The sequence below is a fragment of the Gorilla gorilla genome, chromosome 11 (genome assembly GCF_029281585.2).
Source record: "Gorilla gorilla gorilla isolate KB3781 chromosome 11, NHGRI_mGorGor1-v2.1_pri, whole genome shotgun sequence".
Classification (NCBI taxonomy): domain Eukaryota; kingdom Metazoa; phylum Chordata; class Mammalia; order Primates; family Hominidae; genus Gorilla; species Gorilla gorilla.
This window is the reverse complement of record NC_073235.2, coordinates 84,600,513-85,176,595: the sequence shown is the minus strand read 5'-3', so window position 1 is coordinate 85,176,595 and position 576,083 is coordinate 84,600,513. Positions and strand designations below refer to the sequence as shown.

General features: G+C 36.9%; 1 protein-coding gene and 1 long non-coding RNA gene across 27 annotated transcripts; both read left to right on the top strand.

The window, feature by feature from the left end:
* The first annotated feature begins 33,021 nt into the window (after positions 1-33,021).
* LOC129532130 (uncharacterized) lies at positions 33,022-70,976 on the top strand. Its single transcript, XR_008677758.1, has 6 exons — positions 33,022-33,118; positions 34,512-34,633; positions 35,315-35,452; positions 53,881-54,010; positions 58,776-58,926; positions 70,504-70,976. It is a non-coding gene; the product is annotated as an uncharacterized lncRNA (long non-coding RNA).
* Positions 70,977-99,752: 28,776 nt separating this feature from the next.
* PDE1A (phosphodiesterase 1A) lies at positions 99,753-561,888 on the top strand. Of its 26 annotated transcripts, none has more exons than XM_063695031.1 (18): positions 99,753-100,476; positions 186,256-186,366; positions 445,478-445,591; positions 468,996-469,178; positions 474,782-474,848; positions 478,137-478,253; positions 479,122-479,262; positions 485,313-485,413; positions 497,149-497,274; positions 501,411-501,512; positions 501,635-501,755; positions 514,114-514,195; positions 516,578-516,698; positions 517,087-517,274; positions 530,900-530,971; positions 532,034-532,142; positions 535,488-535,563; positions 536,143-536,499. In XM_063695031.1, exons 1-17 carry the CDS (start codon positions 100,457-100,459, stop codon positions 535,534-535,536), a joined length of 1,824 nt encoding a protein of 607 aa, XP_063551101.1. In that variant the 5' UTR covers positions 99,753-100,456; the 3' UTR covers positions 535,537-535,563; positions 536,143-536,499. The 26 variants fall into 26 exon arrangements, 25 of the variants coding, with proteins under 25 accessions (XP_063551101.1, XP_055236314.1, XP_063551102.1 ...); XM_055380339.2 differs by having other exon boundaries at positions 530,888-530,971; XM_055380342.2 differs by lacking the exon at positions 99,753-100,476 and adding an exon at positions 185,821-185,977 and having other exon boundaries at positions 530,888-530,971.
* The last annotated feature ends 14,195 nt before the right edge of the window (positions 561,889-576,083 follow it).

Genomic DNA, 576,083 nt, shown 5'->3' with positions numbered 1-576,083 from the left:
CCTGTTTCATTCTTGACATTGGTTGTTTCTGCTCTTTCTCATTTTTCTTAATCAAACTATTGACTGATCCATTTTATAGATCTTTTCAAATCTGCTTTTGATTTAATTGATTTTTATTTTTCTCTTTTCTAGTTTGATTGTTTTCTTATCTTTATTTCCTTTTTCCTGCTTATGTTGGGTTTAATCTTCTTTTAAATTTTTTGCCTTTTAAGCTGGAAATTTAAGTTACTGATTTTGGATATTTCTTCTTTTCTGGTATAAACATTTAAAGTTCTAAATTTCTAAGTACTGTCTTAGTGGCATCCCATAATTCCTGATGCTTGTGTTTTTATTCTGATTAAGTTCACAATATTTTCTAATTTCCCTTGTAATTCTTCTTTGGCCATGGGTTATTTAAATATAACAGGGGGAATAAACTAGTATCTCCCTCAAAGAATCCTGTGGGGCACAATGAACAGTGGATTATTGTAGAAGTGAAGTGCTTTCAGAACAGTGCCTGACCATTACTGCTATGCATCAGCCATTGTTTTCACTGCCAATTTTACTTTTGGGTTTCTTCATTCTGCTTTAAAGAGAAAACAGAATTTTCTGTTACCTCTGCTGCTATAAACCCTGGAACATATTTAAGTTACTGCTTACTCTTTCATACTCCTTTGTTACTACCAGTGTGAAATCAGAATGCCCAGGCTTTCGCACATTTCTAGCATGTAATTGGTCTCTTTGATTAACCAGACACTGTGGAACCATGATTTGTTTTTTGCAACTTCTGCTTGCTTTGGAAGCCATGTGCCTTTTCAGATTTGGTAGCCAGAACATGAAAACAAAGAAAGAACATGGGTTGGGTGTTAACAACAAAACAATACCAAACAACTTGTTTCTGTGATTGTCTTTTTAAATCAGAAAAATTTACTTTGGTCACCTTGAAATATATTACTCATTTCAACCGGTTTCAAGTTATATGATTCACCCCTTCTTGGTTAGCATGTTTTAGACCTAAAGGAATTTATTTACTAAATGCTCTTTCCAGGGGCATTTTCCTCCTCAACATTGTAAAACATCAAACAGAATTGAATGTGTCTTTGCCCAAATTAACATAATCAAAAGTAAGATGAAATAAAAATTTCAAATTTCAACTTCAGGCTAATATGCTGAGAATCCTACTCAATGCTGAATGGAGATGCTAAATAAATAGGACAAGCATTCTCTGTCCCTAAAGGAGGGAATAGAATTTCAGAGAAGGGAATAGGCGCTAAGAGGCTCTTTGAGGTTTAAAGACACTGAACCACTGTTTCTGTGTGTCTAGATCTAGGTACAAATGCTGACCTGCTGATGGCTTTTGGATTTGTTATACCTGATAGTCAACATCTCACATTTGACTATAGGCTTCCATTCTATTCTCCATTTAAAGGTTTTAATTTCTCTAATAGTCAGATTTAGGTTTAACAATTCCATTGGCATAACTGACCACAAAATCTTGTATGTCTCCTGTCACTAGCAGTAAATCATTTAAGGCAGTTATTCCATTTGTAAGAAATTATCATTGCATAATAATGAAATCAGTAATATTCTGCAACTAAATATAACTGTTTAACTCTACTGTCATTAACTTTTTTGTTTTTAAAGACTTAGCCCTCAGCTGGGTGCAGTGGCTCATGCCTGTAGTCCCAACACTTTGGGAGGCCAAGGCAGGTGGATCATTTGAGGTCAGGAGTTCAAGACCAGCCTTGTCAACCTGGCAAAACCTGGTCTCTATGAAAAATACAAAACTTAGCTGGGTTTGGTGGCGCATGCCTGTAACCCCAGCTAATTGGGAAGCTGAGGCAGGAGAATCGCTTGAACCTAGGAGGCATCAGTTGCAGTGAGCTGAGAAGATCACACTACTGCACTCCACTCCAGCCTTGGTGACAGAGCGAGATTCCGTCCCCCCCCCACCCAAAAAAAAGACTTAGCCCTCATGAAGATTAATTTATAGCCCAAAGACCTAATCTACTCTTTGTAAAAATGTTTTCATCAATGGCTTTGGTTTTCTTAATTAGCATATTAATTAGTTAAATAAGCTAAAGGGTAGACTGCCACCAAGTCGATGGCAGCAAACATATTGTCACTATGCTTGTCTCCTTATGTGCCCTCAATAATTGTTTTTGTTCACTTTGTAAAAATGCCACTGAGCCAGCAGAAGATGTCACCCACTATTAATTAGGCTACGTGAGCTGCCATATTTATACTGGGAAAGAAAAGGGAGAAAAACTCCACATCATATAGAATTTTTGTTTAAAAAATTATCATACATGAGATTTGGCCCTTCAGGACACCTGGAGGTTTTCACATGGTACATTTTTAAAGTTAAACCTTTTGTTTGATTTTGTTTCTACTTTATCAATTTGACAGTTGCAGAAGTAAGAGAACTATAGGTTGTGGTTTGCCACATTCTCCAGGATCTATCTAAGAATTAAAAAAAATATTGTTTTTAAATACTTTAGTCAATCACTAGGACAAACGTGTACATATCTAATCCAGGAGTCCATAGAGTACAATCTAGGGACTGTTGGGGACCCCCGAATTCTTTCCAGGGCTTTGTGAGGTTAAAACTACTTTCATGATAATTCTTTTATCCACTTTCATTGTTAAATATACAATGAAGTTTTCCACAGACTATGTGATGTTGTGTGATACCACAGTAGATTGAATGTAGACACAGAAATGAAAATCTAGTTGACCTTTATAAAGCCAAACATTAAGAGATTTGCAGAAAGGTAAAATGCTGCCATCTTACTCATTAATTTTGGGGAAAATTTTTCACAAATACATATGTTAATATGTAATGGATTATTTTTAAATAAAGTAATAAACATTTTAAATTTATGTTTTAATTTCTAATATGGTAAATATTTGTAGACAGAGCACATATAAACAAAGATTACAAAGAAAATTCTTACTTTGACCTTCCTCTCCCAAGAATCGTATATTTAGGTTTTTGCCTAACTTCCTAATACATTTTAACAACCTTAACTCTATTTTTAGTTCATGGATCTTATTATGCCTTTTCCCCCTAGCCACAGATTCACTGCCAGATCAATTACCTTGAATTCTGAATTTCACAGAGCCCTGAATAGCTGCAGCAACTTCGTGACTTGAGAGGCAAAACTACTGGAGAGGTATGAGTGAGGAGCTATGAGTAGGAACAGGGAGCTTTAAAAAACTTGAGTTTTTTTTTTTGTTTTTTTTTTTTCCAGACGGAGTGTCTCTCTCTTGCTGAGACTGGAGTGCAGTGGCGTGATCTTGGCTGTCTGCAACCTCTGCCCCCCGGATTCAAGCAATTCTCCTGCCTCAGCCTCCTGAGTAGCTGGGACTACAGGTGCCTGCCACCACGCCCAGATAATTTTTTTTTTTGTAATTTTTAGTAGAGACAGGGTTTCACCATGTTGGCCAGGCTTGTCTCGAACTCCTAACCTAAGGTAATCCTCCCGCCTCAGCCTCCCAAAGTGCTCGGATTACAGGTGTGAGCCATCATGCCTGGCCAGAACTGAGTTTTTATAAATATTTCTCCTATAATTTCACATTCCTGTAACCATGGCCACAAGAATTGACCAGAGCTGGAACGTTATTTATGGATGGCCTGGAATATGCCTTACTTTCTATTAGGTACTTTATGTATTTTATTTTTAATCCTTGTGGCTTCTCTGAAATTGAAGAAGAAGAATCCATTTCATGGATGAAGAGACCTAGGTTCAGAAAAGTGAAATGATTTGTTCAGGACGACACAGCTAATTGGCAGAGTTGGGATTCCCAGCCTGGACTGATTAGATCCCAGGCTATGTGAGGAGAAGGTGCCTTTCAATACCCTTTATGACATTTTTTCTTCTTTAGATTTTTGCCTTGGGAGGGTCAGGACTATAAAACATGTTTAACATTCTCCATTTTTGTAGAGTGGAGGCATAAATTTTACCCAACCCGGGAGCTGGGTCCTGCTTAGCTCTTTTAGGATTCTTCTCCCTTTCCCTTATGCCATTCAGCAACCTGATCAGAATTGGAATTTCTAACCATTGCCTACACTCATAACTGTATGCTCTACATTAGAATCAGAACTCTTTTAGCATGGAGAGTCACTGACCTGTCAACAGCTGCGAAAATTAATGAGTAAGGATAGGCCTGTTTCTTCTGGAATGTAAATTGAAATTAATCTAACAGGAACTTCAAAATAAACTGCCACTAGAGATTGAAGAGTTATTAGAAATAAAGATCAAATCACAAGTAGGATTTTTATGTAACATTAAATATATAACTTGACTACTTACCCATACCCGCTCCTGAAAGAAATTTTATCATACTTTCATTAAGTTATCTAGACCAATTTCGTTGGTTGCGTTCCATTTTAACAATCAGCTTAAGTACATAAACAGGTTCATATCATTAACTTTCATCTCTATGTGCCATTATAACTTGAAGTCTTTAAAAGTAATGGTTATTCTTTCAGAAAGTACTTTGTGTGATTTTCCTATCTGAAAGATCACAAGAAAGACAGTGATAATTTGCACAAATCCAAACTGATATATTTTAACTGTCACCTATTTATTCATTTCACTTCTAACAAAAAAGACTTGAATTTAACTCAATCATACCAATATGAGAGGAGGAGCAACACTAGCCACTTTTCTAATAAAGAGTTTAGTTTGACTCAGAGCAAAAATTATGAAGACGATATGTGGTAAATTTATCAGAGTTCTAAATAATTAGAAAATAGCTTTTAAAAGTATTGCTCTGATTCAATATTCTTTATGTTTTCTATGCAAAATACCTTTTTTCATAACTTTTATAATTATGAAAAATAAGACAATGTGTCTTTCTCCGACCCCTTATATTAATTCATTGTGTGTATTTTATGAAGTGCATCACATACCAGCTTCTGTGTGCATTTCTCCTCTCCCTCACTAGAAAGCACACTCCTAAGGGTAGAGAATCTATTATTCATATTTGGGTCCTTCACCAAAAGCAGCACCCTGCTTTGCATATTTTGTAGCCAATAAATAGCCATATGAATAGGCCAGGTGAGGTGGCTCACACCTGTAATCCCAGCACTTTGGGAGGCCGAGGTGGGTGGATCACTTTAGGTCAGGAGTTCGAGACCAGCTGGCAACATGGTGAAACCCTGTCTCTACCAAAAATATAAAAAATTAGCCGGGTGTGGTGGTGCATGCCTGCAATCCCAGCTACTTGGGAGGCTGAGGCAAGAGAATTGCTTGAACCCAGGAGGCAGAGGTTGCAGTGAGTCGAGATCCTGCCGCTGCACTCCAGCCTGGGCGACAGAGCGAGACTCCACTCAAAAATAAATAAATAAATAAATAAGTAATAGGCATAAATTATTACTGTTTATGCATGCTAAAGTTTTTCTCACAATTTTAATCTTAATTCTGCAAATTAAATTCTGTAAATTGGTTTCTTTAAGAGAAACCTAGAATCTAGAGCCCCAAATTTAGCTGAGTCTTCCTTAAATTTTGTTTATTTGTATTCTTTAAATGAGTGTTAACATTAAAGGCAGGCATTATCTAAATAATGATTAAAATTGATCTTGTTAGCATTGTCTCAGTCAGTTAGTTTTGCTGGAATGAAAGCTCTGTGCTTTTGTAGTAGATCCTAGAGACTACAGCTCCTCTCTCATGTCTTTGAAGACTACCTAGAATCACAAGAGGGTGATAGTGAATCAGTGGTTTGGGAATCTGGTACTTTAGTCATTTGGACACAGGTTTAAAAGTTAAGCAAGCCAGCCCGGACACAGTGGCTCACACCTGTAATCCCAGCACTTTGGGAGGCCGAGGCGGGTGGATCACTTGAGGCCAGGATTTCAAGACCAGCCTGACCAACATGGCGAAACCCGGTCTCTACTATAAAATACAAAAATTAGACTGGTGTGATGGCGCGCGTCTGTAATCCCAGCTACTTGGGAGGCTAAGGCAGGAGAATTGCTTGAACCCGGGAGGTGCAGGTTGCATTGAGCTGAGATGGCGCCACTGCACTCCAGCCTGGGCAACACAGCAAAACTTCAAAAAAAAAAAAAAAGTTAAGCAAACCTTAACGTTTAGGATAAAAGAAAATATTACTAAAACAGAAGGTTGGCTGGGCGCGGTGGCTCACACCTGTAATCCCAGCACTTTGGGAGGCCGAGGCGGGCGGATCACGAGGTCAGGAGATTGAGACCATCCTGGCTAACACGGTGAAACCCCGTCTTTACTAAAAATACAAAAAATTAGCCGGGCGTGGTGGCAGGCGCTTGTAGTCTCAGCTACTTGGGAGGCTGAGGCAGGAGAATGGCGTGAATCTGGGAGGCATAGCTTGCAGTGAGCCGAGATCGCGCCACTGCACTCCAGCTTGGGCAACAGAGTGAGACTCCATCTCAAAACAACAACAACAAAAACAAAAAACAGAAAGTCAGGAAGTAAACAGAATATTCATATTCATTCAGGAAAGTTTTTTTAAAAATGAAAACTAATTAGGACATGCATTTAATGAATTACTTTTTTTTTTTTGTTTTGTGATATAATCTCCCTCTGTCACTCAGGCTGGAGTGCAGTGGTGTTGTCTCAGCTCCTTGTAACCTCCGCCTTCCAGATTCAAGCAATTTTCTTTCCTCAGCCTCCCAAGTAGCTGGGATTACAGGTGCCTGCCAACACGCCCAGCTAATTTCTTTTTCTTTTTCTTTTCTTTCTGTTTTTTTTTTTTTTTTGAGATGGAGTCTTGCTCTGTCGCCCAGGCTGGAGTGCAGTGGCGCAATCTCAGCTCACTGCAACCTCTGCCTCCCACATTCAAGTGATTCTCCTGCCTCAGCCTCCCAAGTAGCTGGGATTACAGGTGCCTGCCACCACACCCGGCTAATTTTTGTATTTTTAGTAGAGATGGGGTTTCACCATGTTGGCCAGGATGGTCTCGGTCTCCTGACCTCGTGAGCCACCCGCCTCAGCCTCCCAAAGTACTGGGATTACATGCGTGAACCACTGCGCCCCACCATCACCCAGCTAATTTCTTTTGTATTTTTAATAGAGATGGGTTTTGCCATTTTGGCCAGGCTAGTCTCGAACTCCTGACCTCAGGTGATCCACCCACCTCAGCCTCCCAAAGTGTTGGGTTTACAGGCGTGAGCCACCGCACCCGGCCTACGTATTTTTTAAAATGGGAAATTTTAGAACAAATTTGCTGTCTGTTGTATTTTGGAAACAGTTAAGCCACTAGAGTAAGATGTTCTTACAATTCAGCCAACATGAGAGGAAATCACTGGTTTTTATTCTTGGGAAATGTGACCTACTATGAAAGCACTTGTATTAATGTCAAGAAAAGTGGTACAATGACAGAGGCAATGAGAAAGTGGTTTTCCTCATTAGAATCGTTTTCATAGAGAAAGGAAAGCTGGAGAATAAGGTCTTGTCCATTTTTTTCCAAGAGAAGAGAAACAGGTTAGATGACAGTAGCACCAGTAGCCAGCTGAGCCTCATGGTCAAGAGCAGTGATTACAGGAAAAAGAGGCAGGCCTGGTTGGAATCCTAGCTATGCCACTTTAACTCTGGACAAATTGGTTGACCTCTTGTCTCCTTCTTTGTAAAACAGTCATAGTTATACTGTTTATCTCCCAAAATTGCTTTGAGAATTATTTTAAAAAAACATGTTTGTAAAAAGCCTGGTACACAGTAAGCATTCAACAAATGGCAACGTCAAAGAAAAACAAATAAACTTGTTCTTTATACAGAAATATTTTTACAGCTCAGAATGGCATCTTATCATGCTATTTTAGCATGGTGGAAATATTTCTTAAGAGCCTGTAACCGTCATCTAAAATTCGACATACTCTAACTAGCCTCCTATAGTCTATTTTTTTTGAAGAGGAATTAACTCAAATCCAATAACAAATATCTTACAGAAGAAAAAATACATCTTCATTCTTATAAAATAAACCATTACTGTTTATGCATGCTAAAGTTTATTGTAAAATATGTTATTTGTATCAAAATTGTCAGTGCTTTATTCTTCAGTGAGCTGATAAAATCAATTATCAGAAACCAAAAAGTAAGAAAAATTCGGTTCTGAAATTTGGTGTATTTACCAAAATGTGACACTTAGTGAACCTCAAACAATCAGCTGGTTGTATCCATTTCTTTACTGGGAAAAGCAATAGAATGACTTGCTTTCTGAAGGTATGAATAGTCAGTTTATTAGTGCGGTGCTTTGCCTAGAAGCATTAGTTACTTTGATGAAAACAATTCCTACCCTGGTTTCCTTCATGGAGTGAGAATATTACCACCTATCCCTTTTTACCTTGGGTTATGATAAAAAGAGATCTGAGTTAAACAGAGATCAATACAGCATTTATTTTTACTGATAAAGGGCTACCTCAGGGATAGATGTGAAGTCTTTAATGCTTAAGAATAACAGTGTTACTGCCTGATCCTCATGTTAGTTGACAAATATTGCCAAGTGTCTGTAGCCATTCCTTGGCAGCTAGAGGTCTCAGGGCCAAATGCACTGTGTTCTTATGTTCTCCCACACGAGTGCATTTAGAGATGAAATCAGCTTGAAAAGAACATTAAGAACAGCCTTCAAGGGAGGAATGAAGTCATAGCCAGGCAGTTTTATCCCTTTGCCTTGGTGATAGACTATGTTTTGTGCTCACTACATGCAAATGTCTCTGGGCTTTAAAAAGAAATATTTTTTTCCATAAGAATAGGCAATAAAAAAGAAGAGTAGAAAAAGGAAAAAAGAGTGTTTTTATTCACCACGCTAATATAATTACTATGAGCACTTTTATGTCCATCATTCAGTTTTTACAAATCTGTAAAATAATGAAAAATTATTTTTTATTCTGCTTGTTCTATTCAAAATCATAACAAATATTTTCCATGTTATAACATAATCTTTATAAGCATGTTTAATAATGCTATAGTATATAACATTTTACTGATGGAGTTAGCATAATTTATTTAACCACTATTTAGTTATTTTTAGTTTTTAAAGTTGTTTCCATGTTTTCCTTTTCTCATACAAATAGTGCTGATGTAAATATCATTCTGCTGATATAATATCAGCCTTTGCTATTTCAGATTTCTTACCTTAAGATACACTCCCAAGAGCTGAATTTCAGGGTCCAAGAGCCTAAGATAGATTCCTGCAGGATTTTTTTTAGTAGATGATAGAGAACCACTTTCTCCTAATAAAATCCTAATCAGCTCTTTAAAATCTGGTATTTGAAGGCTGGACTGAGGAGCCATATTTTAGGAATGGCAACAGGGCATGTCAGAACTGTATATGGGAGCTGGTATTCTGTTACTTATATTTGTTATCTTAGCAGCAGCACAGCTAGGAGAAAATGCTAACCTTCAATGCTGCTCTTCTGATGCCTGAGAGGAGTTTAACAGAAAATTGAACATATTTTCAACTTGATGAATTTCTCAAGAAGAGAGAGAGGAACTAACATTTATTGAGTGCCTATTTGGCTCCAGGCGCAGTGATTGTTATTTCAAATTTATTATTATTGGAATTACATAGTGGGATTTGTTGCCTGAATTGTAGCACTCATCTATTTTCCCCAACGGGGTTTTCTCATCAACAGAGTATAGCTGCAGAGAACGGAGTCATACAGCGCCCAATGTCTTAGCCATACTGCTAAAACTGGGTTGAGGTATGTGAAATGCCTCCTAATTCCCCTCCAAGCCTAGACTTTGGAATCCAAGTGTCACTGATTTATCTACCTGCCTACAGCAGAGAAGCTGGGGTTGACAAAGTAGGCCTCCCTTGGTCTGCTTCTCACATAAAAATTAAAAACACAGGTACTGACTGTGTAAGCAGGCAGGCCTGAGAGAATGAAAGAGAGACTATCACCTGTCCACCTGGCAGCGTGGTGTTTTGCCTTCTGGTCAACATAGTTCTATGGAGAGGGGCCTCTCTGTAAATCCAATCAGGTCAGGCACTTCTCCTCCCCTGGGGAAGGACTGGGACAGGGAAGCAGTGTCCTCATGGAAACTGAGGAAGAGATCTAGGATTCAGATCCCTCACTCCTCCAAATTATCACAAATAGTCTTTGAAATAATACTGTGAGAATTAGAATCATATTTGTAGGTAAAGAAGCTGAGATTTAGATATGTTAAGCAATTTCCTAAGGTCACACAGTTAAGTGGCAAGTGGCTGAGTTGACATGCAAACTTTGGTGTGTGAGACCCCAAGGTCCATGTTCCTTCCATTGTGCCGTTGAGTGCTCCTGCCTTCATGAGCCCCACCTCCCCCAAGTACATTTGTATTTTAGTACAGGCTTTCTGCAGACATAATCACTTAAAAGATGGTAATGACTCTCATGGTGGGAATTTCAGCCATCTTGGTATATCAGAGGGGTTGAGATTTGGTGCAATTTGGCCTTTTGACATTTCTCAAATGATAAGCTTATATGTAACATTTAGAATTGATATAGTGATCAGCTCAAGCTCAAGATAGAAAAAACTGAGAGATAAAAATCAATGCTTAGAATCTAAGACAAATTTTGTCCTGAGAAATACTTATGAGTCTTTTTATTGTTATATAGTTATATGATTTAAACTTAAAGCATTAGACTTTATGACCTAATGATCTATAACAAATTATATTGCTTCATGCTTCATACATTTCATAGGAAATTTTTGAAAATAGACTTTATTTTAAAGCAGTCTTAGGTTTATAGCAAACTGGAGTGGAAGGTACAGAGGTTTCACATATTCCCCCTGTCCCCACACATGCACATCCTCCCCCATTGTCAACATCCCCTCCCAGAGTGGTAGATTTGTTACAATTAATGAACCTGCATTGACATATCATTACTACCCAAAGCCCATTAGGGTACACTGTTGGTGTTGTACATTCTATAGATTTGAACAAATGTATAATGACATATGTCCACCATTATAGTGTCATACAGAGTAGTCTCACTGTCCTAAACATCCTCTGCACTCTGCCTACTCATTCCTCCCTACTAATCTCTCCTTCCTCTTAATTCCTGGGAACCACTGTCCTTTCTACTATCTCCATAGTTTTGCCTTTTCAGAACGTCATGTAGTTGGAATCATACAGTATGTTATCTTTACGGAACGCCTTCTCTCCCTTAGTAATGTACATTTAAGTTTCTTCAATGTCTTTTCATGGCTTGATAATTCATTTCCTTTAAGCAGTAAATAATATCCCGTTGTCTGGATGTACTATAGTTTATTTCCCCATTCATCTACTAAAGGACATTTTGGTTGCATCCACATTTTGGCAATTATGAATAAAGTTGCTGTAAATATCCGTGTGTAGGTTTTTGTGTGGACATAAGTTTTCAACTCCTTTGAGTAAATACCAAGGAGTGCAATTGCTGGATCTTATGACAAGAGTATGTCTAGTTTTGTAAGAAACTGCCAAACTGTCTTCCAAAGTGGCTGTGTCATTTTGCCTTCTCACCAGCAATGAGTGAGAGTTCCTGTTGTTCCACATACTTGCTAGCATTTGGTGTTGTCAGTGTTCTGTATATTAGCCATTCTGATAGGTATGTAGTAGTATCTTGCTTTAATTTGGATTTCCTTATTGACATATGACATGGAACATCTTTTCATATGCTTACTTGCCATCTGTGTATTTTCTTTGCTGAGGTGTCTGTTAAGGTCTTTGGCCAATTTCTTAATTGCATATTTTGGTAACAGTCCGCTATGAGATATATTGTTTGCAAATATTTCCTCCCAGTTGTGGCCTATCTTTTCTTTTTTTTTCTTTTTCTATTTTTTTTTTTTTTGAGACAGAGCCTCGCTCTGTCGCCCAGGCTGGAGTGCAGTGGCGCGATCTCGGCTCACTGCAAGCTCCACCTCCCGGGTTCACGCCATTCTCCTGCCTCAGCTTCCCAAGTAGCTGGGACTACAGGCGCCAGCCACCACGCCCGGCTAATTTTTTGTAGTTTTAGTAGAGACGGAGTTTCACTGTGTTAGCCAGGATGGCTTATCTTTTCATTTTCTTTTGCAGAGCAGAAATTTTAAATTTTAATGAGTTTTAAACTCTCAGACATGTCCACACTGAACCTCCTGCAATTTGCAATTATAGATTAAGTTTTCCTACTTCCATGCTGGTTCCCATGAAAGGTTCTGCTTGATGTTTTCTGGTTTGGTACATTGTGACTCAATTTTGGGGGCAGTGGTTTGCCCTCTGACCTCTCTTCTCTTATGAATTTAAGAAGAGTTGTTGATTTTTCAGTTTTCTCAGCCTTTTACTTGTTGTTAGGATGCAGTGGTGACTTCCAAGCCCCTTACATGTCAGGCTAGCCATGCTTGGCTTTTAAATAATGCGAGGAATAAAAATTTAAAATATGCCTTTCAAAGAAAACAATAGGAATACTCATCAATTATAGTTTCTAAATTCCTTAATTTTGTAATCTAAATGCTTTTCTGAATTAAAAAAATTTTACAATGGTAACCATTTTTTAGATTATAAAATATGTTACTTCCCCAAAAATGGGATAGTATATTAAGTAGAAATAGCATCAATAATCCCATCATCATAAACAATCACTTTTATAATTTCTTTTCTATTTCTTGTCTTTTTTTAAAAAAAAAAACAAAAAACAAACAAACAACTGTTGCCCCCCCCCCCACCTTTTTTTTTCCTCTATGTAATATCAACAGTCTTTCAATTCTTCCACTGGAGCTCTGGGTTCCATAATCCATTTTCTCAGGAGTCTGCTTCCATCAATTGCTCTTCTTCTCTTGAATTTTTCTTCTTTCTGGGTTATTTTTTAGCATATGAACATGCTGTATTAGTCAAGGATATGTGCCTTTTTCTGTAAACATTTATTCTAACACAGATGTGTTCTTTCCAACTCTAAGTAAAGGCCCTTCCCCCTGTCAGAAGAGAGCTCTTCATGGATCCCTTGTATTCCTACATGTCTTCTGGGTGTTTCAAACCTGACTGCCCTTTTACTGGATCATTTCTCAGACGAGAGTAGGCTTCGTTACTGCTTCTGTAGATGGAGTGGATTCCCGATGCTCAGTGTTTCTCAAGTGCAGCGCAAACTCACTGCATGCACAGAATCCATCTGAGCCCATTGCACCATCAAGACTCTGCAGTACTGGCATAAAAACAGACATATGTATCAATATATCTCAATAAAACTAAGAGTCCAGAAACAAACCCATACATTTGTGGTCAATTGATTTTCAACAAAGAAGCCAAAACAATTTAGTGGGAAAGAAGTGTTTTCAACAAATGGTGCTAGGACACCTGGATATCCACATGGTAAAGAATGAATTTGGGTCTCTATTCACACCACATACAAAAATTAAGTCAGAATGAATCAATGACATAAATATATCTATCTAAGAAGAAAATATAGGTGCAAATCTTCATGATTTTGGATTAGGCAATGGTCTCTTAGATATTTAGATATAATACCAAAGATAGAAACAACCAAAGAAGAAATAAATAAAACAGACTTCATCAGAATTAAACAGCTTTGTTTTTATAAGAACACTGTCAAGAGGCCGGGTGCAGTGGCTCATGCCTGTAATCCCAGAACTTTGGGAGCCTAAGGCGGGCGGATCACTGGAGGTCAGGAGTTTGAGACCAGCCTGGCCAACATGGCAAAACACTGTCTCTACTAAAAATACAAAAATTACTTGGGTATGGTGGTGGGTGCCTGTAATCCCAGCTGCTCCGGAGGCTGAGACAGGAGAATCATTTGAATCTGGGAGGTGGAGGCTGCAGTGAGCCGAGTTTGCACCATTGCACTCCAACCTGGGCGACAGTGTGAGACTCCATCTCAAAAAGAAAAAAAAAAAAAAAAGAACACTATCAAGAAAGTGACCAGACAACACACCAAAAAGAAAAAAAAATACTTGAAAAACATATGTCTGATAAGGGTCGAGTGTCCAAAATATATTTAAAAACTCTTATAATTCAACATCAACCAAGTAACCCAATTGTTAAAAATGGCCAAAGACATTTATGCAAAGAAGTTATGCAAATGACCTGCAAGCACATAAAAGGCTGCTGCACATTATTAGCTGCTAGGAAAATACAAATAATACAGTATTGTGGTTACGTTGAAAGAGATTCCTTATTAAATAAGGAATACAAATATTTATGATAAAATGATATGATATTTGTGATTGGCTTCAAAATAATATGGGATGGGGAGAATTGGGTAGAAGTTAAATGAATATAAGTGACCAAAATTGATACTTGTTGAAGTTGGGTAATATAGATAAATGGGAGTTCACTATACTCTTTACTGATTTTATATATATTTGAAATTTGAAACAAAGATTCATAGGATTCTAGGGAATTATTTTAATTGTTGAGTTCCTAGTTGCTTATCTATTTTTATTTTTTTGGAGGCAGGGTCTCTCTCTGTCACCCAGGCTGGAGTGCAGTTGCATGATCATAGCTCACTGCAACCTCAAACTCGTGGGCTCAAGCCATCATGCCACCTAAGCCTCCCAAGTAGCTAGGACTATAGATGCCAAATAATTGGGACAATAAAAATGGAAAATAGATTTATTTTTAAAGTCAATAAATTATGTAACCACTGATTAAGTAAAACATAATCACAGATACCTAGTGAAACATATAAATTATCTGAAATGACCCAAGAGGAGGCAGACATGTTTACACTGATTACTGTGTAAGAACTAGGAAAGGTTCTTAAAGATAACCATAAAAAGTTTTCAAGTCCAGATTGTTTTATATCTGAATTCAACCTAACTTTCTTTTATATATATTAAATATATATAATATATAATATATAATATATAATATATATAATATATAATATATATAATATATATAATATATAATATATAATATATAATATATATAATATATAATATATATATTTATATATATATTTTTATTATACTTTAAGTTCTAGGGTATATGTGCACAACATCCAGGTTTGTTACATATGTATACATGTGCCATGTTGGTGCACTGCACCCATTAACTCATAATTTACATTAGGTATATCTCCCAATGCTATCCCTCCCCACTCCCCCCACCCCACAACAGGCCCCAGTGTGTGATGTTCCCCTTCCTGTGTCCAAGTATTCTCATTTTTCAGTTCCCACCTATGAGTGACAACATGCGGTGTTTGGTTTTTTATCCTTGCAATAGTTTGCTGAGAATGATGGTTTCCAGCTTCATCCATGTCCCTACAAAGGACATGAACTCATCATTTTTATGGCTGCATAGTATTCCGTGGTGTATATGTGCCACATTTTCTTAATCTAGTCTATCGTTGTTGGACATTTGGGTTGGTTCCAAGTCTTTGCTATTGTGAGTAGTGCCGCAATAAACGTGTGCATGTGTCTTTATAGCAGCATGATTTATATTCCTTTGGGTACATACCCAGTAATGGGATTGCTGGGTCAAATTGTATGTCTAGTTCTAGATCCCTGAGGAATCGCCACACTGTCTTCCACAAGGTTGAACTAGTTTACAGTCCTACCAACAGTGTAAAACTGTTCCTATTTCTCCACATCCTCTCCAGCACCTGTTGTTTCCTGACTTTTTAATGATCGCCATTCTAACTGGTGTGAGATGATATCTCATTGTGGTTTTGATTTGCGTTTATCTGATTGCCAGTGATGATGAGCATTTTTTCGTGTCTGTTGGCTACATAAATATCTTCTTTTGAGAAGTGTCTGTTCGTATCCTACTCCCACTTTTTGATGGGGTTTTTTTTTTCTTATAATTTGTTTGAGTTCTTTGTAGATTCTGGATATTAGCCCTTTGTCACATGAGTAATTTGTAAAAATTTTCTCCCATTCTGTAGGTTGCCTGTCTACTCTGATGGTAGTTTCTTTTGCTGTGCAGAAGCTCTTTAGTTTAATTAGATCCCATTTGTCAATTATGGCTTTTGTTGCCATTGCTTTTGGTGTTTTAGACATGAAGTCCTTGCCCATGCCTATGTCCTGAATGGTATTGCCTAGGTTTTCTTCTAGGGTTTTTATGGTTTTAGATCTAACATGTAAGTCTTTAATCCATCTTTAATTAATTTTTGTATAAGGTGCAAGGAAGGGATCCAGTTTCAGCTTTCTACATATGGCTAGCCAGTTTTCCCAGCACCATTTGTTAACTAGAGAATACTTTCCCTATTTCTTGTTTTTGTCAGGTTTGTCAAAGATCAGACGGTTGTAGATGTGTGGTATTATTTCTGAGGGCTTTGTTCTGTTCCATTGGTCTATATCTCTGTTTTGGTACCAGTACCATGCTGTTTTGGTTACTGTAGCCTTGTAGCATAGTTTGAAGTCAGGTAGCGTGATGCGTCCAGCTTTGTTCTTTTTGCTTAGGATTGACTTGGTGATGTGGGCTCTTTTTTGGTTCCATATGAACTTTAAAGTAGTTTCTTCCAATTCTGTGAAGAAAGTCATTGGTAGCTTGATGGGGATGGCATTGAATCTATAAATTACCTTGGGCTGTATGGCCATTTTCACCATATTGAGTCTTCCTACCCATGAGCATGGAATGTTCTTCCATTTGTTTGTGTCCTCTTTTATTTCGTTGAGCAGTGGTTTATAGATCTCCTTGAAGAGGTCCTTCACATCCCTTGTAAGTTGGATTCCTAGGTATTTTATTCTCTTTGAAGCAATTGTGAATGGGAGTTCACTCATGATTTGGCTCTCTGTTTGTCTGTTATTGGTGTATAAGAATGCTTGTGATTTTTGTACATTGATTTTGTATCCTGAGACTTTGCTGAAGTTGCTTATCAGCTTAAAGAGATTTTGGGCTGAGATGATGGGTTTTTCTAGATATACAATCATGTCATCTGCAAACAGGGACAATTTGACTTCCTCTTTTCCTAATTGAATACCCTTTATTTCTTTCTCTTGCCTGATTGCCCTGGCCAGAACTTCCAACACTATGTTGAATAGGAGTGGTGAGAGAGGGCATCCCTGTCTTGGGCCAGTTTTCAAAGGGAATGCTTCCAGTTTTTGCCCATTCAGTATGATATTGGCTGTGGGTTTGTCATACATAGCTCTTATTATTTTGAGATACGTCCCATCAATACCTAATTTATTGAGAGTTTTTAGCATGAAGGGCTGTTGAATTTTGTCAAAGGCCTTTTCTGCATCTATTGAGATAATCATGTGGTTTTTGTCTCTGGTTCTATTTATATGCTGGATTATGTTTATTGATTTGCGTACGTTGAACCAGCCTTGCATCCCAGGGATGAAGCTCACTTGATCATGGTGGATAAGCTTTTTGATGTAGTGCTGGATTCCATTTGCCAGTATTTTATTAAGGATTTTGCATCGATGTTCATCAAGGATATTGGTCTAAAATTCTCTTTTTTTGTTGTGTCTCTGCCCGGCTTTGGTATCAGGATGATGCTGGCCTCATAAAATGAGTTAGGGAGGATTCCCTCTTTTTCTATTGATTGGAATAGTTTCAGAAGGAAGGGTACCAGCTCCTCCTTATGCCTCTGGTAGAATTCGGCTGTGAATCCATCTGGTCCTGGACTTTTTTTGGTTGGTAAGCTGTTAATTATTGCCTCAATTTCGGAGCCTGTTATTGGTCTATTAAGAGATTCTACTTCTTCCTGGTTTAGTCTTGGGAGGGTGTATGTGTCAAGGAATTTATCCATTTCTTCTAAATTTTCTAGTTTATTTGCATAGAGGTGTTTATAGTATTCTCTGATGGTAGTTTGTATTTCTGTGGGATCAGTGGTGATATCCCCTTTATCATTTTTTATTGCGTCTATTTGATTTTTTGCTCTTTTCTTCTTTATTAGTCTTGCTAGCGGTCTATCAATTTTGTTGATCTTTTCAAAAAACCAGCTACTGGATTCATTGATTTTTTGAAGGGTTTTTTGTGTCTCTGTCTCCTTCAGTTCTGCTCTGATCTTAGTTATTTCTTGCCTTCTGCTAACTTTTGAATGTGTTTGCTCTTGCTTCTCTAGTTCTTTTAATTGTGATGTTAGGGTGTCAATTTTGGATCTTTCCTGCTTTCTTTTGTGGGCATTTAGCGCTATAAATTTCCCTCTACACACTGCTTTAAATGTGTCCCAGAGAGTCTGGTATGTTGTGTCTTTGTTCTCGTTGGTTTCAAAGAACATCTTTATTTCTGCCTTCATTTCGTTATGTACCCAGTAGTCATTCAGGAGCAGGTTGTTCAGTTTCCATGTAGTTGAGTGGTTTTGAGTGAGTTTCTTAATCCTGAGTTCTAGTTTGATTGCACTGTGGTCTGAGAGACAGTTTGTTATAATTTCTGTTCTTTTACGTTTGCTGAGGAGTGCTTTACTTCCAACTATGTGGTCAATTTTGGAATAAGTGCGGTGTGGTGCTGAGAAGAATATATATTCTGTTGATTTGGGGTTGACAGTTTTGTAGATGTCTATTAAGTCCGCTTGGTGCAGACCTGAGTTCAATTTCTGGATATCCTTGTTAACTTTCTGTCTCGTTGATCTGTCTAATGTTGACAGTGGGGTGTTAAAGTCTCCCATTATTATTGTGTGGGAGTCTTTATGAATCTGGGTGCTCCTGTATTGGGTGCATATATATTTAGGATAGTTAGCTCTTCTTGTTGAATTGATCCCTTTATCATTATGTAATAGCCTTCTTTGTCTCTTTTGATCTTTGTTGGTTTAAAGTCTGTTTTATTAGAGACTAGGATTGCAACCCTTGCCTTTTTTTGTTTTCCATTTGCTTGGTAGATCTTCCTCCATCCCTTTATTTTGAACCCATGTGTGTCTCTGCATGTGAGATGGGTTTTCTGAATACAGCACACTGATGGGTCTTGACTCTTTATCCAATTTGCCAGTCTGTGTCTTTTCATTGGAGCATTTAGCTCATTTACATTTAAGGTTAGTATTGTTATGTGTGAATTTGATCCTGTCATTATGATGTTAGCTGGTTATTCTGCTCGTTAGTTGATGCAGTTTCTTCCTAGCCTTGATGGTCTTTACAATTTGGCATGTTTTTGCAGTGGCTGATACCAGTTGTTCCTTTCCATGTTTAGTGCTTCCTTCAGGAGCTCTTGTAGGGTAGGCCTAGTGGTGACAAAATCTCTCGGCATTTGCTTGTGTGTAAAGTATTTTATTTCTCCTTCACTTATGAAGCTTAGTTTGGCTGGATATGAAATTCTGGGTTGAAAAATTGTTTTCTTTAAGAATGTTGAATATTGGCCCCCACTCTTTTCTGGCTTGTAGAGTTTCTGCCGAGAGATCAGCTGTTAGTCTGATGGGCTTCCCTTTGTGGGTAACCGGATCTTTCTCTCTGGCTCCCCTTAATATTTTTTCCTTCATTTCAACTTTGGTGAATCTGACAATTTTGTGTCTTGGAGTTGCTTTTCTCAAGGAGTATCTTTGTTGTGTTCTCTGTATTTCCTGAATTTGAATATTGGCCTGCCTTGCTAGGTTGGGGAAGTTCTCCTGGATAATATCCTGCAGAGTGTTTTCCAACTTGGTTCCATTCTCCCTGTCACTTTCAGGTACACCAGTCAGACCTAGATTTGGTCTTTTCACATAGTCCCATATTTCTTGGAGGCTTTGTTCATTTCTTTTTATTCTTTTTTCTCTAAACTTCTCTTCTGACTTCATTTCATTCATTTGATCTTCAATCAGTGATACCCTTTTTTCCAGTTGATGGAATCGGCTACGAAGCTTTTGCATTCATCACGTAGTTTTTGTGCCATGGTTTTCAGCTCCATCAGGTCCTTTAAGGACTTCTCTGCATTGGTTGTTCCAGTTAGCCATTCGTCTAATCTTTTTTCAAGGTTTTTAACTTGTTTGCGATGGGTTCGAATTTCCTCCTTCAGCTTGGAGAAGTTTAATTGTCTGAAACCTTCTTCTCTCAACTCATCAAAGTCATTCTCTGTCCAGCTTTGTTCCATTGCTGGTGAGGAGCTGTGTTCCTTTGGAGGAGGAGAGGTGCTCTGATTTTTAGAATTTTCAGTTTTTCTGTTCTGTTTTTTCCCCATCTTTGTGGTTTTATCTACCTTTGGTCTTTGATATTGGTGACGTACAGATGGGGTTTTGGTGTGGATGTCCTTTCTGTTTGTTAGTTTTCCTTTTAACAGTCAGGACTCTCAGCTGCAGGTCTGTTGGAGTTTGCTGGAGGTCCACTCCAGACCCTGTTTGCCTGGGTATCAGCAGCAGAGGCTGCAGAACAGGGAATATTGCTGCACAGCAAATGTTGCTGTCTGATTGTTCCTCTGGAAGTTTCATCTCAGAGGGAAACCCAGCCCTGTGTGGTGTCAGTCTGCCCCTACTGGGGAGTGCCTCCCAGAAAGGCTACTCGGGGGTCAGGGACCCACTTGAGGAGGCAGTCTGTCCATTCTCAGATCTCAAACTCCGTGCTGGGAGAACCACTGCTCTCTTTAAAGCTGTCAGACGGGGACATTTAAGTCTGCAGAGGTTTCTGCTGCCTTTTGTTCAGCTATGCCCTGCCCTCAGAGGTGGAGCCTACAGAGGCAGGCAGGCCTCCTTGAGCTGTGGTGGGCTCCACCTAGTTCAAGCTTCCCAGCGGGCCGCTTTGTTTACCTACTCAAGCCTCAGCAATGGCGGGCGCCCCTCCCCCAGCCTGGCTGCCGCCTTGAAGTTTGATCTCAGACTGCTTTGCTAGCACTGAGCGAGGCTCCGTGGTTGTGGGACCCTCCAAGCCACGCGTAGGATATAATCTCCTGGTGTGCCGTTTGCTAAGACCATTGGAAAAGCGCAGTATTAGGGTGGGAGTGACCCAATTTTCCAGGTGCCATCTGTCACAGCTTTGCATGGCTATGAAAGGGAATTCCCTGAGCCCTTGCGTTTCCCGGGTAAGGTGATGCCTTGCCCTGCTTTGGCTCATGCTCGGTGCGCTGCACCCACTGTCCTGCACCCACTGTCCGACAAGCCCCAGTGAGATGAACCCGGTACCTCAGTTGGAAATGCAGAAATCACCCGTCTCTGCGTCACTCACGCTGGGAGCTGTAGACTGGAGCTGTTCCTATTTGGCCATCTTGGAACCACCTGTCAACCTAACTTTCAAATAACTTATAATTCCTCTATTACTTGCTATTTCAGACCAAAAATGGATGGAAAGTGGCCACAATTAATTTTTTAAAGGCAACCTTAATTCTGAATACTAGTAAGAATAGTTCAAACAAAAATATACATGAATAGATATACATATCTAAATAAAATATTAGCAAATTAAATTTAACAATGTATTACAAGAGAAATAAAGCATAAACAAGTACTTTTTTGCATTTCAAGGTTGAAAGATAGTTTAACCCTAGGAAATCTATTCATATAAGTCATTACCATAGCAGATTAAAGAAGAAAAATCATATAATTATATTAATAGATTTTTTCATTTTTGTTATTGTTGTATATATTTGGAAGGTGTATTTTAGTTCAGTTCTCTCCCTACTTTGCAGATGACTTCTGGAGTGATCAGAAAATTTTCCAGTCCATAAACTTGCGTATTGGAGGGGAACGAAAAGAAGGGTATATAAAATATTTTTCAATTTTTCTAGAAGAGCAGGCTGTTAAGCCTGTTCAACTTGGTTCAAATCAAGCTCATTATGTGGTACAGAATCATTATATGATATATGATGATTAAGATTGCTCTAATGACTAGTAGAATAGATTTTGTGTCTTATTAAAATGCAAATTATCTTGGCAGGGATAATATATTCAGCTTCACTTGCCAATTAGCAGAGGAGACTTTTGTTAGGGAAGTGGAAAGAAAATATTGGACACATAAGATGGGGAGGAAGGTGCATGATCAAAAAGCAAAAGCACTTTGATCAATTTTGCTGATGTAACACTTTGGTTTAGGGTGAACCTTGAATGTCTGTGCTCTAATCACAGAGGCCAGCAAGAAAGGGAAGGGCACACTCAGACAGAGTGCAGACAGGAGAGGAGATTTAGCACTCAGGCAGTCCCTCCCATGGTCCTAACTTTTGACAGGCATTTTAATAATAGCAAGCACTGATTGTTCACAATTTATAGATGAGTAGACTGAATTTTAGAGAGGTTAAATAACTTGCACAAAGTGACTCATCTATCAAAATGCTATGCCAAATTTTCATTCCAAGTTTGTATGACTCCAAAGTCAATGTTGTTTCCATTGAAATAATTAAAGAATAATCAACTATGCCACTTTTTCAATAATGAGAATGAGTATTACATAAACGTATTATACATAGCATACAAATACTATCATTTAGTAAATCATTAGCTGATTTACTAAAAACTTCAGTGAGCTTCGAAAGCAGAGAATGTCCTTTTGTTAACTACAAAGACTAACAATAAGCAGTGGGGATTATTTTATTTCTTTAGTATATATAAGTTTAATTGGGCATTAAAAGCAGGCAAGCCATCTGTTTCTCTTTTGATAGTCAAGGTTTTACAAAGTTACTTTGTGGAGATATGTCTATCTGTTCTCTCTCTCTCTCTCTGTGTGTGTGTGTATATATATATGTATATGTTATATATTTATATATACTCTGAATATATATATATATTCGGAATAACCACAGTGCTGCTATTATTAAAATGCTTGTCAAAAGCTTGCATCATGCAAGGCACTTCTTAAATGCTAAATCTCCTCTTCTTTCTGCTGTCTCTCTGAATCTACCCCTCCCTTTCTCATTGGGAATGTATGAATGTGTCATTTATATACGTATATATGAATGACACCAATATAACCTAATACATCATTTAAGAAATTAATAATTTTAACATTTATATGGTTAATTAAAAATGATATGTTATATGGTCAATTAAAAATTATATGTTTTGAGATCAGGAATTCGAGACCAGCCTGGCCAACATGGCAAAATCCTGTCTCTACTAAAAATACAAAAAATAGCTGGGCGTGGTGGCGCATGCCTGTAATCCCAGCTGCTCGGGAGGCTGAGGCAAGAGAATCACTTGAATCCGGGACACGGAGGTTGCAGTGAGCTGAGATTGTGCCACTGCACTCCAGCCTGGGTGTGCAAGACTCCATCTCAAAAAAAAAAAAAAATTATATGTTTTGCATCTTTAAAAGCTTGTAGAATTTTCTTCTTCAGGAAAGTCTGTTCTTGACGTGATTACTTACATAAGGCTTGCAGTTTGGATTTGTAGTCTCTACTTCAAAGCAGAGTAAGAAATAAACTAGTGAGTTCTTTCTTGGTGAGAATTGTTTAGTTTAAATATTTATGTAGCTTATTTTTTCTCAGCTATTAGCAGCCTGTATTGGCTAGAAAATACAATCAAATGTATACTATATATAATACACAATGTACATATATTACATATGGTATTGTCAAGTAAATTTTCTTAGTATTTTTGGCAGTTTATTTTTGGGATGAAGCTTTAGAAATAGTTTTGGTGTATCATTTTTATATAATTTTTTTTAGGTATTACAAAATGATCCTCTGTTGAACCATTCTGCATTTCTTTTTTTTTTTTTTTTTTTTTTTTTTTTGAGATGGAGTTTTGCTCTTGTTGCCCAGGCTGGAGTGCAATGGCGTGATCTCAGCTCACTGCAACCTCTGCCTCCCAGGTTCAAGCGATTCCCCTGCCTCAGCCTCCAAGGTATCTGGGATTACAGGCATGCGCCACCACACCCGGCTAATTTTTTTGTATTTTTAGTAGAAATGAGGTTTCTCCATGTTGGTCTGGCTGGTCTCGAACTCCTGACCTCAGGTGATCCTCCTGCCTTGGCCTCCCAAAGTGTTGGAATTACAGACGTGAGCCACTGCTCCCAGCCCCATTTTGCATTTCTATCAGCAGTTTGTTTCCTCAAAGCCTTACCAATAGATGCTGTTATCATATTTCTTGATTTTCAGGTCTTTACCTAAAAAGTAGTTAAGCCCTTTGCTAGTGAAAAGCTGCAAGCTTTTTTTCCTACTTGTTATTTTTCTTCATTGACTTTGCTTTTGTTTTATTTTTATCGGTCATGATTTAAACAGTTTTTGATATAGTCAAATTTGTAAATCTTTTATTGTTTCTGTAGTTTGTATTTGGGGTTAGAAAACTTTCTCCACTTGCAGGATGTATAGAAATTCTAGTCTTGTACTTGTCTTCTTCCCATACTTGTATAGTTTCATTTTTTACCTTTGGATCTTTGATCCATTTGGAGTTTATTTTTTGGACTCAATTTTATCTTTTTCCACATTTAGAAAGTGCAGTCAGTTCCGCTATTATACTTGTTTTGAAAACACAAGTTGTTGGCTGGGCATGATGGCTCACTCCTGTAATCCCAGCACTTTGGGAGGCTGAGGTGGGTGGATCATGAGGTCAGGAGTTCAAGACCAGCCTGGCCAAGATGGTGAAACCCTGTCTCTACTAAAAGTACAAAAATTACAGCATGCCTGTAATCCCAGCTACTCAGGAGGTGAGGCAGGAGAATCGCTTGAACCTGGGGGGCGGAGGTTGCAGTGAGCCGAGATCGCAGCACTGCACTCCAGCCTGGGCAACAGAGTGAGACTCCAACTCAAAAAAAAAAAAAAAAGAAAAAGAAAACACAAGTTGTTCCAATGCAATTCATATATTCCAATGCAATTCATATATGTTTGATCATAATACTAAATTTGCATTTTCTTATGCACAATTTTATGTTAGAAACATAAAACACAAAAAACTGTACCCAGCTTAACTAGGCTACCCTATGGAGGAGTACAACATGCACAGACACACCCCTACACACACACAGTCCTCAGACATCTACCTCAGTTCACGGCAATCTTATCTGATAAGGTTGTGTTTTGCTATTATTTTACACATTTGTAAACTTTTCTGTGTTAAACAACAGCAACAACAACAACATTCATTTAACTTCCCACACATGCCTAAGCAGGCTGGTTCAAAAATGCTAAGCAGTGCATGAAAAAGAAAAACTAAATATTGGGTAAAGTCTTGACATAGTAAAAATTTTGAGGGAAATGAGAAAATATGTGATATTGAAACCAGCCCAATTATTCCATAGAGCTGATATTTAGGGCTTCTTTGATTAAACATAGAAACTAAGCCTCCCAGTCTTAGAACTTCAGAAAGTTATAATTGTTTTATCTGAGTTCCTTTCTCAGGAAATGAACTCTCAGGAGTCCCAGATAGTATCAAGGAACTGAAACTTACTAGATCATTGCATCTGGAAAATAAGACACCAGACCCTTTATCCATCATGACTGCCTAACCTACTACCTGCTTCCTGTTGAGCAACATTTCTTCCTTACCCCTGCCTAATTACTGTTTTCCCACACATGTTTACATTTCTTCCCTGCTATATAAACCCCTACTTTTAGTTGGTCAGGAAGATAGATTTGAAACTGATCACCCATCTCCTCAGACACAGCTCCCGATTAAAGTCTTCTCAGGCAATGCTCATCTCAGTGACTGGCCTGTGTGGCAAGCAACTGGACCTAGACCAAATGCCTGGTATTCCGTAACAATCTCTCTCAGGTAAAAGGCATATGGAAGTTCACATTGTAGACAGTCTGAAACTCCACAAAATAAAAGAAACATCGTGGCTGGAGCAAGTTCAAGTGCTGTGAAGTCAATAAGAAAAGGTCTCAAGAAATAGAAGAAATGGAAAAATTGTGGAATATAGATTGAAGACCAAACTGTGTTGAGAACAGCCTTTCTTATAATCAAAGAGAAAGAGTAGGCCGGGCATGGTGGCTCACGCCTGTAATCCCAGCACTTTGGGAGGCTGAGGTGGGCAGATCACGAGGTCAGGAGATGGAGACCATCCTGGCTAACACGGTGAAACCCCATCTCTACTAAAAATACAAAAAAATTAGCTGGGCGAGGTGGCGGGCGCCTGTAGTCCCAGCTACTCGGGAGGCTGAGGCAGGAGAATAGTGGGAACCCGGGAGGTGGAGCTTGCAGTGAGCCCAGATCGTGCCACTGCTCAGTGACAGAGCGAGACTCCATCTCAAAACAAAAAAACAAAGAGAAAGAGTAATCTATATACAAAGCAAAGACCTTAAGTAGATATTGACAAATCCTGAATAACTGTTTTTTTTTTTTTTTAAATTTAGAGGTGCTCGTTTGGCAATTTTAAACATCACTGTAGTTTTCAAAGTCTTCAGCTGTCAGGTTTTTTTTTGTGCACAAAAAACCACGAAAGAATTTCCAGATAGGTATGGTGGCTCATGCCTGTAATCCCAGCACTTTGGGAGAGTGAGGCAGGAGGATGGCTTGAGCCCAGGAGTTTGAGGGTGCAATGAACTCTGATTGCAGCACTGCACTCCAGCCTGGGCAACAGAGCAAGACTCTCTCTCTCTAAAATAAATAATTAAATAATTATAAAAGAATTTCCAGCGGTGAAACACATGTGAATTGAAGAGCTAGGCTATATATTGTATCAAACTTCAGTTTTGAGGAAACAGCTGTTATTGAAAATGTATCTCTTGAAGGATCTACATCTCAAAGGCACAAAAAAAAAAAAAAAAAAAAAAACAGGCCCCAGTGAAGTAGGAGGTAGGACTTGACTCCAGACCAGATTGAAGACTGGCTGAAGAAAGGAAGAGGCACCAAAAGTACCTCTCCTTAAGATACACCCTTCAGCCCCATGACAGTTTGTCATTGCCATAGCAACACCTGAAAGTTACTGCCCTTTTCCACAGCAGCAACCTGGAAGTTACCACCCCTTTTCTAGAAATTTCTGAATAATCTCATTAATTTACATGTAATTGAAAGTAGGTATAAATAAGAGTGCAGAACTATCCCTGAGCTGTTACTGTCTATACACTGCCTATGGGGTAGCCCTGCCCTGCAGGAGCAGTCTTGGAGCTGTAATGCTGCTGCCTCAATAAAGCTGTTTTCTTCTACCACTGGTTCACACTTGAATTCTTTCCTGGGTGAAGCCAAGAACCTTCCTGGGCTAAACCCCAACTTTAAGACTTGCCTTCCCTGCATCAAAAGGATTTAAAGCTGTGAAACGTCACAAACTGTGAGAATCCTCCTTGTACCACTTCCTAGTAACTCACAAGCTGCAATCTTTCCTACATACACTTTCACAAGCAAATTTCAGGTCTTTTTTAAGACTAAGTGCCATTTAAAAAATAGTATCTATGTATTTCTTAACTATTTAACATGTATAAAACTATGCTATGCTTTTTATTAAATTCCCATCTTAAAAAAAAGTGTCCCAGCCTGGGCAACTTGGTGAAACTCTGTAATTTTGTACAAAATTTAATTTTTGTAAATTCTGTACAAAAAAAAATAAAAATTAGCCAGGTGTGGTGATGCATCCCTGTAGTCCCAGCTACTTGGGAAGCTGAGGTGGGAGGATTACTTGAGCCCAGGTTGAGGCTGCAGTGAGCTGTAAGCATGCCACTGCACTCTAGCCTAGGTGACAGAGCAAGACCCTGTCTCAAAAAAAAAAAAAAAAAAGTCACTGATAAAGTTTTTGAATGTTGACCCCTATATGCCCTGTGGTTTTTATTGTGTGAGTTTACATAATGGCGTAATTTGTAAGAATGGTTATCTGCCACTTTAGCAGAACTGACTGACCATATTTTATCTTGATTCAAAATGCTGCTTTATGTTTTATTATGTTTCTATGTGTACTTTTTCTATTTCTGGACATTCAATTTTGTTTCATTGTCTGACTACTCATATGCCAATGCCATATTATTTTAATTTTTGAGGCTTGATAATGTTGTAATATCTGGTAGAGGTAGTCCTTCTTCCTCCCATCTTCCCCTTACCCACCATTTCTATATTTCAGGGGTTTCCTGTTCTGTTTTGACTTCCCTATCTTTCCATATGCACTTTAGAATCAATTTTATTAGCTCTAGGAAAAAAGTTGTTGATTATTTAAATAAAATCACATTAGATCTGTGAATTAACACAGAAAGAACTGACATCTTTGTGATACTGAGTCTGCTTCTTAATGAAATGGCTCTAGAAATTTGTTCAAGTCTATATTTGTGTTTTTTTTCAGAAGGGTTTTAATGATCTTTTTCTCATGGAGGATTTTACATTTCCTTTTTAAAAAAGTTTTATCTTATTTGTAATTGACACGTAATAATTGTACATATTTGTGGGTACAGTGTGATGTTTCAATACATGTATACAATGCGTAATGATCAAATTAGGGTAATTAGAGCCCGGTGCGGTGGCTCACGCCTGTAATCTCAGCACTTTGGGAGGCTGAGGCATGTGGATCACCTGAGGTTAGGATTTCAAGACCAGCCTGGCTAACACGGTGAAACCCCGTCTCTACTAAAAATACAAAAAAAAAAAAAAAATTAGCTAGGCATGGTGGCGGGCGCCTGTAGTCCCACCTACTTGGGAGGCTAAGGCTGGAGAATGACGTTAACCCGGGAGGCGGAGCTTGCAGTGAGCCGAGATTGCGCCACTGCACTCCAGCCTGGGCGACTGAGCAAGACTCCGTCTCAAAATAATAATAATAATAATAATAATAATAATAATAATAATAATTTCCAGGCATAGTGGCATGTGCCTGTAGTCCCAGCTACTCAGGAGGCTGAGGCATGAGAATCACCTGAACCCAGGAGGTGGAGGTTGCAGTGAGCCAAGATCACACCACTGCACTCCAGTCTAGGTGACAGAGTGAGACTCTGACTCAAAAAAAAAAAAAAAGAAACCAAAGTGAGGATAATTAGTATATCCATCATCTCAGAAATGTGGTGACAACATATAAAATTCTCCCTTTAGCTATTATGAAATACACAATATACTGTTGTTAACTATAATTACCATACTATGCAATGAAACATTAGAAAGTAATCATCTTATTTAACTATGACTTTCTACTTGTTGACCAACCCTCTCCATTCCCTCTCCCCCTCCTCTTTGCAGCCTCTGATAACCACTACTCTAATCTCTACTTGTATGAGATCAACTTTTTATTAAGTATATTTTTAGCATTTTATATTTTTGCTGTTGTAGTAAACAACATCCTTGTTTCCATTATATCATTTAACTGGTTGTTGTTTTGATAAATTCTATGGATTTCTGTATATTAATTTTATATTCTGCTACCTAAATAATATACCTGAAATCTTATTGTTTGTAGTTGTTTTTCCCATTAATTTTTTTGGCACATGCAGGTATATACCATATAATATGATTTTTATGTTATTAAGCAATGGAAAGCAATTAGGACATTTTTCAATTCACAGGCCCTAAATAGTTTCTCTTTCTTTCTTTCTTTTCTTTTTTTTCTGAGACAGAGCCTTGCTCTTGTCCTCCAGGCTGGAGTGCAATGGCGTGATATAGGCTCACTGCAACCTCCACCTCCCAGGTTCAAACGATTCTCCTGCCTCAGTCTCCTGAGTAGCTGGTATTACAGGCGCCCACCACCACGCCTGGCTAATTTTTGTATTTTTAGTAGAGACAGGGTTTTGCCATGTTGGCCAGACTGGTCTCAAACCCCTGACCTCATGATCCGCCTGCCTTGGCCTCCCAAAGTGCTGGGATTACAGGCGTGAGCCACTGCACCCAGCCATATTTTCTCTTTCTTAATGGCATTACAACTAATACATCCTATACAATCTGAAATAGTACTTGTGATAGTAGGTTTCCTTCTCTCATTCTTGCCTTCAAAGGGGTGCTTCTGGTATTTCCTTATTATATGCTCCTGGCTTTTGTGCTGCGATATATTAAGAAAGTTTCTATCTATTCCTATTTTATTAGGAAGGAGTATAGAATTCCTGGGTTGAACTGAGATTATTTGATAAAATGGGCAGTCAGAGATGTACAGAAAAATTGATTTTGTATATGTTGTAAGGAAGGGGTCCAGTTTCAATCTTCTGCATATGGCTAGCCAGTTATCCCAGCACCATCTATTGAATATAGAGTCCTTTTCCCATTGCTCGTTTTCGTCAGCTTTGTCAAAGATCAGATGATTGTAGGTGTGTGGCCATATTTATGGGCTCTCTATTCTGTTCCATTGGTCTATGTGTTTGTGTTTGTACCAGTACCATGCTGTCTGTAGCCCTGTAGCATCGTTTGAAGTCAGGTAGCCTGATGACTTCAGCATTGTCTTGGGTATTCCGGCTCCTTTTCGGTTCCATATGAATTTTAAGATAGTTTTTGTCTAGCTCTGTGAGGAGTGTCATCAGTACTTTGATAGGAATAACATTGAATCATTTGGGCAGAATGGCCATTTTAATGATATTAATTCTTCTTATACATGAACATGGAATGTTTTTCCATTTGTTTGTGTTATCTCTGATTTGTTTGAGCAGTGGTTTGTAATTCTCATTGTGGAATTCTGTCACCTCCCTGGTTAGCTGTATTCCTGGGTATTTTATTCTTTTTATGGCAATCGTGAATGGGAATTGATTTGACTCTCAGCTTGGTTGTTGGTGGTGTATAGGAATGTTAGTGATCTTTGTACATTGATTTTGTATCCTGAAGCTTTGCTGACATTGTTTATCAGCTGCAGGAGCTTTTGGCCAAGACTATGGGGTTTTCTTGATATCAAATCATATTGTCTGCAAACAGGGATAGTTTGACTTCCTCTCTTCCTATTTGGATACCTTTATTTCTTTCTCTTGCCTGATTGCGCTGGCCAAGACTTCCAATACTATGTTGAATAGGAGTGGTGAGAGAGCATCCTTGTCTTGTGCCACTTTTCAAGGGGAATGTTTCCAGCTTTTGCCCATTCAGTATGATGTTGGCTGTGGGTCTGTCATAGATGGCTCTTATTATTCTGAGTTATGTTCCTTCTATACCTAGTTTATTGAAAGTTTTTAACATGAATGGATGTTGAATTCTATTGAAAGCCTTTTCTGCATCTATTGAGATAATCATTTGGTTTTTATCTTTAGGTCTCTTTATGTGATGAATTACATTTATTGATTTGCATATGTTGAACCAACCTTGCATCTTGGGGGGAAGCCTACTTGCTCATGGTGGATTAACTTTTTGATGTGCTGTTGGATTCAGCTGGCAAGTATTTTATTGATGATTTTTATATCAACGTTCATTATTGATATTGGCCTGAAATTTTATTTTCTGTTGTGTCTTTGTCAGATTTTGGTATCAGGATGATGCTGGCCTCCCAGTGAGTTGGGGAGGAGTCCCTCCTCTTCAATTTTTGGGATAGTTTTAGTAAGTATGGTACCAGCTCTTTTTTGTACATCTGGTAGAATTCGGCTGTGAATCCATCTGGTACTGGCCTTTTTTTTTTTTGGTTGGTAGGCTATTTATTACTGATTCAATTTCAGAGCTCATTATTGATCTGTTCAGGGAATCAGTTTCTCCCTGGTTCAGTCTTTGGAGGGTGTGTGTGTCCAGAAATCTATCCATCTCTCCTAGGTTTTCTAATTTTTGTGTGTAGAGGTGTTTGTAGTAGTTTTTGGTGTTTATTTTTATTTCTGTGAGGTCAGTGGTAATGTCCCGTTTGTCATTTCTAATTGTGTTTATTTGGATCTTCTCTCTTTTCTTCTTTACTGGTTACTTTTTTCAAAAAGCCAACTCCTGGATTCATTTATCTTTTGAATGGTTTTTTTTTGGTCTGAATTAAAGACTTAAATGTAAAACCAAAAAGTATAAAAACCTTGGAAGACAACCTAGGCAATACCATCCTGAACATAGTAATAGGCACAGATTTCATGAGAAAGATGCCAAAAGCAATTGCAACAAAAGCAAAAATTGACAAATGGGATCTAATTAAACTAAATAACTTTCGTACAGCAAAAGAAATTATCAACAGAGTAAACGGATAGCCTACAGAATGGGAGAACATTTTTGCAAACTATGCATCTGACAAAGGTCTAATATCCAGCATCTATAAGGAACTTAAACAAATTACAAGAGAAAAACAACCCCATTAACAAGTGGGCAAAAAACATGAACAGACACTTCTCAGAAGAAGACATGCATGTGATCAACAAGTATATGAAAAAAAGCTCAACATTAGTTATCATTAGGGAAATGCAAATCAAAACTACAATGAGATACCATGTAATACCAGTCAGAATGGCTGTTACTAAAAAGTCAAAAAATAACAGATGCTGGAGAAGTTGCAGAGAAACGGGAAAACTTATACACTGTTGGTGGGAGTGTAAATTAGTTCAACCATTATTGAAAGCAGCATGGAAATTCCTCAAAGACCTAAAAACAGAACTACCATTTGACCCAGCAATCTCATTATTGGGTATACACCCAAAAGAATATAAATCATTCTACCATAAGACACATTCATGTGAATATTCATTGTAGCACTATTCACAATAGGAAAGACATGGAATCAACCTAAATGCCCATCTATGACAGATTAGATAAAGAAAATGTGGTAAATATACACCATAGAATACTATGCAGCCATAAAAAACAACGAGATCATGTCTTTTGCAGGAACATGGATGGAGCTGGAGGCCATTATTATTAGCAAACTAATGTAGGAACAGAAAACCAAATGCTTCATGTTCTCACTTATAAGTGGGAGCTAAATAAGGAGAACTCATGAACACAAAGAAAGGAACAACAAACATTGGGTCCTACTTGAGGGTAGAGGGCGAGAGGAGGGAGAGGAGCAGAAAAAATAACTATTGGGTACTAGGCTTGGTAGCTGGGTGACAAAATAATCTGTACAACAAACACCCATGACACAAGTTTACCTATGTAACAAACCTGCCCGTGTACCTCTGAGCCTAAAATAAAAGTTAAAAATAAATAAATGAAAACATCAAAATTTTTTTAAAAAAGAAAATCAAATGACCCATTAAATCATGGGGTTGCAACCTAGGGAACTGATTAACATTGGTTGAATACATGTTGTCTGCTAGGATTATTATGCACGTTAATAAAATCATTGAAACAAAAAACAAAACAAAAAAGATGTACAGAAGAAAGGTAAGTAGAAAGTATTCCTCTTGAACTTCTTATAAACAGTTGTGAAAATGGAACTTCTTCAGGCACATGACTTTGAATCTACCATTGAGTTTGTCTTCTGCCTCACTATGATCAGAGGTGGCAATTCTGAATAGTTTAAGAAGGAGTCTGTTTGTGGGACAGGAGTGGGTGGGGTGGTGGGGTATATATATATATATATGTATCTGTGAATGGGATTAATAAATGTGATTCAATATATAATTTTATTTTGTCCTAGGCCCTGCATTCTAAGATTTCATATTGGTAAGGACGATACTGGCTTTTTATTTGCCAGTTCTACATTAACAGCTATCAGATTATTATAAATTTAAGGTAAGAACACAGATTAAATAAATAGCAATTTAATGAGATAATTGGGGAAAAGTTTACTGGAGGCTGGGACCCTGTTTCATTGTGTTTGTCTATGGTACCTAACAGAAGGCACTATGGGCACTTTAATAAATATCAGTGTATAGAAAGGACTGAATCATGAGGCAAGTTTGAAAGCAATGCAACTGCAGTTGTGTCACATAGTGGTTTAGTGTATAGTGTAGCACAGTGTTTTAGTACATAGATTTTTGGTGCCAGATTTAAGTTCAGTTCCTGGCTATACCACTTACTGTGATCATGGTCAAATTCTATACATTTTCTATTCCTTAGCTTTATCATCCATACAAGCAGGGCTGTTAATTTCTACCTCATATTTTACCATTAGGCTTAAATCAATTCATATATATATATATATATATATATATATGAAGTTATATTACCTATGACATAATAAGTACTCTATAAGAATCACTATTTTTATTGGATTGTAAGTTCTCCCTAGTTTTATGGCTGGATGTTCCTGTTTATGACCACTTTTTAGGGTGATCAGCCTAGAAAATACAGATGAGCTGATTTGTATAAGCAAGAAATTAGGGTGTTTTTCTTATACTTAAGGTTTCCTATTATAGTATTCTTGGCTTTTATTATATCAGAGCATATATCTTAGAAATTTGGGTTGAATAAGCAACATATTTAAGGCAATTCTATTTAAAGAATTCTGAGATAGTCATGTTTATACATGACTATTTTAATTTATATAAAATTAAAATGAAATCTTAAATGGAATTAGATTACAATATACTCAAAAATTACTTATTTAAAATGTTTAATATTATATTGAAATGCTGCCCCAATATACTACATATTTTAAGTGACACATTTTCTGAAAAATAATTCTCTCATGATTTTTTATTGTTTAACTTTTCTTAGCATGCTATTGTCTACATCTAGATGTATTGAACTAAAAGGTAGACACCAGTAAAAAGAAGTGGAGTCGTATTTCTTACCTCTTTGTGCTTCGTAAGAGGTGCAGAAACACAAGAGATCCATGGAACATTGTCTTTCAACACTTATACCTTTCAATAATAACACATTTATTTTGATTAATTTTAATAACTCACATGTTCAGATGAAGACAATATCAAAAAACTTGAAATTTTAAGCTCAGCCTAACATATTGATGACAAAGTCATCAATCTGAAACAATCAGAATTATAGAAGTCACCATAGTGGCTTAGGCAATGATATGTCTAAAATGGCATGTGGCTAATGATATAATGGCATATCTTCATTAATATTTGGTAGCAACTGGATTGCCACAAAAACATGTGAGGACCCTTTTTCTGTTGTATTGTCATTCTTTTATACCGGAAAAATTACTCTGCTGTTTTCTAAGAGTCAATCCTGGAGTGACGTGAGTAGCAGAATGCCAAGTCTATGAGTCGCTTGATAACTACTGGACATGCACATGAGAATATGACGAGGATGGTGCCTTAGAATGGGGATTCTCAATCTGAGGTAGGAAGACATGATGAGCCACAAAATTCTTATTACATATTAAAAGGAAGATTAAGAATTACTGATAGAATTCAGATTTGAAGGGGCATATGGTGTAAGTTTAGCCCAACCAAAGTGGAAATGTTAACAGAAGGACGTGGCAGGCATCCTACAGAGGCAGCTTATCATGAATGCTGCTCAGCTTACTTTCTCAGAGAATCCAGAAGTCACTACAATAGTTGTTACTAATGGCTGGTCAATCTGCTCCAGGAAAGGCTGCCCACATTTGTCTTTTTGATGGCTTCCAGCCAATCAGCTTACCAAAGAAAAGTTAAACAAAACACACTGCTCTCAGATAGTCTATGTGTGTTTTTTCTACCCTGTCTCTTTCTTTTATAAATTCTCTTTTTGTTATATTTGTTGACAACTGTTTAATGACTGACTCTCTTTTATGTCAGTAACCTTTTGTGTGAATACTAACTAAAGGTTTCTGAGTTATTTGTCAACAGTCCAAATTCATGATATCTCACACTTTTGTAATATTAGGCTGGTGAAAATAATTGGGGTTTTTGCATTAAAAGTAATGGTAAAGTAATACTATTTTAAGGTGCCTACATGCTGTTTTGTCAAGTAAAATATGTTTATATAAAAACATTAACAAATTGATAGTAATATTTTAATGTGTATTTTCTCAACCAATAGGTAACAGTGGGAACAATTACCATATAACTATTGAAGTGTTTAACTAGCCAGTATTTTAAAAAATACTTACTACATCCTCAGCATAGTCACTGAAGAAAACTAGGGATCCAAGAAAAACATACCATTTAAAAATAATTGGTAAGTATGCTATTTAGCATGAAAAATTAGTTTGGACACTAAATGTTCTAGCAATTTAGAGGAGAGGTTTAGCGGGCAGAATTTGAGGTGGAGCTGGAGTAAGGGGAGTATTGTGGGGTGTATGGTCACTAAGAAAGGAGAGGGCATTTTAGAAAGTCACGGCCCGGCACGGTGGCTCAAGCCTGTAATCCCAGCACTTTGGGAGGCCGAGGTGGGCAGATCACGAGGTCAGGAGATCGAGACCATCCTGGCTAACATGGTGAAACTCTGTCTCTACTAAAAATACAAAAAATTAGCCGGGCGTGGTGGCAGGCGCCTGTAGTACCAGCTACTTGGGAGGCTGAGGCAGGAGAGTGGCGTGAACCTGGGAGGCAGAGCTTGCAGTGAGCTGAGATCGCGCCGCTGCACTGCAGCCTGGGCGACAGAGCGAGACTTGTCTCAGAAAAAAAAAAAAAGAAAAAGAAAGTCACAACTACCCCACCAGAGCAAAGCTGCAAATGATGCTAGTAAGGAAGGGTCAAGAAATGTACCTATCAGGAAAAATGGGGTTTGTGTAATTTGAGTGCTGGTCACTCAAAAGCGTGATCCAGGCCGGGCGTGGTGGCTCACGCCTGTAATCTCAGCACTTTGGGAGGTCGAGACGGGTGGATCACGAGGTCAGGAAATTGAGACCATCCTAGCTAACGCGGCGAAACCCCGTCTCTACTAAAAATACAAAAAAAAAAAAAAAAAAAAATTAACCAGTCGTGGTGGCAGGCGCCTGTAGTCTGAGCTACTCGGGAGGCTGAGGCAGGAGAATGGCGTGAACCCTGGAGGTGGAGCTTGCAGTGAGCTGAGATCGCGCCACTGCACTCCAGCCTGGGCGACAGAGCGAGAACACCGTCTCAAAAGAAAAAAAAGTGTGATCCATAGACTTGCAGCATAACCATCACCTGGGAGTTTATTAGAAATAGTATGGCTGGGCGCAGTGGCTGGATGCCTGTAATACCAGCACTTTGGGAGGCCAAGGTGGGCGGATCACTTGGGGTCAGGAGTTTGAGACCAACCTGGCCAACATCGTGAAACCCCATCTCTACTAAAAATACAAAAATTAGCTGGGCTTGGTGGTGTACGCCTGTAAAACCAGTTACTCGGGAGGCTGAGGCAGGAGAATCACTTGAACCCAGGAGGCGAAGGTTGCAGTGAGCCGAGATCACACCACTGCACTCCAGCCAGGGCGACAGAGCAAGATTCCATCCACCACCCCCCTCCCCTCCAAAAGAAATAGTGACTCTCAGGTTCCACCATAGTCCGACTGAATTAAAACTTCCACATCAACAAGATTTCTCAGGTGATACTTATGTGCCTTAAAGCTTGAGAAACATTGGTAGGTGATTGGTTTCCCAAATACTGGTCACCACACCAGGACCATTTGGCTAAATAAGAATGTCTGGAGAGCTTGTTAAAAAGAGGCTTCGGCACCCATCACTAGAGATTTTAATTCAATTGGTCTGAAATCCAGGAATATTAACAAGATCCCCCAGGTGATTGTGATGCATCATTGCCCTAGGCCTACGACAATCTAGCCCAACTTTGACTTGATCTAGTTCTAGATAAATGATTCTCAACCTTCACTGCACATGAGAATAGCTTGGAGAGCTTTTAAAAGCTATTGATAGCTGGGCCTCACTCTGAGATATTCTGATTTACTTGCCCTGTTGTAGAGCTCAGGACTCTATATTAATTTTTCAAGCTTCCTAGGAGTCTTTAGTGTGCAATTAAGGATTGAGAAATACTAGTCCTTGTAAAACAGTTAAATGGTTTAGGTGGGAACAACTGAAGACTTTGGAATTTTTTCTCTAAACAGGTGTAGGGTAAACCCCCTGAGTACATTTTGATTCAAGAAGCCAAAAAGAGACCCAGAGCCAGCAAACGAGACATGGGGTTGTACTGGGCACTTATATACAGGGGAGAGAGAATCCAGTGGTGGTGGGCTGGACAAGATATCTGCATGGCCCTGTGGCAGTGAGCTGGCCAGGAAAACCATAACTGCTTGCAAACAGCTCGTGGTTTATATAGCATTTTTACTTAACACCATCATCCCTTAATGACCTGCACCTGGCAACCTTCATGTGCTCCAAATGGGCCCGTGTGTGGCCCATGTTCCCATGGGATGCTCCGAGGGCTCAGATGTTCCTAATAGACAAGGAATGAATCTCTGGGTTGGCCACTCCCGGATTCCTTAGCTCAGAACACACACGCAGGTGTGTCTGCCATATGGGAGCATTTTCAGGGTATGCTTATGTCATTGCTATCAGGGTGTTTACCATACACATGGTGTAAAAGGTGGATTCAAAGGAGAGAGTTAAGAAGTGTGGGAACCACCTATGATAAGGCAGTCAAGAGCTGTGCGAATAGAATGTAAAATACAAGGGATTATAAATAGAATTAATGACGAAAATATGAGTGATGGGGAGTTCATTAAAAATCTTTAATCAGGAAGATGGGAAAGAAATAACATGCTTAATAGGGAAAAATAGTCTAGCGAAGGTTGCTGTTTTAAAGAAGGGTGAGATCTTAACAAAAGGTAAAGTCAGAGAAGAGACTGAAAATAGAAAACAAAACAAACTTCCAACTTTTAATACATGGAAACTAGCAAAATTCAACAAATTTTCCTTGACTGGTGGGAATATTTGTTAAAAGGTGGGTTAAAAACCCACATCTGCGAACAGTCTTTGACTTTGTCAAAACAATAATTCCCATCACTTTAATTAAGCAACACCTGACCCTACTGGGCTATTGTATTAAAAGTCACACCTAACAAACAAAATGGGCCAAAACAAGTAGTATCCCTTTGTTCTGAGGAATGATCTTTGGAGTCCTGTAAATAGTGTGTCTGGGGTGAGTGAAGGGTCAGTACACTTAATCTTGCCTTATTAAAGGTTATTTGGTCTTTTCAGTCTAGAATAGCTTCTTTGGGGGAAACAGTTAATTCAAAGTTCAACCTTCCTGAAAGGCTGTTTCTCCCCTCTATCAAAGGCCTCTTGTAAGGAAAATGGATATGCTGTGGTCAAGAATAGGCCAAGATAAACATCCAGTACAGCATGATGAGTGGGATTGGAGCACAGGTGCACAATCCCATGCATTATGTAACCTGTTTGTTAAGCTCATACTTGGCTCTGAGCCACTGTTGTCTGTAAGGAGTGTAACTGCCCTGCTGCCACCGGCTCCCACGAGGCAGGAGAGAGAGAGAGTAAAGCTGCTGACTCTGTAAGAGAGAGCCAGAGCTAACCACCTTGCAGGCAGACAGCGAGGAGCCAGGAAATGGTGCGTGCTCCAGGGAGTGCAGCTGTATGCGTTGGGGCAGCAGGAGCCGAAGAGCTGGCTGCTGAGAAGGGCTGTGGCAGGAGCAGGCAGCCGAAACAAAGGCTTGTGCCCAGAGAGAGAATAAAGCCATATTTCACCTGACTGCAGCCCCCTGAGTGTTCTTTCAACTACCTACCAGTCATCCACCAACTCCCCCTTGAACCTCAGTTTGGGCTCAAACCTGACATCTCTCTTCCCTTTCCTCCATTTCTGGAGACTGTCTAGGGGTGTGCATGTGTGTGTGGCTTACTCTTGGTTACTTTTGGTGGCCACTATTGGTTTTTTTTGCCTTTTTTTCGGTCTCATGCTAGTCTCCACTGAAGTGAAGTTGATTGGTCTGGTCTAATCTTGCAGAGGTATGCTTATAACACTCATCTGTAAGTGCTCTCTGCCTAAGTCCATGGTTCCTACCATTTGTCACTGTTGTGATGTGCCTGCCCCATATCTCCTGTCTTGACTGCAGATCTCTAGTTGTCCAGCATCCTTCTCAGCACTCCTACAAATCCCACATCTCTGAGCCCTTGGGAATCATAAGTCAGCTGTGGAGAATTGGTGCTACCTCAGGCTACTCTTAAATACTCACTGCTCTCTGATCATGGACTAATACCTCTCAGCCATGCTACACTGAGAAGGACAGAGCAGCCTCCCAGATAATTTTGGATTCCTTCTCCACCCATTTAGGAATCTCTTTTCCCTTTGACTGAAGTCCATGGGTTGGGAAGGGTGTTGCATCTTCATCAGCACCATCCCACTTCCCTACTTCAATCCTTTCCCTTAGCAGACTCTAATATCTCTGGTGGGACTTCCTTGATATTATATCTCAAGTATTCTTTACACTATGGCTTCTAATAAAGCCCTATTTTCAGATCCCAAGGGTTTACTTTTCATTTGAAAGAAAGAGATTTTGGAACTTATAAAATCTCTCATTTTGGGTTGCAGTTTTGGAAGTTGAACATTGACATTGTTCTGTCTTTTCCAGATACAGCAATTCTAATCCCTCTGTGACAGAATCTCTTCTGTTTGGACTGTTGACTCACAAAGCCTAAAATATTTACAATCTGGTCCTTTACGGAAAATGTTTGTTGACTTCACATGTGCAGAAAGGAATCTAAAAGTTTAGGACTCCAAAGACTTCGAACAGGAATGATTTGTTATATGGGTACTGTGTCCCTCTACCCTCAACTGTATTGTCTGAGGAGACTCAGAGGATACTCCCTTGAAAGCAGTGAGAAACACATTAGTGAGGGGAACACCCACACTCTGAAGAACACTGTAGTGGCTCTCATATGTAAGCCACATATGATGGTGGGAAATACCACCATTGTGATGGGTTCCCTGATTCCAATAGGGATGATGGGACCCTGAAAGAGCAGAGGCCAATGGACAATACTTAACTGCCAAAGATAAAGCAGCCATATTTGTTATAAAGGCTGGCAGATTCTGATTACTGTAAAGGTAATCAGACTATTTAGACCTGCAGGAATTTTTGGTAGTGACTAATTGACCATGTGGTTACCAGAAATGAAAATGATGAGCAGCCTACTAAAAAGCTGCTTAATTTATAAAACAGAAACTGCAGGTCTGGTGGCTAAAAACCTGACTTGAGCCACCTAGTGGAGAGTGATGGATTTCTATGTACTTTTTAGAGCTAAACCAGTTCACAGGTTAGAACCCCCTGATTCAAGGGGAGGCCAGGTTCTTTTGAAGAAGGGTGCTACAGCAGAACCAAATATAGAATGTAAAATTTCCCCTGATTCTTTCCCAAAGGGTGACTTACTAGCAGGACTGTGCACTGGGAAAAAGGAAATACCTAGACCGTGACTGTGTACTGGGAAACAGGAAATACCCAGACTTTTCAGATATTCCTAGACACTTAATATGAACTGATGCTATTCCTGGGCACTCCAAACCTGCTATACTGTACCAGTCAAATGGGAGCTTATGGTGGCCAGGTGATAGACAAAGGCTTAGATAGAGGTAGAAGTTAGCTGGTAATTTCTTTCCTGGTTCCTGAATGTAGAGTTGCAATAGGCATACTTGGCAATTGGCAAAATCTCTGCTTCTTGCTACCTTGTCAAGCTTTACCCCTTTGAGTATGTTATTGTCTATAATTTTTTTTTTTTGAGACAGAGTTTTGCTGTTGTTTCCTAGGCTGGAGTGCAATGGCATGATCTCAGCTCACTGCAACCTCTGCCTCCCGGGTTCAAGCGATTCTCCTGCCTCAGCCTCCTGAGTAGCTGGGATTACAGGCATGCGCCACCACACCCAGCTAATTTTGTATTGATGGGGTTTCACCATGTTGGTCAGGCTGGTCTGGAACTCCCGACCTCAGGTAATCCACCCGCCTTGGCCTCCCAAAGTGCCGGGATTACAGACGTGAGCCACCACACCCAGCCGCTTGTCTATGATTTTTTAAAAAATGTAGTAATCTTTAATTCATTAAGCCAAATTTATGTGTGTTTGTTAATTTAAGCATGTATATTTTTTGGGGGGATTTTTTTAAATTTAATTTTAATTTTAAGTTCTGGGGTACATGTGCAGGACGTGCAGGTTTGTTACTTAGGTAAGCATGTGACACAGTGGTTTGCTGCACCTATCAACCCATCACCTAGGAATTAAGCCTTGCGTGCATTAGCTATTTATCCTGATGCTCTCCCTCCCTGCCGACAGGCCTCAGTGTATGTTGTTCACCTCCCTGTGTCCATGCGTTCTTATTGTTCAGCTCCTATTTATAAGTGAGAACATGGGGTGTTTGCTTTTCTGTTCCTGTGTTAGTTTGCTCAGAATGATGACTTCCAGCTCTATCCATGTTCCTGCAAAAGACATAATTTCATTCCTTTTTATGGCTGCATAGTATTCTATGGTGTATATGTACCACACTTTCTTTATCCAGTCTATCATTAATGGGCGTTTGGGTTGATTCCATGTCTTTGCTATTGTAAATAGTGCTGCAGTAAACATGTGTGTGCATGTATCTTTATAATGGAGTGATTTATATTCCTTTGGATATATGCCCAGTAATGGAATTGCTGGGTCAAATGATATTTCTGGTTCTAGATCTTTGAGGAATCGTCACGCTGTCTTACACAATAGTTGAACTAATTTACATTCCCACCAACAATGTAAAAGCATTCCTGTTTCTCCACAGCCTCACAAGCATCTATTGTTTCCTGACTTTTTAATAATTGCCATTCTGACTGGTGTGAGATGGTATCTCATTGTGGTTTTGATTTGCATTTCTCTAATGATCAGTGATGTCGAGTTTTTTTTCATATGGTTGTTGGCCACATAAATGTCTTCTGAGAAGGGTCTGTTCATGTCCTTTGTCCACTTTTTGATGGGGTTATTTCTTTTTTTCCTGTAAATTTGTTTAAATTCCTTGTAGCTTCTGAATATTAGGACTTTGTCAGATTCCAAAAATTGTCTTCCATTCTGTAGGTTGCCTGTTCACTATGATGATAGTTTCTTTTGCTCTGCAGAAGCTCTTTAGTTTAATTAGGACCCATTGTCAATTTTTGTTTTTGTAAGCATGTACATTTTTTATGACAAGAAAACTTCTGAAGTCTTTTCTACTGAAAAGTTAAAAGTGAAACTGAAAAAATCTGGTTTATTGTAGTTTATCAATTTTCTATATGTTTATAATTTTTCATAACAGAACCGTTTGGAAAAAACAAAGTTTGATTTGATTAAAAATTTTCAAGAACATTGTTTATAAACTTTAAAAGAAGATGTCCTAACAACTACCCTTGACAACAGCTATTGTGTATTTTGAGTTTACTTTTTTTTGAGAAAAATAATTGTGCCACATGCCATTATTGTAATATGTATTGTTTTAAGCCCAAGAATGAAAAAGAGATACTATTATTTGACTTACGTATCTCATTAGAATAATTTCAAAACAGAAATCACTTTGGCTAGCACTTTCTTGGCATTATGAAGCCTTTGATATTTTTGATCCAGAAGTTCCATGGATCCAAGTGCATTCATTAATTAGAACTCGTTTTAGGGTAGGGATATTTCTTTCTGCCAGACACCTGGTTATTTAGATGGGCAATGTTGTCTTTCTCTTAAATGTTAAACTCAATCACATTCCCTCCTTCCTTCCTCTTCAAACCAAAGGAACCACTATTCTGTATTTGGTACTTAACATTTTAAGCCAAATGCATTGTCATTATTTTAATCACATTTGTATTCATCCCATAACAAGATAGTGGAGTTTCAAAACTTCAAATAAATATTAGTACTTTAGTTATCCTTCTGCCACTGTGAGGTTTTCCTATTTTAGTACATGTGGTTCTGTGTTACTCTTTTTATAGCCATGTGGTTTTCCAAAGTATAAATATACCACAAATTACATACCTTTTCTGTCATTGATGGGCATTTATGTTGTATCCAAATGTTTTACAAGTAATGTTTGTATAATAATCCGTGGTCATATTTGCAAAAATTTCTTTGGCAGCAGAACTGCAAGTTATTGGGTCTGTGCATCTTCGACTTTATCAGATGTTCTCAAATTGTTCTCCAAAGTGATTTGCACCAAACTATACACTGGTTTACTATTACTTGATTTTTAAATTTTTATTTATTGGATGGATGTGTAAAAATTCTCACTGTAGCTTTCATTAGTGTTTCCTTCATTACTAGTAAAGTCAACTACTTTTTCCAATTTTTGCCCATTATTCTTTTGGACTGTTTTTCTTACCAAAGTTTTTAAAAATATATATTTGGGATATTAATCATTTGCTATATAAAAGGGTTTCAGATAAGTTTTCTTAGTCTATGTCTGGTCTTTTCACTTTAGAAAATGGGGACTCTTAATGTTCAAAAATTTTAAATTTTTATAAATTACTTATGGTTTATTTTAGGAGATCTTGTAGACCTTTTTTCTTTTTTTTTAACTTTTAAGTTCAGGGGTACATGTGCGGGTTTTTTATACAGGTAAACTTTTGTCATGCGGGTTTGTTGTACAGATTATTTTGTCACTCACATACTAAGCCTAGTACTCATTAGTTATTTTTCCTGATTCTCTCCCTCCTCCCACTTTCCTCTCTCCACTAAGCCCCAGTGTCTGTTGTTCCCTTCTATGTTTCCGTGTGTTCTCAGCATTTAGCTCCCACTTATAAGTGAGAACATGAGGTATTTGGTTTTCTGTTCCTGCATTAGTATGCTAAGGATAATGGCCTCCAGCTCCATGCATGTTCCTGCAAAGGACATGATCTAATTCATTTTTATGACGGCATAGTATTCTATAGTATATATGTACCACATTTTCTTATCCAGTTTACCATAGATAGGCATTAAGGTTGTTTCCATGTCTTTGCTATTATTAATAGTGCTGCAATGAACAATTGCATGAATGTGTCTTTATGATAGAACTATTTGTATTCCTTTGGGTATATACCCAGTAATGGAATTGCTGGCTTGAATGGTTTTTCTGTCTTTGAGGAATTGCCACACTGCTCTCAACAATGATTGAACTAAATTACACTCCCACCAACAATGTATGTGTTCCTTTTTCTCTGCAACCTTGCCAGTGTCTATTATTTTTTGGCTTCTTAGTAATAGCCATTCTAACTGGTGTTAGATGGTATTTCATTGTGGTTTTGATTTGCATTTCTCTATTGATCGGTAATGTTGACCTTTTTTTCATATGGTCATTGGCCTCATAAATGTCTTCATTTGAGAAGTGTTTGTTTATGTCTTTTGTCCACTTTTTAATGGGGTGGTTTGTTTTTCTCTTGTCAATTTGTTTCAGTTCCTTATAGTTGCTGGATATTAGACCTCTGTCAGATGCATAGTTTGCAAAATTTTTCTCCCATTCTCTAGGTTGTCCATTTACTTTGATGATAATTTATTTTGCTGTGCAGAAACTCTTAATTTTAATTAGATCCTATTTGTCAATGTTTGCTTTTGTTGCAATTGCTTTGGTATCTTCGTCATGAAATCTTTGACTGTTTCTATGTCCAGAATGGTATTGCCTAGGTTGTCTTCCAGGGCTTTTAGAGTTTTACATTTAGGCCTTTAATCCGTCTTGAGTTGATTTTTGTATATGGTGTAAGGAAGGGTCCAGTTTCAATCTCCTGCATATAGCTGGCCAGTTATTCCAGCACCATTTATCGAATAGGGAGTCCTTTCCCCACTGCTTGTTTTTGTCAACTTTGTCAAAGAACAGACAGTTGTAGATGTGCAGGCTTATTTCTGCGCTCTCTATTCTGTTTCATTGGTCTATGTGTCTGTTTTTGTACCAGTACTGTGCTGTTTTGGTTACTGTAGCCCTGTAGAATAGTTTGAAGCAGGGTAGTGTGATGCCTCCAGCTTTGTTCCTTTTGCTTAGGATTGTCGTGGCTATCCGGGAAAAAGTTTTTGTGTTTTTTTTTTCTTTTTTTGTTTTTCAATTTTTAAGCTCTCCTATATAAAAATTTCCTTTTATATGTAGGTTTTTTACTTATCTTGAGATAACTGGAAAACCAGTTATTAACAAACTTTTTTTTTGGATATTTCAACTTTTCTTTATGGTGAAATATCAAGTTTCTCAATACATACCTGTTTTTGGTTCTTTCTTCTGTTCTATTTATCTACTTCTGAGGTCATAGTATACCATTTAAACTGTATTATAAGTCTTCATGTTAGGTAGGGTAAGCCCCCTCTCCCCTATCATATTTTTTGTATTTTTTTTCAAAATGGTTTTGGCTATTAGTGGCCCTTTGATTTTTTTCATATAAATTTTAGAATCAGCTGGTCGAATTAGTAAAATTTTCTTTGGATTTTTAGTTGAAACTATATCAGTTTTAAAGATTAATTTGGGCAGAATGTGTGTCTTTATGTGAATTGGTCTCCTTTAATGTAATTCCGTAAAGTCTTACAATGTCTCACATATCCTTTGCTACATTTATTTCTAGGTACCTGACATTTTTGTTGCTATTATTACAAAGGATATTTCTTAAAATTATATTATACAGCTATTTATTGCTAGTTTAGGAATATATTTGGTACATTACATCCAATTAACTGTAATAATTTGTCTATAGTTTCTTGTAGGATTATTTTGTAGGTGGTCACATTGTCTGATAATAATGTCAATTTTTATTTCCCTCATTTCCAACCGTTCCATATTTTTATTTTTTCTTGTTTAGCTTCATGGTTAGGACAACCTCTAGAACCACATCAAATAGCGTAGTGATGGGGGGTACTCTGTTTCTACTTTTAATGGCAATGTTTCTAACAGTTCACCATTAACCGTAGTCTTTGCTTGTAATCAGTGGTTGAGAATTTGTCTTTGATTCCAGCACCTAACGTGGTATCTGATATATAGAAGGTGCCCACTGAATAATTATTGATTTAAATTCTATTATTCTTTCTAGTATATGTGCATATATTAGGTAAGAGCATTTCTGTCAGGCATAAAAATCTCAGAAAATTATACGCCTAAATGCACAGTGATTAAAGTTTGCAATCTGGTGTAGCATCTTCCAGAGGAGATGTCAACTTGAATATTTAAGAATCTTTTTAATCTCTGTGATAAACAGGAAGAAATTACTCTGCAACTGAGGAGAATTGATTTATGACAAAATTGTCATTTTTAAACATCTGTTAATGTCAACTCACTAGGCGTAAACATTCAAATGTCAAACATGTCATTCAGAAGCTACGTTTTTGTGTATGCCTTCTTCAAAAACAAAAACCAATACTAGGCATTTGGAGAGGGAAGTCAGATTCCACAGTTCTGCTACTGTCTTAGTTTTCTATTGCTATGTAACAAATTATCACAAAGTGAGAAGCTTATAACACTGCTAATGTATTATCCCAGGGTTTCCAGGGCGAGGAGTCTGGGTACGGGTTAGCTGAACTCTCTGTTTGAGTCTTAAGGGCCGCAATCCCAGTGCCAGCTTTGCTGTGGTTCTTATCTGGGTTTAGGGACCTTTTACAAGTTCGTTCAGGTTGTTGGCAGATTTTAATTTCTTGCAGCTCCAGGACCGATGTCCATGTTTTCTTTCTAGCTGTTGTCTGGGCACCTCTGTAAGCAATTGAAGGCCACCCCTCTCTGTAGACAGCTTGCAACATGGCTACAGTATTTGCTTTCCTTCTCTTAAGCCAACCAGAGAAAATTCTTGCTTTGAAGGGATCACCTGATTAGGTCAGAACAACTAAGGTAACCTACCTTTTGATTTACTCAGTTAACAGATTTGGGACCTTGATTATAGCTGCAAAATCTCTTTTGTCATGCAATGTAACAATGACTGGAGTGAAATCTTATATTCATAGGTTCTCCCCACACACAAGGGAATAGAGTTATACAGGATGAGGGGCAATGGGATCATTTTAGGATTCCGATTATCACAGATCCCGCAGTGTGTCACTCTCCTCTTTCTTCCACTCTCTCAGAGAAGCATTTTCTTTCTTGTTTCATGGCATCATCTTAAGGTGTCAATGAATCTCTCTCTTTTCTAAATATTTGCATATACCTTAAACTGCCAAATGCCTTACATTGATAGCATGGTTTCAGCCTCATTTCTTAGGTAAGGCTGGGGACCATCTTTTTCATGTGCCCTTCAGTAGCTGGATAATTTATGAATTTTAATCCAAGAGCTTCTGAGTTTCACTGGTTTACAGCTGATGTTTCGGTTATATTCAAAGCCACATGTATACACACACATCCAGCCATGCCCATGATATATTTGGTAACTTATTGTAAAGTTTTACTAATGTCTTGCTGTTAGTCAGCAATAATTTCTGGTATAATTTTATTCTTTTGCAGTTTGAATATGTTAGAGTGTTTACAAAATTATGACAGCATTAGAGAATCCTAAAGTGACAGAAAAAACATTTTCATAGTATTTTGTTTTACCTTTGAGAGATGTGGTTTTTATTATTAATACTTACATTTCTGTTTATTAGTAATACCTACATTTATAGTTTACAAGGCATCATGCTACATATGTGTCTCATAATGCTTAGCAGCGATGTTATAAGTGAGGAAAGGAATACCAAGGTTGGTGATTCCTCAAATTATGCAGGTAGAATTGGGTAGAACTGGGAATCCAACCAAGGAATTTTGAGTTCAAGCTCTTTCATATAACCTTTTCACTACCATATGAGTAGAAAGAGTTTATAAATATATCTCATGTTTTCATAAAATAATAGAGACATAACTTTATAGAATTGGAGGGATATCATCTTATTTTGTGCAACTCTGAACTCATTTCAAAGAATGACTCTTTCATTTACCTCGAGATTTATGTACAACTCTTTATGAATTGGTTTTATTTCTATTATGCCCTATCATTTATAATTTGGCATATGATTCCTGTCTGCTTCATGTTTTCCTTGTATTTTTATGAGGCTGTAAATCTTATTTATAAAGGGAACAAATGTAAAATAGTCCAGTTAACAGATTTATTCAAGGATTTCTCAGCCTTTCACACTTAGACTATTCCTTAACAACATTTCATTGTCTAGAGACAAATTTCCTAAGAAAGAATGAAAAAATATTCAGAATAGAAATATTCATGAGGTTTGGAGATTGATGAAGACATTCTGCTTGGCAAGAGGCTTTTGTTAAGTAGATGGAACTTACAAATAGAGAGATGGACGGTATAAGTGGGTCGATATCAGGTAACTTTTAACATTTAATTATTTTAAATAGGTAATATAGGCAGATTATAAATTCAAATAGGTAAAAAGAGTGTAGTAAGAAATGAGTTTTTCTTTCAATTCCGTGTTCCAGTCCCTGTCAGTAGTATGATGGCTTGCAGTGAAAATTTGCAGAAATTTCATCCTTTTTCAAAATGGGAAAAAAGATTTGCCAGTGTTTGAAAGTAATAGAATTTAAGAAGGAGTGGGAAATGGCAGTAAAGTGCACTTGTATGCATACGAAGAAAAACTTCTGGACATCTCATATCCAAAAGAATTTTACCCTTGAACTGATAAAATGTTGAATGACTGAGAGAACTTATACTATTTGTGTACATGATTGCTATATTCAGCACAAAATGACAAACATTTCTCACTTATTGAGCTGCTTCTACCATGTTCTTGTTATGCTTATTAATAGAGTACCACTCCTTCAATCATCTTTACTTGGGTTAGTCTCTCAGTTACACTGTGGAATCCACCTATGCTATGTCATTATAGAATCACGATGCTGTGGGTAGAACCGCATCACTTAAAAAGATATGTTGAAGTGCAAACCTCTGGAACTTGTGAATGTGACCTTAGTTTTGAAACAGCATCTTTGCACATATAATCAAATTAAGATGAGGTTAAGATTGGAGTAGGCTCTAAATATAATGACCAGTGTCCTTCTAATAAGGCCATATGAGGGCAAAGGTGCACACAGAAAATACCATATGATGGCTGGGACAGAGATTGGAGTGTTACAATTGCAAGGCAAGGAATGTCAGGGACTGCCAGTGATCACCAGAATCTAGGAGAAAATCATGGAAGAGATTCATATGTAGAGCCTTCAAAGGAAACCAGCCTTGCTGATTCTTTGACTTTGGATGTCTAGCCTCTAGAAATGGGAGAATATTTTTCTGATATTTTAAGCCATGTAGTTTGTGGTACTTTGTTATGGCAGCCCTAGGAAACTAACAGAGGAGGAAAGGCAGGAAGAAATCTTTTTTTTTTTTTTTTTTTTTTTTTACTGAGAAGCTGTTTATGTGCTAGGTACTATGTGATACACACATTATGTCATTACTGTTCTTCTCACAACTGCCTTGCAGGGTAGATATTATTCCCATTTTATAGCTACAAAACCTCAGGCTGAGAAGTCTTAAATAAGTTTTCCAAAGTTACACAGTAAATGGTCTCTATCTGATACAGAAGCCATTATAACACATTATTGCTGATGATCTCTCATCTACAAAGGGACAGCTAAACTTAGAGATGTTTTTAGCCACCTGGGGCTTCCCACATGGTTGATTTTAGGAGAATTGGAAGCAAAAAATATACCTCCTACTAATGTCTAAAATTTCACTATTTTTCATTATTAATGTTTATTTTTACAATGTAAATATTCCTAGAAGAAATAGCATATGCCCATGGAAACATAAATTTATCAGGTGTTTTTGTTATTTTTTTCTGATGTCACAGAAGCTCTACAGCTTAAGACCGTTGGATACATGGTGAAAAGATGGGCATGGATTAGTGAAAGGTATAGAAAGAGAAGGTAGAGTAGCAATATAAAATAAATCCTGCCCACTTAGGATTTTGCTAAGGTCTGGCAAGTATTTCTTATATATTTGTTTATCCTTAATCACTTTTGTTGTTAGGGCTGACATCATCTTCACTGGAGATTTATATTTGTAATAGTGTTAAATATAAGGACTAAGTTGGAATATTTGGTAGAGTAGGACAATAAAATATATGTCTGACACATTACTTGGCTCAAGCAACTATATGATATTCTAAATGCGGTTGAAAAAATTTAACATAATATAGTTGTGTTGTTTGTTTTGGGTTTTTTTTGAGACGGAGTCTCGATCTGTCACCAGGCTGGAGTGCAGTGGTGCGACCTTGGCCCACTGCAACCTCCACCTCCCGGGTTCAAGCGATACTCCTGCCTCAGCCTCCCAAGTAGCTGGGACTATAGGCATGCACCACCAAGCCCAGCTAATTTTTGCGTTTTTAGTAGAGAGGGGGTTTCACCATGTTGGCCAGGATGGTCTTGATTTCTTGACCTTGTGATCTGCCCACCTTGGCCTCCCAAAGTGCTGGGATTACAGGCATGAGCCACCGCACCTGGCCAGTTGTGTTTTATTCTGCATATAATACATTTTTACTGTAAGGAATTTAGAAAACATAGATAAGAGAAAAGAAGAAAATGACTAATCACACCATCCTAAGTCTGGCAAAGCTCTATTTCAGTGTGTGTTTTCAGGACATATTGTATGAATACTTAAAAATTAAATGAGATAATACCAGCATGTAGTTTTGAACTATTGGAAAGTTTTCAAATAAAATAAAAATAAATGAAGGAATACAAATATGGTATGCCTAATACAGTTTAATGATTATTTGAATTTCTGCAAATAGGCTTTTCTTGTTTTAGGTACAGCTACTCATTGAAGACTAAGTAAAAGGACATTTTAAAGATTCGTTTCCATTTTCTGCAGAACTTAAAATCTCATCCCAGGGCTCAGAGTAGAGTCTGTCTTACTTTATTGGTCATCAGTCCATATTCCTGATACCTCATCCAGTATAGCTAAGTGATGAAAGTGATGATTTTCTTTTGCTTTTCCCATCTTTCCATTTTTATAGTTTCAAAGTGAAATTATAGAATGTGCATTATAGCTAAATCACAAGTTGGCTGCTTGACAAAAGTAAGATAGAGTCAAACCACTCAGATTTTTAGAGGTTTTGATTGTAATGAATGTTATTTTCTTTACTATCAAATATAGATCTATACTTCATTTCTAAATCTGTACTTCATGTGTCTCAGAGGTCTTTTAGAAGAAAACTGATGTGTTGGTGCTCAGTGGAATGATGAGAACTCCTGGGGTAATGTGGTATCATGATGGCTAAGAATCTTACCTGCAGTGGATTGCACTTGCAGCAGGTAGAAGGTAAAATACTGGCAGCTACAGTAATAGAATGATGTGGGGGAAATAATAAGGACTGTATAATTGTCTGGCCTTTGCTAACTGCTTTAAAAGGCTTGATGAAGGATAACCACAGGGTCAGGTCAGCCAACCATCAATCAGGACACTGTGAAACCCAGCAGGCCTTCAAGGCAGTTTTTGAAGTGATCTTTATCTCCTGCAGCCAGAGAATAGATTGGGACTGGAATTTAATTGTCAGGGTGGTCAAGTTGCAAGGGAGATGGAGTGAGAAGCCTTGGCAGGTTTCCTAAATTAGATTCAGGGCTCAGATCACAGAAACTTGAGAACTGGAATGAAGACATTTGGTGGATGTGCCAGAGAATTTTGAACCCTTTATTCTCCTGTGCTGTCAGAGGTGACCCCCACCTACAGGCTAGAGGAGAGTATCCTCTCCTTGCCTGGGGAAAAAGAAAACTCTCCTGAAAGACCTCAACACAGGCAAATGCCTTGCAAAATAATGCATGTTTTCCTTCCTTCTCTCATTGTCTAGAGGCTAGAAATAAGGGTCAAATCTGAGCATTCCTTGAGGAGAAAAGTCTGGGAGGAATAGTTTACTCTTTAAAGGATGGCAGGATCTGGATAGGCTGTACCAACAGGAACTAGGTAAGCAGGTGTGGAAGTAGATCTTGTGGCCATTAGCCAGGGGCTTGGTGCAGAATATAAGGCTGGTAAGTGGAGAGTTTATTGACTTGGGTTCACCTTCCCATGACTCAAGATTTAACATCCTAGTGAAAACACCTGGAGTCCATCATAATGCCCTGCTAGGATGGCTCTTTGAAGCTAGTTAGAGAAGCCAGAACCTTTAGACAGAGTATTGAGGAATGGAGTTAAAAGCTCAGGGAAGTGGGCATGTTAGAATGGATTTATTATGGGAGACTAGAAAACTCTCATTCCTGCGTCTGTTCCCGGGAAGAGCCCTGATGACACTTCATTCACTAAAGCAATAAGGAATGCACCTTGAGGCAGACATTGGCATCTTCGAGAGGCTCTGTAGTTACTATCCTCTTTACGCTATGGTTGAGAGTTGGGAATTGGCATCTGTGGTTGCCTAGACAAAATAGGAATGATAGGATTCCAGAATTTCTGAGGCCAAATGGTGGTACCTTAGACAGAACAAATGAGCAAAAAGGCCAGATGAATAACCAGGAGGCCTTGACCCACTGGGACCTGTGGCAAGTGTTCATACATCATGGTGTTCCCAATAGAAGAGACATGGAAAGCCCATTAGAGGTACAGCTTGTTAATGTCAACAAATGGAAAAAAAAGAGTTGTGAACAGAAGACTGATGTCAGATGGGATGATGGACAATGAATAGATTCCAGACTGAGCTAGAGAGATCTGAGCTAGTTCACAGAGCCAGAGCCCATTCACTGAAGGGAAGGCTAGGTTCACTTGAGGAGGGACCCTGAGAGGTTACTTCATGTGTATGCCATAAATATGTCTCCATTCCTGCCCCAAAAGGACTTAAAGCATATATCAGATTACATGTTGAAAAAAGGCATTTCAAAGGGCTTTGGATAAATTATCTGAGCTGGCACTTAAAATAGGGGACATTTTAAACAGGAATATTACTATGATCCCTAGTTAAAGTGACACCTTGGAAGAGCAGATGCTAAATGGAGTCCTGACCTAAATATATCTTACAGTGAGTCCAGCTCCCAACACCAAGAAAAAGAATCCCAAGTGAAACTGCAACCTGGGAGAAATTGCAGAGGTTAGTGCTACTCCCAAAGACTTAAAGAATGCAGGGTTGCTTCCAACACATTATTTTTCAATTCACCTGTTTGACCCAAGCAACAACAACATGAATTTTGGTAGACGGTGGTGGACTACCACAAACTTAATCAAGTGGTGGGCGCAACTGCAGTGGTGTCAGGTGTTTTATTTCCATTAGAATCAACTAATATAGCCTCTGGTACTTGGTATTGATCTAACAAATGCAGTTTTCAATCTCTATCAATCAAGAGTTTCATAATTAATTCACTTTTATGTTAGATGGACAGTAGTATACAGTCACTATTTTCCACAGGTATTATTAACACTCTTATAGTCTATAAAAATATAGTCTGTGGGGACTGATTATTTTAATATTTCACAGATCATTTCATTTGTCCACTACATTGATGCCATTGTGCCAACTGGTCCATGTGTGGTGACGATGATGGATCTGATGTGCAGGAAGAAGAGAGTACCCTAGTTGCCCCAGTAAGGCACATTTGTGTCAGAAGCTGGGAGAAGGACCCTATAAAGTTTCAGAGTTTCAGAGTAGCAATGATGGTGGAGGTTAAGACTCGTATCTGAGCCAGATCAGCCAGGATGAATGGGCTACTAGTGCTGCTGAATGCTGGGCCTATCAGAAGCAGAGATCAATTATATGTTCCCATCCCTTAAGGAGATTAAGTAATCACTTGATGGCAAGTTGATTACATCAATCCCCTTCCATCCTGAAGATGAAACTGATTCTTCAATTGCTATCTTTTCTAGATATGGGTTTCCTTCCTTGATAATGGGGTTCCTGCAACACCTCATTCAAGCACTTACAGAATGTATGATTTACAAAAGCAATATTGTAAACATCCTGTCAGATCAAGAGCCTAATTTCATAGAGAAAGAGGTGAGTAAGCAAGTGTATGGCCAAATAGTTTTCTGGTCCTGCCACACACCACATCTCCTTGAAAAAAACCAAATGATTAAAATTATGGAGTGATTTAGTCAATGTCCTTCAGAATTGCCTTAAATCATTAGCGATATATAGCGAGGTGTCTCTCATGGCTAAAATATACAGATCCAGGAAGCAAGACATGGAAACAGAATTGGTTCCTCTCCCTATCATCCTGAGGTCCACCTCAGGATGGAATTCACGTTTTCCATTTTTAAATAAATTAGCTCTGCTATATTAGGTGAATATTTGCACTCAGGAATATGGTAAGTGCCCACTAAACCTGCAATTGTGACTACTTCAAAAGGGTCGAAAGTGATTCCTATGTTATGGGCTCCTCATGCCAGCAGAATGGCAGCCAAAAAAGAAGTATATTCCTGGGGGAAATGAGCCCCATGATCCTGAAGAGCTAGAGTTGCTACTACACAGTAGAACTCATGAGGTGCACTTGTGTGTCCATGTCTGGTGACGATGATGAACCAGAAATTGCAGTGACCATAGCATGGTAAGAACAAAACAACTAAGAACTCAGAATCAGCTGAAGGTTTGGGTGACTCCATTAGACAAGCAACCTATATCAGCAAAAGAGGGACTGAGCAACCTGATGGACAAAAGGGAGAGAGAAATTACAAAGTGTAATAGAGAAGTGAAATATGAATATGAATTATGATTTGGGTACCAGTTGCAGCATTTGTAGTTTCTACCTGTAACTGTTGTATATGAAGCTTTTTGAAGAGGCCACCACCTTGAACACTCAGTGATGAATTGCATTTAATATAGGGTACAAGTGGGTCTCAATGGTACCAGGGGTGGACTGCATCAGGAGGATGTGCCCCACCTCACATCCTGTGAGCTATACGTTTTTATCCGGCTGTGGCTGGGGAGGATAGTTCCATGCATGTTTTGACTCATTTTGCAGTGATGACATCTTGCCTCAGATCTCTATTGTATGTCTTTGATCTCAGGCCTAGGGTTCCTCTGATGCTGAGGATGAAGGAGGTGTAAAATAGGCAGTTGAAATAGGGATCCAGATCGTAGGAGGTCGATCTGGAGAGGTAAGTGTGTTTCTAGACTGCAGAAGGAATCTGAAGACCTGGGAGGGAAAAATTTCTCTAGGGAGAATTTCAGCAGTGAAATTAGACAGGTCATAGGGAAGAGTCCCAAAGAATATTGAAAACACTTATAGTCAAGGGACAGGTAATATATATGTGAGGAGAAAACATTGGCAAAGAAGCTTGAAGAGAAGTCTGCAATAATACTGGGAGAATGCTTCATGTTTTTATTCAAGGATGACCTAACTTGGCTGAACTCTTCATTTTATGTGAAAAACAGAAAAAATACCTTATATGCATTGCTATTTATGATCTATACAGCCCTCCTATAAATTTTTACAATTGATACATTAAAAATACATAATAAGCTCAGCTGTCAATATTATCCCATTTTAGAGCTAAGTATGTTGGATCCCTGACTTCCTTGATAAATAGTGGAGTGCTAGATGTAAAAGCAAAGCCTATCTCTTGTTAAACTGCAGATTCCAAGTTTGCAGCTTTAGGCTTCACATATTCCTATTAGGCCTGCCATCACAGCCTTGTGATGATCTGTATGTCTTAAGCGGGGCAAAGACATTTCTAGCTATGCCTTTATTTTAATCAGTGTATGTTAATGCACCTATGTGTAAAAGCGTTTATTAGTTACCCAAATGCATTGTATAAATTTTAGGTAGAAGCCTCAAATGTTAGATTAACAAATATTGTTTCCCTTTTGGTAACTTATGGACTGAAATGAATGTATAAGTTTTAAAAAATTGCACACAAAAGATGAAATAGTCATACTGATATTAGAATTCCTTTGAATAAATTTGTATGTGTAGGACATAGAAAGTAGAATACAAATTAACACATTTTCAATACAAATCTTTAATTTTTGTGTCTGTTCTAACTATGTAGATAGGTAATGTTCAAAGAGATTTCTCTTGGGAGGAAAAAGATCATACTAAATTTTGTAAAGAGATACATTTTTGTAGCAGCAATAGTCAAATTTGTCACATTTCTCAATTTCAATGACTGCAGCCAGAAATGATCAAATTATCTACCCCCCTAATTTGGCATTAAAAATACAAGGCCAGGTGTGGTGGCTCATGCCTGTAATCCTAGCACTTTGGGAGGCCAAGGCGGGTGGACCACTTGAGGTCAGGAGTTCAAGACCAGGCTGGCCAACATGGTGAACCCCTATCTCTACTAAAAATACAAAAATTGGCTGGGTGTGATGGCAGGTGCCTGTAATCCCAGCTACTCAGGAGTCTGAGGCAGGAGAATTGCCTGAACCTGGGAGGCAGAGGTTGCAGTGAGTAAAGATCATGCCATTGCACTCTAGTCTGGGCAACAAGAGCGAAACTCCATCTGGAAAAAAAACAAAACAAAACAAAAACCCAAAAAACAAAACACAAATAAGACTCTAGAGGGCACTCTACTCCTATTGTTTTTTCAAGAAGTCTTTTTAAATGTAACATGAAGGCAGATATTTAAAAGTCATTGTGAATACTTCCAAGAAGGTTAGAATTCTTACGCAAGATCTTGAGTATCAGTTGTCAGCATGGAGCGGTGGGATTTTCCTGTTCTCTTTTAAGTGTTTTCAGTTGGGATGGTTTAAGTTCTTTAATGCCGAGGATACAATTAATTTCTCAAGAGAGTATACTTACATTAAAAAAGTTAGAGTTACAATATGTATAGGTATAATTGTTATCCCTACATTACTTTATGACATTTTACTTAATTACCTTGTATAACTGTTATTACTACTACTGTCATTTTTAATAATATTGTAGACATGAAATCAGAATTTTGAGATGCTTTCTGGGGAATAAGATTATCAAAGTGTTTTGATTCAAGTAGCCTGGTTCTTCCCTATTTCCATGCACATGAAATGTATATAGGAGGGCCTCATTCCTAGATTATAGTAGGTGCTAACTGAATGTTCCTTAAGTCTGAATCTGAAGTTAAAAAAATAACTTTTAACATTATTGAATACATCACACTACATATTTGTATCTGTGCTCTCTGCTCTGGGCCATTCATGGTAAGAACCTGGTCTCCTGGGATTTTATTTAGCCCAGAGACCAGTTTTGCTTGTTAGTAGGTTTTTAAAAATCTGAGTTAGACTGCATTTCAGTGATTGCATTCTAAATACTAAACAATACTTGCATTTTCCCATTGTCTGAGACCCTGTGCCCTTATACATTTCCTCATCTACCTGGCACCTAAAGCCATGTGTGTTTTAAACCTATGGATAGATCTAGGATCTTTTTGCTGGCAGCAGATGTCTCTCTCTCTCTTTTTTGGAGAGAGAGTCTCGCTTTATCGCCTAGGCTGGAGTACGATCACACCTAGATATGATCACGGCTCACTGCAGCCTCAAACTCCTGGGCTCAAGTGATCCTCTTATCTCAACCTTCTGGGTAGCTGAGACTACAAGCATGAGCTACCATGTCTGGCTAATTAAAAAAATTTTTTTCTGTAGGCCGGGCACAGTGGCTCACACCTGTAATCCCAGCACTTTGGGAGGCCGAGGTGGATGGATCACAAGGTCAGGAGTTTAAGACCAGCCTGGCCAAGATGGTGAAACCCTGTTTCTACTAAAAATACAAAAATTAGCTGGACGTGGTGGCAGGTGCCTGTAATCCCAGCTACTTGGGAGGCTGAGGCAAATAATTGCCTAAACCTGGGACGTGGAGGTTGCAGTGAGCTGAGACTGCGCCCCTGCAATCAAGCCTGGGTGACAAAGCGAGACTCCATTTCAAAATTTTTTTTTTTTTTTTTATAGAGTGGGGTCTTGGTATGTTGCCCAGGCTGGTCTCGAACTGCTGGGCTCAAGAGACCCTCCCACCTTGGCCTCCCAAAGTGCTGGAATTACAATTGTCAGCCACTGCTACCGGCCAGTAGATGTCTCTCTTGAACATCATTTCATGATTGAATAAGGTTTACCTGCCCCCTGAAAAAACCTCTTTAGCTTCCTGCGTCTCTCTATGTTCTATGGCTCGGACTTTATTCCTATTTGTAGGCTCAACTTTCCTACCTCTGACCAAGGGGAACTGAAGTGTTAGGAATGGCTCATGTTGCTTTTCCCATTCTGATTTTGGTTTCTGTGCTAATAACTTATGTTGCACAAAGCTGCTAACACATACCCTGTCGCCAGGCAGTGGGTACCAAGATTGTTTTTAATATGTCTGAATCTTATCTTGGTAACCTCTCAGCTATCCAGTTTCTTCTCAACTAACTCACATCTCATTTTCTTCTTTCTATGCCTGAAGATGATAGTTTCAGGTGAATTCTAGGCCACCAGAGGGGCCTGCTACCTGCTGCCACTTACACACACCTCACAATTTTTCCATTCTACATTCCCATTGCAGTGTTTCCCCACCCACTTGTAGGGACACATCTTGTTTGACTGTCCTGATACGAGCACTTGCTCTCGTACCCTTTACTTAGTAGCAATAATTGCTCATATTTAGGTGGCACTTTCAAACACCAGCTCTGATAATAACATCTATAAACTGGATATCATCGCTTCTTTTGTATAGATGATAAAAATGTGACTGGAAGAGCTGGCATTTGCACCCATGTCTTCATATTACAGGTATTAGGATGCTTTGTTGTTGTTTATTTAAATTAATTGCAACTGGCTTTAACTGCCTTGTCTTGAATTTTTTTTTTTTTTAAAGAGACAGGGTCGTGCTCTGCCACCCAGGCTGAGTGTAGTAACATGATTATGACTCACTGCAGCCTCAATCTCCTGGGATCAAGTGATCCTCCTGCCTCAGCCTCCCAAGCAGCTAGGACTCCAGGCATGCACCAGTGCACCACTACATCCAGGTAATTTTTTTAATTTTTTTTTTTTTTTTTCTTTTTTGTGGGGACAGGGTCTTGCTTGTTCTGTTGTCCAGGCTGGTCTCAAACTCCTGGCCACAAGGGATCCTCCAGCCTCAGCTTCCTAAATGCTGGGATTACAGGTGTGAGCCACTGTGCCCAGCCTGGACTTATTACTGCATCTACTTAAGCTCTTGCCACAAACTGTGAGGCCTTAATGTTTTTGTTCTGCTCATCTGAATCAGAGCTCCTATTCTGACTCCAACAACTAGACCGTCTTATTAAGAATGAGGCTTACTACTCCCTAGGCTCAGAATGTCCCAACAAGTCCACAGAAACATCTTTTTAGCTACAGTGCTAGCTCAAACTTACCTGATGAGGATCACGTGAGGCACTTGTTATATGCACAGATTGCCAGGTTACCAGGTTTCTTCTCCAATATACTATGGTTTTTCCAATATACCATGGTTTAGTAGGTCCGGGCTGAGGCCTGAGAGTTTTTTAAACAAGTGTTCTAGTCAGTTCTTATCTTCAAGCAAATTTGAAAATCAGCTTCCTAGAGGAAAGTCTCTCAGAAGGATGTGAGGTTAACCTGCCGATACTCACTTCCTTTCCTGTGCCTTTTTTTCCTCAGTAAATTTGGGCATCTTTCTCTACCTTTTTTGTCCTCCTCTGCCTAGCTCCTCCTGTCAATGACAGAATTTCATTTAATTGTTTATCAGCTCATTATGTAATTTGGGTTTAGAAAGCCAATTTTTCTACAGAGGCTTCTTATGCTAAATTGAACTGGAGTAAATGATTCTGAAATTGTAGCCACCAAGATGATTTAGTCTTTACTGTAGCATTGTATTTTTAAAAGCCATACACTAATGAAAGGGTTTTGGAACCAGATGGTGTTCAACTTAAGTCTTATCTGCTCAGAAAAAGGTGACATGTCTTTTCCTAAGTGACTCCATTTTATCCCTGCAGAAGCTGCTGATTATCTCGATAGTCTGTCTCAATAACTATCTCAGTAACTCTTAATAGACTACCTCAATAACCCTTAAATTGAATTCCATGAGGCTCTTGGCACATTATAAAAACAAAGCACATAAAGATACCATAGGAAAAATGACAAATTATATGATTGTTATTGTATTAAGTTGTTCTGGGAAGGTGTATGATGCAATCTAATCTAACTATGCTTTATTGGAAAGAGACCAGAAATAAATTCTGATCTTGAAAACTGCTGATCCATCCATTCAGTAATCTATCTTGTCAAGATCCCTCATCTGTGCAAGCATCACCCTAATAGAGCATATGGAAAGGTACAGGGACACAGGTGAGTGCACGCAGTGATGTCCCCTGAGAGAAGAGACTTCCTGGGGTGAAGTCATTTTGGAGGATTTGTTGTGCTGAGGGGCTGGTCCTCAGCTGGACAGCCTTAAAAATCCTAATTCGGTCAGTTCCACAGGTGGGTTCAACATTGTTAAAAACAAAGAAACAAACTCCCAACAAATTCTTAAAACTAATGCAAAAAGTCATCATGCCAATCTATTACTTTACCATTATCTGTGTGATAAGAACTGGAATCCAATTATCAGCATGGCCACATCTGCTTTGTCTCCACGCAGGCCTAGATGGAAACCAATTTATTACCAGAGAGCCTGATGGCTAAATTTACTGCTTTTTCTTGACACCATCTGTGTAGGCACTGCCAATGTTTTCAAAAGAGTCTCCTATGATTTTTTAGCTGATCTTTCATTCTGCTTAATACATAATTTCTTCAGCAATATTACTACCTTTAATTGGGTTATACTTATGTTTCACTGACTTGGGAATTATTCTTTTTGGGTGACTTTGCTTAATTCTTTTTTTTTTTTTTTTTTCCTAGATGGAGTCTAGCTCTGTCGCCCAGGCTGGAGTGCAGTGGCGCGATCTCGGCTCACTGAAACCTCCGCCTCCCGGGTTCAAGCGATTCTCCTGCCTCAGCCTCAGAATAGCTGGGATTACAGGCGCCTGCCACCAGGCTCAGATAATTTTTGTATTTTTAGAGACATGATTTCACTGTGTTGGCCAGGCTGGTCTCGAACTCCTGATCTTGTGATCTGCCCGCCTCGGCCTCCCAAAGTACTGGGATTACAGGTGTGAGCCACCGCGTATGGCTTTTCTTTTTTTTTTGAACCTTCACCTCCTGGGTTCAAACGATTCTCCTGCCACAGCCTCCCGAGTAGCTGGGACTACAGGTATGCACCACTATGCCCATTTTTTTTTTAATGTATTTTTAGTAAAGACGGGGTTTCACCACGTTGGCCAGGCTGGTCTCAAACTCCTGACCTCAGGTGATCTACCTGCCTCGGCCTCTGAAAGTGCTGGGATTACAGGCATGCCCTGCCCATTTTGCTTAATTCTTAATGTAATTAGCCATGACCAATCCAACCTATATTCTTATCCATCAAACTCTGTAAAAGAGTGGCTGAAGGTTGTTTTCTTTCTTTTTCTTTTTTTTACTATACCCTTTTAAAAATTTATCTTTTATATCCCCATGTAGCCTATTGGAAGTTATTTTCAACCAAAATATGACATTTCCTTCCCCGAATGGGGAGGATACGAATCACTAATTCAGCATATTTAGAAAAAGAGAAAGTATATTTTAGGCAAATTCTTTACTTTGGATGGCATTTAACATGAATAATAATTTAGCTTGTTGAGGAGGGAGGTAATATTTAAAACATGGATTTTTCTTAACTATGGAACAAGAAGTTGGCATAACCTTCACTGTTTTACCTTTTCAAATTAACAATTATGTTGTACCTGGATTTAGTATATTTTGTTCTGTAGTGGCCATATATTAATTTTTTTTCTTTTCATTAGAAATTGTAGACTTAAGATAATCTGCAAAAATTTTTGTTTTTCATTTACTTTAGAAATCTTGAACTTTTGTTTTTTTGAGCATAATGATTTTGATAAACATGTTTCATTATTATCTGAATATCTGACAAGCTCTCCATTAACATTCCAAATAGTACAATAGCTGACTTCAATTTGACAAAAAAAGATAAGTGTTCTCTGGCCTCCAGTGTTATTGATGTGTTTTGAATAAGAAATGCCAACCATGCTTGAATGGCTTAGTAAAGATGAAGACAGTGTGAAAAAAAGATAGATTGCCAGTGATGATTTTATAATAAGTGACAATTTTATTAGAAAGAATGCCCTCACAGAAATATTTCATCAGGTAAAAAGGAATATTTATATTAAAACAAATATCCATAACAGAAAGTAGCCACAAAAATACAGAAGAGGGCTGGGCGCGGTGGCTCACGCCTGTAATCCCAGCACTTTGGGAGGCCGAGGCGGGAGGATCACGAGGTCAGGAGATCGAGATCATCTTTGCTAACATGGTGAAACCCCATCTCTACTAAAAAATACAAAAAATTAGCTGGGTGTGGTGGCAGGCACCTGTAGTCCCAGCTACTCGGGAGGCTGAGGCAGGAGAATGGTGTAAACCTAGGAGGCTGAGCTTGCAGTGAGTCGAGATTGTGCCACTGCACTCCAGCCTGGGCAACAGAGCGAGACTCAGTCTCAAAAAAAAAAAAAAATACAGAAGACATGGGCATGCTTGAGGAAGCAGAAATAATTAATTTCATTTTAAATTACTATACTTTTCAAAATTGAAATAATTTAATGCTATTATCTATTTTTCAAATATATGTGTTTATATTATGGTTTTTTTTTCCAGACTCTACTTATGTTCCAACATTTTGGTGGGTTTCACTGATCCTGTTTAGGTCTTAAATAGAATTGGGAAAGAAGAAGGAACCATGTGCTAGTCATTCTGCCTCTTATGCTACCTCCTTTGTCACAGTTTTTCATCACCACAGTCCTCTGAACAGGTTGTATCCTTCCCACTCATAGATGTGAAAATGAGGCTCAGAGAGATGAAGTCCTTGCCAAAGGTCACAGTATTAGTAACTTCAGCAAAATTGGTGTCAGAAGCTCAATCTTCTAGTTTAGTAACTCATTCCACACCATGGATTATACTTCTTAAACTATATAACAACATGCACTTGGAGAGTTATAATTCTTACCTTCTAATGTAGAATTTTTGCTAGGATCTTTTTACTGTATTAGAAGAGCATTACAGTTTATTTTAAACCTGATGAATGTTTGAACTTAACTATTTTTGATCCATTAACTCTAGAAACCACCATCCCAAACTCCATGGTTTGGATCTAATAACAACTTTGGGTTTCATACATGGCTTTACATACGCAGACACACACAGATACACACACACACACACACACACACACACACACACACACACACACACACACACACAGAGTCTTAAGACTCTGACCTGGAGATATTGGAAGTAAAAGCCCAGATTAAGTCATTTTTGGTGGTTGGTAAATCCTCAGGTGTAGAAGCTCATTACAAGGCTCTGTGTGTGTGTGTGTGTGTGTGTGTGTGTGTGTGTGTGTGTGTGTGTTTAATCATTGATTAGAGCGAAGGTATCTCTGACTTAACAAATTAAATATGACAATTAGGCTATGAAGAGCATCAACTCACTTGAGGCAAACTGTAGTCTTCTGGGAATTAAAAAAGGGAAAACTTACAAGAGATTAATCATCAGCATTTATGTATCATCCATCATAAGCTAAACAAAGAATTTTGGTTGTATAAATCAATGGGACTTGGCTGAATTCCTGGCCTAATTAATAAGCCATCCACATAAGCAGTTAAATATATTGCAAATAAATTACAATATATTATTTTCTTATATTTTTCTAGATGTGCCAAAGCAAATGTCCTTCATATCAATTCTTTCATTGAAAGATCTGACACTGAGTTTCTCTTTCTTTTTGTTATTGTAGTGTCCCCCTGCACAGTAGCCATTGTTTCTGGACCTCCATTTTTAAATCTTTTCTTTCTCTTCCCGAAGATAAAGAGCAATGCTAATAGTTCTGGCGAGAGAGCTTTCTCTTTCATGACTCCTCTTGTCTACTTCTACATGCCTTCACTTCCTGCTTAGAACTATAACTCAAAAAATACCTCACTCGAAAAATAATACCATTTGTTGTAGAGCAAACATATTGGGAAGAAAGTTATGCAATGTATAACAGTTGGGCAGGAAGCTGAGATGAGAATGCAAGATGAGAAAAGACAAGGTAAGACAGGGCAGTACCCAAGACCAGGCATAAGATGAGCCAGACCCAGAGAGAACCTGGAAGCTGGATATAGGGAGAAAAACATGAGACCTAGGCGGCAGACCTGGCTCCCTGCTTACCTGTGCCGTGCCAGGCAATTAATTAACCTCTCAGCACTAATTTTTAATCTGTATAAAATGAGAACTATACTCTGCCTCAAAGGAGGTTTACAAGTATTTGAATGTGCTTGGTAACTTGTGACTGGCTAATACAGAGCTGGAGGAGCAGAAGCAAGCAGCCAGGAATTGAGCAGGACTCAGGATCCTGACGGCCAGGACCCAGCAGTAGTTGTCTTTGGGCCTGAAGCAAAGGTTAAGGCTGCCTCACCTGGAGGGCTGCACTTGACAGGGAATATTCTCTAAGAGGAGGATGTGGCTGAGATAAATGATGGGCATCAGGTCTCCTTGTAACCTCTGATTTTCCATGCTTGGGCACATGCCTGTCCCTGACACTCAGTTTAAGGGTGTCAACTTGTGTTTGTTCCTGCCTCCAGAAGGAAGGCATTTCTGGAGCCAATTAAAGGGAGTAAATGGTTGTCACTGGGAAATCTAAAGTGTCACTGGAAGACCCAATTTTCAGGATTTAAGCCAGACAATGTTCCCTAAAATAACTTAGGGTTCTAAAATGAGATGATGGAAGTCTTCAAAGACACGCTTTACAGAACTTCTAAAGTTCATTCTACTAGGTTAGATATCTTAGCATCAGAGGTAAGTGAAAAAGAAAATGTATAGATAAACTTCAGCATCTCTTCCCCAATTCCTTTTAAGAGATGGGAGCCATCTCTTCCCCAATTTCATAACAACCGGTGTGGCCTGGCTGCATATTTATGTTTCCTAATCCTCCATAGCACACCCTCCAGGCCTGACCAATCAGAGCGCTGCATCCCGCTGACCTCAGTGATTGTTGCTATGGGGATGAGCATGTAACTCACAGTGGGCAAATTCAGAGTCCTCAGGTTTATGACATCTCTAATCCACATGGTCTTAGGGATACCTGCAGCCATTTCAAATCCTGTCTGATCTGAGGCAAAGCAGTGGAAAGCAGAGCCAAAGTCAAGGAGGAAAGAGAACAGAGTTCTGATGATGTTGTTTAAATTCCTGGATTTAACAGGAGATTTATCTTTTATGATCTTCTCACTTGCATTTTTCTGTCACTTGATGCTGAAAATGTTCTGGCTTATACAGTTTCCAAAGCGTTGAGCCCCAAATATTTCTTATTATATTATATAATTTATAATTTAGTGAAGCAAAAGTAAAAGAAATATTTTAGACTACAAATAATTTGCAGGATTCCATATCATGTGTAGCCCCTGCTGAAGTGTTTGCTTTAGAAATAATAGTTAAGTTTGTCCTATGAAACCTTTCCGTGAAAACTTTTCTCATAGGTCTTTGTCTTTATGATTAAATGCAATTGGTTAGGAAAGAAAGTTTCTGGTGACTTTAAACAATAGGCCTCAGATGATCTTAGGAGGTATGCCATAGTAAATTAGAAAAGTGTGCAGATAGCTTTTCTTGGATGCACCTTTCGACAATTGAAGATTGCTTAAATGTCAACTGTGAAGACATGTATTGTCTCATGTACCTGGGAGAGCAGCTATACTGACATGCTCAAATTTCCAAATGATTATCCTGCCTAAGAATAGTAACAATAAATATGTTACAAAAACAATAAATTGCTTGTAACCTCAGAAAAACTTTGTAGAGGTCTTTAGTCATTATTCGGGTTGTAAAATTAACTTATTATATGAAGATGTGAAAGAAGACTAATGTTCTCAGAACATGAAACCATAGTAACTTGTTAATTATAAATTCATTGTCTTCTTTTTTCATCATAATGATTCATTTTATAAATGAGATGAATAAAAGTCCAAAAAACTCATTTGGATTAGTGGTTTGCTCTTAGTTAAAAAATTTCAATTTATAATTGCTTTCTTGGGAAAAATGTTGAAATACCCAAAGTTTTGGACAAATATCTAATAATCACTCTTTGTATTAGTTATGAAATATGGGGAATAGCTTAACTATGACAACAGGTAAAAAATTGGCCTAGTTTTTAATGATTGAAAATATTTTTTACATTATTTTATTTGATTTTCTGGTTAGGTAATCCTAAACTAAAATAGAATGGTGAAAAATCTGTCTCATCCTTTTCCCCCATATGCCTAGTACTTTCCCTACATTCTTCTTCCCACTTCTCCTCTTACATAGGCAACCATCTTTTTAGTTTTTTAATGTAAACTATATCCTTTCAGAGTTTCTTTATGCATCTATAAAAATGTGTACCTAGAATCTTAATGTTCTTTCATTTTTCACATGTTTGAAAACTTACTACATGGTTTGTTCTCTTGCTTTGTATTCCTTGTATATCTTCTTCTTCTTTTTTTTTTTTTTTTTTGAGATGGAGTCTCACTCTGTTGCCCAGGCTGGAGTGCAGTAGTGTGATCTCGGCTCACTGCAACCTCCACCTACCAGGTTCAAGCAATTCTCCTGCCTCAGCCTCCCAAGTGGCTGGGATTACAGCTGTGTGCCACCATGTCTGGCTAATTTTGGTAGTTTTAGTAGAAACGAGGTTTTACTATGTTGACCAGTCTGGTCTTGAACTCCTGACCTCAAGTGATCTGCCTGCCTTGGCCTCCCAAAGTGCTGGGATTACAGGCATGAGCCACTGCACCCGGCCTGTATATTTTCTGATAATTAAGAATTCTTTTTTTCCTTCTAGTGGTTGCTTTCATGAATATAATTGTGTATTATACCCTTTGTCTTACAGCATCGATCCTACTAAAAGAAATGATAAAGTTAGCATTTTATCTTCTTCCATGCACCCTCCTTCTTCCACCATTTGATATTAGAAAATAAAATCATTTTAGTATTTACTCTTATATTCTTAAATATACATATGTTTCTATTAATTGATTTGTCAGCTTCAAATATTTTTATTCCCAGCTGTTACAGGTAGGACAATCAGAATATTTATTTACTTTCTACCTCTTTCCTTAATGCCCTTCCTGTTTTGATGGGTTGTATCATTTCAATAACTTCAGAGCATGTAATATTTACATTCTGATTGTTCACTGTTATCCCCACTTTTATTCAGTGTCAGTTCTAAGAGAAATATATTTCAGTCCTCATTTGTGGTCTCTTTGCTGCAGTTTTCCTGACTTTGCTTGTGTAAAGTTTGTATTTTAATATTTTCCTCAAGAAGGCTTGTGGAACCAACATTCCTGAGTTCTTGTATACACAACCTTCACACTTGAATAACAGCTTGGCAAGATATAAAATCCTTAGCCCATGCTTTGGTTTTTGTGAACCCTGTAGGTATTGCTTTACTGTCCTCTAGTATTATAAGACATTGAGGAGTTATATGAATACAGCCTGAATTATTTTCCCCAAGAAATTATTTAAAGTTCTTGCTAGACTTCACCATTTTTTTTAACATCCTTTAAACAGGAATAGACCATATTGTTGAGCATTCTAATTTATTTTTTTCTGAATAATGTCTCCTTTTATTATAATATATAGATTATCTATGCATATATATAATAAATATATATTTATATAAATTATATATGTTTCAGAGCTGTTTTATGATTGATATCTTTATATATTTGTTCTATTCCATTGTATTTGTTTTATTCTCTCAGGATTCCAGTTACACGTATGATGGATCTCTTTTGCTTATCTTCAGTATCTAATATTTTCTCATTCTTTTAAATTTTGTTTTCATTTCATGTTGCTTACTCTTCTTTTTGGCCTAAATATGTCAATATCTCTTACTGTATTTTTCACAGGATTTCTCTCTTTTTCGATTTTATTTTCATTTAGATGATAGTTTTTAATTATTTTTTATTTTCCTAAGAGAATTTTACTCTGTCATGCAGGCCGGAGTGCAGTGGCATGATCTTGGCTCACTGCAACCTCTGCCTCTTGGGTTCAAGTGATTCTCCTGCTTCGACCTCCCGAGCAGCTGTGATTACAGGTGTGTGCCACCCTGCCCAGCTAATTTTTGTATTTTTGTAAGAGACGGGTTTTCGCCACGTTGGCCAGGCTGGTCTTGAACTCCTGGCTTCAAGAGATCTGCCTCACTTGGCCTCCCAAAGTGTGGGGATTACAGGCAAATTTATTTTAATCCTCACTTTCTTTCCTGAGTTCTTTCAGGTCATGTTTCATCTTCTTCTGTTTTCTTACTCTCTGCTTAGGTTTTCTTACCATTTCTCTTTTGCCTTCTTGTATTTTCGCTTTCTGATTTATATTCAGAGAGCAATTGCTTTATTAAGTTCTGAAATTCATGGCAAAATGTTTAATCCAAGTTTTTATCTACTTATGATGTATGTTCCTCTTTTGGTAAGTTTTCCTGCTCTTTCTGTTTCTCATACTGAAATTTTGTATCAGTGCTGTCAGATCTTTCAAAATGTCATGAGTTAGATTTCCTTGACCCTGCTGTTGAAAGGAGGTGTCTTCAGAGTCTGGGCTGACATTTTCTGAGTTCTCACCACTGAAATTCTGAGTATCTTTGCTACACTTTCCTCACCACATGGCTTCTGTTTATTCAGTCTCTATCTGGTTCCCTCCTGATCTGGAATCTCTTGTGTGGAAAGGTGATAGTTTTATCATCCCAGTGCGAGCCCCTAGCCTACCAGAAGCGCTAGGCTGGCTTGTCATTTACTTTTCTTTTTACTGCTTCTGTTGTAATCTTCCTGTGCAACTTTGTCACTTTGTCATGATTTTAGCTGCTTTTGCTAAAATTTTTATGCAGATTATATCTAATGTTTTTCGCTGAAAATAACGGGCTTTTTCCCATTTACCCTGATACCTTTGTGTGACATTCAGGAGGAGAAGAGAAAGCCATTTTTTGTATGCCTAAATTGTTTTTTTCATTTTTTTTGAGATGGAGTCCCACTCTGTCGCCCAGGCTGGAGTGCAGGGGCGCGATCTCAGCTCACTGCAACCTCCGCCTCCTGGGTTCAAGTGATTCTCCTGCCTCAGTCTCCTGAGTAGCTGGGATTACGGGCACCCGCCATCACACCTGGCTAATTTTTGTTATTTTTAGTAGAGATGTTCACCATGTTGGCCAGGCTGGTCTCGAACTTCTGACCTCAGGTGATCCACCTGCCTTGGCCTCCCAAAGTGCTGGGATTACAGGTGTGAGCCACTGCACCCGGCTGTATGCCTGATTTTTATTTTAATTATTTAGTTTGAACTAATTTTAGACTTATAGAATAAATGCATGAGCAATCCCTCATCCTTTTTCCTCTATTTAACATCTTACACTCCCAAAGGATAATTATCAAGAACAGGAAATTAATATTTGTACAATATTATTAATTAAGAGATTCCATTAGAATTTCATGAATTTCCTTTATAATGTTTCTTTTCTCCTTCAGAATTTATCCAGGATTTCACATTGCATTTAGTTTTTATTTCTCCATTGTTTCTTCCCGTCTGTGATAGTTCCCTGGTCTTTTCCTTTTTTGTATGACTTTGACTTTTTGTTTTTTTGAGACAGAGTCTTGCTCTGTTGGCCAGGCTGGAGTGCAGTGGCATGATCTCGACTCACTGCAACCTCTGCCTCCTGGGGTTCAAGTGATTCTCCTGCCTCAGCCTCCTGAGTAGCTAGGATTACAGGCACGTACCACCATGCCTGGCTAATTTTTGTATTTTTAGTAGAGATGGGGTTTCATCACATTGGGAGCCTGGTCTTGAACTCTTGGCCTCAAGTGATCCGCCCACCTCAGCCTCCCAAAGTGCAGGAATTACAGGTGTGAGCCACAGTGCCCGGCCTGACTTTGACATTTTGGAAGAGTACTGATTCTTTGGTAAGAAAATTCAGGCTCCTATGCTGAGATTCTAACCTTCATCATTGGTATTTTCTTATATTAGCCACATTGATACGAGCTCTTTTCTTTAATTGGTCTTTCATATTTCCATTTTATTAGCTTCATTTTTTGACAACTTGAGGAATATTTAAAAATTCAGATTCTTATGCTTAGATTCTAATCTTCACCATATTTGGCATCTGTATGGATTAGCCACTAATCAACTTGGTTCTTCACAATTCAGTTCATCAACTTTTTCTGGATTGCTGTGGGATTTTCAGTCTGCCAAAGGGTAGAACTAGGAGATTATATTAGCTAATCAATGGAGTAGTATATCTTTGGTGAAATTTATTTTGCTATGTCTCAAATGCTGGATGCAGTTATAGGATGTCTAGGAAGAATAATGACCTCTTTTAAATTCTCATGCCCTATCACCAGACCTATGAAGATGTTACATGATAAAAGGAATTTTGCAGATGTGATTAATGTTACAGACATTAAAATAGGAAGATTATCCTGGGTTGTCCTGCTGGACCTAGCTTAATTACATGAGCCTTTGAAAGTAAATAATTTTTTTTTCAGGCGGAGTTAGAGAGATGTGGCAGAAAGACAAGTCAGAGATATTTTATTGCCAGAGGTATTCAACCCGCCATTGCTGGAGGGGGCTCAAGAAAAGCATGAGAAGAATGTGCACAGCCTCTAGGAGCAAAGACCAGCCCCCTGCTGACAGCCAGCAAGGAAATAGGGACCTTAATGCTACAAACACAAGAAACTGAACTTAGCCAGCAACCTGACTGAGCTGGGAGGCATATTCTTCCCTAGAGTGTCCAGTAAGAAGCACAGCCTCATCGGCACCATGTGAGACTCTAAGCAGGGTCTGACCGACTTCTCAACTATAGAACTGTGAGATAATCAATTTGTATTGTTTTACACCTCTAAGAAGCAATTATAAACTACTATAATACATGGGAGAAAGTTCGCTTTGCTGATTAGGGAATACATGTACTGATGAAAGCAAAATACGTTTGTTTGAAATAAAAATAGTGCTAAATGGGTTTTTTTCTCATTGTGAAAATTACATGATGAAGGGAAACTGGGTGACTTAATCACCTTTTGGGTGATTTAAATCATATTTTATCACTTGAAAGCAGCGTTTGTGAACTTCCCGTACAAACCTAACTAAGGTAAATCAGGATTATGCTGTTTTCCTTCTAGAAATTATCCAAAAGTTAAAGACAGAGTTAAAAAAGAAAAAAAAAAAACCCAGTGAATTCCATTTTTGTTGGAACTAGGAGACAGCTATTAATCAGCAGGCTAAAAATTACTTTAAGCCTAAAAAATACATGTGAGGCCGGGCGCAATGTCTCACGCCTGTAATCCCAGCACTTTGGGAGGCTGAGGCGGGTAGATCACGAGGTCAGGAGATCGAGACCATCCTGTCTAACACGGTGAAACACCTTCTCTACTAAAAATACAAAAAAAATTAGCCGGGCACGGTGGCAGGCACCTGTAGTCCCAGCTACTCGGGAGCCTGAAGCAGGAGAATGGCGTGAACCCGGGAGGTGGAGCTTGCAGTGAGCCGAGATAGTGCCACTGCAGTCCGGCCTAGGCAAAAGAGCAAGACTCTGTCTCAAAAAAAAAAAAAAAAAAAAAAAAAAAAAAACCGGTGAGATTGAGCAGAAGCTTTATTGACGGAAGTAAAGAAAAATAAGGACTCAGAGCAGTGAGAGAATTCAGTGGCAGCAGACCTCAGAAAACATTAATCAAAATTTACCTCCTTATACCTTAAATATGTACAATTTTTATTTGTTAATTATACCTCAATAAAGCTGGAAAAAGAAAACCAAAAAAATTCACCTCCCATATGAAGGACACTCTTTGAAGTTAAAAAGAAGTTCCATATATGTGGAGAGAGAGAGAGAGAGAGAGAGATACTCTTAAAACAAAGTGATCCATAAATGATTAAAATGAAAAGTTGGCCAACCGAAGATGTGGGAACAGCTGGTGATAAGCTAGACTGGTGACAGAGACTCTCCTAAACCTGTACAAGTCCATAAGATGTACTGGTTAAATAAATTATGGTTTTTCATACAATGAAATATTTTTCATTTGATAAAAACAAACAAGGAAGTATTCTATGTACTAATTTTGAAAGATTTCTAAGATATATTAAACGAAAAAGGTCCAGGAAACTATAATATACTACTATTAGCATAAATTGGAAACATCAATATATAGTATTAATTATATATATAAACAATTGTTACTGGGAAGGCGATAGTTGGGAATGGGCAGATGGGAATTATCTTGGAAGGAGTCTTCACTGTGTATGTTTTTGAACTTTGTAATTTTTGAGTCATGTGAATTATCTATTATTACATTAAATCAATGGTATTAAAAGCAACATCAAAAAATTCTAAAGAAAAAATACAGAAACTTAGTATTGATCAAAATTTTAAAAATCAGCTTTTTTTTCTTTTCATTTACAATGTGGCTATGTACCCAATTCCCCTTTTCCCGCAGAGTATGAGAACACATTTTTTATAATGAGCGGTATCCAATTGATTTATTGTCCTAAAATTCTAAAATTCAGATTATGCTTTTGAGATCCATAAGCTGCATGACATTACTTATAATAATTGCAACTGCAGTTTATTTCACAGTGAGTGACATTTTATACTACCTTTTATTTTGCACCTGTTTTCAATATTTCTGGAACAGGTTCCAATCATTAGGATGAATGTAGTAATTAAGCTTTGACTAAAGATGAATCATCATCCATATATGCTGTGTGAATTTTGATCATTTTAATATTTGCCAGGGCAAATTGCTGTTAAAACAATTCATTTGCATTTCATCAAGTCCTCTTGTAGACCTTTATTTTCAGTCTTCACATTAGAAACTTGTTTTTTTCTCTGAGTACCGCATAATGCTCCCCATGTGAAAGAAAGATTTTGCATTTCAAGGCGAGGGTAATATTATTTAGTGAATAATAGTGACACCTGCAATCCTTAGCATCTCAGAAAATGCTAATAGGATCAATTTCACGCTCCAAAAATGATGGTTGCAAACCTCTTTCGGCAAAGCAGGACTCCCCTGCTGTTGCTTGGTTTATTTCAACTGTCTGTGTGCTCTTTGGTCTGCCTTGTTCCTGGAGTTTTCATTTTCTCTACTTTTAATCTTAGTATTATAAACATTTGGAGATAGAAAGCTGCTTTCTCTTCACATTAAACAATAAAAATTGGAAACACTAGACTGCATTACGTGTGGTTCACACTAGACATAGTTGAAAACTCATCAGCTGAGTCCCCATACTTGGAGATGTTTTGGCTCTACGTGAAAAAAACTAGAAAATAAATGTACATTTGTACATTTTAAATTCAGATGGAATGTTTAAAGGATGTACAATACTTTTTATTTTTGATTAGTTGATGATATAACCAGTGCTGATGTGTCAGATAAAAGGATTGCTACTGAAATTGAGGGGTTATCTTTTTTTTTTTCTTGTTTTTTGAGACAGAGTCTTGCTCTGTCATCCAGGCTTAGAGTACAATGGTGTGATTTTGGTTCGCTGCAACCTCTCCCTCTTGGGTTCAAAGGATCCTCCCGCCTCAGCTTCTTCAGTAGCTGGGACTACAGGCACACACCACCACTCCTGGCTAATTTTTGTTTTTTTGTTTTTGGTAGAGCAGGGTTTCGCCATGTTGGCCAGGCTGGTCTTGAACTCCTGGGCTTATGGGATCTGCCTGCCTTGGCCTTCCAAAGTGCTGGGATTACTGTCATGAGCCACTGCATCCGGCCTGATTATCCTTTTAATCACTCAGTTTGGACTTACGTGTTGTGAGATAGGTGGAATTCTGTTTTTGGAAGAATGTAATGTTCTCTTAGGATGCAGGCCAAATGATTAGAAATATTTAAGAGAATATCTGAAATAGGGGCAGGATGAAATGAAGAGTGGGAACAAAATGAGAACACCGTGGGTCCAGAAGTCACATGATTCCTATTTCTGCTAGAAGAAATCCATGACTCGGGTCACAGATTAACAACGCTCCTCCTTCCCCATGGTTTCCTTTAATAAGAGGTAAGCCTTCCATGCCAATATTAAGAATATTCCAAGTGCAGATAATTGGACATAACACCAGCCATTTCTGTTTTGGTGTGAGTGAGTTTTCAGGCTAAGTGTAAGTGACTGAGACTAGTCGGGAGTCCGAGGAGAATAATGTAGGTAGGAAACAGGAAGAAAAGCACAAATACCAGCCTGGAGCAGAATGCAACAGGGTGTACCTTTTTAATTTTGCATGGCTTGAGGAAAATCTATTTGACTACACAGATAAAGTTGTTTTTGATTTTCAGATTGTCCATGCAATCGTTGTCCTATTGTTGACCTGAGCAACTGAAAATCTTATTCATGTTGTGCTATTTACCCATTTTATGCTGACCTGCTGTGACACTGACATCTCCATCCTAAATGTATCTGAGTAAATCCATTCATCATGCCATTTTATCTTACTTTGTTTTGGTTGGAGCAAATGGAGCCAACATGAAATTCATCTGTATTTGTCATATAGCATAATTTGAAGGGAAGTCTCAAGACCTAAATGGATACAGCGTAATCTGAATGCTACCGGATTAGGTGCTTTGAGTTTACCATGAAGTCCTAAAATCATTTTCCTTTTTCTTAGGCTTTTGGGAAATAATTATGCTTTTTATTGAGTAAATTAAGAAACAGAGAAACAAAGCAGCATTGCCACCTTATAGTGGTCATAATTTGAGATTGTTTTATAATATCCTGAACTTGAAACTTTTATTTGAAATTGTAGGGGGCTAAGTAAACTTGTGTATTTATAAGAATAATAATCTTTTCAAAATGTAATTTGAACTTTTATAAACAATTCTATGGTGTAGTCTATTTGCTTTCATTTATAGAGATGCTTAAAAATTATCTCCTATCTTTGTAAAAACCAGGACATTTTCCTAAGTCTAGAACCCAGTGGGGCATGGTAACAGTGGAGGAAAGAAGAAGGTATGATTTTCAAGGTAGAAAGAGAGTATTTCTTCTTGCAGTATCTAATAGTGCTATCTTCTTGCTAGGGGAGAGAGAAGGCAACTGGAGGAATAGGAGACATACTTACAAAGAAAAAAAAAAGAGAAGTAGTATTATGCTGATCTTTGAATTCATTATCAAATGTTTAAAAAGGAAGATTCACATTTGCAGTTATTCTTTCATTTACTCAGGTGGATGCTAAATCTTACATAGAACGATTGTAAAACATCATCAATTTTATTTGATTGCTAAGATAAAAGTGGTTAAAATACACCCATTAAAATATACTCGTAACTTAAAATTTTATTTTTAATGGTGGTACAGTTAATGAAAGCATACTGTATTTTTGTTTGACTTTAAATCTGATGAAATATATGTTTGGAAAAAATCTCTCTCTCTGTCTCTTGGTGTGTGTGTTTATGTATCCTAAAGGTTTTCTTCCTTTTCCACCCATCTCCAGACTAACTGTCTCTCACCCTTTATATACTTCAGTCTGGAAGAGAATAAAACCCTTTGAAAGTTGTTTAAAATCGGTATGAAAAAGGGAAAAAGAAAGTAGTCACTATAATTTAGTATCAGTGTATCTGATTCAGCTGTATTTCATTCCACTAATTTGATTAATAATGCTTTTTTATTTATGAGAATTTCTAAAACGAATGGTAATTATTGCTGTTTCAGCTGGACTCTGAGTTCCACTTACGTGTTTGAGAATAGCAAGATGTAAATTTTGACAATTTCCTAGCATTATACTTGAAAGAGATGCAGAGGAATACTTCCATGTGAAAACCATGTCAGAGAGGAAGAAAAGTAAATTGTGACAAAAGCATTTATTTGTCTAATATACAGTTAATTTTTAACTAAGTTAATGCCTGTTAAATAGAAATTATGGACTATATAGTATCCTATCATATGAAAGTGCTTTGCAACTGTAGGAAGCTGTAATGGTTAATTTTATGTGTTAATTTGACTGGTTCATTGTGCCCAGATAGATGGTGAAACATTGTTTCCGGGGGGGTATGCCTGTGAAGGCGTTTTCCTGAAGAGATTAGCATTTGAATTGGTGAACTGAGTAAAGCAGATGGCTTTCCCTAATGTGGCATTGTACAATCCATTGAGAGCTTGATTACCTAATGCGAGATGATGAGTTAGTGGGTGCAGCGCACCAGTATGGCACATGTATACATATGTAACTAACCTGCACATTGTGCACATGTACCCTAAAACTTAAAGTATAATAATAATAAATAAATAAATTAATTAATTTAAAAAAAAAAGAAGGCAAAGGCAGATTGGAGTCACTCTTCCTTTGCCTGAATGCTTGAACTAGGATATCGATCTTCTGCCCTTAGTACACCTGGTTCTAAGGGCTTCAGATTTGGACCAGAATGCACACCATTGACTTTCTGGCTGTCAAGTTTTTAAATTATACCACTGACTTTCTTGGGTCTCCAGCTTGCAGACAGCAGATTGTAGGACTTCTCAGCTTCCACAATTGTGTGAGCCAATACCTTATAATAAATATTTCTTTCTATATCTGTATGTGTGTGTGTATACATATATATATATATACACACAACGTATATGTACATTAGATTAGTTCTGTTTTCTGGAGAACCATAATTAATACAGAACTCAAATTCTCATTAAGTTAATAAATACTAAATTGAAGTACGAAAATGGAAGGGAAAGAAGGAAAAAAGAAATTTTGGTGTGTTTATGATGTCTGTGTTCTAGTGAGCACCTGGATCTTGCCAGGGTCCTGAAGGGAGAGCTGATGCTGGATTCATCCCTGTGTGGAAAACTATAGATTTGTATTGAAGAACATGAGATATAAATAAAAAGCTAGAATACATTTTTGGATTAAAAGATTAATAACATTATGAATCTTCTAATTGTTTACATAAAAAATGAAATTCATTTTAAATTAGAACCATCAAACTGATGAAATGTTTAAAAATTTTCATGAAGGAATAAATGGCTGAAATCAGGTAAGATTTTTTTTTTTTAAAAAAGAGGATTAAAGAAAGGGAGCTTGCCTTACCATATGAGAACATGCTGTAATTTATTGTATTTGAATCAATATGGCATTGGCATCAGAACAGATCAGTGGAAAAGAATCCAGAATCTGAAAATAGATCCTGGTATGGATGAGAATTTAACATACAGCCAAGGTGGTATTTTAACTCATTGGGAAAATCACGGTTTCCTGCAACATATGGTGTTAGCCCAATTGGCTAATCCATCAGGAAGTAAATAAAATTGTATCACTGACTTACACAATATAGATAAATTTGGGATGAATTAAATATTAAAGTTAGCAACATCACAAGAAACACCTACAGGAAAATCTACAAGATTATAAGTATAAACTAGGGGGAAAAAGAGGACCATTTAAAAAAGTGAATAGAAAAAACAATAGATTTGGAAAAAAATGTTTGAATGCAGGACACAGAAGATTAATACTATAATAGACAAAGAGTTCTTACAAATGATGAGGAGATCATCCAATAGAAAAATGGGCAAAAGAGAAAAATAGGCAAATCATAGAAGAGTTAATCCCAAAAAGATCAAACTTCTTGTAGGCAGGCAAGTACAAATTAAACTAACATTTATATACCTCACATACTGGCCAAACCTAAAAAGAAGGAAAGCACCACTTTCTGCCAAAGAATGGATAGGCAATGGTAGTTTCAGATATTTCTAACAAAAATGTAGTAACTTACATTTTAGCATCCTTTTTGGAACGTAATCTTGCAACATCTATTAGCAGAAATAAATGCATAGGATGCTTTGATCTAGCACTGTCACCCTTAGGAATCTAACTAGTAAAAATAATAGCACCAATGAACATGTATACATAATGTTGATTATAAGAACTGGAAACAAAGTGAATGCCAATAATAGCACATTAATACCATGGGCTATTTTGTAGCCATCAAAAAGATTGTGTTAGAAAGATAGTAGGAAACCTGGAGGGATTTCCATGAGGTATGGTTGAGTGAGAAAAGCAGGATGCTGATAAACTGTGTAATAGCCCAGTTTTGAAACATAAGTAAGATCCTCCCGCTATAAGTGTATGTGTATTTTGTAAATACTTGTAATTTTATGATCAAAGGAACTTCATCACCTGTTATCTGAGTGGTGGTGGTGGTAGTAATGTGGATAGAGGGGAGGAAGAGAAAAGAGAAGGGGAATGTCCTTGTTTTCTCCTGTTGTGTAACAAATTAACACAAATTCAGAAGTTTAAAATGACATACAATTATTTTCTGTTGCCATGGGTTGAGTCTGGGCACAGCTTAGCTGAATCCTCTGCTCAGGATCTTCTAAAGCTACAATCAAGGTGTTGGCAGGACTGAATTCCCTTCTGGAGCTCAGGATCCTTTTCCAAGCTTGCATTATTGTTGGTAGAATTAATTTCCTTGGGACTGCCTGCCTGATGGCCCTGGCTTCTTACCGGCTTTTGGCTGGAGGCCACCCTTATGTCTCAGAGGCCACCTGCAATTCCTTGTCACATGGCCCTCTCCATAGGCAGTTCTGGCATGTCTGTTTGCTTCTTCAGTGCCAGCAGGAGATCTCCTGCTGCTAAATCAGCTAAGATGGAGTCTTACGGAATGAAATACAATCACAAGACTGACATCCCATACCATCACTTTTGCCATATTCTGTTGGCTAGAAGAAAGTTGCATGTCCCACTTATCCAAGGACTGGAGATGATTACAAGAACATGGATCACTGGGGGGGTCAAGAGTAGGGTGTGTCTGTTACAGATGGCCAAGCAAACAATGAAAACAATATTTTAAAAAGACCAAAGCCAAATCAAAAACAGAAATGATTAACATGATCTTATTATATAAAATTACATCTATGTGTTGAATAATTAAAAAAAAAACAGACATTAAGAAAAGAAAATTACTTCTACACCTCAGACCATTAGTAATACGTATTTCCACAAGCTTTTCTGAGAGTACTAATACTATACATTGATGCAGTATCATGTACTTCCTTGAGTTCTTCATAATGAATGTCCTCTTGGGTTTGGTTGTTTTTCTTCAGTCTTTGTTCTATATTTCACCCATTCTAACATGGTGTTAATTGTCAGAGGATTATTATTTTATGTATTACAATTAAAGGAAAAGAACTCTAGTTAAACTAGGCTTGCTTAGCAAATTAATTATGAGGTATATGCCAAATTAAAAAATGTTAAAATGTGAAAATATATTTGTCTTAGATTTGATGAAACTACCTGAATGTATTTTTTCCTCCAGAAAGCTCTCTAGTTTTCCTGCCGGAAGTTTTTAGATCCCAGTGGGATACCTCCCTTTTCTCAGACATTGCTTACTTCACATCCTTCTATTTCTCTAAAATGAAAATTAGCGATAACAATAATCGGATTCTGGCCAAGTAAGGATAAGCAAAGTCCTCTGAAGTCAGTTAGTGCTTCTAGGTCACTAGGGTTCCATTTTCAGGTAAAAAAATGCAAACTCTGTGTGTGTGTGTGCGCGCACATACACTTTTTTCATAGAAGCACTGTTAGAGGTGAAAATAGCATTATAAATAATTTGAATTATTTTTTCTTTCTTTTCTTTTTTCTTTCTTTTTTTTTTTTTTTTTTGAGATGGAGTCTCACTCTGTTGCCCAGGCTGGAGTGCAGTGGCATGATCTCAGCTCACTGCAACCTCCACCTCCCGGGTTCAAGTGATTCTCCTGCCTCCCTTCCGAGTAGCTGGGACTACAGGATTGCACCACCACGCCTGGCTAAATTTTTGTATTTTTAGTAGAGATGGGGTCTCACAAGTTTGGCCAGCCTGGTCTTGAACTCCTGACTTCAGATGATCCGCCCGCCTCAGCCTCCCAAAGTGCTGGGATTACAGGCATGAGCCACTGAACCCAGCAATTTGAATTAATTTTTAACTTTCAGCTGCAGATGTCTGGAAATTTTTTTTTAGGTAAGCACAGCAAATAGACATAATTAAAATATCATGTGTGAGCAATGTTTTTCCTTAGACAAAATGAATGCTAATCAAACTTGAAAAGCTATTTTAAATATGCTATTTGTTGGAGCAATCTTGAATGCACTGAAAGTGACTCAATGATTTACTTGAAAGAGATTTTATATATATAGATATATTTAAATATAATATATATTTATATTATATATAATATACATTATATATTATATAATAAATATTAAATATATATAAATATATATTTTATATATAAATATATATAAATATATATTTTATATATAATATATATATAAATATATATATAAAGATGTTTGTCCTTTGGTCTTTTTTTTTCTCAAAGGCAATTGCATATTAGGAAACATTTTTTTCTTATTGGATCTACAGTCTAAAGGAATATATATATATATATATATATACATATAAAAGACATTTGTCCTTTGATCTTTTTTTTTTTCTTGAAGGCAATTACATATTAGGAAACATTTTTTTCTTATTGGATCTACAGGTTGTTGCTAAAAGTTTATGTATTTATATAATGTTCTCTAGAATGAAGGGAGTCATCATGGTTTTTTTTATACCAGTGTAAGGATTAATATCACAAACTCTAAAATTAGTTTAGTATGTTCAACATGTGTTTGAAATAATCAGAATTTTCAAAAGCAACGGCCTTTAAAGTAGCATTTTAAACAGATAACATTTTAAAATATATCCTCGGGCTTTTTTTAAAAAAATTCAGGTGTCCTTTGCTTCCCTGAAATATTTTGTGGATTTTAAAGTTTCTCACTAACCTTTCTCTGAAATTGAATTCAGATTCAATTGAGCGTTATTCTGGTTTTCACCAGTAAAAAGCTTTAACTAGAACTCTCAAGATCTATTCACATTTGCTGTTTCAAAGTGAGCTGAAGATATAGCTATCTGGTGTTTAAGTTTGCTTTTTGTTTTGGAAATTCATGGGAGCAAATCAGACAAGTGTCAAGCTACAGTCTCATTTTCAGTCACTTCCTGCACTTCCAACATGTGGAAGCCCTGCAGATTTCAAAGGCAGCAGGGAGCAGCAGGTGAGCAGGATCAGCTACCTGTTCCTGCTTTGTGAGCGTTACCATTCTGAGGTGTTTTTTTCCTCTGTCTCTGCCTTTGTCTTTGATCATAGGCATTGTTTGAATTTTATCCTTGTAAATCTTTCTAATTCCCTGTCTTCTCTTTTGTTTTTCTCACATATAGGCAACAGTAGATGCCAGTGTTATGGCATATGTTGCTGTACATGAGGAGGGATGTCTTTATTAGAAGACATCAAGGTTTGAGCTTCTTTTCCTTTGAGCTAGAAGTATGTGATCATTTGGCCTTTTAGCCCTGCACCCCTCAAAAGTACATATGGGCTTTAGGCTATCATATGATACAGACAACTTAAAAGCAATGTAAACTGAACTCAAATTTTCACATTTTTCTGTTACTAAGTCTATTCCCACATGAAACCTGAAAGGAAATTTAGACTCTGTCAGGACCAGTGAGATGGTCTTGTATCCATCCATTCAGCCAAGAGTTATTTTCCTAACCTAGCATAAATTGGTACTACCTCTATCCTGTTCCCTAAAGCAGAGAGATTTCTTCAAGGCATGGTCTCTGCATGTAGGCAAGTGCCCTGAACTTAATATCAATTGTTAAGAGTCCAGAAGAGACAACAAATATTTGGAAGAAATAGTCAGAAAAATTTAAACTAACTACCTATTTCTCCAATCTCTGTACCCGTGTCAAGTCCAAGCACCAGAACATCTTGTACTCCTGGGAGGACCATCTCACCTCACTGTCATTATATGGTGTTTTATAAGATTTTGTCTTTGCTCAGGTTGCTATAACAAAATACCATAGAATGGATGTTAAACAACAATTAATTTCTCACAGTTTTGGATGCTGGAAAGTCCAGGCTACTGGCATGGTCAGGATCTAGTGAGGGATCACTTTCTAGCTTGCAGACAGCCACCTTCTTGCAGTATCTTCACATGGCAGAGAGAAGCAGCTCTGGTGTCTCTCCTTCTAATCTCATCGCTAATCCCATCATAAGTGTTCTACCATTCTCACGGTCTCATCCAAATCTATCTAATCACCTCCCAAAGGCTCCACTTTTTTATACCATTACACTGGGGATTAGAGCTTCAACACATGAAATTTTGGGGGCACAAGCAGGGGGTTGCAAGGGTAATATTAAGGTGGAATTGTAGGGGGCAGCTGAAGTATGGAAAGAGGTTTGGGGTTAGCTAGGTTTGCTGGGCTCCCTGTGGACTGGCTAATTTGAATAGTTTCTCAATCTCTGGGGCATGGAACTGTTCTTGGTTGTCTGGCATCTGGCCCCAGGGCAATTAGGACACGTGCATAGTGGCCCAGGTTCTGAGAGCCCAATAAGAAATGTGGTTGAGGTATAGACTTAATAATCAGCTGCTCAAGAAGGGGACTGACAGGCCTCTAGCCAGGGCCTCAAAACTGGCTCAAGACAGAAATTTACAAAAAATTATATTGCTCTTGGTTGCCAGGAACAGATTTCATATGACCCAGCTTTCATTAGGGGTTGGTATAAGGGCTGGCCATAAAAGAAAGGTTTCTGCATCTTTTAAAAAGTGCTATTGGAAATAGTGTTCATTGGTCCCCATGATATCAGTGTAAAGACTTACCATATACATTCCTCTTAGGAATGTACTCTATGTACTCCTCTTAGGAATGTACTCTAGTACTATTGACAAATGTTTCTGAATCCACTGGTATGTGAGCATCTGATTATTGGCTAACAAATGCGGTGGCTTCTGTTTCTCCTTTTGAGTACAGACCTTTTCAATAAGCAGCTGCAGCCAGGAGTGGAGGTGCCCACCTGTGCCTTGAGCATAGTAGCTAGCAGGAGGCTTATTACGTATTTTAAATCAGGAGACACAAAGTTAAATTTTTGTGGCTGATATTGAGCAGGCATTTATCTTTTTTGGATTTCAGTGTAAAATGGGAATAAAACCAAAACCTGTCTTCTTCTTTTTTTTTTTTTTTTTTTTTTGAGACGGAGTCTCGCTCTGTCCCCCAGGCTGGAGTGCAGTGGCGCCATCTCAGCTCACTGCAAGCTCTGCCTCCCGGGTTCACGCCATTCTCCTGCCTCAGCCTCCCGAGTAGCTGGGACTACAGGCGCCCGCCACCACGCCCGGCTAATTTTTTGTATTTTTTGTAGAGATGGGGTTTCACGGTGTTAGCTAGGATGGTCTCGGTCTCCTGACCTCGTGATCCGCCTGTCTCGGCCTCCCAAAGTGCTGGGGTTACAGGCGTGAGCCACCGCGCCTGGCCTGTCTTCTTATCTAAAGGGTTTGTATAATGTTCAAGCAAGCTGATGGTTGAGAAAACTTATGTCACAGTGTTTCATTAAATAATAACGTAATCCAAATAACCTAGGCTGTAGCCTATGGGCAGAAATGAAGTCAATGATATTAACATCCAAATGAAGACAGTTTTTTGTAGTTACAGCCTGCTTATGCAAGACTTGCCCTCCACTCCTAAGGCTCTCTCTTTATATGTACATGTCTTCTGAAGATGTCTTGTAGGTATTCAGGGGTCTCTGTGCCCCCTCACTAGTGTCCCTTCACTAATGGCTCTTCTGCTATTATCTCCTATGAGGACACTCTCTTCTGTGCATTAGAAGTCAGGTTGCTGGTAACAACCCTGTGTCCCAGGCCATGACCCTAGTCTGTGGAAGAGCAGGTAAAATATCAACTGCTTTAATGTTTTTTTTCTGTCTTTTGGGCCCTGTGACAAGACTTCTTGAGACTCCTTGTGCCTGAAATGGAACACAGACTATCCTAGAGAAGTGTACTATGTCTTTCTGCTTTTAAACTTCTCTCTACATGCAATGTCTATACCAGTCTGTTGGCTGGGCAGAAAGGATGATAATTGTGCTGTCACCTCCATCCTCATTTCTTTCCTCTCATTAGATTCCCAGCTTAGTGTATGCATATGCCTACCTATTCATATCTTTTCCTCCTTCTTCTTGCCAGACCCCAAAGCATTTATAGATGTCAACTCATGCACATAGATAGTGGCAGAGTTTTAATTCAACCACTTGTGCAAACTGCAGTTCAGTGTGGACCAAGTAAAACACTGCATTTCAATAATAATAATGTTGTTGAGTGCCATTTATTGTAAATTAAGCCATATCCTCTTTTGGGTGGTATTGTTCTAACTCTGCTCCCTACCCACAGACTCTGCTATTATAAAAATGCTTCCAGCCACTGAAGATTGTTTTTTGAGACTCCATCTCTGAATATGTCCTTGAATCTGTGTCTTTCTTGCTGTTGACTCTGTGCTTATTGTTCCAGTTTTCTTCTCATTTTGGACCTATACTTATGTGGTGTTTCACCAGGCTCTCAGAGTCCCTAATTTCTGGGGCAGTCTTGGCTACTATCAAATCTAGCTTAGCCTTCTGAGATCTCAGCCCAGGTCAGTACCTTTGCTTCCTACTGACCTGGGAGTGGATAATCGGCAGCTTGGATGTAGGATGGTATGAACCAATTTGTAAAATTAATATACATTCATTCCTGTCATTTCTGTGTAGACCCCATATAAAGGGCATTTATTTTTCTTTATGGCAAAAAAATTTGGAAGACTGCTTGGAAGTGTGCTTCCAACACTTACAAAAGACTACTTGGCTTGCTAAGAACTTGCTTCAGGATAGTTTATCTTACTCATTTGGGAAACTATCACTGCACAGTTTTCCTTCTCGTGTTTATTCTCTGACCTAATGAGACAGAGCAGTGGTGCTCAGCACTGGCTGCACATTTTAAATTACCTTGAGTAGTTTTTAAAAATATACCCCATTCAATTCTGATAAATTAAATCAGTATTTCTATAGATGGTTCCAGGACATGGACATTAAAAACAATCTTGCCACGTGTGTTTAATATGCAGCTAGGGCTTAGAACCACTTGGATTAGAGGACTGTATCAAAACAATCACTTGCTACCTAGTTTTAAATAGTGGTTCTATGTCATACTAAATAGTCTCATTTCTTTCCAGTCATTCTTTTTATGAATAAAAGTATTTAGAGCATACTTAACCCTCAATTCCTCTCTAAGATGGCGTATTTTGCACATCTGGAAATGAGATAACCAGTCTATAATGTTCTGTAGTTTACAAATGAAGCCATTAATTAGATTTTCAAATCTCATTCTCCAAAGTCATGAAAATGTGTAATTCTCTCTTGAGGCTATTTCCATTATTAAGTAAATGCATTATAAATTAGCAAACCAAAGGAATATGCATGAACTGTAATTCACATCCTGTAAATTTCATACTAAATAAGAAAGCTCATTTTTCTTCAGTATGTAATGCTGTATTCTCCTTGTCTACCGTCATTCACTTAATTATATAGGAGTTAAATACTTTGAAACCCTCAGAAATTGTATAAATGTTAGAAAAAACAATAAACATTTTGCTATATTCACAAAAATCAAGTTCTAAAAATTTCTTTTGGAAACCAAAAAGTATGACAACACATTCAAAGGGAGAGAAAAACAAGGAATTATTTGTATAATGATAACCAAAAAAAAATTTTTTTTTAAAAAGTTATTATAAATGGTTGAAAAACAATTGATGTTATAGAACACAACAGACCTCAGTTTTAAGGATATTAATGGGTATTATTCCTCCTGAGGAGAGTGTGATAGGTTGGAGAGTAAAAAGGATGGAATCTCTGGCTTTTGTGTTTCCAAAAGGCTCAGACCCTGGGAGGAGATTATATTAGGTGCTCTTTGAAGCAAAAACATTTGATAGAGAAAGTAATTCTTCCACTCTCAAAGCAAGGTTAAGGGAGTGGGGAGTGTCAACTGCAGATAGCATAAGATTCTCCTAGTTATGAAGGTTTCTGAGTCACAGAGAGAAGGATGGATAGCCCTGCTTCTAAGATATTACCTGGAGATGTGGAAAGATATGAGAAGTTTGTAGAACCCAAGATAGAAAGGGATCTGCTCCCAATTCTCAGACTTAGAGTCTTGGGATGTGGCGGAGCATCAGAGAGGAGATGGCTGCTTTATGCATCTCGGCAGAAGGGGCACAGAGAACCTTCCAGAGATAATTTCTGTGTCACTAGGAGTATATCCAGGGAGTAGATGAACTGCACCTTAAAGGGCCATGTAGGCAGGAATGCGAACTGTCTCAGCAATGTCTTGTGTGGGCTGATAATTGGATGGGCTGGTGGAGAGCATACTGGATATCTGAAGAATCATATGCATTGAGGACAAAATGTGTTCTCCTTAATCCTCTGGCAGTATGTAGACACCCAGAATCTAGAGCCCCAGAAAAACTGGAGTTGCGAACTGAAATGAGCTAAGATTAAAGTTTGCCATCCTGGTGAAATGGTGCTTAAAATAGAAACTGAATTTGAGGAAAGAAAGAAAATTATATTTGTGTATATGTAACTTTGTGGAATTAAATCCATAGCATTACATAAGACAACTGAAAAGGAACATGAAAAACATAAATCTTATTATTCTTGTTCTTCTAATGGCATTAAAAAATCTTGTGACTGATAAGAGGCTTGGATTCATAGCATCTAGCCTCTATTTCCTGTTTTAAGAGCTTTATAAAATGTATTTTCTCTTTTTCAAATCCTTGTTCTTACTCTTTATTCTAGCTCAGCATGACCCAGTTTGGATGGGGGATAACAATAGAAGATAAATTTTGTTCTTAGAGGAAGGTGCCAACTTATATTTTTGGCAGGATAATTCCACACATATATCTGGACAAATTTATAGATGCTATAATCAAACTTGAAAAAGTACATGGAATAATAGATTTCAATCAGATGTCTGAAAGCAATAAACAAAGATTGAATAACTATTTGTGAAATCATTTTAAGCTTTAAAAATCAAATAACTGAAATTCATATTAATATAGAAATGTGTTAATAGTTGTGTTCCCAGAGGCTCAAATTGACTCAATTAATTGTTATTTATTAAATAAATAAAGAAATAAATACATTTTAAAGTTAATAACTTCTTTATTTTATGAGATTCTATACTTGGCTTAATTTCCACCAAAAATCCCAGTAGACTATGTGTCATGGTTTGAATGTTCATCCCCTCCAAAACTCATGTTGAAATGTAACTGCCATTGTAACAATATTGGGATGTGAGGCCTTTAAGAGGTGATTAGGCCACAAAGATTCTACCCTTATGGATGGGTTTGATGCCTTAAAAAAAAACTTTTGGAAGTGAGTTCTCTCTTGCTCCCCAGTGTGTTCTCTTGCGCTTCTGCCTTCTGCCATGTGATGATGCAGCACAAGGGCCCTTGCAAGGTGCTGGTGCCGTGCCCTAGGACTTTCCAGTCTCCAGAACTGTGAGCAATACATGCCTTTTCTTTGTAAATTACCTAGTCTGTGGTCTGTTATAGCAACACAAAACAGACTGACACCATGAAAACTCAGTGGTATGAAACTCCTGAACTTGCATGTCTAATAACACTTATGTGTCAAAAGGAAATTTTGATAAAAGAAAAAATCTTGTCCTATTTAATAGGTAATTCAAAGTGATATAAAATCTGCCAGTGTCTTAGAAGCTCAGTGTTTCACAATGAGTATTTCCCCATGTCAAAAACCTCTCTGAATAAGAAATATTTCCATGTAGGCACTCACTCTGTGAGTGGCTCTGACAGATTCTGCTGTATTTTGCTCTGCTGCCATGGTTTGCTCATGTTACTCTGCTCTTCTGGTCATTTTGAGGCATGACTGGCTGCACAGCCCTCTGCTTGTATGGGTCACACAATGTCTTCTCAGAGCTTTTGCTCTTTCCTCATCTTCTGAGGGATCTATAGCATTTTTCTGGGTGTTCTCAGGTTTTTAAATTTTACACATCAGTAATATTTCCCCTCACTTTGGGGGAATTATTATAGTGTTGTAAATTTTCTATTTGGCCAAGTAAGCATATTAATAAAGCTAACCAATTATAATACTCACTCCATTCTTATCACATTGAATACATGGATATTTTAATAAGATGTAAATAGAGAAATTATAATTTCAAGAATTAAGAATGTAGAATTAACTGAGCCTTAGGATGAACTTGTTATAGTATCTTCCAACCCTGCCCCCCCTCACCTGCCTATTTTTGTTTTTTTTTTTTTTTGCAGAGGAGTCAATGACAACTTAATCACTAACTGGCGCTGGACGAAGGACTGAAATTTGGGAGTCACTGCCATAGATTATGTCATTTATTCTGGCCAGCTTTAATGCTGTCTATAATCCTAACATGGTGTCAGAACAGAGACTTTCTTTGAGGTTGTCTTCTCTTTGTAGGGCATTCATTTATCTAACAAACACAAGCCAGGCTTGTGCTCTGTGCCAGGAACATAAAGATAAAGTCTCTGCCTCATGAAACTCACAATCTGTAAACAGATAATTTTTCAGTTGAATCTTGTTGTCACTGACTCATGTTCCCGGAAATAACCATGTATATCAAAGACACAAAAGAGAGAAACGCAATGCATGCCATCTTTTAAAGCAGTAAATCTATTGCCAGTATGCAAAGAAAACTGTCAATTCTATCTTTATTAAATTCTCATGTACATCTATTCTTTTTTTTTTTTTGCAAGCAGAATCAAAGCTCAACAATGATTCTCAGTGTAGATTCTTCAGCCTTATTGTTCTTTGAATGCCATTGTGTTGCTCACCTTCCTTGTCAAACTCTTTTACTTCCTCCACCTCCACTTTGAACCAAAAGATACTATAACGAGTTCATCCTGAGGGTAAATTAATTCTACATTCTTAATTCTTGCTATTATAATTTCTCTATTCATATCTTATTAAAATATCCACTTATTCAATGTGATAAGAATGGAGTATTATAATAGGTTAGCTTTGTTAATATGCTTACTTGGCCAAATCGAAAATTTATGACACTGTAATAATTCTCCCAAATTGAGGGGAAATATTACTGATGTGTGAAATTTGCAGTCTTTTCTCCTTCTTTCTGTCTGTCTAATTCTTTCTCTTGGTGGCATTTATTTTCAGTTTTCCCGTAATTTCTCACAAATAATAAAACTCAAATGTAACAACACAATGTCCATGACATTAGAACATTAAGCAGGCAGCACAGCAGTAAATGAGAAAGAAAACAGGGTGAATGAAATATTGGAGTTTCTTTGCTGCTAAAATTGAACTTGGTCAAAGTTCTATCAAGGATGTATGAGATTGAAAGAAAACAAAAATAGCAAGCTTTAGGTATGAGAGTTACACTATGATAAGGTTATGTTAGAAATGGGTGTAAGGTCTTAAGAGAACATAAAGGGCTAACACGTAATCCAGATGGGGTGTGGAGGTTTCTGGGGGCAAGTGACACCTGAGAAAAGTACATTGAATGAGAAGGAGTGACTTGATGATGAAGATGAGTAAAGACATTCCAAGAACAGGAAGAAGCCGATGCAAAGGCATGGAGATATGAGAGGATGCTGCTATGACTCAAATGGAGAATTATCCAGAATGGGAGTTGTTGTGTTTTTCAGAGAGGAGGCCATCTGCACTGGGTGAACTGAATAGGCCACATGCAAAGTTCAGGGGATCCCTAAGATCACCCTAATTTCTGACATAAACTGCAAATTCTGGGATCCCCAAGACCACTCTTAGGTTCAATAATTCACTAGAAGTGTTCATAGAACTCAGCAAAGCTGTTGTTCTCATGGTTACAGTTTATTACAACAAAGGATATAGATTCAAATCAGCCAAAGGAAGAGGTCCATAGACCAGGGGCCAGGAGAAATCCAGGCATGAGCTTCCAGTTATCCTTCCCTGGTAGAGCCTTGCAAACAGTGCTAATATTTCCCTGAAATGATGTGTGACAACATGTGTGGGGTGTTGACACACGGAAGCTTACTCAATCCTTGGTGTCCAGTTTTATTGAAGTGTGGCCATATAGACATGATTGACCACCCATATGGCTGATTTTAGACTCCAGCCCCTTCAGAGGTCAAGTTGATATCATGTATATCAAGGCCCCAACCATAAATCACATTGTTAGTGTAGGATATTTGGCATGGTCCAAGATTCCAAGGTACACAAAAACAATGTGATTAGGCAGGACCTTCCAAGGACATAGAGGTTACCTCCCAGGAATGGAAGGCAAAGGTCAAACCTCTGTTTGGGCAAGATTAATTCTTTGTCACACACCAGAAAACTTTTAAATTCCAGTCATATTTCCTTTGGAGGAAGTCTGGCATAAGGCATCACTCCCTGGACCTGAGGTCAGATGTTGAATCAAAGACTTCTCCTGAGGTTTAATGGATCTCAACCTGGCTGCACATTAGGCTTACATAGGGATAATTAATGTTGCTGATGTTTTAGCCCATACCCGCTGTCCCCAGAGATTCTGATTTAATTAGTCTGGGGCAGGTCCAGGATTGGTATGTTTTAAAAGATCTGCAGATAATTCTAATTCATGGTCAAGATTGAGAACCACTTCATGAAGTAGCTGGGAAAACTGCCTAGCAAAGATGCTCTCTGGAGTGTGATGTCCTCTCCTGGGGAGTCTGACTAAGACAAATAATTGGCTCCAGCAGTGGGTGTAGATAAAGATGTAGTCTCAGGAGAAGAAGCATAAACAGAGAAGCTGAATCAAGAAAATGATTTTCTATTGGAGTTGCTGAGGTATGCAGACAGGCATGTCATGAGACTTTACTCAACTATTGCTAGGTTGATTTTCTGGACATATTATATCCTTACAGTGGGTATCTTCCATCTGAAGTAACCTGTCCTTGTGGTGTGCCACATGAATGAGTTTACCTATTACTCTGGCCTTTGCCTCTCACCTTCTGAGGCAGATTACATAATTCTTTGAGCCCTAGCTACTTCACTGGTAAAATGGGGATAACAGGAGATACCTCATAACTTGTTGTAAGATTATGTAAACTTTAGTGTTGAACTTTTGCTATAGGCTCCAAAAGTGCCAGCAGTGTGATCCTCAGCATCTCACTGAGGTAGGTGATTGAAGCCTTATTCTAGCCACTGTGCCAAATTGCTGACCTTAACCCATAAATGAACTTAATTCTTAAAACATTCCTAAGAAGTAAATGCCAGTATAATTTTTATTTCATTGCTGAGAAGCTAAGACTTAAAAAATGTTAAATAATTTATTCATTATTGTTCATAAGTGCTATGGTTTGAATGTGACCTCCAAAGTTAATGTGTTGGAAACAACCCCCAAGGCAACAGTGTTGAGAATTGAGACCTTTAAGAGGTGATTGAGTCTTGAGGGCTTCACCCTAATGAATGGATTAATGCCATTGTCATGGGCCTGGGTTGATTAACGTGGGAGTGGGTTTCTGATAAAAGGATGAGTTTGAGCCCCTCTTCCTTCTCCCTCTCCTTCTGTCTCTTTCTTCCCTTCTCATGTGTGCACATGCATGCTCTCTTGCCCTTCTACCTTCCACCATGGTATGATGCAGCACCAAGCACCTTATCAGGTGTGGGACACTTGATATTGAGCTTCCCAACCTCCAGAACTTAAGAAATAAGTTCCTGACCTTTATAAATTACCCAGTCTTAGGTATTCTGTTACAGCAACAAAAAATAGACAATAGCCATGTGTTATTTTACTAGTAATGCTACTAATAACACGTTGAGATAATTATATTTAATCTTAATAGGAAAATTGCTAATTTAGCATCTAATGACATATGGTCTTATATTGTTTCTGGGTTTTTCCTAAGTGTTGCAGTTTTATCTTCCCAATAATATTTTAATTGTATTGTTCCAATAAGATATAAATAACTACCACTTTTTTTTTTTGTATCTCTTACTGCTTTTGGGGCAGGACTGATCTTGTCATTTTAGCTGGGTTTTACAGCTGAAAACCCAGCTTTGCAAAGATATGCCATCATATACCAGGAGGAGTCAAATGATTCAAAATTACTCATTGGAGTCTGAACGGAACTGCAGCCTACTTTTACTTAGGAGGCTTTCACTGGACCTTACTCCCATGGAAGTAGAAATGAAATGAAATTTATGTAACAATGTCACACATTCTCAAATCATCTGTCATAGCTACATAGTCTTAGGAAATGGTGAAAATGGCATGCATTTGGATTCAATTATAAATGAATTTTCAGGAAAATAGAATATTCTAATTTATGAAATATTCTGATTAACAGAGTGTATAGGAATTATTTATTCTAAAAGTATCATCAATATTAAAACTATACAGGACATATTTTACTTTATGTTTGATAATTCATAAATCATTTTTGTTTCATGCTAAGGTTTGGGATAAGAGTTGTGAGCATCTCCTCAGGTATAATAACAATAGATAGGCTGGGCACAATGGCTTACGCCTGTAATCCCAGCACTTTGGGAGGCCAAGGCAGGTGGATGACCTGATGTCAGGAGTTCGAGACCAGCCTGGCCAACATGGTGAAATCCTGTCTCTACTAAAAATACAAAATTGGCTGGGTGTGGTGGCACATGCCTGTAGTCTCAGCTACTCAGGAGGCTGAGACAGGAGAATTGCTTGAACCCAGGAGGTAGAGGCTGCAGTGAGCTGAGATTGCACCACTGCACTCCAGCCTGGGTAAGACAGAGTGAGACTCTGTCTCAAAAAAAAAAAAAAAAAAAAAGATATGCTAGTTACTTTAAATATTATGTAATAAAGTGATAACTTACATAAATGTAGCAAAGAAAAATGTTTTCATATAATAATATTCAAAACTGAAAAGCTAAGTCACTTGAAAAGATAAAGAATTAAAATTTATAGAGTTTATATGGACTTTATATTAGACAGTTTTACATTCATTATAAACTCTGACTCTTACAATAGCTCTATGAGCTAGCTATTATGTTCATTTTACAGATAAAGAAAATGCCTCTCAGAGGGATACTCCTAGGTTCCCAAACTTTTTCACTGCACAATGTTCTTAGCGTCTCAGTAATTTTTCACACCACTCTGCCTAAAGGTATTCCTAAAAGTTTCCTTGACTAAGTTATTAGTTCTCAAACCTTAATAAGTATGTAGGTTCTATCAACTTAGTAGCCATTGGAAAATAAAATATACATAAATTGAAGCTAAGTTTATTTTTACTTCATTCTTTTTTTTTTTTTTAATTGATCATTCTTGGGTGTTTCTCACAGAGGGGGATGTGGCAGGGTCATAGGACAATAGTGGAGGGAAGGTCAGCAGATAAACAAGTGAACAAAGGTCTCTGGTTTTCCTAGGCAGAGGACCCTGTGGCCTTCCGCAGTGTTTGTGTCCCTGGGTGCTTGAGATTAGGGAGTGGTGATGACTCTTAACGAGCATGCTGCCTTCAAGCATCTGTTTAACAAAGCACATCTTGCACCGCCCTTAATCCATTTAACCCTGAGTGGACACAGCACATGTTTCAGAGAGCACAGGGTTGGGGGTAAGTAAGGTCACAGATCAACAGGATCCCAAGGCCGAAGAATTTTTCTTAGTACAGAACAAAATGAAAAGTTTCCCATGTCTACTTCTTTCTACACAGACACGGCAACCATCCGACTTCTCAATCTTTTCCCCACCTTTCCCCCCTTTCTATTCCACAAAACCGCCATTGTCATCATGGCCCGTTCTCAATGAGCTGTTGGGTACACCTCCCAGACGGGGTGGCGGCTGGGCAGAGGGGCTCCTCACTTCCCAGTAGGGGCGGCCGGGCAGAGGCGCCCCTCACCTCCCAGGCGGGGTGGCTGGTCGGGCGGGGGGCTGACCCCCCCACCTCCCTCCCGGACGGGGCAGCTGGCTGGGCAGAGGGGCTCCTCACTTCCCAGTAGGGGCGGCTGGGCAGAGGCACCCCTCACCTCCCGGACGGGGCGGCTGGCCAGGCGGGTGGCTGACCCCCCCACCTCCCTCCCGGACAGGGCAGCTGGCCGGGTGGGGGGCTGACCCCCCCACCTCCCTCCCGGACGGGGCGGCTGGCCTAGTAGGGGCTGACCCCCACCTCCCTCCCGGACGGGGTGGCTGCTGGGCGGAGACACTCCTCACTTCCCAGAAGGGGTGGTTGCTGGGCGGAGGGGCTCCTCACTTCTCAGACAGGGCAGCTGCCGGGCGGAGGGGCTCCTCACTTCTCAGATGGGGCGGTTGCCAGGCAGAGGGTCTCCTCACTTCTCAGATGGGGCGGCGGGGCAGAGACGCTCCTCACCTCCCAGACGGGATCGCGGCCAGGCAGAGGCGCTCCTCACATCCCAGACGGGGCAGCGTGGCAGAGGCGCTCCCCACATCTCAGACAATGGGTGGCTGGGCAGAGACACTCCTCACTTCCTAGATGGGATGGCGGCCGGGCAGAGGCTGCACTCTCGGCACTTTGGGAGGCCAAGGCAGGCTGCTGGGAGGTGGAGGTTGTAGCAAGCCGAAATCACGCCACTGCACTCCAGCCTGGGCACCATTGAGCACTGAGTGAACCAGACTCCATCTGCAATCCTGGCACCTCGGGAGGCCGAGGCTGGCGGATCACTCGCGGTTAGGAGCTGGAGACCAGCCCGGCCAACACAGCGAAACCCCATCTCCACCAAAAAAATACGAAAACCAGTCAGGCGTGGCGGCGCGCGCCTGCAATCACAGGCACTCGGCAAGCTGAGGCAGGAGAATCAGGCAGGGAGGTTGCAGTGAGCCGAGATGGCAGCAGTACAGTCCAGCTTCGGCTCGGCATCAGAGGGAGACCATGGAAAGGGGAGAGGGAGAGGGAGACGGTGAAGGAGAGGGAGAGGGAGAGGGAGAGGGTGTGGGAGAGGTTTTACTTCATTCTTAACCACAATTACTAACAGGATGTACGTGCCTTTTGGGCACTGCACAGCTTTGCGAACTTTACATCAGATAGGATACCTCCACCCCAATTTCGTGTTTTACATTGAATTTGAGGTGGTACTTGCTTATCATACTAATTTCTGAAAACCCAGCTTTGCAAAAATATATCATCATTGAAAGGAGTGTGGCATGATCTAATATTGACCCTGTTTGCACTGTGTTGAAAAGATGTTGAGTATCACTGTGTTGCTCTTGAAAACCTAAAATATCCCATGGCAATCCTTGGAATACCTTGGCAAACAGTTCGGGAAACTCATGGTTAAAAATTTCTCAAAATGAACAGCTAATAAGTGTTGAAGTTAGGATTTGAAACCATAGTGTATTTATGCATTCAAAATATCTTAATAACTGAAGATAGTTGATCTTTTATTAAGACTTTACCACCGTACCATTCAATGGAACCCTGTATAAAAACAAAGTATATGAAAACATTATTTAATGATTTTTTTTTTTTTTTTTTTTTGAGATGGAGTCTCACTCTGTTGCCCAGGCTGGAGTACAGTGGAGCGATCTCAGCCAACTGCAAGCTCTGCCTCCTGGGTTCACGCGATTCTCCTGCCTCAGCCTCCGAAGTAGCTGAGACTACAGGTGCCCATCACCATGCCCGGTTAATTTTTTTGTATTTTTAGTAGAGACGGGGTTTCACCGTGTTAGCCAGGATGTTCTTGATCTCCTGACCTCGTGATCCACCCGCCTCGGCCTCCCAGAGTTCTGGGGATTACAGGCGTGAGCCACCGTGCCTGGCCCCCTATTTAATGATGTTATTTGAAGTTATGTATAGAAGAAATAAATGAATCCTTGACAATTGTTCTTCAATAATATAATTTTAAAAACTCATGAAAACAATTTGACAAATATAAAAAATAGTGTCATGCATGGTATTTTTCTCTGATAACAGAGATAAAAATGCTTCAATCTTTTATATTACATTTAAATCAGGACTATCCAATTTGCTACAAATTTTAAATGTTGAATTCTCATGTAAAATTTGTATAACTACAAAGTTGTGCATTCAAAAAAATTTCTTGCCCTGCAGATTCAATGTGAGTAAAAGAGCTCATATTCAAAAGACTCATGAAAAGATAATAAAACTGCAGAAATGAATAAGATTGGTGGCTTACGGAGGAGGCTGATCTCGCAAATGGTTACTCCCATCTCCCCCAAATAGAGGTCCATGATTTATCTTAGAGGAAAAGTTTATAAAATAATCTCGTTTCTGTTCAATTTAATTTCGATCTAAATATTCATATTGGTCCTGCTTTGTTTTTGTATAAGTCAGTTGACATTTTGGCAAATAGGAACAGAAAATATCATGTGCCGACTTTTTTGCTTTTCCCCATCTTTATAGAGGCCCCAGTGAAAAAGAAAAATAGTGTATAGTGAAAGCCATTTTCATTCTTGCCTTGCAAGATAATTAATTTACATATAGATTGGAGTGAAATACATGTGGCCTTTATGATACAAGGTGTTTTTTGTTGTCATTTTTTTTCCTGTTTTCATACTTCAATATCATTTAATTGCAGAAACAGAAGATTTCAGTGTCATAGCCTAGGGTGCTCAAACCCAAATAAATTTCTACTGATGCATTTGTGTAATGAGAACTTACATACTGGAAGAATAAACATGCTGGATATATGAGAATTAGGTATTAGAGAATGTTCATTTTTGACTCCAATCTCTTTCTGAACAATAGTCTATGAAAAGTTATTTCAATACATGAAATTCCTTCACTCAGACCTTTTTTGGTCTTGAATACCTGTGAAATTGATATCTTTGTTTAAGCAACCTGATTAGCCTTTAATACATGATTCACAACGACTGAATTGTTAAATATTATGTTCACTAAGAATATAAAATTCCTATAAATGAAATTATTTTGATAGATTAATTTGTAGATTTTTCTGAATATTTAAATATTGTGTATATTTGTTTTGGACGAAATTAGTACTGGGCTGGAGTCCTTTGTGCTGCAAAGTATATTTGAGTTGACACTTTGTCATCTGATTAGGGCACCTGGAAAAAATGGAGCTGTTGTTTTGACAGAGTTCAGTGTTGAGGTTGAGATTTTGTCAGCAGGGCATGGAAGGTTCGTTGAAGCAGCTGGCCTAGCTGTTCTTGTTTTGGGAAAAGTAGTTATTTGACCAAACATCTTCATTTACTTATATTCAACTTTGTTATTTAAAGCCGGTCATCAGTTTCAAATATTATTGTTCTTTATTTGCTTATTTTTGTGCTTTGCACTTCTTTTGCTTTCAAATAGACATGATTTTTTTTTTCTTTTTTCTTCATTCTTTCTTTAATATATATTTCCTGGCAATATAAATTGTTAAATGTTTAAATAATTACTAAAGAATGCTGTCAAAGCACCGTCTTTGGAATCTTTACCAGTAAGACAGTTTTTCTGGGATTATTTTAGGTCGTAAGTTAAGGCAGAAGGTTAAAACTACATACTTTCCTAAGAGTCTATGAATCCCAGGGTTCTGAAATCTGCTACTTCAAGCGAAATGGAAGATGAGTTGAAGTTTAAATTTACAGACTGTCTATACAGGTTAAGAAGATTAGTTTGGTGAAAAGTGTAGCAAAGAAGAAATACTGTGCCTTGGGATTATTTGGTTTATATTCATGCTACCTTTTTGGCATATATATTTGAGATACATTTTGGGGAGGGGTGGTTTGTTCTCTTTGAAATCACTTTTTTCTATTGCTATTTTGAAGTCCATTTTTCCTTGTTTCTCTTGCGCTCCTCAAGTGGTAAATAGCTTGGAGTTCTGTGTGGCTCAGGTGCTGAGTGTTGCTGTGTTATCCAGCACCTCCAAATGGCAGTGCATGGAATTGGAAGTGGGCTGAATCACTCACTTACGTATTGTAGGTTTAGGGACTGGGAGGACCAGAGGTTCAGGGAGATAGAGAAGAAACTGGGCCCTGTAAGGCAATAGCTCTGATTACCTGAGCTTCTGCTTTTCATCTAAAGAATTTACCTGGATATCCTTTCAAAGAACTTTACATTTTCAGACGACAAATGAGGAGTCAAAAAAGCAGAACCTCTGGACATATTCTGCACTTGGCTTGCACTTTATGTTTTTTACATTTTGTATATAAAATACTTTGTAACCACTGTTACATAATTTACTTTATTCTCTTAAAGTTTACAGCAATAATAGCTTATATTGTTAATAATTCAAGTTTATATTTGCCTTTTATTTTCTTGTTTTTAGGATACTTAATTTTACTTTTATTTTTCAGTTTTATTTTCTTCCTTCTCTCCTTTTCAAAAAGTTTTATAAATTTGTTATAATTTAGTTTTATCCAATCCTATTAAATTTTGAGCTATTGCTTTTGTCTGACATATTTTTTATTCTTTTTTGTTTTTATTTAACCCTAGCTTTTATTTTCTGATTTAAATAAAAGATTTTCAACTGTTTTACTATTTTAAGGCAGTTTTAAAAATAATTTTACAATGTAATCCTTTAAAACATTGACATGCTTTTTTTATCTGACTTTAACTCACAGAAGATTTTGAGGAAGGTTTCAGCTTGGTCAGTTTCAGCTTGGTCAGTTGCTTCAGGGATTGCCTCAACCGCAGAGAGCACCACCTCCATGATTACAGCTGTAGGAGCTGAGGGAGGACTTTCCCTTTGCCCTCTGATAGTTCACTGAAAAAATCAGCCCACAAAAGGCAGATTAACTGGAGAAAAGGCATACGAATTGACTTAATGTGTATAAAAGAGACTTCAGAAGGAAGACCCAAAGATATAGGGGAAATTGTCAATGTTTATGCTTAGGTTTGACAAAGCATGAAGAGCTGTATAGAAATAGGATTGGATAAAAAGGGTATGGTCTAATGCTAATAGGCTGAGTGGGGAAACCCAGCAAGGCCTGTTTGTCCAGACTCTTGTTGGCTCCTCTGAGCATGCAATTCTTTCTTTTTTTTTTTTTTTGAGATAGACTCTCATTCTGTCTCCCAAGCTGGTGTGCAGTGGCATAATCTTGGCTCACTGCAACCTCCACCTCCTGGGTTCAAGCGATTCTCCTACCTCAGCCTCCCAAGTAGCTGGGAATACAGGCCTGTGCCACTAGACTCAGCTAATTTTTGTATTTTCAGTAGAAATGGGGTTTCGCCATGTTGGCCACACTGGTCTCCAACTCCTGACGACAGATGATCCACCTGCCTCGGCCTCCCAAAGTGCTGGGATTATAGGCATCAACTACTGCGCCCCATCCGTTTCTTTTTCCTAGGAATAGTGTGGGACCCACTCTGGAATGGGAATCTGATTGTGTCTGGAATTGGTGGGTTCTTGGTCTCACTGACTTCAAGAATGAAGCTGCGGACCCTCGCAGTGAGTGTTACAGTTCTTAAAGGTGGCGTGTCCGGAGTTTGTTCCTTCCGGTGGGTTCCTGGTCTCACTGGCTCAGGAGTGAAGCTGCAGACCTTAATGGTGAGTGTTACAGCTCTTAAGACGGCACGTCTGGAGTTGTTCATTCCTCCTGGTGGGTTCGTGGTCTTGCTGGCTTCAGAAGTGAAGCTGCAGACCTTCACGGTAAGCGTTACAACTCATAAAGGAAGTGTGGACCCAACGAGTGAGCAACAGCAAGATTTATTGCAAAGAGCAAAAGAACAAAGCTTCCACAATGCAGAAAAGGACTGTAGCGGGTTACCAGGCTGGCTGGGGCAGCCTGCTTTTATTCTCTTATCTGGCGCCACCCACATCCTGCTGATTGGTCCATTTTACAGAGAGCCAATTGGTCTGTTTTGCAGAGAGCTGATTGGTCCGTTTTGACAGGGTGCTGATTGGTGCGTTTACAATCCCTGAGCTAGACACAAAAGTTCTCCACCTCCCCACTAGATTAGCTAGATACAGAGTGTCGATTGGTGTATTTACAAACCCTGAACTAGACACAGAGTGCTGATTGGTGCATTTACAAACCTTGAGCTAGATAGAGTGCTGATTGGTGTATTTACAATCCCTTAGCTAGACATAAAGGTTCTCCAAGTCCCCACCAAATTAACTAGAGACAGAGTGCCAATTGGTGCATTCACAAACCCTGAGCTAGACACGTGGTGCTGATTGGTGTGTTTACAAACCTTGAGCTAGATACAGAGTGCTGATTGGTGTATTTACAATCCCTTAGCTAGACATAAAGATTCTCCAAGTCCCCACCAGACTCAGGAGCCCAGCTGGCTTCACCCAGTGGATCCCACACCGGAGCGCAGGGGGAGCTGCCTGCCAGTCCCGCGCCCTGCGGCCGCACTCCTCAGCCCTTGGGCGGTTGATGGGACTGGGCGCAGTGGAGCAGGGGGCGGCGCTGGTCGAGGAGGCTCGGGCGGCGCAGGAGTCCACGGCGGAAGCTCAGGCATGGCCGGCTGCAGGTCCCGAGCCCAGCCCTGTGGGGAGGCAGCTAAGGCCCGGCGAGAAATCGACCACAGCAGCTGCTGGCCCAGGTGCTAAGCCCCTCACTGCCAGGTGCGGCGCCGCTCAGAGTGCCGGGACGCCGAGCCCACGCCCACCCGGAACTTGCGCTGGCCGGCAAGCGCCGGGCGCAGCTCAGGTTCCCACCTGCGCCTCTCCCTGCACACCTCCTCGCAAGCTGAGGGAGCCGGCTTGGGCCTTGGCCAGCCCAGAAAGGGGCTCCCACGGTGCAGCTGCGGGCTGAAGCCAGAGTGGGCGCCAAGGCCGAGGAGACGCCGAGAGCGAGCCCGGGTGTCACCTCTCATAATGACCTACAATCAAACAAGGTAGGTCAGATAATTTCTTTTTGGTAAGTTTTTCCACAGAAAAGTGGCAGAAAAGTTACAGTAATATTTTTAGATTTTCAGGGAAAAGGGGTCCTGGTTTCTATAACCCCACAACCCCCACCCCTCTTGGAGAAGAGGAATTCTAGTTTCTATGGCTGGCCTCAGGGGAGAATGGAACTGAGAGACAGAAGGGCAGGAGAAGGTCGGAGGAAACTCTTGCTTCTGAGGCTGTTTTTGAAGGCTTCTTTTAAGGGTATTGTTTTCTTAGTCCCAATACCCTCTTCCCAGGACTCAGCCCATGCTGAGTGACTGATACAGGTGGAGGTATAAAGGCCTGGTCATTTTTGCCAAATGTACGATAACTCTGAAGGGTCTTGTTAGTCCCCATGGAGTCTGCAGAGGCTGTATTTTGGCCTGAAGTCCCAATGTGCCTTCTCCCTTTATTCACTCCCACTTAGTTCCTCCCCCTTCCATAGGTGCCGTTCCCAAGGTCACTTCCTAAGTAACATCATGTGCTGTAAAGTGCTTGTTAGAATCTGCTTCTATGAGAACTCATCCTGTAATATGAACCTTTTATTTTATTTTAAAAACATCAGCTTTATTTACATAAAGGTAAATTTACACGCAGTTGACCCCTGAACAACATGGGTTTGAACTTCATGGGTCTTGTACATAGACTTTTTTCAACCAAACGTGGATGGAAAATACAGTATTCATTGATGTGAAACTCCAGTATAGGGAGGGTTGACTATTCACATGTATGTGGGTTCTGCAGTTCTGACCTTGGGCCTTGAGTTTGCATGAATTGCGGGGGTTCTGGAACCAATCCCCCACTATGCTGAGAGACAACTGTATAGTGAAATGCACTCATTTTAAGTGTACTTAAAGTGCTATTCCTCAAATAATCCAGGCATACTTTGGCTTTCCTGCCTTTGAAACCGGCCCAATTGTCCTATAGAACTGATATTTATGGTTTATTTTGAGTAAACATAGAAATTGGCCCTCCCAATCTTAAAACTTGAGAAAGTTACAGTTATCTTATGTGAGTTGCTTTCTCAGAAAACCAACCATCAGGCCTCCCAGATAGTATCAAGGAACTGAAACTTACCAGATCACCACATCTGGACGATGAGACACTAGACCCAACACCCATCATAATTGCCTAACTAATCACCTGCTTCTGGTTGACCAATTCCTCTTCCTTACTCATCCCTAAATCCTGTCTTCCCCCCCCCTCCCGCCCCCCCGTATAGTTACATTTCTTCTCTGCCATTTAAACCCTTAATTCTAGACCATCAGGGAGATGGATTTGAGACTGGTCTCCCATCTCCTCAGCTGCAGCACCTTCTTCTCTGGCAATACTTATTGTCTCAGTGACTGGCTTTGTGCACAGTGAGCAGCAGGACTTGGACTGAACCCCTGGCATTTTGGTGACACCTTTGTACTTGCTCTTCCCTTTTCCTGGAAAGCTTCCCCTCTGCTGTCAGTATGTGGCCTTCCATTCCTTCAGGCCATTTTCTCATGAATACTTTCCTTTTCCACTCTATTTAGAAATGCAAGACACCTTCACTCTGAAAAGTTAGGTATACAATTTTTGTTTTATTAATTTCATGGTATTTATGACCTGCTGGTATGTTATATGATAAGCTTATTTGTTTATTTCCTGTCTTCTTTTTCTATATTATAACGTCCACAGGGCATGGATTTTTGTCTGTTTTGTTCACTGCTGTATCCTCAGTAGCTATAAATACTTGTTAAATAATTGAATGAATTAAAAAATCTGGGTTTGAATTTTCATTATATAAATACCTTGAGGAGGCTGGGCACGGTGGCTCACACCTGTAATCCCAGCACTTTGGGAGGCCAGGGCGGGTGGATTACAAGGTCAGGAGTTCGAGACCAGCCTGGCCAACATGGTGAAACCCCGTCTCTACTAAAGATACAAAAAATTAGGCAGGTGTGGTGGCATGTGCCTGTAATCCTGGCTACTCAGGAGGTTGAGGCAGGAGAGTTGCTTGAACCTGGGAGGTGGAGGTTGCAGTGAGCTGAGATTGCGCCATTGCATTCCAGCCTGGGCGATAGGGCGAAGGGCGAGACTCCATCTCAAAAACAAACAAATAAATAACTACATACGTACATACATACATACATACCTTGGGGAGTAATTTATTCTTTCTGTGACAGTGCTATAGAATTATATTTCATACCTATCTTCCACAGTCATTGTAATAAAGTCATATGTCATTAAGTGACAGTATGATATCCTATTGAACAGTAATGGCATGATATCCTATTGACAAAGTCACAGGAGATAAGTCTGAAAATCAGATAGGCCTTGGAAGCATTAAAAAAATATGAGAGCTGGAAGATGTGACATCCTTGAGATGTTTTGGTGTGTGTATGTGCAGGTGTGTTTAATTGGAATTTTGATTCTAAAATGTAATTCCCATCACAAGTACAGTTCACATTAACATTTAGTTTGAAGCTACTCCTTCCTCTCTTTTTACTCCACCCTTGGTGAGCAGCTCTGGATTTGTGGAATACTCAGAGACACAATTTGACTATGATGCTTGGGTGAAATTTAGGAGGGGATAACAGAGGTTTGAAAGTTCTCCCTTTACTCTGGATCAATGGATTGATGACTTTTTGTACTTTATGTAGCTGGTGTGGATATGTAGCCATCAGGATAGTGGAAACAAGCAAACTTAAATGTCTTAATGACTTAAAAAACAGGTTTATTTCTTACCCGTGTTTCACGAGGCCATCCATTGGAGATGTGCTCCACATTGTCCTTACTCAAGGACTGAGGGAGAATCCATCCCTGTGTTTCCACAGTTATGAAGGAATTTAGAAAAGGATATGGAAACTCATGCTTTAGCTTTTAAAACCTCTGGCTGGAGTGACACCTCTGCCTGGAATGACACCTCTGCCTGGAATGACTTCTGTTTACATCTCATATGCCACTACTGATCACAGGGTCACAACTAGCTGTGAGGGAACAGCTAGTGTAGGAAGAGGAAAGCACCAGAAATATTTGATTAGCAGCCCTGATGGGATAGTACCACAGATAGGTTGGGCTTGAGGTCACCTTCTGCATTGGCGGGGCCTCTTGTCATCGGTAGGCCTAATTGGACCAGGGCAGGGCCCAGGGCAGAGACGGGCTTGAAATGAATTGTTAAGGTCAAATGCTCTCAGTTTTGGGTGAGTGGTTTTAAAATCTTAGGAAAAATATCCACCAAGGAACATGATTAAAAAAAAAAAATCCACTCCCCTCAGGCCCCCACCCAGAGACTGATGAAGTGATTCTGAAGCTGGCCACTAAGTCACACTTTAAGAAACGTTAGAAAATATCTTTCTTTGGTTCACTTTTCTATTTTCTTCATTGGAGTGGAAAAAACTCTTTGAGAGTACCTGACGTATAATACTAAACACTTGGTAAATCTTTTATGAGTTAAAAAAAGAGTAACAATCATGAAACACTTAAAAAACCAATATAACCTGGCTTTCAAAACTGTCTTGCGTTAAATTTCTTAGAATGCTGTGAATTCTTACCAGGAATGGCTATTTTATATATATGGCATGCATTTTCCTCATCAATTAGCAACGAATGCAGAAATTAAAATTAATCAGTAGTAGCATGCTTAGGGATAATAATAAAATACGTATAGACTATCTTTTAAAAACTTTGATTTCTGAAAACGTGTAACTTCTTTCATTGGTTGTCTTTTTTGATAAACTTTCCACTGTATTCTCCATATCCTTGGACTGAGCGAATGATTACTTTTGTCATTTTAAGTAGTTCTTCATGGGAAGTACTTTTTTCCTTTTCTCTGAATATGACTGTTTTCTGTGATTATAATGATTGACAGCATGTTTAAAATTAAGATCATTCGGTTAGTATTCTAAGCAATGTTCAAGAAATAGCAAATTTCCTCTTGAAATGTTTTGTGTAATGTATTAAATTTATATTGCTAGTTTAGGAATGGCTTAAAGTGCTGATAACTCTCAAATAATTAGACACGTTATCTAAGCACTGCTCTATGTAAATGGAATATCTATTTTAGTGCACAGACACTACAAATTAACCAGAATTATTCCAAATGAAAAATTAAAATAAAATTTTATTTACATTTCATTATAATTTCTTTCAGATATAATTAAAATTCTTATTCTTTTGTATTCCAGTAAGATCTTCTTAATTTGTAAATATTTCCTGTATAGTTCTGGGCATGTATACTTTAGGAAAAGTGTATGAAATTTTTTTAAAAAGCTAAATTTCTAGGAATAGTATATAATTTATTTTATAAAATATCACTTTTATAAAAGGGTTTACTTTTAACCCAATGAAGTATTAGTAGGTTGAGATATTTCAGAGTGAAAGAGGAATCTAAACATCACTCTATGAAATTTTAGGAGTTTAAATTGCTGCAATTTTAAAATTATTTATTAATATTCTGGCTCTTTCTTGGTATAAAGTTTACATTTTTTGATAATGTTTCTTGGTGACCTGAGTTCTTTTTTTAAAAAAGGAATTTAACTTAATACCACATCTTGTTGAGCAAACTAAAATTTCAGTGTAAACATCCAAATAATTAACTTTCTATTTTGCTGCTCTCACAGTCTGCATTTTACTTGAGCTTCTTACCTGCATTCTGCAACTACTAATAAACTTCAACTCACTTTGGGAGGCCGAGGTGGGCGGATCACCTGAGGTCAGGAGTTCAAGACCAGCCTGGCCAACATGGCAAAACCCTGTCTCTACTAAAAAATACTAAAATTAGCTGGGGTGTGGTGGCAGGTGCCTGTAATCCAAGCTACTCAAGAGGCTGAGGCAGGGAGAATTGCTTGAACCTGGGAGGTGGTGGTTACAGTGAACTGAGATGGCGCCACTGCATTCCAGCCTGGGCAAAAGAATGAGACTTCATCTCCAAAAACAGAAACAAAAAACAAAAAACTTCAACTCACCTCTTCTGTGCTAACCTCCAGTAGTAATCAATGTGGTCTCAGTTATACCATTTTTAGGGAGTGAATATCAGCAAAACTGATGATATTTTCCTAAACAATTATTTACAGACAGGAAAGGTGAGAGAATTTCTAGAAACAATAAAAGAACACACCTAAGTTATAGCCAGGACTTTTGTCATTCTATGAACTGGGTTCCTCTTTAATTCTGGCCAAGTTGCCTTTCAAATTAATGTCAAAGATGACCACATAGAGAGAGTGTATATCAGCTTCCCCCACCAAACTGGTATGTATGTATGTATGTAGGTATGTATGTGTGTGTGTGTGATGTATTTTAGGGCAACCCGAGTGTCAGCTTCTTAGATGTTCCCTAGATCAACTGAGTTCATATTGTATTCTTACATTTAATGTAATTGGCTACAACCTCTAACCCAGTGTCTCTTCTGGTATCTTCAGTTTCATGAAAGCCACTTATTCTTGGCCTGAGTTTCTAATGTTGTTTTATCCTCTTTGTCTATTGTACCATTTATCTTCTCCTCTGTTAATTCCTTTCTCACGCCTATTCTTCCACTATTCTATCTTTAAATTACTGCCATTGCCCAATTTTATTCTGCTTCCAAATCACCACCAATCATGGGCTGATTGTCTAGAAAATTTTTATTGGATATGTGGGACCAAAAAAGATTGTATCATAGTACAGTATACAGTTTAAAACTGGATAATAGATATTTGCATCTGTTAGCTTTTGCTTCATGAGAAACCACCCAAGAAATTTAAGCTAACGATCATTTTATTATTGTTCCTGAATCTGTGGGTTGACCAAGTAGTTCCATGTCCATCTGAGGGCTGATTATTCTAGAATGGCTTTACTTTTAATTTGACCAGTTGGTGTTGGATGTTGACTGGGGTGATAGTGGCAGTGGCCGCTCCAGACAGCACAACCGCTGTCATCATGCTGGCTGCAGCAGAGAGACATGGCTGGGGCTTCATGCTCCATGGAGCCAGTGAGAGCCCTGCCCCTTCTGAGTTGGGGCAGAAGCTCCCCAGGTGTTGCTACAGCTGCCCAAGCTGTGGCTGCAGACTCATGCATCCTGCACTCTTGGGGGCCCGGGAAGGCCCCCCTGCCCTCATAGGCTCAGAAGTGCCTGCTCCCTCTGCCTGGATTTTCCCTGCTATCAGTGCCTGCTCTCATCTTGGAGCAAAGTTGGGGCTGAACCTGGGCACCATGAATGGCAGCAGGAGGCAGGCAGATTCCTGGGTAGAAGGGGGAAGGTCCCCAGTGACACCCTACCTTTAGGACAGGGAGGGCCTGAAGGCTGGGGGCTGGGCTGCCAGTCCCACGGAAATGGAGTGGGAACTTGTGGTGCTTTCTCTGGGCCCACCCATGGCTGCCCATGGACCAATTGGTGTGACTTCATCCCTTCTGGGGCCCATAAAAGTCCCGGGCTCAGCCAGAGATGAGCAGATGATGGAATGACCAGCAGCAGAGAGAAGCTTCCCACTCCAGGGTCTCTACTCTGCTAAGAGCTGCAGAGAGGATGGCACGAGCTGCCAGCAGAGAGGAGCCACCTAACCCAGAGCCTTCTCCTCTCTGCTGAAGGCTGAACACTCGTTGGAACATCCTAGCTGCAGAAAGGAGCTACCCGCAGCAGGTCTCTGAGCTCTTCTACTGCTCAATAAAGCTTCTCTTAATCTTGCTCACCCTCCATTTGTCTGTGTGCCTCATTCTTTCTGGTCACAGAACAAGAACTTGGGGCCCACCAAATGGCAAGTCTAGAAGATCTGTAACAGACACAGGACAGAAACATACCCCTTGCTCACCACATTGCTGGTGAAGAGAAGAGCTGAGGCCCTTTGGGGAGCCTAGACATTCAGGGCCATGACTCCCTCTTTGAGGCCCTGTGGTTTTTGGAATCTCTGAGCTTCTGGGTGCTGCTGTATTTCTTGGTGCCAGTTGGGAAAGCTGCTTGCAGTGTAGCTGATCCAGCTGCAGCCTTGCAGAGAGCTGGCACCTGTGGCAGCACCTGGAGCTGCCTGCCACACTGCAGCAGCCAGTGTGACTATGTGCAGTGGCCGGACCCTACACTTACTTGCTCACACACCCCTTGCAGCTCCATGCCTGGCTCAACCTTGGCAGATGTGGGATCCATGCTGGTAGTGTGATCCAAGTGCAGCCTGCCAGGCCGAGTGGGTGGAAGAAGCTGGGCCTGAGCAAAAGGTGGGCAAACGCACCACCAGCCAGAGGTTTCCGGCCAGAAAAGTGACACCCCAAAGATCCTGTAACAACTGGACCATATTCTTTTATTATTTAGCAGACTAGCTTTGGCTTTTAACATGATAGCAGCCACAAAGTTCTGAAAAGTAGCAGGAGACATGTTCTTAATACGTGAGCACTTAAAAAATCTCTGCCTGTGTCAGATTTGCCATTGATCAAGGAAAGACTGAAGGCCCAGCCCAGAATCAGTGTTGGGTAGGGGATAATCAAGGAAAAGGATATAGGAAGAAGAATTATTGAGCCAACTTGCAAACAGTCTACCACACGTTGTTTAAAAACATTTTATATATTTTTAAAAAGAGGTCATCTTTTCTTTTAGGGGACATGTATTTCAATGCATGGCTGGGCTAACTTCTCTTCTTCTGAACTTTTTTCTTTTCATCCTGACTCAGTAACTCAATCATGCCCAACCTCTGATTTTCTTTCTTCATTTTATGAGTACTTTTCTTTTAAAACTCTTCTTTGTCATCTAAATCCATCCCCCAAAGACCTAATTTTTGTAAACAAACCTGAAGATATGTTTCTGAGTAAAACAGCTCTCTCCATGAAGGAAATCCAGTGGACAACTCAATATTTTTTTTCAGCTACACAAATGTGAAGATTAAAATGTGAATTTCCACAAAACAGTAATAGTACTTTTATGTATTCAGTGCATAAACAAGGCTTGGGATTTCTAAACAACTTACAATAATTTTGAGTCCTCTCTATGGTTCCTCTGTTGTTGAAAATTTTGTAGCAAGCAACCTGAAAAAAAACCTTTCAGAAAATGAATATTCTGCAACAGATGGTACAGAAAGAGAAATGTGTTGATGATGACAAAAAAAGCAGGAGCATTTTGAAATAGCATTACTTATTTTTTAATAATCAGCTCTTATAAAACTACCCAATTTTATTTTCAAAACCTAAGAGAACTTTGCTGTAGAGTGTTCAAATCTAATTAACAATGATGGAAACTCTAAAACCTGAAAATTTTTACTTAAGGATTTATTTTTATCCTGGGAGTAAAGTAAGATTGTGCTCCTAGACCAGGCTTCAAGGGACTTTCCTGTCATGTTGAAGTAGCAACCTGAAGATCTGGAGGTGGAATATGGGATTTTACTTTTATGATTGCAATGGAGGGAGTAGAGTCTAGAGATCTGGTACATGTAATTATTTAGCAATCTAATCAGATATTACATTTGGGTCAATAACTGGCATAATTAAACCTCTCTGATGCCTATAGCACAGGGATATGTGCTTGGGTTGGCTTGTCTGATGAAAGATGGGCCATCCAGTTAAAATTAAGTTTCAGATAGACAACAAATAATTTTTTTTAATAGTAAAAGGATGTCCTATTCATCTGAAATTCAAATCTAGTGGGGGCATGCTGTATTTTTATTTGTTATTTCTGAAAATTTTATCAGTTTAAACAATATAAAGCTTAAAAGCCAGAACATACATAAGAAATAATAACACAGAGAAGCACATTGTGGTGGATTTAAAACATATCCACAAGTTCTCTGGCACTCCATTGAGAGGTGGGATGTATGTCCTTTCTTTTAAATCTGATCGGATTTAATGATTCACTTGTAACCAATAGATGCAGAGGAAATGCCTGCATAGCTATGGAGGCTAGGTCATAAAAGGCATTGTAGCTTCTGTCTTGCTTTTGCAGATGAGCGCCCAGGAAAGAAAAAGACTACCCTAAGGCCACCATGGTATAAGGGAGCCCAGGTCACATGGAGAGCTCAAGCAGCTGCTTTAGTTGACAGCCCCAGCTCAAGTCCCACTGAGGCAGAGCCAGCATCCACCACCAGTCATGGGAGCAGGCACCCATAGCAGGGAAAAGCCAGGCAGTGGGAGCAGTCACTTCTGAGCCTGTGAGGGTAGGGGGGGCCTTCCTGGGCCCCCAAGAGTGCAGGATGTGTGAGTCTGCAGCCACGGTTTGGGTAGTTGCAGCGACACCTGGGGAGCTCCTGCCCCAACTCAGAAGGGGCAGAGCTCTCACTGGCTCCATGGAGCATGAAGCCCCAGCCGTGTCTCTCTGCTGCAGCCAGCGTGATGGCAGCGGTTGTGCTGTCTTGAGAACTCCAGCCTCCATCCCATGAGTAATTCCCAGCAGAAGCCCAGGCATTGTGGAGCACAGATAAGCTGTGTGCTATCTTAATTCTTGACCTACAGAATCCAGGAGCATAGTAAAGTGGTTTTAAGCCACAAAGTTTTGTGGTTATCTGTTACGCAGTAATAGTAACTGTAATACACACGCTCAGTATAAAGTGAATGGTTAAAATAATCAGTGGTGCAGGAGCTTAGTGGAAGAAGGAGTCATCAGAGGCTTTGGTAGGGTGAGGATTCCCCTACTGTGCCCTGCCCCCACACTCAAAAGGCAGAGCTTGATAGGGAGTATAGAACATGGGAAATGAGAAAGGGAGAGCGTGAAAGCAGAATTAATGGTAAAGATCCTTGTTTTTTTGTTTTTGTTTTTTTTTTTGAGACAGAGTTGCGCTCCATCACACGGGCTGGAGTGCATTGCAGCTCGCTGCAACCTCCGCCTCCCAGATTCAAGTGATTCTCATGCCTCAGCCTCCCAAGTATCTGGGATTACAGGTGCCCGCCACCATGCCTAGCTAATTTTTGGATTTTTAGTAGAGACAGGGTTTCCCCATGTTGGCCAGGCTGGTCTTGAACTCCTGGCCTTAGGTGATCCCTTCGCCTCGGCCTCCCAATATGCTGGAATTACAGGCGTGATCCACTGTGCCCGGTTGGGAACCTTGTTCTTTTTCCTTTACAATTTTCTTCTTAGGATAATTGCAATTTAAAGTAAATCAGCTTGCAGAAGCACTGGAAAAAAGATTAAGGGTTGAACAGAAGAAGGAATAAATTAAACTTCCATTTTAATTTCTGGGCTATGTTTCTGAGCATTTGAAGATGAAGCTGTTATGGCTGTGCATAGGACTTAATGGTCTTTAGGGAGCCTGATAAACTGAGAAACAGATTGCAGTAATTTTGCATTGGTGACCCAGTAGGCTGACTTAGTCGCTTAAATTTCACATTTCTTTAACATGCTGAAACAAGGAAATTTTAAAGTGTTCTAAAAGAACAGAAAAGTTTCATGGGAGAACAGCAATTTGGTGAAAAGAGGATTTTCTTAACTCCTCAGTGCCTTTTGAGAAGTCTCCAAACTGCTGAATGACCAAAGATAAATGCAAAAGAAACTATGTTATCTCTATTTGTGGAAGGATTGTTTCTGAGCTTCACCATCCGCAGTTGTTGTAGGGAAGATATTGAAGGTTGCGTCATTTTCCCTGGGGACTTGACAATGCCTGAAAAGTTTATAATTCAAAGGATGTCTTATATTACTCAAAATAAAGTTAACATCTAGAGATTTCTATTTACATGTGAAAAAGTACACTTCTTAATTTAGAAGTGGGCTTTGGGCAAAATTATGAGGTGGGTATTGTGGAAACAGTCTCTCTACCCCTGTATTCTTTACTTTCTTTGCTCCCTTTCCCCCACACCTCTCAGGACCTTCCCAGGACCCCTCAGCTCTCATGCCCTGTCCTGGCCCACCAGTTCCTCTCTTCCTCTGCAATAGCCTGCAAGCGCTGGCTTCTCTGTTTCCTCCAGTCTTGCCTTTGAACCTATTGATGGCTCCTTCACATGCACCATTCAGATGTATTTCCCCTTAGTGAGGCATAGCAACCACATAGTCTGTATCTTCCAGAATAAGTCATATACCTATCCTGGTACATTCCATTGTCTCCATGAATTAAAATTCCTCAGCAATTCTAAGATTTTGATGTCAAATTCATTTCTCATAATTGCTCTTAAGTCTGAAACTCCAAATCATTTTTAGATAATGTGTTTAGATTTAAAAAATTTTTTTTTTAAATTTTTGAGATGGGGTCTCACTCTGTTGCCCAGGCTGGAATGCAGTGGCATGATCATGGCTCACCTCAGCCTCAACCTCCCCAGGCTCAGGTGATCTTCCCACCTCAGCCTCTTGAGCAGCTGGGACTGCAGGCATTCAACACTGTGCCCACCTAATTTTTGTATTTTTAATAGAGACAGGGTTTTGCCATGTTGCCCAGGCTGGACTCAAATTCCTGGGCTCTACAGATTCACCTGCCTCAGCCTCCCAAAGTGCTAGGATTACAGGTATGAGCCATTGCGCCTGGCAGTGTGTTTAGATTCTTTATATGAAAGTTCTATTCCTCACACCTCATTGCTTCTATTTTTAAAAATCAGCTTTCTGGTTACTCTACAGCTTTCACTGTAGCTGTTGATTCTTGCCTTACTCTCTTTGTCCTTGCCCAAATTCTGGCATTTTCCCCATCCATCCATCCATCCATCCATCCATCCATCCATCCATCCATCCATTCATCCATCCATCCAGTTTATTATTCATGCAGACAGTTCATATTATACAATTATACAGTAGCCTCATAGTTACTTATGGCCCTCAACTTTGATAGCCTTATTTGTTTTTCAGTGGAGTTACCTGCACATAGTGAATATTATGTTAAAGATATAAAAGTATTTAAAGTGTAAACCAGTTATTGAAGAGTATCACCACTTTGGTAGCAGGATCAATAGCTCAAATTTCACTGGCTTTCCTTTTCCCCTTGCGATGTGGCTGGCACTTTTAAGACTCTGCAAATTCTCACCTAAGTCTTCAGCCTCCCTGGGGGAAGGTATGTCTCATGTGTGCCTCAGAAGAGTCTGTGGGTGCATGCCCTGAACACTGTCTTGATCCCTCTGTGCTCTTTGGACTCCCCTTTGCCTGAAGGGCTGCTTGTCAGTGCTCTGCCTGCAGCTGCTTGCTGCAAAACACCCATGCTCACTCCATGTGTTCACTCTCTTTGAACTTTCATAGCTGCCTGGTCCAGTGTACCAAAGAATGTACCTTACTTGATTAGACTTTGTTTTAGAGACTTAAGTAACACTCCTTATGCCTGTTCTGTCTCAAATACTCCCTTATGAAACAAAGGTTGGCTGTTGTTGTTGCTGTTTTAGCTTTTGACTTTATTTGCTTGTACTATAAATTTATAGTGGTGTTTCTCACCTTGAATCACCTACTTTAAGTTACTCCTTTAAAAGTGCTGCTGCCTCAACCCCAAAGATTTTGGTTTAATTTGTCTGGATGGGCCCTAGCATCAGTTGATTCTACTGTGCTATGAGGGTTGAGAACTTCTATTTTATAAGCATTGACAGGAGGCCAATGTTATAGTCATCTCCTCACCCTCCTAATCTTTATTCCGGATGTCAAAATAGTAGTCCTCCTCCTTCAGATGAAAGCCGACAAATCACCCTTACCCACCAGCAAGTCATATCAAGAGATCCACCTGATGGCGAGAGAAAGCTGAATTTTAGTTTGGTGCTTGAAGTGAGTCCATAGCAATTTGTATAAGGAAAGAATTTCAAACACAGACTTCAGAGGGAGAAAGAGACAGCCTTATGGGTGCTATAGAGTTCCCCATTCTAAGCTATAAGAATAATCTTTGGCCAAGTTGAAAACGATTGAGTAGGATCAGAAAATAAGCATATATTATCTCATTTTCAGCCTTGACCTATTTATTTTCCTGTTTACTATATAAAAACACAGTTAATGTGATGTGTAATGTTAATTCTGGATTTTAATAAATTTCTCAGTTTGCTAGGGTTAAAATTTATATTGGGCACAGGAGAATCTTTCAAAGAGTCAATCAGTTTTGCAATTTCTTTTGGACAATCAGCAGAGGAGGATTTAGTGATGATAATGAAGTTGGAGCTTTAGGTCCTCTGGGAGGAACTCTAGAAATGTGTTCATATAGTCCTATTGTTTTTTGTAAAATTTGCATAAGAAATATGTTTTTTTCTTAAAAAGCATTTTCTTCCTCAATTGCAGAAGCTTCAGGCCTTGCTTAAATTGATTATGTCTAGTCCCTGAGAACACTGTGAAATAGGATACTCTCTTCCTCAAAGTGAAACGGCTGTTAGTTCAATTGTCTTTATCGTCCATTTCTTTTCTAGAAGAAAAAAAGTAACAAAAAGGCTTACCACAGGGCTTATTTTATATGAATGTGTACCACTAACTATGCACAGTTGTTAAATTATTGCAAAAATCTAAATAATTGATAAATAGCCATTGCCTCAATTACCTGAGTGCCCCCTACTGCCATTCCATTGAATCCCTGCAATTCACCCAGGCCTCCCGTTATCCAGAAACTAATAAGGAGCATGAAGGAGCAGTTCAGGACCTGGTCCAGTGTTATGACCACCAGCATCCATTCTGAATGGTAGATCTCTGTGCTAAATGAGTTATTAAATAAGTTGGACTCCGTGCCTGCTTAAAAACAACTTTTAAAAAATCCTGCTGTTACATATTATAGGTCAGAAGACTAAGTGTCGAGTTAAATACCTTTATACAAGAAGTGGTCCTATAAAAATGCCAATATCTTTTATAAGTTATTTTTGGAAATTCATTTTGTGTTCATTTAATATCTGACTTGTATATGACAAAGAAAAGTTATGTCATGTTGAAACTAGATCTTAGATTAGTCAAAAAGAATTTGAGGAATACCTTAATAGGGCTTTAGTTTGCAACTTAGAGGTTTCTTAAAATATATTGAAATAAGGAAGCCAGCTGCTAACACAAAGGAGTACTACTCAGTAGTCACTGTGTAGGAGTTGCTGTGAGGACTAGAAAGGAGACAGCACAGATCTTCAACAATTGCTTAAATCTTTACCAAGAAATACGCTGTGCAAAGTGCCATACTTAGACTCTATCTAGAGATGATCCACATTTTAGATTAGAGAGTTGTAAGCTTATGGTATTATCTTCACATTTGGCAATCTAGAAATAAATAAATCATTTAGGTTATATTTAATGCACATGAGTGTTAAAAGTAAATGAAAAATAAATTTAGGACTAGGTTGTTTAAAATATATTTAGATCATAAACCATGATATAGGCTTTGAAAAGAATTAATCTCACCTTATTATTTCAGCAGGTCTTTTTATTTATGAAGTAAAAAGAATCTATGGTTATATTAGATTTCTAGACTTAAGGGCCCTTTTATAAGTTTAATTACTAATAAACAGATATAAGTAACAAAGGGAACAGATAAAAATTACTTCTGGATAGAAGTGACTCCCATGTATTTTCAAGACAGTTTTATTTGAAGTTTCACAAATGGCCTGGAATCACACAAGGGAATACTCAAATGTGCAGATGCTATTAGTTTTTCTGCATAAAGACTTGCCTGCCTATTTATTCAACACTCGAAAGACCTTTATTGGGTGTTCACACTGTTACACTACAGAGACAAAAGAATGCAGATGACACAGTCCCTGTCCTGTAAGACATTGTCCCAGACAAACAGGTAAACAGAAGACTTTATTTCATGTAACACGTAAGGGGTCTGCAAAAGTAAATTAGTCACTCTACATAATTATATATCTTTTTAGTATAAGACGCTGCTTGGCAGAAACTCCAAAGGAGTTTTTTCAAATCCAACACAAATTCCCTCCCACGGGTCTGACTCATCAGAAGGAATTATTCTGTCCTTATGTTAAGTGGAACCACATTATCCTATCTACTAGTCTAGATTTCCTGAGTACTTAATTCGAACAGTAGTGGATTGATGGGGCTTCTATATGATCTCTGCCAATCTCTCCCAATTTTCTGGTTCAACTGCAGTGCTCTTCTGTTAGTATTCTTGACAATGTCTGTTCTCTGATTCTTTAGTAATGAAAGGAAACTATAACTGGATTCAAGTGCAGACTTGCCCAGTTTAATCCCTAGTTTGATCCCAAACTCCACCAGCAGGTGATAGGGAAGTCAAAAAGAGCTAACCTATTTGTGATTGTTTGGGGATGACACTGCAAGTACAGTAATGATTTTAACACTTCTGGGTAGATAATACCTTCTATGTTTTTAACAACACTTGTGCCCAGTCTTTTTCCCTGGAAGACTCTCAGGGGCATAGAACTCTCACTATCTCCTAAGCAATCAGTGTACATTAATGGTGTTGTGTGTAGATACGTTTAATTATTGGGTAGAATTTATTCCTGTTTCTTCTGAGAGGGTCAGCTGAACCTCCTTGTAGGTGGGCACCATCCTTGGCATTCACAGTTATCTTTAAGGGTAAGGCCTCTGGGTCACCTCGTCGTTTTATGCTTTCAGTTCCTAACTGGCTGGATTAGCAGATTCAAGTACACTGTCCAGAGAGGCAGAACAGTGTGTGTGAAAGAGATGTCTGTTTTGACAAATGTATCAACTACCCTTTTTCCTTTTTTGACTTGTTTTCTGATTCTTTCATTCTTTTTCTTTCTGTGTCAGGCATAAAACCTCTGCCACCCTGATCAGGAGTATAATTTATCCAAAACACCTCCATGTGGCTGTGATTATTTCACTGGATTCACTTGATTTGCCCTGTCCTTATTTTTTTTCCTGTATTTTGCATGCAGAAAACATCTCCAGAATATCCAGTCCTGGATGGGGAGTAGTTGTCTTTTGTCAGCATAATCATACTTTTACTCAGTTCAAAATTGAAATAATCTAAAACCACCTCTTAATTTTCAGTCGTGGAAGCTGGTGTTGGGAAGATATGTAACCAAGTTCAAGTGTAAATGCACCCCATGTGGATATAGGAATCTAGCACCATTTAAATCTTAATACTCAAATATTTTCTTTATATACTTGCAAAACTTTTGCCCATAATTCATTCTTTGAACTGAACACCTGATATAATGAATATGCTTGTGCATGAGCAAAATCATTTTTGTTGGATGAAACTCGGAGAGAAACTGTAGAGCATGCTACATCTCAGTTGTTCTACCAGTAGGATTACAGCATGTATGCTTGTGTTTAAGGTATTGGCATTATTGCTATCAGCTTTATCACTTTTTTCCTGAGAGTTTAGCCTTAAGCTTTCCAGTGGTTGCTTCTCTGAGGTGCTTGGGGGCACTACCAAGCTGGCATCAAAATTAGAGAAAAAGTGTTTATTTGATTTGAAGTCAGAGGATGGTTAGTTAACATTTGAAATACTCTAATCAGGCATACACCCACCACAAGCAGTTAGTTAGCATTTGAAAAAGTCTAATCAGGAGTGCACTCTCCAGAGGCACCTGCTACTAGCACTCTCATATCTTGCTTTCTGATGAGCACTGGTAGGTGTCCTAATTATGTTGTAAGCAATGTTAGAAACGATTCTTCACTGGTGGAATGAGAATGCTCAAGATGTATGAATTGGTTAGAAATGTTGCATAAGCACAACTGACTTAACTTAAAAAGAGACTGAATTTCCAGTGAACCAGGCGGCTTGACTAGTGGTTCTTGACTAGGGTGATTTTGCCTCTCAACCTCCTGTCCCAAAATATTTAGCAATGTCTGGAGACATTTTTGGATGTCACAGCTTGGCGGAGAGGCTGCTACTGACATCTAGTGGGTAGATACCCAGGGCGTTGTGGAAAACCCTACAGTGTATAAAATCTCATCACTCACCCGCAATGAAGAATTACACAACCCAGAATATTGGTAGTGCCAAGGTTGAGAAACCCTAGCCTAGACCCATCAGGGTGGTATCCCAGGTCTAGAATGCTATTTGGTCCCATGTGTAGCCATTGACTGAGGATTCTGCCACCTGGTTCTGACTAGAAATTTAGCTGACTCTTGCTGCCAGAATACTGCTGCAATTCTCTCAAATGAATCTTTGATGGAACGTGATAGTTGGAGTTCCCAAGAGGTCGGATAACTGGGACTTAACTGTTTTTGTGCCTGCTTGCTAATATATGTTTGAGTGTGTTACAGAATTCGATCTGAGACTTACACTTATTGTAATAGAACACCTGGTAGACTAAGAAATTTTGAGACTGAAGACCTATGGCCCTTATCTACCCCTCATTAGGAAGTATTTATATTTATCAAAATATCCCAATGATTGTGCATGACTAATTTTGTTTAGGTTAGTTCTAAAAAGAATAGGTCCAGTTTCAACCTTTTAACACATTGATGACCCACCCAGTATCTTAAGGAACTACTGGCATTCTTAAATATTTGTTTTGTATATTCAATAGGTTATATTGAGCATCTTCTATGTATGAGGCATTGTTATAGTTCCTGTGGACATAATGGTGAGCGAAAATAGACACAGGGCTTGCTTACTGTGGGTGGTATTAGAAATATGTCTTAGATCCAATTGTGAGAACACAACTGAGTTGTTTCGCTAGTAGGCAAGTCATTTCCAGTGCAAATTAGTGGGTGCAAATAAATGGGACTATGGGAGTCACATGCTTTTCTCAATTTTACGTAACAGATACATTTTCCTCTCAGAACCAGGTTTTCCCTATATTTAATGGAAATCTTTGCATATAAAATATCTGGGGTAGTCATTCATGAGTTAGAACATCTATAAGTACAAATTCTGCAATCATTGCTTTTATTTTATGAAAAAAATGGTGAATGTTTGGTAAAGTCCCTTGGCTATTTAAATTGTAGAACTGATCCCTCTCAACTGAGTTGCATGCAGAATTAAGTTTCCCCTCCACTTGCTTCAATTTCACTCCCACAAAGCACCATTATAGTGTTTTTTATACTATATCATGTGCACACATATTTTTTTTTTTTGAGACAGGGTCTGGCTATGTTGCCCAGGCTGGAGTGCAGTGGCATAGTCATAGCTCACTGCAGCCCTGAACTCCCGGGTGGAAGAGATCCTTCCACCTCAGTCTACTGAGTAGCTGGGACTATGGGCGGGCACCACCATGCCTGGCTAACTTTTAAATTTTTTGCAGAGATGGGGGTCTCACTTTGTTCTTCAGGCTAGTCTTGAACTCCTGGGCTCAAGCAATCCCCTCTGCCTCAGCCTCTTAAATTGCTGAGATTATAGGCATGAGCCACCATGCCTAACCACGTTTATACACATTTCTGTCTCCTCTGCCAGGTTGTGAGCTATATCAAGGTGTGTATGCTGTGTCTCCACTACTTACTAAAGAATCTAGCACACAGAGGGAGTTATGTATGATGGGAGAACATCCAGAAAGGACACCTATAACTTGTCTTTATGGTTTGTACATATTGCTTAATGTTGACAAGAAATGGACGAGTTTTAGTTGTAGAAATTTCAAATGGAGAGCACCAAAAGCTAATAGCATGGTTAGGATGTCCACTGGAGGAAGCCTGGCTGATTATTATCCTAGTAAGTATATGTTATCCTAAATCTGGTGTAGTAACTCTAGGTGGGTATGTTAACCACTGGTATGATGGACTTCCATTGACCAGGCTTGTGGGACTGATGTATGGAATAGAAATGTTAATATGTCAATATTTATGAGCATTCTTAAATGAGAGTATTCTCCATTTGTAGGCACATCCATCTGAAATCAGAATCAGAGCAATGAGATTTAGATAGATACAAATTTCTTTAGCCTGATGTACTCGTTTCCCTGACAGGAAGAGCATTTTTCATGGGATTGCATTACTCTAAGTATAGTTGGCTAAAATGCTTTCTTTCCTGGATGAGGCTTGGATGGGCACTTCTAGTTTTCTTTTTCTCCTTGAATTTTCATTTTAGATGATTTTATGACAGAATACCGCTGCTTTTTCATATCTTCCACCAAGTCATAATGGACATCTTTCTTTAAGTGTATTATTATATTCATTCAGATTGGATTTGATCTTTTGGGCTAGGGAATCTCTATACTTGCACACTATTCATTGATTCTAAATCTCAGTGGAGACTGTCACACTGTAGCTTCTATGAGTTACATCAATCATACCTCTTTTTCCTTCCTTCCTTCCTTCCTTCCTGCCTCCCTCCCTCCCTCCCTTCCTTCTTTTCTTTTTTTCCCTTTTTTTCTTTTCTTTCTCTTTCTTTCCCTCTTTCCTTTCCTTCTTCCCTTCTTCCTCTGCTATCTTTCCTTCTGTTTTCTCTTTCAGGCCCAGTCTTGCTAAGTTAAAAAAAAACAATATAATTGTGTCAAAAGGTCATTAAAATTATTATTATTATTTTATTATTATTATTATTATTTTGAGACAGAGTCTCACTCTGTCGCCCAGGCTGGAGTGCAATGGTGCCATCTCGGCTCAGTGCAACCTCTGCCTCCCAGGTTCATGTGATTCTCCCACCTCAGCCTCCCAAGTAGCTGGGATTACAGGCACCCGCCATCATGCCTGGCTAATTTTTGTATTTTTGTAAAGATGGGGTTTCACCATGTTGGCCAAGCTGGCCTTGTACTCCTGACCTTGGGTGATCCGCCTGTCTCGGCCTCCCAAAGCGCTGGGATTACAGGCGTGAGCCATAGCGCCCGGCTAAAAATTATTATTTAAAATTATTACCTAATGATTACCTTTTGTTGAATATCTTTAAAAATTTAAATACTGTGAGGAAAAAAGAATTCAGTTCTAACCTTCTTTAATAGGTTTTATAATCTTAATTAGACATTCAGATATGACCACTTAGAAAGGATGAGATACTTTTTAAATATGAGGTGACAGATAATATGAAAAAGGGTCATATGGTTGTTCATTTTTAAGACCTGCAGTGATATTTAAGTATATTTTTGCTGAGAAAATTTAGACAGAAATAATAAGAGTTTCAGGGGAAGGTTAATTTCTCCAGCACTTTAGAGTCTTTCTAAATATTCAGAATTTAAAATGTAGCAGAATTTATGGAAATTTAAAACTACAGGAACTTTTTGTTCACCTGTGAGAGAAAGATCAATGGACAAGAATCACTTTGAAATGTGCTAAAGATCAAAAGTAAAGATCCCTGGGCCACTTACTCCAGATGAAAAGATGAATCTTTACAAAACTGGAGAGAGAAAAGCTCAACTCTGGTTTTATTTTACCCAGTGCTCTCTTTTTCCCTGTTTTATGCTGTAGTGAACAGATGATGAGAAGGAAATGAATTCAAACTTACTTACTTGCAAATAGACATATTCCACAAAGCTTTGGTTTGAGTAAGGTTACTTAATTGCAAAGCAATGCTACCAATTTTTCATCCTTCACATTCCAAACTTCACATTCCAAACTTCACATTCCAAACTTCACATATCAAAACCACATTCTGTTAAAACACAGTCAGTGCTTGGTTAAAAACATTCTCCCAATATGTTGAGCATTTATTTGATTTTCTTCCTTGTGACTCAGATGTTATTCAAAGTCACATCAAGTTGTTTTCTCTCTCATGCTAAATGTCTTCTTTAGTTGTGTGGTATATTAAACAAACATTGCCTGCATATTTAGTGTTTTTAATTCACACGAAGACTAAATCCATTACTTATGTAATGAATGTATTAGACATTTAATTTTTTAAAAATTGAGTTATTGTGGCTCAGAAATTCCCCAGTGAACTCTAGACAAATATAACTAGATATAACATCAAGACTAGGAAAGGGGAAGTCAGTAGAACTTGTCTAAACCCGATCAGCCATCGATTTGATTTTTTCTTAGTTTCATCTGTAAATGGCAATTAACTTTCTTTATATTCTTAAAGAACTAATTATTAGTTAGTGCACAGAAAAGTTGGTACCCCACTTAGTTATAACCACGTGGAATAACTTCAGAATTTAGTTATTTGTGCAATAGTGAAAAATGTCAAATCATTTTAGTTTAAATTGTAGAGATAATTTATCATTCTTTTATGGTTAGACCTGGAAGATTGATGGTCTCTGTATTGGACCTGTTAAAAGAGTGGATAAAGCTTGAAAAGAGTGCTGTGTTGGAGAGGTTCTAGGCTATCATGGAAGTACCCAAGGACTGACATATGTTAGAAGGACATTTATTTCAAGTTATAAGAGTCAGGGCAGGGGACCCCAACTAGCGTTGTCCTGAGGAGCAAGGTCATAGCTCATCATTATCCTCAGAATAAAGTCAAATTCCTTAATATGAAACACAAGACCTTGTGTGACCTGTTTCCTGCTTACTGTTCTCTGTGCCCCGATAATGCTGACCTGCAGGCATTTGCCTACTTGGTCTCTTTGTCTGGAGCACTCTGTGCCTTTTAAATTTTTCACTGAGCTAATTACCACTCATGTTTCTTGTATGTGCTTAAGTGCCTTTTCCTTTGTGAAAAGCTTTACACCCCCCACCCCTGCCAAACTGGGTTACGTGCCCTTTCATTATGCTTTAGTAGTGCTTTGTTTTTATCTGTTCATATACTAAATTATAATTAACAGATTACTTGTCCACACTTATAACCAGACTTTAGGATAGGGCAACCACTGTATCTTTCTTACTATTGTAGTCCAGTATTTGACACATAATATGCATCTGATAAACATTTATCAAATGGATGAATGCATAAATAAATGTCAGTGTAAAATAGTGATTTTCATCTAGGGGCCATTGATCTTGCCTACTAGGGTATATTCAGCAATGTCTGAAGACGTTTTTGATTGACAGGATTTGAGAGGGGTGGTGTTGGCAGTATCTAGTCAGTAGAGGCCACTGTAGGATGTAAACATCCTATAATGCATAACAAAGACTTGTCTGGTCCAAAGTGTCAATAATGCTGAGATTGAGAAACCTAGCTACAAATAATACCATGTTCAGTGTAACATGTAACAGGCAATGCAAAGTTGTCCTCAGAGGAAAGTAGTAGAAAAAATAGACAGTCAAAGTAAATAATTGGGAGGTTTGGAAGCAGTTTAAGACGAGGAACAAGAAGCATGATTCGGAAGCAAAGTCATGGAGAGCAAGAGGCACCAATCTTCCCTTGATAGTGGTGGTCTGCATAGTGGGCTGAGTAGAGTAGTGCACAAGGTTCAGGCTGGGATGTGTTCTCTAAAATATTTATTGTCCTTTTCTTATCCCTTCTAGTTAATTGCTGTTTTACATTGCCTTGACTTCTCCTTAATGTCCATAAGATATTTTTGTCACTCAATTTTGAAGTTTAAAAAAATAATATTCTATTTGAATATTATAGATTATTTACTCGGGATGAATACTGAAAATGAATACCTCATAATTTATAAGAGAAAGATGGGGGAGATAGAACCGAAAGTGCTTCTAATATGGGAAATGCAAAAACATTCAGTATTTTGACCTGTCTTAGAAATAGGTATACATTATTCTATATCATCTGTGTAATATCTTTTTGATTACAGTTTACACATGGTCAAGCATGGTAATACCATTTTTTTCTACATGTATATATGAAATGCATCTAAATTTAAGTCAAATCACCTTTCAAAATCATGTTATTGTAACAAATGGGACCAATTAGTAAACAAGAATATGTTTAAAATATTACATAAGGACAGATGATATTTAACTGGCTTTGTGATTTATGATCTATTATTCTGATTACTAATCAGACTTACTGTATCTATGGGAACAAAGAGGAAAATTATTTTTGCCACCAACGAATATACAAAGATGAGAAATATTTTGCTTCTCTGAATAATCAGCACAGATATTGCCCTTCTTGTTTTCCTTGTGTTATTATTTATTTTTGCCAGGAGAAAAGCAAAGTCATGTGGGTGGGGAATAGAAAATGTAAGATTAAGAAAGTGGACTGAAAACCCACTTTCTTAAAGGTGGTTATAGACTATCAATTTTTTTAAGAGTTCTGAATCGCTTTCTGAATGAGGAAATAAAAGTGCTCAAACCGAGGTAGTTCTTAAGACAAATCTATTATTTGACTCATGAATACGATCACTTTCTGTGGTTCGTATACAAATTTTTATATGTGAATTTTAATGGAGAAATCTCTGATTGAGGACATTGAAGAATAAAAATTTCCCAAATAGGAGTGAGACTCCCAAAATACACTTCATAAAAATAACACGCCATTAATTTTTGAATGAGATACTTTATGGGACATGTTGCTATCACGAATCTAATTTTCATCAGGATCTCTAGTGTGATGAAATTTCCTGGAAGATGTCAATTCTTTCCAGGTGATTGTTGCCAAATATTAAAGACTAAATGGGATATACATGAGAGTTAGAGCTGAAATGCAATTCCTGCCAATTTATACCCAGTTCTTATTCTCCTACTGAAGTTAAAACATTACTGTGCTCCTCTATTTAGGTGTTAAAAGCTTTTCCTTTATAACGTTTTTCAAAAAATCAAGAAGTTGAAGAACCCTCTTACTTTTTTTACGTCCAGGTTTATTGTTTGATTTTGTTTTGTGTATTTTTGTTTTTGTAGAACCAGCTCAAAAACAAAGCTTTTCTCATATCACCTTTCACAGTGGATTGAGTCTGTTCTGTTTGTGGAGTTAATTATTGGGGTGGGTTTTCCTCCTGTGCTCAAGATAGCTTGAGGCACTTGCTCTTGGATGAGGACAGAGGAGAGCCAATGCCCTGCTGTAGCCAGGCTTTCTGCTGAGAGGTGAGCCTCAACCACAAGTGCTGACAGTTGCTGGCAGGAGACTCCCATCACCCTAGGAGGGCAGAGTTCACTTTGGAGAAGTCTCTGACTCTTCTCTGGCACATCCTGTCAATTCCCTTTTAGATGGTGAGCATTGCACAGCTGTCTCAGACACTAGTGGCCTGAGCAGGTGACGACAGCCACCGTCTGTCTCACTTACACACATCATCTCACATATGACTTACAGCATGACGTCCAAGTGATTATTATTATCTTCTTTTTAAAGACAGGGAATCTGAATCTTTAAGTTAAGTAGTTTGCCTGTAAAGTCACAGAGATAGTCAGCGGTAGAGCTAGAATTCAAACTGAAGTCTCTCTAAGTCCAACACTGCTGTGCTTTCTCTCTGCAACTCCTTGTGGCTCCTTGCAAGATCTCTAGAGCTGCCTTTTTAACCAACAGAGATAGTCAGCAGTAGAACTAGAATTCAAATTGAAGTCTCTCTAAGTCCAACACTGCTGTGTTCTCTCTCTGCAACTCCTTGTGGCTCCTTGCAAGATCTCTAGAGCTGCCTTTTTAACTAATAAGAGAAAGTAGCATTGGCCAGCTTTCTAAATGAGATCACGTAATATCTCTGATTTCTTATCAGGAAATCAGAGGTTGAAGGATTTAATAATATTATTGAATCTCTTGATAGGAATTGTGACCCAATTCTTGTTAATTTTGAGTTCCAAGTTTTAAATCATCCCAATTTCAACTTCTGTGCAAAAATTTAATCACCACAATATGCTTACCTCAGGTGGGTCTTCTGTGGAACACTAAATGGGTGATTTTTAAATTCATGCAAAACATTGTATAATGAAGGCAAAGACCTGTCACTGATTGGGAATACAGTATAGCAGAAATATGTGACTGTTTTTTTGATGTGAATAATGCAGAAAAATTGCACTGGAAAAAGTTAAACAGGCAAGGAAGACTTTATTCAAGGCTATTTCAATAGAGGAGAGAGATTGAACCCAACTTCTCCAAAACAAAGGGCTGGAGAGTTTTTAAGAGCCGGGGTGAGGAGAATCATAGATTGCCTGTGTTTGCTAATTGGACTTACCCAAAAGAAAAGTAAACTTTCCATATCTTCATGACAGGAGGCAGGTTTACAACTTAGAGCAAGGCATCCATGGATGATGATGATTGCATTTTGGACGGATGGCTTCCAGCTCCTTGAGAAAGGCATTTTGCTCTTAACGTCTGCAGTTGAAGAAAGAAAAGCCAGATGTTTCAGATAAATAGTGAAACAGATTTCTACTATATCTTTATAATAATTTTAAGTGGTCAGTTTGCATATATTATTCTGATAATTTCCTCAATTATTGAATTTTCTTTGATTATAGATATTTTGCTGTTCTCTTTCAATTCTTATTAAATGCATAATAGCTGAATCATATAATGTCAGCTATTGAAAAAAGAACAGCCTCTCTTATTAAAAACAAAACCCAGAAGCTCCATGGATTTTACCACTGGAAGGAGATGATTTTTGAAGAGGAGAGCAGGTGAACAAGCAGCTGTTTCTTTGTTCTCCTGGATTTATCTTTGTCTTGGGGTTTTTCTGTTCTAATCACTCCCACCATCATCAAACCATTCTCTGGGGCTATGCTGTAGTTATTTTAAAGGTCTGGTTCAAGCGCAAAAAGGAACCCCATTTTCAGTTCTTTTTATTACAATTAATATAGCATGAAATATTCAAATATCAGCCAAACACAGAACCACAAAAATAAGGATACAAGCACAGAAAAATGTGGGAAACAAAAATGATCTGACTTAACACAGGTTATATCTCTGATCCTATGGTCACTAGTGTTTTTCCAAGTCCCACAGGCTCTGTCTGCTAGCTTAGTAGTAAGTTTCTTATAACTGGGTCTATCCCTTTGATCTCAACTCAAGCTTTCTCCTATGTGTTCTGTGATATAGACCTTAGCCCCACTAGGGCAGTCTCTTCCTTGCAGACATCTGAGATTTTGCATTTGTGCATCATTGTACGAGCTGTTCCCCTTGGCCCGAGTGGCACTCTCCCATCTCTTTTGTCCATATATCCTTACTCATTCTTGAGATCTCACATATTGATCAAGTCTTAGTGTTTCAGACTTCCACAAAATTAATTCCTGTTTCTGTAGTGCCTTTGATATTATTTAAAAATTTCAGTTATACTGTTTTATTTTTTAATCTGGTATCTATCCCCTTTGTTAGGCCTGGGTTCCTTGGAAGCAGAGACTACATCTTAAAGACCATCTGCGTGTAGCATAGCAACAAGCACATACCAGACATTCAAAAGCTTTTTGCTAAATTACATTGATCAATTTTTATGCCCTTTTGGAGAAGATGTCCACATTTTCATGCCAACTGACATAACTTTGAAGATTCTTGCCCAGTTCATTGCTTTATATTTCCAACTCCTTGGAAGTATCCATCTAACCAGACATTTTGATCCTTGCCACCTTTGCATTTAAAGCCAGGAAGGCCTATAAAATGAAATTCTGAGGTGCAAGTGGATGGTTAGGGTGGAGGGGGCTGTCAGGTAATTTACTTTATTTTTAATATTAAGCTAAACATTTTAAAATTCTACTACATGAAATTGCATGCTTTGGTATGTGATTCAGTATTTCCTTATTGTCATTTTTAGTTTTACCTGGAGCAGTTGGAGAGCTTGCTTTAGTATTGTATTTTAAAAACGCATAGGATTTCTATATTTCTCAGTATCTCAAACCAGATAACAAAACTATTCTGCCTCCCCCAGGTGATACAGAAGGGGGGTTAATATGGAAGCTGCCCTCGACTGGACTGAGATCAGCTTACGTTCTGGTTGAGTCTCTAGTGAGCTCTCCAGTTGCTAGCCCTGTTATTTCACTGCCCTAGGCTTCTGTTTCTTCAGCTGTTTCTGTCCAGATAAAATAGTCTAAGGTTTTCCAAGTACAGGTTTTTCTTCTTGGGTGTCCTATACTAACTTGGTTCTGATTTCTCAATCTGGTATTTTCTTTGATTTCTATGTAACAGGGAAGACTGACAGTTAACCAATGTGAGATACAGAGAATTATAACATAGAAATAATAGATTGATTTGATTTCTGACATGGGTGCAGGTCTCCCAATTATTCCTTTAGGTAAAAATGAGAAGTATGCTGGAGGGCTCATACACAGGGGCATTTGTGTGCAAAGGCCCTTCATTGGAGAATATGGGTGCTATCTTTTGAATGCACAGAGCCTTTTTGCATGCTGAGCGAGTCTGCAGCTATTTTCTTTGGCAAGAGTCTACATGAGGCCGTTTGAGGTTTGTACCCAATTCTGTTCTTGTCTGAGTCTATACTTGAAGAATTAAACCTGTGAGACTACTCCAACATCCTTAGTTTTTCTTTACCAGGTCTTTTGGGAAGATAGGATGGTCTTCACTGACTTTGTGCAACAATTATGAAAATAGGTATCTTCCAGGGACTAAAATTTGCTTTGGTATAATTAAAACTAGCTAGCAGGTACAACTTTAAATCACTTGTTTTATTGTCATCAGACTCAATTTATGAAGAAAATGATGACTGCCTATGTGGTCAACAGCCATGGTTATCTTATTAGATGTTATCTGATATTGTCAGCAATACTGAAAGCTGTAGGATGGTAAGGTATTTCAGACTGGGAGAGTAAGAGTGACAAGATACAGAAAAGAGGCATATATATTTTACAGCTGGGAGATCATTTTTTTGCAAGGCATGTAATTTATGTGGAATAATGGGGAAAAAGGGACAAAAATTACTTATCTTCCCAAAAGATAAGTAATGAAGTTATATGACTAAGGCCATTGTTGAGCGGTGTCAAGCAGAGGGTGTTTACAAATGCTGTTAAAAGGAAGTGCACCTTTATTAAATATCCCTTGGCTCTTAGTAATACATTTAAATTAAAAACCTATGTTATTCCTGGTACTTACAGTGGCACTAAGTACATTGAAAATGGATTGACTGAAAGCCAGTCTTCCATTTAAGTTATAGTAAAATCTTTCTCAACCTTGCTATGGACTGAACTGTTTCCCCTGGCTCTCCACCCCCAAATTCAGTGCTGAAGTTCTAACCTGCAGCACTTCAGATTGTGACTATATGTGGAAGTCAAGTCTTTAAAGAGATAAAATGAAGTGAGCAGGTGGGCACTAATCTAATATGACTAGTATCTCTATAAGAAGAGAAAATTTGGACACAGACAGGCACAGCAGGCAGGCCATGTAAAGACTCAGGGAGAAGACAGCTACCCATAAGCCAATGAGAGAAGCCTCAGATGAATCCAATCTGGATCTGAAATTTCTAGCCTTCAGAACTGTGAGGAAATAAATTTCTGTTGTTTAAACTTCCTACCTGGTCTGTGGTACTTTGTTATGGTACTCCCAGCAAACTATTAATTAATATAAGGTCACATTCTGAGGTACTGAGGGTTAGGACATCAATATACCATTTTGGCCAACACAATCCAACCATAAGAAGTTCTCTGTGATATAGTGAATTCCTTGTTAAGGAAGGCAAATTTAGGAAATTCAAATGATTAATTTGTGTGTTTATTTTAGTTATCAAAGGAGTAGTTATAGTTTGTTTTGAAGATATTGTTATCCTGAATGAAATGGAAACAGGGTCTGTGTATTTATCTGCATTTAATGAAGTCACATTGCTCATGATCAGCTATAGTGAAATATGTGCTGATAGCATTTTTGGGGACAAGAAGAGTTAGCTAGACATTCTTTCACTGTTTGTTGTTCTCATGGAATTAATGCCCTCCATTCGTGTTTCTTCTAGTCCTATAATTATCATTCTTTTGTCCAAATTATACAAGTGTATACCACTTTATTATAATAATTTATATGAAAGTAATTTAGATTTAAAATGCTCATTTCTCCTTTTTTTTGGGGGGGCATACCATGTACTTGCTTCTAGGTATGATGGAAAACAGTTATCCCCGTCTTTCAGACTTGTTCTCCTTTCAGACTTATGCCAACAATGACAGTCAAAGTGGCTCTATATACTCATAGTCCTTGGCTGATCTTCAAGCTGCTGCAGACCATGCCACTTGGGGAGAACTGAAAATGATTCTGATCCCTTGCAGAAGAAATCTTTATTAGCTGTGTTTCTTGCTAATTTTTAGATATTTGTCTCCCTGCTTTGCTATGAGCTACTTAAGGGCAGGGACTGAACTCTATAGCAGAGTGCCTAACTCCTAACATTTATTGTCCATGTATTATATGCCTGCCACCTTGCTAAGGGAGTGACCTCCCACTTTATAGATGAGCAAAGGGAGGCCAACAGAGAGAATAAATAAGGAGTCAGATGCTACGTAGCAAGCAAGTGAGTAGCAGACAGAATTTGAACCAGGCAGTCTGACTCCAGAGCTGGGGTCAGCCCCATTCAGCAGCAGAGATGGTCAACTAATAAGTATTTCTTAAATCCATTGTAGCATGTTTATTTTGAGATACATTAAGCTCACTGTTTTCCTCTTATAATCAAGTTAGAATTAAGTGGCTCTGAGCTTTCAAAACTGTTTTCAGGTTATTTAGTCACTTCACTCAAGGTGAAAACATTTGTTTTTCCCTTTTGTGTGAATAGATAACTAAGTGCCTTTTAGGAAAAAGAAAGAGAAGCAACTCCATTGCCTAAAACTTGACTTTACAAATTGTATTTGTTGAGCAGAACTTCAGAATTTTGTCTTTACTAGATTAAAAAATTATATAGTAGTACTTTGTTATTGCAACAAGGTCACGATGTGAGATCTAAGAAGAGGCTGATAATACTCCCTTCAACCTTGCTTCAGGCCTAAAGTAACCCATATTAGCACCTCACTGTCTACCATTCCTTGCCCTTTCCTGAGCTCACAATAGGGCAAAACTATGTACGCTGCTACAACTTACTGTTTGCATGGAGTGTAAATACCATTCTTTCAGGTTCATGTAAAAAAGCTAGCTTATTTTTTAAATAGCAGTATACTTTTCTATTGTATAAATGTACTTATTCAACCATTCCCTTACTGATGAACTTTGGTTTGTTTCCAGGGCCCCTGTCCTCTTTGCTGTTAAATGATAAGCTTATGAAAAAATGAATCTGTTGGTCAAAGTACATGAATACTTTAAAATAGATGTTGCCAGATCACATTATTCAAAACTTTACTAATTTAAACCTTAATAATATGGACTTTCTTTTTGAAATCATAAAATATTACCTTTTTGATGTTAGAAGCTTTAAGTCTCTATTTTGTTTCCTATGTTTGGAATAAAATTTGTAAGAAACTCAGATGATAAGCTTAATAGATATATAAGGTATAAAAGAGGACCCTTAAATTTGCTTCCTGCCAAAGAGTAGAAGGGAGTTTAGAAGGAAAGAGATCCATGTTATGCTTTATTATAGAGGTTCCATGATTTAGGCTGGCTCATGACTTCGGGCTTCTTCTAGACCAAAGCTCATGGTTCAGAAAATGGAAAAAGAAAAGCCTTCTTTCTGGTCCTTGTGCAAAGACACTTTTTAATTTTTAAATTTTAACTAATTCTTCCTTGCTCTTTCCCCTCCCTCCCTCCCTCCGTCCCTTCCTTCCTTTCTTCCTTCCTTCCTTCCGTTTTCTTTCTTTCTTTTGACAAAGTCTTGCTCTGTCACCCAGACTGGAGTGCAGTGGTGAGATCTTGGCTCACTGCAACCTCTGCCTCCCAGGTTCAAGCGATTCTCCTGCCTCAGCCTCCTGAGTAGCTGGGATTACAGGCACGGGCCACCACACCTAGCTAATTTTTGTATTTTTAGTAGAGACGGGGTTTTGCTATGTTGGCCAGGCTGCTCTTATCTATTGAGAAGGTTCTACCAACTCTCTTTGGCAATTCTGTAAGTGCAATTTTATGAATGCAATTCTATGAGTGCAATTTTAGAGATGATCTCACACATCGGACCTGCTGCCACATTCAGCATTCCCTAATTATCATGTTTGACCCCTTCACCTCTTGCTTTAGTTATTCTAAACAGTGACATTCTGTCAGAAGTCTTGTGTGACTATTTATCTTTCTCTGTTTCTAAGCAGTTCACATGTCAAAGAATACAATATCTAAGACATTTGGCTGTCCGAGCCTTGCCATCTGGGGGAAAGAGTTTCTCTTAATCAATTTAATCAGACTCTGTGTTTGTAGAACTGACAAATCTGCAAATTCAGGATGGGACAGAAAGTTTATTCTAATTAATTATTCTTAATTTGGTAACAATATAAATATTTAAATTAGTACTGCAGCATGGCTTATAGAGATGTCAGATGGAACTGAATTTGAAACTTGGCTTCACCTCATAATGGTAGTGTAGACTTGGCCAAGTTAATTATATTCTAAGCTTCAGATTCTTTCTGTATAAAATTGGGCTAAAATATACATCTCTCAAAGTAATATGAAAAGTAAATCAAGTAGCAAAAGAAAAAATGATCAATTAAACTACATTGAAATTAAAAACTGTGCATCAAATAATACAATCAATAGAGAAAGCAACTCATGGAATTGGAAAAAATATTTGCAAATCGTATATCTGATATGGTTAATATTCAGAATATATAAATAACCTTTATAATGCAAGGACAAAGAGCAAACAACCAAATAAAAATGAGCAAAAACTTGAAGAGACATTTTTCTAATTAAGATATATATGAAAAGATGCTTATAATCACCAATCATTACAGAAATGTCGATTGAAATCATAAAAACCACTGATACCACCTTCTATCTACTGGTGATATCAGTGGTTTTAATGGCTTTAATTGGGATGGCTACTATAAAAAACACAAAACAAAATAACAGATTTTGGCAAGATTTAGAGAAATTGGAACCCCTGTGTACTGTTGGTCGGGATATAAAATGATGTAGCCACTGTGGAAAACAGTATGGCAGTTCCTCAAAAAATTAAAATTAGAAGTACCATATAATCCAGCAATTTCACTTCTGTTTATATACACAAAAGAGTTGAAAGCAAGATCTTGAAGAAATATTTGTACACTGATGTTCATAGCCACATTATTCACAATAGCCAGAAAGGTGGAAGCCACACAAGTGTTCGTTGGTAGATGAATGGGTAAGAAAAATGTGGCCTATACATACAAAGGAATATTATTCAGTCTTAAAAAGAAATGAATACTAACATATTCTACAACAAGGATTAATCTTGAGAACATTTTGCTAAGTGAAACAAGCAGTCATAAAAAGACAAATATGGTGCCATTCTACTTATGAGAGGTACCTACAGTAGTCAAATTCATAGAGACGTAAAGTAGAAGGGTGGTTACTAGGTGCTTAGGGAAAAGAGGAATGGAGACTTTTGGATTCATGGGTGTAGAGTTTCAGTTTTGCAAGATGAAAAGAGTTCTGTAGATGAATGGTGGTAATGATTATATGACAATTTGAATTTATTAAGGCCACTGAACTGTACACTCAAAAGTAGTTAAGATAAAAAAGTTTGTTATATGCATTTTATCACAATTTTTAAAAAGCAAATCAGATAATGTATATACAGCACCTAGTGTGTTCTTAATATAGTACTAATTAATTAGTATTAGTATTAATAATATATTAATACTATATATAGTATAATAATATGATACTATATATAGTATTAACTTTATATATATATAAAGTATTAACTTATATGATCACAAGGTCCCACAGTAGGCTCTCTGCAAGATGAGGAGCAAAGACTAAGTAATTAATAATTAATAATACTAATTATTAATAATAATTATAATATATAATATATTATTAATACTATATGTAGTATTAACTTTTTATATATATCTATATATATCTATATATAGATACATAATGGAATAATTGTGTCTCCTGGTGGCAGCGTTCCTCCCCCTGGAACTAAGACCTCTAGGCTGGCAGACCCTGGTATTGTTTCTCCCGTAGCCAGGATTCATGGGTCCAGGAATCAAAGGGCAGAAGTGGAAGTGGCACCACTGACCATCACCCCCTAGCAAAATTTTTGCTTCCTGTTCCTGCGGCATTATGTTCTGCTGGCCTAGAGGTCTTAGTTCCAGAGGAAGGAACATTGCCACCAGGAGTCACGACAATTATTCCATTAAACTAGAAGTTAAGATTGCCACCTGGACACTTTGGGCTCCTCCTACCTTTAAGTCAACAGGCTAAGAAGGGAGTTACAGTGTTGGCTGGGGTGATTGACCCAGACTATCAGTATGAAATCAGTGTACTCCTCCACAATGGAGGTAAGGAAGAGAATTCATGGAATACAGGAGATCAATTAGGGTGTCTTTTAGTATTATCATACTCTGTGATTAAGGTCAATGGGAAACGACAACAGCCCAATCCAGGCAGGACCACAAGTGTCTCAGACCCCTCAGGAATGAAGGTTTGGATCATTCCACCAGGAAAAAAACCATGACCTGCTGAGGTGCTTGCTTAAATCAAAGGGAATACAGAATGGGTCGTAGAAGAATGTAGTCATCAATACCAGCTACAACCACGTGACCAGCTGCAGAAACGGAGACTGTAGGCCAGGGCACAGTGGTGGCTCAGGCCAGGCACGGTGGCTCATGCTTGTAATTCCAGCACCATGGGAGGCTGAGGTGGGCAGATCATGAGGTCAGGAGTTCAAGACTAGCCTGGCCAACATAGTGAAACCCTGTCTCTACTAAAAAATACAAAAATTAGCTGGGCATGGTGGTGTGTACCTGTAGTCCCAGCTACTTGGGAGGCTAAGGCAGGAGAATCACTTGAAACTGGAGGCAGAGCTTATAGTGAGCCGAGGTTGTGCCAATGCACTCCAGCCTAGGCAACAGAGTGAGACTCTGTCTCAAAAAACAAAACAAACAAACAAAAAAAACGGAGACTGTGATTGTCATGAGTATTTCCTCCTTCTTTTGTTAAAAACATGTTTGTGCATGTATACGCTTGTACTAAGAAAATATTTTTTTCTTTATCATTTGACATAAGATTTATCAACTTCATATCAGCATTTAAGTATTGTTAACTTTATGTAATAGTATTTGGGTTGGGGATTGGTGCGTTTCTGGTTGTACAAAGGGTAGTTGTATTATGTGAGGTGTAATTATGACATTATTGTCTTTATTTGAAGATTATGTATGACCTCAGGAGATGTGTATAGGTTCAAGTTGACAAGGGTTGGACTTGTGGTTGTTAATACTGAGTGTCAACTTGATTGGATTGAAGGATGTAAAGCATCGACCCTGAGTGTGTCTGTGAGGGTGTTTGCCAAAGGAGATTGACATTTGAGTCAGTGGGCTGGAGAAGGCAAACCCACCCTTAATCTGGATGGGCACCTTTTAATCAGCTGCCAGCGGATATAAAGCAGGCAGAAAAACATGAAAAGGAGAGACTGGCCTAGCCTCCCAGCCTACATCTTTCTCCCGTGCTGGATGCTTCCTGCCCTCACACATCAGACTCCACGCTCTTCAGCTTTGGGACTTGGATTGGCTTTCTTTGCTCCTCAGCTTGCAGACAGCCTATCGTGGGGCCTTGTAAGTTAACACTTAATAAACTCCATATATATATATGTGTGTGTGTGTGTGTATAAAAATATATATAAATATGTATATATCATATACATATTATATATAATATGTATATATCATATACACATATAATATGTATATATCATATACACATATAATATGTATATATCATATACACATATAATATGTATATATCATATACACATATAATATGTATATATCATATACACATATAATATGTATATATCATATACACATATAATATGTATATATCATATACACATATAATATGTATATATCATATACACATATAATATGTATATATCATACACACGTATACACATATATGTATATATCATACACACGTATACACATATATGTATATATCATACACACGTATACACATATATGTATATATCATACACACGTATACACATATATGTATATATCATACACACGTATACACATATATGTATATATCATATACACGTATACACATATATAATATGTATATATCATATACACGTATACACATATATAATATGTATATATCATATACACGTATACACATATATAATATGTATATATCATATACACGTATACACATATATAATATGTATATATCATATACACGTATACACATATATAATATGTATATATCATATACACGTATACACATATATAATATGTATATATCATATACACGTATACACATATATAATATGTATATATCATATACACGTATACACATAATATGTATATATCATATACACGTATACACATATAATATGTATATATCATATACACGTATACACATATATAATATGTATATATCATATACACGTATACACATATATAATATGTATATATCATATACACGTATACACATATATAATATGTATATACATATCATATACACGTATACACATATAATATGTATATACATATCATATACACGTATACACATATATAATATGTATATACATATATATGTATACACATATATAATATGTATATACATATCATATACATGTATACACATATATAATATGTATATACATATCATATACATGTATACACATATATATGATATGTATATACATATTATATACATGTATACACATATATGATATGTATATACATATATACATGTATACACATATATAATATGTATATACATATCATATACATGTATACACATATATAATATGTATATACATATCATATACATGTATATACATATATAATATGTATATACATATAAATATGTATAAATATACAAATATGTATATAAATATATATATATCCTATTCTGTCCCTTTAGAGAACCCCTGATTGATATTACTAGAATTTTATATATTATGCGAAAGTATATTTTTGCTGAATCGTTTAAAATAAATTGCAGAGATCATCACCTTTTACCTAAATATTCTAGCATGCATTTCCTAAGAACAAAATTATACATAGTTACAATTCCATTATAACTAAGAAATTACTAACGATTTGCTAATGTCGTATATTCCTCACTAATCTATGAATATCATCATCTGTCCCCTAAATGTCTTTAATAGACAAATTTTTCAAACCAGGATCTATTAAGATTCCTGCATTGCATTTTGTTGTTGCGTCCCTTTAGATTCTGTCCTAGTTTAGTGATAGCCCCTCGTTTGTTTTTCCCTGTGAAATTAGCTTTTTGAAGAGACCAGTATAGCTGTCTTGAGAAATGTCCCACATTCTGTATTTTTTTAAAAAATGATTTCCTTATGGCGTCATTCAGCTTGTTTCTCTCTGTCCTCTATTTCTGTCAATCTGGAAGTTAGTCCCAAAGCCTCAGTGAGATTCAGATGAAACGTTTTTGACAGGATCAGTGATGTCTTTATATTTTACACCCAACAGTTACATGAAAGCAGGTTTTCCTCCCACAGTTTGCTAAGCTTGATCAGTGGGTTAAGAGAGGGTCATTACAATGTAGTCATAAACTACATTGTAAACGGTATCAGGTATTTGCCAAGCAGTCTATAGAGTAACGTGCGAGGCAGAGCCCATTTCTCACCAGCCTTACCCCAAATGGCTTTAGCATTCTTTGGTCTAATTAAATCATTATTTCACTGGGGATTTAAAAACGGAGATGAATTAGAATTCCTCTAAAAAGGAAAGTTAGATGTTGAATTCTTTCCTTTTAGTTATCACTGTGTAGAGTAAAGATTGGGCACTGTTGTCTCCTCTAGTGGTGGCAAATAAGATTTATCTTTCACTTTTTTTTTTTTTTTTTTTTTGAGACAGAGTCTCGCTCTGTCGCCCAGGCTGGAGTGCAGTGGCGCAATCTCGGCTCACTGCAAGCTCCGCCTCCCGGGTTCACGCCATTCTCCTGCCTCAGCTCCCGAGTAGCTGGGACTACAGGCGCCCACCACCATGCCCGGCTAATTTTTTGTATTTTTAGTAGAGACAGGGTTTCATGGTGTTAGCCAGGATGGTCTCGATCTCCTGACCTCGTGATCCGCCCGCCTCAGCTGGAATTACTGGCGTGAGCCACCGCGCCTGGCCTATCTTTCACTTTTAAAACACTGTAGGCCTTATAAATGTTTAGCAAGAGGTTTTACAATGAAGTAGAAAATTTCCTAGCAAGTCCAGGGCTGATAGGAATTGTATAGTAATTATTGTCATACTTTTCTAAACTGGTTTATAGTGATTGTGATTTAAGGTAACAAACTTGGAACCATGAGAAGAAAGAGCCAGTTTGTTTAAAGGAATAGTGGATGATTTTCTTCTCTTTCCTTCCTCCTGTACCTGTTTTCCTGCAGAGTTATATCAGAAGAGTGTTCTCCTAGATTGCCAGAAGAGGAGAGATTATTGTATGAATTTTCTCCTCATTCTTCTTTAGTGAAAGCTCTTCCTTCCGTTGTCTTCTACCTCACCAGTTCATGCAAAATGGGCTTCGTATAAGCACATAAAACACACTCCTAAGAAGACATTCTCCCGACTTCCATTCTTTCAATAACAAACAAATATTGAACATTTGCTCAATGTCAGGCACAGTGTCAGTTCCTGGATCTGTAGAGACATAAAACCACCCCAAAAAAGTCTCTGCCTCTCAGGAATTATAGTTCAGTTAGAAAACATCTTTCTAAGGGGAGTTAGCTGACACTTCAGTTCTAAGAGAAATAAGCTATGGGCTGTCATGAGGTCATCACAAAGATGACTTTGCCACATGGTTAGCCTTTCTTAGGAAGTGAACATAGAGTAAGGTCAATTTTTAAAAGGACCTTTTCTGGATAATGAGACATGGTTGAGTGACTGCTGTGTTGTAGATTTAGAATTCTGCTGGCATAATGGATCATGATACTGTTCTTGAAAAGTTGCTACTACACCGGAGACCTGAAAGTTATTTGAGCTTTTTTTGCTACTCTTGGAAATCAGATTTACTGGCATTTAAAACATTTTCTCTGATTGACATTATTATTATTATTATTTTTAAATATAAACATTGTTTAATTTAGTAGTTAGCATCCTATTTTGCTCTCACATAACAGGAAAGTGCCATTGAATGTTATCTTTAATCCAGCAATAAGCAGTTCTTGTATTTTACCGATTTTTAATTTTAACAATGATGTAGAGAGAGACATCAGCTTCCTTATAACTCATGACATTTGCCTTCATAGATCCATACTCACTTTAGACAAAGAATTAGAAAATAAGAGGCTTAACAAACCTCCAAAGTCTCAAAGTTTGTGGTAATCATTTTATGCTATTTTCTTGAAATTCTTTGTCCAGTCCTATCATCTCTTCTATGATTTGATTGGTAGAATAATAATGAGGATATTTACTTTATTCTTTTTTCATTCTCTTCCTCTTGGTGATATTTCAATGACCCCTATTTTAAAAGAAAGCATATGAAAAACATGATCTTAAAGGTTTGAATTGCAAACTAAAAATTTCAGTTTCATCCATGAAAATAGCTCTTACCATTCTTCTCATAATCAGGAAGCATTCAAGGATAAATTGTTGGCACCCATTAAAATAAAAGCTCCAGTCAGCTTTCTAATCTTCGTATGAGTATTTAAACATTAGCATCTACTTAAAATGAATTAGCCACTTCTTTTATAGCAGTTGCTGTTGCCAGCTCTTGCTCTAAGAACCTTACGAATGATTTTGTTATAATATCCATATCAACTCAATGAGCTAGGTACAATTATTAGTCTCATTTTACAGATGAGGAAATTAAAGCAAAGAGATGTCAAATGACTTACCCAGTGCTCCACAGGCAACAAGTGCCTTTATCTATATCCCGTGCCATTTTCTCATACAGCTTTTCATGTCTAATATATGGATACACAAATCCTTAAGCTCTCCACTATCTGGCCCAACTCAGAAGCAAGATCAAGAAAGCATTAGGTGTTAATGACTGAAGGACATATATTGCTCCAATTATTTTAGGTTTCCTTTTTACCCTATTTTAAACAATAAGAAAATGATCATATTGAACACTGACCCTTTCTAAAATAGACTTCATTACTGTGTCTGATGCCAGGCCTTTCTTTTATTGGTGGATGCTCTAAGAAACAACTTCATAGATTTGTCGCTGTATTTGACATGACAGTGCTACTGAGGGCTTTGTCTACTGTGTTACTTTGTCTCACATTGTAAAGACCTGAGTGAAGAACATCTTTTAAAATTTAGTGATAAGAAAGGGATTTGCTCTCACTGATAATCTCCCTGCCTTTTTCAACAGTCATTTACAACTGTCTCTATTTCTCTTTTCACTTTGGTTACCAGGAATAACATATTTAGTTTAGTCAAATATGTGTCTTAGAGTCAAATATGAAGCTCAGTATTAAAAATGTTTTAAAGTAGGTTCTTACAGTCTGCATTTTTATATTTTATTTTTCTATTTTATACTCTCTACTTCCCTTCTCTTTATGTCTTGGCTTCCTATTTCAGTTTGTATTTTCTCTGCTCCAGATTTTTACTAACATTTTATCTCCCCTTTGAATGTTTTATGTAAACCACCTCAAATCTCTTGTAGAATAAGATAGAGACAATTTTGTGTCCCCAAACCCCAGGGAAGCAAGGAAGCAAAAGGCATGGTCTCTGATTTTATGAAGCTCAGACATGATTGGGAATACAGCATAGGATGCAGAAGCAAATTCATCTTGGGAATATCACAAGTGGTATAGATTAAAAAAATGCTGTAGGAGTTTTGCGTGAGGTCTGGGACAGTTGGAAAACACTTAAGAAGAACTAGAAACTACACTGGCCATTGAAGAAAGGCTAGAACTTCAGTAAGAGTAGTATTGAAAGAAGGTTTTTAAGAAAGGAAAATGCATTGAACCAAGATGTTAATGGGAATCTGGCTTATTCAAATAACGATGGCAGAAGATTGTTAATTGTCAGCTCCAACATCCATTCTCATCTCTCCCTCAATTGCTGAACTTCAGTTTTATTTCAGAGCAGCCATGTAACCAGATAAAAGACTGTTTTCCATTTCTACTTTGAAACCAGGTTAATCAAAGTAATCTGCTTTTGCCAGTGAAATATAAGCACAAAGTGTTGTGTCATTCTGTGGGACTTTGAGAAAGTCTCGTTAAAGAGAGGAAGTTTGCTCTTCTTTTCTCCTTCTACCATCCTACTGCTTGACGCCCAAGGAGCTCAATGAGCATCTTAGACCCTGAGGATAAAGAGGACACTCAGAATGATGGAGCAGAATGCTGGGAGCAGGTTGACCATAGCTGAATATAGTGCCTCCCTTATAAAACCATTTAGCTAGAGTAGAGAATTTATACAGAGCATAATGAAAAATTGTAGGTCAGAGCTAATGTTCAGCAAACAATTATGAGCTTTATTTTATTACAATAGGAAATATATATATATATATATATATATATTTTTTTTGAGACAGGGTATCACTCTGTCACTCAGGCTGAAGTGCAGTGGCACAATCTCGGCTCACTGCAGCCTTGACCTCTTGGGCCAAGTGATCCTCCCACGTCAGCCCCGCCAAGTAGCTGGGACTACAGGCATGTGCCACTACACACAGTTAACTTCAAAATTTTTTTTAGAGATATGGTTTTGTCATGTTGCCCAGGCTGGTTTTGAACTCCTGAGCTCAAGTGATCTACCTGTCTTGGACTCCCAAAGGGCTGAAATTAGATTTTATTTCAAGCAAGAATGTAAAAAATATCAAGATGAATATTATTATTATTTTTTTTTTCAATTTGCAACTTGGCAAGATGAGATTGGTGATTAATCTCTTAAAACATTACAGGTGTGAGCCACCGTGCCTGGCCTATAGGAAATAAATATATATTATCACATATGTGATTTTTCAAGAAAAAGTTTCTAAACCATTTTATTCAGCTAATTAAACTTGTATGAATTTTTTGAGTGCAATTACATGTTGTATACCAACTAAGCATATTTGTATTGATGATAAATACAGAAATATGTACCTACTCTGTGTTATTTATTTATTTATTTTTTGAGACGGCGTCTCACTGTGTCACCCAGGCTGGAGGGCAGTGGTGTGATCTCGGCTCACTGCAAGCTCCCCTCCTGGGTTCATGCCATTCTCCTGCCTCAGCCTTCCGAGTAGCTGGGACTACAGGCGCCCGCCACTGCGCCTGGCTAACTTTCTGTATTTTTAGTAGAGATGGGGTTTCACCGCGGTCTCGATCTCCTGTCCTAGTGATCTGCCCCCCTCGGACTCCCAAAGTGCTGGGATTACAGGCGTGAACCACAGCGCCCAGTCTTTGTGTTTACTATTACTATAAAAACATTTTATAAAAGGATAGAAGATAAATTTAAAATAATTTTTGTGTTCAAAGTTTTAATAACAGCTAAGGAAATCAGAAATATGAGTTCAATGAAAAATGTTTTTTTCTTAAGTTTATAAATGTAAACTTTAGTTTAATAACTCGTTATTAAAGAACAGATTAAAAACCAAAAATTTTAACAATACTGTTACATTTTAAATTTAACTAAAGGAAACACTACAAAAAAGGCTATACAAAAAGTTATTTAGAAAACTTAAACATTGCTGGGCGCGGGCGCAGTGACTTGCACCTGTAATCCTAGCACTTTGGGAGGCCGAGGCAGGTGAATCATGAGGTCAAGAGGTCAAGAGTTCAAGACCAGCCTGGCCAACATAGTGAAACACTGTCTCTACTAAAAATACAAAAATTAGCCGGGCGTGGTGGCGGGCGCCTCTAATCCCAGCTACTCAGGAGGCTGAGGCAGGAGAATTGCTTGAACCCGGGAGGCAGAGGTTGTAGTGAGTCAAAATCATGCCACTGCACACCAGTCCTGGCAACAGTGCAAGACTCCATCTCAAAAAAAAAAAAAAAAAGAAGAAGAAAAAAAGAAAAAAAAAGTAAACATTAAAATGATTTATACGTTATATAAAAGATATTAAAAACTCATTATCAGGGAAATTAGATTTTATTTCAACCAAGAATATAAAAAAACAAAATGAATATTATTTTTTCAATTTGCAATATTGCAAACTGAAATTTATGATTAGTTGTTAAAACATTATTTTTGTTGAGCAATTAGAAATCACTGTATTTGCTTTAGAAAACCTATTAAAGAGATTTTATTTGTTGTAAATGGAAGGAAGACGAGAAGACGTATTTTTGAAGTTTCCCAATTTGGTGGTATTTCATGTCTAAATGAGTAAAGATTTTCCTTTTCATAACTATTTGACTCTTTGTTTTAAAGCCAGGTATATCATTCCAGGTTTCTTCTGCAGGTGCCAGAAAAGTAAATGAATAGTACTTCTGCTATAAAATCTTCCCTTTCTGAAGAATTACCTTAGAGCAGTAGGTCACCAGCTGGGAGAGATATCAAACACAAATATGCCAGGAAAACGAAGTTTCACAGTCATCCAATTGGAAGCAAACCTTTTGTGGGAATCAGGTAGTTTTCTTGCTGATTTCCTAATTCTTGGTAATGTTCTCTCATGGTAATGTTATAGCAAATTGTTATGAGATGGCATTACAGAGTGATTTAGAATATCATACAGCTAAATTTGGTTATAGCAGCAAAAATGTTCTGCATTTAAAAAATGTTATAACTAATTACTAATAAATAAAGTAACTAATCAAGCTAGACTTATCCAGGGCTTTTAACACTTCAAATTGTTCATTCTAAATTATAAGTATATAAGAAACAAAATATGCAAGGTTATCATGAATTATCTCTATGTTGCAAAGCAAGAGTAAACAGTAAACTAAATCTAGGTATTCACAGGAATAAGTTTAAAAGTCTGGATTGCTTGAAGATGTTATGCAAAGCTAAGTTTATAAAAAATATTTCCATAGCAGTGTTGCTATTTACAGAAGATGAAAAATCAACTCACAACTGGTAGATGGTCTTAGAATGTTAAGAAAGGAAGGAAAGAAAACTTGGCAAATTCACTCTCACTAGGATCAGCTTCCTAGCTTTATAGAAGTTTGGACTCAAATATAAACTTGAGAACTTTAAGGATGTATTATCAGATAAATAACTAACACTGAAGCCTTTTCCAGTTCCATGCTTGAAACTACATCTTGAGAAACTAGAAAGAAATATTTAAAATCTAATATAATTTACTTATTTCCTGTTTCATAGGATGTATAATAAATATATATTATATAATTTATATTATGCATAGCATATGGTATTAAATCATATATATTTGGAATGTAAAATTGCTGAAATCTTTCCCTCCATTATTTCCTGTCTTCTTTCTTTTCTTTTTAATCTTCATCGTTAATTATTTTGAAATATTGATGACTAAGAAGTTTACCAGTTTTATATGAAATATAACTTAAAAATTACAGTATTAGAAGGTGTAGGGTCAAAAGCATGGCAGGTAGATAGATATGGGAAATGAATTGATTTAAAACAGGAGAAGTTAAGCCTAAGGTTCTGACCAAGGTTTGTTATGGTTCAGTGGAGGGAGAACATAGTTGTGACACACGAAGGAAGGCTTGTAGATGAGAGAGAATTAATGGCCTATGTGAAAACAAGTAAGTGAATTAGAGTAAGAATGTCAAGCAGAAGGTCTGGAAGCTACCTTGAACCACCCTTGAAATCTCTTGCATTTCATTCAAATCATTGAGCTCTAAGACTCCCTGAACTCACAATTCCATAAATTTTGTATTCTGTGTCTACATGTCTGATCCAAGTCACTCCCTGTCTCTTTCTTCTTTCTCTTAGTAATATTAGCAAATGAGAGCTTATCAGGGTAGTGATGGTGATGGGTCAGTGTCTGTGATAATTTCTACGAAGAGTGGATTAAGGAGCTGAGTTGTTTAACCTGGGAAAAAAACTAAGGGCAAAGTAAGTTTGCTGTGTTCAATTCCTGGAAGAACTTTTACTGGAAATTCAAGTGGATTGTTTCATGTTTCAGAAAGAATAACTAGAAAAAATCTTGACTCTAATAAATAGCATGTGAGTCATTAGATTCTTTTTTTTTCTTCCAAAAAAGAACAGTCTCCCTTATAAATTGTGTTTCTCATCACCAGTGGTTCAACCAGATATATCGAAGGCAGATTGTAATGGATGGCTGCAAAGTAGGACTCTTTGATTCTGTGCTTTTCGTGTACACATCACCAGTCAAGAACGGGCAGACTGCCTCCTCAAGTGGGTCCCTGATCCCTGACCCCCAAGCAGCCTAACTGGGAGGCACCCCCCAGTAGGGGCAGACTGACACCTCACATGACCGGGTACTCCTCTGAGACAAAACTTCCAGAGGAACGATCAGACAGCAGCATTCGCGGTTCACGAAAATCCGCTGTTCTGCAGCCACTGCTGCTGGTACCTAGGCAAACAGGGTCTGGAGTGGATCTCTAGCAAACTCCAACAGACCTGCAGCTGAGGGTCCTGTCTGTTAGAAGGAAAACTAACAAACAGAAAGGACACCCACACCAAAAACCCATCTGTACGTCACCATCACCAAAGACCAAAAGTAGATAAAACCACAAAGATGGGAAAAGAACAGAGCAGAAAAACTGGAAACTCTAAAAAGCAGAGCGCCTCTCCTCCTCCAAAGGAATGCAGTTCCTCACCAGCAACGGAACAAAGCTGGATGGAGAATGACTTTGACGAGTTGAGAGAAGAAGGCTTCAGAAGAACAAACTACTCCGAGCTACAGGAGGAAATTTGAACCAAAGGCAAAGAAGTTGAAAACTTTGAAAAAAATTTAGATGAATGTATAACTAGAATAACCAATACAGAGAAGTGCTTAAAGGAGCTGATGGAGCTGAAAGCCAAAGCTCCAGAACTACGTGAAGAATGCAGAAGCCTCAGGAGCCGATGCGATCAACTGGAAGAAAGGGTATCAGTGATGGAATATGAAATGAATGAAATGAAGCGAGAAGGGAAGTTTAGAGAAAAAAGAATAAAAAGAAACGAACAAAGCCTCCAAGAAATATGGGACTATGTGAAAAGACCAAATCTACGTCTGATTGGTGTACCTGAAAGTGACAGGGAGAACGGAACCAAGTTGGAAAACACTCTGCAGGATATTATCCAGGAGAACTTCACCAATCTAGCAAGGCAGGCCAACATTCAGATTCAGGAAATACAGAGAACGCCACAAAGATACTCCTCGAGAAGAGCAACTCCAAGACACATAATTGTCAGATTCACCAAAGTTGAAATGAAGGAAAAAATGTTAAGGGCAGCCAGAGAGAAAGGTCGGGTTACCCACAAAGGGAAGCCCATCGGACTAACAGCAGATCTCTCGGCAGAAACTCTACAAGCCAGAAGAGAGTGGGGGCCAATATTCAACATTCTTAAAGAAAAGAATTTTCAACCCAGAAGTTCATATCCAGCCAAACTAAGCTTCATAAGTGAAGGAGAAATAAAATACTTTACAGACAAGCAAATGCTGAGAGATTTTGTCACCACCAGGCCTGCCCTAAAAGAGCTCCTGAAGGAAGCAGTAAACATGGAAAGGAACAACCGGTACCAGCCACTGCAAAATCATGCCAAATTGTAAAGACCATCAAGGCTAGGAAGAAACTGCATCAACTAACGAGCAAAATAACCAGCTAACATCAAAATGACAGGATCAAATTCACATATAACAATATTAACTTTAAATGTAAATGGACTAAATGTTCCAATTAAAAGACACAGACTGGCAAACTGGATGAAGAGTCAAGACCCATCAGTGTGCTATATTCAGGAAACCCATCTCACGTGCAGAGACACACATAGGCTCAAAATAAAAGGATGGAGGAAGATCTACCAAGCAAATGGAAAACAAAAGAAGGCAGGGGTTGCAATCCTAGTCTCTGATAAAACAGACTTTAAACCAACAAAGATCAAAAGAGACAGAAGGCCATTACATAATGGTAAAGGGATCAATTCAACAAGAAGAGCTAACTATCCTAAATATACATGCACCCAATACAGGAGTACCCAGATTCATAAAGCAAGTCCTGAGTGACCTATAAAGAGACTTAGACTCCCACACAATAATAACGGGAGACTTGAACACCCCACTGTCAACATTAGACAGATCAACGAGACAGAAAGTCAACAAGGATACCCAGGAATTGAACTCAGCTCTGCACCAAGCAGACGTAATAGACATCTACAGAACTCTCCACCCCAAATCAACAGAATATACATTTTTTTCAGCACTGCACCACACCTATTCCAAAATTGACCACATAGTTGGAAGGAAAGCTCTTCTCAGCAAATGTAAAAGAACAGAAATGATAACAAACTGTCTCTCAGACCACAGTGCAATCAAACTAGAACTCAGGATTAAGAAACTCACTCAAAACCACTCAACTACATGGAAACTGAACAACCTGCTCCTGAATGACTACTGGGTACATAACGAAATGAAGGCAGAAATAAAGATGTTCTTTGAAACCAACGAGAACAAAGGTGAAACATACCAGAATCTCTGGGACACATTCAAAGCAGTGTGTAGAGGGAAATTCATAGCACTAAATGCCCACAAGAGAAAGCAGGAAAGATCCAAAATCACAAGCATTCTTATACACGAATAACAGACAAACAGAGAGCCAAATCATGAGTGAACTCCCATTCACAATTGCTTCAAAGAGAATAAAATACCTAGGAATCCAACTTACAAGGGATGTGAAGGGCCTCTTCAAGGAGAACTACAAACCACTGCTCAAGGAAATAAGAGAGGATACAAACAAATGGAAGAACATTCCATGCTCATGGGTAGGAAGAATCAATATCGTGAAAATGGCCATACTGCCCAAGGTAATTTATAGATTCAATTGCATCCCCATCAAGCTACCAATGACTTTCTTCACAGAATTGGAAAAAACTACTTTAAAGTTCATATGGAACCAAAAAAGAGCCCACATTGCCAAGTCAATCCTAAGCCAAAAGAACAAAGCTGGAGGCATCATGCTGCCTGACTTCCAACTATACTACAAGGCTACAGTAACCAAAACAGCATGGTACTGGTACCAAAACAGATATATAGATCAATGGAACAGAACAGAGCCCTCAGAAATAACACCTCATATCTACAACTATCTGATCTTTGACAAACCTGAGAAAAACAAGCAATGGGGAAAGGATTCCCTATTTAATAAATGGTGCTGGGAAAACTGGCTAGCCATATGTGGAAAGCTGAAACTGGATCCCTTCCTTACACCTTATACAAAAATCAATTCAAGATGGATAAAGACTTAAACGTTAGACCTAAAACCGTAAAAACCCTAGAAGAAAACCTAGGCATTATCATTCAGGACATAGGCATGGGAAAGGACTTCATGTGTAAAACACCAAAAGCAATAGCAACAAAAGACAAAATTGACAAATGGGATCTAATTAAACTAAAGAGCTTCTGCACAGCAAAAGAAACTACCATTAGAGTGAACAGGCAACCTACAAAATGGGAGAACATTTTCACAACCTGCTCATCTGGCCAAGGGCTAATATCCAGAATCTACAATGAACTCAAACAAATTTACAAGAAAAAAACAACCCCATCAAAAAGTGGGTGAAGGACATGAACAGACACTTCTCAAAAGAAGACATTCATGCAGCCAAAAAACACATGAAAAAATGCTCACCATCACTGGCCATCAGAGAAATGCAAATCAAAACCAGAATGAGATACCATCTCACACTAGTTAGAATGGCAATCATTAAAAAGTCAGGAAACAACAGATGCTGGAGAGGATGTGGAGAAATAAGAACACTTTTACACTGTTGTTGGGAGTGTAAACTAGTTCAACCATTGTGGAAGTCAGTGTGGTGATTCCTCAGGGATCTAGAACTAGAAATACCATTTGACCCAGCCATCCCATTACTGGGTATATACCCAAAGGACTATAAATCATGCTGCTATAAAGACACATGCACACGTATGTTTATTGCGGCACTATTCACAATAGCAAAGACTTGGAACCAACCCAAATGTCCAACAATGATAGACTGGATTAAGAAAATGTGACGCATACGCACCATGGAATACTATGCGGCCATAAAAAATGATGAGTTCATGTCCTTTGTAGGGACATGGATGAAATTGGAAATCATCATTCTCAGTAAACTATCGCAAGGACAAAAAACCAAACACCGCATGTTCTCACTCAGAGGTGGGAAATGAACAATGAGAACACATGGACACAGGAAGGGGAACATCACACTCTGGGGACTGTTGTGGGGTGGGGGGAGGGGAGAAGGATAGCATTAGGAGATATGCATAATGCTAAATGACGAGTTAATGGGTGCAGCACACCAGCATGGCACATGTATACATATGTAACTAACCTGCACAATGTGCACATGTACCCCAAAACTTAAAGTATAAAAAAAAAATCCCTATCTCTTCTTCATCCATCCGTCTGCCACCAAGAAAATGTGTTTACTGCTTCTCTTCCCCCACAAACTACCTTCCAGTCACTGGCTGCTCCCTACCCACACTGAGGGTAACCCTTATCCTGTCTCTTACAAATATAGGTTAGCTTTGCCTGTTTTTTAAACATTTAAATGGATTCATTCAAAGCATTCTTTTGTAACTGGCTTTTGCTCGATGATACTTGTGCGAGTCATCCTGTTTTGTTTAGTTGTAAATGATTAATTCTGATTGCTGTACATATAGTGCTTCATTGTGTGAATATGATACACTTTATTGCACTGTTGATGAGCATTTGGGTAGTTTTCAGTTTGATGCTATTTGAATAATGGTATAACAAGCATTCTATTAAGTATCTTGTTATTGAACATATGTACACATTTCTACTGGAAATATGTATAGGAGAGAATTGCTGGGCCATGGAGTATACCTATGTTCAGCTTTAGTAGGTACCGTAAAGTAGTTTTCAAAGTGATTTTATCCATTTACGTTTATACAAGCAGTGTCAGAGAATTCTGGTTGCTCTATACCCTTGTCAACATTTACTGTTGTCACTATTTGTAATTTTAGCTGTGCTGATGGATGTTTTGTGGTCAGAGTGATGGTTTAAAATCATGATTATATCTTTTCTGTTTTAAAAACAGTCTCCCATGGCTTCTAATTTAACCTAGGATAAAATCCAAGCTTCTTACCATAGTTTACAGACCTCTGTATAATCTAGCCACTGCTTATTCCTGATTTCACTTTATATCAGTCTCCCTTGTTCTCTGGATTCCAGATCTGCAGCCTTTACTTCTTTTCAAAGTTAACTTTGGAAATTTTGCATTAGGTTTTCATCTCACCTTTTTACTTATTCAGCCTTTAATTTTTAATGTTATAATGGTTTTTTAAAAAACTGATCACTGGGCAAATATAAGGAGTCAAGATAAATTAAGGTGATATGATTTGAAAAGCTCTCTTTGGTTGAGGTATTCTCAAAGTTTGAGAACAGTAAGTCCTTTAAAATCACTATTTTGTTTTCCCTTTGGATTTAGGCTTAGGCTTTGATATTAGCGATGATCAAAGAATATGTTTCCTGGCAAGGAGGAGAAAAAACGTTCCTCAACAGTCTTTTGGAATCACTGAGATTGAATAAATGTTGACATTGATTCAAGCCTACATTCTGATCTGCAGACATTTCTTTCCCAAACAGAGCTAGGAGGAAGAATACATTTTCTTTTATGGAAGACTGAATGATTTGAGTACTGACAGTTTAAATACTGTACACTATGATTTATTGAGAAATGGAAAGCACATTTATTATTTTTGCAAATCCTTTCTCTTTGGCATGGCTTTTATAAATCACTCTTGTCATGCACTGTGAAAGAACTGTTAGGTGTTTCACTTTTACAGTTTCCATTGTCAGATGTTTTAAAATTGCAGTTGACTATATATTTGTTGAAAGGAAAAAACTGACATGATCTTGTACCTTTCACTTCTTGTAGCAGTCCTGGTTTTACATAGATTAAAGGCCATTATGGCTGTAGCATATTATGCTAGAAGTAAAATAATGATTGTAAAAGCTTTAATTTTGTTTTATTTTATATTATTACAAACTGTCAAACGGCTAAATAGAGATATGGAGTAGCCATTAATATGTATATTAAATGAGAATATTACATAAATTTGGGAAGATCAACTTATTTTTTGTGACAATGTTAATCTTAAATCCTAATGCCATAATATATATTAGATTATATCATAATTCAAATATTTGTAGACTCTTTTGGTGTACTTGCCTTATTAAAAAAAAAGAGTTGTCAAACTGTTGTAATGTTTCTTTGAGAATCCTGCACATCCAGTGAGAATGAAATAACAGAAGGATGCCAAACTTATCTTCTCAAAATTTACAGGAAAGAAAATCCTACAAAATGATATACATCAATGATAAATTATTTGCAACTCAAACTGTTATAAGAATATGAAGAACTATGTTAGGAGAAGAATGGATTACCCCAAACATATTTCGTACTTACTAATTAAACTTTGAAATAACAGATTTTATAACAATTTATAAAGAAAAGTTCTTAAAGTTTTGTGGCTATGGCAGTTAAAATTTCAAGAGAAAACTTATGATTGCTATAGCTGCCAGCTACTTTCAGTAGTTGATGATGAAAGATTTGTAAGATTTGCTCAAGCTATGGATGTCTTATAAAATTATCTCTAGGAAATATGCTACTAAAAGTTTTTTTCTGAATAATATTCTTCTGTGCATGGAGAAATTTAGAGACTTTTTTATTTTATTTATTTATTTTTATTTTATTATTTTTTTTTGAGATAGGGTCTTGCTCTGTTGCCTAGGCTAGAGTGCAGTGGCACGATTTTGGCTCACTGAAATCTTTGCCTCCCAGGTTCAAGCCATCTTCCCACCTCAGCCTCCCAAGTAGCTGAGACTACCAGTGCATGACACCATACCTGGCTTAGTTTTGTATTTTTTGTATAGATGGGGTCTCATCATGTTCCCCAGGCTGGTCTTGAACTTCTAGGCTCAAGCGATCTGCCCACCTTGGCCTCCCAAAGTGCTAAGATTACAGGTGTGAGCCACTGTGCCAGCCTAGAGACATTTTTAAATGGGCCAGAATCTAAACAGTGATTGCCGAAATAATCTAGAGATGACAGTGCAGAGAAATTATATTCAGACAATAATATAAAAATTTAGAAAAGCAAGCACTAGAATTTTTAATGATCTGAAATAAATATTTTTCATAAAATTTAATGTATTCTTTTTTTGTTTGTTTTTGATACACAGTCACTCTGCCCCCAGGCTGGAGTGCAGTGGCACAATCTCCACTCACTGCAACCTCCACCACTTGCGATCAAGTGATTCTCCCGGCTAATTTTTGTATTTTTAGTAGAGACAGGGTTTTGCCATGTTGGCCAGGCTGGTCTTGAACTCCTGACCTCAGGTGATCCACCCGCCTCAGCCTCCCAAAGTGCTGGGATTACAGGCATGAGCCACCGTGCCCAGCCTTGTTTATTCTAATTCCAGGTGTTCTCTCCATGATGATAATACTTGGCTTTGGGTAAATATCAATTCTACCATTCAGCTTTCAGTGAAAATGTGTATTCACTGCATCACCAATATTTATTTATTCGTTAACAATATACATGTACTATGGTCCTAGTGTTTAAGTACCAGGCTTACTATATGAAGTACCTAATATATTATAAAATAAACGGAGAAATAGAAATTGAAAAGGCTGAGATGAAGATGGCATGAAAATATTTTAAAATGTCATATTTCTAGTTATGGCTTCTTAAGCACATTAGACAATATTTTAAGAAATAAAATTAGGGCAGTGCATTCATCATAAATGAAAGTTCATGTAGATTTATTTTATAGTGTCCATAATTTCAAAAAGTTTAAAGGGCTCATTGGACTCTTTGCTTTCAATTCCCAATATGGCCATTGAGGAACATTTCCTAACAGGAGGGTTAGCTTCCATGTTTTCTGATTGTTTGCTGGTGCTTGCATCATTATTACACTGTCTTTAATATTTAATTTATTTATAGGAGTATTTTTAAGACACTTGTGCATTTTCTAAGAATAAGTTTAGTTAACATTATATAGAATAATTTGTAAACCAATTTAACTGCTTACAAGTAAGCTGAAAAGTCACGATATCCTGGCTGCCTGTGGCTCTCTCTTCCTCTCTCACCACCCCAACAGCCAAATTATCTTTCAGATCTCAGGCTCATTGCCATATTTTCTTTGGTGGATCTTTGGTGGGAAATTTTAGGTGGTTTAAATAGTTATTTCCAAAGGTTTTTCTTGCTCCATGTTTGTAGCTACCATCTCAAATAATTTCAATATGGTCAGTTCTGATTTTCTTTTGTCAGATCTTATGTACATCACTCCCTTCATTTTTATTGTTGATTTTCTTCCAATGAGTTTTTTTGTTTCCCTCTTCAATTCACTAATGCACACAGTTCTAATTATCCATCCAAGAGTAGATTATGATTATCTTAAGTCAAAACAATGCCACTCTTTTTTTTTTTTTTTTTTTTTTTTTTGAGATGGAGTTTCCCTCTGTCTCCAGGCTGGAGTGCAGTGGCGACATCTCGGCTTACTGCAACCTCTGCCTCCCGGATCCAAGCGATTCTCCTGCCTCAGCCTCCTGAGTAGCTGGGATTGCAGGTGCCTGCCACCATATCTGGCTAATTTTTGTATTTTTAGTAGAGACAGGGGTTTCCATCATGTTGGCCAGGCTGGTCTCCAACTCCTGACCTCAGGTGATTTGCCTGCCTCAGCCTCCCAAAGTGCTGGTATTATAGGCGTGACCCACCACGCCCAGCCAACAATGACATTTTTAAAGAATATTATCTTAAAAAAATTCCTGATAACTAATAATGACATTTCAAACATTTTCTGAGAATATGTTCTGGGCAAAATTTTCTCAGTGTAAAATTATGCATTCTTAGTACATATTCTTAAATGTGAAGAAAGGGTTATGTGATTTTTAAGATTGTTGACTTTTTTCACTGCACTATAACATAAAAGACATTTAAAAAAAGAATTGGTTAATTTACATGAAAAAAGAGGTTCATTTACATATATCAGGATTTACTAGTTGTGGCAGGTGGCATCCACACCGATTAGAAGTTATTTTACTGTAGCTCCTGAAATCTTGATTCTGTTATCTTACTTCTGTTATCAAACGCTCGGAGTATCTTGACAAAAACATAAACCGACAATGTGTTTGAATGATGTAATTAACTCAGGTAGCATGGAAAGCTGTTGTGAATTTAAGAAAAGCTTCATAAAATCCTTTTTTGGTTAAGATTCTGTTTATTGTCTAGAGTGCCTCTGTCAACAGAAAGCTCTGAAGTCAGGGAATGTTTACTGTGAGTGCTACTGTAATTAAATTTGCCATTTGAGTCATTGCCCAGGAGTGATGTCAGGTAACAGATTACGTTTGTTCACATCTCTTTAGTTTATATGAGTATTATGAGACAGATATTACTGACAGGGCTTTATAGATTCAATATTTCAACGATTTTTCTGTTTACACTTTTGAAATGATGTCTTGAAATCCTGAGAAGATATCGATGAGATTGTGCAAATCCTTTTCAAAGAGTTTCCTCCAAATTTTATGGTGAATTACAGCTAAGGAAATACTGACTTTATTTTGCTAAATTATATTATGAAACCATATTTTTCTATGAACTGGCAGAATGAAGACATTTCTAAGGTAGCTATCCAACATTAGAAGATGAATGCCTTGGAAACTAATAATAATAATGACATGACTAAAAATAATGATAACATTATAAAACATTTTTGAAGGCTGTGCGCGCATTATTTCCTTCATATAACTCTATGAGTTAAATAATATTATATTCATTTTACAGATTATGAAGCTTTGAGAAAAAAGTTAACTAACTCGCCAAAGTTCACACAAGTAGAAGCGATGAAATAGAAACTCAAATCTAGGTCTGCTTAGTTTCAGAACCCACACCTTCACCACCTCACTAGATACTTCATTCCTGGAGATGATCAAGCCTGGTCCAGAAGATGGCTTGGCAAGGAGAGCTTAGAAAGGCTTCCAACATCAGATGGATGGTGAACCAAGTGAAGTAAAACTTTCAAGCCCTGAGAATCTGTGATTCTATGTTTATATCAGTAAGAAATGTATTTTTATGTACCTTTAGACTTCAGAAGGGGAATCGTGACTGGAGTTTCATCAAAGATGGATTTAAAATTAGTTTTAATTTAAAGCACTAAAATGGAATATGAAATAGTTTAGAAAATTTGGTTTCCAAACAAATGATCTCTTTCAATTGTAGGTTAAATTTAGTCAAAGGAAAATGGTGTGACTCCTTTGAGAGATGCCTTCCTTCAGGCCCTCGTGTCTCATCTAAGTATTATAGTCCTTTCTCTACTGGTCTACCTGCCTGGAGTTTTGTGCCTTGTAATAAACTCTCCACTATAAAGTTGAGTTATCTACTGAAATACAAACCTGATCCCGTAACCCCCCTGCCTAAAACAGTCTGTGATGATTTCCATTGTCAGTTTTTTACATCATTGCTCAAGGCTTTGGTCTTGACGGTCTAAAGTCTCCTGATACTTTTCAGCATGCACCCACCATTCCAGACATATGGGGATTCTTTATAGCCCCTGAATCTGTTATAGAGATATACATAACTCTGTCATGCAGATTGCTCTGCACTTCTGTGTGTGCATTTGTACCTCTGACTGAATGCTTGTCTTCTCATTTTCCATCTAGAAAATGCCTACTCATACTTTCAGTCCCAGTTTAAATGAAACCTCCTGTGAGAAGTCTCTCAACTCCTCCCAGGCAAGTTAATCATTCTTTTCACAATTCCTCCAGTGCATTTGGTACATATTTTCGTTTTAACACCTTGAACTGTAGTCATATCTCCACATGCTCCCAACTGTGAGTTAGTTCCTCAAGGAGAATGACAACATTTTATTTAAAAAAATCTTTGTATGCCAGGCATGGTGGTTCATGCCTGTAATCCCAGCACTTTGGGAGACCGAGGCAGGTGGATCACCTGAGGTCAGGAGCTCGAGATCAGCCCAGCCAACATGGTGAAACCCTGTCTCTACTAAAAATACAAATATCAGCCGGTGTAGTGGTATGCACCTGTAATCCCAGCTACTCAGGAGGCTGAGGCAGGAGAATCACTTGAACCTGGGAGGCAGAGGTTGTGTTACTGGGGGGTCCTTGCTCACAGAGCTCCCAAGATGGTGGCGAGCCACTTCCAAGATGGTGGTGGGCCGCTTCCAAGATGGTGGCAAGCCTCGTGTTCTCTGACCTGGGGTTCTTGGCCTCACGGATTCCAAGGAATGGAATCTTGGGCCATGCGGTGAGTGTTATAGCTCTATTAGAAGCCGTGGGTCATGGAAGAGAACCGTGGAACCCAGTGACCAGTGTTTAGCTCGATTAGGATGAACCCAGGCACTTAGCCGTGCAGGAACAATGGCAAGCCTTTAGCCTGGATCAGGAGTGGCAATGGGCCCCTCGCTGGATCAGGAGCACAGCGGACACCCTGCTGGATCTGGAGGGATGGGAGTCAGCAGCGGGTCTGCGAGGGCGGCAAACAGCTGTGGTGGATGGCGAGCGAAAGCTCAGCTCGAGCCGTAACAAACATGGACCAGAAGAGTGCAGTTGCAAGATTTAACAGAGTGAAATAGAGTGAAAACAGAGCTCCCATACAAAGGGAGGGGGTCGAAAGGGGGTAGCCATTGCTGGCTCGAATGCCTGGGTTTATATCCCGATCCTTGTACCTCCCACTGTGCTCTCAGGCAATAGATGATTGGCTATTTCTTTACCTCCTGTTTTTGCCTAATTAGAATTTTAGTGAGTGCTCTGATTGGTTGGGCGTGAGCTAAGTTGCAAGCCCCGTGTTTAAAGGTGGATGCGGTCACCTTCCCAGCTAGGCTTAGGGATTCTTAGTCAGCCTAGGAAATCCAGCTAGTCCTGTCTCTCAGTTGCAGTGAGCCGAGATCACGCCACCACCCTCCAGCCTGGGTGACAGAGCGACACTCTGTTTCAAAAAAAAAAAAAAAACTTTGTGTAGCTTTTGTTTTACAAACAATTGCCTACTGCAGTTCCCAGTACAATAGCTGCTCACAATTCCTTGTTGAATGACTAGCTGAATGCTGTGTCAAGGAAGAGCATGTGAAGGAAGAGCTGAAAATCTGGGGAGTTGCTTATGCTAACATGCTTTCTTTAGAATCTATTTTTCTCCCTGTTTTTGAGAACCCTGGAAAGATATATTATAGGTTTGGAAAGGCATTATATGTGAAAAACTGAAGTCATACTCAGGCCCAATATGACTTATTGGAGAGGTAATGGGAATATTTGGGTTCATTATGTGATAAAAATGAAATAGTAAAACAAATAGCATATCTTTTAAAATTTTTTTAAAGGTTTCAAAGAGTTGTATGTGATGGCTGGCTGGTAGTGATCATTGGAAGTCAAAAAGTGGCCACATTCTAGATCAAGACCACACACCCCTGTGACTTTTACCTTTTCATCCAGAGTAATCTCTAGCTTCTCTGGGTATAGAAATAGACACTGTGTTTGGCATAAACTCACCCTTCTTGAAAGAGGTCCAGATTGAAGTCAAGAACTGAGTTTAAGAAAACCTAATCCTAAGCCTTCTATCTACCTTGATTTTTTAGCAGGGGTCAAGAGTGAGTTGCCAATCCTCACTCCTTACTGTCCTGGACACTTGTAGGCTTGCCACCATTTCAGCCTGACTCCACCAGGACAAATCTCAGTATGCCACTTATCTCTGTTCATACCGGTCACCACAGAAAGTCCCAGATTTCCTAAAATCCTGATATCATTGACATTCTTTCTATAAGAATGCTTTCTAGGGGGAACTGGTCTCTCACAAGAGGGCATTCCTTCTCTGCAGCCCTCTGAAGTGGTGGCTGCTTTTAATTCCACAACTCTTTCATAGCTGGACCTGAAGTTGGGAGTAGGCATTCTCTTCTCTCCTCATTGCTGCTTTCAGATCATTCTTTTTCTTTCCTGTAAAATTCCAAATTCCACGACACCCACTGCTTTTCTCTATTACCGTTATCAGCTTACTCATGGGACAACCCCAAGCCCCCACTTCGCTCCGATTTTAGCTTCTGGATCACCATCACTCTCTCCAACATTATCCCGTTATTGGCAAAGATGATTCCTCCAATAATTGGCCTCTCATTCCTTTGATTGACTCTTCAACAGTGATCCATCTTCTACCCTGCCACAGCCACCTATAGCTATTGTCAAAAGATACCTCTCCCTTTTACCTTGCTCTGAGCTTTCTTTGAACCCCCCAATTGTAGCTATTATTTTATAATAGATTATGCAATTTATAATTTATTATGCCTCTTTCTAGTCATTTGTTTCCCCAGACAGAATGTAAGTTCCTAAAGGTCAGGGATTTTTTTTTTTTTTTTATATTTGCTGATTGTAGGAAACATTGGCCAGTTATTCTCCAAATCTGTTTCTTTTTTTCCTGGGTACACTGGTAGACTATATTTCCAGGCTCCCTTCCTGTTTGGTATATCCTTGTGCTTTGTTTCTGGTTAAAGGAATGTGAACAGAACTTACATACCATTTTGAGGTCTTGCCTCTATGCTCCTTTTTCCTCCACTTGCCATATGGACACAGAAGATCCAACAGAAGACTCTCATGCTCTCTACACGATAGTGGAACCACAAGATGGAAACAATTCTGGATTCCTGAGTCAACTCCTGATAGCTGCCCACCAAACACACTCATTGATCTTTTACCTGGCACAGAGGTATAGAATCCTATTGTTAAGGCATGAAAACTATTGGATTGCCTGTTATAACAGTGAGGCCATCCTGAATAATGCAATAATGTGTCTAATGCATGTAGAACTGTGACTGGAGCGTGGTAATTGTTCATTAACATATTATTCCTTTGTTTCTTCAGTAGAACGGAATTAAAGGTCTTAAAATCACCAGTACTTGCTTTACCAGTATTTCAGAACTTAGTAGTAGACTAAGGCTAACAAAGAGTCTGGCTTGGCTGGAATTGCCCTGAATTCTGATGATCTGTGCCAGAGAAGTATAATAGTTGCCCAGAGCATGATTTCCCTGGAGAATGGGGTTTTATTACAGCTATAATAACCAAATAGAAAGGCTAGCGAAGTGCCCTGTGAATTAATCTATTCCAGACTGAGTTTGAAACTAATTAATTATTTATTTCATGGTATTTAACACCTTTCTTTAGAGTTCAAGGAATTTTTGGTGGACTGGGAAAAGACAAATTCAACTAGGTACGTGTCATTCTCACATTTACTTTCTTTATTTATAGGAAGAATTCTCTAGTAGGCTAAACAGAGGTAGAACCTGGATTCTAATGCCGGTCTTGATTATTTTGGATATCTGGGGTCAGAAATTTGCTACTTCTTTACTAGGAATCTCCAAGAGAAAATGTTCCTCTTTTTCTTCATCAATGGCTAGAAAAATCTAATAACTTTGAATGACTATGAAGGTGAAAATAAAAATGTCGTAGGGAAAAGCTAAGTAAGACATAAAGATAATAGCTAAATTGAGAATAATCAGATTTTCTGCTTGATTTCATTTGTATATCAATTTACCTTAACCAAATGTTACTATTTATAAAATGGAATTAAACAATACAGATAGTAAAAACTATTTAATAACCCTGCCTATAAGTAATATAAACATATACACACACAAATATGTCAAAAAACACTATCTCATTGAAAGAACCCTAATAACTTGGTGAAGGAATGAAAAAAATATGTACTTAGAATAATAACGTTGCTTCTGTCTTCTGTATTACATGTCTATTTAAATTGGAAGAGAGTTCCCCGGTTTTGCCTTTACTTATAGTGAATGATTTGTAACAAAATATAATCTAGACAGAAAAAGGCATTTGTTTCCTATTTAAGTACACAATTTGTTCAAATTTGGAGATATTTCCCAGAGATCTGCAAATCATATTTCCTAATTCACTCTTTCCTTCTTCAGTATGCTATACATTGTATGCATAATACAATACTATATTGCTGATCATATTACCATTAACTCCTGATTTATGTGTAACTCATGACTTTTTAATTTCCTATGTTCTTTTAGAATTATTGGTTTTGTGCCTTTTTGTGTAATCAATACTTGTAATTTGAAAGAGACAAAATCTAAATTAATAGAAATGTAATTCTGGTTTGCAAGTTAAAGTAGACTTTAACTTTATCTTCTATGAAACATACAATAGAAATCGATTGTGCTTGTTATTTTTTTTCAAGATTTTTTGGCTATTCAAATATATCTCAAATATTTTTTGAAATATTTTCTCCATAAAAGTGATTTTTTTCCAAGGGAAATGGAAACACTGATGATTGAGGGATTCAAAACTTCTATAATCCAAAGTGAATTATACTTGAGAACTTCAAGGTAGTTTATAAATATTAATTTCTTGGGCCGGGCGCGGTGGCTCACGCCTGTAATCCCAGCACTTTGGGAGGCCGAGGCGGGCGGATCACGAGGTCAAGAGATCGAGACCATCCTGGCTAACACGGTGAAACCCCGTCTCTACTAAAAATACAAAAAATTAGCCGGGCGTGGTGGCGGGCGCCTATAGTCCCAGCTACTCGGGAGGCTGAGGCAGGAGAATGGCGTGAACCTGGGAGGCGGAGCTTGCAGTGAGCCGAGATTGCGCCACTGCACTCCAGCCTGGGTGACAAAGCGAGACTCCGTCTCAAAAAAAAAAAAAAAAAACACACACAAAATAAATATTAATTTCTTTTATGATGTAGACATACTAATATACATTTACCTTCACTGCATACTCTAAGCTTTATTAGTTGGACTTAACGTCTTAAACACATCTCTGCTTCCTGTTAGTCTTACAAATTGTGATTATCAAAAATACTTAATTGATTATCCACATGGAACATTCTTTAGGACTGGTCTGCACACATTTACAGGACATGCAGTGGTTAGTTTTTCCATTGTGGAATAGCTGTTTGACCTTAGCATGACCTATCTGAGGGAATGCAGAACCATGAGTGGAATCTGGTTCCAAGTGGGGAAAATATACTAGTGTTGCATGAACTAGGGAATTACCAAAGGGACCTAACCTACCCCAGATAAGGGTTTAGGCAATGGGAGAAAAAAATTTCACCCACAAAGAACGGTAGAAATCCATAATTTTGGGAAGTGCTCTAGCCTCCTTATTTAAAAAAGAAAAAAATTCTTAAAAATCTGTGGAAAAGCAGCATCTGTCTCCTTGGTCTGTGTGTGTTTTTGAATAAACTCCCAAATGTTTCTTTGACCTCGGCACAGTTTATTGAGAGCAGTTGTCAGGCACAGATTGGGATCCACATTCCCCTAATCTGCCTTCCAAATTCCTTCTTGCATTTTGCTTGGTCGTATCCTGTGCATTTCGACTTGGCATTTCAGCATTTGTCACTGATCCTATTTTAAAAATCAAGCTTGCCGTTGTTTTGGCTCAGGTACTTTAAAAACAAAAATTGAAAGTCAGGGAACTATTCAGGAGGTCTTGGGAAAAAAGGCAAAACCAGCTGTTTCCTGTTAGTAACAGCTGAATCTGGAGCACAGGTTTCTTTAGGCGCTGATCTGCTGTCCACTATTTCACCTCTGGTGTCTGAGCAAATATTATGTTCACTGACTTAAGATGAGAATAAAAGCAAATCTTTTTCCATCTTCCAGTTCCTTGGGAAAAAGCACAAACTTGGGAAAGGAGATGTTTATTTTAAACTTGTGGTAGGAATTAAATGGTACCGAATTCCAGTCCCAGGAAAAATTGTGATTTTATTTTAGGGTAAGCAATTCCCATATCTACACATCTCTCTCAGACCCTACTTCTCGCTTTCTCGATATTGTTGCAATAAAAATGGCTATTTAACTTTTTTCTTCAAAACTTACTTGTCCTAGGTACTAACCTCTCAGAGAACTGGGAAATAATTACTTTATCAATTAATTCACATGATGCCATTAAGAGTAATAATTGATAAATATATTAGTATTTATTCTAGTCATAGAAATTTCTGGCTCTTTCACAGGACATTTCTGAGAGATTTTTGGTCAGAATGGGCCTTCTGGTAGCTGCCAAATTACATTACAAACGCATCAGCCTAGTCTGCCTGAGTGTAAATTAATGTAGATTTATTTTTTTTTAAGGATATTGGCCTATGTACACTTCCTATGCAATATGAAGAATGTGTCAAGTGTCTGCATAGCTTATGTGTTTTAATTAGTATTTACTGAGTACTGTTGGTTAACCTGGCCTGATTAATAAAAACAACTTACACGAAATACTGATGTTGTTGATTAATTAGTTCCTGTCTGGAGTCTTTTCATCAAGAAAATATCTTATGCTCATCATCAAAGGCAGGAAGGCATAAGATGGAGGGTTAAAACACATCAACTTTGGTTGGTTTCCTAAGAATTCTCTTTGGTTCTCTTTTTTGTGGGGGTAGATTTATTTTAGGAGATGACAGTTCTGCTAGACACATATGGACAGCAAAAGGGTGCTAGATCAGAAAGGGTAGGCTGATTGTTTAGAACAGGAACCCAACAACGAGATGGAAACCCAGCACCCAGGATGTGCAAATGCCTCTTTTTGTATTTTGCAAATGCAGTTATTAACTAGGGCTGTTAATGAAGGCTCTTTTTTGTTAAATCCTATTTTTAGATGTATTTACCCCTAATAATCACTAATATACTTTCAATTTTATTTTTAAAAAATTGTAAAGTGAGTTCATCTACTGAAGGAGCACTAACTTCAGTTAGCTGCGAGTGCCTCTTAATCATTTTTTTGATTCCATAAAAAATAATGTGAAAGTAACCGTTTTGATGAAATAGCAACTTGGAGGTAAAAACAGGAAATGATTGAACTTTTTAGTAACTTCTATTGTCCTTTAAGCGGTAGTTCTTTCAAGTTAACCATATCTTCTGCTCTGTAGTAGTAAGTTTCCTTAAGATTATTTCAGTTCAATTCTACAACACCCTGTCATTTAGAGTTAATAAAATGTTTCATTTAGGTGAATCCTTTCTTGTTCTCCAGACTTGTTCCTCTGGTATTGGTTTGGCAAGGAAGAAGAGGGAATGAAAGATCTGCCCTTTGAGGAACCAACAACAGGGCAACAACGCACAGCAAGTTGGCTGGAATCTCTGTTTGATTGTAACTCTTGTTCTTGGATGAGAACCACTCCTCACGGGTGGTGATGAAGTTGCTGTTCTTTTGTGAGTGATTGATGCTTTGTTATCCACGTGGCTTTCAAATGCTATCACCCTTCCCCAGTTGTTGCTTCCTCACAGGGCCTTATAGGGGCCTTTTGATGCACAGCCCTCTGATAGGGGATATCCATCTTAGTCTCAGCTTTATCTTTACCTTCTTTCCTCCCACAGCAGATGGACCACCAAGAATGCCTTGCTCTTGGGGTACATCCATCCAGTGAGTGGTCTCTTGGAATGGGTATAAGCAAAATGGCTTTAACTTTGCTACCTTCTCCTTTGTCTAGGTGTGTATCAGACACCCTGGTGCATCCTAGCAACAGCACAATGGGAATGCAGGCTGGACTTTTGGCACTTCATGCTCCTGATCTGCCCCTTCTCTCCTGCTGCTTCTTGGTATTTTGCTTATCAGGAACTCTGCCACTTTCAGGCAAGAGATGATTACCAACACTTGCTTCAGTAACAAGGGGAGACACTTTTGGTTGAAAGACCAGAGCTGGAGAACTGATTCAAATAACTTTCCTCAGCCACAGAGGGGATGAAGGGAGCAATGGGTTATTCTCCACTAACTCTATAGTACTTGAAAAGGTCACTTTCGTCTTGCTTCTCTATATAGTAAAAGTCCTCTTAAAACTCTGTATGATAAAAGTCACTAAACAAGTTTGGCCTCTGTCACTTACTAATTACATTATGTAATTATACTAACAACTGGCATGAATAGATTTTGGAATAAATATAACTGACTGCTGGTAAGAACATAAATTACGGTGTAGAAACAGAAGTATAAACTCCTGGAATAAAGATCACAGATTTGGCCTTTCACTGTGCTGCGGAAATCAGTCAGTATGTTTTACAGAGGAACAGAGAGTTTTAATATGACAGGTCTGTTCATAAGGTGAGTTAGTGAGCTTTCACTTTAAACTTTGAGCTCTGAGCCATAAAGCAATGTTATGAACCGTAGGTTGAATGACCTGACCGGAACTTTCTAGCTACTTAGTCACAGTTAAGACATGAAATCAGGCTTTCTCATCTCATGTCTTTTCCACTATAGTATTTGTATCCATCAGAGTTATTAAAAAAATAGAAATCACTCTGGATATTTCAAATGGAAGGAATTTATTAGAGAGAATTTGTTACACTGGAAATGTAAGAAAGAAGACATTGAGCAGGGAAGAGGGCAACAACTCAGAGGACAGCAAGTGCAGGGAGCTGCTACTATTCCTAGTGCTTGAGTGTGTCACTGGAGCCCATGGGGTGGGGTCTAGGACCAGGGAAGGGGCTGCTTGGGAGAAGCTGGGACCACAGGGGATGGGATTGTCCAGTGGGATCCGGAGCCATGAAGAAGGTGCAGCCATTATCAGAGAAGCCAGCCACAGCAGAGACAGGGAGTAGTATCCGGTTTCTTCCTTCATCCTGTCTGCTATTCTTACACTTGTGTCTGTCTTTCCTTTTTGAATTTTCCTAGTGAATACAATGGCTGTGAACTAAGAAAGCACATGGCACATCTAATAACTAAGCTCTAAAGGGGCATATTTAAAGGATAAAAAGAAGCACACTTCCAGTAAGACCGGTATTTATTTAATTATTATAAAAATAATAATTACACAAATAGTAAATGATAAAATGAGACGTGATTATTGTACTGTTTATTCCTTTTCATCTTCATCACAACTTTTACAGTAATTTTACCTCTTTGTTTCTTTCCACCACATGAGAAGGAGATAAATAAAGAAGGAGATGAACCGGAGAGATGAGACAGGAAAAAAGGGGAAGGCAAGTGGAAGCATCAGAGAAGCCAATGTGGAGAGAATCAAGAAAAACAGACAAATCAAGGCAGAAAAGCAAGGCCAGTAACTGTAATGATAAAGTTTTGAAATGATGCTGTGCATACTACATTTTAATGGGCAGCTTCCTCATTCAAATGAGAGGAAGGAGGAGGGATTGGGAAGGTGAGTGGAAAAGAATATTTCAAACAAATTCTCCCTCCACGACATCACTTTCCTTTAGGCTGACCTTGACTTCTTGTCACCAGAGCAGGTGCTACATGTTTAGCTCTCTGAGCTGATGGTATGTCACAAATCCCATGTTTTTATGAATATTTTAGACAACTTTTTCCTTGTGACTTAAACTCATCTAGACTCAAAAGTCTAAGTTTGGACAGCAGAAGGATGCAAAAGCAGCAAAAGAAAGCATGCTGTAGAAAAGATACTAAAACTTGACCATAAACAGAGGAGGGAAACCAGACAGCTGTATTGTACTTCAATTACTTTTGTTTACCACTATCTGTCAGGGCTAGTCCTGCTGCTACTCTGAGCAAGTTGCACTGCTTTAATTTCAGTAGTATCTGTTTATCACCCAGTCTTGGTTGCCAGTTATGGTCAGGTCATTAATTGCTTGGTCACCTCTTAACCTCATTTGGGAAAGTTTATGTGTTGATAGTCCTGCAACTTGAACCAGGTCACTTATTTTTAAGAAGGTTAGGATTCTTTTTATTTTCTCCCGCTTATTACTAAGAGAAGTTAGTTGAAAAATACAGAGACCACTACTTAAGTAATTTTTCACCAAAGACATTCAATATCATGACAGAATTCAGGATGTGGAGGGAGACTGGCAGGTGGGGAAGGAGAGACAGAGAGGAAGAGTTGGCAGGACCCGTGTGTATCATCATCTCAGTTTAGAAGCCCATATGGTGCTTCATAATGCTCTGCTCAATTGCCATATAGTTTTAGTCTACATCCTATTAAAAATAAACCCTATTAAGAAGAGCATTTCAGTTAAATTATAAATCTCACATTATAATTCACAAAAATTTTTCGTGAGTATCTGGAGTGTAATATAGAGTGACCTTGAAAGATAAATTGAGACATCTTTTTTTTAATGAAAAAATTTCTAAAAGAACTGTTTCCAGTGTTTAATTTGTCAAGGACATAAAGATTACATGTCTTTGATTAAAATAAGGTTAAAGTTTGATTTTAATGTTCAAAATAAAATAACCCAAAATGTAAAAAACAAAATCCACCAAAACACTGTTACCCATAATTTAGGCATCCCCTGTTCCTTTTATAGTTTGATGTACAAAGCTGAGTCCTAATTTTAAACCCTGGGTTGGACTACCCAAACAAATCTCAGTCCCTGCCCTTAAGAATCTTGTAATCTGGTTTATCTAATGAAATATAGTTACAATAGCAAGTTGTAGTGGCTTATAACAATGGTCAGTGGTACATTAGGGTTTCGTCTTACAATGAGTAGAATAGTCGGCTACTTAGAATTAATCATACAAATCTGTATGTTTTATTTCATTTCCAGGGCATTTTTGGGAAAACATTAATAAATACACTTAAGAGAAAATGGACTTTATTTTCCACAATCTTATTTATATTTCTATATCTGAGCTATGTACACTATCAATATTTCATATATAGTGCAGTTACAAAGCATGATTTGAGTGGTCTCCTCTGATGGCTACCCTTTCCAGTGCCCACTGCTTCCTGGATTTGTGACTTCAGGGAAATACAGCAGCTGCCTTGAGCTGACTCACTCAGAGTACACTCACAAAAACACAACCTCTTAAAAAAGCCAAAGGAAAAACGAGATGTGGAAGCAAGGTACATCAATGATAATGCTTATAAATGTACATACACTCTAATTTCCTTTATCATTGCATTGTGAGTTCTGGCTTTTGGACATGAAGACATATGCTTATTTTCATTAACATGATTTCCCCCTAAGAGATAAAGATATGATTTTGGCAGAGAAATCAAAACAAATGTGAGCACTGAGAAACAGCCAAGTTATTATCTTGACAATTGGCTTTTATATGCCAGTTGGACATCTTAACCAAAAATTTATCATTCATTGACGTAAACCCATAGTGTAGAAATTCTAATGATGTGCCATGGAACCAAGAGATTTCTATTCCTTAAATAGGTATTACTATTTTATTGCCTAATAAAATAATAGAACATGCTATGAAGGATAAAATGAGATTTATAAAAAATTTAAAAACTAGAAATACAAATAAAATAATTCAAGACATTCAACAATTGGAATATATTAGATACTATATGTAATTTAATATATTCATTAGACTTACACAGATGTTTAATTCATACAGAATGCTAGATATTTTCATACATCTTCAGTGATGTTTTTACCCAAATTTATTTGGAACATCTACTGGTTAGCAGTTCAGAAAATCTGGGCCCTGTCTCTAATGTTAAAAGTAATTTGGCCTTAAAGAACATACATAGAGATAGCTGTCAAATAAAAGATCAAATACATCTTTTTGTGAAATTGAGCATAGTTTAGAAAATTAGCAGAATATATAACATGTTGAAATATTTAAGGTTAGATTTTTAACTTAAAGTATATATTTTCTCTGAAATCGCATAGGTATAGATGTATAAAATAATAACTAATTTGAAAAGGCAATGCTTGATTTTAAAATTAATAAAAGCAATGTATTTTATAATCACATAAAGTTTTTAAAATAGGTTAATTAAGATATTTTCAGCAAATGTTTCTAAATTCCTGACATTAAATTCCCAGGTTGATTTTAATTTTCATGCTTTGGATTTGGAATTGATAGGTTTATTAGTTGGAAAAGGAATCTTAATATTTGGGCCTCCCCTTAAGCCAGTCTTTCCTGCTCAAGTCACACATAAAGCTTCATTTACAATAGTTAATTTGGAATTTTTAAACTTAATATTTCCTTTTCTAACATGTAAAGGTAATTAAGTCACAAGCAGATTTGCCTGCAAACATGCATGGCTAACAACACATTTTCAAATTTTCTACGTTCAGAGCATTAATACTCCATTATCAGTTAAATTAACTTAAATATGAACAAATATAGACCTAATAGTCCGTCTGTAATGGGTTTTAAAATAGTTACATGTGTAATAGGTTTTTATAAACCTTATTAGAGATTGAGCCTCACAAGAAAACTCTAAGGTTAGCAGGGCAGCTTTTCTCATAGCCCTTCAATAGCATAATATATTGCATTTATTGAATGTTTCCTTCCACCAAGACCCATGGTCACCATGTTACATGTACTTCCTCTCTGAAACCTCGTGACAACCTAGTGAAGGAAGTTCTGTGGTTAGTCCTTTATGTCAGAGGAAACTAGAAATATTAAGCTGTTTCTGCCAGGTTACTGAGTTGGAAAGTGGTAAGACTGGGAATAGATCTAAGCTTATCTTAATCTCTTTTGGCTTTTTATTTATAGATTAAGAAACTGAAATATAGAGAGCTTAAGTGTTTAGGTCATTAGCAAGGAGTAGGGCCAGAACCTGAACCCAGTTCCTGTGAATCCAAATCCAGCACTGATTCTACTGCATCACCATGGTGTGCCAAAATTATTGTAAGGTCTTTATAAATATAACTTTTTCATTTAAATCATGTGAGGTTAGTAGTGACTTTCAGTATGTTTAGATTAGATATTGTTGTATATGTTTTGAACTCTATCCTCTTACATATAAATATATCTTGTTTCTTTGATTTCTGATTTTGTAGCCAATCAGCCATCGTTCCTTTCTCGGATCTTTCCTTCCTTCCAAGATAATTGCTGCAATTATATTGGGGGTTTTAGCTAATGGTAATAGGGAAAGCAGTTGAGTTTTCTTGCATGGAATAAGCATAAATATACAATTAGGTAATGAATATTTAGTATTTTATGGAGCCTTTCAGTTGGGGGAGGTCCTATGCATATATATTAACATACGGTAATACAAGTACATAGTCATGTATTTGTGTCAATGTGAATTAAGAGCAATATAAATAAATATGTATTTATGTTCATTATATTTATTAAAACTACATAAGTGAATGGAAAATTTTATACCAGTTTTCGACAAACTGTGTACATATGAAGAAAGGTAAAACTGTGTAAGTCAAGATCATATATAATTTTGAATGTAAAAAATATGGCTTTACTTAAATCAAGAAATAACTAACTTAAAAATTTTTAAATATAGAGAATTTGGTTAACTCAGACACTATTTGTTTTAAGAAGTAGTTATTCTACATCAGTGTGGCCAATTTAATAATTTGGCAAGATTTTAAAGTGGGAGAGGTTAGCCCCTTGCAAAATAGCTTCCCTTTTCTGTATCCCTTGTCTCCTTCATGCACTAAAGTACTCATGACCTCTTCTGACTTCCTGCTGCTGCTGCTGCTTTTTTTTTTTTTTTTTTTTTCTTTGAGACAGGGTGTCTCTCTGTTGCCCAGGCTGGAGTGCAGTGTTGTGTCTTAGCTCATTGCAACCTCTGCCTCCTGGGCTCGAGCAATTCTCCTGCCTCAGGCTCCCGAGTAGCTGGGATTACAGGGGCCCATGACCACGCCCAGCTAATTTTTGTATTTTTAGTAGAGACGGTGTTTCACCATGTTGGCCAGGCTGGGTTCGAACTCCTGACCTCAAATGATCCGCCTGCCTCGGCCTCCCAAAATGCTGGATTACAGGTGTGAGCCATTGCACCCAGCCACTTCCTACTTCTTTCGATAAATGATTTGATGTCAGTAATTTATGCCTTTGTGGAACTTTAGGTCAATGTCTTATTTCTCCAAGAGTTATTTGCATTTTGATATTTCTAAGTAATGCTACAATAAAAAGCTTTCTTCTAAATATAATTTTAGTCATTATCAAGCAAGTGGGAGACGTATTTGAAGGGAAAGAAATGACTTCTTGAGCATAGCTGAATGAACTTTACTCCATACCTGCATAAAACTGACAATGAAATCAACAAATCATTTGATAGGTGTTTTTACAAGTGTTTATTAAGAATGCATTTCATTGTCATTCAATGCCCATTGCACTGAAACTACAGTTAGGCTATTCATACTAAACTATAAGATGAGCTTGGCACTAAATAATCTATAACATGTACAGTAGTGGAGTAACACAACGTTTTTTTCCTGGCAAAATGAAGACTTTTAGTATGGGATGTGATGTATATAACAAAATAAAATTATAGCTTTTTCTAGCTAACAAACAATGAACCAAACATTCCCATATATAGCTTTAAGTTAGGATAGAAACTATTGGTTTTTATTCAATTGCTTTGAAAGCTAGTGGAGTTATGCTCACAAATGTTCCTTTTTGGGGTTGATATTCAGAACTTTGGTTTATAAATCCTGGGCTGTCTCTGAAAGCTCACTGTTTGTTCTGGGGACTCAAAATAAAACTAATAATGCAAGCCCACCACTTGACCTAGCAGCTAGTGGGAGGACAGAGAAAATCTTGAAAGCTCCCAAGGATTTGTGATGGCTCGAGAGCCTCTTTTGCTTATAATCTTTTATGATATGAATTTCACAGAATTTAAGTTTGATTCAGATAACTTGGAAATTTACTATGAGTAAAATAAACCATGTTTGTGAAACCCTATCTCTATGAAACCCTACCTGACTCTAAGTCAGGAAGGAATTTTGTATGTTGAAGGAATGGAAAAAAGGCCAGTGTGGCTGGACCAAATCAGTGGGAAAGAGAGTGTGGGGAAAAAGTCATACAGAAAGGTACTATTGACACATAAATCAGAGCTCAAAACCTTCAAGATCTTGCAAATGAGATCCTTTAAAGATAGTGTGGATGTGCTGGCAATTTCTAACACAATAGATTGATTATGACATAATCTTAGGTATGGACCTGAGGTAGCAAAGGGCAGAGACATGAATGTTGGGTCAGCCGTAACTCATTACTACTGTAGGCTTAATTCATATAATATTGATGTTTGTTTTTACTGAATGAGTACTTTTTACCACTTAAAATCAAAATGAGTTTTACAAAATCAGACACCATATGTATTTGATTCACCCAATTTTAACAAATGTCATGGAATATAGTAGAGGAGTACTAGGCCTAAAATATTTCCAAAGATATTTAGATTTAAAAATCTCTATGAATATTTATTAAAGTTTTTCTCTTGTTTAGAATCTATTCATAAGATAAATATTTACATAATTTTATAATTAAAAGTGAAATGTGTATAGTCAAACAAATGAAGATATTTTCCTTATATTGCATGAGGCTAATAAGAATATAGAGTCCAGCAAAAAAAAAAAGCAAAAAAAAATTGGAGAAAAAATAAACAATAAAATTCTCTAAATTAATGGTGCGTGCCAATATCTTTTCATACCTTGTATTTCTTCCTCCTTATAATATCTACAGAAGATATTGTTGTTCATGCATTTATCTAGCAAATACTGGTTGAGCACTTACTTTATTTCAAACACTGTTCTATATTTCTGTACATGTATCAAAAAGCAAGAGAGACACAGTCTCTCTTGCCATGGGAGTTTATATTTGAGAAGGAGCAACACACCATAAACAAGTAAAAACAGGGAAATGTGATTGGAAGTGTCACCTGATGTGGCCTGATATTTTAGGCTGGATAAACAGACCAAGGAATGTTTGGTTCAGCATCCATTTGAGGATGTGAGGAGGCAGGTGCTGGCAGAGGGAACAGTAGTCTCAAAGACCTAACTCCGGAAAGAGTTTTGTATGTTGAAGGAATAGAAAAAAGGCCAGTGTAGCTGGACCAAATCAGTGGGAAAGAGAGTGCAGGGGAAGAAGTCATACAGAAGGGTGCTTTTGACACATAAATCGGAGCTCAAAACCTTCAAGAGCTTCAGTCTTGAAGAGCTTCAATCTCTTGTTCTAAATCCTTCAAGAGCTTCCCATTACACCTAGAACAAAATCCCAGGACTTTTCAGGGGCCTCCAAGGCTCTGTATGACATGACTTCTCCCATCCACTCACCCACTTTTCTTCTGATTACTTCCTACCAGCAACACACCTTGCTGATTGTCTAATATGCCAAGTATCTCCAGCCTCAGGAAGTTTTTATTTGCTGCTCCCTCTGCTTGAAATTTTCTTTCCATGGATATATACAGGCCTTCTTAATTTTTCTTGTTCATTTTCATTTCTTTTTATTATACTTTAAGTTCTGGGATACATGTGCATAACGTGCAAGTTTGTTACATAGGTATACATGTGCCATGGTGGTTTGCTGCACCTATCAACCTGTCGTCTACATTAGGTATTTCTCCTAATACTATCCCTCCCCTTGCCCCCAACCCCCCGACAGGTCCCAGTGTGTGATGTTCTCCTCCCTGTGTCCATATGTTCTCATTGTTCAGCTCCCAGTTATGAGTGAGAACATGCGGTGTTTGGTTTTCTGTTCCTATGTTTGTTTTCTGTGAATAATGGTTTCCAGCTTCATCCATGTCCCTGCAAAGGACATGAACTCATTCTTTTTTATGACTACATAATATTCCATGGTGTATATGTGCCACATTTTCTTTCTCTGCTCAAATTTTAAAACCTTAGAGAAGCCTACGTTCAATATCAATGTAAAATCTAACCTCCTCCTATCCCTCAATATTCCTTTACTCTGCTTCTTCCAGTTGGTATGGCTATGTAAGCAGTTACACCAAAGCTTAGTTGCTTAAAACAGCAATAACTATTATTTCTCACAGTTTCTGTGAGGTCAGGAATTTGAAAATGGTTCAACTACGTGGTTCTGGCTCTGGGTGTTTTATGATATTGCATTCGTGCAGTGGCTATGGCTGGGATCATCTCTTAGCCTTCACTTACATGTTTGGCACCTGGTCTGGGAAGACTAAAGAAGCTGGGGACTAGAACACATGGGTCTCCTTAGTCATCTTTCTCTGTAGGGACTCTCCAGCGTGGTGGCTTTAGGGTAATCAGAATTCTTCCGTGGTGGCTCAAGGCTCCAAAGGCAAATGTCCTGAGGGAGAGAGTTAGCCGTATAGAAGACATACCATCATTTATGATCTAGTCTTGGAAAGTCAGTGAGTATCACTTCTGCTGCATTCTCTTAGTTGAGGGAATTACAAAGGTTAACCCAGCTTCAAGGGAGGAGGGGAACGTGACATTGTAAGAACATGTGTAATGGTATATATAAATATATTCTCCATGTTTGGAAAATATAATCTTCCACATTCCTTTTTCTTTCTCCAGTGCAGACTTTGCTCTATTTATTTTCTGTTTTCATCACTAGAATATAAGCCCTATAAAGGCAAAGCTTTTATAGTCTTCTTTACTGCTGATCAATCAGGTTTTGCTACATAGGTCAATGATTGGCATATGGTAGGCACTCAACAATTTCTGCTATTGAGTGAATAAATATTTCCTGAATTAATGATCTATGAAACAATAGAAGTATTATGAAAACTAGTGTTTTAGAGATGAAAGAAAGTTTTATAATATTCCATAAACTGTTCCAGAAACACAATAAGAGGATAGAATATAATAAAATTTTCCTAAATGTGAATTGGTTTTTTATGACATGTACCTAAGTAGAAAAAAGAAAGTACATGCTTCCTGTATAACATTTTGGAAAACTGTAGCGTTTTAACATCACACTTCCTGAGTTCTCAGTTGATACAAATCACAGAAGTTGAGAAGTGTGAGTTTAGATTGTAATCTGCTCATGTGCACAGATTATAACATTGTAAATAGTGTGTCAGTCACAGCCATACAAATGCCATAATGTAGCTCATGCTATATCAGTGAAGATGAGCTGTGTGGTACAGTGATCCTACTCGCCATTTCGGACTGTTCACTTTAGCATGTTCAGTGTGCCTAAATTTATGCTTCTTTTAAGGCAGACTGTTTATAATCAGAAAGGAAAAAGTATTCCTTGGATCTTCAACGAAACTGGCAATTTTCTAAAGCCAAGAAATGTTCATTTAAAACCCATTTTCCGTAATGCACAGTGTAGTGTTTTGTGACACAAACATGGGGATATGCATTAAGGTTGCCCTCTTAATAATAGCCCTCAAGGACATGACAATCAGAGGAACAGAGAAATGGGTGATTTTTCATTCCAACTGAAAACAATCTAAATATTGACAGTTAGTAGAATGGTTGAGAAATTAATTATATGCCCCCGTCAAATGTACATACATTTAAAAAGACTTCCCAAAAGAGAAAGCGAAAGATGATTTTTCACAGCTTACAGCAGGATTACCTAACTAAAACTCCAAGATAATTAACTAAAAATTAAATTCAATAAGTTAATTGGATAGAAAATAATATAAAAATACCACCAGTTTTCTTATAAACAGCAATGATTAGAAGACAGAATGGAAAAATAAGAAAGCATAATAGCCATACAATATAAAATACTTAGGACTGATGACAAGATATAAAGGAATAAGTAAAAGACAAAGTATTTAAGAGTACAGGCTTTGGAATTAGACATGTCTAGGTTTAAATCCTGACTCTGTCTTGTACTAGACAGGAGGTTAATCTTCTTGAGTTCACTATTCCTCATCTATAAAATGAATGTAATATTAATGTGAGATTAACAGATAATGTATGCCTGGAAAAAGCACTTCAAAATAGTATCTATTAAATATAATTTAAAATGCATCAAAACCTTATTACTAAAACTGTAGGACTTACATAAAAATAGACTGATGGGGCAATGAAATAGTAGAGGTGCTTCAGGGACAAATACAGTACTTATATATAAAAAAATACTGTTTGATAAGGGCCACAATTCAAACCAATGAAGGCAGCAGAAAAATTTTAGTAAATGGTTCTGGACCATCATTTAATCTTTGGAAAAAAATAGCTAGATGTGTGTTTTTTATTTAAACACAGGTAAATTTCATGTAAACTAGAGCATTAAGTAAACGAAGCTGCATGTAAATTAGAATAAAATTTGGGTCAATACGTGTTGGATATTGACTTTAGGAAAAACCTGTAAGGCAAAAGAGCAATAGCAGAAACAAAGAGACGAATTCAACAAATTTACCTACATAAAAAGTTAGGTGTAACATAAAAAATTCAATAAAAATTGAATTACAAATGATGAGAAAAAAGGTATTTGCATCATACATGATAGGCCAAAAATTAATATAAGTATTTAATATAAAATAGTCTTTACAAATTAATAATAAACATTGTAATCCCTAGAAAAGAAAAAAAGATTAAAAATTGCAGCAGGTATTTTTTTTTTTAAAGCGGTACAAAAATTCAAAAAATACATTAATTTTCATTAGTAATAAATTTAAAGACCTTTTGGCTTATCAAACTGGTAAGTAATTTGAAAGAAAAAATTAAATATCCATTATTAGTTAGCATCCTCTGAAACGTGAATGTTCAGACATTGCAGATTAGGAAATAAATTGGAGTAAATATTAAAGATCTTACATTAGATTTATAACCCTCGACCCAATATGTTTTCTATGCAAATTTGTTTTAAGAAATAGAGATGTGTAAAAGCACTGAGATGCAAAACTATTCATTAGAGAATTCTTTATAACAAAGGAAAATTGGAAAAAAAACGGGTTGGCTAAATCATGATACAACCAAATAATGGTATACTATGCAGCCATTAGACGTACAATTTTGAAGAGAAGTTGGAATGGGAAACTGTGCATAATACAATTTTAAAAGGATAAAGGAGTATATACTTTTATATGCCTCTACATCATAATCTAATTTGTAGTTGTTATTTCCTCTCAGGGGTTATGAGTGACTTTCATTTTTTTACTTTGCATTTTTTGATACTGGTTCAAATTCTCTACAATAATATGTATTTTATATTTAGACAAAAATATAAAATGTTGCCAATTATATCATATTAAATGAGTTAAACCATGAAATACACATGCAGATGGCCTCAATTATATAAATAAAGATATCTAGAAAAGTGCACAGAAAGAGTTTTACCTCTTCAATTATTTTCATTTTTATTTAATGTGGTGATCCAATCCATATCCATGGAGCTCAAATTTTGATACCTTGATCTATCAACATTAAACTTTATACGATGTCTGTGTACCCTGAAAGACCAGAAATTTCTGGTCCTCTCCTCCTAATTTTTAAGTTGAATTATTTTTGGATATTCCATTGATAATGATTCTAATCAATTATACTTACACTTTTATATCTATTGATAATGATTCTAATCTATTAAACTTCTATATCTGGATTTTTCAACTTCAAGTCTCTATATCTTGATTTTTCAACTTTAAACAGTATCATTTAATTTTCCATAATATGAGCTGAGAATGTCAGTAATCATAAACTTCCCTCCACTTCTCATCCTCATTTTTCTCCCATTATCTGGCAGCTATTCCATCACTTTTACTAAGATTCAGAAGATTATCAAACGGGAATTGATAATATTGTGATTATGTAAAAGTTATTGATATATCAATAGAATACACCGCATATTTGAAATCCATTGGAAAAAATGTAATTCTTTCTTCTTTGCTTTTTTCTGAGACAGGGTCTCGATCTGTCACCCAGGCTGGAGTGCAGTGGCGTGATCTTGGCTCACTGCGCTCTCCACCCCACGGGTTCAGGTGATCCTCCCACCTCAGCCTGCCAAATAGCTGGAATTACAGGCATGCGCCACTACACCCAGCTAATTTTTGTATTTTAGTAGAGATGCGCTTTTGCCATGTTGGCCAGGCTTGTCTCGAACTGTTGACCTCAAATGATCCACCGGCTTTGGCCTCCCAAAGTGCTGGGTTTACAGGACTGAGCCGCGCCTGGCCTCTTCTTTGCTTTTTAACAACTTTATTGAGGTATAATTTACATAATACAAAATTCATTGTTTTTTTTTGTTTGTTTGTTTGTTTGTTTTTTTGAGACGGAGTCTCGCTGTGTCCCCCAGGCTGGAGTGCAGTGGCGCGATCTTGACTCATTCCAAGCTCCGCCTCCCGGGGTTCACGCCATTCTCCTGCCTCAGCCTCCCGAGTAGCTGGGACTACAGGCGCCCACCACTGCGCTCATCTAATTTTTTGTATTTTTAGTAGAGACGGGCTTTCACCGTCGTGTCGATCTCCTGACCTCGTGATCCGCCCGCCTCGGCCTCCCAAAGTGCTGGGATTACAGGCGTGAGCCACTGCGCCTGGCAAATTCATTGATTTTTAAGTATATAATTCAAAGGTTTTTAGTAAACATACCAGGTGATGTAATTATCATCACAATTGAGTTTTAGAACAGTTTCACATTTTCATTACCCCAGTAAGATCCTTATGTCCATTTACAGTTAATCCCCTTTCCTAACCCCAGCCCCTGGAAACCACTAATCTACTTCATGACTCTATAGATTTGCTTTTTCTGCATTTCATATAATTGGAATCATACAATATGTGATCTCTTGTGTCTGGCTTTTTATAATTTTAAAAAAGTTTTTAATTAAAAAAATTTAAACATTCTTAAATTGACACAATGTACATATTTATTGGATACATAGTGATGTTGTGATACATAGAGTGTGTACTCTACATCAGGGTAATTAGCATATCCATTATGTCAAACATTGATCATTTCTTTGTATTGGGTATATTTAATATCCTTCTTCTAGCTCTTTGAAACTATGCAATACATTATTGTTGATTATAGTCATCCTACAGCGTTATAGAACACTATAATTTATTTCTTCCAAGTATACATTTGTATCCTTTAAAAAAATTTTTTTTTACCAAAATGGTGTTAAGATTTATACATGTTGTAGTACACATCAGTATTCAATACCTTTTTACTGCAGCCACAAAAAAGAATGAGTTCATGTCCTTTGCAGGGACATGGATGAAGCTGGAGACCATTATTTTTAGCAAACTGTCACAAGAACAGAAAACCAAATACAACATGTTCTCACTCATAGGTGGGAGTTGAACAATGCAACACATGGACACAGGGCGGGGAACATTACACACCGGGGCCTTTAGGTGGGTGGGGGCCTGGGGGAGGGATAGTATTAGGAGATATACCTAATGTAAATGATGAGTTGATGGGTGCAGCAAACCAATATGGCACATGTTTACCTATGTAACAAACCTGCACATTGTGCACATGTACTCTAGAGCTTAAAGTATATTAAAAAACCCACAAATATTAGATTATATGACTATAATGTGAACTTGTTTGCTTCTCCTTATAGAAGAAAATACGTGAACAGTACATGAAAGTCTTGTAGAATACATGAAATCTCTTTTATGTATTATTTTTGCTTTATGTGTTTGGAAACTCGATTTTTATGTGTGTAAACATTTGGGATTTTTATATCTTCTTAATGAACTTAAACTCTTTATCATTAGGCTATGCCCTTTTTATTTCTTTTAATAATTTTTGCTTTAAAATCTACATTTTCTGATATTCCTATAATGACTCCAGTGTTCATTTGGTTAGTAGTATTATGGTATTTTTTTTTTGCTACCTTTTTACTTTTAATCCATTTGAGATTTTACATTTGAAGTGCTTTTCTTATAGACCAGCATTTAGATCATTTACATTTAATGTAATTATTGACATGTTAGGATTTAAGTCTTGATTTTTTGCTTTCTTGTTTTTTCTTCTGTTTTTTGTTTCTGTTTTCTTTCTCTTGTTTTCCTATCGGTTACTTGAGCACTTTTTTTTTAGAATTTTATTTTGATTCATCTATATCTATATTTTTAAGTGTATGTTTAAATAGCTATTTTTAATAGTTCCTTTCGATATCATTATCTATGCATAGCTTATAAAAATCTACTGATATGTCATTATTTTATCAGTTTGAGAGAAGTATAGAACTCTCACCTCATTTATGTCCCTTTACTCTCTCCCATTTATAATAATTTTATATATTCCACTGTATACACTTAGAACCATATCAGATGATATAATTTTTGCTTCAACTTTTAAACAGAATTTATAAAACTCAAGAGGATGAAGAAAGGTTATGATATTTACCTGCATTTTTGCTTACTGTGCTTTTTGTTTTTTCCCGACGTTTCAAGTTTCATTTTATTATTTTCTTTCTGTTTGGAGAATTTCCTTTAGCTATTGTTTTAAAGAAGGTATTTTGGTGACAAATTCTTCTAGTTTTTCTTTATCTGTTATTGTCTTAGTTTTACCTTCATTTCTGAAGAATATTTTCACTGAATATGGATTTCAAATTTGACAGATCTTTTCTTGTAGTACTTGAAAAAAGCTGTGCCACATCTTTCTGCCCTCTATGGTTTCTGATGACAAATCCATTGTCACTGTAAATGTTTTCTCTCTATAGGTAAGAATTTTTCTCTCACTGCTTTCAAGATTTTTTCCTCATCTTTAGTTTTCAGAATCTTCACTACAATATGTCTTGATGTGGATTTCTTTGGGTTTACCCTATTTGAGATCCATTCATCCTGAGTCTCTAGGTTTATGTCTCTTGCCAAATTTGGAAGGCTTTTATTTATTATTTCTTTGAGTTTTCCCACCCCCCTGCTCTCTTTATTCTTTTCATCTGGCCTCCCATTACCTTCACTGTGGTTTAAAATTTCTCTCAAAGTTGCTAATCTGGGGCAACTATACAGTTTATTCTGTTTGTTTCTCATCTCTTAAGGATACTGTCCCTTGTTGCCTGATGGCTAATGGCTTGAAAACAATATATTTTGTCTGCTTTCTGGCTAATTTAGATGGTCCTAATTACTCAATCTTGTTTGGAAGCAGAAGCCTGAATTTCTTTTTAGTAAGAGTTTGCAATGTGTTTTGCTTCCTGAATTTGAATTTTCTTGTTTTCCACTGATTCTGGAATCGTCTTAATTGCTTCCTTTTCATATTTTTCTGCTTCTGTATTCAATCTATTTTACACTTCTGAAAATCCAAAGAGATTGTGTTAGTTCGTTTTCATGCTGCTGATAAAGACATACCGAGGCTGGGTAATTTATGAAGAAAAAGAGGTTTAATGGACTCACAGTTCCACATGGTTAGGGAGGCCCCACAATCATGGTGGAAATCAAGTCACATCTTATATGGTGGCAGACAAGAGAGAATGAGAGCAAAGTGAAAGGCTTATAAAACCATCAGATCTCTTGAGACTTATTCACTACCATGAAGACAGTATGGGGAAATCAGCTCCCATGATTCAATAATCTCTCAGTGGTCCTCCCACAACATGTGGGAATTATGGAAGCTACAATTCAAAATGAGATTTGGGTGGAGACACACATATCATTCCGCTCCTGGCCCCCTCCCAAACCTCATGGTCTCACTTTTCAAAATCGATCATGCCTTCTCAACATTCCCCAAAGTATTAACTCATTTCAGCATTAACTCAAAAGTCCACAGTCCAAAGTCTCATCTGAGACAAGGCAAGTCCCTTCTGCCTATGAGTCTGTAAAATAAAAGGCAAGCTAGTTACTTTCTAAATATGATGGGGGTATGGGCATTGGGTAAATATAACTGTTCCAAATGGGAGAAATTGGCCAAAACAAAAGGGCTACAGGCCCTATCAAGTTCGAAATCCAGTGGGACAGTCAAATCTTAAAGCTCCAAAATGATCTCCTTTGACTCCATGTCTCACATACAGGTCATATTGATGCAAAAGGTAGGTTCCCATGGTCTTTGGCAGCTCTGCCTCTGTGGCTCTGTGGGTTACAGCCTCCCTCCCAGCTGCTTTCATGCACTGGCATTGAGAGTCTGTGGCACCTATCCATGTGCATGGTGCAAGCTGTTTGTAGATCTGCTATTCTGGGGTCTGGAGGATGGTGGCCCTCTTCTCACAGCTCCACTAGGTAGTATCCAAATGGGGACTCTGTGTGGAGGCCTCAGCCCCACATTTCCCTTCCACACTGCCCAAGCAGAGGTTCTCCATGAGGGCCCCACCCCAGCAGCAAACTTCTGTTTGGACATCCAGATATTTCCATACATCCTCGGAAATCTAGGTGAAGGTTCCCAAACCTCAATTCTTGACTTCTGTGCACTTGTGGGCTCAACACCACCTGGAAGCTGCCAAGGCTTGGGGCTTGCACCCTCTGAAGCCATGGCCTGAGCTGTACCTTGGCCCCTTTTAGCCATGGCTAGACTGGCTGGGATACAGGGCACCAAGTCCCTAGACTGTACACAGCACGGGAGCCCTGGGCCTGGCCCACAAAAACATTTTTCCTCCTAGACCTCCAGGCTTGTGATGGGAGGGGCTGCCACAAAGGTCTCTGACATGCTGTGGAGGCATTTCCCCCATTGTCTTGGTGATTATCATTTGGCTCCTCATTACTTATGCAGATTTCTGTAGCCGACTTGAGTTTCTTCTCAGAAAATGTGCTTTTCCTTTCTATCGCATCCTCAGGCTGCAAATATTCCAAACTTTTATGCTCTGTTTCCCTTTTAAAACTGAATGCTTTTAACAGTACCAAAGTCACTTCTTGAATGCTTTGCTGCTTAGACATTTCTTCTGTTAAATACCCTACCTCATCTCCCTCAATTTCCAAATTCCACAAATCTCTAGGGCAAGGGCAAAGTGCCACCAGTCTCTTTGCTAAAACATAGCAAGAGTCACCTTTACTGCAGTTCCCAACAAGTTCCTCATCTCTATTTGAGACCACCTCAGCCTGGATTTCATTGTTCATATCACTATCAGCATTTTGGTCAAAGCCATTTAACAAGTCTCTAGAAAGTTCCAAACTTTCCCACCTTTTCCTGTCTTCTTCTGAGCTCTCCAAATTGTTCCAACCTCTGCTTGTTACCCAGTTCCAAAGTTGCTTTCACTTTTTGGGTATCTTTACAGCAGTGCCCCACTCTACTGGTACCAATTTACTGTATTAGTCCATTTTCATGCTGCTGATGAAGACATACCTGAGACTGGGTAATTTATAAAGAAAAAGAGGTTTAATGGACTCACAGTTCCACATGGCTGGGGAGGCCTTACAATCATGGTGGAAGGCGAAAGTCACATCTTACATGGTGGCAGACGAGAGAATGAGAACCAAGCAAAAGGCTTACAAAACTATCAGATCTCATGAGACTTATTCACTACAACAAAAACAGTGTAAGGGAAACCACCCCCAAGATTCAATTATCTCCCACCAGGTTCCTCCCACAACACATGGGAATTATGGGAGCTACAATTCAAAATGAGATTTGGATGGGAACACAGCCAAACCATATTAGACATGTACATTAGGAACTTTTGTCTTTCTTGACGTCTAAGTTATTTTTTCATAATCTCACTTCTCTGTCTATCTGTACATTTTGGGCAATGTCTTCAGATTTTTCTTTTCTTTTTTTCTTTTTTTGACATGGGGTCTCTCTGTCACCCGCGCTGGAGTGCAGTGGTATGAACAAGGCTCACTGCAGCCTCAACTTCCTGGGCTCAAGTGATCCTCCCACCTCAGCCCCCCAGGTAACAGGGACTACAGGCACACACTACCATGCGTGGCTAATTTTTGTGTATATATATGTGTGTATATATATATATATATATATATATATATATATATTTTTTTTTTTTTTTTTTTTTTATAGAGAAAGGGTTTCACCATATTGTCCAGGCTAATCTTGAACTGCTGAGCTGAAGTGATCTGCCTGCTTTGGCCTCCCAAAGTGCTGGGTTTATGGGCATGACTCATGGCTCCCGGCCTCTTCATATTTTTCTTATTAGCTAATTCTCTTTCTGTTCTTACCTTGTACATTGAATATTTAATTTCAGTGGTTCTTTTTTAATTTAAAAAAATTCTTTTTACTTCCTTTTCCTGAATGGTCCTTTAAAAAAATAGAATATCTTTTATTGGTCATGTTTTGACCAATAATTTTTTCTATTTATTTAAAATTTAAACATTGTTATAACTTATTAGGTAATTACAGTACCTGAAAAAAGAAAAAAAGTAATTAATGAGAAAAATCAGAAACATAGCAATGGAAATTCATAAACAAATGAGGGTGTGGTTCTATTAGTTTTTGTCTAGTGACTCTCACTAGTGATGACTTGATTAACTATGTGTTTCATAATTTTCAATTGTAAGCTCATATTTGACTAGATTTATCTGTAAGAATTTTAAGAGGTGTGTTTCAGGATTCATTCCTCCAAAGAAATTTGCTTTTCTTATTCTAGGTAACCTTGGATACCACTAACCCAAGATCACTTTAAGTTTTGCTGTTTCTCAGACAAAGCTGGTAGTTTAAGTTTAATCAAACTCATAGATGGCAGTTCCATTGTTAAAATCTATCAAAGAATGCTTTTATTTTGTTTTTCCTCTCCTAGAGACTAAGCTGAGAGAGAATATTTTTTCAGGTATCTCTTGGCCACACTTACGCTTTCTTGTCCACAAATTGACTACATGGGTAGCCTTTTATGGTTTCTATCTTTCTGGGAGGACCTTGGTTTCAAGTCTTCATACTGTACAGACCCAAACCCTTATTTTCTGTTTCCTATATACTGATTATAATACAAGGCTGTAGATTACTATGTTTGATAAATGTCCTTACAGTTCTAATTTTTTTGTCCCTGTTCATTTTGGACTTCATTTTATATAGGTTCAGTTATGCATTCAAAATAATATTTATTAGAATTTTTCCAATATTTGAAAATTATTTTTGGTCTGGAAGTTTTAAGAGTACCTTAGTCTGCCATATTGTTCAGAAATTAAGATATTTTCTAAATTATTTTCTTGTCAATGAAAGCATAATGTACTTTTATTATTAATAAAACAGTATTTTTAGTTTTTAAATATTCTTGATGAATTTAATCCACTTTTTCTTGAAGCCATATTTTTGATCCCTATGATTTCTTGTTCTCACCTGAATTGATTTCTTCCTAGCCCTTCTTCACAGATGCTAACTTGGGATTTTGTTTATGAATTTCCATTGCTATGTTTCTGATTTTTCTCATTAATTACTTTTTTTTCTTTTTTCAGGTATATTAGCTCATGTAATTATTTTTAATGAGTATTTGAATGGTATGCTTTCTGAATTTGGTGTTCTGAATGTGTCATCATTTATCTTTGTCATTGAGTGATGGCTTACTGGCTAAAGAATTAAAATTATTTTCTTTACCATTTGTTACATGGTGCCAATGTATTAGTCATTCTTACATTGCTATAAAGAAATATCTGAGATTGGGTAACTTATAAAGAAAAGAGGTTTAATTGGCTCATGGTTCTGCAGGCTGTAAAGGAAGCATAGCTGCTTCTGGGGAGGCCTCAGGAAACTTTCAATCTTGGCGGAAGGTGAAGGAGAAGCAGGCACATCTTACATGACCACAGCAGGAGGATGGTGCTAAACCACTAGAAATCACCCCCATGATCCAATCACCTCCCACCAGGCCCCACCTCCAGAACTGGGGCTTATATTTTAACATGAGATTTGAGTGGGCACAGATCCAAACTACATCAGCCAATATAACCTTAATATGAAAACCAATAAACCTAGTGACACAAATACTTAGAACGATTTTGCTTATAAATAAGGATGTAGCTTCTAAACAAAAGGAACACCAGCAATGCATAAGAACAATGATTGCAAATGATTTGGGAAATAATTATCACTAAAATCTATTGAATAATTACACTATAATGAAAAGGAAAAAAATCATGTAATATTATCAATAATAATAAGAACTAATAATTATTAAGCAATTATTATGTGCCAGATACTGTTTTAATTTCTTTACCTGTATTAACTCATTCAATGCATGAACACTATGAGGAGATGTTACTATTATGCTCATTTTATACATGAAGAAACAGACAAAAATTGTAACTTGTAAAAAATCACATAATTCTTTCAGTGAAAGAATAAGGATTCAAACCCAGGTAGTCTAGATTTAGAGTATATGTTATATTACATTTTGGCAATAGTAGATACTAAATTCATTCTATACATTTTTGTCACCATTCCTAATAAAATATTAGGTAAACAGGAATGAAGGAACTACTTATTCTAATAGAGATAATTTACCTGACTGTAGAGTTAAAGCAAAATAAATGGAAACTATGAGAAATGAGGGACATACAAATTGGATCATTTTTTACTGTCTTTTTATGACTATTTTCTCAATTTTCCCTTGCAGAACTGATATTGAATTTTTTTTGTAAATTAACAAAGAAAAATGAATTCTCTATGTTAACAGAAGTAACTTTTTGATACTTCCTAAGGATGATGATTATCTTGGTCAAGGATTTAAATAATAAGCTATTTTATCTAGTTTATTATTCAAAATTTTATTTTATGAAACATTTAATGAAATGATTAAGGATTTTTTTCTAGTAAGTGACCGAATTAGTATACCTTGAGGTCTTAAATATCAATGTGTGATAGAAGTTACATAGTGAAAGCAAAGGGCAAATGAATTGTAGTATTGAAACAAGATTCTTAGACATATACTTAAGTAGAATAGTTCTCATTCTTTATTTACTTTGCAATGTTATTGGTAAGCTGGTCAATGTGAGGACTTGACATTTCATGTCATATTTAGAAAATCATCTGTATAGCCTCAAGGACTTAGGTATCTTGATTCATAAAACAATAATTATAGAGTACTTGCTATCTATGGAGATTTTTGGCTGCAATATTTCTTTGAAAGCAGAACATAGATGTTTGTTGACTATTTCATTAAAGAAATATCAGGTAACAGTTTATTACATGAATATAGCTGAGATTACAAATGAAGGCACAATGAGGGTAAAATTGGTATTTTCAGGGCAAAGATTAACTTATTTCTGACAACTCTGGTAAATGCTTATAGGAATGAAGTTTTAATTTCACAAAGCTGTCTGCTAGCTAAAGACATTACATTCAGATTGAATTCTGGAAACATCTTGTCTGAGAAAGGAAAATGGAAGCCTCACTTGATTTACCCTCTTATAATTTACAAATCAGAAGCCATTTTCTATAACATTTTGCAAAGGTGCTTTTTACGTACACATTATAACTGACTACTAGATAGCATCAGTGTCATTTGGATAGACATAGTAATTTTACATTGGAAGACTAATTGTTAATAATAGTTCCCATTTTTAAGAATTAGCTTTAAATCTGGAGAATGTCTCTGTTTCTCAGTTTTCTCAACTGTTGAACAGGAGTATTGCCTATCTCACAGGCATCTTGTAAGAATTTAAGAAGGTAATATGTAACAGGTACTGAGAACATTATCTGAAACATCAGAAATATTCAACAAATATTGGATGTTATTACCAATCTTTGAATGTCTCTACCTTAAAACTCATAGTAACAGGCAAGTTTTCTTGCAAGAAGAAATAAAACTACATCTGGGTTTTCAAACAAACAAGAAGAAATATTGTTTATAAGTATATTTTCTATAGCAGCTTGCAGATAGCAAGAGCTGTTATGGTGCTCATACTTAAGGTCTGTGCTTGTTTCAAAGAAAGCTCGCCATGTGTTAGGAGCTTGGCAGACGACTCAGTTCTGATTCCTTTTATGTCCACTCTCTCTCATTTTTCTTCTAAAATGCACAAGCAGCAAACCATCAGTTTCTCTCTTTTCCCTCTCTCCCTTTCTCCTTCTCTCTCTCATAAACACACACACACAAACCTATTCCCTTTTCCTTCAAAACACGCGCACACACACACACACGTGCGTTTACACTAGTTTCATTTTATTTATTTTTTAATCCCCAGAGGATTCATAGAGCAGGCTGTGTGCAGCTGCCGTATTTTCCACTGGTTAAATTGGCAGTTACCTACTGTGTGGAGTTGCTAGGAGAAGGTGAATAAGCATGATTACAGCATCAGTTGATGTACATATTCTTGCAATAACAACCTGTGGAGCTGTGTTCTTCTGTATGGCTTTAGATGTTATTTTCTCTTTGTTATCATTAATATTTGTTGCATTTATTGTTACATGATGATACATTTTTAAGTGTTAGTTTCAGATCAATTTAGAGAAAAAAACCTTGGCATTTAAACAGGCACTTTTTTTTCTCACGGTGGTGCTGCTGATACTGGCTCCTACCATCTGTTTCCTTATTACATCCTGCCCTTGTTCTGTTGGTAGAGAGGAATTCAGCTTCTTCTGGAGCGCGAAAGTCATTCACGTTTCTCTTGTGCATAATAGAGCTCGTAAACTGTAGGAATTCTGATGTGCTTCAGTGCACAGAACAGTAACAGATGAGCTGCTTTTGGGGAGAGCTTGAGTACTCAGTCGGTCAGTAGTACAGTAGCAGGCTCACATGTACGGATTGTTCTTGTGAGGTCAGAGCATCTGTTTATACTGCTGTCTGCTTAGGGGGGTGGTGAGGTGGTGAGCAGTGGATATATGCCTGTCAAAGTCAACAGCAAATCTGTCAGAGTCTTCCCTCAGCTTTGTACATCAGCACTGTTTTGATAGATAAGAGAGGCTACTGTATAAGTGTGTAAGATTTGTAATGGACTGAGGAATGCTTGTTCTAGCTGCTGAAACTGACTGTAACTGTATTGTCTTAGGAGCATCATCATGGGGTCTAGTGCCACAGAGATTGAAGAATTGGAAAACACCACTTTTAAGTATCTTACAGGAGAACAGACTGAAAAAATGTGGCAGCGCCTGAAAGGAATGTGAGTATGCTCTTTGCTTTTTATTTCCCCCCGAAAGATTTGACTATTAACGTGACTAATTGTTGGTGCTATCCGCCTTTGTGGGCTAGTTTCCTTTAGAAAGATTTTCTCTTGAAAAATAAAATGTGCCTACCTCAGCTAACAACTTGTTGAAAGACGGATGATTTTTTGTACTTGCACATTTTATTAAAGTAAGGTAACTTCTGGAGAAGTCACTTTACTGTCATATTACATGGTTTCTTTTACGCATTCTGTATGTGCTGTTTAGATATGTGGTTCAGATATGCAGAAAGGTAACTAAGAAAGCCATTTGCCGGGATACTGCCACAAATAAAATTTCCCTCAGGTAAGCAGAGAGAGAAATAAGACTGATACTTCTTTCTCTGTGATTAGATTTGGAAAAGCAATGAGATGATTAGTATGATAATAAATAATTATACTTTATTGTGCTTCTTTTTGCTTAAATGATATTTCTATAAGAAAAAATGTTTACGTGATAAAAATATTAACAGCATATCAAACTTATTGGAGAGTTTTGGCTTTAAATTAACCATTTCACAGTTCACTTCTCCTGAGAGTACAGAATAGTCCATAGTACATAATAGCCCTTAGTAAAATGGGTCAAGAATTATGCATTATGTCAAACATGGGATGTAATTACCTAAGTCAAACATTAATTGCAATGCTATTCACCTTGATATTTACACCCTTACATTTTTTTTAGCTGTGTGTGCTACTAGTTCCTGTTTAGTGTTTCAGCACCACACTGTTTGTATGCTTTGTCTTAATTGTCATAATTTAAAAATCAGATTTAACATTTGGATAAAAATGAGAAATATGAATATGAATTTTACAGGCCATTGTAATTGCTTAGTATATTTGCAGATCTCAAATGAAAATATTAATATGTTTGCTTTTCTATAATAACAGCTGAAAGAATCCTACACTATGCAAAATAGAGATTTTCTAAGATTTATATCTCTAATGCTGTATTTACACACTATTTTTAAAAATTCAGTACCTGAGTAAATTTGATGTCCCTGTTTGATATTTTTTTAAAGAAAATTACATCAAACTTTGTTTAGAGGTAAACATTCCTTCTGCTTTCCTCCATTTGATTGTATTTAATGATGTTTATGTATTTAAATATTGTTCTTTGTATATTTTCTTACTTCTTGAAGTAATACATGGCTTTACAGTGCATTAGTGTAAGAGCACAATAATGCAAAGAACATATAGCAGAGAATAACTTTCAAAAAGGAAGCCATCTTTACATTATTTGGATGAGCTAGAAATCTGTTTCTAAGATCCATTGAAGATTTAGAAATTACAGCTTTTTGGTGAGGTTGTTCTCTAGCGGTACAAGTAATCCTATCAAAGCAAATAACAGCTCTCAAAATTAATTAGCATAGATGCAAATTAAACATTAGCAGTCAGCAGATGATTTGTGTTTTAGCCTAATGAGTGGATGAACATCAGTACCGGGAAAATTATGTCTCTCATTACAACCTATTTTAGATTTTCTTCTCCTTAGAAGGATGTTTTGCTTATTTTGTTTTGTTTGCATTTTTCTAGTTTCCTGTAGTTACTTGAATGTATAAAGATGTATGCTGGTGGATTTATGCATATGTCTTTAAGAAATTTGAAAAGTGATTTTGTGTTTATTTGATACTTTAGGGCAAAGTTACTGACTCACTGTATCAGTTGGTCTCAGAGATCAATCTGTCATTTCAGAAAAGGGTGATAGAGTCATTCAACAGTAGATCTTCATGAATTGATAGGATATATGAAAATATGTACATGCAAAATTAATTTTGAGTTGTGTTTATTTAGAGCCACTAAATAATCATTAACCAAGTTTCTTTCTTTCTTTCTTTTAAAAATCATTATCTAACTGACTAAAATGACTGCTTTTTCATTGAATAAAGAAGAAATTGCATTTTGGTACTATCACTTTAACTTGTACTTTAACTTAGTACATTTTCAGTGTTCAAGGCTTAGAATTGTCAAAGCGAGAAACTCTAAATCTAAAATCTGCATGACTAATGACAACCAAATTGTTTAATTATGGTCTTTTGTATAGTTTGCATTCAGAGCAGTGATATGAGGGACTCCCTATTCCATTGCTGAAATTGTCTTGTCTATTTAAAATGCAATATTGATTCAAACAGAATTTTAGCTTATCAAAATTGCTAGTACTAGAATTCTACACTTAAGTTTTGGCAATTAAAATCATGCTACTCATTAAACCTATCAAACAATTGTGCAATAGTTTTCTTATTTTTGCTAAAATAGACTAAAGACCTTTAGATATTTGTTTAGAAAGTGATTTTTAAAATCTTGTACTTTACAAATATATTGACTTATTTTGGCATAATATACTGTTTTTAATTGAGCTTCCAGTATGTAAATTTTAAGGTTAAATAAAAATAGAGACAAAGGTGAAAGTAAAATAATGTTTATTCAATTATGCCTTAAATATAGAAATCATGAACCATTACAGGTAGATATTTAGAGAAAATATCTTATAGGGATTGTTATATGACATAACAATTTATAGAGTCTTTTGAGTCCATAGAAATAATTTTTAAATTTTGGAACACGTGGAAAACATTGGTAACTAAATTAAAATATCAATGCTGTCTACCATTTTTGTTTTCTTTTATTGAGCTTCTTCTAAATTGTCTTCATATAATATTTGACACACCATATAAAGTTATGTGCCAAGAAATCTCTTTTTCTTTTGTGACAAGAAAGGTGAAACAGTTTCTTACTCCCATTCTGATGTAGACTTCTCTGCATTAGTCTATTAATTTTCTTCTTATATTACAATCTTTTTATTTAGCTTTTTCCATATTCAACCACTAATTTGTTACTCAGTACAACAACTTAGATTCTACACTACAAGTCATCATCTATGATGGTGGAAATATGGGCAAATAACTATGGCATCAGGTCTTTCATAAATTAGATTTAAAAAGAATTATTTACTTGGCCATAAGTTATCAATTGTTTAGGGCTGGGAAACACTTCCTATTTCTTATGCCATCTCAACACCAAATGAAATTTCTGATTCAGAAGTTTCTTATGAATTTGGGACCTAGACTTCTTCCTACATACTAAGAAAACATAGCTATTGACAGTCTTTCAAAGATTGTCAATTTCATTGATTTCCATGTGGAAAGTTGGTTTGAAGATTTTACAGTATTTCACCTATGCATTGTGTTTCTTTTCCATTTGAAAGATAAATGCCTTTTTGTGTCATTTACTGTTGCTTTTTTTTTCTCTAAACATACAAAGAGTTCCACAACTGTGGATTTTATTAAAAAATTAAACATTTAAAAAACACTGGTGTTGCTCTTTCCAGTTAGTGACATTGCTGTAAGAATTCAATCTAAGAGGTGACAGCATTTTCAGAAAACTGAAAATGAGCATTTTTCAGGTAGAAAATTCAGTGAAAACGACATGAAATTATACGGAAAAATCTAAAACAAAGTATTATCTTACTCAGGCATTCAACAGAAGAGTAGAAAGTATGAACTGCCAGAAACCATAAACTATTGACAAAAATGTAATACTCACCACTTCATAGTACTTACTGCCCCAGTTCCTTCAGTTTTTATAAACATAGTACTAGAATCTATCACAATTTCGGTTAGAAGCTAACTTTATATCTGATCGCTAATTTTACACGTCTCGACACATACCTCCTTATCTCCCCCCATCCTGACGAATGTCCAGATATTAATTTTAAGACTTGGAATTGTGAATGCAATGCTTGAAAGACATTAAGTTAAGCTTCGTTGTCTTTTTTTTCTCTGTGATTGGTAGGGTAGTGAACATGACTATCAATAGTGAAGGACAAAATGTTTAGAAGCAAAAAGTGAAAGAGAGAAGAATTAGATGGCAATCCTTTAATTCTAAGCAACTGTTATTGTTGAAGAGGGCTGTATGTTGTGTAGTTCTCAGATGGAGTTGTCCAGGCCCTTATCACCAAGAGGATGTAGCAGGAACATACATTTAGAATAAAAATTAGCAAAAAAACATGGAAGTGACAGGAGCTATTAGCATCATATTCCCAAATTGGAACCATACTTTAGGATGAAGGTGCATTATAGATAAGACACAAATTTGATCCTTTTGCTCTCTGCTTAAACACCTTTAAAGCTTTGCATCATTCACAGGGTCACTGCATACCAGCTTGATCTTTGGATTCTCCTCTAATGCCTCTCCTTCTGTGACATGCCTCCTATTCAGACCTAGGGTCACCCAAAAGAAACAGTGCTTACCACCCCTTTTCCTTTGCTCGTTTTGTTCTCTCTTCTGGAGGCAATTGTTCCTCCGTTTTCCTTTCAGCCAGGTTTGCTCTTGTTCTATACGAAGCTTTTAGAGTTGCGTAGGGAAGTTTCTGGTGGTTGCAGTGATGGCAAGGTGTTTCTGCATTTAGTGAGCAGCAGGGTCCTGGTAGGCTAAATGTCCTACAGAGCTCAGGGCATTTCCTTGTCAGGAGGAGTTGTCCCACTCAAAATTCTGATAGATATCCTGTTAAAAATGTGCAAAGATTGCTGCTTAAATTTCACTTGCAAAGGAAATTCTTCCTGACCTTCCAGACTAGATTAGTTTTTTATTTTCAGCTCATAAATAACCTGAATTTCTCTTCTCGTAACAAAATCCACCTTCCCTATTCAACCACAGCTTTTGAGTGCAAGAGCTATGCTCACTTCATTGGATTTGCTCTTGGATTCCAGCACATAGCACAGTACTTAGCACATAGGAGATAATGCAATTAATATTTTAAATCAATGAATGAATAAAATTCTGAATCTTATACTGGCTGTAACTAGAAAATTACATCAGCCAGGCTGCCAAAATAGGGACTAAAACCAGGTGGGAGGATTGGAGATAGATTCACAGCTGGAATAAACATGGAGAAGATGGAAGGGTCTTTGCTTTATCATCTTTATCACCATATTGTTAGAATTGTGCAGATATAACATATTTGTATTCTTACTCCCCACCAGTGTTCTTAAAAACATAAGTATCTTAAGTGGTTATGCAGCTAGTATCTGGTAGAACATGGGTTTAAACATAGATCTACCTAGCTCTAACATTATATTTATCTTGCTTCCAATACAGAAAAGATGACAGTCTCAGAATGCTTACCCAAAAGACACCAGAAAAGGATCTACAGTGGTGCTCCTTAAAACTTAATTCCCAGGCTTGGGGTAGGCAGACTTATCACCCTCCAGAAATGTCCATGTCTTAATCCCTTGAACCAAAGGATATTTTACTTCATTTGAAAGGGAGAATTAAAGGAGCAGATGGAGTTAAAATTGCTAATCAGCTGACTTTAAAATAGGGAGAGTATCCTGGAATACCCAGGTGAGCCTAATGTAATCACAAAGATTCATCTTCCTTCCTCCCTCCCTCCCTCCCTTCCTTCCTTCCTTTCCTTCCTTCCTTTCTCTCTCTTCTTCTTTCTTTCTTTCTTTCTTTCTTTCTTTCTTTCTTTCTTTCTTTCTTTCTTTCTTTCTTTTCTTTTCTTTTTCTTTCTTTCTCTCTCTCTCTTTTTCCTTCCTTCCTTCCTTCCTTCTTTCCTTCCTCCCTTCCTCCCTTCCCTCCTTCCCTCCTTCCCTTCTTTCTCTCTTTCTCTCTTTCTTTCTTTTTCAGATAGGATCTTACTCTGGTGCAGTGGTGCGATCTCTGCTCACTGCAGCCTTGACCTCCCAGGCTCAGGTGATCCTCCCACCTCAGCCTCCCAGGTAGCAAGAACTACAGGCATGTGCCACCACACCTGGCTAATTTTTTTATACTTCTACTAGAGATGGGTTTTTGCCATGTTGCTCAGGCTGGTCTTGAATGCCTGGGCTCAAGTGATTCACTGACCTCAGCCTCCCAAAGTGCTAGGATTGCAGGTGTGAGCCACCATGCCTGGCCAATCACAAAGGCTCGAAAAGTGGAAGAGAGAGGCAGAAGAGAAAGTAGGAGTGAGTGACAAGGACTTAACTCGTCTGTGCTTCTATTGAAGATGGTGGAAGTGGGCCACGAGGCAAGGGCAACCTCTGGAAACTTGAAAAGATAATAAAACAGAATGTGCCTAGAGCTTCTGGAAAGAATACAGTCCTGCTGATACTAGAACTCAGTGAAATTTGCACCAGATTTCTGAGCTACAGAACTGAAGATAATTCATTTATTTCAAGCCACCGAGTTTGTGGTAAATTTGTTACAGTAGCAATAAAAATCTAATACATGCCTTCTATACCAGAAGAACACATCAACATGACCATTCCTGTCCTCACCCAACACACACACACACACAAAGAAACACACACACACACACACACACACAATCCCTAGTGGTGAAGCCCTGCCTCACTCTATGGCACATTGGATTCAGATACTCTTTATTCTTAGCCATTAAACAACTCACTGTATCTCCATCTAACCCTGACTTGCATGCCCAAAACACCAGTTTCCTCACCAAACTCTGAGATGGAGGGTATTTACTGGATTCATTTCAAATGTCAAAACAGAATGTGATCTTTCTTGGAAATTGTTGATAAGTCTGTATGTTGTTCAGTATGTGACTGTTTTGATGGATTAATCAGGCAAATCAGTTATTAAAAATATGTCTTTTAATCATAATCATAATTTGTTTTGAAGAAAACCACTTCATCAAAACTCATTTTGATGTGTAGACGTAGTCTTAATATTCAGTCCTACATAACATTATGTTATAGTTTATAGAATTAACATTATTAAGGTGGAATACCTTACAGATTAGGTGGCTTAGAAATTGAACTCTAATCAGATATTTTCTAATATTACAATACTACCTGCTTTTTAGCTGAGTGTCCATGGAAAAGTTATTAATTTACCTAAACTTCACTTTTCTTATTTGCAAAATCCATTAATTGAATTGATCATTCACTTACTTATTCAATAAATATACTCTGATTGTATACTGTGTCAGGTACAATGTTAGACACAGAAGCTACTGTTCCTGTAGAGGAGACAAACAACAAAAAAGTAAATTATAAAAAGCAAGTTAATATGGAGTAAGAAGTGACCAGAAGAAAATGCACCTTTGGGAAAGTATTTTGGATATTCAGGGATGACTTCTTTTAGGTTATTTTTCAGCTGAGACATGGGCAAAACTGATACTTACCTCACAAAATGCTAGGGTGAGAGGAAGTGCTAATGAATGATACCCATAATTCCTGCCCAAGTTCAGAATTAAGAGAGAGATAGGTTTAGGAGTCCCGTAGATGAAAATCAAAATATCAGCTTTATTGCAGATTAAACTTGCATGGAAGAACATGGTTTGGGTGTGCGGCTAAATAAACCAGAATTCCTTTGAATCCAACTTAACCTTCAAAACTGCAGAACTATAGAACAAAATAAACTTTCTGTTGATTCTGTTGATAGTTTCTTTTGCTGTGCAGAAGCTCTTTAGTTTAATTAGGTTCCACTTGTCTATTTGTGTTTTTGTTGCAATTGCTTTTGGAGTCTTCATCATGAAATCTTTGCCAGGGTCTATTTCCAGAGTGGTATTTTCTAGGTTTTCTTTTAGGGATTTTATAGTTTAGGCTTTACATTTAAGTCTTTAATCAATCTCGAGTTGATTTTTGTATATGGTGAAAAGAAGGGATCCAGTTTAAATATTCTGCATATGACTAGCCAGTTATCTCAGCATTGTTTATTGAATAGGGAGTCCTTTCTTCATTGTTTTGTTATCGTCGACTTTGTTGGAGATCAGATGGTTATAACTTTATTTTGGGGTTCTCTATTCTGTTCCATGGGTCTATGTGTCCGTTTTTGTACCAGTGCCATGCTGTTTTGGTTATAGCTTTGTACTATAGTTTGAAGCTGGATAGTGTGCTGCCTCTGGCTTTGTTCTTCTTGCTTAGGATTGCTTTGACTGTTCATGCTCTTTTTTGATTCAATATAAATTTTAAAATAGTGTTTCCTAATTCTGTGAAAAATTTCATTGGTAGTTTGATGGGAATAACATTGAATCTGTAAATTGCTTTGGGCAGTATGGACATTTTAACAATGTTGATTCTTCCTACCCATGAGCATGGAATGTTTTTCCATTTATTTGTGTCATCTCTGATTTCTTTAAGCAGTGTTTTGTAATTCTTGTTGTAGAAATCTTTTACTTCCCTGGTTAGTAGTATTTCTAGGTATTTTATTCTTTCTGTGGCTATTGTGAATGGGATTGCATCCCTGATTTGGCTCTCAGCTTGGATGTTACTGGTGTATAGAAATGCTGTGGGGTGTTGCAGTCTTACACTATTATTGTGTGGTTATCTAAGTCTTTTTGTAGGTCTCTAAGCACTTGTTTTATGAATCTGGATGCTCCAGTGTTGGGTGCATATATTTAGAAAAGTTAAGTCTTCTTACTGAATTGAAACATTTATCATTATGTAATGCCCTTCTTTGTCCTTTTTGATCATTGTTGGCTTAATTTCTGTTTTGTCTGAATTAGAATAGCAATCTCTGCTCTTTTTTGTTTTCTGTTTGCTTGATAGATCTTACTCCATCCCTTTACTTTGAGCCTATGGTTGTTATCACATGTGAGATGAGTCTCTTGAAGACAGCATACAGGTTGGGCCTTGCTTCTTTATCCAACTTGCCACTTTGTGCTTTTTAAGTGGGGCGTTTAGCCTGTTTACGTCCAAGGTTAACATTGATATGTGCAGATTTGATCCTGACATGTTGTTAGCTGGTTGTTATATAGACTTGATTGTGTACATGCTTTATAGTGTCAATGGTCTATGTACTTAAGTGTGCTTTTGTGGTGGCTGGTAACAGTTTTTTGTTGCTATGTTTAGTACTCCCTTAAGGACCTCTTGTAAAGCAGGTATGGTGGTAACAAATTCCCTTAGCATTTGCTTGTCTGAAAAGGATTTTATTTTTCCTTGTTTTATGAAGCTTAGTTTGGCTGGACATGAAATTCTTGGTTGGAATGTTTTTCCTGTAAGGATGCTGAATATAGGCCCCCAATCTCTTCTGGCTTGTAGAGTTTTTGTTGAAAGGTCTGCTATTAGCCTAAGGGAGTTCTCTTTGTAGGCAGCCTGCCCTTCTCTCTAGCTGCCTTTAATATTTTTTCTTTTACATTGACCTTTGAGAATCTGATGCCCATGTGTCTTAGGGATGGTCATCTCATATAGTATCTCACAGGGGTTTTCTGATTTCCTGAATTTGAATGTCAACCTCTCTAGTGAGGTTGGGAAAAATTTTGTGAGCAATATTCTCAAATATGTTTTCCAAGTTGCTTGCTCTCTCTCCCTCTCTTTCAGGGATGCCATTGAGTTATGGGTTTGGTTTCCAAATAATCTCATATTTCTCAGAGATTTTGTTCATTTTAAAATTGTTTTTTCATTATTTTTGTCTCACTGAGTTGATTCAAGGAATCGGACTTTGAGCTGTGAGATTCTTTCCTCAGCTTGGTCTATTCTGCTATTAATACTTGTGATCGTATTATGATATTCTTGTAGTGAGTTTTTCAGCTCTATCAGAACAATTTGTTTCTTTCTTAAAATTGCTATTTTGTCTCTCAGCTCTTGAATCATTTTAATAGATTTCTTAGATTCCTTGAATTGGGTTTCAAGTTTCTCTTGAATTGCAATAATTTTCCATGCCATCCAGATTCTGAACTCTGTGTCTGTCATTTCAACTATTTCGTCTGGTAAAAAAACATTGCTGGGTAGCTGTTATGGTCATTTGGAGGTAAAAGACACTAGATTTGTGAGTTGCCAGAGTTCTTGCATTGTTTCTTTCTTATCTGTGTAGGCTGATGTTTCTTTAATCTTTGAAGTTGCTGTCCTTTGGATGGGGCTTTTTGCTTGTATATTCTTTTATGCACTTGAGGGTTTGCCTGTGGTATAAGTTGGGTTGAGTTGACTGGCTTTGTTTTTGGATTATTTCAGGGCGCCAAGTCTCAGCTCAGCACTCCTGGGCTGCATGCTCTAACACTGGGGCCTGGGACCAGGCCCATGACTTTGTTTTATGGCCCCTTGAGGTTAAGCACCTGCTGCACTGGAGGGGCTGAGGTGTTTCCAGTTCACCGGCAACAACATTCTAATGGGGAGAAAGGTGCTGGAAAAAGGACTTTATTGAGGTTGTAGCAGTGGGGTTTGCATGTGCACATGTGCAATAGTGGCGGTAGGGTAGTGGTGAGGTGGTGGGCTCTGTGTGCACATTCACCAGTGACAATGGGATGGTGGTGTGAGGAGGTTTGCACACATGCATTGGCAGCAGCAGTGGTGGGATCTGCCTGTGCACTGGTGGTGGTGGGGCAGTGTGGTCCGCGCATGTATGTTGGGCAGCTGCAGGACACATTTGTGAACATGTGTTGGCAAGGTGGTAGGGGAAGTGGCAGATGAGTGTGCACTGGCAGGGGCCCATCTGCAGAAGCTCTCTGATGGTCTGACAGGGTCTGTTGGTGAAGGAGCTGTGGTAGTGTCCACTGGGAAGCACCTCAGTTCAGTATCTGTGGTTGCACTGCAAATGGGTGTGTCCAGGCAAGGATTCTGGGGAGAGGCTGGCAAACGGGGGCTCTCAGATCAGATTGGCTCTGTCTCATGGGGAAAATAGCCCTGTTCTGTCTAGATTTGAGTCAACACAAGCCAAAGCCTGCTAGCATAGCATGGCAGGCCTTGGGAGATGGGCATCCCTGGCTGTGCTCCACTATAGCTGTTCCCACACTAAACCCTTCGGGCTCTGTGCAGGCTTAAGTCCCACCCCTATCAACTCTCTAAGAAGCTCTCCCTGCCAGCTCAAAAGTCAGTATGTGTCATGGGGTCTCCTGCAGCTAGGATTCTGGAGGTCTGTGGTGAGAGTGGGCCACTCCCCACCTATTTTACTCACCCTGGCCCCAGGAGCTCCTCTGGCCCAGGAATGAGTCCTGGTGCTTGGCAATCCCATGCAGCATTCGCAGCCTCGTTTCTCTTCAGCTCAGGGTCTGTTTCCTCTGTCCACTCTCAATGCCCTTCTGAAGATCTGCTTGGAGCGTGCCGGTCTTTTTGATGGTCTGGTCTCTTGGTGAGAGAAGGTTTTCCTGGCTACATCTAGTTGACCATCTTGACTCTTTCCCTCTTGACTGATTTTTCAATTCCTCAATTTTCTTATCTGTAAATGGAAATAATATCATTACCTATCTCATCGGTGTTGAGAGAATTAATTAAATTAACACATAAATTATTTACAAAAGTATCCAGAATTCAAGAATTGCTAGCTTTTGTCAGTCATTATTATTGCTAATATTAAATGCAGAAACACAATTCTATATATTTTCATGTACTTTTCTTATCAGAATCAATGCACAGAGTAGGGTTGTCAAGATGCAGAAAGACAACTTTCTTTTAGCTCAATGGAAGTGTTCTCACTCCCCAGGTTTCTCTTCACCAGAATCATTATACATAAGGATTTGTGTTTCCCTGGAGCAGGAACTAGAGTATATAAGGAGAGAGAGCTGAGGAGAAGTGGGCTTTGAGAGTTTCACTGATAGAAGAATTGTCTTGATGGCATCTTTAAGTCAACATCTTGAGGTAGCCTTATAGTGGATTTTAGGTCTCTATAATCATGTTTATCTCAGGGCTAGAGTTATTTTCCTGAGTCACTCTGGCTTGAAAATTATTCTTTAGGCCTTTTCTTATTATAACGTGAGCCTGGTTCACAACAGACTTGACTTCTAGGTAATTGCTATCATGTCCCATGTCCATCCCCTTGCTGACTCATTTTAGAAAATGCTGTATTTCCATTACGTTATCAGATTTTGTCATTTAACATATTTCAATTAGCTAGTCAAATGTAATATGTGAGCAAGTTTGATTATCATCTGGTAAAGGACTATGCTATAGTAGGCCTTTTGGATATGAAAGAAAGTCTTAATTAACATTATTAAACAGATGATAGCGTTAAAGTCTCATGAGAATCACACTATTCCACATATCCAGTCTGAGCAAGTTTTAGGCATGAATGACTATAGTTAAGGAAGGCATAACAATGATAATAGCTCATTAGAGGCATATATATGAAACATTATGACCCTTTGGTTGGTTTCTCCTTTCAGCTACACTTTCTTGAAGCTTTTTAAAAAGATCAAATTTTATTTTATATTTTATAAAATATTTAAAAACGTGGACTTTTACTAAATAGGCCGACAAAAAGCTCAGTCATGCAGATAATTTTTGATAGGCAAATTTTTGATATTTATAGTTATTCAAATATGTTTATAATGAGTCATGAAAAAAATAGTAAAATCTCTAAGCACCAGAGTCTCCAGGAGAAGAAACCTGAGGTCAACATTAACTAAACTCTGCATAAGTATGGATGTTCAAGGGATTCTTTTAAAACAAGTTGTAGATAAATTTAAAAGAAAATAAAAATGAACTTATTAGAAAAACAATAATGTACTAATTCTGGTCCATTTAAAACTGGACTTTCTAAGAGTTGGTTCAAAATAAGCTGTATTTGGAGCAAGATAAGACAAAGCTGAACAACTTTGGTATCAACTACATTTCTGGTTACCTTAAATTGTTTAAAAATCACCTCAAAATTGAATCATAGTAGTAATCATACTTTATAATTGTTTTCTGCCTGATACTTTCTGAAAGATTTTACTTTTTATCTGTATGGCTCAGTACAGTTATCTCCAGTCTTTCAGATGAGAAAATTGAACCTCCAAGGTATTAAACCACTTGGCCACTATTTCACAGTTAGTAAGGGGAGGACCAAATTCTGAGGCCCATACTTATTCCATTGAACACTGACTTAGATAATTCTACTTAATACGCAAGGCTCAGTATAAAACCTGACATTTCAGGAATTAAAAGCTGTTCTCTTGTTTTGATTTTTTCCACAGTCCTGCCATCTGTTTGTCTAGTTTTGCGTACTCAAAGCTGAATACCAAAGGGAGTTATCATGTGGCATATGGTTTGGATGTCAGAAACTCCCCAGTTTTGTTTCTCTTCTCTAGGACATGTGCTACCATTACCTTTTAAATTAATTTATTTAAACAATGATTCTAGCTAATAGCTACAAGAGAATTTGATGTTTTATAAACTCTTTTACCTCCTTAGAGCTTGGACCTTTGCGAAATCACTGTAACTTATTTGGCCTTTGGTACGCACAACCAAGAAAACCCTGCACAGTAATGTCTGGGTGCCCATTTCAGAAGATTTTTTTTTAACCAATGAAAATAAATTCAAGAATTCTAACCATTAAATCTAGGTACTTTATTTTTGCTTAAGCTACTACTCCATTCTTGTTATAACAAAACTTAAGCACATAAGAATGCTCTTCCCTGAAATCAAATGAGTAGTCTTTCTTCTGTTTATTTCAGAAAAATAATCTTAATATAGTTTATTCTGCCTTACTTCCCAAACAGAACTTAAACTACACAGTATTTTTTTCAAGCATTCTTAGATTGCACTTAGAGATGGCTAGTATATGGATTAATGGGTTCCTTTCTAACTTTTAGAACTTGAAAAATTTCCAGTACTTCCCACTGGTTGCAGTATGAACAAGCATCTTTATGTGTGGCCTTTTGATACTTCATTTCCTAGCAAATCTCTGCTTCAATATCTTGAGTTTTCCAAAGATATGATTTATTTATTTTCCAGAAATTCTATCATATTGTTGTTTGCTGTTGCAGTAATGGCCCAATTTATTCATGATTTCCTGTATCCATTCTCTTGAATAATCTCTCTCATACTTACTCTTGGCCATGCACCTTGTTTTAGCCAGTGGGCCCTTACCAAATGTGACACAATCAAAGGCTTAGAAAGGGCTTATGCACTGGAGTTTAAGCTCTCTGGAACCCTCAAACTGGCGTGTGAAGAAGCCTGGTGAGACCTATTGGAGGATGGGAATGTAGGGTAGATATAAACCACTCCAGCTGAGGCCCCTCTAAACCAAACAGTTAACTACCGGACATGTGAGTGAGGACTACCCAACTTTCTCAAAATTGTGAGAAAACAATAAATGTTTATTATTGTTGTCCACTAAGTTGTCGGTGTTTTGTTGCACAACAAAAGCTAGTTGATATGCACCCACAATGATCTCTTAGCTTCTGAATTTTTCACATAATTCTCTGGTTTTTAAAGTTTTTTTTTCTACCTATTACTGTGGTTACTGCTTTCTCATCTACTGTCATTTATTTCTTTGAACTAATAGCCAATTAGTAAATATTTTAGAGCTTGCGAAAATAAACATTGAGGTCTCTCTTTTTAGAAAGATAGTCTAATAAAATTCATCTACATATTATTTTCACCAGCAACACTATCAATGGCATGTGTCCACATAAAATATTTCTTCCAGTACATGCTCCTTCAGCAGCTGTGTACTGAACTTGTATTGCTCTTAGATTTCTGTGAACAAATGTAATTTCCCACCAAATAGAAGAGAAGTATAGAGTAAAGCAGGGAAACTGCATAGTTGCATAAAAGAAGATGGTTCATATCCTGTTACCCTGGCAACAGGCACTAGAAAGGCCAGGGCTCCCCACACATCCTGTTGCCCTGACAACAGGTCATACAGGGCATGGGAAGGCCCAGTTCCCAGTCTTCTAGGCCTCCTCTTTGCAACCACAAAGACAAAGAAGAAAGTGATGTTGCATCTTGTTCCTCCCCACCTACATATTTCTTCTGTTATCTGAACCATTCCAGTATAAGATTATCTTTCCAGATGTAAGAGGGGGGCAGGAAATAGTGACTTCAATTTTTACATTCATAAGCTCTGAAACATTTGCTAATATTTGATTAGTTCGAAGGAGTAAATGATAAGAAAAAATGAGAGAGAGAGAATCAAAATAGTAATGAGAATAAATTGTGGAAACCAGAGAAACATTAATATTATAAGAACAGTTTAGCAGCTGAGAGCTGATTTGGGGTATGTGTCCATTAGCCACACTAGTTAGCCTTTAAAATTTTTAAGGAGTCATCACAAGAAGTCACATCTATAAAATGGCTGTTTATTTGGTCTTATTTTAAAATAAGATATAAGTTGTAAAGACAAACGGTATTTCCTACTTATAATCAAACCAATTGCATAGGGAACAAAGAGAAACAGGAGAAAAAAAGAATTTGATCAGATTGCTTTCTTACGAACTCTACATGGAAAGAAAAGATGAATGACGAAGGAAAGAAAAGGCTAAGAATGAAAAAGGAAAAATTTTGTATAGAATTGGGAATTCAGTTGATAAAAACTTGTATAGCATAACATCATTTTCTGATATTTAGTTATGCATTGCACTTAGAGATGGCTAGCATATGGATTAAGGGGTTCCTTTCTAACTTTTAGAATTTGAAAAATTTCCAGTACTTCCCACTGGTTGCAGTATGAACAAGCGTCTTTATGTGTGGCCTTTTGATACTTCATTTCCTAGCAAATCTCTCCTTCAATATCTTGAGTTTTCCAAAGATATGATTTATTTATTTTCCTGAAATTCTATCATGTTGTTGTTTACTGTTGCAGTAATGGCCCAGTTTATTCATGATTTCCTGTATCCATTCTCTTGAATAATCTCTCTCGTACTTACTCTTGGCCATGCACCTTGTTTTAGCCAGTGGGCTCTTACCAAATGTGACACAATCAAAGGCTTAGAAAGGGCTTATGCACTGGAGTTTAAGCTCTCTGGAACCCTCAAACTGGCGTGTGAAGAAGCCTGGTGAGACCTATTGGAGGATGGGCATGTGGGGTAGATATAAACCACTCCAGCTGAGGCCCCTCTAAACCAAACAGTTAACCACTGGACATGTGAGTGAGGACTACCCAACTTTCTCAAAATTGTGAGGGATAAAGTAATAAAATCAAAGTGCCCAGGCCCTGTGTCTGGCCCAGAATAAGCATCTACGAATGATAGCTGTTACTGTAAATTACTTTTTTGGTATATCTATGTGGGAAACAATGTGTTTGTTTTTCCCCATTCCTCTGCCAAATATTAAGATTGAGGTAAAAGTCGACTCTAGATAACTACATAGTGGGTAGGAGGCAGAAGAGATTTAAACACTGACTGAATTAATGAATTTCTTATAGTCCAAGGTTCTAATTTCCTAAGTTCTCCACCATGCATATACCAGGAAAACTGAAATTTCTGTTTCATGATGTAGCTGAATAATTAGGATTATGTTGACAGTATCTTTCAGTGATTAGTGAACATTCTGGCCTCATGTGGCCTTGCAGCCTGGAGAATTCTTAGTGAGTGGAGACGGCTGTGTGTCCTGTGAGAGAAAATTGCCTGCTGAAGTTTCCCAATTGCAATGAGTCAGACGGGGAGATAAGCTGACTGAATTTGGAGGCAATCAGGCTAAATACTTTAGAATTGGCTTCCAGGCTACAACGTGTTGTTTGCTACTGAGTTGAAGACTCTATAATCTCTTCACATGGGTCCTTAAAAAGAAACTTACAAAGCAAGGTAATCTTGAAGTTTTCCAATGTAATTGAACAATTTTAACATTTCTCAAGTTTCCTTTTTACCAGACATTCAAGTCCAAGGTGTGTGATGAAGCTTGGACAATAGTCACCATTTTGAAGCTGTCACTTAATTTTTGTTCTCAGACTTTATTCTATCATGTGAACCAAATTTCAGTTAGGGATAAATACTCGCACAATGTTTATCAGAAGATGCCTCTCTCTAAAAGTTAACTCATCTATCCAAAAGGAGATCATATATGCTTAATCATATGTGCTTAATAACTGAGAGTGTTCCAAAATGAAATTCACAACCGAAATAATACCCAGTTTAAGAGATTAAAATATTCCCAGCATTAGTCCCAAAATGACTTTATTATATATACTTTCCAATTATTTTACATGAGGCAATAATTTTTAAAATTCCTTACTGTAAATTTTATCTTTACTAAATAAAAAATGATAAAATACTAAAAATGATTTCTTGTTTATCTCCATTCTTATGTTTTTAAAATTCCTAATTCTATGTTAAATTTGCATAATACACACTTTCTGTAATTAGATAATTTGGTTGTATCTACCAGTATTACCTGGGAAACAAGAAATCACATGGAATCACTTTAGAGCACCTTGGAATTAGAAACATATTGCTAAGTAATCTTAAATTCCTTAGAGAAATTCAGCTCACAATCAAAGCAAAGAATGAAAAGAAAAGGCTGTCCTTGATGAATTCAGATTGTTTTGTTAAGTGTATGTCTTGTGGGTATAGCAGTAAACACTAATGTATACAGTGTGAGTCACACTATGGTAATCTTAGCCACTGGTTAGAACTATCTTAAGAATGAGTGTCATTCAGAAAAAAAGTTATAGACAAATTCATCCAGACTATACTGATACTTTTAAAAACATTGAGATACTTTGGAAAGTAGGGTTAATATTCTTTTATTAACTCAACTCTGTTGACTTATTAATACAACTTAATTATTTGTTCATTCTACAAATATTCATTCACTGGCACATGGAGAGTTCCAGCGTTACTCTAGGAACCAGGGATATAACAATAAACAGTCCAGATACGATCCCTACCTTCCTGAAGTGTATATTTTGATGGTGGGGTTGCATAATCAGGCAAAATAATATAATGTAATTTTAATAAAACAGGGTACAGCAACAAACTCCTGGGAGTTTCAAAAGTCTGTATTTTAGACCAGAGTGGTCAGGAAAGAGCTTCTCGTGATGGTGACTTGTGAAGAAAGACCTTAATGAAGTGAATAGTGAGTGACACCAAGGCCTGAAGCATTGGCCTTGGTGTGCAGAGGGAAGCAAGGGCACACACCCCAAGCAGGGTGCACTTGGCCTGTTTGAAGAAAACCAGTAAGAGCAGAAGGGCTGGAGTACAGGTAGGAGAAAGAGTGGAATAATTGAATGTCGAGAGATGGGCAGAAGTCAGATGACCCAAGACCCAGCAAGCCTTGATAAGAAGTCAAGATTTTATTTCCTGCATGATGGGAAGCCCTTTCACCTTAGGAGCATCAGGGTGGGTGGCAGATCTGATTTATGTTTCAAGAAGACTTCTCTGACCATTTTGTGGAAAATAAAGCTAAGAAGTGGAGAGGCAAGGAAGGACAAAATTAAAAATAGGAGGATGTGTCACAAGGCTCTGACCTTTGTCCACGTGAAGGTTCTGTAGCTTTGGTGACATTGGTGCCTTTGGAGGTGGTAAGAAGTATGAAGATTTGGGACATATTTGAGATTAGAGCTGACAGAATGCGCTGATGAAATGGATATGGGGTTAAAGGATGGAAGAGAATGAGGCACAATGCTCTGTGTGTGTGTGTGTGTGTGTGTGTGTGTGTGTGTGTGTGTGTGTAAGAAAGAATGGGGAGGGGGAGGGAGAGAGAGAGAAAGAGAGAGAGAGAGAGAACCTGAGCAACTGGGTCTACAGTTCCTTACCTGAAACCTTTGGGCCCAGATGTGAACCAAATTCACAACTTTCCAAATTTTAGAAAGGTAATAATGTGCCTATTTCAAAAATTATCACATATTCCCAGTGGGGTTTGGGGTAGCTCCATAGGCACAAATCTGCAACAAAACATATAAGTATTCACTTAATACATGCTCTCCTCTCAGTTCAGGTCAGGTTTTGCTGTCAGATGAGCTCAGGTCTGGCCAAGTTTTGCTGCCAAATGAAAAAAGTCTGATTTTTAGGGTTTTTGAATTTTCAGTGTGGAAAAGGGATTGTTGACTTGTACTATTTCCTGAAATGGGGAAGATGGCTGTGGAAATAAAAACCTCTTTTAAACCCATGCTTTTGGGATGCCCATTAGATGCTCAAGTGGCCTTAACAAATACATACATAGCTGGACAGATAGGGGGTCAGGGCTGAACACATACATTTTGGAGTTGTTGATATATGGGTGTATTTAAAATCACAGGACTCAATGAGAACGTTCAGGGAGTGAAAGTTGGTATAAGTGAGAAGAGGATTGAGGGCTCTCTGGCACTCTAACATTTACAGGTCTGTAGAGAGTAAGAAAAACAGTGGAGACACAGATACAGATACACAGACACACAGACACACACACAAACACACACAGACACACACGAAAGAGAGTAGGTGAGCAGTAAGGGGACTTATGTCTTTACCTCTTTCAGCAGTCACCTAAGTCTAGGAGCAGGGCGGCTTATCTATGATAGCAAGAGGGAAGACAGAATGTTTGGGAACATTTGCAGATAGATAGGTGAAAACTCTGGTTACTTTTATTTACTCAGCGAAATGAAAGAAGAGGCTATTTGAAGAGGCATTTGAGGAAGGAGGAGAAGATGGAGTCACCTGAGAGGAGTGTGGCTGAGGACAGGAGGTGGACAGGGCAGGCAGTCTGAGGGCCTGCCAGCGGTGTCGTATTTAAAGTCAGATCTGTCTCCCTGTGTGCCTTTTTTCCTGTTACGTTCAGTTCAGCTGTTTCCATGCAGGCTCAGAGGTTCAGGGCAGATTCAGAACTAGGTTTACAGAGTTCATATTTTGCCAGAAAACATAAGTGTGATGGATGAAGAGAGGGAAAACTGGAGCTTGAGGGCCTCTTTAAAGGACAGGGTGTTAAACCTAGATTGACCATGAGATCTAAGTTGGGTAGGGAGAGAAATGAGGACATGGGAGGAAGTATGGACAGGGAGAAAGTGGGTGAGGTCAATGAATTGGTGGTAGAGAAGACGGTAATGAATTGCTAGAATAGGACACTAGAATCAGTGACCTTTTCTTCTTAAAGGCACAAAATGATATAATAAACACATATTGAATTAGACAAGCTTACACAAGAAATATAATTTGTGAAATGAATATATGGTAGGAGATTTTATTTTCCTCTGTAGAAGACCTCTGTGAGGACCTTTACATTTCATTAGGAGGCTTTCTCTTCAAAACAGAAGAGGCTGTTTGAAAGCATGGCTATTCCTGAAAAGAAAACAAAGCAGGCAGATCTAATTTTTAGGATGCTTTTCCTTGACCACAGCTTTTAAAGTATTGCCTATACAACAATAGAAGTTACACTTAAACAGTGTCATCAAAACTCATAACAGGGTTTTTCCTTCACCTTGCTTTAGTGACTGAGCTTTATTCTTTGTGATGTTGATGGTGGTGGATGGCAAATTTAAAGTATGGATCAGTAGCAACAGGCCAAGCATGCAATGAAGGACTGCTGTGAAATATGTTATTAACCAGAAGGATGTGATGATTATGTCACTATATAAGGGTCGTTGTGCCTCTATTCACAGTAATAGTAGTTTCAGTTGACTTAAATAATTCAGTCCTTCAAATTCCATCTGAAAAGCCAAATTGTTTTGTAAATTTGCACATGCTCAGCAAGCAATTAATTGTTCCTTTTTCTGATGATTTTGTTACCAAGACTGAAGTTCATTTTGGTTGAAATTTTATAACAAAATAGCTACACACATATACACATAAAATAATGATACAAAATTATGTACATTGGTGTAAATGCAACTGCTATTCACTAACTACAATACAGTGTTGATCAGGTGTGAGGAGAAGTGAAAGTCATTGTTTATTTTGATTTTTGTCACAATTAGTGTCATTATATATAGAATTTGCTGGGTCACAATGTTAAACAGTTGTAAGACTGCCATGTTGAGGTCACTGGATAGATTTTACATCTACTTTTGGCTTTTTGGAAATGGAATCTTCTGTTTTCATGCAATAAGCTAATTTGGGGATAATTATATGTGAGTTATGTCAATATTTAAAAAAATCTTTTGAAGTTTTGGTTGAATTTCTTATTTGGCATTGGATGGTGGCTCTTATTTGAAGTTTAGTGTCAGGCTGCTTATCCCAAAGTAATTCTTGCAATTCTTGGACCCTTAGTGAGATGTTCCCATCAGTAATACTTTGCATTTTTTGGTTGATAGATTAAACTTCCTTCTCAGCTCCTGGAGATCCTTTTTCTGCTTTTCCTTATTTTTAAATAATAATTTAATGTAGTTGTTTTTTGATTTATCTATTTTAAATACTCTTTACTGATTTCATATAACATGGATGAAAATTGAGCATTTTTAGACCAAGCTCCTGCCACCCGCTCCTGACTGACCCTCTTCCCAATGTAGTTCTATGACCACTTCAGTGAATCAGTATTTGAGGTTTGTAGTCTTATGACTGAATTGGCTTCACTTCTGAGCCAAGTAGCAAAGTATGAATATGTTCCTATGGAGTATAACTTCTTGTTTTTCCTGGAATTAATAAATATCTCATTTTAATTGTTAGTTTGTTGGACTTGATTACTGCAAACCTATCACTAATTCTTTCTGAGTTCACCGAAAGAACTGCAAAACCCTTCAATATATTACCATCATGTGCTTCTTCTGTCCCACCCTTTTCCTTAGAGACATTTTGTTTTTGTTGTTTTTAATTGGTATTGTTTTTCAAACCTTTGTCCCCCAGCTCCAACTGGGACTCGCTAAAGCTGGAGACACAGCCATCCCCTGGGACTGCCCTTTGCTTTCATTCTGGGAAATCCCTCCAGCACTCTCATGAATTGCGTTTGCTGTTTCCTGGATCTCATCCTTTCTTGTTTACCCTATTTAGGGGATGAGCTTCTCCAGTAGTTCCTGAGATAGGGCACTTGAGAAATATATGTGTAAAAATGAATTCATATGTGAAGATATATTTATTTTGATACAGGTTAATTGGTTCAAACATAAGTAAAAGATACTTTCTCTCAGAATTTTGCAGATACCAGTTCATTGCCTTTTAACTCTCGGTATTGCTATCAAGGAGCCTGATGCCTTTCAGTCTTCTTTTTGTGTGATGTTCTTCCCAACCCTCATAAGCCAGGAATTTTTCTTATTTCTGCTGTTCTGGAATTTCGTGATAATAACCTTAGTCCGGATGCAGTGGCCCATGCCTGTAATCCCAGCCCTTTGGGAGGTCAAGGCTGGTGGCTCATTTGAGGTCAGGAGTTTGAGACTAGCCTGGTCAACATGGTAAAATCCTGTCTCTACTAAAAATACAAAAATTATGGCTAACATGGTGAAACCCTGTCTCTACTGAAAATACAAAAAATTAGCGGAGTACAGTGGCGGGCGCCTGTAGTCCCAGCTACTTGGGAGGCTGAGGCAGGAGAATGGCGTGAACCCCGGAGGCAGAGGTTGCAGTGAGCTGAGATCGTGCCACTGCACTCCAGCCTGGGTGACAGAGCAAGACTCCGTCTCAAAAAAAAAAAAAAAAAAAAAAGAAAAAGAAAATAGCCTGGCATGGTGGTGCATGCCTGTAATCCCAGCTACTTGGAAGGCTGAGGCAGGAGAATTGCTTGAACCCAGGAGGCGGAGGTTGCAGTGAGCTGAGATTGCACCATTGCACTCCAGCCTGGGTGACAGAGCAAGACTCCATCTGAAAAAAACAAAAACCAAAAACCAAAAAAAACCTTAGTAGGGTCATTTTTTTATTTTTTTATTTTGAGATGGAGTCTCGCTCTGTCGCCCAGGCTGGAGTGCAGTGGCGCATTTCCGCTCACTGCGAACTCCGCCGCCCGGGTTCACGCCATTCTCCTGCCTCGGGACTACAGGCGCCCGCCACCGCGTCCGGCTAATTTTTTGTATTTTTAGTAAAGACGGGGTTTCACCGTGTTAGCCAGGATGGTCTCGATCTCCTAACCTCATGATCTGCCTGCCTCGACCTCCCAAAGTGCTGGAATTACAGGTGTCAGCTACCGCGCCCGGCCTTAGGGTAATTTTGATACTGGGAAAAATTGACTGGTCCTTTCAGTCTGGAAATACATGCCTTTCAGTATGGAGAATATTTCATTTTTTTAATTTGATAACTTTTTTTCTTATTTTTTTTTCTTTCTGGGATTTTTAGTTTGCACCTCCTGGATTAAGCCTGAAATTTTCTTATTTTTTTTCTCCTCTTGCCAATTTTTGCCTTTTTTAAAAATTCAAAACTTTAACATCTATTTCTCAGCCTTTCTAATACTTTTCTGAGACCTGATAACATTCTTACTTTGATTCTTATTTGTAGCATTCCATTCTTTTGCTATGTATATAATAATTTTTATAGCTCTGAAATTGTTTTAGTTGATTAACAATTCTTCTTCTATATGAATAGACTTTTTCTCTGGAGTGCCACTTTCTTTGTGTTCACTTCAGTGTATCTTTCATGTTAAAGGCTTTCCTCAGAGGTTTGGTGATTCTTGGCTGCCTTCTCACATTGCAAAGTGAGACATTGCAGAGCTCATTGACACTCAGTGTGAATGGACAGTGGGCTTCCTAACAGTGTGGTGGGTGCTCAGTCTCTCTTTTTTTTTTTTTTTTTGAGACGCAATCTCGCTCTGTCGCACAGGCTGGGGTGCAGTGGCGCGATCTCGGCTCATTGCAAGCTCTGCCTCCCGGGTTCACGCCATTCTCCTGTCTCAGCCTCCCGAGTAGCTGGGACTACAGGCGCCTGCCACCACGCCCGGCTGATTTTTTTGTATTTTTTCAGTAGAGACGGGGTTTCACGGTGTTAGACAGGATGGACTCAATTTCCTGACCTCGTGATCCGCCGACCTCGGCCTCCCAAAGTGCTGGGATTACAGGCGTGAGCCACCGCGCCCGGCCGGGTGCTCTGTCTTTTCATTGGGTGATTACCAAATGCCGGTACCTGTGTCCACAGGTCTTTCTTTGGAGCTATGTATTTTCTATAAGGGAAAATAATCTAATATCCTGTCTAGTATGTCTAAGCCTTTTTGTGTCTATTCTAGAACGGAATGAGGAAAAACGTTGGGGCCATAACATTCATTATGTAGTTTTTACTTATTAAGAATAGAAGTTTAACCTCTCTCACCTCTGTGGTTTAATTTCACAAGAAAACAAACACCTTGTTTCCCAAAGCGACATGGGAACAATAGTTACCAGGTACTGAGGAGGAAATTAAGGACTTACCTTGTGTTTACATAGCCAAAACCCCACTTTCAGCACCACTCTGCTTCCCTGACTGCTGCGATACCTGGTGCCTTCAATTCCTGCATCTTTTCAGGGATCTTTAGGGTGAAACCCTTGTTTCTGCTGTCATCCTTTGCTAAGGTTTCTACCCCTTCACCTAGTTTCCACACTCCCGAAAACGAATTCATTCTCTTGGATTTTGTTACTTCTTTCCTATTCACACTGTCCTTTTGAGGGATTTATAACATGTTTTGTTTTTACTGTCATGTTAGTGGAGTTTTAGGAGATGACAATGATAAATACATGTATTCAATTGGCCATGGTTAAAAGAGATGCGCTAAAGTTTTTCAATAATTTAAAATAAATTAAAATTTTTTTTCACTTTAATTGTCTGGAAAACTCTGTGAAGTAAGACCATATACCAACTCCATTTATCATATAAGGAAGCTAAAATAAGTAACCTTAAAGTAATTGTATCATATAGGGTTCAGTGCAGGAAAGAAAACCCACTGGTATTTGAAACAGAAAGGGATTCAATACAGGAATTAGATGCTTACAAAATCACGGGAATGTCTATAGGAGCCGGAAGTCAGGGCCACTACTGGATTAGCAAGTTAAAAGCTTAGCTGTGATTCAGTCAGGAAGCTACTGCCTCTGGGCTGCCATCACTACTGCTGCTATCAGTCCGCTGCCTCTAGATACCTATGGAGCCAGTGGCTAGACATGCAGAGGCAAAGTCCAGCCAATACAATTGTCTCATGACCTTGTTTGTCAGCCAAAATAGCAGCAGAAAGATGGCTCTTCCTCACTTTGCCATCCAAATGCTTTCAGGCCCCTTTCAATTGGCAGTACCTAATTCACGTTAGAAGCCTAGCTAAAATGGCCCAGGGATATAGATTTTAGCTTTCAAATCTCTCCAAATAGAATGAGTCAACCTAAATTATCTATCATAATAACGGTTTGTGACAGAGCTATAACCAGATCCCAGTTTTTGTCACTTTCAGTATTTTTATTTCTACTGCTTCTTTTCATTAAGAAAATAATAATAAAAAAGATACATAACCACATTACAATTTGTTTTCCAAATGGAATGATTATCTAAAATACAATAACAATGTGATCAACATGTTTTCCTTTTAAGGCTTTTTTTTCCTAGCAGTCTTTGGTAGTATTTAAATGCTGGACAATATTTTGTAGCCTAGTACAATATTTTGTAGCCTAGTTTAATATTATCTCTTAAGTAATATCTCTGCAGTGAGTGTATGAGCCTGTATTACATGTTTAATATTAAACCAGGTTACTTAAGAGATAAAAAAAATAAAAGACAGTCTTTCCTCTAATAGGGTAGATAAAACAAATTCCTATTAATTGGGGGTACATTATAAAATTTGGAAGATATATGTTTTTCTTTATGGTTGAGAGAACTTATATCTGTTGTATGTCAGCAACTTTATATTTGTTATCCCACTAAACCTCCATACAAGCCTTGTAAAGTAATATTGCCTTTGCCATTTTGAAGAACAGTGCATTGACACTCCAGATTAGATAACTTCATGAAATTATACTGACATTGGACTATAGAGTGGGATTTAAATATTTTTGCTCTTTCTTTTATATCAGTCTGTCTCTCGAGGAGATTTCAGATGAATCTTAATGAAGGGTAGGATTTGGATGGAGAGAGGGATAGGACAGGCGTCTCAAACTCAAATTCTATCAGGGGCCATACTTGAAGGAGCGGGGGTGGGTGCTGACTGTAGCAGCTCAGAGACTACTTGTTGCCTCTTGGGGCAGGAGGCTAAGTGGCCTTTACTTTCTCTTTTAGAGAAAAGTTGAAGGTCCATATTTTAAAATATATAATCCTTTGATTTAAAAATGTTAGCAAACAAATCACAGCGTTAAAAATCACTGATTGGGTCAACACTATGAAGACTAAATAAAACTCATGTGTTACAGCATGTTAAAATGGGATTGGTTCCATTTTAGCTCTGGCTGAAGCACTGAAGGCCAAGAAAATTTCAAAAGGTGTCAACCAAAGCCAGATTCTACATGCTGGATCACCCATAGAGGATAGCTAAGTGAGTGCAAAATGGGTTCTCTAGCATTAGAAACAGGCCTCCTCTGGTCTGTATCGAATGAGATACTGAAAGGGAGGATTTCAGGATTTATTTGAAGGGTACCTGTCAGTATGCAGGTACCCTTACCACCCCAAGGAAAAGGCTAAAGCCAAGAGACTGTGACTGGAGCTGCCTTTGTCAGCAAGGAGAAAGAAGATCCAATGGGCTTGTACTAATGTCAGGGGCACGTGTCCTTCTGCCTGCCAAGTGCACCTTAGAAAGAAATCAACCTGGACCAATTCAAGAGATCCTGCCTAAGATGACTGCCTGGAAGTGCCGAGCAGCCCCGACAGAGTGGACCACTGAAGCTAGGGATGAGAAAGGGAGTCCTTAATGGTCAGGTAGAGGATAGCCTTAGAAACTGCAGTGAGAAGACCACAGAGGAAAGAGCTAAAAAAATCCAAGAATTCTGTTGGGAGAAGGGAATCTCACAAGAGACAAATTCAGCATCTAGAAGGAACCAACACAAGGAACCAATTGCATCTGCTATATAAAACTGTGCTATTTCTCCTAATTCCTTTCCCCTGGAGCCTAGTAAGTTGGAGAGTTGGAGAGGAAGAAAATTCCAAGTGGAAGCAGGCCTGGGCTTGGGAGGGAGGGTAAGGCTTTTCAAATTCTTCACTTTGAAAAAAAAAATGGAATTCTGATTATTACATTGGATGTTGGGCATTTTGACTTCTGAGATGAGAACCATCTTGTGACTAAAAGGAGCCAGAATGTCTGTGGGAGGTGGATTTCATCCAGGGGTGGAGACAAAGAAATCCAGAGAGTGTGAAGGGACAATGGGAAGAAAACCATAAAAGACACAATGCTGACATCAGTATGTTTCTTAAACAGTTACTCATGTCTGCAAGCCAAAACTGTGGGCTCGCCATTTGTATTATCTGGGCTAAGGGATGGTGGTTGGGCAGAAGGGCTGAGCACTGGGTGTGGAAAGTATGATCAATTATATTAAGTAACAGAAGGTATAAATCTTTCTGTGTAGTCCATAGTCTGTTTCTTTTTTTTTTTTTTTTTTGTAGAATCCAAATGATCTTGTAAGCTTACTACACATTTAGATGAGAGAACAAAATTGACAGTTCTAAGGCTTTTGGATATGTAGATGATAAAAGGTTACCTTTGCTCAAGAGACATCCCAGTAAAGACCATTCAACCTTCTTCAAATTATAATAAATGACTCAGTTGAAGACTCAGTTAATGATTTTGAATGCTCCTTTAAAGCCTACCTCGATTGTTTTGAATGTACATTTCTGAAGGACTTAACAAAGCCACCAAATTAAGGAACATTATCATTCTCTGTTTATATAATTGTTCACATGCCATGATCTGGAATTTCTTCAAAGAGTGGTAAAGCATGCATTGCAAAATACAGTCCATGCCTGGGCTCAGTGGTTCACACATGTAATCCCAGCACTTTGGGAGGTTGAGGCAGGAGGATCACTTGAGGCCAGGAGTTCAAGACCAGCCTAACATGTGGTGTTTGGTTTCCTGTCCTTGAAACAGTTTGCTGAGAATGATGGTTTCCAGCTCCATCCATGTTCCTACAAAGGACATGAACTCATCCTTTTTTATGGCTGCATAGTATTCGATCGTGTATATGTGCCACATTTTCTTAATCCAGTCTATAATTGACGGACATTTGGGATGGTTCCTAATCTTTGCTATTGTGAATAGTGCCGCAATAAACATACTTGTGCATGTGTCTTTATAGCAGCATGATTTATAATCCTTGGGTATATACCCAGTAATGGGATTGCTGGGTCAAATGGTATTTCTAGTTCTAACACCACATGTTCTCACTCATAGGTGGGAATTGAACAATGAGAACACTTGGACACAGGAAGGGGAACATCACACACCGGGGCCTGTCACGGGGTGAGGAGGCGGGGAGGGATAGCATTAGGAGATATACCTAATGTAAATGACGAGTTAATGGGTGCAGCACACCAACACGGCACATGGATACATATGTAACAAACCTGCACGTTGTGCACATGTACCCTAGAACTTAAAGTATATATATATAAAAAAAGACCAGCCTAACCAGTATAGTAAGACACTGTCTCTCCAAAAAAAAAAAAAAAAGTCGAGAAAGTCCCCTTGCCGATTAAAATTTATGCAGTTAAGGGGTGATTTAAAAACTAGGTATAGCAAGGCATGCTTTGACTAATTGTTAAAGTTTTTGTTTTGTAAGTTTCTGGTAGTGTTTTGTTGTTTGGGGTATTACAGCTGTTGTAATGACTAGGATGATGTAAGCACAGAGTAGATGTTTTATGCAATAAAAGAAGTGTGGTTGAAAAGCCTGCTGGTCCCTGCCCTTTTTTTTTTTGCCACCATAATTGTACATGTGGGCGTTGCACTAACACTGATTCTAAGCCTGGAAACTGTGTAGTTCCCCACACGTTTTAGTATGTGCATAGCAAAGGAAGTGCCAATGACTTTTTAGTATGTGGATATCTCTTGTCACAGAATCTCTCTGAGAATCAGACTTTATAAAAACATGTTTCACTGCATCAAAAAAATTTAGTTAGCCTTGTTTTAAAAATATAACAATAAACAAAAGTTTATGGTTCACAAAAGCTCATGACAGAAATGTTGATTCTTCTCTAAAGCTCATGACAGAAAAGTTGATTCTTCTCTAAGTGAAACTAATTCACAAGGTGAATATTTTACTCTTCATCCAGAGTTGTTTTAAGGTCAGATAGGCAAAAGTGATAATTTATAATATGATTCTATAACCGTAAATAATTTTCATCAATAGGTTGGAGCTAAGCTCAGAATTTCAGGAAGTTTGATAGAATCTTGCTATTACTAAAAATTTTATGTGATGTTTAGATTTGAAAGCCAAAAGTATAAAGAGATCCATTTATCATCCATCAGTTCACTCATTCACAAACTCACTCACCTGTTCAAAATAAAATGTACTGAGCTTCTATCATATTTAGAGCTTGATGCTTGCTTTTTTAGATGGATAAAAAGATAGTTGTAAACCTTAAGTCGAGCACTTAAAAGCTAGTATGATAGTTAGACTTTGACACAAATAATCACATAAATAATTAGATATTGGTATAAATAATTATAGTGTAGTCCAATGTAGTATGAAATAGGTAGAGGAGAGGAAGCCTGAAGTTTTGTAGTCAAGACTGGAAATTATCCCACTGGACAAAAAAATTCACACATCTAAAGGGATTTGGTCATGGGGCAACTGTATTGATATTGGCAAGGCAAAGCAAGATGATAGGAAATGATCAGACTAGCCTCTAAAAGCAATGATCAAGCAGTGGGGCATCAGGTCATGGCAATAATAATAAAGGTCATGAGTGCATGGAGTTTAATGGGCTGAACATATGCCAGCTCTTAAGCAAGGAATCTTAATGTTACTGTTAGACATCTGAATGCACAATGTAGAATGAGATAAAAAGCCTGAGTGGTCCTCTGCAAGTGCATAGAGAAATAAGAAACAACTGGTAGGAAAAGTGGCATTTACCTGGTATCTTGAAGGATTTTATTAAGTAGCAATAAGGAGAATGATAGTCAAGGAAAAAGAAACAGTATGAGAATATGCAAGGTAGTAGGAAAATGTAAAGTGTTTGGGAAAAATAACATTCTATCTCATAAAACCACAGCAGACAAGATCAGGTGTGTTGAGAGTGGTATGGCTGTAGATCGTTTAGGGCTATTATAAACACTAGGAAACAGCTTTCCCATATTTCGTCTTTCTTCTTAGGACAAATGTCCAGAAGTAAGTATGCTGGGTCAAATCTAAATTTCAAGTGACCAACTTTTCCATCACTGCCTCGTATTTTCCAGCGTAGTCCTTGTAGCACCTCAACTACAGTAGTTTTTCTTCCCTACTGGGACCTCCAATTCTTTGTACCTTCACACTGCCTCTCTCATTCCTCTCTGCTCCTCCCATGTGCTCATGTCCCCCCAACAAGCTTAAATGCCACAGTCCATTATTATATCCCTCACTTGCATACTCACTAAACTCCCTTGTCCCTCTCATGTATAGACTTCCAGAAAAATCTTATTCCTGGTTAAATTCCACTCTGATCATTTCATGCTTGCGTTCATGTAGCTGATTGCGGTTGGAGAAAAACACACTATTATACTGACTGCTCTTACCCTAAACATATGACCACAAACTGCAAGTGCACCTTATTTGTTGTCCACCAATCTCTGCACTTCCTATTAGGTTGGTGCCAACATAGTTGCTGTTTTAAAAGTAATTAAAATCATTAAAAGTAATGGTGAAAACTGCAATTACGTTCCCATCAACCTAAATATAACCATTAATGATTATTTTAAGCCTTTTCCTGCCTCCTCAAACCTCAGAAACTTCCTTCCCCCCTGCTTCCTACTTCGTTGAGCAAGTGAATCACTAAAAAGAGCCCTTCCCTACCATGTCTACAGCCCCACATATCTCTTCCTACACTTTGCATTCTTTTCTGCTATAGTCAATGAACTGTCAGTGCTCCTGTCTAAGACCATCCCCTACTTGTATACTAAAGTATATTGTCATTCAAGGACATCACTCTTAAAATTGTGCCTGCTTTAGCTTGCATTATTTTCCCTCTCTAGTGTATAATTCTGATCAGCCTATAGGTGTACCATAATATTTTCAGGTTAAAAAAATAAAAATCTTGGCTGGGCGTGGTGGCTCACTCCTGTAATCCCAGCACTTTGGGAGGCCCAGGTGGGTGGATCACGAGTTCAGGAGATCGAGACCATCCTGGCTAACACAGTGAAACTCCATCTTTACTAAAAATACAAAAACAAAATTAGCTGGGCGTGGTGGTGGGCGCTTGCAGTCTCAGCTACTCGGGAGGCAGAGGCAGGAGAATGGCGTGAACCCAGGAGGCAGTTTGCAGTGAGCCGAGGTCCAGCCATTGCACTCCAGCCTGGGCAAAAGAGCGAGACTCCGTCTCAAAAAGTAAATAAATAAATAAATAAAAATTAAAATCTTTTAACCTATGTCACCCTCCTGTAAGTCAAAGTTCTCCTTTATAGTAAAACTCCTTAAAGGTTGACTACTCATGGTTTTCACTTGCTCTGCTTCCATCTGATGTTGAATCCACTCTAATAATTTTTTTATATCTCCCTTTCCACACTGAAACTGCTGTTGTTAAAAGTCATTGATGGCCTCCATATTGCCAAATCAAATGTTCGCTTCTCCATCTTTATCTCTCTTGGCCCATTGGCAACATTTAGCTTAAAGTTTCTTTTTGAAACACTTTCTTTACTGCTTCCAGAATAACACTTTATTGGTTCTCCATCTATTTCATTGGCTACTCCTTCTCAGTTTTCTTTGATGATTTCTCCTTATTTTTACACATTGGAATTTTGGAATGTCCCAGTGCTCAATTCTCAGATTAATTGCCTTTATCTATGCTACTGCCCCGTGTGATAACATCCAGCATCATGGTGCTATATTCCATCAATCTATCATGCTCTACCGATTAGTGCCACATTTATATCTGCAGCCTGGACCTCTCCAGACTTTAAAAACTACAGTTTATCCAACACCTCTTGTTGCTCAGACTGAACATTTCCAAAACCAAATTCAATTTTCCCCTTTTGTCCTTCTGGAAAACTGTCTCTTCCTGTAGATTTCCTCCTCTAGGTCAATGACAACTCCATTCTGTCATTTTCTTGTACCAGAAGCTTCTAAAAGCTTGAGAGACTTTCACTCACAGCCACATCCAATTCATCAGGAAATCTTGTGGAATCTACCTTCAGAATATATCTAGAATCCAATCACTTCTTACCACATCCAGTGCAACCTCCCTGGTCCAAGCTGCTGTTGTCTCTCACCTGGAATACTCCCATCTGCCATGGCCTGCTACGGTCTCCCTAATCCACTCTTCCACCTCTGCTCTTTTTCACGCAGTGTCAGTGATCCTTTTACAGAGGAAGCTAGATCATGTCACTTCTCTGTTTGAGAGCTTTCATTGGCCCTTTATCTCAGAGTAAAATCAAACATCCTTATTCTTAGTAATTCGGCCCTTCTCTTCCATCTTTTTAACTTCATGTCCTTTTCTTTTCTCACACACTGGCTCCATCCACACTGGCTTTCTTTCTTCTCCTTCTAAACTTGAGGCATGCTCAGGCCCTAGGGCTTGTGAATCTGCCCTTTGCTCTTCCTGGTACACTCTTGTCTGAGATACATTCATAGTGCACCCTCTCACCTCCTTTAGGGCTCAACTCAAATGTCATCTCTCAGAAAAGCTCTCTTTGACCACTTTGTATAAAATAGCTCCCCCAATATCAGTCTGTACATTTTTATTCTATTTTAGTTTTATTTATAAACTTTTCACCTTCTGACATACTATTTATTTGCTTAATTGCCCATGCCCATTAGAAAGCAAACTTCATAAAAGCAGGCACTTTTACTTTGCTTTTGAACATGCTCTCTTTCCAGGGCCTGAATCATTCCTGCAACACCTGGCTGACATCCACCGTTTTTCGTTGACTGGACAAATAAATAGCATCTATACATTCAAACTGTTGAGTCATATTATCAAACTGTGTGTTACATAATTTCTGTAAGGGCAAGTTTCATCGCACACTTATAGGCATTGGATATTAGTTTTAATTTTTGCTAATTTGGTGGGCAAAATACAATAGAATATTTTTGATTACTTATATATTCTTCCTTCATCTTCACATTTCATGTATTTACAATTTTCAAAAACTGTTAATTTTGCAGAAGGCTTCAGTAGATAGACAGGTATTTATCATTGTTTTAGTAATAGTGTAGTGTTAACATGTGAATCAATACTACAGTACAATATCTAAATGGAAATAAGGCATAACAAAACACTTTGAAATATCTAATTTGCCAAATAAAGTGGATATCTGAACTTTTATTATATGATTTTCTTTTTCGTATATTGCCTCCTAGATATCATTATCTAGCTTATTTGTAATCACTTATTTGCTTTTATCTTGAGTCAGTATATTCAGAAGGTCGCAGTTGTGAAGAATCCACTGTAGCCCTTGGTAAATTAAATTTTGACATAGGGAAAAAGAGAAACATTTTCAAGTGCTATAGTCATTTTAGTTGAACCAAACTGGTTAATCACATTTTAATATTGACAGATTACAAATCGTCAGTTGTACCCTAGTTATAACTTTCTGATTTATTAAAACATATCAATGTGATGGAACTGGTTTTGAGAACTTTTCAGAAAAAAATGTTAGTACAAACTGTGAAACTACACACATTATGTAAATCCAAAATTATGAGTGTTCTATTCAACTTATACTTTTTTGTTCAATATTGTAAACCACTCTGATAAGATTTACTTCTTATAAAAGAAAACTATAAACAGTGGTATATTCAGATCTTGACACATGCATTGAATAATTATATGATATTTTTTCTGACATTAATGAACCCCTTTTGAACATATTATGCATGAGTCTTTCTGCTACAGGATATCTTTCGTTACAAACTTTCTTAGGAAGTCAGCTCCAAGTAAAAGTTTTTGGTTTAATAATGACAGTTTTAAACAGATTTGTTAAGGCGTAATTTACATATCATAAAATTTATCCTTTTAAATATATGATTCACTGATTTTCAAAAAATTTTTAGAGTTATGCAGTCCTTAAAGGTTCCCTTGTGTCAATGTGCAGTCATGGCCCACTCCTACCCATCCCCACACCCCAACCACAGGTAAATGATCTATCAGGCAATATGCAGTTCTCAGTGTTTTTGTAGTGGATATCAGAACTTCATTCCTTTGAAATTCCTTTTTATATCTGAATAGTTTTCAATTTTATAGATGTCATATTTTGATTATTAAATAACCAGTGGATTGACAGGTTTCGTTTATTACAAATAATGCTGCTGTGAACATCAGTTGACAAGATTGTGTAAATATATGTTTTTAACTCCTTTGAGTAGATTCCTAAGAATGGAATTGTTAGATCCAAAAGTAAGTGTTGGTTTAATCCATTCGTAAGCTGCTAATCTTCCAGAGCGGCCATACAACTTTATAGTCTCCCCAGCAGTGTATGAGAGTTCCAGCTTCTTCACTTTCTCGCTGGCACCTGGTACGGCAGTTTTAAAAAATGAGAATCCTTCTAGCAGGTGTGGAATTGTCTCTCATTGTAGTTTTAAATTACATTTCTCTAATGACCAATGATGGTGAACATCTTTTCATGTGCTTATTTGTCCTTTGTACAGCCTCTTTGATAGAATATCTATTCAATTCTTTTGCCAATTTTTAAGATGAATTAAATCCATATTTTGAGTTTTAAGAGTCCTTTATCAATTCTGGTCACAAGTGCTTTGTCCAATAGATGATTTACAAATATTTTTTCTCAGTTTATTACTTGTCCTTCATTTTCTTTAATGGCATCTTTTGAAGAATAAATGTTTTTAATTTTAATGAAGTCAAATTTATCATTTTCCCTTATGGATTATGCTTTTAGTGTCTTAATGTTTGCCTAATCTAAGGTCACAAAAATTCTCTCCTGTTTTCTACTAGAAGTCTTTGTAATATTAGCTCTTACATCTCGGTCTATAATCCTATTTGAGTTAATCTTTGTGTATGGTTTGAGGTAAGGGCCGAAAGTCATATTTTTGCATATGGATATCTAACTGACCTGGAAACATTTGTTGAAAAGATCATCCATTTCCCAATGGTAGCTTTGTTAAAAATGAATTGATCAAAAATCTAAGGATTTATTTCTGGTCTTTTAATTCTGTTCTGTTTGTCTATATGTCAATTTATGCTAGTACCAACTGTCTTGATTACTGTAGCTTTATAGTAAGTTTGTAACTTCAAAGTGTAAATCCTCCAACTTTGTTCTTTTAAAAAATTGTTCTGACTATTCTAGATCCTTTATAATTCCCTCTCAAGTTTAGAAGCATATTTCCAACTTCTACAAAAAAAGCCTGGTGGGGTTTTGATAGAAATATTATTGTTTCTGTAGATCAATTCTTGGGAATTTTCTTGTTAACCAATATTAAGTCTTCATCATAAACATACAATGTCCATCTACTTTTATATTCTTTAATTTCTCTCAGTAATATTTTATTATTGTCAGTGTACAAATTTTACACTTCTTTTATTAACCCATTGCTAAGAATTTTACACTTTTTGATGATTTTTGAATAGAATTTCTTATTTTCATTTTTGAATTTTTAGTTGCTATTATATAGAAATACATTTGAATTTTTTTATATTGATCATGAATTGTGCAAACTTGCTATATTCATTTAATAGTATCTAGTATGTCTTCCTTTTATAGATTCTTTAGGTTTTTCTACCTAAAGAATCTGTAGTCTGTGAATAGAGTTTTACTTCTTCCTTTCTAATTTGTATGCCTGTAATTGCTCTGATTTGTCTAAGTGTAGTGGGTAGACCTTCCAGTTTGATAATAAATAGTAGTGAAGCAGGCAGATGCCCTTGCCTTAGTTCTGTCTTAAGTGGGGGTTGTTCAATGCTTCTCTTAGATGCCCTTGTTGATGAAGTTTCTTTCTATGCTTTGTTTGTTGAATTTTTTAAAATCATGAATATGTATTAGATTTTGTCAAATAGTTTTTCTGCATCTATTAGGACAATGATATGCTTTTCTGTCCTTTATTCTATTAATGTGATGTATTGTATTAATTAATTTTTATATTTTAAACTTGTCTCTCATTCCTGGGATAAATCTCACTTGGATGTGTTGTATCATTCTTTTATATGTTGTTAGATGTGGTTTGCTACTATTTTGTTTTCTGCATCTTTCACAAAAAGTGGTATATTTTACTGCTTTAATTTATATTTGATACTATAGCTTTTTAAAAAAACTTTTATTTTAGGTTTGGGGGTACGTGTGAAAGTTACATAGGTAAACTTGTGTCACGGGGGTTTGTTGTACAGATTATTTCATCACCCAGGTATTAAGCCCAGTACGCAATAGGTATCTTTTCTGCTCCTCCCTCTCCTCCCACCCATTGCCCTCAGGTAGACCCCAGTGTCTGTTGTTTCCTTCTTTGTGTTCATGAGTTCTTAGCTTTTAGCTCCCGCTTGTAAGTGAGAGCACATGATATTTGGTTTTCTGTTCCTGTGTTAGTTTGCCAAGGCTAATGGTCTCCAGCTGCATCCGTGTTCCTGCAAAAGACATGATCTCATTCTTTTTATGGCTGCATAGTATGCCATCGTGTATGTGTACCACATTTTCTTTATCCAATCTGTCACTTACAGGCATTTAGGTTAATTCCATATCTTTGCTATTATGAATAGTGCTACAGTGAACATTTGCTTGCCAGTATCTTTGTAGTAGAATGATTTATATTCCTCTGGGTTTATACCTAGTAATGGAATTGCTGGGTTGAATGATAGGCCTGCTTTTAGTTCTTGGAGGGATCGCCACACTGTCTTTCACATTGGTTGAACTAATTTACATTCCCACAAACAGTGTATAAATGTTCTCTTTTCTCCACAACCTCGCCAGCATCTGTTATTTTTTGATGTTTTAATAGTATCCATTCTGACTGGTGTGCGATGGTATCTCATTGTGGTTTTTATTTGCATTCTGTAATAATCAGTGATTTTGAGCTTTTTTTTTCACATGCTTATTGGCTGCATGTATGTCTTCTTTTGAAAAGTATTTGTTCTTGTCTTTTGCCCACTTTTTAATGGGGTTGTTTGTTTTTCTCTTGCAAATTAGTTTAAGTTCCTTATAGAAGCTGGATGTTAGTCCTTTGTCAGATGCATAGTTTGCAAATATTTTCTTCCATTTTCTAGGTTGTCTGTTTACTCTGTCAATAGTTCCTTTGGCTGTGCAGAAGCTTTTCAATTTAATTAGATCCCACTTGTCAATTTTTGTTTTGTTGCGATTGCTTTTGGTATCTTTATCATGAAGTCTTCGCCTGTTCCTGTATCCAGGATGGTATTGCCTAGATTATCTTCCAGAGTTTTTATAGTTTTGGGTTTTACATTTATGTCTGTAATCCATCTTGAGTTGATTTTTATATAATGTTTGTTACTATTTTAGTAATGATTTTTTGGTATATGTTCATGAAAAGTATTGTTCTATAGTTTTCTTTTCTTGTGGTATCTTTGGGTTTGAATTTATGCAAAGAGTTGGGAAGTGTTCCTCCACTTCTAGCTGACGAAAAAGGTTGTGTAGGATTAGTATTATTTCCTTTCAAAAACATTTATAGAGTCCACTAGGGAAGACACCTGGGCCTGAATTTTCCTCTGTGGGAAGAATTTAATTGCTAATTCAATTATTTACTTATTGTTCTATTCAGATTTTTGTTTATGAGTCTTTTGTAGTGATTTAGATCTTTTAATGAATTTGTCCATTTCATCTAAGTTGTCCAATTTTTTGGCATAGAGTTGTTCAAAATATCTCTTATAGTTCTTTTAATTTCTGAAGAATTCATAGTGATGTCTACTCTTTCATTCTTGAGTGTAACAATTGTGTCTTTTCTTGGTTAATATAGCTACAGGTAAAATAGTTTTGTTGATCTTTTCAATAAGCTAACTTTTGGTTTCATTGATTTTCTCTATTTTATGTTATCTATGTAATTGATTTCTGGATCTTTAGTTTTTCCTTCCTTTTGCTTGCTTAGGCTTTTCTTTTCTAGGCTCTTAAAGTAGAAGTTTGGATTATTTATTTGAAAAATTTTTTTAGTATTTACATTGACAGCTATATTTTCTTTAAAACACTGCTTTAGGTATATCTCATACGTTGATGAGTTGTGTTTTTATTAAGTTCAAAATGTATTCTAATTTCCATTATAACTCCATTTATCTGTGAATTATTTAGAGTATGTTGTTTGTTTTTTATGTATTTGTGGAGTCCCTAAATTTCTTTATGTTGTCAGTTTCTAATTGATTATTGTTGTGGTTGTGGACAACACCTGAATGATTTCAATAATTTTAAATTTATTGAGATGTATTCTTATTTCGCTTTGTTGGGTGGAGTGCTCTCTGAATGTCAGGTCTCGTTGATTGTGTTGTTCAAGTCTTCTATACCCCTTTATCTTTTCTGTCTAGTTTTTCTATCAAATATTGAGAATACAGTATTAGAATATACAACTATAATTGTTTAATTGCCTATTTTGCCTTTAAATTCTGTCAGTTTTAGCTTTGGGTATTTTCTGTCTCTGTGTGTAAATATACAGCTATGATTGCTATATCGTCCTGATGTATTGGCCCTCTGACCATTATGAATGATCCTCTTTGTCTGTAGTTACATTTATTGTTTCAAAGTATTTTTGTATGATATTAATACAGCCACATCAGCTCCCTGATGGTTATACAGTATAGCTTTTTCCATCCTTTTATTTTCACCTGTTTATGTCTGTATCTAAAGTGTATCTCTTATAGACAGCATTTGGTTGGATCTGGTCTTTGCATGCAGTCTGATAATCTGCCTTTTGATTGTAGTGTTTAAGTCTAGTTACAGCTAATTGACATGGTTGGGATCTGTCATGTTGCTATTTGCTTTCTCTAACTCACATGCTTTCTGAACTCCATGCTCTGTTCCAAATCAAGTCAGCTACCTCCAGCAATGAAGCTGCTGGTTTCAAGACCAGTCTCACTATTGTAAAATGTCCATGTTGACCCAGTAGGGCAGTGGATGGGGGTAATAGCTTCAGGCTGGAATTCTGCAGACTCCCACTGTTAACTGATATTCCATAGTTTCTGGTGAATACATGCTTCTCAATTTGCTGTTTGCCCGTGGTTGATTTCTAGATCCTGGAATTATTGTCCTGACAATGTGATCCAGTTGTATAGCTATTTTCATTTTTTTTTTTTGTGGAGACTGTTTGTGATCCTTTTACTCCTTCATGGTCAGAAGTCTCTAACATTTTGAATTTGATAAAATATTTTGATGAAACGTGGGCTTTCTTTTTTTGACAAATGAAAAATGATAACTTAAAAACTCCATAATCATATTTTTTCTTATACTTTAACTAGACTTTAAAAATTAAGTTAAAGGTTTTTGGAACTATAAATTTTTCTGAATACTGATAGATTGTTTGTCTTATAGCAGTTTAAAAACTAGGTGATAACCTAAAAGTTATATAAATCTTATAAAAAGTCTCAGGTTTTTAAAATCTCTACTTTTTACTTCCTACATTTATTAATAGAGTGATTTTATTTTATTATTGTGCTTAATCAATTTTGTCAGACTCTAAATTTACCATGGAATTAAAGATATACAGACTGTTAATAAGAAAACAGTGACAATGTGTAAATTTCACTTTCTTGTGAATAGGTAGTGAAGGGAAGGAAAAGACAGGGACTATATGTTAGAATCAGGGGATCTCAGAATGTAAAGGTATCGTATATCTCCAGTTCTGTAGCTGAGATAATTACATTGGTCACTCAGCTGCCAAGGGATTGAGCTGATTCAAACCCAAGTTCACCTGATTCTAAAGTCAATGCTCTTATCCAACTAGTAGATGCCTCTTATCAGATTAGTATGGGACTTTCTCATTCTGATTTACTGTAACTTAATAGAGCACTGGGGCCATGTGCCATCTGCTCTGCAGGGACAAAATCTAAAAGAAAAGAGAGGAGATTGGACTATAAGGCAATGTTGGTGCTTTTCTGTGCCTTCCCCCACATATTCATTTTTCTTGCATTCCAGGACACCCTCAGTCACTAGCTATTTCCACAATCTGGGATTTTTGTACAGTGCTTTAAATCAGGTCCTTCCTCCACAAGAACAGAAACTTCCAACCTATAAATTCCTTCATGTTTCTCTATGATGATCAAATCGTCATTACCATTTTGAGTTAATGGAAATTCTTTCCTTTTTCTGTAGTTAGAATGAAATATTTTCAGCATTTGGGAGATTTTTTCACTTCAGACTTCATAGTCAAATGTTAGAGCTATTCAAAAAAGTGGATTAGACTTCATCAGTATGCTAGTGAGCTCTACACGAATGGAGGTATTCAAGCACAGGTTCCATGACAGAGAGGTTCACTTGTTGAAGAATATGATAAATGCTATTGTATTTTAACAATAATGGGTATGTAAGTGGTTTCTTGAGGCCTAAACATAAAACTGCTTTTTTACAATTGTCCCTAGTTATGTTATTACACTCTTCCTTTTCACACAAAGTAGTGCCCCCCTTTAAAAAAACCAGTCTTGTTTCAAAACTTTTCGATTGCTTTTGTTTATTAGTTTGATTCTTTTTGTTTCTTTAAAACTTCATCCAGTTTATTTTAAAGTATGAACCTTATATCCGGTGTAAAACTCTTCACATCCCTCTGCAAACTCGAAATGCAAGAATGGAAGGAGCAGTCTTCTCTATTTTTGTCCCACCTTCCTTCCCAGCACCAGATCCTTGGAACCTGGAGAGAGGACAGAGGAGGTAAAGGTTTCTGCAAGTGGCTACAAAGTACCCGTTTTGACTCCAGCAGGGAGGGAAGAGAGGAAATATCCCTTCCATGAATGCAGCCTCCCTAAAGCATAGCCTCCTTCTTCTTCCTATCAATAATCTTTTTAGTAGGTGGGAGTGTGTTTGTGTATGTACATGCACATGTGTGGCAGTACAGTCATCCGTCATTATCGTGGGGGATTGGTTTCAGGACCTCAGAAGATGCTCAAGTCCATTATATAAAGTGTCGTAGTATTTGCATGTAACCTACACCCATTCTCCTGTATACTTTAAATCATCTCTAGTTACTTATAATATCCAATACAATGCCTACACATCGCTTCATTTGCATGGATTAAGTGTAGTACTCCACAGGTGGAAAATTAAAATTTTATATTTGGAACCCTGTGGGAATTTTTCCCAAATATTTTCCATCCACAGTTGGTTGAATCCACAGAGGCGGAACCCAGAGATACAGTAGGCCGACTGTATTTCTGGTTCTGTTAACTGACCATTTTTCAGAAAGCCTTTCAAGGAGGTGGCTATCTCTAACAGGCTGGGCTCTCTGAACTTTAAATACGTTCTTTATATATGATGCTTTTGCTTCCAACTGTAGGTTTTAATCACCATGTACAGTTTCTGGCACTTAATACCATTGTGTTTTAGGAGTTAATTAAAATGAGTGTTATTTGACCATATATGAGTTAGTAGCATATTTTTGTAATTGGGAGAGAATATGATATTGGATTCTCTTTGGTAGAAAATTGTTGTTTTTGTCATAAAGAAACTCTTCTTTGCCTTAGCAGTCATACCTGAAAACACTGTTGATCAAGATGGTAAAGCTTTTTTGTCCATTTGTTTGTTTTTGTGATTACTGTTCTTCACCATAATGGTGCTGAGTGTTTAATAGAAAAAGTCCCTTGTATTTGACAGAGGAAAGTAATTGGTACTATGATATTTTAGGAAGTTTTGTTCTCCGTATGAAACAGATATGATAGAATAATTTTCAACAGCTTATCATTGACAACAGGACAGAATTCATACTTAGTCCTTTCTTCCTATGTACATAAAGAATCAAATGACTTCTGCCGGTAAAGTCTTTTACCAGGACCTTTGATAATAAAATAAGTAAAAGCAAGAAATTGTAATGCAAGATATGTATTTATATAGTACAATAATTACTATTTCTATTATGTATGATTTATACTTTATTATGTGCTCAACAAATACTAGAGGCAGAATATGATAAAGACTGAAATGCTATATATATTTATCTTTTAATTTTTTTTTTACAGTCTTTAGTGTTGTCACAATCTGCACATTAATGCATTTTTATCCTTTAGGACTAGATCAAAATCAGTCATGTGTCCTAAGTCTGGCTGTCTTCCTTCCTGCCTGTCTTCCTTCCTCCCTTCCTTCTTGTCTGCCTGCCTTTCTTCCCTATTTTTCCTTTTTATGAAGAAGAGGGTAAAATTATATCTGTGAGTTTGAAATCAATGATTCTGTCAATTAGGGGTTAAATTAGGGCTTTCACATTTCAACATAACTTGTAATGCCCAAATTTATCCAAGAATTGTTATGATTGCCAACGTGGTAAGCTGTCAACATAACTATCTTTTGGGTGAACTTTTGAGTGGGAGTAAATGTAATGACAGGCATATTGCTTTTATGCATCCTTAAGATGCCTACAATTGCTGATTTTTATAGAAGTAAAGTTCACTTTTCATGATTTGAGTTTGTCTAAGAAAATCCTAACACTTTCTATATAGACTGCTCTATAAACATGATCTAAAAGGATTATCCATTTGTAGGATTAATATTCACATATATTTGCATTTGAGATATGTAAGGCTTTTATCCTTTTTCCTCACTTCTAACTAAACAGGATTAATAAGGAAATATCATCAATCATATCTATTGTGTTTTGAAGCAAGATGGTGTATGCAAAATAATACAACAGGACAGGAGTCATTTTTCAGACATTGTGCCATTATAATTTTAGTTTTGAGAAGAGAATGTTGTTATAGTCAAGTCACCCAAGGCCAGATTAAGGGGTCCAGTAACCTTTTTCAAGTCATAAGCTAGATTTATAACCCCTTCATTTCTTGCATGATGAGAGATGTGAAGTGTTCACTCTTTTAGCCTCCAAATGGGATCTGGGGCATGAAAAGTTATATAGAAAAATGTCAACTTTTACACACTAAGAAAAGAGTTTGTGCTAGCCAAGAAATTGCACAAAATTTTGGAGGCAGCAGGACAAATGCACTGGCAGTGATATCCAGACATGATCAGTCCGGGTACTATGTTTGACTCTTGTGTTGTGATTTTTCCAATTAAAACCTGGTCTGAACTAAAAGGTATTTGCAGGGATAAATGACGTGAGGAAATACAGTAGGTATGAAGGTGCCCCTGAAATAAGAGTGGTATATATGTGGCTTGCATATGTAGTTTCCCCATTCTCAGCCCAGGTAAGATACTGTTCATCTATTATAGCATCTTGTCCTACTGAGGCTGGACATTGTCCTCAATGCAGTGCTCCAGGAATTCACTGCCAATCCAAGAGAATGATAGAGCACTATTTTTTTTTCTGCATAGCAGGAATAACCAGCTCAGTATTTGACTCAGAAATACCTAATGGATGTTTTATCATAAATGTATTGAACAAGATGGTTGAAATTTTATAAAATTCCATTGGTGTTTTGGGGATTATAGCAAGTATCGAGACACAAAGAAATACATCTTTAGAGTTACCTGTTTATTTTCAAAATTCTACTTAAAAGAAACACTCATCAAAGAAACAAAAAAAGTTTAGCAATGGATCGTTTTCATGTTGGTGTATATTGGTTTGAGCCGCTTCTTTTTGAGATGAGTTTCATCTCTGCCTGCAGTTACTCTTTCAGCTCTACTCCATGTTGACATGCAGCTGTCCTTTGTCATGGCAAGAATGTGAGTCAGGCTCCATGGCTCCTGCAATAAAATCCCACCTTTTCTTCCTACACACCTGGAATCTAGAGAATGAAGATCCCCCAGTCCTCCACAAAAGAGACGTGCATCACTTGAATGATGTTTTTGTGATTGGGTTGTGAACTATGTCATACAGCTTCTGTCAAAAGCATGAAAGGGCTCTGGGCTTTCAAACTTTGAGTGAGTCCGTGTGTAGTTTACCGTAACTATGCAATCTTATGCATCTTTGGATTCAGTTTTCTTATTTGCAAAATGGAGATCACTGTATAATGCTCTCTATGTCTAGGATTTGTTTTGTGGCATGAAATTAAATACGTGAAAATTTGTGTGCAGTTTCAAACAAATGCCAGTTAACCTTCAACCCTACACGCTGTGTTTTCTAGAACATGGCACTTATCATATGTGGAGGCAGGACAGCAGAGAAGTTGAAAGCATTGTCTTTGAAGCCAAGCGCACCAGATTCACATCTCAATTTCACCATTCACTACCTGACTCAAGGCACTTTCCTTGACCCTTCTGAGCCTCAATTTCTTCATTTGCCTTGATTGAAATGGACTGTTATAATTAAATTGTCAAGTGTTTAAAGCAGCTGGCATAGTCACTTGTTCCCAGTAAATAGTCAATTAATGGCAGCTATTATAATCAATAAATGCTAGTTGACTTAATGAAAGTTATAATCCAAGACATGCTAACCAGACTACATTTTTCTCTTTTACCCTCAACATGAGTCAGATAATTGGAAGGCTACATATATGAATTATTTTGCATTACCCTGCAGTACACTTACTGCTATAGGTTCTCAGTATAGGATATATTGGCTTCTTATTGATGTTCTTTTGAAGTGATGGAAATCCATGAATGCCTTTGACTTACGAATTATTATGCTGTTCCTTTTGTTTTTTGATGTCATAGCCCATATGACAAACTCTTAACAGAATTTAAATATTAGAATAAACATCTTTCTTTTGATTTATTGTTGTATCTTCTTTCATGAGGCAAAATGTGTCATGTATAATGCATAACATTTCCCTCTTTACTTTGGCTGCCAGGAAGCTCAGAGATTTTTTTTTTTTTTTTTTTACGAAAACCTTAGCCATGTTAAAAATTGAAACCTTCTTATATAATTGTTGCTTCCTAGTCACTTTTATTATTGGTCTTTTATTCTTTCATTTTTATGTTACTATATTCCAGTTCTGTATCTTCATTTTTAGGGTAAACTTGCCCAAGCTCCTTTTCAAATAAATGGATCACTGAAAATTAGAAAACTAGAAAAATAATGTTATTTAATTCTGATAAGCTTTGATTCTACTTTTGCTATCCTGCAACATTCCATATTAATTTTATTAAATCAGAATTAATTTTGACACTCAGTAAATGTCCTAATCAGCAAAGCAGTGTACTGTCTATTAATCAAAATAATGTGTGCATTATGAAATAACATGCTAGGATGGGTAACACTACTTTAATTTAATTTATTTATTTATTTGAGACAGAGTCTCGCTTTGTTGCCCAGGTTGGAGTGCAGTGGGGATCTCAGCTCACTGAAACCTGTGCCTCCTGGGTTCAAGTGATTCTCCTGCCTCAGTCTCCCAAGTAGCTAGGATTACAGGCATGTGCCACCACACCTGGCTAATTTTTGTATTTTTGGTAGAGACGGGGTTTTGTCATATTGAATAGGCTGGTGTTGAATTCCTGACCTCAAGTGATCCACCCATCTTGGCCTCCCAAAGTGCTGGGATTACAGGTGTGAACCACCCTGTCCAGCCTTAATTTTAAAAATATAATTAATTCTAATTAATAGTTAACCAACCTGTGGATACAGAACATACATATTTATTGTTGTGATATTTCACCTTTAAATAAAAATTGGTCACAATATAAAAATAACCCTTTTAAAATTAATATAGTATTTCTTTTTGTGCTCATGTATAAAATTTAGCTTTTAATATGTTCTTTTGGAGACAAAATTTAAACATTTGTTCTTTTCTCATATAGCCTTAAGTGTACCTAGTTTTAATTTTTTATCAACATCCTACCTCCTCAAAACTTACTGTGTTATCTTAAAAACAATGTTAAAAACTATGTTATCTCAGAAACCAATAAACAGAAATTCACTGTATAACATTTTGGTAAACAAGCAGTTAAGGATTTTGAAAGGGCTCCATTTCCATTCTACTACTTTTTGCTGAGTATATGGCCTAAGGAAACTGATAAAACAGTTTTAATGAGTGAAGTAAAATGAAGTTGTATATATAACTTCATTAAAGGCAAGAGAGTTGAGAAAAAAATCTGGTATGTTTGAGAAGTGTTTTGTGGTCCTTAATGTTGGAAGAAAGAATGAATAGCCCGTGTTTGTTTCCTAAGAGATAATTTCAGTCACAAAAAATATAACCATAGCTCTCCCAGAATATATTGGTAATAACAAACTATTAAAGTAATAATGAGAATGGTAAAGCATATAGTCTGGCTGTGGATTCCAGCCCTTTGGAGCTGCTTGGAAGATAAATCGCTTCTCAGTTTGCAAATTTATTCCCCTCAGTGAGATACTGTATATAAAACACAATGTCTGATTTGAAGAGTTTGGGCAGAGGAATTGGGAGACCCTCAGTTTCTTCACTTTTCTTTCCCTGTCTTGCCTCCATTAGTGGGGCTATCAACACTGTATCACCTGATGGCCTCAGTCTGCATCTGTTGCTGCTGTCCCAGATGGCGCTCATCTTGGTCTTTTTTCCTGAGGTCTCATCTTGACAGTGCTGATGTGGAAGACATCCCATTTCTGAAGTCCATTGTTGCCATACTTGTTGAAGTAGGGGAAGGCTCTAACTTCTTACTTGGCTCCTGAAAGTGTCTAAGCTTTTACTTTACCTTTTCAAAAAGGTATAGACAAGTCCTTGAGATGAGAGAAGAAGCTATCCAAAGAGAAACACAGAGAGCTACCTCTAAAAGTGCTGTGACAAGGGATACCCCAGAATGATGTCGAGCCACACTGACTCTTTTCTCTCAGACATGATCCATTTCCCATTTAGAGAGAGACTGTGGCAGTGTTTATCTTCCCTTTTGTGAGGAGTTTTAATTTCTGTATGTCTTAGCCCAGTTTTCTACAAAAATTCTATTTTTCTCTTGGAATTCTATGTTGTCTTCATGTAAGTAGAATTTTACAGCATCAACTTGGGCAGTTGAGTGTTCTTGGTCGTCTTCTTCTCCTTAATCTTTTTTTGAAAGAGTAAGCCAGGGAGTTTTATTAGGGTTTATGTATATATAATTGTCTTCATATTCTATCTTTTTTCTGTATTATTGAGGAAAAGCAGTAACCTGATAGAACTTGTATATATCATCAAGAGGACTGACCTAATAAGCCCCTACTATGTGCTTTATAATAATCTCGTTTAATTCTCACAAATCCTTAAAAATTAGGAATGTGCATTTTATATGTTAAAAAATACCAAGGTTCAGAGGAGTTAAGTGGCTTGATCAAGATCACATGCTAATTATGAATGGAGTCCATGTTCAATTTTGGTGCATTTTGTTGGACCCCAAAGTGCATCCTCTACTTCTAGGGCAGCTTTTGGCCTCCTTGAGTAAATGACTTCTCCACTGCTGAATAGCCTACTTTGCTGCTGCACATGATGCCTGAGGCATTCCTGTTGGGTCCTTTCATTTGATAAACATGTTTACAAATACTTTTTTTTCTCACTCTGAAAGAGCCTTTCTTAGCTGAAGTGAAAGAGTAAAACTTTCATCATAGTAAAATACCTAGACCCAAGTAAATATTTACTCTTCATGGTTACCCATCACTTTACACAAAGTAGGTTCATAATATATACACACCAAAAAATGTTTATATTGAATTTAAAGAACGCTTATATACTGTTGGTGGGATTGTAAATTAATTCAACCATTGTGGAAGACAGCGTGGTGGTACCTCAAAGACTTAAAGGCAGAAATACGATTTGACACAGGAACCCCATTACTGGGTATATACCCAAAGGAATATAAATCATTCTACTATAGAGATACATGCACATGTATGTTCACTGTAGCACTTTTCACAATAGCAAAGACATAGAATCAACCTAAATGCCCATCGTGATAGGATAAAGAAAAGGTTGCACATATATACCATGGAATATTATACACCCATGAAAAAGAATGAGATCATGTTCTTTGAAGGAACATGGATGGAGCTGAAGGCCATTATCCTTAGCAAACTAATGCAGGAACAGAAAACCAAATACCTGATGTTCTCACTTATATGTGGGGCTAAATTATGAGAACACATGGACACATAGAGGGAATTAACACACACTGGGGCCTATCAGAGGGTGGAAGGTAGGAGGAGGGTGAGGATCAGGAAAAATAACTAATGATACTAGGCTTAATACCTGGGTGATGAAATGATGTATACAACAAACCGCCATGACACACGTTTACCTATGTAACAAACCTGCACATGTACCCCTGAACTTAAAAGTATAAAAAAAGAAAAAAAGTGTCTGTTCATGTCCTTCACCCACTTTTTGATGGGGTTGTTTGTTTTTTTCTTGTAAATTTGTTTGAGTTCATTGTAGATTCTGGATATTAGCCCTTTGTCAGATGAGTGGGTTGTGAAAATTTTCTCCCATTTTGTAGGTTGCCTGTTCACTCTGATGGTAGTTTCTTTTGCTGTGCAGAAGCTCTTTAGTTTAATTAGATCCCATTTGTCAATTTTGGCTTTTGTTGCCATTGCTTTTGGTGTTTTAGACATGAAGTCCTTGCCCATGCCTGTGTCCTGAATGGTAATGCCTAGGTTTTCTTCTAGGGTTTTTATGGTTTTAGGTCTAACATTTAAGTCTTTAATCCATCTTGTGGGGTTGAGGGGGGAGGGATGGCATTAGGAGATATACCTAATGCTAAATGCTAAATAATGCTAAATGGGTGCAGCACACCAGCATGGCACATGTATACATATGGAACTAACCTGCACATTGTGCACATGTACCCTAAAACTTAAAGTATAATAATAATAAAATAAAAAATTAAAAAAAAAGAAAAAATTAATAAAATTTTTAAAAAGCTTATGTATGAGTCTGGATACTAAAGGTAGGATTTAATGTTAAAGAAGTTCTTCTCAGGCTCTAAATGTATTTATTTAAAAAAATGTTTTGTTTTTCTTTTTGCCTAAAGAAAATCTTTACCGTGAGAAATGACAAATCAGATTTTGTTTAGAAGGTCTGTGAATTTAATAGCAGTTGAGCTAGAGCTGATTATGTGGAAATTAGCTTTTTTATTTGTATATATTCATGGGTACAAGTGCAATTTTGCTACATTGATGTACTACACTGTCATGAAGTCAGAGTCTTCAGTGCATCTGTAACTAGAGTAATGCACGTTGTACCCACCAAGCAACCTCCCATCATTCACCCCTCGTCATCCCTCATACCCTTTCAAGTCTTCATTGTCCACCATTCCACACTCTGCTTCAGTGTGTACACATTATTTAGCTTCCACTTATGAGGAGAACGTTTAGTATTTGTCTTTGTGTTTGAGTTGTTTCACTTAGAATAATGGTCTCCAGTTCCATCCGTGTTGCTGCAAAAGACATGATTTTATTCTTTTTTTGTGGCTGAATAGTATTTCATTGTGTATATATACCACATTTTCTTTATCCAGTTATCCACTGATGGACACTTAGGTTGATTTCATATTTTGCTTTTGTGAATAGTTCTGTGATAAATAGACAAGTGCAGATATCTTTTTGATATAATGATTTTTCTTTTCCTTTGGGTAGATACCAAGTAGTGAGACTGCTGAATCATATGGTCATTCCTTCTTTAGTTCTTTGAGAAATCTCCATACTGTTTTCCATAAGGGTGGTACTAATTTACATTCTCACCAACAGTGTTTTAAGTTCCTTTCTTTCCACATCCTCTCCAACATGTTACTTTTTGTCTTTTTAATATTAGTCATTCTCATTAGTGTAAGATGGTATCTAATTGTGATATTAATTTGCATTCATCTGATTATTAGTGATGTTGAACATTTTTTCATATGCTTGTTGGACATTTATCTTCTTTAAAAATATAGTCTATTCATCGCCCTAGCCCAGTTTTAAATGGGATTATTTCGGAACTTTTTTGTTGTTGATTTGTTTGAGTTCCTTATACATTCTGTCCCCTTTTGGAAATATTTTCTCTTTCTAAATGGATTTTAAAATAAAAAAGTTTAGAGGAAGAGTGTCTTATGAAACTCTTTTAGCCACTGTATTGCTGAACCATTGACTTTCTTGTTGACATTCACTGAAGAGTTGGAACACTATTCCTATTCAAGAAAGTTTTCTACAAAAAAATTCTTAAAAAAGAAGGAAATGGTAACGTAAAAATTCTCTTTCCAAAGCACAGTGTAATAAAGTGGTGTGTAGTACATGGCATCTTAATAGGTAAAAGGAGTTGGGTTGGTATATCTTGGGGAAGAAACACTTAGAAAACTTTTACCTTACCTTCTATCCTACACTCAAAAACTAGTTTCATTTTAGTCAAAATTTGAGAAGTCATGATTCAAGAGACTTCTGTATTTTGCTTTATTTTAATTGGGCTTCTTGTGAGAACATCAATAATTATACTGTGTATAAAAGGTTCTTCAGAACGTCTAATGATTGTGGGACTAGGTGAGGTCAATTCTGTGGTAGGCATAGGGAAAGCTTCTTGTTCATATTTTTCATCTGCCTGACATATAATACCTTTGTGATATGTTATCCATTTTATTAAATAAACAGTTATTGAAATGTATCTCTTCTTTATAACCTCTAAGTGTTCTAAAGCCACATGACTATGGATTATAGCTGATGGCTTTAGATAATATTTTTGCTCTAGATATAAATGTATTGGTCTGTAGAGCAAGTTGACTTTCATGTTACCACTTAAAAAATTTAGTTCACTAAATTTTGAAGATTGTCATTTGCCTACTCTCAGTTTTTTAGATAAGTGTATATAATTTTAACTATTTGAAATGTTATTCCACCTACATGCAGTAGTTAAGCACAAAAATCACTTAGAACACAGACAAGGTAATTCATGAAAAACAAATTGCTATATCAAAATAGTCATAGTATCTCTATAAAAATGTGAAGTCAAATGTCATCTCCCACTGGATTGAGCCTAACGCTCCTTGTGCAAAACCTTTCTTCTAAGTGTTCTGTAACACAGTTGAGATTCTCTTCACTCCATGACTGTGTTCGTATATAGTACCTATTTGCTGTCCCATGAACAGTGCATACTGTCTCTTGCATCTACCCTCATTTCACAGGATGACTTCTTCCCATTCTTAAGATCTCAATGTACAGAAACCCACTTTCAGAATAAATCCTGGATTGCAAGACAGTAGTGGAGGCCCCTCCACTTTGAATATACAGCTTCCTGTATGTATTTACTGACTTCACAGTGTTATCATATCTTTATTGAAATTTCCTATTTCTCTCTCTTACTAAACTACAAGTTCCCAGAGAGGAAGAACTGTCTTCTTGTTTACTGTTAAATAGCTATTTCTATAATAGCTTTTGCTAGAGAATAGCTGCTCAATATTTGGAGAATTGAATTATACTGAACATTTAGAATGCTAGAAAGCATTGAGATGAACACCATTGACTTTGATGTTAGCTGTAGTTTTTCATAGCTGCACTTAATCAGGTTAAGGATATTCCTGCTAAGCTCTAGATTTCTCAGCTTTTATTATGAAATGTTGGTCTATTTTGTCAAATTCTTTCACTAAATTTACTGAAATGATTCTATAAACACCTCATTTCATTACACTTTGCTTTACTGCACTTCACAGATATTGTGCTTTTTATAAATTAAAAGTTTGTGGGAACCCTCTGTTGACCAAGTCTACCAGTGCCATTTTTCTAACAGTGTGTTTTCACTTAATATCTTTCTCACATTCTGATAATTCTTGCACTATTTCAAACTTTTCCATTATTATTATATTTATTATGGTGATCTGTGATCAATTATCTTTGTTGTTACTATTGCAATTGTTGTGGGGCACTAACCACATGTAAATAAGACAGAGAACTTAAATGTTACGTGTGTTCTGATTGCTCCTACTGGCCAGCTATTCCCTTTCTCTCTCTTCCTCTCCTTAGCCTCCCTGTTCCCTGAAACAATATTGAAATTAGACCAATTAGTAACCTTTCAATGACCTCTAAGGCCTCTAAATGTTCAAGTGAAAGAAAGAGTTGCATGTTTCTCACTTTAAATCAAAAGCTAGAAATGATGAAGTTTAGTGAAGAAGGCACAGTGAAAGCCGAGATAGGCTGAAAGCTTGGCCTCTTGCACCAAAGAGTAAGCCAAGTTGTAAACACAAAGGAAAAGTATTGATGAAAATTAAAAGTGCTATCCTAGTGAACATATGAATTATAAGGAAGCCAAACCACCTTATTGCTGATATGGAGAAAGTTTTAGTGGTCTGGATAGTCGACAAACCAGCCACAACTTTCCCTTTAGCCAAAGCCTAATTCGGAGCAAGGCCCTAATCCTCTTCAATTCTATGAAGGCTGAGAGAGGTGAGGAAGCTGGAGAAAAAAAGTCTGAAGCTAGCAGAGGCTGGTTCATGAGGTTTAAGGAAAGAAGCTGTCTTCCTAACATAAAAATGCAAGATGAAGCAGCAAATGCTGATGGAGAAGCTGCAGCAAGTTTTCCAGAAGATCTGGCTAAGATTACTGATGAAGGTGGCTACACTAAACAACAGATTTTCAGTGTAGATGACACAGATTTCTATTGGAAGAAGATGCCATCTAGGACTTTCATAGCTAGAGAAGAAAAGTCAATGCCTGACTTCAAAGCTTCAAAGGCCTGGGTAACTCCCCTGTCAGGAGCTGATGAAGGTGGTGACTTTAAGTTAGAGCCAGTGCTCATTTACCATTCTGAAAATCCCAGAGCACTGAAGAATTTTGCTACATCTACTCTGCCTCTATTCTAGAAATGCAACAATGAAGCTGGATAACAGTACATCTGTTTACAGCAAGGTTTACTGAAAATTTTAAGCCCACTGTTAAGACCTACTGCTCAGAGAAAAGGATTCATTTCAAAATATTACTGCTCATTAACAATGCATCTGGTCACCCAGGAGCTCTGCTAGTGATGTAAAAGGAGATTAATGCTGTTTTCATGCCTGCTCACACAACATCCATTCTGAAGCCATGGACCAAGGAGTAATTTTGATTTTCAAGTCTTATTATTTAAGAAATACATTTCGTGAGGCTATAGCTGCCACAGTTAGTGATTCTTCTGATGGATCTGAGCAAAGTAAATTGAAAACCTTCTGGATAGGATTTGCTATTCCAAATCCCATTAAGAACATTTGTGTTTCATGGGAGGAGGCCAAAATATCAACATTAACATAAGGAGTTCAGAAGTTGACTCCAGCACTCATGGATGACTTTGAGGGGTTTAAGACATTAGTGGAGAAAGTGACTGCAGATGTGGTGAAAATAGCAAGAGAACTAGAATTAAAAATAGAGCCTGAAGATGTGGCCAAATTACTTCAATCTTGTAATAATATTTCAATGGATATGGAGTTGCTTTTTATGGATGAGCAAAGGAAATGGTTTATTGAGATGGAATCTACTTCTGGTGAAGATGCTATGAACATTGTTGAAATGACAATAACAGATATAAACTTGTACATAAACTTAGTTGAGAAAGCAATGGCAGAGTTTGAGAGGATTGACTTCAATTTCAAAAGAAGTTCTACTGTCAGTCAAATGCTATCAAACAGCATCACATGCTACGGAGATACCTTTTGTGAAAAGAGGAGTCCATTGATGCAGCAAACTTCATTCTTGTCTTATTTTATGAAATTGCCACAACCACCCCAACTTTCAGCAACCACCGTCCTGATCACTCAGCAACCATCACACTGAAGAAAGATTCTCTACCAGGAAAAAAAGTATGATTCTGAAGACTCAGATAATCATTAGTATGTTTTAGCAATAAAGAATTTTTAAATTAAGGTATCTATGTTGTTTTTTAGGCATAATGTTATTTCACACTTAATAAATTACCGTAGAGTGTAAACATAACTTTTATACATAGTGCAAAACCAGAAAATTTGTATAACTCATTTTATTATGTTAGCTTTATTGTGGTGGACTGGAACTGAACCTGCAATGTTTCTGAGGTATGCCTATCTATGGTTTTCTCTCTTTGTTCAAGTAATATGGCTAATTACATTGATTAATTTTCAGATGTTAAATAAATCTTACATTCCTAGGACAAACATCTCTTTGGTAATGACATATAATCCTTTTTACATAATGCTCAATTTGATTTGCTAATTTATTTTTACAGTTTTAATCTCTGTTTTCAAGTGATATTGGTCTGCAGTTCTCTTGTGTTATCTTTGTTTGGCTTTGGAATCAGGATAATTCTGGCTTAACAAAATAAATTGGGAAGTTTTTTCTAATACTCTACTCTCTGAAAGAGTTTCTGGATGATAGTTACTATTTTTTCCTGAAATGTTTAATATAATTCCCCATTGAAGCTATCTGGGTCCAATGTTTTCCTTTTGGGAAGGTTTTAATTACAAACTGAAATTTTTAAATTTAATATAAACTACTCAATTTTTAAAAATGTTCTTCATGTGATATTTAGGAATTTCCCATTTCATTTAGGTGCAAAATTTATTGGCACAAAGTTGTTTGTAATATCTTCTTCATATCCTGCAATTTCCTTATTTTCCTTTTACTGTCCGTAAAATCTATAGTGAGGTGGTCTCTTTCATTCCTGATATTGGTGATTTTCTTTCCTCTCTCCCTCTTTCTCTTCCTCCCCTCCCTTCCTCTCTCCCTCCCTTCTTTCATTCCTCTTTTTTTCTTCCTTATTTCTTTCCATCTTTTCTTTTCCTTTGTCCCTTTCTTTTCTTTCTTTCTCCTTCCCAAGATATAAGCTATGCATACACTTTAATCTCTAGCTGCCCTTTTAGTCTGGTGAGCCTAGCAGCTCAAAAGACAAATCTTAAGAGCTCCTCTTAGTATACCCCTATGGGAAGAGCAGAGTTGATTTTTCTCTAGGCTTCTATTCAGCAAAACTGTGTCCATGCCCTGTTGCCTTTTCAAAAATAAGGATTCCGTTGAGAAGAAAGAAGGCACTAGTTAGGAAGAAGAAGAGGACTTTGGTTTACTTCACAACTCTAACCAACACTTCCACCTCCTGTATAATGATCCATTTGTGTGCTCTTTTTGGATGCTTCAGTCAAGAGCCCCCACTCCTGAGAATGGAGTGATGAATACGAGTAACACCCCTTCTTTGAAGATCTTACTGTTTATAGACCAGTGTACATAGCTCTCTGTCTAGTATTCTAAGTCCTCTTCTCTCTGGTCTTCCCAACTTTCCAATGTTCTATTTCACTGTTTCCATCCTCACCTCTCCAGGTGAGATGGTTTACTATTTTGCCAACATACTTCGTGGATTTATGTTACTATGCCTTCACATTTGTAGGACCATCCCACTCCTCAATTTCCCCAATTTCTAATTTCTCTACATTTTCTAGGAGAACTAAAGCCCAGAGAAGTGGCAGAAGTTATCAATGACAAACATTTTATTTGAGAGAATGAGAAAAGAAGACAAATGTAGGGTTTTTCTTTCCTAGCTCTAAGTTTGATTTTAATCTGATGAGAAATAGGATGCCTTTTAGGTTCCTGGGAAGGTAACTCTTAGGAAGAAAATGTGGTCTGGGAAAGATAAACTCAATATCTTTAAATAGTAGGATAGAAGATGAAACTTGTGGTAAGTACAAGAGCAAAGAGGACTGAGGTATTCAGGTTAGTTCAGGGGCTGTGAGACAAAGAGAAACGTATGCATTTAAAGACATTATGAAGAAAACAAGTGACAAACACATTCAAGACCTTAGGAATAAAGAACTGGCAGGTTACACACACACACACACAAAAGTGTAGGCAACACCTTAAAATTCTTTACTTATATTACCCTAAATTGTATCATATTGTTTGGTATAGTAAATATTTATGTAAGTTTATTTATTTTTACAAATATTTTGTGAATACTACTCTTTTCTGGCATCACTCTAGACACTGGGGCCACAAAAGTCAACTGTTTATTTAATGAATTGACATGTTCTCATCATCAAAATGGATATGTCAAAATTTTATTAAGGCTTTTAGAAAAAATTGATTCTGCATAGTTATGTTTAAAAGATGAAGTAATAATCGCGATTTGGAGGATATTAAGAAATATCTTCCATGTTTGTCTGTGGATAACTAAATTCAGCAGACATGAAGTCAGTACATATTTGTGTCTACTGGACAAAAATTATTGCTTTAAACTGCATCAAACATATTTTAAGGTTAATATTTTATGGAGTAATTTAGATAGTGCTATTCTCAAACATTATACTAGCCAAAGGACAGAATAAAGAAAATAAATGCTTTCTAAACCAAAGAGTATCTTATTTTCTACTTAAAAAATTTTTTAATTCCTGTGGTTCATTAGGAATTATACAACTCTTAATTGAATGTATCAATATAATTGATTGAATGTATCAGATTTTTTTAAAAAATTAAAATTTTTTTGAGACACTGCTCTGAACTGTTTTTTGAATCAAAGTAAACAGAGGTTCTCAAATTCCAATTCTTTTGTATGCATGTTTGGAAAGGAAAATTGTAAAAATTCTTAGGCATAGACATTTACAATATTATTGGATGAAAGCAAAGCTAGTTATTCCACTGTGATTTGAAAAGTAAACTTTAGGTTAGATTTTAAATATTTGGTAGTTCAAAATTGTCATCTCCCATTAAATTATTATTACTGCAGTCCTTATGAAATAAAGGCACTGTTCCTTTTGCTAGCCATCACAGTTTATTTTTTATAATTGTAAAGGATTAAGTCAAATTAAAAAACCTGAGGTAATGTCAAGTTAACAAAATAGAGGTAGAAAAACATACTTTTAATATTGTTATATTTTAACATACAGTTAATATTTTTTAGTAGTCTTTAAGTCTCACTCTTCAATTAAATATTCATTCAAAAACATTGATTGAGTGTTCGCCATGTATCAGTAATTCTGCTTAGCGTGAGGCATACAGCTATGAAAAAAGCTAAAGGGTCTGTGCACAATGGTGCTTTCGTTCTGGTGGTCTCAGCACCCTGGTCTGACTTGAGCAAGATTCCTATTAGGTTGGTTTAGCCAGAATCCCTCCTTACTGCTGATGTTTCCCTTCAGTGATTTTCTATTCACTGACCACCCTGACCCTGATGCTTGGCTATGAATTCCCACGTGCCTATGCTGTATTCAGAATTGAGCCTGATTCTTTATTGATGTTTCTTTTCTCTCTACTGCGATTGTCATAAATTAAATCTGTTATTATTATTATTATTATTATTACCATGTTAACTACTATCCAGCTCTGGTTTTTCTTTGACAAAGAAAATAAATCAGCTATAGAATAGAAATAAGAGGTTGATGCATAGTCTATTTTAGATAGGGTGGCCAAAACTCCTACTGAGAGGTATTTGGTCAGTTTAAGCAGAATTCTCCTTACCCCTAATATTTCCTTTTTACTAGTTTCTCATGTATTGACCTGCACTCTGCTTTTTGGCCATAAATTTTCACTCATCTCTGCTGTTTTTGAAGTTTGGAATAGGGTATTTGCCTTATACCCCACTGCAAGACCCTGTTGCAGTGGTCCCTATGCCTGTCACAATGGTCCTAAGTAAAGTCTTTCTTACCATGCTTTAACAAGTGTCATTGAATAATTTTTTCATTAACACTACTCAGAATTTCGGGTGAACAATTGTAGAATCTCCATGACATCAGTAGCCTAAAGAAAACATAGAAAATTTTGGGAGTTCTAGATTCTTGGCATGGCTTGGTATAGGTGACCAGGTCAGGATGGGGGAGAGAGCTTTCATAGAGTAGCATAGCCATCACTGTAGCTCTGAATACCCATTCACTTATCTAACAGATAGAGTGAGAAGTGGGGCTGGCATAGAAGCAGTTCTTCCCTCGTCATTACCAGCTTCATATCCTTGCCAGAAGTTTCTTTGCCAGGAGATAATTCTGTTACCATGGGCTCCTAGAAGTGTTCTTTGGCAGCCCTGGGTGAATCTGATTTCATGCTTATGCTTTTCCACAGCTTGTACTTGTCTATGATTTTGAAAATTAACTCTGAATTTGTAATAAGTGGTACATATTTTGCGTATTATTTTAACCTTACAGGGACTTGGACACCAATTATCTTTTATAGATTTGTTAATCAATATTAACAAAACATAAAATTTTTGCCTTGCAAAATGTACTTGTTCTTCCTCTCGTAGAGCCATATGTGAGTGGAAAGATCTTGAATTGTTCCTGCTCTTCTTGACAGAAGAAAATAAAAGTATGTCTTCCACAACTCTTTTCTTATGGTAACCATTCTTATTTGAGGCTATCAAAATTGCAGCGGGTGATTTCTTTTCTAGTTGAAGTACAATGCAGCATAAATATTCTCTTCTTTCACACAAAGGAGTTTAAATCAGAGTGGGCTTGCTTTCTAAATCTAAGGGTTGAAGGCCGAGGGATAACGTGTGTAGTATATTTGTTGTGCTGTGAATACTGTAGCATTCCAGGGGGTGAGAGTCTAACTTTGCAATACATATTTGTTTTTTTAATTAACTAATATTTTCAGATACATTGAGACCCTTAGATTTTTTTATTTTTATTTTTATTATTTTATTTTATTTATTTATTTTTATTTTTTGAGATGGAGACTCGCTTTGTCACCCAGGCTGGAGTGCAGTGGCGCACTCTCAGCTCACTGCAACCTCCGCCTCCTGGGTTCAAGGGATTCTCACCTCAGCCTCCCGAGTAGCTGGTACTACAGGTGCATGCCACCACGCCTGGCTAATTGTATTTTTAGTAGAGACGGGATTTCTCCCTGTTGGCCAGGCTGGTCTCGAACTCCTGGCCTCAAGTGATCCTCCTGCCTTGGCCTTCCAAAGTGCTGAGATTACAGGTGTGAGCCACCGCACCCGGCCTACCCTTAGAATTGTAGTCATTTTATTAATACAATGCAGAAAATTAGTCATAAGAAAAATATAATTAGCATTTGACTTTAAAACTCATAAAACAGATTGTGAATAATATCATCCCTTTTTACTTTTATTTTAAAATTTCAAAAAATAAAAAAAATTTCAAGGTTTTGATATTTTTATTCTGAATTTTAAAAACATCAGTAGAGAAAAATAATCCTAGCATTTCTTGTTGGGGAGGGGACATATGTGTCCCTTCTCACTGCAGTACTGCCTCTAGGGCTCCTTGCTTACAACCTTTTTTTTTTTCCTTATCCTTCTCTTAAGGTGGAAGTATGTTAATTTGACTAGTCAATAAGAAAATTGTTGAGAACCACTGCATGCTAAAAGGCAGGGCCCATGCTCTCTGTTCCTTTTTTTCCCCTTCTTCATGCACAGAATGAGTAGGTTAGCCTAAACGTTGCTGTCCTTGTCACTTGTCCCTCTCCACAATCAAGCCTAAACCTAACAGACTGTTAAACACCAAGAGTCTGGTTTGAGGGTGCTGATCAGAATTCAGTCCTGCTTTTAAGATATAAATACATATATATATATATATATATATATACACACACACATATATAAAGATATACATACATATATATATACTTTTTTATATGTCTATTCTTTTTTTATTATACTTTAAGTTCTAGGGTACATGTGCACAATGTGCAGGTTTGTTACATATGTATACACGTGCCATGTTGGTGTGCTGCACCCATTAACTCGTCATTTACATTAGGTATATCTCCTAATGCTTTCCCTTCCCACTCCCCCCACCCCACAACAGGCCCCGGTGTGTGATGTTCCCCTTCCTGTGTCCAAGTGTTCTCATTGTTCAGTTCCCAACTATGAGGTGTTTGGTTTTTTATTCTTGCGATAGTTTGCTGAGAATACTTTTTAAAGAGAATGAGCCCCCTTGGTTTAATCCAGCAAGCGTTTTCTGTCTCGCTGGATTAACAGATAAGCATGCAACCCAATCAAAGCTATAAGACACAAGAGAAATTTTTCTGGGGCTTCTGGGAAAAACTAGTTTAGATCTTTCTTCTACTGGATTTGTGAGTGTGAAGAGGTGAGAATAACCTTTTTGCTGCCAATGAGATACACCGTGAGGATAAGGCTTACTCACAGGGGAAAGGACAGCTGAGATACACAGAGGAAACAAATCTTGATGAGATTATTTGAAACTCTGAATCAAACCATAGCTGAAGAAAGCACCAGCACTGGAATCTTCATTTATAGGTCCTACGTATTTCCTGTCTTTCTTTAAGTCAGGTTGAGGTCTATTTCTGTCACTTGCAACGTACAGGACGCTGTTACAGGGGAATGTAGGAGGGTTAGATTGTGTACTCCATCACGGGTTATGATATGGCTGGTGAGGGATTATTGGTTTCTGGCTCAACTAATAATGATGGGATATTTTGTTTCCTATTTGGTTATTATTCCCAAGCTTATCACTCTTGGATACCTTATATGGGAGAGAGATGGGAGAGTCAAAGTGAATAGCAGGGCAGATTCAATATTCCTGGTTGTAAAACTGTATGGGTGCATCAGACATCCATGCTTTATCATGAATAATCTGGCCCAAGGTTTTTAAAATTTTTCGATGGAAACAATTTAGTTGACAGTATTCAAATATTTTTTTAATGGCTGCACAATATATTATTTCATGTAATGAAGTCATATGTGCCAGAGTGGAAGTGGTTGAACTTTATTTTAGTTTTTCGTATTCCTTTCAGATTCCTGTAGTTCTATGCTGTAGAATAATATTTGCTAACGAATACACCTCAGAACTCCAGGCTCACAAACACTTCATGAGAAAAAGATTCCATGGCCAAATAAGTCTGTGAAATGCTGCATATGACGTCACCTTCTGACCACTCACAGGGTACTTTCGTATATTAAAAACTTTGGCAAATAGTAAAGAAGCTTATTTATTTTTCCTTAGTTCATTTGACCATGAATTCTCTTCCCTCTTAGCCCTCCACCTTTTCTTTTCCTTGTAATACCAAGTGGAGGAGAGTGGGTTAAATAAGAATGCTACTCTTAGGTTGGTACAAAAGTCATTGCAGTTTTTGCCATTAAAAGCAATAACAAAAACTACAATTACTTTTGCACCAACCTAATACAATGATAACATTCTCTCTCATTGAAAACCTGATATTTTCTAATTTGTAGTTATAGTTATTCAGCAGAATGGCTTATTCCTTTTGTTCAAATACAATTGAACATTAGAGGCTCTATTCTTTTTAGTTACTCTTGTTTACGCATACTTAATCCAATTCTGTCCACTAACAATTCTACTTGAACTCTGGTTTCATACATGAAAGAAAAGTCATCTTTAGTCGAGCAAAGGAAACAAGGCAAATGCAATATTAAAGTTACATACAGGTTGCAATCAGGGTGCGGTGGTGCCCTTCTGTAGTTAGTCTCAGATACTTGGGAGGCTGAAGCAGGAGGATTCTTTGAGCCCAGGAGTTAGAGGCAAGCCTGGGCAACATAGTGACACCCCATCTCTTAAAAATGTGTTACATATGGGTTTCAATATTCCATGGGATCAGAGGGCTTTTACTGTTTTTGAATGAAAGGTCGAACTGGTGATGGGAAGTAACACTGGGGAAGTGAGGCTTGACCTGTCTTGAGGGTTGAATGTGCACCTGTCACCGAAGAGTCTGCTGGGAGTATTGAAAATGAGAGGACCTGTGACTGAAGGCTTCAAGGTATGAGATATTCTCTTGCCTCTGAGGGACAAAGATAACAATAGCTGGATTGATGGATTTTATGCATATTTGTATTTTTAGGAAAGTCACTCTTGTGGTAGGTTGGAAGAGGGATTGGAATGAATGAGCAAGATGTTAAAAGAGGTGGTATCAATTGTGGCCATGGACTAAATAACAGGAGTGAGGAAGAAGGAAGAACAAAAGATGACTTGGCAGTTGTCAGTGAATGGAGATTGAGGTGGCTAAGAAGTGGGTTATTTGACCTTAAGGGTTTAAAGTGGAATAATATGATAAAAGCAACTAAGTATTTATTGAGCTCCTGTTTGTGCTAGGTATGGTGCTAAGCACAATGGGGAAGATTACTGTTCTCTAGAATCTCAGAGTTTTGAGAAAAAATACTGAAATACTGTTCATGCTACAGTGGATATTTGTTAGGGGTTTTTTGGCTGCTCACATTCTACCCCCTTTGTAGCATTCCTCATTGAATGTTGGTAGTTATTCCTGTTAGGGAAGCTAAAGGTGGCCAGATATTCCCTCTCCTTCTTCACTTCCTGGCAGCTAGAGTTTCTTTAGGGACCTAGGCTTAGTCAACTGATGCTCTTGAGCAGATTCAGAATGTGAAGTTACTGATGGGAAGGCATTGAGTAGTTAGAGATCATTTGTGGATTAAGAGTGCAACCACCCAGTATCCTTTTAGTAAATTCCTTTTCTGACCAAGTTTCACCTGACAGATATAAACACAGGCATTAATGAATTCAAGGCAGAACACAAAACTTGATTTAGGAGAATAAGAAAGGGAGAACTTTAAAGCTTGCTGTTAGAATTGAAGGAAATTCTTATTGTCCAACTTCCTCTCAGTATGCACTGGAGGGAGCCTTCTCAAGGGGGAGGCTTATAACATTCCCTTCTCTGAGAACTTAGATTTTATAGGTTCTCTGAACTTCTCTCTTAAGATGTTAAGCATTTAGTGCTTTGTATTAGGACTTCTGTCTTTGATGTTGGTGCTTCAAATTTTCATTAACTAAATATTAATCTTTTACAAGAACCCTCTACCTGTTTGTTGAGATTAATTTAACAACCAGTAATAGGTATAGGTATTATTTATCTTAGAGATGAATAAAAATTGTGATAAACCAAATGTATTAAAATCATAAAATACTTCATGAGTTCAGGCAACAGATTGCTATTGTGTTTATTATGTTAATGTGAAATGCTTTTACTATATTGTGTAAGAATAAAAAAGAACAAGAGAAGATATTGATAAGCTTAAGGAGTAATCTTTAGAATATGATAGATGAAAAGCTGGACCACAAATGGCTAGAAGAGTGGATTGGCACAGTTATCTGTGTAATTATCAGGGCACTTAGCAACATTTTAATTAGTGGGAATTTATGATGGCTTAAGTTGTTTTTGCTGTCCAGTGTTTTTAAAAGCGGTTGCCTACAGCTTTGACCTCCCCCACATTTTGCTTTGTTAAGAACTCTTCAGATAAGCATAATTTCCCAATCAGAGGCAGGGTGATAAAATAAAATGAGTATAAGATTGAGTTGGGAATGCTGGGACTTAGTCTTGAGTCTGCTACTTCCTGTAATCATCTCTGAGCTTTAGTTTTCTCCATTACACTCAAATGAACCCTCTTTATTTGCTTTAGAGCATGACTGGGAAGATTTAATTAACATCAGCTATAAAATATCACTCTGGTCACTCTATATCCCCCTCACATAGCCTGTTAATTCCTACAGTTCTTATTGTACCTGACCTATTACTGATTTTTTCCCATCCTGAGTTAGAATGGAAGCTCCATGGACACAGGGACTTTACACATTTTGTTAACTTCTTTTTTTTCAAAAGCACATGGCAGTGCCTGCCACAGACAATGTGCTGAATACAATTCAGATAATAAGGAATGAAAATATTGCTTTTTTTGTTTTTTATTATGAATGCCTTTCTTGGGAGGCTTGTTACAGATTGGGGTTAGTCCCAAAGTGTTGGATTTGAGGAAGCCTTCTCATATTTGATTGATGATCTTTGTTTGTTTGTTTCCCATTGTACCATGGTTATTACACATTATCTCAAGACAAGACAAGTGGCATTCTCCTAAAATTTTCATTCAAGCTACTTGCTGTAACTACTGTTGTAAATATGTATCTCAATATCATGTATTTTTTATGTACATTTGCTAATATTGATGCTTTATAGAGGAGTGTTTCCCTTATCAATAGAGGATGTATAGAAATTTTGGCTTAAACCTAAGCATAAATTTTACTTTGCCCAACACAAGGTCATAAATAAAGCTACATCTTAAATAGAATCTAATGAATTGTTAATGCTCAGTATTTATCCCTTCATTAAACCAAACCTATTCTTACTGTAACCATTTTAAATTTCTTCCCTTTACCATAGCGGTTATTTATCCAGTTATTGTATGTGGAGAAATGGTCCTTCACACAATATAAAAACAATATATAAGTCTAAAGCACTTCCTAGAGTTATTTTTGCTAAGTACTGCTTGTCTGTACATGCTTTTTGGTAAGATAATTTACTTACATAAGAATGAAGACTTTCTATTTTGAGGTTTGCCAGTCATCACACTATTCTAATCATCACTACCAAAACCATACATCAGCATTAATCTACTTTGGCATTATACTGTCCAAAGGACCTTTTCATAGAACTGTAGACTTTCAGAGTTGGAAGTTGACTTGAAGAATCTAGAATGCTTAATTACCATCTACAAACTTAATTCTTTTCCTGAGATTTTTGTCTAATTTTTTTGTTTACACACAGATTTAATTGTTTGCAGGCAGATGGCTGAAGAAATCTTGCTTATTTACAGTTTTCTACCTGTTTAACTAAGTGCTTAATATAAACATATATGATAATTGAGAAAAATGGCCTACTATATCATATGCAGGTAATTTCATGACAAGGTCAATAAAATAAGAGGCCACCAGCTAATATTTAGGAATATTTTAGAGTATAAAAATTTTGCAAAAAGAATCCAGCGGGGCAGAAAATTCCTTATATTGTCTGAATCAGTAAGTTTCTCCTCTACTAAGAAAGTGGAATTGTTTCTTGAGATGGAGCACACCTCGCCTGGAAACATGTATGCATCCTAACAAGAAAGGGAACGTGTACCAACTTAATCAGTCCAGACTGTCTGGTTTTCAGTGTTCCCAAAGGCATTCATACTTACTGTTAGGATATGTTTAAAAATGCTGGGGGATGTTTTTATGCTTGTTCCAATGATTAACCACGGGCATTTAGTGTGTGAGATGCTATCCATCCTGCAATATAAAACATTGTATTTTTCCTGCAAGAATTTTAAATTACTCACCAGACATTTTTGTAGGAGAGAACCTGTTTATATTAATTGGAGCGTAGAGACTAATTTGATTTTACATGTAAACACACACGCACATTTTTTGGCAGTTGTAGTATACACTGATTTTCCAGGAGTGCTACTATTGTACATATTGATAAAAGATTGAGGATTGTATTTCTTTGTAGTTTAAAATTTCCCAGAGTTACTCAGTTGTATCACATCAGTAATGTGATCGTGATATTTTTGTCAAGAATCTTTCACTGCCCTCCTTCTCTGCGTGTGTAGCTGTTGTGCTCACGGTGATTGGTTCAATTGTTTCAATACTTCAGAATCTCTAAGTGTCATCATGCCTGAATGCTAATATAGAGAAATTAATATTATTTTATTGTACTACTTTTATTTAGGCATTACACAGCTAAGGTATTATATTGATTCAAAAATTTATATGGGTAAGTTATGTCATTTATAAAATTTAGGCTAATAAGGGGAGCACTATGAAATAGTTGTTATTTAAAAGATCTTTGCATCAATACAGTGACTTTGAAACTAGTGTGCATCGGAGTCTCTAGAAAGTCTTGTTAAGATCCATATTGCTGCTCCTAGCACCACCACCCACAACAGTTTCTACTTCAGTAGGCTTGGGAAGGGGGGCCGATTGTTTGCATGGCTGATAAGTTCCCTGGTAAAGTGGATGCTACTGATCCAGGGACCACACTCTGAAAGAACTAGTATAATATGTTAGAGAACCCGATTAGAGCTAGGTAACCCTGATGACTAGTTGGGCAGCATTTTACATCCACATTGAGTTCACATCTATGTGGTTTCAAAGATATGAATTAGATCTGAATTTTCTTGAGTTAATTTGAATAAATGCATAAGTTTAATGTGTTGAAAATAATCTAAATATAATTTACTTTGAACAATCAGCACACACATACTTGTTAGCAAATTCTTCTGTCTTTTTTTTTCTCTTAACCTTTTTATTATTATTATACTTTAAGTTTTAGGGTACATGTGCACAGTGTGCAGGTTTGTTACATATGTATACATGTGCCATGTTGGTGTGCTGCACCCATTAACTCGTCATTTAGCATTAGGTATATCTCCTAATGATTTCCCTCCCCCATGCCCCCACCCACAACAGTCGCAGAGTGTGATGTTCCCCTTCCTGTGTCCATGGGTTCTCATTGTTCAACTTCCACCTGTGAGTGAGAACATGCAGTGTTTGGTTGTTTGTCTTTGCAATAGTTTGCTGAGAATAATGGTTTCCAGTTTCATCCATGTCCCTACAAAGGACATGAACTCTTCATTTTTTATGGCTGCATAGTATTCCATGGTGTATATGTGCCACATTTTCTTAATCCAGTCTATTGTTGTTGGACATTTGGGTTGGTTCCAAGTCTTTGCTATTGTGAATAGTGCCACAATAAACATACATGTGCATGTGTCTTTACAGCAGCATGATTTATAATCCTTTGGGTATATACCCAGTAATGGGATAGCTGGGTCAAATGGTATTTCTAGTTCTAGATCCCTGAGGAATCGCCACACTGACTTCCACAATGGTTGAACTAGTTTACAGTCCCACCAACAGTGTAAAAGTGTTCCTATTTCTCCACATCCTCTCCAGCACCTGTTGTTTCCTGACTTTTTAATGATCGCCATTCTAACTGGTGTGAGATGGTATCTCATTGCGGTTTTGATTTGCATTTCTCTGATGGCCAGTGATGATGAGTATTTTTTCATGTGTTTTTTGGCTGCATAAATGTCTTCTTTTGAGAAGTGTCTGTTCATATCCTTCACCCACATTTTGATGGGGTTGCTTTTTTCTTGTAAATTTGTTTGAGTTAATTGTAGATTCTGGATATTAGCCCTTGGTCAGATGAGTAGGTTGCAAAAATTTTCTCCCATTTTGTAGGTTGCCTGTTTGCTCTGATGGTAGTTTCTTTTGCTGTGCAGAAGCTCTTGAGTTTAATTAGATCCCATTTGTCAATTTTGGCTTTCGTTGCCATTGCTTTTGGTGTTTCAGACATGAAGTCCTTGCCCATGCCTATGTCCTGAATGGTATTGCCTAGGTTTTCTTCTAGGGTTTTTATGGTTTTAGATCTAACATGTAAGTCTTTGATCCATCTTGAATTAATTTTTGTATAAGGTGTAAGGAAGGGATCCAGTTTCAGCTGTCTACATATGGCTAGCCAGTTTTCCCAGCACCACTTATTAAATAGGGAATCCTTTCCCCATTGCTTGTTTTTCTCAGGTTTGTCAAAGATCAGATAGTTGTAGATATGCGGCATTATTTCTGAGGGCTCTGTTCTGTTCCATTGATCTATATCTCTGTTTTGGTACCAGTACCATGCTGTTTTGGTTACTGTAGCCTTGTAATATAGTTTGAAGTCAGGTAGCGTGATGCCTCCAGCTTTGTTCTTTTGGCTTAGGATTGACTTGGCGATGTGGGCTCTTTTTTGGTTCCATATGAACTTTAAAGTAGTTTTTTCCAATTCTGTGAAGAAAGTCATTGGTAGCTTGATGGGGATGCCATTGAATCTGTAAATTACCTTGGGCAGTATGGCCATTTTCACGATATTGATTCTTCCTACCCATGAGCATGGAATGTTCTTCCATTTCTTTGTATCCTCTTTTATTTCATTGAGCAGTGGTTTGTAGTTCTCCTTGAAGAGGTCCTTCACATCTCTTGTAAGCTGGATTCCTAGGTATTTTATTCTCTTTGAAGCAATTGTGAGTGGGAGTTGACTCATGATTTGGCTCTCTGTTTGTCTGTTATTGATGTATAAGAATGCTTGTGATTTTTGTACATTGATTTTGTATCCTGAGACTTTGCTGAATTTGCTTATCAGCTTGAGGAGATTTTGGGCTGAGACAATGGGGTTTTCTAGATATACAATCATGTCATCTGCAAACAGGGACAATTTGACTTCCTCTTTTCCTAATTGAATACCCTTTATTTCCTTCTCCTGCCTAATTGCCCTGGCCAGAACTTCCAACACTATGTTGAATAGGAGTGGTGAGAGAAGGCATCCCTGTCTTGTGCCAGTTTTCAAAGGGAATGCTTCCAGTTTTTGCCCATTCAGTATGATATTGGCTGTGGGTTTGTCATAGATAGCTCTTATTATTTTGAGATACGTCCCATCAATACCTAATTTATTGAGAGTTTTTAGCATGAAGGATTGTTGAATTTTGTCAAAGGCCTTTTCTGCATCTATTGAGATAATCATGTGGTTTTTGTCTTTGGTTCTGTTTATATGCTGGATTACATTTGTTGATTTTCATATGTTGACCCAGCCTTGCATCCCAGGGATGAAGCCCACTTGATCGTGGTGGATAAGCTTTTTGATGTGCTGCTGGATTCGGTTTGCCAGTATTTTATTGAGGATTTTTGCATCAATGTTCATCAAGGATATTGCAAGTTCTTCTGTTAAAGTAATTTCCTGCACACAGATTTTTTTTTTTTTTAATGAAGAAGTTCACCATTCTTTCGGAAAATAAGTAGACCAAATCGGGCATCATGTGTCCAATTTGGCTATGGAGTTGTCTTGTTGACTTTTTCCAGGACTGAGAAAAAAAATGGCCTGCATCAAGTGGTATCCCCAAAAGCTTTTTGAGCTCTTTCATCACAGTATCAGCTTCATAATGAATGACTAATAATGATAGTGCCAAAACAAAGGAATTACACTAATGAGGAGTCTTGCTACCACCATGCTTTGCTGAGGTGGACAATGAAAAATTGAGCAGAAACTATAATTTATCTGATCATTTTTAGGCCATAAAAATACATCAAGTCACTTCTGGTCACACGAAAAAATAGTCTCAGTAATGATATGCCTAGTTGAATGAAATAAAGTATCTGTCTTCATTTAAGGTGAAAGGTTTTCTAATAGGTCAGCTTGGATCTGTTTGTGCGGACTATCCATGGCAAAATAAAAAAGTGAAAGTGCAGTCACCATCTGTGCTTTTTCCTTGGCTAGTACCTATTTACAGGGCTGCTTCATGTTTGCTTGACTGGATGTGTGGTGGGAAGAAAAAGGTAAGGGCAGGAAAGTTATCCCTTGATTATTCTGGTTTTGCCATGGTATTTAACCACTGGCATTGCAGGGCTTTAGCAGACTTAAATGGAGCACATTTGAAGGTTACTGGCTCTCGAACTCTTCTTCTGCAAGTCTTACTTTGATGGGCCTCCAGCTCACTGTGAAACATGAGGCAAGCTGTCACCTTTTTTGCTTGGGGCTTTAGTAGAAACTGAGATGGTAAATGCTTCATTGCAACAATCTGTTCCAGTAAAATGTAGTGGCATTGTTCACTGAGCAGAAAAAAGATTTTGTGGATTAGTGGTGATCACAGAATCAAGGTGCTGGAAGTTAAACTCAACAAATCATGAACAACAAAGAAAACAAAACAAAAGCTTCAAGGGCATATGCAAATGAGACAGGAATTTAATCTTTGTTAGGACAGCAGACTTCTAGCATGCACTTATCAATGTTGTTCAGTCATCCCCTACACATATGTGCACATAAACACACACATGAACACATTGAAGATATTTCCTTCAGGTGCATGTAAAATATGCTGCTTGGATTGAAATTCAAATGGGACTGATCAGTCAAATAACTTGAGACCTCACAGTAATGTTCACTCTTAACCTTAGACACCTATGCAGTCATGTTGGGAGCAGGTTACAATGTTACCTCAGCACCACAGTTTATTTCTGTACTTGAGTTCTTAAGTACAGAAGATAGCACTGATTTAAATAGCATAGTATATATCATTTTCTGGCCTTTTAAAATTTATTCGAGACCTCTTGATGAAATGGACATATTATATATTTCTGCCACCTGGATTTTCCTGGATAATTTGATGGAATATTTTAAGTTTCAGTAAATCAGAACAATAAACAAACTCAGATAAAAAAAAAAAAAAAAGGAAAATGTGTCTGTCTTTTTGCTGCTATGGAACCAGTGCCCAGCAGAAGTTCTAGCTCATGTTTGGCACTGAATGGTGAATGAGAGAAAAAGGAAAAAAGGAAAGCAGAGGTGCTTGGAGGAAAGCAGTGCAGAGCAGAAGTAGTAAGAAAGACAAAGCCGTGGAGGCAGTAGGAGAGAAGGGCAGCTCAGAGCTGCGTGGGAAGTGGTACTGCACAACTCTGAGCATCCTCAGTTTGCTTCTCTTTCGGTGTTCTTGGTGCCATCAAAAGTTTAAGCAACTAGAGTATAGGTTATGCAAGTTTGCATTGACATGTGAGCTCAGGTCCCTGATTATGGCTTGAAAGAATAGCAGAATTCTTACTGGTAAAAGTATATAATAAATTTCAGATTAATTTTTATAAAAAAATTAACATTTTAAAAAAGGCTTAAAGAGTTACTTACACAGTTAAGTAAGGCACAGCATTTTCTGATGATGCCAGTTAACAACAGAAATAGATCTGGGGAGTGTGCATAGTTTTGTCTTTTCATATATCCACATACATACTAATACTTTATGCATTTGTATAGTTAAAATATTTTTAATAAAAAGAAAATATCTTTCAAGCATGTATTTCCATAGCATTGGTCATCTAAATGAGACTCAGAACCTAACTTTCACTAACTTCGATGGGAATTACAGAATACAGGCTTAAGTTATTTGTAAATTAGATTTGTCAGAAGGAAAGAACTTGCATATGGTGATTCACGTACTTTTGATATTCTCTATTGTTTCAGAAACCGATACAACAAACAGTGCCAGCTGTAAATAGCTACTTTTTTCGCTTTATAGTCAGTATACATTAATTTTTGCAAATGTGAGAAATTCTTTTTTTTTTCTTTGTGTCTTTTTTATACATAGTGAAAAGCTACCAGGTCACACATACAGTGATATTCATGTAACATCTCTCTGATGAAGAAATTATAAGTTCCAAAGCATGGCTCTGTGGAAATTTGAAAAAGAAAACAATAGCCTTAAAAGGAACAAGCCTGATTTGATCTTAACTGGTCTTTATTTAATCAAACTGCAGGGAATTTTCGTTGCCCTAGTAATGTTTTTTTTTTTTTTTTTTTTTTTTTTATGAAAACATTTTTGGGGACTAGCTTGATGTCATTGGTATATTGTTTCCTACCATGAGCCAATAAATTCAGTTTCATGGGCAAATGCTTACATTTTGGCCTCTGGGCTAACTGAGGCACATGACATGAGGTGGAGTCATAAATTGGCCAGTCCTGAATTCTATTCATCGAAGATTTCATAGCTTATTTTTTCAGTTGGAAACTTTCTAGCTCAATGTGGCACTTTATGCCTCCATTTCTTCCGTTCTTTTCCTTTGTCCATTCTCTCTTTCTCTCTGGTTAGTAAATTTTGTTGGTGTCACAGCCTTTTGAAAATGTGCTGTGTGCTTGATGGTGCTTTTGTTTCCTTCGGTATTGAATAAAAGAGAAGGCAGTTAGCAGTAGAAGTAATTAAAGATAATACCAGTGATGATGATGACGATGATTAAAAAGCCAACATTTATTGAGTGCCATTTACTGTGTGCCAGGTTCTATGCTCAGAAATTAATATATTTCTTTTGTTTTATTTAATCTTGACAACAACCTAAAAATAATTTTAGCTAGCACATTTTATGTTGTAGCATTATAAATGCTTTACATGGATGATCCAAGTTGGTGTAATTTAGTTTGGTATAATAGCTGAAGTCTAGCCATTAAAAAAATTTAAATTTAAATGCTACGTATACTATAGAGGGGTCAAAATTCACTCTGATTCTCTTCAGTTATTAGGGCAGCCTATGTAGTAGTTATTATTCTCAAACCTATTTTAGTAATATGAAGGTGAGACAGAGAGATATTCAGAAAATTATCCAGTATTGAATAGCTAGTAGGTAATGTAACCAACATTCAAATATGGGTCTTTTTCACATCTGATTTTATGAATACTAGGACTTTATGATTTAGTAGAATTATAGAAATAGAAATAGAAATAAAGGTAAAAATGCCAAAGAGTGAATGTTTAGTGTCTCTCAGAAAATGTGGAAAATAAGCCTGTATGGCATAAAAATCAGACAAAGATACTTTCTCCTTTCAACTTGAAATGTTGTTGACAATATTTGAACTACAAACACCCTCCTTTGGTGAAGGAGTATAGGAAGAGGTAATGAGGTGAGGGAGGTTATTCTTATAGCCTCTCCTCATTTTTTTCACTATTCATGATACAGAATGAATTTTTCCATGGAGCTGTTATTTTGTGTTATTTTGCCCGCTCGCCCTCCCTCCCTTCCTTCCTTCCTTCCTTCTTTCCTTCCTCTTTCTCTCTCTCTCTGTCTCTTTCTTTCTTTCTTTGTTTCATTTTTGGTAAAGTTGAGTTAATTATGTTTTCATTTGCTTTTCCTTTTTTTGGTATATTTTTTCTGGGTCAGCCTAGATGTTTGGGAAGGATACTTCCACAGTTAGATAAGCTATCATTTTGTGATGGCTTTTATTCACAGGTTTATTACAAGGTTTGACAAGACTACCCTAAGAAGATTTAGAAGGATTTCCTGGGTTTTGTGTGTGTGTGTGTATGTGTGTGTGTGTGTGTGTGTATGTATGTGTATGATGTGATCCCGTAGTGGTACAATTCTATTAATCTCCAATACTTATTATTTTAAATTTAAACGTATATCTTTAAATGTAGAGAAGAATCCATTTTAAATTTGTAGGCTAGAGTAAAAGGATATTGCTTTAGTATGTCTTGTGGTCTCAGTTCCCCCAGAGGAAAATAGAGTCCGAACCAAATAATCTCTATAGTACCTTTCCACACCAACACCATAACTTATGTTTGTATCTGCTAAAAACGGAATCACAGTAGATTAAGACAACTCTGTAGTGTTAGTTTTTAAATAAAAAAGATCATTTTGATTTTATCCATCAAACTGCACTAAATTAAACCAATTTGGAACTCTGCTGAAAGTGAATACCTTTGTTGGTAGATGAAAATTGGCTGGCATGCACAGTCATTAGCAGTGGGTGATAGTTTTTTTGGATATAATGTGGAAAGATCAGGGAGCTGTTTTGGAATGCCTTTGAAGTTTTTTCTTTCAGTTCTAAATATCTGAGATTCTTCACAATTTTCACAGCAGAATGGTCCATAACCCAACATTTCTGTTGGGTTCTAAAACATCGCATATACTTTATAATTGTGGAGTTTCGGGATATGTGTAAATCAGACTTCAACAAAGGAAACATAAGTTAAAAGAATAATTCAAAGGTAATTCTAAACTACCAGTCTTTAAAATCTGCTTTCAACGCAAGAACAAAAAAAAAAATCTAAATGATAAGACTAAGCAAATGATGTGATTTTATTTGTTTATTGATCAGAAACATATGCTCCAAAATGGTTTAAAATAAAGAAGAAAGGAGTGAGAAAAGGAAGGGAGAATTTAAGAAATAAAATCAAAAGTTACTGAGCACACCCAATGTGCTAAGCATGAGTGTTAGAATCTTGAAATGTTAGGAAAGCCAAAGACTTGCAAATTAAAAGAAGGTTCACTGAGCTTATCCTGTAGCACTAAAATGTTAAAAATGCAGCTTGTCATCATAAGGCATGACTGGGATGTGGGAAAATAGCAGTAACGTCAGGGTTGTGAAACAAGATCACATAGTTAAGGAGATAAAGCCAGAGCTCCAAGAAGTTTGTGTTCTAGCCCCATAATGTCAAAAAGTTGACCAATGTTTGTGCTCATCAGAAACATCCATATGACAGGCTATGGATGAAACTCTGAAATGCAAGCCTGTTTAAACAGTTTAGGCACAGTTCAAAGGGAGACATTTGATATTAATTAATTAATTAATTCATTCATTCAGAAATCACTTATTATCTGTAATGCACAGAAGCCTAGTAGGGAAATGTGTCATGGACATAAGAAACTATAATACATAGTAGAAAGTGAGCCATGCCATAAGAAAGTATAGATAGATTTATGGTTGTTCAGAGGGAAAGAGCAGAGAGCACCCGTGAAAATAAGGTTGAAAATATAGCCTTTGAGATGGGCTTTACAGGGTAGGCATGTGTGCCTCATAGAAGGGATCCCTTAGTCTCCAGGCCTACAATAGCATCATCCTTACTGGGAAGTGTGAGGACCTTTACTTGTTGGTGGTCTACAGCCTGTTTCTTCTATTCCTCTTTACTTGTGGCACACATTGCCATCAGCAAAAAGGGCTCCTCATGAACTGAACTGGTAATCAGGAAGGTCACTGGAAAGTGTCAGAATTTGGCAAGAATGGGAAGTAGAGGGTCCGGTGTGTTTACAGTCTGGAAAATCTCTCAGTAGATTCTGATACGGTCTTATGTGGCCATGTCCCAGCTTCATCTGCTTGGAAATGATTGCTCATAGATGACATGAGACATTAGGACATCAAAACTAAGTGCAACATTATCTAGGAATAACGAGGAACATGAAAATTTATAAAGGGAAATATAATAAACAGTGATATGTAAAATATGAATAGAGTATGTGTGTTTGTGTGTGTGTGTGTGTAAGTGAAAAAAAGTTCTCAAAGTAAACATTTTCCCAGTGGCCGTCCTTTTGAACTTGACCAACTTGTAAATGTAATTCTGGAGTTTAATGTATAGATTAAAATGACAAAGCAAAAGATTTTGTGCAGGTTTACTATGTATCAGGCATTTGTCTACGTGGTCTATATATATATATATATATATATATATATATATATATATATAATCTCACTTAAAAAACACAGAAATCCCATATGGTGGTGATGATTATTTTCCCTTCATTGAAGATGAGGAAATTTAACCTTAACTATTTTAAAAAATTTTCTGGGGATCACATACCTTGTTAGATGAGGAGCTGGGATTCTAACCAAAGCAGGCCAATCCAGAGTTCATGCTCTTTATTCTCTACCAGAGAAGGCTGCTTAATCATTGAAGGGCAAATAAACTTAATATTTAATCATTTGAACTCAACAGTCCACATATGTAATGTAGGTAAGTTAATTAACCAAATGACAATATTAGCAAGTTTGTTAATTGTTCTCTCCATTTCCATTTACAAAGCAAATTTTCAATCTGAATACATGCTCTTTGCTTCAAAGCAAATAGATATCTGTCCTCAGTTCTTAAATCTGACATTTTAGACACAGAATACTTAGTCTCAGTCAAGGTATGTTGTAGTAGCCACTCCTGACCAAAACAGGAGACTGCACTCAATTTAACAAATGTTTAATGGCAGTAAAATTTATCTCCATCCTCTGACCTGATTTTATTTGGGGTAAACAGCATGCCTTTATGATATCAATGGCTAAGATAAGTTTATCTTTGTCCTATGTTAATTGAACCTTGTGAGAGCTTTGACTTCACTGGTATGCTGTTCTAACAGAGGTGAGTGGTCCACAATCTCTTCTAGGCAGGAGATGTGGTAATTGTGCATGCTTTTCATCTGGCCAGCATTTTAAGATACTACAGAATAACCCTGGGAAACCATTGCTGACCACTTTGCTTTGTAATTAATATATTCTGGCTATTATATTTAAAATCTTAATATAATGATGAAAGCTGAGATGGTGAAAACACAATGCCATCCCTATGATTTAAGTTTAAATGAATTCAAAAAAGTGTACTTGGCATTTTTATCTTGCATATTAGCATTTTAAGTAGTGATAAATACTGAATATTCATGGCTCAGCATGTTACCTCATTTCTATCATAACTAATTGCCTAATGAGAATTGGTGAAATTCTCTTCTGATGCCAAAGTACCTTGACAATATTTAAATATCATGAAAAATAATTTTAAATGTCATGATTGAGGGTTAAAGAAAATACTTCTAGGAAGCATGTGCGGTTTCATGCCAACACACTAATCTTTAAAACAGCTCAAGTATTTTTAAGCTTCAATAATGGAAAAAACAACAATATTTGGCAGGGATGAAACTGGAAATGTTTACATTGGTATTGCCCTAGGCAGAAACTTTTCCAAATAATAATATTAAAAGCTCTATGGTATTTCAGCTCTTAACATTGCCTAAATCATTGAATTACATTCTTGTGTTATGTATTTTCCTCCTTTGTATAGCTTTCACGTTGAAGCTAATTTAATTTTTATTGGCATAAAATATTTTCCTTTCAACTCCCAGATCAGCTCTCTAAAACAATATTTATCAGTTTCAACTCTCCTGAAGGAAATCACCGACATCCATGGAACCTAGAAAAAATAATTCTGTTTAGAAGCAAAACAATGTCATTTGAGTCAATGTCAAGTGGGAAAATGGAATGTTTATTTTGAGGCGATAGCTCAAGGCATAAACTATTTACTCTAAATGATTTGTTTTACTGTTGTTTTTCTATCAATAAAAAGCTGACTTTAGGCTTACATTAACCCTGTTGAGATCTTGATATCTATATTTAGAAGGAAGTTCCTTTATAATTCCTCATTGTCTTTTGGAAATATTTGTGTTTCTATATTTTCAGTAAATGGTGTTAAAAAGTAAAACTTCTTTTCTTTTTGCCTGCATAAGGCGTAAATGCTGAGAAAAATATGATCAATCACTTTCCAGAGGATATAAACTCATTTAGTCGCACTGAATGCTCAACCATCACATCATGCATTTCCAAACATAATTATAGTATGGCTCAACATGGTCTGAAATTCCATTTTCTACAGCCAATAAAAACAATTTTTGGCCCAGATCCAAAGTATGCCAAGTTTAACTTGTGTATCTCAGGACTGTTTTAGCACATAAAACCCCAGAGGATTAGCTATCTTTTCCACTCTTTTTGAAGAGTTCTTTTTCCTTGTTCTATTCAAAAAGAAGAATAAGAGTACTAAATTAAGTACTGAAGTACATTCTTTTGGGAAACATGTTATTCAGCTATATATGCATACATGTAAGTGTGGATAGATGACGATTTCTTTTTTAGTAGATAATGATATATAGAAGCTAAGGCCTTGGTGCTAGGTATGCCCATTACTACTGAGCTGCCATTATTTCTAAGCCTTCTCAGTGGTCTCAGCAAGAAAGAGAGAAAGAGAGAGAGAGAGATATTGATAGACAGTTAGATGGATTTCTCTTCAAACTCAAAATTCATAAGTAGCATTTTGCTCAAGTACAATATAGATATGCATTTATTAATTGCCAAGCTACTTTATACAAGACAGTATTAAAGAAATGTATGGAATACAAAGATGAGTTATTCTCTCAATACTGTACAAAATGAGACAGGAAAGTTACAGTTAATGATTAATGAAAAGAAGTATAAGTACTATTGTAATCATGCTACTGATGATTTGAAACTGGAAGTAAAAATACACAGCCACAAAGAAGGGACATCTATCTCAGATGTGATTCTCAAGGAAGACTTCTAGAAGCAAGAGAGACCCATACCCATACTGAAGGTTAAACATGAAGCCAGAAATGGCTGGGGGAAGAATTTGAAGGAAGCATATTCTAGGCAAAGGAACTTAAAACTTCTTGGAGGGAAAATGTAGTGATTTAGGTGAACTGAAAGTCGTCCAATATTGCCAAAGCTGGGACCATGTGTCTATTTAGTGAATGAGTGGGTAGGGAGATTTTGAGAGACCTAGCCTATATTAGGCTGTTCTCATATTGCTATACATAAGTACCTGAGACTTGATAGTTTATAAAGAAAAGAAGTTTGGCCGGGCACAGTGACTCACGCCTGAAATCCCAGCACTTTGGGAGGCCAAGGTAGGCAGATCACCTGAGGTCAGGAGTTCAAGACCAACCTGACCAACATGGAGAAACCTCGTCTCTACTAAAAATACAAGATTAGCCGGGCATGGTGGCGCATGCCTGTAATCCCAGCTACTTGGGAGGCTGAGGCAGGAGAATAGCTTGAACCCAGGAGGCAGAGTTTGCAGTGAGCCGAGATCACACTATTAAACTCCAGCCTGGGCAACAAGAGTGAAATTCTATCTCCAAAAAAAAAAAAAAAGGAAAAAAGAAAATAAAAGAAGTTTAATTGACTCACATTTGCACAGGCTGTAGAGGAAGCATGGCTGGGGAGGCCTTACGAAACTTAAACAATCAGGGTGAAAGGCAAAGGGGAAGCAAGCACATCTTCACATGTTGACAGGAGAGAGAGAGAGCAAAGGAGGAAGTGTCACACACTTTCAAACCATCATATATGAGAACACACTCACTATCTTGAGACCAGCAAGGGGGAGATCTGCCCCCATGATCAAATAACCTCCCACCAGGTACCTCCTCCAACAATGAGAATTACAATTCAACCTGAGATTTGAGTGGGAACACAGAGCCAAACCATATCATAGCCAGACTATATTATATATATGTGATTTATGAAGCTTAAATATATAATATTTTATGTAATATAAATTAAACAGTTTGACCATCTTAAGGGCATCTGGGAGCCACTGAAAGATTTTTAAGCAAATGGGAGTTCTATCCTTAAGGGTTTTTTTTTAGTTGATTCTCAAAGATAGTGTGTGTATACATAATTATTATCCAAGGTAGAAAGTTTTATATGTCCTAGGAAAATTAGAAAAACAATGGCATGTGAGTTAAGAGTTGTACGATTAGTTCTACTTGAAGAATTCAGGTAAACCTCAGAAGGGGGATTTACCTGAACCCCCTTCAGGGTGAAGGGGGAATATTTTGGTTGGGTTTATTACTCAACATATTCACAGATTACCCATCTTATTTATTATTGATTGTTTTGTTTTGTTTGTAAATCACTGTGAATAGAGACAATACACAGATGTCATTCTCCCAGAGTTGTTAACCTTGCTTCTGAAATATGGCATCACAAAGTTTTGATGTAGCAAAATTTATTGTAAGATACAACATTTCAAGATGATGCTAAATTATACGTTTCCTTTGACTTTTTAAAATCTATAATTTCTATATGATTTAAAAATTAAAGTTGCAACAAGTTTTAAAAAAATTTTCAAATTTAATGTAATTTTAAAGTTGCAAGAATAATACAGGGAAGTCCAGGAACAATTTTTTATGTTTTGCCCTATTTATCATTGTCTTTATTCTCTTTATTCATGTATAATTAAACATGCATATAAATATTGTTTATTATGTGAATAGAATAAAATTAAATGTGTATTACATAATGCATATAATTTTTATCACACATTTGCACATATATAGCACAAATGAAATCAAATAATTTAATATAGGTAAAATACTGTTTAATCTGCAGTTCTTTTTCAAGTTTTGTCTTTGTCCCAATAATCTTTTATATCTATGTCATTCCTAATGTAGAAGGAAATCTAAGATGATACATTGCATTTAGTTGTCAGTTCTCTTGGGTCTTTTAATTTGGAGTGGTTCTTCAACCTTTCCTTGTGTTTTTTGACCTTGACATTTTTAGAGTACAGGCCAATTATTTATAGACTTTCCCTCACTTTGGTTATGTTTGGTATTTCCATGAAAATAATTAGAAATTTTTATTTCTACAAAAATGAATAGATTTGTTTTTGTGATATTGGGTCAGGAGGCACATAATTAATCCTAGTTTGTCCTAATAGTGATGCAATACCAGTAATATTCCCATTTTTGATTTTTGAATTAATTAGAAATTTATAGAATGATATATTGAGGATGTATAAATATCCTGCTTCTTTCTCGCCAAATTTTCACCCAATGGTTTTACTAGTCACTGATTTTCTAGCTCTATAATTCCTTTGGTATTTATTAGTTGGTGTTTTCCAGTAGGAGGACCTTTATTCCTAATGTATTCATTCATTTATTTTTTATCAGAAATGACTCATGGATTCTGATTTTATTCAGTGGGCAATAAGACATAAAACATTGCTATCATTATTTATTTTGATGCTCAGATTGTCCCAGATTTGATCAATGAAGCCTCTTGGAGCTCATTTGCATGTTCTTTTGATATGCTACCATCATTCTTTGAATGCATCCTTACTTTCTAGTGTGATGTATTCCAGATTTATCTTGCACTTTCTCTCTCCCCAGCCCTGGATTCAGCCTATTATATAAGGAATCTTGATCACTTTCAGTAGTGAATCTTATATAGAAAACAAAATTTGGGTGATAGGTGTGCTAATTGCTACTGTTGTGGCGTTGTTTCTTGCTCCTCTCACTGGACATAGCTAGGGTTGTATATATTATATTTATAAAACCTATAGTTTATACCAGTACCTCTAACTTCTAGGCAATGCCATGGTACCTATTTTAGTTCTTTCCCTTTCCATATGTGAAATTCCATCTCCAATCATGAGCAATCTGGCTCTTATTATCCTCAATATTCTTTTGCTCAAATAAATAGGAGATTTATACATATAAAATGATTATATATAAAAATAAATTTATGGAGAAGAATAAACATAGTGATATGGTTTGGCTTTGTCCCCACCCAAATCTCACCTTGAATTGTGATAATCCCCATGTGTCAAGGATGGGGCCAGGTGGAGATAATTGAATCATGGGGGTAGTTTCACCCATACAGTTCTTGGGTAGTGAATAAGTCCCATGAGAGCTGATGGTTTTATAAATGGGAGTTCTCCTGCACAAGCCATCTTGCCTGCTGCCATGTAAGATGACCCTTGGCTCTTACTTTGTCTTCTGTCCTGATTATGAGGCCTCCCCAGCCATGTGGAACTGTCAGTTCATTAAACCTCTTTCCTTTATAAATTAGCCGGTCTAAGGTATGTCTTTATTAGTAGCACGAGAATGGACTAGTACATATGCATTAGTATCCAAAAAATTTTCATGGTAAGGGGAAAAATAAACTGAAGGAAGACTTATTACTCAATGCTTAGGCATACTAAAAGCTACAGTAATTAAACCAGTTTGGTGCTTGAGCAGAAAAATCAACAGAAAAGAAGAGAAATAAAGCAAAAAAAAAAAAACCCATGAAAATTAAATATATAATAAAAGTAACATTTTAAAGTAGAAGAGAAAATAAAGAATATTTTAAACACATAATATTGGGATAATAAGCATTTTGGATAATTTGGGAAAATCCAATTATAATATTGAGAACATACCTTAAGTTTTATGTACTGTTAATTCATTTCTCAATAGAAAAGTATTTTATTTAGAATATATCTTGTTTTAATAATGCAGAAATATGTCAAGCATTTATTATTTCTTCTTCATAAATGAAAACACAATAGGCATTTGCTGCAGTTGAGTGGAAGTATATGATGTCTGCATATAGTCAGGAAGAATAGACAGCTATGTGGTATGATTTAAAGGCATGCCTATAACTAAGTAGCATCCCATTGATCTGCCACAGTTACTTTCTGTTAGAGTTTTTGATAATTGCGTCCCAGAATGTAATAAGAGGAATTTGTCATCTCCTAATATATTAGCAGATTCCCTTTCTTCCTCGGGTCAGCTGGCTCAGAGTACCATTTTGAGCCAATGAAACACAGAATATGCGAGTTTCTATAGAAATCAGAATGGGAAGGAAATATGTAGACTAGTAACCCTAGATGATTGCTTCAGTTTGAGATTTGAACTACCAGAAATTAAAATGAGAGCACTGGGATTCTGGAAATGAATCCTGAAAGGAAGAGGAGGATATATGAGATAATCTGTGTTTGCTTAAATTATATGCTCTGGGACAGCAGTGTCACCCTTTCTACATATACCATAACCAAAAAAGATTATTCAAGTGAATTCCAACTGAGGAAGACACAATTAGGGCAACTTTTCTTTTTGTTTATATTTCTGTTGTGTTCCTACACATGTCCTCCCAAAAGAAAATACCCTCAGAAACTTTAAATCAAGGCATTAAGGTAGGAAACAACAACTTCCTCGAAGTAAAATGTTGTCATGTAAACAGGTAGCCATATGTACTTTTTCTGTGACTTCAAATATTTGTACAGTTAGCCCATATCTTCCTTTCGTATTTATTTCCATAGAAACAATTAACTGAAGTGCTTGTTTTATGTGCCTAATCAGAAAAATTCTCCCAACCTTAAAGGTTTTCTTGGTTTCAGAACTTTTTGTCTTACTGAATATGGGATTGTTCCAGCACAGAAACTGCCTTAATTAAGGCCACCAGTGGCTTCCATGCTGCCAACTTTACTGGAAATGTTTAGTGGAAATGTTCCACTAATCTCTCTGACTGCTCTGCAGCTTTGGTACCAGTGACATCTTTCTTCCACTTGACGCCCTCTCCACTTCTGTTGTAGGACAAACTTCTCCTCCTGACTCCCAATTCTCTCTGACATCTTTGCTGAATACTCGTCCCTGTCCATCTCCTCAATTGGCAGAGTTTTGTTCTTGAGACTTTACTTCTGTAATCTAAATGTTCTTTCTGAGCAAGACCATCCATGTTCATAATTTTATATTTATGCAACTCCCCTCCCCCACATTTTATCTCCGTAACTGTCTTCTTTCCTTTTTCATCACATTACCCCCCTGCACCATTCAAATATCTAATTGCCCATTAAATATCTTCACTTGAACCATCTTTTGGCATCACAAATTCACTATGTGTTACCAATAAACTTACCATTATACTTCTTTCTTCTTATTACCAATCTGGGTCTTCTTACACCATCCTCCCAGATAACAAATCAGAAATCTAATTATTATCGTAGAATCCTTTTTCTTTTTCATTCAGTACACCTTATTATGCACTATAACCTATGTACTATCCCTGTTAATATCTCTTGAATACACTCTCTTTTGCAATTAATGCCTTTGCCTTACTTCAAGTCACAGTCATCTTTCACCTAGACTACTCTAACATGCTTTTTACTGATATCCCTATACCCATACTTGTAATCCTAAAAAATATTTTCTACATAGTTCAGTGACATCTTCCAAAACTGCAAAGTAGAAAGTATCATTTCTCTGATGGTAGCCCACTAGTGGCTCCCCATTGCCTATTGGATATAGTCTCAGCTCTTCAGTATGGCATATATAATTTGGTCTCTATAATTTTTCAGATTCATCTCCTGTAATTTCTCCTCATATTTTTACCTTTAAGTCATGCCAGGATACCTTCCTGAATACTATGGCATTTCATGATTCTGCATTACTTTCTACCATCTTTTGACTGAACTTTCTTTCTCTACATTGTCTTTCTAGTAAATAATTTTCCCCTGATGAACTTCCAAGCACTGGCTAAACCTTGCTAAAACAGCATAATTTCCTCTGTGAGTCTTCCTTTCTCTCCCCTCTTTGCTTCTTTTGTTCCTTTTATTTTATGAATGCACTTAATTGTATTAAAATTACTTTTAAAAATAGATTATATTTCAAAATTTAAAAATTAAAATCAAAATTTACCTTTCCATATGCCTTAGAAGTGGCCCCATTGGAGACCAACATAGGACTTCTTAGTAAGCTGAATGCAGCCAGTTTTCCCTCCATTCTTGGGAGTAGATTGTTGTTTTTTGATTGTGTGTTGGCTAAATAACTTGGTATAAGAAGTCTCTATCTTTAAATACAAGTAGCATTTAACAAGATGAAATGCTCATATTATGAGAGGTCTTAAATTTGGAGATCAGGGGAACAGTAGATTTACTTTTACCAGCTCAGTGATACTTGAGAGGTAAGTGCTCTCTGAGAGGAAAAACAAGAGGAATTCTGTAATGGCTAGGAAGGTGAATAACTTGACCTTGAAAATCCCTTCAGATTCCAGAAGTCTATGATTCTATTTATAACAAATAACTCATTACCTCAAGGTCAAAAAATTGATGTTCATGAACTATACTGAAACAATGTGTACATTCAAAACAGCAGCAATGTTCTGTATTTGCAGAACAACCAAGAGAAGTGAATTCAGAATCTCCATAAATTTAAGGTAAGAACTAGTTAATAATACACTTGATGCTTATCACTGGAAAAGAAAATTATTTATGAAACAGAGCAAAAGAAAAGAGTGAAGATAAAAATATAAAATGATTGTAAGAAACAGAGAGAAAGAATCAAAGTGAATCATATTAGATGGACCCAACCTTACAAGGCACTAATAATTAATTCTGTGGACTCTGGTGAAAAGCAGTCCCAGGTTCAAACCTTTGCTTTGTCAGTCCCAGCTGTACAATATTAGCTATCCCTAAAATTAGGATACTAATATTATCCCATATTTTCATCTGGGGAATTCAGTGTAATAGGTTCTGTAGAATCCTCAGCAGTGCCTGGTACATATGTGCTCTGTAATGGCAACAGCTCTTTTATTGGATATAGGGGCTAGGTCATTTCATAGGTAACTCTTAGCTTTACAAGTCTATGAATGGAGCCTATCTAGCCTTTTCAGTGAAGGTGAAACATCTTATGAAGTGATTTAGAAAAAAGGTAGAGAGTTTTAATTAATCAATTAATTATTTTTACGATTTGGGTGGTTGCAAATAGGATTTCAAAGAGAAAATTACCTTACAGACACACCTTTGTGTTGGAGACCCATTCTGTATGTTGGGGATATATATCACAACTTCATTTGCACATTTACTAATCTGATTTTTTCCCCAAGAGTTTCTCAGTGATGTTTTGACCAGAAGTTTTGTTTATCAACTTTTGTTCAATGAAGATTATACAGCAAACAAATGGCAAAATTTAAACTTTAAAGCATCCAAATATTTAGTCTTCTGCTTTTCATGGTTCATTGATCCATCCACATGTAAGGCTTGTATTGTGAGATTGACCCAAACCAGATAAATGTGTCTCTGAAATCAAGTCTCAATTCCTGTTAGAGTTCAACTTAATTTAAATTATCAGAGAATTATAATTTTAAAAATATGGTTGGCCAAGGTGCTTTTTTGAGGCTGTTATTAAAACTAAGAATATGATCATGGAGAGGCAGTGCAATATGTTAGTAAGAACAAAGAGGTCAGCATCAGAAAGACTGGATTCAAATCCTATTACTGTAATATGCGAACTATACAGTCTTTGGCAAATTATATAACTTTTCTAAAGTCTAGTTGCCTTGAGTGTGAAATGAAGATATGAGATTCTACCTTTTGGGTGTGTTATGTAGAATTAACTGAAACAGGGCATATAAAGTATAGTACCTGACACAGTTAATGACTGCCAAACACATGCCAACTTTCCTCCCTCCACATTTTCCATTGGGTCATGTAAAGAGCAGATGAGGGAGAATTATTATTTTCTAGTACCATAGAGCAAGATGAGGGTTCATAATGTTGAAAAAGATGCAGCATTTCTAAGATAGACTTGATTTCCAGTATTCTCTTCTGGTATCGAGCCATGCAATAGATGATGCAATAAATAATATGTCCAGTATGGGGCTTGGGAAAGCACTACTGACCAGTTTAAATCCTGTATGGAATTTGAATTTCGAGTTTAATAAAATAAAAGTACAAAAAAATTATGGTAACTATGGCATGTCATAGAACAATTAATAGTAATGATACATTGATATTCAAAAGAAGATAGTAATTCCAAAGATGAGATTGCCAAGGATAGATTATTACAGTGCACTTGGAGTGGAGGGAGTATTCCATAGAAGCGAAGAGAAAAGCTGAAACTAGAATGAGTTTTTTAAGGAGTGAGGGTACAAATATATGTGATATTGATTTTCTCTGTTAATAACTCATTTTTATTTTAGAAAGGTAATAAGTGTTGTAACCTATTTCTATACATTTGGATTATTTACACAGAACCTTACCAAACACACTGTTGGAAGTCTGGCAAAGTCAGTGGATGGTTCTACTCAGTCAGCATGAGTCATGATTATCTCTATTGCTGTCTAATTCTCAAAGCTTAGAGAAGCCAATAGTTTAGCATTTAGGAATTTTCCATTACTGACATTGATTCAATTCATTTCTTGGTTGTATTTCTGAACATTTATTCATAAGCATTACTGAAAGCTTAAGCAGACTTAAAAAAATTGCTAATCCAATTTAGCATCATATTGAAGCCAAACTTAAAATATGGAGGAAAGCTGGTAAGGAGGACTCAATATTGAAGTTAGGTTGTTGATTTTGTGATGGACTTCAGAGTTTCAGAGAAACTAACCAAGTCTCAGTATGCAGCTACTTTTGAACAGCTTTCCACTGACTGAAGAATTGCAGATAAGAATATTTTTGGCATGTTTGGGGAGTAATGGAAACCTCTGAATCAGATGCTTTTAAACTTTGATATCACATGGATCACTTCCCTAATTACAGCCCCTCTTTTTATGTGATGGTGTGAGCCTCTGTAACTCTGCAGGCGAATGCCGCATGACTGACACCACACTGCTTCACCCACCATGTGCACTTGAAATCACGTATTATTGCATGGTACTTAGGGCTTGTGAAACACTCTGCTTGCTCTTCTTCTTATCCTGCTAGTTGAATATCTATTCATCCTTCGAACCCCTGTTCAGCCATCTCCTGTTTAGACCTCTGACTCAAAGAGAATTTTATATTAAGGAGACTTCTTTTTGCAATGTTCCTTTAACTACCTATTATACAAAAGCCATTTCCTTTAATAGTAGATTTGTACGTTCGTTGATTACACACTGAGCAACGGATGTCTGGCTATGAGAATCTGTTTTAAATTATTTCTATTGTTGTTGTTGTTGTTGATGTTTTCATATAATGTTACACTACTTACAGGAAGTTTTTTGATGGGCAGCTCTTAAGGCTGTGAGAACTGGTGGGAGTGCTAATTGGAGCCAATCAAACTTTAACCTACCTGCTCCTACACTTCAGTGACAAAGAGGAATTTCTTCTACTTTGTGACATAGAAAGCCTTGTTTCTGATGGATTTAAATGACCGGGGAGTTAGCCAATTTGGGGAACAGCTTTTCTGTCACTAGAAATTATAAATGTGAACATTATTATTAATTAATCTAAGAAAATAATAATTCTTGTGTATTTTGTTATTGAATTTGTGGCCAATGAACTGAGTCTGATACACAAGTCAAGGGAATCTAGTATAAAGCTATTGAGTGAATAGAAAATTTTCCCCTGAGGTAGAAAACATTTCTGGTGAGGCTGAGAACCATTTTCAAAGTGATTCTCAGTTGTATTGTTAATTTTACAATTCTCTTTGCTGTGGTTTGAATGTGTCCTCTCCAAAATTCAAGTGATTTCGGTGTGGTAGTAGAGGTGGGGACTTTTAAGAGGTGATTAGGCCAGGAGGGCTGCTCCCCACTTAAGGGGATTAAGGCCCTTTCAGGAAAAAAAAAAGGCTTCATTTTCAATTAGCTTTCCTTTCTGCCTTCTGCCTATCTGAAGATGTAGTAAAAAGGCCCTCACTAAACCAGAGGCTGACACCTTGATATTGGACTTCCCAGCTTCTGTAACTGTGAGGAAATGAGTTTCTGTTCCTTATAAATTACCTAGTCTGAAGTATTCTGTTACAGCAGAACAACATGGACCAAGATGCCATTGTATTTGCTCTCGTTTATGTAAAGTTCCAGATTTGAAGAAGTGTAATGGCAAATATGAAACGTGAATGTAAGTTTTACAAAATGTTTTGAAGCATTACAAGAGATCACTGAGTCTATTTTTAGGGTCTTACAGTCACATATATAAGGAAAAATATATTTTTGGCATAACTTGACTAGGTTTATTTTTATAGTAGTCAGGGTAAGTTACATGTTCTGATCTTTTCCTCAGTTATTGTATCCTGAAGAATGGATTTATTCATGCATTGAACAGATACATTTGTGAATAAAAAATTAAACAGATTATGATGCACACAGATTATGATACTTGCTGAGGGAGGAAAAACAGTGCAGGTACAGGTACATGAAATTCAAATAGAGTTGTCAGGAGAGTCACATCTCTGAAGAGGGACACTGCAATGATATCTGAGCAATGAGCAGGATGAAAAGCGTTTCAAACAGAAGGAAAAGTATGTACAGAAACAGCAGGATAAGAGCGTGAAGTGTTCAAGGCACAAAATGCCAGCACAGGTAGTGGGGAATGAGCCAAAGGTCAGGGTTTTGAGATGAAGGGTACAGGTACACGAGGGCCGGATCAGGCAGAATGTGGATATTGTGGTATGCTGTACTCATTATGCACCCAATGAAATGAATAAGAAAGTTTCATCATATATAGTGATAATGTATTTGTCTATCTTCCATTTTGATGTGTATGACCAGAAGCATGGGTGTGGGCCAGTTTTGAAAACCTAATTGGAAATTTTGAGCCCCTTTAAGACAATATTTCTGAAAGCCAGACTTTGTTCACACCAAAAATTATTTCTTAAATCCCTGAAGCTCTACCTGATATACATGATCAAGGGCTGTAGACTTGAACATTGGGTCTGTTATAGACCATGGATGAAAGGTACGCAGGAGATAAATTAAGATATTTTCTGCCACATAAGATAGGGAAAGCATTTTTTCTGCCCTGATGAAGTACAGAAAAGAGAACCCCCAAAAGAAGGTGTTTTGTGCAAATGGTCAAAGTATTTTGACTTCTTTCCTATAAGCTGAAATCCCAGAGGAGGAGCAGGTTTGGTTGAAAGTGAAAAGCTAAAGCAGAGTGAATTTTGCTGTGATTTAGTGAGTTAGCTATGACAGAGTAAAAATGGTGGTATGGTGTGGCCAATCCCAAGTCTTCCTCAGTGCCTGTGTGGGATGGAGTCTCAGGAAGTTCTGCTAGCTCTGTGAGGATGTCAAAAGCTAGCTGAGATGGAGCAGTGTATCTGTCATGAGCCTGCCATGACCACAGTAGGAGGCTGGGGGGTCCTAGACAGATGCCAAAGGTTTAATAGCCTCAATAGAGATCCAGGTGGAGGATGTGGATGAGACTTAGAGGATATTGAAGCAACAAGGAAGGCTGAGATTGGCTCAATCCATGACAAATGACCAAGGTTCCCAAACTGAGGCAACTGATCAGAGAAGCCCTGGATTTTAGCTGTAGATGTGTGCAGGGAACCAAGTGACAAGACAGACAAGGGACATAGTTGCAGAGACCAGAGGACATAAAGGAGATCAGGGACCTGCAGGTTTGGGGCTGAGACCACCTCTTTCCTGCCACCTCAAGGTCAGAGAAACCCTCTTCCTTATAAACTCAGGTGTCTCCTTGAAGAAAAACAATGGGCTGGAGGAAATATGAAAGATTAAACATTTAACAGATATTACTGAGTTTTTAGAAAAAGAATATGTATTTATATAAAAAGATGATGAGATAGCATTAATGATCACTTTATTCATGTATTCATTCAGTTAACAAATAACCAGTGAGCATCTTTTATATACTATGCACAGGGAATACAACAGACACTAATCCCTGCCTTTCCAGAGCTTAGTGAGGGTAGTTCCTGGTTGAAGCTATAAGGAAAATAACAACAACAACAACAACAACAAAAAACAGCTCAATTTAAAAAAAGATACTTTAATTTATTTTCACATTTGAGTAGTGTGCTGTATTTTTAATCTTACAACAATGGGGATGAAAAGTATTCTGGTGGTATGCATGACCTTGTTGTGGTTAAGGAGAGTTAAAAATGACTACAGAGTATATTCTTGGTTGGACATTAAATTTAAATAACTTGACATTTTATCATAGGGTTAGTCAGAGAGGCACAGAATTTTAGAGCTGGAAAGGATCTTACAGGTCATCTGGTCCAACCTCTTAGTTTGATTAGTGAGGAAACTGACATACGGGGAGTTGAAGGGAAACTTGCCGCTAAAGCTGGGGTTTAAATATATGTTCTTTGACCTTAGTCTAGGGATCTTTATAATAGAACAGAACTTTCATTCATATCTTAGCAGGAGATAATCTATAAGCCTATTCAATTCACCTTGATATCAAGTAAACCAGGGCCCTTTGGAAATGTTTCTAGGGCTGGTGTTTATAGGTATTGGGAACATAATTGGCAATGTTATGACACTTGAGTAGGGTAGGCGGTTAGAAGAAGAATAGAAACTCTCTAGAGTGGTAAGTTGTTTCTTCTTTTTCCCAATAGAATGTTAAATACAGCCCAGAAAGATCCTGAGTGGCCCCAGAGACAGAGTGCTTGCCAAGATGACAGCCTGCTGTAAGGAGGAAAAGCTTGGGCTCAGGAATGAGACATCTGAGTTCAAATCCCAGCTCTATCATGTATCTACTAGCTTCTTAGTTGTAAAACTTGTAGCAAGAAATGTGTTACAAAGAATGAACAAAATGCTGAGAGTTGTGAATGACTTACCTTGGAAGGATAAATCAGATTTAAGTTATCTCGAAAATGATTCTACTCTCACTCACTTATATGCAGTAGTTTTTCCTCTAGAGGTAAAGCGGTAAAGTTATGGTTAGTTTATGAGGAAGAATTTACACCCTGCCATTTATCTCATGGTGTAATTGACCAAGTGGTGTTCCACTTTATTGATGTGATATTCCTAGTTATGACAAATGAAAATTATAGTAGTGTTTGCATTTAATGCCCACATTTTACTCTTCATGGTTTTAGCAAGACCTTGGAACTTTCCTGGGGGAGGATCACATGCACACTTTATCTTTCATGTATGATATGTCAAAAAAGAGAAAAGATTGGCAACAACTAAACTGAGTTTAGGTGTGTGAGGTACTCTAATCATACACAAGGTTAGCTTTAATTTTGGTGAATGGTAGAGAAGGAAGAGTAAAAGAAGCAGTGTTGTGTTTTTTTTAAATTAAGATAATATCATATATGTGTCATGGTAAAACCTAAAATGCCATCTAATCCTTTCTTTCTTGCATTTTCGTTTCCCTCCTGCACTTAATTTGAAGCTCATTAAAATATATAACTTGTAACATTGTGTTTAATTAAATGTTGTTTAACAAAAAGAACACACATGTGGTCTCACGTGCTATTTGACTAGACTTACATGGTTAAACTGAGAACCTGCAGACCCATGCATTTTCCAGTGCTTGGGATGGCATAATATCAAATGACCTTTTTGCCATTGCATGCTTTGGCACTTGTGTATTACAAACACAGCCAGACTATAACAATGAAGAAAATCAGGAAAAGAAAACTTACCTTTCCTCCGTGATGCTTAATAGAAAATACCATGACACTCTTAGGGTCCTTTTGGTTGGAAAAGTCACATGGGTTGATCTATGTGTTTTGTCACACAAAATGAGTTGGTTAGATGGAATTCTTGGTGTGTTTCAGCTGGTTTGTGTTTTAGAAAATTAACATATTTATTGAGCACCAGTTAGGACAGTTTCTAACAGCACGGAGTCGGGTAGGGTATGTGTGTGAACGTGTTAGACTAAGTCAGCCTGACTTTGTTTTTCCACAACAGGAAAAATAAAAACACCCTTTCTGACCCCCCTCAGGAAAAAAACTATTCATAATAAATTATAGTCTATTGTATAGAAGACTTGGCCTTTTTATTTATGCCATATATTTTAGTATTTTGCACACTACAGTTGTGTTAATGTAAGGAATATATTTTTGTAATTTAATTAATAATCATGAAATCTTTATGTCTTATTGAATACTACATTAAAGTTGAATAAGTTGATAAAGCCAACTTTTTTCCAAAGTTAAATTTAAATGTTCTTTGAGAAAAAGCTAATAAAAACATTTAAGAAATACATATTTTTCTTTGTGCCCAGTGAATATTTAATTTACTGGTATCATCTGAATGCTTTATAGGGTCTCAGATTGGTTTTAAATATAGTGCTTTCCATAAAGTGAATCTAAACTTTCTAACTTAATCACAGAAAGAAAAAAGAATATAAACCTAAGGTAATGAAGTATGTTATGGATTTCCTATGATTAACAACTTTCGGATTCTTCAGCTGGTAATCAAGCCTTTGGACTTCAAGCTATATTTCATACTTGCTTGCCGTTTGAACTGTACCTTGGCTAGATGTTTATTAGTATTTATGTTGAGTTCTCTCCATTGTGTTCATGTAGAAATTGTCTCACATTTCCAATTCAAAAGAAGACAAAATGAAAGTTAATTTTTAAAAGTTGATGGGCTTATTATTTTCTTGAATTTTCCCTCAGGAGGAAGATTTATGCTATATTAATGGTAATATAGGTAAACCATGACTACAGAAATTGAATGCTACCCACAAATGCAAAATCCCTCCCAGAAGACCTGTACAATGTGTTATTTCTTATGTGCTTTCCTAAATACAAAGAAAGCCAAAGCATATGGTAATGATAAAGCATCTGCTTCAAAGATCTGCATCTAAGTTTGTTTATACATGGTCTGTATATTTAACTGCTGTATAGCACACATGTGAATTTATCATTGGTACTTATTGATCATAAAGAGAACAGTGACATAGATGTCACTACATAACTATGTAATATCTATATAAATATGTTATAATATAAAATCATCTTTTTATTTATAGCTTCCTTGTTTATTTATAACAGTACATAATAAGTGTGTAGTTTTTGAAGTATCAGGCATCATAACTTCTATGGCAGTTTCTTTGCAAGAAGCAGGCGAATCAGATTTAGAAATAACATGATAGTACCATTAAAGCTGGAAAGAAATATAGAATTCAATTAATATTATAATTTCATTTTACAAACAAGAAAATGGTCTCAGACAGGTCAAGAAATTTGCCCACAATGGCCCGACATATTTACAATAGAACTAGGACTAGAACCCATTTATTTTATTTTTAGTTCAATGCTCTCAGAATGATTACATTTCCTAGTTTGGATTAGAACGGCTCGATAAAATCCATGATTCCCTTATAACTCTCTTCTCCTTCCTTATCTCTCCTCAGGGAGGAAAATAAAAAGGTGATCTTTCTCCCTGGAAGTATTTGGAGAGTGCCAATAACTACAGATTGTATCCTCCTTCGTGACATTTGATCTTTATTTTTATGGATCATTCAACTAAAGGCATGCATGTTACTCATTTTTCCCTTTTTATTACATGTATATATTAAAAACATTCTAATCATGCTTTGAAATGATTTAGTTTATTACAAATCTCTGACCTGGAATCTTATGACATTATTGACTGAATAGGAACTTTGTTAGTGATTCAAATACAGGAAGGTCTCCAAAATAAGTTACATTAAAATACGAGCATTCCCTTTATCTGGAGCTAGAATAAGAGTTCCCGCAGTGTAAATCTGTCTTCTAAAAGAAAACAATTTTTAATATCATTTATTTTCAGCTGTTCACAAATTCTTTTATACCTTCTTTTCTTTCCTTTTACTTTTATAAATCCAAATTTCATCACATAATATATAAACCATAGGCTCCCAGGCACTCTGGAGGGGCTTTTTGTTAAAAAAAAAAAAGCATGTGGATGTGTGTGTGTGTTTCCATCTCTTTTTTGCAAGAGATGTTTCCTCTTAGTTGGAAACCACATTTGGGTACAGACATCTGGGTATAATGTCACCAGTAGAAATTAGCAATTTTTGTTTTTCTAACTTTTGTAGCTCTGGTCAGCTTCGCATGGGCTTCTATCAGTTGATATGGCATCTTCAACTTCAGCCAAGAGGAGGTTATTAGATTATAAGTGCTAAAAATGATGAGCCGTCTCCACACTTCAGCCAGCATGAATACAAGCAAGATTGTAAAATAATTATAATCTGAAGCAGAGCCAGCCATGCAACCCGAGCCTATCTTTCTTCATTAATTTGTATACAGTTCTTATTTTAAGAGAACAAACTTTCAGAGGGTACTCATATGGGGCTGCTGAACCAGCTGTACAACTTTTATTTTGAAGAAAAAAAGTTGAGCCTCAGAACAGTCTGTTTTAAAGACAGGGAGGGACTTAGGCTTTCGGAGCTTGACCAGCATGTGGAAGGAGAGCTCTCATGGCTGCAATAACTTAGGGAGTTCCTACCTGGATGACACTGGGGTAGGAAGTTTTCTGTTTGTTTTGTTCTGTTTCGGAGGGTCCCGTGCACTTCTCTTGCCTGGATCAACGTGACTCTTGGTGGTTTTTGCACACCCTGCTCTGTGGGGGAGTGCCCCAACGTGCCTGTCTTATGTGGCCTCTATGGACACACTGCTCAGCTGGCAGAGAGCAGGGAAGTTTTCTCCCAGCACCCAAAAAGAGAAAGAGGAAACTACTTTTTCTTTCTGGGCTCCTTGCAGCACAATAGATCAGGATAAGCTTCCACATTTGCTCTCTGGAGTTTCTAGAGTGGTTTCCAGGAAGAAGTTAAACCTTCACCTTTAAATGGATGACCATGTCACAATCAGGAAGAAACATCTCCAAAGACCCATCTTTAGGTAAGTAATGCTACATCCCAGGTGGCTCTAGGGCTGTCAGGAACAATAGTTTCTCCCTTCATCCTTAATTTGAGGATTCTGCCACTAAGCTACAGCAGAGCAATCAAGAGTGCTTAAAGTTTAACTTCAGGCATACTGAGGGAGCCTTTTTATTTTCTGTTTTCTGAAACTTTGTGCACAAACTCTTATCAACTCCTGAAAATACATTTTAAAAAATCTTAACTGTTCAAACACATAAATGACATAGTACTGGAAAAACTTTGGAAACGTTATGCAATCTCTAGCTGTTTCTGTAGGCTGTTGCACAGCCCTCTAAATAGGAAACGTTGTGCTTAGTTCTTTCAACTGATTACAGGCAAGGGTAGTGTTTCACTGCTGTGAATACTACACCTTTCTGGAGTTAAGTGTCGGGAGATAAATTTGAACTTGATAGCTACTTTACTAGAGTGCACATTTTACAGCTTGCTTAGGAATATCAGACCAGCAGTTAAAGAAACAACAGGGTGATAGGAAAAATTTTACACTGTGGTGGAATCTGTGACCAGGCAAAATGTAGATACAGTATAATGGATTGAGCTAAAGTTTAATTTTGGAGGGAGGTACACCCTTTCTTTAAGAAAGCAGCTGTTTCTTCATTGACTCTTTAATTCTGGATTCTTTAGTTACCTATTATGTACTTTACAATTTAAAATAAAAAATAATTTAAAAGTATCTAGAAATTGAACCCTATTTTTGCCCCTCAAAACAGAAGATTTTTAAGAAAGTCAGTTATATATCAGTTTTGCCTTTCCACAAAATAATATTCTAGATAAAGCAGAGATACTACATGTTAGCAATGTTAAAGTCAAGTTGCAACCACTGCTTTTTGTCTGGAATTAAATACAGGATGATAAAACGTATGAGCAAAATTTCTCTGTGGTTTCTACATAATGAATGAGTAGACCTCGAGGAATATAATTATATAAAATGTGGCCATTTTTACTGATTAAACATTATTACTGAATTATTAATAGCAACATTATACCTTTGTAATGCTTAAAACAAGACGTTAGCTTGAATCTGTTTTAAAGTCTTCCTTTGAACATAAATTATATTTAAATTCATATATATGGATTTAATATTACTATCCCCCTCTACTTAAATATGTTTTTATGTCTTATGCAATGATGTTGGTAAATAACCAAAAATCTAAAACGACCCCCAAAATATATTCACCTACCATATTTCCTAAAAAGTTCTTCCAATTGTATGTAGTATCTATATTCTCCCAAGTGCACATGCGACTTCAAAAAGGCATGATAGTTGCCCAGATGATTCTAAACTCAACACCAGTGAGGCACAACTCACAGAGGGCACCCACAGCAGTTTGGAAAGGCAAGGATGTGTTGGATAAAATCAGATCCACCTAGCCATCATCTTTATTGTATTACCCCCTTTGGAGAGCTGTGGGGATTGAAGCAGGTGGTTTTCACCACTGATTTATGCCAAATCCTCATTTCTTCCTAATTAATTAATTATATGCTTAGGTGCTACGGGGAAGGTGGATTGCAACTTAACTGCACTTCTGTGCTTATTTATATAAAAAATAGAACTTTGTGGAAGCTGAGATTCTTTGCCCAGATAATTAGAATAAAATTTGTTAAATTCAAGTGATTTGCTTCATGATCCTGGTGCTCTCATACTTTCACCAGGGAATTGTTGCAAGTAGGTCTAGAAATGGGTCTTTGACTGATAACAGATTAAAGCTGTATGTGAGAGCAGGATTTATTGGTCATCTGGCACATTGACAGTTGGCATTGCTTTTACCAGGTTATGATTGTGATTAGGGAAAAGGGAGATGGAGAATATCTTAAAAGATTCAAATAACTAGGCTTAATTGCACAGAGAAAGTTTGGGGCTGATTTCCATAACACAGACTTCCCGATTGCTAGTTGTACTTTTAGGGAAGCTGGCAGTGGGTTAAGCTTGCTTTTGATGCATTGCTTCTTATCTCATGCCTCACTTCGTTTTCTTCGTCAGCCTCCTTTCTTAGGCACCTTGTTCTCTTAGGCTTTCCCTAGGCTGTCTGGCATCTCACATTGAGACATCTTTCTCAAGCCTGACTTTTCAGAGACCCATGTACCAGACCTTTCCTTCTCAGTATGTACTTGTAACTGCACCCCACTTCCTAGGGGCCTTGCACACTGGATCTCAATCCACTTGACAGGCAAATCTGTACCAGTGTATTTTATGTGCTAGTGGGGCCAGTTATAAGCTTAATGGACATTTTATGAAAATAGTATCTTGGCTGTTTAAAAGTAATTCATTTAAAATTTCAGTCATTAAGAAATATTTGGCCGGGTGCCGTGGCTCATGCCTGTAATCCCGGCACTTTGGGAGGCCAAGGTGAGTGGATCGCCTGAGTTCAGGAGTTTGTGACTACCCTGGGCAACATGGTGAAACCCCGTCTCTACTAGAATACAAAAAATTAGCCAGGTGTGGTGGTGTGCACCTGTAGTCCCAGCTACTTGGGAGGCTGAGGCATGAGAATCGCTTGAGCTCTGGAGGCGGAGGTTGCAGTGAGCTGAAATTGCGCCACTGCACTCCAGGTTGGGCTATAGAATGAGACCCCATCAAAAAAAAAAAAAAAAAAAAAAAAAAAAAGAAAGGTTAATCCAGGATTTTTTTTTTTTTTTTTAAATATTTGGCTCATTGACATAGTTCCAAATTTCTATATACAGGCTAATTTCCCCTATAATTGAAGCTCCAGCTTTAATTCTAGTCACCTGGCCTTCACTGATTGACTACAAGTGTCCACTTCTGAGTTCATGGTGCTTGAGAGTTCAGATATGGGGAGAAAAATACTTATGTGCCCTCACATGACATATCATTGAGGATATACCTAGATAAATGTGCTACAGGCAGGCAATGGGTGCCATAAAGGAGGTGATAACATCCTGGGAGATTGAAATGGAAGAGACAGATTTCAGGAATGACTCATTCTAAACACCTAAGTGACCTGAAAGATATGAGAGCAAGAGCTTTTTTTCCAATTTAATTTTCAAGATTTAATTAAAATCAGTTTTTCATCAGCACAATCATCCTAAATTTCAGAAAGCAAAAGTCATCCATCAAGTGGAAAAAGTTACTGAGAGGTTTTGGAGTAGATGGTGAACGTTGAAATTTTGTAGCTGGCTATGATATTAGGAGGCTTGGGAGGACTCTTACATATCATTTAGATCCTGCCTCTAAGAATGTCTGGGGCTCCTACAGTAAAGATTCCAAATCATTTCCTGTAGTTAGGTTATCAAATCTATTTTTTAAAAAATGTCCTTGGAAATTTTAGGTATGTATTTTCGTATCATGAGGTTATCAAATCTATTTTTTAAAAAATTTCCTTGGAAATTTTAGGTATATATTTTCATATCATGTCAATGAGGGAAGGAAGAAAGGCTAAGTTTCTTTTATGGCCAAGGCAGGAGTTTATATTATCTCCTTTATGGCTATCATGTGGAAGTGTGGCATCAATGAGACTATCCAGCCCTGAGCATATGTGCATGGTGAGTGCCTTTTGGGCACACTGTGATTCTGCCTGCACAGGCTCTTCCAGCTCAGACTGGTATTGAGAAAACATGATGCTCCTTTTCCTCAAGAGAAATACTTTGAGTTTTATAATTTTCTGGAAAGAAAACACAATCACAAAAGTATATTAATATATTTTCAATCAATAATACTAAGGTCCTCGGCATGTAACAAATTACTGTACATATATCTTTAAAATCCAAGATGTGAATCAACACTTCATATATGAGACCTCACATAGATACATTCCTTTAGGCTTTTGAAAACCTTTGTTTCTATATTCCCAGAGATCTTTATCTCTGGTAATTATAATAATTTATCTCTATATGACTATATTCATTAATTTGTGTTTTAATATTAAATGATGTAACACATTCAAATGAAGGATCTTTATGTAACTTTAGTAAAATAATTGTTGAAGACATTTCCACCTTATTGCATACTCATCTTGCTTAATAAACTTTCTGTATTCCCTTGTGATAAATCAACCTTAGACTATGAGGCCAAGAAAAATCTGTTTCTTCTAGTAAAATTGCACCAGTAAAAGTATTTTTCTGAATTTCACTGCCTCAAACCATTTAAGCCTGGGCTTTTGTTACAATTATTTTCTCTTACTTGATATTTTGTTTTATCAAATTCTATTATATGTGCATTTTCCCCGTTTGTCTCTCCAAATTCTTTCCAGAAGTAGGCAGTGAAAAAATGAATTTAAAAAGTAAATTGAAATGATTCTTATATGTTAAACTTTAGTGTTCTTTGGAACTGACAACCTTTTGAAGCTCTTTCATGGTTCAAAAGTGATTAGGTCACTTTTGTGGTAATTTTCCATTAGAAATAAAACTAAAAAGCCACAAACAAAATCATGCAAATAGTTCCTTATTAGGCCTGTAATTGAGAACAAGTCTGTACATCCAGGATCGAAGACACTAAAGGCAGCCAGGTTTCAAGACTAGTGAACGTCATATTGGGATCTTCACAGCATTTAGATCACACTGTTTCTTCTCTTTACGTCTTCTCAGAAGCTTTATTTTCACAAGTATCTGTTAGCAGAGGAGTTCTGAGTGTGTATTTGGCAGGCATATTTTCTTCATTTAATAATGGAGAAAGCAGTGGGATGAAATAGGAAAGCCTAGAAAAAGAAAAGCACATCCTAATTTTGTTTGTGGACCTAATGGGTATGGTTAATACCTATTGCTGTTAGTAACTTACTGATTTTTGAAGTGTATTACCAAGAGCAAAGGAAAACAAATAAACACATTTGAGTGTAAGGCAGATAATGTTTACCATGAAAGAAAATTTCAGACATTACAGTGCCTTGTTATTTTTCCAGTTGTGATAAAAGTAGCTCTAATTTTTTATTTTTTTTATTTTTTTTATTTTTATTTTTTATTTTTTATTGATCATTCTTGGATGTTTCTTGCAGAGGGGGATTTGGCAGGGTCACAGGACAATAGTGGAGGGAAGGTCAGCAGATAAACAAGTGAAGAAAGTTCTCTGGTTTTCCTAGGCAGAGGACCTTGCGGCCTTCCGCAGTGTTTGTGTCCCTGGGTACTTGAGATTAGGGAGTGGTGATGACTCTTAACGAGCATGCTGCCTTCAAGCATCTGGTTAACAAAGCACGTCTTGCACCGCCCTTAATCCATTCAACCCTGAGTGGATACAGCACATGTTTCAGAGAGCACAGGGTTGGGGGTAAGGTCACAGATCAACAGGATCCCAAGGCAGAAGAATTTTTCTTAGTACAGAACAAAATGAAGTCTCCCATGTCTACCTCTTTCTACACAGACACGGCAACCATCCGATTTCCCAATCTTTTCCCCATCTTTCTCCCCTTTCTATTCCACAAAACCGCGATTGTCTTCATGGCCCGTTCTCAATGAGCTGTTGGGTACACCTCCCAGACGGGGTGGTGGCTGGGCAGAGGGGCTCCTCACTTCCCAGTAGGGGCGGCCGGGCAGAGGCGCCCCTCACCTCCCGGACGGGGTGGCTGGCCGGGCGGGGGGCTGACCCCCCCCACCTCCCTCCTGGACGGGGTGGCGCCGGGCGGGGGGCTGACCCCCCCACCTCCCTCCCGGACGGGGCGGCTGGCCGGGCGGGGGGCTGACCCCCCCACCTCCCTCCCGGATGGGGCAGCTGGCTGGCCGGGCAGAGGGGCTCCTAAAAGTAGCTCTAATTTTTAAGAGGTCATCACTAATAGATAAACTATGATTTGTTATACATTTTAATAGCAGAAGGTAAATTTAATGCCAGGCATTTATTCCTGCTGGTATTATTTCACCCACAGTCAGCACAGTTTAAATTATCTCCAATAAACTAGCATCATAATTGTCAGCAGCAGTAGCAAGTGTTGATATTAACCCCAAGAGGGAAAATTCATAGAAAACTTGGTGTATTTTTAGGCAAGCTATATGCATGTAATATTTTGGATAACTCCATGAGGCAGTATTAAATCTACAATTAATAATTTTGGGTATAGAGTCAGGAACAGGGTACGATTAAAATGTGGGGAGGTGTCTCCCACTCAGGAGCTACACAAATGTCGTTAGCTAGAGCAGCTTGATGACATGTACATTTATCTTAGACATTGGTAAGATTTAGAAATGGCTTTTCAAAGATTTGGAATGATCAAAATAAGGAAAATTAAGATTATGCAGGTAAAACAATCTACTGGGATTGTTAGTGATTTTATGCCATCTGGAAAATTTTACATTTATAGTAGTCAGACTACTTCACATAGTGTTTAGGTAAAAAGCAATGAAAAAAAGAAACAGTCATACTGATGGATACTTGTTTAAAAGACGACCTGTAGGTATGTAGAGATGGAATAAATTTAAAGAAGTCTGCAGTATTTTTGAACCTAGTCTTCTCAGTTCTGTGACTGGACATAATGTAGTTTTGACAGTTAGTTCTCATGGGAAAGCTTCAGTTTATTTATGTATTTGATTACGGCCACTTGGACACAAGCTATAATTGAGGAAAATTCAACATTTCCTGAGTTGTAGCTGCTGGAAGTGTACGGGGCAAGTTCCAGTGCATTTGAAGGAATAGATGATAATACTTCCAGATTTATTATCTTTGTAATATCCAAGCCAGCTGCACTGAAGTCTTACGTTTTGTTATGTAGAAGCATTAGTTCTGAGTCAAGTTGGTATCCACGTTTAGTGTTTTGGTGTCTCCAGCCTTTAGGATTTTAGGATATTATTTTTGAAGAGTTTTTATATTAAACCAAAACAGATATTTAAATATTAATTGTATATGTATTAACCAGCTGCTTATAGGCTTGAAAAGTTATGTGCTTTTATTATGAAAACCATCACTTCAGCTTTAAAATATTAATACTTAATTTGACTTTTTTAAGGATCAAAGAGCTTGGAACAAATTGATTAGAAACCAATGGTAATGAAAAACAGTAGGGCTGTATCTTTGTCATATAAAAGTGGCAGTTATGTCAGTTCCAACTGAGGTAGGAAAAGAAAATCCCCACCAGGTCAAGTCACTTTTAAGTTATATCATTAAATTAAATTTGGATGAAAATAGGGATATGTGATGATCTGGGCCCACCTGTTTGTTAGAGATCACTAACAAAGATGCCAAAGACATATCTATTCTAATAGTGATGTTTCTGTGAAAAAAACGAAACAAAACAGAAAACAGAAAAAAAGAGACTCTTGCTAATTTTTGGACCCATTAGGCATTTACTGCTCAGTCCAGCTGCATCCAATTATTATTTCTAACAGCACAGTGGCATTTTATCTGCACCTCTTCTGCTGTGCATCTCTCTCATTCTGTTATACTTAAGTAATTAATTAGTATTAATTATATTATACTTCTATTATAATTATTATAATTCTATTATAATTAATTAAGTAAGGGGATCAGCTCCCCTACGAAACTATAAGATCCCTGAGGCTAGAATCAATACTGAATTCATCTTTGTATTTCTCATAACTTTTAGTAGAATGTATTTTATAAGTAAGAATTCACCCAAGTCTTCGACTTAAATACCTACAGGGACCACACTGGTATTGTAAATGTGTGAAGTAGGATATGGTGGGAACGTAGTAGGTGCGAAACAAAAGGCATGTAGTTTGACATTTTAAAAAACACTACAACACTATAAACAGGATCTAGCTGCAGACTGCTAGCTGGTGCCCCTTGAAATGAATGAATGAATGATAGAATGAAAAGTTTGTTTTGTTTGGTCCACACGGTGGTCTTCTCTCTATTGTTAACGGTGAACAAATGGCCAGTAGAGCTTAGTTGAAAATTCTGGCAGTTACATCCAAGAGGTATACTAGGAGGATGAGTACTTCTTCTTGTTTCTAATCGTTATTAAAGAATGAGAAAATCAAATTAGCCGGATGTGGTGGCACACGCCTGTAGTCCTAGCTACTCGGGAGGCTAAGGCAGGAGAATTGCTTGAATCCAGGAGGTGGGGGTTGCAGTGAGCCAAGATCGTGCCACTGCACTCCAGCCTGGGCGACAGAGTGAGACTCTATCTCAAAAAAAAAAAAAAAAAAAAAGAAAAGAAAAGAAAAAAAGAATGAGAAAATCAATATACTCTACATCATAACTGTACTGATAACTTGTATATAATTTTGTAGCATTAAAAGAATAGATGAAGTATATAATCCTTGAATGAATAAAATGTATTTGTGTTAGCACCAACTTGAATTATTCCAGTGTCAGGAAATTCATTGCCTATAGGCATTTCAAATTTGAACTTAACTTGTTAGAAAATACTTTCTTAAATTGAAATCTGTCTTCCTATCAGTACAATGTTTTTTTTTTTTTTTCTCTTTTAGTGGAACTGGAACAAGAAGGATTTAAACTTTCTTTTCCATAGTTTAGCTCTTTAAACATTGAAGACAATTGTATCAGCGATTGCAGTTTGTAAATCTTCCCAAAGCATAGTGGCTTAAAATGATCTGCGCCCGTGGGTCAGCTGAATGTTTCTGCTGATTTGTGCCAGGCTTGGTTGATATCAGTGGGTCTTTTCCATGCATCTGTGGCCAGATGGTGGGTTTTCTGTGGGCCGGCTTAAGAGGAAGAGGAAACTCACAAACTTTTTCAAGGTTGTGATTAAGTTTGATTGAGTTAAGTTGTTACTGTCCCGTTTAAAAAACAATGAAAAAGCCACGTGGCCAAGCCCAGTGTTGGTGTGCCAGGGCATAACCAAAGGGTGTAGATATGAGGAAGCATTTGCATTTGGGTCAGTTAATGCGATTATTCTGCTCTTAAAACGCTTATGCTTTTTTTGATTCTTCTTTCCCTTACTCCATCTGCAGTTCATTCTGCCCCTGAAGAAAAAGCACATAGTTTGATCTTCATTTCATGTTGTTAAGTGGTCTAAGTGACCAGTGAGGATAGGAAAAAAATATATATGAATGAAGCAGTGTAGTCCAGATGACTCTCATGTGACCCAAGGGTCAAACATGGTTCACCTGACTCCAGGGTTATAGCATGCCTGAGATTCCTGGTTTAAGAAGTTTTAAAAATTTAAAAAGTAAAAACGTTTCACCTAATTGCCCTAAAACATGAGCTATTACACCCCTAATGACTGCCCACATTTTCCCAGTTCTTTTTCAATAATTGATTTTTACCAAGTGTCATGCTAGCCAACTTGATGAAATTAATTATTTTAATAGAAGCTGAACATAATTAATTACATAATTTTGGGCAATTCCATTCCAAATACACTAAAACTATGACAGGGAAAGGAGGCTTTGGAAATCGTAATAATAAAACAAAGCTTCCTTATGCATTTGAATCTAATTTGAGTTCTAGCCATAATGTGTATTCTCTTGGGACTTTATTATCTTAAAATTTTTTTATGGGATAGATTTATGATAAAGTTTTCTATTTTGAACCCTCCTAAACACCACTATAATAGGTAAATATTTTTGTAATACCTGCAAATTATATAACGTTTATTTTGAAACAGTGATTCACAAAATGAATTTTTTTAAAAATTGACATTAGACTTGCAGTTTACAAAAACAAAAACAAAACACAACAAACTTCTGCATTTGTAACCAGAGATTTTGATTCGTTAACTCTGGGGGTAGAAAGGTTTGATGTATTCCTACAAGCTGTCTGATTCATTGCTAGATTTGGGACCCATTTCCTTGATGATATAATTTACACTAGGAATGGAAAGGCAAAATAATTTGTAAAACATTTTGATAAGATTAACATCATAATTGGAAATATAAGCTATTTTTTTCTTTCATTTTTCATGAAAAATCTCTGTTGGGTACAGTGGACTTCTGAATATGAAGAAGGATAAATGTCTCCTCTAAAAAATCTTCAATGCTTTTTTAGGAGATAGAACAGAGACAAACTACCATGAACTTCAAAGCAACGGTTCTCAATATTGGCTGTGTCTTGTACTCACTGGGGAATTTTAAAAAATTCCAAAAATTAGGTGGTATTTCAGACCTACTATATCAAAATCTCTGGGTAAAACCCAGGAATCAGTGTTTTTCTTAAATTCCCTAAGCCACACTTGAAAACCACAGACCTAAAGAGAAGCACACATAAAGTACAGTGACAGAAGAAGGGAAAACACTTGCAGGTGAACACTGAAGGGTGAATAGGATTCTGACAGGCAACTGGAAGAAGGAAAGAACATTAGCAAAGTGGTATAGCATCAGCTAAGGCGTGGGAATCTAAAAGTGCATAAAGTGTTTGGGAAAGTCTCAGGAATAGGGAGAATTCTTCATTGGCCAGCTAAGTGCTGAGCTTCTGCATGTGAAGGGATGCGTGGCTCAGTTTGGTTTGGGCTAGAGAGTCCAGGGCCATACAGTGTGTGTCTATTGTGTGACTGTGTATTGTCACCCATGTGGCATGATGTTGAAACTGACAAATCCAATGAACTGAATCTTGAGCTCAGCATTTCCAAAATACCGTTTGGTCGTAGGACACCATTCCTCTGAGATACTCTGAACAAAAGCATCAAATGAGTTTGGGAATTACTTCCAGTCACACTAATTTCCCTCTTAGAGATTTACAAAGCATATTAGAAGTTTTGTAGTGATACTCATTTACTCTAATATTTTCTTAAACACTCTATTTATGTATAATGCTTATTAATATCCCCAGAAAGTAGTGTTCCAAAGAAACATATTTTAGTTTTCCTAAATTTCTCCAAAACATGCCTTCTTTATTTTTCTGAAATTCACTGTGCTTCAGCTAGTCTTTTCTCCTCCTTTAATTATTTCTTTTCTTATTTATGTTTTCTGGAAGATAGCCTGTCCTCAAGAAACTTCTCCATAGTTAACATTTTTCATCTCCTCTTAGAGAAGTCAGGCAAAAAAATGTTGCCTAGTTGAAGGAATAGTTAATGTTTTATTACATAACTGTGATGATGTGAGTTTAAAAAAAGGAAGAAGAAATATTTGGAAAAGATTGGGAGAGGATGAACAATGTCACATTATTGAAACAGCTGAGCGTAAATTAAGAAATAACAGATGGAAGTTATGTGTGGATTATCACACCCAGGTGTCACTGTACACCCATTTGGCAGCATTTTAACTTGCCTTTGTGTCTTTTCCCTTGCTTCATCCTGAAGAGATTTTAAAAAAATCATCGCCCTGAAATTCACACTTAGTGAGAAATAGACAGTTAAAAATCTACGAATAATGCCATGTTGAATAATGATAATTTGTAGGTGTGTAGAATCCCATATTTAGTTTATATTTTTAAATTTTATACATCTGTTATACTATTTGCTCACACATTTGCCCTGTAATGAAACCATATAGCTCCCCATTTCATAGATGAAGAAATTGAAGTTCAAATGGTCACAGGAAGTTAGAGAAAGAGACACGGGACACTGACATTAAGAACAGGCAGATTAAGTGTGGCTTGCCATTACAGATTTAGTTTTTATGACAAATATGTTAGGAGAACTTAGTGTGTATGCCAGGCCAGCCATATGGTTCTTCTTTGAGGCATAACCCATTCTCAGTAGCCAAGGAAGTGATTTGAATATCCTTAAACATTGTTTTTAGCTACTTAGAGTTATTTAATACCCATGATTTCCATGCAAGTTTCCTTTTCTAGACATGGAGAGAGAAAAAAAGTTGAGATAAGTAAATTATATGTTTTCAGTGTCATACGATTTACTGTGATGACTGCACAAATATAGATTTAACATATCACATATGATACACTTACTAGAAAATTTAGGACATAAAGAACTGTCTCTAGAAGAAGTAAAGACAGGAGGGAAAAAATAAAGTTCAGGCAGTTGCTTTGAAAGTGTTTCTAAACAGAAGAGATTTGTTGCTATCATAATATAAGTAACATTTTCCTAGACAGCAGAAAGATGTAGATCTTGAAAGATATGACTTCTAGGTTGTACAAGACTAGAACTGGATTTCATGATTTCATTAATAGAAATGATTAAAATATAATTTGACAGCCATCCTATTAATCTATATTTTCAGACATTGTTTTCCATCAATTTCCTAGTATCCAAAATGCTAAAAATTCATTGTTTTATTTTCATGTGTTAGAGACCATTCTTGGGTGCTATGAAGCTTGTATGTTTTGTTATTTTAAAATATTATACTTATTGTGATTTTCTGAAACATACCAAGAATTTATTTTCTGAAGAGAAAACATATTCCACAGTTGGCTAGGCAAACAACACGAAGCCCTCAGAAGGCTATTTTCTCTCTTTTAGGAATAAAATATTTAGAAAGTCTTTACTGAAGGCAATATATTTTATGTGGTACAGAGTGGTAAAGACAGAATTTTTTAAAAAATGCTTCTATCTGTAGGGTAGAACCATTATTTCATGATGTTTACTTCAATAATAATCTATCCCAAATTGGTGCTTACTTAAAAAATGGAAAATACTTTCCGACTCCAGTCTAAGGAGCTGAACAGTTGTACCAAATGACCACTGAGCTAAACATTATGTAAAATTTCTTTTCAGTTATTCTGTACCAGTTTTTAGACAAATTGATGTAGAATTTGAGCCGCTAAAGTTGAAAAATTTTGATCCGTGTGTTTAATCTGGATAATTTGTTCTGCTTTATCCTTCTTCCTGCCTACCAACACATCATTTCCCACTCTCTCTACTAGCTCAGTTGGAATTTAGCTCACTCATCCATTTAATGGAAGCAATGTCAACACTGAGCTAATGAAGGACCTTCGCTTGAATCTTTCTTTTTTTCTTCATTTAGATGTCTAGATGACAATTTGATGCTGCCCCTTCCCACTGCCCTCTCTTTTCTTTATCCTTTCTCCCTTGACAGAAACCAGAATGCCTAATATTTTCTATGTGAGAACAACCTGCTGCATATCCAGAAAACCAGTGTTTATGCCAGTTACTATGTTATCCTGAGGAGTTCTACCTACCTCTGTAAACAAACATTAGGACATTGAAGGTCACCTTGGATCTGTGAGTTTATATCTGAGCAGATAGTGGCCTTAGGACTCCTAGGTAGATGTTGTTTCTGGGTTTTCCCTTAAAGAATGAGACCCCTGGGGGTGTCTGGAATTCCACATTTAAGACTCAGACTAGAATGCTTAGGTGATATCTTCATAACTTATTGAGTTACTTGCAGATGTTCATTCTATGCATTCTAAAATAATTTCCTCTTATCTACTCCATCTAGTTACAATTCAATCTCTTCCTTCCATTCATTTATCTTCAAAATGTAGACCAGGAATCGTCCTCTGCTTCCATGTCTTCCCATTAACTTCTTCTGTCCTTTGTGAATACACCTCTTCTCTTAATCTCAACTGTCTTCTGTTAGGTGATCCTCAAATTTACATGTGCAGATCTCAACTCTATTCTGAGTGATGATTCACATTTCTTTACATTTCTTAAACGTGTCCACCTGATGACCTCCTGATACCCAGTACTACCAATACTAATCTCTCTGAAAGAGATTTATAATGCATGTATAATAACAATAATAAGTTCAGAAGCACATGCCTATCTCTCCAAACCTTGTCCCTTGTAACACTAGTGCACCATGAGATTTAATAGATTTATCACACACACATATGTGCACACTAACATAAACACACAGACACACACAGACACAGGATTACAAGAGGATTTCCCAGAACTTTATAATGTTTATGTTAAATATAAATATTTAAGGCAAAGATATGATATTTAGTGTTTCCTAAATTGACAGTGTAACTTTCTTTGTGCCAAATATCTATAAACATATGAAAGTTTTCAGTAAATTGTTGTTTCAGAAATATTGCTTAGAGGAACAGGTTAGCCTAGCTGCTTTGAGCCTCTTTGTTGAAAGCTATTAAGGAAAGCATAAAACACTTCCCTGTACTTTTAATCCTCTTGTCATTTAGATTTCAAATGTCTGTTATTTTTCATGCTTCTCTACTTCTTATCATTCTTAACAAAACAATTATCAAGTCCTTTCATTTATGTCCTTAGAAAATTTCTTTCTCTACTCTTTTCTTTGTGCTTCTCCACTTCAAAGCCCTCTAGCCTCCCATTTAAAGTTTAATGATATTTAAAAATTAATCTTCTAGTCTTCAGCCCCTCTTCCACAGTTCGTTGGTTCTCAAGTTATCAGATTAGTCTTTAAACTTTGTCATGGTTATGTCACTCCTTTCGTTTGTAATTTGCCATGGCCCTTTATTTTCTACCAAGTGAAACATGGATTCTTCTGAGATTGCAAGCACTTTATACCTACTCTCCATCTATTCCATCTCTTTCCTCCTTTCACAACTCTTATGCTACGGTCATTCTGGGTGACTTATTGCTCTTAGGACCTGTCTTACGCTTCCCTTCCTAAGCCTTTGTCTACTCTGCTTTGTCTGCTTTTATGCTTCTCTCTCTTTTGTCTGAACTGGTCTCTGTCCTCGTCCATGCTTCAAGTCCTAATTCAAATGCCACTGTCTTTATGAAGGGCTCCCTGATTCTTCCAACCAAAATAAGGTTTTATTCCTTTGAACTTGCATGGCAGTAGTACTTTATTTGTAGCTCTGAATTTCTGAGTATATTTCTCAGTAATTTGTGTCATTGTTTAATGCATGTCCTATTTCCCCTTCTTAGTGTAAACTTGATGGCTAAGACCCTGTCATATCCATAGAATTAGAGAATAATCAAGTTAGAAAGACCTTGTATCTAGTGTAACTGTCTTATTTCATAGATAAATGAAAAACTCTAAGACATTAAGTATTTTGACTAAGTTCTCACAGCTAGTTAGTGGTAGAGTCAGGACTAGAACACACATCAACTCTCAAGCCCGTGCTGTTTCTAGTCTAATTTATTTGTGCCTCTTGTTCTTATAGCCCATGGCAGTAATAACCATTGAGCATCCACTACATGCCAGGGATCTTACCTACATTATATCTAATTATAACAGTAATACTGAAGTATGGGCATTAGTATCCCCATATTATGGATAAAGAAACTGAATTTCAGTGAGCTTAAATAACTTTGCTGGGTAGAAGAATTTGGAGTCAAAGCGAGGTCCACTTGATTTCAGCAACTATGCTCTAGAGTCAGATATTGAATGAATAAACAGAACTGTCTACTGTTTAGGGTGGGATCTTGGAGTAGTCATTTCTGGAAACTAAAAATTTGGATAGCTGTCTAAGAAACAAATCTCAGCCTTCAAAATAATTATATTTAGTTGTCAGGGAAGTGCAAATTGAAACCACAATGCAATACATTTATATGCTTTCTGAAATGGCTAAATATAGAAGTCAAAAATTTACCTAGGTTGGTGAGAGTTTAAAGCAGAATTTCTCGACTCCAACACTTAACATTTTGGAATAGATAATCTTTTTTTTTTTTTTTTTTTTTTTTGAGATGGAGTCTCACTCCATTGCCCAGGCTGGAGTGCAATGGTGCGGTGTTGGCTCACTGCAATCTCTGCCTCCCAGGTTCAAGCAATTCTCCTGCCTCAGCCTCCCGAGTAGCTGGGATTACAGGCACATGCCACCACACCTGGCTAATTTTTGTATTTTTAGTAGAGACGGGGTTTCACTATGTTGGCCAGGCTGGTCTTGAACTCCTGACCTGTGATCTGCTCACCTCAGTCTCCCAAAGTGCTGGGATTACAGGCGTGTTGTTGGGGCCGTTTTGTGCATTGTAAGATGTTGAGCAACATCACTGGTCTCTACCCACAAGATTCCAGTAGCATCCTTTTAGTTGTAAAGACCAAAAGTGTCCCCAGGCATTGCCAAATGTTCCTGGACATTTGTGAAATTATGACCAATTGAGAACCATTGATTTAGAGCAATTGGAACTCTCATACATGGCCGATGGGACTGAAAGGAGGTACAACTTGAAAAACTGTTTGTAGTATCTACTAAAGGTGAACATAGGTATATCCAGAAATTCCAAGCCAAACACAAGTAAATACATACCCCAATTGTCGTCAAAGACCTGTACAAGCATGTTCTTAGAGGCACTATTCATAATAACCTCAAACAAAAATACCACCCAAATGTTCATCAACAGTAGAATAGGTAAGTAAATTGTGTGGAATGCTATACAGCAGTGAGAAAAGAGGAATCAAAAATACATGCAACAGTGTGTGCAAATATCACAAACACAATTTTGAATGGAAGGAGGCAGACAAAAAATATATTGTGTGATTCCATTTTTTAGGGTTCAGCAACAGACAACACTAATATAGTAAAAAGTGAAAGATTTATATAAGCTGAAGAAAAAACAGAGTATGCAACACTAATGTAGGACAGTGGTTATCCTTGGAACCACTTAAAGTGAACATGAAAGGGTCTTCTAGGGTGTTGGCAACGAACATTCTGTTTCTTTGATCTGGCTTCTACTTACATGGATGTGTTTAATTTATGAAAATTATTATTTGTGTAGTTTTCAGTATGAATGTTACACCTTAGTAAAAAGTTAGGGAAAAAACTGTAGCAGATTCTATTTGGGAGAAGACACAAACTTCCCAAATTAACCAATTACAAATGAAGCTCCAGGGAAAACCTGATGGTGGTATTAGAGTGACATTGAGGAGACACTTTGTAAATGGCCTTAGTGTGGCATGGATAGGCACAAAGGGAATGGATGGTACTTCTTTTCTGTGTCTTGTCAGTGGAAATCTGTCAAAAAATAACAACTGTGAAGAACAATTAAAGCTTGATGGGAAGACATTAATTTTTCAGTCCTTTATGTTTACCCAGATATCTTCCAAGTTTTATTATTCTACATTGCTAATGAAAGTAATTATATTATCTTGATGAGGTTGAGTTTGAGACAGAAATTCTTTGCACAGAATGACACTGATCATGTGAGCCCAGCTGTATTTTTCTTAACACAGCCATTTATTAATTGTACTACAATTCTTATATGTACATTAGAGAGACTCTCACATTAAATATTTAGATTGCTTATTATTGTTATAGTTGGAAAGAATTCATAAAATATGCATATTTACTTTAAAATAAGCCACACTCTGATAAATGTTTATTCATAGTTTCAAACTGTAGGTACATTTTCTTTCATTTATTTATTTATTTATTTTAAGACAAAGTCTTACTCTGTTACCCAGGCTGGGGTGCAGCAGCATGGTCATGACTCATTACAACCTTGACTTCCTAGGCTAAAGTGATCCTCGTGCCTCAGCCTCTCAAGTAGCTGGGACTGCAGGTGTGCATCACCATGCCTAGCTAATTAAAAAAAATTTTTCTTTTTTAAATTGTAGAAACAGGGTCCCACTATGTTGCCCAAACTGTTCTTGAACTCCTGGGCTTAAGTGATCCTCTCGCCTTAGCCTCCGAAAGTGCTGGGATTACAAGCATGAGCCACCATGTCTGGCCTGTGGATGCATTTTAAAACAGTAAATTAACTGAACTGTTCATTATACAAATTTTTGAAAATTTTTTATACGTTTATTTCCAAAAAGTATGCATTTATCTGAAGATGGAAAAAAGCAGTAAAACACATTTGATTTTGAGTTCTTTATATTAAAATTATTATCCTTACTATTGATTATGACTTGGCTATATAAACTATGTGATATAAATGTCTTTATCATGAAAGAAGAAACATCACATTTAATTTATATTAATATTTTTTACTAATAGACCATATGGTACATATAATTGTAATGTTCCTGACCACTGCACTTAAATGAGATCAATGAGACTGGAGGTTCATCTATAAAAAGACATTTTGACTTCCCTTATACCTATGGTATACCCAGTGACCCTCCCATTCATTCAATTGCTATGAATGGAAGAGTAAGCCAACAGGCACCCACAGGCCCATCAGGAAGTAAGAATGTGGTTATTTCATAGCACCTGTAACTTGTTTGAAGGCTTTTTCATGGTTTTTAGCTATACATTTACTTTTACAATCTGCTTAGTGTCTGCCCTCTCCACTAGAATGTATGTTCTGTATTCACAGAATGGAGACTGGGTTTGTACATGTCGTATCTCCAATACTTTGCACAGTACCTCCTACCTAATAGGTGCTAGATAAATATTTGTTGAATAACAAATAACATTAAATTTCCTTTAAAGGCTTGGGCCTTATTTAATTGGTTATCTAATTAAGTTTGTATCCAATATTTGAGATTAATCATTGAAGTCATTATTCTGTTCAGGTAGAAATTTCTAGCAGGCTATTTACAGTCTAGGAGTGGAACTGAAGTGAGAGTTAGGAGACACTGAGAAAGGTGCTAATCGAAGTGGAAAAAGGATTCAATTTTAAGGAAAAGCATGTAAAAGGAGAAGGGAGGAGGATTGAAAAATGAATCAAGGGAAATGCCCAGCATTATTAGGGGAGAGAGGAATTACAGAAGAATGAAGAAAGAATGGAGAGTTTCGGAGCAGGAAGTGACCAATAATGAAGCTGGAGCCTAAGGAGCTACTGCGGAGGCAGAAGACCTGTGGCTCTGGGCAGCCTTACTGAGTCCCTGCTCAGCCACTAGCTGGTAGAACAAATCACTTCACCATACCGATAATCAGTTTTCTCTCTGCAAGGTGAGTGGATTGGCTTCTAGCTGATCCCCCAGTTTCCTTCTAGTGGATTTTGCAGTCCCTGAATTTTGTGAAAAGTTTCTGTGAGAGTGAGCAAAGGTCATGGTGTTGATGTTTTTTGTTGGTAACATTTAAGCCCCACCTTTAAAAGAATGGAAGAAAATGAGCAGTTTATGAACACTGGGTAGTGATAGAGAGAGCAGTAGGTGTCGATCATTTATTTAAACAGTTTATGAGAAGCTAAGTTGGTGGTGCAGAAGACACTGCACGCTAATTTAACACGATCTTTTAGGGAAAAAATTAACGTCTTCATTTAGTCCACCCTTTATCACAGGTAATTACTGCCCAAGGACCCTGAAATATTTAAGGGTCTGTAGCAGGTGATAGGTCAGGGCCATGGCTAAGGGATAATCATGATAGTTACCATTTAATAAGCACTTGATATGTGAAGGTGCTTTTCATTTGTTATTTATGAAATGTATGTCATTCTAGTAAGTATTGTTCACATTTGAGAAATTAAAAGTGAAGCTCTGAGGTGTTAGCTAACTTGTTTAAGGTAATACAGCTAGAAAGTAGCAGAGCCAAGATTCAAAACCACATCTGTCAAACTACAAAATCCATGGGTAGTCCAGGTATGTCATTTCCAAATAGCTTGGAGTAATAGTGTGGGAAAATAAAAGGTGGGAGGGATTTAGGTAGCCACTGCTTTTTTTTTTTTGGCAGATACTTTTAAAAAATAATTTTGCATAAATTGATTGACTAAACTCCAGTGACTTACACCAGTGATTAGCTATGTGTGGGGCAGTGGGGTAAGATCTCCCTGGCCTACTTTTTATTATCATCACATGCCAGCAATTCTAAACAACATCAGCAATAAAATACTCCTCAAAAGTTCTGTGTTTGTCTAACTCCTAAAGAATTGCTGTGGATGCTGTTGAGTTTAAATTATCTACTTATCTATATTCATATAGAATATGTATGGATATATAGTATACGCATACATATATAACATATACATACATGTACATATGACTTATTCTTTAAGAAACATTGTATTCTTCATGGGAGAAACTTTCAGGGCGTTTCCAATTATTGGCTAGTCTCCCAACATGTGAAGACTTAGCTACATACATTTGCTTCAAGAGTAAGTGGTTGGTCAAGTTCTGTTTTTTGGTCACTGTGGTAGCATTTGTTGCAAATATGCTACGTAAAGTATGTTGGCCGGGCATGGTGGCTCACATCTGTAATCCCAGCACTTTGGGAGGCCCAGGCTGTGGATCACTTCAGGCCAGGGGTTTGAGACCAGCCTGGCCAACATGGTGAAACCATGTCTCTACTGAAAACACAAAAATTAGCCAGGTTTGATGGCGGGAACCTGTAGTCCCAGCTACTCCAGAGACTGAGGCAAGAGAATCACTTGGACCTGGGAGATAGAGGTTGCAGTGAGCTGAGATGGCACCACTGTACTCCAGCCTGGGCAATAGAGTGAGACTCCATCTCAAAAAATAAAAAAAAATAATAATAAAGTATGTTGAAGGAAAGAATGCAAAAACTGTACTTAAAGCAAACTTAAATTATCCTGAACAATTATAAACTTTGGAAATGTTTACCAAGTATAATACACATGTATGCTGACTTTTTTGATGAAGATTTTTTAGTAGCATTTTTTTCTTATGACAGAGACATTTGAAAGCTGTTAGAATCAATCTGCAGAAACAAAGACATGAACAGCATTTAATTATGAAATGGGATTTCATAAATCTCTGCCAAACTTATATTTAAGACATTTCGTATCCACTTTTATATCTGTTGCTTCATGTGAAGAAAACATTTTGAAAGTAAATTGATTAAAACAAACTCTTTGAAGTACTCTCGGGGAGTACTCTCGGGGAGATTGATAAATCTCGCTATACTCTCTACTGAACATGAATATTTAAAGAAGATCAATTTAGACAACATCATTGAAAAATATGCAGGATTTACAATTAAAAACAGAAACTGAGATAGTATTGATTACTGTGACAGAGCAACAAGAAGGTATACCTTTTCACTTTTGTATAAATAAAATAATTTTTTAATATAATTTTAAAAATCAGTGCATTTTTTTCATTTCTTGTAATATCTGTAGTTTTAAAAAATTATTTGTTTTTTCAAACTGGTATACCAGCACAATTTCAACTAAAGAAAATATTTACTGCCTGCATTTCTTTTCTAGCTGTTATTATTATCTCATTTCATGATTATTTCTGATAATAATTTTTTATACATAAAAAAGGAATGTTAAAAAATGATCTACTCCAATATCCAACATGCTAACTATGCCAGTAGCTAAAACTAAGGGTTATTTCTGTAAATCTTCTTGGATGATTGCGGGAAATAGCTTATTTCTTTGCATCCACCAGAGTTCTGAGCACAGCAGTTGATAATTTATACTTGTTGAACGAAAGAACAGATGACAAATGAATAATAAGCAAACGCCTAAAATGTGTCATGCTTGGTCTGCTAGTATTACTGGAAATCTACATTTTTTTTTTTACTGTGAGCCAAAAAACCTAAAAATAAATTGACTGCTAATCAGATCCACAAAACTACTCTGTTAGGTTTATGCTAAAGATGAGAATGAGTAAATAAATATAGTAAATTTCAGAATGCTTAAGCCTTGGTCCCCTAAATATAATCTGTAAAAATGGTTTGTAATTTTAGGCCTTGTTTGAACTTTTATTTCATCTGTAAAATGGGAATAATAATAATAGAGCTATATACAGTTGAAGTGAGAATAAAATGAAGTACTATATAGAAAGTGCTTAACAGCATGCTCAAAATATTCTAAGCATTTGATAAATGATAGCTATTATTATCAAATAGGAAATTTATTTTTTTTTTGGTAAAATTTCTTTGACCTAAGATGGATCCATAAAGCTTTCAAATTGAGGAGAAAATACTTGTAGAGCAATATGTTATTCTTTTTATTAGTAATATTTTATTTTAAAAATTATTTTTACTTTTAGTTGACAAATGATAATTGCATATATTTATGGGTACAATGTGATGTTATGATATATGTACATAATGTGGAATGATCAAATTTATCTAATTAAGATATCCATCACCTCAAATACTTATTTTTTTTGTGGTGAGACTATTTGAACCTTACTCTCAGAAATTTTGAAATACACCTTATTAACTACAGTTACTATGCTATGCAGAAGGTCTTAAAAAAATGTATTCCTTTTGTCTAACTCAAACTTTGTACCCTTTGACCAACATTTTTCCAGCAGCCCCCTTCACCCAATATTTTATTCTTAAAATTTTTAGGGCACAAGGATTTGGTGAGTGTAGTTTTTGACAGAATTAAGTGAAAGCAAGAAATGATGAAAATTGAAGGAATAAAAACCACAGTAGATAAAAGGAGCAAAATATCCTATGAGATGCATATTTGTAGTTTCCTGCAAGTGAAGTTTATGTCGGGACCACTTGATAAAATCCTATTCAGAACTTAGCATTGTGAACTACAGTTCACTGACCCTGGAGGCACCATGCAGTATTAGATGGCAATAAGCTTCCTTGCAATAGTAGCTGTGTCTTCTTGTTCTTCTTATATAAATGACCCCAGAGAAAGTAGAAGAGTGACAATAAATTTAAATCTTTGATTTCCTTTGTATTCCTCATGTTATCCTAGGGAAGGGCTTTGCCACTGAGTCATATATGTACAGTCATGTGCTATATAACATTTCAGTCAACAATAGACAGCATATACAATGATAGTGATCCCATAATATTAAAATGGAACTGAAAAATCCTATTGCTTAGTGACATTGTAGCCATCATATGTGATAGCACAATGCATTACTCACATGTTTGTGCTGATGCTGGTGTAAACAAACCTACTGCACTGCCAGTTGTATAAAAGTAGAGCACATATAATTATGTACAGTACATAATACTTGAAAATAAATGACTATGTTACTGGTATATGTACTGTTATGCTATACTTTTTATTGTTATTTTATAGAGTATTCCTTCTACTTATATTTTTAATAAGTTAACTGTAAAACAGCCTCATGGAGATCCTTCAGGAGGTATTTCAAAAGAATGCATTGTTAACAAAGGAGATGACAGCTCCATGCATGGTATTGCCCCCAAAGAACGTCCATGGGGACAAGATATGGAGGAGGAAGACAGTGATATTATCCTGACCTTGTGTGGCCCTAGGGTAATGTGTGTGTTTGTATCTTAGTTTTTACACAAAATATTTAAAAAGTAAAAAAAAAATACAAGTTTTAAAAATACAGAACATCTGATAGAATAAGGACATAAAGAAAATATTTTTGTACAACAGTACAATGTGTTTGTGCCAAGTATTACTACAAAAGAGTCGAAATGTTTTTTAATTTAAAAGTTTGTAAAATGAAACAGTTACAGTAAGAAAAAGTTAATTTGTTTATTGAAGAAAGAAACATTTAAAAAACAAATTTAGTGTAGCCTAAGTGTACAAGGTTTATAAAGTGTCCAGTAGTGTACAGTAATGTCTTCTGTTCTCCTTTTTGATGTAGAAGGGTCGTCCTGGGATATCATTTTGAGAGCCAAAGAATGAGTCATCTCTCTTAGAAGTTGGCCTATGGAATATAAAGAATTTCATCCATTTCCTATAGTGATTTCACCTTTGCTCTTCTCTGCTCCTTGGCTAATTGGCAGAGGATATCCAAGAGAGAAAAAGGCAGAGTCGTCAGGTTTGAGACTTGGATGAATTTTCAGCCTATTTGAAGCATGGAATTTCTTCATGGCTTATTTCATATTTACCAGGACCATTTCCAAAGCATATTTTTCCTCTTGTAGGATATGACTTTTTTTAAAAAAATTTGTTCCTATTGACATAAGTTATACCCCAAATTAAACTGATCTTTTATTTTATTTTATTTTTTATTATACTTTAAGTTCTGGGGTACATGTGCAGAATGTGCAGGTTTGTTACATAGGTATACATGTGCCATAGTGGTTTGCTGCACCCATCAACCCATGATCTACATTAGGTATTTATCCTAATGCTATCCCTTTCCTAGCCCCCCACCCCCTGACAGGACCCAGTGTGTGATGTTCCCCTCCCTGTTTCCATGTGTTCTCCTATTCAACTCCCATTTATGAGTGAGAACATGCAGTATATGGTTTTCTGTTCTTGTGTTAGTTTGCTGAGAATGATGGTTTCCAGGTTCACCCATGTCCCTGCAAAGGACACGAACTCATCCCTTTTATGGCTGCATAGTATTCCATGGTGTATATGTGCCACATTTTCTTGATCCAGTCTATCGTTGATGGGAATTTGGGTGGTTCCAAGTCTTTGTGATTGTAAACAGTGCCGCAATAAATATATGTGTGCATGTGTCTTTGTACTAGAATGATTTATAATCCTTTGGGTATATACCCAGTAATGGGATTGCTGGGTCAAATGGTATTTCTGGTTCTAGATTCTTGAGGAATCACCACACTGTCTTCCACAATGGTTGAACTAATTTACACTCCCATCAACACTATAAAAGCATTCCTATTTCTCCATATCCTCTCCAGCATCTGTTGTTTCCTGACTTTTTAATGATCGCCATTCTAACTGGCGTGAGATGTTATCTCATTGTGGCTTTGATTTGCATTTCTCTAATGACCAGTGATGATCAACTTTTTTCATGTTTGTTGGCAGCATAAATGTCTTCTTTTGAGATGTGTCTGTTCATATCCTTCACCCACTTTTTGATGGCGTTGTTTGTTTTTTCTTATAAATTTGTTTAAGTTTTTGTAGATTCTGGATATTAGCCCTTTGTCAGATGGATAGATTGCAAGAATTTTCTCCCATTCTGTAGGTTGCCTGTTCACTCTGATGATAGTTTCTTTTGCTGTGCAGAAGCTCTTTAGTTTAATTAGATCTCATTTGTCAATTTTGGCTTTTGTTGCCATTGCTTTTGGTGTTTTAGTCATGAAGGCTTTGCCCATGTCTATGTCCTGAATGGTATTGCCTAGGTTTTCTTCCAGGGTTTGTATGGTTTGGGGCTTTACATTTAAGTCTTTGATCTATCTTGAGTTGATTTCTGTATAAGGTATAAGGAAGGGGTCCAGTTTCAGTTTTCTACATATGGCTAGCCAGTTTTCCCAATACCATTTATTAAACAGGGAATCATTTCCCCATTGCTTGTTTTTGTCAGGTTTGTCAAAGATCAGATGGTTGTAGATTTGTGGTGTTATTTCTGAGGCCTCTATTCTGTTCCATTGGTCTATAAATCTGTTTTGGTACCAGTACAAGGCTGTTTTGGTTACTGTAGCCTTGTAGTATAGTTTGAAGTCAGGTAGCATAATGCCTCCAGCTTTGTTCTTTTTGCTTAGTATTGTCTTTGCTATGCGGGCTGTTTTTTGGGTCCATATGAAATTTAAAGTATTTTTTTTCTAATTCTCTGAAGAAAGTCAATGGTAGCTTGATGGGGATAGCATTGAATCTATAAATTACTTTGGGCAGTATGGCTATTTTCACAATATTGATTCTTTCTATTCATGAGCATGGAATGTTTATCCATTTGTTTGTGTCTTCTCTTATTTTCTTGAACGGTGGTTTGTAGCTCTCCTTGAGAGGTCCTTCTCATCCCTTGTAAGTTGTATTTCTAGGTATTTTATTTTCTTTGTAGTAATTGTGAATGGAAGTTCACTCATGATTTGGCTCTCTGTTTGTCTGTTATTGGTGTATAGGAATGCTTGTGATTTTTGTACATTGATTTTGTATTCTGAGACTGCTGAAGTTGCTTATCAGCTTAAGAAGATTTTGAGCTGAGACAGTGAGGTTTTCTAAATATACAGTCATGTCATCTGCAAACAGAGACAATTTGACTTCCTCTCTTCCTATTTGAATACGCTTTATTTCTTTCTTTTGCCTGATTGCCCTGGCCAGAACTTTCAACACTATGTTGAACAGGAGTGGTGAGAAAGGGCATCCTTGCTTGTCTTGTGCTGGTTTTCAGAGAGAATGCTTCCAGCTTTTGCCCGTTCAGTATGATATTGGCTGTGTGTTTTTCATAAATAGCTCTTAATGTTTTGAGATACTTTCCATCAGTACCTAGTTTATTGAGAGTTTTTAGAATGAAGGGCTACTGAATTTTATTGAAGGCCTTTTCTGCATCTATTGAGATAATCATATGTTTTTTGTCATTGGTTCTGTTTATGTGATGGATTAGGTTTATTGATTTGCATATGTTGACCCAGGCTTGCATCCCAGGGATGAAGCCAACTTGATCGTGTTGGATAAGCTTTTTGACGTCTGCTGGATTCGGTTTGCCAGTATTTTATTGAGGATTTTCGCATCGATGTTTATCAGGGATATTGGCAAAAATTTTCTTTTTGTGTCGTGTCCCTCCTGGGTTTTGGTATCAGGATGATGCTGGCATCGTAAAATGAGTTAGAGAAGAGTCCCTCTTTTTCTATTGTTTGGAATAGTTTCAGAAGGAATGGTACTAGCTCCTCTTTATACTTCTGATAGAATTCAGCTGTGAATCCTTTATTTTCTTAAGTGAAGGAAGCCTCAGAGGGTATACAGGTTTTTTACTGAATCAGAACTTTTATGAAACAGAACTAGGGACTTATAAAAAAGAGAACACCAATGGAATAATAAAAACTCCTCTCTGATAGGAATCATTAATGTTTGGTAACTGGACTTGAAGATGAGAAATGCTCTGACATTTTGGCAAAGGTGGTTTCTCTACTAAACTTTATGAAAGAAATCTCTGTGACGAGTTTAGAGCAGGAAATCAAGATAGTACCTGCCATTATTCACCCCAGCAAGTGGTCCTTCTCTGGCCCTACCCTGCTTTGGCCTTGATTTCCTAATATTTTTCCTAGTCTCTCCTTCCTCTCACTGTATTAAACTCAAAAGACATCATTCCGCTTTCTCTTCATGCCTTTAGAGAGTGGCTCCTTTGAATGAAAACGCAGTTATGCTTGATCCCTTAGTTACTTACTTGGAAAACTCCCCTGAGAGTGGCTCCTGAGAGTCTTCTGGAGGGCTAATTAGGGTTGCAGCATCTAAGGAGATGTTGAGAGTCTCCTTTGGGTAAAGATGTAAGGAGGGAAGAGAAAACAAACACATGTGTTCTGAAAGCTCTTTCTGGGGCCATATACGAAGGCACATTATCTTGGAGAATTATCCATAAAGGATTTGTCTTGAAATTATTGTAATGTAAATGGAGCAACTGTTTCTCATTTTACAGAAGTGTATTCTAATATGTGAAAGTGTCTTGCCACCATGTCAGAAAGGTTGCTAACTTGAGACAACAATTGGGAAAAGATAAAGGAAAATTTTAATTCAGTTTGCTCAGGATCTGCTCTGTGTCAAGTACATGTAACCTTCTTTTATCATGGGAAAAGGAAAAATAGCCCAATAGACATTTGTTCAGTGATATTGGCAAAGAATTTAGGGAAGAAAAAAATCAAATAGCCAATAAATATGTAAAAATCTTAATCTTCAATAGTAGCCAGTGGGAGGCAAATTAAAACAATATTTCATTTAAAGACTGATAGCATTCACTGTGGGCAAAGGAAAGAGTGTGAATTTTTACTATCTCTTGAGGAAATAACCTTATAATATTTATTAAAATTATAAATACATAGCTTTAGACTAGCAATCCTGTTTTAGAAGTCTTTCATGCAGGAAAAAAACATCAGTATATAGGACCATCTCTTGATTTCAGCATTGTTTGTAACTGCCTAAATTAGAAACAATCTTAATGCTTGCCATTACAGGAGACTGACTAAATTGATTATAGTATAATCAAACTATGGAACATAGGCAGCTATTAGGAGGAGTGAAATAGAGTTCTACATTAATGTGGAAATACTCCCCAAATATGTTAGTATTGAAACAGTGAGATGTAAACTCTATACTAGAATGGTTTCACTTAAAAAAATAGGAGTGAGACTCTGTAAGTTTAGATACATTTGTAAATACTTGTATAAGTTGAACATTGAGAAAATTGTAAAAGGATACATATACTATTACAATTGATAAGCTTAGAGGGATGATATTGGTAAAAGGAATGAGAAGACTCATTTTTAAACTTATATACTAATGTATACCATTTTAAAACTTTTTACAATAAGCATTTATTAATTTCATGATGTAGAATGTATTAAATTGAGAGCATATCAGGAGTTTCTGGGGATTAGAAGCAGAGGGGGCAGGATTTAACTAAAAGGGGTCACATAAGGGAATAGTTTTGGCTGATGGAACTGTTCTGTATTCTATTTTGATGGTGAGTAATGACACATTAATCTATGCATGTGTCAAAATTCATAGAATTTTATACCAAAAAAGTGCATTATTTTGTAGCATATAAATTTAAAAGAAACTATATTAGTGAAGAAAAAAATATGGGTTAAAAAATACTAAGAAATGAGTAATAAACATAGTCCTCCAAAATATTCTAATTATAGGCTAAACTGAGACAAAAAAATTTTAAAGAGAAAACTGGCCGTAATTTTGAAAACTTTAGGGTTATTTTTCAGTTTCAGCCCACTTCATCCTTGACGGTCATCAAAATGTCATTTAGTAGGATAGTTCAATAGGTATTATTATTAATCCTGCTTTATAGTTAACAAACTGAAGTTTAGGGGAATTTGGTAGATTACCAAGAACTACATAGGTAAAAGAATTTCATGTTGAAATTCAAACCCATGTAACAAACTTGCACATTCTCCACATGTATTCTGGAAGTTAAAGTAAAATAAATTTTAAAAAAGAAATTTAAGATTTCTAAAAGTAAAGTATCTATAGGATTCAAGCCATTTGTATGAATTAATTGTAAGAAGGCAAAAATGAAAAAACTAGTAAGATTTAAGATAGCGGTATGCTCCTACACTTTAAGAGTAATCAAACAGACCTAATATATAAGTAGTCACTTGTGGTCGGTACTGATCCAAGCACCTCTGGAGGCTTAGTGGACTTAGTGTTGTGTAATTATCACAGTCATCTCTGTTTATAATTCAATTGAGGATGCTGAAAATAAGGTCTTATATTTTTATAAGGAATCTTAATTCAACTGTGCAAAAGAACATGACCTATACTCTTGTAAAAGAGCTTTTAATGAAATACTAGAGGATAAAGAGACAATGGTAAATGATTTAATGAGTCATCAAAGTACAAAAAGTATAATGAATTTAAAATATATTTAGTAACCCTATATTCACATCTATGACAAGGTTGAACTGTGGGTTTTTCATGTCAATAGGAGTCAAGTGGCATAAGAGATCAGTAGTTGTATATTTAACGTTGACAGTTTGCATTGTAATTCATGGATATGGCTATTTCCAGCATGAATATTAAATATCTGTCTGCCTCTTAAGTGATCATAATTCAAGACTGCACATTTTAAACAAAAACTGTTTTACAGGAGTAGAATAAGAATTTCCTCACTGACTTCACCCAACTCAAGCTTTTTTTTATTTCTTACATTTTCTCTCTTTTTGTCATTTTTTTCAGTGTCCAATGATGTCTTTCATTTCTTGCCTCATCTATCTAAACCATGTTCATCTGTTCTCAGCACAGTTGAAATACCATGTCTCTCATGTAAACATCTTTAGAAAGAATTCTTTTTATTTTCTGAAATATTACTATACATAGAATAGAATAGTCTTAGTTTTATGCAAGTTAATTTCATCTCCCCAAATAAATTGTAAGTGCAGAGACTGTTACAAGCTCCTTTTACATTTTTCTAGCATCCGTTCATTCAATGAGGTAGATATTGATCATTTTTCTATATGAAGCCCCGTGCTACCTGGTGAAGGAGACACACAGATGAGCAAAAACTGATCCCTGATCTTAAAGAGTTTATACAGTAAAAGAGATAAGAAGCTGTACATGTGACTCCAGTACTAAACATTATGTGACATAGCGTAATAGGAAAAAAACCGAAAAGACACCGTAGTGTTGCTGAAACAGGTAGAGGACATTTCTTCTAATGGGTCTTTGAAATACTCAGTGAAACTATCCTCCTTATCGGTTTTCTTATCACAGAATTTTTTCTCATGTCTGACATTAACACTAATAATTCTTAAAATCATATATAACTTTTTTTCAGGGAAAGCGTTAATTGAAAAATGCCATTTTTAAATTCTGATTTACACATTTTTTTCCACATTGTAATGTCTCTGAAATCATGTGTCATATAAATGGTGTTTTACAATCACTTTTGGGGATATGGCAATCATGACATATAGGATTAAACAATATGAAATTGCCAATATTGAACTGTTTTTGACCTACAAGAACAGAAATATATAATAATAGCCAGCCCATTTGTAAATTTTGTTATTTCTGTTCATCTTGCCATCACCTCAAATATGTTAGGTTCATTATTGTTACTACATATTTTGAGTTTGCTACCTCTCAAAATGTCCTAAAAATATACTGTATATATCGTTGAAATGAAAGGTAATAGTGCATGCAGAAAGGCATGGGAACAGAGAAGTGAGGCCTATATTTGACATTGTAATGAGTATTTCCTATGAGATAAATGACCTCAATTATCTATTTCTTGCACAACCATAACCAAGTCTTGAAGAAGCCTTAAAAGGGAAATACCCACAGGTAGATAAATTTGTGCTATGTTGTTTCTTAGATGCATGAAAAAAAACACTGCTTTTCACTTCCCAGTCAATACAACCAGAGGTAAAAGCAGTTGCCAAATCACCTGGAAGTGAATGAATACACTCAGTATTAACTATCGTAAGTCCACCCCTTGTCAACTTAAACCCATACACATCTCCTGAAATCATACATAATCTTCAAATAAAGACAATAATAAGGTCATAATTATGCCTAACATAATACAGCTATCCTTCATACAACCGGGAGCATACTAATCCTTAACCTAAATGCTATTACATAAAGATAACAACACTTAAATAATGATATGAAGTCAATAAATCTTATGTTACTTGATAAAGGAAAAAGAAAGGAAATAAAATGAAGATATTTTCTTAGTACAAGTGTATATATGCATGAACATGTTCTTAGCAAAATAAGGAGGAAATACTCATGACAATTACAGTTCTCATTTCTGCAACTGGTCATGTAGTCGTAGCTGGTATTAATGACTACCTTCTTCTACTACCCATCTGTATTCTAATTTTCCAATCGTGCTTCCTCCAAGTCCCTGACCACCCAGCCAAACCATTGGCTGTAGCCCATGAAATAGTATATAATTGCACATCTGGTCATTTCTCCTTCCAAGCAAAGTGCACAACCAGGTGCACTGCTCGAAGTTCTGCCCACTGGGAAGATTTCCCTTCACCACTGTCCTTCAGTGATGTCCTAGGAAAGGACTGTAGTGCTGCAGCTGTCCTCTTTTGAGTGGTGCCTGCACGTCATGCAGAACTATCTGTGAACCAGGCCTTAGTCTTCTCTTCCTCTGTCAGCTCCACATGAGGCCATCGGGGCAGTCTAAGGGAGAGAAGGCAGGGTGGCAAGAGTGGAGACCATGGGCATTTGAGCCACTTCCTCACGTAACTTACTTGTGCCTTCAGGACCTGCTCAAGCCTGATCGCATATATACCACTTCCATTTGATGACTGAATGCTGCTGTGCATGACCCACTTTATGGCTAGATGGGTAAGAAAGCACCAAGTTCATGATAGGAAGTTCAGGTCTCATGGTGACTTGATGACCACTAGTCAGAAGTTCAGTTTCTACCAAAGCCTAATAACAGGCCAAGAGCTGTCTCTCAAAAGGAGAGTAGTTATCTGGAGAAGATGGCAGGGCCTTGCTCCCAAATCCTAGAGGCCTCTGCTGTGATTCACCTATGGGGGCCTTCCAAAGGCTCCAAACAGCATCCCTATCTGCCACTGACACCTCAAGCACCATTGGATCTGCTGGATCATATGGCCCAAGTGGCAGAGCAGCTTGCACAGCAGCCTGGCTCTGGACCTCACTCAAAATTGGCATACTTCAGGTCGCTCAGTAAATGGGCTGGCATAACACACCCAAATGAGGAAGGTGTTGCCTCCCAAATCCAGATAGTTGTAGGAGGGGCCAAATGCAGCAACTTATCTTTCACCTTAGAAGGAATATCTCAACGTGCCCCACACCACTGGACCCCTAGAAACTTCCCTGAGGTAGAAGGTCCCTGAATTTTAGTTAGATTTGTTTCCTATCCTCTGGCACACAAATGTCTCACCAATAAGTCCAGTGTTTGCTACTTATTGCTCACTGGATCCAATCAGCATACTGTCATCGATATAATGGATCAATGCGATATCTTGTAAAAAGGAAAAGCAATCAAGGGCTCTGCAAACAAGATTATGACACAAAGCCGGAGAGTTGACATACCCCTGAGGTAGGAAAGTAAAGGTATACTGCTGGTCTTGCCAGCTGGAGGCAAATTGCTTCTAGCAGGCTTTATGAACAGGAATGGAGAAAAAGGCATTTGCCAGATCAATGGCTGCATAGCAGGTACCAGGAAATATGTTAATTTGTTCAAGCAGTGAAACCACATCTGGTACAGCAGCTACAGCTGGAGTCACTACTTGGTTAAGCTCATGATAACCCATGGTCATTCTCAGAGATCCATCTGTCTTCTGCACAACGAACCAGGAGACTTGAATATGGATGTTATGGAAATCACCACCCCCTGAGTCTTTCAAGTCCTTGATGGTGGCACTAATCTCTGCAGCCACTCCAGGGATGTGATATTGTTTTTGATTTACTGTTTTTCTAGGTGGAGGCAGCTCTAAAGGCTTCCATTTGGCTTTTCCACCATAGTAGCCCTCACCCTACAAGTCAGGGAGCCAATGTGGGGATTTAGCCAGCAGCTAAGTATGTCTATGCCAATTGTGCATTCTGGCTCTGGGGAAATGACTGCAAGATGAGTCCAGGAATGCACTGGATACACTGTAAGTCAGACCTGAACTAACAATCCATTAATTACCTGACCTTCATAAACCCTACTTTAACTGGAGGACCAATATTGATGTTTTGGGTCCCCTGGAATCAATGTCAGCTCAGAGCCAGTGTCCAGCAGCCCCTCAAAGGTCTGGTCATTCCCCTTTCCCCAGTGCAGTTACCCTGTGGTCTGGTTTGGCTGTGTCCCCTTCCAAATCTCATCTTGAATTGTAGCTCCCATAATCCCCACATGTCATGGGAGGGACTTGGTGGGAGGTAATTGAATCATGGGGGTGGGAATTTCCCATGCTGTTTTGGTGATAGTGAATAAGTCTAATGAAATCTGATGATTTTATAAAGGGTAGTTCCAGTTCCCCTGCATGCTCTCTGTTGGCTGCCACCATGTAAGACATGCCTTTACTTCTCCTTCAACTCCTGCCGTGATTGTGAGGCCCCCCCAACCTAACAGTTAATGTGGAACTGTGAGTCCATTAAACCTCTTTTTCTTTATAAATTATCCAGTTTTGGGGTATATCTTTATTAGCAGCGTGAGAATGGACTGATACAGTGAATTGGCACCAATAGATTGGGGTTCTGCTCTAAAAATACATGAAAATGAGGAAGCAGCTTTGGAACTGGGTAACAGGCAGAGGTTGGAAAAGTTTGGAGGACTCAGAAGAAGAACTGGAAAATATGGGAAATTTGGAACTTCCTGGAGACTTGGAGAGCTCAGAAGACAGGAAGATGTGGGAAAGTGTGGAACTTCCTAGAGACTTGTTGAATGGCTTTAACCAAAGTGCTGATAATGATATGGACAATGAAGTCCAGGCTGAGGTGGTCTCAGATGGAGATGAGAAACTTGTTGGGAAATGGAGCAAAGGTGACTCTTATGTTTTAGCAAAGAGACTGATGGCATTTTGCCCCTGCCCTGGAGATCTGTGGAATTTTGAACTTAAGAGATATGATCTAGAGTATCTGGTGGAAAAAATTTCTAAGCAGCAATGTGTTCAAAGAAATGCCTTGGGTGCTCTTAAAAGCATTCAGTTTTTTATTCACAAAAATATGGTTTGGAATCATAACATGTTTACAAGGGAAGCAGAGCATAGAGTTTGAAAATTTTGCAGTCTGATGCAATAGGAAAGAAAAACCCATTTTCTGAGGAAAAATTCAAGCTGGCTGCAAAAATTTGCATAAGCAATGAGGAGCCAAATGTTAATCACCAAGGCAGTGGGGAAAATGTTTCCAGGCATGTCAGAGACCTTCACAGCAGTGCCCCCATCACAGGCCTAAAGGCCTAGTAGGAAAAAAAAAAAAAAGGTTCTGTGGGTAGGGTCCAGATCTTGCTGCTGTGTGCAGTCTAGGGACTTGGTGCCCTGCATCCCAGCTGTGGCTAAAAGGGGCCAACGTACAGCTCAGGCCATTGCTTCAGAGGGTGCAAGCCCCAAACCTTGGTGGCTTACACATGGTGTTGGGCCTGTGGCTGCACAGAAGTCAAGAACTGAAGTTTGGGAACCTCTGCCTAGCTTTCAGAGGATGTATGGAAATGCTTGGATGTCCAGGCAGAGGTGTGCTGCAGGGGCAGAGTCCTCATGGAGAACCTCTGCAAGGGCAGTGCAGAAGGGAAATGTTGGGTGGGAGCCCCCACACAGAATCCTACTGGGGCACTGCCTAGTGGAGCTGTGAGAAGAAGGCTACTGTTCTCCAGACCCCAGAATGGTAGATCCACAGACAGCTTACACTGTGTATCTGGAAAAGCCACAGACACAACACCAGCTCAGGAAAGCAGCCAGGAGAGAGGCTGTACCCTGCAAAGCCACAGGGGCAGAAATGCCCAAGACCATGGGAACCCACCCCTTGCATCAGCGTGAGCTGGATTGAGAAATGGAGTCAAAGGAGATCACTTTGGAGCTTTAAGATTTGACTGCCCCACTGGATTTCAAACTTGCATGGGGCCTGTGGCCCCTTCATTTTGGCCAATTTCTCCCATTTGGTATAGGTGTATTTACCCAATGCCTGTGCCCTCATTATATCTAGGAAGTAACTACCTTGCCTTTGATTTCACAGTCTCATAGGCAGAAGGGACTTGCCTTGTCACAGATGAGACTTTGGACTGTGGACTTTTGCGTTAATGCTGAAATGAGTTAAAAATTTGGGGGACTGTTGGGAAGGCATGATTGGTTTGGAAATGTGAGGACATGAGATTTGGGAGGAGTCAGGGGCAGAATGATGTGATTTGGCTGTGTCCCCACCAACATCTCATCTTGAATATTAGCTCCCAAAATTCCCAAGTGTTGTGGGAGGGACCTGGTGGGAGGTAATTGAATCATGGGGTTGGATTTTTCACATGCTGTTCTTGTGATAGTGAATAAGTCTCATGAGATCTGATGGTTTTATAGAGGGTAGTTCCCCTGCACATGCTCTCTCTCTTGCCTGGCACCATGTAAGAGGTGACTTTGTTCCTCCTTTGCCTTCTGCCATGATTGTGAGACCACTTCAGCCATATGGTACTGTGAGTCCATTAAACCTCTTTTTTCTTTATAAATTGCCCAGTCTTGGGTATGGCTTTATTAGCAGCATAAGAATGGACTGATACACCTTAGTAAAAGGCTGGATGTCTCCCTGGGGAAGGATGGGAGAGAGATTAACAGTATAAATTGTCAGTAGTGTTGTGGGGTTCTTCCTCAACGGGACCTGACCTCTCCTTCATTAAAGGGGTTCTGGCTCTGTTAACTGGTTCAAGTCTGAAAACTGATTGAGGGGTCATGATTCCCTATTTTTATAATTAAAATTAGTTTTTTGTCCATTCAGCCTGGAAGTTTTCTGCATGTACAAATTATGTAAGAATACAGCAGGCCTCCTATCAATTTCACTTCCAGGAATACTGTGATTAATTAGCCAATGCCAGAGCTCTACATGAATCAGACTATTCTGATTGCTGCTTTGCCTCTGCTGTTCATTATGGTAACTACACCCACCTTGCCTTTGACTGTTGCGTGCCTCCAGTTGGCCCCTGCCACCTCAGGATCCAATTATTCCCATTGTGTATAAGTTTTCCAGTTGAGTGATTGTGGTTCCCACTGTAAGATGTGGCATACAGAGAAGAGCAATGACAGAGCTCTTCAAGGATGTAGGTGCTCCCCTCACAAATCTGTTTTGCAAGGTATTGGTGAAGGGTATGTCTTCTGGACCCTCTCAGCTGGGATGAGTAGGTCTAAAGTGACTAATCCACTCTAGCTTCAATCTCCCTAAGCCTTTGGATCCCTTTCTCTACATTAAACCAAGGGAGATCAGGCATTTCCAGCTCACTCACAGTGGGGCATCTTTGGTCCATGTTTCAGTTAACCAAGCAAATAAACTATTAGAACGTTTTTTAACTCCCAGAGCTGACAACATTAAATGCAGATATGGGCCCTCTAAGGAGGGCCTTCTAAGGAGGGCCCATATCAATATAACTCCCAGAGCTGCAACGTTAAATGCAGATATGGGCCCTCCTTAGATGGCCCATATCTTTCAGGCCATATCAGCCTGAACCAACTTCATATTCTTTCCACCATTATCTCACACCCTTAATATCCATTTTCAGAGCCGTTCTCCAGATTTCTGCTTATATTAGAAAACTCAAGCAGTTCTTTTGGAATTTTGTGCACCTCCTGTGAGACACACTCTGGACCTCACCTCTAGGGGTCTGCTGGCCCTTGATTCTAGTTGTAGGTCTAGAAGCAAACAGGGCTATTGTGGTGGGTCCTGAGGAGAATCAGCATTGTCTGGCATGGCAACTGCCTCAGGGGAGGCCATCACTGTTGCCTCAGGCAGTGCATGGTTGTTCTCCTCAGAGAAAGGTGAGAAGGCTGATGGTAGTGTGGTTGCGGGTAGGGATGTTGTCACTACTGGGCACAGTGGCTCCAGCCTCATCAGGGTCTTCCCACACATCCCCATTCCAAGTTGCAGGGACCCATTCTTTTCCAATCAATGCCCTCACTTTAACAGTAGACACCTGGTGAGGCTGAGTGTGCGCCTTTCGTTGCAGGTCAGCCACTCACACGATAAGGGCTTGTGTCTGATTTTCCACAATGTCAGCCCTTTGTCTGTAGGAGGTAAGACTCACTCAGGTCAGTCTTAGAAGATTTGAGGCTCAGTCTGGAGCCAGGAATTAGAATCTCTGAGCTCGTTGTTTTCTTTCATCACTTTATCCAGTGAACTTAGGAGCAACCAACTTCATTATATTCCTTGGTTCTCCACATATGGTTGAAGGTATTATGTATAGAGTCACTAAACTCCTTGCGCCTCAAAAGTGATGATTCAGAAGTATCAAATGCATTTATTTTGCATAACTCTCTAAACAGTTCATGCCAAAGACTATCAGTGTTCTCCATACTGTTAGAAGTAGAGTCCTTAGTATTTTGGGGTTTAATCAGATTAAGAAGCCAACTCCAGAAACCCCAAAACCAACTAAAGAAATCCATCCTTAAATTCAGTTCCTCTAGAACCACTCCTGGTACCAAAATCTGTGTTAGTCTGGATTCTCTAGAGGGACAGAACTAGTGGGATAGATGTATATATGATGAGGAGTTTATTAAGGAGTACCGACTCACATGATCACAAGGTGAAATCATACAATAGGCCCTCTGCAAGCTCAGGAGCAAGAAAGCCAGTCTGAATCCCCAAACCTCAAAAGTAGGGAAGCTGACAGATCAGCCTTCAGTCTGTGGCTGATGGCCCAAGAGCCCCTCGCAAACCGCCCATGTAAGTCCAAGAGTCCAAAAGCTGAAGAACTTGGAGTCCGATATTCAAGGGCAGGAAGCATCCAGCACAGAAGAAAGATAAAGCCTGGAAAACTCAGCAAGTCCGCTCTTTCCACCCTCTTTTGCCTGCCTTATTCTGTCCGCGCTGACAGCAGATAAGATGGTGCTCACCCAGATTGAGGGTGAGTCTACCTCTCCCAATCCACCGACTGGAACGTTAATATCCTTTGGCAACACCCTCACAGACACACCCAGGAACAATACTTTGGATCCTTCAATCCAATGAAGTTGACACTATTAACCATCACACTGTCTTTTGTCTTTTTGGTTTTGTTTTATTTATTGCATGTTATTTGGTTTTAATTTGCATTTCCCTGATGATTACTGATATTAAGTATTTTTTTAATATATCACTTATAAGTCTTCTTTGAGAAATGTATATTCATGCCCTTTGTCCATTTTTTAATTGGGTTATTTGTATTCTTGCTATGGTTTGTATACTTCGTATATTTTGAATGTATACACAACCTCATATATTCAAAACACCCTTTTCAGATATATAGTTTGCAAGTATTTTCTCTCATTCTATAGGTTCTGTTCACTCTGTTGATGGTTTCCTGACTTTGCTTTGTTTCCTAATCTTAAAAATATCTGTATAAAGCACTCATTTTTCTTTAGTTAATAATGTAAAAAAGACTGCATTGACACAGTTAAATTCTCAAGATTCTCAGTTCTTTAGGGATGGACTTAATGGTTGGTATCATTACTTACAAAAGTATCTTGAACTTGATTGAACTTATTTTGAGAACTAAAGTTTATAATTTTTATTTTTATCTTTTAACTTCATTTTTCCATGAATCTTTTGAAGTCCTCTTTTACAATTGTTCATAGTAGTTTCTCATGATGCATTGTATGTCTGCTTTATCAGTTGTAATGTCTCATTTAAAAGTTTTTATTTGAGTTTTCTCTCTTTTTTTCTTAGTCTAACTATAGGTTTGTTGATATTAATCATCATTTCAGGAAATCAACTCTTAATTTTGTTAACTTTTCTATTTTTTCTAGTCTTTATTTCACTTTTGTTCTGATCTATATTACTTCCTTCCATATACTTTAAGCTTAATTTGTTCTTGCTTTCCTCCTTTCTTGAGGTGCAGTGCTAGATTGTTTGAGATGTTTCTTTTTTTGATGTGGGTATTTATTGCTGTAAACTTTCCTCTTATAACTGCTTTTGCTGTATCCCATAGGTATGTTGTGTTTTTATTTTCATTTGTCTTAAAATATTTTTAAATTTTTCTTTAAATTTCTTCATTGATCATTGGCTGTTTAGGTGCATATTAATTTCCATGTATTTATGAATCTTCTGAAAGTCTTGCTGTTATTAATTTCTAGTTTTATACCATTGTGGTCAGAAAATATAGTTCATAAAATTTTAATTTTCTTAAATTTATGAAGACTTATTTTGTGGCCTGACATATAATCAGTCCTGGAGAATGTTTTGTGTGCAGTTGAGAAGAATGTGTATTTTGCAGTTGTGGGATGAAGTTTTCTGTATATATCTGTTATGCCTAGATTGCAGTTTAACTCTGATGTTTCCTTCTTGATTTTCTGTCTGGATGAATCTGTTCATTGCTGAAAGTGGAGTGTTGATATCCCCTACTATTATTGTATTGCAGTGTGTCTCTGTCTTCAGATCTATTAATATTTCTCATATATATTTAAGTGCTACAATGTTGTATTCATATCTATTTATAACTGTTATAGTCTCTTGCTTAATTGACCCCTCCATCATTATATAATGATCTTCTTTGTCTCTTTTTATAGGTTTTACTTAAAGCCTATTTTGTCTGTGTAGGTATAGTTACTCCTGCTCTTTTTTGGTTTCTATTTTCATGGAATATCTTTTTCTATCCCTTCACTTTGAGTCTATGTGTTTCCTTACAGTTGAAGTATGTGGTAGGCAGCATATACTTGGGTCTTTTTTTATCCATTCAACCATTCAGTGTCTTTCTATTGGAGAATTTAATACATTTACATTCAAGGTAATTATTGATACTACTGCCATTTTGTTTATTGTTTTCTAGTTGTTTTGTAGAGTGATTCTTTCTTTCTTTCTTTTTTCTTTCTTTTTTTTTTTAAGATGGAGTTTTACTCTTGTCACCCAGACTGGAGTGCAATGGTATGATCTTGGCTCACTGCAACCTCCACCTCCCAGGTTCAAGTAATCCTCATGCCTCAGCCTCCCAAGTATCTGGGATTACAGGCTCGTGCCACCACACCTGGTTAATTTTGTATTTTTAGTAGAGATGAAGTTTCACCACATTGGCCAGGCTGGTCTCAAACTCCTGACCTCAGGAGATCTGCCCACCTCAGCCTTCAAAAGTGCTGGGATTACAGGCATGAGCCACCACACCCAACCTCTCTCTCTCTTTCTTTCTTCTTTCTTTCTTTCTCTCTTTCCTTCTTCTTTCTTTCTTCTTTTTTTTTTTTTTTTAATTGATCATTCTTGGGTGTTTCTGGCAGAGAGGGATTTGTCAGGGTCATAGGACGATAGTGGAGGGAAGGTCAGCAGATAAACAAGTGAACAAAGGTCTCTGGCTTTCCTAGGCAGAGGACCTTGCGGCCTTCCGCAGTGTTTGTGTCTCTGGGTACTTGAGATTAGGGAGTGGTGATGACTCTTAACGAGCATGCTGCCTTCAAGCATCTGTTTAACAAAGCACATCTTGCACCGCCCTTAATTAACCCTGAGTGGACACAGCACATGTTTCAGAGAGCACAGGGTTGGGGGTAAGGTCATAGATCAACAGCATCCCAAGGCAGAAGAATTTTTCTTAGTACAGAACAAAATGAAGTCTCCCATGTCTACTTCTTTCCACACAGACACAGCAACAATCCGATCTCTCTATCTTTTCCCCACCTTTCCCCCTTTTCTATTCCACAAAACCACCGTCGTCATCATGGCCCGTTCTCAATGAGCTGTTGGGTGCACCTCCCAGACTGGGTGGTGGCCGGGCAGAGGGGCTCCTCACCTCCCAGAAGGGCAGCCGGGCAGAGGCGCTCCCCACCTCCCTCCTGGATGGGGAGGCTGGCCGGGCGGGGGCTGGCCCTCCACCTCCCTCCCGGACGAGGTGGCTGCAGGGCGGAGACGCTCCTCACTTCCCAGACGGGGCGGCTGCTGGGCGGAGACACTCCTCACTTCCCAGATGGGGCAGCTGCCGGGCGGAGGGGCTCCTCACTTCTCAGATGGGGCGGCTGCCGGGCGGAGGGGCTCCTCACTTCTCAGATGGGGCGGCTGCTGGGTGGAGGGGCTCCTCACTTCTCAGACGGAGCGGCCGGGCAGAGATGCTCCTCACCTCCCAGACAGGGTCGCGGCCGGGCAGAGGCGCTCCTCACATCCCAGATGGGGCGGCGGGGCAGAGGCGCTCCCCACATCTCAGACGATGGGCGGCCGGGCAGAGACGCTCCTCACTTCTTAGACTGGGCAGCCGGGCAGAGGGGATCCTCACATCCCAGACGATGGGCGGCCAGGCAGAGACGCTCCTCACTTCCCAGACGGGGTGACGGCTGGGCAGAAGTTGTAATCTCGGCACTTTGCGAGGCCAAGGCAGGCGGCTGGGAGGTGGAGGTTGTAGCTAGCTGAGATCATGCCACTGCACTCCAGCCTGGGCAACATTGAGCACTGAGTGAACGAGACTCCGTCTGCAATCCCAGCACCTCGGGAGGCCGAGGCTGGTGGATCACTCGCGATTAGGAGCTGGTGACCAGCCCGGCCAACACAGCGAAACCCTGTCTCCACCAAAAAAACACAGTCAGGCATGGCGGCGCGCGCCCGCAATCACAGGCACTCGGCAGGCTGAGGGAGGAGAATCAGGCAGGGAGGTTGCAGTGAGCTGAGATGGCAGCAGTACAGTCCAGCTTCGGCTGGGCATCAGAGGGAGACCGTGGAAAGAGAGGGAGACGGAGAGGGAGAGGGAGAGGAGGGAGAGGGGGGAGAGGGAGAGGAGGGAGAGGGAGAGGAGGGAGAGGGAGAGGAGGGAGAGGGAGAGGAGGGAGAGGGAGAGCTCTTCTTTCTTGCTTGCTTTTCTTTCTTTTTTTCTTCTTTCTCTCTTTCTTTCTTTCTTTCTTTCTTCTTTCTTTCTTTCTGTTTCTTTCATCTAAGCATTTTTCTTTAATGGTATGTTTTGATTCCTTGCTTTTTATTTTTTTGTGTATCCACTATAGATTTTTGCTTTGTGATTAACATGAAGCTTGCAAAAAATCTAATAACTTTCTTTTAAGCCAATGAAAACTTAATTTTGATTTTAAAAAAACCCACAAAATATACATTCATTCCATTCCTCCCCTCACATTTTGACTTTTTGATGTCATAATTTCCATCTTTTTATATTTCATATTTCTTAACAAAATTATTGTTACTATTATTATTTTTAATAGTTTTGACTGTTAACCTTCGCACTGAAGTTATAAGTGATTTGTGTATCACCACTATAGTATTAGAGTATGATGAATTTGTCTGTGTGACTACCAATGAGATTTGTACTTTCATATGTCTTCATGTTACATATTAGCATCCTTTTCTTTCAACTTCAATAATTCCCTTTAGTGTTTCTTGTAAGACAGGCCTGGTGGAGATGGATTCCCTCTGCTTTTGTTTTTCTGGGAAAGCTGTTATCATGCCTTCATTTATAAAGCTTTGTTGGGTACAGTATTATTGGTTGATAGTTTGTCCCTTTAGGATTTTGAATCTATCATTCTGCCCTCTCCTGGCCTGTAAAGCTCCTGTTGATAAGTCTGCTCTTAGCTGTACTGGAATCCTATTATATGCTATTTCCTTCTTTTCTCTTGCTGCTTTCAGTCTTCTCCTTGTCTTTGAGTTTTTGACAGCTTGATTATAATAGGTACTGGGGTAGTCTTATTTGAATTGAATTTGATTGGAGATATTTGACCTTTCTGTATTTCAATATTTACATCTTTCTCCAGGTTTAGAAAATTTTCTGCTACTATTTTATAAAATAAGCTTTCTATCTCTTTATATTTCACTTTTCCTTTTTGAACTCCTGTGACTGGAATATTTGCTCTTTTGATGCTGTTCCACAAATCCTGTAAGCTAACTTTATTTCTTTTTATTATTTTTTTCCCTCTTCTGACTACATATTTTCAAATAACCTGTCTTGGAGTTCAGGTTATTTGTATCTACTTCATTAATTTACTTTCTATAGCATTTTTAATTTTTAATTTTGTTTGTTGTATTTTTCAGCTCCTGGATTTCTATTTTTTTATTATTATTATTATTATTTTCTCTTTATTAAATTTTGCTTTTTGGTAATTTATTATTTTTCTCATTTTGTTGAATCAGTTTTCATATATCCTGAAGTTCACTAAGCCTACTTAAATGGTTATTTTGAATTTTTTTTGTCAGGTGGTTTATATATTTCATTTTTTAGGGTCAATCACGGGAACCTTATTTTGCCTGTTTGATGATGTTTCCTTAATTCTTCTTGATTCTTGTGGTCATGTGTCTATATGTGCATATTTGAAAAAGTAGATACTCATTTCAGTATTTGTAAACTGGCTTTGTCTGGGAAAGCCCTGTGGCAGGTATGGCACTGGGATGGGCCAGAAGCTCAGAGCCACTGAGGGCTGCCTGTCACTAAGGATTGTCTGGAGCATGGAGCTGCTGAAGTCAGCCTGCTGGTGATGTGGTCTAGAGATCAAGTCTACCACAGAAGCCTAAAGCCTGGGGCTGTGTGCTCCAATCTGGCACCAAGGCATTTCTACAGGCTCAGTCCAAAAGTACCATCATGGAGTATGAGACTATAGAAGTCTTCCCAGTGCTGAGTTTTACTGTGGTAGGCCGTGTGGTGGAATCCAAGGCAAAGTCCTGTGCTCACTTCTGTCTCTTCCCTCCAAGCAAATGGCATCTCTCTCCATGCTGAAATGCCTGGGGTTGGGGAAGAATGATGCGAGTAATGTAAAATTGTCCTTCCCATCCTCTGTATTATATCTTTTCTCATTGTTTTGCTACAGTTAGGTACTGTGATCTCTCACCTGGTTTTCTTAGCTCTTGTGTAGGTATTTCCATGCATGAATGGTTTCCAAATTGATGTTTTTGTTGGGGGATAACTGCTGGAGGGCCATACTCTGCCATCTTGCTCTGCCTACCTCTCTCCAGTCAGCATATTTTCTTGCATCCAACTAGATCTAAAATGTTATCTAATTCACTTTTCCTTCGCCTTGTATTATATATGTTTTAAACTTATTTTTAAATTTTCTTTCATATTTATAAATATTCAGATAAACTGTCATATACTGGTCATTTCCTGTATTTATGACATTATCTCTGCCCTTCATTAAACTACAATCTACATAGAGAGACGAGATCAGTTAACTAATGGCTCAAGATGATATTTGAGATGATGGAAATATATAAAATGGAAAAGCAAAAACTCAGCACAGATAAGAAGCACTTGAGAATTTGAAAAAAGATTTTCACAGCAAGAGAAGGTTGCAAGAACTTCAGGAAGGACTTTAAATATGTCTTGAAGTATGGGTGGAAATTGGATAGAAAGAGAAGAAAAGAGAGCACAGACAGTGAGGAATAGGTTACTAGAAAGATGGCATGAGAAATTCCCAAGCTATTTTTAGATTATGGGGAGTCTTGGAGAATGGGATTAATTGCAGATGAGGCAAGGAGAAGACTTGGGACCAGAATGAGGGAGATATTTAATCGGGGTTTTAACGTATTGGTGGTATGGTGTTGTTAATGATTATCTTGGTCAATTTTACTTATTTAGCTATGGAAACTTTAAATTTATCTAGCACCATTTCTTACTTTTAAATATGTTTTCCATACATGCTTTTCAGACTTTTAATTATTAACTTACACAAAATGCTATAATTCATATTTTGGAAGATACCTATTTAAATCTTCTAGTACAGCCTATAGGAGAGTATAAAAATAGAAAAAAATAGATGTTAAGTGAATAGTAGTGTGTTTCTGGAATATTTTGCTCCAAAAGAAAATATCCTCAAAATTTAGGGGTTTTTTTTCTAAACAGTAAACTAAGCTGTGTGTCTCTTGATTTCAGATGCTATATTAGTTTTCTTTGGTTAAGTAACAAGTTATTATAAACAGTAGCTTATGACACCTATTTATTAGTGAAAAGTTCTATGGGTCAGAAATTCAAGCATGCTAGGCTGGGATGTATGTACGGAATATCACAAGAATGAAATCAAGGTGTTAGCTAGGCTGGGCTCTTATCTGGAAGCTTTGGGAAAATCTCTGGCTCCAAGTGCAATATATTTTGGCAGAATTCATTTCTTTTCATAGCTGTGAGAGTGAAGTCTCCATTTACTTGCTGGTTGTTAGTCAGGGGCTACCTTTTAGCTTCTAGAGACTGCTCTTCTTCCTTGTTCTTGAGCCCTTCCATCTTCAAACCATTTGTCAAAACGTTCTCTAGCTTTATATCTTTCTTATTTGCTCTTCTGCCTTCTTCTTATATCACTGTTCAAGGAAAACTCTGCTTTTAAAGGACTCATGTGATTAGATTTGAACACTTGGATAATCTACTAATTTTAAGTCTAGCTTTACCATATAACATAATCATAGCAGAGTAATATTTCATCATAGTCACAGTTTCCACCTATACTCAAAGGAGAGCTTATAAAAAGGTAAGGGTTATTGGGGGGTCATTCCTAGAAGTCTACCTACCAAAAATGTGTATTTGTTTATTGTCAAAACTTAATATTATACATAATGTAAATACTGCAAATAATAATTGTTACAGAAATGTATAATAATTGAGGGATTAGTGAAAAACACATGTGATCCAGAAACAATGACTATGTTTCAGCAAGAATAAAATAAAAATTAAAACATATCTAAATGGTTACTCTTTGGGAACAAAATTAAACTCAGTTAATATAATTATTATTATTATGATTATTATTATTATTTTGAGACAGAGTCTCGCTCTGTCACCCAGGCTGGAGTGCAGAGGTGCCATCTCGGCTCACTGCAACCTCTGCCTCCTGGGTTCGAGCGATTCTCCCGCCTCAGCCTCCTGAGTAGCTGAGATTACAGGCACGCACCACCATGCCTGGCTAAGTTTTGTATTTTTAGTAGAGATGGGGTTTCACCCTGTTGGCCAGGCTGGTCTCGAACTCCTGATCTCGTGATCTGCTCGCCTCCGCCTCCCAAAGTGCTGGGATTATAGGCGTGAGCCACCGTGCCTGGCCTAATATAACGTTTATAAGCAACTTGTACTTTCTGTGCAACACATGAAATTACACTGATACATTCAACAAAGGCCCTTTAAAAGGGCAATTCGCCACCATCCTGTGAGCCTTATAATGTAACGCTTCATTGACTACTCTGGCAACTATTCTAAATCACATTTTGGCCTAATTAGATATCCCAACAATGAATTCAGATGTTTCATGACTGGGCTAGAAAGAGCATGATGATGAAGTGGGAGCTGATAGAAAGCTCCCCTTCCTGCCAGTATTCTAGATGAAAAATAACATAGTCTGTGTTAAAAATCTGTTACAACTTCAATAGTTCTATTTCTTCTGAGAAATGTAAAAAAAAAAAAAAAAAAGTACACATTCATGAAGAAAGAGAAAACCTATCACAATCATATCAGAGTAACCATATAATTTGACTATCTACATTCCTGTCCTGACCACTTCTAGATCCTAAGTGCTTAGAGCTCATTACTACTTCTCCATGTCCATCACTGCTTTGGCTCAAATACAACCATCACATCTGCCATGGCTAGTAATCTTGACTATGAAGTCAACAGGTATTCTTCTCCCAGACACAATACAGTATGCCCTGTATCTGACTTCTCATTTCTAGGATACTGGTGCATTTTTTTAGTGCTCTTCAGCATAGTAACTGGTCATGGCCCAGCTGAGGTTCATTCAGTGATATTTATTGCTTTATTTAATAACTATTAGTCTGGTTACCTTGTGAACTGGATTCTACTAGGCACTATCCATGCCTAATAATTATCCTCAAATAATAATCCTTATAATTATCTAATTATAACTATCCTAAAGTTGAAGAAATAATTTTCCCAATTAAAAATTCTACAAATGTTTATTGAAAACAAACAGTTAAGGACAAAAATTATAAGATTACCTGCAACATAAATTTCAAATTTTTGCAAAATGACTTTTTCAAAAGATCCATTGAAGATAAATTTTAAATAGTTTTTATTTGTTATAAAATTAGCACATATACCATTCTTCTCAAAATGAACCAGAAAATGTATCATGTTGCCGTGAGTGGGCAAAGGGCATGATCTATTTTACCCGGGCAGGAGAGACAGAAAGCTAGGAAAGTTAAAGAGGAGCTGGGGCTGGGTGCGGTGGCTCACGCCTGTAATCCCAGCACTTTGGGAGGCCGAGACGGGCGGATCACGAGATCAGGAGATCGAGACCATCCTGGCTAACACGGTGAAACCCCGTCTCTACTAAAAAAAATACAAAAAAGTAGCCTGGCGTGGTGGCGGGAGCCTGTAGTCGCAGCTACTCCGGAGGCTGAGGCAGGAGAATGGTGTGAACCCAGGAGGCGGAGCTTGCAGTGAGCCGAGAGCGTGCCACTGCACTCCAGCCTGGGCGAGAAAGCAGAGAGCAAGACTCTGTCTCAAAAAAAAAAAAAAAAAAAGAGGAGCTGGGCCTTCTAAGATGACTTGGTGTTTAAGAGGAGAATCAGGGAGAAAATAGGTAAATGTAGAGAGGCATGATAGAGTAAAGGACCATAGTAAGCATTTAAAGAAAGGGTAGAGAAAACAAAATTAAATGTGATTTTGATAGATTTTGTCTGCCACGTTTAGAAGTGTACCATCAGGATGGCAGTCCAGAATTTCCAGCTTTGCCTGTGAATTGCTACAAAGTAAGGGGCTTATGCAAGTCCCCGGACCATCAAGGATGGAATAGAACAATAGAAAAGATCTTCATCCTCACTGAAACCTCTCCTACTGCTTTAGACTAAGCAAGATGATCCTGAAAAATACCCACTTTTGGAAAGAAAAATATTTCATAAATAAATACATGCATATCTTTATTTTAGATGGAATACTGAAGTGAGGACAATCCTGTTAACATTTTATGCTTAAATTATTTTATGTTATATTACTATACACTTTGTTCCAATTTACCTTTACAGGAATATTTAGTCATTCAAAATCCTTGCCTTTGAGTACTGCTTTATTCCTGTTTGTGCTGTTAAAGTTCAGCCAGATGGAACTTGTCCAAGCCCTTATTTCTATCAGACGTTTGAACAGCTGGGATTCTGTAGTTTCTGAGTTTGAAGAAAAAAGATCTGCAGAGATCCTGTCAGCAAGGGCCATGTGCTTTCATGATCTCTCCTAGAGGCTTGATATTCACACAGTTTCATTTGAAAGAAACTGACATTTGTAATTTATGTCAGGATGGAAGAGAGAGTGAGAAGGAATTGCATCTAATATCTGGCTTTTAACATTGCAGGACTTTTGTGATTGCTTTGCTAAATCCATTTTAGAACATTGTAATTATGTTGTTATTCTATCTTGTGAAGTATTTGGCATGAAGCAAAGATTTAAGTAGTTCTAGGATGGAATATTTTTTACACTATTGAAAAAACGGAAGTTGTTATTTTAAATTGTGAAAGTAGGTATCAGTGGGATTTACACAAAACTATTTCATCCTTATTCTCATTTTTCAATTGCTTAACATAATCTTCATGAAAACTAACTTTAAAAGTTTTGTCAAAAATAAAATTCAACTTGTTTCATGTTGCCCTTGGGGACATGCTGAGAGTCTGAACAAATGCTATGTTTAGATTAGGACTATCTAGTTTTGATACAGATAAAGCTATGTTAAAATAAGAATGACCTTTAAAAATCCAAAAATACTGGATAATATGAAGATTTTGTAGTAAAAAGTTGTAATAACAAAACAGCAGGATTTTCATAGTAGTGTAGTTCTGACTGGAAGTAAAGTCAGAAGATTTGAGATTGACAGCTGTTGAACAATACAGTGCATAACATGAGTCATATATGGTAGCATTTTATTTGGGTAGTTCATTAGTTGCATATTGGACCTCATTAAACACTTACATAGTGTTAAGCTTTAAGATGGTAACATGCAAATGGGTCTAAGTGTAACTTACAGAGTTCCTTCAATAATTATTTGTATCACAGCTAATACTTGGAAAATCACTATGGTCATGACAAGAGTATTAGAGTAGAAAGGGACTCCTAGAAATCACTTGGTGGCAATTTTTAATTAATTGAGGTGTAATTTATATACTATATAACACAGGTCTTAAGTACTTAGTTCAATAAAATTTGACAGTTGTTGACACAGTATGCAAACACATCACCAATTAAAACATTGAACATTTTTATGTTTCCAAAAAGGGTTTTCATGGCCAGGTCAATATTGATACGCCCACTTCACCCAGAAACAATCTTGTTCAAATTTGTATTACAGTAGCCTAGTTTTATCTGCTCTAGAACTTCATAAAAATGAAATGACTCATTATGCACACTTTTGTGTTGGGCTTCTTTAGCTCAATATAATATTTTTGAGATAATTCATGTTGTTTTGTTATCAGTATTTGATTCTTTTTAAAAAATGTCTGGGCCGGGCACAGTGGCTCACGCCTGTAATCCCAGCACTTTGGGAGGCTGAGGCGGGTGGATCACGAGGTCAGGAGATCGAGACCATCCTGGCTAACACGGTGAAACCCCGTCTCTACTAAAAATACAAAAAATTAGCCGGGCGAGGTGGCGGTCACCTATAGTCCCAGCTACTCGGGAGGCTGAGGCAGGAGAATGGCATGAACCCCGGGGGGAGGAGCCTGCAGTGAGCCGAGATCGCACCACTGCACTCCAGTCTGGGTGACAGCAAGACTCCGTCTCAAAAAAAAAACTGTCTGAATTGCATTTTGCTGTATGAACACAATACAATTTGCTCATCAAATTTCCATTTGTGGACGTGTGGTTTATTTTCATGTTGGGATTGTTATGAATAAAGCTACTATGAACATATTTGTACAAGTCTTTTTGTGGACACATATTTTCATTTCTCTTGAGTAAATACCAAGGAGTGGAACTGCTGGGTCATAAAGAGATTGTGTAATTAGCTTTATGAAAAACTGCCAAACTAACTTCCAAAATTGTAATACAATTTTTCACTTCCACTAGCAATTTAGGAGAGTTCTACTTGCTTCATTTTCTTGTCAACACTTGACAATGTCTGTATTAATCTGTTCTTGTATCACTATCAAGAAATACCTGAGACTGGGTAATTTATAGGAAAAGAGATTTAATTGGTGCATAGTTCTGCAGGCTGTACAGGAAGCATCGCTCTGACATCTGCTTCTGAGGAGGCCTCAGGAATCTGAATCATGTCAAAAGGTAAAGCAGGAGCAGGCATGTTATATGGCAAGAGCAGGAGCAGGAGAAAGATAAAGGGTCAGGGGGTGTAGGTGCTGCACACTTCTAATCCACCAGATCTCATGAGGACTCACTATCACCAAGACAGCACCAAGCCAGGAGGGAGCCACCCTCATGAACCAAATACTTCTCACTAGGCCCCACTTCCAGCATTGGGGATTACAATTCGACATGAGATTTGGGCAGGGACAAATATCCAAAGTATGTCAATATCATTTTCATAATTTTTTTTACCCAATCACGTGGGTTAAAACTTGATATGGTTTGGCTCTATGTCCCCACCCAAATCTCGTCTTGAATTGTAGTCCCATAATTCTCATGTGTTGTGACTGGGACCCTGTGGAAAATAATTTGAATCATGGGGGCAGTTTCCCCTATACTGCTCTCATGGCAGTGAATAAGTCTCACGAGATCTGATGGTTTTAACAGGTGTTTCTGCTTTTGTATCCTCCTCATTCTCTTTTTCCTGCTGCCATCCAATAAGATGTGACTTGCTCCTCCTTGCCTTCTGTCATGATTTTGAGGCTTCCCCAGCCACGTGGAACTGTAAGTCCAATTAAACCTCTTTCTTTTGTAAATTGCCCAGTCTTAGGTATCTCTTTATCAGCAGTGTGAAAATGGACTAATACAGTAAATTGGTACCATTAGAGTTGGGCATTGCTGAAGAGATACCCGAAAATGTGGAAGTGACTTTGAAACTGGGTAACAGGCAGAGGTTGGAACAGTTTGGAGGGCTCAGAAGAAGACAAGAAAATGTGGGAAAGTTTGGAAGTCCCCAGAGACTTGTTGAATGGCTTTAACCAAAATGCTGATAATAATATGGACAATGAAATCCATGCTGAGGTGGTCTCAGATGCTGAGATGAGAACTTGTTGAGAACTGGAGCAAAGGTGACTCTTATTATGTCTTAGCAAAGAGACTGGCAGCATTTTGTCCCTTCCCTAGAGTTTTTTGGAACTTTGTACTTGAGAGAGATGATGTAGGGAATCTGGCAGAAGAAATTTCTAAGCAGCAAAGCATTCAAGAGGTGACTTGGGTGCTGTTAAAAGCATTCAGTTTTAAAAATGAAGAAGAGTATGAAAGTTCAGAAAATTTACAGCCTGACAATGCAATAGGAAAGAAAATCCCATTTTCTGAGGAGAAATCCAAACCAGCTGCAGATATTTGCATAAGTAACAAGGAGCCAAATGTTAAACCCCAAGACAATGGGGAAAATGTCTTCAGGACACATCAAAGACCTTTGCAGTAGTCTCTCCCATTACAGACCTGGAGGTCTAGGAGGAAAAAATGGTTTCATGGGCAGGGCCCAGGGTCCCCATGCTGCTTGCAGCCGAGGGACTTGGTGCCTTGTGTCCCAGTCACTCCAGCTTTGGCTGAAAGGGGCAAACGTAGAGCTTGAGCCATAGCTTCATTGGGTGCAAGCCACCCCTTGGCAGCCTCCACATGGTGTTGAGCCTGAATGTTCACAGAAGTCAAGAATTGGGGTTTGGGAACCTCCACCTAGATTTCAGAAGATGTATGGAAATGCCTGGATGCCCAGGCAGAAGTTTGCTGCAGGATGGGGCTCTCATGGAGAACCTCTGCTAAGGCAGTGTGGAAGGGAAATGTGGGGTTGGAGCCCCCACACAGAATCCCTACTGGGGTACCACATAGTGGAGCTATGAGAAGAGGGCCACCATCCTCCAGACCCCAGAATGCACCTACAGCTTGCACTTTGTGCCTGGAAAAGCCACAGACACTCAATGCCAGCCCATGAAAGCAGCTGGGAGGCAGACAGTACCCTGCAAAGCCACAGGGGTGGAGCTGCCCAAGGCCATGAAAGCCCACCTCTTGCATCAGTGTGACCTGGATGTAAGACCTGGAGTCAAAGGAGATTATTTTGGAGCTTTAAAATTTGACTGTCCTGGAAGATTTCAGATTTTCATCAATTTCTCCCATTTGGAACAGCTCTATTTACCCAATACCTGTACCCCCATTGTATCTAGGAAGTAACTAGCTTGCTTTTGATTTTACAGGCTCAAAGTTGGAAGAGACTTGCTTGTCTCAGAAAAGACTTTGGACTGTGGACTTTTGGGTTAATGCTAAAATGAGTTAGGACTTTGGGGTACTGCTGGGAAGGCATGATTGGTTTTGAAATGTGAAGACATAAGATTTGGAGGAGCCAGGGGCAGAATGATATGGTTTGGCTCTATGTCCCCGCCCAAATCTCATCTCAAATTGTACTCCCATAATTCCCATGTGTTGTGTCAGGGACCTGGTGGAAGATAATTTGAGTAATGGGAGCAGTTTCCCACATACTGTTCTCGTGGTAGTGAATAAGTCTCACGAGATCTGTTGGTTTTATGAGGGGTTTCCACTTTTGCGTCCTCCTCATTCTCTCTTTGCCTGCTGCCATCCATGTAAGACAAAACTTTCTTCTTGCCTTCCACCATGATTGTGAGGCTTCCCCAGCCGTATGCAACTGTAAGTTCAGTTAAACCTCTTTCTTTTGTAAATTGCCCAGTCTTGGGTATGTCTTTATCAGCAGCATGAAAACAGACTAATACAAAAGTGGTAAATCATTGGATTTAATTTGTATTTCCCTTTTGGCTATAGTGATATTGAACATCTTTTTATGTGCTTATTCACCACTTGTGTGTCTTATTTTGTGAAGTGTTTATTCTAGTATCATGTTCATTTTTATTCTATTAATTATTTATATGTAGAAGATTTTAATATGATCTGTATGTAAGACTTATGTCAGATATACGTCTGATGAATTTTTTCTTCTAATTCTTACTTGAATTTTTATTTTCTTAATGGTATTTTTAAAACTGTCTCTTTTAAATAGCAGAAGTTTAATTGTGATGAAGTTAACTTTATCGATTTTCTTTTATGGTTAGTATTTTTGTGTCTCAAGAAATTTTTGCTTGTGCTGGGGTTACAAAGATTTTCCTGTATTTTCTTTTATAAGCTTTATAATTTTATCATTTTTGTGTAGGTTTTTGATTCATCTTGAAATAATTCTTATCTATGGTGTGAGGTGGGGGATAAAGTTTATTCTTTCTATATGAATATTCAAGTGTTCATGATGATATTTATCATAGAAGTACCTATCAGTCTTTGAGAGTTATCTATTTCGATTTGACCCATGAATGTACATATAAATTTTAAATGTCACATATGAAAAAATAATAAGTATATGTTATAAAGAAATTTTGACTAATCATATATGTGGATTGACTAAATTTTTAATTTTTTGAACATTAGTACTTTATCTAATATTTCTCCTCCACCATTCACCAAATACTTGGTAAAAATTTATTGATTAAATAATTGAATGACTGCTGTGGCAAAGCCATTAATATTTATTGTTTTTTGTCCTTTTCTATTTACTGCATATCTTTTTAGTCCCTTTACAACATTTGCACGTGATTTGGCAACTCAATGAAGTCATCATGTGAAAATCTGATTTCTTTTCCTGTGATATTAATAACATTTCCTCTTGTTTTCTTGTCATATATCTCCCCCAAGCATTTCTTGTTGCATGTATTTTTAATCTGTCCCTGCCTGAATTCCTTCTTCTGCCTTTAAACAAGTTCATGTGAAAAAAAATATTCATTTTTCAGCCTTACTAGTCACTAAATTCTATCCTTTCTCCTTCTTCACTCCTTTACTTCTATGTTTCTCAAGTGAAGTGCTATAATACATTTCTAGCAACCTGTGACTTTTTCTATGAGAAATTTGAATGTTTACTTTAAGGAAATTTTATGAAATAGCCTTATTCTGTTTCAGCTGTGTGAGAACTTTAAAACAATGATTTATTAGAGTTTTAGAACTGCCTTTGAATTTCTGTTTTTAAGCCCACCATGACCAAATCACTTAATGATTAATTTTTTCCAGTTTTTGAATCTAAGATATGTGGTTGTACTGACATTAATAGATTGTCGAATAAGTAATTTACACTGTTGGTTTCTCTGCCCTCTTTCCTCCTCCTTTCCTTAGCAGTCCCTTGTCATTTGGCTTTGCCTTCCACCATTTTATTGAAGTTGAAAGTTGTTCTCCTGACAGTACCACATGCAGCCCAGGTCACCCCTGAGGCCATTCCAAAAGAGGCAGATTGGATAGTAATTGGTTCCCCTTCCATTATTGTTATAATGCAGTGTTTGATACTAAACTCCAAAATTCAGGATGCCTGACTCAAGTAAATCACTGAAGCCCCTGTGATGTATTTTTCATTCTAATCTTCTTCACAGACAACCACAGGTAAGAACTGGCATTATGTGAGGTCGTGAAACTGCTCAGCCTCAACAATTTCTCCTTGTCACTACATAGGGTCCCAGTGCACAGGGCTTGGGCCTTTGTCTTAGTCCCTTTTCCTAAGTCATGAGTGGATCCCTGGCCCGCACATTGTTCCTTTATCACTGTCCTTATGACATTTCTGTTTTCTGTGCTGCCTTGTTCCAGCCTGTCCCTCTGTACAGGAAATGGAATTTTGTCTTATGAGTCATCTTGGTGTTTGAGCCTTTTCTCCTACGGGAACACTTCCAGTGCTAACCGTTGGTCTGCCTCACTCCTGAGCAATCAGCCAGTTCCTGAATTTCTCTGTGTTCTGAATTGCCCCTCAGATTGGTTCTCTAGTATGAATAACTTTGGAATTTGGACCTGAGATTGTGGCATAGCACCCTCTTAAACATTGTACCTTCTCACTCTTCAGGGTCAGACTAGGGGATGAAATTTGTTTCTCCAGTCCCCATCCTGCCTAGCTCTGAATTCTTCACTAAATTAGAAAGTACTTAAGGAACTGTTGTAATATCAGCAGCATATAACAGTGTAACCTGTTTAATTCTTTGTTGCCACTATTTTTACATCCTGGTCTGTGACATGTTCAAAGTTTTTCTTAAAAATGCCTTTTAAAAGAGAAAATTGAAACCCATTCCCACTTAAATATAGATAAAATGATCACAATTATCATTTTATTTATCAAACAGTTACTGAATTTATGCTATACACCTAACATTTTAGTTAAGATAAATTCCACATTTTTACCAATACTTCTCCCCTATGTAATGTCAAACACAATACCTTCCTCCTCATAGCAGTTATGCAGTAGATGAGTTGTATAAATACAAGAGTTATATAAATAAAAATAAAACCACAGTTTTACTGTATCTTCGGACAACTCACATTTTGGTATGCAAGTCAAGATATGCACATTTGAAAAAAATTATGCCAATTAACGGTAATAAAAATATATCAGAGTTGGCCAGGCATGGTGGCCCATGCCAGCACTTTGGGAGGCCGAGGTGGACGCATTGCTTGAGCTCAGGAGTTTGAGATCAGCTTGGACAACATGGCAAGACTTCATCTCTACTAAAAATACAAAAATAAAAATAAAAAAAGCCAGGCGTGGTGGTGCATGCCTGTGGTCCTAGCTACTCAGGAGGCTGAGGTCGGAGGATCCCTTGAGCCCAGGAAACGGAGGTTGCAGTGAGCCAAGATGGCATCACTGCACTCCAGCCTGGTGACAGAGTGAGACCCTGTCTCTAGATAAATAAATAAATGTTAATTCATTTTGTAGGTCATTTTAACATTTATCATAAAAGTAAGATAATCATGCATGATTTTTAATGAGGCAAGACATGACTATGTGTTAGGAACACCTAAACAGATGGTTATTACTATCACCTTTGAGAGGAGTCATTTTTATCCTAAAGAGCATCCATGACCTCCCAGATGCCCAGTAAACAAATTGTTAGGGAAAAACTTTAAAAATGTCTATTAGGGCAAAATTGTAAATGTGTCAATTCTTCTGCCTATCTGCTGAAACATTGTGGGGCAGTCTGCTTGTACTTTTATTGGGAGCTTTTCATTGCTTGTTGCAATCTTCTCCCTTTGCTCAGCTCCTGAAGTCCTGTTAACAATAAACTTTTATCAGAATAAGTTTTCGTCTCAGGAGACCTGATAGTCATTTTATAAAAATAACATTTCAATTAAAATACTGCTTGGGGAAGTTTCTTCTGGTTTTCTTCTGTTAATAAAACAAAATTTGGCAGGGCCTTGATCTTAAATAGAAACTAATGCCTGTAGGTATTAAAAGAATAATTTAATATGGAAGAAGTCTATATTTAAGAAATGTTTATAGTGCATATTTTATAACTACTTTTTTCATAGTCTTTTTTTGGAACTGTTGTTCTAATATTTTTCAAAGATTTTAGAATCAAATGACATTAAGTTGTGATTCCATCCAGCTGCTGCTTTGGATGTGCTAAGATTTTCTGCCTAGCCTATACCTCTCGGAAAACTTTTTCTTTGTATTTCTCAGATATGTTAATTGATTGCGTTTGAGTAGTCCTCCTCCTCTTTTGCTGTATCTTGTGGTAAGACTTTAGAGCCTCTTTTCGCAGTTTTTCTGAACTTTTTCTTTTTTTCTGGGTCTTTGCTAGAAGGTTTCTGAAGTCTCTTGAAAGATTGTAACTTCAGCATGTTCAATGATAATTCATTCAACAAACTCCTAATCTCCTACAATCCCATAACTTTTCTGTTTCAACAGCACACTCACATGGTCCTGTCTTTGAGATCTTGAACTTTAAAAGTCCACTTTCTGTGTCCTTCTGTAACACACACACGAGCTCATCATAATCTCTTCCTCCCAGTTTGTCACTCACTCTTGGCTTTCTTTCTCTTCCTACCCAGGTTGGAACTCATTTTAAATCTAACAGCAGTCTCACCAGCAACAGCAGTCTTGCCACATTCTCTGGGTTCTGGGTTCTTGTCAAATCTCAGATCAATCATCTGCCCCCTCTGAGCTGCTCCTTGCCTGGGTGGTGCTTAAGAAAAATTGCCTGACATTGTTCCCAGTCATCCTTAAATAAAAGTTCAGGCACAGTCAGCTCTTCTTGATTCCCCATCAGTCTCTCACATTCTCTCACCAACTGTCTGAAATCTTTACAAGTTTCCTCAAACACTCAACCTAACACTCAGCAAACTGTCTGTTATGATCCTTTCAAGGAACTACAGTCCATTAGGCATGCGACCTATTAATTTCGTTCATCTCCATGTCAAAGTTTAACTAATTAATCAGCCACCCTTTCTTCCTTTTTTCTTATCTCACAGGAAAAAAGATTAACCTCCTTTCTTTTTTTCTTTTCTTTTTTTTTTTTTTCTTTCTTGAGACAAAGTCTCACTCTGTCGTCCAGGCTGGAGTGCAGTGGTATTATCTCAGCTCACTGCAACCTCTGCCTCCCAGGTTCAAGGGATTCTCATGCCTCAGCCTCCCGAGGAGCTAGGATTACAGGCGGCCACCACCACGCCTGGCTAATTTTTGTATTTTTTTAGTAGAAACAGGGTTTCACCATGTTGGCCAGGATGGTCTTGATCTCCTGACCTCAGGTGATCCACCTGCCTCAGCCTCCCAAAGTGCTGGGATTACAGGCGTGAGCCACTGCGCCCAGCCAATGAAACTCCTTTCTAAGGCTTCTTTTACACTTACCTTCATTTCAAGTAATGAGTTTATCTCTAACCTTCCATTTGCACTACACTTGGTTTTGATGCATTGCTTCTAATTCTTCATTTCTAATTTATTTGTTATGACACTGCAATTTGGCTTTAGTTCTCACCATATCAACGGAACTCCTCCAAGGTCTGAAGGCATTACCTGATGGCCATTTTTTTCTTTTTTCTGAGTCTCTTTTTCTTCTCATCTTCCTTGACTTATGCTGCAGGATTTATCACTTCTGACCACTTCTTCAAAGTGTTCTGCAAATGTGCTACTTTCTTTATTTATATGACACCCCAGAGACCTGAAATTCACTAGAGGTAATCTTGGTAAAGATGAAGCTACCATGAAACGTTTCCCCCTTATTTCCAATAAATGCTTTGTCAAACTGGAAAGAGACCACTTTACTTATATTTTTATTGCAGCTGCCTTTTAAGCAATCAATTCTATTTTAAATAGGCTACACATAATTATATTTTATGTCTTCTAAATAGATGTTAACAAAATGAAACAATAAACCAGTGCGATAAGAAGCTATTATATAAAAAACAATGTATCAAGAAGATTAGCTTAATAAGAATGTACACTGCATGGGCTTGTGAAAAGAGGAAAGGGAGTCACTGAGTTAGGCATGCTTGTTAGGTGACTTTTGGGGATGTGACTAGAGACAGACAGAATGCAGAAATAGAGAGGGATACTAAATATCCTAATGGATTGGGCTTGCTGAGACAGATCAAATTTGAAATAGAAAGACGGGGAAGTAATCTAAGGTGATATATACAATGGTTCCTGCTTGATTTGATATTAAAAAATATTTAGTGACTATTTAGCAGTTTTTTATCCAAGTCTAACTCCCTACAACTAGGCCGGTTGAGTAACCAAAATATGCTACTACTTTAGATAAAAACTAACATTTTCCTTTCCAAAAGGATAGTTTATAAATCTTGAAATAATAATGTGAAAGCAGCTACCATTTAATGAGTGTTCACTATGGGCAAGGAAGGGATTTTATATTTTTACTTGTTAATCATCACTCCCAATTCTGTAAGGACAGTTTTATTATCCTTATTTTTTAGATGTGGAAAATGAGTCTCAGAGAGTTTAGATAACATACCCAAGTTCACTCAGCTGGAAAATAGGATGGGCTCCCATCCCAAGTTTCCAATCTGCAAACTTCTTGCTCTGCCTTTTCATGAGATTGCATAAAGCTCTAGATTCAACAACAGAGAGTGAGTTGCAGCCCTAAGTTTATTATTTACTTATGCAACAACAGATGAATCATTTAATCTCTCTCAGCCCCATTGTAGTCTTCTGTTAAAAAAAAAAAGGTGATGAGAAGTATAAGGAGAAAATCAGTGAAACCTGAAATGTAGACATTCTATAGGACAAGTGAGATGGTTCCTTCAACAGATAAATGGCATGAATAAAAAAGAGTGGGAAGGGGAAAATGTTATGTATTGAAGGAGACTTCATAAACTTATCAATCAAATGCAATATTTGGCCTTTGGGTGGGGGGGCTGGGGTGTTCTGGACTTAAGAAACTGAGAAAATATGTATGAGAAAATAATAAAATTTGAACATGAACTCCATATTTGATGATACTAAGGAATTGTTGATAATGCTGTAAAATGTGATAATGATATTAGAAAGTGTTATGGAAAAAGTGTCATCTGTTAATGATCCATACTGAGGTGTAAACTGGTGAGGTGATATTAAATGTGAGATTTACTTTAAAATACTCTTACAAATATAAGTAGGTGGAGATAGATGAGAAAAGATTGGCAAACTATTGATAATTGTTGAAGTGGAGTGGTGGATGTATGGTAATTCATTATATTAACCTCTCTCCTTTTGTGTGTGTTTTAAATTTTCTAGAAGAAAAAGTAAAAGAAAGACAGAGTGGTGATGGTTTCATGGGTATATATTTATCTACCAAATGATCAAGTTCTATACATTAAATATACACAGCTTTTTGGAGGCCAATTATATCTCAATAAAGTGGATTTTTTAAAAGACAGATAATAAATAAAAATAAGATAGATATTTCCAGGTTAATGTTTACGTGTGACTTTAAAAATTATATATTAAGGCATCTGTGCATGGCAAAATATAATTTTATTTTTTCAATTAATTTTTTAAAGTATTAGGTACTAATGGGATTTTTAAAACTCACTGACTAATCTATAAACCCTACTTGTCCCATCAAATGCAGTTTCATGCTTGAATTGGCTTTGCTACATTGCCACATTAATTTGTCAGGATTCTTCTATCGAGAAATTAACTACCCAAGTTGTAAGGAAGTTCTTTTGTTCCACTTGACATTTTATTAAGAGAACAAATTCCCACCACTGTATTTTAAAATTCATTAGAGTGTTTTTTTTCTAATGTTTAATACAGGTTTTAAGTTTTTAATGCTGGTTTGAACTTGAAACATATGAAGATAAAAGGTTTAAACAAATCATGTGAGCAAATTTACTGAGTGTATCATGTAATATGGATATCATGCTCTTGTAAACAAACGAACAAATTATTTTTACATCTGATTCTAGTGATTCTAGTCATAAGAGACTAAATAGTTGCAACAATTAGCAATAATTCAATAAGAAATAGTTTTCCTAAAAAAGCCTTAATATTAAACTCAGCTGTCATTTTAAAAAAATCTTTTCCATATGACTTCTAAATCAAGGAATCAACAAAAGCAAGCTTGTTTTTTTTTCTAACTTGAAAATTTTATAAGCCATTTAATATTTTTGACCAAAAGAAGCAGACTATATTTTTGCCTGCATTAGTGATCACTACATTAGTGATCAGTGTTAATTTGAAGAAAGATGGTCAAGAAGTACCTGAAATCTCACTTGCTTTTTGTTTGTAACTTTTGTCAGATTTATGATTATCTTGTCATAGTAATAAAGCCCACAATGATTTAATACAAGCTTGTGACGATGATGCTTTACTCTGTTTATTTCTGTACCACTCTGATTGCTCAAGGATCTGCTCTCATTGTTCCACATTAGCCACGACTGCCAAGCCCACTAGTCAAAACAATTTCACAATTGAACATTAATGGACTGAAGAACATTAGCAGAAGCAAATAGAAGCAGGATACCATAGTAACCCATGTAGTCTGAGGAAATGATGTTCTATTAAAGGGACAGCTAATGTCCCAAAATAAAGCTTTACATAAACAGTCTGGCTTCTCATGCTTAAAATGTCTCTTCATGTGAAATGAGCTTTCAATTTCATATTTTCCATATTGCTTGTTTTAGTCATAGTACTTTCAAAATTTTATGAATATTTAATTCATTTTTCAAATTTAAAAACAATAGGTTATTAAATTAATGAGGATGGGGATATGATTATTTTATAGAGAGGTGGTTAGTTTAGGGTGTTTAAGTTTATGTGACGAACTTTAAGAGATCCAACGACAAATCATAATTGATAGATCGATGTGATTTTTGATCTAGCTCTAACAGAAATGTCACCTCACCCATAAAGGTAGTTGGGAAACACGTTTCTCATTCTATCTCCTTTTTCTCATCTTTTAACTGATATTGGTCAATCACCTGTTTATAAACAAACATTTATTACAGTGGATCTTATCCTTTTTTGGGGCAAACTCTTTAATACTGGAACTTTTGGAACCACCCTTGAGAGGACTGAAAAAGTCAAAATAGCACTAAACACATAAGGAATAATTAAATTTTAAAAATGACTCTAGAAGAGAAACTTCTCACAGTGCCTGCTCCTATAAAAGTAATCACAGTTTCTCACAATTCACGTCATCACCTTTCAACAGTGTGTCACTGATTTTAACTGTTTATTGCCAGATGAACATCTCTTAGTACTCAGGAGGCAAATTCCTGCACGTTGCACTCCTTTTAGCATCTCTTAACAGTTGACAGTACACCTCGGAGGGGTGTGGTACCTAGCATAGGTGAGAACCATTGATTTATTGAGTGTTTATGGGGTACAAAGCCCTTTAATAAGTTTTAGTCACTTTTATCATCTGTAGTTTGATTTCAGTTACATGGAGAACAATACAACATGAGGGATAGATTCTAATCAAGGAGGCTAACAAGTAGAGATTTTTAGCATATGTTCAATCAAAAGAATTCTGGGATGGGTCAGCACATTTTTAATGATGAGAAACAAAATCAAGTCTAAACAATATTAATTCTATCATTGCAGGCCCAAGACACTGGTAAGAGAGAAAGAGGAGTAAGGAAAAGAACACAGGATGAATAGAAATAAGGAAAGAAGGAGCACATGATGAGCCTGCAATTTACAACCGATAATTAACTTGGGGATAGGCATTGCTGTTAATTTTATAATTTGTCCATTTTGTGACTGAGAAGTTGACTTAGTTTAATCTGATTCCCCTTGCTTTGTAATATGTATTTAACATATTTATACTTGCTAAGTTAAGTGTATAGGGTTCAAAATTATGCCAGCAGAGGAATCATCTAAAAAATGGAGCTGTGTTTAATTTCATGAAAACAGGAGAAAACAGCAATAGCAGAAATAATCAGTTATTTTAATGGTTAGCTTGCAAAAGAGGAATCACCTATATTCACTGTGACTTATGTGCAGGATGATTGCAACTGCACATTTGCCTGGCATCATCTTAGCTTACACCTGCTGTCCCTGTGTAATTACTAAGAGCATCCTATTTCATTCTTAAAGAGTTCTGGTTTGCATGATAAAGAATGTGAACACCCTACTCATAAATTGAAGTTACAGTTATATAGATTTGTACTTAAAATTAGGGAGAACCTTCTTCAAATTGAAATTGTCCTATAATGGAAGGCATTGCCTTAAGAACCAATGGAAAAACTAGCAGTCCTCAATCAGATGCTGAAAAACTATTAGCTATCAGTTTTTAGGAGGCCTAAACCAGATAAGGGTTAGAGAAGCAGATGTATTAATTTGAATTATATGAAAGTGCCAATATTTGCCTGTTTTAGACGTATGAAAATGTCAGTTTGTTAACTGAATACAATGTCTGTTTTAGACATACAAAAATGTCATTGTATTAACTGAATACAATGTCTACCAACACCTGCGAGTCTATTTTATGTTTATTGTGTTGTAAAAACACGTTCCATGTTTGAAAAGTAACATGCTATTTTTAAAAAAAATTATAAAATCTTAAAAGTTCCCCATCAGAAAGTATAAAAATTAAACTATATCTTTATTTGTTACAAATATAGTAAGATATTAAAATAAGAGGGATGCATTGGAAGTTGAGAGAAAAGTTGGGTATATTTTAATGCTATGCTGTCCTGAAATGTCAGAGCTATGTACTAGCTTTTCCTGCAAGGGGTAAGATTCCTAGCAAATAATTCAGAATAAGGTGTTTTTTTTTGTTGTTGTTGTTGTTTTTACTGAAGTGTTCTAATATAGTCTGAGAATACTGTGAAAGCAATATTAAATTAAACTAAAATTGATAGAGTTTAAGATTACTGAGAGGCATTTTATTGACCCAAACAACACAACACACAACAAGAAACAAAGGAGAAGATATGAAATTAACACACATGGGATAGGGTGTAAGCTGGGGGAAGGACTGCTCTAACTGAATCCTGTAAAGCACTTGCTTAATATGCCCTGCCTGGCTCTTGGCTACATTAGCCTTTCTTACTGAAGGTATGGTTGTAAAGACCAGAGTTACCTTGAAGAAGCGGACTCAGGGAAGGAAGGTACTTAGAGCCAACATATCCTTGTTCTATTGGAGATATTTAGGGCTAAGACTTGGGTAATTGCTGTAGCTTTCATGTGACCTGCTAAATAGTCATGTGTTTTCTCTGCAGATGTGGAGGCAGAGCATAAATGGAACCAAAATGGAACCATGATGCATATTACAAATGGGTGGCTGACTTGGTGATGATATACCTTTCAATCTGGAGGTGGCATGATCTGTACCATGGCTTGTTCTTTCTATCTATTTCCATCTATATGTGATATTCTTGCTTATTCCATTCATTTAAAAAATTAAATGTTCCATTTATTCTCTCTATCCACAGGATAGTTGTCCATGTCTTACAAGTTACTAATTTACTTTCTGTCTATAATTAACATGTCTTATGAATTTTAACTATATCTGACAAGAAATCGCTTGCTTACTATCTATTCTTAATACTTGTGAGTTTCATCCATTCCATTTCTTTTTCTTGTTTTCTATATAGAAAATTAAACATTATTAAGTAATATGACAAATACACATTGCAGCCCCCATGAGAGGGAGGAAGGAGAGGAAATTAAGAGTGAAAGGCTGAGTATCTCCATTTTAGCCTTAACTTGAATATCTGTGATTTCTACTTCTACTATTTTGTATATTCTGTATGAGATCTTGTATGACAAATGTCTTCCGGTGGTGCTAATAAGAGGATCAGAGGCTGGGCATGGTGGCTTATACCTGTAATTCCAGCACTTTGGGAGGCCAAGGTGGGCGGATCACCTGAGTTCAGGAGTTCAAGACTAACCTGGCCAACGTAGTGAAACCCCATCTCTACTAAAAATACAAAAATTAGCCAGGTGTGATGGTGGGTGCCTGTAATCCTAGCTACTCAGGAGGCTGAGCCAGGGGAATCGCTTGAACCTGGGAGGCAGAGGGTGCAGTGAGCCGAGATCACGCCACTGCACTCCAGCCTGGGCAACAGAGTGAGACTCCGTCTCAAAAAAAAAAAAAAAGAGGATCAGAAAGCCAATGCTGCATAAGTTTTTTACTTTATAGATTTGATTAGGAATTCCATAATTCTAAATTAATTATGAAATGATTGATTACAACATTGTTGGGGGTTGAAAAGAAGATGCTACAGAAATTGCAAATATGACATGAGCCCATTATTTCAAACCATGTAACATAGGCACCTAACCCTGATGAAAATATTAGTGATGAAAATTTACTGAAATTCAAATTTTAAGTTTAAAGTGAATGATAGCAAAATAAAAATATCTTCTTAGATGAAAAGTTATGGTTTAAATAAATTGAGTTCCCCAGGATCATATTCATTATTTCAGTCATTCATCAAATTGTCCATTCATCCATCTTTCTAGCGAGTATTACTTAGATGTCAGATACAGTTCTAAAAGCTGGTGATACAAAGATGCACAAGTCTCAGCACCCATGGTGAAATAATTCAGCAAGCAGGGGAAGACAGAGAGGAAAAGTCTCAGTTAAAATCCAGTGTAACTCTTTTAGAAGGGTGTGCTCTGGAGATGCAGAGGAGGAGCGGAATGGGGAGGCACTGTAAAGGAAAGCTTCATAGAGGAGCTAAAGAATGAGCAAGAATTCATAGAGATGGAGGAAGAATTGTGATGAGGGTAGGAAAAAACCTATTAATTGCCGTTAGACAAAATGGCATTATTGAGGGGATAAAAGAGAAAGTAGATGTAGATTCCACATGAAGAATCATCAGGAAATGAACCCTAGACACATTAAATTATGAATGGTTTTGTGCTCTGAAATGAAGATAATAATTAATTCTGAGATTGAAGGAGTACGCTTGAAGAATTTTAAGTATGGGAATGTCATGGCCAAGTTTGCAAGAGAGAAATGGAGAGGAGTAAGACCAGGTAGATTAACAGGCTATGACAACAGTCCAAATAGGAAGGGGTTGGTGCAAGGAGTAGAGAGTGAGATTCGTAGGTTATTTAGGGAGTGTTTGAGGATTACATCATGTCTTCCAATTTCTAAATAGCCCAGCATTTCTAGCTCTTCACACTACCATGTCACATTCAAAATACTGGCTAATACCATACACACCTATAAAATATCTTTTGGCTTAGATTTTAAATCTGTAAACTCTGTGTTGACTTTTTAGTCATTGCATTGTTAGATCAGAAACATTTTCCCCAATGTTAGCTCCCATTATAAAATTTAAGACTGATGATATTCACACATATTCAGGAAATGCAACTAGTGTGTTTCATTAATATCACTGTTGCCTCTCATTAAGATACAAGGCAAAATGTTAGCTAATATAAAATTATGTTTTTGTGTTTTTTTGTTTGTTTGTTTGTTTTTGTTTTTGTTTTTTGAGACGGAGTTTCACTTTTCTTGCCCAGGCTAGAATGCAATGGCGTGATCTCGGCTCACCACAACCTCTGCCTCCTGGGTTCAAGCGATTCTCCTGCCTCAGCCTCCCAAGTAGCTGGGATTACAGGCATGCACCACCATGCCTGGCTAATTTTGTATTTTTAATAGAGATGGGATTTCTCCATGTTGGTCAGGCTGGTCTCGAACTCCCAACCTCAGGTTATCCGCCCGCCTCGGCCTCCCAAAATGCTGGGATTACAGGTGTGAGCCACTGCGCGTGGCTGATGTGTTATTCATTTTAATATGAAACAGTTATTTTCCAAAGTAATATATCTCTGCTTATTTTTAGACATAGTAGATACTTGTTCCATCTCTTCTATCTGTAAAACTCATGATATGTATATATCATAAAGTTACTATACATACTCAACAGAGTTCTGAGCCTCTAAAATCTTATATGCATAGTTTGTGGTACACATCTTTTATTGAGACTATTGCCTTGTTAATTTCTAATTCTAGAAAGTTAACTCTAGAATGTAGTAGCATTACTTTCTCATCCCTCCTCATGAAACCACTCCATAGTCAATGCTGTACTCAGCACTGCACGATGCAGAAAATGGTACTGGAGAAATCAAATGCCTTTTGCAGCCTTTTTTCTTTTTACTCTGTCCCCAACTGCAATAAATTTTCTTTCTTCCTCAAACAAATAGAGCTTCATCACCACTTAGAATTTTGGCGTGTGTTATTCCCTCTGCCTGGAACACACTTTTCCCAGACATCCACATGGCTCATTCTTTTACCTCCTTCACATCTAAATTCAAATTTCACCTTCTTAGAAACGTCTTCTCTGGCTGTCGTACTTAAAGTTGCTACCCTGGATCAACTCTATTTCTCTCTTCTATTTTTTTTCAATAACACTTGGAATCTTCTAATATATTATATACTTCATTGTATTTATATTCTCTCTTTTCTCCTCCAGTAGAACGTAGTGTCTTTGAAGTAGGGATTTTTATCTTGTTTTATTTTCTCTATTTTGTATAGGAACATATATGCATGTTATTAGTTACTAAATGTTAACAACCACATTTTCTTTTCTTAAAATTTAACTTTTAAGTTCAGGTTCAGGGGTACATGAGCAGGTTTGTTATATAGGTAAACGGGTGTCATGGATATTTGTTGTACAGATTATTTCGTCACCCAGGTATTAAGCCTAGTACCCTTTAGTTATTTTTCCTGATCCTCTCCCTCCTCCTGCCCTCCATCCTCCAGTAGGCCCCAGTGTGTGTTGTTTCCCTCTATGTATCCATGTGTTCTCATCATTTAGCTCCCACTTGTGAGAACCTGTGGTATTTGGTTTTCTGTTTCTGTGTTAGTTTGCTAAGGATAATGGTCCCCAGGCCCATCCATGTTCCTGCAAAGAACATGATCGCATTCCTTTTTATGGCTGCATAGTATTCCATGGTGTATATGTATCACATTTTCTTTATCCAGTCTATCATTGATGGGCATTAAGTTGATTCTATGTCTTTGCTATTGTGAATAGTGCTGCAATGAACATGAGCATGTATGTGTCTTTATGATACAACAATTTATATTCCTTTGGGTATATACCCAGTAATGGGATTGCTGGGTTGAATGGTATTTCTTAGGTCTTTGAGGAATCACTACATTGTCTTCCACAACAACAACCACATTTTTATAGATAAGTTTGAAAATAAAAGGAAGATAAAAGGTAAACTGACAATTTAAAGAGAAACAATATATTAGGCATTTTGTGCCAGTTTGCGTGGGAGTTTCTTGGTTTTAACATGAAAGTCCTTTGTCCTGGGAACCCTCTCAGCCCTGTGCAGGCCAGGACAGTTGGTCACTTTTTATTCTTATAATTGTCTATTATTGTTTAAATTTTGTAATCACCTGTTCCTGTCTTAGTGTGAGATGGCTACCGTACATTATTTTATTTTATTTCTGTTCTATTTCTACTTTTTTCCTATGCTACTGCTGACACTACTATGGTTTCCAGTAATTTTTAATAAGATTACAAATGTTTATCCAACAAAAAGGCCTGGGGGACATCCTTCTTTAACTGATAAGTCTGTAAATGGTATAATTTCATTGGTCTTCTGGATTGATTTGCAGAATGAATACATGTTCTTCTTGCTAGTACTTTTCATGTTATTATGAAGAAAGTACCAGACTAGCAAACATCTGAATTCTAGTGCAAATTCTGCCACTAATCTCAACTCACCTCACCAACCTGGCCTTTGTTTTTTCTTTCATAAAATGAAAACCGATGCTAAAGCAAACTCTTTACACAGCCAGCATTCTAGGATAGTAACGATTCTGTGGGGTTTCTTCTGACCTGCAGTTGAAACTGTTCCTTTTGCTTGGTAGATGGCTTGGCCACTGCTATGTCCTCAACCAAAGAACTTGGCAGTTGGGGAAAAGCAGGAGCCTCCCTGGATCTAGAAAAGTCAAGGGAATTTTGGTTCCCTTATGTTGTCAGTGTTAGTGCCTGACCTGCCTTTGCACAACTAAGATTTCCTCATGATAAAAAGTGTGAAAAAAGTGTGATGTAGCTCTTAAACATTTTCCTATTAAAGTGGCTGTGTTCCCTGCTAAATTAATGTTTAAGGGATCCAGCTGTTTTGTGAGCAATTTAAAACATAATTTGATGATTTACTATCAATTTCCTCATAAAATGTGCGTGGTTATGACTAAAAAAATATACACAGAGATATGAGGCTGAACTGTGTGTGTAGAAATTAAAGGAAACCTGGCCATTCATATTTTTTCCTTATCCTCTAAATATTTAGCTGTGTGCTATCCTTTCATAGATTTGAATAAAACCTATTAGACAAACAAGTAGTTTCATCTAAATACAACTCTCATGTTTAGATTTACAAATCCTTTGGGGAAAAAATGTTAGCAAAAGCAAGTATCATCATTTGCAATTAAATACTTTATATTTAAATGATACTTAGGTGTTTAGAGATCACATTTTTTGTCTGTTAATCCTCACAGTATGGATACCCCAAATACCTTGATTTGATCACTATGCATTACGTATATCTAACATTATTTCACATGTACTATGTACACATGTACAAATAATCATATTAATAACAGAATCCTCATAGTGATGTTAGAAAAAAGCAAGTGTTAAAATCAGATTGGATTCAGATCTTTACACTATCACTCACTAATTGTAAGTACTTGGGGGAATCAGATCAGACCTCTGATCCTTAGTTTCCGCTGGTGTGTAATGGTGATTGCAGTGACTGTCTCATTTACTCAACCCTTTCCCAAGTTGTTGGAGGACTAAATGAGGTAATGCTAATAATGTATCTAGAAGAATGCCAGACAAATAAGCCTTTATTATTATTATTCCTGTTTACAGATAAATAAATTGAGGCTCAGGGAGGTTAAGTGATTTGTCCAATAGACATAATTTGTAACTTGACCCAGGACGTGTTTACAAGTAATATTTTAAAACTTGTCAAGAATCCATACAGCAGATCAACTGAGTACAGGGCTGAATTATGACTTGTTGGGCCATGGGCATTTTTGCCTTCATGGGCCCCTTCCACCATAGGGGGAAAAAAAAGCTTCTAAAAATGCAGGTGGGATTGATTTGAATATATACATTACTATTATATTCACTTTGTCGTCATATTTTAAAGGAAATTAAAATAAGAATATTTTTGCAGGTCTCTACATGCGTCATAGGCCCTGGGCACTACACCCACTGTGTCTAATGGTTAAACCAATCTTAAGTTACGAAAAAAAAAAAAAAAAACACCAAACTGCTTCATATGGAGACAAACCTAACATGAATAAGGGATCCTTCTATCCCTGTTTGGTCTTGCAATTCAGAGTGTTCCAGTGAGGTCTCCCCGCCCCCCTCACAGTGACTTCCTAAGTATACTATAGTTAGCTCCTAAACTGAGTTAGGTAAAACTGGGACACTTGCCAAATCCGATTGCCTCACTCTCTGTGAGTGATGGATGAGGTTATACAAATTTAAAAGTCTGGGATAAAGAAGTTAATATTTTAAAACATGTAAAACACAACAGTTCTTCCGCGTCAGATAATGAAATCTAAGATTAATCACAAACAAATGTGTACTAGGAAATGTAGTAATTCATCACGTCTTCTCCAGAAGTCGTATCTATGTTAAATGTTCCAAAACAGTGTCAAAGTCTGTGTCTGGAGTTGGTGTAATCCGGAAAGAAAAGGAGCCCAGAGTCATGCATTTTAAGTGTGTAGTTTTCATAGAATAATCACTGGGAGAAAGAGGAATGCTACATTAAAACTTTCATAGCATTTTCTTCATGGTATTTGGGTTCCATTTTGAGGGATCTATAGAATTTAGAAATTACAGGTTTGAACTGTATAAAATCGTTGGACCATCGTCAAGAAACAAAGCTAAATAAACATGTCATTCCTTGGCAATCTCAAGATAAGCCTGCCCTTCTTTGCCGGGTAATGTTTGGTGTGGTGTGATCATCTGAGTTTCCTCAGACAGGAAGGTTTATGAATGCAGGGAATAGAAGCTCATGGGAAAATGCCTTCTGTAACCTTTTCCCTGTTATTTTTCTTGACCGCTGGGAGCTTTAGTCTCAGTGACATAAAGTGTTTCTATGACATACAATCCCATACAGATCTTAACTACTCATTTACTATACTGATGTGGATGTCAAACAAAAAAATACTTCATTAAAATGACATCAATAATCTTTCTGATGCATGAAAATGATGTTTCAAACGAGGGAAATGCATTAGTACAGTTGTATACTTAGGCATCCAAATTCCTAGACCCAGAAACTGATTTAAAACTGAAAAAGTCATTTACGTAAATCATTGATGTGTCAGCTAAGAGCTTGTAAATTTGTCCTCTCTAAAAGCAGTTTTACGTTATAAAGTTGCTCAATAAAACCTATCAAGAATCGGATGGAGGGATTTATTACTGTTATTTATTACAAGTTTTAACATGGTCATTTTGAGTTTGCTTTTTAAGAGACTATCCACTAAGTGAGTTAGTGTGCTCTGAAAGAGTGTACTTAAATTTTGCTTCAAATGGATTCTGGTTATTATCAGTTTCAAACTAAGGAAGCAGAACTGTTTATGTAAAGTTAACTTAGATTTATTAAACTTTTAAAGAGTTTGCTTGGGAAGAAGCTGTGCCTACCTTTCCCAAAGACTTACACATGTTCAAACAATGTTAACTTGTTCAAGAAACATCCACAGCTACATGTTAGGAATTATAGTAAGTATTGTAAAGTCAGAAAGGAAAGAAAGAATAAAAGGAAGAAATGAAGAAAGGACAGAGGAAGGAAGGAAGGAAGGAAAGGAAGGAAGGGAAGGAAGAAAGGGAATGGAAGGAAGATGAAAGGACAAGCAGTGTAGCAAATTAGTTAAATAACTAGGGTTATGGAGTCAGATGGCCTCAGTTTGAATGCCATCTCTTCTAATAACAAGAAACAAAACCTTGAGGAAATTACTTAACTTGCCTCTCCTTCAGTTTCCTCATCTGTAACACGGGGATAATAATAGTCTAACCTTCTAGAACTGTTATGAGAATCAAATGGATTTATGTATGTAAATTGCTTAGGATCCTGCCTGTCGCTTAGTAAGCCTTCAAAAAATGTTCGCTATTAGCTGAATATTGTTGCTACCAAAAAACTCATAGTGTAATAGGAAAACAGCAAGATACAGATGCAACTATAATATAGCATGATAAATATTGTGAAATAAATCTGAACAAAGTGCTAGAGGAGGCACAGAGATGATACCAATGGAAAAAAACACAGTGGTGTCTAGGAAAAGAAGATAATAGATAAGGGATGAAAAACATAAATGCAGAACAGCACAAAGGAGGCAAGATTAATTCTGATTAGTTGGGTTAGACAAAACTTCAAAAAGGAAGTTTCCTGATGCATATAAAGATTTAGAAAGTATGCAGATGTAAGGGCATCAGAAAAGGCATGGGGACATGAAAACACAAGGTAAATTTAAGAAGTAGTGATTGGTTAAGTGAGCCTTGAGGGAGAGTGGCTGAGTAGAGGGAGATAAATATGGAAAGGAAGATTAGAATCAGGCTATCCATGGCTTTCCAGAACTCTAACATATGAACACTATGAAGCCATTACAGGATTACATGAAAAGGTGGTATCATCGGATTCGTCCCTAAAAAGATAACTTTAAGTGAGGAAGAGTGCAATCATGTCCACCCAAAACACAAGCCTAGAAAATGGAAGGTGGCTGAGAAATGGTTGAGAGCCAACCAAGAGATAGCCATCCACTTAGAGGCAAGAACTGCAACACAGCTCATCACAAGGAAAGGGGTGCTGACTTCCCTATCTTGATCTGCAGGCATCAGTGGAGCCACATGGTACCTTGGGACAGACTGCTTGTAAATCTAACATATATTTCATGATCTACTGATAAAAGTCCATTTATTTCTTTGAGGCATGTGCCTTAACTCAGTGGAGCTGCCTTTGAAAGGCATTATGGAGCAATTTAAATTAAAATCAAGTCTGGAACCCAATATTATTCAGAATACAACAGAATTGATGACAAAGTCACAAGTTTTAAAATTTATCATTTTTAGTTAAAATTTCTCATAGTATTTTCACCAGACATTACTAATGTTAATTATTCCTGCTGGGATTTGATATGTGTGAAATAGTGATATTCTTATTTAAATCATAATGCTCCTAATAGCCAATAAATAAATAAATAAATAAATAAATAAATAAATAAACGCACTTTCTGCAATGCTCAAAATCTGTTGGCAGTAAAATAACCAAGTACAGCTCAGTCTTGGAATATTGTAGGTTGACTTTCTCCTCTAAAGAAAGGTCAATGAATTTGTGATTATCCACGCAATACTGTTCTTTAAGCTTTTCCCTATACATTAGGAAGACTTACAGCAATGAACTGATTTCAGAGATGGTTGAAAATACTGATGTCATCTACGTGTTCAGACTACCAGTCCTATTCTCTCTCCCTTCTGGTTTTCCTTTACCCATTTCTCTGTTTGTTTGGTTTTTTTTTGTTGTTTTCCTTCCTCCTTGCTCTCTCTCTCTTTCTCTCTGTAGTTCATTGAATCTTTATTTTTTAAGAATCACTTTTCTTTTTTTCTTTTTTCTTTTAATTTTTTTATTATACTTTAAGTTTTAGGGTATATGTGCACAACGTGCAGGTTTGTTACATATGTATACATGTGCCATGTTGGTGTGCTGCACCCATTAACTCGTCATTTACATTAGGTATATCTCCTAATGCTATCCCTCCCCCCTCCCCACACCCCACAACAGGCCCCGGTGTGTGATGTTCCCCTTCCTGTGTCCAAATGTTCTCATTGTTCAGTTCCCACCTATGAGTGAGAACATGCGGTGTTTGGTTTTTTGTCCTTGTGATAGTTTGCTGAGAATGATGGTTTCCAGCTTCATCCATGTCCCTACAAAGGACATTAACTCATCATTTCTTACGGCTGCATAGTATTCCATGGTGTATATGTGCCACATTTTCTTAATCCAGTCTATCATTGTTAGACATTTGGGTTGGTTCCAAGTCTTTGCTATTGTGAATAGTGCTTTTAATTTTTTTTGAGGCAGTCTCACTCTATCGTTCAGGCTGGAGTGCAGTGGCGCCATCTTGGCTCACTGCAACCTCCACCTTCCAGGTTCAAGAGATTCTCCCACCTCAGCCTCCCACATAGCTGGGACCACACCCCCCCACATAGCTGGGACCACACCCCACTAATTTTTGTATTTTCTGTGGAGATGGGGTTTCTCCATGTTGCCCAGGCTGGTTTTGAACTCTTGAACTCCATTGATCCACCTGCTTCGGGCTCCCAAAGTGCTGAGAACCACTTTTCATAAAAATTATTAGATCATAAGACAGCAATGAAAAATCTCTATTTTAATATTAATACATTAATAATTACTAATTGATATTAATAAAAATTCTTAATATATGATTTTACGTTTTAAAACTTAGATGGAAAAAGTTTTGTAACATAGTATATAGACACAAGGTCATGTAATCTTTTGATTTTTTTTCACTAACTAGACTTGTGCTACTAAAGTATTCCCTAGTCACTACCAATGTCTTCTTTCTTGAATTCCTGGTTTCAAGTGATCCTCCTGCCTCAGCCTCCCAAAGTGCTGGGATTATGCACATGAGCCACTGCACACCGCTTAAAGTCTTCTTTCTTCGGAATTTTAGTAACATTGCAAAACATCTTTTCATTTTGGTATAGTTTAATTGTTTTTTAATATCAGCACTCAGCAGAATAGTTCAAAAGCACTTGTTACAATCAAACTGACCTGTAGCTGCCTGAAAGTTGTGCAACACTTGCATGCTAGAAACTATTATCCAACTTAGACTTTCCTATTCTAGAATATAAACAACTCAAAAATTATAAACAAACTTAGTTTCTCTTCAGGTCCCTATAACTCAATGCAAATGAAAATATTTCAGACAAATTATTTTAAAGGAGAGAGTCATTTTAAATCAAAAGCCTAAAATTTCATTAAATGTGTTCTCAATTAGAATTGTTAACTTTTAATATTACATTGAAGGAACTAAACTGGAATTATGAGTTGTCATAGAAACAGCATTGCTGCCAAAACTCTACCTTAATTAAAAGCCTTTTTAAAAATTTTACCATGAAACTATTTTTAGGAAAAAAATGCTTTAGAAAATTAGAATTCAATAGCAATAATTTTTATATTAATGGATACATGTAAAATTCAGATGTATGATGAGATATGGCACACTCTGGCTGTAATAATAGCTACATAAAACATATAGAGATAAAATCCAGTTATTTATAAATAAGATTGAAGTATTATCTTGAGTATTTCTTAGTGTTACAATTTTATCTTCAAACTTAGGTTTATTTTATGAAATCAAAATAGCATAAAATTTAAATATTTTAAAATTTAAAATTTTTAAATTATAATTATTTTGCCTAAGGTTTTACAAATATGAGTCATTTGAAAATATATTTATGTACCTACACTTACTGTCTTCTTTATACTGTGAGTATCAAGACAAATGCAGAAATAGATTTGTTTTTAACTGTTGATAGGGATATATTGCTAAGTCTTAATAGTAAGAGTAGCCATATTTATTTTAGTATAATTCAGCAATTGATATAACTGGCAATAGAATATTTACATATATACATTTCTTTTTTATTTAATTATGTTTTCTTGTGTATATGAGAAAGATTGGCTAATATTAAATATTAATGTCCATTAAAATACAAAGCCTCAACTTATCTTTTATCAGGGGAATTGTAAAATAAATACTCCATTAAGTGAAGTGCATTAACACTTCAAATACATGCTGGCTATAATAGTCATCACTAATTATGGATCAAAAGTTCTCTAGGAACCTTATTAAAAATACTTTGGTTCACTTTATTATGTTGGACAGGGTCCAGGAACCTATTATTAAAAAGTACCGTTACCCCAAAGTCACACTGATACAGCTGATCAACAAACCTATAATTAGGAACCTCTGGTCTAAGGTTCCAGCGTTCTTTTAAAAATGGTCTTTAAAGTAATAGTAGGTACTAATATTTGAATGTTATCTGACATATAACCTATTTATTAAATGTCCACCTTTAAATGTGTTTCTGTGTTTAAAAGCTACATTAATTTTTCCCCTTTATCCATAAAAATCCTGAGCACATTTATTTGTTCATGACTAGGTCTTTTCTCAAGCACTTGTTACCATAGATGTTTTTCACTGTGGATTTTCTCTTAAAGTGAAGACAGTGCCCTTATCTGCCAAGTTGTTCTGACACTTACTGTGAAAAATCATGAATAGCTATAATCAACTTTTAATGACTGACTTGCATCCAGATGGTTGTCAGTAAAGCCTGATTTGGAATGCAACCTTAAGGCAGAAAACGTGATTTTCCTGTGAATAAAACTGGCTTGTTATCTTCCTAATTTAAGGGGAAACTACATGATTGATAGGATGTGCCCCTGTTCTCGCTTTCAAATATTTCAGATGGGTAGATTCTATAGTGGTGGAATGTCTACTGACAGTCACCAGTGTGACATTGCATGTAGTACAGAATAGCTGGGCATTTGTTTCTGATGAGAATTATGGTATTCAGGATAGGATTGATTATGCTGCAGTGACAAACAGCCTTCAAAGTTCAGTGGACTAAAAAACATAATTTATTTCTTGCTTAAACTGGGTGTCAATTATCAGTTGAAGATTGGCAGGGGGTTCTGCTCCATGTCATCTTTGTGTATCATCTTTACGTGAATACTTTATGTATTCAGGAGATCTCATTCGTGAAAGTGTGGTTGACAATTTGGTTATCAGACTAAAGTCTTATGGTTGCAAAGTGATATATTTTCAAAGGTATACAGTACATAGATTTACTGATATAATTATAGCCACCCAAGAAGAGTTTCTGAAATGCAGGTTTCTATATACTACTTCTTGGAATCACCATATAATTAGATTTATTAAAATTAGATTAAGTTTAATAAGTGAAAATTAGATCCGTTATTTAACTAGAGAATTTAGGTACTCAGAAATTCCAATTTTCAACCATACTGATTAACTGACATCTTAATGTAGTGAGTATTTTATTCTGTTTACCCTGTGCTCGATCTCACAGAATTGAAACAGATAGGTTTTTATATTACAAATATAAACTTTTATTTTAATTCCCATTCTAATTAAATTTAAAATTTTCATTGTTTCCTTTCAATATGTGTATTTGTGCATGCTGTAGACATGAATTTAGAACTATAAAATTATGTGTCTTAGAATTAGAAGGGAACTTATGAAATTACCTTATTTTTCTATCTGTTTTCCACAGATAATGCTATAACAAAACATCAAAATGTGTGAAATACCAAGCAAAGAAAAATTCCTAGCAAGTTAGTGAACTGTTTTTTGTTTATACCTCAGAATAGAGATGAAAGAGTTACAACATGTATAATATTCAGATTTAGAGCAATCAATAAGTGAGCCTACATTTGCATTTCATAAGTATATTTGTATTTGTTTTTTATAATATGCATTTCACACCAAATAATTCTGGATTTAGCAAAAGCAATAAAGCTGCTGCCATTGATAAGTGCTGATGGTCCAAATAATCAATTAACAGATTAATTTTTAGAAGACAGACGAAACAGAACATAATTTAACTTACTGGGCCTGTCTACTTTGCCATTAGCAAGTGTCTGTTTTTTAGCTTGCAGCTGTAAAATCCATACATGACTTTTCCATATGTAATTGTGATAGTAGTTGTCAAGGTACATCTTTGCTTATCCAGATGTTTATATTTAACTAGCTCTGCTTTATAGTTATCTCATTGAACTCTTAGGCCCAGCCCAAATGAAATGAGATGTTAAAGTATTGAATTTTTATGTATGTCTCACATATTTGAGATACACTAGGTCAAATTGTTGATTTACTTTTTTTTAATGATTTTCAAGTTCTCAGTTTAGAAGCACAATTGGCTGATAGTTTCTTTGACTCAAGATGAAATGTATTCACTGCTTAATTGAATGCAACAGTTGTGTTTTGTTTATAAAATCTTATCTAAAATGAATGCTCTCTGCCACACATCAAGTCAGCTACTGTAGGCAACTCTTTTAGTCCAGCTAGCAAATGGGCAGAATGCCCACACAATTAAGAGGAAAATTAACTGAAAAAAACAAAACAAAACAACAGAGTGAGCATCACTTTCCAGTAAACTGGATGTCCTTGTGTTGATGTCCATAAAGTAGTTTATTCCTTTCCTTTCTTTATTGGTTTATTTCCTCTTTCTTCCCTTTCTTAGTTTCATTTTTTAATATTTCATTTTTATTTTGTTTCAGTATTTTATATTTGAGCCCCATTTTTGTAGAATAGATTTAACCCTTCTTAGAAGCCAAGAAGTTAGCCTTTTAAGGTATCATGGATGCTGGCAGAAGGCATAAGGCTCCTGGGTTCAGAAGCAAAACTCTACTTGTGCACAGCACTGCAAGCAGCATGAGTATCAACATGTGCATGGATTCTTCTTGTCCTCAAGTCCCACAGGGGCAATGTGACATAGACTCAGGTGGACACTGCTCATGCAGTGGCTTTGCATCACAGTTGAGGAACACTGGGCTTGGGAACCCATTTTATACCGTGAACAGTAGGCAAGCCTGCTCTTTGTCCCAATGGGAGACATTACCTCATCCCTCAAGGTGGCTTGAAGCAAACATAATGTGAGAAGTAGCCTGGGTAAAAAGTGGTTGTGGTTCCACAGTCTTGGTGCACACACAGCAGGATGTGTAGGAGTGAAGAGACCCATGAAGGTCTGTATCTCATAACATCTTTATGTATGAAAATTACAAATGTTTTGACATGCATGACTCTATTTTAGGTGGGTATGTGTGCATATTTCTTATACATTTTTGGCATATGACTAACTGAATGTGTATATGGTAAACTGTTAATATGCATCTACCTATTTTCTTAATCCAGATAATGCTCTAGAACTTCAGCATCAAGTGGATTATTAACATCAATTAATTATGGTTCAGATCCATTGCCTTAAAAAATAACCTTTGATGGCTCAGTAAAGTTTGTCTGCACAACAGAACAGGGATGATAGAGTGTTGGCTGTGATTTTACTTTCAGAAGTGAGTACAGATTGCTATGATTGATCACAAATGTCACGGTAAAGTGCCAACGCTGACACTTGAAACACCTCAGTTGAAATGATTGGTTTGTGACATGCATGGAAAAGTATTCCAAATTTGTGATGAAAAATGACATTCTCTGATATCACCCTGTCGGAATATTTTCATCTCTTATTCAATGTTTTCTTCAGTGTTGATACTCTAAATTGGTACTGATTTTCCCCCACTTCCAGCTTGATAATCAGGTCCTAAAAGATAACTGCAAAATGTGTCTAATCAGCCTACAATTTTCGTAGTTATCGTCTAAGAAATTGGATTTCATCAGTTTGAGACATTTGGATAAAAACAAATGACTAGAAACCACCCCTTACTTGTGCCCATTGTTAATGTACCAGAAGGTGTAAGCATTTATCCACATTTACATCTATTTAAAAAATGGAAATTTAGATGACTCCTTTGGGAAACACAGGTTAAGCTGTAGAAGCAATGAACTAAGAGGACAAAATTGCCTGTAGTCCTCAAGTGCTGCGAGGCAAATTTGGAGTTTAATTAAATTATTTCTAGAGTCCCTAGAAGACAGGGTCTACTTAATGTCAAAAGCATTTTTCTTCAGATTATCCCAAGAACACATTCTGTTGCTCAGTGTGCTTTCTGTTAATACTGCTGAAACAAGAACAAGCAAAAACATCTTTTACCATAAGCCAAACTTGCATTTATCATAGTTCATAAAAACAGAGAGAAGCTATAAAAGTTACAGAGTGGTAACAACTAGAGCCTTTCTTTGAGATAAAGAGAATCAGGGAGCAGAATATTATAGGGCAGGGAGTAATGATAGGTGGGTGAGTCAACGTGTGAGGGTGATATTGGTAGTAGCTAGGGTGGGGGCAGTACTGTCCCTACAGCTGGGTCCTGGGGGCCTCTACCTTGGTCCCTTCTCTGGCACTATTCTGGCCATGCCCCACTCTACAGATGAGAAGTCCATGGAGATAACTGGAAATGTCCTCCTAGAGTCTGAACACACCACTCTTCTTGACTATGAATGAGGAATCTGGAGCCTTTCTTTACTTAGAATATAATTATATAGCAATTAAAAATCATCATGACAAGTCAAGAAAAACATCATGGAAGAAAGAAAAAACTTTATACCTCGAACTGCACTTTTTTCTTGCTTTTTAAAAAGGGGCCTTGCATTTTTATTTTGCACTGTAACCTGTACATTCTATAACTGGCCTTGTAGGTAGCCATTCTTTGTGAGAAACTACTTCTGCTTATTCTCAAATAAAGATACGATAGCTAGCACACAGGATATAAGCATCCCCAGCAATTCCACTCCAAGGAAAATATCTAATAGAAATGCATACATTCATCTAAAGCCATGTATAAGAATGTTCACAGAAGTTCCATCTCTCATAGCCCAATACTGAGAATCATCCAAATGCGCAATTAATTCTGGAAACAGAGTACATCCACAAACAACAAGATACATTAATCTCCCAAAGATAATGCTGAATCAGAGAAACCAAATACAGAAGAGTACACACAGTGTAATTTCATGTATATGCATTTTAAAAATAGGCAGAACTAATCTGTGGTGTTAGTTACTGTGGTGTTAGAAGTCACAGTAATGGTTACACTTGGTGGGGGCAGGATAAGTACTGAAAGAGAAATAAATGGAACTTTTAGTGTCCTGATAATATTTTCTTTCTTAATCTGGGAGCCAGTGTTAATTTAGAAAAGCTCATCAGGTTGTAACTTAAGATTTGTGCATTTTCTGTATGTATGTTATATGTCAATAAAAAGTTAAAAAAATACAGTAGTAAAAAAATCTTGCATTCTTCTATTCACTGCTACTCGCCTACTGTTACCCTTCAGAGGCTTAGGCTATCTTTTCTTTTAATCTCTGTTTGCATGTGTCTTTATGTTTGTGTGGTTTTGTTTTTGTTTTTGTTTTGAGATGGAGTCTCACTCTGCCGCCAGGCTGGAGTGCAGTGGTGCAATCTCGGCTCACTGCAACCTCCGCCTCCCGGATTCAAGCGATTCTCCTGCCTCAGCCTCCGATGTTTGTGTTTTAATTTTCAGATCAAGTACCATGTCTAGAAGGCTATGACTTTGGGAAGGAATGCAGTTTGACAAATCTTAATCTTTCTAATCAGAAGATTGATGGTTTACAGAAATTTCACGTGCCTTTCAGTGTCATAAACACTACTAAAAATTCCACCAATTTGGTCTCTGACCAAGAAAAATAAAAAACATGACAGAAAATCTAAACATAAATGCTTGTTACTGAAAAGCTTTTCCATTCAATTTGTTGTTGTAGTTAAGATCCCAAGAACTCAACAGCCATGTTACTTTGCTGACCTATGCTGGCACAGTTGGAGGCCAGTATTTGATTTTGGCAAAGAGAAATGGAAAGTGTGTCTTTTTCAGACAGATTCTGTGTTTATCCTGTTTATTTATGATAGTTAAAAAATTAAGTTGTTCACCCACAGAGGCTTCCCTTTTTCTCAGTGACCTCCATTTTGTAATCTTCAGTATATTGAAATACTTATCCTGGCATCCACAGCAAAGAGCTTTCTAACTAAATAAACTTAGCAGTCAAAGGTCTGGTCTGTACATACCCTTGAGTTATTTTCAGTTCTCCTGAGACTGAAATCACTATAGCAATGACATTTTATTCTACCTAGATCCTTATTGGAGATGCCTATTAATATAACATTTATCAGAACAGATTAGTTTATTTTGGTGTTATAGTAACACTTCTTACAGAAATTCAAACTGTCCCACCTCCTTTACACAGCCTTTTCTGTCTTGAGTTCTTTCCTCTATCCACAGACAAAACCGTCTAGCTCAATCTGTTTTAGTAGAGGAAAGTACAGAACAATTTGAACTAAAAATTTAGAATAAGGTTCAGTTACCCTCTCAGACATCTAGTAGCCCAAAGCTCTGTCACAAGGTAAGGTTTTGAGATCCAGGGATGCAACTGGGAGTGTAGCTAAACATAGAGCTAAGATGAACTAAGAACTACTTTATGATCAAAGAAATGGAATGAAATGAAATGGACAGGATAGCGTAGAGTCCAAATAATCAATTGGATACATGTAATCTATACATGTATAGATGTGACACTTATTAAGATGTGTCAAAGACAGGAAAAATAGCTGGAACATGTGCGAAGAACCAGGAGAAATTCCCTGAACCATGAGAGAATATGGGAGGAAATCTTTTCTAGGGAATTTATGGCCTTCCTGTTAGGTGATGTGGGCTGATTCCTATAAGTAATGGATACCCGTAAAGTCAGAGATCACAGAATACTGAATTGTTCTATACATGTTCAATGGCCCCGTTCACCTTCTCTATCTACCACTTTTCTCTTAAGCATGATTATTTCCTCTTACTGAAAGAGTCTAACAGTCTGCCTAAGTTCCTGAAGATTCCTGGCAACATACACAAAATGGAGAAATGACATCTTTCTACTTTTTGTTTACTTTCCTTTGCCCATACTGGCTTATTAAAGACTATTAACATAAAGCAAATCCTTAATGTAAGAGATACATTATTTTTCTTAAAGATTTGTGATTATAGCTAAGTAGTAGGTCCCAAATAAATGACAAAAATGCTGGCTGGTTTTACATCAGCATAGTATGGGTGAGTTTAAGTGCAATAGTCTTCTCAAATCTCTAGGAGGGTAATTGACTTAAATGTGTCACTTCATTTGTGGATAGCATTACAAATCCTTTTTCCCCAAAACTACATGTTGCTCCTTTCAAAGAAAACGCTGTATTACCATTCTACTTTTTTCTTATACTTTTCCCCTCAACTAGCATAAACCCTTTTTAATTTTCAGTTTTTATGCCCCTCCTTCATGAAACTATTTCTGATCCTCTCTGTTAAAATGAATACTCAAAACTTTGTGCTCACATAGTGCTTTGTTTGTATCTCTCCTATGGCTTTGCACTATAATTATTTATATACATTCTTGTCTTTTCTAGCAGTTGGCAATTTCTTTGAAAATGGAGCATTCACCCTATTCATTCTTACTGCACAATATCTAGCATGGCACCTGTCTTAAATTAGGCAATTGATATGCATTGGAGAGTTTCAATACGTGGACAAAAAAATAATGTTCCAAGGACAGAATTCATGCTACAGTTAACAAAGATTTCAATCCATGATTGTACCAGAGGGAAAGAAAGTATGTTATTACAGGAGATTACGAGGGAGGGAAACATAATTTTAATAAATGAAATGGATACCCAAGTAGATTAATATTGGGACTGAATATATGAGTTATACAGAAACATAGCACGAATGAGCTATTATACTGAAAGCTCCGAAGATTTTAATATTAATTTCTGAGTTTACCCCTTTAAATTAGACTCATAGTTGAAATTAGGAAAATCGCTTTCTTCGTAGCAGATTCTGTGCATATTCCTTTCTCCTTGAGTTACTAGCATGGTAGGTCAATGTACTTATCAAAGAGAGATCTGGAGCTTTAAACAAAATTAAAAATTTTCTGATCAGGATTTAAATCAACATTTTCTGACTAAATGGCTTTTACACATAGGCCAGAGGGAAAAGCAAAACTCAGCTTTTTGGTAACTTGTCTTTCTTTCTGACATGGATGAGGACTTAACCATTTGACCATCGGGTCTGTCTTATAGACCTTTATCTCAGCTTCAGTTTCAAAATAATTTTCTGAAAAAGAATACAGTGTCTTAATAGTCTACTTCTTTACCAGCTGCCAAATGAAAGAAAAGTGCTTCTATGAAGAACAAGTAAATTTTCTCAGAAGTCTTGGGTGAAATACTTGAGATTTTTTTCTTTGGTACGGGCTTAGATGCAGACAGGTATGAGCTCAAATCCTGGCTCTGTTATTTATTCTCTGAGTGATCATGGGATTGTCATTTAAACCCTCTGAGCTGATTTTCTCATATTGAAGTAGGAATCAATGATCATTTTTGTACAGATATGTAAATATGCACAGATACCTTCATTTGTATGTGCATAGATTCATCTCTAAAAGGTTACAGGAAAAACAGGTTGCAATTTTTCCCTCCAGGGAGAGGAACTGGGTGTGTTGCAGGTGTCAAGAGATGGGAGAGAGACTTACTTTTTAGGGTATACTCTTTTATACCTTTAGAACATTGTACCATTACATGCATTATTCTTTTAAAACTAAACTGCTTGATTTGAAAAATAATGCAATATGAAATAAAATTTCTAACACAGTTCCTGACATGGTACTCAGTAAATACTGTCTTCATCTTCTCTATTTTACCTCCAACTTACCCTCCCTGATCTGGTATCCATAAGAAAACATGTCTGCTCTTTTATGGAAATTTTAGTTCTACCGTATTTTATCTTGATCTATCCTTGTGTTCCATTAAAGGAAGTTTTGAGTTTTCCTTTTGCAATTGTTTTTAACCATAGAATAAGCTAAAATTTAAGATTAATTTCCAAAATTGCTGAGTTTTTTGTTATTTATTTATTTATTTTGCCTCTTGTTGGTGGGGATAATATACCTTAAAAACTAAATGTTTACACTAGTAACAACTAGAATAGATAAATGCTGAAGTTATTTATGTTTCTAGAAAATCTAAACTTTAATAACATAGCTTGTCTGTTTTTGGTAAGACATACAGATCTAAAAACCTGATGATAATATATTCCTTTAAGGAACATTTATGCTGTCTACTATATATGTGTCTGATACCGTCACTCTCGTGTTACTTCATTTGAATTAATCAGACACATTTCCTTCTCCTTGCAGAGGTAACATTGCAGGAGACAGATAATAAACAATAAAGTAATAAATAAGTACATTCCTTAGTATGTTGGATGCTGGAGTATGCTATGGAAATAACGCAAAGGCAATCAGGGGGAGGGGACATGAGAGTGATGGCAGAGTCTTCAGCTTTAACTATGGTGGTCAGAGTGGCCTTGATGAGAAAGAGATGGAGCAAAGACTTGAAGTGGATGAGGGAACAAGCCACACAGAACCTGGGGGAAGAGTATTCCTGGCGGAGGAAACAACCATTACAAAGACTAAGCAGGAGCATGCTGGTATGTTCAATGAATAGCAGGGGAGCCAGGGGAGCCGCAGAAAGTGTGATTAAGAGGAGGCGTGGGAGGAGAGGAGGTCTGTAATAACGGGGGTAAGGCTATGTAGAGTCTCGTAAGTCGTATTAACAAGCTCAGTTTTTACCTTGAGTGAGATAGGGAAACATGGATGGTTTTTGGCAGAGAATCTGACTGCTGTTCAGAATAGATGATAGAAAGCTAAGAGACGAAGCAGGAAATAATATTTATTGGTGTACTATAGGCAAGAAATTGTGTCCTAAGTCCTGGATTTCTATGTGAGGTGAAGGAGAAAGATAACGCAAGGGTAACTTAAAGGTGTGTGGGTTAGCACCTTGAAGAACATGCCACCATTCACCAAGATGGGGACATCAGAAATGGAGGGTGAAACCCTGGGAGGTCATTTATCAGCATATTCAGTGTTAGATGTCTATTAATTATCTAAGTGGAGATGGTGATGGGATAGAGAGCTTTAGGCTGAAGATATAAATGTGGAAGCCATTTATAAATAAAGCCTAAATAAATAAATAACCAAATAAAGCCTAAATAAAGACTTGAAAATAGTCATCCCATTTTAGCCCCCAAAACAAGCCAGGGTATCCTGGTTGATTCTAAGAGAAGAGTGCAGACCTGGTAGAAAACCAAGGAAAAGACAGTGCACTGAATCGGGGTGTTTTCTCTGAGGTCACTTCAGAATGAGGTGGCCATTTACAGATTGTGGGTTTGGGACAAGCTCTTTTTTTCTGCAGGGGCTTCTGTCAGGGAAGTCAAATAACTGGCACTTTGAACTTGAGGCCTGCATGAGATACTTTCTTAAAATCTTTGAAATCTTTGTGTGAGTGTGTGAGCACACTGTGTATGTGTGTGTGTGTGTGAGAGAGAGACAGAGAGACAGAGAGAAAGGAAAGAAAGAAGAAAAACAAGCAAAACAAACAAAAACCTAGTACACACAGACACTATTACTTTAAAGATGCAAGCAGTTTTCCATCTTGCAAAAGTAAAGATAGAAATACACTTTTGGTACTGAATATTTCTTTGTCCAGAAAATAACCATGAGTGTTGACATAATGGTAAAGCAGAGGCCATGACTACAAGTAGAGGTGTTAAAAAAAGCCAAGATGAGTAGAATGCTCTGCTCTGAGTGATTGTGTATAAAATAGTATGGAGTCTGGAGACAATCAAATTATGTTATAATTAAGTACAATAGCTAGGAAGATTGAAGCCAATTTGCAGCCATTAGTAAGAGCAAATAAACATACAATGTATTTGTGTATACTTATAATCCTGAGTTTTCATTTTAAAATATTTGTTCATATTTTCTTTGTAAACATTATATATATTTTATTGCATATGAATAAGATTCCCTATATTCATATATTTTATAGTATGATGCAAAAATATAAACAATATTTTCAATTAAATTTCAGTGATGGCTTCAAAAATATTGATTAAAAGGCCAGGCTTCATTTCTCATGCCTGTAATACCAGCACTTTGGGAGGCCAAGGCAGGAGAATTACTTGAACCCAGGAGTTTGAGACCAACCTGGGCAACATAATGAGACTTTGAATCTACAAAAAATATTAAAAATTAGCCAGGCATGGTGGCGTGTGCCTGTAGTCCCAGTTACTTGGGAAGCTGAGATAGGAGGATCACCTGAGCCCAGGGAGGTTGAGGCTGCACTGAGCTGTGATTGTGCCACTGCACTCCAGCCTGAGTGAGAGTAAGACTCTGCCTCAACAAAAAAAATAAAAATAAAAATAAAAAGATTAAGAGATTACTATGTATTTGGATATAGTAATGTGGTCTTTGGATATTCTTGACAGAGATAAAATATGGTCTATGGTCTTTGGATATTCTTGCCAGAGATAAAACATTTAATATCTTAATTACTAAATATAAGAAATCATAAATGGTAATTGTAATTCTGGTACCACAATACCCAATTTAATTGTTATCACAATTAATCGATAAGTATATTGCAAAAACACAATAATAGTTTAGAAGACATAGACCTGTATAAAATGCTAACCTTGTCAATTAGGCTGCAAAATTTTTTAAGTGTAAGAATTTTTAGAGGTTGGAGCAATTTTAATGACAAATTTTCTAGTTGTTTTCTTATCTTAGAAGAAACATATTATACTAATATTGTAAGAATAAAATTCAAAGATCACCTAGTTAGGTCTGCTGCTTATGGCATCTGAAAACCTTCAGAATTATTTCCTATTTAAATTATGTATATGTACTGTGAAGTGGTTAGTTGGTATAGTGTTGCATATCTATTAAATGTTAGCCAGGGAATAAGGTGATAACTATTAACTCTAATTTATAGTGAATAAGCAGGAATTAGACCTGCCTGCTTAATGTTAAATTTCCACCAAAATGCCCAAACAAAACAACCTTGAACTGTGACTATACCTGAATTGACCGTGTCCTTGCAGGTGGTGACATTGTAAATTGAATTATGCACACTCTAAGTGGATGAACTGATTCATGCAGAACATTCAGGTGTCAACCAATGAGTATTATGGGCCTATTTGTATATAAGACAATGTATCCACTCCATAGTCCAATTATAAAACATAATTATAGTTGCATTTATTCTTCATATGCAGTTTGTACATGTATTCACACACAAACATATGTGAACGCATATATGTGCATATACATATTGTATATTCACCTTATCCTGCATAGGAGTCTAAAGGACAGAGAAAGTGTCTTATTATTCTGGAGCCCTGAACCTCTCTTCAGTATAACACATTAGAATCTCTAGTTATAGGTATGAAAGAGTCTATTGACTTTCTTGCAAAAGAGTTCCATATGAAATTATGTTATGTAATATGGTTCCATATAAATGATGACTATTTGTATATTTTAAATAGAAAACTCAGTATAAATTAACTTAGTTTTTTTGTGTGTGTTTGTTTTGTTTTTCATTTTTGAGACGGAGTCTCGCTTTGTTGCCCAGGCTGGAGTGCAGTGGCGCGATCTCAGCTCACTGCAACCTCCACCTCCCAGGTTCAAGTGATTCTCCTGCCTCAGCCTCCTGAGTAGCTAGGACTACAGGCATGTGTTACCACGCCAGTCTAATTTTTTGTGTTTTTAGTAGAGATGAGGTTTCACCATGTTAGCCAGGATTGTCTCGATCTCCTGACCTCGTGATCCTCCCTCCTTTGCCTCCCAAGGTGCTGGGATTACAGGCGTGAGCCACCGTGCCTGGCCTATGTTTAGGTGATGTTTTTTGCTTCGGAATCTTTGAAAAATCTTTCTTTACAACAAACCTTCATGACACGTGCTTACCTATGTAACAAACCTACAAATATACCTCTGAACTTAAAATTTAAGAAACAAAAAAATACTATATAAAAACAAACAACAACAACACTTTCTGATTTGTCTACCAAGTCTGGTCCAGGTATAGTACAAAGAAGTGAAATGTTCTCAGCCAAAACATAAAAGATTGTTTAATAGTTATAAAATGAACATTTAACACAAAATTTCTGGGAGCAAATATGAGCAAATTCTGCTAAGATATAAAAGATAACTATAGAAAAGGGCCGGGTGTGGTGGCTTATGCCTGTTAATCCCAGTGCTTTGGGAGGCTGAAGTGGGAGAGTCACTTGAGGCTAGGAGTTCCAGATCAGCCTGGGCAACATAGCGAGGCCTGGTCTCTATAATAAATAACACTTTTTTAAAAAAAGCAGCTGGGTGTGGTGGCGTGTGTTTGTAGTCTTAGCTACTGGAGAGGCTGAGATGGGAGGATTGTTTAAGCCCAGAAGTTTGAGGTTGCAGTGAGCCATGATTGCACCACTACACTCCAAGCCTGAATGGCAGAGAAAGACCCTATCTCAAAAAAAGAGGATAAAGAAATTTTACCAAATTTGTAGTTTATTCAAAGAAAGTGTCACATGTGAACACAATAAAGCACCAGAGTAAGAATAGCTTTCTCCCTATCAATTGCTCACTCAGTGAAGTTACAAAGAAAATTTCACAAGGAAGAGCTTATGCTTTATGGGGGTGATGGATAAGATAAAACTGCATGTCATAAATGTTTATCAAAATATATGACCAGGCCAGGCTGGAGTTTCTGGGGCTGCTGAATCTTCAGGGAAGGGAACTATGAGGTAGATTGGAGTTCCCATATGAGTGCACCATAGGACTAAACAAAGATGATTAACAATGGGGACATCTTCAAAGATGACATTAAAACAGTTATTGCCACAAATATTGCTGTTTTTATAGTTAGAAATTTAGAAAAATAGCCTCTGTATACAAGCACAACTCATACAAATGACTTCATCAATAGGATGCTGTGGGTGAGGAGTTAGAAATCTTGGCTTCTTGAGCCAGATTGGCTACTTCTTGGTCTTGTAATTTAGATAGGATCCCAAATCGCTTGAATTTTGCTTCTCTCCTTAATAAAATGAAGGGAATTATTCATGTCCATGTTCCTCTCTATACGTTGTGAGAATTGGGATTGAAAGTGTTGATGTTTATAAGAGTACTTTGAAGGAGTAACATACTATTGAAAACTTAGGTTTTATTATTAATGAACATCCGAATTCCTGTATGCTCAGCACCATACTGAACAATGCCGGAGCATGTTAGAAAACAGTTTACACTTTCAAAGCTTCTAGGAGGAAATAATACTTTAAGTCAGAGTCCAGAGAACAGGAAGACACCTTAGAAGTTAAATTACGTATCCAAACTCTCCATTTTACAAACGAGAATTCTGAGACCTAGAAGATCCGTTTGATTTATCCATGATTCTACAACTAGCCTGGCATAACCAGGCATCATGACTCTAAAGGAGAGGTAAGAGAAATTCTCTACAATATATCCATTTGATCTGTTAAAACATTCATCATCATTAAATTATTTTTAATACCCAGATTTCAGTTAACTTCCTTCTGTTTTAACATCAGGGCTACAGAAAAGCTAGCTATTGTCCCTTACATTCTAGCTATTTAATTTATATGTAACATAGTCATGCAATTTTCACAGAAAACCCTTTCTTAACCACTTTTCCTCCTACTTAAAAATCTGAAGATGCTACATGTAGTTAAGGGCTAGCTTCTCTTTTGTATTCTGTTTCTAATTTCAAACTTCCCATTTTCTGCAGTTTTACAAGAGGTATTTCATGAAGTGAGTTTTATGAGACAAGGTGCCCTTGGCTTAGTTTAATGCCACATGAGAAAGGAGGTGTCGGAACCCAAAATAGCCTTTAGAAGCTTTATTCTTCAGTATTCATTTCACTTGGAGGCTCTTTGAAAGTTTTGACAGCAAACTAGTCTTCAGTGATGAGAGCAGGCATTACCCATGCAGAAGTTATGGTGGTGAATTTTATTAGACATACTTTCTGAAGAATAACATTTAAATTGGATATAATTTGCCTGAAAGCAAATAGAAGTACAGTTGCATATATTACAAATGACCTTAAAAGCAGCCATTTGCTTATTTTGAAACTCTTCTGACAATTTTATAAATCTACAAACTGCATATACTTCATTTTAACGTTTACCTTGGCCTTGTCATAATTCAACAATCCTCATAAATTGTTCTTTAATGAAAGTTGCATTTTACAGTATAATCTCAGCCATCTATGCCTGAACTACACAGCAGGAGCTTGCTTTATCAGGATTATTCTGAGGCATATTTACATCTCTAGAATAAAGTAGGATATTGAATATATGATTATCATTCCCTCTGCCCTAAGTAAATTGGGTTTAGGACTTTAGAAAATGAAAACTCTTCTCCCTCTTTCACAAAACATAAGAATAATTGCAAAAGTTTCATGAAATCTACATGGAGTAGACCTGCTAAATCAAAATTTCATGGAGTGTTAATATTTTTAAAATGCTCTACAAGAGATTATGAGTGGGCAGGTTTTGGAACCACTGTCATAGACGGAAGTAGAATATTTAATTTCCTCTGAAAGAGGGACCAGCCCTTGCCTTTTAACTCCCAATTGTTCAAGATTTAGAAGTGCAGTAGGCTCCAGCAGATAGAACAGGACTTGTAGAACTCAGGCCATTTTTATGTGAGCATTTTAACACGAAGAATTGAATTGAGTCACTTTTCAAAGCAGTTATGTTCTGATGATTATTTGAGTTACATATTATTACAGTAATGAAAGCATCTTATTCAAATTAAGTAAGCTTAATTTTTGTTGAATCTAGATTGTGTTTGAATTTTATAGCTCTTTTAAAAAGTAATTTTCAAGAATGAGATTTTTATTGCCATACTTTTGTTTACAGAATGGAAATTCATGGATAAGAGCATCTAGTTTATACTAAACATTTTCTCAGGCAACTTGAGAAATAAAAAAGTAATATGAAATGAGGTAGGGTAAAAAAATGCACCTTTGAGAAATACAAATTTCATTGAAAGTCTTCACAATCTATTAAACAAGTGGAAGTGGTTCTATTCATTGTGTCTCTTTTAGTTCTACTAAAGGACTCCTAGTAACACACCCTGTAAAATTTTCTTTTATGCAGTGGTACAAAGAAGAGGAAATATGCCTTGAGGTTAGGGCAAGGTTATCCTTTCGTAAACATATAGAAAAAAAATATCTTCAGCACAAATCCATGAGGAAGAATTTAATTAAAATTCATATTCTTCAGAAACACACTGATAATCATCAACAGAAAATAAGGCTAAGAGTTTCAAGCACCTCATTAAATTCAGTCTAGTTACCATTGAAATATTGGTTGCTACTATTGGGTGCAGTCAGGCAAAATAAAACAGATGACTTACTTGTCTGTCATCTCAAGCCCTTGCCTTCTGGTTAAAAATAAAACCGGCTGGGCACAGCGGGTCACACCTGTAATCCGAGCACTTTGGCAGGCCGAGGCGGGTAGATCACGAGGTAAGGAGTTTGAGACCAGCCTGGCCAATATGGTGAAACCCCATCTCTACTAAAAATACAAAAATTAGCCAGGCGTGGTGTCAGGTGCTTATAGTCCCAGCTACTTGGGAGGCTGAGGCAGGAGAATGGCTGAACCTGGGAGGCAGAGGTTGCAGTGAGCCGAGATCACACCACTACTCTCCAGCCTGGACGGCAGAATGAGACACTGTCTCAAAAACAAACAAACAAACAAACAAATAAAACCATGTGCTTAGTGGAAGGGTGGAATCAGTAATAGCTGATATTGTGATGAGTAAAGTGGTTTTGATTACATAGGTACTTATGCAAGTTAAAATTCTAAGTGCAGAACCAACAAGAAAGGAACTCTCATGTTAGATCAAGAAAGTGAACTAACATTTATTAAAAGCATTTTACATGCTCATTTCATGAAGTCCCTGTGAAGTGAGTGATATTATACCTATTTTACAGATGAGAAAGCTGAGACCCAAAGATGGCTTATGTAATTCCACATCAAATAGTTACTGGGTGTTAGAGTCAGGGTTCACATGTAGGTGCTGCCAGCTCCAGCATCCTCACTTTTCTTGTGGCCTCATTCAAGGCAGTAAGAGGATGAACTCAATGGATCCAAAGTGTCATGCATCTTTGAATGACTGTCTCTTCTCTGTAGACTTACCTCTGAAATGATGGCATTAGAATATTTTAATCCATTCAAACTGTGCTAATAGTGTGCAGGTCTTGCTGAAGGACATTTAAAAAATGGAGGATCCAGTAGGAACATACCTATGTGATATAGACCTAATGGCTCTAGAACATCAAATGACAGGTAGGTCATTGAGGATGAAAATTGACAAAGGTAGTTTTGGTTTAGTGTCTAATATTTTGACATAGACATTACTAATAACAGAGGGGTATCACACTTTCTTTTTTTTTTAAATCCTATATTTACCTTTAGTGCACTGAAAAGGATCATTTTGCTTTTTGTCAAAAAGGTAACAACATTCATTAAGTCCAATTTGACATAACTCTATCCTGTGATACTTAGAATAGGCGACCTTTTTAGATCAGCTGTCGAAGGTTATTGACCATGGATGGGGAAAGGAAATGAAGCAGCTTTTTAATGAGCTTCTGTTTCTTCCCAAGTGCTCTGGCATCTGAAAGTACAAAAGGCCATTCTCCAAATTATTTGGAAACTCTAGTGAAAAGCTAATTTCTAGATTCTAGGGGCTAATTTTTACAGTGGAGAAGATGAAATGACATGTTATTTACCAAAAGTTTTAGTTAATTAATAATTTCATGACTTTGAAAATGACAATTATTTACATTCTGAAGATTCCACACACACTCTACCATTTAGATGGTAAATTGAACATAACTCTGTATTATAATATGGTTAACTAAGTATGTTTCATATAATGTTTACATGAAATTAACTGTGAAACTCTTAACATGTAGGATATTTTCTTTCTTTCTTTCCACTTAATGTTCTGCTTTATTTTGTATGTATTTCTTTCCTGTGAAAATCACAATCTTTCAATCCTTTTCTGTTCAAATCCTTTCCCTACCTTTGAGGTTGTGCACTTCACACTGTACATATAAGGCAAAGTGTATACATTAAACTCCAGATAAGGAAAATACAACCTAACATGTATTTACCATTTACTATGTACCAAGTATTTACCACTTACAATGTACTCTTCTAAGTACTATTTTATATGTGTATTTTATTTTAATTCTCATAGCCACTTTGTATCATAGGGACTTTTATTTTTATTCTTTATTTTTTCGAAAAAAAAAAAAAAGGGATACATGTGCAGAACCTGCAGCTTTGTTACTTAGGTCTATGTGTGCCATGGTGGTTTGCTGCACCTATTGATCCATCCTCTAAGTTCCCTCCCCTCACACCCTACCCCCAACAGGCCCTGTTGTGTGTTGTTCCCCTCTTTGTGTCCATGTGTTCTCATTGTTCAACTCTCATAGGGACTTTTATATATATATATATACTTTAAGTTCTGGGGTACATGTGCAAAACGTGCAGTTTTGTTACGTAGGTATACACGTGCCATGGTGGTTTGCTGCACCCATCAACCCATCATCTACATTAGGTATTTCTCCTAATGCTATCCCTCCCCTAGCCCCCTACCCCCTGACAGGCCCTGGTGTGTGATGTTCCTCTGCTTATGTCCATGTGTTCTCATTGTTCAGCTCCCACTTATGAGTGAGAACATGTGGTGTTTGGTTTTCTGTTCCTGTGTTAGTTTGCTGAGAATGATGGTGTCCAGCTTCATCCATGTCCCTGCAAAGGACATGAACTCATCCTTCTTTATGGCTGCATAGTATTCCATGTTGCATATGTGCCACATTTTCTTTATCCAGTCTAAAATTGATGGGCATTTGGGTTGCTTCCAAATCTTTGCTATTGTGAATAGGGCCACAATAAACATATGTGTGCATGTGTCTTTATAGTAGAATGATTTATAATCTCTTGGGTATATACCCAGTAAAGGGATTGCTGGGTCAAATGGTATTTCTGGTTCTAGGTCCTTGAGGAATCGCCACACTGTCTTCCACAATGGTTGAACTAATCTACTCTGCCACCAACAGTGTAAAAGTGTTCCTATTTCTTCACATCCTCTTCACCATGTGTTTTTCCTGACTTTTAAATGATCACCATTCTAACTGGCATGAGATAGTATCTCATTGTGGTTTTGATTTGCATTTCTCTAATGACCAGTGATGATGAGCTTTTTTTCATATGTTTGCTGGCCAGATAAATGTCTACTTTTGAGGTGTCTGTTCATGTCCTTTGCCCACTTTTTGATGGGGTTGTTTATTTTTTTCTTGTAAATTTGTTTAAGTTCCTTGTAGATTCTGGATATTAGCCCATTGTCAGATGGATAAATTGCAAAAATTTTCTCCCATTCTATAGGTTGCCTGTTCATGCTGATGATAGTTTCTTTTGCTATGCAGCAGCTCTTTAATTTAATTATATCCCACTTGTCAATTTTGGCTTTTGTCGCCATTGCTTTTGATGTTTTACTCATGAAGATTTGCCCATGCCTATGTCCTCAATGGTATTGCCTAGGTTTTCTTCTAGGGTTTTTATGATTTTAGGTCTTACATTTAAGTCTTTAATCCATCTTGAGTTAACTTTTGTATAAGGTGTAAGGAAGGAATCCAGTTTCTGTTTTCTGCATATGGCCAGCCAGTTTTCCCAACACCATTTATTAAATAGGGAATCCTTTCCCCATTGCTTGTTTTTGTCAGGGTTGTCAAAGATCAGAAGTTAGTAGATGTGTTGGCGTTATTTCTGAGGCCTCTGTTCTGTTCCATTGGTCTATAAATCTGTTTTGGTACCAGTACAAGGCTGTTTTGGTTACTGTAACCTTGTAGTATAGTTTGAAGTCAGGTAGCGTGATGCCTCCAGCTTTGTTCTTTTTGCTTAGGATTGTCTTGGCTATATGGGCTCCTTTTTGGTTCAATATGAAATTTAAAGTCATTTTTTCTAATTCTGTGAAGAAAGTCAGTGGTAGCTTGATGGGGCTAGCATTGAACTTATAAATTACCTTGGGCAGTATGGCCATTTTCATGATATTGATTCTTCCTATCCATGAGCATGGAATGTTTTTCCATTTGTTTGTATCCTCTCTTATTTTCTTGAGCAGTGGTTTGTAGTTCTCCTTGAAGAGGTCCTTCACATCCCTTATAAGCTGTATTCTTAGTTACTTTATTCTCCTTGTAGAAATTGTAAATGGGGGTTCACTCATGATTTGGCTCTCTGTTTGTCTATTATTTGTGTATAGGAATGCTTGTGAATTTTGCACATTGATTTTGTATCCTGAGACTTTGCTGAAGTTGCTCATCAGCTTAAGGGGATTTTGGGCTGAGACAATGGGTTTTTCTGAATATACAGTCATGTCATCTGCAGACAGAGACAATTTGACTTCCTCTCTTCCTATCTGAATACGCTTTATTTCTTTCTCTTGCCTGATTGCTCTGGCCAGAACTTCCAAAACTATGTTGAATAGGGGTGGTGAAAGAGGACATCCTTTTTTTGTGCTGGTTTTGAGAGGGAACGCTTCCAGCTTTTGCCCATTCAATATAATATTGGCTGTAGGTTTGTCATAAATAGCTCTTATTATTTTGAGATACATTCCATCAATACCGAGTTCATTGAGAGTTTTCAGCATGAAGCCGTGTTGAACTTTATTGAAGGCCTTTTCTGCATCTATTGAGATAATCATATGGTTTTTGTCATTGGTTCTGTTTATGTGATGGATTACGTTTATTGATTTGCATATGTTGAACCAGCCTTGCATCCCAGGGTTGAAGCCAACTTGATCGTGTTGCATAAGCTTTTTGATGTGCTGCTGGATTCAGTTTGCCAGTAGTTTATTGAGGATTTTTGCATCGATGTTCATCAGGGATATTGGCCTGAAATTTTCTTTCTTTCTTTTTTTTTTTTTGTGTGTGTGTGCATGTGTGTGTGTGTGTGTGCGTGTGTGTCTCTTCCAGGGTTTGGTATCAGGATTATGCTGGCCTCATAAAATGAGTTAGGGAGAAGTCCTTCTTTTTCTATTGTTTGGAATAGTTTCAGAAGGAATGGTACCAGCTCCTCTTCATACCTCTGGTAGAATTCGGCTGTGAACCTGTCTGGTCCTGGGGTTTTTTTGGTTGGTAGGCTATTAATTACTGCCTCAATTTCAGAACTTGTTATTGGTCTATTCAGTTATTCAACTTATTTCTGGTTTAGTCTTGGGATAGTGTATGTGTCCAGGAATTTGTTCATTTCTTCTAGGTTTTCTAGTTTATTTGCATAGAGGTGTTTATAGTATTCTCTGGCGGTAGTTTTTATTTCTGTGGGATTAGTGGTGATATCCCCTTTATAATTTTTTATTGTGGCTATTTGATTCTTCTCTCATTTCTTCTTTATTGGTCTGGCTAGTGGTCTATTTTGTTAATCTTTTCAAAAGACCAGCTCCTGGATTCATTGATTTTTTGAAGGGTTTTTCGTGTCTCTATCTCTTCAGTTCTGCTCTGATCTTTGTTATTTCTTGTCTTCTGCTAGCTTTTGACTTTGTTTTCTCTAGCTTCTCTACTTCTTTTAATTGTGATGTTAGGATGTCGATTTTAGATCTTTCTGCTTTCTCCTGTGGGCATCTAGTGCTATAAATTTCCCTCTAAACACTGCTTTACCTGTGTCCCAGAGATCCTGGTACATTGTGTCTTTGTTCTCATTGGTTTCAAAGAGCTTATTTATTTCTGCCTTAATTTCGTTATTTACCCAATAGTCATTCAGGAGTAGGTTGTTCAGTTTCCATGTAATTGTGCGGTTTTGGGTGAATTTCTTAATCCTGAGTTCTAATTTGATTGCACTGTGGTCTGAGAGGCTGTTTGTTTTGATTTCAGTCCTTTTGCATTTGCTGAGGAGTGTTTTACTTCCAATTATGTGGTCAGTTTTATAAAAAGTGTGATGTGGTGCTGAGAAGAATGTATATTCTGTTGATTTGGGGTGGAGAGTTCTGTAGATGTCTATTAAGTCTGCTTGGTCCAGAGCTGAGTTCAAGTCCTGAATGTCCTTGTTAATTTTCTGTCTCGTTGATCTGTCTAATATTGACAGTGGAGTGTTAAAGTCTCCCACTATTATTGTGTGGGAGTCTACATCTCTTTGTATGTCTCTAAGAACTTGCTTTATGAATTTGGGTGCTCCTGTATTGGGTGCATATATATTTAGGATAGTTAGCTCTTCTTGTTGCATTGGTTCGTTTACCATTATGTAATGCCCTTCTTTGCCTATGCTGATATTTGTTGGCTTAAAGTCTGTTTTATCAGACACTAGGATTGCAATCCCTGCTTTTTTTTTTGTCTTGCTTTCCATTTCCTTGGTAAATATTTCTCCATTACTTTATTTTGAGCCTATGTGTGTCTTTCCACGTGAAATGGTCCCTGACCACCTTGCCTCCTGACTGGGAGGCACCTCCCAGCAGGGGTCAACTAACACCTCATACAGGAGAGCTCTGGCTGGCATCTGGTGGGTGCCCCTCTGGGACGAAGCTTCCAGAGGAAGGAGCAGGCAGCAATCTTTGCTGTTCTGCAGCCTCTGCTGGTGATACTCAGGCAAACAGGGTCTGGAGTGGCTCCCCAGCAAACTCCAGCAGACCTGCAGCAGGAAAATGAACAAATGAAAAGGAATAGCATCAACATCAACAGAAAGGACATCCACACTAAAACCCCAGAAACCCCATGTGAAGGTCACAAACATCAAAGACCAAAGGTAGTTAAATCCATGAAGATGAGGAAAAACCAGTGCAAAAAGGCTGAGAATTCCCAAAACCCAGAACTTCTCTTCTCCTACAAAGGATTACAACTCCTCGCCAGCAAGGGAACAAAACTGGACAGAGAATGAGTTTGATGAATTGACAGAAGTAGGCTTCAGAAAGAGGGTAATAACAAACTCCTCTGAGCTAAAGGAGCATGTTCTAACCCAATGCAAGAAAGCTAAGAAGCTTGAAAAAAGGTTAGAGGAATTGCTAACTAGAATAACTAGTTTAGAGAAGAATGTAAAAGACCTGATGGAGCTGAAAAATGCAGCACGAGAACTTTGTGAACCATACACAAGTATCAATAGCTGAATCGATCAAGCGGAAGAAAGGATATCATAGATTGAAGATGAACTTAATGAAATAAAGTGTGAAGACGAGATTAGAGAAAAAAAGAATGAAAAGGAATGAACAAACCCTCCAAGAAATATAAGACTATGTGAAAAGACCAAACCTACGTTTGATTGGTGTACTTGAAAGTGAGGGAGAGAATGGAACCAAGTTAGAAAACACTCTTCAGGTTATTATCCAGGAGAACTTCCCCAACCTAGCAAGGCAAGCCAACATTCAAATTCAGGAAATACAGAGAACACCACAAACATACTCCTTGAGAAGAGCAACCCCAAGACACATAATTATCAGATTCACCAAGGTTGAAATGAAGGAAAAAATGTTAAGCGCAGCCAGAAAGAAAGGTCGGGTTACCCACAAAGGGAAGCCCATCAGACTAACAGTGGATCTCTCAGCAGAAACCTTACAAGCCAGAAGAGAGTGGGCGACAATATTCAACATTCTTAAAGAAAAGAACTTTCAACCCAGAATTTCATATCTAGCCAAACTAAGCTTCATAAGTGAAGGAGAGATAAAATTTTTTACAGACAAGCAAATGCTGAGAGATTTTGTCACCACCAGGTTTGCCTTACAAGAGCTCCTGAAGGAAGCACTAAATATGGAAAGGAAAAACTGGTACCAGCCACTGCAAAAACATACCAAATTGTAAAGACCATCGACACTATGAAGAAACTGCATCAACTATTGGGCAAAATAACCAGCTAGCATCATAATGATAGGATGAAATTCACACATAACAATATTAACCTTAAATGTAAATGGGCTAAATGCCCCAATTAAAAGACACAGACTGGCAAATTGGATAAAGGGTCAAGACTCATAGGGACTTTAAAAAATCTCCTTTTGTAGATGAGTGAACTTAAGCACAGAAAAGTTAAGTAGTTTCCTCAGCGTCAAGATTCAAGTCAGCGTGATGTTTATAGTCATCCACTCCCTAACTGTGTGATCTCAGCTAAGTGACTAAGCCTCTCTATGCCTCCATCTGCTCATCTGAAAGAAGGTCAGTGGGGATACAGAATAAATAGATATGCTTCAAAGAGTTCACAGCCCCCTTGGTGGAGATGTTCAGTGAGCAGGTAAAAAGGTACCTCTGGAATTTAAGAGGCAAGGTGGAGCACAATGTCTGGAAACTAGCCACTTACAGCTCCCAGTGGAAGCCCAGTGAGATCTCCAGGAAGAACACATGGAGCAAGATTTCCCTATGGGGCCAGGGAAGGGAGAAATATTCAGAAATGAAAGGGATGCTATAAAGGACTGTGTGGGAGAGAGGTTCAAGAAACTGGAGCAGAACCAAGAGAGTGATGCTAGAGAAACCAAGAAACTAGCCAGCAAGGCCAAAGATAACTTTTTATATTTTGAGGACTAAAATCAGATGACTATGTTTGGCAATGAGGTCATCACTGACCTTTTGAGAGACCCCTTTCTAGAGCTGCAGCGATGGTAGTGGGATTGCAGTGGGTTCAGAGGCAGAGAGGGCAGGAGGGCGACAGAGGGGACAGTAAGCAGTCTTGCAGAAAGAGACGGTTGAAGCCAGAGAGAAAACAGCTGAGAGAAGAGCTTGCACATAAGGGTCATTTATGTGTGTTTCTTAATAACATTTAAGGATCAGAGAAATAATGAGACTGAGAAGGCTAGAGAGTGATAAAGTAAGATAGAGGAGAAAGAAGTAGGCTTATAACCCTTCTGAAAATATTTACATTTTAATAAATTATTCAGTGCTGTAACCCAAGAAATAACTGATGGTATTTTTTTTTTTTTAAGACTGAGTTTTGCTGTTGTCACCCAGGCTGGAGTGAAATGGCATGATCTTGGCTCACTGCAACCTCCACCTCCCAGGTTCAAGTGATTCTCCTGCCTCAGCCTCCTTAGTAGCTGGGATTACAGGCTTGCGCCACCATGCCCAGCTAATTGTTGTATTTTTAGTAGAGATGGGGTTTCACCATGTTGGCCAGGCTGGTCTTGAACTCCTGACCTCAGGTGATCCACCCGCCTCAGCCTCCCAAAGTGGTGGGATTACAGACGTTGAGCCACGATGCCCAACCGAGAAATAACAGATGGTAATTTGAGGTTCATTCAACAACTAATGTTTATTAAATAGTCATTATATATCAGACACCGTTTTAAGTGTGGGGAATATAACGAGCAAAAACAAAACAGAAAACAACCCTGCTTTCATGGAACTTTCATTGTGGAGTCTTTCTAAAATAAACAGTAAGCATGCAAATTAATGGATAGAAAATATGTCTGGTGGAGATAATTAATATGAAGAAAACTAAATTGGAATCCGAAAGTAGGAGTGGTCCCTAGAGTGGTGATGGTGCTTTGCAGATAGGAGATAGAAACCCCTATTTGGTAATTAGACAGGCCAGGCCTGGTGGCTCACGCCTGTAATCCCAGCATTTTGGGAGGCTGAGGCCAGTGGATCACCTGATGTCAAGAGTTCAAGACCAGCCTGACCAACTTGGTGAAACCCCCTTTCTACTAAAAATACAAAAAATTAGCTGGGGCTGCTGGCAGGTGCCTGTAACCCCAGCTACTCGGGAGGCTGAGGTAGGAGAATCGCTTGAGCCTGGGAGGCAGAGGTTACAGTGAGTCGAGATTGCCCCATTGCACTCCACCTTGGGCAACTAGAGTGAAACTCCATCTCCAAAAAAAAAAATAATAAAATAAAGAGACATTTGAGTATAAATCTCAAGGCAGCTAGAGATTCAACTTTATGAGTATATGGAGAGAAAAAGTTTCTGATGAAGAACAGTGAGTGCAACAATCTACAACTGCAGAGATTTTGACATATTCAAGGAACAACTAAGATGCCACTATGGCTGGAGTGAAAGTTGAGAGCACAGGGAATAGGAGGTTGGCAATTTAAATTTTACAGCCATATATAGTCATCTACTATGCCTACTGGTAAAGACAGCCATAGGAATGGATCACATGTGAATTACAGTTTTTATTTTTATTGTGTATAATTTTTTTACCCCTGCTGGTAGTTGTTTATATTTGAAGTTATTAGTTAGACCACTTTAAGAACCTGTGAAAGCTGTGGATTCTTTCCCTAGAGAAAAGCCCATGTTTACACAAAGAAAAGAAGTTGCTTACAATTTTGTAGATTTCTTGGAACTCTAGAAACCCTTCCAAAAAGCCCAGGTTAAAAGCTCTTGCTATGGAGGATGAGTTGCTGTCCAATACCATTCTTTAATGTTACTTTGATTCTAAATAATGCAGAGACCCTTACTTACCTGTCCTTGAAGAGTTTAGCATTGGTTTATTGTCACAGTCTCTAGAAGTATTTCATGGTGGTTCCCCCATGGAACTCTGGCCTTTCAGTTCCTTGATCTCCTCATTCTAGATTTTCTCCTCACTCTCTTAACCACCTGCTCCCGTGGTCATCCTCTAGACCTAATAACTGTACCCCTTCCACAATCTCAGGTTCTAGCATCTCAGTCTCCAGCCTTCAAGTTGCATCTCGTCCTTCAAGTTCCCTCCCTCTCGTATTCCAACTCCAAAAATTCTTGATCATAGTAGAACTTACAATCTGTTCATCTCACCACTTTTTTTTACTATGTCCCTGAACTTTTTTTCTCTCCCTTTATTTCTCTCCCCAACTTATGCTTAATAATCCATCATTGCAATAATGACCTTCCATGTACTCTCAATGCCCTCGTTCCATTACTTTCTATGTTATTCTTCTGGCAAAACCCAAATAATATTACAATGAACTTTTAAATGATTCACACCAGCACTTTGGTGGTGTCATTGAATAAAAACAAACTCATGCTTAATATTCTGTGTTTAAATTCACCATCAACCTCAAATAATCCCTTAATGTTTCCTGGCAATCATTCCATGTTTTCCTACTGCTACAGGCTTAAGTACTCTCTTAGAATCTATTTCACACCTTCTTGGTCTCTGCCCTGTCACTCTTAGATATAGTCTTTGTGACTTTGCTTCTTATTTCACTGACAGAATAAAAGCAATCAGAAGAGAACTTGAGACATTTCCCGCACATCTACCTCCCTAACGGCACCTATATTCGCATATTCTACCTTCATTCCTGTAAACGTAGAAGAGCCTGGCTGTTAAAGCCATGGCTTCTGCTTAGGTGCTAAATCGCATTCCTTCTCACCTTTCACTTTACGCCAGACATCGCTCCCTCTCTTCACTCCATCAGTTTGTCCTATTGGTTTAGTGCTTTCAGCACAGAAACATGTTTTTATCTTTTCTACTTAGAAAAAGCCCTCCTCAACCCACATTTCTCCCCACTCTTCATCATCTATAACAAAGTCCTAATGTCTGCAGTGCATTCTCTACTTCCTCTTCCTCCATACTTCTCAAACCCACTGGAATCAGGCTTTGTCCCTGTGTCTCCAGCCAGTCTTCAGTGACCTTGTGTTGTTAAACCCAGTGGTCATAGCTCAGTCTGTTTATAAAAACTATTAGCAGATTTAGAGGTGATGAAATACTCCCTCCTTTTTGAAATAATTTCTTCACTTGGTTCTACTCTCACCTCACTCGTTGGCCACTCCACCTCAATGACTTCTGTTGATTTTTCCTCATCTCCTTACCATTAAAATTTAAAGTATTTTCAAAAACCTCTGCTCCAGCCATGCTGACCTCTTTACTTTTCCCTGAACACTCAAGCATATTCCTATCTGAGGGATTTAATTGACTTCTGAAAATAAATTTTTCTCTGCCTGGAATGCTCTTCCTGCAGATATCCACATTGCCTACATTTTCTTTCACTCAATTCTCTACACCACTATCACATGATCACTTTTTCCAATACACTTCGACTTGCTCCTTCCAACCAGTCATTCCCTCTCTCCCTTACACTGATTAATTTTTCCACAGCATTGATCATCATCTAACATTACATACTTACTCATTTGCCTGTTTTCTGTCTTGTTCAAAGAAATGTCAGCTCTACTAAAACAGGAACTTTGTTTTATATACCATAGCGTCCCCAGGACCTAGAAGAATTCCTAGTCAGCTAGATATTCAATAATTATTTGTTGAATGAATGAGAGATAGTGAACCAATTTAGCATCACAGGTATCTCTGTTGAGATAATGTTTACTCAAAATAGTCTGTGAGCTTTTTAAGCACAGAGATAATATCTTGTTTACATTACAAATAAATGAGAGCCTTAACATATGCTTTTAAATGTTGAATAATTGAAAGACTGAATCACCAATATTCAGAGAAAGGTAATGTGTGTGCCTCCCTCCAGTCTCTGATCCTAATCCACACATGGACTTTTTAATTCAGGGCTTCTAACTCACTCTTACCAAGTAACTGCAGGGATAGTCTTGAAGAAAAAATTATTATTATGATAAAATAACATAAAATTTACCAGCTTAAACATTTGTAAGCATACCATTCTGTAGTATTAATTACATTCACAGTGTTGTACAACCATCACCCCTATCCATCTCCAGAACTATTTCCTCATTCCAAACTGAAACTCTGTATCCATTAAACAATAATTAACCATTCTCTGAGAACAACTGTTCTATTTTCTGTTTCTGTGAATTTGACTATTCTAGGAACCTCATGAATAATTCTAAGAATCATACAGTGTTCATCTTTTTTGCATCTAACTTATTTTACGTAGCATAATATTTTCAAGGTTTATCTACGTTGTAACATGTACCAGAATTTATTTGCTTTTTAAGGGTGAATAATATTTCGTTGTATGCATATGTCATACTTTGTTTCCCCACAGATTCATCAATGGACATTTGAATTTTTTCCCCATTTGGCTGTTACGAGTAATGGTACTATAAACGTTAGTCTACAAATATCTCTTTTAGTCCCTGCATTCAATTCTTGTGGGTAGATATGGGTCCACCATTTTATATTCTCACCAGTAATGCACAAGTGTTCCAATTTCTCTGCATCTTTGCTAACACTTATTTTCTGTTCTTTTTAAAATATATATATACACTAGTCATCCTAATTGGTGTGAACTGATATCTCATTGTGGTTTTGATTTGCATTTTCCTAGTGATTAGTGATGCTAAGTGTCTTCTCATATGTTCATTTGCCGTTTATATAGCTTTGGAGAAATGTGTATTCAAGTTCTTTGCCAATTTTTAAACTGGTTTGTTTGTTTTTGTCGTTGTTTGTTTTGAGATGGAGTCTTGCTCTGTCACCCAGGTTGGAGTGCAGTGGCGTGATCTCAACTCACTGCAATCTCTGCCTCCTGGGTTCAAGCAATTCTCCTGCCTCAGCCTCCTGAGTAGCTGAGAATACAGGTGCACACCACCATGCCAGGCCAATTTTTTTGTATTTTAGTAGAGATGGGGTTTCACCATGTTGCCCAAGCTGGTTGCAAACACCTGAGCTCAGGCAATCCACCTGCCTAGGCCTCCCAAACTACTGGGATTACAGACGTGAGGCAGCACGCCCAGCTGGGTTTTTATTTTGGTGTTGTTAAGTTGTAGGAGTTCTTTATGTATTCTGGATCTTAATCTCTTATTAGACATGTGATTTACAAATATTTTCTCCAATTCTTTGAGTTGCTTTTTTATTCTATTGATAGTCTCCTTTGATGTACAAGTTTTTAATTATAATGAACTCAATTTTTTTCCATTGTTTTGTTTCATTACCCATGTTTTTGGTGTCATATCCAATAATTGTTGCCAAATCTGATATCATAGAGCTTTTCCCTTATGTTTCCTTCTATGATTTTTTATAGTTTTAGCTTTTATGTTAGATCTTTGGTTCATTTTTACTTTTTGTATATGTTGTATGGTAAAGGCACATATGCTTTTTACTCACATTTAGTGTTATAGGTTGACAAAGTATCTATGTAACTTTAAATTAATTACTAACCAACAAGTCTATATTTTCCATTACTCTCATACTTGAGACTTATATCTTCCTATTTTTAATTGCTCAGCATGGCCTGAATTTATTACCATTTTTGCTCCTGTTGACTAGTCAAATGTATGTTTGTACCCTGGGATTTTAGCCCTGATGTGTGTTAATAGGATAGGAAAAAGGGCAGTGAATTCAAAGTCAAAATCTTGGACTGAATCCCAGAAATAACTAGTTCCATGACCCTGAGCAAATCATTGAACCTTTCTGAGCTGCAGGAGTAATAGTGTCTACCTCAGAATTTGTTGTGATAACCTTTGTGAAAGCAACTGGCACGTAATAAACACTTAAATGTTTCCTGAACTTATTGCTCAAGACTGAAGCACTGATTTTTTTGTGAGTGACTAATTTCAGCTGACTTGGTTTTGCATTGAGGGCAGTCAACTGTACAGTGAATGGAGGATGGAAGGGACAAACCGTCTATGCTGGGGGAACAAAAAAAGAACGAGTTCCAAGAGACATCACAAAGGAGTACAGACGTGGGATGAGCGTGTGCTACCCAATGTACCCACAGAACAGTGATTTATTTTCTTGTAGGTTTGGGGCAAAATATGAAACCTCAAGCAAAAAGTAACATAACAGATTTGACCTCTGACATAGAGTATGCTTGGCATTAGGTGGAAAGTCTAAATATTTAAGATTACATAGAAGGTCTCTGATTTTCATCTGTTTTTAATTTTCTCATACACAGGTAATTATGACAACTAAGTTAGTATGTTTTGGAATCCCCTAAACTTAGACATTAAGATGATTTTATGCACATCATTTTCATATTTAACAGAATTAGAATTTTAAAATATGCCTAAATGTGTATACATCAATTATCTTGTATGCAAGTTCCCAAAATGGAAATTTTAGTGGATTAAATGATGAAGTCAAGATTCTTGTGAGGGAATTATGGTTGAATAGATTCTCCTCCCTGTTCTCTAATCACTGAGATATAGAACCGTTAGTATTATCCCCTCCTCAACGAAACTGAAATAATACTTCTTTTCCTATCTCCCTCACAGTAATATATTGAGGTTCAAATGAAATGAAGCATATAAGCTTGTAATGAATAATTTTTCCAGGCATCTTGCTAGGAAATAAACAGTAAAAATTAATAGCACCACCTATATTTATGGGTCTGTCTTTCACTTTCCTATGGTTCTTAAAGCAGAAATGTCTTCCCTACTGGTGTAGCGAGTCTCTGATTGATTCCCTGGCCCACTGAGAAAATCTATGCTGTGCCTGAAAAGGCCTGCACAGCCCTACTGCAATGTCAGGTCCTACAGTTGTGCCTTGGATGGTGTGGCAACACACTGACACGCTGGTCTGCTCTACCAGGGTGTGGGGCTTCTTGTGGAAATCCCTTGGAAGCTGGTACAGTCTCACACCTCTGGCAGAAACAGGGTGCCTCAGAGCTCGTGAGATGTAATACTTGCGATACTATCCTCCTTGTGTTCCTGGGGGCTTCCTGCCCTGTTCATTGACGATAGCCAGACCTACCTCTCCAGACAAGGACCCTCCAAGCAGTGCTAATGCTGAAGATGGATTTTTTCAGCACTCCTCCGACAGGCACTTAAATCTTCCAAAGAATTTCCCCTGCCTCCAAGAAGTTGAAAGAAACTTTTGGCTCTTAACTGGTAAACATCAGGGCAGGGGTAGAGATGTTTCTTAAAAATTCATTTTTTTCTTGTCTGTCTCTAGCCTATGTTCAATTTCCTAATAGTCTCTCTCTTCCCTCTTAGAGAAAACATTCCTTATTATACTTATTACTTCTCTAATAAAGAACTTCTCTTTAGAACTCTTGTGACTGAGTCCCATTGATAGAAATAGCTAATCTCTTATTTGGACAGAAGAAATGGGAGTTTTTTGTTTGTCTGTTTTCATTTCCATAAATTTACAAAATATATTGAACAGCATTGACAATAAGCCACAATTATTAGTCACAAAGAAGAGATAAACCGGGTATGTTTTTCTGTCCTTTATATATATGTAGTTGTTTTCCATTGCTTTAATTGGTTTACAAGTTCAAAGGCTTCTATAAAGCCATTTATTTTAGATTTATTTGTTCAAGCTCATAAGGTTAAAATAACATTTGTTTTATTTTGTAATAAGTCAGCAGACAACTTTTTATGAGTCTTACAAGATGTAGAATAGTTATATTATGTATAACACTCAGAATATTGAGTATTCTAAAACATTCAGATAAGAACTCATTTTGTAAAAACTAAGCATAGTTTAACAATCAACTAACATGTAATTAAGATATTTTCAAGAAATATACTCTCTGATTTTATTTCTGGGTCTACAGCCTAGTTATTTATTTATTTTTGCGAAATCATTTAACGTATCTACTTTATCATTTATTTTCTAAAATAAAAAGAATATAGTTTCACCTATCTGTATCACTGGAGTGTTCTACAAATTCTTTTACTAAACTTTATAAAAATGGTGAATGTCTTAAGTAAAAAGCCCATCAAGATAAAAATAAAAACTATTGGTGAATCACATAACTTTTTAATTGTGTAACAGAGTCTGCCTCATGAGAAGTGAATTCAGCTTCTGTGTTAGTTTATTTTCATACTGCTATGAAGAAATATCTGAGATTGGGTAATTTATAAAGAAAAAAAGGTTTAATGGACTCACAGTTCCACATGGCTTGGCAGAGGTAAAAGAGGAGCAAAGGCACATCTTACATGGTGGCAGGCAAGAGGGCATGTGCAGGGGAACTGCCCTTTATAAAACGGTCAGATCTCTTGAGACATATTCATTATCGGGAGAAGAGTACAGGAAAAACCCACTTCCATGATTCAATTACCTCCCACTGGGTCCCTCCCACAACACGTGGGGATTATGGGAGCTACAATTCGAGATGAGATTTGGGTAGGGACAAAGCCAAACCATATCAGCTTCTAATAGTCTGGAATCTATGAAGTCTCGAGTTGATTCTGTGGCTTACTATGTGCCCAACACCATACTAAGAAATTTTCATACAATATTGAATTCAATCCTGGTGATTCTTCTCTTATCTCTTTTTATAAAAGAGAAGACAGAGGTTTAGAAAGAAAATATAATTTGCCCAAGATCACACAACTTGTAAGTAGGAGAGAAGGAATTCAAAGTGCAACGTGACTTTGGAGCTCTTATTTCCAACGATTAGGGACAGAACACCACACTGTCCTTCTAAAGGTAATTACCTTGAAATTTTAAATCCAGAGTAAAACATCATTTCCTAGAATCCTAGAATGGTGAAGCTGGAAGAGAAATTAAAATAATATCTAGCCTGGTGGTTTATAAATTGCTTCCTAGCCATGAAACTCTTCCCTTATATAAAAATCTTACCTGGAAGCTTAAAGCTATAAAACATGCAAATTTGGAGAGCTCTATGAGGAGAGAAGGGGCAATGGGAAGATTTGTACAACTTTCAGCTTGAGGTGCTTTCTAGGTGAGTGTCAAAGAATCCTTCTAGATGCAAGTCCTAAAGGAATAATTTGCAAAACCACTGTAAAGGCCAAGATCTTTATTCCATTAGTGAAAAAACAGGTGTTCAGCAATGTAGTTAAAATGAAAGGATCATTTTACTCTTTGTCAAAGTAATAGACTCCCTTCTTTGTGGCTCCTCTCTCTCATCTTTGATCCATATAGTAGGAGGATACCGATTGTATTTTGTTCTTTTCATTAATTGTTGAAACTCATTATTAACAGTGCCTGATACTTCATAAAACCAAAAAAAAGCAAAGATTTTGGAAGGAAAGTTAATTTTTCATAGCTACATGTTGATTTGTAACTAATCATCAGACTTGTTCTAACATATATTGCCTTGGGGAGAACTTGTGAACTATTAAAAATGAAACACCATGTCCCTTCACAGAGAAATAAACAAGAATTAGAGAAGTATGCCAATTGAAACTACAGGAGAGCTCGAAAATTCTGGCTATGATCTCATGAACTGGAATTCAGTCAGAAGGCACCAGTAAATGTTCTTTCTGGAAAATGCCATTATTCCTGTTTTTAATGATCATCTTGGTTTTACATCTCATGCAACATGCAAAACATCTATCTGCTTTAAATAAACAGTCACTCACAAGTCATTAGCAGTTATTTGCCCTAAATGCTATTTTTTGCTTTTTGTTGATAGCAGATTATTTAAGCATTTTATTAGAACCTATTGCATGAGATTGAATGTGTAAATAGATACATTAGTAAATAATTTAATTAATGATTACATATTGTATACCTACTAGTGAAATAGGACAAAATATTTTGCAAAATATTTCATTTGCATAATAGCTTACATGTGGAATATTTTTGGTTTAGGGTATACCTTGGAAATTAGATCTCATGGAGACAAAGGAGTCACAAAATAAGTAACAGTGAATTTGCTATTATAAACCATCAAGATCTTCTGTCAAACGACATGTCTAAATTTATATTAATCATAGGTCTTTTGTAACTAGTCCATTGAAAATTATTCAACTGAAGTTAGCTACGAACATTGGAAAAGTGATTTATTGCTAAAATTAATAGCTAACTTTCAAAAAGCTGGTTGTATTGAGTCCTGAAAAGAGCAAATTCAAAGCAAATATCTACTTATTGCTAATATCTACTTACAAACGTAACAAAGATAAACATAAGTTTTATTCAAAAATGTTTTTTCTGTTCCAGATAATATTGTTTCTTATTTTTACTTGGATTTATACTACAGTTTTTAAATTTTGTAAATTTAGAAAATACTATTTCTTGAGCCTATGTGAAGCTGTATTTTTCTCTCAAGTCTTCTTTGGCAAATTTCCTCTTGATCAGTGCGGACTACACAAAGACAGAGCCCTCATACCCCAGCACCTTAGGATCTGGCAGGTTACACCAGCTGTCTGCTGAATGAGTATGCTCATGCTCTGGTAATTATCCTCCACTCAAATAACCAACAAAACCAACCAGCCATGTTCTTGGGTCACAGGATAAAAGGAACTGGACAGTATCTTCCTATATTGAGCTTATGTTGTCACTAATATTAGGGTCAATACCTAGCCTCATGCATTACTTAGAATATTCATTAATTAAACAGTTATTGTATTTGTCCAGTCTTGACTATGAGCCAAGACGACTTGTATAGCTTCCAGTTGGCCCTTATTTTATAGGTCCTGGTGAATGAAAGACACTGAATATAGGCAACATAGGGCCTACCAGCCTTTAAATCCACCAGAGAATGCAGACCACTGACATAGTCTATGCTACTCTAAACAAGAATGAAATGTGAAAATGGAAAACTGCTTCTTGATTTATCATAGTCTTAGAATCCTGGAGAGACTGAATAAATATTCAGAATCTTACAGTCTAACTCTGAAGAAAATAATCCCATTACATGCCAATTAAATAATGTGTATCATCTTTATTTACTTTGTCACACCAATTTTTATGTTTCTTGATGAGTTACTGTGCTTGTCAGCAGGAGCTGAAGTCATTCTGGGCAGCTTCTAAAGAACAGCTGTACAGATACAAATGAGCCAGCTAGGAAAGGTGCTTAAACATACTTCTTACTTCTATTGTCCTTTTGAGACCTCAGAAAATATGTTTCGGGAAAATTATCCCTTAGATTGCCACAGGAGTAGATGAAGTCTACATAACATCACCCCATTAATGCATATTATGCTAATTGTTCAAGCAAAGTAACTTCCATTTAGAAATATAGGAGTGAATAAAGATACACTTACAGCTAAATATGAATAGATTTAAGATAGAAAATTAAGGCCAGACCACAATGAGCATTGTTTAGTTTTCAGTTAACTTAAGCCCAGAAAACAAAAGGTTAAACAGGGATTTAGATTTTTAAAAAAATATAAAAATCTCTTTTGTTCCCTATAAATTTTATCATCCATGTCAAAGTTAACAGTGTTGGTTTAATAACATCAATAAAGACCTGACAGAACATGTTTAGGTTATGTAAAGATATGTTTTTAGTTTTTCTCCTAACTCTGTATAATTCTGGTGAGAATTTCAGTCAGTAGATCCTCTTACAGAAATCAAAAAGAATCATCTTATCCTGAGATAAGAGGCATATTGCACAATTTCTTCTTTTGGCAAAAGCAAAAATTACCGAAATGGGAAAATCAATACATGATGAGAAATAATCTTGCATTTTCAAAACATGAAGGCATGAAAGGTAAAATGAGAGAGAGGGTGATGAAAAGAATATCTTCATTCTCCAAGGCAGTTCTCAACACATTTTTATAAACATAGGAACAATGACTAAGAAAATAGGATAATGAGTAATTCATGCTGAGAATACTAAGACATATTGAAATCAATGTGGGCTGAACAAAGTCTTTTTAAAGGTTTTAAAAAAAGAGAGGAATAAAGAAGAGCTCATATCATATAGATTGCAGCTGAGGGTGACTCTAGTGAAAATTAGGACCACTAGTGTTCTGCAAAATTTTAGAAGTCACAGAGAATTATCATGTTGCTGCAAAGCTATTCCTTTCCTCCTAGAGTCTCCAAGGCATTGAAGTGAGCATTTGGCAGCAGCTGTGGTCCTGTGGGTGAAGTTCTTTTTATTCACATGATTGTCATATGGGCCTCAAGATGAAGAGCTCCAGGGAGAGTGTGAAACCAGCATGCTACTATTGCAGCATTTAATTTTCGGCAAAACAGCCTTAGCACCTCCTAACAATGCTATCTGTGAAAGCTGTTTCTTGATTATATGGACTTATGTGTATAACATTGTTGATCTTTCTAAATGAAGGATATTGAAAATGACAAATGGCAGGAATCATTTCTCGATATGAAGATTAGGACTGGTGAGGCCAGGGAATAGCATGATGTGAGCGGTGATTTTCAGTAGGGGACAACTGGGGTCAGAGGGTGTGTGTAGGTTGAAAATGCATCATTGGCATTGACGTTTTATATTTAGAAATAACAAATATAATTTGATTTGTGTTACAAACTATAGGGATTGAAATTCTTGGCTAGTGAGAATACAGATTATAGTGATCTATATTGAGGGGACATATTAAATCAGCTAAAAGTGTGAGCCTGAAATTTTCATGTTTGTGAAAGTAGAGAAAGGTTTTAAATGTTTGAGAATCTGGTGTATTTAAAAGAAAATATGTATTATAGCCAGAGAATTCTGTATTTGAATATCAGCCTGGCTTGTTGTATGCTGGGGCACCTGACTTATACTTCCTAAGCCTTATTTTATTGATCTGTAAATTGGGAATAATCAAATTTTCAGAGTTAGATAATCATATCCATGCATTGAGACATATAAATGCAATAGTATTTAAAGTGTCAGGCATATTTACAAAAAAGTGATTTGTTTTCTCCCCCGTCTACCTATTCCCTTCTCCTTCTAACTCTTGCTCACCTTCTCTTTCTAGCTTTCTCATGTCTATTTATTTTCCCACCCAGAATTTAAGCATACTCAAGAATCAATTAAAAACTGAAAGAGAGCCACCTCCATTGTTCCTAGGTCCCTGCCCCGTTACCACGCTGGCTGTCTCCTAGTAGTAAAACTTTCTGGTCCACCTTCATTATCTCTACTTTCTCATGGTGCAGTCAAGCCTCCACCCTTTGCAACTGGCTTTGATCTTCATCCGTCCCACTGAAGCTGGTCTCACTGAGGTCCCAATTCCCTTGGTTGCCAAATGTAATCAGTAGTTCTCAGGATTTTCTCTCTGCACCTAATCTTGAGGATCACTAGTACTATAATTATTCTTATACATTCTTCCTTGACATTTTCTCCCTCAGCTTCCTCTCTGCCTTTCCTTTTCTTATTCCCTTCTTACAGAGTTCATCTTCTCCTGCCTGCCTTTCACATACTGTCATTTTTATGGTTCCATCTTTATCGTTGTTTCCTTCTGTCTTTATTACATCTCCTGGAGACATTAGTCCACACCAATAGTTTTACCTACTATTTATTACTGCACATGTGGCTGTGAATAAACCTGCTTCAGAATCACTTAGGGATACTTAAAAGACACGCATATTTTGGGCTTGACCCCAGATCTTCTTCTGTCCTGCATTCTGATGAATTCCAAGTCTATGTCATGATCTCAAATCTCTTTCCTGAGTGCCAGAACTAAGTGCTCCATTTCCTGTTGGGCAGGTTCTCTTGTGTGTTCCATAAGCACCACAAGTTCAGGATGCCCAGAATTGGATCCATCATTTCTCTCAGCCTAGCCTGCTCCTTCCTCTCCCATAATCACTATCATGGTGATGCTCACTAATCCCACACTTTCCTAAACCCAAGCATCTCTCTCTCTGTTACTGCCACATACCGTTAGTCATCAACTTCTGCTCTCCACCCTGCCTGCCTTCTCATGTTCCTCACTTGGATAACAAAATATCCTCCAAGTTTCGTGCTGTATTCCCATCCCTCTTAGATTTATCTTTCACAATACTGCAAAACTGCTGGAGTGCTACTGGAGGAGTGCTATTCCATGCTTTAAATCATTCACTGGCTTTCCCATAGGCCTCTATGTTAATTTCAAACTTCTTAATGGTGCAGATGGTCCCTGCCTGCTTTCCGGGATCATCAGCTGCCACAGGGTCCCTGGCCTCTAATAATTGGCAATTTGCTGAAGGGTTTCTGCTCTTGCATACCTTCAGGCTTTCGGACACATCATTATGTATGCCTCTGCTTTTCCTTGTTGCAGCACTCATCGTTATGTATGCCTCTGCTTTTCCTTGTTGCAGCACTCATCATCTTATACGATGATTGCCAGAGTACTTGCCTATCTGCATTTCTAGTCTGTAAAAATGAGAACTGCATGTTTCATTTTAGAATTTGCCACGACATGCATAATACTTGGTGCATAGTAGGTGTTCAACATATATTTGTTAATGTAATGGCTGTAGTCCTTTAAGGTGGATGATGGTAGCATTGAGTGGAGAGAATGATACTATGCAGAATGTCCTAGCTCAATGAATCATAGTTTTATCCAATAGTACTCTTATTCTCAAAAAAAAAAAGTTTGTGAGAAATGTTCCAAGAGCATCTGTTTTCTTAAAAAATTAAGCAAAAATATTTGAAACAACTCTGGAGCTACATATCACTCCATGTGTCATAAAGTATAAATGCATGTGAGTGCTAACATCTGGTTTGCATGAGAATATACTTAAGTGTGTGTATTAAGATGCACTGCATAAGTAAACTTGTCTAAACTCCAAACCAGAAATGTATTATTTGGAAGCAAGATGAAACCAAAACACAAGCCTTTTAAACCTAATCATAGGCTGGTCAGAGGAAGAACAATGAAAATATGATCGTCCTTAAAGTCTTACAAAAGGATGTAAGTAACTTTTCACTCTTTTTAATGAGTGTGTCAATCCTACAGCAATTTGGCAGATTTTCTTTACTTAATACTAAGCCAACACATATCCAAATGAGACAAATGCCCATGTTTTTACCTTCGATTTTCAAAAATTAGTAATATCCAATTTATACAATTTTTAAAATGTTTTCGTATATTCAGAGTCTGCAGTCTACATAACAGTTATTGAAAGTAAAGTACAATATACAATATTTATTATCATGCAGTTTAAAAAGATAATAAAAATTAAAAGATAAACTCATCATTCTTAGTTTTCCGAATATCTTCTCTTCAATCCCAAACCAGAAGTGAAGACACCAACAATATTTTTACAAATATTTTAGCTATTAACAAAACTGACATTGCAAATCCATTCTTAACACTATGAGCTTAGTAGAATGTGAAGTACTTTAGATTAGAATTCAAAAGACCCACCCTTATCTGGGCCATTTACCAAACATATGGTCTTGGGCAAATTACTTATTTCCTTTGAATCTCAGCTCACTATTCTGTAAAATAGTGATAATAATTCCTGTTTGCTTGATTAACATTTACTTAATCAAATGAGAAAAATATGTAAAAGATCTTTGTAAAAGTTTAAACGTATAATTTAATACATCAGTATAATGCACTACAACTTTATAAAACATTACACTCTTTCAAAGTTTGACCACATAAATTACCTCATTTTTATGTTAAAGTCCCCTGTTACCCTACTGATCACATGGACGAGTTAGAATAATCTGATGTGCATCTTGCTCATTTAGAACCTGTGCAGTACATCTTCAACTCCTGGATGCATCTGCTTAGCAAGGTCCTCCAACCAGATTTAGAGACTTATTCAGTTACTCCTCAGAGACACCAGGATGTCTCTTCTGAGTTCACAACTTCCAGATTCTTCTGGTTTCTTACCTCTTGGTCAATTTTTATTGCTTGTAAAGCCACTTGTGAACAGAGCTTTGCCAGACACCTATCATCAATGTCCCCAGTGGAAATGGTGATGTGTTTGCCAGGAGATGCTCTTTCTTGGTGCTCTTAACACTGCAAACCCTTTAAGGGCAAAATGTATATTGAATTTCCCAGATCCTCTCTGCCAAAACCCCATAGTGGACCGTGAAACTGTAGGAAGAATATTTCTCTCTCCTACTCTGTGCTGGGAGTCTGGGCAGGCACTAAAGCATCCTACATGTGCCCCAGTGTCCCAGAAAGTCCCTCACTAAAATAGATATCCCAGATATGTAATCTTTTTCTCTAATAGAGTCAGTTCTTGAAGTTGGGCATGGGGACCATTAGCTGAGACAGACACAACTTGTACTTTTTATCCTCATGATCCCAACTCCTCCTCACAAGGAGCCCAGAAGTAACTCTTCTTTTTTCAACCAATACATGTAAAATAAACTGGTGTGGCTTCCTTGAATGGATAATCAGACATTGCTTTCTTTTCTTTTCTGCTATAGAATTTAACTTTTAATTATATGCATTTTGCTTTTATTTACTAATATTTGTCTTCTAGCTTTCTAGAAGTAAGTTCTGAGAGAGAAACTCTGTGTCAATAGCTTCAGTACTTGGCACATAGTAGATGGTAAAAAAATAATTCTTGAAGAATGAATGGATAAATAAATGCTTGAAAAATATGCTCACAGTAATAATAGTTTCAAACTTATTAATGAAAATGATTGTAGAGACCACATGCATATAAATGCATTTTAATTATGGCCTTAAAAATCTTGATGTCATTCCATTTTTTCTGAAGGCATATTAACAGTTTTACAATTTAAAAGGTAAAATTTAAGAATTAATCAAGGAGTATTATTAATCAGGATATTTTACTAAGCCATTCTATGATGATTTTTTGAGTTTAAAGTGTTCATGGAGAATTCAGGGTCTAGCTAAGAAAACATACCTTCCAGACCCCTAAACCCTCACCTTTACACACAGTTTTGTTTTGATGTGCTTGTAACTGGGACAGTCTCAGAAGACATTTAGTTCTAAGACAAGTTAATCTAACTGAATAAATATTATAATTTTCCCCAAGGTTTCTTTTTTAAAAACAGTTTTATTGAGGCATAATTAACATATAATACATTGCATGCATAAAGTATACATTTTGATAAGCTTTGATATATATTCATCAAATTACTACTCCAATCAAGATCACAAAAATAGACATTACCCCAAAAAGTTTCCATATGCTTCTTGAAAATTTCTCCCTTTGTTTTTTCTCTGGCCTCCTGGTCCCAGGCAGCCACTTATCTGCTTTTGATCACTATCAATTCATTTCCATTTTCTAGAATTTTACATAAATAACATTCTTTTTGTCGGGTGGCTGTGGTGTCTTCTTCTTCTGCTGCTGCTTTTTTCTTTAAGAAGCAGGGTCTCACTATGTTTCCCAGGCTGGAGTGCAATGGCTATTCACAGATGCAATCCTACTGCTAATCAGCATAGGAGTTTTGACCTGCCCTGTTTCTGACCTGGTCGAGTTCACCCCTCCTTAGACAACCTGGTGGTCTCGCACTCCCAGGAGGTCACCCTATTGGCATAGTGCATCGCAGAATTCTTGGATTCAAGCAATCCCCCTGCCTCAGCCTTCAAGTAGCTGGAACTACAGGAATTGACTTTACTAGGCTTCTGGTTTCTTTTACTCAGTGTAATTATTTTGAGATTCATTCATGATGCTGTGTGTATCAATTATTCATTCATTTTTATTCTCTGGAGTAGTATTCTGCTGTATTGGTGTATCATGATTTGTTTATATTTTTACTGGTTGATGAAAATTTGGGTTTGCTTTTAGTCTGGCTATTAAGAATAAAGCTCTTATGAATGTTAATGTACAAATCTGTGTATTAACATATTGTGTTCATTACTTTTGGGTAACTATCTAGAAATGGCATTGCTGGACTGTATAAGAAATGCATATTTACCTTTAGTAGAACATGCTAGGTTTTCCACAATGACTGCTTCATTTTGTATTCCTACAATACATATGTTTCAAGTTGCTCTACCTCATTGCCAGCACTAGGTATTCCCAGTCTTTTTAAATGAGTTACCCTTTAATATTAGATCAATTACATATTTGCATAACTGATGATTACTCAAGTGTACTTAAGTGGACTTCTTCATATTATCTCCCCTTAAAAACCTACTAATGTTTCATCCTATATGCAAAGTAAGACTCAAAATAAATAAATTGATAAAGTGTTTGTAGAAGCCACACACTTCTTACCATTCCTCAATATGCTCACCAATACAGATCAATACAGGTGAAATACCAAAGTGTATGAAAAGCAAAATATGAAAATAAAATTAAGTGTCAACTAGAACAAGTTAAAGATGTCTGCTCTTACTGCTATTCAATGTGGTCTGGAAATTCTAGGAAATGCAACAATACAAGAAAAAGAAAAATCTGGATTAGAAAGGATTAAAACTGTTATTTGCTGAACATCTGATTGCCTATGTAGAAAGCCGGAAATAATTTACTTTTTTTTTTTGAGACGGAGTGTTTCTCTGTCACCTAGACTGGAGTGCAGTGGCAGAATCTCAGCTCACTGCAGCCTCTGCCTCCCGGGTTCAAGCGATTCTCCTGCTTCAGCCTCCTGAGTAGCTGGGATTACAGGTGCCCACCACCACACCTGGCTAATTTTTATGTTTTTTATAGAGACGAGGTTTCACCGTGTTGGCCAGGCTGCTGTCGAACTTCTGATCTTACGTGATCTGCCTGCCTCGGCCTCCCAAAGTGCTGGGATTACAGGCGTAAGCCGCTGCACCTGGCCATAATTTACTTTTTAAAACTCCTAGAACTAATAAGTAAGTTTAGCAAGATAATAGGATATCTAATATTTACAATAGCAACAGATATTCTGAAAATTTTTAGAGTAAATCTGATAAATGATATGCAAGATCTATGTACTAAAAATTTTAAAGCATTGCAGAAAGAAATTAAAGAAGTCACAAATAAATAGAGAGATATACTATGTTTATGGTCAAGACTCAAGATGTCAGTTCACACTAAATTGTTCTATAGGTTCAATTTCAATGTAACCCCAGTCATAATCCCAGCAGGTTTTTTTTTTTTGGTAAAACATAAAAAGCTTATTCTAAAATCCATATGAAAATGCTAAGAACCTGTAATAGCCAAAATAAACTTGTAAAAGAAGAACGAAGTTAGAAGACTGACACTACCCGATTTCAAGATTGATTAAAAGCTACAGTAATCAAGATAGTGTGGCATCACTGGTAGATAATAGAGAAATGTAATAAAGTGGAGTCCACAAATTAACCCACATATATATGGACAATCTATTTTTTACACAAAGGTTCAAAGGCAATTCAGTGGAGAAATAATAGCTTTTTCAACAAATGATGCTCTCAATAATTGGATGTCTATGTATAGAAATAAAATAAACTGCTAGCAGTATCTCACATCATATGTAAAATATTAACTCAAAATGAATTATAGGTCTAAATGTAAAGCCTAAAACTATAAAACATCTAGGAGAAATTATAAGAGAAGAGCCTTGTGATCTTGAGTTAGGCAAATATTGTTTAGATATAACACAAAACATATAATCTACAAAATTAAAAAAAGATGATGGACTTCATTAACTATTTAAAAACCACAAAGGTTTGCTCCTTGAAAGACATTGTACAGAGAATGAAAAGATGCCATGGACAGGGAAAAATATTTGCAAACCATATATCTGAAAAAGGACTTACATCAAGAATATATAAAGAACTCTCAAAATTCTATAAAAGGAAAAAAGAAAATAAAAATAATTCAACTAAAAATGGGAAAAAAAATTTAAAAGACACTTCCATCAAAGAGGATACATGAATAGCAAGTAAGCACATGAAAAGATAACTCATAGCAGCAGAAGCATTCATCACTAGGGAAATGCAAATTAAAACTGCAGTGAGATACCACTACACATCTATTAGGATGACTAAATTTTTATTTTACTCTGACCATATTAAGCATTGGTGATAATGTGGAGGTACTAGAACTTATATAATGCTGTTGGGAATACAAAATAGTACAGTCACTTTGGGAAAAAGTTTGGAAACTTCTTAAAAAGTTAAACTTATACCTAATATGCAATCCAACCCTTCCATTCATAGGTATTTATCCAAGAGAAATGAAATCATACAAGATACGTAGACTTACATGTGAATGTCCATCAGCTGGGGAATGAATAAACAAATTGTGGCTCATCCATTCAAAAAAAAAAAAGTACTCAGCAATAAAAAGGAACAAACTTCTGATAGAGGCCATAACATGAGCTATTCTTAAAAGCATTATGCTCAGGGAAAGAAGCCAGTCACAAAAGCCTACAGATGGTATGCTTCCATTTATATGACATTTTAGAAAAGCAAAACTATAGGACCAGAAGTAGGAAGGGAATTGAAGGAAAAGGCAATGATGCAGCTTTTAGGGGTGATGGAAATGTTCTGTGTCTTCAGTGTAGTGATGGTAACGTGACTATATACATTTGCTAAAACTTATTGATCTGTACACTTCAGAAAGATTATTTTTGTTACATAAATTATACATCAATGAACCTGATTTTTAACAAATATATTTATGCACATGAAACAGTAAGCAGAACTGATTAATAGTAGAGAAAACTGGGACATGCTGAAGTGGTCAGGAAAGTTTTTCTGGAGTAGGTTCACTTGGTTAGAGAGTTTCTATCTAAATAGATGAAAAGCAGAAGAGTGAAGTTATAATATGAGTTAGGAAAAACTTACTGCTATTCAATAATCCAACATTTTGGTGGCTTAACAGAGGAATGATATATTTCTTGCCCACATGGCAGTTCACTTCAATATTCAGGAGGCATTCTTCCCACGGATGAGGCAGGATCTCAAACCTAGAGAGTGTAGGTCTTGGCATCCTCCACTGTGTCTTCTGTATCTGGCCTGGAGACAGGGGAAGAAAGATATGGAAGCAGAGCGCTTATGTGGCAGATCGAGTGGGAGATTTTGGAGGACAGGCATAAAAGTTGAGTATATCATTTCTGCCTGCACTCTATTGGCCAGAACATGGTCACATGGCCTTGTTTATCTGCAAAAAGCACTGGGAGATATAGTTTGAGCTGGGTTCCTAGAAGAAGGAAATGAGTTTGATGAGCACACAACAATGTCTCTGCCACAGGTATGGCAACATGAAAGTGAGATATGCAGCCATGGAGCAGTGAGGAGTTCAGTTTGGCTGTAGGAAGCTGGTAAAATTTGTAAGAGAATGTGGCAGAAATTAAAGGAGGACATTAAATGCCAATTTTATTTGTCTTTGGGGGAATAAATTTGCGTTAAATACATCTTCGTTTACTAGGATAATATTTGCCTACCACTCAAAGATATACTGAGGATGGAATAGTGTAATATAGTCAAACTGTCTCTCAAGGTTTATAAAGCACTAAATGAGTATATGACACATATTGTATTAATCTGAAAAAAAAGTTGCTACAATTGCAAAGCATTTCTTTCTTTTTCAATGATTTCCCTTCAACGTTCAAAGTTTTTCCATAACTTTTGACCTTTGCTATTTCCTCCATAGCCCCCTGAAGGAATAGTTATTTCCTTTGCCTATCTTGTTCCCCTCTAAAGAGAAGATATTAATAAGTTATTAACTATAAAGGAAAGGAAACCACAGGATTTCTTAGAACACTTCTTTGGATTCCTGCTATGTTATAGCTAAGCATATAGTGGTACCATCTGTGCTAATAAAAATAACAATAATGTGCGCAATGTTGAAGTGAATGATAGACTCTTATTTCAAAAGATGAAAGTAAGCCCTGGTTTTGTCTCTTCTTTCTGCAGATTTCATTTTTGCCTCATCTGTATTTTCTGCTTATCTTTAGTATGTTCCTTGTGTCTTGCCTCAATTACTCTGATAACTCTGTCTCTTCCCTTAGGGCTGTCTGCCAACTAGTCACTTCTAAAACCAATTTGATGTTTTTTATTGCATTGGCATTCTCTCCTCTCTCTTTTTAAATTACCTTCTTGGTGCCTTTGATTCCTATTTTAACTATTTTATTGAGTTCCAAGGCAACTTTTCCACCATACTTGAGCTATTCACATCAATCACATGCAGTTTTTTCACTTCTCCATGTCTTTGTGTCAGAAACATTCTTAAAATTGTGGTTTTGATATTTTCCATCAGTTGTATTTCATGCATATTTTACCTGACTGCATATATCTGAAAAATAAGGTTTTCTTCATTGATTCATTCTTCTCGCCCTTCAAACAATTGCACATGTGATTTTGACTGAAATTACTGATTTAATATTCAAATTGAATAGACTTACTCTTTCTTATCTTTGATATTTTTTGATTAGAGATCATGGGTACAGTTAATGCTTTATACTCTTAGAAGGTAACTGTGACTTCATCAATAGGAAGCTGGCCTTCTAAGTTTCTTCTGACACTTTGGGTACTTATTTGTTTTCTTTTCTTTTATTTTTATTTTCTAGATGCCACATTTTATTGGTAGAAATGGAGATGCCTTAAGTTTTGGTTAGGTGTAAGTGCAATAAAGTATATTTTTGTGTATGTGATTACCCATGATTGTAGAATTATAAGGATGGTATGCTCAATGTTATTTTCTATTTTGTCACAATTTATTGTCTCAATATAAACACAACACACTGGTTTTTCTTTACTTAAGTTTACAACTTTAGAAGGAAAAAACATGGTTCTGTAAAATAAAGGGATGGTTAATAAGTCTTGTCTCCTTTCAGAATTAATGCAATTGAGTCTCTTAAATAAACAAAAATCACATCCAGCTTTTTACGTAAAAGGAAAACCTGAATTTCATGAAGCTCTTCTTAGGTTAATTTGCAAACTCTGCTTTTTCCCTGTGTGAACTTCTTTGTCACTTTTTTTTTTAAAGCAAGACTAATGCTATTTCATAACCTTACTAATAGATATTTACCTGGCATTTAGGATAAGTTGTAGAAATAAGGACGTAGGTAAGATAAGGGCATAAATACGATTCCAATTTAAAAAGGAAAAATAAACATAGCAGAATTCTCAGCCCGTATGTGTGCTTTGACTAAGCTGAATTTTAATCAATGTTAGAGATTTATAGGTTGCATGCTGCACTTTATAAGGAAAGAAGCGCATATATTTTGCCTTCAACTAAATATAAAAAAGTATTTGGATTGTTTCAAAGACTTTCATACTTTATAACTCACATTGTATCTGTAAAAAAGATATAAAAACATACAATTGGATGAAAATGAAAAATTTTTACATCATTGTTGTTTAAAGTTTAACAAACTATGCTTGACCAAATATCACATTTTATTACAATTTACTAATTTCTAGATCATTTTATTTTATTTTATCCTATAAAATATTCTGCCTGGTTAAAAATGAAGGGGGAGAAAACATGATCCACATATGGATTTACTTAATTTATAGTTGCTTATTATACCAAGATTTGCTTTATAAATTTCTCAATGACTTTAAATTACATTTCGGACTTTAAAAGAGATTTACAGCAATGTATTTTATTTGGCACTTCAATATTTAATATATTTTTAGCAATTTAAAAGTGTTGATTTGCACAAACCACATCCATCTTTATTGGAGTTAAATAAAAACAATTTCTCTTATATTGCTTACATAATTGATTTCATTATAGAATTACACTTGAAAGAACAACCTTTTTATGTTTCTTAGTTATTATATATGTTATGTGTAGTATTTCTCCCTGAGCACTCTAAGCTGGATGTGATTTTGTTCTGATTTAGGCTATAATTGTTAAACTTGTGCAGAATAATGTTGTCAACAAGGCCTGCCATATTAAAAAGAGTAATTTCTCCAGTGGACATTATTTTTCAAATTCAATTTTCATTTAACTGTCAATGTCTTAATGCTAACTGTTGAAAAACAATTATATTTAGTTTTCTTGAGGAAGCTCTATATAGTTTTCCATAATGATTGTACTAATTTACAGTCCTAGCAGCAGTGTACAAGGGTTCTCTTTTCTCCACACCCTCACCAACAACTTGTCATCTTTCATCTCTTTTGTTATTTTAGTTTTTGTTTTTGTCTTTAGATAGTCTGTATCTGTTGTTCATGCTAGAGTTCAGTGGCATAATCATAGCTCACTGTCTCAAGCCATCCCCCCACCTCAGTTTCCCAGGTAGCTAGGACTATAAGTGTAAGCCATGATTCCCAGCGAAGCATTTTTTTTTTGTAGAGATGGGATCTTGCTATGTTGCCCAAGCTGTTTCCATGTTTTTATAGTAGCCATTCTGACAGGCTTGTGGCGATATATCATTTTGGTTTTAACTTTCATTTTCCTAATTATCAGTGATTGTCTTACTCTGTTTTGTGCTGCTATAACAGAATGTCACAGACTGAGTAATTTATAATGAACAGAAATTCATTGACTCACAGCTTTGGAGGCTCAAAAGACAAAAATCAAGAGGCCGGGATCGGTCAAGGAACCTCTTGCTGCATCATCCCATGGTGGAAGGGCAAGAGAGGGTGAGAGTGAAAGCACATTCCACCTTTATAAGGAACCCACTCCCACAACAAAAACACAGTCCTGTGAGAACAGCGTTAATCCATTCATGAAGGCAGAGCTCTCCTGGTCTAATCACCTTTTAAAGGTCCCACCCTCTAATGCTGTTATAATGATAACTCAATTTCAAAATGAGTTTGGGAGGAGACAAACATTCAAACCATAGCAGTAATGTTGAGCATTTTTTCATATATCTGTTGGTAATTTGTATGTCTTCTTTTGAGAAATATCTATTCAGGCCCCTTGCCCATGTTTTAATCAGGTTATTTGTTTTCTTGCTATTGAGTTGTTTAATTTCCTTTTATATTATACATATTAACCACTTAACAGATAATATGCTTGTAAATATTTCTCCCAGTTGGTAGGTTCTCTCTTCACTCTGCTAATTGTAGCTTTGCTATGCAGAAACTTTTTAGTTTGATGTAATCCCGTTTATCTACTTTTGCTTTTGTTGCATGAGCTTTTGGGGTCATATCTAAAAAATCAATACCCAGACCCATGTTGTATAGTGTCACCCCTGTGTTTTCAGTGTAGTTTCACAGTTTCGGGTCATACATTTAAGTCTTTAATCCATTTTGAGTTTATTCTATAAGGAGTGAGATAAGGATCCAATGTCATTCTTTTTCTGCATGTTTTTCAATACTTTCTATTGAAGAGACTTTCTTCTTCCCATTGTATTCTTGCACTTTCATCAAAAATCAATTGACTGTAAATGTTTGAGTTCATTTCTTGGTTCTTCCTTCTATTCCATTGGCAAATGTGTCTATTTTTATGCCAGTCCCATGCTGTTTTAATTACTATAGATTTACATTATAGTTTGGAATCAGGTAGTATGGTGTCTTCAGATTTGTTCTTTTTGCTCAATATTGCCTTGGTTTTGTGTGTGTGTGTGTGTGTGTGTGTGTGTGTGTGGTTCCATATGAATTTTTGGATTTTTTCCTATTTCTGTGAAAAATGACATTGGAATAACAAAAAACGATATGGAGATTACTCAAAAACTAAAAATAGAATTACAATAGAATCCAGCAATTCCACTTCTGTGTATGTATCCAAAGAATTTGAAATCAGTATGTCAAAGAGATATCTGCACTCCCATGTTCACTGCAGCATGACTTACAATGCTGTACAATATTGTACGTATACATGGTGGCATACTACACAGTCTTAAAAAGGAAGAAAATTCTGTCATTTGTGGCAAAATAGATGAACCTGGAGAGCATTATGCTAAGTAAAATAAGCCAGGCAAGGAAAAACTAATACTACATGTTCTCACTTATGTATAGAATTTAAAACAATTGAACTCAAAGAAACAGATAGTAGAATGGTGGTTACCAGAGGCTGGGGGTGGAGGATATGAGGAGATATTGTTAAGAGAATACAAAGTTTTAGTTAAATAAGAGAAATAAATTTTTTGAACTCTATTGCGTAGTATGATGACTATAGTTCAAAATAGTGTATTGTATATTTTAAAATTGCTAAGAGAGTAAATTTCAGATGTTCTTATCACAAAAAAATAAATGTTTGAGGTGATGGATATGTTAATTAGCTTGATTTAATCATTCCACTTTGTATACCTATATCATAATATCACTTTTACCTCATAAATATATACAATTATAATTTGTCAAATTACAATATAATAAAAATAATTATCTACTTTTAAGATAATAAAAACAACAACAATAATAAATACGTCACTTTTATCATTAGAGAATAAATTTTGAAATTCTAATGCTTAGCAACAATTTTAGATTGTTTGATTTTTATAAACTTTATAATCTCTTTATAGAGCTACTGATAATCTCTTGCAATTTGTAGGATTTCCAAAGTGTTGTCTGAATTCAGATGCATACAGTACTGAATTTTAGACCATGAAGAAACTTGGAATTAATTTAGAGCAGGGATCAGCAAACTATAGTTCATGAGCTAAATCTGGTCAGCAGTCTCTTTTTATAAAGTTTTATTGAAACACAGGCTCATCTATTTATGTATTATCTGTAAGGGTAAAGCTGAAAGTATGCCCTGTAAGGCCTGTATTTGGCCCTTTAAAGAAAAAAAAATGGCTTATTCATGATGTAGAGGAAAAACTTACTTAACAACGGGGGAAGTTGAGGTACCTGGAGATTAGTTGCTGTCTTATTTTGAAGTTCCCCAAAAATAGACTCTGAAAAAAAGATTTGAATTTAGTTTGTTTATTGTGGAAGTAATCCCAACAAACATCAATAGAAGATTGGAGAAGAGAGGCAAGGAAGGAAGGAGGCCAATAATGTGTTATTAGGCAAGTGTTATTAATTCATATGTTTTCTTGGTGGACAACTGAAACTCAATCCTACTGAGCGACTCTGGGGAAAAATGTAATGCATGTTCCTTAGAGTTATTTCATCTGAGGGACAATGGAGTTGGGGTCTTTATATACTAATTTTATTGGAGGTTTATGGCAACACTGCCTGCATCAAGCAAGTCTATCAGTGCCATTTTTTCCAATAGCATATGCTTATTTCATGTCTCTGTGTGATATTTTAGTAATTCTTGCAAACTATATTGTTATTATCATGTGTGTTATGGTGATCAGTGATCTTTGATATTACTATTATAATTGTTTTGGGGCACCACTAAATCATGCCATATAAGATGGCCAACTCAATTGATAAATGTTGTGTGTGTTCTGGCTGCTCCACCAACCAGCCATTCCCGTGTCTTTCTCCCTCTCTTTGGCCTTCCTATTCTTTGAGACACAATATTATTGAAATTAGGACAGTTAACCTTAGAATGACCTCCAACTGTTCAAGAAAAAGGAAGTCAGATGTCTCCTACTTTAAATCATAAGCTAGAAATGATTAAGTTTAATGAGGAAGGCAAGTTGAAAGCCAAGACAGGACAAAAGCTATGTCTCTTATGCCAAACAGTTAGCCTAGTTGTGAATGCAAAGGAAAAGTTCTTGAAGGAAATTAACAGTGCTACTCTAGTGAAAACATGAATTATAAGAAAGCAAAACAGCCTTCTCACTGATACGGAGAAAGTTTTAGTTGTCTGGATAGAAGATCAAACCAGTCACAATATTCCCTTAAGCCAAAGCCTAATCCAGAGCAAGGCCTTGACTCTCTTCAATTATATGAAGATAGAGAGAGGTGAGAAGGCTGCAGAAGAAGAATTTTGAAGCTAGCAGAGGCTGGTTTATGAGGATTAAGAAAAGAAGCCATTGGCCGGGTATGGTGGCTCACGCCTGTAATCCAGCACTTTGGGAGTCCGAGGCAGGAGGATCACGAGGTCAAAGGCCAACATGGTGAAACCGTGTCTCTACTAAAAATACAAAAATTAGCCGGTCATGGTGGCACACACCTGTAGTCCCAGCTACTCGGGAGGCTGAGGCAGGAGAATCACCTGAACCTGGGAGGCGGAGGTTGCAGTGAGCAGAGATCTTGCCACTGCACTCCAGCCTGGCGACACAGCGAGACTCCATCTCAACAAACAAACAAACAAACAAACAAACAGAAAAGAAGCCATCTCTATAACATAAAAGGGCAAGATGAAGCAGCAAATACTAATGTAAAAGCTGCAGCAGTTTATCCAGAAGATAGAGGTAAGATCATTGATGAGGTAGTTTCCTTAAACAACAGATTTTCAATGAAGATGAATCAGCCTAATAATGGAAAAGATGCCATCTAGTACTTTCATTGCTAATTAGGAGAAGTCAATGCCAAGCTTTGAAGCCAGACATTGACTTCTCAAAGCCTCAAAGGACAGGCTGACTCTACTGTTAGGGGCTAATGCAGCTGATGACTTTAACTTAGAGCCAATGCTCATTTACCCTTCTGAAAATCCCAGGCCCCTTAAGAATAAAATAACAGAGCTATTCTGCCTGTGCTCTAGAAATGGAACGATCAAGCCTGGATGACAGCATATCTGTTTACAGCATGGTTTATAAATACTGTAAGCACACTGTTGAGACCCATTGCTTGGAAAACAAGATTTCATTTCAAATGTCACTACTCATTGACAATGCACCTAGTCACTCAAGAGCTCTAATGGAGATATATACAATTAATATTATTTTCATGCCTGCTAACAAAACGTCCATTCTGCAGCCCATGGATCAAGGAGTAATTTTGACTTTCAAGTCTTATTATCTAAGAAATATATCTTGTAAGGCTATAGCTGCCATAGATAGTGATTCCTTTGTTGGATCTGGGCAAAGTAAATTGAAAGCATCTGGAAAAGATTCACCATTCTAGATGACATTTATGATTCCTGAAAGGCAGTCAAAACATAAACATTAACAGGAATTGGAAGATATTGATTCCAACCCTCAAGGATAACTTTGAGGGGTTTAAGACTTCAGTAAAGGAAGTTACTGCAGATGTTGTAGAAATAGTAAGAGAACTAGAATTAGAAGTAGAGCCTGAAGATGTAGCTGAATTGCTGCAAACTTATGTTAAAACTTAAGTGGATGAAGAGTTGCTTCTTATGCGTGAGCAAAGAAAGTGGTTCCTTGAAATGGAATCTACTCCTGGTGAAGATGCTGTGAACATTGTTGAAATAACAGCAAAGTATTTAGAATATTACAAAAACTTAGTTGGTAAAAAAAAAAAAACTTAGTTGGTAAATCAGTGGCAGGGTTTGAGAGGACTGACTTCAATTTTGAAAGAAGTACTGTGGGTCAAATGCTATCAAACAGGGTTGCACGCTACAGATAAATCTTTTATGAAAGACGTAGTCAGTCAGTGTGACAAACTTGATTGTTGCCTTATTTTTAAGAAACTGGCACAGCTACCTCAACCTTCAGCAACTACCTCCCTCATCAGTCAGCAGTCATCAACACAGAGGCAGAACCCTTTACCAGCAAAAAGATTACAACTTACTGAAAGGCTCAGATGATTGTTAGCATTTTTTAGCAATGAAGTATTTTAAATTAAGTTATATACATTTTTATGCATAATGTTGCACACTTAAGAGATTACAGTGTAGTACAAACATAACTTTTATATGTACTGGGAAACAAAAAAATTTGTGTGACTCACATTTGCGCTGTTGCAGTGGTCTGGAACTAAGCCCACAGTATCTCTGAGGCATGCCGATAATTGAGAGTTTCTCGTAGGGGTATTAATTCTATTGCAATCTATCTTACCATGCGCAAGGGCAGAAGAGGCTTCAATAGCCAGAGAAGAAAGTCAGATAAAGAGATGCAAGAACTGCAGTTGAAAGTTGGGCTGGCATGTATTGAAATGCTAAGGGCTGAGTTATCGTGGGTGTTTGCTAAAATCCAGCCTACCACTATTAATATCCACTGTTGCCTCCATTAACTTCACCCCATTCCTGCTACATATTCTTCTAGGTGGCAAGAGATTACAATTTCTTTTAAAAACCCAACAACTTAGTACAGGAGACTTAATGGTAGATTTTGTAGTCCTTACCGCTGCAATTAATCCTAAAACTATAATTAATAATCATCATGCCCCTCCTCTATCACTCATTCTAGATTCCTCTCATCCTTGGCCAGTAGTTCTGTAGGTGTAGGTTTGTCCTATGGGTAACAAAGACTTTCATCCTGAGGGGCTTGAGCCTCTGGTTACTATTACCTTTTCAGACAGAGGTCACTGTAATTGTTTGTCCATGGTTATCACTAGGCTTGGGGGCACCAAGAGCTCCTCAGTGAGTCCCCTGAATTCTAAGACATACTGTTCATTATCATTTTGCATCAATACTTCTTTCTCATCATTATGATTATGATTTATTTGTGTCAGCATACTCACTGTTTTATATTTTCCTTCTAATATATCAGGATCAGGATAACAAAATGATCAGGTAGCAGCCATAGTTTAGTAGAACCCTTACTCTATCCTCCCTTGTAAAAGCACCCCTGAACCACTACCACACCTTGGAAATCAAGTGTGTCTTTTACACCTGAGTTGAAGGTGGAACATGGGAAGCACACATCACCCAACTGGGTCACTTGGAGAGATAATAAAAGGGCACTTATAGTTTGACTTTTTGGTTCTCAGAGCCATGTATTCCACCTGTTAGAGACACAACACCATATAGTAGCCACTGGCATTTAAAGGATAATATCCAAATCTCACAGAGTAACAGTGCCATCCACAGACTGGTTTGTTTACTTGTGCCTTTAAGAAACAAATCCAACATTCTGTCAGGCCAGCAGATTTGGGGTAATGCAATGTATTGTAAAATAAGTGATATTTCAGTCATTTACATTTTGTCATCTTTCCTTTGCTGTAATACGGGTTCTTTAGTTCAAGGAGGTATCATATACCATCTTGTGAGGATAAATCTCCCATTTTCCAAGTCCTTGGATAATATTGCTAGATGAGACACTTAGAAAAGCTAAACCCATATCTAAAATATTTATTGATCCCAATAATGAAAAATTACTGCTCTTTCCAGGTAGGAAAATGTCAGATATTATCAACTTGCAACCAAGTTGCAAGTTCGTCTCTGATTATGAGAAATCAGTCATTTGACGGAGAAAGTAGCTTGAACAACTTTGCAAGAGAGAGCCCATGCATAGCGTACATTCATGTCACAGTAATTATTCATTTCATGGGCCATTAGACAACAAGTGTAGTAGCCAAGAAAAACAAAAACAACTTGTCCTACTAGACGTGTAATTCTATCCATTTGTTTGTTCAGTGCATCTAATTCAGAGGACATTTATACAAGAGGCCAAGATATACATACTTTGTGCCTACTTCTATAATTATTTCCACTATTTCTTCTCTAGACATTGTTATCTTTAGTTTTCCAATCTTGCTTTTTCCAAAGCCACTTACTAAACATTCAAGTCATTTGTAACTGCTCAGTAGTCCATATATATTCTTCTCTTAAATATATGTTCTCCTCCTGCACAATTGATGGCTAGATACACTGCTCAAAACTCTGCCCAATGGGAAGGTTTGTCCATACTATTGTCTTTCAGGGATATCACAGAGTGAGAATCTAGTACAGAGCTTTCAACTCCCAACAATTGATCGCAATGGCCTATCAATGAACCAAGTCCAGGTTTTACTCTAGCTCCATCAGCCAGTTATATGGAACTTCCCATGAAGCCATAGGTATGAAAAATGTGTCAGTGAAACATGGAAGTCTAGTCTACCTATTCCTGAAGCTTGTTTATATTTTCTCAGTATATTTGTTATATTAGGCTTTATCTGTTTAACATCCAACTCACCTGATGAACAGATCAGTGAATAGTCCAAAATGGGGCAGAACTGACTTGAAAATCTGAAGAGGCCATGTTAAGGGTCACGTTTCTTTCTTAGTGCTGGATGTGCAAAGTACAATAACTTGTTCTTTACCTTGGGGCATATAGGACAGCATGTCCCAGACAACTGGACTACTACAAACTTCACCAATGTGATACACCCCTGAATTAGGAAGATTTATCTCCCACTATCTGTCTGAGATATGTCACAGTGTGGTTGTCCTTATTGCTAGCTGCTGCTCAAGTTTAAATAGCATGCTGTCATCAATACAATGCACCGGTGTGACTTTCTGAAGGATGTCGAAATGATCAAGGTCCCTTCAGACTATATTGTGTTAGACAGCAAGAAAGTTAGCAATCTTGGTGTATAATCAAGAACACATTGTTATGCAATCATGTGAATCTGAACTGCTTCTGATCCTTCTTTCTGATGAGTATGGAAGAAATATTTATCAATTCAGTAGTTGTATACTGTATATCAGAGGCTTTCTTACTCTGCTGTAGAACAGATAACACATCTAGCACAGAAACTGTAAACGGAGCTGTTGTTTCATTAAATTTGTAGTATTTGACTGCCATGTGCCATGTTCTAGGCTGTTTTTGCAGGTCCAGAATGGTGAATTAGTTGGGAATATGATGGCGATGACCATCCTGGACCTTTAAGTCATTGGTGGTGGGGCTAATCTCTGCCATTTCATCTAGGATGCCACATTGCGTTTGAATTACATCCCTGGCCAGAGAGGAGGAAGCAGTATTAAGGACTTGTACTTGGTCTTTCCTACCATAATGGCTCTTACTGAAAAGATCAGGGAACCAACTGAAAGGTTCTGCTGGTTGCTAAGTATATCAATCCAGATTCTATATTCAAGGACTAGGGAAATAATCACCAGATGAGTTTGTGGACATATTATGTCCACTGTGAGACAGACTTGGGCCAGGCCTCCATTTATTACCTGGCATCTATATACCCTATAACAGTCAGGCCTTGATGGTATTCAGGGTCTCTTGGTATCCAACACACCTTAAAATATGTATTTTTCCCCAGTGTACAGAGACCCTGGTATTTCGGGGAAAATATTGGGGAATTGATACTCTACACATTTGCTATGGTGTTGCAGGATTCTTCTACAAGGGGACCTAGCTTTCCTAGTTAATAGGTTTTGAATCTAATACTGTTTCTGCTTGGAACACTGGCTGAGAGATTGTAAATTTCCATTGTAGTCAAATATTAGCTTTTTCAGCTCCCCTGATCTTGATCTGTTTTTAAATGTGTGTGTGTATTTGTATATATTCAACCTTATATTCCATTACTTATATTTCAGCGCTTAAACTCTACAGTCCTCAAGACTTCTTCTCAGGCATATTCTCTCAGTTTTTGCTAATATATAATATTGATATCCTGTGGTTAATTAGGTTAATAATCACCTTCCTCTTATAGAAGGGACTGTTTCTCCAGCTGGGTCATGCTGAGACTTAACCCTAATTATTTTTCTGGAAGTAATGAGGTAAAGTGGGGCAAGATTAGCTTGTGAGCCATCTGCTTCAGGTGAGGTCTTTGTATAGTCTCCAGTGAAAGAAAGGCTGCTATCCTCTAACAACTGGGGGTGAGGTGCTTCTGTTGGGGTTCTAAGAAATTGGAGGACTCAGTTTTACCAAATGCATCCACCCGCATTGTCCCCATCCCACATATCATGGTCATATTCTTTCTTCTCAGGGCCTTACTTCACCATATAGGACTTACTGGTTCTGTTTTAGCCTTTCTCACAATAAGGCAACATATTACTCCAGCTGGAGAAGACAGGTGTGTTTAAATACAGCCACAGAGACTTTTTGGTCTTCGCACCTTGCCCTGAGTTTACAGCGAGCTCAACTGACACTGTCATTTTCTTGCTTTAAGCACTGCAATGGCACTTATCAATAGCTGCCCAATTTCATAGGTCCTATAATTACCATTGCCTTTACAGCTCTCAGATGCTATGTGTAAGTATCTTCTTCCATCTGTATTTTATCCCAATTCTTCACAGATGAGATAACAATTGTGGTGCTGTAGTACACCAGGGATTATCACCACTGCAATTACAGCCAGCAATGGAATTCTTGTTGCCATATGGCTAACAAGTTACCCAATTCTGCTAACATACCCTGAGTATCTACTACTTAATATAAAACAATAATGTCTTTGCATATGATTCCTCAAAGCAGACCAGCTGCTGGTCAGGATCATTGGTAAGGAAGGGGGAAGTAATAGAGGAAATAATGTGTTATTTAGCAAGTTACCACTGGGCAGCTGGAGCTTGCTGGGGAACTCTAGGAAGCAGTATGGAACACACACCTCAGAGTTATACCATAAATGGAGTGAGAGGGTAGGGTATTCATATACCAATCAAGGTGTGATTCTGGAAGCATAGGCACATACATAGGCAGAGTGGCTCTGTTATACAGGGAAAGTTCTCAGGTAGAGATTTAGCTGCTGGATGTTGGAAGTAGAGGAGACATGGAATGAAATGATAAAGGCTGAACAGATATGGGCAAGGCACTGATAGCATCTTTTATAAGTGACATCTAACGTCTTAGTGTATGTGAAGTAGAATGGAAACAAGAGCACAGGCTTTTTGACTTTTTTGGTAATCCTACATTAGACTGTTACTTTCACATTTGTCCTTAGGGAACGTTGTCTAGTTTTCACTTACTTAAAAGTGGCTTTATAAAAATGAGCCCCAATCCAATTTAATGATCAAACCTCCTCTTTGTGGCCAGCCCAAGGATAAAGATTAAAAAATAGCTCTTGTTTTTTTCTCCAGTGGGCTCAGGAAATAGAGTTTAATAAGCAAATGGGTGGGAGGAGGAAGAGGAAAAGAGGGTTAGCAGGATTTTTTTTTTCACTAATGGGAAAGATCAAAACCAAGAAAAGACAGTGGAAGCTTTGTGTAATAAGTAACAGTTTTTATAACCCTGTAACTGCCAAAAGTTACTTTATAGTTAACCAATCCAATGGCAGAATATCGATCATAATATATCATATTAGTCAGTGTTCTCCAAAGAACAGAACCAAGAGGATATATTTAGGAAGAGATTTATTATAAGGAATAGCTCACATGATTATGGAGGCTGAGAAGTCCCAAGATCTGCTTTCTGGAAGTTGGAGACCCAAGAAAGCAGTGATGTAATTCCAGTCCAGGTCTGAATGCCTGAGAACCAGAGAAGCCTGTGGCATAAATCCTTGACCAATGGCAGGAGAAGACTGACATTCCAGCTCAATTAGGAAGGCAGAAAGAAAAAAGGGGTGAGTTCCTTCTTTTTCCACCTTTTTGTTCTATTCAGGCCTTCAATGGATTGATGATGTGTACTCAACATGAGTGAGAGCAATCTATTTTACTGCGCCCATAAATTTAAATACTAATCTAATTGGGAAACGCTCTCACAGCACACCCAGAAATAATGTTTTATCTGAGCACTCTATGTCAAGTTGATATAAAATTAATCATCACACACATCCAGTGGCTGGTGGGATAGATTTTAGAGCCTCCAAAGGCAATTTTGCTAGGTGTTCCTCACTTGAAGATCGGTGGCCTCTTTATTAGTTAGCCTTATTTTTCTTAGGCAATACGTCATAGGCCACTCATTGCTATGCCCTTAGGGAAAGGTCTATATCTATATCTGTATCTATACGTATATCTGTATCTGTGTCTGTATCTGTATATCTATATCATCTATCTATGAGTAGGATTTCCCCAGTAGTAGCCACATATACTCAGACATCCAAATATTTGCAAAACCAAAAGTACTTTCTTCAGTTCACCCTAGTTGATAAGTAGGCAAATGTGTGCCTTGACTTCATCCCCACTGTCCTATATGTATGACAGTGGGGGAGTTGTATCAAAACTAAGAAAAAGATGATAGAAATCTACAGCATGGCATTGGGGCACAGCAGCCCAGAGAGCCCGAGGTGAGCTCAAAAGCAACCCCAAATGTCAAATCAAGGCAGTATACTTTAAGTTAGTGTTTTTTGGCCTCATTCCATGGACTCTAATGCATTACACATGCCTATATTTGAGCTTACCATGATTATATTTTTAGTTTCTGTATACTGACTGGTATTAAAATTGAAACCTTGAAAGCATTACCTTGCTTAAAATATTCAACCAATTGTGAACTCAGAATTTTATGTTTTGCCTGCATTCCCACTATTTAAGTTAATTAACGAGTAAATTTCTAGTATCTAGCAAGCCACATCTGTATGACTAGACTATGGTGGACTTCTTTCTAATGCTCGAATATTGGAAATGTGACCAATAAATTCTAATTTCTTTTCCTTATAGGGAATCAATAGTTAACAACATCCAGGTTTCTTCATTTTTATAGTTCTTGTTCAATAATGTTAAATCAAACATTTTTTTCTTTCTCTCTCAGTATATATATATTTTATTCAAAAATAGGACTTAAGCTAATTTTACAAAGAGGCAAATTTGGAAAGTTTTAAGTTATTTTAAAAGTAGACATTTTAGCTCTCAATCTGAATGATCATCAGAATAATATCAGGGAACTCATTTAAAATTCTGAAATTAAGCCATGGTCATATCCCTGAAGACTATGAATCTGTAGGTACCATTCAGGGCCTGGAAATTGGCATGCTGTAAAACTCTCCTAATAATTCTGACAACTTTTTAGATTTAAGAAAACATCTGTGAATAAAACATTGATTTGACTTTAAGAGGTTTGTCTTCCATTACCAACTAAAACACTTCATGACCATCTGATAGTAGATAGGTGATTTCCATTCTTTTGAATTTCTGTTATTCGATTTACAAAGTAGGGATAAGATTACCTTTTATTTTGATTGGTCATTTTTGGTTGCAATAAACGGAGACTTAACCAAGTTACCTGAAATTACCTGCGGAAAACTGGGGCACTCAGCTCTGGGCACTACATATCCTTCTCCCTCTCATGGGCCAAAGGTTTCTCTTTCCTGGCATTTCTGTTTCCCTCTGTTCCCTTATAACTTTGATTTGTCATCACACCTGATGACCCTGATTGCCCTCATGGCTCACCTCTGTAAACACCCTTTCGTCTTTACCTGCCACTATTAACTGCTTGATTATTACTCTTTCTCAATTCACATTTTTTAAAACAGAAAGTCTATTGGTCCCAGCTTAACTTTTGTGCCAGGCTACATCATATAGTACTTGATACTCTATAAACTTACCACCCTTGAATCAGTGTTCACCTTTTGCCCAATTAGCTGATGCTGAAAGACACAGGGTAATGTGATATTAAATATGGCTGCCTATGGGGATCCTATAGAAGGGAGTTTGGACTTTCTCTTAAAACAGAATGTGTGAGCAGCATTGTCAATGTCTACCTAGCACATTTACCTCATATGTGTGTTTTCATGCTTACTTGAGATCTTGTATATGAAAGTAATCTGTGAATTATAAAACTCATATGAGTTATTAATGCCATTATTATTAAAAGCATAACAATGCCATGAAAATATTAGTGTTTCATTCCAATAAAAAGCTAAAATTAAATGAAAAACATACCTTTCTGTAAGCCAATGTTATTTTGAAAAATTATCATTAATGAGCCCAGATTAATTGCTCTCTGATTAATTTACATTTATCACGTTTACTTATGTTGTACAATAGCTCCCCCCTCATCCAAGGTTTCACTTTCTGAGGTTTCAGTTAAGTGTGGTCAGCTGCTCTCCAAAAATACTAAATGGAAAATTCTAGAAATAAACAATTCATAGTTTTTATATTGTGTGCCATCCTGATTTGTGTGATTAAATCTTTTGTTGTTCCACTTTGTCCTGCCAGAGACATAAATTATTTCAATGTCCAGCATAGCTGTGCTACATATGCTACTTACCCATCAGTCATCAATATCATCTGCTCCTAATATCACACCATAGACATCATCATGGCTTGATGATCCAGGAACCCTGAAAGCAGGTGATCCTCCTTCTGAGTATTGTCAGAAGGTCATTAGTAGCTTAACACTACCTCACAATGCCTATGTCATTCACCTCACTTCACTTATCATGTCGGCATTTTATCATCTCGCATCATCATAAGAAGGATAAGTACAGTACAATAAGGTGTTTTAAGAAGGAGAGATACCACTCACATAACTCCTCTTACAGTTATATTGTTCTATTTTATTATTAGATATTGCTGTTAATCTCTTATGTCTCTAATTTATAAATTAAATGTCATCACATGTAGGCTGTGTTTATGGTACTTTCTGTAGTTTCAGACATCCACTGGGAGTTTTGGAACACATTCCCCACGAATGAGGGGACACTATTGTATTAGTCATACTATCATGATGTACGTGGAAGTTGCATGTGATAATTAGCTCATTAAAGGCTATAGGTGTTTTTTTTTTACTTCAAATATGTGTTAGCAAATGAACAATATCAGTACCAGGTGGGAGGAAAAAATATAGATCATTAATACTGAAGTAACTAAAATGTTCAGAGTAATAATGCTGCTGCAGAATTGCTGTTCTCTGAAGATTTTTTTTTAAATCAAAGCGCTGCTGTTTTTCCTAATTTATTTTCTTGAATATAAGTTTTAATGATACAAGAGTTGTTGTGTTATTTGTTGTCTGGAAATTCCATCCTTTTACTTTCAAATTTCTGAGGAAGAATTTGATGCAACTTTCTTTCTAGAGGATCCAGGGTTCTCAGCTTGTAATTCTTAAAGAATTCTTACAGAGGGTAACTGATGACTGTCAATTCTATGGTATACCTTTAAAATATCAGCTAATGAATGGAAAGGTTCTAAATCTTGAAAAGGGTACATGTTTACACTCATCTATACATTTGTTGAAATTCATTGAACTGTACACTCAAGAAGTATCCCTTTCACTGTAGGTAAATTATACCTCAATTTTAAAAATTAAAGGAGTTACATTTTTATGTATGATATACTAAATTGGAAACCTCACAATGTTACACTGACAATATTTTTCAAGTTTGCAAAATAGTATATACAACATGACTTCATTTTTATAACAAAAAGCTATGCTATATATACACATATTTGTATAGATGCATATTATTATAACCACTGGAAAAATGTGGAATGAGAAACATCAGACTTTTAATTTAAAAGGTAAGAAAGAGAGAGGAGATAGAGAAAGAGTTTTACTACTTAATTTATGTTCTCCTGAAAGATGTTGCAATTGCATGTGTGGTTTCCACTTTCTTGTTTCTGTTTTCTGCATTATGATATTATAAAAAATAAAAATAGCAAATTTTGTACTATTATTCAGAAATACATAATTTTGATGAGAATAGATTCTGAGTGTACTACAAGAATATACCTGGAATATTGAACAGTCTCACTATTGTGGAATACATATTTTAAAAAGAAATAATTATCAAATTCTGTGTGACAGATAACCTAAGCAGAAATTAGGGCTAAAACATGTTAAAGTGTTATTTTAATTAAAAATTATTTAAAATATGAAAACATGAAAAATGGAGAAACTAGTAAGATAATTTTTTTGTTTATAAATGTCATAAAAATTGTTAGATCTATAGACAGTGGGTTCTCAGAAGCTTAATTGTTGAAAATTTAGGCATAAAATATAGGTCAACATAAATAACCAAAAAATAAATTTCTCCAAAATATCTGCATTCTAATCAGATGATAGGATTAGTAGAGAGAGAGAGCCTCTGGTCTTTCAGAAGCTTATAAAAAGAACACTTGTGAAGCCCCTTATACACACAAAGCATATCCAATTATATGAATATTTCAAAAAGAATATTTCTTACCTTTATCATAGAGACATTTATTTCCAAGTTGGCAATACAGTTTTATAGATCATACTATACTACTACTCTTCTTTTTTAAAACCAAGAAATACATCATTTTTTAAACTACAAGTAACGGTCATGCTTCCTGAGCATCTGTTTCACCTCCCAATAATGCAAAAGGATATTTAGGGGAGGGGAAACACAATGAATATATTTATTCTCCAAATTGCCTACAAATATTATTAAACAAAATTTTAAAAATTTTCTTTGAATGTCAGAATTTAAATCCTATGAATAGGCAAATAGTTTTCTCCAAAATTCAGCAGTGCCCTTTCGGCAGACCCCCAGCTCTGTCTTTATCCAGGACTTTGTCATTCTTCTGTGTTTGTACTGCAGCAGCTTATTTCCTACTTGTTTCCTGGTCCCTATTTTCCACTCATTCTTCCAGTTTATGCTCTAAACTGTTGCTGGATTATGTTCCAAATTAAACAAATCCTATTAGTCTCTCATGTTCCCAGAGGGAATTGGTATATTTTTTCTGCAGAAAACTTAAGGTCCCTAACCACAGAGATAAATAGTTACAACCAGAGCCTTGAAGAGTTGACAATCCAGAGGCAGTACAGTCATGTAAACACATAATCATACCAGTGTGGTAAATATAAAAAAGAGATATGCACTACGTGCAATACTGTTACCAGAAGGGGTGATTAACCCTGCATCAGTAGGTCATGAAGGATCTCACAAAGAAGTAAACATTTGATCTAGTTCTTGAAGACTGACTAGCAGTTTGACAGAGTTTCCAGGTGTAGATATGGTGAGAAATTTCTTTTGGAAATCTCTGAAGGCAATAGGAAGACTGAAGAGTTTAATCTTGGTTGAATGTGTGGTTTATGAAGGTCAGTGGTAATGTACATGAAGGATTGCCTAGGCAGGACGAGAGGTTTGGAGGGTCTAGAAGGAGGGTGGACCAGTTAGTAGACTGAATTACTAGTTCAAGCAAGAGATGGTCAGGATCAGAGCTAACACTGTGGCTGCAGGAAAGAAGAGGAAAGTTTAAATGGATGAGCTATGATGGAGAATCAGTGGCATTTAATGTATAACTGTACATGATGAGTTAGTGTAAGTGTGAAGTCAGAACACATGAAAACCACATTTCTAGCTTGCAGGACTGGGCAAATGTTGGTGCCATTTATATAAAATTCAGTGTAGGTGGGAAAGAGCAGATTTGGGGGAAAGTTCATGAGTTCCAGCTGGGGTTATGGAGGGTGAAGTTACTGGTTACAATTCTAAATAGAGAACTCAAGTAGGAGGTGCTGATAGGTGGCAGTAGATTTTCAGTGGCATGTAGAGTAAAATGAGAAGAGAAGCAACAATAGAACTCTCGACAACACTATCATCTAAGCAGAAGAATGAGAAAGGAAACAGTAAAAGGCTCTAAAAAGGATGGATTAGATTGGAGCAAAATAAGAAATCAGTGCAGTGACAGGCATACAAGCCATAGAAATACAGATTTTCAAAGAAGGGACATGGGGAGGCCCCTTCAGGCAAGCAGAGGGAGGCTGGATTCTTTATTCTTCGTATATAGGGCAGAGACTCATCTGTTACAGTTTTTTCATGTTTTAAGATTAACCAAAGTTACCACTAGTTTTACCCTTGTTTTTTTCATTTTATCCCTAGTTAGTATTGCTAGACAATAGCCGTAAGGTTGAGATAAATTAGTAAACATCTGAAGGCTTTCAGTCTTTCCACCAAAAGATCTGGATATTACTAAACATTTATCTTATTTTATTTTATTTTGAAAACAGATGACTTACCCAGAAGATGCATACAAACATACTAATACATGCATACTCAATATACTTTTCTTCTCAAGTTTTGGCATTAATTAATTTTGGTAATTCCTGAGCTTAATGGACAAAAAAGGCTATAGAATATGTAAAATTGTCTTCAGACCTAATTTATTGATGATCTCAATCACTGAGCATATTGCTTTAGAGTAAAAGAGACTTTTTAATTTTTTAATTTAATTCCACAATTGACAGTTATTTACTTTTTATATTTTTCATGTTACTATGGCATGCATTTTTTTCTAGCAAAATTGAACATTTTTATTAGGATAATTTAATGTAACCTTTAACAAATTTGTTTGGAAACCTACTGTGGGGTTTATGTCAGTACAGAATATGTTTGATCCATACATAGCTGAGTCTGTCTCAAGATGAGATTACATTTCTAGTTATTTTTCTTTGAATATTTTTTATAATTTTTGAAAATCACTGATTATATTTACATTGATTTAAAACATCAAAAAAGTAACTCGTAGGTTAGGAGTAATAATAGAATCAAAAGAGAAGATGAGAATTTTAGAATTAAGTACATACATTTGCCATTAGTAGGCAAAAGGCAATAATAAGTTTCAGGCTTAGAAATCCAATAAGGAAATTGAACAAACTGCTACATTTGAGAAAATAACTGTAGAAAATGTCCTTCCTGTTAAAAGCTAAAAGGGCCCCTCTTGAAATCTGCTTTTTCTTGAACCAGAAAACTAAACAAGGAAGAGTTTGTGATTAAAGGAGAGATACAATATTAAAACACAGGGAGTGATGTCTAGCCCTAGTTAAAATATTTATATCCATGTTATTTAACTTGTTCTGGCTGCTATGTTACCACTGCATCTCCGCTTCTGTGTCTTTTATGTGAAGCTGGGCTCTCCCTCAAATGATGTGAGGGGCTCTGAAAAATGCCTGCCCATAATGTCTTTCTTCTTGGTCTGCTATATTACCTGAAATCTTAGTAACTGCAATGGTGTGTTTTTAAATAAACAAAATTTTAGCTAGAAAGGGAAAGAAGTATTTCAATCTGTAGCCTCCATTAATATAAGCATTAGAATTAATTTATGCAATTTTCTAATATCTAAACGAACAGAAAGAGAACACTGAGAATAAAGGAAACAGAATAGGTAAATATTGGTGTTGTAATGGGAGTGGGTGGGGATTCTAACTTCGGGAATCATGTAGATTCTAAAGGTCCAGGGAACTCTAAAGAATTATGGACAACCAGAAGTAGCAAGGTGAGGAAGAGTGGTATAGCGAAAGGAATGTGAATCCAGGAGCAAGAGGCCTGGAGTCCTAGTCCTCACTGCTCCTAATGGCAAATCTCTCTGAAATGATTTGATTCATTGTCAAAAGAAAAATCTTAAACCAGATTACTATTTTTAAAAGTCTTTCAAAATCTGAAGTTCTGAAACATATTGATTTCTTAACTTCTAATGTGCATCATTTCTAATATTCGATTGTACTCAAGCGGGAATGGGCTGAGGGATTGATGAAGTGGCAAAGTCAGAGAGGGAAGCAAGCATAGTCATCCACAGAAATTCCACAAGCAGGTTTGGCAGCTCCTTTTGGATAACACGTCTGACATGGATGCTACATTGGTGATCTGTTTAAGAGTTCAAGTTTCCCCCAAGCTAGTTGTACTTGGCGTTTTCTGTGGTGTCTTCCACAGGCAGAAACCAATGTTATTGGTAGTTCTTATTGCAAGTATTGAATTGCTGGCCATGAAGGTAATTCTGGGTAGATTTGCCAGAATCTACTATGCCTTACATCATCCAGGAGAACTGGATGATTATTACAGACTGAACTTAAAAGTATGCCTTATGAAAATGATGATATTCAAACTTAAGACAGAATGCCTGTTGATAGACGAACCTGTTGACTGCAGTTTCTTGTAGTCCAGGACATAGAGATTACACTGTGATTCATAAATTGCATTTGCACTGTGTACGGCGATTACCTTTGATAGCTTTCTGATTTGGGGAAAGTAATTTGACCTCTTTAGGCCTCACTTGCCTAAGTTCACACAGTTCTTGTAAAGTAAGCATGGATAGTGACTGGCATATCAAAAGTTCTCAGCAACTATTAACTGCTATGATTTTATTACTACAAACATTCTATTGGAAGGAAATAAAATAGAAGTCTTCATTCCACATTTGCAAACTAAAATTGTACTAAAACACTTATCAAATGTTAATAAATGTCTTTCATTGTTTTAAGTACCAATAATTTGGCTTTCCTTGTAAAACTTTTTAATTTTTAATTTTAAATGCCATGTAATACACTTGTTCTCTCTTTGAACTGAGATTTATCAATGTAAACAAGAAGAACAATTCAATTCATTAAATTAAAGAGGATATTTGTTCCAGGCTGAAAAATTAAGTGGTTTACTACACATAAACATAAAATTTCCTTCAAACAAAAAACACAGGTTCCTGCCTAAGTGAGAAAAAATGTATTGTCTACCATCAGACATTACATTAAGAGTCTTAGGCTCAGTGGAAAGAGAAAAGCTTACAAGTAAATTGGTCAGCTAAGCAGTTCTTTAGGCATAATTTGACCAGTTTGTTTCTTAGTAAACCTGACTTTCAGCCACAGGTATCTTTTGTAATGCTAAGTAAGAAACAAACTTGTTTTGTCTTTTTCAGCTCAGTAGAGTTGGTTGGTGGGATGAAAGTGTTCCTACCTTAGTGCACAGAAAGTTCAGCAAACTTTATTAGTGAGTCAAACTTTACTCAAGTAGCCCTGTGCCAAACAGGGCTAGTATTCTAGGTAATAGAGTTCAGTGGGGAATAAAACACTCAAGGATCTCTGTCTGCATGTGGAGGCATAAATAGATAGGTAAATAGACGTGATAGATAGATGATAGACAGACAAATAAAAAATAAATAGCTACCTGACAGAAAGAAACCCACCAAATTCTCATAAGTTGTATGTAGAATGTTAAAATACATTGATGTGGTAGAAAGTGACTGGGTGATTATTTTCGACTGGGTTGTCAGGGAGGGCTTTTCTGAAGAGGTGTCATTTAAAATGAAGTCTTAGTGGGAGGAAGATACCAGCTATGTGAAGGTTATGGAAGAGTGTTCTAGAAGGAAAGAAGAGCTGGTATAAAGATCCTAGGGGAAGAGTTTGTTTCAGATGGTCAAGGAACAGAAAGAAAATCAATGTGAGTAAACCATAGTGCATGATGAAGAGATTGGAATGAGACACGTTTAGCAAGGTAAAGCAGGGGCAAGATTATGAAGTCAAGGTAAGGAGTTTGGGTTTTAGTCAATGCCCTACTGAAAGACATTGGAAATTTTAAACATAAGAGTGAGATGATCCAATTTATGTTTAACAAACAAACAAAACTCTGGCTTCTTGTAGGAATTGAATTGTAAAAGGGCTAGGCTGGAAGCATGGAGGCCACTGAGGGAACTGGGATAATGTATGGCTAGTTGTTCATCATACCTATTACCTCTTTTTCTTTGGCATACAGTCAGATTGCCTTTTCCAGCCTCCCTTAAAGTTAGATGTGATCATATGATAGATTTATCCTCAATGTAATATGAGTGGAAGCTATGAGCACCACTTCCAACTCTTAACCATAAAGCCTTCCACATACAACCATCCATGTTCTTTCCCTCTCCACCGGCTTAATGTGAATACAGTGACTATGGAAGAAGCCATGTATTGAAAATAGTGACATCATGTGATGGAAAGAGCTTAGGTCCGAAATCATTCACTAATCAGGAACTCACAACTAAGATTTCTTATGAGTGAGAAGCAAACTGATTATGTAATGACTGGATTGAGGATTTTACCTCTTACAGTGTTTAGCCTTACCTTAACTAAGATAGGTATTGATGCAGTAAAATAAGTGATTTAGATGGTGGCTGTAATGATGAATGAAAGGTGATGAACAGATAACATATAAAGGAGATAAAATAAAAAAAACTTGATTGAAAATCAGAGAAAAGTGGTAAGGAGAAAGGTAGGGAGGACCCCTAAGTTGCTCGTTTGTGAGCTGTGTAAAAAAGGCTGTCATTTACAATGTTAGATATCAGAGGAGGAGGAAATGTAATGAGTTCATTATGACACCTGTTGATTTTGAGCTCTCGAAGTGCCCTCCCAGAGCAGCTTTCTAGCGTCATATTTGAGTCTGGAAATAAGGAAAACATTCTTTGCTTAAATTAGCATTAATTGGGCTCATACTATGCCATTGTGCTAAGCACTTCACATATATTACTTCATTTAATTTTCTCTACAAATCAAGTAAAGCAAACTATTCATTTTCCAACTTTACGGATGAAAACACTAAGACTTACAGAGGATAAATAACTTGCCTATATTAAAGTTTCATGATAAGTAGTGGAGTTGAATCTGTACCTTTCCATTGATTTATAATAGTATTTGTTTGATTTATCATTCATGGGTCTGCATGTCTGCTGTTCCTCTGCTGAACTCAGCTGAGATCAGCTGGGCCTGGCTCCAGGCTGCAGGTTAGACTCAAGTCTGCTCCACATGTTTCCTCACTGTCCTCAGCCACCTACTACTTGGAATATGTTCTTACTATGGTGGGTCACAGAAGCCTGAGATGCCAAGCCAAGCTGCTGCATTTAAGGCTGCCACTTGTTTCAAGATGCTGACTTTCCATTAGCCAAAGTAACTCATATTGTCAAAGTCAACATCCACATGGGAAGTGGTTAGGAGAAGAAGGTTATACTCTACTCTCTCAGTTTTTTCTCAATTTCCCTTCTTTCCCTCCCTCTGCTAAGTGTCCTTAGACATAATTTGACCAGATCGTTTCTTAGTAAATCTGATTTTGGCCACTTCCTTCCCTCCTTCTGCTAAGTGTCCTTTTGATTAAATTAGTGGTTAGCAAACTTGGTACAAATAAGGGTCGGTTCATGCATTTTAAGTGTCCTTAGCAGAGGGAGGGAAGAAAGGGAAATTGAGGGAAAAAAAACAACTTTATTGCTCCAACAAAAATGAGATGATGCCAGAGAAAACAAGAAAAGAAAACACTCTAAAGAGTGTCCAGAAGTGAAAGATGCTGCAGAGCTTTGAAAAACATAAAAACCAAGGAGTATCCTTAGATATAGCTGTGCAGAAGTCAGGATGGCAGAAGCGAGAGTGGCTGCAGTGCCACTTTGATGGGTGGAAGGCAGGCACTGGGGAGGGAATCAGAGGCGGCAAAACGATTATCTGCGTGCAAGTTTGCTATGAAGAGAAGGTACAAGAGTATAAGAATGCTGGCTTGAGGAAAGTGAAGATAGCTAAGCTAACTCGTGCATTGGTTAAAAGTGCATGGCTAACTATCCAAGAAACTACCAACTAATTGTGTGACCTTAGGCAAGTTACTTAATCTCATGGTGTCTCAGATTCCTCGTCATGAAATGAAGATAAATGTAAATTACTTCATAAAATCAATGTGAGATGAAAGGAATTATTATATGTAAAGTGCTTAATAAATGTTAGTTATTATTGTTTTATTTCCAGAATGGGAAAATATTCAACATGATCCTATATTGATGACAAAAGGCTTGTATAAAGAAAAGATTAAAAATTTAGGGGGATTTTATATTATGTCCTTATTATTAAAAAATTACCACCCATCTATATTTTCTATTGACTTAGGTAAATGGGAAAAATCTGATTATTTTCTTCTGAATCATTTTAGCCAACATGCCCCCTTTAAGCAAGATAAATTTGTTGTGTATCTGATAATTAATGACATTATATAAAATTTCAACTTATACTCATTTCCCTCCAAAATATATTTATATGCATTTTAGCAAAGATAGTGAAAATAACAAATTAGCCAATGCTTCTCCAAATTTGTGAGTTTGCTCAATTTAATTTTATGTTCCAATTTTATATTTTAATTATCAGTCATCTTATTAAAATCTTAGTGATATATCAGTCAGTAAAAATCCTCTAATGCAGCTATTTATTTGTAAGTATAAATGTTATTTTGCATTTAAGATTTGTTCTAGCTAAGAAGTAAGCTAAGTCAATTTACCAAAAACTACTTTCATCTGACAATTTCTTGAAATCTTTCATGTATTGTAAGACACAGACTCCTCAAACTAGAATTTAAAATCATGGACAATGCAGCCTCAGGTTATATCCTTCTGTTCTTTCATATATGCCATTTCCTTTCCTTACTGCCTCTTGTTCTCCCAAACTGATTCTTGCAATAGGCCAGGTAAGGGCTGCCAGGTCACTAGCTGCTTGAAAGCTGGGACCTAATACAGTTGTATCCCAGATGAAAAGAAGGTATGTACTTGATTGTTATAACTTTTACTATTAAAAAACCACCTCCTAGAAATCCTGAGTGGCAACAGGCTTCATGTGTCATTGAAGTTTTCCACTATCTGTAAAAAAAGATGTTAAAATGAGGTTTGATAACAGATTACAGGCCATGACGCTTTTTGCAGAGTCCTAGCTAACCACTAATTTAATCAAAAGCATCCTCCTTTGTACTTTCACTTCATAATCTTTACAACTTTGTCAAAATGTGTCAAGTTGTAGTGATGGTTCTTTGTCTTTTGTTTTCAAATACAGACCCCAATTCCTAAGCATGATTAATTTCCTTCTGGGTGAATACGTCTTTTGTTTCCTTCTAGGAAAACTTCAGGTTGTATCTTTGTAAAACTCAAGATTTAACTCATTTTTTTCTGAGCTAAAAGTTGAAAAGATTTTTTTAAAAAAAACTCATAACAGTTTCATAAATAAATAATATCAAAAGCCCAGAGCCCTATATTGTTTTGTCATTTTCTCAAATCTAATAATTTGTGTTATATAGCATTTAATGAAGGCTGCCACCAAGTCATAAAGTGTGTGTCTGTGTGTATGTGTGTGTGTGTAACTCAGGTACCCTTTATACCAAAACCATGTTCTCATATTGATAAGGTGGACTATTCAAAGAGATATACCAGTTTAAGCAACTTGTTTTATTATTTTTGGAAAGATTTGGTGGTCAAAACATTACATCAGAATCACTTAATCATAACATATAGGTGACCATTTACTACTATGTGTAAAACTTACCTGACCACACATATGTGGACACTCAACAAGTGTCCAGTGATTTTACTTTGCCATTACATTTCCTAGTCCTTGGGAATGATTACATTGAGTTGACAGTTTATACTTTAAGGATTTGAAAAGAAAATATTTCTTTCCTATTGCTTATTAGTATTGATTAATACCTAAGGTATTTACTAAATTTACTACCCATAATCTTAGTGTTATTTCCAGCTTTATATAAATGGAAATAGCATGGATTCTGAGAAAGTTCTGCTTGTTTTAGACATGCCTCTTCTGTGATTCAACAGTATGGCTATGCACAGGTTCTGTAAAGGTTTAAGGCACAGTGTCCACATTTTCCAATTGAGACTATTTCATTAGGGCTTTTGTGAACATTAAGGAAGTTTTAATAGTTTATTGAATGAACTGGACTTCCAATTATAATTGAGGACTAAAAGATTTATTAAGACACAAAACATGCATATAGACTATATATTTATATATTGGGTCAATCATTTATAAATTGCAAAAAAATAAACAAATTAAATTCTTGGTGTATGTAGGAAAATAATGCCAAGTTTTGGAATTATATATAGGTACTCACACATAACTAACACAAATCTCCAATATTAGGATATGAAATATGATATGGATGTCTCCTTACATATAAATATTGGGATGTTTGAGTGTGTTGCATGCAATAGAGCTGAGAGTTGAAATTTGGTGAGAATGTATGCTTTGGTGCTGAGGTTTTCATAATCTTGAGTTAAGTAACAATGACACCTATGAACTTAATTAATTCAAAAGGATGAATTTTATTCACATAGAAAGTTTTTCTTAGGGAAGATGTTTGATAGCTAAAATTAGGGCAGAACATCAGAGGACCCAGGTCACTAACTTGAAATGTATGTAAGGAGGCTTGTATGTAAGGAGGCTACAGTGACTTTTCCTGACAATGATCATCTCTTCTTGGAGCAGAAAGGTAGCCAAGACCTACCTGAGCATGGATAGTGGAGACAGGAAAGAGCTCAAGAGTGACAAAGTAGTGAGGATAAGTGAGTGGAATAGTGGTAAAAGATTAGGATTATGCTTAAATATCTTCTGTAAGAGTTAGAGGTGAGTTGAGAAACCAGAGTTAACTGGATAGGCCTACTCCCATATCAAGATTAAACTGTCATCATTCTGTCTGTTAAAATAACATCATTGAGGGTAACATTGTTCCAGATGACAGAAAGGCACAGGTATGGGGTGAATGATTTGGGTGATCAATAATAAACATACAAAATGGTATCAATAATATATTTGTTTCTTTTCTTTATCATTTTAGTCTCAGGTTTATTTTTCTAAAATTTCTTAACTATATTTAATATTAAACTCTAAGACATTTAGTGTTAGAAGCAAAATTGACAATTTGCTTATTCACAGCATTAAAAAATATTTTCCCTTCCAGTCAATATTCACTTGCTAAATCAGAGTGAGTGTAAAACAATCTAAGCAGCCATTGAGAGGGGAAAATTAAAAAAATAATGAAATTTTCACAAACTGATTTCTTTGGACACACTGATATTTATCACACTCCACTGATTTCTTCAGTTCTCTTCTGGCTGTAAAAGCACGTGTTGAATATGGTGTACATAGAGTATGCATAGTTATTTTTTCTTTCTTAGCAGCAGTAGGAAGAACATCTTTTCAGCAGCTGGCTCTTTCACGAACCAGTTGATTATTGGAGTTTGGATTGAGTTTTCTGGTCTAGGTGGTTAGCATTCAGATGGGTTTCTTGAGATTACTTAGCTATTTTACTGGCAGCATTTTAAAGTTGCATGACCATTTGCTCCACAGGCTTGTTTTAAGCAGTTTCTTTGAGAAGCAAGGTTCTTTTAAACATCACTAAGACAAAGCACTCATTATAACATTCTTTAGCATTTTTTTCCACTGGACATTTTAAAAGCAAATTGCAGTAGAAAACCAGCATCCATGTTATAGAACTTGACAGAATATCACACCTTCAAAGGAAAATGAAGTAACTTGATGAAAACACAAAATTAATGCTAAAATTAAAAAATGAAAATGACTCATACATTTTAGAATACACAGACTCCCTTGAGATCTAGATCAAACTTGATTCTTCCTACTATCTAAATGGACTTTCTGTTATAATTCTTTATTTTTTATTTCCTCAGTTATTCTTTCTGCCCCAGAAAAAACAGAGATTATCTTCTGTTTGTGAAAAACATCTCTATAATTTTTCCAATACCAAATGGGTAATGTCCATTTGCACCAGCCCTGTAACTTATCTGTTTCGTCATTGTTAGTTTGTGCAGTTATTTAGGTACATCATTAAAAAGAAGTTTTTACCTTGCTGCCACCTTATTAGTATCATTTTGCCAATTTAGTCAGGCAGCAAAAAAATAAAATTCTTACTTTTGAATAAGGTGATGGATGGTCACATGTATTGATTTTTTTTCCAGCTTGAAACCCCCTAAAATTGAAAATAAAAATTTATAAACCCAAAAAATCAAAGAGGAAAAAAAGAGAAGGCATTAGAGAATAGGATATTTTAGCGAATTTTTGAAAAATGTAAACAGAAGGAATAGTGGTAACTGGCAGAGCAGAGTCACTAGGCATAGGACTCCCCCTAACAGAAGAAATGAAGAAAAGCCTTTAAATTTTGAGAGAAAATTATTTTCAATCTAGAATATTCTGTCAGACTATCAATCAAGTGGGAAGAAAGAACAAAATTTTTAGTATTCAGAAACTCAGTGATTTATGTCACATACACACTTTCTTGGAAACTACTGGAGAATGTGCAAAACAGAAGAAAATTCAGAAGTGAGGTCATAGAATCCAGAAACAGGGAATCCATCAGGAAATGTGGTCGAGGGCGGCCTCAGGATGACAGCTGTTTAAGATCTGGAGAGCAACAGATCTGAATGTGAGCCAGAGATACAGGTCCAAGATAGGTTTCCAGCATAAAAGAGGAAGTGCTGATTGATATTTGGAAGATGTAAATGGGGCTTAGGGGGACAATTTGGCTAGACATTCAGTACATAATGTTAGTAAAAAATGCAGTAATTCATTACTTTGGGTAATAAAAAAAACCCAAAGGCATGGAAATGTAATCTTCATACACTATTCAGCTATGTAATGAACATTGTATGTCTGATCATAAAAATGTAAACCTTGATTATTAATGTTACAAGTATTATAAAACAGTATTTTTGGTAACTTAGGGTAAGGTAAAATGGAGCAGATATATAAAAAACACCTAAGTCCTTATTCACCATAACAGGAGGCCAATAGGTGGTATCCAGTATCAATAAACCAAGAGATAGCAGAATAAGCATACCATTTTAAAATGTAGAGTAAAATCCCAGAAAAAAACAATCAAAGTATTTTTAAAGAGATGTCCCAGTGAGCGGAACATAGGGTAGGACTAAGTGGATGAAGAAACTGCTAATTTTTATAAAAAGATTTCAGAGATAGGTAGAGAGAAAGAGAAATTAAATATATTTTATTTCATTATAAAACTATATGTATTTGTAAATTAAATATGCCATTTAATTTTGTCCATAATTTACTCCAATAAAGATGTTTTAAAAGTGAAGTTCAAAGAATGAGAAAGACAAAAGAAAACCTTAATATTTAGATTTACAAAGATATTTTCCTGAAGATATGTAGACCCTATACCATTGAAGCTCTGAAGGATACATGATAGGTGTTCAGGGTTGATATTCTTCCAAGCATATTGACTGTGGAAAGAAAAAGAAAGCAGGATTTAAAAAATCTGGTCCATGAATACATATTCTACAAGGAAGGTTGCTCTTACCAGTAACCAAAGCCATTCTGTTTTGATGGTCATTGGCTTCCCAGGGAACAAATCCTAAAGAAGACTGATGAGATTCCTCTATTTTTTTATGGTGCTGGGATGCTTTGGGAGTTTCTGTACATCATGATAATTTAGGTTGTGCTCGTCTAAGAATTACAGAGTGGCATATTTTCTACTACTACAGACTGTTGTTGAAAATCTGCTCATCCTCCAACTCTTGACAGTGAATATTCATTGCCTACATAAGATTAAAAACTAAACTAAAAAACTGATAATTTACTTTTTAAGAATCCTGCCTCTATGCCCTATTTTCATTATACCTTGGTTATTGTTTTGGTTTAGGATTTTGGTTATTGTTTAAAAGAACATAATTTATAAGAGTCTCTAAGAAACTATAAAAGTCTCTGTCATTTACCAGTGTAAGGTATCTGAGTTGGAAAAGAAATGAACTTCAATCTTGGAATTTAAACTTTAAGCTTTTACATTAATGCTTCTGTTCCTAATACTGTATACAAATCTGTATAAACTGTGTTTGGCTTACTTTAAAAAGTTAAAAATTGTGAAAAGAACTTCACATATTCTTGGGTTAGTCAATTCTACCAGATTTTTCTTCCCCTCCAAATTAATCATTGCTGGGCTACTATAGAGAACAGGGTTGAACTTACCAGAGTGAAGGCTCCTTCTGGAATGTCAAACAGTTATTCGCTTCTGAGGCCCCTCTTACATTTGGACCAACATGAATCACTGTTTCAGTTAGATTTTTAGTGTTGATAAGTATCCATGTAATTTTGAAGTCTAGTCCGTAATACATAAACAACATTTCTATTTACCACTATACACTAGATCAAAACTATGAATGAACTGCTAAATAATCAAAATGACTTATAAACCTCTCATATGATAGAAATATAAATTTTACTGATGATACTTCTTTAAAGACTCTATTTTAATGCTAAACTTTCTCTATATCTTAGTCTACCAAAACATAGAATTGAAGCCTTTTAGTGTTTATGGTTAAATACCTGGAAAAATAATGTCAAAAGTTTATGCTCCAGCTCATCTTCTCCTGCAGATTGATGATTGTTTGTGTTATATCCACTTTTGTGTGTGCGTTATATCCACTAGAGACTTTGAAATTAGAAGACTCAACTCAATTGTGTAAGCTTGTTAAATCACATCCTTAAATGTGATCCTTAAGTGTGAAAATGTGCCCATTTTCAGACTAGTGCTTGTCTTGATGTGAGTTGTTGTAGGGACACAGGAAAGGGTAGAGAATTCAAGACTTACTAAGAAATTGTCCTATTTAATCACTATATTAAATATGTTTTATGAAGAAATTTTGATCTTCCAAGAAGAAGTCATCAAGATCTCTTGGCCAGACCACATATGGTAAATATATCTGTCTGGTACTGTGAATTGATTGACATTGAATACACTGTAATGGAAGATGGTACTTGACAGTTATTCAGTGTAACCTTGTCATGGTGGGGACACAGTAGAGTAGGATAAGACCAAGTGACAGTGTGAGCCATTCTAGGTGAGCAGCTTTCTGACAGTGTTACATACCATATTGTTTTTTCCACAGGGCAGTTTAATTCCATCTGAAACATCTGCTGAAACTCAGTGCATCTCAATATAGATGGAACTGTGCTTACCTCAGTTAAATGAGAAAAACTTCACTTAAGAATCAGGTGTCTCTCTTGCACCCAGTAGCTCTCTAGCAAGGATCTAGACCACTAAGAATTCCTTGAAGACAACCTAGGGCAATTTTTTGTTGTTGTTTAGTACATTATTTTATGTTTAAGATCAGAAACTCGTCTTGCCAAGTTACTTGCTTTGTTTGCCTCATGTAGGGGCAGATATGAACTTACAAGGGAAGCCCAACTAGGTGGAGAATTCTGTCAGGCATATGCAGTGAGACTATGGTGGTCTCTTGGGAAATGCTCAGCACTTGATCTTTACTTTTAAAAATCAAAAATTCAAATGAATGATGGCATTCCCAAATGAATTGCTTATTGGGGGAACCCGCCCACAATAGTTCAACGTAGATTCTTTCCATTTTCCCTAAGTGTTGGCTGATCTGAGAAATAAAGAGAAAGAGTACAAAGAGAGGAATTTTACAGCTGGGACTCCAGGGGTGACATCACGTATCAGTAGGACCATGATGCCCAACTGAGCCACAAAACCAGCAAGTTTTATTAAGGATTTCAAAGGGGGAGGGGATGTACGAAGAGGGATTAGGTCACAAAGATCACATGCTTCAAAGGGCAAAAAAGGAGAACAAAGATCACATGCTTCTGAGGAAACAGGGCAAGGACAAAAGCAAAGATCACAAGGCAAAGGGCAAAATTAGAATTACTCATGAGGGTCTATGTTCAGCTGTGCACATATTGTCTTAATAAACTTCTTAAACAACAGAAAACAGGGTTCGAGAGCAGAGAACTGGTCTGACCTCAAATTTACCAGGACGGGATTTTTTCCCCACCCTAATAAGCCTGAGGGTACTGCAGGAGACCAGGGCGTATTTCAGTCCTTATCTCAATCACATAAGACAGATACTCCCAGAGCAGCTGTTTATAGACCTCCCCCAACAAATACATTCCTTTCCCAGGGTCTTAATTATTAATATTCCTTGCTAGGAAAAGGATTCAGTGATATCTTCCCTACTTGCACCTCTGTTTATAGGCTCTCTGCAAGAAGAAAAATATGGCTGTATTCTGGCCAACCCCACAGGCAGTCAGACCTTATGGTTGTCTTCCCTTGTTCCCTAAAATCGCTGTTATTCTGTTCTTTTTCAAGGTGCACTGATTTCATATTGTTCAAACACACGTTTTACAATCAATTTGTACAATAGTGGTCCTGAGGTGACGAATATCCTCAGATTACGAAGATAACAGGATTAAGAGATTAAAGTAAAACAGGCGTAAGAAATTATAAGAGTATTATTTGGGAACTGATAAATGTCCATGAAATCTTCACAGTTTATGTTCAGAGATTGAGATGAAGACAGGTACAAGGAATTATAAAAGTATTAATTTTGGGAACTGATATGTGTCCATATTAAAATGAAATATTTGCCATTTATGTTCCTCTGCGGCGGCTCCAGCTGGTCCCTCCATTTGGGGTCCCTGACTTGCTGCAGCAGTTGCTATTTGGAGCATAGCTTCTAAGACCAATTTTTGTTCATTTTTTGTCTACATTCTAGGAACTCATGAGAGCCATGTCTTTATTAGTTTTCTTGAAAGAAACCAGAAACAAAGAAACAGAGAAAAGAGAGAGAATGGAAAAAGGAAGGAAGGATGGGAGAAAGGAAGGAAGGAAGGGAGAGAGGAAGGAAATATTTTTTCTGGTCATTAATTTTATATCTCTTAGATTCCTCCTTCCTTTCTAGAGTTAGGAGTATTATTTATTATCCTATATGTTGAAGGTGTTGAAATTAATTGTACCATAATTTGTAATGCCTTGTTAATATATAATTTTCCAAAGGTAAAAGTATTAGTCATGTGCAAATATAAATTAAGCATATGCCAATGTTTCTATTTAAATCATTAATAATGAGGGAATCAGTAAGAAGTTATGATTGGTTGAAAGAGCATTTAGAAAGTTAGATATACATAGGCAATGTTTCAATAAAATGGCTGTGTTAGAAGCAAATCTAGTTGATGTCTAATGAGATTATGAATTTACGAGGGTGCCTAGTCTGCCAAATAAAAATTATTTTTATTCACACCAGACAGAAATCTGTAAGTTAACAAAACAGCCTTGCTAAACCTTGGCCCTTTAATCAACATCAAACAGTAAGATGAACTAAATACCTTACTCTAGATACCTTTTGGTTGGCTTTGCCTTTATGTGACAGAAACAACATGCCACCTACCTTTCTGCCTTATTTGCTAATCTCAAGAAAAACTTTCTGACACCTTCTGGGTACTGTGTATTGCGGTTCTGGGCCTACTAGCCTGTGATCTATTCCTTGCCTTATCCCTGCCCTGCAGTGCTCTGTATAATCATAGCTAAATTTCCCAGGTTCCTGTCAGCTGACTTGTGCTTGGATCTGGCCAGTGGCATATAAAGTCAGGATACGTGAGGAGGAAGGTAAAAGCCAGGGCATTCCTCTCCCTCTCTGTCTGCCTTGAGGAAGCCTCTCTTACATTAGTTGTGTCTCTTCTGTGGTTCAAGATTGCCATGGGCAGTCCCCACTGGTGTTTCTCTCTTCTGCAGGAACTCCCAAAGCCACTGGGGTCTGGTGATCCTGCCTCCCTCTTTTGACCCTCCAAAAGCTTCCTGCAGTTGCTTATTTGGGGGATCCTCACTATTCCCTGGTTGTTTTCTCATCTCCCATCATCCAAGTAATCAATTGCAAGAATTAAACTTAGTTTTAAATGTTCAGAGTTTTGTTTTCCTAGTTAGACCTTAACTAATTTATTTAGTAGTATTTCATTTTTTATTCTTATTGTTAAGCCTTGCTAAGCAACCCAGAAGTTTATACCAGTGATGATGCGTTCTTAAAACTACTTCTGTCAATGTCAATATAATGCTTCAAAGATATCATAAAGAAAGAATTATTTACAATGATTCTGAGAGATTATGGCTACAAAAGCTACGTTTCTACGAAGCAAGGGAAATTCTGTAAAACTAAATATGAGTTTTTTGTCATTCAACTTTAGTTTTTTCTTGAAACTTAGGTATTCATACATACATGAAAGAAGGCAGAGAGGGAAAGAGAGAGAGAGAATCAATCAAATTGGAGTCTAAAATATTTTTTATAATACATATAACAACCTTCACAATAAAAGTTATCTTCTCAATCAATTCTTTTGGACTCGATTTGATTGCTTTTTATGCCACAAATTTTATCTCCAAAAAATTGGCCTTTCAAGAGACGCTTCTTTAAATGACTCAATTTTTCTATCACTGAGTATCAAGAGTAACAGAAGGACTTCTATGCTCTCCGATAGTATCTGCCATGGAAATATTTCTGTTTTTAGATATTTTTGTGTTGTGTGATCTATTGTAATTGGAAAAATATCATGTTGACTTTTCTTTCTGTGGTTTTTTTCCGTATGCATGTTTGTGTAAAAATCTATTTTTAAAAGATTTCCTTCTCTGCTAGTGCATTTTTGAAGTGTGTCGGTACATGGTACTGCATTAATTAAGAATAAATATCCCAAGCCATTTGATATATTTGTGTCACCCCAAAATTCATAGGTTCAAATTCTGACCCTTCCAAGGTGACGGTAGGAGGTTGGGCCTTTGGGAGGTGATTAGATCATGGGGGCAGAGCTCTCATGAATGGGATTAGTGTCTTCATAAAAGACACCCCAGAGGGCTGGTTTGCTCCTTCTACCATGTGAGGTTACAGTGAGAAGACAGCCATCTATGAACTGGGAAGAAGGCCCTCACCAGACATTGAATCTGCCAAAACCTCGGTCAGGGATTTCCCAGCCTCCAGGACTGCGAGAAAGAAATTTCTCTTGTTTATAAGCCACCCAGTACATGGTATTTTGTTTGGTCTAATATACCACTTTTAACCATTCCTTTGTTATTTTTGGTGGAACTGGTGCTGAGATTGCTTTGCTCAGCCAATATAGTAATAGATTTTACTGGTTTTCACCACCTTAGTGCTTCAGGAGCACCCAAATCTCAGAGTTCTTTGCCCAACAAACCTTTTATCTCCTCACTTTCATTCTTTCTAAGCCATAATTTAATTTGATTTTTGTAAAAGTATTCAACACACTTTTTTCTTTCCTCTGATTTTGCAAAAAGAAAAAAGAAAAGATAAATTCAGCCATCATAGTTTGATCATATTTCTCTTTCTCTTTTCACTTAATGTGTATTTTCTTCTTTATGTCTACCTCAAACCTGAAATATGTGCCTGTTTTCAGTTAGTTCAGTAGATGAGCATGATATATGTGACAAAAAGATATATATATATATATTTTTTATGTTAAATCTATTTTTTTATCCTTGGCTTAGCCGTATGCCTAAAAGAGCCTAGAACTGTATCTCAACATCACTATCAACTTTGAATGCTTCATACCTTTTCAAAATCTTTTAAATTCAAGATGAATTTTGACATCTTGTTATTTTTCAGGCTTTTAAATTTGTCATGGTCAGTGGTTCAAAAACTACCAAGTAAAGGATCTGACTTCTAAGTTAAGTCACTTTGCTTGTGACTTGGACATTTTACTTAAATCGGGAACTACATCATTAAAATTCTTTTTTTAATTATCAAAAGATATCAGTCAGTTCCCCAGAAGTGAATAATCACAATGTTTTAGCTCTTTTAGTCCTTCCTTCTTTTGGAGGAAGATTTATATTTCCAAATAAAATGCTGTATTCTTTCTTGATTTATCAATTTCAGACTTTATGGACATCCACAATGATAATAGAGGAAATAACTCTTGTACATTAACTTCATCAACTTCCTTACTCTAATGTTCTCAAAAGAGATATTGTGCCTTATTTTGTTTTAAAATTACTAGTGTTTATAGTAATATGACTTTGTATATATTATTCAACTGTCAATCAGATAGTGAACTATGACTGTTTCCTATCTCATACAGCTTCTTTCTTCCTCCTAGATTCATAATTATTGTATTTTTTCATACATATATTTCACAATTTTGTAAATGCTTGATCTGTCAAAACGAATTTCCAAACATTCTATCAGTTCCATTGGTCATTAGTTCCATTTTTTCCCTTACAGGTTTCTCTCACACTTCCTTTCCTCTGTACTCATACTTCAATCTGGACTAGTTAGTTTCCAGGATGGACACATACCTCTTATTGTAAGACTTCCCTTCCCAACTTATCTGTCTTAGATTTTCTGTTATGTTCTTGTACTGGTCAAATGCATCTCCTCAGTGGCTTCTTGAAAAAGAGTGCATGAAAATTCACATTTTTGAAGTTGTTGAATATTTGAAAATTCCTTTATTCTTTCCTCAAACTAGATTGAGAGTTTGGCTGAGTATAGAATTCTAGGTCAGACCTGAGACCATCTGCGTAACATGCAGGACCCAGTGAAAAAATGAAACTATGCAGTTTCTTGCTCAAAATTATCAAGAATTTCAAGATAGCGACAGCAGAGCACTAAGGAAAGTGCGGGGCCCTCCCAAGTGCAAGGCCCTGAGTGACTGCACAGGTACATGCCCATGAAGCTGGCCTTGGGAAGTCCTTTCAGCATGGAGATTCTAAGTTCTGGGAAAGTGACTATTTCTTTGATAATTTTGTCTAATTCTCTTCTGTATTCCTTATGTGTAGAACCCCAATTAGCTGGATATTAGATCTCCCAAACCGGCTCTCTAATGTTTTTCTTTATTATTCTAGTATCCATCTTGCTGTCTTTTTGTCCACTTCCTGGGATAGAAATTAGACTTTTCCTCTACCCCTTCTGTTGACATTTTCATGTAAATTATTAGTGTTAATTTCCAAAAGCCCTTTCATCACCATTTATTCCATTTAAAAAGTAGCACATTTTTGCATCATGTATCAATCTCTTTTCTCAAAGTTTTTTGTTTGTTTCTTAATAGTTCTTTTCAGTCTCTGTTTCAGTTTATTAAGTCATATTAATGTTTCAGTGGTGAGCACCAATAAAGAAATTTTTTAATCTACCAGGAGTTAATGCAAACCATAAATACCCTTTTGTCTATTTCTTTTTGAACAATATAAAAATTATACCACAGTTAAATGATGTAATATGACTCAGTTATTTCAGATGGTTAACACTGACCAGAAACACTTGATTGGTTCCTTGTTTGGACTAGATGTCATCTTACTGTTTTCTTATCTTCAGGGAGAAACAAATTGATCTTGAAAGCATTTCTAACTCTTTGAATGTTTACATCTCTGTACTTATGAGGAACTCTTCAACAAACTGGAAATTACATAATGTCCATTTTTGGTAGAAAAAGTTAATACCTCTTGAAGTAAAGAAATAGTTTACCTAAATTGTGACTTTTGGGGAAGAGAGAATATATTCCTTTGTACTTAAAAGAGTTTTTTCAGTCACATATTCTCTGCTTCAGTGGGATTATTTTGCTCCTTTAAATGTAGACTGTAAACACATTTTTAAGAGTAATACTGTTTGCCATACTATTTTTGTTGTATATGTTTAAGGTAGACCAACATGATGTTTTATATACATATACAGTGAAATGATTAGTACACTCAAGCAAATTAACATATCCATCATTTCACATAGGTAGCTTTTTTTTTTTTTGGTGGTAAAGGTACCTAAAAGTCTACTCTCTTAGCAAATTTCCAGTGTACAATGCAATAATTTTAAGTGTAGTCCTCATGCTGTGCATTATGCCATTGATCCCATTTGTTTTCATTGTGTTCAATTATAGAAATTGTTTGGGGAATTATTTATCCTATAAAATAAAGGTATCATGGAGCTTTACAGTTATATTTGCCTGTATGAAAATAATACTGGAAAAGTCTTTACGTCCACAAACCCTGCATTTTAGACTAAGGTTAGGGTTTAATTTCCTGAGCATCGACCTGCAGAATAGATAAGACTTCATTATTTAACAGATTTTATTATCAACTTTTTATTGTTTTAGAGTCAAGCAGGACTTACTGAAAATGACACAGTAGCTTCTTGTTCTGATAGTTTCTATTTATGCGATTTCATGCGCTTCTGCTTATGGCCAGATTTTAATGTTAATATTAATATATATTATAGGTATATAATTTCTTTTAACTTTAGCTCTTCTGATTCTTAGTATGGATTTCTTACAACCATATCCTTTTCACTTCTGTATTTCAATCAGATCACAAGTGGGAACGTTGATAGTTATATAATAATTATAAATTATTTTCATAAATTGTATTTATTTAATTATTACGTTTTATTCATGCTCTGTCACATGAGGGATATCCTGGGTATTTTGTATCCTAAAATTTAAAAAGACATGCATAGACACACAGGATTTTTCCATATGAGAACATTGTTACTTATGTAGGTGGTCATTCTGCAAGATTCGGTTATGTAACGGTAGCTTAGAAGGTATTCAGAGTACTTGGTTATAAAAACTGCATCATTTGACATTGAGTAACTTTTCATTTGGAATGTAGCAGTTCTGTATTTGAATTAAAATACTCAATAATTTTCTACAACTCAGTACTCTTTGTTCAAAAGAAGAAATTATGTGTCTTCTGCAATTGCTTGATTTAACCACAGAGCCAGTCAATTGCTTTCAAAGATGGTGTTGCTATTTTTGTTTCTGTCTTCTTTTATGTGTCCTGATCGTTAGAAGGTAAGGAAGTCCCTTTAAAAACTAAGCAGATCAAAGTGTGCTCAGCACGTATTTTCAGGCTGATTTTTAAAGTCTTAGGAATTATCAAAGATTTGTGTCATTCTCTTTGGGAAAAGATGATTAATGATGCTTTAGATTTTTTTCATGTCTTTGATAATATAACTTAGAATTCTAAATATTTTAATAAAATAGATGAAAAATGAAGGTATATACCAATAGCATCTATTTAGCCCATAGCCTTTTTCTTTCTCAAATTACTGATTACATATTTTAGCTTGCAATTTGCAATTTGATAAGTGCAGACACAGGTATACACTTGTGAAACCATCACCATATAACAAGAAAATTAACATTATCCATTACTCTCAAAAGTTTCCTTGAACCTCTTCTTCCCTGATTCTTGCTTTCTCCATTCTTAAACAACTAGTATCTACTTTCTGTCACTATTAGGATCATTTGCATTTTCTCAAATTTTATATAAATAGAACTCCTCCTCCTCAATGATTGCATCTAGTTTTGTTATAAAAATAATTTGGTCACCTAGAATGAGTTGGGAAGTATTTACAGTTGATCAATTTTCTGGAAAAGTATGTATAAAATATTATTACATCCTTAATTTTTTTATTTTTTATTTTTATTTATTTATTTTTTTTTGAGACAGATTTTTCACTCTTGTTGCCCAGGCTGGAGTGCAATGGTGGCGATCTTGGCTCACCACAACCTCCTCCTCCTGGGTTCAAGTGATTCTTCTGCCTCAGCCTCCTGAGTAGCTGGGATTACAGGCATGCACCACCACACCCGGCTAATTTTGTATTTTTAGTAGAGATGGAGTTTCTCCATGTTGGCCAGGCTGGTCTCAAACTCCCAACCTCAGGTGATCCACCTGCTTCGGCCTCCCAAAATTTACCAGAGAAGTCTTCTAGGCCAGGAGTTTTCTTATGCGAAGGGTTTTTAGCTACAAATTTCATTTATTTGTTTCTTCTTGATATTTGTTAGTTTGTGTCTTTTAAGAAAATAATTCATTTTATCTAAGTTATTGAATTTATTGGCATAATGTTGTTTATATTATTTTATTTGTATAATAACAATCAACATTTTTGTCAACTAATTTATCTTCTTTGTCATATCTGGGTTAATTTTAACTCATTTATTTTTATCCTCATCATGGGTGAATTTTCCTGCTTGTTTGCATGCCTGAAAATTTTTTATTTGCTGAGAGACCAGTTGGGGAACTATCATATAAAAAAAGTTGCAATTATATGAAAGTCAGAGAAATGTGAACGTTGTCAATGAGAAACAAATAAAATGTGGCTTAGTTTCTACGTAGGGAGTGATCACAATGAATAGGCATCTTCAAAGGACTTATGAGATAGGTAGCATCTCAGATATGCCTGGTAACCAAACATAATTTAAGACAGTAACAAATGGTAGGAACATGGGAGAAAGAGAGTTCAGCAAGAGAGAAGCACTGGGATCTAAGATGATGTGAGGGTTTTTGAGGAAGAGTGACTACACCAGTTTGCTTAGAAATTAGGGTGTGCATAAAAGAAGCAACGGGAAATACCTGCAGTTTGACATTTGACCACATTGTTTGCATGTCATACACCCCTCAGAGATTGCAAATACTTTGAAGAAGGTATTGTTGTGCACACACACGGGTACCCATGCATTATATATGTATATATAAGTGTGGTTTTGTGTGTATCCTTATATATATACACTAATGTATACATATGTATTCTTATATATGTACTAATATCTATATATAGATATTTATTCTTTTACACAGCCCTAGGTGCAGTAATAGATACCCAATAATCATTTATCTAACTGAACTGGGTTTTTTAACACCTTTTTAGCAAAGTTGTCTATACTGCTTGATACAACAGCTGTTAACTTGTTTTGCTACCAAACACAGTAGCCGTCCTCATCCACAATTTTCTGGGTCACAAACTGCTCAGATTAGAACATCAAGAACATGCCCTCACCCTAAGCTTTGGGAACCAGAACAACTTATCTATGCCAGAAATTAAGAACATTGTTTTCTACTCAGCTTGTCCACCCTGATTGATGAAAGAAGCAAAATCATTATTAAAAAGAATTTTTGCTAAATTAAGGGAACTTGTTTATTTTATGCACATGACTTTGTGCATAAAATATTTTATTTTCAGCTCTGAGAATTTGTCTATTGGATGGCTTAAGAATTAGGTAAATAGCATGTGATTATCTTAAAAATAAAAAAAATTGTACAGATATATACAATAAAGCCTTAACACTTTGGAACCCACCAGTACAGAACATACAATCATTTGAAAATTATTCATGAAGATGTTTGACCTTGTATTATCTAGGAAGAAAGTAAAATAGTAGCCGAAATAAGATTGTTGAGGATTGTTGTATATATAATTTGATTACAAAAGCATATTTGCAATTAGGATAGTGATGATATAAATGATTACAATTAGGATAGTAATAATAATATAAATTATTCCGTTAAGCTCGTGTTCTAATTGTAAATAATATTTTTACAATATAAAGGTTTTCCTTTTTATGTAAATAGAAATGTGCACTTATTAATGAAAATTTAGTGCAAGAAGCAAAGGAGAAAAAACGAGTCCTAGTAACCCCCCAATATACATTTCTATCCAGTCTTTTGGGGTTGGCATAGTGAATATAGGCATGTGTGTGTGTGTGTGTGTGTGTGTGTGCGTGTGTGCATGTGTGTAGGAGGGGATATGGTTTTACTGAGTTATAACTATATGCAATTACATTTTCTAATTGGGTGGTAAAACCTTACTGAAGTGTTTTTCCCCAGTGGAAGTTTTATGTCCAATTATAGGTTTATATACCTAATTATGAATTATCAAGACATAATTCATAATATTTTGTTTTTAAACCACATTGAGATCTCTGTGTGAAAGGGCATGTTCATTGTGCAAGCATTAGAGCCTCTTGATTTTCACAAGTCTTATCAGTTATAGTTGTAGATGGGATGAATCCCCTAGGAACAACCACAGGCTGTTGTGAGTTAGGAAATGCACTTGTCGATGGTCTCCTAGGGTACTCATCATCTCATTTGATAATGAAGATTTCTCCATTCTTGACTACCTTATTTTGCTTCATTCTCTATTCATTTATCAGTGTGTTTTGGGTTCATTTGCCTATAAAAGAAACCACAAAATAATTGTGGCTTAAATGCAATTTTTGTTGTTCTTGCATCAGAAACAAGTCCAGAGATGGGCGATTTCATTCAGGTGGACCCACAGCATGATATCCAGGCCACTTCCATTTTTTCTTTTCTACCATGCTTAGTGTATGGCTTTCTTTTGCCAGGTCATTTATGATCCCAGATGGCTGCTGGCCTTTAGAGAGTTCCGCTGCATTCCAGACAGCAAGAGAACTCCTTCCGGTACAGTTAGCTCGCTCCAAAGAACTGTTCTGAAAGTTTCACCAGCAACCTCCATGCACATCATCTGTGGCAAGAATTTAGTCATGTGACCATACCTAGCTTCAAGAGAGCTTAGAAAATGTAGTGTTTTTAGTGGGAAAATCGCTAACAAATAAAAGTAGAATGCAGTTTTTCAGGGAAAAGGAAGGCAACCCTTTGAAGTACTATTGTTTTTAAACCACCTTGTATTACCAAGCTGAACTCAAGTAATTTTCACAAGAAAGACATATGATAGTATATTTCTAAGCCATTGCAGGACTATGGAAAAACAAAAACTCTATCATCTTCTACTTTCATAAATAAAGGACAGTTTGACTAAGAATAATGCTCTTGGGTCATAACCATTACAAAAATCTCAAAACCCTCTGTATCTTGATCCATTATAACCACATTTGGTGTTTCAGACAAGCCTCAAAGCCAGGCTTAATTTTTCCTTTCTAAGTAACCTGTTTTGGTTGCCTTTTTGTTGTGCTTTGTTTTGCTTATTCTGTATTAATAAGACTTATTTATTGGTATATAGAATTTATTTTTCAATGTTATCGCCTGCTGATATTTTATCATACAAAAGTAAATGGCATAAAAAAAGTAATTGTTTACAGCTTCCTGAGTAAGACGTTTTCATTTAGGTGTGTCTTTTTTTTCCCATAGAGAAATGAACTATTGCTTATGGGTGGAGAAATGTCAAATACCTTTGCTGAAATTCTTAACTTGCCTTTGTATCTTCACCCTTGGCATTGAAAATTATCCAAAATAAATTGCTAGGAAATCTGCTAAATTATCTCTAAGGGAGTGCCTAAAAGTAGCCGCAATCTACTCTCTTTTGCAATACCTCTGAATAGAATGGAATTAAATTCTGTCTGATGACTTAGGAAAATAGACAAGTAGTCTTCATATTGCTTATCTGTAGTATGGAGAGAGTAGTATGGTAAAGAGCAGTATCTTCAGAAACACGCAGCTTACAATTTAATGCATAGAAGTTGCCAAAGCTGTTACAAACTTGTTAAGGTAATTTGTATCACCTTACTTTATTAGCTACCTATTGCTATATAACAATTATCTCAAGGCTTGGGGCTTAATACACTAAGATTAATTATCTCATGGTTTCTGTAACTCAGGAATCTAGCTGAGTCCTATACTTTAAAATTCCTCAGAGCATTGGGACACATCATCCTAAGGACTCAAACATGAGAAAATATTTTCAAATTTGCCTCAGGTGAAAAATGAGTGCAGTAAATACACTAAGGACACATACATATATTTTTTCTTGTCTCAATTAACTTTTAAAATAATGTTTGCCTTTCACCTGTCTTTATTGCTTTATACAGTGAATAATAGCTAATCTAGCAGTCAGAAAAGCACTCTTTTTTTTTGTTTATTTTATGAAGTCTTCTTTTAATTTTATTTCTTAATTTTTTATTTAGTAGTTTTTTTGGGGGGTACAGGTGGTTTCTGGTTATGTGGATAAGTTCTTTAGTGGTGATTTCTGGGATTTTTGTGCACCCATCACCCGAGCAGTGTACACTGTACCCAATATATAGCATTTTATCCCACACCCCCTCCCACTCTTCCTCTGTGAGTCCCCAAAGTCCATTATATTATTCAGATGCCTTTGCATCCTCACAGTTTAGCTCCCACTTATAAGCGAGAACATACTATATTTGGCTTTCCATTCCTGAGTCACCTCACTTAGAATAATGGCCTCCAGCTCCATCCAAGTTGCTGCAAAAGACACTATTTTATTCCTTTTTATGGCTGAGTAGTATTCCATGGTATATATATATATACCACATTTTCTTTATCCACTCATTGGTCAATGGGCACTTAGGTTGGTTCCATATTTTTGCAACTGTGAATTAAGAAGAGCATCCTTTGAATATTCTCCTAGTGCCAACATTGAAAAAAAAAACAGAAAAACCATAGAATAAATTATAGGAATATACTTTTCTGAAAATGTCTATATTGTCTTGAATTTTCAGGAACACTATCTCTGAAATATTATACTTAAACTAGCTACCCATACTCCTAATATTATTGCGAGCTGAACATAATACCTAATAATTCCTTACATAATAAAGACTGGTCTTACTTATATCAAAAAAAATCTGAAAATAATGCTATTTGTTGACCTAGAAATAGCTATGTTAAAAATCTTAACTGAGTGTATTTAATACTGTACAATTTTCCATATAGTTACAATAAATTCCTTGCTCTTTCTCTCTTTGGCTACTTTTTTGAAATAGACTAAGATGCTTGGTGAAGCAGCTGGAAAGAGGTGACGTTAACGTCGTCGACTTAAAGAAGAATATTGAATATGCGGCATCTGTGCTGGAAGCAGTTTATATCGATGAAACAAGGTAAGTTTTAACCTTCTTCTCTTTTATCTTCTTTGATTCTCTCCCGTTTTTCTTCCTCTTTCTTGACCCTCCTTTATCTCAAACAGGAATTTAGCATATCTTCCTGTGAAACCAAAATCAAATCTTATTAAAATTTGAAATGTTCTTCTTCATGTAGCTAATTAACTGGACTATGATTCTCTAAAATTAATACACATTTTAATCCAAATGTTTGAATGTCATAAAATAGTCAAACACTAAAGTGAAAAAAAAATCTCCTCTTCCCCCATCCTCAGTCTCCTTGGGCTCAGACTTTTAAATGTCAGAGTTACATGTAGGCTTATATTGGTTTTCACTGATGTAAGGATTTTCCCTATTATCTCAAATGTCAGAGTCCCTTTAGGAAAATCGGTGTTATATGCCCACACATTCTCATGAGATGTGTCTATCAGGCCCTCTATGCAGGGATTGCTAAGGGGCATCCCAAATGTGTGTTTTTGATCATCCAAACCTAGTCTCATAATTAGCAGTTGTAAGGAGATTAGGAAAGGGGGACTTATTTGAAGAGGGTTGCCAGCTTAGTGCTGTGACCCTCAAAGAGGCTGTTCACCCCCTGGAGGATATTTGGCAAATCCAGGAGATGTGACCAGTGTCTCTTGGTGTTCAAAGATATCTGGTTCCTAATTCTCTTCTCAAAAAGGATAAAAGTGACAGGCTAATCAGGGCTACCTGAGAATTCAGAGCTAAGAGGGAACCTGTGGGGAGAGAGGCATGCATTTCCAGCATTTGACATGGAAAAGGTGCTAATTTTTTTCACAGCCATAAAGCAGGTAGAATAGAGGTCTCTTAAAGCACCAAAGACTATTTAAGTCAAATAGTGAAAAAGAGGCTGCATAGAGTAAGTGATGGTATAAGAGCCAGGGTAGGAATTATAAAAATTCAGCTAAAATAGTAGAAAATATATATTCAAAGTACTCTCTTGGTGTTAGCAAGTTGTCTCTGAAGGACCCACAAATGGTCCCCAGGAGAAAAAAAATAGGCAGCATTTGGGCATTTGTCACATAGATGACAGCAAAACCACCAGTCTAGCCAGACCCTTTGGTCCTATAATTTCCTGCCTCTCGCACCGCATTGCTAAACAACCAGAAGCAGCAGTGAGTGGGAATATGGAGGTGAGGACACCCACTAGGCCCCTTCCACTCAGCAGGTGTCCATGCCTGTCCCAGGCCTAAGCTTGGGGAAGACGAGCAATGTTAAACTGGATGGGCAACTAAATAACATTAGTTTTTATTTACCTATGTGTACTGGACTTCACAGGCACACAGATACATACACACACACACACACACACACATTGTTTAATAAGTAAAAAATTCACACGATGAAATTCTTGCCTCTACCCTGGTCACAGTCTACTCTGTTTCTCATAAATTTCTTGTACATCTTTCCAGTGATTTATTACATATTTTTATTTTCTATTTTTGCCTCATCCTTTCATGGAAGGTAGTATACTACGTAAACAGTCTCTCATTCTTCTTTTTTCACTGAAAAAGGAAACTTAAAAGTTTCCTTTTATTGTATTCTGATTTTTTAAATATTTGACAATGAGAATTTTTACTAATAGCTGGCAGAAGAGGCCATATTGAGAGCTTTGTTGCACAAGCGATTCTTTGTCTGCAGAATGAAACTCCTCTACTAAAGCACAGCTTGGAGAAATTATTTGAGGAAAAGAAAACAGGCTGGGCACAGTGGCTCACACCTATAATCCTAGCATTTTGGGAGGCTGAAGTGGGTGGATCACTTTTGAACCCAGGAGTTCACAACCAGCCTGTGCAACATAGCAAAACCTCATCTCTACAAGAAAACACAAAAATTAGCCAGGCATTGTGGCGTGTGTCTGTAGTTGGGACTACAGCTATTTGGGAGGCTCAGCTATTTGGGAGGCTGAGGTGGGAGGATCACTTGAGCCAGGGAGGCCGAGGTTGCAGTGAGCTGAGATTGTGCCACTGCACTCCAATCTGGGTGACAGAGTGAGATCATGTAAATAGATAAATGAATAAAAGAAGGAAAGAAGAAATAAAAAAAGAAGAAAGAAAGAAAGAGAGAAAGAAAAAGAAAGAAGGAAAGAGAAAAAAAGAAAAAGGAAAGAAAGGGAAAGAAAGAAGAGAAAGAAAGAAAGGAAAAGAGGAAAGAAAGAAAGAAAGAAAAAAGAAAGAAAGAAAGAAAAAGAAAGAAAGAAAGAAAAAGAAAGGAGAAAGAAAGGAATTATTTTCTTGGTGAATGTTCACTGAATGTGTATGAATGTACATGATTCTTCTAAGTAAACAGAATCCAAAGTGCAAATTTTAAAAATATCTGATGTTTTTCCCTTGCTCCCTCATTTTTATGTGTGCTCTTATTGTTCACAAGATGATTGAACTTAACAGGTTTAAGATTTATTCAATCTGTCCTTGAACAGATGTTTTCTTTTCTCTTTATCTATAAAACTTAAGAACCAAAGAACGATTTGAAGATTTCATTATTCATCTTCTAATGGCATAATGCTAACTACCTGGTTTGCCTAAGTGTCCTGTCTGTCATTTAATAGATTATTATATGCTTTATTTATTTATTCATTTTTCTGGTGCATTTCCTTTCCCTGAGAAGTATGACTCCATGGATATTTGCTAACTTAGTTCCCTATGATCCCTAACTCATTTAAATGTATATTATACCTAAAGTATAGCCCTTTTTCATTTGAAAATTGCTCTTTTGCGGGGAAAAGAGGTTGAGCACAACGCTGCCCTGCTTAGTGGTAGAAATTCATTTATTTTTTTCCTTCATATAACAAAACATTCCATCTCTTAACACCACATTATTCCTAATATTTACTCCAAATTTTTATTATTTTATTATAATGCTTCCATGGCATCATGAGTTTTAAATTGGATTAATAATAATACCCCACATTTGTATCATCTTCAAAGGGCTCTTAGTTTCATTATCTCACATTAGTGTTACCACAATTCTATGTGATTGGCAGGATGATTATTACTTTCTGTATTTTACTAATGAGAGAATTAAAGCTCTTAGAAGGAAAATGGTTTGACACAGGTCATGGATGGAAGTGTTGGCAAAACTGGGACTAAAACCTAACCCATGACTTCTTATTTAGTACTCCTTCCTCTATACCTGACTCTTCTCAGAGTATTCCTATAAAACGGAATGGTTTTTAGTGACCTCTGAAAGATTTAGATGACAACATATAAAACATTTTGATAGCTGGAATTGTAAATCCTGTAGCTAACACGTATTAAGGGCCTACTATGTGCTAAAAAATCTTCTAAGCATTTTATATGTACCATTTTATTTAAACATCATAAAAGTCCTATGAAATAGAAACTCTATTATTACCAGATTGTATATGAGAAAACTTAAATCACAGGAAAGTTACACAGCTTACCAAAGGGAAGACAGGGAGTTGAAGAGTTGGCTTAGGGCCTTGGCAGTCTGACTCTAGGGCTTGGGCTATGAAGTGCAATTCTCATCCTCATCCCTTTTCTAACATTTGATGAAAAGGTGACTTCAGAGACACTGAAGTTTGATGAAAGTGCACGGGTTGTCAGGATCATCAGCCCCAGTGGTGTACTGATTGTGTGGCATCTCTTTCCAATTCTGCCTTCAGTAATTTCATGTGGCTAGCTTGAAAATGGCTACCGTGGGAGTATTCACACCCATGAAAAATAACATGCTACAAATCAGAATTTATTTTTTTCTGGAGAGTCTGTTGTTAAACATTTACCATCATACCACAGGTCAGACCTAAGATTACCTCTTACAAATCTCCTAAGAGCTGCGATTTCATGATCAAAATATCAGCTTAAGATTTTTTAGAACAATAATAATTTATGTGGTTGATTTTCTATATACTTATTAAGACACACAGCAGTAAACTGAGGATGTTTCTGTTGAGATGTCCGTACAATTATTAAAGTACCATTTCCCTTAAAACTATCAGTAAAACAGAGATTATGTAAAAGGAGTCAGGTCCAAGAAGCATTTAGTTGCTTTTAAACTTTAAAAACCTTTTGACTTCTGAAATGTTTTTTGATAGAAAATTCGATGCCGTGAGTATTCTAGAGAGGTATTGTTTGAAAGTTGGGCTGGACTGAAAGAAAAAAGTCAGCACAAAATAAAGCAGTGTAAAACACAAATTATTAATTGGTTTAAAACACACACACATACAGAGCCTTAATGATTGCAGAATTTCAGTTAAGAAAGCAATCAAAACAAAAATCTCCCTTTAAAGATGATTTTGGTGAGAAAAATAAAAAGTTTCTGAATTCTGACTCTTACTGGAGATAATAGCACAATACCCTAATGAATATGACTGCTGAATTTTTTAAAAGACATTTTCAAATGCAAATGCCAATCCTTTATGAGTCTTGTGTTCAGAACTGTCTCTAGAGGCTATTGTTTTTCAAACTTACAAAGTTTTAATCCAGAAACATGTAGCCTAAAAAAATATGTTCGATTGTCCTTATTTGGATTGGGATATTGCCAAGCAAAGTAGCATTTTTGGCCTCATGCATAGCAGGGCAGGCAGCTGCCTGAGAGACATACTTTCAAGATCGGTATTGTGCTTACTAATACCTCCTAAAAACACAATTTATAACTTTCTTTGTTTAACATGAACCAATCTGTCTCATAATTTCAATGATTAGCGCTTAGACTCTGGATTCAGAAAGAGTAGGTTGTTCAAAGTCTGGATTCTCTACTTAATACTCTTTCTTTAAGGAAGTTACTTTACATCCCTGGCTTTATCATCTACAAAATAAGAGTAAGGACAATGTTCACTTCGTAAAGTTGACATGAGAATTAAATGTGTAACAATGCCTAAGAGTAAAATTTAAATAATAACAAGATATTTCTATTTTAAATAAAATTCTTATTTATTACGTATGAGTAAAATGCAAATAACTCTGGGATACATAACACATGAAGCTATATGATTTACATATTCTAATGAAGGTATCAAATGCTTCCCTGAGAGCAGTTTTTAATCCTGAGAAAATGAAAACGGGTACTGGTCACCAAGGAATGAAAGCATAAAATTATGGAAAAGAGTGCCTTTCCCTTAATACAGAGTCACATTATCTCTGTAAAAACATCGGTTGACTTTTGCGTCTTGCTAAATCTAGGGATCCTTAATTTGGGGTTAGATACTGCATTGATGTCAATCAGTACTTTGAGAAGTTAGTCTGGTAGAAAGAAATTGAGTGTCATTTAGGGTACATTAGAGGCTAAGATCCTTGAAATTACTGAGTAGAGGGACTTTCCAAGGAATCTTCACTCATTTAACAAATACCTGTGGAGTACCTGAAATGAATACCAGACACACTGGTAATCAGAATCAGGAGCAAAATTGTGCAGGCAGCTGGTGGCTAGAAATGGGTCTAGAATTGTGAAGACAAACCTAGGCACAAGAACAAATGCTCAAACAAGAAATAGAGAGATTTAGAGAGAGACCCAAGCAACAGTGACAGATTACAAGGAGGAAACACCAAGTATCAACAGTAACTGACAACCAGAGGGAGTAACATGGGGTAAGAATGGGGTAAAAATTTATACAGAGTCAGACTTCCAAACCAGATATGTCTAGACTTCTAGACTTGCAGGCATTTTTGAGTATTAATGAGTTTGTTCTCTGGCAAAGCTCTCCCTGCCTATTCTTAAAGACATGGCTTCTAACAAGAGGACTAAAGGTAAAATATGTCTGGAATATGCTAGATATATGTGCATGGAAGCTCAGAAATATAGTGCCATTTAGAGATATGAATTATAACTCAAGGGTCTCAGAATTTTTAAATACCTTTACTTTGATGCTAACGTTCAATAGTTGGAGCTCCTTTACTGTTTGAATATGTTCTCCATCCTAAAGTTCTTGAGAATGGTCAGTGAATGTTTACTTATTTCACCAGTCTGTCCTGGCTGTCACTTTCCTTTGCAGCCAGCTCTCTGGCTTCAGACTGATGAATTGTTCCTTTGCATTTTTTTCTTCTTACCTATTTTTTTCCTCAAGTCCAGCTGTGTATAGCCAGGATCCCAAGCATGAGCTCAATCCCTTCCTCCTGTTCTCCAAACTGAAGCTAAAATCAGCTATAATTGCTATAAGGCATTAGTGATAGATGCTTACTTTTTTCTTTTTTTCTTTTCTTTTTTTTTTGAGATGGAGTCTCATACTGTCACCTAGGCTGGAGTGCAGTGGCACAATCTCGGCTCACTGCAAGCTCCGCCTCCCGGGTTCACGCCATTCTCCTGCCTCAGCCTCCGGCGTAGCTGGGACTACAGGTGCCTGCCACCACACCCAGCTAATTTTTTTGTCTTTTTAGTAGAGATGGGGTTTCACCGTGTTAGCCAGGGTGGTCTCGATCTCCTGACCTCGTGATCTGCCCGCCTCGGCCCCCCAAAGTGCTGGGATTACAGGCGTGAGCCACCGCGCCCAGCCGATAGATGCTTTCAAAAATCTACAACTTAAGCCCTTTCATAGAGGTCCCTTATCAAGCATCTTGGTGCATCCTCTAATGCCTGATGCCCATGTCACAGAGACCTTCCACTACAGAAGTCCTTTTGACATGTCTTGCTGTCCTGAGTTCAGGACCTCAAGTTCTGTGACTAAAATAAAGATAGGGGGCAATCAAAATTAATGTCATTCATCTCTAAGGATCAACCCCTATGTTAAAAGACTGTGCAGTCTAAATTCACATTTAGAAAAAACATGACAGTTTTCTAAAGGACACAGAACCTGAGAGTGATGCAGCTGTGCTCATGGTGAAGACAAGCTTGAGCATTACTTTCTGGAGATGTTTAGCCTCTTGGAATCCCATTGTCTCAGTCTTCTAAATGCCAAAGGAGAGCCCTTACTTTTTTTAGTGTAACTAAAAGACCTATTCAAAATATTTTTTATAAAACAAAAGAATTAGTCTGCACTGAAGGTAAAATAAAGCCTATCTATGTAGACTAAACCAATTTTTTGACTTTTCAAATGTCGAAGTTTTTTCACTTTCAACTATTAAGGTTTAAAAAACGCTTGGAATTAATTCCATATCAAAATGGGCTACCATGTTATCCCAGTAATTTAAATCAAGGGAGGGGATAAAATTGGAGGTGTGGAACAGGAGGGTAGTTAAGGACAGGCAGGTAGTTAAGGAAAACTTGAGTATTTAAGGCAAGGCATGGAGCTACCAAAGAGGAGACTAGAAAGAACAGACACCAAAGCAACAGGCATATATGACAAATATGAATTGCCCAATTAGCAGAAAGCAGGGTTACTGAAAAGGGTAAATCAAATGCCACAGGGTGAACCACTGGATGAGTTGGGAGATTCCTAATGCCCTGAAGTAGAGTTTCAGCAAAGAGAAAAAGCTACCAGCCAGAAGATGATACTATGAGGAATTAATGTGGAATGGCTTCGTCAAGAAATTAGTATAGACTGTTTTTCCAGAATTTGCTAGAGTACAAAAAACAGAGATAGACCAATCTACTGATTTGGACATATACTTGAGGAATCCTTTTTGTATGTTTTTGTTCACATTGTTTTTAGGATGAAAGGTTGGTATCTGTAGCCCAGAAATGAAAAGTTTAAAAAACGTATTTAGCATGACAAGAAAAAAAAATGCTTCCTAGAAAGATTAGGTCAAGAAGTCATCCTTGGGAAGTTATCTAGGAAGAGAGAAATAGCCAAACATTGGTTGAAAATGTTGATGTGGCCAGGTGCAGTGGCTCACGCATGTAATCCCAGCACTTTGGGAGGCCGAGGCGGGTGGATCGTGAGGTCAGCAGATCACAAGGTCAAGAGTTCAAGACCAGCCTGGCCAATATGGTGAAACTCCCTCTCTACTAAAAATACAAAAATTAGCTAGGTGCACTAGTGCACACCTGTAGTCCCAGCTACTTGGGAGGGTAAGGCAGGAGAATCGCTTGAACTCAGGAGGCAGAGGTTGCAGTGAGCTGAGACCATGCCACTGCACTCCAGCCTGGGTGACAGAGCAAGACTCTGTCTCAAAAAAAAAAAAAAAAAAAAGAAAAGAAAGAAAGAAAATAAAAAGTGTAGATGAACTTGGAGCTAACTAGTGCACAGCCAAGGGTCTTCAAGTAAGCAAAACATGAGTGGCATTGTAAAATCCAAAAGACTCACTGGTATTTCATTTTAAACTCAGCTGCTTAGCATGGGTAAATGCGCTGCAAGAGTTATGGCTAACGTATGAATAATGAGCTGCTAAACTTGGGGAATGATGTGGAGAGCAAACCCTTTATGTTTAATCACTACAACCTGCACATCATGATGGCACTCACTCATGTGTGCTCCTTTGGCATTTAGAGTGAGAATAAAAGAGAGGAAAAAGAGAAATAGATTGGGCTAATGAACGGTTTTTATTAATATTTCAATTGTAAGTGATAGGAAACCCAACCAAGCCAGTTTAAACAAATGATTAACTTGTTGGCTTTCATGGCCAAAATATTGATAGCTAGTGGTGACTATAAACATAGGTTGATCTAGGGCACAAATGATGTCAGCAGGTCCGCCTCTGTTTTGCTTGCTCTGGAATGGCTCTTTTGATGTTTTATCTGATAGCAAGATGGTGACAGTATTTCCAAGCTTCACATCCTCACACCATCAAATCCAACAGGAATGAGAAAAGTTTTCTTTCCCATAGGATCCGATAAGCATATCCTTACGTTTCATTGGCTCTAGTTAGGTAGCATATTTATCCCTCAACCAGTCATTGTGTCCAGGGGAGTTGAATATACAAGGTCAGTCGTCAAGCATCCCATGAGAAAGATAGGTGGTCAACTCTATTTAAGTCATACTCTTAAGAACTGAGAATGGAGGAAAGTGCTTTCTCAAACCACAACTGTGTTGTCTCTGCAGTGAAAACTAAAATGTTTCTGTTAGTGTCACAAGCAGGGGACCTGGATCGGGGTTTGTGTGGGATGTGGTGGAAAGCCCTTGATTGGTAGTTCAGCAACTCCTTTCTCGGCTTTGCTCCTACTAATGATTAGTCTCTAATCATTGTTTTTTTCACGTGGAAGATAAAGTCTCCAGTCCCTTTTTGTTCTGGAATTGTGTGATTTTATCCATGGTTCCAAAGTCCCCCTGTAAAGACCTGCTCATGACTCAATTACCCTGACTACCAGGAGGGTGACAGGAGGAAACTGCTTATCATTTGCTTAGCATTTACAAATATGGGCTCTTGTATTCTTCAAATTATTTGCATTTGGAAAAGTCCCTGAGGAAATCAGTTTGAGGAAAATGTGCTAAGACGTTGCTGGAGCTCAGTGAATCATTAAAAATCAAGTAATGATTTTTCTGAATTCCATTTTTGTGGTGTGAGTTGTGGGGAGGGGTGGCTGTTTGGAGTGTTGTGTTTGTAGGCTGTTCTCACCCTGTAGGTGGAGTGTGAAAATCACTTAGAAAAAGTTGCAATACTTTTTGGTTGGTTTTCCTATTTTCTGTCCATCTGTGGTGTGTTACTTTCTACAAACTTTCAAAAACAGCCTCACTCCTGAAAAGGGGGGAGAAAACCTGACCAGATCTTTTGAGAAATGACTAACAAAAAAGCTCTATGTGTTGAATAAGATCTGACTATTAGTGATGTTTTGATTCAGTGTAATATAAATGAATATTTCCTGCATTTTAAAAAGATGTTTTAAATATTATTTTCTAATAATAATAATAATAATGAAAATCGTTTGACAGTTACATCCAAGGCAACATATTATTCAATTTGCATATATGATTCCATATAATTCTCAAAAATGCCTATAAATTAGATACTTATATTCTTTCTACTATAAAGTTAAAAAATTTAAGGCATAAAGAAAGTAATTGACTTGCTTAGGATTATATAATTATTAAGCATCAGAGACAAGTTCAAACTTAAATGGAATATATCAAACATCTATTTTTCTCTTTCTTCCTAGCCAACAGAGCCCATTTTTTTCCTAATTAATTATTTACTCCCTTTTTTAAGGCCAAGTGATTCGGGGGACACCAACATCAGCCCCAGGCTCAGGATGGATGACTCCTAATTGATATTAACCAGTTACTGTTCTCCAGTTCACTAATCAGTGAGTTTAGGCTTGGACATGTGATATGATTCTGGCCAATGAGAATTGCATAAATGGCAGGATGAAGGGGGTGTTGGCAGAAGGTTTCCTCTTCATAGGAAGGGTGTCATGCTTCTGGGTGGTGTATCTACATCTGATACTTACAGTGAATACAGCCATCTTGCTTCAAGCAGAAAGCTAAACCTAATACTAAAGTTGTTCATGTAGAAAGACAAAGGAAACCTTAGTCCTTGGTGATATCGTTGACTTCCTGATTTTAAAAAATCCCTTTCTGGAGTCAACTTACTTTTAACTGTTTTTTAAGGAAATCAATCAATTTCTACATTATTTGAGCCACTTTCATTTAGGTTTGATGTCACTTGTCATTGACAGCATTCTTACAGCCAGGTAGGTTGGACTTGCTCCAAATTCATGTTCTTCATCTCTAATCCTTCCCAGGAGTCACTTTACCCTAACAATAAATCCTAATGCAAATGTCTGATTTCTAAGTTAACCACTAATAATTCATAATCTAGTTTCCCATGAAATGAGGTAATAGGTTAAGTTTCCAAGGTAACCCTCAAAACACTGATCCGATCATAAAGTTGAACAACATAGGTGTTTCTTGAGCAAGTATCATAGGTGTTTCTTGAGCAAGTATCAAGTACTAGAAATGAGGGACTTATATTTTTCTACATACAAAGATGTTTGTACATTCTTTACTATATTTATATAGCCTACTTCCCAATATATTTTTCTTCTGTCTACTCTCCATCTCTTTTATCTCATTTCCATCCCCATCAGTCTAGCTGGAGTCACCATTATCTGTGAGGCTGTCTCAGGCCTATCTGTGTAGACACACATTAGTCAGTTCCACACAGGGACCTTGCCATCCTGCAGGCTCCACCCAGGAGTAGGGGCTGGGGATAGGGTGGGGCATTCAGCTGGCTTCTGCTGCAGGATCCTGGAAACTTATCTTGGGCATGCTCCCACCCTCCTCGCAGTTTGTCTTGGATTAGAGGTCAGGCAGGATCCAGTGTTCGTTCTCAAGATCTCTCCTGCCTTCCTTTCTGACTACTCTTCGTTAATCTGGGGTGTCTTTGGACAATCACAGGAATGGAAACTTTACTCTGACTTATCACATATTCTTCTATTATCTTTTCCTGGGTCTCTCTTCCTTCCATGGGACATGGATTTTTCCCTCCTTCAGGTAGGTTATTGTGTGTCATTTACAACTTGAGTCAGTGAGTGAATTCATGGCTGACCGTATATACAAAGAGTTACAGGATCACAGAAAATACTTTTTAAATTGTTTTTTTAAACATTTTTACATATGAAAAATATCTTTTTCTACATTAAACAGGATGTGACTAAAAACATTGACATATACAACATATGCCTCAAAATAAGCAAATAAAAATGACTTTATTCTTCATCTGGGCTAATACCTAACTAGTGCAAATACCTGAATATTTTAAAAATCCCTAAAACCAGAGACCCTATGCCTATGTTTTTTATACTTTTATTCATTTATTCAACAAATATTTGCGAAGGACACAGTATATACACTGATACTTATTTCGCTATTCTGTTTGGCTACCGTTACCTCCCAGTTGTCATCATCCCTACTATTTTGGCCTCACGGGTGTAGAAAGAAATATATTCCTTATCTCCCCTTACACTCTTGTCTTCCAAATATACCCCTGCTCTACTGAGGACACATTCTCCACCCATGGTCTGTTGAAAATTGACTTTTTTAGTTCGCAGTCAAGTAACATACAGATAATTCCCATTTGTAACATCATTATAAAAGATTCATTAATTAAAATACTTTCATGGGGACTCTTCTGACTGTTCCTCCCGATATAATTCACCAACATGCCTCATCACTGATGGTGAAATAATGTGCATAAGGAAATAAGCAGTGCCATTCAGTACATGTCATAGAAAATAAGTAAATCGTATTTTCTTGGTATAGAGCTTCCATTAATTGGCAAGCTGTGAATGAAGGAGAACAGTGTTCTCAAACCTTAGTAGTCATTGAAATCACCTGAAGGGCTTGTTAAACCAGGGTGCTGGGCCTCACTCCCAGACTTTCTGATTCAATAGGTCTTACAGCATGGGAACTTTCATTTCTAACAAGTTCCCAGGTGATGCTAATTCTTCTGGTCTAGTGACAACAATTTGAAACTACTCTTCTAGATGATGTCACAATGAGACCACACACAAAAAAAAGAGAAACAGAGAGACCATTAGAAATTTGATGGTTAGAAATTTAAGGTCTTATCAAGACTATGCCCCAAGTGTTGTTCCAAGTTGTAAATGAGATAACTTTGTGCTAAAATGCCCCAATTCCAACCTTTTTTTGTACTGATAAAGGAACTGAGTCTCACGTGGGTGAAATATTTTTTCCAAAACTACACAGCCAATAGGTGATGAAGCCAGGAGTTTGACTCCAGAGGCAGTCTTTCTAACTACACAGGATGCTTATTAATCAAAATTTGTTAATCAGTGGAGCATTAGGCTCTATGCCTAATGGAATATTTTCAAAAATGTTTTTGAGCCAAGAGGATTTCCTGGTGGGAAGCCAAGAGTCATCAGCAAGGCTTTGGGCAGTTTTCTGCCTCACCCATTAATCCCAATTCCATCCCCAAATGACTCCAAAAATACAATCTTGATCCCAGCTCTCCAAGCAATTTGACTCTTTCTCAGGCCCTTCCCCTCAACATTCTTTGGGTCCTTTCTGCCTCTCCTGGGGGACAGGACCTCCACTGCCTCCACCTTTGCTTCCTAGATTGGGTATGGAGGAGGCACCAAGCACTCCGTAGGTCTTACCTTGGAGAAAGCCACATCTAACTTCAACATTATCCTTACTTGACCTCATTTATGCCAAGATTTGCCTTTTGGGAATTGAGCTAAGGTCGGCATAACTGACTTCTCCACCCAAAAGTTCAGTCTTCATAGTCACTCATACAATGGTCATCTTCTCACAGTTAAAAAAAAAGTTGGGTCGAGGAGAGGCTAACAATACCAGAGGAACATTGAACAAATCTATCAGGAAACTTTTGTTTTTTTTAAAAAAAGCTATTGAGATAAATTGGTAAGCTTGCCATTTTAAATCCTTTTTGGAACAAAACAGGGAATAAATAAACATGCTTCAGTGGTGGCTTGAAAGAAATAATTCAAATGTATTTAGCACTTAGTAAGTAGGTTACTGACAAGTAGATATGGCATTTCAAATGTATTACCTATTTCCGTCCTGACATTTAATTTATTGTACTTCAAAGTGTCCTGAAATTTTGTCATCCAGATATATTTCTCTATGAGAAAACAATTCAACATACTAGCACTGGAAATTAAATTCAAGCTTCCTCCAACTAAAGATTTCCTGACAGATCAAACTCCTTTAAGACTTTTTAAGATCAATTCTTTTTAACCATAAGTTTCAAGGCAGAGAGGAGATAGAGAAAATGATTACTGGCATTAGCATTGACCGAATGTGAAGGCAGTCTGGGTACTCAGTATGAAAAAAATGTATTTAAAGTGGAGGATAACTTATCAATCAGTAACTCAGACCCTGAAACCAGACATACATGACCAAAAAATGTGACATGGACACTCCTGGTTGAATGACTTTGCACAAATCACTCAAGACATCTGTGCCTCAGTCTATTTATCAGTAAAATAGAAGTAGCAATAATAATTAGATCTTTCTTATGGTGGTATTATGAGGATTAAATAAGCTAAAGCTTGGTTTCTTGCCTGGTTCTTAGTAAGAAAGCAATAAAGCAGCTGGCATTATCATCCATATCGATCCTCAAACAGTTCTGAAGCCTGAGTGAAGGATTGGTGTTACCTTTAGAGTTTTCGTTTGTTTTCTGTTTTTTGGGGGGGTTGGGGGGTAAGGGTGAAGAAGGGTACAAGCAGCTCAGAACACAGACATAGGTTAATCAAAGAAATAATACTAATGGACTCTCCTAGGAGGAAACCACTTACTCCAACAAGAGTATTCCTACTGTGGAAAGATGAACCACTCTTAATTCCTCCAGCTGTCCTGGAAGATATTTGCAACATATGAGTTCAGTACCACCTTTAGCCCCAGGCCAGTGAAGCTGCTTCCCTGGGCACGATTCCCCACTTCAGGGGGCCTGACAAGGGCTCTCTTTGGTGTTCCTCTCCCCATGGTGTGCCCCGCAAGACCAAGAAGAACCTGAAGCTCATGGCCCTCTTCCCCCTCCAGATACTGTAGGACCCTGGAATTCCCTGCTCTTCCCAGTATGTTCCTTTACCTTATTTTGGGCAGAAGACCCCAGCATTCTCTACCCAAAGGTCCCCAAGCCTGTCTCCTACATCTTACTGGGCTTTCTTATTAGGTCTTTCCTCTCAAGGGACCCAGGACGCTATTGGTGTTTGTACCCTTTCAAACCAAGGAGTGGCCAAGAAGCAGTTCCTTTCAAAGCTAGGTAGGTTGATGGAGACTGTATTTGGGGGCTGAGGTTTCCACCTGTGGTGCAGAGTGGAGCTGCAAGTTGCTGGCCCAGCGCTGTCACACAAGGAGCTGAGAACTTTCAGTTCACCCAACTTGTCTGTCTTTTATGAAACTTATTAAAAGGTAGAAGGATAGAACATATAGAAGTTTAGTCATCTGATATATAACTTTAAAATACTTAGTTAAATGGTATTTGGATGAAATATGCTCCTACCCTGAGCCCATGAAATGTAGGGGAAAGAACTGAATGAGTTTGTTGCTGCGTGAAACATGTCCTTTATAAGAATAGTAAAGCAGGAAAGGAACATTTCAAACTTGAGAAACCAGTATCTCCTAACCGCACCTAGCACTTGAATTTTAGCACTTAGAAGGTGTAATCGCGGGTACCAATTGCCCAGAAATAACCACATCAGTACATGAATGTAATCATTTTCCAAGAGTCCACTGTGGACAGAAATATTTTCACTGACATGTGGTTGTAAGAGTCAAAATCCCATGACCTCTCCTTCCGTGGCCGCCTCCTTCTTTACTTCCCTTCCCTGCAAACTTTTTAGTTCAAAATATAAGCCCTTTGGGAGTTATGTCATCTGATTTCAAGAGAAAATTATGATCATAAATAGCTCCGAAGGATTAGTTGAGTCACAGATTGGATGCAGGGTCAGTTTTCACAGTTCACCGGCTGCCATCTGCACCCAGGTCGTGTTTAGAAACCCTTGACTTTATGCTTTATTGACTCCACTGGGACAAAAACTAAAGTCGTATCAAACACCAGTGGGAGCATTTTTCAGAGGTAAACAGTGGTAACATTTTACACATATACTCCTTATCATTTCTTTTTCTGTATAGCACATTTTAAGAATTGCTTTTTTTTTTTTTTTTTTTTTGACAGTCTTGCTCTTGTGGCCCAGGCTGGAGTGCAGTGGTGTGATCTTGGCTCACTGTAACCTCTGGTTCTGGGTTCAAGTGATGCTCCTGTCTCAGCCTCCCCAGTAGCTGAGATTGCAAGCGTGCACCACCACACCCAGCTAAATTTTTGTATCTGTAGTAGAGAAAAGTTTTCACCATGTTGGCCAGGCTGGTCTTGACACATTTTAAGAATTCCTAAGGAAAATGTACCAGTCATCATTTTTTCACGTTGTATGTTTCTTAAAAACAAAGTCTTCATTTTTAAAAAGCATTTACAATGTAAATGATTATGCACACTCTGCCTTTTAACATTAGAATAAAGAGCAATGAAGCTATTAGATGTTTGTAAAACAAAATTAACTATGATAGTTGAGATCCTATTTTATCATCCTCCTTGCACAAATTTCTTTCAAAAATGAAATAAGGACAAAATATATGTTTTACATGTGGCATAATCTTATACAAGTATTCAGATATTTTCATGTCTTAGATAAATGTATAGGAAAATTCTTTATAATAATTCTCTGTCCATGAAAAAGTACAGGATGACAATGACTAGTCCATATTACATTATAGTTTTTGTTCCTGCACTGTCTAGCGTGGTCAGATGAAACTTGAGGAACTGCTCATGTTGCTCAGACGGAAGAAGACACAGAGTACAAGGCGGGTATGAGGGAAAGGGAAAATGAATAAGTAAGAAGAGGTAAATGGAGGGGAGTAGGGAGAAATATGTCTTTAGGTTTATTAGTTTATTTTCAAAATTTATTCAAATTTAGGTTTGATCTACCTGTTTTTCAACTTTCTTCTCTCCAAACTGGAATAACCATCTTAATGAACCTGTGAACACTTACTTATGTCTTCATTAGAAGTTTCTTACTCTTCTCTATGTGATAAATGAGCATAAAAGAGCTAATATTTGACAGAAATACTGAGTTTCTTGGCTAAAGGCATATAAACAATGCATACTTTTTTAAAGTTTTCTTTCCTGTGACTTTAAAATGCTATCAAAAATGTTTAGTTTTTTTTTCTACACCAAATATATATGTTTCCCCACAATTTGTTTCAATAATATGCAACATGATTATTCAGGAACAGCTTAATCTAAAGGCAATGAAGGAGATGATTGGCAGCAGTGAATTTGCTCCCAAGATGTTGTTGCTGCATAAGCAGCAATAAATTTGATTATATCAATCAAATAGCACAGGAGTACACATTAAAACTTCTACCATTTCCATCCTTACTCCACTCATGAAGGTAATCAATTACAATTAGTCTAATGTAAATATTTCTAGACACTTTATAGCCATTCAGTGGATATATATTGACCCCCTGCTCTGTGTCACACATGATTTTAGAAGCTGATGATACAGCAGTGTACAACAGAAGGCCAACTCTCTGCTCTCCAGGTCTTTGCAGCCCAGGCTGCTAGACTGTAAGCATAAAATGAACAAACCAACCAGTGGACATATGGTATGGCATCTAGTGGTGGTCAGTGCTAAGAAGATTATAACAGGGTAAGGCTGGGCATGGTGGCTCACACCTGTATACAATCCCAGCATTTTGGGAGGCTGAGGCAGGCAGATCACTTGAGGTCAAGAGTTTGAGACCAGCCTGGCCAACATGGCGAAACCCAACCCTGTCTCTACTAAAAATACAAAAAATTAGCTGGGTGTGGTGGCATGCCTGTAATCCCAGCAACTTGGGAGGCTGAGGCAGGAGAATCGCTTGAACATGGGAGGCAGAGGCTGCAGTAAGCCGAGATCATGCCACTGCACTACAGCCTGAGCGACAGAGCAAGACTCTGTCAAAAAAAAAAAAAAAAAAAGAAAAGAAAAAAGAAAAAAGACTATAGTAGAATAAAAAGACAAAATAAAAATGAAAAATGCTTACTATTGGGGGCGGGCACAGGGATGCCCTCTCTACCTAAATGCAGTAAGGAAATGATTCACACAAATATCTGAGTACAAGATTCTAAGTAGAGTGAATAGCAAGTACACAGGCCCTGAAGCCAAAGCAAGCTTGGCAGCTTTGCATCCAGCAAGGCTAGTGTCACTGGAGCAAAATGAATAAAGGGGAACTGGTTAAAAGGTGAGGTTGGAGACTTAGCTTGAGATGACTTATGTGGAGCTTTATGAATAAGGCATTGTGGTCTGACTTAAACTTTAAAAGAGGCATTCTGGCTGTAGAGGGAAGAAGAGACTGACAGGGGTCAGGAGCAAGAGGGGGAGGCCAGTTAGCAGGCTGCACAGGAGGCCAGGCAAGAGATGATGGCAGCTTGGCCTCTGGCTCATTCGTTACAGGTGGGAATACAAAATGGTATAGCAAGAAAGTTTAGCAGTTTTTGCAAAACTAAACACTTATGATACCATCCAGCCATTGTGTTCCTTGGCATTTACTCAAATGAGTTGAAAAAAGCTGCACCTGTTTATAGGAGCTTTATTCATAATTGTCAAAGCTTGGAGCAATCAAGATGTCCTTCAATAGTAGAATGCATAGACTAACTATCTATGCACACAATAGAATATTATTTAGCAATATAAAGAAATTAGCTATCAAGCCATGAAAAGACATGGAGAAAAATGCATATTACCAAGTGGAATAAGCCAATATTAAAAAGTCTAGCCTTTTACTATATGATACTAAGTATCTGATGGTCTGGAAAAGGCCAAACTAAGGAGACAGCAAAAAGATAGTGGTTGCCAGGGACCAGAGGTGAGGGAAGGAAGGAAGGTTGAATAGATGAAGTATAGGGATTTTTTTTAGGGCAGTGGAACTACCCTGTATGATACTGTAATGGTAGACATATGTCATTATACATTTATCAAAACCCATAGAATGTACAACAGAAAGTGTGAGTCCTCATAGAAACTATGGATGTTAATTAATAATTATGTATTAACATTGGCTCATCAACTGAAATAACTGTACCACAATAATACCGGATGTCAGTAATATGGGAACTGTGAAGGTGGGGGTAGAGATGAGATGAATGGGAATTCTCTGTACTATACACTCAATTTTTCTGTAAGCCTAAAAAATAAAGTCTAAATGAAGAAGGTGCCTGAGATTGTGGCTTTCAGGCAGGGATAGCATAGTACAGAGTTCTCTAGGTAATCATGCTTATTCAAAAAGGAAATTTAGAAACTTCTTGAGGAGAATAAAAAGGTCAAGGTATGTTGGCTGGCTTTGGAGGCTTCCCCCATTTCACACACTGGAGTAGCAGAGATGCATGCACAGGCAGATGAAGATCTCAAAGGCCATTGTTGTAACTGGGCTGTAGAGCAGAGAAAAATCTTTCTTTGAGAAACAGACCTGCAGCTACTATTTCTGTCAGCTGAAGAGAAAGTTAAGTCAGTTCTTGCACACAGAGACACACAACTGAACTCATACCCAGATTCACTTCTTTTCTGCTGTACACATTCTCCTGGTCCTTCTCTTCAACCTTCTGATTTGGAAAGAAGTTCGCTCATACAAGAATGAACAATTTTCAAAAAGAAACCAACATGAAATCCATACAAAAAAAATACCACAAGAACAAAAGTGGAAAAGATAGGGAAAAACACATGACAAAGAACCTATGCCAGAGGAATGTACAAATCTGTGAGCTCATCCTATAAACTCAAGAACTTAATGAAATCATCAATTCTGTAGAAAAAATAATACAATTAAAACAAAGAAAAAGGTTTCAAGAGGTAAATAATATGATAATACAAGGAGGTGAAACATGGGTACACATAACTCAGTCAGCAAATGGAGGAGGAAAATGAGGCTACCCTGTAGAGACAGCCAAGCCATAAGCCACAAAACTTAAAAGAGACATAACTGAAAACACAGTAGAGTGTTTGACAAATAAAATACTTTAAAGGTTAAAAAAAAAAAGAAAAAGGTAAACAAAACAGGATAAGATCAAGACATTAATTTTTCAAAAAAAGTTTAGTGGAAAAATGACAGATATGGAAACTAGATAAAAGAGATCTCTGATAGGCATAATCCATTTCCCTGAAGAAGAGAACCAAACAAATGGAACAGAAAAAAATGTATAGTCTGAGAAAACATTAATAATATACCATTAAGGCCGGGCATGGTGTCTCACTCCTGTAATCCCAGCACTTTGGGAGGCCAAGGCGGGCGGATCACCTGAGGTCGGGAATTCGAGACCAGCCTGACCAACATGGAGAAACCCTGTCTCTACTAAAAATACAAAATTATCCAGGTGTGGTGGCACGTGCCTGTAATCCCAGCTACTCAGGAGGCTGAGGCAGGAGAATCACTTGAACCCGGGAGGCAGAGGTTGTGGTGAGCCGAGATCGCACCATTGCACTCCAGCCTGGGCAACAAGAGCGAAACTCCATCTCAAAAATAATAATAATAAGTAAATAAAATAATATACCATTAAGACTTTGAGCCATATGTTTACAGGACAAAATGATGCCCAACTCAATGCCAATTACGGTCTTTGAAAAGTAGTGAACTTCCAAAATAAAAGACCAATTTTGCTATTGTGCTCAGTTAACTAAACTAACTAAACTCAAAACACCATTCTTACAACTTTTTCTATTCCTCCCACAGCATGCACATTGGTCTTTTAGATACATAAATCATATCACATCCTGCTTAAAATAATTCAATGACCTGCCATTGCAAATATGACAGAATCCTTCCAAGACCTGATATTAGCTTACTTATACCTATGTTTGCCTCCCAACCTGGGTCACTCTCTCTCAGTCAGTATACTCCAGCCACATTTGGCCTCCTTCCTGTTCCTCAAACATGCCAATACTGATCATGCCTCGGGCCTTTGTACTTGCCCTTCTTTCTATCTGGAATAGATAGAACAGACTTCCCCCAGACTTTCCTATATCTAATACTTCCTCATTGTTCGGGTCTTAACTATCTAATCATCTTATCTAACATAGTGTTTCCTCTCATAATTAACCTTACATCACAATTCTTATTTTTAGTCTTTCTTTTAAAATATAAGTTCTACCTGATAAGGGATCATTCTCATTTTTTCAATTTTTAATCACTTCATTTAGTTTGACAATAATTCTGTAATGTTTAAACAGTATGATGTTTAGATTTATAATTGCTAAAAAGGCATTTTATTTCATTGCAAATAGGATTTTTACATGAGAAATAGGACTGGTATGTTCTATTAAATGAATATTAATAGAGAACTGAGTCTTTATATTCTATTTTATTTATAACCTACACTGGTAGTTATCACGCAGCATTCATAAATGATGGAAAGATGATTTCTTATCCAAACCAACAGGTACACAACACACACACACACACACACACACACACACACACACACACGTGAGAGAGAGAGGGAGAGAGAGAGAGAGGGAGGAGAGGAGAGAGGAGAGAGAGAGCGAGATATGTATTTTAAGGAATGGGCTCATGTGATTATTGGTGCTGGCAAGTCTGAAATTTGCAAAGCAAACTGGCAGGCTGGAAACCCTGGCAGGAGTCATTGTTGCAGTCTTGATTTCAAAGGCGTTCTGGAAGCTGAATTCCTTTCTCTTTGGGGGACCTTAATCTTTTTTTCTTAAGGTTTTCAACTGATTAGATGAGGCTTACCCATAATTTAGAGGGTAATCTGCTTTATTCAAAGTCTACTGATTTAAATGTTAATCACATCTAAAAAATACTTTCACAGCGACATTTAAATTGGTGTTTGACCAAACGACTGGCCACCATAACCTACCTATGGTGACACATAAAATTAAACCTCACGGAGGTACTTGTTGCCTTTTCAAGATTCCCTTTTCAAGTTACACAATAGCATATTCCATGCTCTTCCCTTAACACACTGTCGTCCTTTATTTGTGTGTCCCTAATTAATCCATATCATTATTTCTCCCTAAAATTATATGCACTTTCTTCTCAGTAGATGACCTCATGCATCATGACTGAGGATTTCCAGCCTCCTAAGTACCACTCTACTATGTGGAATATCACTTCCATATGCTGGTTTTGTCATGTTTGGTGAGCTCTCTTGGATCATTTATGAGTATAGGACATATAGCCTTAAAGCCATCAACATGAAATTTACTGTGGAGGAATTGGCACCATCAGCCAGGTTTCTGTCATTCTAAGGAGATTAGCTGACAAAACTAGGCTGCAGTGGAATGCTTGGAGCATGGTGACATCACAAGATTACACCACAATGATTCCTATTCGACTTGTTCTACCTACCCTGTATTTGATCACTGCATAAGAGATAGTAGAAATGGCATTATCTTTAAAGTAGTGATATTTCAAGCCATGTAGTTTAGTGTCTTGCTGAAATGGGCTAGGGAATCTAATTTCAAATGGGCAAAAAGATAAACAAACTATTTTGCTTTAATTTTCTAGTTCAGTGTTTTAGGGGTAAATCAAAACCATCCAAATGTCAGATCAGAAAGAAAGTTAAAAATCATATAGAGTAAGTATTAATCAGTATTAACAGTCAACTCTAAATATTTTTTATTGTTATATGTATACACGTAGCTTTGTGACTCCAGAACTTATGTTTTTTTAATAAGGTATTTCATAAATACATTCATGCTTATTTAATACCATGGAAAAAAAATATTGGCAAATGACTTTTCTGCAGGTTTATAGGAAACAGCAGCATATATGAGAGGTCATTTAAAGGAACATGAAGAGTTCCTCTCCTGCATATTACCTTTTGAGCCTCTCTTTAGTCAGATTGAGTTCTTTGTGGAGACCTCCTGTTTTTTGTCCTTTGTTTTGTCCCTGCTTTCTGAGATGGCCCGTGCCTTGTTTCTGAGGCATTAGCATGTACAATCATCTCTGGCCACCTTCCAACATTAGCTCATAATCCTTAGGCCTAGGTCTGGGCAAAGAGATTTTCAAAAGCAGATGAAACCCAAAGGTTGAAGCTAACATGTGCCAGAGTTTTTAGATTGGTGCACAGATAAGGAAAGAACCAAGTCAAATGGCAGGCAGAGCTGGCCTGTGTTCTTCCTAGAGGCAAAGTTCAACTGTTCTGTAAGCTGTTTCTGTAATTGGTGGGGAGCCTCTGGGATGTTGCCAGTTCAGACCTTTAGGAAGTTCTTGACTGCCGAAGCTGACTGGCCTTAAAATAACGATGTTTCCTTAGTTTCCTCTTTAATGGCAGCTGTTATTACTCAGCAGTCCAGTCAGTTTTATCTACCTGGAGCTTATACAGAGCGTGGTCATTATTTCAGTTCCTGTTCACTACCTCACTCACTGGGTTGATTTCCTCAGCCAGCAGTTCTAAACCCATGAGAGCTCCACCCCGTGGTCACCTGAAATGCGCTTTAAACATAATCTATTTAGTATCATGTGTTTTCCTTTTTTTTTTTCACTTTTAAAATCTGTGACATTGATAGAATGGATATCGTTGGGAGCACTTAAGTGGTTATTTTCCTAAAATTTAGAGGTACTTATCCAATGAAGTAGCATCTGTGAATGACTTTTATAAATTGCAAAGCCTTATTCAAATAGCATGTACTATACTTAAGATACACACAAGATTATTAAGTATATGACAACTATTATAGATTCAATCCCCCTTTTTTCTTCCCACTCCAGTTGCTTCCTTTAATAGCAGACATCTGTTTATGAATTCTCTTCCCTATCTTTCCTTAGTTTTATTCATTATTAGAATAGCACACTAAAGATATTAACAGTTGGTACCTCTAGACTGGTGTATCATTGTGCTGAAATGTTTGGGAAGCTGCAAATGCTCAAGTCTATTCGTTGTTGTCTTCATATGATCAATTTGAGAAATTAAGAGCTTTCCAAATGTTAATGAATTTTTTTTCTTTCTTTAGAGAATACATATTAAGGAATAATCAGAGAGTGATTGGCTATATTTTAAATCCCATTGCAATCCTTGTTTTTCTGTTATTAGTCTTCCTTCACTGTTTTATAAAAAAGTTTAATCTGTATAAATTTTTGTAGAAGACTTCTGGATACTGAAGATGAGCTCAGTGACATTCAGACTGACTCAGTCCCATCTGAAGTCCGGGACTGGTTGGCTTCTACCTTTACACGGAAAATGGGGATGACAAAAAAGAAACCTGAGGAAAAACCAAAATTTCGGAGCATTGTGCATGCTGTTCAAGCTGGAATTTTTGTGGAAAGGTAAGTGAAATTGTTGGTATCTCAAGACAGTAACATTTGAAAGGCAGCAGATACGTTCATTTTTTCAAGGGTATGAGCAGTCTGTATTTCACTTATTGACGAAAACTGTGATCATAATGATAACTAGAATGAACAAATTTGGGACTTTATGATGAACTTACCTATAACAAAAACACCTGGTCCCGGATGCATTCTTTTTATTTATTTTAAGTTGACATGAGGACTGAAAGCAAAGATTTTTGAATGACCTTTCTCCTCAAATGAACCTTTGTGAACAACTGTTTAAAAACAATTCTGACACATGTATATGTTACACAACTAATTTTACCTGAATAAAATGTAACATTTCATGAAATACATTCTACACTGGGTAGCAATCTACATGTCAAGATCACTTAGGCCTTCTTCTGCCCTAAAGACAGAAGACCATTTGCTTCCCATCTTTCCATAATGGAGGAAATCTCTCTCATGCTCACTTTTGATAGGTTATTTTTTTTTTCAACATTTCTGTCACTGAAGCAAGGGATATTTGATGGCCCCTAGAAATGCCTAGTTATATCATCAGAGTTTTCAATGTGAAACACATGTTAATATGACCCAATTTTACATTCTTTCAGCCCTTAAGAATACAGCTTATTTTTTCCATCTAGGAAACAAGATATTTCCTAGAACTAAAACTACAAAAGACTCGCCAAAATAGACATTTTATGTTTGGCAGAATTGAAAAGTAGTTATCAGAAATCCCTTAGATTAAAAAATAATTACATGAAATTATATGTGGAATGATTATTTGAATATTTTAGAAACTAATAAAGTTGAGAAACAGAGAAAATTTTTGCCAATATGCCTAAAATTAAATTTTAGAGAAACTGCATTATTTCTCATCTTCTGATATCTCTAGGCATTACCGTTAATAAATATTACAAACTTGAATTTTCTTCTGCTAAAGGGACAATGGAAAGCACATTTGAATTTCTAAAAGTGTAAATGAGAATGCATGGCAACAAATATAAAGCTTAAAGATGGTTAAATACACTGTGCAATTTAAAGAAGATGACTTTTCTCTAGCATCAAATTAAAAATATCTAAATAGTACATCAGAAAATCTGTGAGAGAATCACAGATGAAACATGAGAGTATGTTTGATTTGCTAAAGAAATGTATATTTTGTCTTCTTTGTTTAAAAAAATATTACAGAACTTGGCAAACTGGGAAAAAATGTAAACTGTGGAGGAAGATCAACTGATTTTCCATTTCCATTCAAGAGAAGGTTATAATATATAAAATATATGAATATGCTAAATTTCAATTTTTTTCATATGTTACATAAAACACATTTTATTTAGTAGCCTATAAAAGTATAAAATTGTTCTTCAGGTAACTAAATTAGTAAGCAGTCTTTAAGAAATCAATGTGCTAAGAACATATGGAAATAAAGTCTTTTTTTAATCACTGTTGAATCCCCACTAGTAGGTGCATAAAAATAGGGGGACAAGTTTATTGGAAATTTTCGAAAGTAATCATCTTCAATCCTGACAGCTGAAAGTCTACTTGAAGTCTTGTTGCTTCTTCCTTTAAACGCTTCCTCCCAAGATTCAATTCCCTGGCAAGCCCTGGCAATTACTTACCCAAATGCATTCTGAATCCACTCACTTCCTCGTCTCCACTCCTGCAACCACAATCTAAGCCTCCACTATCTGCCTTCAGAAATAGGACAGTAACTTTCTAACTGGGCTCCTCTCCTCCTAACTTGACCACCCCAACCAAGCCATTCCACAGTGATGTTTTTAGGATATAAATTAGTTCCTGTCATTCTTTTCTTTTTCTTTTTTTTTTTTTTTTTTTTTTTTGACGGAGTCTGGCTCTGTCACCCAGGTTGGGGTGCAGTGGCGCGATCTCGGCTCCCTGCAAGCTCCGCCTCCCAGGTTCAAGTGATTCTCCTGCCTCAGCCTCCCGAGTAGCTGGGACTACAGGCGCCCGCCACCATGCCTGGCTAATTTTTTTGCATTTTTAGTAGAGATGGGGTTTCAGCATGTTAGCCAGAATGGTCTCGATCTCCTGACCTCGTGATCCACCCACCTAGGCCTCCCAAAGTGCTGGGATTACAGGCGTGAGCCACCGTGCCCGGCCTAGTTCCTGTCATTCTTAAGCTTCAAACCACCAGAAGGTTTCCCAATTCACTTGAGCCTGGTTAGGTCCCTTTCTGCTTTCTAGCCTCATCTACTGCAACCTTCATCCTTGACTGAACACCTATACCAGCCTGATTTCAATTTCAAGAACATTTCTAAGCTCTCTCCTGCCTTGGAGCCATTCATCCTGTTATTTTCTCTGTCAGAAGTGGTTCTCCCCACCCTTCAACATGGCGGGCTGGCCCTTTTACCGTTCCAGAGGTCTTCCCGGATCACTCTATGCTGTTTCTCACTATTGCTGCCCCCAGCCAGTGGTTTACCTCCTAGCACTTATCCCTGTTTGTAATCATATATTTTATCTTATTTTTCATTTCTCCTCACCACTGGAATAAGCCCTGTGAAACAGCAACAATATTTCCCTTGCCTTCCACTAAATAAGTCTGTTGCCTTGCAGAGTGCCTGGTATAAATAGTGTTGTTTTTTGTTTGTGTGTTTGTTTTGTTTTGTTTTTCTTTGAGACGGAGTCTGGCTCTGTCACCCAGGCTGGAGTGCAGTGGCTTGATCTCCGTTTACTGCAACCTCCGCCTCCCGAGTTCAAGAGATTCTCCTGCTGGGATTACAGGCGCGTGCCACCGCGCACGGCTAATTGTTTTTTTGTATTTTTAGTAGAGACAGGGTTTCCCATGTTGGCCAGGCTAGTCTCGAACTCCTGATCTCAGGTGATTCACCCGCCTCGGCCTCCCAAAGTTCTGGGATTACAGGCGTGAGTCACTGCGCCCGTCCTTAAAATAGTATTTTTAAAGAGTTTTTGAATTATATCTTGTAACTATTATGGAAACTTCCAAAAATAATCCACTACATTTCCAGTTAGACTTTCACCACCTTTAGGAGCCCAGGAAATTCACTATCATTTTTCAGAAACTTGTAATATATCACCTGTTTACTAAAGTGTGAGACAACTGGGTTAAGATATCTCCGATGCTCATTCTAATTCAAGGATGAGTCACCTTAATTTTCCATCTTAGTGTTCTATTTCTAATTTTCCATCCTAGAATTCTATTCCTGATTATAGAATTAGAAAAGTATGATAATGGGAAAGTTTTGCTATCTCTTTGGAAGGGTAATCCTCTTTGTCTTCCTTTACATTCCATGTAATGAGAAAGTATATTGGTATTCATTTCTCAACCTATCCCAAGTTTAAGAAACTCAGTAGCATCAGAGGTCCCATTGAGGCCAGAGAGCTCTAAAGACATAAGATTTCGAACCAATGATATTGGCTGCAAAGTAATGAGAACAGTTAAAATAATAATAAAAATGATGGCTTTCTTGTATTGAGAATCATTTACTCTATACAAAAAGCTTATAATTATTCTCATTTTACAAATGAATGACATTAAATAGTTTCCAAAGGTCACACAGCAGTGAGTGGCTAACATGTGATTCAAAGCGTGTGTTCTCTTTGCCTTTCTGTGCCATGAAGTCAAGTCGAGCTAATGTTAATTAACATTTTAAAATTTCTTAATCCTGAATGATTTTTATATTGACGCTTTTCCCTGTTCATCATCCTTCCATTTCCCCTGCACCTCCATTTTTTTAGTATTAATAGTAATGACTAGAAACAGATGGAAAAGACTGTTTCCAAAAAAAAAAAAACACCTGAGTATCATTGTCGATAGTAATTATTCTAGATCTTGTATAGTATGATTAGTAGTTTCCTTGCTTTGCAAGATTAGAATAATTATACCTATATCAATGGAGTAATTAATATAAGTATTTTTAGTTTTAACTGTTCTAAAATCTTTCAATAGAGATATAGGATAATTTCTTATTCTACCTAATCACCCACATCCAAAAATAATTTATGACTATTTCAAATAAACGTAAAGTGGAAGCATGAAAGCTTTGTGCTTAAGGTCTCTAGAATAAAATGGAGAGCTACTTCATCAAGAAAGCCTAGGCTAGAGATGTAATTAAACACAGTATTTTCATTCTGAACTTCCAACTAGTCAAGACTTAAAAGGAAAACATGGTAAATTGCTTAGCTTTGATTATCTTTAACAAATGATGGCTTTTACATAGAAACTGAGTAATATGTCCTATGCATTTTTAACATAAGGAACATTGAATCAAAAAATTTAGTATCTTATATAGCGGTTTTATAAAAGACGTAGAATATTGTCCATGTGACCATTTCTTACATCGACCATATTTATCGTTATATTTAATTAAGCTATGGCATTGTCCAGGCCTTTTGTAGGGAGAATTTACAGCCATGTAGCCTAGAAATTCAGCTCGTTGTGGACTAACTTGATATAAAAATTAAGGGACATGATTAATCTCAATTGTATTCTTTCTTCCCAGGCCTTGGAGGAGGAAACATGTTTCTTTCAGAGTCCTGAATAGAAGCACTATTGCTATATCACACGCTAGGCTATCGTATTGATTCTTTTCTCACATGAATTCATGGAGGGGGTTCTTATATTTGGTTTATGCTATTTGGGTTGCCCAGCAGAAGAGAGAAAAAATCAAATCACTGATTATTAAAAACAGTTTTGTTGGCTGGGCGTGGTGGCTCACGCCTGTAATTCCAGTACTTTGGGAGGCCATTGTGGGCGGATCACGAGGTTAGGAGTTTGAGACCAGCCTGACTAACATGGTGAAACCCTGTCTCTACTGAAAATACAAAAATTAGTTGGGCATGGTGGCGCATGCCTGTAATCCCAGCTACTCAGGAGGCTGAGGCAGGAGAATCACTTGAACCCGGGAGGCGGAGCTTGCATTGAGCAGAGATCACACCACTGCACTCCAGCTTGGGCAACAGAGCGAGACTCTGTCTCAAAAAGAAACACAAAACAAAAACAAAAACAAAAAACCACTTTTGTTATTGATACTATTATGGAAATGAAAATAACATTGTTTTCTTTCTGAATAACTTTCTTAATATTGAATGACAAGTTGAACAAACTTAAACAATTTTTGCTAGTATGATTTCCCCAATATCATTAAATAAAAGAAGGGGGACCTATGTAAATTCTGATGATACTACATATCCCCCTCTATAATTTTAATATAAAAATATAAAGGAAATATTTTAATGACATTTAGCTTCCAGACTAAAAATTTTGGCATATAAATGGACATAAAACAAGAATGTTCTGCTCTCAGGGATATGGTGACATGTTAGAAAGTTGTTGCATATGCAAAGTGTAGTGCATCTTTTAATACGATAAAGTTCAGGGAAGGATATCTTTACATGGAAACTAAAGTCACATTAATTTTGCAGGGTGATTGTGAATAGAGAATATATTACATTGTCACATTGTAGATGTTTAGTAAAAAGGTGACTATAGTTATCATTATTGACACAAAGGGAGTCTGTAACTAATGATAAGAGGTGAACATGTCAAAAGTAATCTTTTTTGAAAACTTTGAATAAATGAATTTTATATTTACACTTATTTTTGTCTTTTTTAGAATGTACCGAAAAACATATCATATGGTTGGTTTGGCATATCCAGCAGCTGTCATCGTAACATTAAAGGTGACATAATTTCATTATTTTTGTGTATAAAATGGTCATTTAAAAAAATTCTCTTAAAAAGGCTAGGAGAAAATGAGAATAGGTCTTTACTGCAGCCTACATCTTAGAACGTTAAAAAATTCAACATATCCTAACAATTTAAAAAATGAACTGTGTTCCAAATCATGACTCACTGTAGATTCAAATGACTGATTTACACAAACTATATCAACATATATATATGCATGTTTGTATGCACACACACGTGTTTTTTTTCTTAATTTTATTTATGTGGATCTTGAATTCATTTTGAAATGGCACTAGTACTTGTCAAAATGCACATATTTTGTTATGAATATATTATGGAAGAGTTAAATGCATGTTATAAAAAGATATTTTAGTCAATGATGTTTAAATGACAAAACATACAGAAGGAAATTATTTAGGATTGTAGGTCTGAAAAAGTACAAAATGTAAGATAAAATTAAGAAAGAAAAAACACTTCTCTCTCTTGTCTTTGGCTTCTCCTGTGGCTACACTATTCTAAGGCCCAATTGCAGTGCTACGTATGTTAGAAATAATCAGAGTTGAAACTCTGAAGTGAGTAAAGTTATTGGCTCACATACTTGCCCCATTGTGTGTGTGTGTGTGTGGTGTTCATGTGCCTTGTTTCTAAATGTTATTTCTACAGAGGCATTTTGTAGGCTCATCCTTCTAAGCTTGTTTCTATTGCCTAATTTGGTTAAGGGAATTTAACATTGTCTCCTAAAACATCTGCATGTTGGTTTTTCTGCATTAACCAAGAATTTAAAGGATATTGGCAGCAGCAGATCTTGGGTTGATTTATTTCTGACTTTTATTGTACTCCTTTTTAATTTTAACTTTGTGTTTTTAAAAATTTTAAGCATCTTCTTTGCATTTGTTTTTTCTCTGCTGCATATTAGATTTTAATCTCATTAATGTTAAAAGATAGCTCATTTTTCTTTGGTGCTTTTTTTATATTTATGTTTCTCTGCCTCCTGTCAGATCAGAGGGGACACTAGATTCTGATAGGAGTGCAAACCCTATTGTGAAATGTGCGTGTGAGGGTTGTGCACTGCTGATGAGGTGGAACAGTTTCATTCCAAAACCATCCAACCCCAACTCAGCCTGTAGAAAAATTTTCTTCCACACAACTAGTCCCTGGTGCCAAAATATTGAGGACCATTGCATTAAAGGATATTAATCATTCCTCGGTTCTTGAGAGATTTTGCCTTCTCTATTATTTCCTTAACAATGAGCAAGAAAATTACTCATTTTTATTTTATTTATTTTAAGAATCTTTGCTTAAAAACCAACTAACAAAATATTTTAGTATGAGAGAAGGTAGTATTTTTTCTAAAGTGTTGTATAGTAAAAAAGATACAAACTAACAGGTTGAGAGAGGGAATATCACCAAGTAAAGAATGTTTTAGTTAAATAATTCTTATTTTCTGAGAAGCCTCCTTGTCTTGTTTGTTCTCAATCTGATGACATAAAAGCCAAGCATCTGCAGTAGTTTAGAAATGTAAATCATCAGGGTTTATAAAAAATTCTCAAGAAATAAAGAATTAACCTTTTACTCAGTGGGAACCCCCAAGTTGGAACTGTAAATATAAATAGCAACCTTCTAAGAGTCTGAACTAACTCTTGTTTGTTAGCTTTGGAGTTTAATAAAAGATTTATTGACCTCCTTTGAGATTTACTGATGTAAAATGCCTTCTAACAGAACTTATAATAACTTTTAATATATAAAGAGATAAAGCAAGCATTTGGGGATCAAATAAGGGCCAAATGCAAGGAATTTAATAACGACATACAAGCAAACCAAAAACTGTTTCATTGGTGCTTGTTTCCAAGTGATTAAAAATACCATTTGAACCTCTTACTATTATTTTTTGAAGGAAGTATTTTTAAAAGAGACTGAATACTTTTTATCAGATTTTTAGTTTGGTTCTAGCATATTATAGCACATAGAGTTGGCCTCCAGAAAAATGTGTTGAATGAAATTTGAAACGTGCCTACTCAAATAGAAAATTAACGCATAGCTTTATGGTTGCCCACTTACTGTTCAATACTAAACCTACTGTATGTGTATAAACAGTAGGCCTTCCTGCTAGCAGTTTCTGATAACCATTAGAATGGACTACAGTGCTTCTATAGATTTTCAAAGCAAAATCATGAGGTGGCTGGAGTGGTTTATATCCCTGCTCACTCTCCTCTCTCTCTGTTAGGGGGTACTTTCCAGTTTCCCTACTGGCCTGCTTGCTTCGCTAGGGAACTGCATGAAATGCGAGTATTACTATCCTCCTCCTCAATCAAAAGGCCCACTTCCTTTTCCTCACCACCTGTCCCTCAAGCAAAGTATTAGTAAGTCAGCCAAAGATAGAGCAAATAATAATAGTTGAAAAGTAGTGTAAAAAATACCTTTTAATAATTAAAGATAGTGTATACTCTATCTTGCTATGATATTTACATATTTTTCTTTCTTTCTTTCTTTCTTTTTGGAGATGGAGTCTCACTCTGTCACCCAGGCTGGAGTGCAGTAGTGCGATCTTGGCTCACTGCAACCTCTGCCTCCTGGGTTCAAGCGATTCTCCTGCCTCAGCCTCCCGATTAGCTGGGATTACAGGCGTGCACCACTACACCTGGCTAATTTTTGTATTTTTTTGTAGAGATGGGGTTTCACCATGTTGGTCAGGCTGGCCTCGAACTCCTGACCTCGTGATCGGCCCATTTCGGCCTCCCGAAGTGCTGGGATTACAGGCATGAGCCACCATACCAGGCCGATATTTACATCTTAAAACAGGACATAAATATCAAAACTTTATGCCAAACTGCAAACTCTTATGGTGAAATTTCAAGCAATGTAGCAAGTGAGTAAGAAAGAAAAACCGGGACTATTTTTTCTGTATTTCCCAATTGACATCACCTATGTAACTAGCAATTCTACCCTAAATTGAGGTCCACTCTGAGAAAATGATTTATGGCAGGAAGTTGGAGAGAGATTAAAGATAATGGCAGTATTATGGTATTATCAAATGTATTAAATCACTTTAGTAACTTTGGGATTAAAGAAAAGGTTTTGATGCTTTATAAAGCATTATGGCCTCAATTTTGTGGACCCATGGATACTAAGTGGTCCTGTCCTATGAAACTCTGGTCAAAGTGTAGTTTGACATGCTAAATTGAAAGATGACCTGCTAAATGTACAATGCCTTATCTTTTGAATAAATTCTCGTAGAAACAGTATGATATTGGCACCTAAAGTATTTATTCTTTTTTCTACAGGATGTTGATAAATGGTCTTTCGATGTATTTGCCCTCAATGAAGCAAGTGGAGAGCATAGTCTGAAGTTTATGATTTATGAACTGTTTACCAGATATGATCTTATCAACCGTTTCAAGGTCAGAAACATGGAACAAAAGTGAAATGCTCTCAGAATTAGTTATTTGAATAAGAATGAAAATGCAGAACATTTGAGTAATTAAGCAATTCATTTTAGGATGTTTTAGTTAGCAGGTCACAGAATTAAGGGGATGAGGTCTTTATATGATAGAACCATTCTCCACAACTCACTGACACATCTATATATCCACCTAGAGATCAAGAGGCCACTATAGCCTCATTCCAGCAAGATGCCAATATCCCCTGACTTATTCACAAAACACTCACATAGGGTTTGGCAGCTATGTCTTAAAGAAATATGACTACTCCAGCATTCCTAAAATACAGAATGAACCTTTATTGCCAGCTTTTCTTAAATTAGAATGAAGGGGCTTCTAATTAACTTCATTTAGAACCATCCAAGCAATAGATTTGATACAGACTACTGAGCAGATTGTAGCTTATTACTTTCATCATTTCCTGTAGAATCATCACATTTTTAGAGCTATAAAGTACTGAGAGATAATCTATTTTAACCTCTTTGTATTAAGATAGAAAAACTAGACTCCACTAATTGTAACTGGAAATATTTACCCTTCTATGAATTAGCCTTCCTACTCTCCAGAAGATACTAAAATTTCAAGGCTATAGTACAAGTAAGGCTATTATTTAATCTGTCCTAGTCAAATACTTGGGGGTTACAATCTTTCTTTTTGGGAATGAAAGTTAATGTGTTCATGAAGTGGTTTTTCAGAACAATCTACATTTGACGTAAAGAAACTACTGTCCACATCTGACTCACTAATATGTTCCATGACAAACAGTGCTCAGGTCGATTTAGTACCACTTTTTTGGTCAAAATATAATTATAATTATTACTTTCCACAGATTCCTGTTTCTTGCCTAATCACCTTTGCAGAAGCTTTAGAAGTTGGTTACAGCAAGTACAAAAATCCATATCACAATTTGATTCATGCAGCTGATGTCACTCAAACTGTGCATTACATAATGCTTCATACAGGTATCATGGTAAGACAGTCTTTGTAACTGAGGTTTGTTAGTTTGGAAGCATCAACTTCCGTTCCTATAAGTTCCTATTGTCTCTTTAATGCCCATAGAGGTATTCTAAGTAATAAGTATTATAAATAATAATTGTTTGGATTTTTGAAGCTTAATGTGTTATAATACACATTTTTCAAATAATACTTTAAGTCAGTGCAAAAAAGATAACCAGAGGCAAAAAAAAAAAAAAGTTTCCCAAAATTTGGACTACCAAACATTTTTGTTTGTAAATTCCTTTATTCTGCAGGAGTCAACCAAAAAAAGTGACCTAGAGAAAAAGTCTTTAGAAAGTTATAGCACTCTTTTTCTCATTCCTTATGTGCTCCTAACCTGACCTTAGTCGCTTTTGCTCTCTTACTCATATTACTAATCACAGTCAAATTCTAATAGGGATTTGGGGAAATTATTAATGTCAATTTTTCCAAAATTTCCTTCCTCTTCTTTGCATTTGATGAATCAGTGAATGGGTGACTAAACGATTCAGCGATGCAAAGCCTGAAATAACAGTGAGTGTATGACAGGAACTCTGAGAGAGCTGGGAATTTTTGTAATGTCTTAGAACTCAGGATGATTCCCAGAAGGTAAAAAGTGAGGAACTGACCTTCCTGTGAAGGTGCAAAACTGAGCTGGGTTCAAAAAAGGAGCAGGCCATGTGAGATTTCTAAATCCTAGCACCTGCTTTAATCGTGAAGCGCAGTGAGAAAATGCCATTTCAGCCTAGGAGGCAACCAGAATTTCATCATTTAAAAAAAAATTCCTGCTTGAATGCATTTTTTTACACTTGCTACAAGTGTAAAGGGAGCCAAATAAAAGTCTACTATATCAGCTTCAGAACATCTGGTGTGAAGGTGACATTGAAGAGATGTGGGTGTCATATTAATTGGTAAATAGAGAAAATCAAATCCACAATGTGGTTTTACCCTCAGAATTATAAGGAAGACTGTTATGGGACCTAATAAGCCGTTCCAACTTCTCTGTAAGACTAGGGAATTTGGCCCAGCCTGGCATGACTCCTAGAAAGTTAAAGTTGTTAGCAAAGATCACATAGTCACTTTCTGAGACAGCTATGACTTACCAAATATAAATGTAACTTTCTGATTTTATTCATCCTTTAGCAAAAATGTGTCACTGGGCTCTTTACTCATCCATTAATTTAACCATTACAAAAATAATCTGGTGGTAGACCTTTAGTCTTTTCCAGAACCAAGAAAATACCTTTGAACTAAAGAGAATAATGAGAACTTTTACCATAGATGGAGAAAGGGAAGACAACATGAGTTTATGAATGTATTGACTATTTTGTCTAAATTAGGTTACACTGTCAGCTTGACAATTTTTGGAAAGTTATTTTAACAAGTTTTCTCTACATTAAAAAGTAGTGATAGGTGACTATTAAATTTCATGTATATGATGAATGTGTTGGTTCTTTGAAACAAAAAAGCTTTATAGAAATTTTCATTAGGAAAAAATCTTTAGTTCTTTCTCGCCCCTCAGATTTGATATAAAGAAGACTGGGCCATCTACTTTAGTGTTTTTTAGTTGATGCCCTGCTATTTCAGGGTGGCCCTATCAGTGTGACATTTATGAAGCATTCTAGTAGCAGCCCAGTACTGTCAGGAGACTAATGCATGTTGTCATCTGCAAGATGTTTTAAGGACCATTCCTGAAAGGGATTGCAATTAAGCCATTGTCCTTCTGTTTGTTCATGTCATAAGGGACGTCCTCAAGTCTGGGAGTAGACAATGCCGAGGAGAGTTGATGCTCATACACCTGCTTGTCCCCCTATCTCTCTCCTTTTGTCACTTGATACATTTGTAGTCCTGTGCCATGGTGACAGTGATGCACAGTAACTCAGTCCATTTGCTAAGGAGCAAATGTTTTATAAAGTGCTGTCAAGTCACCTTCAAATGTCTCTTTGAATATGGAATTATACAAGGGCCTTGGCCAGAAAACATTTGCATTAGAGGGCTCCTGGCACTGCGTTCTTTCTAATGCTAAGAGTAGAAGGAGGAGAGATGACTGTAAATCTAGTTCCTTTGGAATTTTTAGTGCACTGACTACACAGAAACAGTCTTCCACACTTTGGAATGACTGCATTTTTCTCTGATCAGTCTACAGAACATTTAGTACTACATCTTTCTACAAATTATGTGGAAATTCTGTTCTTATAAATGGCTTCCAATATGATACTGTTTGAAAGAGGAAAGAGAGTGTGGACTCAGGAAGCAGTCAGACACGAGTTTAAAACCATGCCTCACCACTTTCTAATTCACTAGCTCTACATTGCTTCCCTTGTCACTAAAATGCAGTTAATAATACCAGCCACCTTATAGAATGGCAATGAGGAGTAAATAAAACATTTGCAAAGCACCTAACCTAGTGCCTAAAACATAGTAGCTATTAACATACCTTAATTAATTAATTGTAATATGCCAATTTTCTATACTGGTAACTTACAGCAACTTTCTTCAGCCTATTCAAAGGAATAGAGAAAAATAGTGTCAAACCTCATAAATTCTAGCTAAAAGAATTGTTAATTATGTGTTTTTAGATACACAAGGAATCAAGAAATAAATGTGATTTTCTGACTTGAAATTCTCCCCACCCTTTATATAATACACATACATACTTTGTATAATACACATATTTACTTTTTCTATCCCACAGACACACGCTCACACATCCTGAGTAATTCAGACATGAAAATTACATTTTAAGTCCTAAGTCAAAACTCTATTAGCTTCTACCCATTCATATACTAAAATTAGCTAGAAATTCTACTTTTGAAACCTTAGAAGCATGTGTTCAGCATATTGCCTTCTTTATATAATGAATGCTATTGTGATCCGTTGAAGAAATAGAAACTTTGAAATCGACAGATTTGGGTTTGCATTCCTGCTCTGCCGCTAGATAGGTATGTGACCTTTAACATGTTGATCCATTTCTCTAGGATTCAGCTTTGTTTTCTGCAACATAGGCATAAAAATATTTACCTATAACCATCTTATAAAGTGGTTATAAGAATTAAATGAGATCAGCTAACTAAAGTGTCCAGTTAATGTTAATTCTCTTCCTTTGTTTCTGTTATAATACATGTTATTAACAGCAGTCAATACCTCCTTATAAGTTGATGACTGCCCGCCCTAGAGTAAGCCAACCGGAGCATTTCTTCAGACAAAATACAACCTACAATTCTGATGAAATACAGTGTTGCATTGCTCATGATTTATCCTCTTAACCCTTTATTTCTGCCTATTAGGAATCAGAAGAACCTTGGATTTGTATTGACCAGTGCTGTAGTTGGGAAGAGTGACAGGATTTAACCTCATTCTCTCTGGCTTGCCCTCAGGAGTCATTTATAAAATCTATGAATTTAAGCACCTGTTTTCTGAGTTAGAATTCTTTTTGATACCAGCACAAAATGAATCAGCAGCTAAGGAACTAACAATCAGTCCAGAATTCTACTTTTGCTAATGCAAAGTAGATGTGTTTTTAAATTAAGTGTGAAAGTTCAGTGTTTCTCTCTTCCTATATTAGTTTGTAGTGGAACTTAATGATATAGTCCATAGTGCGGAAATAAGTAAGGGGGATTTGTGCAGAAAGTACTATTTATGGGAGGCAGAAATGAACCAAAATAAAAACAGGAAATGTATTTATAATAAATTTTCACAGCTAGCAAGATAATAATTTTAAATATTTATGAGTCAATCACTAATTAATTCCATCTCTGATTTCCTAATTTAATTTCTTTTTACTATTGACACTTTATATTCTGTTATCATAGTAGATAATGAATGCTGCCTTTTTTTAAACCACAGCTATATTTATAAATACATAATTTGAACCCACTCAAAAATTTAAATAAGTGATTTTTTTCCATTTTCTTTAATAAAACAATGGGTTTCTAGGGTACAAAACTAGTTTAACTTCAATTGCTATTCATTTCATGGTGTTTAGTTCCATAGTTTCATTGGGAACATTGGAGGCTCAATCCCAATTCAGACCTCTATAAGGTAATTTTCTTCCTTTTAATGACTCACAATTAAATGTGTCTATGAACACAGAACAGCTAGTTATATTAACTCCCTTTGGCTCTGAAAATTATTTCTGCTTCACTCTTCCAGTTGTGAGGCATTTGTACATGAATTACAATCACTAATGATATGTTAGCTATTATTTCCCAGATTTAATGCCTTTATCAATGCATTTAACATAGTAAGTTCCTAGCAAAATGCCATTTATTCTTTATTTTACCATATGACAAGACATGATACGCGTAGTGCATACATTAACCCAAAACTTCTTCTTAAACCCCATAGGGGAAAGATTACTAATGCCATTTTCACCACAACTGTAGCTAAGAGGGTAAATAACTTATTTTCCTGAGGATTAACAGAGATTTAAAACCAGGACTGATTCCATGGTCTCTTACCACCGTTGCCTCTTTCTAATGCAAAACTAGCTGACTGCAATTTAACAAACAAATACTAAGTTCCTAATATGTGCCAAATATCATGATAGGTTATGTGAAGGGAGCTAAGATTAGTAAGATTATACCTTTGGTACCTATGAGATTCAACAATTGTCACTGCCTTCATTTTTGACTCATGGACCTACAATGGCTTTCTTTTACCTTTTACACAAAATTTAAATTCATCAATTCTCATCAAATTAGTCCATTAACTCTTTCCATACTCTCCATATTCTTCAATTACACTTCACTTGATTCTCCAACACGATTGTACTATTGACAATTCTATTTTAATACAGACCCTATAGTATGATTCTACATTTGCTCTTTCTATTTGAAATTCTTCTGTCTCCATCCTTGCACTTAACTATCAGCCTTTTTCCACCCTTTTCCCAAGATTTACTGCCACCAATTAGCCTTTCTGTCTAGGCTCTTAAATTGCATCTTTATTCTGCAAACTTTTATCAAGTGTGCACATAGTTTACATGATCTCTCTCTGTTGTTTTTTGCAAAGTCTTTTATTGTTTTAAGTGTATAGAATAAGACCACTCAGAGTGAGTGTCATAGCATTTTGGATTCCGCATTCGTACCATCAAGTGCCATCTATTTATAGTGTTCTCTCGTAGAACTTGCTGTGGTGATGGAAATGTTTTGTGTCTGTGCTGTTCTGTATGGTAACCACTTGTCACATGTGACCAATGGACATATGTAATGTGGCTAGTGTAACTGGGAAAGTGAATTTAATTTTACTTAATTTTCTTTATTTTTAACTTAAACAGTCACATGTGGTTACCATATTGGGTAGTACAGTATAAGGGTTTTACAAAATGTGAGTGATGAAAAAACTAATGAATTATTTCTAAATGAACTAATAATAGCAGGGAACTTTTGTTAAAGCTTCTAGTTAGTAACTGAAAGATGAATATATGTAAAGCGGATAGTCATGGATTTTTACATGAAAGCATTTATTCTTTCTTTTAACATTATTGAACTTAATTGCACAGCCATTTTTATGTGTTATGAATAGAAAAATTTGTGAATTTCAGAAACTTTTCTAAATCTCTAAACATGAAAATGAAGTACACTTTCTCTAGTAAGAAAGTGAATATTTTTAATTTTTAGATGAAATTTTTTTTCATAGTAGATTGTTCTACAACACTTGGGCTAAAAGACATTTTAATAATGTATGAGCTGTATGTTAAAAATCACCAAACTGTAATTGATTTCAGAAGAACCCAAACATGTATGGCTGTAAATTCAAAATCCAGTTAGGGTTCACCTTTTAAATCGTAGAAAACTACTCCTTTTTCAATTAGCAAGGACAATTATATTCTGAATTTTGAACTTATATGCCATGAAACAATCATTGACCTCATGAAGCATCCATCTTGCACAATTAGTGGAGGTAAAATAGGAAACAAATTAAAAGAAATGAAAAATAATTTTATATGATTACATAAACAGGGTGCACTGAAAGTCCTTTTCAAAGAAAGGAAAGATGGTATCTACTTCTTGAATATAATGGATTCTTTCTGTAATTTACTAGCACTGGCTCACTGAACTGGAAATTTTAGCAATGGTCTTTGCTGCTGCCATTCATGATTATGAGCATACAGGGACAACAAACAACTTCCACATTCAGACAAGGTAAGTTTGAAAAAGTATTAACTTTCATTAGTTAAAATTTGAAATTTATTTTTCTGCATATCACTTACTTAAGAGGATTTTTAAAAAATAATAAAGATTCTAATAAGAACAGGTTTAATTAATTTTTAGCAAAATTTCTTAAGCTGCTAACACTTGAATCAATTAACTACTATTTTTTAAGAATCTTGTGTATAGTATTTTGTGGCATATCTAGCAATTTAAAGAACATGAAAATGTTTAAGACGATCTGTCTCTGCCCAGAACTTACACTGTGAACTACCACACAAGTCAGACATCTATTCACTGAGGCAAATCTTGCAACATAATGCTTAAGGTACTGGTTTGGTGTCATTATGTATTTGAAAGTAATACGAGTGTACTTCTGAAAACAAAATCCAAAAATTAAATCTCATTTTCAGGCCAGCATGAAGTATTAAATTTAAAATAACTAGAAAATGAAATTATTTGATGATGGTTACAATGGAAGTTATTTAAATCAAATACCAGAGTAGAAGTATGTTAGTCTGTTAGGGCTGCCATAACAAAATACCACAGAATGGGTGGCTTAAACAACATGAATTTATTTTTTCACAATTATGGATGCTGGGAGTATAGGATCACAGTGTCAGCTGGTTTGGTTTCCTCTGAGGTTGCTCTTCTTGACTTACAGAGACAACACCCTTCTTGCTGTGTCTTCACATGGTCTTTTCTCTGAGCACATGCACCCCAGTGTCTCTTCCTCTTCTTATATGGACACCAGTCGTAACAGACTTGGGCCCCACTCTTGTTACTTCATTAACTTTAATTACACCCTTAATAGCCCTGTCTCCAAATACAGACACACTGAGGGTTAGGGCTTCAACACATGAATTTTAGGGCAGACACAATTCAGTCCATAACAGAGAGTTACCCTAACCTCTTTTTAGTTAGGCACAGAAGTCAGTATCTGAGAAGCAGGATTTGGTCTAGGCCCCATCAGGATCCAACTTACTTTATATGTGTGGGATCCTGAAATTTCTCTTTCACTAGTCAGGATGCTTAATAAGGAGATATATGTTAAGAGCTGATGTCTCTCTTGAACCACTGCATAAATCTCCATTCTTGTTGAGGAAAGATTAGATCTGATTTTTTTTTCTAATTAATAGACTTTATTTCTTAGAGCAGTTTTAGATTCACAGAAAAATCGAACAGGAAGTACAGAGTTGCATGAGTTCCATATGCTTCCTCCTGCTACCTTAAAGTTTCATTGTTATTAACATCTTACACTGGTGTGAGATATTTGTTACAATTGATTAACCAGTATTGATACATTGTTATTAACTAAGGTCCATTGTTTATATGAAGGTTCACTCTTAGCATTATGGGTTTTATGGGTTTTGACAAATGTATAATGTCATGTATCTACCATTGCAGTATCACACACAATAAATAGTTTCACGGCCCTAAAAGTCTCCTGTGCTTCGTCTGTCATTCCTCTCTTCCTGCCCCTTTACCCCTGGCAACCACTGGTCTCTTTAATGTCTCTTTAGTTTTGCCTTTTCCAAAATGTCATAGAGCTGAAATAATACAGTATATAATTCTTTCAGACTGGGTTATTTCATTTAGAAGAATGTGTTTAATGTTCCTCCATGTCTTTTCATGGTTGACAGCTTATTTCTTATCACTGAATACTATTCCATTACATGGACATACCATAGTTTGTTTATCTATTCATCTATTAAAGCAAATCTTGGTTGTTTCCAAATTTGGGCACTTACGAATAATACTGATATAAGCATACATATGCAGGCTTTTGTGTGGTCAGTTCATTTGGTTTTTTAATATATATATTTTTTTAACAACTGATTTTCCAGATGTGAGAGTTATTGTTTGATGTGGGGAATATAGAAACATTTTATTAAAATATTAGACACTTTAGAACTTAAAGGACCCTAAGATGAGTGAGATCCACAGTATAGATCATCTGGTCTGATATCCGTCATCTAAAAATAGAAAATGAAGACCTCAAGAGGTAAAGTGACCTGTCTATATGCACTTGGTCAGGTGATGGCAGTGGCAGAATTGAGGAGTGAGAAGAGGGACACTCACTGTCAATCCAGTTCTTGTATAAGTCTTCTCCCACGGCCAGAGATGGACACATGATAATTCCAAGCTGTTAAAGCCTGAAATGGGGTGGGCTTACACATTGTAGCCCCTTGATGGAGACAGAGGAAGAGTTGCAATTCAAACAGTGAAGTGTTGGGGAGGGCATTCTGTCTGTCCCTGGAATGGAGGAAACCCCAGGGTCCCAGAGATTGATACAGTTTGGAGGGAAAAGGAAAACGTCAGAGTCTGGTTATGTAGCAGGAATGTTATTTTTCTACCCATATTTGCAGAGTATAGGGAGATTTTTGCTTTTATTTGTATTTAATGTCAAAAGAAAACAAGACTATGCAGATCATTTTGCTTAACAAAGGCTCTCTACATCCACTAGATCCACGATGTGGAGGATTTTAATTAAAGATCACTCATCACTGAGCTGGGCTCTGTACAGGAAAACAGTTCTAGGGGTTTGAGAAGAAAGCAAGTGATTTGTTATCAGTGAATGCCAGTTGCCCTTTCGACTTTGAAAAGTAAAGGCCGGTGGGCTGGCCTCTTCCAGCAGCAGTGTTAGATCATCACTCTAGCTTTCTCCTTTTACTATTTATCTGCAAGTGGATGAAGAGTCTTGATTTACTTATGCATTTGGCTGTGGAGAGGGAGGAGGAGGTGGTGGAGGAAAGGAGGGGGATGACAAGGAAGAGGAGGACAAGAAAGGGTAGATGGGGGCAGAGAAGGAAAAAGAAGAATCATGTTTTTTTCAATTTATATTTTAAAACTCTGTATAAAAATGGGAAAAAATTGTCTAACAGAGTCAACTATTTAATGAATTAATTCTACATGAACTTCAAAATTCCATGAACCAAAATGTTGTAATGACCAAAATGCAACAATATAACATGATTTTTAACTCAATATTGCCTTCATCCAAGATGAAATAAGGTCATATGTCATTTATATCAGTAATTCTATTTTATTTTATATTATTCATTGTTACTTGGATTGAGAGTGTTTTTTCCAATCTGGAAACTAATTTACTGCATAATACAAAATGGCTAAAATGCGATTTGGAACATAGGGCAAGGCTAGATTTGAGTTCAATGCAGATATTATAATGCATGAAATCCTTGAAAGTGTAAATAAATGGAAATAATTTCCTCTTTGTGAAAAGAAAATGCCAGGCTACATGTTACCATGGATACTGGATGTTGCTCAGAGTCTGTTCTTTTCTTAGCAGTCAAAGACCATCTCAAACATTAGACCATGCTGCATTCTCAGCATCCTTGTTAGCTTTATGAGACAAAATCATGCATACTTTGCTACAATTAAATCTGGTTCAAAAACACATTTTAGCTTGTTTCTGAAAGAGTAGATGGTGTTACTTGGAGCCATATCATGTAATAACCCTGACAAATCTGCTGTGGCTAGATTTGGTGCCATATAGTGCAAAATGTTACTGGAAAATCACAGCTTTCCCCATGATCTCAGCAAACTTCTAGAAATGCACACAGTGTTTTGCTTGGGAAACATCTCTTCAATGAGAATTATACATATGCTTTGCTAGTTCATATTTCTGTATATTGAGGTATGATTATTGATTAAATCCTTTTAAGGCCTTAACTAAGATTATTAAATGGAAATCTATTTTAGAAATATGTGCTATTAAAGACATATGTTATTTCATCTTTATGATAGTGCTAGAAAAAAAAAGAAAGTAATAGTGCCTGGTAGGTCATTTATCGTATGTTGGATGAATAATAAAGCTTGGTTTATCTGGCAGACTATCAGACACAGATCTTAAACAGGCTGCTTGTATAAAATGCCAGATTTCTTTAGTTTTTGTTTTCTCTGTTGTTATTAAATAGTTTTTATTGTGTACATTTATGGTATATAACATGATATTATAAGATACAGATAGTAAAATGATTATTATACAGAAGCAAATTAATATATCCATCATCTCACATAGCTATCCATGTGTGGTGGTGGTGGTGTTGTTTTAGTGGGAAGTGTTCATTTTTTATTTTATCCTTGTCTACTCTATCATAAATATTCAGTGGCAGGGCTAGTGGTAGGTTATAACTAGGACTTTACCCACTGAAAAGCCTGAAACAGTAAGTCTGGAGTGAGGCAGTTTTACACTTGACAGCATTAAGTATCTACCAGGAGATAGGAGAGTGAGAGAAGCCTCGGTGTTGGGTAAGTGGTAGCAAACTTGCTACAAGTTTTAACTTGACTTTCTTTTTTGCTATATTTGTTGTCAATATTCAACTTGCCAACTTATATGAACGAGTTCACCATTTTAAGAGATTGAACATAGTGATTCTGCTTCCATTCCACACTTGCATAATGATCTGGCAACCTAGGAGGATAGAGGAAGGAGAAGCCCAGGTTCCATTATACAGATCTGAGAATGCTTGAAATATTTCAAGCTTAAAGTTAGAATACCAAATTCATCAATGCAACTTGAAGTATACCAATTTATTTCATAATAAAATTATATTAAAATACAGACAGGTGAGAAATAAAAGCCTTCCCTTGATGTACTCATCATTTTAAAAATAAAATGTTCCTTTTAAATGGGTGATGAAGCATACATTTTAAGTTTTCTTTAAAAATGAGTTTTCTATCTTAATTTTAAAGCAAAAGGATCTATAACAATAAAATTTAATCACAACATTATAAGAGAGTAAAAAACTAGAATCATAAATAGATCAAATGATTTTCATCATCCCCTTCACCTGCTACCCAAAGTAATTTTAGTTTAAAGGAACAGGGATGGTATCAACACTCTTGAATGGGTACAAAGGGGTTTGTTCATTCACTGACTGAATAAGACGTTAGGTAATTTTATTCACTTTGATATATCTAGAGTATTTTGCAGGTGTCTGGATTACAAATCAGAAGGAAAAGGCATAAACACATTTAAACTATAATAATGATAATTAAAAGAACGCTAAGCACCACAACTAAGTGGGGTTTATCCCAGGTATGCAAGTCTGGCTGAACATTCATAATTCAACTAATATAATCTACCACATCAACAGGGTATACAGGAAAAAAATCACATGATCTTATCAATAAATGCAGAAAAAGCATTTTACAAAACATTCCAACCCACGTTTATGATATAAACTCTAACTAGGAATAGAGAGGACCTTCCTTAACTTGATAAAGAATATCTATACTAGAGTAGAATTGTGGTTATGAGGGACTGGGGTGGAGATAAAAGTTAGGAAGACGTTGGTCAAAGGATACATAATTTCAGTTAGATGGGATAAATAAGTTCAAGAGATCTATTGTACAATGTGTCAACTAGAGTTAATAACAATGTATTGTATTCTAAAAGATTGCCAAGAGTAGATTTTAAGTGTTCTCACCTCAAAAAATGGTAAATTGTGAAGTAACACATATGTTAATTAGCCTGAGTTAGCCATTCCACTATGTGTGTGTGTGTGTGTATATATAAATGTATACATATATATATAGAGAGATATATATGTTTCAAGACATTATCTCGTACATGATAAATATATATAATTTTAATTGTCAATTAAAAAGTAAATAATTCAAAGAAAAGTATCTATTTATGAAAAACCTACAACTAACATCATACTTAATGGTGAAAAAGTTGAAGCTTTCCCACTAAGATTGTGAACAAGGGAAGATGTCCCCTCTCACAACTAATTTTTGTATCATACTGGAAGTCCTAGCTAATGCAATACAACTAGAAAAAGGAATTTGTCTCTTCCCATGCATCTTGGGAAGAGAGAAATAAAATTATCTTTGTTTGCAGATGATACGATTGTCCATGTAGAAAATCTGAAAGAATTGACCAAAAAACTCCTGGAACTAATAAGTGATTATAGCAGGGTTGCAAAATACAAGGTTAATACACAAAACTCAATTGCTTTTCTATATGCCAGCAATAAACAAATGTAATTTGAAATTGGAAACACAAATATCATTTGCATTAGCACCACCCAAAATTAAATATTTAGGTATAAATGGAACAAAACATATACAAGACCTTTATAAGAAAAACTGTAAAACTTTGATGAAATAAATAATACAGGGACAGATATTTCATGTTCATAGATAGACTCAAAATTGTCAGGATGTCAGTTCTTCGCAACTTCATCTATAGATATAATCCAATCCCAATGAAAATACCAGCAAGTTATTTTATGATTCTGACAAAGTGATTCTAAAGTTTGTATGGAGAGGCAAAAGACTCATAATAGCTAACACAGTTTTAAAGGAGAAGCACAAAGTTGGAGGACTGACACTACCTAACTTTAAGACTTGCTACAAAACCACAGTAATCAAGACAGTGTAGTATTGATAAAAGGACAGACAAATAGATCAATGAAAAAGAGTAGAGAGCCCAGTAATGAAACTACAAAAAATATAGTCAACTGATCTTTGACAAAGGAGTAAAAGCAATACAGTGAAGCAAAAATAATCTTTTCAATAAATGGTGCTAACACTACTGAACATCCACATGCAAAAGCAAAAAGAAAAGAAGAATCTAGACACAGACTGCTATGGTTTGAATGTGTTTCCCAGAATTCATGTGTTGCAAACGTAACTCCCAATGTGACAGGGTTGGAAGGTATTGAGGTCAGGAGTGTTCTATCCTCATAAATAAATTAATGCCATTATAAAATGGGGCTTGCCAGAGAGGGTTTGCTCTCTTGCACTCTCTGCCTTTCTACTATGTGATGCTTTCCACCATTTGATGATACAGCAAGAAGGCCCTCCTGAGATGATGGTATGTTGATCTTTGATTTTCCAGTTAAGAACTGTGATAAATTTCTTTTTTTTTGATAAATTACCCAGCCTCAGGTATTCTGTCATATCAGCATAAAACACACTAAGACACAGGCCTTATACCCTTTACAAAATTAACTCAAAATGGATCACAGACCTAAATTTAAAACAAAAATCTATAAAATTCCTAGAAGATTACATAGAAGAAAAATCTAGATGACCTTAGATTTGGTGATGACTTTTTAAATATAATATCAAAGGCACAATATATGAAATAATAAATTGATAAGTTGGATTTCATTAAAATTAAAAATTTATGCTCTACCAAAGACACTATCAAGAGACTAAAAAGACAAGCCACAGACTGGAAGAAAATATTTGCAAAGAACATCTGATAAAGCACTGTTATCCAAAATATACAAAGAATGCTTACAACTCAACAATAAGAAAACTAACAACCTAATTTAAAAATGAACCAAAAACTTTACCAGTCACTCCAGCTAGGAAGATATACAAATGGCAAATAGGCATATGAAAAGATATTCCATATCATGTCATCAGAGAAATCCAAATTGAAACAATGAGATACCAAATAGATCAATAGGCAATACACATCTATTAAAATGGCCAAAATCCATAACACTAACAACACCAAAAGCTGGTGAGAATGGAGCAGCAGGAACTCTCATTCATTGCTAGTAGGCATGAAAACTGGTATAGCCATTTCAGAAGACAGTTTACCAATTTATTACAAAATTGAGACTACTCTTACCATATGATCCATGAATTGCACTCCTTGGTATTTACTCAAAAAAATTACAAACACATTCACACAAAAACGTATAGCACAGATACTTATAGCAGCTTTATTAATAATTGCCAAAACTTGGAAGCCAGCAAGATGTCCTTCACTAGGTGACTGAATAAATAAACTGTGGTATATGCAGACAAGAAAACTTGAGTGCTGCAAGGAAATTAGCTATCAGTCGGTGAAAAGACATGAAGGAAACATGAACGCATATTACTGAGTGAAAGGAACCAATTTGAGAAGGCAATTGTATTATCTTCTTCTCACACTGCTATAAAAAGCTGGCAGAGAATGGATAACTTATAAAGAAAAGAGGTTCAATTGACTCATAGTTCCAGATGCCATACAGAAGGCATGGCTGGTGAGGCTGGGAGACCTCAGGAAACTTACAGTCATGGCAGAAGGGTAAAGGGGAAGCAAGCATATTTTCACATGGTGGCAAGAGAGGGAGTGAAGGGGGAAGTGCTGCACACTTTTCAGCAACCAGATCTCATGAGAACTCACTCATTATCATGAGAACAGCAAGCAGGATACTCACCCCCATGATCTAGTCACCTCCTACCAGGTCCCTCTACCAGTACTGGAGATTACAATTCAATATGAGATTTGGGCGGGGGGCACAGATCCAAACCGTATCAAATAATATGCTTGGCTCTGTGTCCCCCACCCAAATCTCATGTTGAATTGTAATCAACATTTGGCTCATAATATGGTTTGGCTCTTTGTCTCTCATCCAAATCTCATGTTGAATTGTAATCCCATAATTCCCATGTGTTGTGGGAGAGACCCAGTGGGAGATAATTGAATCATGGGGGTGGTTTCCCCCATACTGTTCTTGTGATAGTGAATAAGGCTCACGAGATCTGATGGTTGGATAAGGGGAAATCTGTTTCACTTGGTTCTCATTCTCTCTCTTGCCACCACCATGTGAGACTTGCCTTTCACCTTCCACCGTGATTGTGAGGCCTCTCCCCAGCCATGTGGAACTGTAAGTCCAATAAACCTCTTTCTTTTGTAAATTGCCCAGTCCTGGGTATGTCTTTATCAGCAGCTTGAAAATGGACTAATACATTATTCCACTTCTGGCCCCTCCTGAATCACATGTCCTTCTGATATTTCAAAAAACCAATCATGCCTTCCCAACAGTCCCCAAAAGTCTTAACTCACTCCAGCATTAACTCAAAAGTCCAACTCCAAAGCCTCATGTGAGACAAGGCAAGTCCCTTCCGCCTATGAGCTTGTAAAATGAAAAACAAGTTAGTTACTTCCGAGATATAATGGGGTTACAGGCATTGGGTAAATGCTCCTATTCCGAAAGGGAGAAATTGGCCCAAACAAAGGGACTGTAGGCCCCATGCAAGTCTGAACCCCAGCAGGGCAGTTATTTAATCTTAAAGGCCCCCAAATAATCTTTTTGACTCCATGTCTCATATTCAGGGTATGCTGATGCAGGGGGTGTGCTCCTACGGCCTTGGGCACTCCACCTCTGTTGCTCTGCAGGGTACAGCCCCCATGGCTGATTTCACTGGCTGGTGTCCAGTGCCTGTGGCTTTTCCAGGTGCACAGTGCAAGCTGTCGGTAGATTTACCATTCTGGAGTCTGAAAGACAGTGGCTGATATGGTTTGGCTCCGTGTCCCCACCAAATCTCATCTCAGATTGTAATCCCCATGTTTTGAGGGAGGGACCTGTTGGGAGGTAACTGGATCATAGGGACAGCTTCTCCCATGCTGTTCTCATAATAGTGAGGGAATTCTCATGAGATCTGATGGTTTAAAAGTGGCAGCATCCCCCGTGCACTCTCTCTCTCCTGCTGCCATTTAAGATGTGCCTTGCTTCCCCTTTGCCTTCCATCATGATTGTAAGTTTCCTGAGGCCCCTGCCCCTGCCAGCCATGCAGAACTGTGAGTCAATTAAACCTCTTTCCTTTATAAGTTACCCAGCCTCAGGTACTATCTTTATAGCATTGTGAAAATGGACTAATACAGTAGCCCTCTTCTCACAGCTCCACTAGGCAGTGCCCCAGTGAGGACTATGGGGACTCTAACCCCACATTTCCCCTCCACACTGCCCTACTAGAGGTTCTCCATGAGGCCTCTGCCCCTGCAGCAGACTTCTTCCTGGATATTCAGGCATTTCCATACATCCTCCGAAATCTAGGCAAAGGCTCCCAAGCCTAAATTACTACTGTCTGCACACCTACAGGCCCAATACCATGTAGAAGCCACCAAGGCTTGGGGCTTTCACCCTCTGAAGCAATGGCCTGAGCTGTACCTTGTCATCTTTCAGCCACGACTGGAGCTAGAGCAGCTGGGATGCAGGGCACAATGTCCAGGATGCATGCACAGAGCAGTGGAGGCCGTAGGCCTGGCCCATGAATCCATTTTTCCCTGCTAGGCCTTCAGGCTTGTGATAGGAGGGGCTGCCATGAAGGTCACTGAAATGCCCTGGAGACATTTTCCCCATTGTCTGGGCTATTAACATCAGGTTTCTCTTTACCTATGCAAATTTTTGCAGCCTTGAATTCCTCCCCAGAAAATGGGTTTTTCTTTTCTACCTCATGGTCAGGCTGCAACTATTTTAAACTTTTATGCTCTGCTTCTCTTTTAAATATAAGTTCCAGTTTCAGGTCATTTCTTTCTTTATGCAAATGAGCATAGGCTTTTAGAAACAGCCAAACCACATCTTGAACACTTTGCTGCTTAGACATTGCTTTCACCGGATACCCTAAATCAACTCTCTCAAGTTCAAAATTCCACAGATTTCTAGAGCAGGAGCACAATGCCATCAGTCTTTTTGCTAAAGCATAGCCAGAGTGACTTTTACTCTAGTCCCAAATAAATTCCTCATCTCTACCTAAGACCTCGTTATCTCTACCTAAGACGTCCTCAACCTAGTCTTCACTGTCTGTATCACTATCAGTATTTTGGTCACAACCATTCAACAAGTCTCTATGAAGTTCCAAACTTTCCCATACCTTCCTCTTTTTCTGAGCCCTCCAAACTGTTTCAACCTCTGCCCATTACCCAGTTCCAAAGTTGCTTCCACATTTTTAGGTATCTTTATAGCAATACCCCATGCTCAGTACCAATTTTCTGTATTAGTCCATTCTCACACTGCTATAAAGAACTACCTGAGACTCAGTAACATATAAAGAAAAGAGGTTTGATTAACTCACAGTTCCACAGGCCATCCAGGAGGCATGGCTGGGAGTCCTCAGGAAACTTACAATCATGATGGTAGGGTGAAGAGGAAGTAAGCACATCTTCACATGGTGTCAGGAGAGAGTGTGAAGAAGAAAGTGCTACAGGCTTTTAAACCACCAGATCTCATGAGAACTAACTCACTATCACAAGAACAGCATGGGGGAAGTCTGCCCCCAAGATCCTATCACCTCCCATCAGGTCCCTCCCCTAACACTGGAGATTACAATTCAACATAAGATTTGGGTAGGGACACAGAGCCAAACCATATCAGCAACATACTGTATGATCCCATCTACATAACATTTTGAAGAAGGCAAAACTATGGAGACAGTGAAAAAAATCAGTGGTTGCCAGGGTTAGGGGAGAGAAAGGGATGAAGAGGTGGAGCACAGAGGGATTTGGGGCAGAGAAACTACTCTGTATGGTACTATAATAGTAGACACATGTCATTATTCACTTGTCTAAACGCATAGAATGTACAACACCAAGAGTGAACCCTAATGTAAACTGTGGACATTGGATGATAATGATGTGTCTATGTAGGTTCATCAATTGTAACAAAAATACCACTCTTGTTGGGGATGTTGACAATGGGGGAGGTTACGCATGTGTGGAAGAAGAAAGTACATGGGAAATTTTGTACCAACTTCAATTTTGCTGTGAGCCTAAAACTTCTCTAATAAATAGAGTTTATATAAAATTTTAAAATATCATACAGTAAAAAATAAAAGAAAGTAAGTACTTCCATAATTCTCACTGTTCAATTATAGGATGTTTTCTGGTCAGATGACTTGATACTTGAGTAAGTCTTATTAGACATTCATGATGTCTAAAGAAATCCTCTGTTGGGCATTTTGTTTTTAATTCTTAGGTCAGATGTTGCCATTTTGTATAATGATCGCTCTGTCCTTGAGAATCACCACGTGAGTGCCGCTTATCGACTTATGCAAGAAGAAGAAATGAATATCTTGATAAATTTATCCAAAGATGACTGGAGGTGAGTTTCAGAGAAAACCTAGAGGAAATTTAATTTCAGGAAAGGAATAAATTATGTGATTTAAAGTCAAGAAAAAAGATGAACGTCGATGCATTCCCCAAATTACAAACTTAATTACTGTCGACTGGATGACTCTGAGAAGGATTAGTACTTAGGGACTTTGTTCAGAGCCAGACTGTGTTAAAGGGACCTGAAGTATTTCCAGGTCAACTCAACATCCATATGTCTGAATAAGACCACACACAACACAACAAATAATTTTATATACATAATTACACACCCTCTGGAATGGAGCTCTGCTCAATTTTTATCAATATGGGGTGTTACATAAATTCAAAATTTTGGCATTATATTCACCCATATATTTTTTTTAAAAGATGTGGAGTTAAGGTTTTTTTAAAAACAAAAAGTTAAACGTGGGAAAAAAATTCCAATATACTAAAATGACCCAAGTGCAGAGGAAATCTTACATGTTTCTCCAAAGCATCTGTTTCCTTGAAAAAAATTACATGGTATATTGATACTTGTTGCTATGTAGGGAAAAATAACAAGATGTACCCCCATCCCTCTTATAACCTTTCTTCTCTTTTTCTTGATCCTTTGGTCATTATCATCTCCTTCAATTGACAATAGGGTTGCTGGACTTCACAAATAAAAGTAAAGGACAATCAATTAAATATGAACTTCATTAATCATAGAATCTTCTTAGTATATGTTCCTAATATTCTATGGGACTCACTTATAGTAAGAACAGAAAAAGGCCTGTATTTATCTTTAACAACAATCTTATTAAAAGTCATTTAATTGACTAGAAAATGTTTCCAATTGAATGTAAATATCCAAGGTTTTTGCTTTCATTTTTGTTTTTTAAATCAAGGTAAAAAGAAATATCCAAAAGGAAAGTGACAATAAAAACATTAAAAAGCGTAAAAGATAAAAATCAGAGTTTAAAATAAGCCTAAATCTCCTGTGAGCACTTTTTCAAATTTTCAAAGTTTCCTGGTTCTTCAAGGCCATTTCTAGAAATATGGGCTCATTTTTGCTACTCTAGAAAATGCTGTCAGGTAGAGGGAAGGTGGAACTTTCTTTTGGAGACACAGTTCAGGCCTTTCATTTTACAGTTGACCCTTGAACAATACAGGGGTTGGGGCACCCCCATTCAACTGAAAACCCATGTATATCTTTTGACACTTCAAAAACTTAACTACTAATAGCCCACTCTGGATAGGAAGTCTTACCAATAATATAAAAGTTGATAAATACATGATTTGTATGTTATTTGTATTACATACAATATTATTACAATAAAGTAGAGAGAAAATGTTATTAAGAAAATCATAAAGAATAGAAAATATATTTACTATTTATTAAGTGGAAGTGGGTCATCAAAAAGGCCTTCATCCTCTGTCTTTATGTGGAGTGGGCTGAGGAGGAGAACGGAAGAGGAGGGATTGGTTTTGCTTCTCAGGTGTGACAGAGGGGAAAAAATATGTGTACGAGTGGTCCCACACAGTTCAAACTTACATTGTTCAAGGGTTAACTGTATTCTGCAGGAAATAGTAGCCCAAGAGGATTTACAGTCTAGAAATGCCAGGATCTAACTGTGAAAGAATTTTAAAGAGACCACTGTTGGGCTATGTAGCGATTAGATGGGCAAAGGTAGGAACAAGCAGACAAGTTCTGAGATATTTCCTAAAGCCTAAGAGAGATTATTTACATCTAGGGTATTAGTTTATTTTCTTAATCAGTGATTACCATTCCCATAGATAATTTTTATAATATTAATTTCTGTTGTTATTCAAAAAAATAAACCTTTTTTCCTCAAAGTTCACTTTGTTGCTATTTCAGTGTGATTTTATTTCCTATTATATTTTGTTATTTACCATTTTAAATATTTTATTCTAATAGTTTATTGCTGTAATTGTCTAAGTTTCTGTTTGGTAACTTCAGTCATTTTAATTGCATGTTTTTAAAGAATTGTTTTAACAAATAGTGTATATATTATATACATTTTAGGATTTAATAGATTCAACACTTTCCAAAAATCTATAAAATACCTATTTGATGCTATACCTTTAATAACATTTTACTAAGAATTAAAATATGGATATCTTCTTAAAGACTGATGTTTTCTGTTTACATATCTGTTTATTTCTTAAAGTACTTTTAGTAAAAATAAATGCATTAATTTAAAAGTTTTCACAAGAAAATTTTATAAATTAAGTAATGTTTTCTTATTTTGCCTAATTATTGACATATTATTAGTTGGTTATTGATAACATCTAGCATTTACTGATCATTTATATGCAAAGCACAATATACTTATTAGATTCTATTGATTTCCTTAAACTCTAATCTCATTTTCCTTAGCAAACATAAATGTTCTTATTCAGTTGCTTTTCAAATATGGGTCTTGTCATATTTTCAGCGAAAAAAATGTAATTGAGAATAATTTTATTAATAGCTTCCTTTCCCTTACTACTTGAATAAAAGTAAGTAAGCAGAGTATTGATTCTCATGGCTTCTATCTAAAAATTCAATAGAAATGTTGAGTGCTCATGATTTTCAGCAAGAACCATCAATATGTAGTTTTTTTTTTTTTTTTTTTCATTCGGAGTCTTGCTCTGTAGCCCAGGCTGGAGTGCAGTGGTGCAATCTCGGCTCACTGCAAGCTCTGCCTCCTGAGTTCACGACATTCTTCTGCCTCAGCCTCCCGAGTAGCTGGGACTACAGGTGCCCGCCACCAGGCCTGGCTAATTTTTTTTTTTGTATTTTTAGTAGAGACGGAGTTTCACCGTGTTAGCCAGGATGGTCTCGATCTCCTGACCTCGTGATCCACCTGCCTCGGCCTCCCAAAGTGCTGGGATTACAGGCGTGAGCCACCATGCCCGGCCAATATGTAGTTTTTTTAAAAAAAGCAATCGAATACATTATATCATCTTTAAGTAAAATATCTTTGTGCAAGATTGTAATTCAAGTTTCCTTCAAACTTTTGGTTCAGCTTATCCTACTGGCCACACCACACAATGAAAATGAAATATGTTTTCCAGTACAAGTGACTCTTTTAACTTATCTGTATAGAGCAAACAAGGAATTGTGGAATATGCAAGGCTTTGCTGGGGTGCCTTATTTTCTACTAAGTGTGAGGCTTTGTGACATGGTTATTGTATTTACAGTGCCTTGGTTAAAATAGTCAGTAATACCAATGGCTCTGTTTATGTTAGGGAGGGTCAGATCCCAAAAGCTTAAACAGACAATCACTACTCACTTTAGCATCTTGGTTTCTCTGGGGTTCTTATGATGGAAGCTTGGCACAGAGGAGTGGTCCATGTGTCTGCTTTGGAAGTGGGACCTCTTGCGTTGAATCTTATCTGAGCCATGTACCAGCTGTGTGACTGGGTGACTCAGTCTCCTTTGGGGGGAAATATTAATGCTCCGTCAGGATTGTTAGGAGGATTAAATGTCTTTGTATACATACAAAGCAACTAGTTGCTAAAGTATTTTAATATCGGTATTGTATGAAGACATTTAATCCTTACAGTTCAGTGCCTTGCTGAATAAATACTGAATGAATAGCACTGGTTTTATTAATAGTAGTTTTGATTAAAAATGCAAAATGAAGAAGAATCAGATAGGGTCTTGAAATCTCATGCTCTTCTTATCTCTGTCTCTTCTCTGAGACATCAAACCTTTTAGTTTGGTTGACATGTGGATTTAGAATAGTCTCAGGCCCCACTGGACTACTTTTTTTCCTCAAAGCATTGAAATACTATATAATACTGTATTTGGAATAGTTTTTCTTTAAAATGGCTAAAGTTCCTTTCAGATTAAAAATAATAATATTTAGGAATTATGACTGCAGAAGAGTTGTGGGAGTGAGAAGGGAAAGCACTAGCTCTTCAGGGAGGTGTGAACATCGTTGCCATTCTCGCTGCTGGCAACTTCTAAGATCCATGACAGTTAAAAGGCAAAATAATATCAAACTTGTGTGTGGACTTTCACATTTAAAAAGTAGCATCTTTTGTGTTCATATCCATTAAGAACTATAAAACATGGTGAGTGATTATTTATTGAAGTGTTCCACTTCAGAACAATAAATGGCTGAATGAACCTTTCTCCTTTTGGTGACTCTGCAGGGATCTTCGGAACCTAGTGATTGAAATGGTTTTATCTACAGACATGTCAGGTCACTTCCAGCAAATTAAAAATATAAGAAACAGTTTGCAGCAGCCTGAAGGGTAGGTTTTGTTTTGTGGTTTTTTTTTTTTTGTCATGTTAAAGTTCCAGGGGCTTGGCCTCAGAAAAGACTGTAATTGTTTCCTTTGTTTTGAATAATATGAGCATGTCTTTGGTTTGACAGGATTGACAGAGCCAAAACCATGTCCCTGATTCTCCATGCAGCAGACATCAGCCACCCAGCCAAATCCTGGAAGCTGCATTATCGGTGGACCATGGCCCTAATGGAGGAGTTTTTCCTGCAGGTGCCTCTTTCACACTCTGTGCAAATGTTTTTGGAAATAGTGACTGTGCCTATTAGCGTACACCTTTTCTGTATGGAATCCAGGGCTTGTGACTTACTATTATCAACTGGCCACCTACACATTCTTGGGGGTTTCAGCAAAATTTATTAGTCTATCAGAAAGGTGTATTAAGTCTATGTAGTGTGATACATGTTTTAAAGAGATTCAAATTTTGGATCTGAGATGCTACTGTCAGGAAAGAAAAATAAAAGCAGCTAAGAATTGTTATCTGCTGTTAAGACGTAAGTGCCATAGCAGAGACAGCAAATAGCTTTCATAATAAAAAGAGTAGATAAAGATATATAACAGTTCTGCATAAACCTTGTTGGCCAGAATTTTAATGGAGGCCAAGAAATATTGCTTTAGCTGGGTGGACACATGCCTAACTGAAATAGGCAACAACAACAACAACAAAAATCTAATGTTACGTCAGAAACAAGCCCGGATAAGGATTGTGACTGGCGTTCTCTGCCACAAGTACACATCTTTTCTTTATACATGTCCCTGTTTTGCAACCCCCACAATCCAAGCTGGAGTGCTACAATACAAATGTGATGCTAACCACTCAGAGTTAGCATCAAATTGCACAAATTAAGGGCTCAGTCTTCCACAAGATTGGCTCTACTTCAGATGCCAGCTGCAAATGGGGCTGTGGGACACCAGCACTTCTGACCAGCCAGTTACAAGTTCAGTGGTTCCCACAACCCTCTCTAGGTTTGATAACTTGCTAGAATGACTCACAAAACTTCAAAAGTGCTATCCTTACAATTACAATTTTATTATAAAGAATACAATCCAGGAAGAGCCAAATGAAAAGGCCCATAAGGAAAGGTCTGGGAGGGTCTTGGATGCAGAGCTTCCTTGCTATTTCCAGTGGACTTAGCGAGTACCACCATGCTGCCTTGTCAATGTTTTCACCATCCAGGAAGTTCTACTGAGCTTTCCTGTCCAGAGTATTTATCAGGGTTTCATTACATAGGCATGGTTGATTAAACCATTGGACATGCGATTGAACTCAGTCTCCAGCCTCACTTCCTTCCCAGATATCCCCTGGCTGGCTTAAAGTTCCAACTTTCTAATAATGTGGTTGGTTTCTGGTGACCAGGCCCTATGCTGAAACTATCTAGGGGATAGGCCCAGAGTTGCCTCATTAGCATAGTCTCCTATCACTCATGAAATTCCACAGGTTTTTGAAGCTCTGCTAGGAACTGGGAATGAATATCAGATAATTTTGTTTTATTATATCACAGTCCCACTTAGAGAAGTTCTTTTATTTCTGTATTTTCAGATTATTTCATTTCTCAGTATTGTTCTTTATTTTGAAAGTTTGTTCATTAATTTTATACCTGTTCTGAAGATATAAACACCAAATATATTACTATGTTTGGATGACTCACGTTTCTGTCTCCCATTGTTAATGGACATAATGTGTGGTATTTTGAAAGTTTGTTCGTTAATTTTATACCTGTTCTGAAGATATAAACACCAAATATATTACTATGTTTGGATGACTCACGTTTCTGTCTCCCATTGTTGATGGACATAATGTGTGGTTTCATTTTTATATTGCAATTTATATTCCTAGAGAAAGTTACTGAGTAGCATCTTACTAAATTCAAATATTTTGGTCCTAAAAGTAGTATTGAAAAATATTTTAATAATTTACTTTGTGCTAAAAAAATACACTAAATGTAAAAACCTACCAAATTCTAAAGGTCAACTGCTTATTATGGTCAATTAAAAATTATAATGATATACTCAATCAACCAGAGATCTTTCTGTATAGCCCTGTGACATTAGAGATGCAAAAACAGAAACATAAAGAGATACAAAGATTTTTCAGGTTAAGAAGAAATTTTTAAATATCTTAAGTTGAATGATTTTGAAAACATAATATTTGAAAATTGTTGGATGCAACTGAAGCAGTGCTTAGGGGAAATTTTATAGCTTCACATACTTACATTAGAAAAAAATGTGTAATAAAGTAAGTTATATCTGTTTCACCTTAAGAAGCTAGAAATTAAGAAAATTGAATCAAAATAAGTTGATGGAAGGATATAATAAATATAAAAGCCAAAAACAGTGAAACAGAACAAAGACAAACAATAACAAAAGTTAATAAAGATAACAGTTGGCTCTCCGAAAAAGTAATGAAATTACTTGCAGGATCAAAAAGAGGAAAAAACTATAAATGAAAGAGAGAATATCATTATAGAGCCTGTATTCATCAAAAGGGTGAGGAATATTATGCACAATTTATGCCAATAAAATTGAAAACTTAGATGAAATTGTCAAAATTTTTGACAGATATAAATTACCAAAACAGACACAAGAAAAAATCTTGTAGTCTGAATATTCATATATCTGTTTCAAAAGTTGAATTTGTACTTTAACTCTTCTTATGAAGAAAACTCTAGGCTTAGATGGCTTTAATTCTTATTTCCGATTTCAATTCTCAATATTCAATTCAATTGAGAGATGGAGAATTTTCTCAAACATTTCAGGAAGAAATAATGCCAGTTTTACACAAATTCTTTTATGACATAGAGGAAGAGGAAAATTTGACAGCATAATTCTCGACATTACCTGACAAAGACTTTTCAAGTAAAGAAAATTACACATCCACATCTGCCATAAAACTGAAAGAGAAATTTTTTTTTAATTTTTAAAATTTTTAGCAAAGCAAATCCAGCAATTTAGTAAGATAGTGCATATCATATCATAACTTGAGTCAGTTAAATATTAAAAAATTAAGGTAATTCACCATATTAAAGGAAATAAAGGAAAAAATATCAACCCTATAGATGTGCAAAATGCATTTGACAATATTCGACAGACATTAATTATAAAAACTGTTAGTAAACTAGAAGTAGAAGACCTTTCTCAACCTGATCAAAGGTCTATAGCTAATGTGATACTTCACAATGAAATATTGAACATTTTTATTCTAAGATCGTTATAGGTACTCTTACCACTTCTATTCAACATTGCATTTGAAGTTCTAGCCAGTGTAGGAAGGTAATAAAAAACAAAGTATAGTTTGAATAAAAATAAATAAAACTGTTATTTGCAGAAACATGAGCATCTGCATAGAAAACCTCAAGAGATCTACAAAAGGCTACTAGAATTAATAAATGAGTTTATTAGTTGTAGAATCAATTGTGTTTCTGTATGCAAGCTGCAAACAATTTGAAAATAAAAATTGAAAACAGTATGCTTTATAACAGCATAAAATAATAAAATATTCAGGGAAACCTTTAATTAAATGTATATGAAACCTCCACACTGCAAACCACAAAATATTGTTGAGAGAAATTTTAAGACCTATATAAATGGAGAGATATGTTAATGACTGAAAGACTCAATATTTCTAAGATGTCAATTCTTACAAATTTTTAATAAATTTAGCATAATCTTTATCAGAAATTGTAACAGGCTTATTTGTAGAAGTTGAAAGGCTGATTCTAAAATCTGTATAGAAATATAAGAGTCTAAGGCAGCTAAAACAATTTTGAAAAAGATTAAAGAAGTTGGAGGACTTACACTTCCTCCTTATGTGAGTTAGTATAAAGCTACAGTGATCAAGGCACTGTGTTATTGGCATAGGGCATAGGGCTAGGCAAATAGATCATTAAAATAGAGGAGTGATTTCAGAAACAGGCTCATATATATAATGTCATTTGATCTTTACAAAGGCACCAAAACAACTACATGGGGAAAGGAAAGTCTTTCCACAAAAGGAAATGGAACAGCAATTAGTGAATATATGGGAAGAAAAGGAAACTTGTCCCCTACCTACACCTTAACACAAAAACTAATTCAAAATTAAGGAGTTTAAGACAAAACCTAAAACTATAAAGATCTTAGAGGAAAACCCAAGAGAAGATCTCTCTAATCTTGGGGGTAGGTAAATATTTCTTAGAGAAGACACATAAAGCATTACCCATAAAAGAAAAAAAAATGAAGTGGAAAAAAGCAAAACTCAAAACTTCTGATCTTCCAAAGGCACTATTAAGAAAATGCAAACCATAGACTGAGAGAAAATATTTGTACTACAAATATCTGTCCAAGGACTTGTGTCCAATTGCATATAGAACTCCAACAAATTAATAGTAAAAAGAAAATCAGGCCAATTTGAATGGATATTTTATAAAAGGAAATGTACAAGTAGGTAATACTTACATACAAATATGTTCATTTTCTTTACTTATCAAAGAATTATAAATTAAACCATAATGAAATATATAGCCCCATGAGAATGACTAAAATTAAAATAATTGACAATATAAGGTGTTACCAAAAATGAGGAACAACTGGAGGTATCATACATACATCACAGGTGGGAGGATAAATTATTACAATCACTCTGGAAAACTACTGGATATCATCTACTGAAGTTAATATGAAGGGATAGTTAATATCCCTTAGGACCCAGCACTTTTACCCCTAGATAAATGAGTATTTATGCCCACCAAATGTCTTATATAGGAGTAGTCATTATACTACTACTTACAAAAACTCAATGCTAGAAACAGTCCAAATATTCATCAAAAATAGAAATGGATAAAAAATAAATCATGGTACAGTCATACAGTGGAATATCAAGCAACAATAAAAAATAGACTAATGATACAAATGACAATAAATCTCAAAATAATACATACTATAAACCAATTTATATGAAGTTCAAAAATTGGCAAAATTAATATATGGTGATAGAAATCAGAACAGTAGGTGCCTATATGGGTTAGGATTCCTTGGACGAGGTTAAGGCAACTTTCTGGGGGTAATGGAAATGCTCTATATCTTAATCAAGTATTATACAAGTGTTCCTGTTTATGCCCTTCAGATTTGCCCATAAATTTCCCTTTAATTTTTTTTAAAAAGAGTATATCATAATGAAGGTAGCTCATCTCTGACTTAAAGAAGACCCTAAAAAAATTACTGTGGGAAAAAAACAAAACTAAAATCCCAGAGACTCCTGAAGATTACCATTAGATCTCCAAATAATATCATGATTTGTATTATCCTTTTGTTTTACTGATTTCAAAACAGACAAAGAATACCTGACAGGATCATGAGATTAGTAAATTCAATGAAATTGAGTTCAGATCTGTTGAAAGTTCACCAATTTCTGGATTTTTAAAAGTAAATGATTTTCAAATCCCCTTCAGAAACATATGCAGCAAAACAGAAAAATGTGGAGCTAAAGGTCAAAATAATTAAGTTTATACTGCCAACAAGTATGTCTTTCAAGCAAAACAAGTTTTTCTTTATGAAACTTAAACTGAAATATGATATTGATTCCAACAGGTAAAATGTTTTCTTGCATTGAACTAACTAAATAAATCCCATATTACTCTCACTTATTCTTAGTCATACTGCATAATGTACACCTTTGGAGGTAAATAAGCAATGAACCTGAAACTCCTTGCTGTATGCATTTCTCTGATTTGACATAAGATATTGAACTGTGTCTATGTATCTATGCAGATGTCCTAGAAATTAGCAGGACTGCAGTGGTTCTTGTGTGTTTTATTTTTGTTCATCCTCACATAGCCATCTGTAAAACTGTCACTTTGTCAGACCCACAGTACTGATACCATTCTGCTCTGCATTTAGCCAAGGTGACTGGGTTTTTCATCTCGGACAGTGAAAACAGCACTTTTACAAAGCAATTTGCAAATATATGTCTTCATTCCTTTGGAAGGTACTAAGAATCTAAATACTGTGACTTAAATTCCACTGGCTGTGCTAGAGATTTTGAGGTAAATCAAAGGAGGTCTGTCCAGAGCTCATCATGGTGCTCAGCTACAGTTTAAATGTAAACATCTTGTGTTTCTTGTTAAAGACTGTATTTTATGTACATTGGTCAAACATAAGAAGCCTAATAATGCGAATTAGAGAGATAATTTGACTTGACTTCAGAAAACTCAAGGGTAGGCCCTAGCTTCTCATTCTTCCAGGAGTGGGAGAAATGAGTCTTCCCCTTCCTGTCTCTATACACCTTCTTACCTTTTCCCATCCTGCCTACTTCGCAGGATGATTGTGAGGAGCAAAGTGGTAGAACAAAAGTAAGAGGGCTTCAAATGTGAGGAATTGGTGGTATTTGTTATCCTGCTAGTCTATTTTAAGCTTTATAATTTCCGAGGCAAAGTATCAGTATACTACACCACTGCTTATGAAGTATTTTGTTGTTTGATAGTTACTTAACGCTGAATTTCTAAAGATCTGGGCACAATTTAAAAGCACATTTCCAACACAATCATCAAGTTTAAAAAGTAACCAATTAAGAGAAGTATTTTCCTTTTTGCTCTGCAGAATGTAATGCTAGACTTGCAATTCCTTCTATTGGTTTTGAACAAAATTAGAGCCTTGATAGAAATTCAAACAATCAGAAAAGTAGCAAAGGAAAGAGCTGATTTTTAGAATTTTTCAAGAGCAACCTTTCAAGAAAGGTTCCTCTGTGTGTGTGTGTGTGTGTGTGTGTGTGTGTGAATATTTCAGAAAAATGCAGAGAAATTTTGTGATGTGTTAACTTCTAAATCATTTTCTTATTAGTTTGTCTACCGAACTCATTTTATTTAACAAATGGACTCAGACACTAAGAATTTTTTAAATGCTGTATATTTCTGGAAGACAAGCTATTTGTATTATTCTTAAAAATCCCATCAACGTTATCCCATTCTTTAGTGCTACTACTTTAGTTTCACCCTCTAAAGCCATGAGAAACTAGCCAGAGATCAGAATTGTATCCAGAATTTGCAGTCTTGAGAAACGCTGATTTCTGACTCTTGAATAAGCCGCTAATGGTAAAAGGCGGTAGAGCGAGTTCTCATTTCCAAGGCATTTTCACAACAAGCCTGTGATATTTATTAATACAATTAATGTCTCCTCGAGTTTTCACGCAGATCAACACACCTACTGACAGTAATGGGTAGATTTGGAGGATGCTGCTTTATTTTAACTATGACTGATAGGAGAGAGAGATCAATATCAGCCAAAAAAGTAATCATTGGTAAAAGAAGACAGGTTTTTGCTTTTTATTCTCCTCTTGAACACACAAGTCAGGTTGGCAAGATAAGAAGTCAATGCAGTTAATTTTTTTACAAAAATAGTCACTTCCATCAAAATGTGTTTGTATTTTAAACTAAATAACAATAACTATGTGAATTTTTCCCTTCAACTAGTTGTTTTGTGACACATGAAAAAAATCTATATTTGAACAAAATCTGCATTTATTAATCATTATTACCTTGTTAGCCAAGAAGAAAAAAATAATTAGAAATGCAAGTTATTTGGAAGGAAAGGTCAAAATGTTTACTTCACCTTGAATTGTATACAGTCAGGCCTCTCTATTTTTAAATGTTGCTAGAAGCAGTATAAAGTATGTTATTTCAAAATAAATTTCATTTTCCATAGTAATACAAATGTACTTAGTCCATTCTCAGCCAAGGATCTGGCTTTTCAAAAAAATCATAAACATAACCCCTAAAATTGCAGAAATGAAAAGAACTGTAGCTATGAGCCAAGATAACTTTAAATGTAAAAAAGTAAAGCTTTTAGTTTCAAGAGCCATAAAAGTACTATAAACACCGATTACACCAGGGGTTCTAATACTCCATAAAATATAACATTCACAGAAATACAGTTATATCAGACCAATATTTTACTGAAAGTGAATGTATTAGTTGCTGTAATTATTAAATGCTTAAATGTTTTTCGTAGCGTTCTTCGAATTTAGAAGGGCCCATTTGTAGAAGAAGTAAAGAAGGGTAATTAAAGGGCCTAAATTCCTTAAGTTTTCCAAATAAGGCTAAATTAGTGCATGCTCCTCTCCTCTCCCAATCAGATTCTCTATAGAACCAGTGGTCTCTCAGATTTCACCCTCAGCCTTAGAATGTCTCCAAAGGCTGTCCTTAGGAGGAGGGTCTCCTAAGCCCCTGTCCCTGTGGTCAGGGGATTCCTGCATATTTGTTATCGACGTTGCTTCTTTCTCTAAAATTGAAGTTTCAATGAAGAGTTTTCTCAAGATTTCTGTACTTTACCCTGTCTTAAAACAAAACAAAACAAAACAAAACAAAACAAAACTGGCCAGGCGCGGTGGCTCACGCCTGTAATCCCAACACTTTGGGAGGCTGGGGCAGACGGATCACAAGGTCAGGAGTTCGAGACCAACCTGGCCAATATGGTGAAACCCTGTCTCTACTAAAAATACAAAAATTAGCTGGGCATGGTGGCAGGTGCCTGTAGTCCCATCTACTCGGGAGGCTGAGGCAGGAGAATCGCTTGAACCCAGGAGGCGGAGGTTGCAGTAAGCCGATATCATGCTACTGCACTCCAGCCTGGGCGACAGAGTGAGACTCCTCTCAAGAAAAAAAAGAAAAACAAAAACAAAGCAAAACTATAGAAATTTTTTTGGTTTCAGAGAAATGCAAAAAACAAACAACAACAAAAAGGTGCTGTTAGTTAGGTCAATGGATTTCATACCTTATTAATGGCTGTCAGAGCACTTTACAATGGTAGGAAGGCATTTAAAAACAATTACTAGTTCTCTTACAGACTTTCAGAGAAGAAACCTGAAGGATCTCCAGGGAATTGTAAAGACAGGTACAAGCTGTGGGGCCTGAAAACCTCAGGCTGCCTTGAGTTTCCGTTTGGATGGGACCAGTTTTTCTACTTACTCCTCATTTTTAAAAGTGTATTTTGGCCCCCTGAAGGCAGCATCCTCAAATGACAGCGAAACCTCTAAGAAAAATATAAACTCTTCTTTCACAATGCTTATTGCGATGACCTCTGCTTTTACCTTGATGGAAAATAAATATTCCCTATCCTGGGACAGAATGAGGAAATTATAAAGGTGGCCAAATCTATACTCAGAGATTCTAACATTCTCTTTATACAAAGTTCTAGTTCCTTCATAGTTTACCTACAGGGCCCCCTACTAATCTTGCACTCATGGCCTTTATTCACCCTAAAGAGTAAATAACACTTTGAAATATTTATAAATAAATTAAATAATTAATGTACTTTAGCATTCAATGTGCTTTGATGTGAAAATTTAATATTCTAAATTAATTGGGGGGTACAGGAAGCAAATAGAATATAAAATCTCTTGCTCCATCTGTAGGAGGGTCATCCCAGCATATATCTGTCAAATGCCTAAGCCCTATAGGAAATATGTTGCCATTCAACATTCTATAAAATTTAGCTAAAGAAAGTGGCTGGGCACAGTGGTTCATGCCAGTAATCCTAGCACTCTGGGAGGCTGAGGCAGATGGACTACCTGAGGTCAGGAGTTCGAGACCACCTTGGCCAACATGGTGAAACCCCATCTCTACTAAAAATATAAAAAATTAGCTCAGCATGGTGGCAGGCGCCTGAAATCCCAGCTACTTGGGAGGCTAAGGCAGGAGAATTGCTTGAACCTGGGAGGCAGAGGTTACAGTGAACCAAGATTGCGCCATTGCACTCCAGCCTCGGCAACAAGAGCGAAACTGTCTCAAAGAAATAAAAAAATTAATAAAAGAAAGTAAATCATCATAATGCCTTTCTCAGGCCAAAGTTACCATTTTGGGGCCAAAGAGCTTGTACCACAGAGTATAAAAATACATCTATTACATTTGTGTCCTTAAATACCAGCTAGCAGCATCTTGACAAAAAAAAAAAAAAAGTTAAACGTAGCTTAGCAGCGTTTAATAGATACAATCTTATAATATTTAGGGTGGCGCAAAAGTAATTGTGGTTTTTGCAATTTTAATTGCAAAAGATGCAGCTGACTGTATCTTCTGACTCTAAGACTACTGACAATTTTAATTGCAAAAACCACAATTACTTTTGCACCAACCTAACAAATACACAAAAGAATAAAATGCAGTTGTATCTGCATATGTTAAATAACAATCTCTAATATCAGGTTACCAAAAGCCTATTGGTAGCTTTATTTCTATTTTATTTCATCAGTAGTAATATTAGTATTTATATTTTAACATAAATGATTGATGACATTATTCTTGCACCTTATCCTCAACATGTTAGAAACCAAATCCATAATAGTATTCAAATCTTTCCCCCATCCAGATTATCTGGTTTCCATTAGTGGCATCAACAGACTCCTCCTTTCCATTCACACTAGAAGCCAAGGAGTCATCCTCAACTCACTCCAAGTCATCTCTCATACTGCAGACAAACTAATCTTTCAAAAGTGGAAATCCTTTCTTGTCGATTCCTTGCCAGGAAAAAAGAGGGAGAAAAAGCTGATGCCTCTCTATTACATGCTAAATTAAGCACTACTTCAATTTCCTGTGTTTTAAAACTATTCAATGTATGCATTAGACATCATAAATACCTTTAATTTGTACATATTGCATTCATGTTGTTGCTATTCTAAATTATGGGGTTTTTTGTTTTTGTTTTTGTTTTTGTTTTGAGATGGAGTCTTGCTCTGTCACCCAGGCTGGAGTGCAGTGGTGCTATCTCGGCTCACTGCAACCTCTACCTCCTGGGTTCAAGCGATTCCCCTGCCTCAGCCTCCTGAGTAGCTGGGACTGCAGGCACATGCCACCACACCCAGGTAATTTTTGTATTTTTTAGTAGAGACGGTGTTTCACCATGTTGGCCAGGATGGTCTCAATCTCCTGACTTCGTGATCCACCTGCGTTGGCTTCCCAAAGTGCTGGGATTACATGTGTGAGCCACCGCGCCTGACCTAAATTATGTTTCTTATTAGCTAAACTTAATGACTACTAAGTGTCAGACACTGTCTTTATGCTTCATATAAATAATCTTAGATAACTTCAGGATAGATACTATTACATCTATTATATTTTATCCCTAAAACAAGTAAATCAAGATCACAAAATTAGGTAACAGATAAGGAGAATTCATTTCAGCAAAGGCTGTGCTGTGTCTCAAGTAACAGCAATAACCCCTAGACAGCAGCGATTCAGCTGACTGTATCTTCTGACTCTAAGACTAGTGGCATTAATAATTCCCTTCCATCTGTCCTTTAAGCTGAGTATAAATCACAATTTCAAATGGAATTAGTGTTATTATCCAGAGGAATTAGGGGAGTTACTGGCAGAGGTCACAGAAATTCTTATTCCTTATTTTCTCTGAGTTATGACATAGTGAAATGTTCCTGTTTGTAACTATTTTCCTACTTCTTTGATGGCCATATCTAGATTTTCCCCAACAATTCTGATTCCAGACTTTCTGTCTATAACTCTCATAATCAAAGGCATGGTTTAGGGGAACTGCCCTAGAAGATATTCTCAAAAAGTTGTACATGTTGACATGATGTTGTAAAGATTAGCATAGAAAGATGTTAATGGAAACAGAGTGAAAGGAAACCATGGAGTCCTTATGTATTTTTTCCTAAGTTATGGACTTAATGATGCAAGGCTGGTGTTGCTCATGAAGATATACAGCCAATAAATTAGGAGAAAATAGAACCTAAAATGTTCTTCCAAATGGCCAGGAAATTGAAATGAACAAGAACAAGAAAGTTTCCTCTCCTCTTTCTTTCATAATAAGCACATCCCCTTTAATACAAAGGAAAGAACCAAAGTTTAATAAACCTTGTGATATTAAAGGTTTGACCAGAACAGCAACCTTTGTTTTAGAAGATGAAAATTTAATTACTTCTCATGAAGTAAAACCCCAATATAAATGGAATTCTTTAACGTATGTTCTCAATTAATCTATTTTAGATGAGATCAAATAATAAAAAAATTGATATTTCAATTTTCTCTGAGAAGAAAACATTAAAATCAGTTTATGCACACTGAATGTAAGAATGTTGAAGAAATTCCTCATTATATGTTGTGGAAGATTTAATAAAACTTGGTTAATGGATAGAAAGGTGTTTCACATCGTATACTTTTAATTTTGAAAAACAATTCCGTCACAAAATTTTGATACTAAAGGTCTGTTGATATACCTTGGCATAAATAAATTAACTTGGATTGTTAATTAAATGTCAGATAACACATAAGATGGCTAGGTATTTTATGGTGACTTTGGAAAATTCCAAAAGCAAACGTTTGTTTCTTAAAAGTCAAGGGATTGTAATGCCAAAGCAAAGTCTCCAGGTACTGAAAACATTCATCATTTTTCTCCCTGCAAAATGTTCCCAAATGGAGACCGTCCAAGAAAAATTATATAAACTTGGACCATAGCTTTTGGTTTTATAAATAAGAAAAAGGTATTGCTAATTAAGAAATGAAAGATGTGGCTTTTCTAGGCTTTATATCTTAGGTTGCTCATTATTTTAGCTTCTCCAACCCAAGTCTATATTAACGTGCTTTTCTTCCTCCAGGGAGATAAAGAAGCTGAATTAGGGCTTCCATTTTCCCCACTTTGTGATCGGAAGTCAACCATGGTGGCCCAGTCACAAATAGGTAATTCTGATGATTTGTGGTGGTGGAAAGTGAGTGTGTGTTTGTCAGTTTTCAAATGGGTAAACGATGTTGTTCAAAGGGGTAACTTCCATGAAAACCTCACTCCATATTCATGATATATTTGATTTTTAAATGGATCTATGTGGTGCTGAATAAGACTTATTGAATCATTTTCACAAAATGAATTCAATAAAGCAACATTATTAATGTAATTGTTATCATGGTTGTAATCCTTTTACAAAATATAAAATTTTCTTGTGTGGGAGACCATTTTATGTTGTTTTGTTGCTGATTATTGTTTTCTGTAATTTAATTCTTTAGATATATAGGTCAACTCAGTGAAAATGTTAGTGCACTTGTTCTATCACGAAGTTTCCATGGCATGCTTAATATAGTAGTGCACATTTCATTTGGAAAAATATTCTCTCATGATGTGAATAGATTAACCAACAACAGGAAATTTGCAAAATGATAATGCTCCCAACCACATTCATTCTTATCATCTGTATTTGTGTTGGGGACTTCAAGTCCAGTCCATTATTAAAACATGTGTTGCATGGCTCAAATACTTGTAATAATTATTCCCTAAGCCAGCATTTTTGTTACTGAACAATATGACCAATAAACACAAGGATCACTTCTTAGCTGTGTAGTTATGCTCCGGCACCACCCATCACAAAGCACTGGGGAAAGCTGCCTGCTCTGACCTTTTCCCCTTCCCATCCAAGTTTCAACAGCTGTTTTTCTAGAGACCATAACACAGGTGCCTATCCCTGCTTAGTAAGTGTAAATGTGGCAGGCTAAGGACCTGATGTGGCAAGCTAAGAATGGAAGTTTCTGAGGCTTGTTGCTGTAATGCACATTGCTGCCATGTTAGTAGAGGTGATGCCCCAATTGACAGTCTACACATCTCAGGTATTTAAGAACATAGAACTGGCCGGGTGCAGTGGCTTATGCCTGTAATTCCAGCACTTTGGGAGGCCGAGGCAGGCGGATCTCGGGTCAGGAGATCGAGACCATCTTGGCTAACACGGTGAAACCCGTCTCTACTAAAAAATACAAAAAATTAGCCGGGCGTGGTGGCATGCACCTGTAATCCCAGCTACTTGGGAGGCCGAGGCATGAGAATCACTTGAACCCAGGAGGCAGAGGTTGCAGTGAGCCGAGATTGCACCACTGCACTCCAGCCTGGGCAACAGAGTGAGACTCCATCTCAAAAAAAAAAAAAAAAAAAAAAAAGAACAAAAAAAGAACATAGAACTTAAAATAGTACCCTAGGTGGTCAAGTAACACTGATTTAACTTGAAGGCATCCATTAAAACTACTGAAGTTTTATTAAATTAAAAATGTGCCTTATTATATACTATAAGTAATCCAGTTACTTGAAATGTGAATTACTTTTATCCAAGCATCTGATGGACAATCTTTAAATGTGCATACTTTACAGGACATTATCACTTAAAAAGCCTCCCTTCAGCTATTCTCCTATATTCAGGTGGTAGTCCATTGCTCTCAGAAGTGTTTCCAACAACAATTCTTGACTTGAGGCACCCCCACAGCAGTCCTGGGATCTGGGATATTGCCATGTACACAGACCTTAGAATAGGTTCCATCTGCCTAAACATGGGATGGAAAATGCTCCCAGAGGACAATGCCCTTTTCTCTGTGTGTCATTTTCTATCTTGATGAGTACTTTAAATTTAAAAGTCTTCATTCAGTACTGACATCTCAAAGTGGTGGGATTAATGCTGTCTCCCAGAGATGTTACTTTTCTCTTCACTGATTTGACAGAACACACACACATGCTGTGAACTAACACTTTACATCCAGAGAATAATAAACAGCAATTTGAAATATTAACACACTGGCAGAAAGCTCTGACTGATATAGTAAGAAACAAAAAGTAATTGTCTTCCTGTTACCTGAGAAAAACCTTCAATTATTTAATTTCTTTGGAGCTTAGATATGATTTCTTGTTAGTAAAGAATAAAATCCAAAATGCACATGATGTGCTTTCAAAAAAGATAATGATCCCTGGTGTTGAGAGAGGAAACTATAGTCACTCTCATTGGATCTAAATGTATTGTTAGCAATCGTATATTATATAAGGCTGAATAGTAAATAGAAAAGCCAATATACTTGAGTTAGCAAGCTTAAATTGTGTCACTTCCATGGCTTCAAGTATTATTTTATAGAGCAGTTAAACCATCTCTAAAGACTGTTATTAGATTAAAACAATACAAAGGGTAAGCAGAACCAATATTTCAGTTGATTCTCGCTATCCCAGGATTGTCAGAGGCTCTTCATTATTTCTGATTTCAGAATTCAGGAAATTGTAACACTTGAATTTATCTCTCTCTCTTCTCATTTTGGCTTTTGTAGGTTTCATCGATTTCATAGTAGAGCCAACATTTTCTCTTCTGACAGACTCAACAGAGAAAATTGTTATTCCTCTTATAGAGGAAGCCTCAAAAGCCGAAACTTCTTCCTATGTGGCAAGCAGGTATGATATTTTCTTTTTTGCATTATTTTTCATCTTTGTGGTGTTTAGTAACCCTTTCCTTAATGATTATATTTCTCAGATCTAGGCAGAGAATTCTCACAAGAATTATTAGAGAGTATTGCCACCTAGTGGCTTTATATTATATTGCATCTGCCTTTGACAACTGAAGTTTAACACACAAAATATGAAATACTAAGTAAGGTGTGTACTAAGGAGAATCCAGTGTAGGCAGGGAGAGAAAGGAGGTGAGCAGCTGCCACGTGCTCAGAACTGGGACTGAGCATCTACTATCCTGCTTTTCTAGTCGGTTTTGTAAAGTTTTTCAGGTTTTCCTTGTTCACCCCATATCCTGATGGTGTTTTTTGGTTTCTTTGGTTGTTACTGTTAGCTCAACCACCATTGTGGGGTTACACATTGCTGATGCACTAAGACGATCAAATACAAAAGGCTCCATGAGTGATGGGTCCTATTCCCCAGACTACTCCCTTGCAGCAGTGGACCTGAAGAGTTTCAAGAACAACCTGGTGGACATCATTCAGCAGAACAAAGAGAGGTGGAAAGAGTTAGCTGCACAAGGTAGTGTTGTTTATGAGGCCTTACTGCCATCTCTCTCTGTCTTCACTTCTCCTCTAAGAGTTTGGATTACTTCTTCTAGATTTCTTCTTCTATAGAATATGTAAGCCCTTGATGGTATTGGGAATTTGGCTACTCTTTGATCATTCATGAGAAAGTTGGCTCATTTATTAGATAAAAAGAGGTTCTGGTTTGTTTGTGCCACATGGGCTGCAGATCTGTGTGTCAGTGGGTGGTGGCAAACTGGATACTGAAAGATGAGATAATGAAATGGTGACAAAACTTTGTGGTACCATATAAACTCCTGTGCTTTCGTAGAGGTGCTTTCCAGCCTGGATTTTACTTGGTAAGTGGCTTTTGTGTTGCATTAAGTGTGTTATCACTTCATGTCAGAGACTTGGGTGTGTTTTTTTTCTGTTTCACTAAGTTGCTTTTTTGACTCAGAATTTAGACAGTAATTGGGGAAATCATTAGTAATCAACCACCACAGCAATCGCGTGGGAAGGTAGCTATAGTTATTTCTGACATATTAGCTGCTTCAAATTAATTAGTCCATTTAGTAGGTTTGTGAGTTGGTATTCAAACAGTTATTATCTTTCGTGCAGGAATTGGCTTTCATATCCAGATCTGGCCCCTGCCTGTTCTCACACTCATTCCCACAGCTCTGTCTCCCTTATACACTACACTCCCTGCACAATGGCCTCTTGGAAGTTTCTTAAAATACTCCAGGGTCTTTGTAGTTATTTTTTCAGCCAGAAATTTTTTTCCTTGTGCTTTTTGCAGCTTTAATATACTCAGGAATAAACTTATTTTTCTTAAAATGGATAATATAAGATCAAAATAGGGTGTTAAATCATATTTATAGTCAGAAAGACACAATATTGAAAAGTTTTCAATTATCCCAAAAGTCAACCATAAATATAACATGTTTCCGGTGAAAATTCCAATACATTTTTCACGGAATTTAAGAAATTGATCCTAAAATCTATATGGTATTGCAAATACCTAAGAATAGTCAAGACACTCCTGAAGGATAATAAAGCAGGAGCACTTGCCATATATCGAAATTTACTCTTATACTGAAGTAATAAAGTTAGTGTGGCTGTGATACAGAGATAATAAGATGGGCCTTGGGAATAGACCAGAGAGCCAAAAACAGCACATTAATTCCTGCAGAACTTGACAGATGGCAGACACACACATTTGTATATGCAATCTTTTGTATGTTCTCACATATTTACCCTTATGATATTCTTCATTTCTTCTTGTGTGTCAGTGCTACTATTTGGTATCATTTCTCTTCACACTGGAGTACTTCCTCAAGTATTTTCTTATAACACAGTTATACTGACAAACAATTAGATTTTCTTTATCTGGGAATGTCTGTATCTTACTTTTATTTATGAATAATTTTACTTGATTTAGAATTCTTGAATGATTTTTTTTATTTTAGCACTTTTAATGTGTAATTCTATTGCCTCTGGCTTCCATAGTTTCTGATAGTGTTGGCCAAAAATAAATTGTATTGTTGCTTCCTTGTATGTACTGAGTCTTATCTTTTTCTTTCTGTTTTCTAGACTTTATTTTGACTTTCAGCAATTTGATGATGATATATCTAGGTCTTTTTTTTTCAGTATTCTACTTAGTGTTCACTGAGCTTCTTAAATCCACAAATTAATAATTTGCTTCAAATTTAGAAAGCTTTCTGTCATTTTGTTCAATATTTTTCTTCTGCCTCTTTCTCTCTGTTCTCTCCTTCTGAGGATCCTGTTATGCATAACTTAGGATTCTGGAAATTGTCCTGGATGCTCTGGATCTCTGTCAGTTTCTTTAATTGTTCTTTCTTTCTTTCTTTCTTTCTTTCTTTCTTTCTTTCTTTCTTTCTCTTCCTTTCCTTCCTTCTTTCGTTCCTTCCTTCCTTCTTCATTCATTTTTGATTGGCTTCTTTCTAATGATTTATCTTCAAGTTTACTGTTTCTTTCTCTGCCACCTCAATCCTACTGTTGATTTCACTGAATTAACTTTTTATCTCAGCTACTTTTTTTCAATTTTATTATTTCCATTTGGTTATTTTTTATAATGTCTATTTCTCTGTTGATATTTTATATTTTCATTCATTGTTAGCATATTTTCCTTTAATTCTTCAAGATTATTTTCTTTAATTTTAAAAACATATTTAAAAAACTTGTCTTGAATTTTTTGAAATCAATTTTAAAACTGACTATAAATGGCCTTTCTATGGCTCTCTAATTTCTAGGGTTTTTCTGTTAAATCCTGCTGGTTTACCCTTTACCCCAACTTGGACCCCAACCCTAGGCTGACAAAGCTTGGGGCTCTCCTCATCTAGTCTAAGTGGATTCACCATTTTATATTCAAGTAACCAGAATTATTTGCTGCCTTCCCATTCCAAGTTGATTCTACCACATCCAGCAGGAAATTTGGCTTTTGCTTCCATTCCCAGGTCAGAGTTGGAGAGGAAGATGGAGGAGTGGGAGTAACTTCAGGCAAGAAGGTCACAGGTTCCTGCTGTTTTTACCTGAATGTCCAACAATTTTTTAAGAATAAATGTTTCTCAAATTATTATGTCCCTTTGGTTGATTTCCAGAGTCATTGAATAGTCGTTTTTATTAATGCTGTCCAGTTTTACACTTGTTTTTTCAAGAAGAGAAAAAACTCGACTTCTTTACATCACTATAGCAGGAAGTATTCCTCTTCACCATAGGTTTTAAGAGAATTAAATGAGTTTATTAATATAATTTGCTTAGAAGTGTCTAGAGTACTAAGTGCTATATGAGTTAGCTGTTATTACTATAACTATTATTTATTATGTTTCTGTCATGTGTTCTAGAAATAAGGGTTATAGGGCTACTATATAGAAACGAGGGGTGTCCCTAATGCTGAATTCTAAATCCAGCAAAACTATTCAGAAATAAAGAAAAATAAAGACATTACCAGATTAAGAAAATCTAATTACTATGGAAATTGGGGATAATTTCTATGTAGTAAACTGGTAAGGAAAGCCTTCACTGAGGAAGAAATAATTTGAATAAATACACAATGGAGGTTAGAAAGAGAATGATGGAGAGGTCTGGGAGGGTGGGTGGTAACAAATTTTTAAAACGGATTGGCTACCACATTATCTAGGAGGCCGAGCTTGCCTGACATGCCAGAAACAATAAGAAGGGCAGTGAAGCAGGAAGAAATTGGACAAGTGGGAATAATGTAGGCAATGTGATGGGTGGGGAATGTGGTGCCTGACCTTTGGTTTTGGCCCGAGAAAGACAGGAAACCAAATGTAGAGTTTTGAGAAAAAATGTTGATTGATCTGAACTGAGGTTTCAAAAGGATTACTCTGCTACAGAATGGAAAATGTTCTTTTGTTTGGGTAGTAAAAATAGAAACAAGGAGATCAGAAGGAAGGCTGTTGTTCATAACCCAGGAGACACTTGGGAGCTTAGACCAGGTAGTAATGGTTGAGAGGGTGTATAATTTCTGGATATGTAAAGATTGTGGCAGTATGTGTGAGTAGAAGGAGGGTAAGTAAAAAGAGATTGGATTCTGGATATACAGATATTTTGAAAGCTGAACTGACAGGATTTGTTACCAGATTAGATGTAGGAAACAAAGTGAAGAGAAGAATCAAAAATGATGCCAGGCTTTTTGGTTTTCTTACACATTATTTGTATATAGGTAAAATTATATAATCATTTCATGGAACAATTTGGCATTCTGTAGGAAATTTAAAGATGCATGTGCCATACTTCTCAACAATTTTGCTTCTGTATTTTTACCCCAGAGAGACTTTTGTGCATATGCATCAAAGACATGTCTAAAATATTCACAGCAGCATTGTTCATGACTGCAAAATAAAGTGGAAAAAACAGTAAAATTGATTTATATACTGTAGTATGTACATATTATGGAACAGTATAAAACTATTAAAATTTAACTAATCACCACAGGAATGAAGGACACAGTGTTGCACAAAATAAGCAAACTGCTGGGCTTTAGTAGGCGGTTTTCCCCTGACAGTGTGAAGGAGACTGACAGGTTTGGACTAAGCAAAATTCACCACAACACAGCAAAGCGGCTGTGCCCAGACTGCTTCTCTAGATTCCTCCTCACTGGGCAGGGCATCTCTGCAGGAAATCCAGCAGCTCCAGTCAGGGGCTTACAGACAGGACTCTCAACTCCCTGGGACAGAGCACCTGAAGGGAGAGGCAGCTGCAGTTGCAGGTTCAGCGGATTTAATCTTTCCTGTCTGCCGGCTCTGAAGAGAGCAGCTGACCCTAACAAGGGGGACTCTCCCAGCAGAGTGCACCAGTTCTGCTAAGGGACAGACTGCCTCCTCAAGCAGGTTCCTGACCTTGCGCCTCTTGACTGGGAGAGACCTCCCAACAGGGGTCAATAGACACCTCATACAGGAGAGCTGAAGCTTCCAGAGGAAGGAGTAGACAGCAATCTTTGATGTTCTGCAAACTCCATTGGTGAAACCTAGGTGACAGGGTCTGGAGTGGACCCCCATCAAACTGCAGCAGACCTGCAGAAGATGGGTCTAACTGTTAGAAGAAAAAGTAACAAACAGAAAGCAACAACAACAAAAGCATCAACAAAAAAGACCTCCTACAAAACCTCATCCAAAGGTCATCAGCTTCAAAGATCAAAGGTAGATAAATCCATGAAGATGAGGAAGAAACAGTGCAAAAACGCTGAAAATTCCAAAAGCCAGAATGCCTCTTCTCCTCCAAATGATTGTAACACCTCTCCAGGAAGGACACAGGACTGGACAGAGAATGAGATGGATTAATTGACAGAAGTAGGCTTCAGAAGGTGGGTAATAACAAACTCTGCTGAGCTAAAGGAGCATGTTCTAACCCAATGCAAAGAAGCTAAGAACCTTGATAAAAGGTTACAGGAGCTGCTAACTAGAATAACCAGTTTAGAGAGGAACATAAATGACCTGATGGAGATGAAAAACACAGCACAAGAACTTTGTGAAGCATACACAAGTATCAATAGCTGAATAAATCAAGCAGAAGAAAGGATATCAGAATTTGAAGACCATCTTGCTGAAATAAGGCATGCAGAAAAGATTAGAGAAAAAATAATGAAAAGCAATGAACAAAACCTCCAAGAAATGTGGGACTATGTGAAGATACTGAAGCTACGATTGATTGGAGTACCTGAAAGAGACTGGGAGAATGGAATCAAGTTGGAAAACACACTTCAGGATATTATCCAGGAGAACTTCCCCAACCTAGCAAGACAGGCCAACATTCAAATTCAGGAAATACAGAGAACACCACTAAGATACTCCATGAGAAGATCAATGCCAGGACACGTAATTTTCAGATTCTCCAAGGTTGAAACAAAGGAAAAAATGTTTAAGGGCAGCCAGAGAAAAAGGTCAGGTCACCTACAAAGGGAAGCTCATCAGACTAACAGCAGATCTCTCAGCAGAAACCCTACAAGCTAGAAGAGAGTGAGGGCAATATACAATATTCAATATTCAACATTCTTAAAGATAAGAATTTTTCAACCCAAAATTTCATATTATTAGAAATAAGTAGAATTTTACTTCCTAGATTGGGCACTAGACACACAAAAGTTCATTTTATCATTATGATTATGATTATGTCTAACATGTGCTTTATATATGCATCTATAATTCATTTATATACACGAAATATTGCATAAAAATGAAACAATGATAAGCTATTAAAATACATCTACTAACATAGTGATCAATTTTAAAGTCACTGAGTATCAGATATTGCCATTTTAATTTTCTAGTACCTACCACTTCTAGTCTTATACGCTGAAGATGAAAGTTTCTTTATTACAATTGCATTGAAATTAAAATAAGCAGGTCATATGATGTTTAGAGCTTTGGAATATTAATTAAGCATCAGGGCTTTGAAGAGAATTCCAGATGTTTGCTCATCATCATATTAACCCTTAAGCTCTATTTCACAGATATCGCAAAAACATCTCCCTAGTCCTAGAGCAGGGAGAGATTGTTGACCTATTATGCTTCATTTTTATTATCTACTTCACCCCCTTAAAAATAAGGTTCATTAAAATAAGGATGTTTGTTTCCATCGCTGATGTATCCCAAGCTCTTTGAACAGAGACTGGCACAAAGTAGAAATTCAAATGATCATCTGCAGTAGGCAGGGAAGAAAGAGAGAGACAGAGTGCAAGAGGGAGGACAAGAGAGGAGGGGGTAGAGAAAGGAGGAGAAGGGAAGAAGGAAGGAGAGAGGTAGAAAACCTACCATCTAGGCCCCAAAATATGAAATATATGATCTTGCCGTGCCCTTGGAATTCTCTCTATGCCTTCTCTAATCATTTATTTCCTTCTCTCCCACCCATGAGCTAATTATTGTTTTGAATTTTGTGATAATCATTCTTTTCTTAAGCTGTTATCCCTCTTTGTATAATTTTAAACAATGTATAATTTAGTTTTGTCTGTTTTAAAACTAAACAGACATATATATGGAACTGTGCCATATATATTCCTTTATGAATTGCTTTCCACTCAACAAGATGCTTTTTAAAATTTATCCATGACAACACAAATGTTGTTCTGTTTCAGCAGTTTTCTGGATCTTGCAGAAAACATGAGACAGAAAAAAAAATCCAAATACTGTACAGATACTTTTTAAATATTAGTGTTTTGTTTAAGTCTGTACATATCATATCCTTAGGCCACAAATCAGGTGCATAAATAATATACCCTTCATTATTTCTCTGTGACCAAACATAGTTTCTAGCTATGTCCTCATGCTACCTGTTTGAAGAAAATATAAGCTTATCATTTAAGTGTTTTGACTGAATCAGAGTAAGCCTGGTCAATCCAGGGTTTCTGACCTCTCTTTCCTCCTTCTTTAGATGGCATTGCAGTCCCTGGGGACTAACGTTGTGGTATCAATGGATTTCAGATGAGCATCAGGTCCTTGCTTGACCTCTGGCCTCTCTCTCATCTTTCCAGACAGACAGCCCCCATTGGTTTTTGGCTTGTATCACCTTCTGACTCTGACCCCTTGCTTCCCCACGGCAGGCCCCCACATCTTTGCTTTTCACAGCTTGCTTGCTCTCTTTTCTTCTCCTTCTCATTGTACTTCTCAGGGCTTAAGGACAGGCTGGTCTTCACATCAGAGTCACTGGGGTTGACTGAATACTGCAGGCGCTCTCTCAGGCTCTCCTGTCCTGACATTCTACACAGCCACCCCTCCTCTATTCCTTGCACGCTGAGAACACCCACCTTGTTCAGAATGCTGGATAAGGGAACATGACAAAGATCTTCTCTAACCCCTGGATCCCTGACTTTTTCTCAGAATTCTTTCTTGTTTTTCCCTCGGAAATAACTCAAAATACACAGGGATGGCCAAACTCAGAGAGCAGGTCCCGTCTCAGACTATAATTGTCTAAGTCTCTTGAATCTTCCAACTCTTTTCTCCCTTACACCTTACTTTTGGTTTCATAGGGGGTGAAAAATATGTCACTGGAAGGGTAAGGAGTTAAACTTTTCCCTCCTCCAATTTGAATGGCACCTTCATACCCCTTTTTGCTTCTCTTAGGGAAAACCTAGATCCATGTCCAGGGAGTGAGAAACCTGGATCTCCTCTGGAAGTATGGGTGGGAAGGTAGAACTTGATTAAGTATTTTCCAAAAACCTTTTAGCCATGCATGGATGTGGCTTTTGAATTTGAAGACAAAGGATAGATGCCTTTGTTTCTGGGGTAGCTTAGTAACATCCCCTGTGTCTCCTTGTCTAAATAGGCATGAGCCTGTGATAACAAACAAGTAGAAACAAAACCAGATCAGCTAATGATTCACTGTATCAGCTCATTGAGACACACAAAATAAGCTTTTGTAGTTGTTTTAAAAAAGAAATGAAAAACAATGTGTGATTACTAAATTAAGTGTATTTAAAATACTATTATTCAAAGAACATTTATCAAGTATGTTTCATCACTTTACAGAAAAAAAAAGATTAGAAGCTTATTTTTTTCTTTGAATTTAAGTGATTTAATGTGATGGAACTGAATCATGTGATACAAATTAAATCCATAATTTTATATCCATTGAGGTGTTTCAGTATGGTTAGTAATGTCAAAGACATATTTCAGGAGGAAACTGAGCAACAAAAAAGACATTTTTTTATTATGGGGAAATCCGAATGAAAGAACAAAGCTGGAGGCATCATGCTACGTGACTTCAAATTATACTACAAGGCTACAGTAACCAAAATAGCATGGTACTGGTACCAAAACAGATACATAGACCAATGGAACAGAACAGAGGCCTCAGAAATAATGCCACACACCTACAACCGTCTGATCTTTGACAACCCTCACCAAAACAAGCAATAGGGAAAGGATTCCCTATTTAATAAATGGTGTTGGAGAATGCTACAAACACCTCTACACAAATAAACTAGAAAATCTAGAAGAAATGGATAAATTCCTTGACACATACACTCTCCCAAGACTAAACCAGGAAGACATTGAATCTCTGAATAGATCAATAACAGGATCTGAAATTGTGGCAATAATCAATAGCTTACCAACCAAAAAGAGTCCAGGACCAGATGGATTCACAGCCGAATTCTACCAGAGGTACAAGGAGAAACTGGTACCATTCCTTCCGAAACTATTCCAATCAATAGAAAAAGAGGGAATCCTCCCTAACTCATTTTATGAGGCCAGCATCATTCTGATACCAAAGCCAGGCAGAGACACAACAAAAAAAGAGAATTTTAGACCAATATCCTTGATGAACACTGATGCAAAAATCCTCAATAAAATACTGGCAAAACGAATCCAGCAGCACATCAAAAAGCTTATCTACCATGATCAAGTGGGCTTCATCCCTGGGATGCAAGGCTGGTTCAATATAGGCAAATCAATAAATGTAATCCAGCATATAAACAAAGCCAAAGACAAAAACCACATGATTATCTCAATAGATGCAGAAAAAGCCTTAGACAAAATTAAACAACCCTTCATGCTAAAAACTCTCAATAAATTAGGTATTGATGGGACGTATTTCAAAATAATAAGAGCTATCTATGACAAACCCACAGCCAATATCATACTGAATGGGCAAAAACTGGAAGCATTCCCTTTGAAAACTGGCACAAGACAGGGATGCCCTCTCTCACCACTCCTATTCAACATAGTGTTGGAAGTTCTGGCCAGGGCAATTAGGCAGGAGAAGGAAATAAAGGGTATTCAATTAGGAAAAGAGGAAATCAAATTGTCCCTGTTTGCAGACGACATGATTGTATATCTAGAAAACCCCATTGTCTCAGCCCAAAATCTCCTTAAGCTGATAAGCAACTTCAGCAAAGTCTCAGGATACAAAATCAATGTACAAAAATCACAAGCATTCTTATACACCAACAACAGACAAACAGAGAGCCAAATCATGAGTGAACTCCCATTCACAATTGCTTCAAAGAGAATAAAATACCTAGGAATCCAACTTACAAGGGATGTGAAGGACCTCTTCAAGGAGAACTACAAACCACTGCTCAAGGAAATAAAAGAGGATACAAAGAAATGGAAGAACATTCCATGCTCATGGGTAGGAAGAATCAATATCATGAAAATGGCCATACTGCCCAAGGTAATTTACAGATTCAATGCCATCCCCATCAAGCTACCAATGACTTTCTTCAGAGAATTGGAAAAAACTACTTTAAAGTTCGTATGGAACCAAAAAAGAGCCCGCATCGCCAAGTCAATCCTAAGCAAAAAGAACAAAGCTGGAGGCATCACACTACCTGACTTCCAACTATACTACAAGGCTACAGTAACCAAAACAGCATGGTACTGGTACCAAAACAGAGATATAGATCAATGGAACAGAACAGAGCCCTCAGAAATAATGCCGCATATCTACAACTATCTGATCTTTGAAAAACCTGAGAAAAACAAGCAATGGGGAAAGGATTCCCTATTTAATAAATGGTGCTGGGAAAACTGGCTAGCCATATGTAGAAAGCTGAAACTGGATCCCTTCCTTACACCTTATACAAAAATCAATTCAAGATGGATTAAAGACTTAAACGTTAGACCTAAAACCATAAAAACCCTAGAAGAAAACCTAGGCATTGCCATTCAGGACATAGGCATGGGCAAGGACTTCATGTGTAAAACACCAAAAGCAATGGCAACAAAAGACAAAGTTGACAAATGGGATCTAATTAAACTAAAGAGCTTCTGCACAGCAAAAGAAACTACCATTAGAGTGAACAGGCAACCTACAAAATGGGAGAAAATTTTCACAACCTACTCATCTGACAAAGGGCTAATATCCAGAATCTACAATGAACTCAAACAAATTTACAAGAAAAAAACAAAGAACCCCATCAAAAAGTGGGTGAAGGACATGAACAGACACTTCTCAAAAGAAGACATTTATGCAGCCAAAAAACACATGAAAAAATGCTCACCATCACTGGCCATCAGAGAAATGCAAATCAAAACCACAATGAGATACCATCTCACACCAGTTAGAATGGCAATCATTAAAAAGTCAGGAAACAATAGGTGCTGGAGAGGATGTGGAGAAATAGGAACACTTTTACACTGTTGGTGGGACTGTAAACTAGTTCAACCATTGTGGAAGTCAGTGTGGCGATTCCTCAGGGATCTAGAACTAGAAATACCATTTGACCCAGCCATCCCATTACTGGGTATATACCCAAAGGACTATAAATCATGCTGCTATAAAGACACATGCACACGTATGTTTATTGCGGCACTATTCACAATAGCAAAGACTTGGAACCAACCCAAATGTCCAAAAATGATAGACTGGATTAAGAAAATGTGGCACATATACACCATGGAATACTATGCAGCCATAAAAAAGGATGAGTTCATGTCCTTTGTAGGGACATGGATGAAATTGGAAAGCATCATTCTCAGTAAACTATCGCAAGAACAAAAAACCAAACACCACATATTCTCACTCATAGGTGGGAATTGAACAATGAGAACACATGGACACAGGAAGGGGAACATCACACTCTGGGGACTGTTGTGGGGTGGGGGGAGGTGGGAGGGATAGCATTGGGAGATATACCTAATGCTAGATGACCAGTTAGTGGGTGCAGCGCACCAGCATGGCACATGTATACATATGTAACTAACCTGCACAATGTCCACATGTACCCTAAAACTTAAAGTATAATAGTAAAAAAAAAGAAAAAAAAGATTCAGTGTTCCTGGCAAAAATAAATAAATAAATAAATAAATAAATAAATAAATAAATAAATAAATAAATGATGTTGGGAAAACTGGCTAGCCATATGCAGAAAACTGAAACTGGACCCCTTCCTTACACTTTATACAAAACTAAAGAGCTTCTGCACAGCAAAGAAACTATCATCAAAAGAAACTATCATCAGACTGAACAGACAACCTACAGAATGGGAGAAAATTTTTGCACTCTATCCATCTGACAAAGGGTTAATATCCAGAATCTACAAAGAACTTAAACAAATTTACAAGAAAAAAACAAACAACCCCATCAAAAAGTGGGTGAAGGATATGAACAGACACTTCAAAGGATGACATTTATGTGGCCAACAAACATATGAAAAAATGCTCATCATCACTGGTCATTAGAGAAACACAAACCAAAACCACAATGAGACACCATTTCACACCAGTTAGAATGGTGATCATTAAAAAGTCAGGAAATAACAGATACTGGAGAGGATGTGGAGAAATAGGAATGCTTTTACACTGTTGGTGGGAGGGTAAATTAGTTCAACCATTGTGGAAGACAGTGTGGCAATTCCTTAAGGATCTAGAACTAGAAACACCATTTGACCCAGCATTCCCATTACTGGGTATGTACCCAAAGGATTATAAATCATTCTACTATAAATATACATACACACGTATGTTTATTGCAGCACTGTTCACAATAGCAAAGACTTGGAACCAACCCAAATGCTCATCAATGATAGACTGGATAAAGAAAATGTGGCATATATACACCATGGAATACTATGCAGCCATTAAAAAGGATGAGTTCATGTCCTTGGCAGGGACATGGATGAAGCTGGAAACCATCATTCTCAGCAAACTAACACAGGAACAGAAAACCAAATACAGCATGTTCTTACTTATAAGTGGGACTTGAATAATGAGAACACATGGACACAGGGAAGGGAACATCATACACCAGGGCCTGTCAGAGGGTGGGGGGCTAGGGGAGGAATAGCATTAGGAGAAATATCTAATGTAGATGACGGGTTGATGGGTGCAGCAAACCCCCACGGCACGTGTATACCTCTGTAACAAACCTACACATTCTGCACATGTATCCCAGAACTTAAAGTATAATAAAAATAAAATAAAATAAATAAAAAACAAATGAGATAACCTGTTCTGTTTTATGCAACGTGTAGGACAATCTTAAGGTGTTAATTGAATTATTTAAACTATTTCTTCCCAGAAAATACTTAAAGGATTATACAAGCCAGCTTAAAAACTTGAGGACTGTAACAGAGTAGGAATAGTGAATTTGCCCTTCTTTTTGTTCAGTGTGTAATGCAGAGAACTTTAAAAATAAATGCAAGAAACAGTTGTTTTACCCTCCCCTGATTGACTCTCAGAGTTTCTCTTGCTCCTTCTGAAAAGTATCACAGTTTGAATCAAGCCAAGTCTTCCTTTTGGTTTCAGAGCATGTGAAAAAGTTGTTATTGGAACAATAAATAAGTAATCAATCTGAGTACCACCTTTATATTCCTCCTTTGCTTCTCTGTGAAAAACCTAGGTCTGCGTCCATGGATGTCATCAGGAAATAAGGCTGAATGGCTTCAGGCTCCATTCCCAAGCTCTGATTCTGTGGACACTTAGAGAGGCTTTTTCAGTGAATATTTTCAAATCACCTTTAGGACTGCTAGATAACAAGCTGCTCAGGGAGAATGAATAGCAGTGTTAGCCTTGGCACCCCACCCCAACTAGTTACAGAGCAGTGACTCTCAAAGACCTACATTCCCCTGTGGTATTTATCTGTAGTTTTATCTCACGGGTCTCTGTGAGCTTTCTGAGCACATGTTTTTATTTGCCAGCAATGCCTATTAGTACTCACCAGTGGGCCTCACTCTTCCACATCTGTTGCTTAGAGAAAGTAAAAATTGATTTTTTGAAAGTAAGGAAAACATGTCAATGTTACTTTGTATTGAATTACTTTAAAAAGTTGTATTTATAAGGTATGTGTTCTTAAAATATTTGCTATTCCTTTCCACTATCTTTTTAATTCAATCAAAACCCTTCATGTAAAGCACAGTTCACTTTACATTATAACTTCTAAGTTCCCAGGACTGAATCCTAAGCAATTCTGAGAGAATATACATGTACATTTTAGATTTCAAAAGGGACAAATAATCAAACAGAGGAAAACAAAGTCTTTCAGAAATAAAAACTAGAGCTTGCTATCATTCTCTCTCTAATTATGGTTCAAAATGTAATTAGAAGTTTAAATGAGATCATGTTAGTAATTTTATATATTTTAAATTATTAGTAAATTAAATTATTATATTATATATTTCCTTTATTGTTCCTATTTCCAATTTAACCTCTTCAGCTTTGTCTTCAGATCATGTTCTACATCATGTTAGCAGTACAATAGAGCAGGAGTATGCATTTGATAGAGTGGAACTTTCAGAAGGTAAGAATCACGAAGTTCTAAGAAGTGATATTCAGAGTCACTTAACCCTAGAAGAGCTTAAATAATTGTTTGAATGGTGTGTGCTTGTGTGTTATCCATTCATTCACTCATTCCTTTATTACAAAGGTATAACTCAAAAGTTTTCAACCTGGGCAGCCTATCAGCATCATCTGGACTACTTGATTTTTTTAAAGTTCAACATGCCCTTTCTCCAGTTCACAGAGGAAGGTCTAGGTAGAACACTTTTGTGCATTTAAATCAGTGCAACAGGACATGTAGGGGAAGAGCAGGAAATACCAGCTCATGGTCAGGACAAGCCAAGTACAGATCTAAATCTGAGCCAGCTTCACCTTGGCAGGCTGAAGTCAGGAAACGGCAATGGGAACCTTTGCAGTTATATCCACCTAGGGATGGGATAGTTCCATTGTGTCTATCCCACATGATATCTAGATCTTGATTCATACTGTTGTACCCTGGAATGTTTGCTCTCTACTCCTGGGAAGATCAGTGGACAAGGTCATGACTGGTCCTGGAACTTAAGGTTACTCTTCACACAACTTGAAGTCTAGCTACGCCTATGTTTTCCTATCTCTCTACCTTTGGTTTTGTTCTTCCCTCCTCATAGAATGCTCTTCCTGGGCCTTCTCCTCCATTCTGCTTATTAAAATCCTACCTGTCTTCCAAGATTCAATTAAAATGCCATCTTCTCCAAGAAGCCTATCATTTAGTTTTATAAACATAGCTGTCTCTTTCATACTGTAGTGTAGTTAGACTGCTTATCATATTCTACCTTGCATTCTCAAAATGAGAAGTGAGAAATGCATTTGCAGGAGGCCTACCCAAATTAGAGTTCCAGTAAGAGTGGAGGTGGAGAGGACATTTAACTACACATGCCTTATCGAGGTTCTGGCATTCTGCTTTGGGTGTGTGCACCATTTCTCTATGCAATGAGAACCACTGTGTATTATGAGATATGATTGGAGTATGTTACAAATGTAAAAACTATGGATTTTGATAAAAGGTTGAGAACCACTAATTAAGTCATTACAAAAATATTTACAGAGACCACCTATGTACCAGTGCAAACAAATGCCTATCATCTTTTGTTCTTGAGAGCAGAACTCATGGGCTGTTCAGCATCAGATTTCTGGTGTCTCCTACTCAGGGCTAGGTAAGAGCTCTGTCAGTGTTGATTAGAAGAAAGTTTGCTCCACTTTGTGGAAGTCTGATATTAATGGTGAGTCCACATAAATGAAATAGTATTACCCACTATTTTGTAGTATGTTTTTGTTTGTTAGCTAAATGACCTTAAAAATCTGATAAATCACACAAGGGCAAACTAAATGTAAGGGTTGTTCCCCAAAAGTTTCTCCTCATGTTTTATGTCTGCATTTGCTATGTTTTCTGATACCTCAAACCTAGTCACTTGCCTAATTGTACTTTGCAATATGAGTAATGCATGCAAGAGTTCATGGGAGTTTTGTGGCTTCTGAAAACTCTGGGACAGGAAGTGTGGAAATTTGGGAAGTAGAGGTAATAATAGGGAATGGAGTATTGGGTTGGATGTTGCACTGTCGAACAGAGATGATGGGGCAGAGTAAGCTAAGTCTTTGGGTACAAGGTATGGAACAGCTCTCAGAGACAGTTCTCCCATTCTGGTGCCGCTCTCATCTAGTAGGAGTTTGATGTGTGACCAGAATTTGACTGGGTTCATGTGTAATGCTCACACCAAGGACAAACTCAAGACTTTGTTATATACCCCCAATAATTAGCCCCGCTCCAAGTACTGAAAGTGCTTCCAAATTATTGGAAGCTCTGTTGTCTTAACCTTACACCTTGAAGAACAGAAATCCCTTCTTTTGTTACCACTCATCTCCTCTCTCTCCAAAACCTATAGGCTTCTGTTCCTCTTGATTCCAGGTCTCTATCCATCTCTCTTCTCATTCTGCTTCTAAAATACACCCAATTTTTCAGAACAATTTAGTTCTGGTCAAAAGATTAATCAATTCAACAAAGCAAAAGCCTGATGGTTTCCCTAAAATGACATCTATAGTTCTTCAAACAAAAATCATGTACCATACATAATATGCAATACTGCATATTGTCTGGGTTGATCATGGTTTGTCTGTTATTTTCAATTTCATTAGAATTCCTATAAAAATTTAATTTCCTCATTACCCTCAGGACATTTTTCAAAATCTTAATCACTGTACCTATGACCTACATTTGTAATTAGAAAATATCACGAGTTACTGAGTTAGATGGTTGCTTATATTTTTAACATTTTACAGTTTATTTAAATTATGTTTTTGCTAGAAAAGCTCATACATTTTCTCAGTAGGAAACAAAAAAATGGGAATAGGTTTTATATCACTGGTTTAAAAATGTAAAAACAAAACTAGAAGTGTTTTTCACTAGAAGTAAGAGAAACATTTAAAATTGGTGGGAAAGTACTAACATTATTAAAAGATCAAATTTGCCTTATGATTAACATAGTATTTTAATATATTATCATAGTTCACTAATTAAACTTTATATATTGTTTATATTTGAAACATCTTAAAATGCAATATTTTGTATTAGGTATGGTAAATGATCTTTGTAATTATGTTGGTATTAATGCCAAATCAAATGTAGATTCATATTCTACTAACTACATCTTTATGTTCCAGGAAATACACTGAGTTTTATTACAAGCACTATCCTGTTTAGTCAGACAAATAACCCTACAATTTAGATATTATCATATCTAAATCCAAGGTGAGAACTTAGGTCTAAGGCAGCGAAGTAAGTCTCCAGCATCACAGGTGTATACATGTATTACAAATGAATCTAACTTCCTCATTTCTTTTCACGGTTTCATATAGCACACAGAAAATTATATGGTATAGCTATGCGGTAGGAGTACAGACAGAAAGAGGAAAGAATTTCCTGTGAAACCTTACCCCAAAGACTAGCATAATTGCTTCATCAAATCTACTTCTGTTTAATCTTAGCACAATTTATCCAATGAGCTTACAAATGTGCTCATAAGATTAGTTATATCTCACAGATATTTTTATTTTTAAATGTTGAAAGTTATGAATTTGGGAGTGAAATTTTTTATCATTTCACTTTATCATTTCATTTTTTATCATTTTATCATTTTGTATAGATGGTCATTTATCATTGACCATCTATACAAAAAAAATTACAGCTAACTCTACAAGGAAAGAATTTTAGTCTGACAAAAGTGAAGCTCACTCAGAGAAACTAAATTATTTGTCTAACGTCACAAAACTAATTTTTGAAAAGGCGGGGCTTTTCATCTATTTTGCCCAAATTCAAAACCAGTAACCTGTATCATGTTCTAGAAGTTAATTATGATGGGTTGGTTTAGTTAAATTCTCTAAACTTCCCTCCAGAGCAAAAAGTGTGCTCAAAATCTGCTGATGGAAGGATTCTGACAGCAGCAGAACTTAAGGATATTTTAAGTAATATTGTGTGTGTGAGTGTGTGTGTGTGTGTGTGTTCAAGAAAGAGAAAGAGAGAGAGGGAGAGAGTGTGTGTGTGTGTGTGTGTGTGTGTGTGTCTCCTATCCACTGTATTTGCATGGACAACAAAAGTAAGAAGGAAGGTAGAGGGAGCATGCTTGCATTCCCATAGAGATTATTAGCTGGCTTGGTGATGATAAAATGTTTTCCCAAGGGGGGCAGGACTAGGACAAGAAAGGATCTGGGTTGGTAGGAAGATGAGTTATCAGATGATGTACTCTTTACTAAATTTAAAAGTAGGGGTGGTCTGTGAAGCTCATCTGTCTTGGAGTAACTCTTAGATGTTTACTCGTAGTTAGATACAGTCAGGATATTAGAAGTTATTTCCAGAAGATTCCACCAATCCCCTTCATCCAAGGTATGCGTTTTTTCCCTCCCATTTGTTTAACAGGAACCCTAGCAGATGGTCCTTATTGAGTATTATAGATTTTTTTTCTTTCTGTGTGTCATATCTCATTGTTATGATCAACAATTTTAGCCAATACTGCCTTTACTATTATTTTAGTTGTATCACTCAGAGCTTATGACATTTATTGTGTTGATATACAAAATCCATGCCACATATGTGTGCAAATAAATAAATATAACTAATTCTTAATGGTATAACTTTCAGCATTTATGTTTCCGTATATTTTTTTCAATGTACAATATTCTTTCCTTAAAATTGTATTTCCATAACTCTACTAAACTGGAGATGGAATCAATGTAAAGTCTGGTAAATAGTAAAGAGAAGAAACCTAATTTCAATGAGTTTAGAATTGTTCTAAAACCCACATGTAGCCAAAATTGTCCTTCTATAATTCATCTTAATGCTTATGAGTTTACCAAATGCTTATGAGTTAAAGAAATTATTTATGATATTTACATTACATTACAAAAAATAGCATTATATTGGGCATGATTATAACTTGTCAGATATACACACACATACACTTACACACACATGCACACAAGACTTAATAATTTCCTTGATGCCATTTCAGGAGATTGAGGAATGATAGAGCACAATTCCACCTGAAAATCATGTTATAACCTATGTGACAGCATTAGCCCTTCCAGGTCTGTAATTCAATCAGAAATTTTGTTGTTGTTGTTAGCATATTTCAACATTTTTTAATAAGAGAAAGATATTTTCTGTGGATAAAGGAAAAGGAAACATGATTTTATTCTTTTTTATTTTGAAAATAAATCACAGAATATCATTTCTTTACATAATAAAATTCTACATCCAAATATTTGCATTGCATACTATTTGTTAGCAGACAATATTAATAGGTTTCAAGATAATCTCTCATTAGATTCTGAGAGTGTCTGCTCTAGTTGATAAGAACTAGAGTTGGACTCCATAGGAATCCAGGCAACAATTCAAGTAGAGTAAAAAATAAGTTGAGTTATAAAGAAAAATGAATCATCTTAAGATCACCACTGATGAATACAAGAATCACAAAAGTTTCAATAGCAAAAGCAAAGTATATTAAAAATTAAGGAAAATATGCCAATTATGTTTCTCTTCATAATTTTACCACAGTAATTTTTTACAATCATGGCTGATTATAAATGAGAATTACATTTTTTCATAACTTCTTTACAGCATTTTCTCTAAATTATTAAAATAAGTACGCTTTTTTTTTTTTTCAGAAGCAAGAACCAGTTCACAGAAGTGTGAGTTTATCCATCAGTAAACACCTTTAAGTAAAACCTCGTGCATGGTGGCAGCTCTAATTTGACCAAAAGACTTGGAGATTTTGATTATGCTTGCTGGAAATCTACCCTGTCCTGTGTGAGACAGGGAATCTATTTTTGCAGATTGCTCAATAAGCATCATGAGCCACATAAATAACAGCTGTAAACTCCTTAATTCACCGGGCTCAACTGCTACCGAACAGATTCATCTAGTGGCTACATCAGCACCTTGTGCTTTCAGATATCTGTTTCAATGGCATTTTGTGGCATTTGTCTTTACTGAGTGCCAATAAATTTTCTTTGAGCAGCTAATTGCTAATTTTGTCATTTCTACAATAAAGCTTGGTCCACCTGTTTTCACCTTAGATTGTCCCTTTTCTAAAACGTCAAAAAGGTAGTGCAAATTTAAAAAAAAAATTATCTTTTACATTAATTCTACCATTTGTCCTAAGGGATAGATATCTTTGAAAACATGTTTATATTATAGTGAGAGTGAATGGCAGGGATGAAATGTATCATCCAAAAACCCACCAGGTTGTCCAAATAGTAGAAAGGTGAGTTTTACTGGCAATATCAGTTTGCAACTGGGAAGAGACAGTCTCCAGTATGTACCAAAGATGCTCTCTTCGAAGAGGGAAAGGGTAGTTGGGTTTTTATGCCTCACAGAGTCTATTACACAATAGAGGCATACATATTTAGCAGGTTTGGGGAAAAAGCTATACATATTTATGAGCAGAGTCAAGCACATGCCTAATGGGTAAACATATATGTAATGTACATCCCATGTTCATTTTGGGGTGGGGATTTAGCATTAAAATGAGGAGGAATTTGGCTCTTTCTTTTAAAGAAACATAGGATACAAAGTTTGTGGACAGTCTCTGTAAGCTGGCCAAAACTGGCTTGAGATCTTTAGTTACTTCTCAGTAAAGAATGTTTGTAAGATTGGCCCTCAGTCTTCTTAAAGTTGTAGTGGTGTGGGCTATAAATCAGTTAGGAAGGGTCTGCAATTTTTCTGATATCTCCTATTGTTAGGGAGTTTACCAAGAATGTGGTTTTTCTTATAGCCGTAGGAATTTAGGAAGTTTCCATGACAGTCAAGCTCTCAACACTCAACCTGGAAGTAACTTTTGTTTCCTTAACCTTAGGGTTCATCTTAGTTAATAAGTGGGTATTTATTTTGGTCTCTCAGAACATAAACGGTTTACTGTACTGTTTTTGTTGGATTTGAAATTGACTTGTTTCCTACATAATTCAGTTTAAGGTTAGCTAAGTTATTTCTTTTTCGAAAAAGTCTGGTTTTTAAGAGCTGCTTTCCTACATCATCTTTTACTGTTACCAGTTTACTTAATAGTTAACTGTGCTAAACTAGTGGAAGCACTCCAACAATTAATTAGCTAAGAATGGCTGATGTCCAGTATTGAATAATGTATTTTCACAAATAAGTATATTTATTTCATCTATCTCGCCTTGCCTTCTCACAGGAGGTGGAAAACTTGGCTATAAAATATCATCAGATTAGTCAAGGTTCTCCAGAGGAACAGAAACAATAAGAAATACATGTGAAATGAAATTTATTAGGGAGAATTGCCTCATGCAGTCACAAAGGCAAAGTCCCATGATGGGCCATCTGCAAGCTGGAGAGCCAGAAAAGCTGGTGGCTTGGCTCAGTCCAAATGCAAAAGCCGAGAAACCAGGAAAGTGAACAGTGGAGCCCCAGCCTGAGGCCGAAGGCCTTAGACCACCCCCTCCCGGGAGGCTGTTTGTACAAGTCTCAGGGTCCAAAGGTTGAGAACCTGGAGCTGAATGTCCAAGGGAAGGAGGATAAACAGCCCCTTCTGTGATGGAAGTTTCCTACTCAGAAAGGAAAGAGAGAAAGCCAGAGCAAGCTGAGTGTCTCCCTTTTTCTACCTGCTTTGTCCCAGCTGCTCCCCCAGCTGATTGGATGGTGCCGGCCCATATTCAGGGTAGGTCTTTTTCTCTCTCAGCCCACTGACTCATGGGTTAATCTTCTCTGGAAACAGTCACCTAGGCGCACCCTAAAACAATGCTTCACCAGCCATCTAGGCATCCCTCAATCCAGTCAAGTTTGTACCTAAAATTACCCATCACAAGTCTACCCCTTGCCAGCTTGGCACCCATTATGCACCTCTTTAAACCACACCTAATCTCCAGATGAAGACTATAAAAAGGTCATAATTCTGTCCAACATGGTAAAACTATCCTGTTTACAAGCCAACATGTACTAATCCCGTCCTCAGAAGAAAGGATAAAGTTCATGAGTGTTGTTTACTCTTCTGATCTCCTGCAACTCAAATCTGATATAAAATTAACAATATTCAAATGCTGATATTAAGTCAATAAATCTTATGTTACATGATAAAGGGAAAAGAGAAAACAAAACGATACTTGCTTAAGACATGTTAATATACATACAAATGTATTCTTAACAAAATAGGAAATACTTATAAAAATTACAATCCTCATTTCTGTATCTGGCCACATGGCTGTATATGGTATTTATACATGTCTTCTACTACCCATTCTGTATTCTGTATTGCCTTCAGTAAGCACCTCAGCTGGTCATGGTTCTTTGCCTGGCAAGGTGACCCAAACCTTCATTCCTGAAGAGTCTGGGCAATTCATAGTCCAGCCTATATTGAGTGGTTGTAGTTTCCCATTGACCTTCATCACAGGACAGGTTAATACTAACAGTTGCTCTAAGGAACCTTCTGTATTCCAGAAATACTATTCTTTATCTCCATTGTGGAGCAGTAGGCCAATCAATCGCCCTTAGTAGCCTAGATGAATCGCCCTAGCCAACACCCTAACTCCCTTTTTAGCCTGTTGACTCAAGAATCATGAGGAACCCAAAGCAGCCAAGTCACAGTTTTAATTCTCAGTTCAGTTGAATCATTTTTGTGTCTCCTAGTAGAAGCATGCCTCCCTCTGAAACAAAGTTCCCTGCAGAACTAGGCCAGAAGAACATAATGTTGCAGAAACAGTGAGAAAAAATTTTGCTAGTGGGTCACTAGAGGTGATGGTAAGTAGTTCCACTTCCATTTCTACCTATTGATTCCCGGACCTATGACTCCTGGCTATGGGAGAAACAGTACCATATATTGGATGCTGATTCAGAACATATACAACCTTCTGGAGAAATCTATCTCAGCCCTGTAAAATATTGTCACCTAGCTGGTACTGTAGAAGCCAGCTTCTTCAGGATAATGGGAAACACGCTAAGCCCAGTGAATTCTATGAGCATGAGCTGATTGCTGCACTTTTTCCCTGTGAAGTGAGTTCTGGGTCAGAAACAATGCTATGTGGAATAGGATGGCAGTGAATAAGTCATTACATAAGTCTACAGATGGTAGTTTTGGCAATAGCATTGTATGCAGGGAAGACAAATCCATATCCATAGTAAGTGTCTATGCCAGTAAGGACAAAATGCTGCCCCTTCTGTGATGGAAGTAGTCTAATGGAATCAATCTGCCCTGGGGAATGGTGCCATAGTAGGGCTCACTGTTGGTCTCTGAGTGCTCACTATTGGTCTGTGAGTGCTCAGTCTATGGCGAGGCAGTAGCCAGATCACTCTTGGTGAGTGGAGGCCCATGTTGCTGAGCCCATGAATCACCTCTATCCCTACCACCATGGTCACTTTGTTCATGAGTTCACTGGGCAATGACAATGGTAGCTGAGGAGGAGGCTGACTGGTATCCACAGAATGGGTCATCTTATTCACTTGATTATTAACACCCTCCTCTGCTGAGGTCACGTTTTGGTGAGTATTCATATGGAACACAAATATTTTTACATTTTTTGCCCACTCAGAGAGGTCTATACACATAACTCTTCCCCAAATTTCTGTGTTATCAATATTCCAATTATGTTCCTTCCAAGTCCTTGACCATCCAGCCAAACCATTGGACCATGTATTCTTGTCCTCTGTCAACTGATTGTAGGGAACTCCCCATGAAGGCATAGTACAAACTGGGAGAGAGGAGGCAGTGTAGAAGGAGTGAGGACTATGGGCATTTGGGCTACTTCACGTAACTTACTTATGCCTTCAGGACCTGCTTCAGCCCAATCATGTGTATACCACTACCATGTGATGACAGAATACTGCTGTGTCTCCCCAACTTTATGGCTTAATGGGCCAAATAACACCCAGTTAATGGTAGGTAGTTCAGGTCACATGGTAATTTGCTGGCCCAAGGCCAAGCATTCAGCTTTTACTAAGGCCTAGTAGCAGGTCAAGAGCTACCTCGCAAAAGGAGAGTAGTTATCTGCAGATGATGCCAGGCCTCATTCCAGAATCCTAAAGACCTCTATTGTGATTCACCTGTAGGGCCCTGCCAAAGACTCCAAACAGCATACCTATCTGCCACTGATACAGCAAGGACCATTGGAGCTCTTGGGTCACATAGCCCAAGTGGCAGAGCAGCTTGCATAGCAGCCTGGACTTTTTGCAGAGTCTTTTCCTGTTCTGTGCCCCACTCATAACTAGCAGTTTTTTGTGTCACCCAGTAAATGGGCTAGGGTAACACACCCAAATATGTCGCCTTTATAATCCAAATAGGTCCACTAGGAATTGTGCTTCTTTCTCAGTTATAGGAGGGGCCAGATGCAACAACTCTTTACTTTAGAAGGGTTATCTCGACAGGCCCTGCACCACTGGACCCTTAGAAATTTCACTGAAATAGAAGGCCCCTGAAGTTTAGTTGGATTTATTTCCTGCCCCCTGACAATGCACATGTCTTGCCAATAAATCCACAGTGGTTGTTACTTCTTGCTCACTAGGTCCAATTAACATAATGTCATCAATGAAATGAACAGGGTGATATCTTGTGGAAGGGAAAAGCAATCAAGATCCCTGCAAAATAGATTATGACATAGGGCTGAAGGGCTGGTATACCCCTGAGGTAGGAGGGCAAAGGTATATTGCTGGCCTTGCCAGTGAATCAAATTGCTTCTGGTGGGCCTTATGGACAGGTATGGAGAAAAAGCATTTACCAGAACTATAGCTGCATAACAGGCACCAGATGTGTTAATGTGTTCAAGAATGAAACTACATTGGGTGTAGCAGTTGCAATTAGAGTCACCACTTGGGTAAGCTTACAATAAGCCATTGCCATTCTCCAGGATCCATCTGTCTTCTGTACAAGTCAAATAGGAGAGTTGAATGGGGACATGGTGAAAATCACCACCTCTGCATCTGTCAAGTCCTTGATGGTTGCACTAGTCTCTGCAAACCCTTCAAGAATGCTACCTTGTTTTCTATTTACTATTGTCTTAGGTACAGGCAGTTCTAATAGCTTTCATTTGGCCTTTCCTGTCATAATAATCTTCACCCACTAGTTAGGGAACAGATGTGGGGATTCTGCCTGCTGCTAAGTCTGTCTATTCCAATAATGCATTTTGAACTGGGGAAATAACTACCTTATGGGTTCGGGGACCACTAGACCTGAGCTAAAGCTCCATGAATCACCTGACTCCCCTAACCTCTACTATAACTGGAGGGCCACAGTGATGTTTTCAGTCTCTTGGAATCAATGTCAGTTCAGAGCCAGTGGCCAGTCATCCCTGAAAAGTCTGATTATTTTCCTTTCCCTGATACAAGGCCAGAGGTCCCTTTGGGGAAGTATAAGAGAAAGATTAACAGTATAAATTTTATGTAGTGCACCAGAGTCTTTCCTCAACAGGACCTGGTCTCCCCTTCACTTAAAGGGCTCTGGGTCTGTAAACTGGCTCAAGTCTAGAAATTGATTGAGGGGCAGTGATTCCCTGTTGTCATGATTTGAGTTAGACTTTTCTTCACTTGACCCAGAAATTTTGTGCTTCTACAGTTCAAGTAAGAGCATAGTAAGCTTCCCATCTATTTTACTTCTAGGAACATCATGATTAATTAGCCAATGCTGGAGGTCTACACAAGTCAGATTATTCTGATTGTTGCTTTGCCTCTGCTGTTAATTCCAGTAACTACGCCCACCTTGCCTTTGACATTTGAGTGCCATCGCTTGGCCCCTGCCACCCAGGGATCCAATTATTCCCATTGCATTTGTTTTCTAATTGAGTGATTGTAGTTCCCACTGTAAGTTCTGGAATGCAGAGAAGAGCAATCACAGAGATCTTTAAGGATGCTGGTGCTCCCCTCACAAATTTATTTCTTAAAATATTAGTGAAAGGTGTATCTTCTGGACCCTCACAGTGTGGGGCAGTAGGTTTTATGTGACAAGTCCACTGTATCATTCCAATTTCCTTAAGCCTTTTAATTCCCTCCTCTAAATGAAACCAAGGTAGATCAGGCATCCCCAGCTCACTCATGGGGTGGTCTATTTTTTGATCCATGTTTCAGCCAGTCAGCCAAATAAACTTACAGTGCCTTTTCTCACTCCTTGAGCTTCAATATTAAATGCAGAATATATGCTTAGTGGGCTCATATCAATAAATTTGACCTTATTCTTTGTTTCTTTCACCATAATCCCACATCCTTAATATCCATTCCCATGCATGTTTCTTGGATTTCTGCTGGTATCAATTAGAACACTCAAGTAACTCTTTTGGAGTATAGCGCACCTCCTTGTGGGTCACACTCTGAACCTCCCCTCTGGGATTTCAGTCTAGTTACAGGTTTAGAAGCAAAGAGGGGTGGTAGGGGTGGGTCTCAAGGAGAATCAGCATTGTCTTGCCTGGCAACTGCTGCAGGGGAGACCATTACTCTTTTTTCTGACAATGCAGTTAATCCCAGAGAGGGGTGGAAAAGAGATACCATTGTGGGTGGGGGTGCCACTGCCTCTGGAGGTGGAGAGGACAGTCACCTTGGCAAAAAATACTCTTCAGAATTTACGAGCTCAATGCCCCCAGCTCCATCAGGATCATCCCACACATCTCCATCCCCATTTAGATAATTCCATTTTTTTTTTCCCCAACCAATGTCCTCACTTTAACACTAGATACCAGTAAAGGCTGAGAGTTCACCTTTCTTTGTAACTCAGCCGATGGATGCTGAAGGCTTGTGTTTGATTTTCAGCAGTTTAAGTCCCATGGCTAAAGAAGAGGAGATTCTCCTTCAGGACACACTTAGAAACTTTTAGAGTATGTATATGCATCTGGAGCTGGGAGTTGGAATCCCTGAGCTCATCTTTTTCTTTCCTCACTTTGTCCAGTGATATTAAGAGCACCCAACTAACTTCATTATCATTCCTTGGTTTCCCACCAGAGTTTGAAGGTATGCATAGAGTCACTGAACTCCTTCCCTCCTGAAAGTGGTGAATTAGAAGCATCAAGTGCCCTTATTTTGTGTATCTCTATAAACAGTTCACGCCAAAGACTATTTAGGTTTAATCAGATTATAGAGTCAGTTCCAGAAATCCCAAAACCAATTAAGGAAATTCCTTTTAAAAATACTGTTCCTCTAGAACCATTCCTGGCATCAGTGTCTGTATTAGGGTTCTCTAGGGGGACAGAACCAATAGAATATACATGAAAGGGAATTTATTGGGGAAAATTGGCTCACACTGTCACAAAGGCAAAGTCTCACCACGATAGGCCATCTGCAAGATGAAGAAGCAGTTTGTAGCATGGCTTTGAGAGAAGCCGGTAGTGTGACCATCTCAGTCTGAAAGCCTCAAAACCAAGGAGGCCAAGAATGCAGCCTCAGTCTGAGGCCAACGGCCTTAGAGTGCCCCAGGAGGTGGCTATTGCATCTCAGAGTTTAAGGGTCAAAGAACCTGGAGTCTGGTGTCCAAGGGCAGAGGATAAAAAGGTGTCTACTCAGGAAGAGAGAGACAGAGAGGCCAAAAGAAAAAGCTGAGCAAGACGAATGTCTCCCTTTTCCTGCCTGCATTGCTTTACCTACATCCCTAACTGACTGGATGGTGCCTGCCCACATTGAGGGTGGCCCAGTTCACTAACTCATGGGTCAGTCTCTTCTGGACATACCCTCACAGCCATACCCAAAATCAGTACCTCACCAGCCCTCAACCCAGTCAAATTGACACCTAAAATTAATCATCACACTAAGAAAAGCCAAAAACATAAAAGGCAGTACATTATACCCAGGGAGGGAGCATAATATACAGTTAGGATCCAGGACTCTAGAACTAGACTATCTTTTTCAATTCTGGTTCCTTATTTACTAGTTATGTAATCTTGGACAATTGATTTAATCTTTTTTGTGTTTCAGTTTGCTCATTTATAAAGTGAGGATCACAAAAATAGTTTCTGTCTCAAGAGCTGTTAGGAGGATTAAATGAGTCAATGTATATAAAGTGTTTAGAACTTGGCATTTTCTACAATAATTCTTTTTTTTAATTTGAGACAGGGTTTCGCTGTGTCACCCAGCCTGAAGTGCAATGGCATAATCATAGCTCACTGCAGCCTCAAACTCCTGGGCTCAAGAAATCCTCCTGCCTCAGTCTCCTGAATAGCTAGGACTACAGACACACACTACCATGCCTGGCTAAATTTTCACTTTTGTAGAAATGTGGTCTCACTATGTTCCACAGGCTGGTCTTGAACTCCTGGACTCAAGTGATCCTCTCTCCTCAGCCTCCCAAAGTGCAAGAGCCAATGCACTAGGCGTACATTAATTCTTATTCTCCTCAGCTCACATATGTTCCTTGAGACTGAATGGGTATTTCATAGAAAGCTTCCTTAAAGAAGTGTACTATGGAAAAATATTACTTGCTCAAGATGATTTTGATATATATAAGATTATGCTTTACTCATGACAAAACATGCAATGGCACTGTCCATCAATCAGTCGAGTGAACTGCTGTATGATGAATTATCTTGATAGGTGATTTCTATCACCTTTCCATTCTTAATTAACCTATCAAGATAGTCTATAAAGTTTATCCCCAAATATCTCTCAAATCCATCCAGTTTTCTGATGAGTAAATCAAGCAATGGAATTAGCTTGTTCTGAATGGTTACTACAACTGCTCACTCTATATAGTTATAAATGGACCATCTTTATCTAAATACTTTCTGTTAAGGATTCTGCCACTTCATATACCTGTCACAGAAGCCTTTAGGGGGAAAGAAGGATTCTAAAAAAGAATGTTCTGTAAACCTAAATTTTCTCAAAAAGAGGACACTTTAGCTCATCTAGTAAACTTGGTTTATGACAATTCAATTCTTTCCTGAAGGGATTTTTACCATTTTAATTTTTATCTCTTAAAATATGCCTAGATTTAGACTGTATACAGCCCAAACTCTTCAGCTTCCCTAATTTTACTTCTTCTAGGACTGCTATTTATACTTTGGCTAGTATAACTTTCTCTTGTTAATGATAGGAATCTAGGAAATTCCCAGTAATTATGCAAAAAATGTATAACTAAAGTATTTGATCTCTGTCATATGTATTTAATTTCTGTATTTTGTTCTTTCTCCAAAGAAAAAAATTATGCAAAGTGAAAAGGAAAGGAAAAGTGATCTAAAAGATCTCTTAAGGTAGGATTCAGTATATCTTCATTGGAAGATGGTGAAAACCTACAAGAATCTGATGCTCAAAGTTTATTACAGTGTCATCTTCAAAACATAACCAAGGCCCATTCTTTAGCAAGACAACTGGGTAGTGAGTGGTCTTGGAAGCCATGCACTAATTTTGATTCATGTCAGGAAATTTTTGTAGAGTTAGCAACAGAAATTCAGTCAAGTTAATATCAACTCAAAGATATTAACTCATCACTCTGGACATGGGATTCATTCAGAAGGCTCCTGTGTTCCCACATTACCCTTCCATCTTAGATGAGACTTCTATAAAATATGAAGGCATGTCTGCTGATTCAGAGAAACCCAAATACATCAGTAATAAACAAAAACTTCATCAAATAAAGGCAGTACAACAAGAGTAAGAGAATAGTTTTGATGTAATTTGATGTAGGGATAACAAAACACCCACAACTTATATTAAATAAGTTCGCCTCCATCAGGACAGTTAACCTGTTACATGAGTCTTTAGAGATTAGAGATTCTACTGCTTCTCATAATCCTGACTGAAAGTTGTAGATCAATAAAGTACTTTGTGACTAATTGCTTAAAGTGCTTTTATTTTAAAGCATGAATTTACAAGTTTACTTCAATAGGAGCAACTTGCATATACATCCAAAGGAGGCAATTTCTTCCACCACTACGTTCACAAACTATAAGTAGATGAAGCTAGCTCTCTCCACATATCCCATCAAATAACCCCCCATCATAACCAGCCAAAGTTAGGTATTGACATGTACATAGCAGAGAAAGAAATAACGTGGAAAGACTTTTGTAAGAAGCCAAGAGCCTTTCTCACCCCAGGTTAAAGCATAGCTGAATATGTGGAAATGATTTCTATCTTGGCTGATTCTTAGGCCCAATCAACATAGCTACTACCAACTCTCTAAAGCCTCTTAGAGTTAAAGATTTGGTGGCTTCAAGCTAAAAGATGAGATGGAAAAACATTTATTTCTGGGGGCATTTGGTAGCTCCAGTTCAACTCAGTTTACAAATTTGTTGAACAGTGTTTACAAAATACCATCAGGGATATCTATAGACTCCTACAATTTTGGATTATGCATACCACCAGCATTTGATGACTTGTTCTTCTGTAACAGATACTTACATGGTGAATATTATTTAGGTTGGTAAAGATTGTAAGTGGGTTTAGTCTCCACGAAAAAAACGAAGAGAAAAAAAATCAAAGGAAACTTACTTTCCTGACTCTTCTTGCATCCTCCCTAGATGGAAACTCATACAAAGAAGTGCCCTTTGCATTGAAGAGTTTGTTGATTATAAACACTAAAATTGGGTCTAAGAGTCTATAGAAACTTGTGATATTTGCAGTCTCTAGGTTAGAAACAGTTCATAGCTCTTGCTATGTTTGAATATGCAAAGTGTGCACAATTTGAGACATTTTAAGATCTACAGTGGATGCTTAGCCATGGTGTTTCAGGATGGAGAGTCACAATTCATCAAAATAGGCTGGTCACAGTGGCTCACACCTGTAATCCCGGCACTTCGGAAGGCCAAGGCAGGTGGATCACCTGAGGTCAGGAGTTTGAGACCAGCCTGGCCAACATGGTGAAATCCTGTCTCTACTAAAAATACAAAAATTAGCCAGACATGGTGGCGTGTGCCTGTAATCCCAGCTACTGGGAAGGCTGAGCCAGGAGAATCGATTGAACCCAGGAGCTGGAGGTTGCAGTGAGCCGAGATTGCACCATTGCACTCCAGCCTGGGTGACAGAGCAAGACTCTGTCTCAAAAAAAAAAATAAATAAATAAAATAAAATAAAATAAAATAATAATAATAATAATAAAAAAATAAAAAATTCATCAAAACAAAAATGATAACAGGGTTTGTGCTCCTCTACATCTTTTGATTTTTTAAGCAGAGATACTTACTTCAGTTATATATTTATACTGGATTTTAAATAAAATAACTTCTCATTATTCTTGGAGTCCCAATGTCTATTATTTCTCCTTTATAGTATTAGCAGCCCTTTACTTTGAAATCCCCACAGGTATAGGACTTGTGCAGGCCTTGCTGCTGGATTCTTTTTAGATTATCTTCTACTGGTGGTTTTATCACAGAGAATAGTAGTAAAAAGATAATCTTATTTCTTACAAATGCTGCTCACACTTCTTACTACCACACTACTCAGCCACCCCTGAAGAACTGAATTTCAAATACTAGTAGCTTGTTAGAGAAGGAAGATGAAAAATGTCATGTTTACTCCACATTTCCCAGCTGGAAACTTCACTGTTGTGCTTTTCCAGATGACTAGGAATGCTCCCGCCCTTTCCAATCAATAGATACTTTCCCCTTTGAGTCAGAGCCTTAGCACCATGTTACCAAACTCTTCAACTTAGTAATAAAATTCATGGCTCTGGGGTTGAAAGCCCAGCTCTGTCACTTAGATGGTGTATGACCTTGGGTAAAAAAAAAAAAGTGTTGAAAGGATAAGATGATAAAATATGTGAAGCACTAAGCACAGTCCTTGGTACATAGTAAGCATTTTCTGAATGTTTACTATTGTTTTTACTGTTGCTACTAATATTGTTCTTAATAATTATAAACTTAAGTTATTCCTCCTTACTAAGTTATGCTCTTATGCTATTTCCTGCACAGATAACTTATGATTAGATAATTTGAGCTATAGTAACACTTCATGCTAAAATACATATAGACAGATTATTGATATGGCTGGTGAGGCCTCACAATTATGGCAAAGTCATGGCTTACATGGTGGCAGGCAAGAGAGCTTGTGCAGGGGAGCTCCCATTTATAAAACCATTGGATCTCATGAGACTTATTCACCACCATGAGAACAGCATGGGAGAAACTGCAACCATGATTCAATTATCTTCACCTGGCCCCGCCCTTGAGCTGTGGGGATTATTATTATTATTGAGACGGAGTTTCTCTCTTTTTGCCCAGGCTGGAGTGCAATGGTGCAATCTCGGCTCACTGCAACCTCTGCCTCCCTGGTTCAAGCAATTCTCCTGCCTCAGCCTCCCCAGTAGGTGGGATTACAGGCATGCGCCACAACACCCAGCTAATTTTCTGTATTTTTAGTAGAGACGGGGTTTCTCCTTGTTGGTCAGGCTGATCTCAAACTCCCGGCCTCAGGTGATCCACCAGGCTCTGCCTCCCAAAGTTCTGGGATTACAGGCGTGAGCCACTGCACCTGGCTGACACGTGGGGCTTATTATAGTTCAAGGTGAGATATAGGTGGCGACACAGCCAAACCATATCAATTTCCTAGAGCCATTCATTATAAAGATGAATTATACATGTTTATCCTACATGTATATATCTAGTCCATATTTAGTCAGATAGAAGAATTTAAAATATAAATGTGGTTGTTTATTACATCATTTTAAGGTTATTGCACAAAGAGCCAGAATTTCCCAGCCGGACAAGGTGGCTCATGCCCGTAATCCCAACACTATTGGAGGCCGAGGTGAGCAGATTGCTTGAGTCCAGGAATTCAAGACCAGCCTGGGCAACATGACGAAACCCCATCTCTACAGAAAATATAAAAAAGTACCTGGGCATGGTCGTGTGCTTGTGTAGTTCCAGCTACTTGGGAGTCTGAAGTTGGGAGGATCAACTGAGCCCAGGAGGTGGAGGCTGCAGTGAGCCATGATGGCACCATTGCACTCCAGCCTGGGTAACCAGAGTGGGACCCTCTCTTAAAAAAAAAAAAAAAAAAAAAAAGCAGAATTAAAATTTGACATTTTTTTATATTCATGTTTTGGCCCATTAAAAAAAAAAGAGAACAATGAAAAATTATAGGTGAGAGATTTCAGATAAGTGGTAAAATTACATAATATGAATGCCTTATTTTTTTTTCTGACATTCTTAAAGTTAAGCAACTTGAAAAATAATTTGTTAGTAGTAGTATTATGTTATGAAATTCCACATTGAAAGTAGATCCTTCAATTAATTTTTTAACTTGTAAATTGAGAAATGGTAACAAACCAGAAAATTTAAGAATTGTGTTTTAAATGATTTCTGTAGTAGTCTGTTCTCACACTGCTAATAAAGACGTACTTGAGACTAGGTAATTTATAAAAGAAAGAGGTTTAACGGACTCACGGCTCCACATGTCTGAGGAGGCATCACAATCATGGCAGAAGGCAAAGGAGAAGCAAAGGTGTGGCTTACATGGCGGCAGGCAAGAGGCAAGAAGCAGGAGACCTCCCATTTATTAAACCATCAGATCTCGTGAGACTTATTCACTACCGTGAGAACAGTATGGGGAAACTGCCCCCATGATTCAATTATCTTCACCTGGCCCTGCCCTTCACACGTGGGGATTATTAAGTTCAAGGTGCGATATGGGTGGGGACACAGCTAAACCATATCAACTTCTTAGAGCCATTCATAATAAGGATGAATGATACATGTTTATTTGACACGTATATATCTAGTGTACATGTATAGGAGAGTGAAAATTAATGGTTTATGTTTAGAACAATGCACCTCAGGGTTTTTTGTTTTTGTTTTTACATGATTATCATCATCAAAACAAATTCAATCATATTCAACATTCTCCATTCAGGCACAGAAATGGATTTATGTATTGACATTTTTACTAAAGGCAATTGAAGTTTGTTTTGTTGTTGTTGTTGTTTGTTTGTTTTCTTAATCCAGCTTTACAAAGAAAACTCAATCAACCAGAATAGTTTATTCAGATTATTTAAAGGAAAGCCAAAATGTTTGCATCATTTCACAGATTATTTTTTCCAAGTTTTAGCTTTTGAAACTCACTTAGGTAGACAGTTAAAATCAATATTCTACAGTTAATTTGTCCTATTTATAAAGATAAAGAATATGTGAATTTTTGGCATTTCTCTCACACTCAAGTGCAGCCATCACCCGAATAGTGTACATTATACCCATTAAGTAATTTCTCATCCCTTACCCGCCTCCAAACCTCCTACCCTTCAGTATCTCCAACATCAGACTCAATTTTCATCCCATTTTTCATCCTAATTGAGAAATCAGAGCAGCCCCATGTTGCCTTTCACATCAACTTGCCTCTGCGAGCCAAATCTGATCATTTCCATGGCTGATTCCTGCTACTCTTTACAAGAGATAAAGTGTGATTTGAATGGTCTTAACTTCACCACTCCAGAGCTTCTCTCTCCATTGCCACCCCCAACTTCTCTACCTTCAATCAATGCTTGTGCATTCTTATCATCTCCCTGCTCTCAGAGCCTGCTTTCTTTTAAGAAGATCTGCGATTCAGTCACAAAGTTCCCTTCTAGGAATAATAACATTTTAACAGGTGTCAGAGCCTTCCTCTAAAAGAATGACACTCTGATGGAGAAATAATTGCTTCAACCAGTGGGTAGGAGCTCACAGTAGTTTTCTCAACTGGGCTTCATTTCTTTCCTGGCATATCATTTTTCTTTTCAACCCTCTGCCTTTGCTCAGACTCCACCGTACCTCCTCATCCCTTCACTAACAGCATACTCCTACCTGTGTGCCAACAAAACATATACAACCTTCAGACCCAATTTTAGACAACTCTTTCAAGGAGCCAGCTGAACTACCTCCCACATTGTTAAACTATTTCAGTGTAACTTAAGCATTAAGATTTCTGGCTATCTGACAAGGTATTAGCTTCCCCAAGTTGAGTATAATTTCACTGATTTGCAGATGAATATACATATAAATTTTTCATTTTCCGTAGATCACCTGTAAAACTCTCTACATATCTAGATGCCTAGCACATATGCATTGGGTGTAAGTCTAAAGCTTGCTAAAGTAAATTGTTGTATTTTCCTCAAAATCAGATGTTTCTGTTTTTCTTTAATGAACCAATACATAATTTACCTATTTCTTGATTTGTGTCTTATGTAACACTTTAAGGTATTACTTGCTCTAATTTTACAGGGTTGGAGCTAGCACATTTTGGAATTAAGTGGAATTTTGTTTTCACAGCCTTCTTTTTCTTCTGCCTAGTGTGCAGTCCTGTCTTCTCTTACTGTTGCCTTCACGCATACTGCAAAGTAAACAAACACATACAACTGCTTCTTCTCCAAATGCATTAAAATTAAGAGGAAAAAAATAGGCTGGGCACAGTGGCTCACACCTGTAATCCCAGCACTTTGGGAGGCTGAGGCGGGTGGATCACCTGAGGTCAGGAGTTCAAGACCAGCCTGGCCAACATGGCGAAACCCCGTCTCTACTAAAAATACAAAAATTAGCTGGGCCTGGTGGCAGGTGCCTGTAATCCCAGCTACTTGGGAGGGTGAGGCAGGAGAATCACTTGAACCTGGGAGGCAGAGGTTGCAGTGAGCCAAGATGATGCCATTGCACTCCAGCCTGGGCAACAAGAGCAAGACTCCATCTCAAAAAAAAAAAAAAAAAAAAAAAAAAGAGGAAAAAAATAGAGAAAGTATTTCCCCTGGTATTAAAATAGATTTCTTTTTCCCAGCATGTAAGGCAAACTACATTATATGGATGCCAAAACACCAATTAAAATCAGAATATCTGATTTATCCTACATTACATTTCTCCAATGACTGTAACTTTAATCTTTGATCACCAATTTATTCTAGTTATCTGCAACATAAACTATATAAATGGTCTAAAAGTAAAGCTGAAGCAACATAGAGATGTGCCTAAGGAAATACTATTATACATAGCAAAGGTAATATTCTTCTTATGAAAAAATAAGAATGCAGTGTTACTCAGAGCTAGTATTTCTGTTGAAAAGACTGCACAAACCAATTTTGTGGTATTTTTCAAACACCATTTATTATTGCTGTTAAATTTAAAAAATTAACTGGGGCATTGCTCTGAGGAATAGCTTGTGATTCTGTCTCCCAAATTCACCTAGGCTATTTTGCGTTGGAATAGTCAGCTACCCCTCTAATCATGTCTTTCTCATCTCTAAAATGAAAATCATAATGATGATTTTCCCACTTACATGCAGGGATTGTTGGGCTAGATAAGTCAAAAATAACGAGTGCAAAATAAGCTATTAAATCATTTTGTTTTTTATATCTACATGAGAAATGATCTTTTAATTATGGATTTGAGGTATTAGAAAAATACAAAAAGAACAACAAATTTATTTCTGTGGTAGGAAAATTACTATTGAGAACAAAACTAGTTTTTAAAGGAGTATATTTAAAGTCTATTTAAAGAAAAATATTAGGTAAGCGAGAGGACAGGTGGCATATGAATACAGCAGAATTGGTGAGGGTAGGTTACTCATGATAGTAGCTTGGGAAACAGTCAAACTAGAGGCCAAGATTCTGGTTGTCCTTTGTCAGAGGATCCAGCCCCTTGCTGGCTTTAAGACTTTGGGCAGATAGCTTTCAAGCTATGTCTCAGCTTCCACAATTGTTCAACCTTACTTTATAAGATTGCTGTGAGGGGGGCAGGGTGTGGTGGCTCACATCTGTAATCCCAGCACTTTGGGAGGCCAAGGCAGGTGGATCACCTGAAGGTCAGGAGTTCAAGACCAGCTTGGCCAAAATGGTGAAACCCGTGTCTATGAAAAATGCAAAAAAACAAAAAAACAAAAAAATTAGCTGGGTGTGGTGGCAGATGCCTATAGTCCCAGCTACTTGAGAGGCTGAAGCAGGAGAATCGCTTGAACCCAGGAAGCGGAGGTTGCAATGGGCTGAGATTGCACCATTGCACTCCAGCCTGGACAACAAGAGCAAAACTTTGTCTCAAAAAATAATAATAATAAGTTTGCTGTGAGGATTCAGGGAAGTGAGGTGAGTGAAGCACTTAGAATAGTGTCTGCCACCTAGTCGGTGTTCACAAAGTATTGATTATTATTGGTATATTTTCAATTGTATAATAATTTATCCTAACAGGTTATTTCTCAGATAGTTAGCGAGACCCTGACTGGAGGACAAAAGTCTCTAATATCCACTTGATAGTGTGTTTGGTGTAATTCCCTGCAAGTCTTATTCACAGCACCAGGAGTCTAACACATTATGATTCTAATATGGTAAAAGTGAGCTTAAATTGCAATCTAAAAGCCTAGATTAGCTAAATTTAGAGGATTTCTGTTGGTTTTGGTAAGTCTGTCTCTCCTATAACAACTATCCCCTCCCTGCTCCTTGAAGAATTGAGACTCTATTTACAAACCAAGCCCATAAAATTTCTATCATTTTACAAATTATTTTGTTAGATTTGAACTTCTGAAACTGGTTGAGATGAACACCTAAAACTCTTTGAACTGAACAGAATTATTGATGTTCCTTTATTTTCACTGTTTTTCCTGGCTGACAAACAAGTTTATATGCAATTTCTTTGAGCAGACCACTTGCATTCATTCCTAATGAGCAGCTTTCTATATATATGACATTGCAAATCCTTTCAGTAAGATGAAATTCAAAAGTGACGTTACTGGTCTTCTTGAAGTACCAGTGAATTAAAAGCCAACCGTCTTGACTTCAGGTTATCTATTTATGATCTGCATTGTAGAAAGTCAACCGATTATTCTGGACCTATTTCTTGCCTGAAAAATGAAGTTAGACTAGATCAAGTTTTAATCCAGAGTTATATAGAGACGGTCAGAATACTTAGAGAGGGATTTCTTTTTACTAGTCTTTAACTGAAATTTATCATTCTCTTCATTTGTAGGAAAGAATACGCATCAACATTTATGGTATTTTTGCCATCAATAGAACTATGTATCTATTTATTATATACCTATTATACACTTATATTTAGTGTAGCGACCTTGAAGTATCATTTTATATCACTATTTCAAAACTACATAGGTAGACCTTCAATTAGACCTTTTAATTTAATGCATTAATGGAGCATATATAACACTATAGCACATCACTAGGTTTACTTAAATATGTTGATAACTGTATTTTAAGTAGAATTCTTAGTAATCATATATGTTTTATTTTATTTATAAATTGTACTTTGAAAAGCTGGCCATAGGCTTCACCAGACTACAGGAGGGATCTATGATTCAAAACCATTTGGAACCTTGGTATATGGGTGTTTCTCAAAGCCTTTATATGGTACACTCTTGGGCCATAAAGGTCATCTAAGATGATCTTTAATGGATTGAAAATGCAAATTATTTCCTCTTTATGGGAGAATGATATGTCAGAATGACTTCCTTTTTTATGAAGTACTAAGGGTCACTAACAAGCAGTACTGCCCAAGTTAATTGTAAAGGCGTCTACAACTAAAGATTTATCAACTAAAATAATGTAATTTGGATTTGCTGAGGACTCTGCTATCTGGCTGTCATGAAATTCCTTGGCAATTGTGTGTCTACTCCTGAAAAGAGCTGGAATTTTAGTTTTCAAGGAAGACCCTTTTTCAGTGCTACGAAACGCTTATCTTGAGTTTATCATAGTTTTTAATTGTTGCTAATCACATGTACAGAATTATTATTGGGTATAATATGTGTACCATTTGGGGATTTGTTGTTTTTTATAATTGCTGCCTTGTTGCCATTTGATTACTTTCTTTTTCTTTTACTCTTTTATTACTGCTGATTTCTTTATTCACTAGAAATAAGATAAATAATTTGGTGGTGGATGGCCTTAGTAATGGCCTTTACCCATTATAAAAAGTTCTCTAAAAAATTTTGAGAACCAATGAATTAGTTAATTACTTCTATTTCTTTCTTGTAATTCAGTCTGTTCTTTTTACTATGTTCTGTTCTATTCTAGACTGTTTTGTTATGTTCTAATCTAGTCTTAAGTAACAGAATATTAAATCAGAATTTAAACCAAGACTCTAACATGATAAATGTCAGAAAAAAACTGATTTTTGAGACAAGAATTTCAAAGAAGATTCAAAACTCAGTAATAAGATGCATAAAACCCTTTCCCAATTCAAACAAATGAAAAGCTCAGGTCACTGAGCTTGAAAAAAAAAAGATTTATGAAGATGATTTCTTTAAAGACTTCTCTGCTGTTGGGAAAAGTGCAGAAATGCTTCCTTCTTCACCTCAAATTAAGGGAGGAGAACTTCACCAAGACCCTTGGAGAGATTGAAGTTAAGAGGATATTGAGAATGGAATCTAGTTCCTACCTGAGAGATCTAAAGAGTTAAATGGTGGCAGGTGAGCCAAAGGAGAGACGGCTGTGTAGATTTCAGCTTTTCTTCCAGTCATTCATGGAAACAAATGCCTCAAGAGTGTGTCATGTGAACCAAATGTACCCACCCACATTTGGAAAGCTGATGGGACCTCAGCAGACAGAAGCTGGAAATGTACCAGCAAATTTCCAGGGGCTGTGGACATTGTAAAGAAGCCAGAGATTCATGGGTCTTACCAACCTGGTAAAAAGCCATGGTCCTTGGCAAGAATTCTGTTAAGAGCCCATGACTGTGCTCACAGAAAATAAAGGCAGCTGTAAACGCCTGCCAGGTCTAGTGAGTGCAAAGCCATCCTACAACACTGCTGCTCCTCTTAGCCTTCTTCTCTCCCATGCTTAGGAGTCCAAAGTAGTCAGTGGAGGGAGAGCAAGCAAGAAATGAGAGAAACATCAACCATACACACCCCACCACCCTCCACACACACAGGCACCATTTCTGGGTTCTGTAACAAACAAGGTGGGAAAGGAGTCTTATCTTTGTTTGACGATGTGTATTACATGAGACCAGACCTTCTATTGTCTGATTTGAGATTTTGGCAACTTAATGTGATCACAGGATGTTTTTAGTTCTCTAAGAATGATCAGGAAAGTAATGAGACTACCTGAAATTTTGATCTTGGCTGAGAAGATAAGTCCCCACCCTCCATATCGTAAAGACAAAATTGTTTTGTAATAGCACCTTATAAATTCTGTATGTCCACTAATTACATAACCTCAACAAAAGTATGCTGCAACTGAATTGATACAATGCTACAATATATGTTAAAGGAATTATAACAAAGTTAATTGGGCAAAGTTTAATTGTTAGAATATCTTTACTCAAACTTCAGACAGAAAGAACCTTTCATTGTATATGACTATTTCCTGAACTATCAAGATATTTCAAGTAATTGACTCAAAAATTAATTTCTGTTTATTTTGTTTACTTTGTTGCTTATGTAATAAGACTCTTTCATCTAAACATTTTGCTTTATACTTCTATTTTCATAGATTCTCTACAACCTCTCCAGAAATGTTGAAAGATTTTTCCATGCTAATATTTTATTTTTCTTGAAAGTTTATATGGAAACTGAGTGATTCCAAGATTAGTTTGTCTTGACAGATGGTATCTTAAACACTACTATCCTTTCATACTCATTTTTAAATATTCATAGCAACTAAGCAATGTATGGTTAAGAAAAACATTGATCATTAGAAGGTTTAGTTAAAGGAATTTGTTCCAATTAAAAAATATTCAGAAAAAAACATGATTTTTTACATGGGATTTAATAGATGTTTAAACATGTTTCATCTATTTCATTTCTGTATTTTCATATTAAATCACAGCTTGAGAAAGTTATGTAACCAACAGAAGATAGCTTGTTACACTGTGTAGATCCACAGGCTGAAAGGAAGATGTTTGGTATCTTTGAAAAAATGTGCCACAAAATCCATTGTAAAATTCAGTCTTCAACATTTTACAAAGTTCTTCAGTCTCCTAACCTTATTAGTTTTTTCCAAAGCCTTATTTTGTTTTGTTTTGCTTTTGTTTCCTTATGTTTTTAGGTGAATCTGATCTTCGTAAGAACTCAGAAGACTTAGTAAATGCTGAAGAAAAACATGATGAGACACATTCATAGGCCCGAAACACCTTAAAGACTTCTGTCATTTTAAACATGAGAGGTAATTTTATTTTATAGACCAGAAACTTAACTTCTAAAGTAAGTGGTTTGCAGAATACCATTATAGATGAAATTATCTTATTTAAATGCCCTCCTAGATTTTTTTAAATCTCTATCATCAATCCTTTGAGACACAATCTTAACAGGTAAACTTTAAATATTTACCTTTTCAAATAGTTCTTAATTTGTTAATCAACAAAAATTATATTTACTGGAACTGAAATTTTCAATCTTTAAAAATAATTTTAAAAATGGCCGGGCACAGTGGCTCACGCCTGTAGTTCCAGCACTTTGCAAGGCCGAGGCGGGCGAATCACAAGGTCAGGAATTTGAGACCAGCCTGGCCAACATAGTGAAATCCCGTCTCTACTAAAAATATAAAAAATTAGCTGGGTGTGGTGGCAGGCACCTGTAATCCCAGCTACTTGGGAGGCTGAGGCAGGAGAGTTGCTTGAACCTGGGAAGCGAAGGTTGCAGTGAGCGAGATCAGGCCACTATACTACAGCCAGGGTGACAGTGCAAGACTCCATCTCAAAATAATAATAATAATAACGATAATAAATACGTTCATGGGGATGTTTAATCCTCATTTCTTTTTCCACGTCATGTAAGAAATATAAATGTTTTAGACTGATTTCTTGTTTTATTTCATGTAAAAATATGTTTATACCCAGTAATTAAAACAAAGCAAGTACATATTAGAAAGCAAATATCATGTTCGTTAAAATCTGTGAACATGTGCATCTATGGTTCTCTTTTTAAAAATTCAGCTTCTAGGGCTCGTTTTCAGTCTACCAAATTATTAACTCTGGGAGTGATGCCTTGAAAATTTGAATTTTTGATAAGCCAGTCTGTTGATATTTCTGTCCACTAAAATTGAGAACCACTATCTTGAACTGATGGCGGAGATATGGGCAGTTAGAAAAGAGGGATGTGTATTTACAGTGGAGATGTCTTAATATCTACTAAAAATAAGAAGAAGTAAAGAACAAAATCCAAGTGTTATAATGCATCCTGTTATGGGGGTGGTGGGTTGGGGCAAGAGAAAATGCTGAGGGTACCATTCCAAACCTTAGAGATGTTGTTATTATTAGTTCCACAGCTGTTACCTTAGATATGAAAGTGTTAAAATGTGATTTGCTTTTAAAATAATTTCTTCCTCAATATTCTTGAGTTACAAAGACGGTTAGTTGTAAGACTGTCCTTTATTCATAAGAATAGTTTTGTGAATAGCAACAATAAAGTGTCAGTCACTGTGGTGAACATCTTGTATATGAAGTACCTTTTTGCATTTTTCTTTTTTTATTTTTGGAGACCAAGTCTCGCTCTGTTGCCCAGGCTGGAGTGCAGTGGCACAATCTCAGCTCACTGCAACCTCTGCCTCCCAGGTTCAAGCAATTCTCCTGCCTCAGCCCCGCAAGTAGCTGGGACTACAGGCGCCCACCCCCAAGCCTGGGTAATTTTTTTGTATTTTAGTAGAGACAGGGTTTCACCGTGTTGCCCAGGCTGGTCTCGAACTCCTGAGCTCAGGCAATCTGTCTGCCTCGGCCTCCCAAAGTGTTAGGATTACAGGCGTGAGCCACTGCACCCGGCCCCTTTTTGCATTTTTCAACTAAAAAAACCCCAAAGCTAGAACAGTGTGCGGCCCGCTCAAAGTAAATATAATATTTAAGCCCGAGCAGACGATTTGGCAATTTTTTTTTTTTTTTCTGTCAAGGCCAGTTAAATTATTTAGCTTCCTTCTCAGTTTGAGAAAACCCTGCCTTTGGTTCACAGTCTTCCAGGAAATGTGATCTTCAGTAGCACCTTATAAATTTTATATGTTCACTAATTATGTAACCTCAACAGAATTCTGCTGCAACTGAGTTGATACAGTCCTACAGTATATGTTAAAGGAATTATGTCAAAGTTAATTGGTGCAAAGTTTAATTGTTGGAATATCTTTACTCAAACTTCAGACAGAAATTCACATAGCTTCCCAAAACAAGTAGGTCTTTTAAATGAGGGAAATGAGTGAGGTCTAAAAACAACAGGAGGGGTGACGATTGGCAACTGTGACTCAGGCATGGTGTCTGGGAGACAACAGGCAGTGATCAGTCCTGGAAACAGAGAGGACACAGCACACCCAATCTGAAGGCTACAGTCAGCCACTCTTTGGCTCTGGCAGATTTTTACTCTGGAAGAGTAAGGGCCCAGTGTTGCCAGCTGTTTCTAGTGGTTAAGAAAGGTTCTTAAAGTAAACTCTTCCAATTTTTCCTATTGGCTCAAAGTTTTTTGAAATGTTTTGTGGACAAGAGAAAAATATGTCTGAGGGTCAGATTTGGCTTGCAGGGTTTCTGTTGCAAATTTAGCACATCTTCTTTGTGACTGATAGCTAATTCTTTGCTGGCTGCCATCACAGAAAGTGTAGATGTTATCGCAGCCTGGCCATGTCTCTGAAAGCCATTACCTGCTTTGTTCTCAATGTGTAGGTCCCACTGTGAGGCAATTTCCCAGAAAATATTGAGCTCTAATTAAATCTGTGCCGTGTTGAGACTTCATAAATCAATGTGCAACACTACACTTAGGACAAGAAAGAAGCCCTTGAAATCTGCTTTTCACATTGTTGTATAATTTCGCCATCATTTCTAAGAGATTTTAGACCACGAAAGTGTTTTGTTTTGCTTAAATTTTTCTTTCATGTTTTTGTTTATTAAAGGAAATAAAATGGAATGGTTGGATATATAATCCCAGGCTGCTTTATTATTTAAAAAGCTAATGGCATATCATTTATCACATTATCTTTCTTGAAAGATGTCAGGAATTTCTGGCATTTCCAAAGCAAGCCACTATCAGACCTGTTACCCACTGGGAGGAAAGTGTTCCCTATCGCGACCGGTGTCTACTCTTTAACGTTGAGTGTGCTATCCAACAAGAGATCAAAACTGATGATTTGTGACTGTATTTAGTCAGTAGACTTGCCTGGACTTTCACACTGATTTAAAATATCTTTTGGAATGTCTTTAGGCAGGGCTTATGTTCTTTAGTTGACTACAGTCCCTGTGAGTCTAGTTGTTTTACACTCACACTGGTCCACTTAACTCATTTACACTACCTGACAGGCCCATATGCCTATCTGATCTAGAGAACCAGAGTTTTTACTGGAATTGAACACACACACATACAAACACACGCACACACACCCAGAGCAGAAATAGGAAGAGAAATTCCAACTGATGTAAAACCACTATCTATTAGAAAGATAGTAAAGAAAGCCAGGACGGGTGCGGTGGCTCATGCCTGTAATCCCAGCACTTTGGTAGGCCGAGGTGGGTGGATCATGAGATCAGGAGATCGAGACCATCCTGGCTAACACGGTGAAACCCCGTGTCTACTAAAAATACAAAAAATTAGCCGGGCGTAGTGGCGGGCGACTGTAGTCCCAGCTACTTGGGAGGCTGAGGCAGGAGAATTGCGTGAACCCGGGAGGCGGAGCTTGCAGTGAGCCGAGATCGCGCCACTGCACTCCAGCCTGGGTGACAGAGTGAGACTCGTCTCACCAAAAAACAAATAAAATAAAATTAATTAATTAATTAATTAAAAATTTTTTAAAAAAGAAAGCCCTTATTTTTGACAAGGTATGTAAAGTGCAATGTGAATTGCCACACAGTAATTGATACCTGTGTATGACTAAGTGATGACCTTCAGTTTCTATGTTTTCTTTTCTTTTTATTTATTTATTTTTAAATTCACAAATAAAAATGGTGTGCAACATGTTTTTTTGAAATTGTGGAATGGCTAAATCAAGCTGGTTAACATATTCATTACTTCACATGCTCATCTCTTTTTGTGGGGAGAACATTTAAAATCTCTCTTAGCAGCAGTTTTCAAGAATATGATCCATTGGTTTTTAACTACAGTAACCATGTTTTACAGTAGACCCTTGAACTGATTCCTCCTAACTGGAATTTTGTACTCTTCGACTAGCATGCGCCCAACCACTTCCCACTCTTTCTTCTCTGATCCATATTTTCATTTGGATTTTATTTCAGGACAATGAAAACATCCTAAATTCTCAACTTTCCACAAAGCTATGGCTCTTCTTTCAACATAGAATTGGATTGGGCCATTTTAATTGACTCCTATACAAGGAATTAAGAAGAACATAAATTTTGAGCTAGTAACTCTGGCCGAGTAAATACACTCAAGTTTTTATCACAGTTTTTGGCCAGTGCTTCTGCCATTTTTTTCCCTCCACAATCTGGCCTTCTTCAATCAAGCCAGATAAATTTTTGAGACAAAAGTCAGACAGTTTTTAATTTTTCTTGCTTTGAACCCTGTCATAATGACTGTGCCATACATGTGCAGAAGATGAGGTATTTTAAAATTTACTTCCTTGCACTGTCTTACACAGAGTGCTATAACTATAAATTTTTCAAGGTCTTAAATAAAAGGAAGCAAAAACAAAATTATGGAAAAATTTTTTTTGTTGTGCTGGGGAATATACTATTTAGATTGTCCTTCTTATTTTAAATGCATGGGAACAGAATGACAGGTGGGATGCTGAGGAGCTGGTTGAAGCATCAGAACAATGCTACAGTCCAACAATGGAGCATTAGATCCCCAGCTAGGTGACCTGATGAACACCTTTGTAAACTCTCATACTGGGAAATGGCAGTGAAACCTTTTCCTGAACCCGTGGACCAGCCTGCCTCCGTCCCCATGGTTTCAAAGCACGAATGCATTACCTCCATGGTTGTGGTTACAAGCAAGTCACATGCTATCTACAGTTCATGATAACAAGACCATCAACCATTGGTGGAGACAGACACTAGAACGGAAAATGAAATTTGCCAGCGGGATGTTTATCCCATCAGAATGTAACAAAACATATTACCAGCCAAGAGATGAGACAAGAATGTGTGTGTGTGTGTGTGTGTGTGTTCAAAAATGTCTATGAAAATGAAAACCCACACTTTTCTGTACAGATAACATTATTTGATGTGACTTTTATATTTTACTACACAGAAACAAACTGCAGCCCTCAGAGGCCCTGCTTCCTTGTCATGTTTTGCCTGAGCATGTGCAAAGTCTTTCCTTTGCTTAAAGCTGAAAAACTACCTTTATGCATTGTTAGCTGACAAGAAAGATCAAGCACAATTAGATGCTGTAACTTTTCACTGTACAAGCATTGCAATGATCGTGAGCTTCAGTGAATTTATCTTTGTGAAAGGTAAAAATTGGCTGGAAAGAATCAAGAGTAGCCATAAATTAAATCATGCAAAGGAGGATCCATCCATCCTAACTTAGGATCCATGCATCCTAAGCAGGTGCAGAGTTTTCTGCTGCACCTGCTTCCTTCCTGGGTTCCATAACGTTAAGCAATATTTTAGAAAAGGGTACAATCGGAAGCTTTTAAGCCTGAGTGGTGAGATTTTATAACTCACAACTTAGATCTCTTTTAATGTGTAAGCCATATTCTATATGCATATTTATTATGCATCATTGTAATTTAAGATATATTTGGATGTAGGCTGTATAAAATGCTTTTAATTGTTCTGTGAATAGATCCTTAGCTTTAGTTTCACCTGAATCTTGTGCAAAACACAGCTAAATAATTGAATTGTATTATAGACATTATGATGTAATTGATCTTTTAAATGTAAGGAGTAAGATTGATCTATAATAATGTGCTGGGGAAAACATTTATAGATATGTACATCATGGTTACTTTTTGTCCTTTCAAATGGACTTTTTATTTCTATTTATGGAGAGACTGTAACTACTGCTTTTAATGTCTTTTTAAAGCAAGCTATTTACCAGCTAGAAAATATCATGCATTTAAAATAGAATCTATCTGGGGAGTCTAATTACTATTGTTCCTATTTGAGCCAGTTGTCTTTCAGTAAAGCTATAGAATCTCTCAAAGAAGTAAATAGAAATACTACTTCTTAAATGTCATAGGAAGCATATCCACTTTGTTTCTATTAATACTTTAAGATCTATAAGACCTTATTACTAAAAAGTAGAGGAATATAAAGAATTCATCAATTTCTGTATATGGGCTTTAACCTAATTTTCCAGACTTATAAAGCACTGTGACCAAACTTCCAGAGAGAGTGAAAAAAAAAAAAAAAAGAAAAAAAAGTTTTACTCCTTCAGAAGTATTGTCATGCTACTGCTGTACTTATTTTCCTAATCTCTCTCTTTATATCTGCTACACTCCCTCCTTTTCTTTTTTTTTCTTTTAAGCTTTTATATTTATTCCTTCCTTTGTTTTCCTCTCTGTAAGACAGCTACTACTGAGCACTAATTAGTAGAAAGTCAGAGTGGAGGTTATCTGTGCATGTCTTTCTGCAAACATTACTGTTGAGGCCATCTGAAGAGAGGGATTGATAGGTTAGGCTGTTGCACCGTGAATGTCCTGCTTTGCATTTTTAACCTCAGCTCCCCAATATATATATCTTGCAGTTTATATGCCTTTTCATTTAACCGAAACCTCTTTTATTTAATTTTTAACATGACAACCTACAATTCTTGTGTTTTTATTATGCTGTATTTTTCTGTGTTTCTTATTACATGTGATTGCTAAATAAATCATATTTGAGGGAAAACATTGTGAAACATTTGGTGTTTTACGCAATTCAATTTAGTGAGGCATTGAAAAGTTGGAGAAATTGGGGGAAACCCAAAGGAGACCAACTTAAAAATTGATATGAGTTTGGTAAGAAAGTGCTTTTTGTTCCATTAAATAAATACTGATTGAATTACTTATTATTATACCTATTATTCATAAGCTCCTGGCTGGAAGCATGGTGCATATATGAATATGGCAATATTTCCTCTAGAAATTTCAAGTCTTATAAAGGAGATAATCTACACAGACTATAATTTATACATAATAACTAGAATGCCACAGAAAAAAGTAACCAATTGCAAATAAAATGCACCTATGTATATTTGAGGAGGTAAAAAACTGCTTCTGTCTTCAGAGCTTTCAGGACTAAGTGGTGCATCAGTTGGCATTTGGTAAATAAAAACAAGTTTATAAACATTGCCTATTTTCCATGTGTGGCCTCCATGTAAATGCTTAACAATATTATCTCAAATCCTCACAGTAATCCAGTAAAGTGGTGTTGATATGAACAAAGGAAACCAAGTCTCAGAGAAAAAGCTTTGTCCAAGGCCATGCAGGTTTCCATTGGCAGACTCCACACTGGATTTGGTTCTATGTTTCTCCGGCACCTTGTTTTCTTTCTACAACATCCACGTGGGGCTGGGCAGAAGCACAGCAGAAGGAAAGGCTCTGCGAAGAAGAGCAACGTGAATAAGGCAACACCAGAGAAGAATAAAGTAGCAAAGAGTGTTGAATCAAGGTGAAGACCCAGTGAGTCTCAATTAGTTGAATTAAGAGTAACTGGCATGGTATGTGTGAAACCTTAGGCTGTGTCTCTATGAAGCCAATGAGTTCCAGAAGAAGATGTAAACACTTAACTGGTCCTCAAATATGTGACACTTAGCTGAATTTTTTACTTTAAGTATGATTACATGATAAATTTCCACCTAATATCAAAAAGCTTTCAAAGGCTATATTTTAAATATGAAAGTCCATATTTATGTTTAGAAATATAATTTAGATATAAAACACATATTTCCTTTGGAAGCAATAATATATTAAGCCTTCTGTCCTCTGTTTAAATGTTTTTCTAAATACGGCAAAGCTTCTCTACCATTTAATACAAGTCCTGGACAATGAAGACAATGTATATTTTAGAGTCTAAAAAGCAAACACCTAGTAATGTCCTGCATTATTACATTAATCTTATCATTTCTTTGGAGGTAATTGTAAATATTTAAGATACATTTTCTATATATGAGCCAACATTATGTTTAAAGCTCTAGTTGGGGCTTTTTATCCCTTAATAACATTAATTAATTTCTAGGTAATTTGCTTAATATGTGCGAAGGTTGGAGAGTTTCCTTTGCATCTCAGTTGATATATTTTTATCTCTGACAATTAAAGAGTATAATCATGTAGTTTTAGTTTATTGTAGTCATACTAGTGCATTATATTATTTTCTTACATTATCTCTTTTACTTCCTACAACTACTCTGTAAGGCATTATTATTCCTTATTATAGGTAAGGAAGTGTGGCAGAGGAAGGTAAAATAATTTGTGTAAGGTCAAGCAACTAGTAAGTAGAGGAACCAGATCTGAAGTCTAAGGGAGTCTGACTCAAAACCACTAGGCTAGATTGACTCTGGCCACTGGAGTAGGATCTGTCATGTTTTTTCTGCTTGTGATATTCATTACCTTCCTTTTTTGCTTTTTGTTCCATTTTCAGACTCTTGTCCCTAAAAACTATCGCTATGAGAGGGCAGAATTTTCAGTGACCAACAGCAGGACTGTGTGTGCTTTGGTGACCAATTTAACCATGTATTACTGTAGAAAAGGTGTCTTTTATTTTTGTGGATGGGAGAAACCATTTTCCATACTTAATATATGACTGTAAAATGTCCTTTTCAAAAGTAACCACTGGTCCTCACTCTAGACTTTTGCTACTCAAAATGTGGTCCACACCTGTGAACTTCTTAAAAATAATCTCAGGTTTCTATTAAACTGGAATTGGCATTTTACAAAGATAACTAGGTGATTTCTATAAAATCACTGTTCTAGACAGTAATTACATACTATGGAGAGAATTCTAAGTACCTACTAGCCACTTAAATACAAGGTTGTTTTTCTTCACAGTAGAGGTTCTTAACAAGTGACTTTTGACTACTGTACCCTTCCTTAGATCTATCAGCAAACGTCATGGAACAAAGGCTAAAGGTTCAGGCTCTTGCGTCATTTAATGAAGTGTATATATCTGTATTGATGAAATGTGGTTCCTTACATGAATAATTAGAGGAGGACTTGGAGGAAAGACATTAAGACTTGGAAAAAGACATTAAATGTGTGAGCATGACCATATGGCTTTTAGAGCAAAAAAATCTTTGAAAGCAAAATTCTTCATAAGAGGCATTAACATAGTTGATTGATCCTGTTTTCATTGGCCTATCAAATATTGCAATTGAATTATATAGCATACAAAGGCAACTTTACCTTGCACAAGTGATAAATACATAACTGTTAACCTAAAAACATAGTTTGATGTGTTTCACTCTTATCTGTCAGCTTTTTTTAAAACCTTAAAATACAGAAAAAGTTATGGAGAATACACTTGAAATGTATGGGGTAGGGTGAGGGAGAGGACATTAAACATTAGAGCTAATTGCCAAGCCTAGAGTGGAAGGAAAAGAGTTTGTGTTAACTTTGGAAGCAGCAAGCTATCTGAATTCAGAAACATAATATACCAAGGAAACAAAAAGAAAACAGGGAGCTGATATTGGTTTACAGAAGGAAAGGGAGCTGGGTGTATTTTCACAGTGACATAAGCCCAGAGAGTGTGCAGGATGGGTATCTGGGAGACCTCATTCCATCTGAAACTGTGGGGTGAGCCACACAGTGAGAAAAGATTCGTATTAGGCAGTAGGAATGAGGGAGAACTGAAAAGGAAAAAGATGGGCAGTGTGTGAGATGACATTTGTTCTTTGGTTTACCGAAGAAGCATTGGCTTTGGGCAACTGAATTTGGTTGGGCAAATTTTTCTGCATATGGTACAACTTTCTGTCTTTTTGAGTCCTGTATTTACATCCCATCATAAGCCAACCAACAGTGTAATTGTTTCTTGCGTGGGTGTCTTATTTGCTGTTTTGGATTTGCACCTTGAAGAGGCTGAAGCATGCACAGAATTCTCAGGAACCTCCCCTGACCTGAAGGACTTTTAAATTAAATAAATACAAAACTCACAACATTGAGCTTTTCTCTAGGCAAAGCCAGGCTCAGAAAGCCCAACTAATGTGGCAATGTCACGCTTTCAGGTGTTTCTTGCTTTCAGAGCACAGAGGTAGACGTGCACCAACCTATTCAGAAGTCAGATGCTCCAAAGGTAATGGGAACTAAACCTGTGAGGAGGTACAAAACAGAGGGGCTGTAGTATTAATCTATGTGCTGTAATTTTAAATTTTAAGATAACAGAGAGACCCAAGGCATGTTTAATAAACTTCTGGAAGGTAAATAGTAATAGCCACTAACTGATATTATATCTTGAAATACACAGCTGAAGTGTATACACACACACACACAGAAACACACACATATATATAAAATCTTCCTGATCTCATATGTATGGAAGAAAAAATTAATATTATGATCTGTAGTGAGCGAGAGTTTATACGAAGAGCAGGAATCTATTTTTTTTCCAAGTCAAACTTTTTTTCTATAGATGTGATCCTATAAATTATCTTTTAGAGATCACATACTCCTTAAAAAATTTTTTTTTTCAAAATCCTTGACTTTGGATGTTGATGAAATGTTTACTTTTACCCTCAACTTCATTGGCATTCCATCTTAGCATTTCTAAATTATTACCTAAATATAGATATAAAATATGTCCTTTTTAATGTACTCATTCTAAAAGGTATTAAAGTGCACTAGAGTTCATTATTAAAAATTGATTTTCTGATGAATAATATCATACATGCATATGAACAAGTGAAAATAAAAATGTCAATTTAGAATTGAGAATATACCTGTGCATCAAGCATGAATCAATTTTACCTTAGTATGTGTGTGTGTTTGTGTGTATGAGTGTGTGTGTGGGCATATAAAAACTTGGTGGTTTCAGATGAAATATTAAATTAGAGATTTCAGACGGGCGCAATGCCTCACACCTGTAATCCCAGCACTTTGAGAGGCTGTGGTGGGCAGATCATGATGTCAGGAGTTTGAGACCAGCCTAGCCAAGATGATGAAACCCTGTCTCTACTAAAAATACAAAAATTAGCCGGGCTTGGTGGTGTGTGACTGTAGTCCCAGCTACTCGGGAGGCTGAGGCAGGAGAATCATTTGAACCCAGGAGGCGGAGTTTGCAGTGAGAGGGGATAGCACCATTGCACTCCAGCCTGGGCGACAGGGCAAGACTCCATCTCAAAAAAAAAAAAAAAAGACATAAAATAAATTAGAGATTTCAATTTTCTAAACTCCTTGTTTTCTAACTCCTGCTCCACTCATTGAAATCACAATTTTCCCACTGAGAAACAGAAGCAAGTGACAGCTACAGTGCCTTTTAAATGATAGTTTGAATGATATTTGTCTCAGATTACAAAAGTAACATGCATTTAATCTCTTATTTGTAAACAAACTCCATTTTGTTGTTGTTACAGATAGCATCTACATAGCATTCTTCACTTAGTCTGCAAGGTAGACTAGACATTCCATGGGGTCAGGGGTTTATGTTTTGTTACTTTGTTTTCCCATAGCCTAACATGGTTTGCACACAACATAGCCTGACTGTTTTTGATTGAATTTGTTAAGTTGAAGGCAGCTATATATTCCTGAAGCCTTTCGGGGTTTACCTCTTAAGATTGTTGCAAGAAGTAAGTATATTGATAGAGGTAAGGAACTTAGAGCCTGTTGATTCATGTACTTTAGTGTTAGCTATTGTTTGTTCATTTATATTGGCATTTGTTCCTGGCTATGTGATGCAAACCTATTAGGTTGGTGCAAAAGTAATTACAGTTTTTATATCTGAACATGTAATCACTAAAATTCATTGAGTGCTTACATAAGTCTGCTAAGTTCTAAGTTTCGTGTCTCTACCAACTTATTTCTCACAGCAATCCTAAGAGATAAATATTACTGTTATATCCATTTAATAGAAAGGAGGACTGAGACAAAGCTAGGAGAAGCAATGCATTCATGGTCTTCCATCCTGGAAGATGCAGGCTTGGGATTCTGATTTCAGAGTTCATGCCCTCAGCATCGTTTTACTCTTTCACAACTAAACCAAACTTCAAGAGATTGCTGAACTTGACAGAATCTATGATTTCTTCAGCTGTTGAGAACCTTGCCATGGCATTGTGCTTGGGTCAATTTAAAGCGTATAATTTCTATAAGGATTATAGACTCATTTCTTCTTTCTAATCAAAGAGTATTGCATTCTTTAAGTCTTTACCACTTTACCTGTGTTGAACATTTGGCTTCTCTTTCCAGCTCTTTTTACTTAGTCTTTTCTGTATACAGTTGTTATGCTAAATCTCCCTAATGAATTCTTTGGACATATTGCTCCTCTTCTTAAAAACAATTTCTCCTTGTCTACATCAGAGGTCAGCAAAATTTTTCTGTAAAGGGTCAGATAGTAAATATTTTAGGCTTTGGAAGCCACATACCATTATACCACCCTCATCCTGCTGCTCCTCCTCCCCCTCTTCTCCTTTCCTTTCTCCTCCTCCTTCATCATTTTCTTCTCCTCCTCCTTCTGTTCCTTCCGATCCTTCTCCTTTCTCTTCCTTTTCTCCTTCACAACCATTTAAAAGTGTAAACTATTCTTAGCTGGTGGGGAGAGAGCATGCAAAGACCAGCTACATGGCAAATTTGGCCCACAGGCCTGCTCTGCACAGCACTACTATTTCAGGTCAAAGAACTTGGTACCCTAGGAAAAAGAATGAGGCTGCTTCTGCCAGGAACAGTCACCCCAGGAGCTCCAGCTTCTCCAGGCCCTGCTAGCCACCCTGAGGACTGCAAATGTCACTATCTATCTCCAGCACACCTGCCACTCATTCCCAGTACACACATCCGTTTGGAAGGCTTGGCTACAGCACTGGTTCTCAACCCTTAGCATGCATCAACATGGCCTTAAGGGTTTGTTAAACTACAGAAGTCTAAGCCCCATCCCCAGAGATTCTGATTCAGTAGTTCTGGGATGGGCCTGAAGCAAAGCTAATGCTGGTAGACTGGGGATCTCACTTTGAGAGCCACTGGCCAGCAGGTAAAGCTTAAACTCCTTAGCATGATTTTCAAAGCCCCTCACAGCCTAACCCAGCACATTTTCAGTCTAGCCTTCATTACGGTATTCACTGTTCCTGATGCCTTTGCACTGAGTGCCTCTTCTACCTGAGTCTTGCTGCTCCCTTTGTCATCTTTACCTGTCACTGTCCCTCCTTCCTCTAAGGATGTGTGCATTTGCTTGCTCTCTCGCAAAGCCTGTTCTCATTCCTCTAACCAGAACTCCATCTCCTCTTTGGATGAACACTGATCTGCTATCCCTCTGTGTGAAAGAATTGCAGCTCCCTGTCATATACTTGCTGCTAGATTTTTAGGGAAAAAAGCACTGAGTTTTACACACTGTAAATGTTCAGTAAATATTTGTGGAATAAATGGATGTGAATAAATGAATGAAGGCAGGAAGGAAAAGTGTATTATTATTTGTCCTGCTTGGTATGTGATTGAGTCAGTCGTTTTCAGATAACATCTCCAGTTAATTTAGTCAAAATAAGACCTACTTTTCAAGCACTTTGGATCTGCAAAATCCCAAAAGCCATTTATGTTTTTTTTTCTCAGAGCAGACAAATGGGGAGTGCATTAATTCTTAATAGCATACTAAAAGCAAACCTGAATTATGTGAGAGAAACAGTAAGATCTCTTCATCTCTCTCTTGTCTGTATGCTTGGGGAGTTGGGTCTGCTGGTGTAGAGATATGTTCATAACAGCAAATCCTAAACTTTGCTAAGAAGAAAAATTCACATTTCCTAGTTGATTTCCTACAGCCTTGATGATTAATAATGGGAACCATACAGGATTTAGAACAAAAATGACTAATTCTTAGTCATTGGTGGTTGGTAGCTGCTAACTGTAACATTTTCTAATCTGAAGACATTTCTTAACCATTAATACTTTGATAGAATGGTAAAATAATGACAAAGAATATTTAAAGGGTCCAGACAGTATCTGACCCATTTTTTGGCCCTTGATGAACAGAAAATAATATTTTGTATTTATCCAGATACCATTAAATTTGTTACATTTTATGTGGAAGACTTGAGGCAAGAAATATCTCACCCAAGATATCTCATGAAATTTGGCCTTCAGTTCAATTTTGGACTTAACTTTGTCATTTACCAGTGCTGAGGTCTTGGACAAGCCTAAATTTTTTCATCTATAAAATGGAAATAATAAAAGTGCCTATCTAATAGGTACTTTTGGAATGATTAAGTGAAATGTTCTATACAAGGTGCTGAGACTATCACCTGACACATAGAAAAACAGAAATAATATGAGCTATACAAATAAAAACCTACCTAGAGCTTCATCCCTTTGTTTTAAAATTAATTGATATTTACAGTTTCAAGAGCATAGTATGGCTTTAACTTTAGTAGCAATATCTTAAAAGTCCACATGATGGAGAGGTTGCTCCATGCAGAGTAGACCAGCCATTCCATAGTAAAGATTATATTATCATTAATTTACCACTTATGTCCTTGCTTGAGAGGAAAGGCTAAATTATACGTATATATTAATTAGATACAGAGAGAGATTAATATATAGATTTATATATATATGTGTAGGTAGATATGTTGATTTGTTCATTGGTTGCTATATCATGTAGATATTCTATTTGGGGGAACAATTTTAATGCAAGTATTAAAGAGAAAAATATCAATATAAAGATAAAATAACAGTAACCTTTGTATTTCCTAGACAGCTCGTTAAATAAAAAATATCATCAGACATCCAGGTTCACTGAGAAGCAACAATAGCAATTTCTCAAAGAGGAAAACTATGTACACATACACATACACATACACACACACACACACACACACACACACATACACAGAGCAGCAAACTCCCCCAATTTCATGGACTCCTCATTAGCAAAACAAGCTTTCTGCAGAGGAAATGAAAAAGGAAGGGACTTTTCATAAGTGGAAATTGTCCATGTGAGAGGAACAGACTCATTCAACAAGCATGGTAAGTCAGCTGCAGTCTAAAAGTCAAGTGTGTCAACACTGAAATCACCATCAAACCTTTCCTCAGACAGAAATTGGGGCAAAAGGAAAATAGCCATGGTGCAAAAGACGCGTTCATGTGGAAATGACTTAGCAGCAGTGGACAGGAAGCTGCTAAGAATAAGTTGTGTGGCCAGAGAGGGAGAGGGAAGGAGCTGGCCTTGCCCTCCCTTGGGTCCTCTCCCTCTGGCTATCTTTCTCTTTTCACCGGAGGCACCCTTTGTGAGGACCTCCTCACCTCTGTTACTGTGTCCAGTTTACTCTGGATGTTCCCCTCTGTTCTTACCTGGCTTCTCCCTAACAGACAAGAATATGGAAATTATAACTTTGGGAGGTATTTATTTAGTAAAGTGTTTTTCTGTTTTTGTTTTGTTTTGTTTTGAGATGGAGTCTCGCTCTGTCACCCAGGCTGGAGTGCAGTGGTGCGATATCGGCTCACTGCAACCTCCAACTCCAGGGACAGTCACTGCAACCTCCAGCTCTGCCAGGGACAGTCACCCCAGGATCTCCAGCTTCCCCAGGCCCTGCTAGCCACCCTGAGGACTAATAATTCTCCTGCCTCAGCCTCCTGAATAGCTGGGACTAAAGGTACATGCCACCATGCCCGGCTAATTTTTGTGTTTTTAGTAGAGACAGGGTTTCACCATGTGGCCAGGCTATTCTCAAACACCTGACCTCAAGTGATCTGCCAGCCTTGGCCTCACAAAGTGCTGGGATTACAGGCTTGAGCCACGGCACCTGGCCCTTTAGTAAAGTTTTATTTTTCTGTGCTTAATTTAATAGAAATCAGGTTAAATTTCTTCTCTATCTTTCCTTTAGAAAGCTTCTTTTTTATTTCCGTACAGCAAAACATTTTATGAATATACATATATACATATTTAGTGTACATTTTATATATATGTGTATATATACATATTTTGCATACACATACATGTGTATATAGAGATGTATACAAGCACATATATAAATTATAGACACAAACACACACACACACACTGCTCAATAGAAAAAAAATTTAACTCCACATTGCACAATGAAAGAAAACAAGGAGATTAATTTTGGCAACTGTATTTTCCCCAGAATATTGCATTAAATTATCTTTTACAGATATAGTTGTGGGTGTTTATGATGACAATGTCTATTTTTTAACACTGTTCTGCCAATACGACAAAAAACTTACTTTGAAAAATCTTATTTAGGTACTAACCAGTTCCAATTAACTCCTTCCTATATATTCCATTTATTCTGACAATAAAAGTGTGTAGCTCGAGCTTGTTATCATAGGCAAGTCCAGGATTTAGTAGTATCATTCCTCTCTTAGAGTTGACCTTCATGTCATTTTAATTTTTAAACTATTGGGTGTTCTCAAAAGCAAATAAAGGACCAATGTAATATTTAAAACACTTGACAAATGTAACAAACAAGTGACAAATTCAAAACAGAAAAATCTATGTTTCATTAGGGTAAAAGAAGAGAGCAACATATAATTAGTCTGCTTAGGAAAACACATCCACAGAATATATGCTGCAGGAGAAATGTAACAGGAGACTCACTCATCTACTGCAAGGCTTTGAAAAATGTTGGTATCTGTAAAGAATAAAGAAAGAAAAGATATTCTTCTCTAATTATTAAAGAGATGTTCAACCATCTGCAAACTATTTTTTTAAGTTCTTGTTGTTCCCTTCCTTTGATTCATGCAGAGCCATGTCATACCTTTGCTACTTTTGAGAATAATGGGGCTTTGAAGTCAATTAAACTCATTCCTCAGCTTGAAGGGAGCAGCAGGTAGAATGTTGTCTTTGGCTCCTCATTAAGTAGTATATTGTTCCTTTCAATGATCTAATATCTTCAGCATAATCCACAATTCCGCAGGTAGGTCTGGGTGATTATGCTTTTTCATATTATTTTTATTTCTTTGGCAATACAAAGTCTAAGAGTAGGAAGTAAAAGTTAGTACTTAAATCCTGGGGCAAGTAGGGAGGATAATAATAATGAACAATTTGTGAAATTATTTTTATTTTTATTTTGCAACTTATGAGAAATCAAGAAAGGGAAACAAATTAAAGATTGATGCCTTGTTCTTTAAGAAAAGGTTATACCTAAGATTGTCATAAACTCAGCAATTCTCTCATTTTACATGATAAAGGTTATTTTTAAAATATAGATTTAGACATAGGAAACATTTTTAAATGAACCATATACTTTTTTTATTAAAGTTTCAAATTTACTTCTTTTATTTCTTATAAGTCATCTTAGTTTGAAGTCAATGCCCAAGAATTAAAGTAGAACTCAGGGTTTTCTTCCCAGCTTAGCCTCATTAGCAAAAGTATCTGCCTATGCTTTATGTCTGAATTGGAGGAAGTTTAGCTCTAAGTCAATATATAAGACAGTATAAGAAAGAATAAAAGTCTATGGCTCCTAAGGAGGATGGGCTTTTTTATTCTAAAATCTATCACAACTCAAACAGGTCAGAAGCTAGTTAGTGGAAGCGTTTGTTGGATTATTGGTTCATTTGGGGACACTTATTTTCTTTGGACTCTAGTTTTCTTATCTATAACATAAATCCTACCTGTCATACATATTTAATGTGATTATTAACAGAAATATAGGTGAAGCCACTTAATTAATTATAAATAGTTGAATAAACCTTTACTAGCAGGATGGCAATAACAATAAAATAGCCTTTTTATTTTTGTGAGTCTGCTGCATAATTCAGTAGTTGGCAGGTAGTAGACTATCAGTAAAATCTGTGGAACTAAATTAAATCAAGACCAATGGAATTTGAAAAAGAAACAAGGCAATAAATAAACACACTGGAATTTGAAAAAGAAACAAAAAAATGTGTCTGAAAGACTCCCTGTTGTAAGAGAAGGCTCAGATTCCAGAATTAGAAAAACTAAAAATGAATCACTTAAAATGTACCTAAACTCAAGATCCCTTTTTTAGTTGTAGAGAGAAATAAACTAAAACCAAAGGGAAGAACTTGGCAAATGGTGTAATAAAAATTATTAGAAAAAAGCAATAAGTGAAGAAACAGCTTCTGAAAAACATGTCAATACTTATGTATAAAATATCTAAAGTGCTTCAGGAGGTAATCCAGTAGAAAGCAACGTGGCATCATGATGGAATCGGAGGTGGTGTTTGTTTTGTGTTGGGATTTTTCCAAGCTCAAGTAGAAGCACAGCACTAACAAGTCAACTTCTGGTTGTTATCAACTCATTTTGCACCTGGAGGAGAAAAAGAAAATACTTCAGAACACAGTGGAAACTTTCCAGAGGATTTAATACCATGTCATGTAAATCTCTGTAAAGGGAAAAATCTGGTATGCAGCACTTAGTAGCAACAAAGCTTGTGTGCTAGGAGAGTCAATTATCCAATTAGTGACTTGTAAGAGGAAAGTTTTCCTGGAAGAACTTCTAAATTTTAAAAACAAACAACAAGCAAAAAAACTGATCCTCACTAGGTCATTTTCTAAAGGGAAATTTTAAAAGACAAAAATCAACTGGTTACAATGCTCATTTTATTACATACATACATGCATACATACATACATACATACATATGCATGTGTGTGTTCGTGCATTTCTAACTCAAGCAATTTTATTCCGTTGGCTGTCATACAAGCACACAGATATCATTTCTCTTCTGAGCCCATATTCTCATAATACTGCTGCTTTCTGTCTATTCTCATCTCTTCTTTTTTCCTTTACAACTTGCCTACAGTTCTTGAAAGAAAATTAGAAAGGAGAAACAGATCTTAGAGTCAGAGGGG

Coding starts and splice junctions, on each gene's coding strand:
- PDE1A (XM_055380339.2), top strand. CDS start 100,457: ATGACCTACAATCAAACAAG. Junction 514,196..516,577: donor GGTGGCCCAGTCACAAATAG/GTAATTCTGATG, acceptor TGGCTTTTGTAG/GTTTCATCGATTTCATAGTA. Junction 530,972..532,033: donor TAGAGTGGAACTTTCAGAAG/GTAAGAATCACG, acceptor AAATATTTACAG/AGACCACCTATGTACCAGTG.